General features: G+C 37.6%; 17 protein-coding genes across 34 annotated transcripts; 9 read left to right on the plus strand and 8 right to left on the minus strand.

Moving 5' to 3' along the window:
• Positions 1 to 799: 799 nt before the first annotated feature.
• LOC124157696 lies at positions 800 to 34,115 on the minus strand. Its single transcript, XM_046532647.1, has 7 exons — positions 33,843 to 34,115; positions 7,581 to 8,542; positions 6,350 to 6,929; positions 5,911 to 6,078; positions 4,911 to 5,797; positions 3,154 to 3,715; positions 800 to 2,238 (listed from the first exon to the last, which is right to left on the minus strand). Exons 1-7 carry the CDS (start codon positions 33,958 to 33,960, stop codon positions 1,076 to 1,078), a joined length of 4,440 nt encoding a protein of 1,479 aa, XP_046388603.1. The 5' UTR covers positions 33,961 to 34,115; the 3' UTR covers positions 800 to 1,075.
• A 6,326-nt stretch (positions 34,116 to 40,441) lies between these two features.
• LOC124157698 (intraflagellar transport protein 57 homolog) lies at positions 40,442 to 54,893 on the minus strand. Of its 4 annotated transcripts, XR_006864644.1 has the most exons (10): positions 54,461 to 54,893; positions 54,078 to 54,240; positions 52,608 to 52,726; positions 52,327 to 52,489; positions 48,583 to 48,694; positions 45,041 to 45,237; positions 44,315 to 44,459; positions 42,544 to 42,775; positions 40,921 to 41,105; positions 40,444 to 40,786 (listed from the first exon to the last, which is right to left on the minus strand). XR_006864644.1 is itself a non-coding variant. In XM_046532650.1 (9 exons), the coding sequence occupies exons 1-8, from the start codon at positions 54,622 to 54,624 to the stop codon at positions 42,552 to 42,554; spliced, it is 1,287 nt and encodes a 428-aa protein (XP_046388606.1). In that variant the 5' UTR covers positions 54,625 to 54,893; the 3' UTR covers positions 40,442 to 41,105; positions 42,544 to 42,551. The 4 variants fall into 4 exon arrangements, 3 of the variants coding, with proteins under 3 accessions (XP_046388606.1, XP_046388607.1, XP_046388605.1); XM_046532650.1 differs by having other exon boundaries at positions 40,442 to 41,105; XM_046532651.1 differs by lacking the exons at positions 40,444 to 40,786; positions 40,921 to 41,105 and having other exon boundaries at positions 42,426 to 42,775; positions 54,461 to 54,630; positions 54,765 to 54,893.
• A 3,629-nt stretch (positions 54,894 to 58,522) lies between these two features.
• LOC124157700 (UDP-N-acetylglucosamine--dolichyl-phosphate N-acetylglucosaminephosphotransferase) lies at positions 58,523 to 85,118 on the minus strand. The gene is made up of 7 exons (XM_046532654.1): positions 84,762 to 85,118; positions 84,428 to 84,542; positions 84,068 to 84,281; positions 81,228 to 81,459; positions 65,055 to 65,243; positions 60,080 to 60,323; positions 58,523 to 58,884 (listed from the first exon to the last, which is right to left on the minus strand). The coding sequence occupies exons 1-7, from the start codon at positions 84,914 to 84,916 to the stop codon at positions 58,819 to 58,821; spliced, it is 1,215 nt and encodes a 404-aa protein (XP_046388610.1). The 5' UTR covers positions 84,917 to 85,118; the 3' UTR covers positions 58,523 to 58,818.
• Positions 68,030 to 72,119, plus strand: LOC124157699 (beta-1,4-mannosyl-glycoprotein 4-beta-N-acetylglucosaminyltransferase-like). The gene is made up of 3 exons (XM_046532653.1): positions 68,030 to 68,348; positions 68,452 to 68,602; positions 70,498 to 72,119. The coding sequence occupies exon 3, from the start codon at positions 70,607 to 70,609 to the stop codon at positions 71,948 to 71,950; it is 1,344 nt and encodes a 447-aa protein (XP_046388609.1). The 5' UTR covers positions 68,030 to 68,348; positions 68,452 to 68,602; positions 70,498 to 70,606; the 3' UTR covers positions 71,951 to 72,119.
• Positions 85,119 to 85,551: 433 nt separating the features above from the next.
• LOC124157701 (histone H2A-like) lies at positions 85,552 to 87,087 on the plus strand. The gene is made up of 3 exons (XM_046532655.1): positions 85,552 to 85,822; positions 85,918 to 86,125; positions 86,248 to 87,087. The coding sequence occupies exons 1-3, from the start codon at positions 85,804 to 85,806 to the stop codon at positions 86,426 to 86,428; spliced, it is 408 nt and encodes a 135-aa protein (XP_046388611.1). The 5' UTR covers positions 85,552 to 85,803; the 3' UTR covers positions 86,429 to 87,087.
• Positions 87,088 to 90,495: 3,408 nt separating this feature from the next.
• Positions 90,496 to 95,879, plus strand: LOC124157703 (protein cornichon homolog 4). Of its 3 annotated transcripts, none has more exons than XM_046532661.1 (6): positions 90,496 to 90,578; positions 91,127 to 91,268; positions 92,690 to 92,758; positions 92,892 to 93,004; positions 95,511 to 95,651; positions 95,736 to 95,879. In XM_046532661.1, exons 2-6 carry the CDS (start codon positions 91,194 to 91,196, stop codon positions 95,794 to 95,796), a joined length of 459 nt encoding a protein of 152 aa, XP_046388617.1. In that variant the 5' UTR covers positions 90,496 to 90,578; positions 91,127 to 91,193; the 3' UTR covers positions 95,797 to 95,879. The 3 variants fall into 3 exon arrangements, with proteins under 3 accessions (XP_046388617.1, XP_046388615.1, XP_046388618.1); XM_046532659.1 differs by having other exon boundaries at positions 90,513 to 90,606; XM_046532662.1 differs by lacking the exon at positions 90,496 to 90,578 and adding an exon at positions 90,954 to 90,977.
• Positions 95,880 to 99,490: 3,611 nt separating this feature from the next.
• Positions 99,491 to 138,241, plus strand: LOC124157702 (PHD finger protein 7-like). Of its 3 annotated transcripts, none has more exons than XM_046532656.1 (12): positions 99,491 to 99,790; positions 100,239 to 100,340; positions 100,500 to 100,624; positions 109,164 to 109,335; positions 115,366 to 115,469; positions 115,569 to 115,688; positions 115,894 to 116,024; positions 116,338 to 116,495; positions 118,280 to 118,435; positions 125,594 to 125,750; positions 129,929 to 130,088; positions 137,573 to 138,241. In XM_046532656.1, the coding sequence occupies exons 1-12, from the start codon at positions 99,683 to 99,685 to the stop codon at positions 138,090 to 138,092; spliced, it is 2,013 nt and encodes a 670-aa protein (XP_046388612.1). In that variant the 5' UTR covers positions 99,491 to 99,682; the 3' UTR covers positions 138,093 to 138,241. The 3 variants fall into 3 exon arrangements, with proteins under 3 accessions (XP_046388612.1, XP_046388613.1, XP_046388614.1); XM_046532657.1 differs by having other exon boundaries at positions 125,594 to 125,746; positions 137,573 to 137,806; XM_046532658.1 differs by lacking the exon at positions 125,594 to 125,750 and having other exon boundaries at positions 137,573 to 137,806.
• A 2,239-nt stretch (positions 138,242 to 140,480) lies between these two features.
• On the minus strand, positions 140,481 to 142,488 carry LOC124157704 (INO80 complex subunit C). Its single transcript, XM_046532663.1, has 5 exons — positions 142,273 to 142,488; positions 142,034 to 142,174; positions 141,844 to 141,943; positions 141,681 to 141,748; positions 140,481 to 141,603 (listed from the first exon to the last, which is right to left on the minus strand). Exons 1-5 carry the CDS (start codon positions 142,297 to 142,299, stop codon positions 141,472 to 141,474), a joined length of 468 nt encoding a protein of 155 aa, XP_046388619.1. The 5' UTR covers positions 142,300 to 142,488; the 3' UTR covers positions 140,481 to 141,471.
• A 5,798-nt stretch (positions 142,489 to 148,286) lies between these two features.
• On the plus strand, positions 148,287 to 150,839 carry LOC124157706 (gem-associated protein 6-like). 2 transcript variants are annotated; one of them, XM_046532666.1, is made up of 3 exons: positions 148,287 to 148,599; positions 148,677 to 149,008; positions 150,753 to 150,839. In XM_046532666.1, the coding sequence occupies exons 1-3, from the start codon at positions 148,424 to 148,426 to the stop codon at positions 150,767 to 150,769; spliced, it is 525 nt and encodes a 174-aa protein (XP_046388622.1). In that variant the 5' UTR covers positions 148,287 to 148,423; the 3' UTR covers positions 150,770 to 150,839. The 2 variants fall into 2 exon arrangements, with proteins under 2 accessions (XP_046388622.1, XP_046388621.1); XM_046532665.1 differs by lacking the exon at positions 150,753 to 150,839 and having other exon boundaries at positions 148,677 to 149,075.
• LOC124157705 (alpha,alpha-trehalose-phosphate synthase [UDP-forming]) lies at positions 149,209 to 159,942 on the minus strand. The gene is made up of 7 exons (XM_046532664.1): positions 159,242 to 159,942; positions 158,624 to 158,777; positions 153,174 to 153,299; positions 152,955 to 153,092; positions 152,732 to 152,849; positions 151,654 to 151,871; positions 149,209 to 150,911 (listed from the first exon to the last, which is right to left on the minus strand). Exons 1-7 carry the CDS (start codon positions 159,343 to 159,345, stop codon positions 149,412 to 149,414), a joined length of 2,358 nt encoding a protein of 785 aa, XP_046388620.1. The 5' UTR covers positions 159,346 to 159,942; the 3' UTR covers positions 149,209 to 149,411.
• Positions 159,943 to 164,563: 4,621 nt separating this feature from the next.
• On the minus strand, positions 164,564 to 205,597 carry LOC124157710 (serine palmitoyltransferase 2). The gene is made up of 12 exons (XM_046532677.1): positions 205,486 to 205,597; positions 180,630 to 180,839; positions 180,290 to 180,460; positions 180,056 to 180,210; positions 179,818 to 179,963; positions 179,371 to 179,589; positions 179,022 to 179,185; positions 178,779 to 178,940; positions 177,952 to 178,078; positions 177,566 to 177,701; positions 175,711 to 175,840; positions 164,564 to 166,801 (listed from the first exon to the last, which is right to left on the minus strand). The coding sequence occupies exons 2-12, from the start codon at positions 180,792 to 180,794 to the stop codon at positions 166,694 to 166,696; spliced, it is 1,683 nt and encodes a 560-aa protein (XP_046388633.1). The 5' UTR covers positions 180,795 to 180,839; positions 205,486 to 205,597; the 3' UTR covers positions 164,564 to 166,693.
• Positions 181,049 to 350,416, plus strand: LOC124157708 (reticulon-1-A). 7 transcript variants are annotated; one of them, XM_046532668.1, is made up of 7 exons: positions 181,049 to 182,255; positions 204,331 to 204,363; positions 299,356 to 299,391; positions 332,883 to 333,090; positions 336,255 to 336,463; positions 346,655 to 346,760; positions 350,191 to 350,416. In XM_046532668.1, the coding sequence occupies exons 1-7, from the start codon at positions 181,166 to 181,168 to the stop codon at positions 350,240 to 350,242; spliced, it is 1,734 nt and encodes a 577-aa protein (XP_046388624.1). In that variant the 5' UTR covers positions 181,049 to 181,165; the 3' UTR covers positions 350,243 to 350,416. The 7 variants fall into 7 exon arrangements, with proteins under 7 accessions (XP_046388624.1, XP_046388626.1, XP_046388627.1 ...); XM_046532670.1 differs by lacking the exon at positions 204,331 to 204,363; XM_046532672.1 differs by lacking the exons at positions 181,049 to 182,255; positions 204,331 to 204,363 and adding an exon at positions 256,767 to 257,350.
• On the plus strand, positions 260,381 to 263,450 carry LOC124157712 (protein ALP1-like). The gene is made up of 2 exons (XM_046532683.1): positions 260,381 to 260,878; positions 261,831 to 263,450. The coding sequence occupies exons 1-2, from the start codon at positions 260,592 to 260,594 to the stop codon at positions 262,714 to 262,716; spliced, it is 1,173 nt and encodes a 390-aa protein (XP_046388639.1). The 5' UTR covers positions 260,381 to 260,591; the 3' UTR covers positions 262,717 to 263,450.
• LOC124157713 lies at positions 260,899 to 263,980 on the minus strand. The gene is made up of 2 exons (XM_046532684.1): positions 263,359 to 263,980; positions 260,899 to 261,754 (listed from the first exon to the last, which is right to left on the minus strand). Exons 1-2 carry the CDS (start codon positions 263,666 to 263,668, stop codon positions 261,084 to 261,086), a joined length of 981 nt encoding a protein of 326 aa, XP_046388640.1. The 5' UTR covers positions 263,669 to 263,980; the 3' UTR covers positions 260,899 to 261,083.
• A 1,445-nt stretch (positions 350,417 to 351,861) lies between the features above and the next one.
• LOC124157707 (glycogen phosphorylase) lies at positions 351,862 to 377,630 on the plus strand. The gene is made up of 16 exons (XM_046532667.1): positions 351,862 to 352,301; positions 360,635 to 360,736; positions 362,121 to 362,303; positions 363,109 to 363,240; positions 365,492 to 365,603; positions 366,522 to 366,667; positions 366,916 to 367,089; positions 367,565 to 367,711; positions 368,594 to 368,757; positions 368,897 to 369,011; positions 370,101 to 370,283; positions 374,128 to 374,253; positions 374,464 to 374,685; positions 374,841 to 375,100; positions 375,186 to 375,252; positions 376,534 to 377,630. Exons 1-16 carry the CDS (start codon positions 352,059 to 352,061, stop codon positions 376,705 to 376,707), a joined length of 2,550 nt encoding a protein of 849 aa, XP_046388623.1. The 5' UTR covers positions 351,862 to 352,058; the 3' UTR covers positions 376,708 to 377,630.
• On the minus strand, positions 377,194 to 396,491 carry LOC124157711 (galectin-5-like). 4 transcript variants are annotated; one of them, XM_046532680.1, is made up of 8 exons: positions 396,346 to 396,486; positions 395,995 to 396,104; positions 395,699 to 395,776; positions 388,797 to 388,885; positions 383,935 to 384,142; positions 382,480 to 382,719; positions 382,111 to 382,199; positions 377,194 to 379,486 (listed from the first exon to the last, which is right to left on the minus strand). In XM_046532680.1, the coding sequence occupies exons 1-8, from the start codon at positions 396,362 to 396,364 to the stop codon at positions 379,150 to 379,152; spliced, it is 1,170 nt and encodes a 389-aa protein (XP_046388636.1). In that variant the 5' UTR covers positions 396,365 to 396,486; the 3' UTR covers positions 377,194 to 379,149. The 4 variants fall into 4 exon arrangements, with proteins under 4 accessions (XP_046388636.1, XP_046388635.1, XP_046388637.1 ...); XM_046532679.1 differs by having other exon boundaries at positions 395,699 to 395,779; XM_046532681.1 differs by lacking the exon at positions 395,699 to 395,776 and having other exon boundaries at positions 396,346 to 396,485.
• A 65-nt stretch (positions 396,492 to 396,556) lies between these two features.
• On the plus strand, positions 396,557 to 407,958 carry LOC124157709 (coiled-coil domain-containing protein 85C). Its single transcript, XM_046532676.1, has 7 exons — positions 396,557 to 396,649; positions 397,095 to 397,678; positions 398,474 to 398,755; positions 399,310 to 399,592; positions 402,986 to 403,167; positions 404,429 to 404,617; positions 407,438 to 407,958. Exons 2-7 carry the CDS (start codon positions 397,181 to 397,183, stop codon positions 407,483 to 407,485), a joined length of 1,482 nt encoding a protein of 493 aa, XP_046388632.1. The 5' UTR covers positions 396,557 to 396,649; positions 397,095 to 397,180; the 3' UTR covers positions 407,486 to 407,958.
• Positions 407,959 to 414,327: the final 6,369 nt, after the last annotated feature.

A 414,327-nucleotide genomic window follows, 5' to 3' on the forward strand; every position in this document is an offset into this window, starting at 1 on the left:
CAATAGTTAGATGAAAAACTTCCATTGAGTGGGAGAATTTTAGTTATATGTACATATGCAACTGTACAATATTTCAGGCAGTCCTTATCATTGTTTCTAAAGCATTTCCATGCTATTACTCATTTTTCGGCAATAGAATAATAAAGTTTGTTTGCCATTCAAGATCTAAAGGAAGATGAAATAAAATTGAACCTGATGATGTTGTGTTGATGCTTTTGCCATGCTATTTTACCTGCATATATTATTATTGGGCTACTTATTTCTTATTTGAAAGCATTTTTTTCTTCTTCCTAGTTTATCATTATTCATGAAGTCATGAGATCCAATTTTTTTTCCTTTTTAATTTTTGACCTGCTTCTTCAAAGGAAACGGAATACTAATTTTAAAAATAGTATAAACTTGTAGCTGTTATTGTGTTTTAAACTATACAATTTAATATTCCTTAATAGCTAAGAGTGATCGCAGGAGGACTCGTTTTCAACTTACCAGCCTGGTAATCATGAAATTAAGTCATAATATTATTTCATCTGCAAGTGAACAGTTATCTGTCTTCTTAAAATTGAAATATTTCGTTACTATTTTCATCAGTATAGGTCTATATCTCAAACTTAAGCATGTTGAATGAGTTAATGGTGCAGCCCAAGCATTGAGTTTTACTTCATCACCAAGCTATGTTCCTACTAAAGTAAATTACTTTTCTTTGGTATCAACAAATTATTTCACTAAGTATTGACTAGTCAAAAATATGATTACGTATTTTCTAATCTAATTGTATTTCTGAAAAAACTTAATGGTCCACTAAGGTGTAATGCTTATTTTATTCAAAGTTCACCCTGTACATCTTAGGTAATTAAGTCAATTTCTGAAGTTAAACTTGTCAACAATGAAGAAAAACACATCCAAGTAAAATATAATTAAAATTTATACTCAGATTTGAATGGACTCACTTGTTGTGAGAAGATTACCTTTCAAAACATTATTGTTATTTGAAATAAATAAAAGCTGTCTCTGTAATCTCAAACTCAAAAAAATCTCAACTCTTCAAATAGAGATTAATTAACATGTATTCTAGACACTAGGAGCTAGGTTTGCGAGAACTTTTACTTCTCTCGGAAGTAAAATAAATGCCCGAGTCTGTTGTCTTGCTAGATGAGCTGGTATCAACTTTAGCTGTATAACGAATCTTGGTGTCAATATCAGTCCCTCTACCCTTAAAAATTGTGGCAGCCCTGGAAAGTCTTTCACCAACCCTCCTTTCACAGGCTACAAAAAATATGAAAAGAGAAGTTCCTTGTAAGGTAGCCAATATACTGAAGAGATATGATAAAAATGTAACAGCCCTCTCTGATAAAGATACAAGTTCTATGAACAAACCAAAGACCCATGACATGCCAAGAAGGCAGAAAAGAAACAGAGCGGCATAAAAGCGCAGTATGGATCTGCGTCTCTGATTACCCTCATGCACCCTCATTCCCTGCAATTTGCTACAGAACAAGGAGCGAATGAGCCATAGGAAAATGATAGTGTTGATTGTAAGGATGACTGCCACTGGGAACAAAATGCCGGCAAAGAATGACTTTCCTGTTGGATAGCATAGAGATGAGTTTGGGCGGCGGACATACAGATCAGTTCCCACTATCAGGGTGATGGCTACTGGCAATGCAGGTGCCCCCCAGCCAAGCACTGAGGCACGGAGGACCAAGTGAGTTCCCGCCTGTGTCCTAGCACTGAGTGCTGTACTTCTTGTCAACCTCATGAGCTGAAGAAAGCCAACAACTAGCATCCAAGAGAATGATGCTAGAACTGCATAGTGTAACAAAGCACCAAATATAATGCATGATTCTATGTTGTAAGGACAATTACCCTGAAAAGCAATGATGAGGTATACTCCCATCAGAAGAGTAAGAGAGGCAGATAGATTGAGTTGCACCTTTTTACTCGCACCATGAGTCCACCTCGGGAATATGATCCCAATGCAGAATATACCTATGAGAGAAATGAATGATATCGAACATCCAATCACAGTTATGAGGTGGAGGAGGTAATCTTGAGAGAGAAATTCATCTCTCTCAGAGACCAGCATGGCAAAGTGCGTGAGGTGTGTGCAAAGGCAGGCATCCACATCTTTGGGAGCCCAATCAGGATGATCACATGAAGGAACTAGAGTGCATCCTTCCCTCGACCATTCACTCATTTCCACATCCCAAAAGTGGCAATCACGGCTCATTTCATTGGGATCTGTGAATACAAAAGAAAGAACGTTTACTGGAGTTCAGAATGGCATTAATGCTTTAATTTTATTTATTACTTCTTTTTCGGATGTGGTTTTAAAGCTCGTTACGCATAGGCTCCAGTGGGGTATTAAGGTCCCTTTTTGGGGGATGGGAGTTGGGGCATTTTTTTCCAATCATTTTCTGTGAAGTGGTGGTGGTATGCAACACCTCTCACCAGTAATGAGTCTCAGTTCTGTTTATATTCAGATAAATGTCTCTTAGACATATAATTGATCATTTTTAACATTGTTTTTTGAGCTGATGAAATTAAAGATTTGATTGGACCTTAAAGATTGCCATCTATTTAATTTTCCCATAAATTAGTGAGGGGAGTCCCCTAATCCGCCAATAATAAACACAGCATTGCCAGAAAAGTTGAAAACTAACTCTTAAATATTTGAATTTACTTTATTTTTTAATAAGTTTAAATAAAGTTTGAATCATAGCTGTCACATAATTGTTATGTCTATATTTCCTCCAGCAAAGTGAAATTAAGACTGATATGATGAGGCAGATTTAGGGAGGGTTACAGGGGTCATGAATTGCCCCCTCCCCCTAAATTTTATTTAAAATAAAATAAGTGCTACATGCATCATTTTTTCACATTAAAATAAAAAATAAAATAGTGCCTGGTGATTGGCATCTGTTGGAATGTCATTTTTCTCATAGCTTTAGTAGTGACATAGTGAAATGACATCATGAGTAAACAGAACTTTATCACAAGGAGGTTAATTTCTATTTTAAAAATAAATTATGAACTTAACAGCTGCAAATTATATCATACACTATGTCTTGCACAACCATTATCATAATCTATGATATAAAATCAAAAATTGTTTCATGACCTCTTTCACTAGTTAATATTTTAAGTTTGTCTTACCTCGTGAAAAAAAGATAAATGCCATCAAATTTGTTGGAGACAATGATTCCTCATGACCAAATGCATTCAAACCAATAATTTTACTGGCAACTGGTTTTCCCTCTGTCCTGTTAGCACTTATGAAAAGAGTTTCATCTTTGAAGGTAGAGTATGTGATGCCAACCTTCTCAGGAGCTTGAATTAATACGGCTCCAACATCAGGAGTATAGTCCTGAAAAGTTTCTATGTTATCATTTTCAGATATCGGAACTATTTCATAGCCAGCAGACATAAAACCTTTGACTTGAGTGCCTGGAGAGACCGCTGCAGCAGAGAAGTGTGTTGTGATAACAGGGGTTGCTATCGGAGTTGATGCTTTTTCAAGCAATTTGTCAATGGAAGTCAGCAACGTGTCTGGCACACCTGGTACAATTTCTTCAGTTTTTGTTTCCATCTTATTTTCTGCCTCAATAAATGCATTAACAATATTGGCTACTGAAGTTAAGTTGGGTTTAGGAGCTTCAGAGTCAGGCTTTGAAATCTCTTCCGCTAGATTTTTCAAAGCTCTCTTCAAGTGGTAGGTCTGTAGGAAAGAAAAATATAAAAATTCTTGTAGAGTCAAATTTTTGTTCTTCCAGTTCACCAATCAATGTTTAGTAAACTTGAGAAAAATATTGTCATGACTGAGGAAAACTGAAACAAAATTTAACTGTAGTGGCCACTTTACAAACTACCATGCATTTTGATTTAATTCATGATAAAAGGATGTCAATTATCATGAACTTTTCTCTCCTCAAGAAAGATAGAAAATAAACGTATAAATCCTTAATTAAGGCATAGTAAAAGCTGTGACTCCCACCAAACCAATGTTTAAAAAGTGACATTTTTTTCTTGATTTTCAAGCACGACTTCTAATTCTTCATTAAAACTTATCGTGCGTGGTCTCCAAGGTGACTTAAAACTTTGTGGGTAATTTTGCTGGGTGGGTATATTCATTGCTAGGCTTCGCAAAGTTATGACTCAAATATCCTTTCCCAGGGAAAAATTATTATCAATCACCACGGTTACATTCTACAAACAGCTCAGCTGAAAATTAAATTTTACGAGAGTAAACTAGTCATTTACATATGCACTTATACTGGTATTGAATTTCATTGTAGCCAACGGAAATTAACAATTACAGCAATAAAGTATACTTTCAAGGATATCCCCACTAGTAAAGTGGCTAACAGGCACAGAGTTTATACATTAATAGAAATATTACGAAATGGGAAAAATCTGATGACAATCACCAGCAAAGTACTAATAATTATGATAGTCTTTTTCACTTAATGTAGTTCATTTTTAGAACAAAACTTAGCCTATTCAAAATATCAACCAGAGACTGAGTCCAAAAATCGTCAAACTAAGATGGCAGAACTTTGACCACACCAAAAACTCTGAAACAGCGCCTCCAGATATTTACAACCTCGTTGCATGTGAAGGAATGAACTCGTAACTTTCAAAACACTGGGACAACATCCATTTTCCAATGGAAGATTTATTATTCACTTAAAACCATTCAAGGTCCTCGTCACCCAATTTTTAAATTATTGGAATCCATTATTCAAACTGAATAGCTTAATTATATTATTTGGAAATCCAATTGCAGCTCTAATTTGCGTATTGTTAAATAAATGATGCCAGTACATATAGGTATGTAACTGTAAAATTACCCTAAATCAGGAAATCAAATAGTGAACACATTATACATGAATAATTAGTATGCTAGAACTTACCTCAATAACTGTCATGTTTGCCACATTTTCTATGGAATCCAAAATTTCCTTAAAAACATCATTTTCAGTCTCATTTTTTGTGAGATTTTGAAGTTTTTGAGTTCTGGTCGATGGCTGCTCACATGGGTTCGGTCTCTTGGGGCTCTCACCCCATCGAACTCCAGAGATGAAGTCTCCAATGCACTCACGAACAGGAAAGGGAGCATGGGAGTTATCTATGCATGGATTAATGGGAGTTGCTCTGTGATTGTACTTGATAGTGGGCCAAATGAAACCCTCATCAACATTCTCAAGACAGACATGATTACTTCTTATTTCTGGAAATGGTAGTTTAATGGCAAGGGCTAGCTTTGATGAAAAATCTCTTATTGAGTTTATAAAATCTGAATGCTTCTTCTCCATTATTTGTGTGATGCGGATTGTAAAATCTCCATTTATATCACCAACATGAATATTGCTGAAGTTGAATTCTGCAGAATTCTCTTCAAAGAATTTTTGTATATCTCTCATTTTGGAACTAAATCCATTCCCAGCAAATATTATCGAAGCACTGTTTGGTTTGCTCAGAAAATTTTCATTTGAAATCAAACCAAGGTCCAAGGTATCCCTGCACTGCAAATACCCCTCCCCATCAGATTTTATCCTAAAGAATGTAAGTTTCTGAGTGAAACGATAAGTTATAGTTGTAATCCACTTCACTTTTGGTACATGGCTGGAATCCAGATGTGTTGAGGCATTCAAATTATGGCTACGCCAAGACAATGAGCAATTAATATCTCCGTCTGCTTGTGGAATTTTTGATCCAAATCTTGCTCCAAAAACTGTCAATATTGCGCCATCATTGCTTTTCAAGGGTAGCAGTCTCAAAAGTGATGCACTGCTTTGTACTGAAAAATTATAATTACACTTAAGTAATATAATTTCTAATAGATCTTCTCACCATCATGCAAATCCATATTGTTCAAAATGTATGCAGAACTTTTTTTAATTCAATGTTTACCTTCAAATTCATTTCTCACTACTGTGAAAAAAGTGTCCAAGGATGAGACGGCTATGCATAGACAGCCGTAATATAAATTATAATCAAAATACTTGATGCAACTGCTGCTGGACCATCCACCCATGCTGCTTATCTCCCAGGAGACACATTGCAGAGGGTACTTGTTACCTAGTGAAATTAATGTTAAATGTGAATTACTTCTTAGAAATAAGCAGTAACATAGATACCTTTCTCAAATACATTCTTTATGATTTTCATATAGCTTGTAGAAAAATATTCTATTTTCATAAAAGGTGGCACTTAAGAAACCACCTGCCACCTGCACCTGTCACCAGAAACCAATCAATACATCATTCTCTTTCATGCCGATTATGTAGTTGACTTTGGTATTTGTTTTCAATGAGATCCTATTAGTGATTATGTATGTATATATACTTACTTTTTTTTAAACGGATTAAGATTGGTATGGGCTGCGGCTCTTTTAATTCTCCTCCTGCATTTTTAAAAAGTTTCACCCCAAATACAGGTCCCTCAATCTTCATCCCTGGATATTCAGCTGCACTAAAAAGGGAGTCATCTTCAAAGAGAGTAGATATCATACTGTAATCCTCAGTTTGGTTCATGAGGTAGGCAAGTAAGGAGGGTTTTTCGGCCACAACTCGACTAGTCGTATTACGAAAAAATGTCTTCAACTTGCTTTCCGAGTCTTCTAATTTGTCAGCAAAATAAGCAAAGCCCTGGATGCCTGTACCTGCCTCCGATGCAAAAGCAGAGAAATATTTGCCAGTCACAGGTACTGGTAAAGGAGATGCAGCCTTGATAATGAGATGAAGCATAGACTGCAATATTATTTTAGATGACCCATACGAATTATCGGCCATCTTGATAACTGATTTATTTGTCTTAAGAATTGCATCCATCACTTTCACTACAGTTGAGACATTTGGAGTTGCAATATCTTGTGATGATAATATTACTTTTTCTGAGCAATTCTTTAAGGTTTCGGCAGCAAAATAGACCTGTAGAAAAAGGAAATAATATTATAATGTCAATGTTTATCACTGCAACTAATATCTTTAGGAAAGATTCTTGTGGATGAATAAAGAATTAACTACCCTTGAATGGAGATTGTAATTTCATACTTCATTTAAAAAAGTAATATTAGCTAATATTACATATTGTTTGATTCTAAATTAATGAATTACCAAGAAGATAATGTTAAAAAATTGGCTTACATATGAGCATGATGGAGGAACACATTACACTCCTTCGAGAAGTTTCACATGTTCTCCTGTTGCATGCCGTACAAACATAACACCAAGCCTTCAAGTTACATCTTCATCATTGCATATCTTATTCACAGGCTTGCTTAAAGTTATTACATAATTTTATGAACACTGAAGGGAGGGATTTTCTGAGAAAAAATAAACTCTTAAACTCCTGCAGAGGACTGCAGCAAGTATGACACCCAGGCACACTCTGCCAGAGTATGTATGGCAGATAAAGATAGAGACAAAGCAAAAGGTGCCTCATTAACTTAGACATTGTACATACATGGTAAGCATGATGAAAATTTAGATGAAAAATAAAGATCAGAGAGGTGAAGGGACTTAAGGGAAACTATGCAATCAAAGGAAATCTGCTCTGGAATTGTTCAAAAGCATACGTACTTCAACTGGGGAAAGAGGTGTATCACCTGCAATCTCTCCATACAGTTTTTGGAGCAAATCACCTTTAGTCAATTTCTTCGTGAGATTTAAAATTCTCGAGCTTCTCACTGCATTATCAAGACATACATTGGGGCGTTTAGGTAACACATCCCAGGATACACCCTGGAAGAAGTTTCCTTCACAAGCCCTAAATGGATGAGGATTGTCATTGACATCCAAGCATGGATTTTCAGGGAGTGTCCTTGTACCTGCTGGGGTCAAAGGCCAAGTGAAGTTACCCTCTTCCACTGGAAAGCAATAGCGAGTGCTCCTAATGTATACCATCTGCAGTTTTTCTTCCTCTACTATAAACCTTGTTGCCTCATTCACATCAGTATAGAGCTTTTGCTGATCAAATAGTCCCGATTCACTTAAATAAGACACTCTCAACACAGCCTCTGGTTCAGGAAAGCGTTTCAAATGTAGAAGTCTCCCCTCCTGCTTTGAAAATGTAATCTTGGCATATAGCTTGTTCACATGCCTCAATACCTCATAGTTTTCTGAATCATTACGATGTTGGCTGCCTTTCAATTTGACAATCAAAGTTTCTCTGTTCCTAAATCGAAGCAAGATGGTATTGGATGGTAATACTACTCCTAAAGTGTCTTGACAAGTCAGGTTGCCCTCAACATCATAGGATATATTAAAAATTGTTTTGGTCTGGAGTATAAAAGAACTCCCAAGTCCCATCTCCTTTGTTGCCCTCCATTCTTCACTCTTGGGTAAGCTCTTAATGGAGACTGAAGATAACCTTTCATCGCTATCTTCCAAAAGGTGACCTCCCTTGACTGTACAAATGACTGCATCACTGAGATTACCGCTTATTCCAAGGGTATCTACATTGAAGAAGTCAAGTAATGCACCTACATCATTGCTTGAATGTCGTAGGACAAGCCTTGGCTTTCGGAGAGTTGAAAAGGAACCTAAAAGAAGAAAAGAATAAGTCAACTGAGAAAATATTCCCAACTGCAGGATTTAAATAATTGGTGATTAACTGCATTTATATGTGAAATGAATGACCATATTGGTATTTTAGAAAAATGATGAAATGTGGAAGCAAGCATTATCAGGAACAAATTAAATTTTTGTATCCTAAATTTAAAAAATGTAGTTACTTAAAGGATACATGTTTTAACAATTATAGCATATCTACCACAACATATACCTTACAGTTATTAATTTCCATTGGTATTTGGAGGACATAGTTAGCTTGGATCATTTATGCCATAAGGAAAAGTTAGGGAATTATTATAAAAGGAATGAGAAAGATAGGGTGGGGAGAATCCCAGTGTCGGCATTAGCCTGCCCATTGCGAATATACGCCATGGGGATCACAGCTTAACGTCTTATCTGTCAATTGGTGAATTTCACTTGAAGGGCTCTCCACACAGCACTCAGGGAGCGATTGGGCAGCCTCTGAAAATCTCTGCCACCAATGAGACATGAGCACGTGCTCCAAGGGTGGGAAGTCGACTTCCTTTTGGTTGCAAAAGAAAACTTGCTTTTGAACTACGAATAATTGAAGTGAGTGGGTTCTTAGCTCAAAAAACGTACTCTTTAATGCTAGCTGTGGCAGCGGATGAAGACTCAGGGTGGGCCTTTAGAGGGTACAACATATGAGGACCAGGAACCTGGTTACCGACATAAGGCCCGGCGCAGAATCCCCGGTGACAAAAACCCCGCCGACCTAAGGCCCGACGACAAAACCCCCTGAGGACATAAGGCTCGGTGACAAAACCCCCTGAAGACATAAGGCCCGGCGATAAAATTGCCACGGGGATTTTGTCTCGGGCGTTTTGTCGCCACGGGGTTTTTGTCCTGGGCGTTTTGTCTCTGGCCTTTTGTTGCCGTGGATTTTAGGAGCGGGCCTTTTGACTGCGACCCCTAGGAACCAAGTACCAAAACTTATTCGCCCAGTCATCCTTGGGATGTGTATGGAGAGGATGGAGACAAAGGAACTGAGGTAATGTGAGCGCGAACTCTTTCAGGGTAAGGATTGGGATGAGAGAATCCCTCACCGTCATTCGGGCGATGAAGGCTACCATTAGGGAAACTAATTTGATGTATCGATGGAAGGGGAAGATTTTTCTATGGCAATGAAGTGTATTGGTATACTTAAATTGACAATAATACTTATAAAAAAAAGGAAAATTATGGTTTGAGTACTAGAGGTGGGAGCTGCTGACACCAAAAACTAGTCCATACTCTGTAGGCCTGCAGCAGTGGCAAACTGAAGGGGGAGCATCCATTATTTCCAGGAAAATAGTTACTCAGTGCTTTAATTCATACTGGATACTTCATCTTTAGACTCACAGGTAGGAATTAAGGCTAGAGACGGTTTTAGGCACAACTAATAGTGGGGGTTCTGGGGACTATGGAATACAGGAGGTGCTGGTGCCCTCCCCCAGAAAATTGTTAAGATAAATGGTCCAAAATGGTGAGTTTTACGGCTTTCTGAGGGATATTTTATTAATCCTTGCACTATTCCATAAGAAATATTTATCCAATAAAGTTAAATGGATTAAATTTTGAAATTTCTCTGAGTTCTGGGGGGGGGGGTTAATCCCCCAAAACCCCCCTTGCTACGCCACTGCTCATCTTAGTTTTGCACTTTTTAATTTTGGGAAATACATTTTTTATTGGTAACGACCAATTTGCACCTTGAGGACCATTAGCGTGGATGCTGATGCACATCATAAAAACTATGTCAGGATGCTGACACATTGAATTTTCCACAGACGGCACACATGTCTGGTTTACACATATGTAATGATTGTAGTCATTGTAGTAGTAGTGGGCACCACCAAGCAGTCATCATCAACTGGTTTCCCCCCACCTGGCACGTCCCAAACTTCAAAGTTGTCTCCAACTCCTCCTGTCCTATGCCTCCTCCTTGTTTTCCATGTCTCTTCTTTTTACTCTCACTTCATCTGCAGTCTTCTTCATCGTCTTCTATTTTCTCCTTCCACTGTTACCCTCGACATTTGTATTTAAAATATCCTTCTCTCTAAAAACCTGTTCTATTCGATTCCCCCTTTCTCTTTTTTATAGTTCTCAATAATGTTCTTTCCTCCCCAACTATTTCTAGCACTTCCTCATTCCTTACTTTATCCACCCACTTCACTCTCTCCAGCCTCATCCACATCTCAAAAGCTCACCAAGTAGGCGACACTGAATGCGAGTCCACACCGAGATAAATTTAAGATTTTCCAGAATATATTCGGTACTAGAATAACAGCTCAAAATTTAATAGTATTTTTGCACTTCTCAATCCTTGCCAATCGATTTATAATCGTTGGTGGCTAAGACCACCGGCGTGAACTCCGTGCCGGGGTTCTCGACGCTACTAATGAGCCCGGATTCCACCGCCATCGAATTTTTACTGCCAGCGCCCACATCTAGGTTGCAGAGCATTTTATAGAGGTGATAAAAGGTTGAAATCATTTTCATCAAGAAAGGAAAAGGGAAGTAAGCAGGGATGCCAATCGAAATTAAAACGAAAGTCAAAACCAGTAAAATTTCAATAGTTTCGTTCCCGTGAGCGAAATGTGTAAACAAAATTAAAAATAATTAAACCCGGGGAGCTGAACTAAGAGTCGAAACGAAATCGGAGTCAAAAATGATTCGGGTCGATACGAAACTAAACCTCTGGGGCGAAATGAACAACAGATTATGTTTCGCACTGGAGGGACAGCGTGCTTCACCTTCGAACAGTTTATTTTCGACCAACACACCGAGTACGAAATATTATCACAGAGTATAATATACTCTGTGGTATGGTTGAATGAAGTAGAGGTTCGGCCCACCGCCATTTCATGCATGGGGCACTCATATTTTTACCACAAACAAGAGAACGGTGAACACAAACTGGCCATTCGATTTTTAAGCTCAATGTTTTAACCTCTGTATATTCTGTCATAAAATGTGTAGAAACTATTCCCTTTTATCTCCTTCCTCGCAACATTTGGGATGGAACTTAACTATGAGCAGCGGAATTTCGAGTAATTTATTTTTGTTCCTGGGGTAAAGTTTCGCCCGTATTTTCCTCTCCCTCCAGGTTGAAACGAAACATTTTTGCTTCGTTTCAGGAAGTAGTTTTGGGGGTGGCGGCTCACTACTTTCCGTTACGCCTTTCCGATATTCACTACAAATCAGTGATAAAGTGAATGGTTGGTGAAGTGATTTTTATATAGCTTTTACAAATATCTTTAAACATTGTTCGTTGAGCTGGTAAAATGAAAACTTGCATTGGAGAGCCACTTAAATTATCACCACCTTTTCTATCATTCCAAGAATTATGGGAGGCAGCTGCCCCCCCGATCCCTCATAATCCCCCCCCCCCCCCTGTTTAGCGCTCTATCCGACGGATGGAGTCCTTTACACAGCACTAAACGGGCTTCTGTAAAACCTGGCCCCACGTCACAACAACCCGATCCTCCAAGGCAATCGTAACCTTATCCGCTGGAACACGATAGAATTTCTTCCGATTGCCTAGATCTCTATTTTTCATTCCAGCCAGAAGCGGCCCACTTCGTCCTGATGACGGTGCGGGATTTCCCTGTGCCATTCCTTCCATCCCTATCCTCACCCCAGAGGCGTCGGCCGGCTCCTTATCGCGGCGGCGCATCCTTCCATTTATTTCCTTCCTCGCCACACCCCTACCGCGGATGACTACCCTATGAGTTTTGGTATTTGGTTCCCAGACCTCGTGCGTTGTACCCTTCAAAGGACCCACCCTGGGTCCTCATCCGCAGTGTCATTCCACCCTCCAAGCGTGACTGTGAGCGGGGTTGCGTGAACTATGGGGCTGAGAACGAAACAAAAATCAAACTTTTGGGATTAAAGGTGAAATTGAGCTCAACGAAAGGAAACAAAATTCGCGAATAGTTTAAAGAGGAAATCGTTGTGAAGCAGTTTACATTAGTTGATCATACGAAAGACTTGCGATTACTTCCGTCGTAACCAACGAAAAGGAACCGTTTTGAAGGTGAACATATTTGGTCTATTTTTAAAATTTTTCTAGCAAGGTTTTCCTCGAGCATTTTGCGAATCGCCCCGGCCAAATTTAACAACCCTATTTAATTCATGACATGACCAATTTCCTTTCATTCCATCCATAAACCTCATTCTCTTCCTCTCCCGTCCACGTTAACCTACCATCCTTCTTTCCAACACTGTTTTCAGCATGCCTTCTTCACCTCATACTCGCTGCATCCATTCCCTTACTCCTTTTCACCTCTATAAAGTCCCTGTCTTCACTTATCTTATCCAGCGCTTCCTCTTTCCTTTTCCTCTCCATCCATATCGCATCTATTCTCCTCCATAACTACGCTTTATATATGGCGGACTGGAAGAAATCTCAACACCAGATTAGAGGAACATTAAGAGTGCGTTTTAAATAAAAACTTAAAAACATTTTTTAGCCGAACACCTCATCGATCCGCAGCATCAGTGCCATTTTACCTTGAAGATTTTGGATTTGGAGATGAAAGGACGTAGGATGGACGTTCTGGAGAAGTGGGGAATCATAAAACGGCAAAAGGAAAAGATTGATCTTTCAAATTTTGTCGAATTTGAACGCCCATCATCTATTCTATCCGTCTTCTTATTATTTATCTATTTACTTCGCTCCTTTCCTCACCTCAAATTTCTTCCTTCTTTGTATGTACAACACCTTTTATTCCCCTCACCGCTTCCGCAACTAATGACAGATTGTGACCTCAGTCCTTTGTCATTTAACCTTTCTTACACTGCCAACCTCCTTCCCCTTACACCCTTTTACTACCCCCTCATCCTCTGGACTTGATATATAACAGCGCCGCAGCTGCGGCGGTACTTACTTGTTTTTTCTATTTGACCTGATGATGACTCTAAGCGTCTAAACGCGTTGTTATTACTACTAAACCAACGGGCAGAAGAATAAGTTTAACCATTTTATTCCGCATGATTTTCCACTCTACCACCCAAACAGAGTTGAACTCTATACCCACAGATCGCCTCCAACCTTTTCTCTTCCTCCTTCCTGAGCGACCGCGTTACCTCACGGGAAAGCACTTAAAACCAAATTATAAATTTTATTAGCCTTTTCGTACTAATTTAACACTTACATTCGCTCATTGTTTCTTCTTATTCGTTAACGCCTCTTTTGCTAATGCAATCCTCCTCCTGATATTTCATCGCTGTGCAAATTTGTCCTCAAAAATCCTCTAGGGGCTCAGATGGGTTTTTGTCCTAGCCGACTGGCTTTGGGCGCCCAAAAGTGCCAAGATATATTTCCATGGAAACCGATAGGAAGGTTATGTATGAAGAGAAAAGCCAAAATAAATATTGGTGCGGATGACATGGTCAAGGACTTCAGGAAGTTTGGGGTCTTGAGACGAAGAAATACGGTAGACGACAGAGAAGGATGAAAGGAAGTTGAGAAGGTACAGGCTGTCAAGTCTCAGATGATAATGATGCTAAGAAGAATTCGCATTGAGTACTGATTCTTTCTACCACGTTTTTTCCATGAACTACACAACAAATAATCGGTACTCGATGTCAGTTTTAGCTAATTGCGAGTTATGGTGAGAGGAAACTTCTTCTAATAACCTATATCTTGACCCAACTTTCTTATAGGTCTTTCAAGATATCAATCAATAATACGAAAATTGAATTGTGTGACATAGTTAAACGTAAAAATAACTGTCAAATGGTAGTAAGATCAACTGAATTTTTCTAATAGCCAAATAGTGAAAACACTGGCGCTACCTTAAAGTTTTGCAGATCGTTTTGGATATCGAAGTCGCTTGTCTAGCTCCTAAAGAGGACGCATACTTCCCGATCGATCCGTGTTTTTGGTGACGGATTATTAGCTTAATACTTAAGCTATCGTCTTGAAATTTGCACGGCAGGTAAAATAGACCGATTTAAATATTTGTACGAATCTCAAATTTTAACTTTTACTTTTTTGCGAAAAATCCACAGAGAAAAAATCATTCGCCTTGAGCGGGATCCGAACCCGGATTTCCCGATTTCCGGTCGAGGGCTTTGGCTAGTTAAGCTACCGAGTGTTCTAATTTGTGAAAAAATAAGACTATAAGGTACATATATAGTTTCAGATATATTTCCGCCAATCTATTACTGATTCAAAAATAAATGTTATGCAAAGTCTATTTTTAACTCGGTAGTAATTTTTTCCAAGCTCGAGGCCAAAAGTAATCAAGCCAATCCATGGAGGTACAACAATTATTAGTTTTATGGTTTCCAGGACATGTGTATTCAGTATACTATGAAATCTTGTCTCACCACGTATCCAAATATTTTTTTTTCTTCTAGTGCACATCTCCCGGCTGAGCTTATAGCCACCGAGTGCGTCCACCGGGTTGCGGATGGTGGGTCGACCTTTAGATATAGAGGTTAGCTGCGAGATAAGCGAGTTCTCTCGTCGAATAAGCAGTTGTGGACAAAAAGCGGCGGTGTTCTGAGGGGGTATTGGGCTACCCTTCGGTAAGGCAGACCATTTAAAAGATACCGAAACCTGTGAAGATACCGTGACTTGGCGACTGGGGGCCGCCAACAATTATGCCTCTCATCACCCGGGGGAGAGGGCAGCAGCTCTTCTTCACATGTGCGAAGATGGAGACCATACTGGTCGGTACTGCGACACACATTTCACTACGGACGCGGTAACATTTACTTTAACGGCTGTAGTACTGCGATGTGGAGGGCAAGGGGAAACCACCTCATTATCATCCCGAGGAGTCGCAGCTACTCCACTCGATTTATATAATGACATGATGGAATTATCTCGGGTAAAATATTCCGGAGGTAAACTAGTCCCCCATTCGGATCTCCGGGCGGGGACTACTAGAGAGGGTACATCGGTCAAAGGTGATAGAATGTTAAGAATAGGAACATGGAACGTTAGATCACTTCGTACCTGCGGTAAGCTAGAGAACTTGAAGGTGGAGATGCGAAGAATGAACCTCGACGTATTAGGCACCAGCGAAATGAAGTGGCCCCAGGAAGAAGACTTTTGGAGTGGAAGCTACAGAATGATACACACAGGATCGCTAAATGGTAATGCTGGTGTAGGCATAATGCTTAGAAAGAGCGTAGGGATGCGTGTTAAAAGCTACCTGCAGCTTAATGAAAGGATAGTAATGGTGAAGATAGATACTAAACCCGTAGCTACTGTAGTGGTACAGGTTTACATGCCTACGTCAGATTATGAAGATGAAGAAGTAGAAGATGTCTACCAAGATATAGCGGAAGTTATCAAGCTGGTAAGAGGGGAAGAAAATCTTATTATTTTACGTGACTGTAACGCCGTCGTCGGCGAAGGTCAAGACGGAATAATGGGAAACTGGGAAATATGGGTTAGGTAACCGAAATGAAAGAGGAGAAAGTCTACTTGAATTCTGCACTGAGCACAGGCTAGCGGTTGCCAACACTTAATTCAAAAACCCCCAGCGAAGGAGATACACGTGGAAGATGCCAGGAGACCTTAGAAGATTCCAAATCGACTACATTCTAGTGAAACAAAGATTCAGGAACCAGATGAAGGACTGCAAAAGTTATCCACGGACATATATCGATAGTGACCATAACTTAGTCATGATGAAATGCCAACTTAAATTTTGAAAATTGAAGAAAGCCGTGAAAAACATATGGCAGGTTGAAAAATTGAAGGAGGTTCATCATCAACTGGCTTTTAAAGATACTGTATAAAAGAAAATAGGGGAGGCTACGATCAATAAACCAATGGAAGAGAGTTGGAAAACCATTAGAAGTGGTCTGAAGGCAGCAGCTGAGGAAGTTCTTGGTAAAAGAAGAGTCATTATGAAAAAACCATGGATCACGCAGGAAGTATTAGATCTCATTGAAGAAAGAAAAAAATACAAGGCTGCGAAAACAGAGGAAGGACAGAATCGTTACAAGAGGGCGTAAGATGTAATACCCTTAGGGACAAAAACGGAGAACTAATTATTGAAAACGAAGAAAATGGGAAGAGATGGAAAGAATATCTGGAAGATTTGTACAAAGGAAGCAGCCTCAGAAGGAATACTATCGAAAACGAGAGGGAAGTGGATGCCGATGACATGGGACCCCAATTTTAAGATAGGAATTTGATGCGGCTGTAAGTGACCTCAGGATAAATAAAGCGTCTGGCATTGATGACATTCCTGCAGAACTAATTAAAAATGAAGGAGAGAAGACGTTGAACCAGCTATACAAAATCATTAGTGAAATGTATTCGACAGGTGAGATACCAAAGGACTTCGAGAGGAACATTATAATCCCTATTTCTAAGAAGAAAAGAGCGGAGAACTGCGAAGACTTTAGGACCATAAGCCTTACTACACATGCGTCGAAGATACTGACAAGGATCATCTATAGAAGAATAGAACTAAAAGCAGAATAGTACTTGGATGAGGAACAATTTGGATTCAGAAAAAACAAAGGCACAAGGGAAGCAATATTGGCCCTTAGACTGCTCATAGAGAAGAGAATGGAAAAGAACAAGCCAACGTTCGTTGCGTTTGTGGACTTAGAGAAAGCATTTGACATCGTGGATTGGAGCACAATGCTTGGAATCCTAAAGGAAATTGGGGTTCTTTACAATGGCAGAAGAATCATCCACAGTTTATACAAAAACCAAGTAGCGGTGATAAAATCAGGGCCCAGCTGTGAAGAAGCAAGAATTAGGAAAGAAGTGCGACAAGGCTGTTCATTGTCACCCGTAATTTTCAACGTTTACATTGAGAAAGCCGTTAATGAAATCAAAGAAAAGGCATTGGGAGTGAATATCCATGGAGAAAAAATTAGCATGCTAAGATTTGCCGATGACATAGCCGTTATAGCAGAAACAGAGACGGATTTGAAAAATATTCTGGTTAATATGGGTAGGGTGATGGGTAGATATCAACTGAAAATAAGCACAAAGAAAACCAAGATCTTAGTATGCAGCAGAAGAGAAGAAATCAAGACTAACATTAAAATAGGGAAGCAAAAACTGATAGAGGTGGATGAATTCTGTTATTTGGGAAGCAAGATAACTAGTGACGGGAGAAGTAAGAAAGAAATTATCAGCAGAATAGCCCAGGCGAAGAGAGCATTCCACCAAAAGAGAGACGTGCTTACGGCGGGAAACTTAAATATGGAAGTAAAGAAACAATTTATAAGAACCTACATCTGGAGTATGCTCCTATACGGAAGTGAGGCATGGACAATGACTGCAGCGGAGAAAGCAAGGATAGAGGCCTTCGAAATGTGGTGCTACAGAAGAATGATGGAGATCAAATGGATCGACAGAGTAAGTAACGAGGAAGTCCTAAGAAGAGTAGGAGAGAAGAGAAGCCTCATGAAAACCCTAATAAGAAGACGCAACAACCTTATAGGCCACATCTTGAGAGATGATGGCCTTATGAAGACAATCGTCGAAGGACAAGTGGAAGGCAAGAACGGAAAAGGAAGACCTCGAACAAAATATATGGAACAAGTAAAGAGAGATGTGAAAGAGAAGAAATACGTAGGTGTGAAAAGATCAGCTGATAGGAGAATTGAGTGGAGAGCTGCGTCAAACCAATCCTAGGATTGTTGACCAGTGATGATGATGATGAATGCACATATTTCGATTCAGGAATCGGTAAATATTCCCGAGAATCAATAAACTTAAAGTAATTATATAACCATGGTTATAATTTACACATATAAGCACACAGGTGAAATAAAGTATCAAATATAACTTTAATTAAAATTTAATTAAAAAATAACTTTGTTTCAAAAATGTCCAAACCGTCATAACTTTTCGATATTCAATGCAGAAAACTGAATAAAACAGTTTGATTGCTTGCATACTCCAAAGACCAATAAAAACGTTAAATTGCTTACATTTTTAAGCCATAAGCGAACTCCTCAACCGGTTGGGGTGCGGTGAACCGGAAGTTATCTGGTTTGTATGCACTTAAAATAAAACCAACATCCGGAATGGGAGGAAACTCAATGGCTGGGAAGTGCCAAACGGGTGAGAAAAATCGGGGAACCCCGGAAAATATTAAAGGAAAAGCAAAAACTAGTATTTCAGAAGTAAAATTACAGCATATATTTTAGGTTTTAGCAGGTTTTTGACTCCGGAAAAATGAGCTGAAGGGTCTTCAGCAATCAAATAGGAAGAAAAAAAATGCCTAAATCAGACAATATTGGAAAAGAACAGCAGTAATACAGGAATAGAAAAAATTGATGTACCTCAAGATTGTTGTTGAAATTTTAAATAATGTGAATTGAAATCGAAAACTAGTCTTAATCCACAAAATGTTTGAGAATTTTAGGGGTGTTATATCTTGATTTGGACAGTGGCGGATTTAGACAGGGTAGGAGGGGGCATCCACACTTCGTAGTAATTTTTGGAAAAATTGAAAAGGTGATATCTTTAAGTTATCTCTGCATTGGAGCTTTTTAATTCACCATTGAAACAAACATTGTTTAACAATAATTTATTTATATCTAGCCAAAAATTCCCTGCGCATATAAGAACTCAGAATCATTATCGCTGAGATATATTGCATACAATCAAGGTATCGCGGAAATCAATGAAACGCCCCCGCAAAACAATGACTTTGATCCACTCCTGGATTTAGATGCACCTTGGACACATGTGATAGTGTCAAAAATTCACGAAAATAGTTACTGTCATTAATATCATATAATGACCAATTAAAAATTATTCGTGCGAAAGATCCCCGGCATACTTTAAACTAAAAATTATTCAACATAAATGCTAGAGTGTCAACGATAAAAAAATAATTTCTAATGATTTCTCACGACACAGTCAACCATAAGTATTTAAACTATACTAAGTATAAGTATGTAAACCTTCACCACAGTATCAAGTGAGGGCAAATCATGCCAATAGGAGGAATCGCTTTCAGGATTTTGATACGTATACCAGCATAAAAACCACACAGATTTACTTCTAGGGAAATAGTTTGTTTAGAATTTTCTCATTATTTTATAAAGCATATTTGACGTAAATTTATCCATATTCTCTCTTTTTTGAGCCTTGAACTGAATATTTTCATTTTATCAGCACATTTTTTTCTATCGATATAGATAGGAGAGGTTCTCAATAATAAAAAAACCTGATGCATACTTAGAGATGAAATCTAAAACTCGTATTATTGAGAATTAGGTTAGTTCAGAGATCTCCTTTCGATCACTGTTATTCCTGGGAATTTGCTAATGAACTATATTGGCCCGTTCATGAGCTTCTGTCATATGCTTGTAGAGGGGGTAGGCCAGTAATGATGAGGCCGCCAGCAACATGGAATATCCAGGAATCATTTTTTTGATTGTTTACGAGGGTATTCACTGAGTATAGATATTTCCAGGGACTTTTAACTCCGATTTTTTCAAAATGTATTTTCCGGATTTTAAATTTACAGTAACAACTCTAAAATTGTTGTTAGTTAAATGGGAACAGCAAAAGTATAACATATTCAAACGGCGGAATTTTTACAAAGTAAGCACCGTGAAACAAGAAATTGAGAAACAATTGAATGATCCTAAGGTGTAGAAATTGCTCTAAAGTTTTAATATGTTTCCGTTCTAGCTTGCTGTCCTCAAAAGGTAGTCCTGGCAAACTACTATTTTCGTTAGTGCGTCCTGTAGAGGACGAAATTATTTACAATCCCCAGGGGGGGAAATCGGTGCACCTCCACATAAAGTATGCTTTAACATAATTATTGAAACAACATCTGCTCTCGTCTGCGATATACCCTCAGCCCTCCAGCTCAGGCACGCAGCCAGGTGGGGGGAGTCTATGGGGGCATCAGTCCCCCTCTAAAGTTCCCTTGTGGCGACTACTCGCGATACATCTGCCGAGAGGACCACAAGCTCTGGGGCGTTTATCCACTAATACTCAACTTTTCGATATAGTTACATTTCATATATGCCTTATAATTTAACTTTCAGCATCGTACAAACGAAATACATAGGAGGCGTCCATTAATAACATGAGGTGATTTTGGCGATTTTTGGACTACTCCCTCCCCTCTTACTGTCATTGAGATATCGTGAGATTTGGCTCGACCCCCTCCCACCCTCCCTGTAATCTCACATGAGATTGTTCAAAATGCATATTTTCAGTGTAAATGAGTTAGTCTATGCTTCATTGCGTTGGATGTATAAAAAAACGATAATTTTTATTTAATATTAGTTAAGACCAGAATTTAAGATTACGTTTTTCTCAATTCAACCCAGTTTTCTCGTGGTTTTACTCCGTATCTTTCGGAAAAAAATTACGCGATACGCGCCAAGACCCCCTTATCCGACAAATGAGATTGGGTGAGAATCGGCGTGACCCTCTCCCCCCCAAAACGCCTCGCCTAGTTCATGGATGCCCCCTTAACCATGAAATGAATGGTTTTCCAATGCTTGCGAATTGACAACGAAACATATGTATCGGCAACCCGCTTACCTCCCAAGTTCTCCTTGAAGATAATTTCCGGCGTCGCGCCTAATCGGGCTGAATCTTTAGAGAGGAAACTGGTACTAAGAGTACAATTTCGGAAGAAAAAATAGAACAGGGGCCTTATTTTTAATACTACCTACCTGCCTTTCTAGATACGCCTTCGTGGAAAATAGCGGTTAATCAGGTTTGAATGAGACATACTACGTACATCCTAAGTCAAATTTCCTTCTTCGATTCGGCATATTGGGAGGAGAGATATGATGAAATATATGGTTCAAGACAGCTAGTTTTGAAAAAAAATGCTATAAATTGGACATTATGTTTCTTTAAAAGTAATGGGAGATTAACTTTGAGGTGAATATACACCCATATGGAAATTTTCATTAAAATAGGCGACCCTAGGGGTCAATCGATTGTTGCATTGTGATGAAATAGCCCACACGTTCGATTCAGTTTAATGAAAGCTGAGAACCAAAGAAAAAAAGAAAGAAAACCAAAGCTGAGAACGACAGCCACGCATAGAGATAGAATAAGACGGCTGAATGGTAGAAAAATTCAATATCTCGTCGGATGTATTCCCTTTTACAATCAATATACTTTTCGACCTGCCGCACTGAGACTTAATATGAATTGCCCTACTTGGGCAACTTATATCACGTAGAGGAGTGATAATTGTGGCCTTTTTTTAAATAAAAACTGGGCTATGGTTTTGATGACTAATTATTACGAGCCATTTTCGTAGGCATCGCTTCTTATCGGCAAGCGCAGTCCCCGCGGGAAGCGCGTGGATGTGGATAAGGACAGACCTTGCAGAAGTAAATTTCCCCGCCTGCGAAGGACTCAGCATTTATAACGCGCATATTCAGCGCAAACCTCTGATTGCTTCTAATTTGTAAATGCCTAATTGCCTATAGAAATATTAAAATCGAATTATTTGGGATTAATTTGATCTAAAAAGATTTTATCACTTCTTTATGCCTTGGCAACAATCCTATACTTTTTTTAGTATACTGGGACTATCCACGGTAAAAGCTGGACAGATTTCCCTGTAATGATTAATTCCTGACATTCTCTTCCATGGAAACATGTAAGGAATATGTTCTGGATTTTATGATGATGAAATATATAAAGATGATATAATAATAACTAAAAATGTAAATTAAATCCAGACGTTAATAGACCACCTACCTGCAGATAAATTTAGCCGTGCCATAATTTTTAAACGTTAAAGTGAATTTCATGCAAATAACTCATTAAGATGGAAATTTAGAAAAAAAAGAAGGTTATTAAATAATTATTATGCCTAAAAATTACACACTCGTTTATAATTCGCTGTCTCGCGCGTGACTTCATGAAATAGACTTGACATGATGGAATGTGAAAACTTTTTAATTCTACATAAATTTATCAATGTACGACCTAGGTTTCGACGAGGCACTTCATCGCTCATGATGACGTACCACGTCGCACAGTCATAGTGATGTGCACCTAGTGCCTACCAATCAACTGCTATAGATTGGAGACGAAAACTACATTAGTGTCCGTCAATGGCGGATCCAGGTTAGGGAGAAGGGGGGGGCTAAGTGGGGGTCGGAATAAAATCGCCATTCTATCTAGTGTAAATTGGATACCCAAGGGGGGGGCTGTAGCCCCATTAGCTCTCCCCCATAGATCCGCCACTGCTAGTGACGAAGTCATGTCCTCATGATGACGAGCCACATTGAAACCTAGGTCGTACACTGTACGACGTACAGTACTAAATTTATGTGAAATTGCAAATATTTTTTACATTTCACTACGTACACACTCTGAGCTAAGTTAATTACTCAACTTACAGGTGCACATCACGATGACTGCGCAGAAGGTGATGCCCGTAGCTGGCAGGCTCTACGTAAGGTGATAGAAACTAACCCTTCATCACCGTGAGCTCTACCGGCTAACCAGAGGCGGATACATATGGGGGGCGCGGAGGGCGCGCGCCCCAACCCCCGCTTGCGGAGCCGCCCACATTGCCGAACATTGCAGAACCACAATTTTAACTTTTTTGTACTTTGAATGTGACTTGATTATTTATCATTACTATAGAAGTGAATGTAGCTCAGAATATCTTTTTCGCCCCCCCTTGAGTTTTTTCTTGCGGCTAGATGACCTTTAGGAAGGTGCGACGACTCTAAAAACCGTATTTTCGATTACATTCCAACTGTCTTGAAATATTCCACAGTAATTTGGTCAAAAGCGTGCCCCACTACCTTAAATTTGCTCTAGATGAAAGGTACCAATCTAATATGATAGAATTTCACCAAAAAAGGGCAAATATGAAAATCAACAACTCGATAAAATAGATTCACAGAATTGGCAAATTTAATATCCATGATAAAGCGGTATTGAGATAAAGCATAAAGGATCCTAATTTATACCATGGTGGTAGACGCATCGAGTTTTTGACCGGAATCGACTGATTTCAATCAAAAACCTGATACGGGACACATCTAATTCCAAGACTCGAGCGATAAGATTTACGATTAATACAAACTATGGATGTATGCAACAGCTTAGATAATTTTATGGCTGTTAATTTATTTATACGGAATTTATGAGGAGAGAAAAAAATTAACGATCCGAAGTATGTGTAAAGATATTTCAGAGTGACGAAAATCCTTATTGCTGTTTTAATTTCAATAAAATAATTTCCTTGAAAAATTAACATCATTACAAAATTTACCTTTCTGAGCCAAAACTATATATTCACTGAAAACACTACCCACTCATACAATAGGGTTGCAATGTCACAGTGGTTGGGAATCTGGACAGTTATCAATATCGATACACTGACTGGCTGACTTCCAGAGGTAATTTGTTTTTTAATTTTATTATTATAATTATACTCTTAGTTAAAAATTTGGAAAAATTTATGCAACCAAACAAAATTTCCAGACATTTTAGTGCATTTAGTGCATTTTTCCGGCCTGGTTGGCGGTGGGGTAACGTCCTCGCCTGCCAAACAAGAGGTCGCGGGTTCAAGTCCCGCCTGGATAGGTTTCCCCGGTCCAGGGCGTTGTTGTTTGTGTACGTTAAATTGCTTCATTTGTTGAATACCCCGGTATAAAATGGCCAGTAAGAGCTGTATCCGGTGGTTTGAAAAAAATTTTAATGCATCAGAAAAACAACACCTAGGCATACGGCGGTCTCAAGAGCAAGAGACAAAGAGTCTTACACAACTTTGAATATGACGGATAACTGACATTCCGTAATTTCCCTCGATGACTGGAAATTAAATATTAAAAGATTTCACATTAATTTTCCTTTCCAGAGATTTAACTTCATGAAACAGGCGAATTCAGATATGATTTATCTAATTTTGTTCCCTGTGGTTACTCCATGGTTGCTACTTCACACATGATTCCGCATCTTCTTTGCTCCAACAAAAACTGAAGATAGTGTACCATTTAACCTTAAATATAGTAAAAAAATCTATTTTGTGATATGTTTTGCAGCAAGCTACGTGAAATGCTAACTTTCAGGGAGATTTTCCATCTATGAGAATCAATTAATTTGAACTATCCCTCGGCCATAGTTCTAGGTCTACAGTCTACGGGCATAAAAGGATTCCAGCAATGGATATTTACAGTCCAGAAAAAAATAAATCCATACGAAAAACTGTTATTACTGCTGATTTATTTCTTTGTAAAGCAATAATTTTACTAGTAAGATTGTGTACAGGAAGGAAAGGAAGTGGCAAAAAAAGCGGAAGTTTGGTCGCCAGAAATAATTAGTGATTCCGGATGGCGGTTTGTCTCCATTTTTAAAGACCCTATGTGGGAAACTATATTTAGAATTTGTTCGTGATAATCAGACATAATATAAAAATTTATTCAGGAAAAAGTTCTCCCTGGTTCCCATGAAATGTAAAGCACTATAATAAATTGAGGTTTCTTGACGATTACCAGAATAATTTTCGAAACAAACAACGTTCGCTAATTTTTTTAACCTAATTCGCTCTATGCAGCTTCAGTCGTATGTGGTTATAGATGTAGGTTCAAGGCCGTAGCGAGCGGCGGGGGTAGGAGGGGGTTGGCTTGGGGGGTTTAACCCCTCCCACTTACCCCCGAAACATCCACAGGGTGTCCTACCAGTGGCGCGACCAATCGAGTCGAGGACCGCGATCCCGGAAATCAAATTATAATTCAAAAAGCATTAGTCCTTGCTAAAGATAAATATTATCCCAGACATCATTCGGGAGGCTATTGAAATTGAAAAACGAACAGAAGATGTCAATAGTGATGATGGCTTAACACAACATGGAAAAGACTAACTCGCAAGAGCCCGCAAAATGAGGTCCTCGACGCTAATTGGTTGCGCCACTGGTAGGCCACCCTAAGAATGATATATATAGAGGGCCATTTCCATCTATCGGCACTCAGGCCTGGTCTTAAGATGTGATCAGCATAGGCTACCAAGCGTCATCGGAAAACGACTTCGACGCAGCTAACCCGGAAACTATGTAGAGAACTGCAATACAGCGCTGAGAAAGCAGAAATCTACAAGGTGTTGTTGAGGTGGGTTTCTGAGATAAACACTCGTCTGGTGGAGACCAGTGGGATCTCCGACCGACAGCATAAATATTTAGTCAAAACAATAATCGCTGGCCCGCAGAATTTTTAGTAGTAGCTATAGAACCTATCACAAAATTTGTATTATTAAGCCATCACCGACTCACCTTCACGATCAAACTTGTAACCGGCACGAAGAAACTAAAATTATACGAAGTTACTTTGGGACGAGAAAAAAGAAGGGCAGATAAAGGCTGGTTAAGAAGAGGAAGAGGGTAACTAAAAACTTAACTGGGAAATTATATCGGCGTAAAAGTCATAAAAATTAAAAACAAATATTTTTATTGAATGTAATTAGAGCAATCAATAAAAATATAATTATTAATTACGATACATTTCTAAGTAACGAAACAAGATGCTAACATACTGAGTGCACGTACAAAGTTATAAAAGAGGATTCATATAGAAGAAGAGGAAGAAAAGGCTGTGTGAAGCAACGTATCCCAAAGAAGAGCAAGGTGAGCTGGCCACCACATCAGTCAAAGCATTTACGAAGCAATATAATAGCGGAGAAAATGTAGGAAAGACCACGCGGTGAATAGGCACCCAAAGACAAGACAACTAGCAAGGGTTATTCGGGTTAGAAGCCATCGGTGAATAAAGAAATTTACATGGTAAAAACTAATATTCCTAAGGAGCTCTGGGCTGACTCACTGAGTGAGTGAAGTAAATATGGAAGGCTGAAGTAAACAAATCCTAAAATCTAACAAGTTATATATACCCCCACCACTCTCCCACTTTCTCTTTTTTTCATGTGGATCGGTGACCTTTTAATCAAAAGTCCATAGGGTTCCGAGAGCCCTCTTTTTCCATCCACGAGCCGAGGGGATGGAGAATTGAGAGCTCAGGGTTCCACTATGGAAGCCCAGAAAATATTGAACTGCTATAAAAAAAGGTGGAAAGGAAGTGAAATGCAGCTCTAGGGGCAAAAGAAGCCGCGAAAGCAATGAAACAGTATGCAAACGTATCTTCTCTGTGGATATTATTTTTGAGCATCTGCATGGCCAGTAGCTGCAAGATACTATAGGGTCAGCGATGGTTGGTAATCGATTAAAACTATTTGAGCCACTAGTAATGATTACTATTTATTATTTTGGGCTTATATATTTTTTTTTATTTTATTCTCAAACCACCGGATACAGCTCTTATTGGCCATTTTACACCGGGGTATTGAACAAATGTAACAAGTAAACGTACGAACAACCACGCCCTGGACAGGGGAAACCTACCCAGGCGGGACTCGAACCCGCGACCTCTTGTTTGGCAGGCGAGGACGTTACCCCGCCGCCACCGAGGCCGGCGATATGTTTTTTTTCAAGGATTAAAGTGATTTCTACTTGAAATATACTCCATAACCACTTTGAATATTTATTGCTTTAAGTCAGTTGTAATTTTTCTCAGTAATCAACTCTTAGATCATAATTTTGTAATTGGAGGCCATTAAACTCATCTTTGGACCAAATAGAGAAATTGTTCATAAAAACGGCATGAATGAATTAACTTAAGCATATATTTACACATAATGTGCATGCCAACTTCATTTCAAACCTCCTAGTATTTAAGACTTTTTCCAATACTTTTCACAGTTCACAAAGTTCTCTTCGTTTATCAAAAAAAAAACGAAGGTGCCTCTAAATCATGGGAAATTATGCAATTATGGTCATTATGCACCCTTAACAACTTTTTGTCGGAAAAAATATTATGACACCGAATTACTCGTAAATGGTAAACTCATCGCTGCGGCACGGTCAGGTGTTGACACCAGCTAGTGACCTTCTCTTTCAACAAGCCTCGTTCCTATGCACTTGAAGAGGGGTTTTTAATGTGGTAATATACAAGACCTTAACACCTGAACACAAAAGACCTTTCTCTAACAGCTAAATGGGCCGGTAAATTACGAGCTATGACTATGGATCATCCCATACTTTGAAAGATATTTTTAAATCCCGAGTATTTATCCCGGTAAAAATCTCGGTTTTTCAGTCAGATTCATTTGCAACCGGGGATATTAAATTAGACGACATAAATCTACTGAACAGCCTAAAAAAAAGACTGGGACACTCAATCGGCCAGACCACGACGCATGATGACCCGATGAAGGTGAAGGGCAAGTGTGCGGGAGGAACGCCATAGGAACGCCACGAATGCGAATGCGCACAAGCCCTAAAAAATATTCACTCTCACACACACAGTAGGAAGAACCGCTCAAAAAGGTCGGTCACCGTAGCGAAGTCCCTACAGCCTTGCAAAGGTTTTATTTGGGTGGTGCGAATTTTTTAGTGCGTGTGAGTGTGATTACTTGCCGTCCTTAGGAGGGTCCCATTAGCTCTGCGTAAGATCACAGGTAGTGTGATTGTGGTAATAACCCGGCATCCTTAATGGGGTCCCAACAGCCCCACGAAGGCTCCAAGGTTACCTTAATGAGGTCTCTACAGCCTCACAAAGGTTTCATTCTGGTGGTGTGTCTGCGGCTGTGGCAGTCCCTGGCGAGGAAACAACAATCCCGTAAACTGACACAGGAGGGTTATTCGGGTAGAGTAGTTGTTTGATTTGATGAGCGGTGCCAAATTTTACGACTAGTGAAGACTCTTTTTATTTTGTATTGATTAGAGGCCGTAGAGCTTTATTTCTCCTTATTTAATAAATTCATATTTCTGGGATTATGAATTCATGACTCTTGGTTGGGATACACTAAGGATGTCGTGAGTCATTGCGGTATTCAAGATTAAAATGCCCATTTTCATAGAAAATTTCAAACATCTGGGTTCCGGCGTCGAGAAAAAACGAGAAAAGAAATGCAAGTCTAGTTGAGCGAACTCAATGTGTTGTCACATCAATGAAGTCGAAACAATCTGGCGGTACTTTGTGGAAGTAAAAACAAAAATATTCAGTGAACCGTTGAAATTATTGCTGTCGTCGATTTAAAAGTTTACAGCAATATTTTCAGGATCAAACAGAACAATCGTAAAAACAAAAAGCTTTGCACACGGAGTTAGCCAAGTGACTTGGTCTAAGGCTACTGATTGAAGGGTACCGGGTTTCAAATCCTGGCGAACCATTTGCGCAATAGCAAAAGAACCATCTTGATGCAGAGGGACACAGGCAGTTTACCCATAAAGGGGCGTCCATTAATTATGTGAGGTAAATTTTACGATTTTTGGATCCCCCCTTTCTCCTTAGTGATATATCGTGAGATTTGGCTGGATCTCCTCCCTCTAATCTCACGTGAGATTGTTCAAAATGCGTACTTTCAGTCATAGGCGGATCTAGGGGGGGGGGGGGGGGGACACGGAGGCACGTGACCCCCCAGACCCTTAAAAATATGTAAGATTTTTAATACGGTCCCGTTATCATTGCGTTCGTTTTGTATTATGGGGTATCCTTGTGCCCCCCTCCGGAACAAAATCCTGAATACGGCCTTGCTTGTAACCCCCAGAAATAAATCCTGGATCCGCCCCTGCTTTCAGTCTAAGTACGTTAATCTATGCTTCATTGCATTGGATTTATTAAAAAACAATTTGTTTCATTATTTTTATTTAAGACTATAATAGTATTTAAGATTACTAATATTGCAAATTTCAATTTTTTTGAGGTGATACTTATCGTGACCCCACCTCTCCCCCACGTGAGATCGGCTTGACCCCCTACCCCCTAAACACTTCACGTAAGTAATGGATGCCCCTTAATATGAAAAAAATTCCCCGCCACTGGCTTGGTTTGGGGTGATCTCTACCCTCACCTACATGACCGCGTGGGTGCCGTGGCAATCCAGGACGATCTCCAAGGGGCCGAAGAACGCTGGTGAATAGGAGTGATGCGACCTCTTAAATATCGACAGAACCTTAGTGTCCGGTATTGCAAAAGAATTTGGGTCTTATCCTACTGTTAAACACTCAGGTGACATGAGTCAGCACACAAGGTAAACATTTACAAGAGCGCTCCGGCTGCACAGAAGCTGAGGTCAACATTGGAAACCATTATTATTTCAATTTTGTTATGAGAAGTGAAAAAAACCTACCAAATGAAAAGACGTTTGAATGGTGGTTATAAAATTCCGCTTCTCCTTCTTCGTGAGCATTGAGTGAAACAAAAATTCCAATAAAAAACGACATGTAAAGAAACGATATTGGCTGAATCAGACGATCAGACCCATTAGGGATCACGTGATGAGATTTTTTTTCTTCAATCTTGGTCGCACGCGCAGATGCCGGAAATCGCTTTAGTTCACCTTTAATACGAGTATCACCGTCCGCTTATCCATGGTCTCCATCTCCTTACCTCATCTTCCATACCACACTATTGAAATCCAACATCGTCCTAATCCGCTATCAGCATTAAAATGTGCAAAAAATATTTTTAATTCAATTATATTTAAGAAATGCCAACCTTTTTGTCTTCACTAGTAACCGAGAAATGATTTTTTTACAAAATGCTAATCTCTGAATTTCTCTAGAAAGTTATATTAAAAATAGTTTTTCGTTTAGCCCCTTAGAAAAACTTTTTGGACTAACGAAAAAAGTGGATATCGATATTTCCGCTAGGTAACAACTTGACGACTACCGCAGAAAAAATATGACAGCAAGGCCAACAAGAAGAGATGATGCCATGCACACGTAGTCAGTACGATGGAGACAGTATGTTTTCAATTTACATTAATCTCATAGGCACATGTAAAATGAATATGAATATATGAACTCCATGACATCGTGGTTATTCGATAGCAATAGATGATTGTTTTGCCGACACGATTTTCATCAAATTAAAAAAAAATAATTTATCTTAAGTTAATATGTTAAATCTTCACAAAATCAAGCGCCAGCTACGTTATGAAAATGGGCAAATTATTATAAAAATATTTCAGACTTACATGTCCGTTCTATCATCATTTCTAAAAAATGCTCAAATTAGAAAAAAAATCCACGAGTCATATCGAACTTGCGGTGATGAGCGGATGAGCAGTTAGGAAAAAGAGATATACCATTTAAAATATTAAAATAGCGTAGACATTGAATTAAACGTTAAAATAGCCTCCGACTATTTACACCACCAACCTCATCGCATGATCGGGAAACTTGTGTATGTATATAAAAACAAGCAGATGTTATAATAAATAAATTATAATTCTCCAACTACTTTAATCTGCCAAAACACTCAATTTTAAGGGAAAACAAACACGTGGTATTGCGCATGGGCGTACCCAACAGGAGGGAGCAGCCCCCTAGAAGAGAAATTATATTTATTTCATAAGGAAAGTTTTGAACAAGGTTTCTTTTGAAGAAAAATGATATTAGTGTAAGAAAGGGAACTAAAATAAAAATCATTATTTTTTCAAGCAAATAATAATAAAAACTAATAAATCGCTGCCATGATTTTCTTAAAATTTGGGTTTAATTAACCTTTGCTGTGCTAAAATGTTACAGCTTGAATGACTACGGCTTACCCTCCCCCCCCCCCCCCCCCCCCCCAACCCTAGTTTTGATCCTGGGTACGCGAATGGAAGTCTTGAAGTTGTAAATGAGTCCACAGTAGTTCGTTGGTGAGCAGTTGGAAGACATCACTGATTTCACGCATTCACTGAGTTTGGATGAAAGCTTCTCGGGTTTCCAAGCGGGTCAGGGTCTGCATTTTGTAGGCCGACGTTTCGTTGGGAGACTTTCCCAACATCCCCAGGGCTGATGATGCCGATGTCGCTGTGTTTTGATATATATACCCTCCTCCTTCACCTAGGTGGTCTCTGATTGGTCCGGGATTTTTCCTACACAATGCAGACCCTGACCCGGTTGGAAACCGGAAAAGCTCAGATTCTTCATCACTGAGTTTTCAAATGCACTGTAAAGCATTTAGAAGTAGATTAAAGGAATCATCATAAATTCTAAATATCAATATTAATAAAGGTATTGCTGAGGAGAACACATTTAAAACTATTACATTTGTATCATGTGCAGGAGTAGATAAATACGTCAGGCTTAAGGGGGTCAACTTCTCTGACCTTGTTCTACCTTTCCCTCGCCCAATAATAGAATTCTTAAGAAATCTACACGAGGAAGCGAACTGTTAAGCATATTAAATTAAACAAGCGTTGTACTCGCTTCCCCGAACATCACAGGGTTATTCCCAGCTCGTTCCGTTTTACAAGAGGAAAGTTTCTTTCTTCTGGAGCTTACAGTATTGTGGGGAGGGGTGTTGTGACCCCCGACACTAACTATTGGCCATGCTCACGTTTCAACTAACATCATTTTATTTAAAAGATGATTCTGCGACTGCTGCACCAGAATAAAGGAGAATATTAAGCATATACTATTTCAATTTAAAACCCAGATATAGGGGCCGACAGCTTTTAATGCCGTCAGGCCCCTTATTTAAAGTAGCACATACAAGCAGGCTGAATTTTTCGAACTGGTAAGGCTGCGTTGGTCGAAAATCAAAGTACTTTATTACATTTTTATATCTAAAGACTTAGCATCAGTAATTCAAAGGCTGTACTTGCATTTTTGTTAGCAGAAAAGTATTAATGATTATTGCTAGCAGCATAAAATTGCGTCGAGAATCGTAAGTGGCCCGCGAGTTGCTGACCCCTGCTCATTAGATGTTTGCGATTATTTTTCCGTGAAGTTCACAGCATGCACGAAGACCTAGCACTTGCGTTCCATTAACTAGGCCCGTCCAATGGCCCGTCACCTGCAAATTCCCATTTGAAAAAATCATATCATCCGAGGCTTCAGTGAGTTTTATTTCTCTTCCTTTTCATTTTAAAGCCTTCCACACACGCTCAAAATATAGAAATGAGTGGAGTCAGCTAAAATAGATTCCTTTATGATTTAGAACCAAAAATTTAAAACCCCTCTTTTTACTTTTAAAGTAAACTAGATATCGATTCGTTTGACATTCCTCGAGAAAAATGATTCCATCAAATTAAAATTGCATTTTATCATTCAATTTAATAAAAATCCCGTACACACTTTGAAATTGATGATCGGCCCATTATAATTTAATCGTTATTGAATCGGGTAATTTTATACTATCGCAAAACTCAAATGCATCTTGAATACAACGAATATGAGGGCTTGACGACGCGATGACGGCCGTCGGAAGTTAACCGTCAGCATTTCAATAAAGCAAGATCAACGAAAAAAATGTTTAGTGGAGGCAAGAAACAGCAGAATGAACTCCCATCCCAAAAATGCCATTTCTCAACCAAATACCAAACCTCTAGGTAAATTTAAATGTATAAGGCCCCCGGTCACTTGCCTTCCGGGTATTTTTATAACAATATTTAGGCACATAAATAATTATTATTATAAATAATATTTAGCCGCATTAGGCAATAATGCAATGAATATTATGTTTTAAGGCCGCTTTACACTGGGCACGTAATTGTGCAAGTTGGAACTGCATCAATTTCTCAAAATGGTGTGTAATTGCGCCAATGCACGAACGAAATTAGAACAGGGGGCTATTTTGCCATCTTCCGATCTTGCATTCTTATATGCATTCTAACAATACACCGCTTTACACGACGCGAGTTTGACTACGCCTTCATTTACACGTCAGATTGCGCATTATGTGCCCCGCGTAAACCGGTCTTTACAAACAAAACATATCATCACTATACAAAATTATCCTCGAGAAAAAAATTAATTTGGAGTAAATCATCCATTCAATCATAATTCGAAGGTGATAAAGATACAAACTCAGGGACCGCGACTGCCATTGTGCGTGCAGAAATGTATTTTTTTACGCATGGCATACATATAAACTAAGAATAAGTGGTATGGACCGTGACTCGCTCTAGTGCCAGCGACATCGCACCATAACCGTCGGATCACATTCTGTTCACATTTCTATTGGAAGAGACCGGAGTCGGGAATGGAATAAAGTCTTCATGAGAAAGAACAATATGAAAAACATAATAAAACATACCCCAGTGGCGCTAGCGAACTTCTTAGAGCTAATAAAGGACCTCTGGCGTCTAGACGCACCGTCAAGACGAAATCGAGCTCAGAATAAGCACGGGTGGGTTTCACGGATATCAATAGCGAGTATTTACGTACATACCTAGTTTTTTCTTTCATTTAACCATTATAAAATCACTCAAGGAGACTGAATGGGTAAGACCACGGTCGTATGTACGATGAGACGTAAAAAAAAGTGTGCACTTACTCGAACCACCGTGACTTAAGGGGAGCGAAGCCTCCGCCAACAATGAGCATTTCAATAAATGCAGCACTAACACCAGATGAAGTGCTCTCCAGGCCAACAACCGACGTATGTTTAACATCCTTCCAACTTCTACGACGGCGACGATTAAGATTCAGCTGTCCATACACTTTAGACGTGCGGAGTGGAGAATTCACTTACAAGAACTAGATAACTTTTTGGTAAAAGAGCGCCAGACTTGAGTGCTGATTACGTCGCGGAATATCCGGCTATGAGGATGACACACGACCGACTTCCTCTCAAATGAGCAGCAGGCCTAACATATTTCCTGGCAAGGAAATAAAGAGACCAGTGCGTAGTGAGTGATCACCAAGAGGTGAACACAAGCTCAGAAATATTTATGAATACCGCGACAACCTACGAATGCGCGCCCGGGGGGACACATATTCCATTAATAACAACCATAGAATGTACCACATCCTCACTGATTCAAAAGTTCTTTTCTGAACACAATTCATAAAATTTTAAGCGTATTTTTGGACTATAACTATCATCGGGATATAATAATAATATAATAGCTCCAGGCATTATTCTGTGAAACCGTTCAATTAAGGAAAATAATAGTATTAAACTGTAAAAAGCTCCTACCTACTTCATAAGATTTAATATTTTCACGGGAAAAAATATATAAAAACCACATTTCAGAAATTCCTCAAAATGAATTTAAAAAATAGAATAGTCCAGCAAAAATTAACTCACATTACCTTCGGCAATGAAACTGCTTGTAGGTAAGTACATCATCTAAAAAGTTGGAGTCAATGGTATGTATCGTGCAGATGGTGTAAAACAAGGCCACTTATACTCACCGAAGTTCAGTGGCAGTTTTTTTAAGATGACAACTATTCAGCTATCTATACACATAAAAGAAGATGTCTGTTTTTCTGTCCACTATGCATTTCCATACGGCTGCACAGATTGCAACCAAAGTTATTACGCAGGCGCAGCTCATGCTCCCAAATCCCGCAGTGCTACTTCTGGTTGTGTCTGTTGTGTTCCTTGCGTTGTTTACTCATTAATGTTTGTTACATCACGTCATACAACTTCTTTTGTTGGTAATCCTGTCGGGTAGGCACACCACATGACGCGCTCAATGGGAAAACATAACTCGAAGGATTCTACACTTCGCAAAAGGGTAGTTTCATTCATCAAAGAAAACGAAATGCATTGATTGCTAATCGTTACCCACCATTAGGGTTTTCATAATATACAAATTATTTGGTTTTAGAAATCCCAGTTTAAACGAATGGCAATGGTCAATTTTAACCTCATTTGAAGAAGGCCAGATTGGCGCTCATGCGATTCCACTCCACGTGACGTCACAGGGACCTAGTTTCTACACGAGAGGATAGGAGTTTTACATCGTCTGAGATTACCGATGCATGCATGAGTGAAACGCGTACTCCAGGAGTAATAATATTTCGATTTAGGCAATAAAAAAATAATAGGAAACCACCCTATTAATCCACTTGATGTAAACCTTCTTTCTGGGGTATGCGTTCACACTACATTTTGGTCTACACACGCATGGACACACAAAATGAATGTTAAGGAGAGGGTAAGCTGATCCCGTGCAAGGCATACAGAAATCGTTTTTTCCATTGTTTGCTGTTACAAAGGTATACCATCATCATACCTAATTTTTCCTTTTCCTAAAAAAACCTGCCATGAGACTATGAATTCCAAGTTTCCCACTTCTCTGAGTACTATGCTACTGGAGCAATGCCTGGTGGCCTGCTAGTAATACAAAAAAGCTAAGGAGGAACACTCCAGGATTAGCTTTGGGGTACTGAATATTTCCACCCAATCTGATCTAAATTTATGGCAAAGCACTTAGCAAAAGTGCAGTAAGGGAAATGTGGGATTTCCTCAAACTATTAATTTTAAGTAAGCAAGCACACTGAATATACTAAAAGAGTGCAAACTCAACAGGCAAAGGTATAGTCACTTTCACAAGTCGATCCCCATGGCCAGTGCGAGCAACTATGTTTTTGGCTGAGCTCGAACTTCGGGAATTACTTAAGCCTTCTGTGCCTTGAAAGGGCCAGTTTGACTACTGCCACCATCTGCGAAAGTCTTAATGAGGCATTCTTCACTACTACTAAATTCTTCATGACTTCCCCGAATCCTAGTGTAAGTCCTCAGTCATGCGATTCTCAACCTGATGGTATTCCGAAATAGATAGTCTAAGAAGTCTGACTAGTACACAAAATACTGAGACGTATCCGCATTTCAATACACACGTAAGGAAGAAACTAAAATCGGAATTTACGTCTGAAAAAGGATTTTAAAAGTTGCCTAAAAAATAACCTTCCTGAGAATGCCTTTAACATATGATTACCATATACCATCAATGCATATTGCTCCATATTTAATCTTTAACAGTACTCCGATAGGTGCATTTATTATTCCTATGCATTTTCTTGGGAAATAAATTACCCTACAGTTTTCTGTGTGTCTCATCACACGAGACATCAAAATTACTAATGTGCGCCAAATTAATATCTTTACTTCGGCTTGATTTATTCCAGTTGTTATTAAAATTTTCCTACGCAAATATTTAAATAATGTTTAATCTATTCCAGGTATCAGTAAGTAATTAACCCACATCTTCATGTTCATCGAAAGTTCGATTGTCTAAATTGTTTTCATAAATACATTTTCGGTAATTAAAAAACCATCAGAAGCATTGATTAAATGACTTATTTGCCTATTTTTTGTCATTCTAAGGTACATTTTGTACATATTTTATCTTTCCCCTTTCATTGAGAGGTCAACAGTTGTTATTAAAATTTTCCTAGGCAAATATTTTAATAATGTTTAATCTATTCCAGGTATGTATCAGTAAGTAATTAACCCACATCTTCATGTTCATCGAAAGTTCGATTGTCTAAATAGTTTCCATAAATACATTTTCGGTAATTAAAAAACCATCGGAAGCATTGATTACATGACTTATTTGCCTATTTTTTGTCATTTTAAGGCACATTTTGTACATATTTTATCTTTCCCCTTTCATTGAGAGGTCAAACTAGTCTTTCCCCTTTTTCGTTTCATTTTTCATGCTATACTCAGTTGTAATTGGCACCTGGTGATATCATGCATGTCAATATCCTCCACATTCTTACATATAAGTGGTTTCACAGCATTAATAGAACTTATACTCAAGTAATGATTACCCTGAGTCAGTCTTGTGGTTGAACAGATACTGATCATATTTCTGCTAGCACAAAACTACACATTCATAATTTTCATCCGATAAAATTATACCATGTTGGGTAGCTGATGACTGCACAATTAATACAAATTATATTTATTAGCTACCAATTATACTGATTGGGGTGTAACTTTTTACAGTGCCGAAATTTAGACACCGACCAAAGAAGGAGCAGAAAAGAATTAAAGCAATCAAGATGTGAGTATGAAAAAGAATGGAGAAGGTGAGATGGACGGAGAGGAAAAGGAACGAAGAAGTGCTATCCATGGTGAAGAGATTTTAGGTAATGGAGGAGGGGAAGGATGAAAGTAAGGATATGGATAGAATGAAAGGGGTAAATGGGAATGGGCATCACTGTGAATTGAAGTGGTTAGTTCAAGTTGGTAGAGTTTTTCCATGACCACCAAAAATGGTTTATTCACAATCATAATTACATGTTGATATTACTTGCACAATTTTTCTTAAAAAAAAACACTGAACAATACTATGTACGAGTATTCCCCAGTAAGAAATGGAAAACACTTCCTACGACGCATTGTGGTCTAAAAGCCTGCCATGTTACTCAATGCCCACCTATGCCCCCTCGTATGCCGCCAATTATGGGCTCCATTTTCTTACTACAAACTACACAAATCTGATAAGGAGACTATGAGAAATAACTCAGAGCTCACTCTGAATAATTGTTACGTTCAGTGTTTAACTCCGTAGCTACTGCTGAACCACTTTGAGAGCAACTCCCAGCGTCCACTTACAGCTGAATCAAATTTTTTTAATGCTCCATCCAATTTCAGCGAGTATTGAGTTTTTTTCACTTGCACTTTTATTCACTTGCTATTTTAGGGAGCCTGCCCTCATTAAAACTCAATTTTTCAAGAAAACAGTACCCTGCTACACTATTCATGGCTTCATTTCAGGTCATCTGTCACTGTACGCTTCAGACCAATTTGTTGATGTCCTGGCGATCTAAATGTTAGGATGTGAGTTTCAAGCAAAAGGCAAATTGTGAAAGGAACGTTTTTTGCCTTGAATATTGTTAACATATTTACTATTATTGACGAGTGAGCTATCGATGGGTTTTATGTGCTTGATAGAAAGTCATTTCTGCAACTCTAGTATAGATTGGATTTGTAATCGTGTTTTTCTACCAGAAACACCAGTCAAAAGCTCTAAACACAAGCAAGAAATATTACCAAGGAACTGGACAATCCATGCATTGATTTCAATGCACTCTTAACAAAAATGTAAGAAGTCGAACTTTTAAGAGAGCCACTAAACTACGATATTCTAGGGACATTTATTAAAACCAACATGCCACTTGAAAAAATATAAAACCATTCATAACAGGCTTTCTCAAATATACATGATAAGTACAAAGTAGGCAAATATTTTTTAGATTTGGGAAAAGTTACGAACAGAAAGTGGATCGTGGTAGCCAAGTGGGTTGAGCACTAGTTTGCAGATCAAGGGCCACCAGTTTCAATTCCCAGGGAAGCCTTTGGGCATCATTAATCAACATCCAAGGGAAAAAGGTTTACCACAGAAAGGAACTGATTCCCAACCCTGAATGTCTGATATTCACTCAACTGTGGCTCAGTCTAGGAGAGCTCTAACCTTGCGCCAATCCAAACCAACCACCAGGTTAACACGTTAACCCTGGCACACCTTTTTTAATGCAGGCCCTGGGGGCGGCGTTGCGACCAGTAATAGAGCGTATAGGGCGGCAGGTTAATAGGGAAAAGTATTATTTTCCATTATATTTTTAATGTACTATTTTTTAATTTACTGTTCTCATATAGTCATTAAGTAGGTCTTTATATTTATTTATAGATTTAGTGTGCATTATTTATTACCTATCAGCTGTGAATAAACAAAGCTCTTTTATCGAAATTTTGGTGCCAGGCGGCGTGACCCACCTGTGGGCACATCGAGCATTGTCATGTTTTTTCAGTCAATGGTATTTTGGGAGGGATAAAGTGTCTCTAAAACTCAAATCCCTGCTGAGACTATCTAACAATGATAATTTTTATGCTTCTTAGCTTTCAGACGTATACTTTGTATCCACAAGACTACATTGTCCAATGCTATTTCAGTCCACCCATCAAATCAGAAGGAATACAAATTGATCATCCTGAGGTACTGTTATATTGACGTGACGATAAAACGGCGAATCACAGCTCTGAGACTTTTTATTGCATTGCGATAACAAAGTAACTAGAAAGTGTCAAAATCCAGTATCAATTACTTTTTTTTCTGTTCAGTCCTCTCCGCTGGTTCTCTTTTCATTAGATCAGTCAACATATTCCACACAGGGAGTCTTTTTGCAGACTTTGTCAGCATCAGGTTATAACTCATTATACTTGTAGGATAATTCAACCCAAAAGGTAAAATAGTACTTGTAATGGAATTTGCGACATTGTATAACTAAACTGAAATATTAGTTTACCGAAATATACCACCATTATTTTATAATGAACAGGTTTGTCAGGATTACTAAGAAATTCAATCATAAGAACGCAAGAAGAATGTAGGACCAGACAAGAACTGGAAGGATATCTCAGTTGTAGGATAATTCAACCCTAAAGGTAAGGTAGTAATTGTATAGGAATCCACGACATTGCATATCTGAGTTGAAGCATTTCAGTTTATGGAAATATACCACCATTATTTTATATTGAACAGGCTTATGAGGATTACAGAGATATATGTACCATTATAATAACACATGAAGAGGGAGGGACTGCAGTGGAGATTATAATTTTTAGTCTAAATTGTCTGACTCTTTGGTTTTACTTCTGACTATGAAGAGGGGGTTGGATCCGGCTTGCATTCGCAAGCTTATTGATGACGACTCAGAAGATGATCTGAACCAACCAAGTTGTTCACGAAGGGAGGGCGCCCGTAAAAGAATACTCTATTCTTCTGAATCAGAATCGAGTTATTTCAGGTCAGAGACATCAGATTCATCAAGTTATGAAACTCAAGAAGTTCCTAACACTGAGTGGGGTCCAGTAACTACGCTTGCGTCTGCACTAGAATTACAAGGCCAAGATCTAGAGCTGTCATTGTCGGAAAATAACTGTGCAAGTCCTCTTGATCTGTATAAGTTGTTTCTTACAGATGATATGCTGGAGTATATCGTAAGAGAAACTAACAAATGTGCTTATGAATTTTCAAACTTGCATACTGAAAATGAAGCAGGCACTTACCGAAAACATCAGCAAATTTGGGTACCGGTAACTCTCGGACTAATGAATAAATAAATTTATAGGTATTTTACTACTTATGGGTGTTGTTCATATTCCATAAAATTGTCTTTATTGGTCGAATTATTCAATGTACATGAACACACTAATAAAATTTATTATGCCTAGGGATCGCTTCCTAGACATTCTAAGGTATTGGCACTTTTGCCATAACAATCAAGCGCAATGTGAAGATTGTTTTCATAAGATTAGCTTAATTCTTTATAAAATAAATGAGAATTTCCAAAACCATGTGAAAGCTGGAAAAGAAGTAGTCATTGATGAAAGCATGGTTCCCTGGCGTGGGCGTCTGATATTTCACCAATATATACCGGGTAAACGACATAAGACGGCATCAAACTTTATAAGCTTTGCCTTCCCGAAGGCTCACTTAAATGTGATTATATACTCTGGTAAAAGACGATATTCATCTGAAAAGGGACATGCACATGACATTGTAGTGAAGCTCATGAATGGACTCCTGCATGAAGGTCGCATATTATATACGGACAGTTTCTACACAAGTATTCCTTTAGCTAAAGAGCTGTTAGAGAAAAATACATACCTGTGTGGAACAGAACGCTCTAATAGAGAACATTTGCCCCAGGCCGTAAAAATCAAACAAAAAAAGGATGAGACATTAGGTTCACAAAATTCAGATGGAATCAAATTTGTGGACAGACAAAAGGGCTGTACTCATGTTGACAACATGCAAATCCCATAAATGTACTTTAGTCGACATCAGCACATCTGTTAGAAAACCATATATGTACTGCCATTAGTTATAGTGCTGCAAAGAAAAGTGTGGGTATATCTGATCAAATGTCTTCATACTATACATCTTTGAGGAAGACAATAAAGTGGTATATGAAAATTATGATTGAGCTTATTTGTGGCACCATGTTGGTAAATGCGTGGTGCATTCACAAGAAGTTAGATAACCAGAAAAAGCTGAGCATTTTACAATTTCGTGAAAACATTATTTCCGTATTACTTGCTCAACCAACAATTGCTGCAACACCACCGGCCTCTAAAAAAAGGGAACATTTTCTTAAGAAGTACGAAGGTGCGACCAGAGTAATATGAAAATGATGTAAAGAGTGCCATAACTCAATTAGTAAAAAAAATGGAAGAGAAGCAGCGATGAAGAAAACCAAAAAGGTTGTAATTTATTGCCCAAATTGTGAGAATCAACCAGCATTGTGCTTAGAATGTTTTAAGAAAATACATAATTAATGTTTTTATTTTTATTCTATTAAAAATGGAACATATATAAAATGTAGTTTATGTAATTTTCCTCTTTTTTATTATTTACCCAAAAAAAGATGAATAAATACATCAATACTGAGTTAAAGTAAATTTTTCGAATCATAGTATCGAGTTAATTAATGCGAAAATTCATAAAAAAGGAAATGTAAATGAAACCTTAAAAGATCTATCTGGCGGAGGACAATTCAGGATATAATACAACAGAATGGCTGCACTGAAATATCTTCTACTGATCTATGGAGAGTGTGACCCACTGTAGAAGATATTTCAGCGCAGCCCGGTGGTGAAAACTAATGTGACCCACCGGTGGGTCACGCCGGTGAGAACCTGTTAAAGCACCGAGAGAGTTATGTTTCCTGATCCCCATATGATCACAGCATTATATTCATAGGCTAAAATTTGGTTAAGGAACTCCAAAAGCCCCAAATAATAAGGGGCCCAGATTGAGTTTTTGGGACTGAAAAATTACCATCCCAACAAAAAACATTAAATAAATGACCTAAAAGACCAAATGTATATTCATTTCTTTTGGTCTATGTCTTCATGTTTGTGAAATATTGTCCACCATAATCAGCCCAGTCCATCTACCCCTCAGAGTACAACCCTACACCACCAAGACCCATTTATCTTACTTCTGCATCTACAGACTTATCCACTACCATTGAAGGTGCATTAGGATCATTAACATTTTCATTTTACTTGCGGAAATGGTTTTATTTAATGATTTTATTCACAGCTTTTATCGCAGACTGGATATTATACAGACTTTTTAAAATGATTTTTGGCCCTTTTTAATACTGCTTTGTGAAATATTTAATTACCACAACCTAGAAGCCCCAATAATGACTCATTTTTATGATTATGAGGCACTTTAGGAAATGCTTAGTTTAGATAAAAATGAAATAACAGTTTCACTTACTTAAATATTTAATATTTCTTAATGCCTCCAGTATGAGCAGAACCCAAATTGGCAAAATTTCGTAGACTAGAGACCTGAGTATTATTTATGGAGAGTATATCTTCCTGTGTTTTTGATTTGTCACGCAGTCTAGACTGAAGTAAACAGTGCTCAGAAATCCCAAGGCGTACCTCTTGGAGAGCAATTTCACCCTTCAGTTGAGCCACAGCCTTTTTGATGTTAACAAGAGGAGCTGAAAAATAAATGGAAAAAAATATTAAACACTCCACTGCCATGAAAAAGTTAGTACAAGTGACAACTGAGGCACAAGCGATTATTTCAAGAAGTTCACCATCCCAACTCTTCTATTCGACAAAATCAAAATACACCAGCATAATAAATATATGACATGCAAGAAAATAAAATTCTTAGAGATCAAATACATGTAAATATAATGTCCACTGATAGACCCAATGATGACAGTAATAAGGATTACTTGAAATAATTAGAAAAAGTAAGTACGTGCACATTACATTGTATTTTACATGTTTGTACACATACAATTGTGCATCTTACATATATTTTCCATTTTGTTCCATACATGACAGGTTAGAAAATGACAGCGAATTTTAAAAAAAAGTTCTGACACAATCTGGTAAAAATACGACAGTTTTCAGATTCAGCACACAAAAATATATGGTACTCCATCAACAGAACTTGAAAAACATGGTAGAGCCATAAAAATGCAGGCCTGTATCATTAGTATTACATATACCCAAACAAGACAAAACAGACTGGAAACTCAAACTGGACCAATCACCTAGCTCGCACGTTTCTGCCTAGAAAAAAAGACTTCTCAAAATTTCATGATCTTACACACTCCTCCCTTGCTCCCGTCTGTATTCCTCCAGTGCCTCACAGCTAGGAAGGCTGAGTTCCCAAACACCCAGAGAACACTCTCCAAACCCACCACGGCCCCTAGCATCCCATGCTTTTGCAGACCCCCTTTCCACTCGCTGAGCGGATGAGTCGTTCTAGTTCCCCCAACTTGCCACTGGCAACACCCTCCAACGGGTCTTTTTTTGTCATTATTATTATTGTATTTATTACTTTACACCTGAATATTTCTTGGTCTTAAAAGTCACATTAGACCACTACCCTGGCAAGAATTCTTCCGTTGTGACTGTTTTTTTTTCAAAAAATAATATATTTAATTAATTACAACATGTAAATCTTACAGTTTCCATTTTATGTCAATTTATATAAGCTAGACACAAAAAATGCAGTGACTGTTATATATTAGTGAAGGTTTCACGTCGATAGTGTAGTACTCATCACTCAAATTAGGAAAATAGTTTAAAGGAACAATCCCCTTTCGCCTTAAGGTGGCAATATATGGAACAGGTAGTAAAGGCAGTGAAGGAGTACCTAGATATGAAAGGATTAGCTGATGGGAGAATTGAGTGGACAGCTAAAAGGATTTTACAAAATTTATGATGAACATAAAATATGCTTGATAAAACGGTTTACTGAGGAAATTATTTTAGTGCTTGTTCTTTTTGACTTAGGTTACGATTCCGTTTCAAAGCTAAAGAACTGGTGGAACTGAGAACTAAAGTATCAAACTGACCTCTCCCTGGTAGTAATGTTATACGTGCCTGTTTTTTACTAGTAATAAAAAAGTTAACTGAATGACATTTGAAACACCACCCCTAGCAGAGTACTCACACAAAAGAGAGGATTTTAATTAGTAGCAGAGCATATTGAATTGAGATTCTAAATATGTACGTACTTCCATCAGTCATACTGGATCCCCTTTCTTCAGTTTCCTGTTTCACAAGTTCCAATTCCTCTGTCAACTGGCTAAGCATTTGAGAGTGACTGGAAATTGATGTGCATGCTGCATTATATGCCTCTTGCGCTTCAGTGAGCTGTCTCTAAAGAGTATTAAAAATTCAAAGATTACACAAGACAATGAAATCTCATGGACAATACAATCACATACAATAATGTACTATACAACTAATATCTATGCAGGAAATGAGTCCTGAATCAAAGCTAAACAAAATAATTTAATTCTTTTGAAATAAGCAGTTATTAGTTCTTGTCAGTTAAAATAAAAATACCACCTTAATGAACCAAGAAATTTAAGTTACACAAGTAGATAGTGTGAGCACATTGTAAATTGCTATAAGTTAAAACTTGGATATCAATCAATAAAATTACATTTACCACAATTATGTAAAAAAATTGGATATCAATCTATAAAATTACATTTACCACGATTACTCGACTAGCAAACAAAGACATAAAATTAATAACGTGCAACAATGGATACACAAAACAATTTCATTACTGAGTAATGCAAGTTAGCATACACAATCTTTTTATACTTGAAAATTTTTCTACTTAAAAATAATTCTTCTGCATAAAAAACAAAATATGACACAATTCATAGAAATTTTATGACTGCTGAAAAAAACTCCCTAATACCAACAGTAAGACATAAATAACCAACCTGCAACACACTATATTCTGCAATCAAAGATTCCAATTCATTGTTCAAATACTTTTCTCTCACACCAATTTTTTCCATCGACTGTGATATGTCAGCATAAAGTTTTTCCAGGTTAACTTTTGATGACTGGAAAGCATCTTTCATGCTGTCCTGATATCGATGCATATCACTCAGGTGATACATCCAATCTCTTGGGTCTTGTTAGGAAAAAAGAAGGGAATTTTTTCACTTTTCCGTATGATCTCATATGCATAGCATACCAACTTAGTTCTCAAATACTAATGTTAAAAAAACATTCAGAGGTTGAAATAGACCAAGTGACTAAGAAGAGAGAAGTGCAAATTTTTTACACTAAATTGTGGATTTTACAGAATGTATTTTCAATCATGTAAAAAACTAATTTGCAAACAATACTCTCTTCAGCTGCAGCAGCTCTCATTTTATGCTACCCTACTAAATACCAAAATAACTAGAGTATTTGTAGCTCATTGTGCTTGCTATTAGTTAGAGTGAATGTAATAAGATGCAAGAAAATGATGGTGAAAAAAATCTGCAAACCCACTTACTATTCCTGTTCATAAAGGGAGTTTGTGCTCAGGAAAAAAAGTATTATTTTTCTTTAATTTTAATCAGTAGAGACAATTAAGTTTACCACATCAAAAGTCATAACATTAGTTAATAATTGAGCTATGTACATAATTATAAATTTGATGATCCCTGCATTCTATTCGGGTTTTCACCGCGTCCGTTGTGTTTCAGTGACAACAGTTTCGCTGACATTCCTAGATGTTTTGGTAAAAAGAAGAAGAAATGGGCTCCTAGGACATGCCGTTCACAGAAAGAAGACGCATACTGACCGCTACCTGAATGCTTCTTTGCATCACCACCCAGTGCAAAAAATCTCCTGGGTGGCAACACTAATACATCGCGCCTATGCCATCTCAGACACCGAGTCACTATCTGCGGAGAAGAAGCATCTCATTGAAGTGCTGGTAAAGAACGGCTATAGCAGAAGCATGGTGAATAGAAGATTTGTGGAGCAGGAGAACGAAGACGCAGACCCGAAAAGGACCTCTGAAGAAGAGAGCCGGCCGGAGCCAGAAGCATACGCCACAATTCCCTTTGTGGCGGGTACATCAGAAAAGATTGCCAGAATGCTCAGAAAGCACGTCATGACTCGTTTCAATTGCGTGTCAAAGATATCAGACATACTATCCATAGCGAAGGACAAAATCCCAATGGACCTTTACGAGGGAATATACAGAGTGCCTTGTTCATGCGGTAAATATTACATCGGCGAGACTTGCAGATCAATGAAAATCCGATTGCAGGAACATCGAAGGGCTACTAAAAACAAACAGCACCAACTCTTAGCCATATCTGAGCATGCTTGGAGTAAACCTGGACACAACATGCTCTTTGAAGATGCCAGGATAATAGCTAAAGAAAATAAAATACTTCCCTCACCTGATCAGAGAAGCCATTGAGACAGCAAAAACGCCGGCGAATTTCAACAGGGATCAAGGCTACAGCCTGCATATCGCATGGAAAAGGATTCTCCGACCACCAACAATGAGAGATGGACAACCGACCGATGAGAGAGCAGCAGCGGGTCAAGAGCCGCTGCCACCTATATAAAGCGGGAAATTTTATGCCTATAAAAGGAGGAAAAAATTTACCGAGTTTCCTCACCTTTGACCTGAAGACGCTGACTGCAATGTCAGCGAAACTGTTGTCACTAAAACACAACGGACGCGGTGTAAACCCGAATAGAATGCAGGGATCATCTAATCAACGCCGCGAAAATCTTCCAACTTACATTATATATTTGATAATTAAAATCTTACTCTCCGGAAATTTCTCTCACACTCATAACATTCCAATAGGGTAGTTTCCTTCATCAAAGAAAACGATAGGCATTAATTGCGATTCGTTACCCACCATTAGTGTATTCATAATACACAAATTATTTGGTTTTTGAAATACCGGTTTAGACGAATGGCAAGGGTCAAATTTTATCCTCATTTGAAAAGGGCCAGATTGGCGCCCATGCGATTCCACTCCGCGTGACGTCACAGGGACCTAGTTTCTACACGAGAGGATAGGAGTTATACATCGTCTGAGGTTACCAATGCATGCATGAGGCACAGAGCTCAGGGAAACGTGTCTTAATAATCACCTATTAAAACTGGCTAAGGTCGGAAAGTTTTCTTTGTTTGATAAGGTATTAATAAACCTTTTTTAAGCCAAGCGCTACCATTCAGCAAGGTACTCAGCTATCCGCTAGCATCCTGCGTCCTATCAGCGCTCAGAGCCTCGATCAAGGTCACTTCACAAGGAGAGAGGGGGAACCAGAAATGCGTCGCACGGACTTTCCTACTTACGCGTCGCGTTTTTGCGCGCTTGAAATTTTTCACTTTTCATTTAATCGCGAAAAATAGATATCGTAATTTAAAAATCTAAAAGCGCGAAATACGTACTCCAGGAGTAATAATCTTTCGATTTAGGCAATAAAAAAATAATAGGAAACCACCCTATTGGCCCAACGATTACAATTCAGCAATGCATAGGTGCATATATATCCAGCATATTACTGTTTTCGTGGAACTAAGAAACAGTTTAGTGGTACCACTGCTAATGAGATGCTGAGGGTGAGTGAAAGTTGATACTTAAGGTACAGATTGCTATAGTTGGGAGTGGAAGTATTGTATTAAAAGTAGGGGCCCTTAATAAAGCCCTAAGATTATTCCACAAAAAAATGGTTCTTCTTGTCTTTTAGAAGTTTAATTTTTATTCGTCACAATCTTCCTGAGAATATGCATATTTCTTAGTTACTTATGAAAAACCACTGGAAAATGTGGATTTTTCCATGGAAATTTTTAGTTTTCAATTATTACACCTCAAAAAGAATTAATTGATCAACAAGCTTCATACTACATTTTTCACTTAAAATCTGGTAATGTATCGATTTCCTGGGTTATTTTGAGAAAAAAGTATCCACCCTCGAGATGGGGTGGAAGCCGCCCTCACATTGAAAGCATCAATCACCATTATATCATATTGTTTGTTGGCACATACTCAGTGCACAAAATTTCACACCAATTGGCTAAATTACGAAGAAATGGGAGAAAAAAGGTTCAGTGAACTAGACAAAAAGGCCCACCACTCACCACACGAATGCAACAATGCTCCACACGCTCAACAACTATTTTTGTCTTTTTGCTTGGACCTCTGGAGTTTTTCCCTAATCACAATCTAATTTCACTGACCTGCATGAATCGTGTGAATACATCCTAGTCTCAAGAAATCGATCCCTTCCCTCATTAACACAAAATAAATTACTCCATTTTGGAAGAATAATAAAATGTACTCATTACAGTGGTTCCCAGGGAAATATCATTTTAAATACACAGGTTAAAAACACATGCATGAATATTCTCTTAAAGTCAGGCAAGCGAAAATAAAAATATTGCTGCCACAGCTAAAGGGTTACTTGTAGAGAGAGTGCAGTTTACATTTGAATAGAAAATGAATTGATTTACCAGGTTTGATTGTAACCTTTAGTTGGGGAAGAACTCTTTCCACTTCAAGTTTCCATTCATTTACACTTACTTTTGATTCTAGCACACTAGGCTTCTCCGGCTGGCTCAACTCCTACAAAAAAATTCCATTTGTATGCTTGTTTTTCACAATACCATTAACCCTTAGAGGACCAAGGGAGGGCTAAAAAATGTCCACCTTTTTATTTTTTCAATATTTTAAGTACTCATTCACCCAATAAAGATGTATAACTTCGTTATATTGTCAAATATAGGTTTAAAAAGATAAATACATCTTGATGTATATGGAAAATTTTGTTCATACATCGTTATGAGAGTGTAAATACGCGGTGGACACAAAGTAACCCTCCCTTGGTCCAACCTGTGACAAGTTTTTCGACCGAATGGAATCGCGTAATGGGACAAATAGTTTTGTTTGGCATTATAATTTTTATCTTAATTAGTTTAAATTAAGTATTAACGTTTATTTTAATTCAACAATAGGCTCCATACTGCATTTATGTATTTAAACTATAGGATGTAATTACTTTGATTTTATTTCACAAATTTCTACTTTACATAGTTTCAATTATTATTCTATTCTAAGAAATCAGAATTCGTAAAAATAGTTTTCAATGTATTTATCTTACATATTGATAAATTTTCTTAGAAAATTTTGAACTGTATGTTTAAAATAAATACTCTCTGTTTCTATTCACTTTGCTTACTCTTATAGGCTCTGCTTGACAGAATTATAAACTGATACATTATATCGAAAAAAAGCTTCAGAATACCCTTCTGAAATTTTGAATATTGAAGTCATTCCCTCTATAATACTTTCACAAAAACCTTTTCAATGTATTTATTTTATTCACTCATGAACAGGAAAGGGCGCAAAGAGCTCTATCCAGCCATTCATGAAGCACCTTTTACAAAATGAATTCTTGCATACCCCCGAAACACTTTGGTTACCTATCTAATCAGACTCGCAAGAATTCGAAGTATTTTACCTTCATGTCAAAATGGAATGCCATTGATGCGAAAATATGAGTGCAACAAGAACTAGCCCACTTTCTTACCGTGATATTAGTGTTTTTAAATTTATGACACACCGGCTAATTTACTCAATACCCTCACCCTCAGCTGCTGCGTGATTTGAACTCTCGCCATTCAAGATGCAATCTGTATACAATATAATGCAATTTATACAATCAGGATACAATCCCAAAATTACCTATCATGCGGTGAGCATTTGCGATGCATGGCATGCTGTCGGCAAAGCTCCTGTGAAATTTTGGCCCTCATGTTGACATCTAGAGCTACTATGCGGTGGCTTTTGAGTGAAAGGGTTTATATCTTTGAAAAGTTTACCTATCTGCTTATCTACTTGACTGAGAGTGACGTGTAATGAGAATTGGAAATTACAAGTGACACAGAATAAATCAGTAATGAAGAATTGAGTGAAACTGTAGTCCATGTTAGTGAAATCAGTTCAAATAATGAAGTAAGGCAGGTGAAGGAAGTGACTTTTGTAGGAAAAAAGGCAGCTAGGAAGATATCGAGTGCGTTGCAAAAATGGCAAGGAAAAACCTGAGTGATCCTCCTCGTGTGACTAGGCGAACCATTCAAAATATATTGCGGAAAAAGCAATTTTTACTACCTGCTGGTAAGGAAAAGGATATGCGCAAGTCATTTGAAAAAATTTCAACCCTGAAATTCTTGACATGATTTTACGGCATACAAATGAAGAAGCAGAACGAGCTCAAAGTCTAAAAATGATACAGTAGAACTAAAATCCTTCGTAGGAGTTTTGATATTGTTCGGTGCAAATAGTGATAGCAAGTTAGAATTGCATGATTGGTGGTTACATACATTTGGAAGGTCCTCCTATATTGCTGCGAAGAGTTGAAACTGATTTCAGGAACTATTGCCTTATTTGATGAAAAGTCTACTCGGGGAAAGACAAAGATGAAAAGACAAAGTTGCGCTAATTTTTCGGTATTCCAAATGGTCAATGGGATATCACCCAAGTATTACATTTGTGAACCCGATATGTTAGTTGATGAAATGTTATCATTGATTAGGGGAAGGTGTAGATTTATAGTATTCATGAAACAATAACCAGGGTAGTATGGGATACTTATAAGAATGCTCACCTACTGTTATGAGAGGTATGTGCTCAACATGGAAATTGTTGCCTCAGAAAATAATGAACCATCAACAAGCAGAGGTTCAAACGAAATAGTGAACGCCTGGTGGTTCCAATCAATAATTACGGGAGAAATATGTCAATGGGTAGATACTGTAATTCTATGGAGCCAGTAGAAGAACTTTATGGATTGACTATGGTTGGAACTACGCAGAGTAACAGAAAACGTATTCCTGAACAATCGAAGGGAACAGCTAGTCAGAAGATTTTTTCAAGTTTGGTTTGAATTTACAGACCCGAGATCTGGAAGTCCACCGGTGACTCTTATCATTCATCACCAAAGAGAAGCCTAAGAAAAATATCGTTTCTCTATCCATACAGCATATAGAAATCTATTCATATCCGATATAAATGTCAGTAATTGTTTCAAAAATAAATGTGACGTAAATTTGCTCTACTACAACACCAAAGGAGGAGTTGATGTTATTGATCAGATGCTATGCAAGTATTCCACCAAAAGATCTACAAGAAGTTGGCCAATCTGTCTTCTTTGCACTAATCGACATTGCTGCCCTAAATGGATTCTCTCTTTTTATACTCATTTTCCTCAGTAAAATATCAAAAAAATTAAAAGGAGACATCATCTAGGCATATTTGTTGGGCCTTGAACTTGTGCGGCTACAATACAGTATTAGTTGGAAAAGACAATAGGTTTACAGAACCACATTTCATTGATGATGGAAGGGGTCGCGGATAGAGAAATACAGCCGTCATATGTTCCTGTCAAAGTAATTGGCACAGGAAGTTTCCACGCATGCAGCAACGCACTCACATCAAAAAGAGGAAAACCAAACAAATTATAAAAAACTATGATTATATGTACTATATGTAACAGTTATATTTGCGGTAAATATGGCATAAAAGTAACGTATACAATACAGGCAATAATGCTGCCTTATCAGAAGATTTGAGTTGATTATTCATTAGTGATTGCTAATGTTAATAATTTTATAACTTTATCGGAATGATATGGCTATTGATAAATAAATACTACGAACAATATAGAACATAATTTTTTTAATTAGGAGACGTATTATGATTTATCATGTACTTTTAAATTAGGTAACTGAAAATGGAGTGGAAAATTTTAGGTATATTTTAAATAATTATAAAATTGTTGTCCTGGAGTAAGGTTGCATAAAATTGACTTAAATTTGAAATACTATGCCTTATTGTTATTTTAGATGCACAGTTATCGGTGATTTAGAAACTTAATTTTCAAATAAGAGCATGAAATCCGGAACCTCTGTGAAGAAGTTTTATCATAATTTCGTTTATGACCAGTTTATAAAGATTTGAAAATTTCAATATTTTTATTGCGATTTTATGACTTTCAGCTGGATAAACAACTTTAAAAATGCTTTAACAATGTAAAAACACAATTGTTGAAGACAAATTCTGTTTCATGATTAGTTAAAACGAAAAAATATGAGTGGACATTTTTTGACCCTCCCTTGGGCCACGGTGTAACCGGAAAAAGGTTGGTCCTTTAAGGGTTAAATATGTATGAGCATTCATACACTAATAAACACTCTTACATTTCCAAATCCCCTCAGAGCAAGGATGTCATTTTCCATTGTCTCTGGATCTTCATCATCAGAATATACAGCAGCAAGTTCTTCCTCAATTTTTTCCAGCACTAACTCTGCTTCATCATCACTAACCCCTTCAATAATTTCTGGCTCAGGAGGCATAATTGGCCTTGCGATTAAACAATACAGTTTTATTTATAATACAACTTTCTGTTCACCAAGAAAAATTTCCAGATCACAAAGTTTAATGGCTTCAAAGCCTAATGTATAGTGATGGTCCTACTTACTTTTTCCAAGATATCTTGCAATATTTAAGAGCCTCATCAGTGAGTTTATCCAAGATGAACACAACATTCTCTCCATACCCCTGTTTTAACTTGCTTGGTGGGAAAGTGATAGCAATTCCCTTTGAAAATATGAAAAAATATTTGAAATTCAAGACCTACGTACAAAAAAATATTCATTTCTAAATGTAAAAATTCATGCAAATTGGGAATGCTAGTCTTCCTTTAAGCCAAAATTTTTGCAGCCTCGAAAATAAAATGCTTCATTAATAATGAATAATAAAAAAGAAACAAGGTTCCATAGAGACAAGCTAGCAAGATAGCTCAATCAAAACACATACTTCTTGGTTTAACAAATTTACTTATGTGGAATTGAAACTTAATACTTGGAATGTTGTAAACACTACCTATAAACGAGCCCAAGAGATTTTATTGAGTCTGAAATGCATCTCTACTTTGGCTGACATTAAGTCTGAAACAAGTTGTACGCTATGAAGAAAGGAGCCTCCTGAAGGTAATTACTATGAATGGGATCTAGCTATGCAAATTTCTTAGATATATAGAATGCAGAAAGTTCAAAGTCACTAGAGGGTGACTTCTGGAATTTTCCATTCATGGGGTGACCAGGTGAATTAGAACAGGGGCTATAATGCAACTTAATTGATGTATGCGCAATTCTGGTGACAAAAAAAACAATTTGAAGATGATTGTGCCAAATGAAGACAAAAATTAACTTGGGAGAGAGCATGCATTAGGTAATTAAGGCCTACATAAGGTATGGTATTTGGAGGATGCGACCGACAGCTTAGGCGATTTGCGCCATCAGGGAAGGGTATGGAAGGAAGGTTGGAGAGAAACCCGGCATCGACATTAGCCTGCTCTCAATGAAAGGCGGCAAGGGGACCACGGCTGAATGTCCCATCCGACGGACGAAGTGTTTTGCTTGAAATGTCCTCCACACAACATTCAAGCAGGGATCGGGCAGTCTCTGAAAATTCTGTGCCACCGCCAGGATTTGAACCCGAGCAGACGAAGTGGAAAGCCAACACTCTAGCCACCACACCAACCTGATCCCTAGCCTACATAAGACTTGAGTGATCTTACTATCATAAATCACACACTAACACAACTGACCAAATAAAAATGGAGTTGATTATATGGATCTTGAAGTGGAAAGCAATATTTAGGAATCTACTCATCCTGGGAATATTTTGTGAACTGACAAACCTTAATTTTGACGGTCCTCACAAAATGACCATTGATGTTACGAATGCTACCATATGTATTTCTCTGAGTTTATAAATATCATATTGTCATCAGACAGGATTTCGCACTACCTACGCACGATTAAAAGACTCCCTTGAACCCCTTCAAGGTAACTGTAGAACAAACTCTTTCACCGTGGCCATAAGATCTGAATGCTAAATGGTGTAACAAGGGATTTTTTTAACAAAAAGAGCGTAATAAACAAACCTTTTCTCGGACACAATCCAATATGGACGATATGATTGAATTTGGATCATCATATTCCTGTGGTTGCTCGAATGGCTTACCCATCTTTTTTATCAACCAAGCACATAAGGAAATAAAACTGAAGAACTGCTCCATTGGATTGGTAGCCAAAGCAAAGTAATGCCTGAAAACACAAGTTTCGATAAGCAATTGGTTTATAAGGAACGAAAGGCTATGTAATGCGATGCAATCACTTTCCCAACGAAAGCTACACATATGTCAGGTTACAAAATTTTCTTCAATTAATACGGAGATGAGCAATAATGAAAATTAAATATACAAGCAAAATGCATAGAGAAGTTATACTGACGTCCTAACCAAAGCATCACAAATTATTATTTCACCTGTTCAGGGGTTTCATTTTTAATCCTTGAACAAAATCTTCGTGGTATCCAAGAGCTGAAAGTTTGTGCATTACCTCATCCATTAACACGAATGGTGTAAATGCACTTCCTGGCCCATTCTCATTGTCTTCTGTGCTTCGACGCAAATCACTATCACGACTCATATTTAACTAACGAACACCAGAAAAGGTGAGGATATTGAAAAATGTTAATGGAATCACATTAATTTATCTAAAAATTCATATTATGTAGCGCACACTTCCGATACTAAACAAAAATGTCATCTTTTAAGCGGCAAACTTACTTTCAGCGCAGCATGAATGCAGATCCAACAGCAATTCAAAAACCAAAACACACCAAAATCGATAACGATCGATAATCGGTCGATAGGAAATAGTCGATATCACGATCGATCTGTTTTGTACCTTGAAGATAGCGCGGGCTTTTCAAAGATCCATTCCGAGGACTATGCTAATCGCACTCTCATCTTCCTCCAAGAAGTAGTGAGTTAATGGCCTTAAATTAATGTCTCACGCTAATTTCCGAAAAATATTATTTTTCAGCTATTATATCGAGTCTATGATGACTTCCTTTTCCATTCCCAAGATAAATATTAAAAATAAGGTTTTTGCCTCTTTTGTTTCAATTTTACATTACATGAGCATACTCTGCAAGCATAAGCTATTTAAAAAAGGTGTAAGGCAAGTAGGTGCTCATATATCTTTATCCATATCAAAGTTCTAAAATACTTGTAATGTAAAATTGAAACAAAAGAGGCAAAAACCTTATTTTTAATATTTATCTTGGGAATGGAGAAGGAAGTGATCATAGACTCGATATAATAGCTGAAAAATAATATTTTTTGGATGCACTGATGAAGGACTTGTTATATCTTACATCCCTATTGACTGCTGTGTTGAGCAGGGTGTTTATAAAACAAGTAGGAAGACATCAAGTATAAAATTCGCCATCACGAAATCATTTAGCTTAGCTGGGAACCAAACCCAAATTTCCCAATTGCCAGTCATGTATGCCACCAGCCACCAAACCTGGCTTGATGGTACGAAATTGGTAGCATACCTGAACAACAATCGAGATATCCAGACTGAAATCCCACCAAAGCCGAATGATTTTTTCTCATGGCGAATTTCATCCTTGGTGTATATCACTTTGCACCTGTGTACAAAGTCACTTGCTTGATGCACGTGCTTTGGAAGTTATAAATTAAGAGCTAGTAAATGAATAAAATCCAAATGAATAAATAAATTCCAAAGTTAAAATGTAACACAAGGTAGAGTCAGAGTTGCTGATACTTGTAATACCAACCTGTGATGATGAATGGACATGCAAGACATCAATATCAATGCTTACAACGTTATAGACAATGTGGATTTTGACAGAGTGGGGTAGTGTAATGGGTAGAGCATTTGGCTGCTAATCAATGGAATTCAAAACCCAGCTGCAACCTTTGGACATTCCCAAACAAAATCCTCAAAGTGCAAGATAGCTTAGAGAAAGGAACTGGTCTCCCTTGCCCTGGATGAGTGTAATTCTCATGCCTACACTAAGTCTGGCATAAATTCTATCAGTGGCGTAACTAGGAATATGCTTTGGGGGGGGGGGGGGATGGGATGGCCTGGTGGCGACCCCCCCCTCCCAGGCAACTGGGGGACCGGGAAAATTTTTGAAAAATGACATGCCCGAAACACATTTTACATCATTTTGTCACTTAAAATTTAACTTAAAGCAGATGCAGTTATTATAAGTAAAAACTAGACAATATCTTTAAATATTTTTTTTGTTTCTCTGAGGGGATCTATTCCCCTCATCCCTCCCAATAGTTACACCACTGAGCTCTATCTTCACCTAAACAAGCCAACCTATGGTTTGAAAGACATGGTGAGTGGATGTAGATTTTGGAAATTCAAATTAGTTTACTATGCCTTAACAATTGACATTTTTTACAACTTGGTCAACTTTTTTATTTGAATAAAATATATAAAAACTTGAATGTATTGATGTGGCTCACTTCAAATCGTGACAAACCCCTAAATTTACAATAGAATTACATTTTTATAATCTCATATCTATATTAAAAATGAATTCATAATTTTACAACTATTTCACATCTCTTGAAAATTGGTGGAAAGTCCTGCAGTGCCATGAATTTGAGCTGATAGTTTTTTGGTGATCAGATACATCAGCCTGCTTCATTGCTCAAAGTGTGACACCTAATATTCCAGCTCTTACTCTTCTTAGACGATTAGAATAAGATTAAAGGTCAAAATGAGACCAATATCTGTTAGCCATATTTTTCAATTCTCAGTGTCTGATTGAAAATTTATTGGCACAGATAGTGAAAAGTTGATTATATTCCAGAGCTGAATGTAGAATGTAAAGAGTAGGTAAGCAAACCACATATACATTCCCGTGGCGATACTCTTTTGAATAGTATGTTCATAATTTTGAGTATGGATGTTCAAACATGCTTCAAAACAACCAAACTGCCAATTTTTAGCATCATGGTGTCTGGAGAATGGGAAGCATTCTGTAGCCAAAAGATTATTGGCAATAACAGAAAAAAAATTATTTATTCCCGAGTTCAATGCATGCTTTATGTAGTCCATTCGAACCAATTGAAATTGATGTGATTAAAAGCACAATTAATCACTGCGCAATTTTCAAGTAAATTTATTAAGTGTTCTAATCACCATGCTAATCCAAACGTCCACAACGGTAACTGAAAGGATGTGAAAGAGAAGAAATATGTAGGTATGAACAAAGTAGCTGATAGGAGAATTGAGTGGAGAGCTGCTTCAAAACAATCCTAGGATTGTTGACCAGTGATGATGATGATCAAACCAAGTCAAAAGGCAAATTAACAATAATGTTACATAAAGGCTAGATTTTTTATTTTTTACTGCAATATCGAATGAAAGCACTCAAATGACCATATACATTATACCCCCCAACCCTCAACCACTTTGCAAAACTGCTTTGGTGTGCGGGAAGGAGAGAGTTTCACCACTTAGTTTGGGTCCCCATAGTCCTCATAAAGAATTTTTTTTACTGTAAGCATATGTGTGAGTGTTTGTAAATGAGTTTGGCTATTTTTCAGTTGAGAGACTGCGGTTTGGTCACTGCAGTAAAAATCTCCCCCTTCCTACGTATCAGCTCAGCGATTCATTTTTTGCAAGGTGGACCAGCAGTGGGAGATATTACATGGCCCTTTGAGTGTTTTCATTCCATGTTGCATCTTTGAGGCTGTAGAACTCAATTCCCACTTTTGAACTTATTATTTAATGTTTAAATTTTTACCAAATTATTCCTCGGTCCTCAGACGAGTTTCTGGGTAAATGACGCATGGGTACCAATGCAGGTGAAGGAGAGCTTGACAGAGATGAAATCATAAAAGAGGAAGGGCTGTGGGCTAAAAGGTGGTTTGGAATGGTGACTCACAATTACAAGATGCTGAGAGATCCTACGCAGGTGCAACTTTTTGGGACCAGCTTAATGGCTTCATTGTTGATTACAAAGATAATCCTTGGCCACCAAAGGGAATGAAGGATGCTGAGTGAAATGGTCTCAGTAGGTGATAGTTTAGGGGAGAGACAAGGGTGGGTGGAAGAAAATAGTGTGATGCGGAGATGATGGTGCAACTGCATGTGCACAATAAACTTCATGTACTGATTAAAATTTATGTAATTAAAAGTGTAAATTAATCACAGTGCAATTTAAGAGGAAATGTATCCAGTGTTACTATCACCATGTTAATCCAAATTTCCATAATGGTAACTAAATATTACCCAAACTTTCAGGAAGTAAACTCACTCACACTCAACAAATAACAAGAGCAAGATACTTGTACTTCGAATATCCTATAATGTTTCTAACAGTAATTCTGAGATAGTTATAATGTAGGTGCTCCAATAGCACAATTATATACAAGGAGGATTTTTTCAATCGGCAAAATAGATAGGAGCCACAGGATTTCCAATTATACGTTAAACAAATGCATAAATAGGTTCTACTGGTAACTTATGAGATAATTAAGAGATATTATTATACTCACAGATATATTTATTTGTCATATTTTTACAATAATCAATAAAAACAATTATCATTTAAAATGATACTAAGAAAATGGCTGGTAACAGACAATATTCCACACCAAATTGGCACATGATCATATAAACTTGATTTTCATGCAAATGTTTTATAAAAATGTACCTCATTTACCATGTTTCAGCAATCACAATGCTCAACACAATAGTTCATATATACAGGACTAGCCATAATCATTTAAGAATGCAAATCCTTCTAAAGGTTTTCTAATCACATCCTTCCATCAAAAGGTATCATGGGTTATAAAATATCCATGCCATTGGATAACGAATTGTGAAGGCTATAGCACTGCAGAACACCTGAAAAATAAATAATAAATGAAAACCATCACATGCTGATGAAAGGAAAGCAGAGTAAAAGCATCTCTTTTGCATAATTATTCATTCCCTTGGGCCAGAGGTCCCTAAATGTATCAGTTCCGCTCGTCAGAGCCAGCAGCCAGAAAGCAGCACTGGGGTGGGGGTAGCATAAGTGGAGTATTTGCAAGGTTAGAGAAGGGTAATGAGTGATTTATCAGCTAAACCTTATATCTAAAGGAATCAGCTAAAATAAGCTGTGACTCACAGGCACCACTTTCATGGATTACGTTTGTTTTTTATTTACAGTATGACAATGATGATTACATAAGTATGTGACCAAGAATAGGGGCCTAATTTTTTAAACTGTATTTTTGCACAATGGATTGAAGCTGTTTTTCGTCATTGCTCTTCTTGTCTTAATTAGATACTATAAGCTGTAATGGCTTTCCATTACATATGTAATAACTTGATAGCAAATATTTTCAAAGCTTGAGGCTCCAAATAAGGTATCTAATACACAAAGCAAATGTAAACACAGATTATACCAAGTGCCAGAAAGATTTATGCATGCCACAAAATGAGGTTGATAACAACCATTCATTTCAGTAAAATATCTGAAATATGGCTTTTTAACTACTTTATCAAATGAGTAAGAAAAATATAGAACCTCAAATTTCAAGCACATGCACTATCCCTATTGATAACATTATAGTGAAACTGAAGATCCAAATATATATGAATGAGAAGGTGATTGCTAACAATAAATTTTTATGGTCAAATCTCAAAAGCCTACACAGGCTACACACATTTTCCAGGAAATTATAGGATCACATTATGTCCTTGAAAATGACATATTATGTTGAAACCATGGTCAGTAGTTGAGTTTTGAATTAAAGTGTCGAAATTAACATCTGTTTTTATCATGGACAATACAACCATGTCTTTTTCCAGAACCATATGTAACTGTTCCTGTCTAGATACAAAATGGGCACCGGACATTGAGGGATCACCCAGCATCCTGAAACTATGAGTCACCGCATCTTTCCCCTTATCACCAACTCCTATTTTTTCAATTTGGTTCTCCTTGCCCTATCAACTCCCATTAACATTGACACAACTGACCAACTAAAATACATGACAATAAAGCTGTACAAACTATTTTTCCACAACTTGACAAAATAAGTTATCATCTTACCTGTACAACCAGAAGGATTTGACATAGTTTCTTTTCGTGAGTTGGTCCAATCCACAGCAGGATAAAATTTATGAGGGTCAAATTATTGCATTCCATAAACTTTCCATCTTCACCAATATTCTCCTTTAAATCTATGATTCGGAGTACTTTGAATGCTTTTAAGATGATCCAGCCCAGCCAATTTAAATCAGTCTTCTTAAAAGTAGTCACACTACATACCAACTTGTCAGTTTTGCTGCAATGCCTAAAAACAAATTATGAAAATTAGAAGATCACTGCTACTAGGCACATTGGTAATCATATTTTATTCAGCAAAATATGCAATTAATAATATCAATTGTTGAATCCGGTTCAGTTAATCTTTACGGTTGAGCTGATGAGACTATACATAGCAAGTTAGGGTGAGTGGAGGGAAAGTCGGGTTGAAATTGGGTCGAAACACACACTAGATAGAATCAAAATTTTTAGTTGTTGCCACTTTGTACAAAAGTATTCAGTTATATTTTCCGATACATTTATGTAACTGCTTTAACGAATTGAAATAAAAATTAGCTCTAAACTTAGGGCCCTATTAACATGCTTTTGGTATGTTACAAGCCAGTGGTGGATCCAAAGGGGGACTATAGCCTCCTCCCTTAATATCTAATTTACACCAGATAATATGGTAATTTTGTGCAGACCTCCTCTACTGCTAGGAGGTTACCCCACACTTAGCCCCCCCCCCTCCCCTTGTTTCTATCCTGGATCTGCCACTCTCCTCCCCCACTTGCTTTAGCCACCTCCACTCAGCCACAAAGGTAAATTGAACCGGGTATAATAGGAGAAAGAAAATATTTGATTGGATAAAAAATAAGACAATTTTTTATTTGTGCCAACTGCAAAGGTGCTCCCACAGACTAAACTATACCCATATAAAATACATTTCTTGATTGAATAAGCAAGGAACATAATAACCCTTGCAGTCATAATATTTTTAAAATACTTCACCTAAGTGCTAAAAGTTTTTGAATTCACATGCCAACAATTAAATTTTTATCATGTAAAAATTTAATCCTTAACCCTACCATGAATGCATACTGTAAGTAGATGTGATTGGGGTTATACCATATACTATGTGTATCATGACTTATGTGGGAATTCAACATTAAAAGTGAATTGAGAAATCCACTGAAGATAACTTGTTCAAACATACTAATAATGACATTAACAGGAAATACAAAGAATGCCACATAGAGCACAGTGGCCTGCCCAACTTGGGCTCCCACCGCAAGGATTGCATCAAAACCCGACAGCTCAAGTTTGATCACTTAGACAGAACTGAAAAGGCAATATCCAGCACCTAATAACTGCTGCTATACCCTTTTTCCGAACTGACGGCGGCTGACCTTGAGCGTACTTGAAACACACCCACTCTTCTAGCCAATTACAGATGAGCGACAGGAGAAAGTGTGTTGGAGCCCGCAGTCTCTCTCCGAACTCCGTGCAGTGCAGATCGCTCTCCAGCTAGCAGTGTTGCCAAATCGAATCTGTGGAGATCGCACAGCGTTCGTCCGAAAATCTTCCGCCGCCCCCAAAAGTACCATTATTCCCAAGGCTGGCAATGCTGGTCTGCCAGATGGAGGGGAAAAGGGAAGGGGATGAAGGGGAAAAGAGAGGTGGAAGGGGCAGCGCTTCTGATTGGCTACTCGCTATTTTCCACCCAGCCGCCGTAGGTTCAGAAAAATGGTATAGGAGCACAGCTAATATGAAATACATATAGCTGGACTTCAAAAAAGCATGCCCTTTCCCAAGCACACCCAAAAGTTTCTTTGATAACCTAGAAATATGAAGTATGCTTCACAGTGTGTGGGGATACATCCACCAAAGGGTTAAAGAACATTTACAAAGTCAAAAACTATGTCTCCCCAAAAAATATTGAGTTGAATTTCCATTTAGGTATTTACACCATATCAACACACAAATTTTGAAGTCATGAAACCAATACAGATGTTAGTCTATTAGGTGAAAACTGTCATGTTTTTAGTAAATTTTCCATGAGAACTCTTAAAATTATCCCATTAAAAAATACAGTAGATTCCGGTTAATGGGTCCACCGGTTACTTGGGGCAGCCGCTTAATTGGGGCAAATCTTGAAGAACCGAATCCAATTGAAGAATATCCTAGAGTTTTCTACGCTTAATTGGGACAGCATGCCGCTTTATTGGGCCATGAGTCGGCGACATTGACTCTATGCTCGCGACGAAATTAATTTTTTTTCTTATCAGAATACTGTTTTTTATATTTTCCTTCTTTAATTCAGTCTTATTTTTCTCAAGTGTACCTATTCTTGCCTTAATCTTAAAACTCTTGTTCTTATACCATCCGTGTGAGGAATCGGATTCCGTTTCCCGACCATGAGACCTCATTCAACGTAGTGATGTGTTCAAGAGGAGAGGACTCCTGTGGCAGGCTATAGGTGATCGAATGAGCCCGGGATAGTTAGAAAGAACTGATGACACCCGTGGTGAGGGTGCAAGAGCGAGTACGGGCCAATTTCTAGGAATTACAGGCTGATTTTGAGCAGAGGAGACAGTTCGAGGCAAACAATTTCGCTTACAAAGAGCTTTTTGTTCGCAGCATCTTTAACAAAATTCAACTTACTCATGGAATCTATCCTCTTAATTACTTTTCCTCTATACAACTGAGTAGTCACTATTGGAAAATTACGTTTCTTCGTTCCTTTCTCTTTTTCCCATCACTCTTCCAGTAGTCTATGCATGCACAAAAGACATTTTTCTCTTCACTTGTACCTAGTCATCTGTGAACTAACAGTCTAAAACCAGTTTCAATGGTGCGCATATTTGGTGGGATTTATCTCGTGCTCTACGATCTAAGTGAACCTAGGATAAGTGATATTGCTTTAATTCTGAGAGTTCAGTGACGCTCCGTTTCTTGAATAATATGCCACGTTAAGACCTTTTACTCGCTGAAATTTGCTATACTCGACAAAAATAAAGATTATCCTCAATCCAGTCATCTCCGTTTGGCTGAGATTACCGGGGTGCCGAAATTGACGATAGCTCAGTTATTGAAGCAACAGGATAAACTAAGAGAGGAATGGAGTCACAAAGGAAAGCAAGCATTGTCTATGAAACGCAAGCGTCAACGTAAGGATCCAGATGTTGAGGACGCTTTAAATCAATGGTATTCTATTGTAAGCGATCGAGAGATTTGTGTAAGCGTTCCAATGTTAGATAAGAAGTCGGAGGAACTAGCTTTGAAACTTGGTCATGATCATTTTAAGGCAACAGATGGTTGGCATCTCCATGGAAGACCAGAAACGAAATAAAATTCAAGAGAGCTAACGGAGAAAAAAGTGCTGATGTTGTGAGTGCAGAGGAGTGGAAATTGAACAAACTGCCCAAGTTACTCCTGAATTTTTGCGCTGATGGCATTTACAATGCCAATGAAACGGGACTGTAATACCGAGCAACACCAAATGGCTCTTCTTATTACAGTCATGTAGGACCAACGGGCTTCAAAAAATTGATGGATCGCATCACTGTTTAGTATTGTTTAAATGTTTCAGGAACTGATAAAAAAACTCTTCTGGCAATTCTAAAAAAGTGCTAAGCCTCAATGCTTTAAAGGGTTAAGAATAAGCAGTTTACCATCAGAGTACCGAGCCAATAGCAAGGTAGCGATGAGAGTGAGTCTCTTTACGCAATGATTGACCAGTGGGGATATAGAATTAACATGGAAATCAAGAAAGGTTCTTCTTGTACTTGAAAATTGTACGGCACATGCTAATTGCCACAATGTGTGTTAAAACATTATCAGTTGGAATTTCTGCTTGGAAACATAACGTCCTTGGAGCAACCAATGGATATGGGGATCATTAAAAATTTGAGAACACTTTACCGTGGGAAATAAGTAGATAATATTCTAGAATCTATAGATAACCTTCTGATATCATCATCCACCGCCAACGCGCTAAGCTCAAAGGTGAACATTCAGCAAGCAATATTGTTTCTGGCTAAAAGCTGACCCAATGTCAAATGTCAAAAAATTCAAAATTGTTTTTTCATTGCGATTTCTAAAGTTTCAGTGCAGTGTTCAACATTACAGCAGAATCTGAAAATGTATTCAACTCCAAACTGTGCCACATAACAAGCCATGAAGAGCTCGATAATATTCACTGCAATTTGGACCAATGAAAACTGTGAACTTGATATTGCTGAAACCATATTACAGAGGCAACAGTGAAGCTGAAGGTGAGGATGGTGATGGAGATGAAATCGCACCTGAACGTAGCTAAGTGATAACTCTGGATGCAAGGAGGTTCATTGAGGGTTTACGACTCTTCTTCATGTAAAAGGCAATGAAGATAGCCCAAGGTCGTCATTGGATTTCTGTGCCGACTTGGGTCGTACGACGAGGATGACGAGAATGCTGCAGAGAACATTAGACAAATTCCTTGGATGAGGAGATACGATTTGAAATGAAAGTACTTGCATGTTTAGGAATTTAAGGAATCACATATTATTAACTAATTAACCGTGAATTTTTCTTCAATAGGAGTTAGTAAATGACATTCATCCAGCATCGCCTGAGACTGTGAAAAATATTTTCAACTAAGATTACTATCATTCTTAAAAATGTAAATAAATTAACTAATCTCGCTGATTTATTAAACAAATTAATAGTTTAATAAACGTTGTTTGCACTATAACCATCCTTTAGTCTTCTTTCTATCATTTCAAAGTTTGTTCATGTACATGTATGGGATAGTTCGCCTAATTGGGGCAGCCGCTTAATTGGGGCAAAGTGTGCCTGTCCCGATGTGTCCCAATTAATCGGAATCTACTGTATAAGAAAGGAAATATTTTTAAAGCTATTCTAAAACATAATTATGTAAATTAAAATTATGACAGAAATAGAAATTATGTGGTAAGGCTTTAATTAAATGCATGTAATACATAAAAGATGTACTTACTTTGGAATGCGATGTCGAGGGCAATGCACCAAATGAAAGAGTTGAGGAACTGAATACAAAAAATTTATAATTTGTGGAAGGAAAAATAGCAGCATGGTTTTGCTGAAATGTCCTAATATCCCGACCACAGCAAATGTCATGCCAGAGAAGTAACAAAATGTATCTCCAACAAACACTCTTGAAGGATACCTACAAAAGTTTAACAATTAAATATGAGAAAAAAGAACTCCAAACAAATAATGTTACCGCAACTATTTTGATCAAAGATAAATTCATCATATTTTTTCACTGAGAAAATGTAGCTAAATCTCATTGCACTAAAGTGAAATGACTGTTGTATCACCAAATGAATTTTTTACTTCATACATTTATGAATTTATGTACTTCTAAAAATAAGGACTGAAGGAACAAGTGACTTTGTACGCAGTCACGCGCACGGGTGCAAAGTTAAATACACCAAAGGATGAAGTTCACCATGAAAAAATATTTGACTTAGCCGGGATTCGAACCCGGATCTCCCGATTGCATGACGTCAACATCTTGTTCGGTAAAACCCATCCCGAAGTTCGCTCTGAGAAGATGGCTTGGTGGTGTAACTGGTAGCACGCCTGACCGGCAATCGGGAGATCCGGGTTCGAATCCCGGCTAAGTCAAATATTTTTTCATGGCGAACTTCATCCTTTGGTGTATTTAACTTCTAAAAATAGTCTATGCAGTTCATAACAGGCATAAAAAATATTCAATGCAGCAAAGGAAGGCTTTTTCACCAAATTTCAGTCACTGAATAGATTACTGATAATGACAGTCAACTACCACACTCCTGCCATGAAACAGAGGGGTGGCTCCATTTCCCTTCTCTCGTCTGTACCAACATACCATGATGGCCGTCACTATTTCCATATTGTTCAACTGACCAGTCAACTAGAGTTTTACCATAGAGTAAGTATATAGAGTACGATACTTTGTGGAGATCCATTATGAGATATGAAGTAAAACACTTTGCACTTTCCACATAAAAATTTATTTAACTACAGTCGACATGTTTTGCTGCACTGCAGCATTATCCAGACATCCAATTCACCATCTGCACATCCTTAATGTTTTTTATCCGGGGGAGGATAGGTATGATTTTTCTCAAGCCCACTGAATCCCTACACATTTTATGAACTTTTTTTGTACTATAATGATCCGATCTTCCCCTGTAAAAATCATTGTCTTGATAATGCTGCAGTGCAGCGAAACATGTCGACTGTAGTTTAATAAATTTTTATGTGGAAAGTGCAAAGTGTTTTACTTCAAATCGCATGTGCAGATGGCATGAGAGGGAGATGAGAGACATCAGCTCAAGAGACTAGGGAAAGAAGATGGAATAAAAATCGAAATTATTTAAGCCAAGGTCCATTGCATATTTTTGTCACATGCAATAATAAAGTAGAAATATCAAGCCCCCAGGAAATTAATGATGGAAAAGTGAATAAAAAAACACTAGAGCCTTTTTCTGCCTGCACATCAACCATATGAAAAAAATCTATATTTTATAAAAGGCTCTAGAAATTAGGTTAACATCAGTTTAATAACTGCCACATGGGCTTGATAGGACAATTTTACCGTGGTCACCTTTCGAAACATAGTTATTGTAGGAATTCATGGTCAAAAGGTTGAGTAACTCTAAGCTGCTTCAACAATAGTCAAGATTAACACAATTTTATCCACTTGCAAATACACTATCACTTACTATGTGTATAGTAAGCAATAGTAACTATGTGTATTCAATATGGGACCAACTTAAGACACATTACAATATCTTTATTTAATTTCAAGAATTAATACTTATTAGCATCTTCACCAGCATAGTGAAAAATTGCAACTCTTTCCTTTGCAATCTTACCGCAAATGAGCTAGCTGTTCTTGGTATTTAGACTGTGCTTTTGCATCATTAGCACATACTTTCTGACCTCAAGTTCTTCCACCGGATCAAGAATGGCCAATAATGACCTCTTGCTAATATATATTGTAAGTCTCAGCAACGTCCCTCATGGGTTATCCAGAACTTAAAACTATTCCATTCATATATTTCTTAGAGATTTGTCATTTGCAAAACTGTCCTTCTAAAACATTGTACCTTATTTTCCTACCTAAATTACCATAGCAAATGAAAATTGACTTTGCACTCAGATGAGGATATAATCCATTGTTTAAAGATAAAAATAACAACTTTTCATTTTTTGGAGTCTTTCTCAATTATTTTTCATTCTTAATCCATCATCAGATAGGCATACCCAGAATCAAAAGTAGGGGGGGGGGGGGGGAGAATAGTTGTGGTCATTCAAGTTGTAACTTTTTTGCACAGAAAAGGTTAATGAAACCAAAATTATAAGGAAATTATGATCGCAATTTATTATTTTTTATAATTATTTGCTTGAATAAATAATGATTTTATTTTAGTTCCATGTCTTATGGTAATAACATTTTTCTTCAAAAGGAAAATTTGTTCATAACTTTTGTTTTGAACTAAATTTATTTTCGCTTCTCGGGGGGTCCAGCTGCCCTCTCTTGCTGGGTAGCACCCATGCATCATCAATTTATTTTTTAACCTTATCCTTCTGCTACCAATCCTTTTTATGCATTATAATTTAATGAAAAATTCTCATACCCACAATTATGGCACAAAAACCCATGATGACTTCCATAGGTGTTTTGTAAGGACCAAGGGTACTGCTCTTGGACCTAGATCAACTGGTCTTAAACTGTTTAGTAAATTGCCTTCAGAATTGATTGTGATAGGACTTTTGCAAAAAAATTGAGTGTTTTTGCAAAACAAATTGTTTAGGTCAGTGAATGAATTTATGTTCATGGATTAAAGTAAATATTATTATAAAATTATTATTAGGGGGATAATTAGCTTTCATTAGATTTTAAGTTATATAAAAAAAATAAGAAGAATTACCACAAAACTTGAGTAGATTAGCAAACTCTCTAACGACATACATTTAAATACTGTTGACCGGATATCACACTTGAGTACATCGATTAGCCACATTCAAATTTTGCGGAGAAGTGCGTGCGCGGAAGCGAAGTTCGGAAGAGGGGTAGGCGAGGAGGGGCTGAGCAAAAACACAGTTGTGCGCAATCAGCGGAGTTTTCCGGCGAAGGAACCAGACGACACCCCCGCGACGCTCTTCGGTAGCTGACCTCGATCGTTAAAAGCTGGGACACACGCCCCACGTGGAGAAGCCAAGGACAGAGCTAACTAATCGCACATACGATGCCGATCACATATCACATAGTTTAAATGTAAGCGATAAAAATAGAATTTTTAATGCTCGTAATCGCATATATTATGTATTCCGAATATAACACCGACTTCATAAATGATTTCTTATTACGCCTTCTTTAGGATAAATCATAACCAGTACCACATTGGGGTAAATGGTGGCACCATTCCAAGCTCACAGCTGACGGTTCAGCTTCACCCGTCGCGAACCAGCCTCGAGTGCCAGCGATGTTTACTGCTTCGGACAGCGATCGCCTGAAGACATACTACAGCAGTAAGTATTTCCTGGTTGATACCTAATCAATGATGGAAACTATGGAATTAACTTTATCTCTTCCTATAAATGTGAGAAGTAGCTCACTGAATACTTAATATTTTCATCTCACGCTAATCGATATAACGGTAAACAGATAGCTGACGAGCGACTACGCCTCGAATGAATGCAGGGCAGCCGGAAACCGATGCGTAAGAACTCCAAAGTGCAATTACAATGAATAAATGAAATAATCTTGGAAGCATGAACGTTTTGTACGAGTGTTTATTTTCACTCGGCAGCACCAATCGTATTGACAAAGCTTGCACCCCATGATCGCCACCCCACAAGGGCGTGGCTGATCAATAATTTTCTCGTGCGTTCTACGCAATGAATTGTTCATGCGATCATCAATTAATTCACCATTCATAATATAGTGCCTTGAATGATTAATACCGATAACTAGGAATACCCCATGGAGGTTATTGCGTTCACGAAATGGTTAACTATGTGTAAGCAATAGTAAAGTCATTTTTCTGGCGTATTAAAGTAACAACGATAAAATAGCTTATTAGTGGAACTCTCTAATTTATATCGTTTCATTGAGAAATTACCGTTAATGGCGTGAATAAGTAAAAGTGTTCCCATTCTTGAGAGACCGGCTGCTTCACAGTTTTAAGCCTTCGGTGGGATGTTTACATTAGATTTCGGCTTCACTCGCAGGCAAAATAGCTGCCAATTTTCTGCGACATAGTTAATAGTAATCATATAATATTTCCCTAATGCGAACGTTATACGCTCGGAATTAAGTAGATTTGAAAATGCTTGGGGTTAAATCTAACTGTTTCAGTTTTTACCATTACGAAATTAAAATATGCAGGAATCATAGACGATTTGTACTTAATTCACAAGTTTATATTTATTCTCCCCGTGAACTTAGGGGAAAAACATCCCACGATCTCTAAAAAAGCTATTTTTATATTACTCTGGGTTGGCGTGTCAAATTATTGTTGGAGAAATGAAGTAAACTATAGGGTTTTTGCTCCTTAATTTATTCTCTGTATCAATTTCTGCATTAAGTCAAAATAATAAAAATGAAAAATAAATGCAATGTAATGATCGCATCAGAAGTGTTAGGTATAAGAAAGTGGCATTCAAGGATCGTTATTTCGGGGGAGGGAGGATGTCCTATATGGGATATCCTATTGGTATATGCCTCCTTTCCTGTTGGGGACTACCATTAGCAATTCCAAACATAGATTTTCCTCAATGCCTAACGTAACCTCTGTGATAAGAGGCAACCATTCCATTCATAACACTTCAGGAATATATGTCACATATATTTAAATATGTAAGTGTAGTAAAGCATACATGTCTGAGATTCATGGTATGTCACGGGCATATCCTCATTCATGATTGAATTTTTTAATTAATTACAACAGACTTTTTACTTTACTTTTCTTTATTTTTCTCATTTCAAGAGGGGGCTGGGCCCCCTCACCCCTCCCCTGATTTTGGTCCTCTGAGTCATCAAAATCCGAAGAACTTATGGTTATCACCTTAAATATTAGCTCAAAATCTAGCCCACATTGAGGGAGAGGGGAAGGGATAGAGAGAAAAAAAATGCCCCTGAAGTCTGAGCCTCTGAGATAATTTGGAATAATTGTGTGTGATAGACCCGAATATCACTACTTTGTCCTGAGACCCTTTTTGACCCTTTACAGAAACTGTACTCTTAAACCCATATTTTGTTATTTCCACATCACTTTAACAATAACATGTGATGGTTTTGAACTATATGTGTCATACATTCATGAATACAGTGGAGTAAAAAATTCATATTATGAGTCAAATGCTATATTTTACATCTTAGTTAACATTAATGCCCTTATCCTCATTGGTGTTCTTTTTTTCAGATAATGGAGTACATAATCAAGGCTACATGCAAGCTATATCATTCATGTAAATAACTGCACTCCCAGCACTTAATATAATTGTAATAGCAGGTTTTAAAGTGTGAATCTAATGTCATTCAAATTTGATTTTAGACTACTTTTGTTATGCCTTCTTCTACTAGTTCAACTTTTACTAGTGGCCTTTTATCTCTTGCTAAATGCTCCACCCATCAGCTATACAACATCAGAACCCGAGAGATATCAGGAATATCAGCCTTCAATCAAATTTGTTTCATCTAAACCTCAAGTTCGGTCTAAAGAAGATACTAAACTCTATGTCAATAAAAGAAAATACAGGTTAGCTCAGGAAACAACAAAAGATTACTTCTCACTAGTGAATGGAACATTATGTTTCACTCAAGGGACAGATATTCCATACATGCAACGATTCAATGCAAGAAGAGAGGGAGGAAGATGTGAATGCCATCAAGGTTGGCATGGTAAAGACTGTGGCCAGCCAGAAGTTATTTGGCGGGCATTCATGGCATCGAGGGAAAAGCTAACTTTGCAACGAAGGGATAAACCAAGGAAAATAATTCATGGATTTTCAGTAAATTTAGAAGTAACACTAGCTGAAATTAACCTCAATGAACTCTCTCATGTGGTAGATCTTTTTATTGTGTGTGAGTCAAACTACACTGAAAGTGGTGAACCAAAGCCGCTTTACTTTTATAATCGCTTGCGGGGAGGACATCTCAAAGAGATACAGCACAAAATTCTGTATGTGTCAATGAATTTCAAGCAGGAAAGAGGGAAAGCCAATTTCATAGAAATGAGGGAGTATTTGTGGCGGGAAAGTAAATCACTCATTGAAGACTTGAATGGAGATGATCTGTATGTGTCAATGGCAGTTGATGAGATACCTAATTCAAGGGCTCTTCTTTTTTTTAAACTTTATGATGGTTGGCCTGAGCCAATTGCATTCAGACTGCGTTGGTCTGTTTTTGGATTCTTCTGGCAGCATCCTCAAAGAACAGCCATCGTTCCAGGAGGTTGTTCCATACAATTACTTGAGGGTGTATACGGTGATAATCCATTTAAAATGACGGAAGATGCAAGAGGATATCAAGAGGGTGGAAGTGAACTCCCCAGCCACTATTTGGTCATAGGGGATTTGAATCATTTTGGTGGGTGGTATTGTAATTGGTGTTTAGAGCCTAAAGACATTGTTGCGACACTCCAGCAGTCCTCTACAACTGCTAATAGTGTCATCAAGTGGGATAATGTGGGGAGCAAAATTGATGTACCTTTTGTTGAAGATCTGATTGGCTCAGGATTATGGTTGGATGGAACAACTCAGTTGCTCCGTAAGAGTCAATCTCGAGATTCATACTTTGCTCCAGAATATGTGTTAAACAATACTTGGACCTTTGATTTTTTGCTAGTCAATTTCTACAGTAAATTGGATTATTAAATTATGGCCAAATTTGAGCTTCCTGACTGTGATAAAAATGATGGCCTGTGATAAATCACCACATAATCTTAATGATGTTATTTGTGGTTGCATTTGATACTTTGAATGGTTTATCATGTATGTATAGTTCAGGTAACTGGAAATAAACTCATTCAACTTTTCAATGAGATTGGGACTTCTTACTTCTTTCAAAACATTTGAAAGGCCTACTTTTCTACTTCTCTTTTGTTTGGATTAACACTTGTGTGGACACAGTTCCTGATGTTCTTCGTCATTTTTTATATGTCCCTAGAACTCATCAATTAGTCCTCTATGGGGTATTTTTCCTTAATTTTTTCCGCCATTATATTCCTCATATAATAGATATGTTTTATGACATATGGCCTATCCACCCATTGGAACCTCTCCAGGGTTTCCACTCCAACTACATTATAAAATTCACGTTTTTTTCCAGGTTTTCACGGTCTTAATGTCATGAAATTCATGGTCTCCAGATAAGGCATTTTAGGCAGAAATATTGATAATACAGTAGATTCCGTTTAATGGGTCCACCGGTTACTTGGGGCAGTTCTTGAAGAACGGAACCCAATAGAGGAATATCCCAGAGTATTCTCCGCTTAATTGGGACAGCATGCCGCTTTATTGGGCCATGAGTCGGCGACATAGACTCTATACTCACGATGAAATTAAAATTTTCAGAATACTATTTTTTTATATTTTTATTCTTTGATTTACTCTTATTTTTCACAATTGTTCCTAATCTTGCCCTATTTTGAAAGCTCTTGTTGCCATACTATTCGCAAGAGGATAGGACTTTTCTTTAATAGGACTTATTAAAAGACATTCATTCAGTGTCGCCCGAGGCTGTGAAAAATATTTCTAACTATTTTAACTAAATTGTTATTTTAACTATATTAACTAAATTGTTATAATTCTTAAAAATGATAATAAATTAACTAAACTCGCTGATTTATTAATCACATTTTTTCATAAAGAATGTTTATAATGGAACATAGTTTAACAAACTTATGTTCCATTATAAACATTCTTTAGTCTTCTTTCTACCATTTCAAAGTTTTTTATGCCCATATACAAGAGAGTTCGCCTAATTGGGGCAGCCGCTTAATTGGGGCAAAGTGCACAAGTACCAATATGTCCCAATTAACCGGAATCTACTGTATAACAATCATCAGCCGCACGTTAACTAAAAATGTAACAAAAGCAACAGATGCCTTGAATGCAAACGCAGCAATGAAAGTGCTATCTCTCATGACGTCACCTATCGTTAGCAAAATTCAGGTCCGGCTAAAGGGTGCGAGTGGGAAAATGGAGAGTGCAGTGCAAGGTGGCAGGGAAGTGAAGAAGGGCCTGATTTTTTGCCAGGGTTATTAATGTCTTCCAATCACAGTCTTAAGGTCAATGTGCTGTCATGGCACACGGACCAATACATAGTTGCGCTTCGAATACAAGTGTGCAGATAAATGCGTGGACATTGCCTGCACGTGAATGACCTTGAAACATGATTGAAATATCAATTTTTATTTTAATCTGTCTATCGCAGTTCTACAATCAAGTTTGAGAGATTTCTAAGGTTTTACGACGAAATTCACGGCTATTTCCTGGTTTTTTTCATGGTAGACGAAATTCACGGTTGAGTGGGAACCCTGCTCTCAAAGCATATGGTGCTCCACTGTCCTCTTCCTTCTCCTAATCTTTATTATTCCTCGTATCTCACCCTATCCATTCATTTTATCTTAAAGCACTGGCTGCCATCACCAGATCTTGAAGGCTTCTTTTATTTTCTGTTTAGCTTTTCCAAAGCTCCATGTTTTTGACCGATAGAGTGCCACTGCCCAGACGTATGTTCTCCCTTTTTTCCTTATCTCCATTCTAATGCTCTAGGAGCAGAGTAGAATCCTTTGTGCCATGAATGTCGTTTTAGCTTGGGCCATATGATGTTTCATTTCCACTATGCTCATCAACTATGATAGTGAGTGCTAAAGAAATTTTTATATCTCAAGGCCAGTTTATAGAAAATATTACAGTGGAACCTCGTTAAAGCGAGTACGGGCTATAGCGAGACCCCCGCTATTACGAGAGATAGCCGATGCACCGTCAATTGATCCTATAAAAAGCATGTTAAAAATTTCGTTTTTACGAGGCCCTTTTGGTGTTGGCTCTCGCCATAGCGAGGGTTTCACCGCCGGAAAAACTTACACCAAGACTCCTTAATCTCTGTAATTGCTAGCGATCTGCTAGAAATGAAGTTAATGGAGTAATCAGTCTCAAATTTATGTGGTAAACTGTCGTTTGATAAATGTAGTTAATTTTGGTGAAAATATTGCGGCATTAGCATTCGCGAATGCTTGATCTTCTTTTGTTTACCATACCATATAGCATACCCGCACGTCCATGAGTTGCATGAATAGAAAGCATTTGATGGAACAGACCATGGCCAAAAAAACACCAAACAAGTCTAAGCGAGAAAATAAAGGAGTAATATGAGGTATATTGGCTATTATTTACACCACCTCCGGTAAAGCGACAATTCGCTATAGCGAGTGTTTATTGGTGCACCGTGGGGTGTCGTTTTATCGAGGTTGCACTGTAGCTATAAATAAGTTGTACAGAGGATTCAGCCTGAAATTCCAGTGTCTGCATGACAATGGTGGCATTCATAAAAAAATTCCGTGGAAGTTGGTGACGTTAGCATAAAAATTGGTGCGGAGTTTGGTCGATTTTAAATACACTGAAAAATTAGCATGAAACTATGGAACGTACTGTGTCATATTCAATTGTTTTTTGTGCTTTGCAACTATGTTTTGTTAGTTCTAACCATGAATCATGGAAGAAGACTCCTCAGAATGAAAAATAATGTTGACTTAATATGGAATTGAGAATTAAAATCCAGAAAAGAAATCAATGCAGTGAAGAAACAATTGCGTATGAGCACTTTCCACCCCATTTCTCTTCTCTCAGTTGTACCTTGAAAATGATGTAGTAACATCGAAACTCGAGTCGAATTAAATTTTATTTTTGTGGAAAATTGCAAGTCAGTGTTTCATTATGAATCAATTCCACTCCATCTCGCTTGATTCTTCGAATTTTATAAGAAACAATTCCATTTCAATACCTTATTTTCAGCAGTTTGCTTTAATACTTCCACATAAGAATGAGAGTTTTCCTTCTATTTTACCCACAATTTTATTTATCATGTCTAGTGACATGGTTTAGCCATCGGGTCCTCTCTCGAGTAAGTGCTCCAAAGTGTCTTTTCATCTCATATTCTTCAGTATGCCTATGTTTACCCTAATCATTCATTTAATCTTAAATGGTGTTTGCTTTTGTATTCTAAAAACTCAAAGTTATACTTCAAAAAGGAATTTTCCCTTAAAATTTATCTTCCTTTTTTAAGGTACCAGTGGGTACTTTTTTCAATTCCCTCATATTCTGCATCCAAAACTTTCTCCTACAAACCCATAAAACTCCCCTATCCCAAACTCTATGATCTCAGTACATACAATGGATGAATCTGGTCGAATATTTTTTTATAAAGGCTTCTCAACCTATTGAACACATAATGTAAGGTAAATTGCCAAGCAAAAATAGTTCAATATGTTTATACTAAACTATTCCACCAGAATAAATTTTAAGCAACTTATTGCCTTCTGGGTAATTTTAAATTATACAAATCTGAAATAAATAACTGATTTTTTTTAAATATACATATAGCGTTTCAAGTCAATTTGATAGCCACCCACTAAAACCTCAAAAGTAGTACGTATTATATTTTTTGTGAGAAGCAATAGGATTAAAATGCAGTTTTACTGAGGCAATACAACAAAAGGTAAGTAGTATATGAAGAATCAATGAAGACTATACTTCTAGACACTCCTCAACCAGTCACCTATTTTGATAATGCATCATTTAGATCATGTGGTATATTTCGATCCTGCCACATTCATGGAGGTAAAATTTATATTAAATGCAATGCGGAAAAATTCTTCTAAACTAGGAATCAAACCACATACCTTTGGCTTTCCTGACAAGTACAGTAACACCTAGCAACATGATCCTCAGATAATTATCAAGGAAACTAGATAGTGTAGTAGTCTGCACAGTGGTCCAGAAAGCTAAAGGTCTATGAATCGAATTCCAGTCAAGGGGAATTCTATCTCATGGCAATTAACGTGGATTAAGATTTTCTGCTTTCAGTACACTATGTATACCAAAGGGCTACATTATTTCAATCCTTCTCCAGAAAGTACTGATGATTACAAAAAAAATTTATGATAGACTTTATGGCTTTAGGGAAAGTCTCAAAAATATTACTATCAACAGAGATAAGTCATTGAATGAGTTGATTTTTGAGTCAATCGAGTTTCTAGTAAATTTTTTAATTTGTAAAAAGCTGATTTCTACAGCTCAGAGAAATGACATTTTTTATGCATTTAATATTTTGGGCAAGAAAATTCTGAGCAATGTGGCGAAAAATTCTATTTTTTTAAAGTCCCATTTCTTAAGATTCCATCTCTAGATAAAACGCAAACAGTACAGTAATACCTTACACGAGAAAAAGCTTTAAGGAAATCAAATAAATAGAAACATCAACAGTCATCAATCCTAAAGGCCATTTTACATAGGGCATGTACTTGCACAATCTGACCTACGTACAAAGGCGCAATCAATTTGCGTCGTGTAAAGCTGTGAATTGATAGAATGCATGCAAGATGGCAAAATAGACCCTGCTCTTATTCCGAGCTCCAAATTTAAGTTCTAATAAATTGCCTCCTAACTTCTAAGATTTTCAGTTGTAAGATGACTACTCTTTATGAGGAATGCCCTCTTTGCTTGTGCTATTCCACTCACTAATTCTTTATTGCTTCATGTATCATTGGTCACTCCCCTACCCTAGTAGCAGAACTCATTCACCTCCTCAAGTTTATGGCTTCCTCGTTTCAAGTTTGTGCTTCTTCTCACTGCAGACCAATACTTTTGTCTTCTTTCCATTGATTTTGAACTTATATCATATCATTATGTTTTCCATAGTTAATAGAATTTTCTTCAGTTTTCTGTCTGAGCTATTTCATTGGCGAATTGCAACATACTAACTTTTTCACCATGGATTTTCACTCCAGGCATTTTCTCTTCCATTTCTCTGATAGCTTTCTCAACGAACTATTGAAAACTACAGGAGAAAGAGCACAACCATAACTCACTGCTTTCTTTATTGCTGCTTTTTTAGAACTGGATTCAGTTTTAAGCACAGCTACTTGGTTTTTATATGAATTGTGGATAGTTATAGAATATTTAAATTGATCAAGAAAACAAGCAGTAGTAATTCTTTAAAGGCAAAAGATTATTGCCCAGTTAAATGATTTTCCTAATTGGAGAGATGAGTATGATACCATCGACATGAAATCTTTGCTAATATATAACAGTCACTGCATTTTATCTGTCTAGCTTATCTAAATTGACATAAATAGGAAATTCTAAGTTTTACATGTCGCAATTAATTGAATAAATTATTTTGAAAAAAAAAAAGTCACAACAAAAGAATTCTTGCCAAGTTCATAGTCTGATGCAACTTTTAAAACCAAGAAATGTGCAGGGGTTATGTAATAAATCAAATAATAATAATGGCAAAAACACAAACTGTTGGAGGGTGTCGCCAGCGGCGAGTTGGGGGAACTAGAATGACTCGTCTGCTCAGCGAGAGGTAAGGGGGGCCTGCGAAAGCATGAGAGGGTAGGGGCCGTGGTGGGGATGGAGAGCATTCTCTGGGTGTCTGAGAACTCTGCGACTCTGCCTTCCTAGCAGCGAGGCACTGGAGAGAATATGGACAAGAACAAGGTAGGAGCGTGTAAGATTATGATATTTTATGAAGTCTCTCTTTCTAGGAAAAAAACCTGGGAGCTAAGTGATTTGTGCAATTAAAGTTTCTAGGCTGTCTCGTCCTGTTTGGGTCAAAAACTAATAACACAGGCCAACATTTTTACAGTTCTACCATGTTCTTCAAGTTCTGTTGATCGAGTACCATATATTTTTGTGTGCTGAATCTGAGAACTGTCTTATTTTTACTAGATTGAGTCAGAACTTTTTTTAAATTCACCTTCTTTCAATTTCTAAATTGTCATATATGGAAGAAAATCAAAAATATAATACGCACAATTATATGTGTAATAACTCATAAAATACAAAGTAATGTGCACATACCTAATTTTTCTAATTACGTATTGCATATAATCCTTATTATTTTCCTCATTGGATATACCAGTGACAGATTAAATTGCTCGTACACAAATACAAGCAAAATTATGCTGTGGTAGAGAAAATTTCTCATCACTTTTTGGGTGCAGTCTAATATGAAATATTAGAATATGACTCATGATTCATTGATTAATCGAAAAATAAAAGTGACAGAGCCATGATAAAAAACATTAAATTATGTCCGAAATGCGTCATATTTGAACTCATTCTTTTTTACATTTGGTGCGCTATTCTTGAAATCATATGGAGGTAAAACACTAATTGAGGAAATTTATTGGTTGAAACTTGAGAGAGCAATGATCTGGGGTTCCAGAGGCTTGTCGAGGGGGTGTGGGGGGGTTGCAGAGGGGAAGGAAATGTTAGAGGAGTGGACTGAGGACTGATGGGTGGGGGAGAGTGGATTTTGGGAAATTTGGGACTTAGTTACTATTCTGTGGTGCTGAGGTTCCCCTGATGGTAGTTCCATCTCTTGGCAAAGATTCACACTATGTGCCAGTCGTGCTAAGCCTTAAGAGAATACTGCTATCCTTCATTTTATCCACATACCATGATTTTTTGTGGTGTAACATGATATTATTTTTAGGACTAAATGCAATATGTGAAATTACATACTACATTTTTTGCAGCAAAGTACAAAAATAGTATTTACGTAACATTCCTCCTTCATGAATTGTATTTACATAGTTAGCCTTGTGAAAAACATGAAGAATTTCCAATCTAATTCCAAATTGATTGATCCCCCATCTTTTTGACGCTAAAAGGATAAGCAAACCAAACGGGAAACTGCAATCATTTAACCCGAAGGGCATATTTTCAGCCCAATGGATAAAAAAATAAGAGATGAATATTTCTACCTCAACTGCACTTTATGATGACACCAGATTTATTATGTTAAAAGGCATATTCTTTAAAGTCCATTCATTCATGCATAGTCCCTATACTTCAAGCTACTGCTGGTCTCACCTTTCTACATATACACCAAATAATATGAAATAAACTCTAGAGAATCTAGTGAATGAACAACTTCAAAGGGTTAACCTATTGGTTAAGGGTTAATCGCAAGCCGCCCTCACGACAGCTATGGCTATTTCAGTCAAACATCCCTATCCGACATATTAGTCTCCAATCCATTTATTTTTATTATCTCCAATCCATTTATTTAAATTTGCTAAAAGCTTTGCTATCTACTGAAACTTTCAAACAATTGTAAAATGGTCAACAATTTCAGTTCCTAGCCTCAATGATTTTCAAACTTCCCAAACATTAACTTCAAGATCCCTCTTTAGTACAGGTGATTACACACTAATATTTTTCTGCAATTACAAAAAACATGGATATACATACAAAACTTACTAGGAAATTAAGTTTCAAAACTGCTATTAGTGAAACAATTTCCAAATTGGCACCAGATTCTTTTAGGATCTGCTAAAACATGGAAAATGATGATGTTTTTAACACAAAATTAAAGTTTCGGACAATTCAGAATATCAAATTAAGCATTTACTGGAAATCAAACATTTAATTTTTCTTCAAGTTGATAGGAGTCTTATAAGCTATGATAGCACAACTAACTGCACTTATCATCAAGGTCATACCCAGGATCAAAACTAGGGGGGGCAAGCCATGGTTGTTCAAGTTATAGGTAAGATTTAAGCATGGAAAAAGTGAATGAAACCATCATTTTAAGGGAACTGTAACAGCTCTTTATTAGTTTTTTAAATTATTCGCACGAAAAAAAAATATTTTCCTTAAAGACATTAGCAATTTTCTCTCCTGGGGGGGAGGTGGGGGGGGTAGATGTCCCATTCTGTCCCTCGCTGGGTACGTCCATGCTTAATTTATAAAATCTACCCAGAATCCCAGGGCCAGATAACCCTGAAAGACCAATTATTACCAGTAGTTTTGATTGAGAGTACGAGTAACTACTGAAGAAAAAATGAAAGAAAATTAACCCTTTCGAGACGGCGGGGTTTTCGTCTTAGCACAACTGCTGTACTGAGCCCCAAGAGACTCTTCTTTCTCGTGGTACGGAGCATTTTTGGAAGGCATTCGTTAAGAAGGGTCTAGCTGAACCTTTTTCGACCCCTCCATGCTGGGACTTCGCATTATCTCGGACTCCAAGAGTAGCTGTGCTCCCTCCTTTCCGGGTTAACGACCATACCAGCGGCATTGGCTCGCGGTCAACTTATGTATTGCTTATATGTATTTAGCAAATGGATAATTGTTGCCGGCACGTAAATTACAGACTGAATTGAATTCCTCATTTTTTTCTGAGCATTGTCAAATTTTAATCGAAGTTCTAAGGCCAATATTAACGCATTTAATGCAGCAACAATTTCCATGTTGATTTTTATACATAACTCGAGATATAAATTAATATTTATCGTAGAATTTAGTTTAAAAATTGTAAACGCTGCTCAAAAGACAAATAATTCAATTCTTAGTTTATTTTTCTTGAGAAATGAACAAATATTTATTTCGAAACCTGACTGGATAAACCATTGTATGACCGCTGTCCCTTATCGCTAAGAGGGGTTATAAAAGAGGAGGGGTCCGGGTACTTGCTCCCGGATTTCGAGGGTAAATCCTAAACCCCGCAGGGTTGGGTCCCGAGACAAAGACGACGTAAACCCGCAACCATCCTAAAAGGGGGAGAGCTAGAAAACATATATATGCGGCTTTCGTTTTCCTGTCTAGGAAAATATCACACGTAAATATACAGCCGTCGTCTCCCGGGTCAGGAAATGTCCACACGTATATATACGTGTATAGTAGGGAAAAGGTTAAATTGCAGCTTCTGAGAACAACCATAGCAAACATTGGTAACCTATTTCCCTAATATTCAAAAATATATTTGATCAAAAAATGATTAGCCTATACTTAAATCCATTCAAAATGAAGCATTCTAAAGCTCAACGATTAAGTAAAACATTCTGCTGCATTGACTGCATAAATTAATACTCCTAAAGAGTACTTGACAAGCAAAAAGAGGGTCTTAGTCACTCACCAATTGTACTTCAACAATGCCAAAGACGTTCCCACGTAAGGTAGTATGAAGTAGAGAGAAAACTGATGAGCCTTCCATACTTCACCAAATAATTCAGAAATGTTGAATATTGCAATTGATAAAGCAATTATTATCGATTGGCCAACTTCCAAGCCATTTATTCCAGCCAAAATGTTGATTGCATTAGTGCAAAACACAGCTAACATTCCCATGTAAACGTAGTAGAATATGCCTGCATAGAAAAAATGAAGTAGTATAAGTTCTTATATAAAAGTGAAACAACCTGAAAATTTCCAGTAAGTTATAATTTATCAATATAAAGAATTCTTCCAGATTCAGCCTGTAACAACTCTGTAGAGCCTTAAAGGTTTTATTTTTATTTTATTCCCAAACCTCCGAATACAGCTCTCATTGGCCATTTTAAATCGGGGTGTTCAACAAATTTAACAATGAAACGTACACGAACAACCATGCCCTGGATAAGGGAAACTTACCCAGGCGGGACTCGAACCCGCGCCCTAATAATACAGTTTTGTGTGAACTTAAATGGAGACTTGAACAATCAAGTTTTCAAGGATTAAAAAATATACAAAATCAGGAATTAATCAAAAAAGAACTAATATCTACCTATCTATCTAAATGATGGAATGTTTTTACCATAGAAAACAGAAATATATATTTTTTACTTGAATTGACACACTAAAAACTCTGAAAGACCAGTTATTACCAGTAGTTTTGATTGAGAGTAGGAATAGCTACTGAAGATAAAATCAAAGAAAATTAAGTTGAAGGGTCCACTATCACTTAGGATCCGAAATAACCATTGGAAAATTTACTAAGGAGGGGGAAGGTTTCTTTTATCCAGCAATGAGGTAGTTAGGAATCCCAAACAAAATCCTGCTGTTTTCGATTACATTAAAAGAATTTTATTGTAATTTTGTGATGATCTAAAGCCACGAAAGTACCACATCATAAAAAAAGTAGTTAGGTATCTAAAGTTTGATTAAAATTTTCAATTAACCGGATGTTTTTATTAAATAATGAATCTTTTTAAGGGTAAAAATTTAGGTGTATTATTCACTCAAAACAATTTGTTACAGTAAATTTTTGGTCTTCAGTATGTCATAAATTTAAATTTTGTAGAAAATCTCTATGTAGCTGAATATATTCATATCATAAGCAACAGTTTCATCCTCTTAACATCATCATGTCATAAAGGGGAAGGGTAGCATAATGATACCAGTCTTTCGTGGTAGACCATGCAACATCACTGAGTTGGAAATTCAAAACTATAGAGCCAAAAAATGCAGACAATCATCAATGTGCACTACATAGTAAACTCCAAATGGTAGCTCAAGAGGGAAGAATCATTTTGGTATTATGGAGAGGGAAAGCAGACTGAAAAACTACAGATACTAATGCGTGCATATAACTAAAAAAATTGCACGTAGGTTTCTCACTAACTTCACGAGTTCCTTTAACCAATGATATACGATGGAAATAGCAATGTGCATTAACAACAGGGATTCGAAACAAACGGGAATTAGGTAGACAAGTAATGTCTGATGCTTTACCAGCGAACGATATGGGTGAAAATCTCATGGATTTCATTCCAGGTGAGGTTTTTCATTTCCCCTTCCAACACTTCGACGAGCGACTCATTACCTTCAGGAATCCAAGTACCAATTGCTCCACCATTGCCAGTTTATTTACATTTTTCCATGTTTTTTGTGATAACTTCTCCCAGCATCTCTTGATTGGTCAGCTGTAACTTCTGACTTGCAGAAAATGTTCCCACCTACTATTGATGTTGAAGCCGGTGTCTCTGTTCATATTATGACCAGAGAAAAGGGAACTATAGAATTTTATTCTGTGGCATGACTGTGCTGCCAAATGTTGATGGCCACTTTTACTATTCAAACCCAGTACCCATGAGATCTACGAAGAAGTTTCATGTCCTCCCAGCATATTATGAGGTTCTCATGGATGATGTGCTTAGCTATAGCAGATTTGTCAAATTGTCCCAGTCGGATGCGCCTATGATGTTCTTTTAATCTAGTTTCTATTGTTCTGCCAGTCTCCTCATACAATGAGTGGCTACATTAGAGTGTATGTCATACACTCAAGGTGTCCTCAGCCCAGTTGGGACTTTTGCTCCTAACAACTGATTTCTCAATTTTGAAAACGGAAAGTGTGGATGTCAAATCTCTTCACAATCATTCAGATTTTCTGGCATATGATCAAGAGAAATGGTAGTAAGTCCTTGGTTACAAGGCTGGAATCCACCTTCAGCCAAGTTGTACCCTTTGATCTGACAACCCTTCTCAGGGTCGTATCTATAGCCCTTTTACTGTGGCCATTCTCAAAGGAGGTTTTCTTCAGATAGGTAAAGAGAGATATGAAAAACCTCACCCAGAGTGAAAACTGAGATACCTTTGCCTAAAATAGGTAGATATCATGCCACATGAAATGGACAAACTGTGAGGAATTAGATTTAAGGTAGGCGTAGTTAATTTTAGGGGAAAGATGAATATGGTGCAAATTCAAAAGGTTAAGTAATTTTGAGGTTCTCAAATTAAATAAAAATTGGATTCATGAATTTTAAAGAGAAAATATTATAAATTATTCGCTTACTATGAAATACAAATATAAGCGCTGTCATAAAATCTATGTCTTTCACCCAAGGCTCCATGAATCTACTGGAAGCATAAAGTAAAATCAAGGTTTGGAACATAACCACCCGAGCAGTAATCAAAGAACAGTCAACTGAGTGGAATAAATGAACTTATTATACAAATTTAACTTTTTAATGATGATATAATAAAAAGTATACTACTGACCCAAATGAACAGAATATCCAACCCAGGGACGAAAAGGCTTTGGAATGATAACAGAGGTTGAGTTGAAGTTAACGTAATAAACCATTAACAAGGGTAAGGAAGCAATCGTGGGCAGAAGAAGTTTATGCCTCCATCGTAAATCGAGCACATCATCAGCGAAGCCTAGAAGAAGCATGCAGCAAATGGAGAGGAGAGCAGCAACCATTTCAACAAACTGTGAAAACAAGAGAAATTTTTCTTTACTTGCACATCAGAAAGACAGACTCTCATCACTCAAGCAAAAGGTACAAAAAGGAGGTACTAATAAGAAGACATAGTCATTGAAAGCCAAAATATTTGCGAACTTCAACCAAGTCTCACCTCATCATGAGGAAATGATGAATTCTCGATTATGTGACGACCAAATGGTACAGGAATAAACAGGAATAATATAATTAAAAATATACATCCCGATACAACCCCAATTGCTTCAGGTCTGAAAAAATAACGAAGAAAATTAGGAAAGACCGTTCCTTAAAGGTCCTTAACAGACAAGGTGCCACCCCATTAATTCAATTATTATCTTTGCATCTGTATCATAAAAAGTAACCCGATTCATAGATCCTCGGGTTTTAAAATCTCTTGAAGATATAACACCACAAAACCGCTAACGTCGACAGGGTCATATTGACTAGCAACTAAGAAGAGTACATACATTTTCTCCTTGCTTTGCTTGTTTAGGTCGACGCCAAAAAGGTTTGCTTTTACAAACATTTCCTTCAATTTTGGCTTTTGAATTACTTTTTCGGTAACAAAGTACGAAATAACAGACATAATGGCAGAAACAAATACAGGAAACCACTTAGACATCTTCCTTGTAATAAATAATTACCGGCGGGGATTGAAAAAGAAATTAAACACTATCTCATTCAGAATCTATCCATTCAAATGAATACGTCATCAACGCCACAAAATCACGAAATAACAGCACAAACTTCACTGCTGACATGGTAAAGGCATGGTTAAAGTCCACTTTGTTTACATCATTTAGAGAGGCGGATTTCGTATCTCAATTGTCATAAAAATTTGTCATTGGGTAGCGAATAATACATTAAATACGAATAATTTTGACTTTTAGCAGAAAATTCTTATAAAAAGTTTTAAAAATAAATTCACCACATTTACAAAACTTTTTTTGACGAATCACGCGCAAAATTTGTAACGTCGAATATTGTATAATGCCTCATTCAACTACGATTATCGTAACTAGCGGTTTGAACCCAAGTCCGTGCTCGTAGTTCTGAACATACACTACTTCGAGGATTTAGCGCTATGAAACCAGAAGAGGAACACGAAAAGTTCGAGGAGCCATGGAAGCTTCCATTTTGAAGAATGACTCATGGAGTTGCCCCAGAGAGGAATAATCTGAACGAAGAAGAAGTATACGTTAAATAATATATGAACAAAGTAATATCTTAACCGTATTTACCGCAACAGCTTTGCTAAGCGTCAGTCACTTTAGCTTTCAGCACTGGAGGGCAGCACAGGTTTCATCGTCGTCGTAAGAATCCCTCCAACTACTTACGATCGCTGTTACGATAGTAGTGTGAACGAAGTATCATCGCTCTCCGTCCTTCAGTTGTTATATCGCGTGATTGGTTGTTCTCCATCTGAATTTGAGCTCAATATATTTTACCGCGAAAGTTGCCTGATCCTTACCATCTGTACCTGACCGACGGCGTCGGACTGAGGAGAGAATGTCTGAGCGAGGGAAAGGTGAAAATTATTTTCATTGTGTTATTTAGGTCTTAAATATTACTTTCCATTCAAGATTCCCTAACCTTCATTGAATTTTTTATTTCGTAATTCAGGCAAATCAAAGTTGAAATCCCGCACGAAATCTCATCGTGCTGGGCTGATGTTTCCTGTCGGTAGGATTCACAGACTTTTGCGTAAGGGAAATTATGCCGAAAGAGTAGGTGCCGGAGCTCCTGTATACCTAGCAGCTGTAATGGAATATTTAACCGCCGAGGTTTTGGAACTGGCTGGGAATGCTGCGAGAGACAATAAGAAAACTAGGTAACTTTGTACTTGTCATTATCTAGGCGCGCATTTTACTACCTTGGGGTTTATCATTGGTTTAAATTGCGAATCCTCGTTTATGTTGTTTAATTTGGTCTTATTTTTTGTTGCGATTCTAGGATTGTGCCAAGGCATCTACAGCTTGCTGTGAGGAATGACGAAGAATTGAATAAATTGTTAACTGGAGTGACAATTGCTCAAGGAGGAGTTCTTCCAAATATCAACGCTGTCCTTCTCCCAAAGAAATCGTCGACTTCTTCGGGTAAAGGAGGTCCCAAAGCAATGTCTCAGGAGTATTAATACTGTCATGTTTTAGCTTACCTAAAAGTAATTGTCCTATACTCATGCATCATTCTCAGAGTTCAAAATGGCCGTTTTCTCTAAACCCAAGTGATACATTCTTATTAATCATTTTATTTTCGCCTGTGAAGACATTGCTTTCAAGTTGGTCTATGTAATCACCAGATGGTGACATCACGTTTTTTCAATGTTGACACATTGCTAAGAAATTTATCTTTTGACCTTCTTTCAAGCTAATTGTACTGGTGTATCTGGATGTAGCTAATGTCCCTATTGGACTTCAAAGAATTGTCCTTTGTGATCTGAAAGTATCTGTCAAAAGGTGTTATAATGCCCCAGTTAACCAGTGTTCTTTAAAATCATGTGTTGGTATATGCATTGGTTAAATGAATATCATGTGTGTTGGATCATGCGTTAATGGGTATATAATCTAAATCTAATGGTAATGGAATCAAACCGTAACTGACTACCATTATTATTTCATTTATCAAAAATTTCATGCTAGTTGCATTTGTGATTATGGTGGTTCAAGTTAGCTGAAGTATTTTCCTTTCTGTCGTAATTGTTCATTTATTGACTGCAAATTCATTAGGTGTAAATTTGATTGTTGAAATGTTTCATTTCAGTAACATTAATTTGCATAATAAAGTTATTTAATGTAACAGTCTTGCTAAATATTTAAAATTATTCTCCAGTTTTCTGTGCTTAGAACTATGTATGTCTCCTAGTTTTTTGTGCCATGTAAGGTAGAAAAAAATGCTAATAAAAGATGTGGGTGAGATGAGCAATGGACTCAACTCATTGGTAGGTAAATCATAAAGGTTGGTAAGTAATTGAGTGAAAGTTGACCAATTACTCATGATGATTACTTTATCTATAATTACTCTAATTTTTACGCGTCACGATTGCTTCTTCTGAATTGTACTTTTTATTTGTAATTTACCCCTTACGGTGAAAGAGGAATTATTTTGGTTGTAATCGTTACTTGCTCGTAATGGACTATTACTTTGCTGATTTAGCTAGGCCTACTGATAATTTAAGAGTCCTTTAGTGCCATAAGTTGCTTGATAAGTTTCAGCCTCTCTTATATTGTAGTGTAGTTATGATGGTACAAAATATAACACCCCTTGTGTTGTTATGCCATCTATAATTTTATGCATCATGTGTGAAATTGAAATTGGCAATTTCTATTACTTTTATTACACATTTTCACTGCTATATTTGACAGTAGCCTGGTGGTATACAAAGTGGACAATCATACCAAAAGTAATTGTAATTTAACAAATTACTTTTTAAAATCTGTAATTTGTGTTCTTAATTGATTACTTTTGTGCAGAGTAACTGTAATCGAGCCCAGTTTTCCTTAGAACTTTAACCAACACGTAATGAGTCATTCGGCAAAAAATAACTATTAGAGGGAGTAAATCTGATATGGGAATCTCACATCATGTTTTTGGTCAAGGTTATGCCAATGTTTGCAGTAGGTAGTTCTATCTTCTTGGTTCTTCGTAAGTAGAGATGCTATCCATCTTAACGTGACACTAGTGAGTAAATACTCTTTGTAAAGGGTGATTTCACTTCTTTTGGTTCACATTATTACTGCAAATTCTTATGATGTCAAAATTACATCTTAATCGTCCTATCAGTACATCTAAACTTTCAATGTACTACTATTGGAATAGGGTGGTTTCCTATTATTTTTTTATTGCCTAAATCGAAAGATTATTACTCCTGGAGTACGTATTTCACGCTTTTAGATTTTTAAATGACAATATCTATTTTTCGCGATTAAATGAAAAGTGAAAAATTTCAAGCGCGCGAAAACGTGACGCATAAGTATGAAGCCGGGAAATCTCTCCGTACGTCGTATTTCTGGTTCCCCCTCCTGCCCGGTGAGGTGACCTTGAGGCGAGGCTTAGCGCTGATACGTCGCAGGCTGCCAGCGGGTAGCTGAGTACCCTGCTGGCTGGTAGCGCTTGGCTTAAATAAGGATTATTAATACCTTATCAAACGAGAAAAACTTTCCGACCTTAGCCAGTTTTAATAAAGTGATTATTAAGACATGTTTCCCTGAGCTCTGCGCCTCATGCATGCATTGATAAACTCAGACGATGCATAACTCCTATCTTCTCCTATAGAAACTAGGTCCCTGTGACGTCACGTGGAGTGGCATCGCATGGGCGCCAATCTGGTCCTTTTCAAATGAGGATAAAAATGGACCATTGCCATTCGTTTAAACCGGCATTTCTAAAACGAAATAATTTGTATATTTTGAATAAACTAATGGTGGGTAACGAATCGCAATTATTGCCTTTTGTTTTCTTTGATGAAGGAAACTACCCTATTCCAGCGGGCGGGTGGAGGAAAGTGACTTATGCGAACACAATAGACCCAGGTATGTGGTTATCCCTCGAGGCCCAACTTAGCATGGGCCTTGGCCAATCCTCAGCTGTTCAGATTGACTATTTCTTATCACCTCACGGTCATCCACTGCTATTTGCAGTTCTTTTTCAAAAAAAATATTTGTAGCTAATCTTATAAATCTATTTAGTTAAAAATGAATCTTTTTTCGCTTATCACGAGGAAATTTCAAACATCAGCAACAATATTAATGGAGTTAAGTTCAGTTGAAATGGAATATAAATACTAAGTCTGTCAATTTGGGGAGAGACCTAAAACATCAGACAAGGAGATAGCTCATGAAGTCGAATGCGACATTGTCCTTCGTATCTCCATGTACGTGGTTCAGCCCAATGAGAAGTCTGAAAAAGGGCTCTGGGGAGCCTGTGTCAGGCTTTGTAAACCAACAGTGGCTGAAAATAAAATGTTGTATATTGTTATCACAAAAAAGTTCTGCTTCTCATGCTTTTTCTTTAAGGTTAATTTATATCTTTTAATTTTTTGGTGTGATGTAGGTCTTGAACTACAAATGTTATTCCTGAATTTTTATCAGAAGAGAGCTGCATGTAAAATGCTCACTCCCAGCCTTCTCCCTCATATTATTTCTGTTTCCATGGTTCAAATCTTCATTGTGTCAAAAATGTACAACTTTTGGTTCCTACCAGCTGAGAAAGAAGAAATTAATTTGTTAGTCTATTTTTCCCACCATACATTCCCCTCTCTTTTTGATATTGGAAAAAGCCTTACCAGCTAGCCCACATTTACTCATTCACACATCCTGCGTAAAGGCTCCAAATTCTCAACCCTCTCCAATATCCGAATCCTAGGGCCAAAGATTATCTAGGGCCCTCTACCTACCTACTCACCTAAGAAAAAGTTGACCCTAGATTTCTAAAATTAGCACTACCCTTCTCACCAACTGCCTCCCTCACCCCAATGTGTATGCTTAACTAAGAATAAATAGACTATTTATTCGTAAAAGTATCAGTAGAAAGTTCAATAAGTAATATTATTACCCGTTGGGGTTTACTGCAGATATCATCATTGCAATTTCTTAGTCCAAAGTAAGTTTTCTATAAACAATAAGGGAACTTGTGAAGCCAGAATTTCTATCAAGTCCCCGTAGTATTGGGGCTGATGCCAAACACTGATTACTTCTTTATTGAGTGAGTTCCTGATTATGTACTAGAATCAACCTCAAACCATACTTATCCAGGGGCACATTGGCACTTTAGTCCATACGTGAATGCAATGATTATAATAATGTTTATTTACGGACAGTGGTCCTTTTTAAAAATACAGAATCCAACTAGACAAATGATTGTAGAGTATGATTTCATTCAATCTGTTTTCGAAAGGGGCCAGCGCCCACCTTTTCCCATTCCAGTCATACTTATGTCCATAAATCTTTATTTCGCTGTTTTTGCCTTCAAATTATCATTAGAAAACACTCATCCAGAAAATTCCTAGTGTAAAAAACTAAAAATGTATACAGTTTAAACAGCTGATTCGAATAATTAAAAATCATCATCCCATGCAGAAGTAGCAACATGCACAAGGTGGAAGAAATATATTATCACTACTACTAACGATTTACACCCTCTGAGTGATCTCAATATATAATAAGGGCCACATATTTTTGTTCTTGACGTTTTCAACTGATTTCGCATATGCCGGGCGCATTCACTACTTTCGAGATACATCGATTGGTATCAAGTAATCGACTTAGGCAAAATGTCAGTGTCGACCGGTGGGTTCTGTTTTTATTGCGAAGGCTGGCAAGTAAATTATTAGATATAATTGTAAACGATGGTCGATGATATCTTCACGAAGAAATCTCTACAGCTGTTATCTTCCTCTTAATATTCCACTAGCGTAATGTCTCTGTTAATCTGTCAAAGTTACGTAGTCATTAGTATGAAGTTCCCTGTTCATGTTTTTCGTAATTAATCAAGGATTAGCATTTACGGATAATGTTTTTACGGAATATTGTGCCGTGTTATCTGTCTAATGCTCGGCTTTTAGAGTAGAGGCATTCTTCGTGAAGACGGCACCATCGAAATTAATGTTTTAACGTATATGAGGAATTCAATGTTTCACCATGGAAGAATATTCTATGATTTCACTACTTAATGCCAACTCAAAGGAGGTCTCATGATAATATTTCTTATTGCTGTGAAGTTCCTCATTCTTGGCATTTTTACTCTCTGGGAGATAAAGTTTTCTTCTTTCTGCGTTGGCAAAGGATGTGAAATTATGTTCAACCGAGTAATTGACTGTAATTAATTTTTCTTTCAGGGCATTTTAATGTGGGATAGCGCTGTCAAATACGAAGATAACAAATTTGAAACGTCTGATTTCAATAATGATATCAGATACCCTCTTATTTGCTTTTGCCCTAGTGGATACAGGGTCTATACTATTTTTGCTGGTTTACTTTGTATCCTTTGATTAGATAGATTTATTGTATCACAGTCACGCCCTTCAGGGAATGATAATACCCACCTTTGAGTTCCAATTTTATCAGGTTCTCTTTAAGGTATGAATTTCTATTCTTTCGTTTGCCTTAACGAATGGCGAAGTTCAGTGAAAAATAAATATTGATTTGAATGTATAGTTGCATGAAATTATGATATGATATTAAAGTTATGTTGAAAGATTTTCTGTCATGGAATGTTTGCTCTTCACTGAGCTATGGAATAGGTCTCATCGGAATGGACAGGCTGGTCCATTTTGATTCTATACTTATTAACAGTAAATTTCTTACCTGATTCTGGCAAAGGTGAATTTTTAATGTAATGCTGGTCCTCACTAAGTGACGTTTCCCCTGGGATAACACCTAAAATTCATTAAGGGGCTGGTAAATTCTTGAGACCTTTACACCTATTAGTTATTTTTCTCTACAGATGAGCTCCTTAAGTGATGAAGTTCTGAGATGATAGAGACAAAGCCAGGAACACCATCCTTCACTATTAGTTTCTTCAGGTATTTCTTGTTCATGAAATCTGTTGAGTTGAAAGGACCTTTTCTAATGTGTTATTTTGATGTACGAGCTTTTTCGCTACGTTTTAATAGGGTCAATTTTGATGCATGCATGGAGAAACAATATCAGCTGCAGTTTATCATATTGGGTTGAGCTCATATTGTTTTGGAAAACTGCCAACTAATGTTTCTTGGATGATATTCTACCATGTTAATTCTGGAAATTTTTTTAATCCATGAAACATATAGGCATTCATGAATGTTATAATTTTTTATGCTACTTGATTTAAAGAATTGGTTAACATATCCCCTCTCAAACCTTTTTAGAAGATCGTTACCTAAAATGCCAATGGTTTTAGCCAGTGGCTTATATTAGACATTTCGGATCCAAGCTTTTAATATTTTATGGCTGTTTTTGGTGTAAGACCACTTTCACCAGAGTCTACTGTTTTGCAGCTTGAGTAGCTGACCTGTTTAAGGTTGCAACCATTTGATGTCTTATTGGGAGTTTTAATGGGTAACAAAACATTGGTACACTGAAGTGCAGCCCATTTTAAACCCCTTGTCATATTTTTTCATCAGGGAAATGAACTGGCCCTCATGGCATAGGTGACTCTAATTCCAGGGTGAAGTTTGGCCGAAACTGTAATAATGATTTTTCTCCGCTTGAGTTCGTGTCATTATACTGCTACATACTTTTATAAATGGTACTGATTTGTAATCAGTCATAGTCATGTTAGGACAAAGACCACGACTAAGTTGGTTACCATTTACAGTCCATGTAACTGTTACTGGTATGCAGCTTTTGCTTCAGTTGAATTGTAATGGGTTGGCCTGTTTTGAATATATATGAATGAATTTTCCTTAGCAGAAATTTAGGTTATTACCCTATCTGACTTGGAGTGTGATTATTTAAATGCCAGACAATGTTGCGCAAAGCTAAATGTGGTAAGTATAACATTTTTGGAATATCATTTTCAATTATTGCTACTTAATATTTTACCATACCTCAGCCTATGATGTGATATGAATTTTTTAAAGTCCATAGTATAATATTTCTTCACATAATCTGTATTTTCAGTGGGTTTTACCAAAGATGATTGCCCATGGATTTCTTACCGTCTTACTTCTGCTACATGGCCATTTCTATTTGACCATTTTCAATGTCCCTGTGATAGGATGGTTGATTTATGAGTAAGTTATGCAATCTCTTTGCTTTACATTTATTCTTGGAACTAAAATATATGGAGAAAAAATTTCCTCCATGGTTAAACTTATGAGTTATTTAAAAAATGTTGGTTATCGTCTTTAGAAACATGTTTTTATGAGCAATGACATATTTTTAAGCTCGAAATTATATGCAATGTTATTAAGCTAAGATTTAAATATATATTTATTCATAAAACATCAACTGTTAGCAGCATAGTTGTGGTAACAATTCTGAGGTACATTTTGATGGGGTAGTTTACTGGGAGCTATTTTTCCTCCAAACATTTTTACAGGTTTTAACTCTTCGACACCCTTCTCCCTCTAGCTGTTATGTATACGTGGAGGATAGGGTTGTTTCCTTCATCAAAGAAAACGAAAGGCATTGATTTCTATTCGTTACCCTCCATTAGTGTATTCACATTATACAAATTATTTGGTTTTAGAAATCCCAGTTTAGGTGAATGTTAATGGTCAATTTTAACCTCATTTGAAAAAGGCCAGATTGCCACCCATGCGATGCCACTCCATGTGACGTCACAGGGACCTAGATTCTGTATGAGTAGTCGGGAATTTTACATCGTATAAGATTAGCAATGCATGCATGAGGCACAGAGCTCAAAGGAAACTTTCCGACCATTGATTAATTCCGACCTTTAATTAAAATTGCCTATGGTCGGAAAGTTTCCTTCATTTGATAGGGTATTAATAATCCTTATTCAAGCCAAGCGCTACCTGCTATCAGCCTGCATCGCAGTGGTTCTCATAGCCTCCCACCAAGGTGGCCTCACACGCAGCAGTCGGAACCATAAGGACGTCACACCAGTTTTTCCCAGCATTCATACTTGGCCGTTGCGTTTTCGCTCGCTTTAAAATTTTCTTTTTTCATTTAATTGCAAAAAATAGATGTCATTTAAAAATCTAAAAGCGTGAACCACGTACGCCAGGAGTAAAATTCTTTCAATTTAGGAAATTAAAAAAAAAAAAATAGGAAACCAGCCTATTGACTATGCCATGATATAAATCCAACACAAACCCTATTGGAAAAAATCAGTCGATTCAATTGAAAATTCCAATTGAAATCAATTGAAAATGCCAATTTTCAATTGAATTTCCTTGTTTTCAGTTGAATATCCAAAACTTCAATGGAATTTTCAAATTTACAATTGAAATTACGAATTTTCAATTGAATATTAGTAAATTCCATTGAATTCGAAGAAAAGATACAATTGAATTTTCAAATATTCAATGGAATTCTCAAATTTTCAATGGAATTCCCTAATATCCTATTGAAATCTCAAATACTCAATGGAATTCTCCTATATTCAATTGAAATAAAAAATACCGTTATTCATATGTTTACGTGCACATGGTTTACTGGGTTGTGGTCAGTTGTGGTTAATTTTTTGCTTGTGGAGAAAAGACTATTTAATATCGTTGTTATTTAGAACCTGTGCTTGATCCCCACAGCGTTGTTTTAGGTCATTCGTGTGTTTCTTCAGTGATATAGTGGAAGTCTTGATGTGATTGTTGTGCTGTAGTGTGTTCATTTAGTAATGTATCGTTTGCCATCAGTTTTTTGACTGGTTATACTAACGTTTGTGTTTAAAATGTAAGCATATTTATATAACTTAATTATACGTACGTGCGTTACGTGGCCGACAAAAAACTACTAGCATTGTCGGAATAGTGTGTATCACGCAGGTTTGTTTGTGTGAAGTGAAATTCCCGTGTTCTTGTATAAACAGGAGTGACATGTTTCTGTTGTGAAAAACAAGTTATGTTGGCTTCATGCTAAACCAGAATTATATTTATTAGTATTTTAAAGAAGCCTTTCTTAGATAAAGACGTGTGAGATATATGTTGGTGAAGTTGTTATCGCTAATCGCAGAAAAACATTTTCTTTTCGACAACTACTCAACGTTGTTCGAACTGGTAAAAGATGTGGCTCTCGTGGTATAGTTGTTGTTCTGATAATCATGGCAAAACTATACAGCTTTTCGATAACTATTCATGATTTTGAGAAGTGATGTAACATGTGGAAAAGCCCAATTAAAGTTTTCATGACACTGCTTCTAAAAATATTTCAACTTTAATTTTTGTTCACATATTTTATTTATTCAGAATTCGGGATTCGTGAAATTTAGATGTTAAGTATTTTCTACCTAATAATAAGTTTACCATATTGGATGCATTTATGTATTTGTAATTTTTTCAATTGAACCGTTCAATTGAAAAGTGACAAATTTCAATTTAATTTTGCAATTGAAATTTGTCACTTTCAATTGAAATTTTTTTTTTTCAATTGAAAAAAATTCCATTGAAATTTGTCACTTTTCAATTGAATTTTTTCCCATTGAATTTTTCCAATAGGGAAGGACTTATTCTAGTCAAATAATCATTATTAACTATTGTGATATGGCTTATGACATTTTCCTACAGTCACTCATATCATAAAATTTAATTAAAACATTAGTGTTACTCTTTTTTTTAGATACTGCACTGTTCCCTCTGGTAACTATGGAGTATTTGATCCGACTGAAATTCATAATAGAGGTCAATTGAAGAGACACATGAGGGATTGTGTGATATATTTAGGCTATTACCTGATATTTTTCTTCATCTACCTGTACTGGTAAGGTTATGATTCAATGTTTCAATTTTTCACAGAGACGAGTGCCGTTCATTTTTTGTCATTTATGATTTTTCTTCCTTACAGCATGATTATATCGATGTTGAAAGGGGATCCTCTTGGTGGCAAAGATGAAGTGATGCTGTGATTCTTGGTCTTTCTTCCCCTTAGAAAATTTACTTACCACATGGAAAGAAGTTGAGAGAAAATAAATTAGCGATTCATCACTAATAGGAGCATCTTTTAATTGATTTTAATACCAAAAAGGTTATCTTGTATGTTTTCTATAATTTAATCTTATCTCCAACTTCCTTAGAAATTTTTTACCTTTAATTGTAGAGAACTATATATATACATGAAATTTTAATACCAAAATTATTTTTGTGATGCACAGATTGTGGGATGTCCATGCTATGAGGGATATTTTGGCAGCTAACTTGATAAGTATTGAGAGGAAATCATGCCGCAAATACACTTATGACTCCTAATTTCCTACATTCGTATTACTTCTTAACATTTTAGTCTGATTCAATTTATTAAATTTATGACTGATTCTCTACAATTTTCAAAGCATATAATATGCATTAGGGTCTTTATGTACTAGATAAATTAATTTGTGTATTTTCTTACCGTTCCCTTGGGAAATATACCGTTAACATTTAATGCAACGCTCTGAATTGGTTGAGATCAATGACAGCTTGAGTCTGTGTATGGATTATGCCAACCACTTGTGGCCCTGAAGGTGTAAACTTCATAATCACAGAATTTCCTGCCAATTCATATTCTTAATGATGATATCAAGGCTGTAACAGGAAAATTTTTGGCCGAAGGTGGGTCACAGGGGATGTTTGTGGGAATTTTTTTGGAGGAGGTACACTCAATGCCTTACATGTTGAACATTTTAGGTTCAGTTGAACCTTTCTCCCCACTTGATATGGCATTGAATGATTTTTATATTTAGTCATTTTTTTCAACCTGTACAATGGTGGATTTATCTTCATTTTTTTCTGTGTAGTATTTTGGTACTTAAAAATGAGTACACGTTGAAATATTTTTCATTTTTGCTTTTATGTTATTTACATATTTAAGGAAATACCTGCTTAATGTTTTGGTATTGTTGTTATTGCATTTGTCATTAATGAATACATTTTTATTCTGATTTTCATCATTCATCGATCATTTATTGTTTGTGTAATAAATTTTTGTGACACTTGACTTATTCTAAAATATTATTTTAGAGTTGTTATTTTCATGTCCACGAATGTGTTCCCTGCCATGAGCCACCTTAGGGCTTGGAGCCATTTCAGAGGCCATAACTTTAAAAACTACCCATTTAACAAAACTCAAGGCTATCTCATATTTCAATGAAGGACATGGTTTGTCCCAAAGACGAGGCATCGCTGATGCAATAATGTCCCAGCTGGCACCGAGTACCTGAGACTTCATCATCATAAGTCAACAGTCCTAAGATTGGTTTGATGCAGCTCTCTATCCCTCAACTGAGACTTATTCTTTTTAAATTGTTTTTTTTTCCGGAATAAACACATAAGCGTCTGACTGTAAGATGTAACACCAGTGGCATAACTAGGACTATGCTTTGGGGGGGATGGGATAGCCTGGGATGGCAATCCCCCACCTCCTTTGGGGAAATGTTTTGAAAAATAACATGCCTGAAAATACATTTCTTTATTTTCGCACTAAAAAATTAACTTTAATCAGATGCAGTTATTAAATGTCAAAACTAGATAATAGCTTGAAATATTTTTTTTTTAATTTCTCTGAGGCTGGATCTATTCCCCTCATAGTTACGCCACAGTGTAACACTGTTGTAAGCCAAGGATTAAACTTAAGTCAGAACAAGGCTGGAAATGCAGTCCAATATCCTGAGTTTTGGGAAAGCTGCTTACCTGAATGCTTTCAGTAATTAGTAGACTGTACTTTACTCACAGGCAAGCACAACATGAATTTAAAGCTTGCCGACAAAGATAAATAAACTTTAAAAACAGCACAAAAAAGATTATCTTTTCATTGAAAGCACTGAAAACCCCTGGTGCTTTAGATACACAGTAGTAAGATGAGTGAAAGTTTTCATGCAATTGAGGGGGAAAAAATATGAACTCATGCTTTGAGTGACAGCAGTGAAAAGAGCAGAATTTCTCTCTCATACCCGTACTTTCGAATACAGTATTTGGTGTTGGTATCATATGAGTGTAACAAATGATAACCTTATCCTTAGGATCTATCAGTTTTATTGGTTGCTATTCATATATGAAAATATGCTTTTTTTCTATGATCTTAGCTCATACCAATCAATTAATGGGAACTCTAAAATAAAATTTTATAATTATGGTCTCATGATGTAATTTCTCTCCAAAATAAATATCCACTATTAATGGAAACAATAACTTTACGAACATAACTACATTAATTACCATGCTGAGGGAGAAGCAGAAATTTTGGGCTCATTTCTTCCATAAAAAAAAACGTCCATGAGCAATGCATTGGAAGTAGGTTAACTGCTTCCTTGTGACAAGCTTATTTGATCCTTTGAGATCACTTTAATGACTTACATTGTTTCAGCCGAGGTACTTTTAGCTTCGATGAATTGGTAAGGTTGGGGTAGTAGGTTGTAGTGAAAGTACTGGAAAGTGTGCGAGCCACTTTTCTTACTCTGAACAAGGACTATGTTGAAAAACACAGACATCGTTTCTAACAAAAGCCGAATATATACTATGGCTATCTTTATCATGACTGGTGAGTGACTACCGCCATGATGTTGGTTGTTATGATGTTTCACCGTGACATCTTAATCATGTTAGATTGGGCTGCTGACACATGGCAGAGTTCGGTCACCTCACCCAGGATGTTGGTTAGTGTGACATTCTGCCACAAAACCTAACAGCTTGTAATATATAAGTTTCTGGCTGTGTTAATAGTGGACTTACGCTATAATGGGAGTTACAGTGACTTCGTAAGAATCCACACCACTTTAACCACTCAACCAGTTTCGGCATTCTCTGTGCTATTAAGAAGTTGAAGCCCCACTTGAAGTACGGGCGTATAAATATGTTCTAGGGTTTCGATTGCAGCGGACATAGAAAGCCTCAAAATCAAATTGTAAAATCATGATTCAAAGCTTGCCACATTAATAAGAATATTTCCTGGCTATAATCCAGCTTGCAAGGGATATGGGGCAGTTACATCATTTTTGATACATTAAAAGTGATTATCAACTACACGACAAGTATATACTTTTACATTCCACATGAATGCTTACTTTAAGTACAGATAATTAGTAACACCAAATACGACGTGGTGATTTAGACTAAGCTCTTCAGTTGCTTGAAGAGTATATTCCTCTTTAGTGGATGTTTTACAACGATATATGCATATATGTGATTCATTTTGATGATTATAAATACCAGTTGTTTATTATTGGTTGACAGAATTACTTTCCTGTTAATCGCCAACTCTTCATTTGGCTGCAAAGCCTACAAGTAATGGACTATAACCCCGATAGAAAATATCAAAGGCCACAGCACAGAAGAAAGTAATCACAGCTACGTTTAGTGAGAAATACAATTTGTAATTTCATACCACAAAAACGGTCCGTATTATTGATACTGCGATACCGCCGCGCGCGCGGGATGAGACACAAAACAGAAATTAGAGTAATACAGTCCTTTGGATTGAGATTGCAGCATTCTAACAAACTTTATCAATAATAATGATAATTTATAGACCACTTACTGGACAAAAATTAATACATTTTTTCGGCATAATGAAAACTTTTTGACGTTGCGGTTGAATACCATTACGCGAGTGCCATGATTCGTTGGCTGGGTTGGCTGGCGTACGCGGACAGAGAGATGTCGCCTCGGATGCCTCGATTGTAAATGGGAAGATTAGGAGTGGCATTTTGGTTTTTCTTTATTCAATTTGACTTACAAACTACTGTTTATGCCGTGTGTGAACTGTGAAAGTGGTGTGATTTCTCAGGGAAGAGATTTATAGTTTCTTATTTTCGGCCGAAAATGTTGTCTGTCAAGGGAACTTGTGAGTTTTGTGGAAGGCCTCGCAACGATATTCTGTATGGACCACTACACAAGCAGAAGGATATAAAATGCCATTATTATTGCCTGGTAAGAGTCTAGTAAGGCAATTTTTAATAATTTTCAATGAGCCATTGCGAAACCGAACCATCAAAATGTGTTGAATATTAAAGTAGGCCACCTGATATGCATGAAGTTCTTGGGCTCCAACGGAAAATATTTGAATAATATTTGATGATTTTCAGCCAGGAATGTTTGTACGTAATGCATATGTTACCATCCATATATTGGCTTGTTAAGATTCTCATTTGTGTTGCACTATCATCTGTCACGTTCTGAGTACTTTAATTATGTTCGCACAAGTCTTGTCTGTATTTTGGGGTCTGTCTCTCGAACCGTTTATCTGAAGTGTGATTGATTAAGTGTTTGAAATTCATTATCATTAAAGTGACATACAAGTAAAAATATACTTAGCTAGTCTGTAACAGAGTTTTTGTGTTCTTATATACTTCAATTTAAATATCCTTTTTGTTTTCAGCTTTTTTCCCACATTCTTGACCAAAATGGGTCAGACGAGGAAGGAATTCTTGGGTTTCTTCTCCCTGACATTCGCAAAGCCCTCGAGAAAGGAAAGGATATGGTATGTGAGTTATGTTATCATGGTCATTGTCATTAGTTTTTCGGTTAATTTTAAACTGCAGTAAGATACCCCATCAGTATATTTTAATGGATATGTATTTTTAATAAGTGTATAATTCAATGCCTGACTTTCGTTTAATCATGATTCCTTAATTCCTAGCGGTGCTCATATTGCCGTCGGCCCGGTGCGCTCTCCAAGTGCTTCAACAGTAAGTGCAAGCGAATATTTCACCTCCCATGCGGGCTGGAAAAAGGTTCGCTTCACTTGTATTATGGAGATTTTAGGTAAGTTAATCCAGTCAAGAGCTAGAATTTTTGCGAAATTACTTGAGCGGAGGATTAAAAGCAGTTTTTAATTTTAAGAAGAGATCACTATGGTGGTCAACTAAACGTGTCATGTCTTTTCGGGGTCCCTACGCCCACTATCTCAGGTTTTGACTATTTTTCCTGTATTGATTACAATTTAAGTTGAGAAAAGGAGAAAATATATTTCCCCAGATTTATTTGCCGTTGGAAATGTGAGTTTTTTTGTGTACCTAGTAACTGAAGAAATGTTTCTTAGTCAAATGATGACAATCAACCATCTTTGGTGTATTGTAAAAACAAAAGTAAGCTACTTAAAGTCATGGGACGGTAATTATGCAGTTTCGTGAACTGCGTCATTTTACAATTTGTTTTTATTTAAATACCTCTAGCTAGAGCAATGTGGAAATTAAAGCATAGGAATGCTAATCTAGAAATCATTAGTTACCCAATAAACTTTACCCTTAAATGAAGAATTTTGTTGTGAGCAATTAGTATTTTTTGCATATATATTTTCGTGTCTTTGCATTCTGTGTTATATTGAATTTAATGGATAATTCTTATGAAAAGAACAATCGCAAGCATTGAAATAAGAAGTATCAGGTCATTTTTTAAAGGAATTTTCCCTAGGCAGTGTTGAAACAGCTTGAACCTCCTCTGTAATTCGAAATTCAATTGATACCAACAACTTTGGCTGGCCTCAGTGGCAGCAGGGTTAAGTCCTCGCCTGTCAAACCGAAGGCCATGGGTTCGAAATCCGCCTGGGTAAGTTACCCTTATCCAGGGCGTGGATATTTGTGCCTGTTTGATTGTTGAAATGTTAACGAAAACCACAATGTAAAGGCTGAATAGAGCTGTTTTCAGAGTTGTGGAAATATATATTAATATATAAACTTTTGTTAAGTATCAACTTTACTGATGCTGTGCAAAAAAGGGGGCTTGAGGTTTAACACTTCGTGATATCAGTTTAACACATGAAGAACTTGAGTTTATTCCGTTTTCTGCCATCACCAAATAATGTCAGTGGACAAAAAAATCTTGGCACTACATGACTAGAAATAGTTGGAGAAATGACTAAATGCATTTCGTAGCCAATAGAATGAATGTGGATAACAACATTTTCCTTTTCATTTCCTCAATAACGGATACTTCCCCAGCCTCTCTCCAGTTCGAAACTTGCCGCTGTTGCTAAGAGAGATGAGCCATGCCCTTCTATATGGTCAGATAACATTCTAAGTAGCTGGGGTAGGTTATAGAGGGATGGCGATGGCGTGGGAGTGGTTGTGGGGTCACGATAAGAGAGGTGTGGAGTCTAATCTGAGGTTTGAGGCGAAATGGAGTGGAAACGTGACAAAATGAAAAAGCAGGAGCAATTTCCACAATTTAAAATTTATTGGTACTACCGCTTTTGCTTTACAGCATCATTAGGTACCTGGTGATGCTGTAAAGCGAAACCGGTAATTGCTCCTGCTTTTTCATTTTTCTTTCAGAGGTGTGGAGGGCAGGAGAAATAGGGGTGGGTTAATGGGCTTTAGCCTTACCTGAGACTACATCTGGGGAACATGTTTCTTTTAAGAGACACTCAAGCTCCCTCACCTCAGGGAGGGAGTGAATGAGAAATTGTAGCAGAGGGTCTGGAAGATCAGTGAAATGTGGCAGAAGAGAATAAACAAAGATTTTGGAAAGGAAGATCTCTCGGAATAAGGAAACGGGGAGGTGGGCTATAAGGCTGGAAAGTTCCTAGTTTGAGTTCAAAGTCTGTCTTCATTACGATTAGCCTGAAAAATAATTTTGTGGTAAATAAGAGCCCAAGATTAAATACAGTAAAACCTCTTTACATCGTAATGGAAGGGACCAAAATTTGGGCAATTTGATGTGGAGGTTCACTATAGAGAGATTTTAGTGATAGGCACCATTTTTTCATATCCTTTGGAAATGAAACCATTTCTTTTAAACCATTATATTTATGTGTTTAAACAAACATTCATGCATCAGTGAACATATATTTATTATTTAATAATTACAGATAGCGAGCGCTATTGCATGATTTTTACCATGATTCAAGAGAAAATGATTTGATCTCTCTTAATTCAACAGTCACTTAAAATGATTAGGATAGTTGGATACCTTTTTTTCTTATCTACTGTTAGGTATGCTCTCATATGGAAACAAAATGGCCTTAACTTAAATTGTAAACGTGAAAATTACAGTATATTAAAGGTGTATATGAAAAAAATAACCGTGAAACATTTATTGTTTAAAATGTCATTTCATGTATGTAATTGCAGCTGCATTAATGGTCTCTTGTTGTCTCGGTACGGTTTGTGGAGGTAGTTTTGCCGTCTCGGGGGTGTCTCCTTGGTATGATAAGTGGAGGTTTTACGATATAAAGAGGTTTACCTATAAATTTACTTGTAAATCTGATGGGACTGTTGGGGTGTTATGAAGTATGGAGGTTTATGATGTAAAGAGGTTCACTGCATAGAGATTTTAGTGTATTTTTAAGTTGTTTATTCCATAAAAATAAAATATAATAAATTTTTATGCATACAATAATACATCTTAATGATTCTTAAGTTAAGTGAACTTCGTCTTCAACTGAGGTGGAATTATTTCCTTACTGTTATCTTCCTCGTGACTACTGTCATGACTGGTCCCAGCCTCTGGATCCTCTGATGCAGGTAGTAGCCTTGCATCGTCACAATACGATCCATCGCAAACAATGACCCACAAACTTCTGACAATGAAGGAGCGAAGTCTTGATTAATTCCATGGTCTATAGGCTAGGACTTGCTAGTCAAATTCTGGGTCATTCCATACGGTAAAAGTTTCAAGACAGCCAGAAGCCGCTTACCTTGTGAATGGGAGATAAGGTGCTTATGAAAAATCTTAATGCACAGAATCATCAATCCCCACTCACAGAATTTTGCCTTCAGTAAGGGCTCAGGTATGAACTATGATACCATCAGTATATTCTTACCATTTTTTAGATTTAGATCTATTGTTTGTAGGGGATCTTTCAAATAGGCTTGCTCGCAAATTCCCCTAAAATAAATTCAATGTTTCTTTCTACAACCCCTACACTCTCAGTAAAGTTTTGTGTCGTAACAAAGACAAAATAGATTCCATCCATCAATCTGGCATTTACAAAGTTAATTGTGAATTATACAACATGTGTTAAATCGGTCAAACAGGCAGAAATTTCAATATCAGAATGAAAGAACATGGATGGTGCTGGAAAAATGGGGATGAAACGTCTTTTCTCGCCAAACACTTACTACAGACTTTGCATTGTTGTCATTTTCAACCTGAAATTCTACATCTCGAAAGTAAGGGCGCAAGACTTGATGTTTTCGAGCAATTCGAAATTGTCCAGAGTGATATGAATATGCTCATGAATGAACAAGTGTTTTTCCCCACTCTCCTCTCCTCTCCTTAAGATACCCTTCCCGAAAACAAATGGTGAAATTATTTCTTCACCCACTCCTTAATGCCCCGTTCACACTACGTCCTTTTTACGCCGGTTAGCCCCGACCATGGTTACAAAACGAGGTGTGAACGCAAGTTCCCGTTAACCGTGGTTGGGATTCTGACCACCGTTTTCCGACCATGGTTGGCGGTAGTTCATGCGTGTGTGAACGCAAGTTGGTTAAAAGCTGGTTAGAAAAAGAAGAAGGCGAAGCAGCAACGAAGTGGGAAAGGAGGAAAGGAAAACAGAAAATAAAGCATTCGAAGTGGAGACGGCCGTTATTGTTGAATTATATTCGTCAGAATTAATTCTAAGGAAAGTGCTATTGATTCATTCCGTAATGTGTTGTATAGTATGAGATTTTAAACCTGATTTAAGTTATGCGATATACTTTATAGTTCGTAGTGAATTAGATATTTGCTCGTATTGTATTGTTACGGACAGATTGAATAATCTTTATTAATATTTTGCTAGAATTTAGTAAAATGTGCGAAACTACCATAATAAAAATCCGAAGGTCACAATGATTTTAATGTTTTGGTAAGAGTTCTTTGTCCCAGTTTGAAAAAGATCACTTATGTTCATCCTTGAACTAAAGTTCTTCCCATATGAATGTAAAGTATCAGGCTAACGGCTAGTCAGATGTAACGATAGAAAATAAATTTAGAAACGTCGGGTGATACCACATATCGCAAAAATTACCACGTTCTCTCTCTTATTTCATAATTTAATTTCAACAATCGTCACATTTCTGCAAGTTATTCGTCCACATTTGAAGAAGAGGTAAAAGAGTTTTTAATTTACGGTATAGCATCAGATTGCATCATGTCCTTTGTCAAAGTCAGAAAACAATCATAGCTAAGAATGTAATGCAGCGAAAAGTGTATCTCCATCCCAAATCACAAGTGTCTCAAATTGAGGCTCAAGTCTCAAGATTAGGTCCTCGATTTTCTTCGCCTACATCAATGATTTGTCGACACATCCGAATCAAGGGCAAGTAGTAGTATATGTTGTTGATATCAACCTAATTATCACTAATATTCGCTTTTATTCGTATTAAATAGAGCAGTAGAAGAATGCAAGCCACACTATGGATGAAATGATTAGTTGGACGAACACATTTGAATTACCTTCTTCGTAGCAAGGAACAATGATTGTCGACGCTGGAATGCAATTTTTAATTCATAAGCAGCTCATAATATGCACATATGTTTAAATCATTGCAATTAACACAAGAACTTTTCCCTGCACATTCTATATTTCCTTCCATCAAGTTATTCGCTCTTGTCAATTCATTTTTCACTTGGAATTACTTTACCACTCATCAGATGTCGCCAGGGTCTAACCATGGTAAGTGTGAACGCGCGTTGGTTCTGACGTCATCTTACGCTGGTTAAGAAAGATGGTAATGTGAACGGGGCATAACTGACCCCAACATCCATGTCCCATCTGCCCACTCTCTCCACACGTTTGCCCATTTTCTTTTGCTGGCAATTTCCTCCCTTGCACCCCTGCTAACTTTCACTCCTTCTCAACTAACCCAAAGGGACTCCTCACCCCCGCCTCTTTTCCTGCGTTGCTACTTACTCCTCTCCCTTTCTAGAGACACGCGGCCTCCCTTTTAACCCTTACCCCCCTTTTTTCACTCTTCTCAACCCCCCTTCCTGTTTTTCTATGGTTCTTCCCCACGTGTCCTCATTTTACAGTTATGACTATAGTCCTCCTTCCAACGTGGGTTACCCACATCCCGTAGTTGTATCTTTTCCCACTGTGTCTACTCTGTAAGCCAGTTCCCACCCCTTTCCTCAAAGATGTCAAATCCTCCCCTACCACCCTCCTTTCTCAAGGGTATAAAAGGGATTTTCAAATGTTTTGAAGTGTCTTGCACCAGATGATGGCTCAGTTAGCCGAAACGCATTGGATGCATTAAAAATTCTTTTGGAAAAGTGCTACGATCTTCTATTTACAGTAAACTCTTGATTTTACGAAGTCAGTGGGACCGGAAAATTGGCACTTCGTAAAATCGAGTTTCGTAAATTCAAACCTTTTTCATAAGTCACGAAAAAAATGTTCGCTTTTGTTTCTTCCGCCGTTTTTTGTCTTTAGTGGTCTTATTTAAATGTTTTCGGTGGTTATTCTCGGTATAATTCATAGAAAAGGCTTTTTGCTATCAATTTATGATGTGAAAAATCGTTAAATAATTATACCACCATAAAATTCCCATTTCTTGTTCATACTTCAACATCAACGATCGCTAAAGAAATTCCCGACCGGTTTAGAAAACGTAATCAAATAATGAATTGCAATGTTTATTATAAGAATTAACAGTAATAAATTTGTGGTTAGGAGCCAATAGCTACTATTAAGTATGCAAAGGATAGATATTTGTTTCTGACACCCGCGGAATTTTAGCGGTAGCCGGCCTAACCGCCATTTATGTCGCCCTCTATCGCTCAGTGACGAGAAAAAAAGAAAAACAAGGGTCTTAGCCCGTTTCCAAAATAACCTTCGTAAGTTAATATTTCGAGTTACTTCGTATTTTCAGCAGAATGTGCTCTATTTTCACTGAGATTCAATTACGATCATAAATAACGTAGGATGTGATTATCTTCTGGCGAATATTTGAAGTAAATTCTGTTTGAGTTCTCCGTCCGACTACTGTGTTCCATCATCTTCGCAGACGTTGCCATAAAAGACTTAATTCTTCATCAGGACTGTATTCTTCATACCGGGTGTGAGGTGACCTGTTCATATAGTATGTTTCTCTCCTTTTATGCCGACAGGAGCAAGGTTCCAACCGGAAAACGACAGGAGAAACATCTTACAGTATCGGAGAAATATAGATAGAAACGTTATTATCCACATTAATTGTTTTCCTACAAGAGACGTTTTATCATTTCTCAACGTGGTTAAGTATTGGTTCGCTAGCGTGAATTCCCAAAAATGACACGCAAAAACCTGTACCGTCACCTCATTTAGTTTTCGTGTTCCTTTCTCCGCCGTATTGAAAGTTAGGCAAAGGATCATTGACATAGAGAAAAGATTTTCTTAGTTTTAGCCCTAAAAAATAGTCGCGCCATAATCGTAAATAAATATAGTGTGGAAAGAGCAAAGAAATTAATTTCAATTGAAAAGTCAGCTGAGAAGACGAGGGACAATTATAAGCGCGGCACCATTTTCCCGTTAGTGGAAAATACTTCTTCCGCCTCTCTCCGGTTAATAACTTCCCCCCGTTGGAGGTAAAGATGAACCATGCCCTTCTCCACAATCGGGGAACGTTCCCAGTGGGTAGGGTGAATAAGAGTGGGATGGGGATTGCCTGAGGGAAGAAGTGTGGTCAGCACAAGGACTGGTGAAGGGGGCAGGACAAAGAAGGGTGGGGAAATGGCCTTCAGCTCTGCCTCAGTCTACTTTTGGGGGCCGTATTTTTTTGCGACGCACACAAGCTCAGTCTCCTTAGGGAGGGAGTGAATGGGAAATGCTGGGGTAGGAGGGGTTTGGGATGCGTAAGGTGGGTGTCAGCAAGATCAGCCAAAGGCGGCAGGAGGGAAGGGACGGCTTTGGAAAGACAGAACCCCAGCATGGGAGAATGGGGAAGCGCGTGAGAAGAAAGTTCATGGTTAGACTTGGAAGTGCGTCTTCATTACGAGAAGCCTGAAATATAAATTGGCGGTAAATAGAGCCCAGTACTTAAGATGTTTAAGTTGTTCATTCACAAAGGCCAATATATACACGAAAAGATATTATGGCGCGGATTGCATGTATCAACGTCCATTTCGGGATATTATTAATTTCTGTTCCCATTTATAAAAGTAGCAAATAGATTTGAAAGAATGATAATCATGAATAAAAATATCTAAATCGATATCCAAACGCACATGAGCAAAATAGATGAATGTATACATACCGATCCATCGCAAGTAATACCGCTCAAGCTTCTTCCGGTATAGGACTTAAAAAATCCTGGATAATGCCTTGGTCCAAGGGCTGGGACTTGCTAGTCGAGTTCGGGGGTAAAAAGAGGACTCGAACATTAGCCAATTTTAGATCTTCCACGTATTTATGAACGGTGGCATTATCCATTATTAAAACAATTTTGCTGTTCTCTCCAGCAATATTTCTCTGTAGACGTATAACCGTTTGCTGGAAAATTTCTCGGGTCATCCAGCTGTTTTTATTTGCATGGTAAAAAACGGGGAGGGCTTCCAATTTTACATGTTTTAAGCACCGTGGCCTTTCAAATTTCCCAATGACAACGGGCTTATTTTGTCCGTGCCCGTTTGGTTGACGCACAGCCCCCCAGTAACACGCACTTTACTCTTTTCCCCCCATGGCACCTTTGCCCTTAGAAACCCAGGGTTGCGTCAGGTAATGCATTAAAAAATAGCCCAGTTTCAGGGGCCAGCGAGGGTGAGCTCGTCGAGGAAAGGGTCCCGGATTAGGGACCCTTCGAAGTGCTTCGGCGAAAAGTAGTCAAGTAGTCTTCGAAGTACGTTCACAGCAGTGCAAAGGGTTAATTAGGGGTGTACGAAATACTCCACGCGACCTTCCTGACATGCTAAACTACGAATTATTGTCGATGCTATGTTTACGAACAGGCACGTAAATAGGGGCATAATGTCAGCCGCGATATTTTAACTTAACTCCTACTCCCCCTAAATTCCCACAGTGAGGTTTTTGGCGACCCATTTCTCTCCAAAGTTGCATTATCATTTACAATTTCGCACTTTTGATGGACCACAGTTGGAAGCGCTGATTTTTTAGCTACTTACGCTGGCATAACCAGTTTTGTTGACAAATTTTTCGCCGTAGTTCGTATAAACGAATGCCATTTGCTCCTAGGGACCGAGCCGAGGTTCGTAAATTCAAAAAATTTCGTATAATCGAAACTTCGTATAATCGAATAGCGTCATGTATTTAGCATAGGCTTTTCACAGGGACCGCAATATCACTTCGTATAATCGAAAACTTCGTAAAATCAAGAGTTTACTGTATTATGGTAATTTGAGTTGTTAAGTCTTTCATTGAATTTTTCTTTTTTTATCCCAACAGATCATTTTGCAGTGAGCATCGCCAAAAACAACGAGTCCCAGCAGATGTATTAAACTCCAGGGATGTTTTATGCAGTGTATGCTTTGATCCAGTGGAAGACTTGACCTCAAATGATTCTCTGTGGGCGCCATGCTGTAAGAAAAATGGGTGGTTTCATCGTTTGTGCATACAGGTAATCTGGAATAAGACTGATTTCTACCAAATATGCTGCCTTTTACTTTAGCAGTTGTATATTTCACAGACAATATGAAATGCAGCATAAATTATTTCCCGTGCATGAAACCTTTGGGAGCATGAAAGAGCGTTGAAACTACATCAATGGGACGCATCAGCGGTCACTGAACATTAGGCCTCCAGCCCTGGGCATAAAATAATCTTTAACGCTACATGGGTATTGGCGAAGGCAAGAATATCATCCACGTGGATACATGAATCCTTTGAGATAGGGAAAAGGCCAAACAACTTCAATAGGGAGGATGGATATAGCCTCAGCCGCTTGTGGAGACGGTTTCTGGCTCAATCTAATGACCAATGGCTATCGCCTTCCGCTAAAATTCGAATCAGGTCAATAATGGGTTTACGAAACCTATATAAGCTCGGGACGAGAACGATTTCCTTCCCATTCTCTTGAAAACGCTCCCAGTAGGAGGAGTGAAACGTCGAGCAGATAATGTTACCTATGCAGAGAGACCGCCAAAGAGAGGGGAAGTGGAGGTGGGGGGATCCTTCTCTGGAAGACGACAGCGCCAGGTCCCCGCCAGCGCTGTGATAGACGTCGAGCCGTAGAAAGGCCAAAACATCCATCACGCTCAAGAACATAACGCGAATCTGGTTGCATGCACGCTCTACCGGTATATATATTTGAAATTATGAAAGACGCAGCCTTGACTCAAACGTTTGATCAGTTCTGAGTCTCAATTTGGAGCGGATTAATTCTCACGAGAAAAAGGCGATTTTTTTGGGAAGTTTGTAATTTTTTTTCTCCTAATAGGTTTTTATGTGTGCAACTGTGAAGACATACAAACCAAGGCTACATATATCCTATGTTTTTTAGTGGAAATAGTTCCTCGTTAAATGCAAAAATGGCCCCCTAGCGACCTAAATGGTAGCTTGCTGCAACGGCACTTTTGTGGCGTGGTATCCAGTCCCCTTAAACAGAATTTTCAGATTACAAAAGAGAGCAGTGAGGATAAAATAATCTGAAGCCATCGGAGTCTTGAAGACTTTATTTCATAGAAGACAAAATACTAACCTTACCATGTATATACATTTTGAACATTCTAACTCTTCTTATGGAAAATTTTCACTACTTCAAACACTATCTTGTAGCCCATGGTCAACACGCCAAACAGGCAAACTCACTTTTGCTTATTCCACATAATACTTCATTCTATGCAAAAGGATCTCTGTATTGGGGGATTAAATATTACAATGAACTCCCTGACAAAATTAAAACCTTGAACAATACGAATAGAATACAGGTTTAAATCCAAGATAAAACAATTTTACAAAATGACCTAAAGAAATTTATGGCTGACATTCAAGCATTTTCCTACTGATCAGCAAGTCTTGGCTGGAAATTTTGATTGATTTTCTTGAATATCTATTTCTTATTGTATTTTATTTTTGTATGGACATAGCTTGCAGTATTGAAGGTGAATAAATATATAACTATATATTATTATATTTGTTGCTATTATTATGAACAGTTCCATGAGTGGAGTGAAATGCCACCCTGCCTTACGTTCTTGTGTTGGTCGTTAGGCCGGCACCCCCACCGTGAAGCCCGCAACCTGAAGGGCCATACGTATGTGCTATACGGAGTAGTCAAAGATTGTGTATGAAGTTAATGCCTAGTAGTTTTCCAAAGTACTCATTTTCTCCACACTTGTAAGATTAGCTATGACTATTTATGAGTCAAAATTCACAATCTATTATTATTTACGGTTAAGTTTTTAAGTGGAATCACGTATGACCAGAGGATTTGATAATTACCGATACTTAGTTGTTAGCAGTCGTGAAAATGACATGGAATTTGCGATAGGTGCACATTAAATAATATTGAGGGGCAAAATATTGATGTGCTAGGCTGATTGTAAAAATGTTGTGCAATTTACAGCTGGTCTCTTGGAGATTACACACTTTCTCGACTTATCTACCTTCACAATTTATGGATGATTAACTTTTTCAAATGCTTTGAATCTATTTTAAATCATGTCTTCAATCTAAAATTTTTTTATTTGATTGGGTTTTTCTTATTACTTAAACCTTTACTCAATAAAGCATCAATTCCACTGATGCCAATGCACGTTTTGAAAAAATAATACAGTGGAACCTCGATCTGTCGTTTTTCAGGGGGATGAATGAAAAGAACGATGAATGCGGGAAAAGGATCGATGTGGGAATGTTTGTCCGGGTCGCCTATGTCCCAGGAAACACAGTATTTTTGCGAATTATGATATTCATTAATGGATTCAAACAGGATTTTAGCTGATTACGGGAATATTATTAGTTTTAACGTTTTCGCAGCAATTAGATGCACTATTATAATTCATTTTCGGGTGTACGTCTGCGTGCTTAATATTCAACTCAACGTTTCGTTCCACTTACTGGGAACGTCGTCAGGAGAATGAAAATATAAACACCTATCATACCGTTGGAAAAACTGGTCCATTGTTGTCAAGGTATTTAAAAAAGTAAATAAAAATAAAATAAAAGCCAACTTCTTTAAAACATCTACTATAAAAAGGAAGATGAAAAGTGGAATATTGTTATTAAATTTTCGAAATGTATCTCTTCCACTCATGGCTTAAATTATATCCATCATCCCTGTTAAAATTCATAGGTCGTTTAGAAATTTCTATCGCCTCTCTAATAAGCCGTGGATAATATGCAGATTTTCTTGCAATGGCTTTGGCCTCATCCAGGAGGATCTTGTGTCCTGGCCCCGACAAAATGATCGGCGACAGCTGAAGTTTCCCATTGCCTTGCCTTCAGCACCCTTTCATGCTCTTTCAGCCTTGTCACTATCTTCCGTTTGGTCTGTCCGATGTAACTAGACCCACATGAGCACGGAATCTCATATATACCTTCCATTTGTAATGGGGGAACAGCATCAATGACGGATGGAAGTAGGTCTATGATCTTCCTCAACGTGCCAAACCTGGTTTCAACGTTGGCTTTTCCAAGGATGCGAGCAATCCGGTCCATTGTTCCTGATATGTAAGGCAGAACTGCAAAAGCACTTGGTTTTGTTTTCTCCATCGGGGCCTTGACTTCCCTTAAAGCTCTCCTAATGAATGAATTAGCATATCCGTTTCCTTTTAAAATAGAAATAAGATGTTCCATTTCACTTTCCACGCTATCTTCATCAGAAACGGCAAGGGCTCTATGTCTTAAGGTCTTGATAACGCAGGACTTCTGACGCGGGTGATGGTGTGATGCTGCATTTAAGTACCTTTCTGTGTGGGTCTTCTCACCCCGGAAAGTACGGAACCACTCGTACGAGGTGAAGTTCGGCACTAATGCTATCGCGTACGGCGTAAGCAGAGCTTACTGCAAAGGGTTAAGCACGCAGACGTACACCCGAAAATGAATTATAATAGGGAATATTATTACTTTATCGAAACACTTAGGTCATATTGTTGATTCGACTTATCTCTCTGATCTGTCAAATATCCTAAGGAACAAGCCGCCTTGCTAAAAAATGTTTGCACTCCACTCGGAATTTTCACTGCTATTATGCATTTCTGTCTGATTTAAAAATTCTTATCCATCAAATGCCATTTCAAGTACACGTATTTACGAGAGAAATGTGCGTGTTATGCCTCAAACAACTGATTTCGCCGTTGCAGTGATTGGTTATGAGATGGATCAAAATGGCCAAAAATAGTTTATTATTTGAAATGTTCCTTTCTAGCAATTAAATTTTTAATATGATTGAGGCAATGTGGCGTTAATCGTCAGCGGCACGCCCACCTGATCCTCGGCTTCATCCCACTTCTTGTTTTCACCAGGGATCTCGCTCTACCCCCACCCCTGCCGTCATGTGCTACCGGACATACCGAGGCGTTCTGCAATATTCACGTATTTCTAGCCTGGATTCTTTTCTTCATCATCAATGATTTTCAGTCCATCTTTTAAAGTTCTCACTTGTGTCTTCGGAAGGGCCATGGTCCGAAGACGAATAAGAATAAAACTAATAAAAATGAAACCGGACTCCATTGAACCCACACGGAAAACACTAGCTAGTTCTAAGTCAACCCACCCCGGAAAGTACGGAACCACTCGTACGAGGTGACGTTCGGCACTAATTCTATCGCGTACGGCATAAGCAGAGCTTACTGCAGAGGGTGAAGCATGACCATATGACTGCGCAATGAAATTTTTTATCCTATAGGGAAGGCAACTTACCCATTCATTTCTAACAATAAGTAGCGCAGCTCTAGATGAGCAGATGTATTCAGATTGCTAGTTGAGAGGAACAAAATATCCTTAGAAGACATCGCTTCGTTAGCAACTCAGATAAGTGAGACTTGTAGCATAACTCATAAATTGTAGCCAGGCGCCCTGTTTTCGAAAAAAATCGCATCAACTGCCGTGAAGCTCACTATCAGCTGTGAGGTTATCGATATTTGCCAGAAATCATCATCGTATTATTCCAACTATTTCCTTGCTTAAAATTCTTAAATAACGTTAGAAATACGTCGTGTTTGGTATCATTCTTTACTGAATTACGTGCACATCACTAATATCTCAATCTAATAAAAGTATAATACCAATTCATTTTTGGACACCTTTTGGGCTGGTGATTCATGCAGCAGTTGACCTTCAGAAGTGGGGATCTTTGAAGCGAGTCGGCTAAAAAAAGAGTCAGCGGTCGAGAAAGGGGGAGGCATGAAAAAGGTTTCTTCTGTTCTCGAGTAACTTGATATTTTCTTTTGAAGCTAAGGTCGTCGTAATACGATCCCTGCTCGAGCTGGGACCTTTTTTTATTTCGGAGAAGAGGAAAGCCTCAACCGGGGGGAGGCGAGTGCTGAATGGTGGGGGACACCGGATCTTGGGAAATGCGCTAATGTAACTATCCCACGGCACTCTGCTTCTCCTTATCGCATTTCAATCTCCTGGGGAAGATTCAAACTATGTGTCTGTCGTTATTAGCCATAAATAACACGTTGTAAACACTTCATCTCATTTTTATCAAACGATTAATGCGGGAAAATTATTCGACGGGACCTCAATCTTCAAACGATTAATGTGGGAAAACGATAGTTCAGGGAACGATAGGTGCGGGAAAAAATTACGTAGTCTTTATGGAACTTAATTTGGGACCAGGAGCGGCGAACGATGAATGCGGGAACGATAAATCGGGGTCCCACTGTATTTTCTATGTTGCAGTGTTGCCTACATCCAGATAACTGATCTATTCTCTGCAAATATCTTTAATCCAGAATGCGTCAGGTTCCAAGCATGGTGGATTATTGATCCTCCACTATATTGATATTCTTGTCCCTAATGTTGTTACATCATGCTCTATGCTCCTTAAAATGGTTCCTCTCTATTCTGCAGACACCTTCCACTTTTCCTTGTACAAGGTTATTTGCAAGTCCTCCATTTTCTCTTATAGAATAGTATTAGATCTGAATGAGTAAGTAATGAAGGATAGCTGGAAAATATTATTAATCGACTTTAGGAGGCCGCAAGAAGTTCTAGAAGAAGAAAAAATGTTGAGAAAAAGTCATTGACCACGGAAGAAGTCCTAAGTCGCATTGAAGAACAGAGAAAGTATAAAGGCCGTTTTACACGGGGCACGGAATTGCACAGGTTAGAGCTGCATTAATTTCTAAAATGGTGTGGAATTGCGCGAATGCATGAACGAAATTAGAATGGGCTATTTTGTCGTTTTGCATTCTCGCATGTGTTCTAGCAATTCACCGCTTTACACAACGCAATTTTGATTGCGCCTTTGCACGTACGTCAGATTGCGCAATTCCGTGTACCGTGTAAAACGACCTTAAGAGTGTGAATACTGAGGAAGGAAAGGCTTGCTGTAAGAGAATACGGAAGATGTGATAGCCTTGTACGGTGTTTCTTTCACTATTTTGAAATGCATTACATTTTATATAATGCATTAAATGGAAAATCTCTTCTAGTATTCAGTTCCCTAAAATAATTTTAGGTATCACTTTTTCTTGTGTTGCAGAAATTTGCTCTTAGTGCTGCATACTTCTTCAAGTGTCCTCTTTGTGCCAACCAAAAAAAATTCCGGGATGCTATGCTAAAGAATGGAATCTATATACCTGATCAGTGAGTACTTTCCCATCTTAGTGATATTGTTTATTTCTCTGCATGGTGCTTATACCTACCTTATATATATGTTATTCTTATGGTGTTTATGTTCGCCAGGGATGCTTCGTGGGAATTGGAGCCAAATGCATTTGCAGAGCTTTTGGAGCGCCATAATAAATGTGATGCTGCTGTTTGTAAATGCCCTAAAGGACGGGATTACAGTGCTGAAAACCCCAGGTATACGTAATGTACTTCATACTCTTTTTACCAACTCTGGCAGCTAGACAGCGAGATGTCAAAACCTCATGAAAGCTCTCTGAAAGAATGCACTAGACAAATCAATTAATAGTCTTTTTAAGATAGCTGTGTAAAATAAGCATGACCTTTTATTACTAGTAAACCCAGAATAATTTTTAAATTCTAAAATTGTATTTATTTTCAGGCTGTGGACATTAATTTTATGTCAGAACTGTGGATCCAAAGGCATACATATTGGCTGCATACCTGGACCTCGGTCTTCTGTACAAAATCGCTCTATGTGGGATTGTCCCGAATGCCAAGCTGTAATGAAAAGTGTGTTCATATTTTATTTTTTTGTGTCTGTTTGGCTGTGATTGGGCCTATTAAAATAGGTGTGTGGAATGGGATTTTCAAGGAAATTGGAACGGCAAAATATTTGCACTCCAGAACACAACTACATTCAGGCTTTTATTGTTATACATTCTTTACATATTTTTTGAATATCCAAAAAAACAATCCTTATGATATTTTACTGATTTTTAAATTTGGTTACTGCCTTATTTATCTACCTAATCACGGTTAATGTCAATATGTTTAGTTTACTTTGGTAATCATTAGCAACTAATAGGTTGATTATTTGTTATAGATTGCAGCCTTCAAAGAGAAGAAATATTATCAATGTCAAGGCAGAGTGTTTCAGGCGATGAAAGTGAAGATGATATAATTGTGGTTGATGCAGATGTAATAAGTGCGTGTAGAAATGATAGTGAAGTATTTAAATCAGAGACCAGTGCACCTAGCCAGGTAAGTTTTAACCTCAATTATCCTTTAAGGCTATTTTATATGATGCTTTTATTTGAACAGGATTTGTACTAACTACTGTTTGATGAAAATTGTACATCATAGAATGTAATGGCACTTACAACGTACTTGTATTTTAAGGACTAGTTTAGGACATTGTCTCTTCCAAGCACCCAAGTGATGAACATATTTTTAAATCACAACTTAAATCATTTGGTTTCATTCGTTGAATCAAATCTTTCAAATTACAGTCACAAAAACCGTTAATTTCTTATTTGTGACTTTTCAAAATATTTCCTTGATGATGTTCTATGTCCACTGCTGTTTAAAAAAATTGGCTGGATGCATTAAAGTTAAAAGTCATTTCTATTATATCCTAAAATAATCTCCATTGGCTTTTATAGTAATACTTGCTTGGTCAGTAAAAGATTTAAGTTACAACTAGAATATAGTTATGGTTAAAAAAAACTGTTATTAGGTGAGTCGTAAGCTAAGATTCTCTATTAAAATGAAAATTAGAGGTGTACCCAACCTACTTTCTTAGTTATTTGGAAGTTAATGCTTTAAGCAAAGTATATTACGTATGTTAGTTGAAAGCCAATGACATCATACTCAACTAATTACAGTTTGAAAAAAATAGATGTTCAAAAATACATTTATGAATGGGATCTATATCTTTTTATGTCCTAACTTTGGTTTATAACATAAAAAGTGTATTCTATACTATTCTACATAAAAGAAAAGGCTTTTATGAACAGTATGCTTAAAGTATTTGATTTGGACTGTTCGAACTGCAACCTCTTTTAAGTTTCATCATGGCTCACTATTAGAAGTTAATAAAAAAGAGTTCAAATTGAGGAAATTCTTTGTTACCTTTGTCAGCAATATTCTTCAGACTTGCCACACGACTGGTATACAATGGCCTAATGAATGGATTTAAGCTATGCAAATGACCCACAAAAATACTATTATGTACTTATGGATTTGATTAGTTCTTGAATCAGGATTTTATTAGATTATTTTTCACTTTCTTTATTGTAAGTATGAAGAATTCAGACATTTGTTTCTGGAATGGAGGATGTCAAAATTGTTATAAATTAAAACTTTTTTAAGTAAATGTTTTTTCCAATCATCATTTTCAATAGCTATCCAATATTTCAAGGTATTCTAGAATCCTCTGTGGTAGCCTGATACATATGTAGGTGTTAAGCCCTTCTAGGATATGAACCAGTTTGTAGTTGTTGTAGTGAGATTTCCCGTTAATATTGGCTTCCATCAGCTAATTATCCTTCATGGAAAAAATATCATTAATCATTTTGAAAAATGCCTGTGTGCTTATCATTAGTTCAAAGTGAAGCAGATGGTGGAGATGTAACGGTGGAACTATCTGCATTTTCATCAACACTCGACCCATTTGAAGCATTTAGATTTTTTTTCAATTTGAAATAACTGTTTATCAGCATTCATTTATGCATATTGGTATATTGGCTTAGTGGTTTCACTAACTCTTTAATTTTTTCGTTAGCCATAATTTCATTCTCATTGCTCATGATCCAATACTGGTCTTCATTTTAAGGTTCTGGACCTCATTTTAAGGTAAGCCATTAAAATGTAATGGCATTATTTGATAACGTATCCTGAAAAAGCAAAAGTGATGTAAGTTATAGGATTCTATCAGATTCAACTGGGAGAACTGTTTTCTTTTAATTTGATAGATATGTTGGTACATTGTTTTATTTGTTGCACATTTATTTACTCTGAATTGATAGGTATTATTTTGTTTTCAGGATGTTAAATCTGTATTGTCCAGTGCTATACACTTAGTTAGTTCATCATCTGCGGAAGTTGTTGACTTAGTAAATGACGAAGATGAGGATGATATCATGGAGCTGGCCATTGAGGATGAGGATAAAACACTACATGATGAGAAACTCAGCGTTTTAGTAAGTAACATGTCATTTTTAACTCTGTGGTAGTATTTTTTACTTTTGATGTAGTATTTAATAGGGTATTTGCAAGTGTCACAGCTAGGCAATGAATTACTTATGACCAAACTTAAATGTCATAAGAAATTCCATGTTAGAGTAAAATACTTTTTGTTGCTTATTGTTAACATTATGAGCTATTTGAGTGATAATTTTTAAATCAATGCTGAAGAAGAAAAAAAAGTGCTTTGATAAGCCTATTTACATACATAGCATATATAGACGTTTGACATTGACTGCTATGTGTAGCAAAGGTGTTACAAAAAGGTGTTTAAGCTGGTTTTAGTTATTTAAATCCAAGGGAGACTATGTTTAACCCTTCTATGCTGTATTTTCTTCTCTCTGATTTATTTATTCGTATCAGGATTTGGTCTTCTCAGTGTTTAAATTTTATATCACAAATGATTTTAAAATAGCTACAGCAGTTTTGTAGAAATGACCAGTGTCTCTGTGATGATTTGGGCAGATACCGTAGCCGATAGCATAGCTGTCATCCATAAGTTTTGATTTTTTAAGTAATCTCAGCATTGTTCTTATTCCTTGTGTGCAGGCTTCATTAACCCTAATATGGGCAACATATTTTTCTGACGTAATCGGGCAAGGTGAGTCCAATGGACTCTTTTAAATTATGCTTTTAATTTAAACTATTAAACTATGAAAAATATTACTTTTCACATCAATTTGTATTCATTGTGCACTATAGTATCATTAAACATAAAATTTATTATTTTTTGTTTAGCAAAAGTTTTATATTACTTATTAATTTCACACTTAGTCAAACAGCGAGTACAGTAGACTCTTTTGACTAATTCTTTCTGTTTTCAAAATAAAAAACACAAAATATCTATGGTCACATATACCTACATAGTGATTAGTTACATTATTTACACTAGTACAATACTTAGTACAATATTTATTGACACTTCAAACCAAATATTTGTTAAATGCACACTACTTTTTACATTTCGTGCAAACAACACTTTTTCTACTGAGTTTGCTACAAACATGCCTACAACATACATGACAAAATTGTCTTTGCATTCTACCTTTTGCTGTTGGACACATGAAACATCTCTTTTTCTTCCTTGGTGTTTCATTGGTTGAATTATTTTCTACCTCTGTATAAAAAACCCCAATTGCTGCTTGTGTAGGTAGGTTGAATTATTTTCTACCTCTGCATAAAAAACCCCAATTGCTGCTTGTGTAGGTCGTTGGAGACCTTTCAATGGCGTGATTTGATTTGTGTTTTTATTAGTCCTTCTGCAAGGCTAAGGATGAATATTCGCATCTTATTGAGCTTATTTTTATTCCAATCTGGATTGAGTGTGCACCATATTACGTATGCCGCTACTCCGCACATATCTAATCCATTCATTAGGTATGCAAATGGCCAGTGATTAGTTTTTCTTTTGCATGAATATTCGTGAACAAATTGGTCCTATGAATCTAATCCTCCCTTAGTTTCATTGTAGTACGTGATTATTTTTTGTTTCCCATTCTGACTAATTTCACCAGAATGGTGCATTGTGGAAAGAAATATTGCACTCTTATTTTTTTCGGAACAAAGGAAACTAGGTAATGTCGCGTTCTCCCTAAAACCAAATAGTGCTAAACCTTCTGGTCTAGATCTGTTTGGAAGAAACACAGGCGGTAGAAATTTCTTATTCTTTCTAACTGTCCCCACTAAAGTTAATCCATTTGATAGAAGTGTCAGAGCCAGTTCAAGGTCAGTGAAATAGTTGTCACAAGTAATATTTCTATGACTCCCTTTGAAATTTTCTGTCAAGAATAGAACTACAGACGAGGCTAAATTACAAGCTCATTTATCACCTTTACCAAAATACGGAATTCCAAGTAAGGGATACAGTAAAACTTTGATTTTACGCAGTTGGAGGGACCAAAATATGGGCACTGTGTAAAATCAAAGTGTGTAAAATCAAGAGTTGGTATTGAGGTGAAGTATAGTTTTCAGGATAACTCTTGCTCATTATTTGTAGAACGCTTAGTCATACACTTTTGCATAGATCTGATTTGAGCCAGAACCTGATCCAGAAAAAGTCTCATAGGTGAGACTTTACAGTAAAAGAGCATGAAATCCTTTTCAATCGCATCAGACATATGTTTCCCGGATTCAATTACTCATTTGGAGGCAAGGAAATGAAGCCTAATAATCTTATTTACTCACAAGCAACACCACAGATGACGTGTTAACTTAAGAGAAGCAAGGTTGCATTCCTGAACAATGTCTAACATGGTTGAACTGCTATCATTTCTGGCACTAACAAGGGGAGTGTCACAAAAGTGGGTCTCAGATTTCAATCAAACTTGGTGGTTCTTTTTAAAAATGTCTATTGTTGTCTGTTAAATCCGTCCGCATGCATTTTTCCAACTATCACCTCGTCGCTTTTTAACCGCAACTTTGGGAAATAGGAAGTGTATTTTCAATGATAGAAGCGTTTTTGCGTATTAGTTTAATATCCTTTTCATTATAAATTGCCATTAAAGTCATGAGTGGTTTTTTTCCCAAAGGAAAATGGCAGCGGAGATTTCTCGGATCTCACAAGAGTAAGGTCCACCATGTCTCCTTCCAACGTTCCAATTACCGAATCTCTGAGGACGATGGTCGTGTTGCACATCGAAACATCGGAAGGAGATATGGAGGACATTACCCGGTGTGACACCCAACGAATCGTCACTGCTATTTATTGACAAATTTATTTTGTACAATTTTTTGGATGGTACTCATCAAATAACATTTAAAACAAAACACATTATAGCACCACGAACATCGTGCGAAGCAAGCTTCTCCACAGTTGCATTTTGATTTTAAAATGTCTTCAGGAAAAACAATTTGTTTTACATTTAAAAAAACCTGGCGTTCACTGGGCAGTCCAGATGCATACCATGCATACAGAAGCATGGGGCGAAATGCTGGTGCTAAAAATTGTGCATGAATAAGTGCAAGTATTTTAATCATGTCACTACGACTGGTGAAATCGCGTTTTTCTTTTAGGAGAGTGGAAGCATTCTGAATGCGAGAAATAAATATTTTCACTTGCCTATAAAAGTACACATCACATGGTTGGCAAATAGGGGTACATTTCGGCGGGGCTTTCACTGTACACGTGGGTTCATTTTTACAATCCACAAACCGTTCATCGTACAGTGACTGATTAGTCTGTCCCGACCAGGAATCGGTAAAAAGAAGAAATTTGTCTTCCTTGACGTATGATTTCAAAACATTGTCCAAGTAAAGTTCGAAGGAAATTGTATAAAGTTTCCCTGATTTTGTACATGTAACATAAACATTTTCATATTGTTCCATCGCTTCTTCCACCTCGAGTTTCACTCTCGGGCCAAACTTCCCCGATACTTCCTGTAGGCAGATAAAAACTTTAGGAAGCAGTTCGCCAGAGAGCGTCAAACTATACTGTGCGGTGTATGAGTAAGTCATTTTATTTAATTGACTCACACAAACTTCAGTTGATTTTTCTCCCTGATGCGATAGGGTCCGTCTAATTTATGTGAGGTACTCACACCCCGTCTGATCGGTATTTATAACAAGGGAAGGGTTGAATAGCGGTATTGCTTTTTGGCATTGCTCCTGGAAGAGAAGAGCGGCCTTTATAATATCCTCTGTGGAGGCCTTTTCTCTCCTGCTCACGTACCTTGTGACCTTCCTCTGACGAATCTTGTTTCCTTTTAAAACGGTTGGTCCATGCCAAGGACGCGCTGAATTTAAAATCTCCATCAAAAAATTGAAATGCTGCCGCCACAGCCCACTGCTCCCGAATATTATACCGTTGGTTAATTTTGCTTTTACTATCACGGCAAGAGAGTGATCGATTCTTATATCACATACGCCTAGCTCCCCGGCTAAATTATTACTTTCCTACCGCGCTGTGCTGAAATTTCAGCTAATAAAAGCAATCGGATTCTTGAAATAAACTTGACAATTTTAAAATATGAGTCCTTAATATGATATTTCAACATAAAAGGAAATCAAGTGAATGTGTATCGTAAAAAAAATGCTTTGTGTCGCGACACGGAAATAACATGATTTTAGGTATAATGCATGTGGATAAAAAAAATTCCTTGCACAGAAATAAAATTTACGGGGAAAATCGATAAAATAATGTTCAATTGCAGGTTTTTGTTAAAGAAAAATAAAAAATAACAGCTGAAAAATATTAGCCAATACGGAGACTCGATCCTACGACCCCCAGCGTGGTAATCCCGTACCACTAGACCATGCTAGGCCTGCATGCATGCTAGGAAATACAACAATTTGCTTGTTAAGAAAAAGAAATACAGAAATAGATTCATTTGCCCTGTTGGTCTACATGTACCTATATGGTAGGTCAAGAAATAGAAATGAAATTACAAAGCATAAATACTTACAAACAATGCTTTCATAACATACACAATGGGTATTATTGTAGTCATATTCATAAGTTTGTCAAAATACAACAACACTTAAAAATATAACAATGTACAGTGTAATATCCCTTAAGTTTATTCTAATATTTTTTTCTCATTTTTGAATAAGTTGGTAAAATTTTTTTTAATTGCCTAAATCGAAAGCGTATTAATCCTGGGGTACATATTTCGCACTTTTAAAATTTTCCAATGACGATATCTGTTTTTCGCGATTGATTGAAAAGTGAAAATTTTCAAGTACACAAAAACGTGACAGCTAAGTATGAATGCTGGAAAAGCCCATGTGACGTCATTCTGGTTCTGGCTGCTGCCATGTGAGGTCACATTGGTGCGAGGCTATGAGCGCTGCTAGCAGGTAGCGCTTGGCTTAAATCAGAATCATTAATACCCTATCAAATGAAGGAAACCTTCCGACCATAGGCAATTTTAATAAGTGATTATTAAGAAATGCTTCCCTGAGCTCTTTGCCTCATGCATTAGTCATCTCAGACTTTTTGAATAACATGCAAAATATACACAATCCTGAGATACGCTGTGATGAGTTGTCACCCGCTAAGGAAAACGAGGTGTAAAAATTTAAAGGTATCAAAGTGAGGGTTCAAAAATTGCATTTTGTTATGCTTCTTTATATTCTTTTTGTTTATAATGGATATTATAAGTGGAATGTCAAATTAATTTATTATTAAATATTAGCTAATAAAAGTAAATTCTGTACAGAAAATAAGGTTTTAGTATGTATATTTCGCTCTTTTGGAGTGTAACCGCTTATTAGTATGGAACTCGATGGTTCAACTTTTGTACACATTTTCAGGAACTCATTGTGTACAAAAGTCGGGGACCACCTGAACATGGAAACACCAAGACATCCATATCAATAGTAAACCATTACCACTCACGAACAATAGTCCTTACCATAGCATAGCAAAAATCTAAAATGAGTTACCTAATAACAGGAGAATTACTTTTAAAACAAAAGTAAGAACCTAGCTTATAAACAACCCACATTACTCCCTATCTGAATAGAGTAGTTTCCTTCATCAAAGAAAATGAAAGGCATTGATTGTGATTTGTTACCCACCATTAGTGTATTCATAATATACAAATTATTGGGTTTTAGGAATCCCAGTTCAGACGAATGGCAATGGTCAATTTTAATCTCATTTGAAAAAGGCCAGATTGGTGCCCATGCGATGCCACTCCACGTGACGTCACACGGACCTAGATTCTATACGAGTAGATAGGAGTTTTACAACGTCTGATATTACCAAAGCATGCATGAGGCACATAGCTCAGGGAAACATTTCTTAATAATCACCTATTAAAATTGCCTAATGTCTGAATGTTTCCTTTATTTGATGGGGTAATAATAATCCCTATTTAAGCCAAGCATTACCTGCTAGCAGCCTGCATTGTAGTGGTGCTCAACGCCTCACCCCAAGGTCACCTCACACAGCGGCAGCGGGAACCAGAAAGATGTCACATGGGCTTTTCCCAGCATTCATACTTAGCCGTCACATTTTCGGGCAATTGAAAATTTTCACTTTTCATTTAATCGCGGAAAATAGATATATTCATTTAAAAATCTAAAAGCATGAAATGCTTACATCAGGAGTAATAATCTTTCGATTTAGGCAATAAAAAATAATATGAAACCATCCTATTATTTTGACACTTATTATCTCATTTCTTAGGAATGATAGTTAATAGTAGAAAGAGGACATTTTCTCTTATAGATGAATTTATATTTTTGAAAGTTGAATGATGAGCTAAATTAGCTCAATCACAACATGTATTAACTTCGTGGTATCAGTATTGATGGCACATTCTTACTGGGTACATTCATGGGGCGCACATAGCACTATCACCACAGCTGTGGCATTTCCCCCCTGATTACTGTCACTGCTTCATAGTAGCTCATTGTGAGTGCTCAGACATTTCTCAGAGTGGTCTATAAGGTCGCTACATGTGAGAGCACTTCTTGCTAATTTGCCGCCATTGAAATATTAGTTGCGTTTGATAGTTATTATAATTAGAGTTTAGAGGTGGCCAGTGTTATGTTACTAAATGATTCAAAAGCCACTTCATGGTGCTGTTTCTACTTTTCCATTGAGGGAGGCTGAGAATATGCTACGTAACAGTCTGCTCCCATGCTGAGCAAGACTCTTTGAGTTTAATCTGAGGTTTCAGGCGAGATGGAGTGGAAACGGAACATGAAAAAGAAGCAGGAGCAATTTCCACAGGAGCGGTGGTGTTACCGCCCCCATCCTGCTTACTTTTGTACAATCAATATAAATTGTGGAAATTCTCCTGCTTCTTTGTTATTCTTTGAGTTCTCACTCCCCCTAAATGCAGCCATTTATGAATATCATGAGTAGAATGGGGAAATAAAGCAATAATTTTGCATTTGTCCTTGAAGCAAAGTGGAGATTTGTGTTTTATAGTATTGGTTCTTAAATTATGTCTTATCCAGTTTGTGTTATAGGCAACAATGCTATCATATTTGATTTATAGCTTAACATACATATTTGATTTTTTTCAAGTCACATCTATTATTTTCTTTTATGTATTCAAAATCTTAATAATTGACTTTTAATATTCGAGAGGGGATGATATTCTGCTTCTGGCATTTACTCTTTTAACCTAACTTCTAAGTGTTGATGTTATTTCTTAATGCAGGTAAAACAGGACAATGTGTGTTATCCTCAAAGTTCAGGTACTACATTGGTCTATGTTCCCAAAGAGGTGAACCAATCTCCTGACCAATTACCAGTTTTCCAGTCTAGTTCATCGTGGGTTGATAGGACCTCATGGTCATCCCTCTCGCATGAGGTAGGTGAGTTATTTTCTTGTGCTTTTATTAACATTGCTGGTACGAAATTAAATAGTACTCAGCCAAGTAATCGCAAATGCACTTTGCCTAAGAGCGTCAATTATAGTTCTTTCTTCAGTAGGAGACACTTCAGTATCCACGCAACATCATATAATATTCCTGTGGAATCATTGTGACCCACTCAGTACTGCTCATAAATTACAATCAGTATGTCTTCTTCTTACGGACATTCGATTTGCAAACTTTCAGGGATACAAACATTCTAAAAATTCAAGTGTGCCTGAAATTTCAAATGTGGCACCTTTGGAGTTGGCCGATGCGATGCAATGTGGCATAAAGGAACTCACACTTTGGGCACAGTCTGAACCAACTGTTAATAAAATCTGTTGTGAAGTCAGTAACTTCTCAGTGTTTTGCCCATTCTTCCTTCCCACAGGCAGCACATTTCATTCGGCTCCATTCATGTCATACTCGCAGCTAGATCAGTTCGTCACAATCGTGAGTTAATGCAAAATTGCAATGCAGTGTTGCATTTTGCAGGATAGACACACTTTTCGATGCCTTGCATAGATTTATCAACTTACTAGCAAGCTCTCAGAATGCATCTTGTTCATATGTCGAAGACTTAATGTAATTGTACATAATTTAATCGTGTATATCATACTCTGAAGCTATTCTGCAGTGCGAGTAGAAGTATGGGAGATTGAAGGGACAAGGAAATTTGATAAAGCATAAATACACCAAAGGATGAAGTTCGCCATGAAAAAATATTTGACTTAGCCGGGATTCGAACCCGGATCTCCCGATTGCCGGTCAGGCGTGCTACCAGTTACACCACCAAGCCATCTTCTCAGAGCGAACTTCGGGATGGGTTTTACCGAACAAGATGTTGACGTCACAAGTCCACACTGTGGCACATGTGGCGAGGGTCGTGCTTACTAAGCCACTGTCGGGGAGAAAAACCCTTATTTTCCGCTGGTCTGCGGCGACGAATTTCAAAGCACTGAAGGAACAAGTGACTTTGTACGCAGTCACGCGCACGGGTGCAAAGTTAAATACACCAAAGGATGAAGTTCGCCATGAAAAAATATTTGACTTAGCCGGGATTCGAACCCGGATCTCCCGATTGCCGGTCAGGCGTGCTACCAGTTACACCACCAAGCCATCTTCTCAGAGCGAACTTCGAAGTCAAATATTTTTTCATGGCGAACTTCATCCTTTGGTGTATTTAACTTTGCACCTGTGCGCGTGACTGCATACAAAGTCACTTGTTCCTTCAGTGCTTTGAAATTCGTCGCCGCAGACCAGCGGAAAATAAGGGTTTTTCTCCCCGACAGTGGCTTAGTAAGCACGACCCTCGCCACATGTGCCACAGTGTGGACTTGTGACGTCAACATCTTGTTCGGTAAAACCCATCCCGAAGTTCGCTCTGAGAAGATGGCTTGGTGGTGTAACTGGTAGCACGCCTGACCGGCAATCGGGAGATCCGGGTTCGAATCCCGGCTAAGTCAAATATTTTTTCATGGCGAACTTCATCCTTTGGTGTATTTAACTTTGCACCCGTGCGCGTGACTGCGTACAAAGTCACTTGTTCCTTCAGTGCTTTGATAAAGCATGTTTTTTTTGCGATGATTCCTGCAAAAAATGGTCTTACAAAGTTCATAATTACCTCAGGTTTTTCGGTCCCATTAACTTCGTAATAACAAGAGTTAACTGTGTATAGATGCGGTGACATTTCCCAGAAATCAGTACAATGAAAAAGTTAATTATTGTCAGTCCACCCAAACAGCTCTATCCCTGTCATCAATTATGTCTTCCATCAAGCTTAAATGATGGATGAACGCTGAGAATAAATGATTTTACTTTCTTACTCATTACATTACCTAAGTTGACTCTTTGCCTGTGCATAATTTTTTGTGGTTATTTGAGCCCTTAATATTGTGAAAGGAAATATTTAAAGAAAACTATGGGAGGCAGCTAAGCATGTTTATTATTGAAAACAAGAAGCTATCAGTTGGCTAATTGTCGTTCAATTTATATCTTTGTGGAAGCTCTCATTGTTTTGTCAAGAATATCTGATCATGTTCATAAATTAAGTGCAAATGTGTACAGTGAAACCTCGATATAACGACACCCCACGGTGCTCTAATAAACACTCGCTATATCGAAAAGTCGCTTTACCGGAGGTGGAGCAAATAATAGCCAATATACCTGTTGCAAACAGATATACAGGAACAGGAGTGGTGCAGCGACAGATAAACATCTATCCGATAAACGTAAGCATAAATCCAGACGAAAGGCGATGTTTCTTTGCATCACTAAATGTCCTTACTCAAATAACGACTAACTATTCAAACAATTTATAAGCGCCGCACTGAATAAAAATCATGCAGAGTATTGTTTCATCAATCATTATATTTATCGAACGACAGTTTACCACATAAATTTGAGACTGAGCACTCCATTAACTTCATTTCTAACAGATCGCTAGCAATTACAGAGGTTAAGGAGTCTTCATGAAAGTCTTCCGGCGGTTAAACCCTCGCTATGGCAAGAGCCAACACCGAAAGGGTCTCGTAAAAACGAATTTTTTATCACGCTTATTATGGGGTCAATTGACGGTGCATCGGCTATCTCTCGTAATAGCGGATGTGTCGCTATAGCCCGTACTTGCTTTAACGAGGTTCGACTGTATTATGTTATAGATAGTAAATTACTGGTTTAAGGCCTTGATAGTATATACTTCTTTAAATCTTGTGATTAGCTCTTGTCTTTTGTTACCTGTATTATTTGCAGTTTTTACCTTCTCTTATCAGTGTAAGGAGTGAAATTTAGATTACTGTCATGTTCACTTTTAGTATTTAATATTAAATGAATATAAATTACATACACAATTGTCCACAAAGATAAATCAGGATTGATGACACCATTACTTCACAAATCAAACTACACACAAATAGCAAACACAATTGTTAAGTATTCGGGTTGAAAAATCATGAGCGATTAAGCGTATACAGGCGGTCCTCGACTTTCGTACACTCGACTTTCGTACAATTCGCACTTTCGTACATTCAAAATTGACACCTTTTACTCGACTTTCGTACGCTAAATTCGGACTTTCGGACGTTGGTCTGTAATTTTTTTAAAATTCCCGCGATGTTTATTGCGCATCCCAACATTCAATTGTTTCAAATGTCAGTATCGGCAGTATATACAAACAATACGAACATATATAATGAAGGGAATTGTTGGTAATTGACTCTAATCTAGGTGATTTATTTGGGAGAGAGACTGCCTGCTATAGGCTCCTTTATCAAGAGACGAAGAAAGCCTTCATTGAAGATATTTTTCAAAAGAAGTTGACTAGACATCATCGAATAGCTTTCAATAAAACTAGTAAGACCTTTCTAATTGTTTTTTCGTTTGAGTGCTGTTTAATTCATGTAAACCTTCAGCAACGATATTGCACGAAATATCACCCGAATTCCGTTTGTCTTTTGTCTTTTTTTAATAACATGCGGAATATACGCGATCACGAATGTCACCTGCCAAATATCGAATTTTGGTGTAAAAATTAAAAGGTATCCAGAGTGCGGGTTCAACAAATACATTTTGTTATGCTTCTTGATATGTCCTTTTATTTATAGTGGACGTAATAAGTGGAATGTCAACTTAGACGCCAAGAGGAAGTTTCACTCGATAGCCAACGGAGTTCTTGTTTTTTAAACTTTTATTTGCACTTTCTGCCTATTTTCGAAAGAAATTAGATGATTTGAGGAGTTTTATTAACATATTATTAAAATTAAGTCAATTGAAATGAATTCCGTGAAAAAAAAAGTTTTAGTACGTATATTCCGCTCTTTTGGAACGTAACCCCTAATTAGTATGGAAGTCAATGGTTCGACTTTCGTGCATTCGACTTTCGTACAAGTTTTCGGGAACGCATTGTGTACGAAAGTCGGGGACCGCCTGTAACCAAAAGCCACAATGTATTTCTATTACATGACTCTTTCTTTTTATATTCGTTTCGTCAGTAAGAATTTTTATCCATTATTATTTGACTTCCATTGTTTGTCTCCCATCATCACGGAGCATTGTTACATTGCATTTATCTATAAATGTGTATTTAACTACATGGAGCCCTTACTGCATGGATATTGAATTTCTATTTGGCATTTCAGGCTCACCAGCAATCTCACCCATCCAATTTGAAAGTTGGCGAGACTTTTGGTCATCACAGAGCACTCCAAGGAGCGTCCCCCAGTTCAGACGGTTTCAAGATAGTAAATCCAGAAGAAATATTGAAATCTCATGTAGTTTCACCCCTTGTGAAAATAACAGGTCAGTAAACACTTCTAAAGTGTAAAGTGACTACCTTTACACTGTAATATTTACGGAATAGTAAGTCATAATCAGACTGTGGCATTAATTGTCACTTTGCTATCCATTGTCTGCAAAACTTCACCTTTTCAAAATTCATTGTGATGCCAGCATCTTTCAATTTATCCAGCACTCTCGCCAAATGTCCAAAATGTTCTTCTAAATTCCGTGAAATAATTAATAAGTCATCAAGGAAATTCAGACAGAAATTCTCATGTTCGTCTCCCAAAACATAATCAAGTGCTCTTACTAATGCACTGCTACTGATTGCACAACCAAATGGGACTAGGGTGAATTGGTAGATCTTCCCCTCAAATGTGAAGACACAATATTTCCTAGATTGTGGGTGTAATTCTATCTGATAAAAACTCTGTGTGAGGTCCAGCGATTTCATAATTTTCGCGTTGGTGCATTCCTGAAATAACTCCTGCGGTATTCTGGATGTGGCATAATCTGGTTTAATAATTTTATTTACTGCCCTTGCATCCATGCACAAGCGTACTGAATTGTCCTCCTTAAGTAACCAAACCAACGGTCATATGTAACGTGACGTACTCTTCTTGATAATCCCTTGGAGTAACAGCTTTGTAATGGCTTCCCTTGCTTTCCCTCGTAGATTCAGTGGAATAGTGTAACATTTACTATGAAATTCTTCATCTTCTTTTACCTCAATTTTATATGAATACCCTTCTATTTTCCCTGGCGTATTCTTAAATATCTCTTTCCTCTTCTTAATTTCTTCCGCTAATACTGCGTTTTCTTCTCTTGAAAGCTCCGGGATCTTCTCAATGTTGCTCTCTATCTCCTCCGTGGAAATCACTTCTTCCTCTCGCGTCACTTATCCTCTTTCCACCTGCCTTTCTTCTATGTGCATCACCAGTCGCTGCGAAGGTACTTCTGCCCCTTTGAATGGACATCTCACCGTCTTTTCTCCTTGCTTTATAATTACAACCCTATCTCTGTAGTCAATTTTAGCCTCCCACATATTTCAAGTGTCCGTACCCAGAACGATTGTTTTTATTAACCCCGGGACTACGGTAAAATTCAAGTCAACACAAATATCTCAGATTTTCACTGTGTTAAATATTTGTTTTTTAATTCTACCACTCTTCCGTCCAATGGCTCCCATTACTTGAACTCCTCTTACAGGTAACTCCATCACTTCCTTAAAATATGCTTGGTTTTCATCGTAATACTCTTCACTTATACAGGTAATCTCCGACCCTGTGTCTATAAGTGCACTAATTTTCAACCCGTTAATTTCTATCTCTATTTCCGAGCATCTGATTCCTCGACCCCGTCTTCTTTCTTCTCTTCGAGTAGTTCTTGTGGTGACTTTGTTAGACTCCTAACTCTCTTTTTCCTCTTCCTTTTCTCCTCCATATTCGTCTTCTCGATCGTCCCTTCTTCTTCGGTCTTCGGTGCGTCGGGACATGGAATACAACAAGACCTATTTAGTTTTCCGATTTTCTTCCCGCAACATTAATACCATCGCTCTTCTCGAAAATGAGGGTATCCACGCGATCAGCTGTTCGGTGATATTCCATTTCTCCCCGCCTATACGGATTGTTTTGGTCCCGTCTCTGGTCGCGCTCCTCGTTCCATGGTTGTCATCGGTTCTCCCGTGGTTGGTACGTCATTCCGTTTCCCCTTCTGTTATCGTTTGGTACTCCGTATTTCACCACCTCCTGTTGCTCCCGTTGTCCTGCCTCCGGTCTGGTCTCTCGGTGTTGTTCTGGTGCGGCGTTGTCATATCGTCCCAAAAGTTCCAAAAATTGCTGTAATGCCGTAATGTGCTGCGTAATAATGGCGGCATTTACTTCTGGTCCAAAATGATGCTCGAGTCTATTTATGATTTCCTCGTCCTCCATGGCAGGTTGCAATTCCTTTGCTGCACTTATCCTTTTCGTAGCATATTCCACCCTGCTCATGTTTCCACTCCTGTTGTATTGACCGGAATCGAGCATTCCCCTCACCTCCATCTGTTGTTGTTTTCCCCAAAACTGTGCCAAGAATAATTTTTTTTAATTTTCCATATCAGTCTGCAAATGATATGTGGCAGTCATCCATTCCCCAGCCAGTCCTACCATGCCTTGCCGAATAATTTTGAGCTTGTCACCATCCGTCAGCTGATATAATCCTTGATACTCCTCTAATTCATGCATATATTGCATCGGTCTCGCTCCTTTTCGTCCATCAAACTGTGGAATCTGCACGTTGATTGCAGGTATTTGTGATACACTTACTCCTTTGTCGCCCTGATTTCTCAACCACTCCGTCTCCTTCTGGCCGATTAATTGCATCCGTTTCTCTAGCCTTGCCGCTTCCGTGCTTGCTCTCTCCGACACCTGATCTATTTTCACGTTGCATTCCAGTATTCTTTTGCTGACTATATCAAATTTTCTCTTTGTTTCTTCATTGATATTTTCAATCTCCTGCATTGTTCTTCCTTGTAGGTCTTCTAATGCTGCGCAAACTTCAATCCTCTCTTGTCGTGTATCTTCTTTTAATTCACTAAGCTCTTTCTGCCCCTTCTCCATGTCTTCTTTGTGCGCGGATAGCTTTTGATTCCATTCTTATCTTATTCCTTCTACTTTCTCTTCAATAAGTTGCATCACTACATGCTGAATTTCTGCTATTCCATCTGCCTGTTTGCTGATCACTTCTCTTAATAATCCTTCCATGTTCCTCCTCTGCTCTTCTTGCAGTCTTTCTTTCTCCTCCCATTCTCTTCTTTCCCTTTCTCTCTGCTCTTCTTGCAGTCTGTCTTTCTCCTCCCGTTCTCTTTTGAACTCCTTCAGCCACGTAACTATGTCAAGTTCTGTTGTCTGTGCTACTTTCAATTTAAACTGATACGTATCAATATCAATTCCCTTTTCCTCAAACGCAGTTCTCACTCTATCCATCAATTCTTGTTTTATCCCGGCGGTATTCAAACCCAGCTCTCTTAATTCCTCTATTATATCTGCCTTCTTTAATTCCTTAAAACATTTCTCTATCGTCGCCATTTTTCCAAGTTCTCGTGCACCCGGTCGAGAGTTCACTTAATGTTAAAGTGTATCTTATCTCCGGTATCTCGTGGTCTCAATTATGTTGAGTTGTTGTGCCCGACACGTTGCGGCACCAAAATGTAACACTACCAATTCATTTAATGCTACTCACCTCCTATTTATTAAGTTTCGTGTTATCTTAGGGTTTAGAAACACACTTAATTATGAAATAACATGCACAAAATATCACTTTTACACTTTTATATTCAGAATATCATGAAGTAAGACTAATTGGGCCCAATTTACAATCGATCATTATAGCAAACAAATTGCATAAGTTCCATTTATATTCCAATGGGCTTTTAACTCTTCCCCTTGTGTATTTATAATAACCATTCAAGTCTACTTATCGGGTTCACTGCTCGCGTCTCCACTCAAACACTGCCGGATGGTACAGTACTCCACCACTCCTCTCTCTGCCGGATATCTTCCTCCACGATCCCTCTCTCAATCTTTCTCCACCTTTTTTTTATTTCACGCGTCCTTCCTTCTATTGGTTCTCTCTCTTGTGGGCACCTCCTTCTTTGCGTCCTCTCTTTTTTTTCTTATTCTGCCGATCTTATAAAACACGTCTTTTTCGTAGCTCTCTCAACCCACGACTCCCCTTGTGTATTTCTTTTCCGCGTCCCTCACTACCATTCTTGCCTCCTCACTACCATTGTTAATTTTAAATTATTTAAACAAACAACATGGTGGCTTGTTTACAGTCGGGAGAAAACTTTGGGTGACAGCTCTTTGTCCAAAACGAAGTGCCCAAAGTTTCAGACTTGCCCTCCTGAGCCGTATTGTTGTCTTTGGTAAACGGTTGTATCGGTTCAGTGTGAAATTGGACTTTCAAAGAGGAACATGGCCTTGAAGATGGGAGACAAGTTGCCTCTTGAAATGTTGGCTTATACTGTAGAATTAACCTGGCTGAGAACTTGAGAAGAATTCATCAGAAGTATTCACCAAGAGAAATTAAAATCCTTTAACACCTTTCTTGTTTACCAGTCAATCGCTAGCCATGCCTAGAAACATACTGATGGGTTAGAACAAAAGATTGGCAACATGTGCCACTTGGTTCACAGCGGTTTATGGGAACTCCCTATGTATTTTGATGGTAGCTAGCTGAAATGTGGAATCCCTAGGGTGGGCTTTGTGAAGCTACCTTGGTACCTAGTTCGAAGCTACGGAAGTAGCTTCACAGGCCATAGAGAATATGGGTTAGAGTCAAATAAGCTACCGGTAGCTTCTGCTAGCTCTTTTGACAGAGCTTCCATGTTAGATGATACAAGTGGGAACTAGTAGCGTAACTAAGTACAGTGAAACCTCGTTAAAGCGAGTACGGGCTATAGCGACACTCCCGCTATAACGAGAGATAGCCGATGCACCGTCAATTGACCCTACAATAAGCGTGTTAAAAAATTCGTTTTTACGAGACCCTTTTGGTGTTGGCTCTCGCCATAGCGAGGGTTTCACCGCCGGAAGACTTTCATCAAGACTCCTTAACCTCTGTAATTGCTAGCGATCTGTTAGAAATGAAGTTAATGGAGTGCTCAGTCTCAAAGTTATGTGGTAAACTGACGTTCGATAAATAAGTAGTTAATTTTGGTGAAAATATTGTGGCATTAGCATTCGCGAATGCTTAATCTTCTTTTGTTCCTCGGGCGGCAGAAAGCAGTCGGCAGCATACCCGTACGTCCGTGAGTTGCGTGAATAGAAAGCATTTGATGGCAGTCACCATGGCCAAAAAACACCAAACACGTCTAAGCGAGAAAATAAAAATAAAGGAGTAATATGAGTCGAAATTAATTCATCTTCCTATTCGCTCTGCAAAATTAAAAAAAAAACAAAAGCGCCCAAGGAATGCAGACGATGAAGAGTTATAAGGAGCTTTGTTCGGGTGGTTTTGCCCATTCAAATCTGCGGGAACTTCTGAGAAAGGGGCTACGCCCAAGCCTGAAGCGGAGTATTTTAGGGATAGATTGCGAATCGAGAATTTTAAGAGTGCGGAAGGTTGATTATACTAATGCGAAGCACCAAAGCGTTATCTCCCCTCACAACTCCCCTGGTGATGCCTGCGGTGTAAACCTGAAGTCGTGGAAGAGAGGACTCCGATCATAAGTATCTTTAGAAGTATTCCCCGCGTCATATATCATACACGAAACGGAACTTTTTTTTACATACAACTCCCCGACAAAACCCTTGCAGTATGAGGTATTTCTTGCAATGATGCCTCTAAAGGTAGGTAGTGCGCCTTAGCGATGATGTAGGATGTACGAAGCAATGATACTCAGCGTGAATTGTCCGGATGGACGTATTTATTCTCCGTTGCGGATTTACAAGGGTGAACTATTCGGGTCATTGGTCGGAGTCGTACTGGCGCTCTCTTTTGTTACGTGGGTAGCCGAGCATCCCCTGGTGGCCGCTGGAAGAACTCACAGAACAACTAACTCTCGTTTGCAGTACCGTGGTAAACTCGGTGTATCATTTCAAATACGTCGCGAGCGTAACACTCAAAAAGAAACTTTTTTTCAACAACGGTAATTTTAATCGCGTAATTTTTAAGCTTAGCAAACTTTTTACCGTAGATGATGAAGATATTACATTATCTGATAGAAAAAGTCTTCCAAGGCGGGAACGTTATACAACCTTCCACCGTTTTCGCCTGTAGAAACAAATGTAATGCGTTATTTCACTTCACTGCCGGTTAACGTACAGAAACAATAAACATACACCAATGGAAACCTTTGAGGCATTAAATAACCGCGATACTGTTTTGTCAGTTAATTTTTGAATTTTCAGTGGAAAATACCAAAATAATAGAATGATCACGTAAATGAACTAATTAAGTGCATAGAAAAATGACTTCGTCGGTTGTGCATTAGCATAATGATTGACGAAACAATGCTTTCCATGATTTTTATTCAGTGCGGCGCTTATAAATGGTTTGAATAGTTAGTCGTTGTTCGAGTAAGGAAATTTAGTGATGCAAAAAAATCGCCTTTCGTCTGGATTTATGCTTACGTTTATCGGATAGATGTTTATCTGTCGCCGCACCACTCCTGTTTCTGTATATCTGTCCGCAACAGGTATATTGGCTATTATTTGCTCCACCTCCGGTAAAGCGACAATTCGCTATAGCGAGTGTTTATTAGTGCACCGTGGGGTGTCGTTATATCGAGGTTGCACTGTATCTCCTTGCTAAAAAGATACCATGCTTCGAGTTAGACAATAGACATCAATTATTGACCAAAAGCAATAGGTTAATAAAGCTGTTTTTTTTTCTTCTAATAATCTTCAAGATATGACCCACCACCCATAAAAATGAAATTCATTACTTCTTGTGTATTTTGCTAGGAAAAAATGCTGAGGTTCACTAAAAGAAACGCCTCTGTTACTGTGTAAAATTCATTTCCTTTCCTTCGTAGAAGAAAATCATGACCAATCGACCAATGTGACTAGCTTTGCATTTAGTACATTTTAGTTTATACAATATACTCCAATCCATCAGATCCACACTATCTTTTGTTTTATTGTAGTTGAATCTCAAACTCACGATTATCCATGTTTTCTGGTTTTTCGTGCCGCCTCTCCCCATCATTAACCTGTACAATCAGGTGTTAACTGTAATTAACAAAGTTGAAGTGACCCATTATTAATGTTTCTAATTAGGGAGTTTTTATGAGAGATTTGGTCAAAGTTGTGGGTTGCAAGCATTTGTCACAAGGCAGGTGTGTGATTATCCTCAAAATTGTCACCCCATTCACTCTCTCTAGCCAGTATTCAATAATATTGAAAAAATTTGTGTATATGTACTTCATAACAATGTTATTCTTGTGGAAATCAATCACATGGAAGGTCAATAATGTGAAAAACTAGGATTGAATTTTCAAATACTTGGCATATTCATGCCATGGAATATGAACCTAATGCAAATACGTGACAGTGAAGACTATCTTACATTTAATTAACTGATGATGGGGCTATCTAGGATGGGCCATTTCACAAAATATCCGAGCCTTCTCCCAATGTGCTTTGCATTCTCCCTTCTCATGTTCATACAGTGGCCAGCATTGACCCCTTTCTGATGCTAAAGAATTTCTCTTGGCGTACACTGTAATTCTAATGTAGCAGACAAATAAATTGTGCACCTGAAAGTGTTGCCTTTGGTCTGTGCCTCTCGCCACCCTACTCATCTTGGAAATTCAGACTACATAGTTGCTAATTGTTAAACCCATAACTAGTTTTTATTTAGTAAGTTTCCATGTGGAAAATCACTGGTTCGAAATGTCCCATCATTCTTGAAAGAGAGGATGAGTGCACTGTCAACAATTGGTGGTGTGGTTTAACTTTTTTTAGAATTTGAAAGAGAATAGAGGATTTTTATTTGAAGTAATTCTGTTTCTCTTATAGGGACATCAGTTGTTCCAGTCATCACGCTAGATTGACTCCACTGTCTTCTGTGAAGAAAAAGCAGTTTAAAATCAAAAGAGAGAGAAAACACTGTGGGAAATGCCAAAAAGTTGCTGAAAAAATTCGTGAGACTTTTTATGAGCATTTATTTATTGATGGCTGGAGTGAAATCTTCAATGATTTAAAAAATGTCTGGTTTTCTGGACCTGTCAATCATAGGAATAGCTTATTGCAGGACTCATGTGAAAAACTGTGTAGATATCCCATGTCATTTTCCTCATTTAAATCTGGTAAATGTGGAAATGCGAGGCTGAAAATGCATTGGCTGAATATGTCAAAGTGGGTTAGTGGTGCTGCAAGACATTTGTGTGTTTTAAAATGTAGGCAGTCAAAGGAACGAAAACATCATCAAAGCTTAAAAAACGATCCATGTAAGAAAGATATGTTCTGTGATATATTGGAGAAGAATGTGCATTCAGAAGAAATGTACAAAGTTTTTGTTAAGAAGATTATGTTGTAACTTATGTACTGAGAAGATAGTGTGACTGGTTGTCTTTGTGCAGCTCATTTCCACTGTTCATATATTGTTTTAAGAGTTTCTAATTTTCTTGAGGAGGAAGTGAAGACATCTTGTGTATTTAATTTAATAGTATATATTTTTACTGTTCATCCTTTTTTCATACTTCATTTCACCTAAATAAATATTCTATTATTACATTGTAATGGTATCATCTTGAACTAGAATTTAATCAGTAATTGACTCATTGATTTTTGAATATTCTTCATTAATTGTCATATTTTGTCTTTTATTTTGAAAAAATGGGAGGGGCCATATAATCTCAGATGGAAATGATAAGTTTTTAAAAAGTCATACTCCAAACCACACTTCCCTTTAACAGTATTAGCAAAAACCGCCTTAGATGATACCTGAAGGATATTGCTGTCAAGGAATAAGTGCATATAATTTTTGCTAAGTTTCGAAGTATGGTCTCATAATAGGGTGATTTCCTATTATTTTTCATTGCCTAAATGGAAATATTAGTATTACTCTTGGAGTTTAAATGAAAAGAGAAAATTTTCAAGCGTGAAAAAATGCAACGGCTACGTATGAAAGCTGGGAAAAGCCTGTGTGATGCCATACTGGTTCCGGCTGCTGCCGCGTGAGGCCACCTTGGTGCGAGGCTGTGAGCCGCAGCTACGATGTAGGCTGCTAGCAGGTAGCAGAATACCCAGTTAGCAGGCAGCGCTTGGCTTAAATAAGGATTATTAATACCCTATGAAACAAAGGAAACTTTCTGACCTTAGGCAATTTTAATAGGTAATTATTGAGAGATGTTTCCCTGAGCTCTGTGCCTCATGTATGCATTGGTAATCTCGGATGATATAAAACTCCTGACTATATAGAATCTAGGTCCCAGTGACGTCACTTGGAGTGGTATCGCATGGGTGCCAATCTGGCTTTTTTTAAACGCGGTTAAAATTGACCATTGCCATTCGTCTAAACTGGGATTTCTAAAACCAAATAATTTGTATAGGGAACACAGTTGAAGGGTAAGGAATAGAAATCAATGCCTTTCCTTTTATTTGATGAAGGAAACTACCCTATTAACTTCATTGACAGAAAACTAAAAATTAGGCTTTTCGTTATATATTTTCTGAAAATTGCACATTGTAATTCACAATATTTTGTTGGCATACGGGGCTATACTAATCTAACTTGGAAAATGATTGATTAATACTCTTAACATTGACATGTGAAGTGCCCACCAAGCAATCCACAGGCAGTTCCACTGCAAAATTTTTCTGAAAGCAGCAATTACTTAACAAGAATGGAGATGTAACTGTATTAGGGTGCAGGTTATACAAATACATGGGGTCATGTATTTGCTACAGGTTGATAGTTTTGATGGTTAATACCGCCAGTCACACAATGCTACTAGCAGTATGTTTGTGTGCATACCACTACAGTCCTTAGGCTAAGCCAGAAATTAGAACTTCACAGAGAAAGAAGATGCTTTGGTAGTTCTAGTAGCTTCACAAAGTCAGGAAATCCAGGTTCCCAGGACCTAGTGGGATTTAAACTTCCAGATCCAAGTGATTTGACCTCTGTAATTTTCACTTAGTAGACCACCAATTTACACCCCATATTTCTTGTGCACTTCCAATTGTGTTTGGGCATTGCTAGGGAATACCACATTCACTAGAACTTGGATTTTAAGACTTAGAATATGCGTGACCATCTTCATCAATGTAAATTTTAAAACTGATAAGAACCATAATTTTATTGGCTGCTTATTTTCAATCATTTTGCAATCCAATATCATTTTACAGCTATGGTTTTTGGGCCTAATTTTATACTAATGAAAAAGATATCATCCAAGAACCAGGCAATATCTAAAATAAATATGGTGGTAACTTTGTTCCTTACAGGTTTATTCGGTACAACCTCCACCAGTTTCAACACTCCCATGTCATTTGAAGAGGATAATGACAAGGGAGAGTTGAAACTCATCGAGGTTGTACTGAATAACACTGAGTTGAGTAGACAAGAGTAATCATTATATGTATTAATTTAGCCAGGATCAAGTTCCACAAAGTTCCATTGCAAATAATTGAAGATGTACAATATCTTTGACTTATGTACATATGAATTCATTTCTGTGGGCATTTTGATCTTGATTGGCAAAGCATTCTCAATTCCTAAACGAGATATGCCGTTTTTAAAAATGTCCTACTTTAGTAAGAGTGATGCATTGAGCTTGGGAGTACTATATCTGACATAAGTTGTGCACATCCCGATTCATGCAACATTTTATGTACCCCCAAATAAGAACTAAAAAACCTTGGAGAATGGACGATTAGAAGTGAAATTGGTGAACACAACATGCAAAATAACTTCAATCCACCCTTTCAAGAGATTGGTAAACTGACTTTTATTTTTATGAAGCCCTTTCACTCTTAGGAAAACATGTTACTTCCCTAACACACAGTAATAAGTACTGTCATAATCAATCAATTGCAAGGAAATGCATTTGCTGGCATAAAATTTAACTCACAACCTGTAACATTTTTGGACAGGCAGTTAAGTTTCCTTAAATTTCAGTGCCTTTGATTTACAACTCAACCTCAGAAAATTCTCTTCCATGATCACCGAGAACTTCCTCACCTCACCAGCACATTCCTTCGGTTTCCGGTGCTTCTTTTACCACCCATAGCTACCGCAACATCAGCAACCTATGAGCCTCGCGCCACGGCAATGGCAGCGAATAGGAGAGGTGAATCCTATCTTGTGGGGATGCCTAAGGTGGACTTGGGAGAGCTAACAGCTTTCCAGCGGGCAGTTGACCGCAAGATGTAGTGTGTGTAACAGTTATTCAGGATAATCAAATTATGGTCTTAACAGTGCCTAATCTTTCAATTCTGTACCCTGCACTTCCTCTGATGAACCAGTCTCACTTTAAGAGGAAAACTTATTATTTCACAAATCAGGTACATCAGAGAAAGAAAAAAAATTATATCAATTGCTTCTCAAAAACACTGATGAAGAACTGCTTCATTTCATTATTAATAAATAGAACTTAACACAATTTGAGAGAGAGAGTTATTTTTTAATATAATTTCTAAATGATACCATTGTCAAAATTAAATTGAAATATATGAAACATAATGACACTTCTGAGAATAAGAAATAAAATGGAGACTTTCCCAATACTTATACACAAGTAAGTCAACCCAGATATTTGGAGAAGTTCTAGTTCTTTGGCCTGTTAGGTTTGATCAGTCATCTGCTCACTTAAATGCTTAAACACCACAGCTCCGTAAGCATGTTAATTTCGGCGAATGGAAAAAGATGTCACAATGATATTCACAAACACTGGTAACTGCAATTTACCGATTTATCACCCGACAGGGTTGCTAGCTCTCCTTAACGCAAGATAACCTGCCACAATGTCACTAGGCAATGTCCTAATTGTTTTGAACTCTTCTGCATTCGCGTAAAATAATTTAGTTTGGGGATCCGTATATTTAGCCTACAAAAAAATACAACGAATTAAGGTGGTTTCACATAAAACACAAGAAGAAAACGTCATGAGATAGTTTCACTTACAGGCAATCCCGATATGTCAGAATACTTCTTAGGAGGCTTGTAAGAAGGTAAGGCATCAATTGTACTATCTGAAAACGCAACATTACGAATATTATAATCTCGTAGTAGTATAATTCTGAAAAGTAATCCCTTAACAATGTAATCGTAATTGAGAATAACTCACAGTGCACTAAGTCTTTCCCCCACGGAAGGGCTCTCTCCAATGCAATAATTTGCTTCAGAGACCTCCAAGCCCTCTTTTTGTTATTGGTCTTCTTCGAGTGCTGAAATAGAAGAATCGATTTTTGATATAGATATATAAATATTTCACACATAGCTGCCGGCAATAGTAGCAAATAATACTGGATACCAACCTGAAAAGCAATATTCTTGAAACTGTACTTCGGCTCTTCCTTAATCTCCTCAGCCGAATTTTCTGGGGCAGGTATGGACGCTGGACTGGGAACACCGGATCCACCTACGCTACTCAAACCACTGTCCTGCTCACCCGATTGCTTCAATTAAATAGTGAAGGCATTGGTACAAGTAACATGGAATTTTGAAACAATCAACGCTGACTGACAACTAGCTGCACAATGTTTTGATTACTTACCGAAGTACCAGGCTTTCTTTTTGGCATTATTAATGTATTTTCGAGTGGATGTAAATATTTAAAGTATGGTTTAAACAACTCAATGAATTCTCAACAGCAAAGAGATCTCTTCCCACAAAATCTCTTACGCACTTGGCAGAACTGCGACCAAAGAACCTTTCATGCCATTTCATGCTTTCATCTTTTCATAACCAAACGACCAAAACCTCTGCAACATCTCGCTCGTAGAGACATCTACACCGCAATTGCTCAACCACGAAACTCTCCGCATCGTCCTGGCGGAACCTAAAACGAATTCAAGTACCACGAATCGCGTATGCCTTTAGCAATTTTAGTCTAAAGACAAATTAAAATGTCTTTCAAAAGGATAAAATTTATAATTAGTAATTTTTTCAGTTACTAATGATCATAGCGTGAAGAAAACAAACTCAACGCACTATCATTTATTATTATTATTATTATCATCATTATATTTATTGCACATCATGCAGGGGCAACATGATATGTACACAACATCAAGAGAACCAAGTAAAAATAAATATTAAAGTAAAATATCTATATAATTTTCTAAGTATTATCCTATCCTATCTTATCTCGCTCTTTACTGATAATTAAATAAAAATAATAATAAAATAATAATAAAATAATAAAAAAATAATAAAAATTCAATATATATATTGAATTTTTGGCTCCTTTTAATTAATTATTCTAATTGCCACGAGTTCTTCACTGATTTCTTTCATAGATATCTTGAATTTCATCATAACTAGATTATGATCACCCAGAGAAGTTGCTATAGTATTATATTATATTATAATTGTTGGAATGTATGCAATTCTATCTGTTTGTTTGGACGTTTCCAATATAAATAAAAATAGGTTCGATACGTGTGTATCGGGCAGTCTGGTATTGTTGTCTGACTGGAATGCACGGCTTTCTTATTTCGCTGAACCTTTGTACCTCTTTAATAACAGGTTATGGGCACCCAGTCATTAAGCTTCAATTAGAATCATAATCATCAATTTTCGAGATACATTTTAACAACGACGTTCCGCAATAGTTAACATTGAAATTCTGTCGGAAAAATTTACGCTGAAGAATGGCGGCGGAATATGGAGACGACAGATTCAAAGTTCCTTTGTTCGACGGGAAAGAATACGACGACTGGAAATTTCGGATGGAAACGTTAATGGATGAATTGGATCTCTTAACACTCACAGAGGAAGAACCAGTTTATCCAGGACCGATCCTAAATGAAGCAGCGTCGGAACGTACAGCTCGAGAAGAAGCGAACGCTAAATTACGGAGTCGTGACAAAAGATGCAAAGGACTAATAATTCGGAAGCTTGCGAACAGTCATTTGGAGTACGCAAAAGGAAAAACATCAGCATACAGCGTATGGAAGGAGCTGAAAGATACTTTTGAAAGGAAAGGGTTAGCAACTCAGTTACAAATTAGAAGACAGCTTTTATCTCCGGCTTGTCAACATAACCCGAAGAAAGAAAATCTAGAAAATCATTTTCTTCATTTCGATCGACTGATACGTCAACTGAAGTCAACGGGCGCCAATGTGAGTGAGCCGGATATAATATGTCATTTGTTGCTCACCTTGCCGCAAGAATATAACGTGGTCGTCACAGCCATAGAGACTATGTCTACTGATAGACTAACCTTAGCTTTTGTGAAGAACAGATTACTTGATGAGGAATCCAAGCGATCGTTTTTGGCTAACGGAGAGCAGGATATGAATTCTGAGGTTCCATCTACGACGGCATTCGCTACACAGTCCAAACGAGTAAAGAACAACTATCGGAATACACGGAAGAATGACGTAGCGGAGGTAAAGAATGAAAATAAATTTCATATTCGCTGTCACAACTGTGGTAAACCAGGTCATTTAAGGGCTGAATGCTGGAAGGGTAAAAATAAAAGTGGGCACGCTCATGCAGCCAACGACGATGAAGAATCTTCAGCAGACGACTACGGAATCAGCTTTGCAGCACATGCGGAGATAGAAGACAAGAAGATGACAATGGAGGAGGAATCAACTGCTATGGGAACAAGCTCACAGTCTGAAGGTGAAATAAGTTTTACTTTAGACTCTGCAGCTACTGAGCATTTAGTTGGGGAACTAACTCCTCTCAGCAATGTTACTCCATTGAAGATACCCATCAACATTAAAGTTGCTAAAACTGGACAGCTGATGACTGCCAAAGAAAAAGGGGATATTGATGGTGTTATTTTTAATAACGGAAAATGGGTTAAGTTACACATTGCAAACGTGTTAAGGGTACCTGATCTTGAGATGAATCTCCTATCAGTTCAAAAATTGGATTCTCATGGTTATGGTGTGCTGTTTGCAGATGGAATAGGAAAAATTTTGAAAGGTGGTCGAACAGTAGCAGTTGCCAGGCGCTGTGGAAAATTATACAAAATTATTTTTCGGAGTGCACACACAGCTTGCCTTTCAATGGAAGCAGAACATTTATGGCACCAAAGACTAGGACACATTTCCAAAGATGGTTTAAAGAAATTAACCACACTGGTGGATGGAATTAAAGAAGATAAGTTCAAGAGTATATGCGAGCATTGCGTGACTGGAAAGCAAACAAAACTACCACACATGCACGGAAGACTCAGAGCAAAACGTCCATTGGAACTTGTGCATAGTGATCTGGTTGGACCAGTATCTCCAATGTCATATGATGGGATGAAGTATATAATGACATTTGTGGATGATTATACTCATTTTACTGCTGTGTATTTCTTGAAAACAAAGTCAGAAGCCTTTCATTATCTGAAGATTTATGAGAAAATGGCAACATCTCATTTTTGTACAAAGTTAAGTCGTTTCAGGTGTGATAATGGCAGGGAGTATGTTACCAATGACATTAAAGTGTACTTTGAAGAACGAGGTATACAATTTGAGTCCACAATACCATACACGCCACAGCAAAATGGGGTGGCAGAACGAATGAATCGTACAATACTTGAAAAAGCAAGATGTTTGATACACAGCTCTGGTTTATCAAAAGCTTTGTGGACAGAAGCAGTACTTACTGCTGTATATTTAATCAACAGGACTCCCACAAAAGCTCTGGAAAAGGAAGTTCCAGCTTACCTCTGGTATGGAAAACAACTAGATCTAAATAAATTAAAAATTTTTGGATGTACAGCCTACCTGCACACTCCTAAACAATTAATGAGGAGTAAACTAGAATCCAGATGTAAGAAGTACATTTTTGTAGGGTACTGCACTAATGGGTACAGACTTTGGGATCCAGAACTAAAAAAGATAGTCAGAGGAAGAGATGTAATTTTTGATGAAACGAAGTTCCAAGCTAAGAGGGAATTAGGATACTGGAAAGAAAATCAAGGCGAAAATGAAGAGTACTTCCCAGCAGAGAGAGTTCAAAATTCAGGTGGAGAGCAGAATTCAGGTGGAGAGCAGAATTCAGGTGGAGACAAGAATTTAGGTGGAGAATGGGAAGTAGATGATCAAGTCAGAAGGTCAAGGTGGAGAATGGGAAGTAGATGATCAAGTCAGAAGGTCAGTCAGAGAAAGGAAAAGACCTGCTTATCTAGAAGATTATGATACAGGATATGGAACAGTTTGTGCTATGAGTGCTGAAGCATTTCTTGATGATTTTGGTGTAAGAGTAGAGGACCCAACTACTATCTATGAGGATAATAGTTCATGTATTGCCTGTTTAACAAAGTGGGAACACAAAAGACTTAAACATATGAATGTTAAGTATCATTTTTGTGAGAGACTTAGTTGAGAAGAAAATTCTCCCAGTAAAATATATCCCAACTGCTCAACAGAAGGCAGACATATTAACTAAAGGACTAGTTGGTGAATCTTTTCTCAATCATCGCACTGGTTTGGGTGTGAAGCAAATAGTTTAAACTAGACCTCGTTTAAATTGTTTATATTTATTGTTGTTCTTTTTCTTATTCTTCAGAAAGAAAGATATTTATGTTCTTGCATAACATTTAAAAGAATTTATGTAATGTGTGTTTCCACATTTGAATGCTTGTTTTTTTTCGTGTTTTTGGACATTGCTAGAATTGAGGTGGAGTGTTGGAATGTATGCAATTCTATCTGTTTGTTTGGACGTTTCCAATATAAATAAAAATAGGTTCGATACGTGTGTATCGGGCAGTCTGGTATTGTTGTCTGACTGGAATGCACGGCTTTCTTATTTCGCTGAACCTTTGTACCTCTTAAATAACAATAATGATGATAGATTCTAAAGAATATTTTTATCATGACATATCACCCCGTTAAAAAAACTAAAAAAGAAACACCAGATAATGTTCTTCTTATCATAACACTTTGTCGCGCCGCAATTTTACCTTCCATTTGCAACCTTCATTTATTAGTATTTAAATTTTAGACTGTGCATGCTTGTTGTCGAGGTTTTGAGTAAGTTTGGCATGATTGACGAAAAATACCAGGAGAAATGAGGACTTGCACTACACTATATTTTAGTGAGAGAGAGGTTTAGGAACCAAATATGTAAAGAACTGCAAAAGCACACTGGAGTAGATCGACAGTGATCATCGCAGGAATGGTCGGGGGGTGACTGTTGATTGGGGGTCCTCGGCGTGGGCTCATGATGGGGCCTTTCTTATCGGGGAATGCAGGGGTCCTTCTCCGAAAAATTTACATGCCCGGAAGTGGACTTTGACTCTGTTCTGGCTCCGAGAACATATAGATAAATATTAATAAAAAAATGGCAATTTGGTCAGAAAAAATACTATGAAAAGTGCTTTGAAAAGTTTAATTGGAGATGTCAAAAGGTTTCACCAAAGATTTGAACCAAGCCAGTCAACACAAAAATTATGGCCACAATTTGGCAGAATATGTGGTTTACCTGTGGCAGTTATGGCTAGCCACATCTTGCCATATTATGGCCCAACTGTGGGTGCCATGTGGCAAGCTGTAGTTTGGCTTGCAAAAACGCATGCATAACTTAAGGTCACAGCCAAGTTGGAAATAAAAAACAGGGTTTTAAGTAATGGGTTTTAAACTAATTTTAACACTTTTCATAATAAAAAAAAACTTCATCGTTAAAGAAATATTTTTTAAATTCATGATTTTTCAATACATATTTTGCTTTCTTTTATGACGGTGCATTAGGCTTGGATACCCAGAGAAATCTACCGTCCACTGCGCTTTAATTATGCGCATACCATACCATCGAGTTCAATGAAACAAAAATCCTCTGCAAGGCAAATTTGGGATATTGGGATTGATCAAACGTTGGCAGAAATGTCCATCCTGACCCGGCTGACTTCCCGTGAAGACTTCATCAACAAGATTCATCGGGAAAGCACTAAATCCTTCATCATTTACATTGATGTAGTAAATGAAAATTGTAATGTTTTATTATAATTTATGGTTCACATTTAATATTCCAAAATCAGTTTTTTTTGCATGGAATGGTGGCCTTGATGGGCATAGCCAGGATTGAAGGAGGTATTTTATAAATAGAACAAAAGAATTATTATATTAGCATTTATGTATTTGGGGTGGAGCATTTTTGTCTTGCCAAAATGTGGCTATCCGTACTCGTGACACATCATGACCGGGGATAAAATACATTGTGGTGCCATGATGGCAACCCACTATGGCCATAATTTTTATGTTGACTGATGGGTGGGCAGTCGGCATTCTTGCTCTATACCTGCCACCATGCTACCAAAAACTTTCAAGGAGAGAGCGTAGAAGTTGGTTTACAGCGTAACTGGTGTACATAAGAAGCACAAAATACATCTAATAATAAGCTGTCCTGATTTCGAGACATTTTTTCCTAAATGTGCATCTATGGTGTTCTACGCATATTTTCCCATTGATCAAAAATATTCTAGCATCTTATTTCGTGGACGTGGATTTAATTCTAATATGACGCGAAATTAAAAAAAAAACTTTTACCTACCAACATTTGTATCCGTCATTTTCAATTTTGAAAAAAAGCGCCACGAATATTGAAGACAGTTGACCCACGAAATGCACATCTGATGCGTTGCCTCCGAGCCGAGCGATTCAACTGGTCATGTAAACATGAAAAGCACTAAGTTTTTACAAACATCTGTATTATTTTTAGGTAAAATTGTTTGTTAATGTGAATAATTATAATATTTTATGGAGCAGTTTGGAAGGAAAATGGATAGTGTAGAAATTACTCCGACGGATAGCACTCTCCTGAAGAAAGATCCTGTTCACTTAAGGAAATTGGTTGATTGTGTCGTGAAAGTTACATCGGTTGATGGCAAGCAAAGCCTTGGCCTTGTGTATACAATTGATCCTGTGTCAAATAGGTATGCATGTTTCTTTTTACAGGTCGTCATTGTCACCAGGCCATCGGAATACGAGTAATGCATATTTTTTATTGCAGTGTGGTTTTACTAAAAACTGATGGCTCCGCCGAAGTCATTGTTGGACATTCTGTGAAGCATATTGAACCATCATATTGTGAAATAACTATACCTCATTTAAACATATTGTCGCAAGAAAAAGAAGAAGTTGATGGGAAAGTTTGTGAGGCTTCAAGGGTTAAATTGAAGAATTGGTTGCTGGAAAACAGAATACCCATTGAAGAAGAAGGAGACGTATTAGTTGTAAACAATATTTTAAAAATATACCCACCATACGGTTGTGATCAGTGTGTTTGCACTAATACAGTGATGCTGGACAAAGTGCACCGTTTGATATCTCAGATGCTGAAAGGTACTGTTAATTCACCGTCGTTGAACTGAATTTTATTAAATGAACTTAATTGTCAAATTCCCATAAAGATATATTTTATTATTAAAATGATATATTAGCAACATTTTCATTAAGTACAAAAGCGACGTACAAATTTTACAACAAAATAATTTTTTACTTACCTCACCTAAACAGTATCTTGATAAATGTTTTGAGCGTGATTGTTGACATAGTTACTGTTCAAAAATAAAAATAACTTCGGTGTACACGAGGAATTGTTTTGACAACACTTTCTTTCATCCTAAAAGATGAACATTGATATCCACTATTTTTAATACACAACTTCTTCGAGCTCAACACAAAGTCACATTAAACTAGCTACAAACTATTTACTGAAGCAATTCATCTATTACTTTCAGAAAACTTAATTAGATCCTAAATCTTGAGGTTTGGATACAAAAGAAACATCAAGTTTCACATTTCCTAATGCTCTCCCCTCTGTGAGCATCCGGCTGCTCATGTAATGCTCAACCCATTTCAATAAAGCAAGAATTGACTCAGTGCCTGGTAGCCTTCGGTCAGCAGCTGTTCTGACACATGGTGAAATGGTAACCAAGAAAGTAGCAGCCATACCTTTCAGGGCCCTCATGGCATCTTCATCCGTAACATCATCACCAGCATATATGACCCTAACCCTCTCATTCCAGTCCACACCAAAAGCTGTGCGCAAAATGTAGATAGAAGCTCTACCTTTGTCCCACTGCACTGGCGGCCGTGCTTCTAGAGCACAGTGTGCTTTACCTGCTGAGAATCCAAATCGCTGAATTATTGATTTAGCCTTATTTGCCATTTCTGCTCGCAATGCAACGGGCGTTTCTCTGTAATGGAAAGTGAGTAGGGCACCCTTATTTTCCACCCATGCACCATCATGGCAGACTTCTTCCTGAAGCGTCTTTAGCAATTCACTGACTTTCCCCTCATATTCCACAGGCATAGGATGCACAAATTTGGTGCCATCTGGATGCAAGATCTCAAGTCCATGGTTTCCTGCGTATGTTATTCCTTCTATCCCTACCATAGCCTTGACATTGTTAACATTTCGTCCTGACACGATGGCTACATATACATCTGGTGTCTTAGCAAGTTTTTCAAGTACATCCTTGGTTTCCTTTGGTAACACTGCAAGGTCTGGGTGTGGTGCAATTGGAGCAAGGGTTCCATCATAGTCCAAAAGAAGAGTAAGCTTGTGAGATAAACCAATGTATCCAGAAAGGTATTCAAAATCATCTATTGACATTGGTAACATTGACAAAGGAATCTGATCTTCTCCATTGGCATAGCCCATTTCTTTTAGAAAAGAATTCATCCAATAATTAACATCATTCAGTCGTTCACGGTGTCGAAGGTGATTCATACGAACTTGCCTCTCATCTTCTGGCATAGTTAGTGCACGATGAATTACAGAGGCTGCATCATCAATCTCATAAGGATTAACCAGAAGGGCTTCTTGCATTGTTTCCCCTGCACCAGCAAATGGGGATACTATTAAAACACCTGGCTCATTTATCCTACATGCGACAAATTCCTTTGCAACTAAATTCATTCCATCGCGCAATGGAGTCACCAGTGCAACAGCTGAATCCCTATAGAAAGCAGCCAATTCTTCTTGTCCAACACAGCCATAAATGTATCTGATAGGAGACCAATTTGGTGTGGTAAACCTACCATTAATATGCCCAACTAATTGATCCACCTCCTCTTTCAGTTCCTGGTACTCTTTGACATCAGTTCTTGATGGGACTGCAATTTGAAGGAGTGTCACACATTCACAGTGCTCTGGGTGTGATTCTAGTAGACGCTCAAAAGCCCTCAATCGCTGAACTAGTCCCTTGGTGTAGTCAAGTCTGTCAACGCCTAGAATTACCTGTGGACAAAGATGGAGTGAAATTAAAGAGTTAATTTTTTGAAGTTTCATATGGATGTACGTGGGAAATTGAGGGATGGTACACAATAGACGGTAAGGCAACTTGATGTAACTGAGGTTAAAAACAAAAAAATGTTTTGTCTACCATTAGCACCAAACAGATGCCTCAACAGCACCACTACAAACGTTAAAGGAAATATTTTTGACTAAATGAAACTAAAGGACAAGGTGGCAAAGAGAAACCTCAAAATTTCAATAAAACTACAAAGAATTTTGCAAAAATTATCATACAAAAAGTTTCCGGAGGAATCTGCAATACTTCAGGAGGTGGTAGGGGAGACAATTTCAAGCATTTTTTGCCCTATAAATATGGGGTTGCAACTCCTTAGTTACTGACCTATGGCAACGCAAACATTTCGTTGATTATAATTTGCAGTTAACTATTCCTAAGCCTTTTCTTTTAACTCTTCTACAGCAACTCTCTTTCATATAAATGCCTCCTTAGAAAATACAATATAAAAGAGTTACCAATATCTAGTTTTTGTGTACCACCCTGTACATACTTATCTACAAAGTTGATTGCCAGAATACAAGTCTTAAATCCTTACATATTCATTGAAGGATTACAGATACACTATACTTATGTGCAACACTGGGAGCAAGGATTTCAATGACTACAGAAAAAAGGCAAAAACTTTATATTTCAACGGCATGGAGATTCCCTGACTAAAAATTTAGTTACCTTTTGCTTTGTTTGTGGCATTAAACAAGGAGCTTTTTTGGCAAGGTGAACGAAATGATCGAACGGTACCCCAATCGGCAAAGGGCGAACTCTGACAGTTCTACCAGCATGCTCAACAAGAAGATTTTTCCTGTCAACTCGGCACCCAAGGCGTCTTTCACAGCAATCAACAAAATTCAAGCAGTAATCCTTAATATGGAAACCCACCATATCACAACCTGTAAATACAGCAAATATAATGACAGAAAATCTTTGGGGTAAAATTAATACTTGATAAAAATTAATACCACTCCTTGGGACTTTCCACGGTTTTAGATAATAAACATCTAGAACATCAGATTGATAATAAAATAAAAATTATGAAAGAGTGAGGGAAAGCTTGCCAACTTAGTAAAATAATGCCTTGTGTAAGATTAAAGTTGTCCCTTTATCCACACATTTTCTATTTTTTTTCATAAGTTTTTATGTTATTTATATAACAACATCAGAGCTAAGTAGAGCTTCCAGTAAAGTTAACATCTTACACAAAAATAGAAAGGGAGGAAGGATTTCTAGAATTGGGAGGGACTTAAAGCATACTCAAGGACCGAGACCAGGCGGGAAACATAAACACAACTTCTGGATTTAACAAAATTTCCAGGGAACAGTATTCAGTCATTAATTTATTTCTGCTAGCTGGTAAGTTTAACCTGCTTTCACAATTTTAAATCACAAGTTATTTGAATGAAAATTACTGATTAATTAAAGGCCTACGACCTACTCTTTCAGCCTGAATGATTACATGAACCAAATACATAGCTCAGATTTTATTTCTGTTCATGCATTCACACAAACTGGGTGGTAATAAAAAATATCTAAGTTAATAGAGGACTATTACAGAGGACAATTTTCTCTAAGCAGAAAATTATTTACATGTCCCTACTTAATAAGAATTCTAGTCAAAGAAGGCAATAAGGGGTCAGATATTTTGGATGGAGAAATTTTTGAAAGATATAAAAGGGTATATTTTTAAAAAAGTGATACATACTTCTAAGCATTCATATGGTTTTAATCCAAAAGCATTTCCTCCTGCACTTACCTAGTACTCCCTGAAGTACTTCATCATCCCATGGAAAGAGCCTGAATATGTCCCATGGAGGGAATGGTATATGCAAAAAGAATCCTATTTTACAGAGCAAGTTAGCATCTTCAGCTTCCTAAAATGCGATAAAAAATGAAATATTTGGGTGAATGAATATTTAATTTATATAATGCATGGTATATCTACAAGCAGCAAGAAATAAGCTTAAAAATTTTATTACCTGACGAATGGTATTGGCAGCTAGCATTAAATGGTAATCATGGATCCAAATTAAGGGAAATTGATTTGAAGAATTTCCAGATTTTTTCAGGGCCTTTATGGCATGATGCGCAAACATCTGGTTGACTTGAACATATGCCTAAAAGAAACAGAACAACATGCTTAAAATTGATATTTAAATTTGCATCACTCTAGAGTAAAGCCTTGAGTATTCACTGACCTTCCAGTTATCAGCCAAAAATATTGCTCTATCTGGCATTGAATGGAAAAGAGGCCAGAATGTAGCATTACAGAACCCATTATAATATTTATCAAAAAGTTCCTTTTCAACTGTAACTGGCACCACCTAGGAAAGATTGGAAAATAATTGGAATTTATGATAAATGTAATACAAATAATAATAAGTATATTGGTCAAAAATATTCACACAATAAATAGACCTCATCACAAAAAAAGTTTAAGAGCACACACACAACTACAAAAAGTAACAGAAATACTCATTTTACAGTAGAATATCATTTGTGTATTTGGTAAAAAAAAAACTTATCCAAAAATGAAGCATGCATAGCAAACCAGGAGTGGATCATTTTCTTAAACTTAGTCATGCTGGTCATTCTAGCATAAAAAGGTAAATGGTTCAAGAGCCTGATTCCTAAAATTTTGAAAAGAATATCTACAATACGCTAACCTACATTGAACAAGAGAGAGAATTATACTACTTCTTGAGATGTAGTTGTGTAGCTTTCCTATAGGCATACCAAAACTCTACACACCCATACTAATTAGGCAAAATGTAGGCTGCATTTTCCGGGTTTCACCGAGTCGCGGTTGTGTTGGAGACAACAGTTTCTCCTGCATTCCAGCAGGCGTCTTCAGGTCAAAGTGCTTATGCCACGTTTTGACCGCCGTTATATAGTCAGCCCAGTGGTGTATTTTCTCCCTGATTGATCGCCTTGTGGCCAATAGTATAGGGGTATGGGGCGAAGAGTCTCTTCCACGAACTGTGGAGTTGGTAGCTATCCTCTAGATTGAAATCAAGAGGATCTTTATGTATTTCAATCGCCCCTTGGATGATCCTCGGAAAATATCGGGATTCTCTGGCGATTACTTTTGTTTCTTCCCAGTTGATATCGTGTCCAGGTTCACTTAGAGTATGCTCAGCCAAAGCTGACAGATGGAATTGTTTATTTTTCACCGCTCTTCTATGTTCTCGTACGCAGCACTTCACAGCTCTCCCGGTATGCCCGATGTATGACATACCGCAACTGCATTCAATTTTGTAAACTCCTTCGTAGGCGTGAGGTGAGATATGGTCTTTAGGAGTCAGAAGAAGTTCTCTAGTCTTCTTAACACAGTTGAAGAGTATTGTAATGTTGAATTTTCTAAGGAGTCTCGCGATTTTTTCACTGCTGCCTGCCACATAGGGGATTGTAGCATAACCCGCTGCATAGGGTTTCTCCGTTTTTGTCATCTGGGCACATGGGTTTCTCCATTTTTGTCATCTGGCCACATGAAGAGCAAGATCAAGGCAGTGGGTTATGCTACAATCCCCTATATGGCAGGCAGCAGCGAAAAAATCACAAGACTCCTTAGAAAATTCAACGTTCACTTAGAAACCAGTAAAATGCAGCCTACATTACCAGCGCACCGTGGAAGCCTTCCCACCAACTTAAAAGCCAAAACTTTTCAAATTTATGAATTTACAGAGCTCCCATAATGGTGATTTTATTAGATTTCTAATAGCTTTTTTTGTCTTAGAAATGCAGATTTGATATTCAGGGCATTTGCCCTGTGTCTCCTTGTTTTTCTTCTCTTTGCAATATACGTCTCCAAACTCCAATAACTCAGTCAATGTGGTGGTACCATGAACATTTAATACATATTATTTTCAGTACTTTGAATTGAAATTTCAAGTGATTTTAAATTGCAAACTACATTTTATAAAAATAAAAATTACAATGTTGAGTGAGCAAGACATGATTGAGGTACATTCTTATATTTTTAAAGGGTTTGGTATCATTAATTCTTACTGCATACATAATCAGCTAGCAAATATGAGCCACTATAAAGATAAAATCAGTGCTCTCCCCATTACTGTATAAGCAAGCAAATAATGGGCCAAGGAATGGATAATATACTTATATGGGAATAATACCCGAGTATCTGAATGCATATGATGCACAAGAAGACAATAACGAGGGGTGACCTTATTTGATGTTTGAAATTTGCTGCTCCTGTAGATATAATGTAGGATGAGTTTTTGTATAAAAATTTATTGGTCTGAATCATGTGGTAATACTTCACATCCATGTCAAATTAATCAGTGCCATGGAGGAAAGTGATGCTACGGAGAATGAAAAACAATGAAGAAAATTCTAGTCTCATTACAAAAAAATAATATTCATTGCATTGAGATGTGAGAGAAAATAAATCCATTTACCTGTAATAACTAACTACCTTAGGAATCAGTTCATGATGTTCAAGCCAATGCTTGAAATACTTGTCGTGTCAACAAACAAACTAGCGTACACATATTTGGTACAGTTTTTCAATGAAAAACAAAATTTGCACATTTTTTACCTTTATGTAATTTTTAAAGTACATATGCCTTTAACTTCCATGTATATGTTGCCCATAGATACTAATACATAGTTATCCATTCCCATAGTGAAAACAATGCGGCCCCACAACAGCAGCAATAGAAGGGACTTGGAGCTATAATTTGGAATGGCATCAGTGTTATTCAACATAGCCCGATATAAAATCTGAGTTAAGTAAACCACCATATTCTCTTTTTTCCCCCTACATCTTGATCTATGAATAACAACATACTATATTAACTCATAGAAACCTCATAGAAAATGCCGGTGAAAAAAAGAGGTTGCATGGCTTACACGAATCCTCCATATTTTCATGTAAGCTGAGCACCATTTTCTCCCAAATTTCTATCGCTTATTTCTCCAGAGTTTAGCATTGATAAATAATGTCAGAATTACATTTCTGATATTATGTAGCTTTAATAATTATGGTATCATAACTTAAATTTATCGATTCTCCAATAAATCACATGTTCCTACATCAGACCGCACCCAAAAAGTGCTGAGAAGTTATTTGCTCACGAGCCAGCCGAAAAATGGGGTTGCGCACGATACATGAGGGTGCGGCTCGCATGAATAAATACGGTAGGTGTACATGCCACTAACCCTACTTATGGAGGATTTATGGCAGAGTGAGATCCTCTAGTAAATTTATCTTGGTTTTTTCTCTAATCATTCAAATTTTCTGCCAATTTATAATGTAAAAAATTGATGTTCATATGGTTGTTTCTCAGCTACAAATTATCAAAGCTGATGCTTCGTCAAACACCACCAAAAACCCATACCATTTATGTAACAACTGGAGTAAAATAATGAAATTATAGCTTCATTAAAATAGAAATGCAACCAAAAAACAGCACAGAATCAAAAAATATGAAAATTAAAGTGAAGCTTCTGCATTACAATATGTATTTTAATCTTTAGCCATTTTGTACCTAACCTCAAGTGCCAAACATTTCCATTCTATTCCATCAGGAATATAATATTAATACCAAAAATTCAGGGCATAGTTTTTATTGGTAGCATTTGGTGGCACATCAGGGTTGGGTTTATACATAACTGAAATTTACTGAATCTAAGTTCTTTCACTGTAATAGCAATATATGTTTTACTTAGGTATTTTAAGAATATGTAAAGAACACAGGCAAATTTTAGTAATCGGGCATTATTCCAAATGGTTGGAGAGTATGAGTCATAGAATGATTACGACAAGGGGGATACTAAAAAGGGAGATTGGGCAAGGAAATTTTAAGCGTGTGGCAAGTAGGGAATGACGTAAATGTCAGAGGGAGAGAATTCAGGTCAGAAAATCCAAAAAAAGATGCATGGTGTTCGAGAGAGCACCACTCAGTAAACATAAATTCATAAATAATGACTGATCCTTCCAAAAGAGATATTGCACTTCTCAGGGAAAGTAGAGAAAGGAAAGTAGGAAAGAGTTTGGATCTGCAAACCCTGGAGCTCAATTTTAAGCAAAAAATATTTGCCTACACATACTGTCGGCAAAGAAGCATATGGTTTCCCTGGTTGGTGAAGGTCATAGGTAATTCTTGAGTGAGGTATCTTTTCTATTGAGATGGAAAGTGGAGTAATCATAAATAACGTGACATTTGCCTGGATTTCAAATGTTTTTTTTTCTCAGGCAACCCTGTTTGGATCTTAAAGTCACTTTACCTAACAAAATACGTTATTGGATATCAGGAGCATCTTCAACACAGACCAAGTAAGGGTGGGGGCACGGGGAAGCAGCCCCGTGTATTCTGTAAAATTTTTAAAGAATGCAGTCCTTAAGGTGTCTCTCCAATGACAGTTTTCAATTAACCAGCTCGATAAACAACATTTCAAAATAATTGATGATATCTAAAGGCCACTTGCCTACGCGCATCACACCGAAGAGGTATTATCGCTGAGAGGCATGCATACCACCAAGGCACCATTGAAAGTAATGAAGCACCCCTCCCCCTACCAAAACAACATCTTTGATTTGCCCCTGCACTCAGCATGGTTTTACATGAGCTGCATGAAACAAAAATGTAAAATTCTATTTACTCATTGTTGGCTCTATAATTTGATGTTATATTCTTTAAAGGTTTTGAAAACCTGTCACTTTTTTCCATTAGAAGTCACATTACACCATTTCATCTTAGAGAAAATCAGCAGGTCAATGGAAATTGTTCTTCTATCAGCCACAGGTCAAGATCATGCCCATAGACGAGTTCTTGAATGAACATGTTAATGCCTTGAACTTGCTCACTCTTTCCTATCATGAGTTTATTCAGACTTAATAAAACCCTAATCTGTTGAAACTTTGCTATATTACACTTTCGAAAAAGCTGAATAACAATCAGGGATCTGAAAATACAGGGAGATGGAGGAAAGGTCACAGAAGTGGTCACCACCACTAATCAAAAGAATCGAGAAATCTCGATAAGATTACGGGCAAGGTAGGGTCATAACAGAGAATTTAGGGAAGGAGTTCTCTGAAGAAAAAGTGTCTTCAAAGTATAACTGCACAAATGAGTACATTAGTCGTTTGTGTCACCTTATGACGAGATGATACAATTAAGACGTAGAGTAAATGGTGAATCTATATAAACAGGCTTCACTTTAAGCCATTCTGTATTTAACCGGTCTCCTAAAATTCAGTGGAATTTCCCATACTCTACAGTGGTAGTTTGGATCCTTATAATTCACTGAAAATTGGAAACTACTTTCATAAGTTTCAAAAATAAATCTCTAAGCATTCTTTTATTGTAACAGGGTGTAAATAATGCACAATTGACTTTCTAGCATATCCTCAGGTATGGTAAAACACAGTATTCATTTTCCATTGAGAACTGGACACCACACTATAAAGGTTAAGTTTCTACATCCTCACTCTCACCCAATGGTGCAATTGCATGCTGATGGGTGAATTTAGTATCCAATTAATTTTTTTCTCTTCAAGACTCCTCCTTCCGTGTCCAAACCCTCACTATAATAACCCTCATCTGTAAATTTTGCAATAACATGGGCAATCCCTCATAAATTCTGACAAAATTTCATCATTCAACAGGTGTCGATTTACACTCACCTGTTTCGATAGCAATCCGGCTGTTGGGGTGCTGTCATTAGCATCAGACTCGGGAATAGTTTCACCTTCCTCAAGTTGGATTCCCGGCCATCCAACCCACAGACCTTGACAGCGTATTACCACGGGAGCTACGGCAGTAACCAATCCACCGGCGCTAATTTAGTCATAAAAAGGACAAATCACGCTCGTATGTAGACTCGAAAAACACTCAATTGCAAAAGCAGCACCAGGAATGACCTTCTGGGTGGGTCACTTTCTTAACAATCGAGGAAACATTTAACGCTGACCGAACACCCAACGCCTCTTTATTTAAACATGAATACGTGTGATTCGGTTAGTAATAGATAATACTTAATAGTAACATATAAAATACTTTAAAATTTAAGAGTAAAAAAATTACAACAAAATATTCTTCAAATGATTGCAACACACGGAACGGAAAAGGAACTATAACCATGCCGGCAAAAAGTAGGTACGCATACAAATCGCAACAAGGGATATTTAACTTGTTTCTTTACTTGAAACAAAATAAAATATTATTCGAAAATTAAATACTAAGCGGGATATGAACACCTAGATAGTGTTCTTAACCAAAACGAAGACATTTCGAGAATGTACCTTGCTTTTCTCTCGAGTTCCCCTGTTTCCTTTCTCTTCAACACAAAAGGAAGCCTGTTGGAAATGACAATCAAAGACTTCACGTCCACAGCGAATCCACTCATTTTCACAACGCTCAAAACTAGAAACCACACGCTTCAAAAAGAGGTAGCACTTCTAAATGAAAATACTTCGCTGACAACCACACCTACGCCGACTGTCACCATCAGCTGACCGCGCTCAAATGAAGAGCGGGAAGTACGATCCGCCTTTGTCCTTGTTAGCAACCTTTGAGTTGGAGGAGTCGGCGTCTTACTCAATAGCTGTTTTGAACATTCTCTGATAACCTCTCTCAAAGATTTTAGGTCAAATCACTTCATTCACTGCAGCGATGGTGCTTTTATACCCTGCTAGGTATTTCCTTCTATCGTTTTCTGGCAATAGAACCTGAATTACGTGTAGGAAATAGCCTATTCAGGGTCGAAAGTTGAAGATAATTTATTCTGTTTGTCACTAAATCACTCACTCGCGTTCGCATATTCCAAGTAACTTCCTTCCACTCCCCAGTTACCGTATTCTTCGCGATATGAGCGTACAATAGAACATCAGCGTAATCGCAATCGCGGTATACATGCCTCCGCCGTCAACACATTCACTCGAAATTCATCCCCGAAATACTTCTTGAAAAACAAAATGAAGCGTTGTGGTGAATACAGAAAAATATCCGAAAATTACGACATCGCAAACAATGTACGCAGCTCGTAAATTTATTATCAATGTAAAATACGAACTTATTTACTAGCCTATAAAATTTTACATATATGGATGCCGGTAAACTGGCATGGTCGTAACCCTTGAGGGTCACGACATATCTCCAAATTAAAATGTCAATATCTCAAATGATTTCGCCGAATTACACAACATATTACGCATTTCAGTGAAAATCGGCCTACCAGCACGACGCAATGAAATTAGAAAACCCTAAACGTGGAGAAGCGTAATACGTGGAAATTCACGCATTATATATTTTCAGTTTTGCCGTCACAAGGTGTCACTAAAAGATAATATGCATGGTTATGTAGGTTTAGCACTGCTCTTATCGATGAACGACCAATCTAAAGATGGAATCACGCTTACCCTGAAAAATGCTATCTAGAGCGGACTAGTTACGCAGTGGGGAAATTAAAGGTACAAGTCTTACAAGATAGATAAAAGTCGGGTCATAAACATTGACGACTTAATCCATCAGTTGATCAGTTAAAACAGATCAAGATCTATGTTTCTACGAGAAAACAACTTTAAAATACCAGAACAGCAATTTCTTTTCAATGATACGATTCTATTACGTTGAGTACACACGTAGGGAATATCAACGCCCTCTTCATATTCATGAAATGACGAAATGGCTTTCATCAGGAAATCCTGCGTCTAACCTTGGTAAAGATAGAGCTGACGCACACGAGCCACTGCAATCTACCTTGCAGTGCGGTGTCACATAATTCACAGGAAAGGACACAATTCTCAGATTAGCCGAGATAGGCCTAAGTTCACATAACCGCATCAAAATGGAAATTGGAATACTTAAGGAACAAATTTCTTCAGCGAGTTTCCGCGCACAAATAATGATTTAGAACATTTAAATGCCTCTACATCATCTAAGTGATTCTGGCTTCATGTTCGTCAGGTTAAAATGAATGAACAGTAGTGGATCCAAATGGGCCAAGTAGGCCATTCTCTTTTCCCACCTCTTCCCTTAGGTTTCAAAAAATATGTTAACACACCCCCATTGGAGGGACATTTGATTACCACACATCCCATCCTACCCACCAGCTGAGATGAACCAGTGTTCACCTTATTGCATCTTAAGGGAAATAAGGATATTTCAGAAAGTTAATTGCCACATTGAGTGTTTCCTCACATGACCTAAGATTTTGTATGCTAATGACGTCTGGCTATTTTGGCTTGGTGCCCTGCTTACAGTGGGAAACTTAAATATAGAAGTAAAGAAACAATTTATAAGAACCTATAATTGGAGTATGCTCCTATACGGAAGTGAGGCATGGACAATGACTGCAGCGAAGAAAGCAACGATAGAGGCTTCGAAATGTGGAGCTACAGAAGAATGATGAAAATCAAATGGATCGACCGAGTTAGTAACGAGGAAGTCCTAAGAAGAGTAGGAGAGAAGAGGAGCCTCATGAAAACCTTAATAAGAAGACGGAACAACCTTATAGGCCACATCTTGAGACATGATGGCCTGATAAAGACAATCGTCGAAGGACAAGTGGAAGGCAAGAACGGAAAGGAAGACATCAAACAAAATATATGGAACAAGTAAAAGAGAGATGTGAAAGAGAAGAAATACGTAGGTGTGAAAAGATTAGCTGATAGGAGAATCGAGTGGAGAGCTGCGTCAAACCAATCCTAAGATTGCTGACCAGTGATGATGATGATTTACGCAAATTGTATTTCAACAATCCATCTTGCGGCTGTGCAACATAATCTGACTTAGATACAGGAGACACCAACTCTTTCTTTCAAGCACTTGGTCCAAGGGGGGGGGGGGGAAATTGTGTGAAGGGGAGACATGCACTGTGAATTATTAGGGAAAACTCATCATATTGACCTAGTAAGAACGTAGGGTTGAGGCTGAGTTGGAAGGCCAGGGGAATGGGAATTTTGCGAAGTAGCTGAAAGCTGGGGAGATGGGTTGGTAAGTCTGTAAGTCACTAGGTGGAGGAGGGTGAGGGTTCTGGAGGAGGAGTTTAAGCAAGGGTTAATGGAATAGCAAGGCCTCCCAATTCAGCCTCAACCTTACTTTCTTACATTGCCAATAAGGTTGGTTTTCCCCAATGATGCACTCTATGTCTCTTCCCTTTGCAAAACCTATCCACATCTTTTGTCAAAAATCCTTCTTCCCCATCCAACCCCGAGGATTTAAGAGTTGGTATTTCCTGTATCTACACCAAATGATGTCGCACCACAGTGAAGCCAGTCATATGAAATTGAATATGTGAAATTAACAAAGTTATTTTATTTAAAATGTAATACCTATCTCATAAGGGAGGTAGTCATAACCCTCCTGCACCGCTAAATTACGATATATGTATATAATATTGTGTTTAACATGTTCTTGCAGACCTAAAATTCCACTATTTTATTTGGATGAAAATGCCCTAATAGTTTCAAGCAGTGGCATATTCACTGTGAGTGTTAGTGGGGGAATTTCTCACTCTCCTGAGATTGCAAAATAAATAAAACTGACTCAACGGAAGGGTATTCAATAACTCACTCATCACTCCCTCCATACAGCATATTCATTAACTCCTTAACTGCTAGCCCATTTCAGGTGGGGTGTGCAAAGACTGTCAAGACTTTTAGCAGAATATGCAAGATTCAGATTTTAAATTATTATAATTACTTAATTCTGTGAAAGCATCCAGATTTTTTCCCAATGTTGAAGATATATTTAGAGCTTAGAACCATAAATGGATTATCGGACGGTACTTATGGCAGATGGCGAAATGGCCACAATCATGAAATAAATTAAGTCAAAAAGGTCTGGCTGGTATATTGGCTCATGGCAGTATTCGCTAAATCAGCCAGAGCCGATATATTGGCCCACTGCCATTAAAAGGGTTAATACCCATTATCCATATGCTGGCCTCCGTGGTGGATGGGTGAAGTTCTTGCCAGCTAAACAAGAGGTCATAGGTTCGAGTCCCACCTAGGGTTGCCCCTATCCAGAGCATGGATGTTCATGAACGTTCAATAGTTAAAATGCTCAAAAACCCTGATGTAAAAGGCTGATATTGTTGTTTTAAGTGGTATGGAAAATAAATGAATTACTATCAAGAAATCACTTGATCCACCACTAGCCAGACGACCAGTGAATTTTCCAGTGACTATCAACAATTATTTTTGGCAAAGACTGCCTCTTGTAGGCATAAAATTTCATTGCCTCAGGCAAATAACAAGCATACACCAATATTCATTTTTCGTTACATTTAAAGAGCTGTATTCCATTCACCCCTGCATATAGCTATGGAATAAATCGTCACATAGAATAATTATTTCATATTCTAATTTGATTAACACTGTCAACTAAATTTACACCAAATCAGTCATATAATAAGACTTTGACTCTAGTAAGCTCTCAGAGAAAAAATAAAAATAATGGCAGCTGCTTGGTTTCCACTTTACAAAACTACCTACTACGTGAATGATGGGTACTAGGTGAATGATGTTTACCAATTAATTTTGGGATTTCAAGAATGCTACTGCCTAATGTTTACAGCTATCATTTGTAAGGATACCTGAATCTGTTCCTTAAGGTGGGAGAGAGAGCAATTAAAAAATTGGCAGGAGCCATTTTCTTGACCAAGTTGGAAACCCACGTGAATGTATGAGTGGGGGTTGAATGCAAACTCAATACTTCCATGTTTCCTCCTATGCTGTTGTTTTTATGAGTCAACATTTGTGCAAGCATTACTGCTTGCATCTTCAGGACGAAAACAAATTTGCTAGGTCACTAGAAGGTATGACAGAGGATTGGATGATGATATTGAAAATTGTGTTTTGATTTTCTTAATGACCACAGAAACTGTTTTATGTAGTTCTTATGGGATGTTTACTCAATACTTACAGAGTATTGCTGCAGTGATTTTAGGTGACAATAGTTCCACGAACTTTGTGGCTCAAGTAATCAGATTGAAGAAAAATATGCCAGGTCATCAATTCCATCCCCAGTTAAATTTCTTTCACTTTCCAGCCAATTCAGAGCTGCTTCGTCACAGGTCAAAAGAAGCTCTTTATATGGCACATAAAATAGTGACCCAGCACATTTTTTCTCTGACCTGATGACACCAGCAGCATTGTTAGTGAATCTTGTCGCCTAAAGATGGCAGTACAATAGGAAACCTGGAAGTGAGGAGTTACCAACCCAACAATCCATGAGAACTTTAAACAAAGACTTCTCTAGTTCATCCATCACTTTATCCCGAGAACCAGGATAAACCTGATTTAACTCTCAGTCAGTCCTCCCTTCATACTTCTGGAGAAGCATTGACTTTTCCTCAAACATAGATACCTTTTTATGTAGATTCCAAATTGATAACTGTCTTAGCCAAACAAAGTACAACACTTCCCTTGTCCGTGATTTCCATCAGAAAAGTAATAATATTGGGGTTAATGATCAGGTGAAAAAAATTACACCTAACAATTCTACAAACACAAATAAGCACGATGCAGTAATATCGAATAACACAACTCCTGCATTTGGGGAAACTTCAATGAATTCTCTGAGGTAGTGTTGGTGAGGAAGGGAAGAATTGAAAGTAATTATCTCACCTAATTATTTTATTTCGCTTTTTCAATGTATAAGATCTGTTCAACAAATATAACAGTATAAAAATCTTTTATTTCTTATTCATTGATATAAATTTTTGTAAACCATAAGACACATCAAGCAATAGCTACAAAATACAATTCGTTATCATTACCAACAATGATGTGAAAGAATTTTGCTCCTGGACTTGCATTGGGCAATATTCACTTGTACTTTCCTTTTTCCTTCATTTAAATTAAGTGGTCTTCAAAAGAAAACTCAAATTTTAAATTTGATTTACATACAGGCAAAGCATCATCAGATTTTTTCCCTGAAAATTCTTCTATAGTGTGGTGTGAAGACTAATGACTAAACTTCTATCACTGAAATACTAGTAGTCGTGAGAGAAGAGGAAAGAATATTAATAAATTGTTATGGCATCGTTTTGCCTAGATAGGTTATTGAAAGTTACTCTTTGGATCTACAGAAATAGTGGGAATCCACTGACATAACCTAGACCATAGTGAACTCAACAAGCAATTCAGCTCACTAAGAGAATTTAAATAGCCCCTAATAGAATATTCATGAATTCTAATAAAATGAAATGACTGTAAAAGCTGAAGAGTTAAAATTTATAAAGCTTTCTCCTTCAAATCAATTTAAATGCTTGCTTATATGAAATCAAGTGAGATACATTAAAAAAAAGCTCTGACCAACTCGCTACATATTTTTTATGCCTGTTAAGTAACCTTAAATAATAAAATTGTGAAAACCGAGTGGCTTTGGAAAACTTAAAAGGTTTTATTTAAATGGCACTATTTGAAGATCTCAATAACAGGCTACGCTCAATAAACCCTTTTTCAAACCAAACATCTCCCTCAAAAATGAACTTTTTCTTCCTTCCAATACATTTAGGCACAACTGGAGCATCTGATTAGACTAATTACAAAACAATTCACTTTTTATGTACAACGATAAACAGTGTAACGGAATGCAAAGAAGGCAGTGCATGAAAACAGTGAGATACACAGCAACCATAATAAGCGTATTATTATTTAAAACAATCAATTTATTATGGTCCCTCAGGTTGTTCTTCATACTAAAAAAATATTGAGAGACCTTTAAATTATGAAAACAAAGAGCTCAAATGAAAGTGTTTCAACATAACTATCCTCAGGGATACAAAAATATCCAATTTAAGGATTTGTATCATTTGCTTTAATAGTCCTCTATTAAAGATGAAAAGCAAAAATATTGCACCACAACCAAATTATACCTGCAAGGTATACACTGTGAAGCAGAAGGCTCTGTCGCCTCTTCCGAGTAAAATCAAGGAGAATGAAAAATTTCAGGTGCACTGTTGTTGATAATGAGAGCTATGGGCATGATATGAAATTTGAACAAGCTCTGGTACACAAGTAGTATGAGACCAGGCACAGCTACACACGAATCACAACGGTGTTGAATGATACGATAAACAAGGCATCTTAACATTTCATATTGTAACAGGCAATTAATGCAGTGGCACCATTGTAATGAATAAAATGCATACTTGGATTGCGAAAAAATACATGCTGAAGAGTAGGGCCATTTCATGTCATGACCTCATGAATGTATTATGAAACCTATAAATAAACATCACCTCCAGCACCGATGATCTTGAGATATACACAAGAAAGAGAGAACAAGCTCCACTATGACTCCTCAAATGAATTAATAAGAGAAAAATCATGTTGATGTCAAGTTTGATACAAAATGACTTATGATACAAATGAAATTTCAGATAAAATCTTTTAAAACATCCCAAATGTTCAAAAAACAGTTATGAACACACACTTGTGACTTGATGGATGAGAATTGAAACAGTTGATTCACATTCCAAGACTCATGGAAAATCTTATGTCTTGAAATATTGATTTGCATTGATATCACAGTCCAGGAAGTAATGGAATCAGTCACCTCACTTCAGTTGGGTTTCAAAAACCAGATACAAATACTGAATGGATTCAGTATTTTCACCCAGGTGTAAAATGATTAAATTACTGACATATTCCAATACTTTTAACCAAAATAATACAGGTTAAGGCAGACTGATATAGCCAATGCTTCATTTTGTTAGTAAATATGATTGAGATAGGGAACTGGCTTCATTCTAACTCATCCTCAGCACCATAGACAACAGGCTCTGTGGGACGTGGCAACTGCGAGTACCTCAGCCCCAAGTAATCTGCCATTTCTTCAATCACCTCCAGGGCCTGCAAGAAAATGTAATAAGCAGGTTTAGCTTACTAACACTGGAAAACTTAGAATCAACTAATATCAAAATACATAAATTCATCAAGTAAAAATAAATATTCATGCCAAAACCAAAAGCAAAGTCGACAATTAATGATTTTGATCTCTACAGCAAGCATGCATACCTTTGATCAACATTGCAATTGGAGATGACTTTGATTGACTATCTTTAATTCATAATACTAAAATGGAAACAAAACACATTGAGAAAAGGCTTAAAAGGTAGATTGAAAACTAATATCAGTTTACAGACGTTTCTGTAACATTTTGTTCTCATCCCTATTGCATGCCCACCCCTTGAAAAATCACATGGAGTTATTTAGTTACATCCATATGATAACTGCAACTCTATCAAACCTCAAATCCTACTACTTATTATTATCCTCATTATTGCCATGTAAGCCACAAAATATTCCAATCATTATTCATTTCCTACTCACTTTTGATCAATTTACTCACCCAAAAATCCTTTTGGACATAGAAAAAAATTACCAATACCAACAAACAGGGTCATACAAATACTCCTAAATTTCCTTTGTAACATAATACATATCTGAAGATTAGACCAAGGCTGTTGGCTTCTCATGAGGATCTTTCCGAGGTTTGAATGGTTTTTACCTTTATTATAACTTTTTAGCGGAATGACTGTTTGCATCACCTTAACATATAAACTTCAAAATTACCATAATCAAGAAAAATGGTACTTGGAGTCTGTGCAGTGCCAAATTTCCTCATCATTTTAATTCCATAGTTTACTATATTTATCCTTCCTGCTCACTTTAAATTATACTTCTATACTCTTTCTACACATTTTATTATTTTATAATAAATAACTAAAGAAGAAACTTCTCACATCTGCAAATGATAAAAGACAACAAGATAATGTGGAGAACTACAAGATAGCTGAATCTAGGTACATCGGAAGAAGAAAAAGTTATGTGGTAAGGGGGGAAAATAACGTTGCCCGAATAAGTATTTTGATACTTCAATGTGGGTCAGAAGTAATAATATTAAGCTATGGACAATAGTAATTGTTATAACTGCTGATACTGGAGGGTCCCTGCTTCAAGTCCAAAGTAAAGTCTTCGGACACCCTAAACAAAATATTCTCTAAGTGCAAGTTGATTAGGGAAAGGGAATGGCTGCCCTACCTCAAATGTCTTAAATTACCACTCCTTTTGCTTCCTCGAGAGTGAGCTCTATCTTCCACTGGTGTAGCCAGGAGTTTGAAATGGGGGGTTTACTGGAGATTTCGGGGCCCTTCCGGGGTGTATGGAAAACACTCCAGGGCAAATGGTTGGGATTTTAGACGTTATTTATTGAAGCCATCTTACTCATTTTTGGGGCAGGGGCTTCTTTTAAAGGCTCAAGGGGTTTGCAACCCAAAACCCCCCACCCCGTGGCTACGCAGCTATTAACCTCCCCTATCCAAACTAACCTTCACTCTTCAATTCTCAATAAGGTATACTCCCTTTGGTTCTATCCAAAAATCCTATTTTCTGCCATCCTCTCCCTTGTTTACCCAACATTCTACCCTCTAAAAATTTTCAACATCCCCTAACTGGTAATTCCATCCATACCTCCTGTATCCTCTTGTGCCTCATTTAAAAGCTGCCTCTCCTCACCCACCATATTCAGCACTTGTTTTCCTTCCTTTATTGTTCCTCCTCCTCTCCCTCCACCTCACCTTCTCCATTCCTCACCACACCCACATCTTGAATGGAAAGTTGTATGTATGACCACTTCTGAGCAAACATCTCGAACTTTGACCCCTCATATCTTGCTAACTATGAGAGTGAGGCAGTAAATATTTTACATGGGTCATTAAATAGGTGATAGTAGCTAGTGACAAAAATTTCATTGAAATCCGAGTCGGTGGGTGCCATGGCCTGGGTGAACTGACATGGAATGACCCAACAGTCTTCTCTCATCCTCCCATGTTTTTGCACTCTTAAGTGCTACACTCCAGATCAGACTCTACACTAGCCTTTTCTTCAAACACACATATAAAAGCACCCTCATAAGCTACTACCTGTCCATGAACGCCTCCTTAGCTTTCGTAATTCTCTTCCCTATGTCCTTACTGCTGTATCTGTTTTCCTCTAATGTACTGCCCAAATGGATGAATTCCTCTGGCTGCTCAAGTATTTGCCCACCAACTTTTACCTTGAAACTCACATTCCTGTCTTGCGATACTTCATAAAACTGCATGAGTGTGGTCTTCTGTCTTTAATCCTCATGTCATACTCATCACATGGCTAGTCTAACGCATCCACTAGAGCTTGGAGACCCTCGCTGACTGGTTAATCAATGCCTGATCATCTACAAACCTTATTCATTTAAACATTATCTCCCCCACTTTTACTCCAGCCTTCAACTCATCCCACACCTCTATCACCAAATCCTTAGTGTATGAGTTAAAAAGCAATTCCGATAGAGGATAGCCTTGCTTCACTCCCTGGCCAATGCTTACACACCCAGATTCTCCGTCCGTTACCCTCACTAGTGAAGTCTGGGCCATTAACAGATTACAAATCAGTCTCCTATCCCTCCAATCTACACCTATTTTCTTGAGAATATCCATTAACTTGACCCAGTTCACTCTATTAAATGCTTTATCAGAATCCACAAAGCAGGCATTCATATCATCGTTATATCCTAGGCTCCTCTCCACTAGGGACCTTAACACAGGTACAGGCGGTCCTCGACTTTCGTACACTCGACTTTCGTACAATTCGCACTTTCGTACATTCAAAATTGACACCTTTTACTCGACTTTCGTACGCTAAATTCGGACTTTCGGACGTTGGTCTGTAATTTTTTAAAATTCCCGCGATGTTTATTGCGCATCCCAACATTCAATTGTTTCAAATGGCAGTATCGGCAGTATATGCGAACAATACGAACGCATATAATGAAGGGAATTGTTGGTAGTTCCACAGATATATACAATAGATTGGCAGTGCCTATGTTTTCCTCACGGTGGCGCTGAAGCCGGCCGGCAGAAGAATTTTGCGCAACTAGCCATCTTGCTTTCACCGACCGTTGCTCATGTGCCATTAACATACGTGTATTTGAGAGGCTACTTTTCCTGCTTTTGGAGCTTTTTAAAAGAAGAATGGTGAACCACTGCGTTATGTGGGGGTGCACATTTAAGTATACTACGAGGGGAAATTTTCCTGGGGGCGAAAATGTGTCTCTACACGCGTAAATAATAGATATAAGGAAAGCATGGTTTGCGTTCAGTAATGTCTCCGCTTCCATCTCACAGAGCATGAAAATATTTTCCAAAGCCTTTTTTTTGTACGTATCGCCACGAAATTTATATCACGTGAAGTGCAGGTTATGCTCTACCTTTTTAAATTTATTGTTGGCAAAATTCACATAGTTGTAGAAATAGCATCATGAAACTGTGACACGTTATTTTTGCTGAAATGCAAATTGCTCTCCAAAACAAATTCTAAAGGTGTGTGACGGAAGCGGATATTTACCGGAGTTTCTGAAAGCGATATCATTTCAAATGCAGTAGCTTCATATCTCTAGGATCGGTAATTAACCCCTCAAGCGCGGCGGGCATTTATTTAAATACCATCCCAGCGGCCGGATGAGATTAAGAAGACTTCACCTTATTGGCATACTATCATTCAATAATTTATATCGTTCATAATATACGATCATTATCATTAAAATTTTTTGTAAACTTGCATAATGTAGTGCGCTACTATATAATAATTTTTCAAGCGTTTGAATAAATATAGGCGTTGAGTTTTTCGACCGAAGTCGTCAATGTGCTGGTTTAAAACGGAATTTCATCGAATCATTTTAAAAATTTCTGAAGGCCTAAAGTCGTTATGAATATTTTATTGGAGAGGGAAAGCATTTCTTCAAAAGATAGAGCAATTTGTTTTAATCTAAAATACAATATCTGGCGGAGAAAAAAAATTATATACAGTAGGTCAGGAAGCGTACTGGGTACGCATGACGGCGTTGAGGGGTTAATAACATGTGCATTCTCTGTCTCGGTGTCTGTGTTTTGATGACGGAATCATCATGATGTTTTCAGTTGTGTTTTCTGTGTTTACCAAGAAAAGACTTTCTCCAGTTTCCATTATGTCATATACTTTCCGCTGTTGCATTATTACATTGTATCGGAATTTTATTTCCGTTGTAGTATTATTATTTATTTAGATATGTAGAGCGTGTATTATGCACCTTTAACTCTATCTGGAAACTTAACGAATTTCTTTCAAAAGCATAAGTTTTGACTTTGTTAATATCTATTGAGTGAAATTCCGAGAAACCGATCGCTTAAATAATGGTTTGCATGTGCTCGCGGTGAAATGACGCGGTCACATTCATTATAATTCAACCTTTCCATGTAGCACTTATCAGGTATTTGATCATTTTGTGGCTTCTATATAGAACATGGTGTCTGTTATAATCACTTATCCCGGTAAGATAGAAATTCTAATTAAAAACGTACCCCCTCATGATGTAAGATTTATATTATAGTCTGCTTCCCCTTCGAATATTATAACAACATGAAACTGATTATTGATGATCATGGATCAAATCGTTGAGTTTTTCAAGCCAATAACTTCTTTTCAAGTTCGCTATTGGGTGATCGTGAGGGGAAATCCAAAACACTGCCTATATAAAATAATGTAAATTATATTTCTGATGCTTAAGGATAGGAATTCAATCGCATTGACTCTTTACGACCTCAGAAAAGCATTTTACAGCACCAAGCAGCATGCCTTGCTCAGAAAATTAGATCATAATGGGTTTAAATAGGTTGAATCAAATTTAATTACGTAATATTTTTGGCCCGATTACTTATGGCAGTGAAAGGTTAGGTAGCATTGCTTCTACGTTTTTCGTCTAATTGACAACTCTAACTGAGCAACAACTCTTTGACAACAAAAATACAGTAAGTGGAAGCATCAAACCTTTGGAATTTTCGAATTATTTTGTTTGAATAGTGTGACAATGTCGCTGGTAAATCTAAGGGTGAACAATACCATGTATTCACGATTGTAGGCTACCTTCCTACACTAGCAGACGACGTAGTTAACCATTTTCCCCATCTGCTACGCCCCTTCTACATTTGGGACACAATATTTTTTTTTCGAGATAACTCATGCATATGGATTCCAATTCCATAATATTGAGCAGGAACCGAATTAGTATTAATCTTAGCTCAGCTTATATTACCAATTTCATAACTTCGTCACGGTTATGTTCCGCTCAAAGATTGGTTAATTTACCACGTAAGTGTCAAGATCGGTCCCTTTCTTTTTAATTGGATACATCTTAAACGAAAATGACAACGTTTTCTATAGTTCATAGCCTTAATCAATGCGCCATTATCTTTCACAATGTAATTTTCCTCCAGTTCCCTACTTACGCAAACGCATAGGTCGGTGAAAGCAACATGGCCGCCAGCAGAAAGGCATGGCTTCACCCCCCCCACTCCCATTGCCAATCTATTGTATATATCTGTGGGTAGTTCACTCTAATCTAGGTGATTTATTTGGGAGAGAGACTGCCTGCTATAGGCTCCTTTATCAAGAGAAGAAGAAAGCCTTCATTGAAGATATTTTTCTAAAGAAGTTGACTAGACATCATCAAATAGCTTTCAATAAAACTAGTAAGATCTTCTTTCTAATTGTGTTTTTTCGTTTGAGTGCTGTTTAATTCGTGTAAACCTTCAGCAACGATATTGCACGAAATATCACCCGAATTCCGTTTGTCTTTTGTCTTTTTTGAATAACATGCGGAATATACACTATCACGAATGTCACCTGCCAAATATCGAATTTTGGTGTAAGAACTAAAAGGTATCCAGAGTGCGGGTTCAGCAAATGCATTTGTTATGCTTCTTGATATGTCCTTTTATTTATAGTGGACGTAATAAGCGGAATGTCAACTTAAACGCCAAGAGGAAGTTTCACTCGATAGCCAACGGAGTTCTTGTTTTTTAAACTTTTATTTGCATTTTTTGCGTATTTTCGAAAGAAATTAGATGATTTGAGGAGTTTTATTAACATATTATTAAATTTAAGTCAATTGAAATGAATTCCGTGAAAAAAAAAGGTTTTAGTACGTATATTCCGCTCTTTTGGAACGTAACCCCTAATTAGTATGGAAGTCAATGGTTCGACTTTCGTACATTCGACTTTCGTACAAGTTTTCGGGAACGCATTGTGTACGAAAGTCGGGGACCGCCTGTATTGCATCTCGTGTTGATTTTCCTTTTCTGAAACCTTTTTCTTAATAATAACACTTATAAACTATAAATTAATAGCTGTACCAAAATGAGTGCTTAAGATGATGAACAATAAGTAAAGAAAACGGGAAAAATTTTATTTACTAAGCATCAAACTTCACCAATCCATCTGCCACAGATTTTTATGGTTTAAGATTCACCTCCCTCAAAGAATGAGGGATTGCTAACATTTTAAGGAATCCATTTAGAAAAATAAGATGAAAAATTTAAATTCAGAAAAAAACGGACATCAGACACTTTGATCATAATAAAAAATTTAAGGAAAGGCTTCTTTAATTTTCTAAGTAAAATTATAACCTAGAATTATGTAGATGAGAAGAAGTTGGATAAATGAGAAGGTCAGATTTACATATTTATTTTAAATGAAGTTAATATTGAGCATATGAAATTAGTAGAGCTGAAGCATTACAAGCAATAGACCAATCAGTAACATAATAAGGATTCATGTTAGGTAGAATTACTCAGCAAAGCACTTGTTACATATACATTTCATTCTAATATCAAAACCAGTGAAAAGGTTACTTTGCCTAAACACAGGCAGCACCAGAGTGATAATTTTGATCAATTTCTAATGGATATATTTCTCTTCCTGATATTTTGTTATTTATCAAAAAGTTTCCTGCAGCTCCCCAGGGTGGGGAGGCAGATTCAGATCTGCTCACTCGGCATAGACTGCAGAGGGAACTATCGGTGGGTCACCTTCATCATGAGCGGTGTGACTCACAGTAGGGTCACGTCTAGGTTCACCTTCTAGCCACTTGAGACCCTCCCAGTACAGTGCCTTAAGAATGACGCACAAGCACTCTGCTGGACTCGGAGTTGGTAATTTCTGGGCACAAGACTGAGGGCAGTATTAGACAGAGTAACCAGAAAGCACCACCAAGGTATCACCAATCCCATTTTTCATTAACTTAAGTTGTCTAAGTCAATTCTTTAGTGACAACAAAGAGTGACATTACGTAAAGGCCTGTTTACACGATACATTAACACGTACAAGTTAATGTACGTTTGTGTGAATGATTTTTGTGGACTGGAATGGAACATGTACAAATGCATGAACCAAATTAGAAAAGGTTCTATTTTCTGTGCATGCATTCGCACAAGTTGGGTGGTTACAAGGCGCTTTTTGGCGTTCATTCTCGTGTTCATACATTTAGACATTAACCCGTACGTGTTAATGTACCATGTAAACAGGCCTTAACATACTAATTGTATGTGTTTTAAAAATGCAGATGGGTTTTATCTGGTCGTAAGTGGTAAGCTAAGTTGAGGATGGCAGGCAATTTCAAGTTGCACCACCAAGTCTGGCAATAATGTGATCTACTGGTGGAACACACTCCATCCTTGAGGTAAATGAGTTTCATTCTGGGTGGCATGACCTATCAGTGGATCACACTCAACTTCCAGTCACACTACATAGGTCACCATGCATAGTACAGACAAATAGAGTTTTATGTCTCTCACTTCTCATTTTCCAAAATAGTGACAGTCGTAATGAAGAAAAATAGAAAATTCGCTTTCGTGCAGGAAGAAGGTGGGTGTGATCTACTGGTGGATCATCATGCCACATCAAACACGTTGAATGAATTTCTACATGACTATTCGCCATGTAAATATCTTCAGGTACATAATAAAAAGTTGTAGACTTCAATTTGACTACTATTCTAAATTTTCCAATTATGAATATGACCTATTCATATTTTCATTATTATGTACTTCCTCTTCCCTTTAATATTTTTTGATAATATGAGGGAGTGTGATGGCTCAGAAGGTGAGTTTTGAGCAGCTCATTGGAGGGTCCTGTGATCACAACTTAAGTGAAGCCTATGGACATCCCCAAATAAAAATTCTCTAAGTGGAAGGTGGCCTAAGGAAATGAAGTGGATTCCAAACCCTGAATGTGCATGCCAATGGCATAGTCTGAGGTAAGCTCAACCCACCCCCATCCAAATCAGCCTTAAAGTTGAACCACCAAGAGAATGAATGTCATTGAATTATTGAATAGACTTTTGAAAAATTTTCTAGAAATAATATAGACTACATTCTGTTTTACTCAATGGTATGCAGGATGAATCACTCTCTGACACTACCAGTGGTGTAGCAAGGGGGGTCCGGACCCCCCCAAAATATAAAAGCACACTTAGGTACTTTGCATGACAAAAGAAAACCAAGTATTGAAAAATAATGAATTTGCCAAAGATATCTTCGAAAAAAAAAAATGTTTTTTCGATTATGAAAAGTGTTAAAATTAGTTTAAAACCTTCCACTTAGTATCCTGTTTTTCAAAAATTTTACCCCCAAAAAATTCCTGGCTATGCCACTGGACACTACCTATACTTCGAACGAGTTCTACAAAGTAAAGGGATGGAATCAAGAATAACTTTTCTACTACAGACTTGCTAAACCTCATTGAGACGAGATGAAGTACACGACTTCCAAAGTACAAACAACATTAGTTACTTGCTAGATATAATGACAAATCACCAAGGATAGGACAAAAAAGAAAAGGCAGAAGTTACTTCATTAGTAACTTAAGAGCTTCAAAAGTCCCATGTATATTAAAAAAAACGTAATACACACCTCATCCAGTGCTTCCTTTGTGTGGGCAGCTGATAAACAGAATCTGATTCTACCCTCCATTAAAGGTGTTGCAGGAAAACCAACACCAACCACAGCTATTTTCCTCTCCCTGAGAGCTCGAACAACTGATCTGAAAAAAACAGCAAATCAAGCAATGAGAAAACAAGCATTTTATCACAATCTATACATATCACTCAAAAGCATAAATGTACAGAGGTGGAAATAATTAATGCAAAGGTCATTGGAGTCTGAATACAGTCAGTACAAGAACTCTTTGAAGATGTTCAATTTTGTCCTCGTAATGTTCTCATACAACCGGGACTTTAAAAATTATCCTTACACCAGGGAAATTAATTATATCTGTCCTAGTATAAAACTGTGTAAAAGACCTAAATATGCATTCTTCCTCATATTCACTGTAGTATGGTTCCCCCATGTCTCACCTGGAATGGAGTTAACTATTGCCAGGACATCTGGGAACACAGCTGATATATGTAATGGGAATTAAAACTGCTAAGGAGCATAATTGTTCTGGTCACACACTTGGTAAAGTATCATGCAACTATCTAGTGGTGCTACAGTTTAAATCTTAGAGATGGATGGTTTGATGCTGCACACGTAATGTGGAAAATTTCTGAACTTTAAACCTTTGCTGAACCTAGAACTAGGTTTAGTTGCATGAATATTCATTTTGTAAGCACTTATTCATTTGCTAAAATTGAACTTTGACCATGCATAACCATTTGGGCAGTTGAATGTAGCCAACTTTGACTATCTTTCCACATTGTCCAACCCTGCTCCAGTACCCCAAGCAATTAACTGAATACATATATGTGTGATGCATCACATGCTATGCATCATATAGCCATTCACTCGAAAATATTAGAAATATATAATGGGAGAGATATAAGAGACATATAACATGAGATGGCATTCATGAAGTAAATTTCAGTGAAGCTACAAAATACTACATATAATGCTTACATGTAAATTATTCCACTGTTTAAGTATCAAAATATCACCAATAGGATAAAATCACCTTTTTGACAGAATATCACTGACTATTTCATTCACGAAGAAAATAAACTATCACACAACTAACCACATCTTAAATGTAAGTTAATTACCAAACCCAATAGAAGTTTAAGAAGGCAATTTCTGAACGTAACATATTTATATCACAAGCCAAATCATAAAGATGCAGGATACACAGAAAAATAAAGACACAAACAATTACAATGAGGGCCGTGGATGGATTCTGAACATCTCACAAAATTCTATTATTGTAGTCGAAAAAGGAATGCACACAAGGAGAAAGCAACAATTACTATGCCATCTGAAGAAGTCCACATTGAATGACCTCAGGAAAGTTCAATGGTGGTATGGAATTTGGAGGAGGTGACCGACAGCTCAGGTCATTTGCACCATGAGGGAAGGGTGGAGGAAAATCTAGCGTCGGCATTTGCCAGCTCTTAATGAAAGGTGCCAAGGGGACCATGGCTTAACGTCCCATGTGACAGGTGGAGTGTTACGCTTGAAATGCCCTCCGCAAAACATTCAAGCAGGGATCGGACAGACTCTGAAAACCTCATGCCACTGCCAGGATTTGAACCAGAGACCTCAAGGTGGGAAGCCAACAAGCTACCACACCAATCCGACCCCTGGAAAGTTCAAATTTGAAAGCTACGTCAGTTTTGAACTTCCATGCGTCTCTTTTTAAGTGACAACCACTTAAGTTTAATTTATTGAGAAAGGTGCCTGCATTAGCAACAGATTCACAAATGAGTTTAGGACACCAAATTACTATTTGTAGTTTCGGGAAGAATGTATTGATAAAGAGTTGTCCATGGCTTACCCGATTTTTGAATGCATATAGACTAGAAGAGGAACAACTGGTGAATCTTCATGTCCATAAGTGATGACTCCCATTTGCTTAAGTCTCCTCCTGAAATAGAGTGTGTTCCTAGCTAGCTGGGAGATTCTTCTTTGCCCTAAAAAAATTAAGAACATTAAAAACAAAGACCAGGTCCATATATTACATTTATAACACAATAAGTGGATTACTCCACCACAATTCTGCAGTATAAAAGGTTTAGATGATGAATTTCAAAATTAAAGCATAACATTAAGGGTATTAAGTTCAATCCACTGAAAATACTTTCTGTCCAGATAAACTTAACTCAAAACATATTAATCCTGAATAGGGGCCATTTTCAATGAAGAAAAGAGGTTTAACCCTACCTTCAGAAGTTCCATCTTCACCCATGATTATCTTCATAGATGTGATGATTTGCTGGGCACAAGGTGGTGACATTGACGCAGCATAGCATGCAGCATGGCTATTGGCTCTTAAGAAATCAATTAATTTCTGAAACAATTCAGGAAAACATTTTTTTAGAATAAAGAGTAAATACAATTGTGCAAAATGAGAATCAACCTGGAGAAAGTAAAAAATACAAGAGAAAAACTACTTAACGATTGAGTTTGATGGCTCAGTGCAGTGTTCGAGTGTAAGGATACACAACTCCCTCAAAACAATATCAAAATATAAATCATTATTATAAAAGCTTGTGGCAATGTCCTATGCTACTGAATTGAATATAAAATTTAATTGAAACAATATGCACTCTCCCACCAATGTAAACCCAAGACAATGTAGACTTATCCTGAGTCAAACTACAAAACAGTCTCCCATTAAAACACGCATCAATTCAAATAAAAATCAGACTTGGCAATCACAACTTCAGAAAAAAATCACATTTTTGAGCTGTGAAAGGCCTCTTCGTAAAATAACACGAATAATGAGACAGGCCTTAGAATAAGCTAAGATCTAATTCTGTGAGTCAGAAGTTAGGGCATTTTTAGGACTATGCAAGTTTTTTGGTAAAGAGTATATCCTGATGTTAAATCAATTTATTTCTGAACACAATGAAAGCTTATTTACATCAAAACACTAAGCTAAGAATTCAATAAGTGCTATTGAGATGATTGAAATACAATATTTCTCATATACACAAGAGCTTGTGCACCTAAGAAATAAAGTTAAAGTGGTATGTGTGACATTGTACCTTAGAGCCTGCAATATATCCACCAGCAGATCCAAAACTTTTGGTGAATGTCCCCATTAATATATCCACATCTTTTGGATCAACACCATAGTAATCAGCAACTCCTCTTCCTCGAGGGCCCATTGCACCTGAGCTATGAGCTTCATCCAAATACAAATAGGCCTGAAAGTATTACAGACCAAGAAATTTAATGACTCATACATCAGCTAAAGTTAGTACAGAGATTACAAAAACAATACCGACCTTATACTTCTTTTTAAGTTCAATAATTTCAGGAAGATGAACAACTGACCCTTCCATGCTATAAACACCCTCTACCACAATAAGGATCTTCTTCCATGGCCTCCTGGTTCTAGGCTGACCATTAACAACTGCATTGTGAAGAAGATTCTTCAAAGAATTCATATCTGCAGGCAAAAAAAGTGTTCAATAAAAACAAAACAAAGTAAGGCATAAACATCAAAAAGTAAATATTAAATATCATATCTGCTACATCGGACATGATGAACTGACTAGTTTTAGTAATTTTCATACTTACTTGGTAAATATCGAAATAGGAAGATACATTTAGAAATAAGAATGAACTACTCACTATTATGTTTAAAAACTCGGATGGTTGCTCCAGATAACCTTAATCCAAGAATAAGCGATGCATGATTCTTTTCATCACTAGCAACCAAGCAACCTTTGGAAATTAGGCTAGGTATATTAAGGGCATTGGTAGCGAACCCCATGCCGAATGTGATAGCATCCTCAGTTCCTAAAAACCTTGCGGTTGTTTTCTCCAACTCAACATGAATTGGCAACGTTCCTGTAATTAAAGTGGTATTTTTCTTCCATTATGCGAAAAGCTTTTACAAAATTTTAAAAGGAAACTAAAGCTGAATCTTGCATAAATAACTCCAAAATCGGTTTGATCAAGAGGGAACAATCACAAAGGTAATATTTTTAACACCCACAATATATCGCTTATACAGTGGTTAATCCACAACAAGACTTATGTAATGCAATATTCACCGAAATATACACCACAACTCACCCAACTCCTGCCGAGTACTACATACTCCGATACCATACTGTCTTATGGCTTCAGCTGAAGATTCTGCACATGGACCATGATTTTCCGCAAACCCCAAATAGTTGTACGAGCCCAGATTAAGGCATTTTGTTTCCGTACCGAGAAATCTAACAGAAACGTTAAATAATAATTACTGAAAGACATAGAAAGATTGAAAGCCACAAAATCATTAAGTGCTTCATTCAAACATATATCTTACTCAAAAGTCCATCCATAATCTCGAGTAATTCTATCCTTCAAAGTTACCCAGGCACCAGGAACACTGCAGATCGGCATGTTCCAACAGTCTCTAACTCTTCGGTAGACATAGCGTAAATAAAATTGTTCAAAGCTGTCATACAGAGGCACGTACCCCTGTAATTAACATCAACACACACTTTAATACTGAATTCCTCGCTAAAATGGAAAGCAATAATTCGTAACTCATACATACCGGTCTATTTTTTTCTGTAGCAACTGCTTTAGGGGTGATAAGAAGTTGATTTAGATAGCCCAGGACCATTAAAAGGTAAAAACCCAGGTAGGTCAACACAGCAGTAACTATTGGAACAGGCTCGAATGATTCTTTAGATTTATGTGGTGTTTTCTTAACCTGCGGCAGGATCTTTAGAGAAAAAAATAGAAAAATGGAGCAGTGAACCATTAATAACCACATAAAAATGTACAAAATTAGAACAGTTATGCACGTTACATGTTTTCCCGGTCGACAAAAATTGAACACCGGCACCAATATCACAGAGAAATGATGGGAGTGTAACGACACAAATATTTACCTGGGCGTGTCCATTTTGTACATGGCTCCTTAATCCATTAACGTTTCCATTCGTGTGTATCTTGCCATTGCTTTTAGCACCCGTTATTCTACACTTTAATCCGTTCGCAGCCATGTTAGAAGAAGGCTCCACACGCGAATGTAATGGTCTTGGGTTGGGCGTCATGATTTTCAGACGGACTGTCTCGCGCAAGCGCGGCTCAAAACAAGCCTTAAAAAGAGAAAGGAGCACCTGTGTATTAATTGACTGCCTATGCCGATTCGACTAACAGCAAAAATACGGTTGTTAATAATCGAAAATTTTATTATAACAGAAGAATCAAGAAAATAATATTCCATTTTTACTTATTTTACGAAAGTAACACATTGTTGTGACTCATCCTGCGGATAGAGGGTGCCAGTGATTCATAGACCGTGTACCGGTGCTCTGACTGATATTTGACAACTCAGCAGGAAGGTGCGGGTAACATTATAAGAACAGTTTATATTAAAAGGACATTTGATCGGTGATCACTGTTGCAACATCTGTGCGTCGCGATGGAGCCTACAAAGCCGCTGGAGGGAGATGCACCAGGGAAACCAAAATCCGGTGAGGCCAGCCCCTCCCACACAATTTTGGGGACTGAAATGCGTAGAGATCATGAATCTGTTGACGATTTCGAACATTTAGATCCAGAATCTTCTCCCGTGAAAGAAACCGCTGTAGAGGTTAAGACCGATTCTTTGGACAAATTGGTTCTCTTGGATACTCAGGATACTGATTCTGCTGCTGCTTGTTCTTCCAACTTAGACATGAATAATTCTCCTGGGTTTTCATTTGTTAGTGAGCAAAAGTTTGATCACAGTCCGGGGAATGCATCTCCTTCGTTAATCGAAGATAAGTTGCCCAGCATCTTAAGTGGCTCTGATTCCAATTTACCCGATACTATAGGGGACGCAACATCTGAATTTGTTAAAAACACTTTGGAAAACCCTCTCAATGATGCAGATAATGATCACGATTTAATGAAAGTTATTCATGATCTGCCTAAGCCACCTACTTCCTTTGGCTCTTCATCAGATTTGAAGCAAGAGGAGCATGAACCCGAGACTGTCCCCATCCACGTTGATACCATGGCCCCAACATTTTCATCGAGTGATTATTCCATGCCTGCCTCCAAAAATGACCTATCGGAGGAAACTCCTTTGGTTACGTTCGAAACGCCACCCTTTGCACCTGTTTCGAGTATAGCTATGAAGAGGGAAGAATTGGTTGCGGAAGAAAAGGATCTATCTGACAAAGACGACGACTCCAGTTTTGTGATGGCTCAACGAGATCACTTCTACGAAAAAAACAGTACTGAAGATTTGGTAAATTTATCGAACGAATTATCGTCCAATGTCATGCCGAGTGCACCCATGGAAGAATTTCCTCCAGAGCCAGCATTTTCAACTAATAGATCTGGCATGGCAGAAGTCGCAGATGATTTCCATTCTGACGAGGAACCTACCCATTTGCAGGACACGAAACCTGTTGAAGTCATCACCCAATTGAAGCCCACCGAATTGGCAGTTGAGAAAGAGGCACCCTACATGGTCACCAAGGAGAGCCCAGATGACAAGCATTTCTCCCTTCTGTCGTCTCCATGTGAGTACATATGCTTGTCTTAAATTCAATTCGGAGAGAGCACAGTTGCACCCTTTCATGTGGTGACATGCTGGAAATGAGAAATTCTTATAACATTTCGAGGTAGTCGTTCAATTGTTTTATTCGATTCAATTCGTCTCACTGCACTCAGTCGCTCTTACCACCTGCATGTTGCTTTTTAAAAGAACTTATTCGTACCCTTAGTGACCGCATCTCGTGCTTTATTAACATATTTACTCGCCATCGCTTCTGTGTTGTGCATAACCTAACTCTTCAATGGTTTAGCGCGTGTCGTCAATTTGCATGCATATTTCCTTCCGCTTGCACCCCCTCCTGGACGTCACTCCCACCACTTCCCCTCCATCGCCTCCCGGCTGACCCTCACATTCGCGGCCTGCTACCAGGCAACGGAGGATATTGCACCCGCGTGCGGAACAGCTCTGTCGGCCCAACTCGGTTATAGCCAGAGTGCCACCATCAATTTGCGTTCGCCGCAAATTAATTATATCGTGACCAATATGCTACCCGTCGGCAGAGAAGAGCTATGTCCAGTTTTATATCTAACAAGCATTCTTTTTCAGTCGCGAAGAAGGATTCTCATGTTTGAACGGATATTTTCTAGGCCGTAGCTAAAAAAAATTGGGGGTGATTCACCCGGGGATAGGGCACATTTCGGTGGGGGGGGGGGGGGGAGGTTAAGTTGAAATTTTGGGCATCAAATTTTTCGTTCTATCAATCGACGTGCATTTCATTAACCCCTTATCATGTTTTATTTTCCCGTTGTTATATCCAGCGTTTTGAGGAAGTCGGGTAAAAAATCAACCAAAGTCATCATTATGCGGTGTGTTCCCCATTATGTAAACGTTTATTTAACCTTCTACTTTGTATGTAATTGAGTATCTACACTCGTGAAGAACTTTTTTGTCATCCATGCGTAGCTATATAAATGCTAATAATTGTGTACTTTAGCCCCCAATTTCTCCTTTTCCTAAGCTAATTGCTTTAGTTCCATGGGGTTCTCCCTTCTTGTGTCCTCAAATTTCCCTGTGTATCTCTTTGCTTACACAGGAGGAATGTTTTCTGTTTTTTTCCTCCAGCATACCCACAGACAGCTCCAGGTCTCGAAGGATTATATTCTTTTCCGATCATATTTTCCATTGGTCCATATTTCTAAACAGAGTTCCAATGCTCTCACGAATGTTTTGACAAAAATTTTTAATGAATGTGAAATGTAGTATTTTCAATCTGGTACATCTGCTACGAATTCAGCTTTTGGAAGTGCATATTGCAAGCACGAAAGTATTTGCTTGTCGCTGAGTGGATGTTATTACCTTGCCGCGGTAAATTTCATTCGAAATTTCTGTGGAATTTGCGAATAAATGGAATAACATTTTCTTCACACAAGTTGAATTGCAATGGAACATAATTATGCTTTTGGAGATTTCTCCCGCTTCTCGGTAGGTGGATGATTCATCCTCTCGGCATCTTTAACTCACGTTGAATGTTGAGTCACTAGTGTTCATATTTTCAGCCTCATGCCTACCCTAGCTGCTCGTCTCATCGCTGCAACTAGCGTTTCCGCGCTCACTTCTGGCTAAAATGTTGTGCCTCTTGACATGTGACTTTCTTATGGTAGCTCCTTAGTTAATGATTATTTTTCTTCTGGGCAGCGGTATCGGAGAACACGTCTCGCATGTCTTCGGGATATCCAATTTAGAGCGTTTAGGTTGATTAATTAGAATGATACGTTTTATTTATTTGAATTACATAGCTCTTTGTGTACTTTTCCGTGATATGTCGGCAGTTCATCGTTAATGTTTCATTAGCCTTTTAGAACCTTTTGGGAATTCCATTTCTTATTCTTGAACCGACCTCCCAAAATTATTTCGTTGTAAGGCATTTAATTTCGCATTTTAGGGAAAAAGTTTCAGCGAAAAATTAATTTAATATTTATTTCACTCAATTTAGATCGCCATGATTTAAAGGTGGTTTATTGGTGAATATAACCAAGCTTTAATGTGCACATTAGGAATGTGCAATTCACTATTCCGTTCTCTTTTAGGTTATTCTCAATTTTCATTTGCATTTCTATCAGTACTCTCTCGATCAACTAGAGAGCGTTCATTGAATAAGTACTCACTTTCATCCGGTTTCAAGAAAATATCATATACCCATTTTTCTGCTTGGTTATGAAGTTAACATGTTTAAGTTAGCAATAATGAAAGAAATAACTTTTAATCCAATGGATTTTTATCGGTCCGCCAGGATTCCATGTTCAAATGCCATCATCAGGTTTTTGTTATCGAGTGCAACACTTCCTGTTTCCCTATACTTGATGATCTATACCATAGTTCTATAATCACCAATAACTGTATCAGTAATTCGGTGATCAGTAACCTATACGATGTTCGTTTCATTTCCACGCTCGGTTGTGTGTGAGGTCTGAAAATATGTTCCAGTAATAGCTCTTCGTTGATTGAGGATTCTTCCACGCATTAAAAACTTCATGCAAAACCGTATGTTGCCGAAAATTTGTCGAAGTCGTAAAGAAATATTTTAAATTTTGACCGGATTGAATTATTTTTCTGGCAAAAGCGGAGGACAGCATCGCAGAATTTCATGCGCTGGAAATGTTGATCTTTTGAAATTTTGATTTGATCTTGCAAACTCAGTATGTGTCCTTGCGTAGTGTCCTAATGCCCAACTTTTAGGGGTTTCGTTGGCATCCGTGTGAGTTGCCATCACCATCAGAAAATTTTTCGGCAGCACTCACTTTGGAGCAAAATTTTATCTTGCTTTTACTGACGGTTACTTATATACGAAAATTTGATATTATGAGGGAAACGCTCAGTTTCTGTACTTATCTGCTCCTGCTTTAACGCCATATTTTTAATTTTCATAGCCACCTGGCGCCAGTTTTGTCGGAACAATCATTATTTTTCTGATGGTAGAATTAAAATGTGGGCAAATTCCAATGCGTTGCGATGTAGCCGACCGGATGATTCCTCCTGACCGAGATAGCATGCAGTTCACCGATCAATGGCGTTCGGACCTAAAGTCCTTGTGGAGCACCGCCAGCTCTGTGCTGCATCGCTGCGGTCGACCTGAAGGGTTCATGGCCCGTGCGACTAGTTTGTCAGGGTTCATCTGGCCTCGGCGGTGGGATAAGAGCATCGTTCTCTACCTCTCATTCAGAGCATTGGTCCACTGAAACCATTTCTGTTCGCTGAAGCAATCGGGGCGGCATTAAAATATTCATATTTTTCATTAAATCATCGTACCTAACGACTAAAAAGTTTGGCATCTAAGAGGTGAAGAAAAATTTTCACAAATGCAAATTTTTTTAATTCCACATACTTATATAATTTATGACCTAGGTTTCGACGTGGCGCTTGATTGTCTGCTACAGATGCATAGGAGGTAGATATTAAGTAGTCATGCACAAAATTATTTTTTTTAAATTCAAGAATACAATGGTCTGAGGAGAAGGTTAAGGGATGGAATTCCTCGGTCGTACATAAAATATTTATGTGGAATTTCAAAGTTTTCTTTACTTTTCATTATATTAAGCGGATTCCATGAAGTCACGCCTGAAACAACTGATTATATCTAAAAAAGTGTTTCCTTTTTGAGAGAATATATAATAACATAGATTGACCGGAGTGCTGAAAGCCAACATGCAGATATCCATCTTATAGTCATGTTCTAATGGCCTTTTGATTTGTCCGTTCTCTATTAGCATACTGCTGTCCCTCATGGCAAATTTCGATTTCTTCCTCTTCCGTTCCTAAAGTTATCAAAACATTGACATCTTCAGTTACTCGCAACCTTTTCTTCGCTTACGATAATGCCGGAGAGCAATATCACCATTGCATAATATACGTACAACGCGGATCTCTTCTCTTTCATTTCCATCTCAGGTTGAGGATACTCATTTTACTCGTTTATTCTTTGGTTACAACATAACACCATCATAGTCCATATTTGTGACTGGCGATGAGTTCTTATCATGACGCTCAATATTTTTCTCATTGTTTCAATGCGTTTAGATTTCGATCGTGATACATAAGTCTACTTTATAAGCGATAAAACCTGTAATAATGTGAGATACAAACGTTTGTGCTTACTCATTGGTGCATATTCCAATAAATTCACTATTAAACTGGCTTGCCTCCTCTAGTTTATTGAATAATGAATACTTTTCTTGGAATATAACACATAAACGACACAAAATATATCAGTTTTCTTGTTTTTTCAATGAACTGAAAAGTTTTTTCTTTTGACTCCAAAGATATTTTATCAAAATGAGACTATTCTCATGCGATGATGAGTTGAAGATTCCTCTATGCGCTTTTCTTTAGTGATTTCCAATTTACTGTAGCGTATTTGTGTCTCCTTTTCTGTACGTAATTTTATCATTATTTGTTTCTTGATCTGCATAGATTTGCGCTTTGTATTAAATCAGCGGTCGGCAATAAATGTATGGATTCGAAGTATTCCATTATTGTATCGCAAGCCACACATTTAAATTATTAAAATTCTCATTAACTATCATCTAATCGTTGAATGGGTTATATTAATTTTTTTCGCGGGGAGCGGGTCGCCGAACCCTGAAATTGGTGCAGAAAGGTGTTGTGCACGGTAGTGTGTATATAAGGATGCGTATTTTTGTTTGCGTAGAGCCATCCGGGTAGCAATTTAATCTACGTTCTTATGATCAAGTAATCTTACTTATTGAGTAAAGGGTTTGGCACACTAGAAGTGTTTCCTGACTGAGAGAATTTCTAGAAATTGTGAGAAATTAGGGTTTTGCATTTTACAGTCAACGTGCATCAAGATAGTAATATTTCTAATTTCTAGGAAGGTAAGTTTACGAATTACTTCCATGGTAAAATTTATAATAATATTGATGTTGATGCGGGAATTTATTTATTAATAGTTCAACTTACAGAATTTTAAGAAAAGAGCCTATAAATAAGAACTCATTGGTAGGTAATTTTAGAAGTGCTCAAGAAAATAAAAAAGAAATTACAAACTCTGAGCTTCATCAAAGTTCTTACAAATTGACATATTTTTCTCCGGATTTAAAAAGAAGAATATTTAGGTTCTGACTTTCCACACTCACCTTTTCGGACTTTTGTAAAAGACCGATTTTCCGACTGGGCCCCAAAGTTTTTAGTGATTCCTTTTTATTAATTCTCATTTACGTGGTCCACGACGGAATGAAACGCTTTCGAAATTAACTGTTCGTAATTAGAAAATTGGATTTCATATCGATGTGTAGGTATACTGTGAATTCCGTAACTTTTTGGCTTTCAATGTATAAATATTGTCATTTGACGTTTTTAATTTTACCAACCCATATGTCGATCTCTGAATGCAATAGAATGACCAGTGTGACAGTTTTATGCTTAGGGCGTAAAATGCGGGATAAATTTGAGGATCAAATAGATAAGCGTATAAATGTGATAAGTGAACTTAATTGATACCTTGGAGATCGGAAGCTTCTTTTATTTGGAGATAATTTGTGCTTGGTGGGGAGGAGCTTTTTAAGGACTTCTTTAGCGGTATGGATAAAGAATTTCCCCTGCAGCTTTCAAATTTATTTTAATCTTATAAAATCGCTTTATCATTTCATTGATCTCCTAAGAATAAAATGGTGGCTGCTTAGGTATTTCAGCAAGGAGAGAGCAATGTTCGGGAAGGGTCATTGAGGAAGTTTGAATAGTGAAAACAAGAAGCCTAATACGGGTGAAGAAGAAAGATTAAGAAATTAGGGAGGAATTAAGACCTTGACTTTTAGTCTAGAGATCTGCAGCCCTGTTGAAATCATTCTTCGTATTGTTTTCTCGATTTCAAGGGTTTTAAAATTGGTGCATGTGTGGTCATTTCAATCCTGCTGCGTGAATAGCGGCATAATTAAATTAATTATCCTTTAAACTTCATTCTTTATGAACTGTGAGGATAAGGCTTCTTACTCCGTGTTTCCCCAAATAAATTCGCGAGAATCAACAATCCTGAATGGCATATTATTTAAGTTAGAATTTAATTGAGCCATGTGCGATAAATGCTGGGAATTTTGCGGCCTCACTTTAGAAATCATGCGAGATTTTTCTTTTACTTTGCCTATTTTTTTTAACCTAGCGCGAGGTAATGGACTGTCGTCGGAGTCGAGCTGGCAAGGTTTTAAGGTGGATTTAAGGTTACTGGAGCTGCCTGGAGTTTCCGAAATTGATGTTATGTCTGTTTCGCATTCTTTTGGCACCTTTCTCCCTTGCGCGCTCGTGGGTAATGCCAATGCGCCCCCTACATTCTTCTAAAACTGAGGTGTGGGTTTAAGGGCGTGTGTGGGGATATTTCCAGTCTCCTTCGCTTTGCGAATTTCAGCTGTTAATGCACGCTGTACGATATTGTGCCTAATCAATTTTTTTAACAATTCCCTCGCGTAACATTCTTTTTGTGGTTACTGATCAGTCCAACATTTTTACTTTTCCCCATGCTGTTGGTTTTATTGGTTTTCCTTATTTGCAGTGTAACCTATTCATGTCATCCGCCATACTTCTTTTCCCATCTCATGGATGGTGAACGTCACGGAACGATTTGTCAAAATCCTGTGAAAGCACTGTGTGTTCGAACATTGCTGTGAAAATAGGAATATTCTATGCTCGTTAGATGGCTAAAATTTGCGACTGCTTCGAGCACAATAAAATTATGAAAATAAAAAAACCAATTATGCTACACAAGGCCGTAAATCTGGCTGGAAAGTGAAGTTCAAAATGAATCGAGGGACTTGATGTAGCAGCGGATAACTTTTGTAGCGTAGCCTCAATGACTGTCGTTAAGTTTCCGCGCGTAAAGAAGTATAATGACTCAAATTGTTTTAGTGGCTTGGTTTCGTATTGCTATAGTGATATCCAGTTTTTTAACCGAATAGTGTTCATGAATTATATATTGCGACGGCGTTTCCATTATGTAGTCCTTCATTATCTTTAGGGTGATAAGTATGGCCACTTCAGTAATGTAGTCTCATTTTGTCATAATTTCCTCTAATTTACACTTTTCGCTGTTGAAAAAAATCCATAGGTATTCTAAAGGGAAAAAATCCCACCAAAGTTTATTCCTATCATTAAAAAAACCTCGTTTCGAAAAAAAAAAATTGGTTGGAAACAACAGTATTTCGGTTTTCCTGGAGTTAAATGCCTGATTTTCTGGAAATGTATTTCTTTGAGTAAACATTGAAAGAAAAGAGTAGTAAAAAAATTAGTGACCTCGATTTAACTTTCATGTTCAGTTTAATGTCATCGACCTTATCGTTCAATGAGAAATCGTAGAAGTATTGTCGGAGAACTGTCAATAACGCTCGTCTTCGAATGAATGAAGGAGTGGCGAAATATTTGAAATGAATGAGAAGCATTTCATGTGACAGGACGGCGAAGAAACTATTTATGGTTAAAAATGTGGATGAATTTCAAGTTTAAACTGGCTATATTATTCAACCCGATGCACTGGCTAGACAAAGCCTCATCCTGGTGCATTCAGCTACAAATGCATTGGGCGTGAAAACGGTCATCGACAGCGCCAGCTGATCATCCAGCTTCATATGAAGTTGAAATACTCCCACACTATCGTAAATTTTTCCCCGAACGTCGTGTGGACCTGTATGGTCTAATGGTTTTTGGGTCCCGGAAGGTTTAATGATCCCGCGTCTCCAGGGTTTAGCGCTTCCAGTCAATCCCATCGGCTTTTCGTCCCCGTTAATCCACCCGTATGCACTTCTCCCGCCCCTGTGTCGCAGCGCCATTAAAGCGGGACGGATGCCTTCCCCGTTGCGGAATAATGCGATTTTCCCTCTATCACTCGGCTTTCAGTTTTTTTTTCGCATCGCGCAACGCCTTTCTGTGGCGGTCGTCCTCGAGAACGCCTCGCCCACATCCTCTGTATTTTTTTATTTTTTCATTTTTATTTGCCGACCCTCCAGGGACGCCCTCCAAGTGTCATCCCTCTGTCCCCCCTCGAGGGTGGAGCAGATGCTCAACGGCGAAAATTGCCCGATAAACGGTGGGGATATGTAAAGGGGATGGGGGAGAGGGAATTAAAGGAGAAAAGGTGGTGGGAGAGTGACTTTTTTTTTTCTTATTTTCTTCGCCAAGTGACCCAGAGGTGTGGTGGAGGACGTGCTCAAGGGTCCTCGTGAAAGAATTCTCGTCCCCTTGGTTTCATTTTTTTTCATCCCTGTCTGTGTGCTACACAGTGGTGGCATATACGCACTTTTTTGGTGCCGAGATCTTCAGCACTTCAAACTTGGGTATAAAAACTTTTTGAAAAGGACATTAGATAGTGAATAGTTTTCATGCTTACCAATCACTCAACGGCGTATGGACAACAGTAATTGAATGGAAAGGCATCTATCATGAGGATTTTAAATTTATAGATAACGATAGTTTCAATAACAGGATAATAACATGATATATAGTTTCAATAACACGAAATCGTCCCCGTGATTTAAATTTTTTTCCGTCCCTGTCATTCTGCTCCACAATGGACGCATGCATGCACTTTTTTGGTGTAAGAAGACCCCATCACGCAAATCACCGCTTGCGGACTTATATTACGGATTATCTCTGCCTATTTTCGTTCTCACTTACTTGAGGTTTATTTTCTAGGATTCGGACCGGAATATACAGTCATGACAGTGTATTCTAAATGTAGGCGGCGAGAGAAACCGTTTCAATGCCAAGTGATGCATTTAGTGAGAGTAGCTGGCTAAAGCTTGTAGGTATCATCACACCATCAGTAGAACTATTCCGGATTATTTATGCCTAATATCCCGTTCACTCACGAGGGCTCTGAAAGGAATATTCAGTGGAAAACAAATTTATTCTACGCAATTCAGATGCGAGAAAAATGTTTCTTACGTATGGTTAGTTTGAATATTTTAAGGAGAAAATTACCTTGGAGTACTATCATAAATAGACCATTTCCTTCTAGCAAATCGATTTCGTTCCATGTTGGATATGTACCAAAAAGAAGCCACCATAAGTCCGTATTTATATAATAAATTAACTTTTATTCTAACTTTATCTTATAATAAATTAACTTTTATTAAATTAATGTATGTTTAATTTTAAAAGTTGATTATTAATGAATATAATTTAATACATACGACCTTCAGGTTGCTTTTTCTCAAACTAATGAAGGCCTCAAGCTCCACTATTATTTCATTCATATTAATTTATATTCTTGTTCAGTTTGACGAGGATATCATCGCGTTCTCTCCTACCAACGATCGAAAACGAACGTCTGCGAAACTTCATTTGGGAAGAACGCGCTATATCAATTCCGGAATCCTCCGTGTTGAAATTTACTTGTAATGTCAAATCACGCTCCGGAGAGAAATTTATATATATTTTTTTAAATTTGCGATTACATTTTTGCAACCTTTCGATGGCTCCTGTCGAGGAACTCGGAAATTTGCATAAAGATGGCCCCGACCACCGTTTCACTGACCGGCGATACGTAGTTTTTCCACATGGTTTAAATTGAATCCTCTCTTTGATCTTCGAGAACACTCTGATTAGTATCTCTGCTAGACCATCATTCTTATACTATTATTGAAACTAGAATTATCTATAAATATCAAATCCTGTTGTCCATTTCCGTTGAGTGATTGGTAAGCATGAAAACTATGCAATAATTATCTATTGTCCTTGCGAAAAGTTTAGATACCCGAGTTTTAGGTGTTGTATTTCGGTAGTAATGAAATAAACTGTAAATGGAAGGAAATTGGAAAAAGGAAAAAGTCTTCTTTTTCTCAATATCATAAGAACCTCATAATTTCATTGCCAATATTTTAACCCGCTGTGCATGAATAAAGGTAAGGTTTTTTACGTTCGGAAAACGGTAGCTCCACCGTAAACACTGTATTTTCGATAAATTTATCCGTGTTTTGACATAAGAGTCCTTAGAATAAAGGAACGTATTGTTATGAATGGATGTCTCGGAGAAGAAACTTACAACAATGGCTTTGAAGTCAAAATATTTTCTTTTGTTAGAACTTGTCGTCAGGAGGTAGTGAAAGTTGAGTGCAGGATCACAAGAGAAATTGATGTAGAGAAGGATGAAATTCGCGTGGAACTGTTGTGGAGGTGCCTTTGTTTCTGATCCATTGAGTAGGGCGTTGAGTTCATGAAAGTTAACTCAAAAGCATACCACTCAGGCGCATCCGTTTCCCGTTTACCTCCATTAGGGGAGTTATCGCGAGTGAATGAATAGTATTGAGATGGCTCACCTTGAATTTTTTGACCTGAATAATAATTTTCATCATGAAATTAATATTATATCAATGAAAGGCGACTTTCATTTTTTGGTTAACTTCATTTGTGGTTACTCACTTGTTACTTTTTAGATTAATTAAAATTTTTATCCTTTAAGGTACACGATGTTCCATCAGGAATAAATCAGAATTCTCTTTTCGCTAAATTTCATTGCTTAAGAGTCTCATTATACTTAAGATGCAGGCTGCGGGTTAATGTTGCTAAAATCTGTTTCATTGTGATCAATTATATCTCTGTTAATCCTAAAATCCTTGTAATACGTTAGGTTTGCTTTGCGTAATATCTCAGATGTTTTATTAGGTTATACATAATCATCCTTACCGTTTTGGGCTTAAAAAGGATGTTTTTTGGCAAATTTTTTACCCGGACGAACTCTAAAGAAAGTTTTAGGTGATGCTTTCTTCTGTCTTAATTATTATTTTTATTGTTAAGAATATTTTTTTGGTATATATTCGAGATCTAGCTGAAATTGGGAAATTCAAATTGTTTATTAACTATAAAGATATGTATTTGGAGGAAAATGAATTTCAATAGTTTTCATTTTTAGGCGTAAAATTTATTTTCCCAGGCCTTTCCAGTAAAGTTATATAACTTTCCCCTTACAATGATTAGATCGAATAATTGTAAGTCTCGTCCTTGTTAGACGTTATGTTGTGCTAAAAATGTGACGGTACGATATGTAGATGGGAATCAATTAAAGTTGCTAGAGTATTTAGGATGATTTTATCTCAAGTTTTTAAATGGATTCATTGTGTACATCTGATTTTAGTAAGAAATTTCAAATTTCCAAGGTACTTGATAATGACCTCTATGGATTGAAGCATGTCGTACCGACGAAATAAATCAGTGAAAGTCAACGAAGTCTTCTTTTCATTTTCGAATATCAACTTCCACATAGTTGAGCCTGATACTATTGAAAGGAAAAAAAATCAAATCTTTAATGTTTCCATACTCCGCAGAAATTCGAAGTTTATTCTCTGCATTTTTCTTTGGGTTTCTTTAAAATTCAAGATCAAACCATCTTCGCGTAAATCTTCGTTCTAACTTCGTAGTTTATTGTTTATTATTTAATTAAGGAGCAATTATTTTATCATCCGCTTCAAGCAAGGGGGGGGGGGAGAATATTAGGGATGGTTTTTTGAGAAAAGTGTTGGATAAGAATCCCCAATGAGCCCGATCGCCTAAGGAGCTTGCAAGTCCTGCTAAGAGTGTTGCTTTGTCGACGAGAGGGTTCTTATTTTTGGAAGCAAGGTGGCAAGGCGAGTCTTCCAATGCAGTGGTTTCCATCCGGTTTGAGGGTGTCGAGCAGGAAGGGGATCTGTGTCGACGATGGGGCACAGAAAATGAGGGTTTCGCCTTTTTCTCTCTCTCTTTCCGCCCCCTCAGAGGAGGTGGAGGTTGGTTTTTTTCGGGAGGGGTGTCAGGAGGAGGATGGCGCAGCGAGGGAAGGGGTAAGACAGGGTTGAAGGAATGGTGGGGGGAGGGCTTCAGATCAATACCAACCGTCTGCGGCAGGTCTGTTGTATCGGGCGGCCAGGGAAGGTGGGCGCGCGCACAAGTGTTGATGGTGTCAGTCGTGAGGGAAAGTGAAACCATTCGGCCACGGGAACTCCCGCGAATCGGAACTAACTAATGCTATCTCTCCTCCTCCTCCCTCATGCTGCAAATCAACCCGAAAGCGAACGGTGGTGGAAAACGTTTGCCGAGCGACCCGAGAGTCGAGGTCGTCGTCTTCCCACGAACGCTCTTCCGTAACCCCTTTGGTTGCCATGCAACCTCGCGTTATTGTTTCCTCCCTTCGATCATGTAAGCACTACATGCCTTGGTAAGGCCTCAGAGGAAATACATACAGGAGTGCTCGACGCCTTCTGCATATGGAAGCAAGATTGGAATGGCAAATTGTCTGATGGGTGTAGTTGGTTGATTTACAGCGTTTGTTTTCATGATGTTTATTTCGGTTGGACATTTTATTTCCATCATATTGAAAATTCGCCAAGAAGGAGGAATATCAGGACAAACTATAAATATTTACATTGCTCAATGTTTCCATTCCTCATTATAATAGGAAAGTTGGGGTTTCTATATTGGCCTCGAATTTTGGTTTCTTCCCTGCCATCATGCGTGCTCTTGTGTGTGTTTCCTTTGTGGAAAAGGCAAAATATTCGTTCCAGAATTACACCAAGTGGCAAAGCTTGTCATCCAGTAATGATGCTCTCAAAGTATGAAATTTTCTGATAAACTGTTGGCTGTTCAAATGTCGAGTTCACTAGGATGAGAAACGGAACTTGCGGAAGCCCTTACTCGGATTGAACCTAATTACAGCGTTTTTAATTAATTTAACCAGTTGCTGATCGGAAAAAGTTGGCTAGAAAATACTTGAATATGCCGTTGGCGACGATAGCAATCGTAGCCTTGGTTACCTGAGATCTTAAGACTTGGTTACTTGTGTATGATGTTAAAAGCGGGTCCTTTTTTCATATGGACGCATAACCGCCAAGAGTAACTGTAAACTTTAAATTATTTACAACTGCTTCAGAGGACATGCCGTTTTAAGTAAGATATGGCTTTAAGTTGACCTGCACTACCGCCAACAAAAGTAATTCTTCAGTTGCGCTGTTATTGTGTTTAACGTCTTAAAATTTTTCTCATAATAGCCTTTAATGTGCCTCTGACCTTTGATATCTTGTTGTTTCATTACCCATAATTTCTAGCTTGGTACCCTTCATGGAATCACAAGCAGGTTCACGAATCTTCTCATATGGTTTTAATGCTAAAGATGAAAAATTCGTTACTTGAACCTTTTTCTCTGAACGTTTAGACGATATTACTCGCCTTTTGTATTGAAGCGAGTGTTATGAATACATTTGTAGAATATGAAAACGAAAATTATTCATTTTCTATCATCTTTTAAAGTTTTTTCATACACTGGGACTGCGTATCAAGTTTTAGGTTTTGTTCAAACATAACTGGGAAAAACTGTTAATGGCAGCATGAGGTATTAGGAACAAAGATAAGTTAGCTGTTTGGATAATTTTTCGCACAACAATGCCCACTTTATTTAAACTGTTATCTGTCTGTCTGTTCACATTCACACATCTACCATTCATCCCATCTCAGGACCCGCATACGATAGTTAACTGTGATGTTTCACTTATCTTGGTCGGCGATATCTCACTGATAGGATGATAAAGCGTTTTCTTCCTTAAATCGCTTTAAATTGCATCTATGTTTTCACAAGTTATCAAACTATGCTTAGAGTTGACGTTAAGACGTGAGTTAGGCATTTTTATTTTGAATGAACTGTTTCTCCGCCGATAGTGCGGAGATAAAGTTTACAGTGCAAGCGTTCGGAGGTGTACACTTCCACGGAGGACCGAAAACGTCTTATTTTTTGTCCAATGCCACGAATTTAGCGACTTAAACAAAAGGAATATCGCCCCTAATGCACTTTCTCCCCTCTCAAACGACTTGGAAAGTAATAAGGGCCCTTATTTATCATACACCAGACATAGTCGAGAACTGTTCAGGTATAAGTGGAGTAGTTTCAAATTATTTTGATCTGGTGAGGTAGGTAATTAATATGTTGGAAACTGTGCGATTTGTTGTAGAATAGCCTCTCTATAATTGAACAATGTTTTAGTTACAATTGAACTCTTTTCACCAATGAATTATCTTTTGATTTGGAATAATTCCCATTTATTGTGTAGCTTTACAGTTACTCTTCATTTACGTCGGTACTGTCTGAAAAACACATTCAGGAAGAGTTATGGATTTTTTTAAAATTTATATTTGGTTCTTAATTAATTATTTAATTTCTAAGTTCTTTCCTGGATATACCAGTTATGTCATAGCGCACCTTAAAGTTTGAATTTTTTTTAATACGACATACTTATCTCGGCATTAAAGCATATGGTTTGAAAACATACCGTCATTCCCTCGTAGAGAGGATTATTTTTCGTAATCGCAGGCATTAAATGCAATCAGCAACGGGGGGAATCTCCGACAAAAAAACAAGGAAACAGTTAAGGGTTAGAAATGGACATTGCCGAAAAATTAGATAAAAGCCCGTCGAATTTTTCGCCTAATTTTGCCACGTTTTGAAAGGCTTCAAAGAAACGTACGCGGTTGAATTCTCTTCGCAAGGGGAACGGTGCATAATAATTGTTAGCTCTTTTCGACTCGATACCGTACAAGTTGCATAGGCGACGGTATGCTGAGTCCTGTATTTACGTTGCATGTTGCCATTCCAATAACCTCTCTGTCACTTCAGAAGTTACGCTGAAAGCTTAGTTAGAATTTGAGTCTAGTAACTTTTTCAAACTTAATCGAATGTAATGCCGATCATAATCATTACATATACTTGCGTGAATAAAGCGCCTCGACTCGAGAAAAGATGAACGCCTAGATAGGAAAAAAAATCATTTACGAGTTCGCTCAAAATTAGCGCGAATAATGTAGCAATGGCTCTGGTTTATCCAAATAAATAAGATAAAATCCTCTTGACGATAAGGAAAAGGCGGCCATGCGTAATTGTTCCGAAAATACTAATGCTTTTGAGAGATAATTTCCAGTGTAAAAAATATTATATCGACATCATAACGAACTTCACTGATAAAACCATGCCGTTTTACCAGGAACTAGTGTTCATATCGGGTTAAGTTGAGGGAGGAAAAACTAAATAATTACTAGGACAGGGTTATAATGTTTCCGTCAGCTTTTCGCGTGAAGATCGATGTGAACGACGCCATGGGTACACTTCTTATTTTAATGAACTTGAGTAGAGTTTATTTCGTCTTTGAGTACAACTCAAAATTCATTTTTACGATCTTATTCTATTCGTTTGTTATCATGTGCCGTTCATGATGATTTTTGTATTGCAGTATCTAATTAATTTTCAGAATCAAATTTGAACCTTTCAACTAGTCGATGTAAATGATCGACCATGGCCGTATCCCAATAAGGCATTAGTGCCATCCTAATCATACTATAATTATCATAGCGTCACTTTGGATATTTTCACACTCAGAATGAAGGTACTTGATACTCTGATGACCGTTAATTAGCCACCTTGATGTAATGTGATCTCTCACAACGCCAACTTATGTTTATAGGGTTTCTTTACCGAATCAATTGATCGTTAAATGGTGATAGTTAATTTTAATTTGAAACGAATGTAATTTGACCACAAGAAAAAATTTGTAATAATTTACCTGTTTAAAAAAATAAATCGTCCGGGAATTCATGATGTAATAATTGATCGAATGTCTTGTTACAAGAACTAGGTGCCGAAAATATCGTTTTTAATTATCTTAGATAAGAGTTAGGTTTGGATTTGTTTATATGGCTATGCGTAGAATTCTCCGGCTGACGAAATTACAGAAAAGCAAATTTAGCCGACTGGAATGATAAATTATGTCGCTTCGAGAGTTTTTTATGCTAGGATCAAAGCAACACTTCAGCTGACCCATCAAGCAAACTGGATGGAAAGAAAAACTGAATGATTTTTTGTCTTATGCATCGATAAAATTTAATCATTAGTTCTTCATCGAATTAGTTATACCGAAATTCTCTTTTTTACAAGCTAGAAACATATTCCGAGGAGAAACCTGGAATATAACCTGGACCATCAGACTTTACGCCAGATGGTTTAGCCAATACAGCAATCAGGCGAAAAATTTGTCTCTCAAATTTATATTCTCTATTTCTTATTCGAGGTATAACCCGAGATACACTTATCTTAAAGCGTTTATGGAGTTCATTTAGTTTGTTGTTGGTTTACGGATAACGGCTCTAGTTTCATTTTAACCACCACCATTTTCGATAATGTTACATATCTCTCATGATCCAGCCTGTTGTGTAGCACAAAGCGTCCTGTGTTCATCTTATTCTTTCTATAATAGCGTCTTTTCTTTTCTCATTAAGTATTATTTTTTTAAGAGTTGAGTGGTGATTTGCAGTGGACCTATCTTCTTTGCCGGTTTCCCGAATGCAAATCAAAATCATAATTATTTTATCTTCTAGCTATCAAGCTTTTGGCCGTTTCCGAATTTAGCTTCATAATGAAGAGAGTTTGCCTTCGGATTGACCTTGACCCCTGCACCATTTGATGCAGTGCATCGCAGCAGATTTCATGCCTCTTTCAGCGTTTCGTCCAACGGAGCGCGAGTATCGTTGCGTGCAACGCGCGCACATTCTTTCGGGTCTGGTCACCTAGTTCATACTTCAGCCTGCCTTCAAGTACGCTTGACTGTAGTGCTAAGAATTTTAGAGGACTCATCTTTGCTCGTCAACCAGTCGTACTTGTATTTTATCCTGTCGTATAACTCTAATAACATGAAGCTGTCATCTTGGAAAATTCAGAATACATTGAGTAGATCCTGATAAGCATTTTCCTGTATATTAAGCTTAAACAATTAACACAGAGAAAATACTAATGCAAAATTTTCATGTTTAAGGTACATGTGGACATTGGTATACATGACAAACACCGAAACTTCCAAGATAATTGTGTTAATCTAAATCAAGTAATACGTCTGGAAGAATATCGATATTGCGGGATTGATACGACTCTTTAGATCCTCATATTTTTCGTGAGAATGGTTAAAAGGCGATTCTCCACGTGTCCTTAAAGTGACCATAGCGATAATGGTACTTATCAGGTTTACCAATAAATTATCTTACCCGTCAAAGTAGGGTGGAGAATTTGTGAACCACCCCCGGTTTGTCTTCATTCCCACAATGGAATTCCGTATGAAATTCAAAATAAGGGAAGAAGCCTTCAAATTTATTTCTGTTATCCCTTAGAATATTTTTAATTATTGGATATTTATTCCTTCATCCTCCCTGGTAATTTTGTTGGTCTTGTTGACAATCATGGGAATGAGCATATTAAATCAGGCTCCTTATCTTTCTTCCTCAAGTTCCTAAGTCTCTTGTTTTTTTGGAACTTCGTCTGTTATTGTTCCCGCCTATTTGTTATAAAAAATGAAAAAGTATTTCATGCATAAATAGCTATCAATTTAAGTCAATTTAAGAGGGTGCGTAGCATCACCTTCCAACCACTCTAACGAAAAATATGAGGATATTAAAAGAACACATCACTCCTACTGCACTGATCGTTTTCCAGACGTATTACTTGTTTCAAACTCTTTTATCATGAAATCTTTCTTTATTCTGCAATTAAGGAAGATTTTTTTCTCTAATGGCCAGGACTTATCCAGAACTTCTGAGGCCCTTTTTTGAGATTAAGTAAACCTTATTCACATAATTTAATTTAAAAAATTTTCAAACGGCGTACAAAAGAGTATGACACAATTTGGCGATTTATACACTCCTATTCGGCTGCTACCAATGAGTATACATGATAATTAGCTTATGCTTGTATCTTCGCGCTATTTAACTCGACAGGTGCATAACCGACGCAAATCTTACCCATTTCGTTCGGATTTTGCCTGTAGACGTTGTTTCATCGTCCTTTGAATGTCCCGAGTGGGTTGATAACCTCGGAACTGAAAAAAATTCTTTCCAAGTACTGCGTTGGTCACCCTTTTTGAGTAGCTGAAACTAAATCCTTTGCAACTTGTCATTCGAATGCTTTTATTTCTTCTCCTCGTTATCAAAATCAAGCAAAATTCCGAAGACAAGGTAATTTATTTATAGCGCTGTGTAGAGTCATTGTAATGGACAAATTAACGAACGTTTCCACGAATTCCCCATGAAGTTTAGAAATTATATGTTCTGCTTAACATGGCCATGACCTAAAAGAGAGTATTCCTTAAATAACATTGATAGGAATTAAGCTGATTTTAATGGGATCTGTCAAGAGCCAAGAATACGACTATAGCACGAGCAATTGAGTTTGCCTACAATTAAATCCGTACACCTCGTTTAATTCCTATCCTTAGGTTCTGAATATTCTCGAATGCCTGTATTCCAAATCTCGAGCGACTGTAAACCTTGCGGAAGCAGCTTCGTTGTAAGTATGGGTTGCTCCGAAGGAAGTATGAGAAACATGTAGATTTTTATCGATGGGCGATGATAGAGCTGTAAAAGCTCATCGTATTTAAATCCGTCTACCGTTTCATTATTACTTGAAGTATAACTTTCCCAATTGTGCCATATATTTCTCCATTAATGAATGGAATTTCATAGCTCTCAATGCAAACAACCGCGGTCCGGAGATCAAACATGATAATACAGCTCAGTAAGTTAGTATGACTGGTAGTTTCGTCCTTACAAATGAGAAAATTAGCCCAAATGCGAGAAATTCGATGCTCCTGCCTTAGTGAAGCGCATACCTACGGATTGACAGAATTTCTGGTTGAAAATTATATTTTCAATATCCAATCTCACAATCAGCTGGGTTATCTCAAATTCACGATATAATTAATCTTAATTCACGATAAATAGTCGGGGAATCAAATTTAACAGTATTTTGTGAAATTTTGAAGACTTCACTCTCATACGTTTGTTATATAATATATTATAATATATGTATTGTATTAAATTTAGAATTTTACTGGGCACAAGAAAAAAGTGAAAGCGTTTTAATAACATAAACATTCTGATCCAATAAGTACCTCAAAGTTAATGAGAGCGCATTTTTAATTAATTTCCTAAGTTTTCCTTGTACGTTAGAATGTTAATATTTGTGACCATCATGTTTTTAGTGAAGTCTTTTTACCAAAATTAGTGATGTACTGCCAATTATAATGCCAGAAATACAGTATTTCATGATGTTTTTATTCGAATTGGGGTATCGATCTAATTTATTTTACTTTACGAGCATTAAGTAGACGTATCACTCCCGCCTGGCTGGTCGTATTTTGTCTTTTTTCTTGTCGTATTACCACTTCAAAACCAACGTAATCACTTTTTAATTTGCTAAATGTATAGAGTAAACCTTTGCCTACATTTCACTATGTCTCAAATGTAAAAAAGGTACATCGGAGATGACGTTGAGATGAAATTTTCCTTTTTACATTACAGGATAATGTTGACAAGTGTGTACTCAATGTCCTGAATCTCAAGATGATGGAATGGGTAACAAGTGATAGATCACCACTAAATAACTGTCTTGCGGGAGTGATGCGCCCTCTCTAGTTTTACACTGTGGTGGTTTGTATATTTGTAAATTTGCAGGACGTATAGAGTAAACCATTGTTTACATTCCCCTATGTCTCAAATGCAAACAAGCTACATCGGAGATGATATTGAGATGAAATTTTCCTATTTAAGATACAAGAAAATGTTGGAAAGTGTGCACTCAGAGTGTCCCGAATCTCAAGATGGTGGCATAGTTAACAAGTATTAGATCATTACTAAAGAAATGTCCAGTGGGAGTGATGCACCTTCTTTAGTTATCCTCCGTGGTGGCACTGTGCCGACTTTAGCTTGACGTTGCCCGCCGCTCTTTTCTGTTGGTTTGGATTCATCCTCATCCGTCGAGTAGCCTCAATCACTCTGAGTGGAGCCTTTTGAGGGTTCTTCCTGATGAATGCTTGAGGGGCCGAACAGAAGAACCTCGACGGAGGGATAACCTTTTCTCGTGGTGCTCGCCTGCCATTTGATAAGTGTATCCATCGACCCCTTCGTCCAATCTCCTTCGCCCCTCCTCTCTCCTTTTCGCTTCCTCGGTCTTAAAGCTCATTTGAGGCGAGACGAAAACATTTCGATCAATTCCGGTGTGGGGCAGTGCGTAACTTGGCCGACATTCAATTCCGTGCGGGAGGGAAGTTCGGCCGAGTTTGTCGCGTGCCCTGTTGACATTCAAATCTCGGATTTTATCGAGCACGCCTTATAGGGGTCTCACGGAACAAATATCAGTCCAAATTTTAGGCCTAACGCATCAGGCCCTCTCCCGTCAATGATTCTAATCAGTTAAGCTAGTTATTTTCCAAGTTATAGAAAAATGTGATTCTAATCCTGGAATACGATCAGTGTGTTTGTTACTAGGCGTAATTATTTTTTCACAAACTCATATTTAAACTCGGAAATCCTCAGGTAGGTCATGCTTGGTCATGCTCCATTGAAATTAAGGGTGATAGTGCGAATTTCATATTGGATGACGTGAATATCTGATAATCAATGCGAGTAATCAAAAATGTGATGAAGAGTTCATGTTTCAAACATGGAGCTATTCCTTCGTTTTCTCCGTTGAATATTTTCCTTCGGTGTTTTCGGAAAAATAACTATTTGTGTTTTACTGAAAAGCTATTCTCTATCTAGTACAGAAATTGAATTTCGAGCATCAGTTTTGTCCTTCGCCCATTGTGTTTTTAGGCTTAATTTACAAGGTAGGTAGCGGGTAACCAAAGAATTTTGCTCATTCTATCGGGAAAAAAAGGCCATTGGCTATTTTTATGTGATAGCTGAGTAAACGAGTATTAGTTTTGTAAATAGTGGTGCTTAAAACTGATACCTCAACGAGTCATTTTCTTAGTAGCACGACTGAATTATGATCCAAAACCCGAAATAAATCGACTACAGCATTTTTAGGGATATCAGGGGCATTTAAGTGTGTACCTTCGGAAATGTAGCTAGCTAACCGAACGAAGGGAAACGACTTTTAAGGGAAAGAACATGGCCTAGTGATGTGACGAAATTTGAAGAGTTCGTTTTTATTTGCTGACAAGGTTCAGAAATGCGGCGGCTCATTATTTGAGCCTGAATCCACATTCCCGCGTAGTTGTCTTAAATTTCTGTGGAAGTGTAAGAAATTTACTTAGTGTTTCGTCGTAGAGCTGGCATCCTGATATAAATCTGTGTGTAGGAAAGGTGATTGATAAAATCAGAAGGACTGAGAGTGATGGAGTGGAATTTTTCTATATTGAAAGGAACACATTCAATTTTTCACGATTTCACGACTATTCTTCTAGAACTTCTAGTAATAGAAAAATAGAAGTTTTTCTAGAGGAAGTCCTAGTTATAGAACTATTTTGTACCTTGAAGATGATGTGGTAACTTGGAAACCCAGGTCGGGAATAAAAGTTTATAATCGTGGAAAATTGCAAATGTTTCTTTCAATAGGGTAATTGATTAATATGATTGTTTTTGTGAAATTTATAACGAATACCTCCGCTTTTTCATCTGCCTAAAACTTAATGGCGTTTTTACAAGCATAGTGTGGACATGAAGTAGGGATCTCGTCATCGGGGTGGACGTCACTGACCTCTATGGAGGAAATTCATGTCGCAACATTCGGCCACTGATCTCATTGCGGTTAACATACCCGCGGAAGAACCGGATTTTCGTATCATTTTCCTCATTTTTGGCTGATATCGGCTTGCTTCTTTGGCGAACTGGAGTTGCATTCTACTTTTTGTTATTTTGTGTGAGGTTTAATAAAAGAGTTATGTGAGGTATTCTTCGATACCTCAATCATTTCCCCATGCAAAAAAACCGTGATAACAACTGAGTTTGTTGCTCACGCCACCAGACATTTTATTTTCATTTGACTATCACTTTATGCAGTGCAATTTGTTGACGGTAACGACTTCACTTTTAACTTTGTTGAAAAGTTACGTTTTAAATTTATCTCATTTATATTTAAGTTGGAATGATATGAGTTAAGATGAAATTCCAAGATAGATAAGGTAAATGCAATAACCTTAAACATCTACCTTTGAATGCATTCTACTTATGATAGTGCACGGCTGAACGATATCGAAATCTAGTTACGCTGTGGAAATTGTGTGGCATTCTGGTAAAATAATTAATTAAAAAACCATTTTTCGTTATAGCGGAGTCCCTGGAGTTCCGCAAGGCTATCGTAGGTAAGGAAACGACAAGGGCTATGGATTTCCTGGCTTCTGTAGTCATGAAATACTCGGGAGTCTGGTTCACCAAAAAAACCCTGTCATGTCCTATTTATCTTTCAGTGCTTTAAATCGGATGCCAATCGGACGACGAAGCCTCATAAACTGAAAACCTGATCCACCCGTAAACGGTGCGTACGTTTAATATGAGGGTAATCGAAGCACTGGCTTCTTTTAATAGATTGTTCTTCATAATGAGGCACGTTTGAAATGTATTCTACTCCGAGAGAATCTTTGTATTTAGAAGGGCTTAACAACGAAGAGTGCTAATAATCATGTGCTATTTTGATCAAAGCCATTGCTAATTGAAATACTGCGAACTGAACTGCAGTCTATCACTGGCTATTATCCAGTAGCACGAGAGTTGGAAACACCTAAATGAAGACGATACGGTCATGAGTATCCCTTGCGATCACTGCCTCTTGGTCTCATGACGTTCCAATGATAAGGTGTTTCACGTATCAGTGCTACTTCATCCGCGTAATTCTCCGGTAACACTTGGCCACTAATCACCCGAGACGAATGAGCTTTCCATTCCGATGCATCTCTTAGTTTTCCGTGTGATTCTTGTTGTTCAGTAGTTGTTTGATAAAAATATTTTTCTCATAAATTTGTATTGGTTTGATGTCAATAAGTCCGTGAGAGAAACTATCTCATTGGTTCCAAGTCGGTTCCGGTATTTAGATCCATTACCACACTAGCCCGATGCAAATTTCCTGTCGTCATTGTTTCTGCACTTTTTCTCACACGTGAAGGTAAACTGTTCATACAAAAAGCGCCTCATTTGGAAGTGGAGGAGTCTGGCTTTCCTTGCCGATAGTGCACGACTTCAAGAAATCTCGGCTAGGAAAGCTTGGGGGGTGTTTATGATATCGACGGTTAAGGGCATCACACTTTCACACACTATTAAAGAGCTTAGATGTATCCTAGGTGGAAACTCATCAAGTTGGAGAATCACGGAAACACTTTTCGTCGACAGCGAGTATTCACTTTTATCCTGTGGTAATTGATATGATCTCACGCACTTATCCTTACATTGGTATCTTGCGGAAAAGCCACCGTTGTTAGTTTCACACTTACCTGTATAGTCCTTCCCCAGCTGCCCTGTCCTGTTTTGCGTGGGCCGAGACGCGAGCCGGCTGCTGACTGAGGCGAATACTTTAAAGGCACATAACTTGGCCTGCGTATCCGGTTTCGTTATCTTCCGCTGACTGTTTGAGTCAGCCATCTCCCGAGAACAATGATAAGCCGCCACTCGCGCCTGAGATAGTGACGCCTTTGGGCACACCTCAAAATTATTGGCCGTGGAATTTCTCGGAAACTTCCCTCATTCCCGTCAAATCAGATGATCTAAGAGCGTCATATTTGTATGTTTTTCCAAACCATGGGTGAGTGTACTCACCTGCGCGTGCCTCCGTCCGTGCATTTTTTTCTTGAACTAAATCTTATTTTCACTTGATTTCAATTTATTTTGGAATGAGAAATGCAATGCCTACCGTTCATCCCTTTTTCAGCTACAATTGAGAAGTAGATAAATCATTATCTTCTCAGACCTGTCTTCTCTCGTATCACGTAACGATCAGTTTTATCAAAATGGTGTCGAATGATTGGAAACGTGTGGTAATATCTAAATCATGAGTAAAGTAATAGTTTCATAAAATTCATGATAGGGTTGTCATTATATCTTTAATGGGAAATAGTTGCGTTTGGTGATCGTAAAGTGTGTCTGTTCTGTGTAGAAATGTGTCACTTTCCTTGCTAAATTGTAAAGAAAACTGGACGCACTCTTGAGAAGAAATTTTCCTCAGTGTGCGTCTATAAGTCGACGTTACTCGATGGTCGTCCTCGTAGGTCTTAGCGCACTAGTGCTAGACGAAGGATATCCCATTGTTTACTCATGGCTTGACATTGTTCCCTCCTCTTTGTGACGCGGTGGCAAAAAAAAGCGAGCGCGTTTATGAGCCTGTACCTTTCACAAGCTGTCACGAAATCAAAGAAAACGGTTATGCTATCCATTCTGATTTCGAAACCTACGTGAAAATTTCGAGTGACGAGTGAGTGACTGTGAAGGATTATTGATTTTTCTTATCCTCTAGAGGTGCTCATTTACTACAGGGGTAACAAAATAAAAATGTGAACACGAAATCGTGTAATTGATATTTAATGCTCCTTATGCTTACAACTTGTACAAATTCCTCTCGCTACGCTGGCTGGGAATGTTTTTCTTTCTTTAGTCAAATGTGTTTTTTCCACATTTTCTTTTTCGAAAAAGTCAATCTAAATGTTTGTTTAGATGAAGTATGTTTTAAATAGTCGTGTGATTTACTATATCATAAAACAATTGTTAAAAGAACTATTAAGTCGTTGGTGGAATCGGGGTTTTATGAGTGTATAAACTTTTCAAAACTATTGCCTTCAAGGAGTGTCAAATTTTCAGTTTTGTACTTGATGTGCCCCAAGGTATGAGGTTTGTGGGGTCATCCCCCGAAAATTTTGTAAACATTAGAGTTAATGTTGTAGCTTGATAGGGATTTTTCAAATCATAATTCCTCATTTACATTGTCCCGCATTGTATGATATATCACATTTCATTCTTAAAAATCTGATTTTAGTAGTTTGTCCACCATAATTTTTGGTTGCAAAATATGGGCTTGGACGATGTTCGTCATCGGCCACCCTTTCCCATTCCTGTATTTCGATTTGACTTGCAATATACAGTCCAATTCATTCATCGTATGGATTCGCTTATTGTTTTCACCCCGGTAAATGTAGGAACAGTAAAGGTTTATAATAAATGGTTTATAAATAAAGTTTATAAGGAAATAAATCTTATATCGTAATTTTTACTTACGATAACGGGTGAATGTGCCAGTAATACGTCTTTTTCTACTGGGCGCATGTGATCGTGAATATGCAGTTATTATTAGCGGACTATTTTGGCTTTCGATAGGTGTGAATATTCCTTTTTTTCTGTCGATAAAGAGGCATTTCCCTAATATTTTGCATTTTAAAATTATTTTTTGTGTTTTGCGTAGCAATTTGTTTTCCTAACATGCTCCTCCCTCAGGTCAGTGATATTATCTTATTCAAGTATCATTTTTCTCCATTGATTATTCGGTGTTACACTATATTTAATTCAGAATGACGCAGAGACTATTTTTTTCTTGGCTATTTATCGATTGAGTTCCCCGACGGATCAGATTTTCCTTGGTTGCGTCACGCGAGACAGACTAAAAACTATCTGGTATCTTTCGCTTCATTCTTCCGATAGCGGTGGGTGGGTTAAATAAAGTTATTCGCGGAATCAGGCCAAGGTCACTTTCTTGAACGATTCTTTCTCATTCTATGCGATCTTAAAACACCCGAGAAGGAGTGAAATTTCTCTCGAACATTACCTCTACTTGCTTCTCAAAGTGTCTACCTATAGACTCTTTCAAGTTCGGAAGTCTTGGCGGAGCAATTCTTATTTTCAAGGTTTCCGTTGCTCTAAGATTCCGGTGCTCGAACTAATTGTCTCACAATGTCCTCGTGCGCTCGTTGTTCCAAGACATCAAAGCTTTCCCCGTCCTCAATCATTGCGTCCTTTGCCTCGGCGATAGCGGAGGACCGTCATTTTCCGCAACGCTGCGTTGCTGCCGTGACTTGAAATTTTTTTTTTAGGAAGAGCATCGGTTGAAACCATGGCGGTCCAACAGAAATTGGTACACCATGAATTTAATGTAACCTCAAAGAAATGAGCTGTTGGTGCTTGCTAAAATAATTTGAATAATTACTTTGCCGATATTTTGCATTTTGAATTTTTTTGGTCTCAAATAGCGATTTATAATCTTAACATGATACTATCTTAGGTCTGTAAGGTGATCATATTTTAGTATCATTTTTCTCCCTGGATTTAAATGCACCGCAATGTTGTGTGTGAATTATTGGGATTCAAAGCGATAAAGCCTTATGTAGCCTCCAATGATAGAACTAACTTTTCTAACTACATTTCCACCTCCTGTGTCATTTTTTGTTATTCTTTTCGAGGTCTTGTTCAATTTTATGCGGGCTATCGTATGAGGACAGTTTTGGGGGAACATAAGAACTGTATCACAATCAGTGTATGTCTCACTGTAATAGTTAACGATTTAAGGAACGGATTAGGTGTCTCCCATTCTGTGTCTTTTTCACTGGTTTGAAATGCTTTTCAGCTTATTTTATTGTGAACTGTTTACCATTTGCATTCCTTTTCAAATTTTGCAATTGCAGTTCCTGTTGGCATCAGTTAGTTTTTGATCAGTCGAAATTGATTGAAAATTATTTAAAAAAAAGTTGCATGTGAATTTTAGGTGAAAAATCCGTTTACAGTCCAACTAAAAATTAGTCGAAAGAAGTTAAAAATCGGATGTAAATCATTAGACAACAGGCTATTCAGGAAATTGGAATGAAAATTAGCGTAAGCTATCACAAATCATTTATGAGTATTTTGCACTTAAAGCCATTGAGTAAGTTGTACAAGAGATATTATTATTGGTTTAGTTGATCTCGTTGCAGAATAGATATTTTATGGAATGGGAAAATGAGCGGATCGTATGAAATTATGTAGTTCTAATGCATTGGGTATGATCATTAATTTAAACAATTTTTCTAGAATTTTTTCGATTGCCTGTCTTTTTTCGCCCGAGACAGTTTATTTGGCTTGAATTGAGGTATAAAATAATTTTTTTTCGGTAATTAGGCATTTTATTCTGAATGCTTTCTTTTAAGTAAGATTTTTACTCTTAGCGCCTCTTAATTCATACCGTGGACCCGGCATTATATTATTAGGTTATGTGAAAAATAAACGGTTTAAAGTATTGTTTATTACATGTAATGTACTACGTCATCCTGTGGGATGGTATTCCTGATACCTCAAATTTTTATTTAATCTGCGTAATCATGGTGATAATCAACGATTGAGCGAACAAAAGCTAAGTAGCAATCGTATGATCCATGATAAGCGTCCTACCACAGATAAGATACGATCTGTTTAAAGTTAATGATGTGTAACATACTTGATGGGTTTATGAATGAGCTCATCAGCCAAAATGAATCGCAACTTTAAAAGTTGAATTATCGTTTATTCGAGTCGATTGAATCAGTAAACGTATTTCACGAATATTGTGCCACGGTGATATGTCAGAGTAATATGAAAGTAATTTCACAGAATGATAGGAATTTTTTTCTGGCTTTGTCGGTTATATACTGGTGTGGCTAATTCATAGTTGCTATCAATAAAAGTAATAATCTAACTGTAGCAGGTTTAATAATCGCTTAATGTATAATTCCTCTAATATTTGGTTATTGGTTATGTAATAAATTTTAATTTATCTACTTGATGCACGAAACGTTGACCCTAGGAAATTATTATTTTGTCATTTATTTGAAAAAGAAGCAAATATGAGAAGCTTAAATTATTTAGTGCAGTGCTGATAATTTTCAATTTAAATTATCCGCTAGAAGAAAACGTAGCTGTGATAAGATTAGCTGATAGGAGAATTGAGTAAAGAGCTGCATCAAACCAATCTTATGATTGTTGACCTGTGATGATAATGTATTATGCGGTACCCCAATTTGTGAGGAATTAGGTTTTGATGCCGCAAAACCTGATGTAGGCCTTCAGTGGTAGTGTTTAACTACATTTCATCCTCCCATGTTCTTATTCTTTATGAGGTACCTACCGTTCTGACATTCTTTAGAATTTGACATTAATAAATACCTGGTTCTCTCCACTCGTTGATGGCTGCACCTGCAATTTGAAGCGTAATATTCCCTTAAGGCCGTATTACACGATGAATGATCATTCGAATTAAATTCATTCGCCGTGACCGCTTTACTTGGTGAATGATATCGGCGAATTTTCTGCGCAGAAACGATGCGCACTCGTGCGACTATCGATAATGCACGTAGTTTCTAACGATATTTCCGACCATTTCTGACCACATGATTTGTTTTTGAAGTCGCAGATGATGGAATCCTGCGTTTATATGGGCGCTTTAATATAGTTATGTGTTGCCTTGACTTTCGGTGGGGCGTGACGTAATGAGAGGGATTCAAACGGTGCGTAATGGATAGCGGGAAACCACTTTCAGAAATCGCTGTGGTCGTGCGTTTTGTGATCCCGTAACGAAGTAATAAGTTGTTTTCGCTGTTGTGCAACCATGATTTTGCTTCAAGATAGTGCGCTCTAGAATATGATCCGAAGAAAACTTACTCTTCAAATGGTTATCCGAAGTCTTCCAATGTTTTTACATTTGATCTTTAAAGTCTGGGGTGGTGCCAGGGGCAAGATGGACGCCGCGCGCTCATATCATTCACGAAATCGATCAAGCAAATTAGAACTTGCTCGAAATTTCAATCGAATGAGCATTCGAGTTTGCTCCTTTACTAATGGCGGATAGGCAATATTGTGATTTCATGGGTGGACCAATATGATATTACGGCTCGTTTTGGTTCTAATGTGTTCACCGAATAAACAGAGATTTTGTTATTAATTGGGACTCTCACCCCAAACTTTAGTGTTCAAATCATGAAATTTAGTTTAATAATTGCAAATTAAACAAAATATCTATCTAATATTGAATAAAAGCGACGTTTCTATTCATTAACTATCCCGAATGTTATTTCCGAATTACCCACTTTAGAGGATTAATGTTTGTATGTTTACGTTCTCTCAAAGTACATATTATTTATTTGAGCTATCATATGGGTTACTATGCTTCCAAAGTTTTTATATATGGTCTTAAAATTCCGAGGTGTTGCCATTGGCAAGCTGGACGCCGTGCACCGATATCATTCAAGAAAATTAGAAGATGCTAGAAATTTCATTCGCAAAATTCGAATTCGAAGGAAATTTCACCGTATAAAACGGCCTTTGCATCAACTTGGGACCGATGTTGTACAGCGTCAGTAGAAAAATACGAATCATAAGACTTGTGTCTGTTCAATTTCACTTGAATTTCAGTTCAACCGAAATTGAAGAAAAAACTTAATGAGGAAAAAAACCTTATCTTAACAACTTATGAAAAAATTTTCTCAATTTCTGTGAATTTTCTGACGAAAGATAATATATTTTATTTTTTTTTAGTTTTAATGACCTTGCTCCAATTGGTTATTCGACATATATGATAAGTTTCTCCTGAAGGAATTTAGAGCTTATTGGGCATTTGTTGTCTTGCATTTTTCAGTTTCATCCATTTTTTGTTTTTTTCGAAATCCATTGGACGTTATTATAAAGCCAATATATGTACAAAATTGTTCTCAAATGGAAATCTATAAACTATGGAAGATATGCTCGAGCTTTTTATTTTTTGATTTTTCCGGTCCCTTACTTTTTCACTTATTTAAGGTATCTCTTGGAAGTGATTGATCTCGTTTGCAAAATCATTGTTATTTCGCGTTTTTTATTTTTAATCGCGTCCACTTTTTCTAACGAACAGCATGCATGCTGTAGATTTATCTTGTTCGCTTATTTCAAAAGCGGTTCCTGACTAATGTTTTCCGTGTGATAAACTTTGTGGTTTGGCCACATTCAAACTAGTGAAAGAATAGATAAGGCAACTAGTGTGATTTTTTACGCTTGAAAACTGAGTGTTCAAATCACAGAATAAATTAGACCTGAAAAGGGATGATTTTGCGGAATTTGGTACGAGATTCACCAACAAAATTGAACTTGAGACTTCTTCCGCTTGATTGTATTATCAGCTCCGTCCGTTTCCTTTTACATTTTGCGCTTGTCAATTTTTTCATGCTAGCGCATTCATGTTTTTCGTGGTTTAAACGTTAAATTGTAGATGTGCCGTTCAGTTTTCGTGCCACACGTTCTTGGTGTTTTCGTCAAAAAGTTGCTCTATGAAGCCTGATGCCATCTTTTGTGCACATGTGACGTCACCCGTGTATTTTGGCTGTACCTATCTTGGTCTCGTGTCCCCTTCCGTTTTGACGATCGTCACGCTAGGGCGTTCCTACTCTCGCACGAAATGACGTCATTTTTCTCCCTTGCACCGTCCCCTCTCTTTCTTATAATTCTGCAGGAAACCCTGTCCCCTTGCGTGATGGCTCAAATTCACTACGGTCGCAGCCATCTTGGCGTCGTCTTAGACGCTGGCGAGTCACTTTTTCGTGAGAGTCGACCAAATGCATTCAAGGATTCGTTAGTTTACCCGGTAAATCCCTTTAGGTAGCGGGAAATTCTTATCAAGTCAGAAAAAGCTTCATTTTTACGCCTACTGAACAACTTTAATTTCGTCCATTTCGAATGTCTTAAAAAATTGCCTCTCTTTCGTGTGCGCTATGTCATATCCCTACCTATTTTAATTTTTTTAAACATCTTGAATCTCGCTTGTCTGTACATCTTTTATATATCTACTAGCAGGCCACCCAGCGTTGCTCGGGAGGGATAGTGCCCACACTAGTGGGAAACTTGGGGATTAATGATGAAATAGTTTATTCGTAACTTTTGAGATAGTCAAAAGGTGTGCCTTCCCGGCAGGATGTCCAACCGCATAAGTTGTATGACGTGATGTACCAAACGGTGATGAGAATACGACACTAAGGACGCGTTGGACGCAAACGGAAGTAATACTACGCGGTTTGGAACCATGCACCTATGCACTAACGTATGGAATGCACCTATGTACTAACTTTGGTTGCAATCCGTACTGCCATATGAGAATGCATAGCGGACGGACAAACAGACATCCTCTTTCATATACCTGTATAAATTTTCGTAATGGTTGAAAATTAATCAGTGAAAGGGACTTTCTCTCTACGATTTTAGAATTCATTACTGATTTTTTTCATAGGCGTCTGGCTGAACTTGACCCACTCGTCAAACTTCATACTGGTTTATATGGTGAACGGTTAGAGTGCAAAATTACTTAGTTTCTAACTCCCCCTCCCTCCATATTACTAAATAGCATCGTCAGTATCGACTCACGCACGAGAAGGGACTGGTTCTTCACCTCAGGGATCCAGACCTTCTTCTTGGAGTCTCCTCGGTAGTTGTAGGATTTCTGAAATTCTTCTAGCAGAAGCCTTCTTTTACTTCGTTGGCTTCTCTTGATATTCAGCCTGGAATTTGTTAGCTCCATATTACAGTAGGATAATCTTGTGGTCTACACTTTTAATTCAAATGAGTTAATGGTAGGCATTACATCGATGAGAATGGTTTATAAATGGTCAATTATTAATGTGATTTTGCCGTAGAATAATTTAACCCCATTCGGCACATGACTGGCTTCTGTCGTAAAATGTCCTGTTTTGTGCGAGAAAAATGTTTACGTGTTATTATCCAGCTGTGTTGCCCTTGAAATAAACAGGAAAACATGTAAAATGGCGGCGAAAAAAAGTGTTCAGCCAGGTCGTGTGAGATAATTAGTTGCGTATGATGGGCTGCATCAAGACTCACTTGGTGCCGCGGGCCGCTGTTTAACATTGAACTTGACCAAGAAAAACTGCTGTGTTGATTCGCAAACAGAGTTGTATGCATGGCATTGAAAACAAAAAATTTGGAAACTGATATTTGCGTCTTTTGGCTTATTTGTCAAAGAATTGGGGCGGTGTTAAAATTAAAACCATACATTTATCGATGTAGACGAATGAGATCAGTATCTTTTGAGTGCCTCCTAAGTAACTTTTTTTCTGAGGTGCTGTATTAGGAAACCTGCATAAGATGGTTTTCTCTTTTTACTATTGACTGATTATTTTCGTCTAAAGTGTTTTTACTTTACGGAGAACGTGTTTTATTTTCAAAACGATTCTAAGCAAAATTGTGGAAAAAAATATATGGCGTAACAATCCTCTGTAGCTTGATGTGTGTAGTTTTCATCTAACTGGGGGATTGAAACAAATTGCACATTATCGAAGCTTGCTGTTTTATTTCATCACACTGGTACTGTTTGTTAAGCAGAGGTATAGCAATAACTTACAGAAAGCAGTAATATGTATATTAATCGCTGTAACGTTCAAATCATACCTCTTTAATGATTGTCAGCTTCTAAATAAAAAGTTCCCATTATGGCCTAGTATGTATAAATTTAATTCGTTTAAATGCCCATGAGAGTATTGCTAAATTAGGTAAGAAATTTTCCGTTTTAGCAAGGCGCAGGACCTCCAAATAGTATGTAGATATTGCTCGCAGAAAGGGCCAGGTATGGTTGGTAGATATGTGAGAAAATATTACGTAATTTTTCGAATTCGATCGTTCAGACATATCGCTACCTTGGTTTGACAAGGTTCTAACTGACCTTCAGCTGGTTTTGAGAAAAACCTTGTCAAAGTTTTAAACTGCTCTATTTTTATTATTAATAGGAATTTATTTTTGATTTTTGGCACATACACTAGTGATCCACTAGATACGCTAGTAATTATTACTTTAAGAAAATATGTTATTTTTTTATTTTTTTACATGTTTATATGAGTAATAAAATAAGTAAAATGCAGTTAGAACCTTGTCACACCAAAAATTAGTTTTTTCTCCTTGCAGTTGGAACTTTGTCACTGTTCTAAATCTGTTATTATTTTACATAGAGGAATAAAAACCGGTGAACACATAGAGAAACATAAACTTAGTTATCTTGAGTGAAAACACCAAATTTTGCAAAAATGTCGGTTAGAACCTTGTCAAACCAAGGTAGCGATATGTTAAGTTCCTCATATCTTCTTTTTGCTCATTTTTTTGCGTTGTTTCAATGAAATTTTAGCCGAGTGAAACCAGGATTTATCTCCTTGCTGAGAAACGTCGTTGTTTCTATCAACTTTGATTTTGTTTGTAAGTAGTCCTTTGTTTTTATAGTATTAGTCTGCTCCATTGGCACCATTCCCGGGGAGTTCATAACTCATCCCAATCAGTCCTTTACGGAGATAATTAATAAATAGGCACACATGTTTATATTCTTTGTGTCTTGGAATTTGCGAAAGGCAGAAAATTTTTCTTATTTTCATGCTTTTTTTGCATTTATAAGCAAGCGACCGACAACTATGACTTATGCATGATTTAACAGCCTTGATGAGAGGTGACGAGACAGAAGCCGAAACGTTGGCTTCCTTAGAATTTATTACCCGCGCGGAAAACAGAGAAAAAATTATCCAAATTATAACTTATTATTTACACAGCTTGGCCCCTATTCATCTTCATTCCGTATTCATTTGCGAACGGTTTTCCGTTATAGTATAAAACTTGGTAATGGTCCAAAGGAACGTACTTCTCAATCTTACTGGTCATTTTTTGACCTTGTACTCTACCCAAGATATGGGGTTTCAATTTTTAAAATTCAAATGAGGAGGAGGAGGAGGGGTTTCCATTTTTAAAATTATAACGAGGAGGAGAATAAAAATTCTCATTCTCCGATTTTTTCAAGTTGATTAGCCATACCGAGTGATACAAGCCTTCGATTGGACATAAAATATCATGCTTACACGTTTTGGAATCATCTTTCACTGGTCTTTACTTATCGCAAGTTGTGGTTGCTGTAATGGTGATATTGATATGAATTTATCCTTGAAATTATCAATTATTCAAAAATAAGTTATGCATTTTGAGTCATTCTTCTTGAGAATATGCGTTGCGTTTTCGTGTCATGGCTATGATTCATCTCCATACATATCCATAGGATGGATGGAGTATTTCGGCATACTATTCCGTTTAATTTTAGGATGTCTATTAATTTTTCCTTATGGACGTCATAACTGAAATTTATAGTTATTTTCGATATACTTATGATTATAATGAATAATGATTATTAATATGAAAAAATAATAAAAAAATGAAAAAATACCTCATGTATCATTATTAATTATTTATAATTATCTTTAATTATAATATATTATAAATATATTTATCATATTTATTTTTAAAATTATATTCTTTATTTTTAAGTGGATGATGATGCGACTACAGTCAAATATTCAGTTGTGTAGTCTGTAATGAAGCAGTGGTAAAAACTGTAAAGTTAACCGAGAGCAAAACGGGGCCAGTTCATGTGCAATGCGAGTGTATCCAATGGCCTAATACCATAATGAGGATGTAATGTCCTGTTGGTGTCCGCTTCCAATGAAGATGTTCGAATTTGGTCTAAATCTTCTAAAAGCATTGCCTCATTTTGGGGTGAAATTCTCTCATTCAAAATATTTCCTGAAGATCCATCTTTGGAAATTGCTTTTAAAATTTAAGTAAGGAATTTTCATCGGAAAATGCGTTCTTATATTATTTTAGACTTAAAATTAGGCGTTACAATTATCAATAACACTTTGGTATTTCTTTTAAGAGGGTAACAGATAGGAAATATTTCTCAATTTCATCGACAGTTTCTTTGATCTAAAGCAGCGAAACGGAAATTTTGGAGTGAAAACTAACATAGCGATCAACGAGGAGAAATGAAGAAATTTGTTTACCACGCGGAGGCCTAAGAACCAATAAAATACGACTCCTTCACTTCAAATTTCCTTTATCTTGTGTCTATCTGATCTTGGTATACTCGAAAGATGTTGGTCGATAAATCCGTCTGCGTTTTTTCCCGCGCTTTTCCTGTTCTTTTTTTGTGGCAGACTTGCGGGATGCATGGGGTATTCCTTTGAGTCATCATCTGTTACGCCACGATAACGTTCGCTAGAGTCCCGTCTTTCCGGACACGATGCATATGAAGTATATTTAGGCCGCGTTCTAAGAGGAAACTGTCGGGAACAGCGTGAGGTATCTCGCACTCACAGAACCGGGAAATGTAATGTGGTTTAAAGTGAAGTCCATTAATTTTGGAAAAGTCTTCTTTCCCTTGGCTATTCTTCGTTTTTTTTGGCGATGTCAAAATCACCGGTATCACTATAAATGATAAAGTAGCTTTTTGTCAGGCAATAAAATTAATTACGTAGAATCTTATTTGTACACTCCTGTTGTCTAGGTTAGATGTAGTAGTCCTCGAATGTGGCCAGTAGTCGTGTACGTAGAGTCATCGTGCTGAGCAGCAGCAGAGGACTCCGTTGTTGGACTACGTGTTTGGAGTTAACTATTTCCTAAATTTTAAATGCTCTCAATGGCCTAAGGCATCCTCCTTATTTTTAAAAGCAGCGAAGTTTTTATGCTTAATGGTTTTTTGAGTCCCTTTTGGATCTGAATGGAGTCTACTTTTCCTTCCCGGCCAACACGTCTTTAACTTCACATTTGCAATTAGGGATTCACATCCTCGTTGCAGTAAAAACCTCAAGTCATCTTTGTCATGGAAGATTTAGTTCATACATTCCAGGGATTCAGATGTAAACCCTGCATTATCGTCAGGTGTTACTAGGCAAGAACTAATGTCCCGGATTCCCTTCATTCACGGTAACATTTTCATTTGCTTTTGAACTGTTCCTTAATTATTTACTTATGAGTTTAAGGAAGCGGAGAGTTTATGTCGACATAATGTGCGTTATTCCGTATTGTGAAATTTGAAAATGATCGTAAGTGGAGTTTATTGGATCCAAAGAAAGTTCTCTGGTGATTTCTTATTGCTTGTTCCCTGTGATTTTTAACTTGACTTTTGTATTTTGTTATTTTAATTTTATTTATCTCAATTACTCCCGAAAACAGCACAATGAGGCCTTTACATCGGGAGTTTAAACAATCAACAACAGACGATCACACACACCCATGTCATGGAAGGGGTAACCTATCCAGGCTGGACTCGAACCCGCGATCTTCGGTATGGTAGGCAAGGACTTATCCCCGCCGCGACCGAGGCCGACAATGCCGATTTTATTTTTCTTATTAATTTGTTGGGATTTTTTAAATTCGCGCATCGTTTGTATGAATGGAAGATGACGTTAGGAAACACGTGTGCCGTTATCTGTGTTGTGGCTCTCATATTATCCGATGTCATGTGTATCTGTTGAATAACATACTGCGGTACAATGGCGCCGACTCCATGGGGCCTGAGAGGGCCCGAGCCCCTTCAAAAATTCGTTTTGGGTGTGAGGAAAAAACGCGTCAGGCTTGTAGATTTTCCCCAGAGTGTTCAGATATCGAAATTCGAGTTATCAGGGTTCTAATGTTGATCATATAACTCTTCTAAAATGCTTAAAAAACTTAAAACTCTCTACTTATAAAATTTACTGGGGCAAGATCTCCGGTTTGGGACCCCCAATACTTTTTCTGAGTCGGCATCCCTGCTGCGCCATTACTTTGGATATCTACGTTTAAATTACTCTTACAACTACCCCAATAAGGTTCTTGACGTTTTGACTCCTATCTCTTCAATAAAAAAATGGGGTATATATTTTGGTAATTTTGTAGATTTCAACAGCCTCTTTTTCAAGGCAATGAGAAAATATACGTGTTCTCTTGATGCCTATCTCAGCTTAACGCAGGAAGAGCTTTGTAGGATTCTTACCTTGAAACACTTTGGAGGGCCGTTATTTGCAGCCAAATGGGAACCAAAATATTATTTTCTTTAATATTCCGTGGAATGGAAAACCTATTTTTTGCATCGATGATAAAGTCGAGGGAAACTTTCAAAAGGCTCTTGTGGCTTAGCCATATTGAGTAACGATTAGTACCACTTGGGTTGACGCTAACATTTGATGTCACCTACGAGGGTTGCTGAATTTTTTGAACGTAATGGCTGAGGGTAGAGAAAGATAACGTTACTACTACATTCACTAGGCTTTAGAAATGGGATCTCAATGAACCTCTTTCATTAATTTTCCGTATTTTTTTTCATGTACCTCTCTTTCAATATATTTTGGTTATCCCTGTTTTTAAAAGGTTCTCTTTAATTAATAGGGGATTTGGTTTTTCTTAATTGTAGTGTAAAATTTACTCTTCGAAATCGTGACAAATTTTGTGATTGTTCTTCAATGTGAGATAAGTTGTATTTCCATAAACATTCTCACCAAAAATGTTTGCTCTTGTCATCGACCAGTTTATTTTCTTTTTGGGAATCAACCTTTAAATAGCTATACTGCACTCAAATTTGTCACTGGTAATTTATTTCTCTTGTGAGCCGTTATAAATTTTTAGAAATGGATACATAGTTTTGTAAAAAAATTCTTGTAAGGTTCGAGGGCAGATGTTTACTTTTAATGGGTCGTATTAATGCATGTTACACCCTGCTCTTTGTAGTAACTGGCCCACTATTGGGGTTTTCATCCCTTGGCTTTGGCTTGGTACCTTAATTCCAGCGGAACTCTTTCGGAATAAGTCATTATTCCTGCATGTGACTTTGTTTATTTTTTCAGTCCCGTCGAGAGTTGGAAACTGATGCTGCGTGAAACATTTTTGAGCTTAAAAATAATATGAAATCTCTTCCACTTTGTTTCGCGATAAAGGTATGATTTTTGTAGTTCCTCCGAAAAGTGGAAAATGTACATAATAACGAATGGTTTTTGTCAATGTGTAACATCTTCCTTTCCGTCGTACTGCCAGTCCGTTAATGATCACAGATGAAGAATAAAATATGATATTGCTGAGTTATATTCTATCTTGAATATAAGAATGGTATTTTGTAACCTTGTAAATAGCCGAGGCCGAAATGTTGTCTGTTGGAGTAGTTTTTGGTATTATTTTCACTGGTTATCAATAATCTAGGACTGGCTGAAACTCGCCACTGCAACGGACTCTCAAATGGCCATTTTGTATGTCTTCTTTAAGTTTTCCTCACTTTCTTTCTCGTGGTTTTCTGATGTTACTTTTAACCTCATTTCAAAGATACCTAGTAAATTAAAGTACACGCTTAGTTGTATTTTTATCAGCCGCAGCACAATATCTCGGGAACTAGGTCTTCATCATAAATCGAACAAATATCCTTGTCAAGAAGTTTCTGCTACACGCGATTCGTAAGTTTCCTGTTTTACTTTAAAAGTGGGATTTTCATCTCATTAGAGCAGAACTGACTTTGATTTTTTGATTTATTTCATTAAGAAACACTATTTTTTTCGGAACTTCATTTCGTGTGTTCTTAGCACCCACACTATAGACTATGCTTATTATTATCAAGTCATTATTTTCAGCTAATAAAAAAAATCGGAAATTCGGCTTGTGATGTGTTGTTTTAGGGTGATTAACGGATTTTTTCTTTATAGGTGTGAACATTTTTGAATCCTTATTCTTCTGAATCGTACTTGAAATTGGAATAAATACACCGGTTTTATTTTGAACTTTCCAATATAGAACAATACTCGATTTGTATAATCTGATTTGTTTGTTCAGTCGTAGCATAATTACGTGACATCTCTTGGTTCAATTCTTGGCCTCCGACCCTTTCCTTAAAAAAAAGACTCCACACACGCCGCTGTGATTTCAAAATGGATTAAGTCGCAACAAAGACATTTTTTTAAAGTGCTTATCGCGTAGATTACTTTCCGAAGGTTTTTTTACCCATAATTATTATTTGCCGGGACCGCTATAGCCTTGACTCTGAATCAGAGGATCGTGCGCGCATTCTGTTGTCGTGATTTATTCCGAGCACGTCCCGCGTCCACGCCCTCTAGAGCGGCACACTGTGCCCGAAAATCCCACGCGTCCTCCCAAGGCCTACTCGGCGCTGACTGCCCGAAGAAGAAACCCTTTTGCTTTACCGCGAGGGGTCAGCGAACGCTCGAGAGAAAGGAAGTACGTGGTTCTAAGGGCAACCGCAAGGGACTCGGATGATGACTCAATATTTCATATTTTCGCGGTGGCAATTGTTTCGGCTTTTCAGGTTTAATCCGTACTAGTTGTCCCATGTCCGAAATGCTATTGCAGCTTACTCAGATACTTCCTTCATCCTAACACTCTTCATTCCTGAAGTAAGGTGATTGAACGTACAGGGCCGTATTTAGAGTAGTGCCCTTAATGCACGGCCCTCTCTCTTTATATATGGCTCTTTAATATTCATAGAAACATGATCTGTGTGATTTTTATTGAGGGTTATTGTTACGGCTTTCTATTGAGTTATATATTGTTAGGGTTTGTTGGCCCTTCAGGTCAACCTGAGGTGTGGGCCCTAAGGTCGAACTCGCAGATATTCTGCTCTCATGCAAGGGATCTTTCTGTTGTTTGTGTTGTCAATGTCGTGTCTAGTATACTTATGGAAAATATTTTTATCGATATCGTTATCGTTAGAATTTAAAAAAATATATTTTTGAGGTTGCACGGACCACTTAGTGGTTATGCCTCTATTTTGCGCCGATGAAGCCTTTGATCAAATCCGCCCCTGAAAAAAGAACAGGCAGAGAAAATACCAGAACATCTGAATCTCATGGTATTTAGTAAAAAGTCAGTTTTTGCCCTGATTATGGTGGTAGACTCGGCCACGAAAACGTGGGCAGTTAGAAACTGTTAAACATGGATTGAATCCCGAGAAAAGTCTCTTATGGAAGAAAAAAGTGATAATTCGATTATATTGTCATGTAATAGGGTTTCTATTGCGTTTTTCACCTAATAGCGGTAACCGCTGCTTGCTTCAGCCGACCTTCGTTTGATTCTTACCATGTTTGCCGCTGACTGCCGTTTCCACGACGATATTTGACAATGGTCAGATAAACCAGTTTCAGATGAGCGTTGAGTTATTAGCGACGAAGAGGTTTGTAGACCCTCTCGAACGTGATTTAAGGGCTTTATGAGGAATGCCATTGATTGAGCAACCTTTCGGTGAACGTGCAAATACCATCTCTCACCGATAACTTCCAAAGGGACAGGCGAAGGATGTGAGCGAGCCGGCTAACGGAAAATATCTCTCCTCTCGTGTGAAATATTCGGAAGTTCAGGCTCGCCCCGCCCTTATCCGTTAGACCTCCAGAGAGCGTCTCCAAAACGCGCCAACCTGACCGAAACCGTCACGTTGGTAGGGGAGAGAGTGTTTTTGTTGTTCCTGACTTTCATTTTTTTTTGTTTTATGTTGACAGACTCTGAATCAAGTTCATAAAAATATTATTTATACGTCTCCATTCATATCAAGTCTCATGTCATTGATATGGTTATAATTTTTTTTTCGTTGAAGGTAGCGCGCTCAGTAAAATTGACCCATGTGATAGATTAAAGCTGAGGACTAATGGGGATGGTTATTTTCGGAGTTAATACCGATTGTGTAAAAATGGAAGGAACAAACGTTTGTGGCATTTCGGTACAATGATGGGAACGTCCGGTTTGTGGGAGCTCTTTTAGCTATTGCTTACTCGGCCTATCAATCGGATTTCTTGTTAAGTACGAGCCTGCCTGGAAAGAATGTTGATGTGGCTTTTCTTGGAATTTGTTTTGGTATTGGTGTATTTTATTCCGTAATGTTGCTTATGCACTTCTAATATTAATAACTAATACATAATTATAACTCATTATTAGGGACTAGGTACGGATGACGTAATATTTACTGTGTAAATGTTAAATTATTGGGAATCATGACGTTGTACTTTTAGGTTCCGTTTTGTAGCAGCATGAAATATAAAATGTCGATCCCTCTCGTATTACTCCGGTATTTGAAAAAAAGATTGCGTTAGGAGAAGTTTTGTATTGATGGTTCAAGTAATTATGTTGGAAAGTATAATCGGGAGTAATTTCAACGGCAGAGCTTGAATGAAAATATTTAAAGCAGCTGGTGTCACCTTCATGTCAGTAAAATGGATTCATCATCTTCTTAATATTTTTTGCTCCCTTTGTATAAATTTTTCCTACTTTCAACAGTTAATGAAATTTTATGGAGGATTTATTCGACTTGCGAAGCCATTTGGCCTGTTTTGAACTTTACCTTTACAAAAATATTAAATTAAGATTTACCGTCTTCTTCATATTTTTTGATTCCATTGGATAATTGTTTCCTACTTTAAACAAATGGTGAAATTTTATGGAGGATTAATTTGACTCGCGAAGCCATTTGACCTGTTTTAATTAAATCTAATGGTGCTGTTGTCCTTTTTCATGATCCCGAGTCGCGTGATGAGAATCCTTCTAATTAAGCCTGTCGGTGCGTGAGCTCGTCGCCCTGGTAATGTCTGCCTACTTGGTCGTCTGGCTGCATTTCGAGAGCAGCGCGGAGCCACGCGTCATTTCCACTTCCGGGAAGAAAGAGGACAGTCGCCGCCTCGTCTCAGATGAGCCATTGAATCCTCCTCTCATCTGGGATTTTTTATAGCCATCGAACGCAGATATGAATTTATTTTAAATAACGATTCGGCGTGAGAAAATTTTTATTCGATACATAAGACGGTCACTGGTGTCCAAGCCGAGGCGAAGAAGCAAGAGGTTTAGGAGTGGAAAAAATTTCCCAGGGCTGGAGCCCAGAAGATTTGGAAGCTCAGTTATTTGATTTAAAGTATTTATTTAAAATTTTGCGCAGTAAGTGATTCGTGCATGAGTTATAACGTGCCAAAAATTCATTCAGGTAGTTAGTATTTACAAATTTAGTAAGTTGTTAACTGTAAATGCAGAGCTTGTTTTTTGTATTCCGAGAAAGTTGTCGTAGAGCTAAAATATCGCAGGTATAATGGTCACTTATTGTACGGGGAAAAATCTTGGCATAATATTAAGGAAAAAATATTTCAGAGATTATTGGGGAGCGTCGAATGTACTTACGTTAGGTCCACTATAAGAACCGCTCTTGGTCCACTTCAAACGGAGCAAGACCCTGGTGGGCTCTAATGGAATGCGATAACGTAGGACGAAAAGGCAATATATAAGTAAATATTTCTTCTAGAAATGTTTATTATTTGGATTCTACTCTACTCAGTCATTTGGTCATATGTTTCCACGTAAAAATCACTGTTCTTATACCTTGTTACACTCATAAGGGGGCATCATAATACGACGGTTAAAGTGTCGGCTCGTGGGCTGAGAGCCTCTTGTTTATATCTGGGTGAAATCTTTGGGCATAGCCGCCTGATTCTAGCGATGAGTTTTTCTGCGCAGTCAGAACTCAATAGGGTAGTTTCCTTCATCAAAGAAAACGAAAGGCGTTGATTGCGATTCGTTACCCACCATTAGTGTATTCATAATATACAAATTATTTGGTTTTAGAAATCCCAGTTCAGACGAATTGCAATGGTTAATTTTAACCGCATTTAAAAACGGCCAGATTGGCGCCCATGCGATGCCACTCCACGTGACGTCATAGGGACCTAGATTCCATATGAGTAGTCGGGAATTTTACATCGTATAAGATTAGCAATGCATGCGTGAGGCACAGAGCTCAGGGAAACATCTCTTAATAATCACCTACTGCCTAAGGTCGGAAAGTTTCCCTCGTTTGATAGGGTATTAATAATCCTTATTTAAGCCAAGCGCTACCTGCTAGCAGGGTACTCTGCTACCTGCTAGCAGCCTGCTTCGCATCAGCGCTCAAAGCCTCGCCCCAAGGTCATCTCACACGCCGACAGCGGGAACCAGAATGACGTCACACAGCGTTTTCCCAGTATTCATACTTACCCGTCGCGTTTTCGCGCGCTTGAAAATTTTTCACTTTTCATTTAATCGCTAAAAATAGATATCGTCATTTAAAAATCTAAATGCGTGAAATACGTACTCCAGGAGTAATAATATTTCGATTTAGACGATAAAAAAATAATAGGTAACGACCCTATTGCCTTGCTAGATCATATCTGGTCTTGGGAATAGAACTGCCCTCTTCCTTGAATGTGAGAATTTAACTCCACATTTGGAGTTGATGGGGGTAATTGTGCCCTTATCAATCAAGCTAACTTATAAAACAGTCTGGTTTAAGTAATCGAGTGAGTGATATTCAAGTGAGCATTAAGAGTTATGCTAGAGTGGTCTTTATTAAGTGAAATTTTTATTTTACTTCTACTTGTCACTCATTTTAATTTATTCTATTGTGTCACTTACCTCTTAATGGGCCTAAATTAAAGAAGTTAATTGAGTCCCAAGTCCCATCCTTTTTAATTAACTCCCAAGTTACATCTTGTTTCAATTCGTGTATGGTAGAGTAAATCGTGTAAAAAAAGAAAAAGTTCCAAATTCATTCCATTCTGATGCTAAAATCGGGTCATAAGCTGAGATTTTAAACTTATGCATTGCGTTCTTAATAATTATTTTGTATGTATGGTTCTCCCAAAAGCATTCGCTTGCGATAGTTCCTGAAAGATTGCGAGATTACTGTAGTCAGTGAACAGGAATAGTTTCTGTTGTGAATTATCTAGGATCCCTCTACTCTTAATAAAGTATTGCATGGGCCCATGACATTTGAGAGCTTGGGAATCTGAATCGATTATACAGTGAAACTTAGCGACGGAGAATCTTTAGTTTTGACGAACTCTATTCAACCATTCTATTTACAACTCGTTCACAGCATGAACATGTCGGATTCGTATTTACTTAGCCGCGATATTCCGTCGCCTACCGTCTAATGGCTGAGGCGGAAGTCTCATTGGGTTCATAGTGAGGTGAAGGAATTTTCTCTCGAGATGGTTCGCGGCGTAGCTTCGAAAGTAAACAAGGCAAATCACAACATTACGCTCAATTTTATGGATGCTGAAGGAATGAGAAAAGTGACTCTCTTGCCGACCTGAAGAAATGGAAACCTACGGAAACGTTCTCCGTTTCTTTCAATTGTGATCATTGAAAAAAACGTAAGTGTACATATATTTCCTCCTCCAGTCTGTGGCGTTCGAGTTTAATGGGCTTGAAGCGAAGGTAGAGTGGTGTTCGTAGCTAGAAACATTTTTGTACGCGGGAGGAAATTTTTGAGTGGACCCTGGTATCCTCTTCGCTGATGTTATCAACTTAGATGGAGAGAGTTGGAGAGGATTGGATGGAGGGAGTTGGAGAGGATACCAGGCCATATTTATCCCATCGGAACCTTGCATCATTCTCCGAATAGTCAGCCTTTCCGGTCCTTCATGGACCAGCCAAAAATGTCTGTATTGACCTCCCACGAGAGCACTCCCTATTCGGAACTCGGAGTTCGAGATTTCCAGTGATAAATTCTCTTTAAAACGCATATCCAGCTCGCCCACGTGCCAGTGAATCTTTTCCGCCTGATTACTTCCTTCCTTGACTTAAGTACAGTGAAAATATCGTGCATATAGACACCGAATGCCTTTCAATTATTCGTACACAGTACTTTCTTCTCTCAGTCCTCATTAACTGCGATTCGCCTGATTGCTGTCATCATAGATACCTTGCATTAAAAAAAAATAGTTTTAAATTTGGTTCGAGTGTTATTTATTTATTTCCAACTTCCCCGTAAACAGCATATAGAGGCCTTTATATCGGAGGAATTAACAAAGTTCAACACAAGCATCCACGCCCTGGATAGGGACCACCTACCCAGGCGGGATTCGAACCCGCGACCTACGTTTTGATTGGTAAGGACTTCGCCCCACCGCCACCGTTGCTGGCTACTTTAAGCAGAATATAGTTTTATGTGAATCACATTTGCATGAAAAAGTAATTACGATTCCTAGCAGTTTACTTCGGTACTTAGTCGTAAACTTTAGATTTGTCCATAATTTTGTTAGCTGTTTTTCATTTTTCACTATTCATCCAAACAAGCTTTACATTGGTGGATCAAATACTGTTTTTAACTTTTCTGTTATAGTTACTCTTGACGTCTAGGGAAAATCAAGTTTGCATATTATATGGGACCTTAAAATCAATTTCTTTCACATTAGATATTATTAACTTAAGAAATGAAATAATATATTTTTTGCTTAGAATTAGTATAAAATAACATATATATTTATCAGTTCTGAAGTTCTGATAGTTCGTAAGGTTCCGAAGGTGAATAAATTTGAGAGTCATTTCGTCTGTATCTCAAATGGAAGTAGAAGTCAGTATTAGAGAGTGTGTTAGGCAAAAATTATCGTTTTTTTTATGCTTTCAAGTAATGTTGTTTTGGGCTACTCGAATTTCACGACAACATGATGCTGCTAAATAGTAAGTTACACAAAAAGCTATTCTTTTAAAGAAATAATTTTCAAAGAAAAATAACGGGGAAGTATTCTTAACCGGAATTTCGATTAATTATATTTTATTAATATCAATTTCTGATAAAAATATAAAAATTAAAAACTGCAGCAATAATGCGGGTTACAAAAATTGATAGTTTTAGACGTGACTTCGTGAAATTGCTTCATGTTGAATAAAAAAACCTGGTAGATTTTCACACACATAATTGTAATAGCGACTAATTTCGTCACTATGCGACATCGTCAGGACCGATTGTACCTGACGATGTCGCACTGCGACGAAACTGGTCGAAATTAAAATTATTTACGTGGAATCTACAAGGTTTTTGGGTCAAATATTGTCTGCAACACATGGCCGGTTATGTCTTTCCTACCTATCCGTTTTTCATGAGGCCATCGCCCGGGTGAACCCTAGGGTCATATTCTCTTCTGACCTGACCGTTGGATCCCCTGTCAAGTCCGGGTACGTACTCGGAGAGGGCGTGACGACTGCCCAGGGCCGGCAGGGAGTCTGGCTATTGAGCGGGAATCGCTCCCGGCCTCTTCCGACCTCATTTTTCTAGGCTCTGCAGTATTCTTGTTTTTACGATATGGGAGGAATTAAATGCGCTGCGCGTATTATGTATCTTTCCGAGACGCCTCTATTTCATCTTCAGAGACTGAAATCGTTAAAGCTGAACGACCCTTAGGAGATTTAAAAAACTCGGGTAGAGAATATAAGTAGGAGGAACATCAAATTCCTCAAGGTAATTACTCAAATGAAACATGTGATTACCACAGAGGCGCGTTTTTTTAGCATGTAACTCGTAATGCTGGCATACTGCTGTGGTTTTAGGAATAGGTATATTAATCGATAATTTGTGGAATGACGCATAGAAGAGGAATCAGGTGTCTAAAATCATAATTTGAAATAGCTACTTAACTTGGTTGGTGAAATACTACAGTAGTTTGAAGACAAACATTTGTATCCCTTTCGTCTCTCAATTTCCTCTCATGTTAAGGAACTGGTTAAATATTCGAATTCTCATCCTCTTCTAGCTCTATTTTATGCAGCTGTCTTCTTCATTAATTTTGTTTCTATGTAAATATAATACTACCAATTTCAAATATTATAACAGCCCAGCTTATTTTTTCATGGAATAATATTACAAAATAAAATTAAAATTTTTATTACATATTTTTATAACTTCAAGAAGATGACTTAGTCATATCGTCAGCTGCTGCAACTGCCTCGATATTTAATATTCGTCATTAGTCACGGGTTCTCATCCTCTCTCAATTCTCATCCTCTTCTAGCTCTGTTTTATGCAGCTGTCTTTTTCATTAATTTTGTTTCTATGTAAATATAATACTACCAATTTCAAATATTATAACAGCCCAGCTTATTTTTTCATGGAATAATATTCCAAAATTAAATTAAATTTTTCATTACATATTTTTATAACTTCAAGAAGATGACTCAGTCATGTCGTCAGCTGCTGCAACTGTCTCGCTATTTAATATTCGTCAATAGTCGCGGGTTATTGGTAGCATTGGAGGACTGAAGAGCCTAATTTTGCCTCATTTAGTAACAAAGTGGAGATACGAAATTGCTAGCGTGTAGGGATTTAAATACTTAATAGTCTTTATCGCTCAGCATTTGTAAAATCTTGATATCCTTCCACAGTTTGCCTTACGGGTAATTTTTGCTTCTCCGAATCGTGGAATGAAGAATTGTGACACTTTGATTTGAAAATTTATTTTACTTGGAAGAAACTTGTCATTCATGCGATTCCAGCCCACTGGTGCCTCGCGCATCGAGATTTTTTGGATAGGAATTTAATATTTTAAAAAATTATATTTTTTCTCCAACGAGGCATTGAACGAGCCATAAAATCGGGGTTCAAATTAAGAACCTTTCTATATGCAGCATATAATTCCTAACTCTGCATTATATTTTAGGATGAATTTATAAGTTCATAAAAATGCGGATGATTCGTGTAGACCTTGCACCGCCTCTTTTCAAAAGCTTTTCCCGATGAAATGGGCAGTTTTGTTCTAGAAATTATGGAAATATTTGTTTGGAACCCTTGATATGACATTTTATACTCCTGTTTAACGATTTAGAAAAATGTACAATGTTTTCTTTGGAACTAGCGGTACTGATTTCCTCGATTCGTCTCGTGTCGAATATATATTTCTATTATAGTTCTGTGGGGAAACTTCCACTCTGTGACTGTTTTTTTCATGAAATTCTTAAGCAATTCAGCAGTATGTGCTATCCTTCGTAGTTTATATCTATTTTTTTAAGAGAAGGAGCTTTACAGACCGCAGATCGAGAGAAAGTAAGATATCTTCTTCGTCTGTGACCTTGTGTCATACGATTCTCGCGGAATCCTTGCCGTCGGATGTCCCACATAAATCACATTCTCGTGTTTGACCTCCGGCAGTGGTTCCTAACCCGGAGCTGGCAGTGTACGCTCCAAGGAATCTTTTTTTTGTTGGCTGTCCCATTTCAATGTTATCACTGTGGAAAGCTATCCATGTAGCGGTCAACGATGAATATTGACGGAAAGTTACAGAATCATTCATAAGAAGGATCACTTCATGTTTGCGAGATAAACAGTGTTCTCTTTTTTGTTTGCTTTCGATGTAATTGAAATGTACGTTATTAATATACATAAAAAATAACTGCAACCACCGAAATGCACTGCTTGTCCTACGCTGAAATGTAAAAAAACTCGCTCCCACGATCCGGGAAGTTCTTTATCCATCAAAATAATTAGCGCTGAAATAAATTCCATTTTTAATATTGCATTGTAATCAGAAACTTACTGAATAATTTTATAATGTTTTGGCCATAATCGAACGCAATAGAAACGAATATTTGTTCGAATATTCTTATCCTGTAACAAATGTAATTCAATAATACCGTAACATTTAATACGCAAAATATTGTAGTCCGCTAAATACTATCTGTGGGTTTGTGTCTGTGGCAATTATTTGTGATAATTATATACACGAAGAATAAGTTATCTATATTTGACCAGTAACAACTGCTAATTATTTTTGTTCTCTATTTCAAACAGGATTTTTGGAAATCCCTGATCTAAGCTTGAATTTGCCCAAAATATCGCTATGATTGCTTGGTGTCTATTTTTACCCTCATTACTTTTTTCTGCTGGTGTGCCACTGAGCCCAATCACGTAACCTTTAGAGAAACTGATTTAACAGGGTTTCTTTTAGTCTGGGAAAAGTGTAGGAATTGATAAGATGACGTGATAAAGCCCTGAAAATTTCGGGAAAAAATAATAAAAAATTGGTGAAAGGAAATGGTCATTTCGCTTTTCTTAGGTATGAATATATGAACTTCAAACCTGAAATTAATAACACCGCTGGACACATCTCTAAGGATGAAAATATTTGAAAAATTCCATGATTAGTGTGCAGTATAATTCAACAAATTGCTGTAAAATATATTGAATAAATATATTTCAGTTCACTGATTGATCAGTTTTTGATTCTTGTGCTGTAATTTGGATGTATGCGAGTGCCACCCTGTCAACGTTTTATTTTAACTGCACCATGATGTCAAAGTCGATGCAAATGGGCCAGAAAGCGCACTTCGGACATTTCAATTAACGCAAATTATAAGTCTCGAAAGAATGTTTGAAATTTCCTTTTCTCGTAAAGGTGAACGACGTGGGGTTGCTTAATTTTTAAGTGTGTTTGCCGAGACCATATCGCACTCCGTCTTAAAATTGGAGATAGGCACTACGAGACTGCGGCAGAAAGGAAGATTACAGCTCAATCGCACTCGAGGCGAGAACAATGATGCTTTGTGAGACTTAGCGAGAAACCCCGCGCCGAATGGAGAGGAAAAGACTGGTGTAAACAGTTTCCAGCGGCGACCACTAACATCAGCACTGTTAGTGCACCTTGTATCGAATGAGTTATCTGTGCCATGACAGAAATAAGCCCAGTTCACAACAACTTTTCCTGGCGTAACTTACGAACTTAACGACTTAATATCATTTTAACCAATTAGTGAAATATTCCAGAAATCAAATCTCAGACTCTCTATCAATCGTGTAATCGATGTAAGAGAACTTTGAATATTTCGTTGTGAGCAGGTATATACTCCTCAGGTTAACGAAGAAGACAAAAATCCATTTAAAGCTGTGTTAGGGTAAATGTTATCGAGCACCTTATATAGGCCTTTTACAGCGAATGCACCTCAGCCTGTATACTATCACCGAACAAAATCATGTTACTAATTTTCTTTTGTTAACATTTTCCCATCTCGAGACGAAAAATAGATGGATACGTAAACGCTTATTAAATGCCTCCAATCATTTCCATGCATGCCTCGGTGAAAGTTACCCTCTCTTGTCCTTGTGAGCCTTTAGGAATGGACGCTTGTTGCCGATTCCTAGATTAGAGGTTTCCATATCAGATAATATTGCCGCAATCTCGTAAACTCCGCTTTGAGAATTTCTTGTTGTTGATTTTTTAAAAATATCCTCCCTTCGTGATTTGTTCATTGCGACGAATTATATCAATCACCTGGGTACTTTTTAAGATTATTCTTGTAACCATTATAATGTCATAAGGTTCCTTCTTTGGCCTTCAAGCTAAGGAAGCCCGAAAGAAATAACAAATTTCTGTTGCTTGGTCTTTCAGTCAATTCAAGTATTTGCCTTGTCTGATGAAAAATATTTGAAGGAATCCTGTGAATACAAACCATTCGGTATCGAAACGGTTGAAGTGCGACGTTGGAAATTGAAATGTGCATTTGAGCGAGAGAAATGACGTCCATTGTAGCCTTCTCTGTCGTATGGGTCTTGGAGTAAACGAAGAATAGGTGGAAATTTGAAAAGAAAATACGACGAAATTTCTCTACGATCGAAGAGTGAGAACCGTGATGCAATATATCCTCCGCAATGGACCCTTCCGCCCGGAGTTGGGATAATCTGATTTTCATTTGGGGAAGAGAGGCGCGTCTGCTATCTGGCGATGACGCGAGAGATGCTTTGGCCGTTTTTTCGAGTTTTTTTTTGCGTATTCGAATATGCCGCAGACGGCGAGGACCGTATGGTGGCAGTATGCGTGTAGTCACCCTGACTAAACCCAATACGTTTAGTCAATGAATGCTCAACGATCACACACGGAGTGGTAGTTTAACCCAACTTCGACTTTAGGTGGAGGATACCATCTAAGACGAATACGCCTCTGATAACGCCCTTTTTTAATCTTGTTGACAGGAAAAAATGTTTTCTGATGACCTTTTGCTGAAACATACTCCTTATCCGTGTATCAGAAGAGTCATAAACTGCATTTAATATGTATAATTAACCATCCTTCTCAAATTCAGTTACTACGGCTAAAAGGAATTCCATTTACTGAATTACTGATTACGTACCATAATAGGAATCCCTTTTAAGGATTTCATTTTTTCCGAGAATATTATGATACTTAGCGAGTAAATTGTCCTAAAAATTATTTTTTCGTGTAGAATTCTGATGATGATATCTTCTGTCGAAGCATCAAGAAATAAAAAGCGAGGGTACAAGTCCTGAGCCGAGAAAAACATTCAAGTATATCGTTTTAGCTCGTTCGAGATGACTATAAAGGGCCAATTGACCTCATCTGTATTGATATGGTTTTCTTATGGATTCCATTGGTGGGGTTAGAATTCGCATAGTGTAAGTTATTTTATGAGTGAGATTCTGATCCCTCGTCAAGTGCTCTCGAGAGTGCAATAGAGTTCTCTGCCGATTTGATGAAATGGAAAACCGTTACGCTGCAGTTCCTTGCTGACATGGTATTCTGCAATGCTGCTTTAAGTTATTTTTCTGGATGAGAATCAGCATTGATATGCAGTACACGGTAGGTCTTTTCTAAAAACTACTCCGTACATTTACATATGAATTCATGTGATTGGGGTTGCTTATCACCTAGCATGACCATACCATCTGCAATAAACTTTGGCTAATCATGGAAGTTACATTCATTCAAAGCTACGACCAGGTAGCAATTGATTCAGATCTATCTGTATGTACATATGGGTGTAATAGCAAGGGTTAAATGGATGCTTTCTCAAATGTATTATCTGGACAAAGACCAAGTTTTAGTTTAAATAAATAGGCTTTTCGATTCTTAGTCGTTCGCTGGAAATTTTAAAACCACCCCTCTCGGAAAATTTATTTCCCTTATCTTATAATCTGAATGTAGTGATTTACTTCCACAGCTGGTTAGCATATACCATCGGCTACTCCGGGAATATATGTATGTACATTCTCTCGTTCAATTGGATTTTGGTTAAATAACTAATATTTGGCTCTTTTTGTCTCTTCAAGTTCCATAGGAAAATTACTGGAATTTTATTTTCAATTTTTCGCGGTGGTGGCTCCTTTTTATACTCCTTACTCTCATGTTTTTCTAACTCAAACTTAAAAATTTATGTTTCTATGGTGTAAGTTTTATAATTTGTCACATCAATTATCCAAGTTAATCACACAGCTGCGGAAGAAAAGAATCCTTATGCTAGTGTCTTTATTTCATGAATTTTACTTCGAAAGAGAGACTGGCTACTGTAAGCACCTACAATTTCATTTTTCTCCTTTAGTTTACAAACTTACTTATCGGAACGAAAAGTTATTTTAATTCTTCTAAATTAAAATCTATGATATTTGACAGTTTCTATAAATTTTATATGAACTTATTGAATTAATTGACCTGTTTCATCGATGCATCTGAACTTTGCGATTGGTTGCTTCCCATAGCAACTGGCCGGTCGTCCTACCACTCCTAATAATCGATTATCATCCCTGTTGATACTTCTCGCTGGGGTTTTCGTTTCTTACTTTGCCTGCAGGGGCGTGGTAGTCTAGTGGGTAGTTGGTCGCTGCTCGAAAGGTCTCGGGTTCAAACACTGGGCGAAGCCCTCTGGCACCCCTTAATAAAAATCCTCCTAATGCGAGGTGGCTCAAGGAAAGGAACCAGACTCGCTACCTACAGTGTGTGAAATTCACTCACGCCTCTTGCCTAGTCCGGTGTGAGCTCTAACCTCACCTATACGAACCAACCTTCATTATGAATCATTGGGCAGAATACTCATATTAACCTTCGGACGCCCCTGAATAAATCATCATAGTGTGAGGTGGCACAGTGGGAATGCCTGTGGGTTATTCCAGGGTGAGCTGTATCCTCACCGATCCAAACCAACCTTTGAGTCATCACGTTGAGTGAGTGATTGGGTCCAATATAAGGCTGGAACTCCTGATAAAAGGCTCTAACTCACTAGTAAATCTTGTCAAACATCTACATCTACATAATACCATGCGACCCAACTCCAGGGTGTTTGGCAGGGGGTGATGAATCACCAACATGCAGCATGCAAGAGGACCGCCACATGCATACCGCACGGTCATAGAAATATTACGCATAATTGCAAAATATATGTGCATATTCATGTAGAGACTAAACTTGCCAATGGTTTTTTAGTAAGTAAGCCCTCTCGTCAGTCTCCGACAGCCTCACCGGCTGAGATTGCTCTCATCAGGAAGGGATAAAGTTTATTTCTTTCCCCCCTCCCCATCCTCCTGCCTTGGTGTCGTCACGGAACAGGTTCCTTCCAAGAATACCCCAGCGCTCAAGCTTCCTGCTTCCTTCCTGCTGCGCCTCTCCGACGCAAGTCAGTCCTTTCTATCTTTTATTCTTTCATTTTTTTACGGATCGCCCGTTATCTCCGAGGAGCGTTAGCCTTCTTTCTTTTATATGTGCATCCCATTTGTGTGTTTGCCTCGCCCGCCTCGGGAAGCGTCCTCGCTTGTGTTCATTCGGCGGACTCAGTCAGTCGCCCCTCCCCCCCGCCGCCGCATGTGCTTTATCGATTTTTCCCGAAGGGAAAGAAAAAAAACTGTAAACACCTTGCCATTCCTCATTTTATTTCTAATCAAGTTCAACAAACTCTGAACGAGTTACTAATTCGCACTCTCCTAGCAAGCGAGTGATGTTTGCGATGCACTGTCGTAATTTATTGGCAAATGCAAATGTTGTCATTGGAATAATTATTGGTAAGATGTTCATTGTGGTGTAATAATGATGTATGAATGCGTCTGAAATAACGAAATTATTGTGACTTTCTCCAGCTTATGCAGTACGTAATCCTATTTAAGTTGTCTTGTTAGTGTGCCCAACGAGCCAATAGTTGTCAATTTTTCTATTAGTTAAAATTTTATCCCGAAACGGTTCAGATTATTTTCTTCATTTTTTTCCGTCCTTGTCAGCATTTAGGTGGCAGCAGCTCTCAAATTAGGATTTTCTGAGTTAAATAGTAAAGTATTTATAGCCTCTTGTTATTTTGAAGAGGGAAAAGATAGATTAATCAACAATCTTTCAGGTTTCTCTCCAAAATTTAACTCTGTTAATGCGTGAATAATACCTTTAATATCGTCAACTATTTGCAGAGTTGTCAGTCGGGAGGAGGGTTTTTATGTGCATCCTTATCTTCTAGTTAGACGGTCAGCGGTCATATGTTTTGTTTGCTCTACATTAAATTCTTCATACGTTTTCAATGCTTGCTTTTAGATTTCCAGTCCATTAGTGTCTTTTCCCTTACAATTTTTATTTCTGCGTAAAACATTGACTAATTTTATCATCAGCTGCATTTCCTATTTCTGTCAATTTTAATGAGTAGTAGCATATACGTGCAGTGCAAACCAAAGTCCAGTTCATTAGTGGCTAGGTTGCTTATGCTTCTGAAGATTCACCACTTGTCCTGCCCTCGAAATGGATGACGCGACCTCAGCTTCTTGGGAGGCGGCGGCTGTCGGAAGATTATTCGTTGCCTATTCGGGTTGCATAACCACTTTCCATCCATCCATTTCCTCCTCCGTCGGTACAGATGAGATTATCTATGCTGAGCTAACTTCATTATTCCGCGAAATCGCTCGCTCTTGTTTTGCATGCATCCCGCGTTAATGAATTCTTCGATATTCGTTCTGAATCAGATCTCTAATTTAATTACTGATTAAGAATTCAGTGTTACATTTTTTTAGTAAATCAAAATCCAAGGGTAAATTTTCGTATGCATTATCAAAAAGTTCCTGTGGGAAGCCGATTTCTAAATTTGAACTACTTTCGAGGATATACGAGTCTTTATGTTAAGAAGATGACTTAGTCTCACTCAACCGGCTTGATTACTTGTCGTATTATGCACTCGTTTTGAAACGTAGGTTATCACTTTGAAATTCTTGGGGTAGAGTAGAACCTTGTAAAAATTTACCTGTATCTCAAATACGAAAAATGTTCCTCAATGAAAGTAATCGGTTGCAATTTTCGTATTTTAGATGACAATAATTTTAAAAGGTCTACTCTACATGTCCTGAAAATGTCATAATGTTAACATTTGAAACAGAGTAATAGGTAAAGGTACAGGAAATAAAACGACGTGTCGAGTGTTAGTGATTCATTCCCTCTGAAGTGATTGACTTCAGTTCGTCCCAGGGGGTGGGACTATTCATTGGTTCTCATGCTTAAGAGTTGTTGATATCAGACCTGAGTTTCTTTTCTCTCTTTCAGGGGGCTAACGCACGTAAAGAATGTGCCTCATAAAGCTTACTTCGTGGTCTGTGTGTTCGCTAACGGCATGCCACAGTTGGCGTCTTTGTGATTTCCGTGTAGCCCTCAACTTGCAACCAATTGTTTTACTGCGGTCTATATGGGGGTAGGCTTGAATCAAATCTTTGAATTTATAAGAAATCGACTCTTTTTCTTCGTATTGCTAAATTTCTCTTCCTCCTGTGTTTTTCTTCGATTAATAACCCAGTTTTCTTCTGTTGTTCCTCGTGAGCCTCCACCGAATTCAGCGCTACAGCAAGGGCGTACCCAGGATCAAAACTAGGTGGGGGGCAATCCGTGGTTGTTCAAGTTGTAGGTAAGATTTAAGCATGGAAAAGGTGGATGAAATCAACATTTAAAGGAAACTATAACAGCTCTTTATTATTTTTAAAAATTATTTTCTTGAAAAAATATTATTTTATTTAAAGACATTTGCGATTTTTGCTTCTAGGGGGAGGCAGCTGCCCCCTCATGCCCCTCACTGGGTACGCCCATGCTCTACAGGCCTGCGCCAAATCATACCTCTTCCATAAAAATATCAAAGTATTTGACTTATCCAATCCGACCTTTGTGCAATGATTTGAGAAATTAAATAAATTATAATAATAGCCATAAAATGGTTGCTTTCAAATATTTTCGGAGTCGTCGGAGACGATTAAGGTTTGCTGTAAACGGTTTAAGTATTTCTGTCCTCTATCGCTGCTCCCGTGCCTAGAAGAAAAAACATTGCGATGCCTTGCCGTATCAGTTCTTGGATTTTTTTCTTTGGAATATGATTTTTGGCTGCAGTTATTCCTCTTGTGTCGAATGGAATTTTTTCTAAAATCGTATAACCCTATCTCCCTTTTGTCTGGCGCCTCATCTGATACTGATCTTCCACTTGTGCCTGAGATTTCCACTCCCAATGAGATTTTGGTGTATCAATTGATAAGTGCTTTTGTATTAGGAGTGCGGGTTTTCATTTCGACCGCTTGGACCCAGTTTTGATATCATCCGCGTCCTTGAACCTGTAAATGGGTGTTCGTGTCCTTAAGTGTATTCACACGTGAATCATGGGAGTAATTTTTTAACGATGATAATAAAAAGGCGGTGTATTTAATGATGTACTTATCTAAGTATCGTAGTAGCGATAAAATATGAAGCAAAATGTGCTCTATGTAATTCCATGGTCCACCTTTTTCATCACCTCTATGTTGTTTTCTTTTTCGGAAAACACTTTATTTGTAACGGTTTTTGTTCATATCAAACGTGAGAACTTGCGTCATGCTTTATATCAATGTCAGACCCGGAGCAAGGGCTTGAAGTTTAGCAATATTCTCTTGTATCAAATCATAATATTGACATGGGGGTCTCCAAGAATTTCAATACAGAGTGTTAGGTTTTTCTGCATAATAACCTCATTTCATTAATAAAACAGATTAAATGCTTATTTTCAATCGTAATACTATTACTATTAAATGTTATATTTAATTTCCAATATCTAAACCGTGGATCAATATGACTCAATGCGAGAGTATAAGTTAATCTCACGCGAATACTTCAGGTTAAATCCCTCCATCTCAGACTTGAGAAATATTACCGGAAATAATTAAGCTGATGAATATCCATTCTGTATTTTCTACAATATCGCATACGCCTCAATCACTAGTATGAGTATACCCAGCGAGGGGCAGCTGCCCTCTCTAGTAGTAAATTATTTTTATTGTAAATTTTATTAGTATTATTTATTATTAAGTTTCTACAAGTTTTCCTCAAACCCAAGAAATTGTATGTTATTATGGTACGAGTAGAGTGACTGAAAGGAAAAAAATCAAGTAAAGAGTTTTAATTACTACGAAAACTCTTACATAATTATGTATAATTAAAAAAAAATTGTTTCATCCGCTTTTCCTTGCTGAATTGTCTCTATCTGAACGACCATGACTTACCTCTATTCCCCTAAGTTTTGATGGAGGGTATACGCTCTTTATTCTTTCATCTCCATGCGCTCCTTGGACTTGTAGTCACCTTCTTAGTCTTCTCCCTGACCTTGCTCAAGAATGTGGCGCGCAGACCGTGATCGTCGGAGTCCTCTCGCCAAGTAAGTCAGCAACCGTCGACCTTCCCATCCTCCCGTCATTCTCCGCGATAGACCCCGATTTCCGTCATCCTCCCTTCAGTTAAACATTCCCTGACAGCGGCGTCGGAAGTTGGTGGCAGGAAATGCCCAAGTCCCCCGCCAGAATATGTCGCGGACCCTTTCGGGCGAAGAGAGCCTTTTTTGGAATGCCCATAAACAGGTCTATGTTTATTGCGAAATATTTTAGGAAATGAGAGGTATATACTGTGAAATATTAAATTTACATTTTTTCCAAGTTGCGTTTTCCCATCTGACATATCATGACATCTTCGTCATTCTCTTTTGGCGAAATTTTAGCCTCTATCCTAACCGTAAAATGCAGGCCCTTTTTCTAGGAGCCGGGCTGAGTTTTCAAGGTTGGTCTCCTTAAGCAAAATTGATTCCTACTCCCCTTATCCCTAATCCAGTCGGTAATAAAAAAGTTAACGGTCACCATCAAGTACCTACGTCGATGCATCAATTACTGTTGCCCTTTACTTATGAATGCTCTGAGGTATTTAACATTGTGAAAAACTGTCATTATAATCATGCATGTAAATATTTTTTCGGTTTATTTTGTATTGCATCTTAATATTGAGGACTTAAAGTGTTTCAGTGTTTCCTTTCCTGTATTTTATATGGAAAAAGAGATTTAAATGATTGATGAGAGCAACATAACGACGTAGTAGTTGAGTGTATAATTATTTTGGATCTCATTGATAAGCTTTGATTATAATCATTAAGTGATTACGATAAATATCAAATACCATCTCGCAAAGTCTGGTCTTAATTTTAAATATTTCGTGGAGAGCAGCTGACGCAGTTATCTCGTGGTGGGCACATCCGGCCAGCTGTAAAAATCGATGATAATTTCCAGGTGGGGGACTTCCAAGAGGATATTTCCGACTAAAAACAAGAGGATATTTGGCGAGCCGGAGTTCATTGTGCTCATTGGACTGAGTCTTAATATTTCGGAGAAATCCATCCATGAAGACAGTTTTTGAACGTGTTTCATTTTCGATTATTCGTGGAAGAATAATTTTATCAATTCTGGCGGAACACTATTTTGTGTCGTTGTAGATGGGAAATTAGGCATATTGGCAAAAAAAATAGTTGGGAACTAACACTGTTTACAGGGTGTTATAGCTTTTGCAGAGGTCATAGTTTTGTTATTCGCCTGGTTCGTTAAAATTTTATTGGGTCACATAGCTGCGTCCTATTTGTGTCTACCCGCCGTTTTGCTGTTTAATATTAAGTAGATACTAATGAGGAAGGAGAGTCGTAAACCAAGAATGAATGTGTTTTAGGTACTTGGATATATAAAAATGAAAAGTAAATCTTTGAGTGGGTGTGGACTCTGGAGGCGCCATTGGTGAAACATTGACGATACCTAAATATCCACTTATTTCATCTCATCTTTAGTTCACCCGAATGACTGCCATCTTTTACATTTTTTGTGACTTCCTGTTTTTCTTAATTGAGCGAATTAATTTTTGGTGAACTAGCATAATCCAATTGAAGGCCAGTACTTATATCCTGGATATTCTTATTTTACTCCGCACTGTGAAAATATAATGCCGCATAACGGATAGAAATTCTCAGATAGGGTATGAAGGGAGATCTGGAGGAAAAAATGTATGTAAACTATCACCGAGCCAGTAATACCCTTTGGACAGCAATTCCAGCTGTTTTCGAAGCTGTGGTCCCGAAATACCGGTTAACTTTACCCGTTCGTCAGGTGCAATAAAGCGATTGTGTCTTGCAGATTTTTCTTTCGAAGGCCAGTGATGCCCCTCAGGAATGTTAAATGCCTTACGTAACGGGTCGGAAATGTGTGCCTATATTCGTAACCTTTATGAGACCTTGACGTATTGGGGTGTAAATATCACTCGACAATAATGTGATAGGCTCCAATGCAGAATCTTTAATCAAATAATATTTTCTGTATAATATTTTTACTGGGTTATTTTCGGCATTACTTGATAAAATTATTTCCATTTTGTTCTCTGCGGAGTGAGATATTCTTCCAAGAAACTTAATGGTCGTAAAATTATAAATGACTGGCTCTTCTTTTTCGCTCTCTGCAAGAAAAATAATGGTAAAATCAAGGATTAAAGTACCTTAGTACCTTATAATATTGCTGACGACTTCACTAAGACAACCTATTCTTGATTATTCCTTTACGAGGTGATTTACATGTGATAATCTTCCGCTAAGCTTTAAATGACTTAAGTCTTTAAGGGTGGCTGGTATGAATTTTTCTCGGTATTTCATGGAAATAATGGTGAAATCAAGGATTAAAGCAGCTAATGAATTCTCTCCTACTTGGAAGGACATTGGCGGCGGATCATTCCTCGGCCGTTTCTCATCGAATTCAATTTTTTTTAAGTTCGCATCCATGTGCTCCTCGATCTCTGAGGCTCGGAGAGAAGCGCTATAGAAGATTGGAAGTCTGAGGAACCGGTGAACTGGGTTAAGTAAGCTCCACAGACTCGAGTACCACACCCATTCTCGTAACGTGTTTATATAACCCGCTGCTGCGTGCCCGCCAGAGGAAAGTCGACTCCCTCGCTACGCTGAGGCCATCTACCGGCAGTCTGAACAATTACGTACTGGTTTTTTTTCAGTCGGTGACTTTGTTATTAGCGCCATGCTACGAAGATGCAGGCTATGCGAGCTGAAGGATTGTTTAACAGTCTTCATGGAAGTTTATATTTAAATCAATTTTATCCTGTCCTTTCAGAAATTCCTACCTCTTTTTTTCTCATTCAAAAATAATTTTCATAATGCCAGGCATGTGTCACATCATTTGTAATGCTTGGAATGGAGACTACAAACTTGTTTTATGCGTCAAAGATGCACTGTATTTACCTGTGTTCAGTGTACTCCTGAGGAAATCTTGTTCCTTAATTTCATATTCCCTAATTACATATGTGTTACTATTGGAATCATTGTACGATTTAATGAAATTTTATCTTTCACTCATCCTATTGCCAGTATATTTTTGGTACTATTGGCGATACGTAGAAAATATATGAATGCTATTATTCATGTATTTAAGTTGATTGCTTTTTTCCTCCATGATGCTCCAAATCGTACGTACTTTCCTTAGAAAATGTTCTTTCGCCATTAGGATCCATTAAAAACTATTGAATGGGTATTTAATATAAGGGAATCTTATAAATACTATAGTTTTTCAAATCATGACGCCCGCGTTTATAATATTATCTCCCTTTTAGCTTTCGTCGTGCTTACTCAGTATTTGGGTGTGGCCGTCGGATTATCGTTGATCGTCTTTAATGCCGGTTGAAGAGGCTTCAGTCGACGGTTGTATTTCAGCACTCTGCTGGTTGTCAGTCGTTGATTGGCAGGGGGCGGAACCCACTCCGCTGACCTACAAACTTCGGATGACATTGGATTTATTATTGCTGTAAATTTAGGATATTCCAGGTAGCGATAGTGACTCTGAAATGTTCTTACAGACACGATGGCATAATTCGATAATAGTCATCGCAACTTCCTTTCTCTTTTGCAGTGACAAAATTCGCGAATATGGAAGAAGGCACCGGATCTTTTTCGGCATCGGGAGAAGTAATCTCAGCAAGCAAAAATTTAATAGTAATTCCTAAGTGATACATTTTTGTTATGTTGCCAATATGAAAGATTGTGGCTTTAAGTATAAATTTGGAATGGTAGGCATTTTGCACATGCATGCGTGATCTACAACGTTGTTTATCCGGAGATGAATCTTTCGTAAAGAGATCGAAATTTTTACCGAATTTTGAATAGGATAGGAATTTATCTTACTTTACATACAACGCCCCTTTGAGCAGGGTGGTAAATAAAGACAACCGTGAACTTAAATATTATAAGATGGACATAATCATAAAGGAAATTTTAAAGAATTGTTCCATGGCCTCAATATATTATCATTGCAAAATTTTATTTGCATTTGAATTTGATTGCAAGATTTAATCTTACTATGAAACACTCAAGATTTTTGACAGATGTGGTGTGAAATGTACCAAGGCAATATTTAACTGGATAATTTTCAAGGAAAATGTTTGGAATAAGGTTATTTCACTCGCATAAAATTATGCAGTTCGGTTTTAAGGAAATTCATAGGTTATAAGCATTTGATGAAGTGTGACTAAGACTTTCAGATTGCAGTAGAGCCGACTAAAACCGGGCCTAAGGCGATTAATGATATTTATTAGTTCAGTGGGCGGGTATAGGTAGAATGGGTCACTCCTTGAGATAATTCCGAGAAATAAGTGCTGTTAAATAGATCGTAGATATATGATGTTTGTTGGAGAATGGAGTGTGTAGGCACACGATGATTATATGTGACGCATGGTTTTTAATGTTAAGCTCGGGTGATTGTGTTCTGCAAAGAGAGATGTGCTTATCTGTACGGATATTAAAGATAAATCGAATGTTCGAGTTTTGCAATTTCTGAAGTCGGACTTCAAATGGCTTACTTATGGCCAAATCGTTTTTCTGAAATAACTTCCCGAGTAGAAGCAAGTGAAATGATGGCAGTTGTGGTAAATCCACGATTCAGGATTACGATTTTCCCAACTTCATGACGAATTGAGGGCTTGCCTTCTGGCGTTCTCTGAACTAGGTCAGCAATCTTTGGAGATGGTGTGAGACCCTGGGGCATTTTCAGCTGTTCAGTAGTGGCTACGCCCACTGTCTTCCTTATTGACTGTGAATGCGGTCATTCGCAAATTCTTCCATCTTGAGTAGTCTCGTAGTCGCGAGCCCTACATTAAATTTTGGTTAAATAATCCATGAAAAGAAGCACCTTTAATAAACCAGGATAAGTACGTAATACATAGAGAGGTTAAGCCAGGCGAATATGTCCTAATATTTTCTATGGTGACAGATTAAAATTCCACCGTTTTTGTCATAATTTTCATTCATAACATTCCTGGGTTTTGTCAGTTAGATTATACGACTTTCATCTTTTCCCTCTCGTGCTCCGGTAAATGTTACTATAGTAGTCTAATTTATCATTACAAAGTACTGTTTAACTTTCCGAAGCACGTATAAAAATGGACGCTTTTCTATGGGTGTCATTCATATTCGTTCTCGGTAAATACGAAGTAGTATAGGGTTTACCATCGCGAGAGGGTTCCGCCTTATATTTGTGCATGATCAGGCGAATACTATTTGTGTTCTCTATTCTATGCGCTGGCGAAGTTTTACTTGAGGACGAAGTCCTCTCATTTTAAGTTTATTAATGATTGAGGTTACTTATCATCAATTTTGGTCAAAATTGAATGTTTGCCATTCATTTGGCCTCGTTTTAGCATAAGGTTTATAATGGCAGTTGACCTAAATAAAGTCTATTGTATCTGGTAACCTTCAGTTATCAGATCGCTTCACCTCCTCATTACCTAAATACGGTGGATATCCTAAATTATTCCTACACTAGAACCAGGTGTATTTAATATGTTAATTAGTTAAAGGGGTGTCATTTTACAACGTCATCAATGCCCGAAGTAATTATGCGTTTTTAAGTATTGTTTGTGTAATTAAGAATAATTATTTGGCCATTTAGCGCATTTCTAATGATAATGCTTCGTATGTCTATTCAATTACTTACAGCAATTAATTTACTTGTAATTTCGTATCAAATATAAAGAATCGTCGTCGTAGAATTTACCGCAGAGAACTGAAGTTTACCGTGAATAGTAAAACTGTTTGTCAGCTATCAAAGGGCCTCGTGAAAGCGAGGCGTTTAGAGCGTTAATTTCGTCACTCACGATTCTCCTAATGGTATGTATTAGAACATCTTGTTTATCTTACACTCGGCACGGCATCCAGGTTTCTGTCATTTATTGACTTCAATTTAGGGTGGTTTCCGTTTAAGTTCGAGGAAAATTCCCAATAAATAAGTCGACTTATAATCAAGGGCCCGCGAAAGCTTCCATCAAATAGTTATTTATCTACTGTATTAAATAAATAAGCTCCTGCGCGAAAATGAAGAATCGTGCTATCAACGTATCCCTTAGTGATAAATTATTATATGCTCCGTATTGATTGATTAAAAGCAAGAGATACGCTTTGGTTTTTGATATGGCTCTAAAATGTCTAACCCCTTTTATTTATCTAAAACGATCCCTTCTCTGACCAATCTGGCCAATTCAATCTGTCCTTTGATAAAAAAAGCATTGTTTTCGTTTATCATTTATTAATATGTTATATTATCTCTTTCGGCGCCTACATTAAGAGTTTTACCAGAAAGTTGGTATGTCCGACGTTTTGGTTAACTCGTGAATTTATTTTATGTCCGAATGGAGGCGTATTTTTTGGTGCCTTTCAAGCTGCCTGTTTCACATCCTTTAATTATGATAATTTGGAAAAAGTTGAATTGGAAATGATAGATTTTAAGGCATCATGTTTTTATCCTTTCGCTGCCGTAAATGATGTATTATGAAATCACATACCACTTGGTGTTGAGCTAACTTGACACTTCGAAGATGGCTCTATTTCTTTTTTTCTAATTTTGTGGCTACATTTGTGAGCTAGTTTTACATTCTTAATTTACATAAACTATCCCAATTGGTGCCATATTAGAGGTTAGCAGGGAGTGTTAGGGCATCACGCATAAAATAGATGGTGTAAAATAGTTTTAAGGGCAGGCTAATTTTTTATGGTGTTCTATGGGACACAGGAAAACTAAATCTTGTACTTATTTTACCGATAAATGTTCTCCCATTTTTCATTAATTTTTCGGACTGTGTGAATTACAATATGTGTGGTTCCAAAACAGATGCTATGATGTAAATGATGGACGTCGATTCCAATGTGATCAAGCGAATTAGGCGAATTGTCTGTTGCTGTAATATTGATTTTTACTGCGTATTTATATTTAACTTTTGGAGTTTTAAATTGGCTTTTGGTAACAAAAGTTAGATGGATGAATTTATTCTAAAAAGTTATGATGATGTTTTAAAATTTTGTCTTGAATCGATTCAGTCATATGCAGATTCAGTCTCATTGCAGGTTAACGTAAACCTCCTTCTGCTAGTTGCAATGTAAGGAAATATCCGAAAATATACTTCGCAAAACTTAATTGAGAATTTCATAATGAAAATCCTTAATTACTCGGTCACTTCTTCCTTCTTCGAGTCCAAATCTCTTAATGCGTTCTTTGCCGCTTTGATTGTACGCCATTCTCGGATTTTCGATCGTCAGTTTAAGTTGCCCTTGAGAGGACACGGCTGCTGCTCGTAGTTCCCAGATTTCTCGCTGTGGCACTCTTCCTCAGCTTAGCTTCGAGGAGGCAAGGCGCCTTTGGTACTGTTGCCATCTGCAGCATATTCTTTACACTACGTGTTTAATGTTTTCATAGATCTCTGAATTTAAACTTTGGATGAAGAAATATTTAAGTATTCCTGAAAATGTCTTGGCTATCGTTCAAGGTTCATTATTGCATAATTTTTAAATTCATTTTGTCTTTCGCTATACGTATTTCTATTGTTACGTCATTTCATACGGTAAAATACAAAGATTGTTTCTTTTCTCAAATTCTAGCGGTTTCTTTCGCATTTTGTTTCCTGCGGTAGTTTAAATGAGCAATTGACTGATAAACTTCGTTCTGCAGCTTTTTCGGCATAGAATAAAGTTCGCAATTACTATGCAGGATGTAAATGGTTGGTCATTTATTGGATTCCTTCGTGAATGGGTGCTTGTTATGATTCGAGAATTGTAAAAATATCATCCAGTCAGTTTATCTCCTTTAAGTTCAATGCAAACTATCTGTCCTTTCTAAAGAAATAAATTTTTATTTAATTTAAAAATTTCCACATTGCAAATTTATCTGATTGTTATTATCTTACTGGTGAAAGCTTCTCTATCTGTCGTATATTTTCGGAATTTTTAAAAATTGGTCTATGTGTGAACTCGCGGCATTACAAAATGAAGTTTATTCTGCAGCCAGTAAGTTAGAGCAGGACTGAGCAATGCGTAAATATCTTATATTATTTTAACCTGATTTAATAAATATTTCACCGTAAATATGACTCAAGGATGTTGTAGATTTTTTTACAATTTAATACCCTGTGATATGCAAGTATGATGATGATAGTAGAGGTATTTATAGAAATTACCTTCCTCCCTCGAGATCCCTCTTAGCAGTTTTATGGCTACGATAGTGACCTGACTAAATTTCCGGTTCAGAGCGGACAAGAGACCTCCTCAAATCCATAGTTATTATAAAGGTGACAAGGGGAATTGCTGTTAAATTGAATTCCTTGAGATCCTTAATCGTCAGCGCCGATTTCTCATTTCTGTAGGTTTTGATTTTTGTATAGAAACGTGCACGTGGTATTTTTAATCGGAAGTGTATTGTTGGAAACCTCTTCATGAAACTGTTATGAGAATATCGGTTACATAAATAAAGAATTTTGGGTAACCTCTCCTCTCCAGTAAAATTATCTTCCGACTGACCGCGGTCCCAAGACCTCTTTTTCATCTCCTACCTCGCCCTTCAATATCCCTTCCCAAAATTCCAGTGGCGATTGATGGCGTGTGTTGGGTTGCCTGTGTGTAAGGATACTAGCAATAGGCAAGTGTAATTGACGTGGCCTTGCTGTACAGGGCACGATCTTGCGGTGAGGTGAGCCGCTGTCACTTTCAAAGATTTTAGGAATATTTTATGGCGCCACATATGTTTCTCTAGGAAATTTTATTTCCCTATATCCTTTCAACGTACTTGGTTACGTATCGTATTATTTCGTTTTTGCGTGAATATATATGCACTCAAAGAGAAAATGCACATTTTATTGCCAATGTTCTCATTCTGTTTCAATATATTTTGGATTTGATGATAATTTCGCATATTTGTGCGCTTTTGGCCTGATATTCACTTTTGTTTTGTATTTTACCTATTGTAAAGAGCTGTGGGTGCCCAGTAGAGAGCATGCGCTGCCTTGTAAGGAAAGGCTGTGTTATCGCGTTCTCCATAGCAGGATACTTTGCTCATAATTTTTTTCGGAGGTCGTTCACTTGTTTTGTATATATTTACAGTTATCCACCTATTGAAATGCTACTTTTTAAAGTTTAAGGAAAAGCCTTCGCTTTCGTGGGAGCACATTCTTTCCACTAGGCCACCGCAGCTCCTTGTAGCTTAATTTTAATTATTCGTAAAATATTTTATTTTTTTATTCCCAAACCACCGAATACATCTCTCATACGCCATTATATATCGGGGTATTCAACAAACTCAATAATTGCAAGTAACAAACAACCATACCCTGGAAAGGGAAACTTACCCAGGCGGGACTCGAATCCACGACCTCTTGTTTGGCAGGCGAGGACTTTACCCCGCCGCCACCGAGGCCGGCGAAAATTTGCCTCGTGGAATAAATGAACGTGGGCCGCCCGCGTGAAAGCAACAGACTCTAACAACTAGTCTAAATCGGTTGCTATAAAAAAAAAATTCGTGGCAAATATTTAAAAAAAACATTGAAACCGGGGCCAGTACGCAGGAAATGCACTCTAAATAAAATTTAAATCCAACATAAGTCGAAACAGAATGATAAATTTGCAGGAATAAAGTGACATTTTCCTTAGAGTGCATTTATATTCACGCACGGAATAAATATTTGCGTTACGTAAAGAAGAAAAATAAAGGAAACTAAATTTCCTTGAGAAGCTGAAGTGGCGCCACAAACTTTTGCCTAAAACTTTTGAAAGTGACTTTAAAATAGGCTATGTATGATTCAAAAGCGCAGTCAAAAAAGTTTCGTGCGATCCTTCCACAGTGAAAATGAGGAGAGGAGAATTGGTATATTTCGTGGACTCAGTCTCCTTGTGGACATTTTACAGTGGTCGCTGATGATTGGCCGTGACATGCGAACCAAATTGCATTTAGGTTGACCTATAACCCGGTTGTCGTGGCAAGCGCCGAATAGCCCAGCATGTAATCTGTGACCCAGGGCGCACCACGCAAGGTAATTCGAAAAAAGATGTCGGTAGGACATAGTGTCTGTGGCCTATTTATGGCATAAAAGTGTCGTGGTATGGATTTTTCTTGTCTTATCTGAAGGATTATTGAAACTGCTCAGTATAAATTAAATAAATATTATTCCGGCGTCCTTGTTTACTTTTATTTCTATTTTCCTCTTTCTCCCTCTCAATTAGCCCAGTTGTCGTAGAAGAGGTCTTTTCCGCCATGGATTGCTAGATTCCATCAAAATTAAGAGTTTCAATAATTGCTCTTGCAGAATGATTGCAGGTTGAAATATTGAAAGTGAAATGTGAGCAAACTGTGCATTATGACAATGGTGTCATTTGTCTTTCATTTCGCAGAGAATCTAATAAATCGAACCGGTAGCTTATTTAAGTAATGATGCTGAATAATTCTTTTAACCCTTACTAATCCAGAGCTGCTTCTGGAAGAAATCAAATTTCCAGATTTATCACGTTGATAACTTGAAAATTTTACATTTTATATTAAACTTTAATGGGTTATTTACTTCCCAACATTGCTGTTATCTAGGGTGATTTCTGATACATATTTGCATCCCGAAAATATCCCTGTCAGCCTTTTGGAATCATGATTTTAAAAATCGACATGAGGTAAAAGGGTAACGAACGGAAAATTGCTGCGGGACTAAAGTAGGCCATGCCCCGTCTCATCGCTCTTCCCACACTAGTCCTCCCTCGCCTATCATTTTGGCGATCTTCGTGCCGAACACGGGATTGCAGTTCCGTATCCTCCGAGATAAAGGACGTACCCAGTGCGACTTCTCGGGACTTAATCGTAGCTCGTTGTCTCCATCAAGGCTCACTGAAAGCAGAAGCCCCGCAGCGTTGGCTGTGGGCGGGAGCAAGTGCATGCGTGCAAGAAAGAGGCTTATCCTCTCGAGTGCTCTTGTTCCGAAATTTTTTGGAACGAGAGAAATGATATATTTTCATGGGAGAAGTAAGTTCTGGTTCTTTTCCTCAGCCTTTTAGGATTCCCAGCCGCTTTTAAATGGAGGGCTTAATAATAATTTTGTGATTGCCCAGCGTGTGAATTTCTCAGACCATTCCTCAGCGAGAGAAATTAAAATGCAATTTCCTATTCGTCGTTATAACCTGAAAATGCTTAAAGTAGAAACCGTAAATGGTTAAAGTATTAAGCCATGCTAGGATTTTCTAACGGTGAGTCAAAAGGATTGCTATCGTAGTAAGAGTGAAAGGGGATATGCTAGTATAAAGACGGACTTCGGAGAAAATTGTTTTATACTTTTTCTACGGTTATTGGTTTAATCACGCTATTTCTCTTGATGCTAAATGCTTGAGGTCGATATGAGGGATTGGTAAAAAAAATAGCTATCCAATGGCTTCGCATAAATGTCGCCATTTATCAAGTTAGAAACAAATGTTTTAGATGCATCCCATGCTCCCACAAAAATAACTTCACATTTGACCGATATTTACTTGTGATTCACCTAATTATTTTTATTATCTGCTGTTTATTTCGCAAATTTTCCTGGCATTCAGAAGTCAAATCTAATGGTGCAAGTCCCAATTGAAGTTTAAGTAGCTGAATATAAAATAATTAGCTAAATTTCACAACTGTCAATCAGTTATTCAAAAGAAAACCAAACCAATCTTCGGGTTCAAGCACTTACTGAATTTATTATCGAAACTTAGGTGTGCATAAAGAGAATTCAAGGCATGGTGGAATAAGAAAGACGTTAGATAATTTTGGAATTTGTGCCATTGCGTCTTATTGTGCATTTGCCCTATCACATTTCAGTCGGGCCTCAGCTCCTTTGAAATGGAAGTAATCCTTCCCTTTGCTTTGCCAGACTTTAAAATTTGGTGAATTAAATTAGTACAACGTCTCTTTGGATGAGGTTGGATTTATTCGTAACCTCTTTGCGCTGTCTTCTTTAAATTTTAAATACCGATTCGGGTTTCATTTGGCAAAGAAATATACCTTCACTATGATATTCTATATCGTTCGCGTAAGTTAAACCCGGTTGATGACGTAGGAGTAAAAAATCCAAGACACGTCGTGTTGCATTACTTTTCATTTTAAGATGGCCGTTAATACTGCCAACTGCTCGGTAAGCTAAACCGCTGATCAGTTTAATGTGGGAAGTCAGCCCATAATCTCGAGGGTCGGAGGGGTGGGATAAGGGCTTATACCTGTTTATCCTTGAAAAATCCTGTGCTCCGGGAATTGCAACTAATTTCAACGTCGCTAAAGTAATACCTTGCGTGGACCTTCAACTACCTTAATTTTGTATAAAATGCTCTTGTATATACATCGGTCGGTAGAATCGTTTGTTTTGGTATATTTCGAGATGTTGCTTAAAATGGTTTTAACGGAAAAGCCGACGTTTTATCTTAAATTTTATGGTAATGAATCTTAAAACTTTTTAATAATTTACCTGAAAACTTTTATTATTTTCAGAAGCGTTTTCCGTGAATTATGACTTTATAGCATAACGTCAGACAGCGATGAATGCTCTTATCGATTAATTATTATTGACCATTATTCATTTTTTAGGCAACCCGAAAGGGGTATCGACTCCTGTCATTATTCTAATCTGTAAAACTGTATGATTTTTGGTATCTCAGATTATTGAATTTTTTCAAGATTTCCATGTTTAATTTCGGCTACCTTAAAACATTTTCAAATGTAAGTGAGTAGTAGTACTAAAAATCTAACGTGCGTTTGTATATCATCGGAGACCAATCTATTGAAGGCATTATTGGAACAGTATTTATGTGTAGCTAGCGCTTTAATGTTTGTGAACGAAATTTCCCTGAGGATATCACGGTCATTGTGTGATTAAAAGAAAATCGTTATTTTTTTCAACGGTGCATCGAAGTATATTGTTAGTATATGATCCATTAATTTCCTTTTTATCTTCAGTGCTACCCAATTGGTGTACGAGCTGTTAATGTTATTATAAGCTGGTAGGATGTGTTGATACCAATGACGTCATGGCAAATTAGCAGTGCCGGAACGCACTTTCCTTAGAAGTATGTGTGATTTTTTATTACTAGTTATTATTTACGTTTTATTGAAAAATATTTTGGTAACGAATGTATATATTACAGATTTTTTGGCACCGAAATTGATAAAAGTGTTATTGAGTATTATTTCTTTTGTTAATCAGTGCCGCAACGGCGTTCCGGCACCATGACACACTGGTTGATACCATGTTTTCATTTCTGATCGACCCGTCTACTGCATTTGTGTGGTAACTTTTTAGCTCGGTATCATAACCCGTTAAAATTAGAGACGTTCGAGATTTTGGTATGTAGGACAATGTAGGTAGAAGTGAAATGCGAAGAAGAACGACTAATGCTAGGCATAGGAGGCGAGGAGGAGAACCTTCCAGATGAAGTACGCAGGTGACAGAGGGTTTGGATGGAGTGAGTACTGAGTGGGAAGGGGATGTTAAAATCCCTGTTAGAGAGAGGAATCCTGGGCATGAGGGATGGGGGAAGAAAAGTATAGGATTGATGGATAATATGTTTGTAGGTCTTATTGTGAATTGTTGAGGGAAGTCCAGTTACGAAGAGGAGCCAGGCCGGGGCAATTCCTGAAATGTTCCTCGTAAACCTTCCTTAACCGGGAGAATACTTAATATAATAGTATTGATGATGCATGTCTCTCTTCAACGGCCTTGTGGGAAGTTGGAAATGCGATGAATTTAAATCATTTTTCCAGTGAACATACTCTAGCTTATGCCTTTGAATTCCCGTGACCCCCTTACTGCACCCTGTCAAAGTGTAATAGGAGGCGTGGGCGCTGAGCGTTGAGCCCTTGTTTTTTACGAGGGGGCGTGGTCGCTGGGGGTAGATGTTTGCCTCTCCTTTCTCTTTTATGTCGTCTTACCCATCCCTGAACATCTCTGTCCTAGCTCTTCTTTCTCAGTTATCTGAACATTTTCTCCCCTCATCAGACGAGGTAGAAGGTAAGGGGAAGGAATCAGGTTGGTCATGGGAGGCAGGAGGGGTGGCGTCTGTCGTCAGGCAGGCTGCGACCTGGCAAAGGGGGGTGGGAGAGAAGAGAAATGAGCCGCTTGAAGAGTCTGTGCTTAGTTGGAGAGGAGGAGGTAGGGTTGGATTAGGGGAGGGAGTCGCTTAGGGAAGCGCGTCGATGGCGGAGATTTCCCATCGGAGGACTCGGGTCCGTCCTTCTGCAATTCCCCTTGCACACCTGACCCACTCCCGAGGACGCTTTTCTCCCCGTCTTCAAAATCTCAGTCTTTCTATCGCCAAGTTCTCCGTCCGGCATTTAAGTGCGGGTCATCGGAAGGTTTTGCCTTCTCATCCTTCAAGGTTGTCGTTGAGGTTGTTGCGGAGGTAATCGTGGGTCACTAGCTGAGTGGTCCATATTCATAGCAACGTCCATAAAACATTGCGATTTTAACATTACGTTCTTATTTGGCGCTTAGTAATTGTATTATCGAATAAATAAAAGGATACAGTAAGTCCTTGCGAGACGTTGGCTTTTCTCAAATATTAAACTTCATTCCTGGGTCAAAATTCCATATGGATACGTAATAATTGCTTCCATTAAACACAGGGACTTTTTACTACATATATATGTACAGGCAGGTCGGTACTCGTCAACATCGAGGCGCTAAAAGCCACAGCATAATTTATATATATTTATCTCATTACAGACACCATTTGACATACTTCGATCAATTTTGTGACAAAAAATTATCATTAATTTTTTTATATGTCGAAGGCTTCCCTTGCAGTTTTTTTATTACGCTGCTCTTTTTTTCGATTTTTTTAAATCGGGGATTTTTTTGTGGGGACGCTTATAATTATATTTTAAGTTGATATTTCATCTTTTTTATAAGATGTTTTTGTCTATAATATAATGTTCATGTATGTCGCTTAATGTTACATCATTATGTGTTAAAATTGCTCTTAGCAGTTGTTAAACTAGCAGGTTATTTTTTTTCTCTTTTATGTGGGGACATAGCAATATTAGATACGTATGCTAAGTATCACACAAATCTGTGCCTTTTCAAAATGCGCTCCAGGCGCCTTAAACCGCGACGGTAGTTGCACGTGACGTTATTAGTGCTCGCTCGCTCTCTCATCCCCTCCATCTATAGTCGGGCGCAGAACCATCGTCCTTTTCAGTTTGCGCTGTTGTGTTTACTCTCGTGCATGGTATGCGGTAGTTTTCAGCCGAGTATACCGCTAATTATTTCTCACGGCGAGTAGCTTTCCTTTTTTCCCACTTTGATTTCCGATTGTCACGATAGGTTGTGCAGCTTTCATGTCTTCATAACGCGTTTTTCAACCTCGTTTACATTGTTCACTGTAAAATGAGAGATGTCTCCTCGTTATATAATAAACGAAATTTAAAGGCGTCCTATGAGTCATTATTCTCCTAAAGCGTTATTTTTTGTATGTTGGAAGTTTATTGTTCCTTTTTTATTATATACTTAACGCAAATATTTTCACGTCTTAGTAAGCATTTCTGCTGTATCCGTCGATAAATATTCATTTTAATTATGGAATTTAGTGTTAATTAAGTTGGTAATGAAATGATGTTTTTTTGGGTATATTAGTCTGCAATCAACGCCGAGTCATATCGACTTTCTTATTGTATGATAACGAATCGGGGAATCTTGATTTTTATTCAGCTGTTCTGATAGACTGTCGTAATCGTCGAAGTTCAATCTGGGCAATGTCTAACCCTGGAAAGGTATTTTAACCCGTGGCGGTTTTCCGTGACTGTTTCTCGAGGTTTATTTACTGGCCCCAGGTAGGCCATCTCAGTGTACAAAAAATTCATACTTCCTTTCCAGCCCATAGAAATAAAGTAAACCATGTATCCAAACTTGTTAATTCAGTCTTCTCCATTTCAAGTCCGCTTTATTTTCCCGTAATCAAGTGGGCCGTTTTATAAGTATTCCATAATGGATATTGGATGTGAAGATGTTGAATTATGTTCTTAGGGTGTGTATGCTCTTTTACTGTTTAAAAATACGTCTGTGCTGCTATTTGTTCAGAATGCAGGCATATATATATCATTCTAGTCTTCGTATATTTTTATTTCAATCGAGAGTCGTCCATGCCCTGTCGTAACATAAATATGAAAACATCGTCTCGCGCACGGACAGTGTTGCTCTAGTTTACGCTAGACTGTGCATTAACGACCTCTGTACCGCCCGCGTCGTATTATGCAGGTCACTGTAACTTCGAAACTCTTTTCTCCGTGGTTGAAAAATTCTTCCCCACATTTCCATAGCATTAGGAATAAATTAACACACATAATTAAAAAAAAAACGCTCCATCAAAACATACATCATTCTAGCGACTTAACTTCTGGTGCACTGTTCTACGGTTAAAGCAACGCTAGGGGACTCCGATCGTTTAATGAACGCGATGCCGGCGATACATCACGCTTTCAAGGGTTAAAAGGTAACGGGGGAAGGAGTGTGAGGGGGGGGGGTCGGAATAAAGCGCAGCCAGCGGTGGTTATTTCGCGAAGCGGGGCGGGCAGGGTGTCTGACCGGCGCTCGGGTGTGGGTGCAAGGGGTTTTGCCCCCGCCTCTCCCTCCTATCGCCCCCGCTCCCGGCTGTGGGGTATGGGGAGAGCGCTTGCGGGGTTTGTGTGCTAGCGCGTCATGGGGTCACCCGGAGGGTGTGGCGAGGGGAGCGGGGCGCGGGTGCGGGTGGGTGCGGGGGAGGGCTGCAGCCAGTGTGTATCGATTGCGGCGGAGACTGTCCGGGCGGCGGCGCGGCGGGCTGCGCGCTCCGGAGCGGCGCAATTGGCCTGGGTATGCATGCGTTTTCGGGTACGGCACTAGAAATCCTGGGGACTGGATGCATAATTGAAAGGGATATTTTCCACGTGAGGTACTATCAAACCAGTATGGACGAAGAAGCGGAGAATCGAAAATCAATGCCCTGTCAACCCACGGGCATCTTTCATCATCCCTTCTCCTACTCGTTCACTCCTTTCTATTAGCATAGATCGCTTCCGCCTTTACTGGTTCCTCTTTCCCTGTCGTACATACTCCATTCTCATGTTTATGAGATGTATTACGCATGAAATTGCGTCAGATATGTTCCTAGTCATAATAATATGGATTGATGCGAGGAAAAAAATTGGTGAAAAAGTATGCTTAGCTGAATTTACTTGGAAGGAGCAAAATAGCAGGTTTTATCGGAAACGAAAGGAGGGCTCAAGCCAGGAAATCTCTTTATTGATTGATATCGTTAAATTGTGATACTTGAAAATGCTTTGAGTGAAGTTGTCGCAAGTTTGCCCATCGTTTTTGATCCTTCGCTTGACCCGTAGCGATAGTTTAACAATGACCTTGTCCTTGACAGTTCAAAAGATTTTGCTGGCCAATCATTCCCTTGATGCTCACTTAGGAACGTCCCGCGTGACTTGAATTGTAATTGAGCTCATGTATCTAGTTCTTCGCGCTCGACAGTAAGTCTCGCACGATTCGTCATAGCTTCGACTCATTCCTCCCCCTTCCCATGAGTAATCTAGTATGTGATTCCTAGCTTTACCTCGAGTTACGCTCAACCTCCTCCACACCCTCTCCCACTAACATGTACTAGGAGGTCCCGCCCCTCTCTCCCTCCCCACCCCTTTCCAACCCCACCCCACCTCTCCACAATTCTCGACCGGCGCTCTGCCTTGCTCCATCGTGCCCTCACACAGCGTCGGCTTTTTGTTAAGGTGGCTGCCCTGTTAGATGAGCGCAGAGGTAGCAGAAGCAGCAGTGGTTTTATAACGATAGGTGGAGGCACGAGTAGGTTACTTTCATGCGCTCGACCCGAGGGCTTTTCTCGCGTGTCGAACCCCGTCGTTGTTGACCCGACTTCTTGTGGGAAAACCTCGCGGAGAGGAATAAATAATATTCTGCCCGTCGCTTCCGTTCCTCTCGGGACGGGAACTGATAGCGTCCCGTACAAAGTTGAGGAGAGGGGAGGAGGTAAGAAGGGAGGCGGGAGAGTTTTTATCAGCGCCCTCCGCGGACGGGTTTTCTTGTCAGACGGGGGAAGACTCGCTCGCGAGTCGGTCAAACTAGCCAACGTCAGGGAATCGTGTACACTCATAACACGATCGATCTCTCCTTGTGGTGTGGAGGAGAGAAGAGAGAGAGGGGTACGTTCTGGAGAGGCAGAAGTCAGAGAAGGAGGCAGTCTAAAAGAGCGGCGTAGTTGTCGAGACAGTGCGAGGTGAAGTACGAAGCGAAATTATGGAGCACGGTGAAGTGGACAGTGCCGTGTCCAACGGGATCAGTTCTCTTGCCAAGGGGATGGACGGAATATCCATGGAGGACCTACAGAAGCAATACTTGTCGTCTCCGTCTTCCCTGCGGACCATGCTGAATCCACGTAAGTGTGAAGGCGTGAATTGATCACGTGAGTCTGTCCGGCGTTGTCCTAGCCGTGGCTAGTACTTGGCTTAAAAGTGGTGACATTTGACTTTGTTCAAACTGGTTGCACTTGTTCTTTAAGATTTAGAGTAATGTGGGTGGCCATCTCGGTTGTATGAAAGAGTGCATTTTTGCCTTCCAAGCTATTTTTTTTCGATTTTCATTGTTCCCGCATTTAGGGGTGCAGATAAAGCACCAGGGAATTTGTGGCCAGGCTAAAGGAATGTGCTCATTCGTGTTTGGGCCTATGGTCGTGTTCTGGTTGTGAATATGGGAATTTAGACTCATTCTTGTAATTTTCTACTAATCCCAAGTTTGTGGTTTAAAGTGAACACTAGATATTTGTGGCCATGCTTAGGTAATGTGCTGATACACATTTGGACCTACGTTTATTACACCGTGAATTTTAGGAGGCAAATATTTTTACCGAAACTAGGATATCGTACTTAGATGGGAGTGATGCCGCTTTATTCTATAAAGTACGTCGTGATTTTCACCGTTTTATTAACTTGATGCCGTTGTGTCACGAACCTCGGACGCTTTGCGGTAATGGCAGTGGATTCCTGTTTTCTCTCAGGCACACATTTTCCGTATTTAGCCGGCACTCGAGCTAACCGGGACTTCCTCTTTACCCCTGTCGCCGGCGCGTTCCGCAGGTCAAAGGGACAAAGCGCCATGTAAATGCCGCCATTAATTTTTTTTACCCATTTTTCAACCTTCCGCGTTCCTTAGGGTGTAACTTTGTTGTGGTGTGGAGTGCCCTTTTGAGTGAAAACTTTGTGCACTCTCAGAGTTTAGGATACGAAGAGTCAGAAAATGATTTTGGTGACGTAAGAGACATCTAAAACGTCTCGAATAAAATTTGATTCGTTCGTGACTCGTACTATTTTTTCACGAACTCGAATTTCTTTTGCATTGTCGCCGAGAGCGTCAGTTTCGGTCAATTACGATTGGCTCCGTGTTTTTTTTAATGCTCTTGCGTCACGATGTATAATGTGGTTCGCCCTTGACTCTTCTCTTTCATTATTCCTGTCCGTTGCAACCGCGAGTTCCCCCCCTTCCCCTGTCCCATCCTGTCCCTCACTGTCCTCCTCATGGCGATTTCCCTCTTCTAACCCCTCTTCGCCCCCTCCTCCCCTTTAGCAAACCATGTGACATTAGTTGAGGCCGCGAGTTTACCCAGCCTTAGTACCAGGTGGGTGTTATGAAACCGGCGGCAGTGGTGGTGGGAGGCTTTAAGGATAAGAACTGGTGTCGACGGGTAGGGATGAGGAGGCGAAGCACTCGAGTTGGCCACGTGATCGATCGGCTTAAAATCCTAATCTCCAAACGAGTGAATATGGCGACGGTTTGAAGGTTGAGGAAGTTGAAAATAGTTAAGTAATTTGAAATGAGTTTGCGGTTGAGAATCGGCCTTGATGTTTTCAGCTCTCGTCGATTCTTGTTTTAGGTTACCTACTATATAAAACGGGACATGAGGAAGAACTCAGCATTTTATTTGTAAAACTGAAATGGAACGCAAAATTCTGCATACGCATGTGTACCTAAGTTTAAGTTAATAGCTTAAAAGTTTCTTATTTGGTCCATGATGCAATGAGGGAATGATTGTAAAAATGCGGTGGGGTTGGTAATCCTACGCTGACGAAGGTGAGGGACTCCGTGGTTGAAAAGGGTCATTTTATCATTGCTATCACGTGTACGATACCACTAATTTCACTTGTCGCGCTAGAGGCCGTCAGCGGTGGCTGAAGGGAATATCCAGTTAGGTCATGTTAAAACGCTGTAGTTTCTCAAAAGGGCTGCTGACGTGCTTGGTCACTCTTCGTCGGTGCATCAGTGGAATGTAGGGGTAACGGTTCGGGAGACCCATGCTTTCATATTTGAGGTTATGCGTGTCCGCGGGCGCGCTTCCCTGAATTGACAGGAGGAAGGAGGCTGTAGGTGAGAGAGGGAGAGTTAGGTTTCCTGCGGGTATTTGTGAGTGCATGACATTTGGATAGCGGTGCATCCACGCCAGCCTCATTTAGATGGCGACCGCTTCCCTCGCAAATTACAACCGAGTGTGTACCGACAGTGGGGATGGATACTTTTGGACTCGGGTCTAAAATTATTTTTTTCTTTTGTCGTGAAATAGTTAAGATTTACGGGTGGCGTCCGACCGTTCGTCGTTGCCAAGCACCTTCCGTCTCTTTCTTTTGTCGTCATGGAAGAGTAGGTAATCCAAGTGATTGTGCCAATTCAAACTTTCTTCTCAAGAGTCCGTTTTCATTAAAGTGCTCCAAGTTTTAGGGGTATATTTACTCCTTCTAACTCGAGGTTTTAATTCTAAGCGTATTATCTATTTTATGCTCAAGGAGGATTCGAACCTAATTTTGCAGTAAAATGTCTCCTTTTTCCATAGGTAATCAATCCCAGTTATAAGATCAATGCTCCTTCTTCAGAATCCCCTTGAGGCCTTTTTATGGCGGCATTCCAATAAAAAAGGAATCATGTAAGCACTTAATGTTATACGCAAGCCAAATTCTGCCAATTTTATTGAAATATTGAATGAGGTAATTTTATCTTTTCGGGCATTGACACTAAAACGGACATTGATTTAAACTAAGACATGGGGCGTGCTAATAAATATAATCTGCCACAATGTCCCCTTCATTTTATTGGTGTAGTTGCTTATTATATCTTGCGTACTTATTCTATTGATATGCATGCGTTCAAGAAGTAATATGAAGGTCGTAATAGTTAGGCGGAGTAAAATAATTAAACAGGTGAATATTGTAATTATTTTTCATACTTTTGTAGTTGCCTTTGTTCTGTTTTTCGTCATTTCAACGCTCAAACCCATTTGATGAATCAAGTTTTGTAACTATTTAAATGGAATCCGTAAACTTTTTGTCTTTGCATTCACTTTCCATGTTAATGGGAATTGTCATAATCCATTCTCTCTGTGATTTCTGAGACTCCGGTTGACCAAGTCCAGTTCATCTAAGGCCCTTATTAGACGAGGTAGCCAGGCGACGTCGCCAGCGACGGTAGCTGGCGACGTCGCTGGCTACCAAACCTAGTAGCCAGTTATGTAGCCAGTTCAGTAGCCAGAATTTTTCCGTTTTCTCTCAGTTTGCTGTGAACTATAGTGGAGTGCGTTGTATGAATGGTAACATTATCTTGCCCTTTCTGTTTACAGTGAATTAAACTAGAATATCATGAGTGATTCTAAGTATCTTCTCCTTCTGTTACTTCTGAAAAAAAGGAGGCAAAGACAGCGAAAAATGCATATTCATCCTATTCTTTGCGCAAGAGAATCAAAAGGGCTATATTACACACTCTTTGATGAACTCTGTGCGGACAATACTAAGTTTTTCAATTACTTTCGGATGTCAAAATCCAGTTTCTTTGAGTTGTTAGGCCTCATAAAGGATGAAATAACTGGAGCTGATACTACAATGAGAAGATGTATTACACCCGAAGAGAAACTTGTGGTCACTTTAAGGTACGTCTTTTAGTTAAATAATAATTGAAATTGTTAAGCAGCCTTCTTAATATTGCCAATGTTATGACATATTTACCAGAATGAAATTGTATGAAAGGGACTCAGACAATTAAGCAACCATTACATTAAGAAATATTTATTAAAGTTAGTTAAGCAACATTAAAAAATTATACACTATCCTTTTGCTCTATTTCAAATGTTTAGTTCAGTCGAACAACACAAGGTCACTAAACTGTGTTTGTTGAGAATCCTCGCTGACGATAGAATGCGGAGATGATGTTGCAGATGAGACGTTCTGTACGGGCGCGTGATGTTGCATGGTTACATACGTGGGAGGTTGTTGATACATATTATTCTGTTGATATCCATGGTATGGAGGCTGTTGCCAACCTTGTTGGTGATTTGTTTGGGCCATAGCTATTAAGTTGATCATATCAGATCTCAGCTTTAATTTCCTCTCAGGAGGGACTTTGCGGACCTCTGGTAACATTGACAAAAAAAACAGTTTGTCGTCATCTTGCAAATCACGGCTAGTACTGGGACTGTTCTCTGATTCTTCAAGCGCAATTTTTTTCTTCAATACCTCAACTAGTTCATCGTCTTTACTTAATTTTCTTTTGGACCCAGAACGAACATTGGTTGGAGAAGTATGACATGAAAATGCTTCATTTTCCGCTTCATCTATAAAACTTGAATCAACATCATCAACGCTTGAAACAGTTTTCTTCACTGACGTTTCTAAAAATCGCAACTGGTCGAAGTAGCTGTAAGCCTTCTTCCTTGAGGCTGCAGATCCACTCTTGATCCCTTTAAGTCGCAAAATTTCTCTAGTGTAGCATCCTCGAATTACCTTCCATCTTTTTTGCGTTATAGTCACTGAAAAAAGACAAAGTTTTAATACACACACGCTTTATTTGTGTAAGAAATATTATTTACAATTTTTTGGTTACAGGTATTTTGCTACAGGAACTTCTATGCAAGATCTCCACTATCAGTATAGAATCAGCCAACCTTCAATTTCAATGATAATAAGACAAGTTTGTGCTGCTATTTGGAAAAACCTACAACATCTTTGCTTCCCAGAACTAACAACAGACTTTTGGCTGAAAACTGCTGCCAAGTTTTATGAACAAACGAACTTTCCCCATTGCATAGGGGCCCTGGATGGAAAACAGATTCGTGTTATAAAGCCAGTAAACAGCGGATCATTGTATTACAACTATAAAAACTATTTTTCCATCCTGCTACTTGCTATGTGCGACGCAGACTACAAATTCATTTTTGTAGACGTTGGTGCATATGGTAAATCATCTGATTCAACTGTGTTCAAGGAAAGTACTTTCAAGAAAAAACTTGATAGCGGCTTACTAAATATTCCTGAAAACGCAAGTTCTTTCCAGGGATTTGAGGAACCTATGCCATTTGTAATTGTTGGTGATGAAGGTTTTGGATTGACAACTAAATTACTGAGACCTTATTCAGGCAAATGTTTGGATGTGAAAAAAAGAATATTCAACTATAGACTCAGCAGAGCCCGTAGAAATATTGAGTGCTCTTTTGGAATCCTCGCTAATAAGTGGAGGATTTTTCACCGACCTTTGAATGTTGAAATCTCACTATGCGAGTCAATAATAAAAGTGTGTTGTCTGCTACACAATTTTGTAAGGGAACGTGACGGTTTCAAAGTTGAGGATACAATTTTATCAGTGGACAATTTGTATGACTGGAGTGATAACATTCAGCCACCAACAAAAACAGCTATACAGATTAGGGACAAGTTCTGCGACTACTTTGTCAGTGAAGCAGGAGCTGTATCATGGCAAATGGAGAAAATTTGAACAAAGGCACTAGTGCGTAACAGTACGTGAATGTTGAGAAAAGATTTTAATGTCTTGATATTATATTTTTTTCATTTGAATATACGTGTACTTCACCTAAAAATTTTCAGTTATTGAACCTTATAATTGCGTGCTTGCAATAATATTTTGTCACATTAACATTTCGGGAAATTTTTGAAGTTGTCATGATTAGTATCACCGGAGAAATATATAACTTAGTGCGATATCAAACATAAAAAATAAAATTAAATCATTTAAAGGTTGTGCATTTATAACTGTAAATTATTTAGGCAATAACCAAACCTATTTCTTCCTTACTTTTCAATTTTTGTTTGGTAAAATACGTTTTTTACCCAGAAAATAATACTTTTTAAAATATTTATCTACATTTTCAGCTGTTGTACAATTTTTAACGTGTGCCTTTAATATTGAAATAAATTTTTTCCATCAACATACTGTGGTGCTCCTTACGTATACTGTTTAAGAACCGTGTCTTAAATTCACCATACTTGAAACTGAGCTATTTAATATTACCCAAAATACCATATTTTCATTTAAAATTAAATTGCTTACAGTAGACATAAACAATGATCAGCTATTGTTATACGTTAGGCCTACAAGTTGTAACTTCACAATACTTACTGAGTGTATTTTTTTCAGACAGCTCCCGTTCTTCAAAGTCATGTATGAAGGTGCACAAAATTCCATTCCACGCACTCAATTTAACGTGTTTGTTACTATACTCCTCTACAGCACAGTTCCAAATACATGGGTGTTTTTCTATTTCACTAATGAAGTCTTCCGTGTTTAATTTAGCGTCGGCTACCTTCTGGCACTTTTTCACGAGCTCTTCATGCTTTTTCAAGTCGTCTTTCTGCAGCTCTTCCTTTTTCCTCTTCTCTCCGCGTATCCCTTCCACTGATGTAGGCATTTTCTCAACTGGCGTGGACATACTTAAGCAACCCACCCACTCACAACAGAACACAACACAAATGTGAGCAGTACCTACCAAACGAGGTGTACTGACCGAGTAGCCTGGCGACCTCGTGTAATAAGCTCCGTATGCTACAACGCAGCGTCGCCAGTATGGGTAGCCAGTGGCGACCGGAGTGGCGACGGGGCTCGGTAGCCAGTCAGTCGCCAAAGTGTGGCTACGTCGCTGGCTACCCTCGTGTAATAAGGCCCATAAGAATCAATGACCCACGACAAGCTGGGTAGCCAGGTTCGTCGCTGGCGACGTCGCCTGGCTACCTCGTCTAATAAGGGCCTAAGTCGCATTGACAATAATGTAGCAATAGTGAGTTTGCTACAATTCCATAATAGCGTACAGAACCTCATCCGTTCTGGATACTGACATTGTAGTCACTGGCAGAAGCTCCAGAATCGAATGTTACTTCAAGGTTATGTCATTTTTACGTTTCCCCATCGGTTGTCCAACTATTCCACAAAATAGTGTTTCCTCTTTTTTCTGTAACAATGTAGTGTTTATGATCTTGGAGTATAGGTCATGATTTAAATTAAATACACATTGAAAGATCTTTTTTCTGTGTTGGTCTTTTGCCTGCTCAGTCACAATCGTTTTCAATTCTTCTGCTCGTTTCATCAACCCGGACCCGGCGTTTGTGAATTTTGTTGTGGTCTATCCTTGTCCATAAAGAATAAGTTTTTATGTGCGTGAAATATTTAGAAGCTACTTTTATTCAATGGTAGGCTCATTGCTGGTGTTTCTGTACTGTTCGTGAATGCTCGAGGTGCCTCTGGTCGTATCTATTCTGAGGCATTCCTCCCCATATCTTTCTTGGTGAGCACCTGAGATTGGCAAAGAATCAAACTTTGGCCTCGACGAGGATAGGGAGAGTATTTCATTGATAGCGTCACGAAGGTGCATCGATCACGGCAGGTAGGCATTATTGACTCTTATGCGATCAAAATCTGTCTCGTTGTAATCCGCTTTGAACTTCTTTGAGAGGCCCGAAATTTCCACGTGTAAATAGGGTAATTCATGTTATTTTTATCAAAAGTGGCGTTTAAATATTTATTTATTCCTTACCTGAATGCTTTCACATAATTACTGTTTCATTACATTAATTGTAAATGCCTTTGCGATCCGTTATGTTAGGAGCTAGAGCCATTACATTTATACTTAGATTAACAATTTCATCACATGAATCAGGCTGGTAGAAATAGTCAGGAAATTAATTGCTAGCTGTTACACCGTTGTATTTTTACGATCAACAGAAATATGTAATTTGAGTTTTAAGACCTTCAATCTATCTCGAGGTTATTCTTGCTCAAATAAATTACTAGAAGAGGGGGAGCAACAAGTTTGGTATTTATTTACATAATAGTGTATTTTTACAAGAAAAGACGAATTTCTTTGGTGCATTTTATACATTCGTGAGGCATTCTTTGCATATATATATAGTAAAGCATATTAATAATTTGCTTGTACTTTGGGAAAATACAGCTGTTGATAATATAATATGCTGGTTGGGTACAGGAGGTAAGAGCGTTGATTCTCTCGACTTCATACTATGATGCATTTGCTACAGAGTATTTGCACCTGAGACTTGGTCATAGGGTATGAACACGATAACGTTAGTTGAAGTGTTGATAAGGACTATGGGGCAATGCAGAAGCGGCCTTACTATTTGCTCTGAAATGCCTGTCATCGAGGTTTACTGATACGTGTACGTAGATACGAGTGAAAAGTGAGGTTATGGAGCTGCCTGTCTAGAGATAACTACGTCTACACATAGTAATTTGATTGAAGTCTTTAGGGAGATGCATCGATTGAAAAATCCCCGTGCCGTAAGATTGAAAGCTATTCGTTGGAGCGTTGGGTGAAAATCAGTGGGTATTCCTTAACAATTTTATTGCTAGATGAGTGATACTTCTGTGCAGGCAGTGAACGTGCAAAATTAAACATTTGTGATTGTTAGCTCTTAAATCCATTTATTTTCTGGCTTGTATGGGGCAGTAGCGCAGCGCGGGGAGGTTTTGGGGGATAAAAACCCCCTCAGAACCTAGAAAATTTTTAAAGTTTAACCCATTATACTTAATTGGATAAATATTACTTATAAAATAGTGCTAGGGTTAATAAAATATCCCATTGAAAGTCGTAAAACTTACCATTTTGAACCATTTATCTTAAAAAATTTCTGGGGGAGGGCACCCGCACCTCCCATATTCTATATCACCTACTGTATTAGTTGTTCCTAAAAATCCCCCCATTAATTCCTAGCCTTAATTCCTAGCTGCGCGCCTGGTACGGGGCACATTGAATGGAAATTTATGGTAGATATTCCTTAGTTAAAAAAACCGGAGACCACTTTGTAGGCAATAGAATAATAATACCGGTTGGCACGCGAAGGAGGAGAGATACTAACTAGTCAAGAATAATGATTTATGACGTAAATACGACTACCTGACAGGCTTGTATTCTTTGCGATCGGTGCCAGCATAGGCTTCCTGTATGCCACCCTGTAAATTCTTTTCTTTCCTAAGGGCATTTCTTTGTCACCCGTTCCGATATTTTTAGCCCTTATATCTCATCTTTTATCTTTCTGCCTTTAATAATTAGAGGCATGCTTTCGATTTTTACATCTATAATCATTCAGACGTTCAGGGTCAGTTGGATATCGTATCTGTTGCCACCATTACGTTATCAGTCAAGGTCAGGTCTACTCGCGTGTAAAATATAGGAGCGCATGCATAATCGTGCCTTGTATAAAGTGTCTTGCAAGAGAGGTTGAAAGGTCTTTCGACCGTATTGGATTGATTTTCGATGATTAAGGGAAATAGAAATGAGACGATGTTGAAACAATCAGAATGTACTTTTCATCCATCCGATCTCGCTTTGTCCTTCATGTTTCCGGTTCCTTAAATGCTTTCAGTACTGTCTTGTTCCTGATGATGACTCTGTGAGCCAAAACGCGTCATGCTTATTAAAATAATTGGGATAAGTGCAGCTAAGTTTGCTTTTAATATGTCGAACTTCCTCTATATCGCGCCTGTATCAGTTAAATTTATGTTAAAATAGTCTCTCCGTTGATGGGTTAAAAATTACGAGGGTCTGTATTACAAAAAGTAAAAAACATAATCTCTGTAGTTGTATGGAATTTCTCTCATTCTTATAAATGGTCCAAAAGTTATTACACCCTTTCAGGGCATTATTTACCAAGCATTGATATTGAACAGTCTTCCTTCTCATCAAAAGTAAATGATTGAATTTGTGATATTGAATTTAAGTGATATTGTACTAAATGCTTTGGTCGTTTAAATAATTTTATAGAACGAGGAATTATACGCTACTCCAAATTTTTTGGAGCTTTTGCAGCTTTTTTTACATGTCCTGGTAGCGTACTTTACCGGCTCTTATTTCATAGGGGGGTATTATTGGAAATGTGGGGCTTACCCGAGTGGAAATACAACCGAAGGTATGGCCATTGTGCTGTGAAACTTGAATATAAATAAAAATGAAATCGATTAAATATCTTTAGAATGGCTATAAGTTGGATTATACACTATGTGCATAAATATTATGGTTGCAATCAGTTCAATCGAGGATGATTTTATTACAAGGAAATTTTTATTAAGAAGTTGCACGTCGTAAGTATGCAGCTTCCTTGATTTGATTGTAAAATTATTGAAAGCTAGTAATTAACCGTAACTTTCCGTTCTGAGGAGGTTTTATAGCTATAAAGAAGATCTATGGACTAGATGCTGAGCTGAAGAAGAAAAAAGATAATCGGGACAGGTGCTGATGATTTGTAAAATTGTTATGTTCCATATCTTAACCGGTTGATTACATGAAATGATCATAGCTATTATGACCTTGGAAAAAAATAAAATAAAATGTATCGATAGTGTAAGGAATGAGAAAGTGCTAAGAAGAATGGAAGAAAAGATAAGTCTTCGAAAAACCTTAAGGAATAGACGCTACCACTTAGTTGACCACATTATGAGACATGATGACCAGATGAAAACAATCTTAGAATGACATGTGGAAGGGATAGGGGAGAGGAATTGAGAGCCGTGTCAAACCAATCTTAGGACTGTTGACTAATGATGATGATGATGATTTATGACCGTGAGAAAATTGAGCGATTTCAGAGGAAATGGTGAATAGTGCTATATTTTCACATCAAATTTCTCTAGGAAATTAAGAGGGGAGTGTTTAATTACTCAGGCAGTACTGTGCGTGACTTCAAAAGTCGTCCACCATCTAACTTTGATGGATGACAATTTAGCGGCGATTCCTGTTCCTCTCTTCACTTGATTCGCTCCTGTCATGTCTTCCATCGCCTGTCTCCTTTGCGCATGCGTGCAGAATCGAATCAATCCCTTTCCCCTTCAAATGTCTATTGTTCGCCTTCTTCGGCTCGACCTCTCGCGGGTGAATGGACACCAAGCACTCGACGCTTAGCGTCCCATTGCCGCGAGCCCATTGTGAATGGATCGAAAAATCTCTCTGCACGGTTTCTCGGCGATTCCCATAATGCTTCAGGGCATCCTCCGAACATCGCAGTTCCCCAGAGCCCTGAAAACCCTAGTGATTTTTATACCCAGTGTCTCGGCATTTGTGTGGGAACGAAATTTTGAAGTGGAACCATTGGAAAGCCCGCGAGAAATCTATAGAAGGCTAGAACATATGCCAAGTTTTTAGCCCTTTATGTAATCCGAATATACTGATAAACCATAGCGAATATTTGCATTTTAATGATTCAGAATAATTTTAGAAAGATATATTTCTTTCCTGGGACAACAGTATAAGGTATTATTTCATTTTATCATACAAATAAGTTCTACAGTCAATTGCCCAAATAAAGCAGGTGAAACCTGAAACACTCAACGTAATACCCGAATTATTCCTTGCACCTCAATGCTGTATGGGCAGCGGGACAAACCGATGCAATCAGTTAAATATTCTAAGCGAATCTAAGTTAAGCGTTATAATACCTGTGATAATTTATAAGATTGTTTATGTGTTCCGTTCTTTCTAATGAAAGAAAGCGACTGTATAAATTATTATAAACAAGTAATCACAGCGCTCAGAAATCTCCAAATTTTAAATAATTTTTTGGTAGATTGAGTTTTGCTTTCATTGGGATCTACTCAAAAATAAACTTCCAGTTTCTGGGAATAGGTGTTCGAGTAGACTGAATTTTTAAGTCAATAGAAGCTGTTGAGTAGATTATAGTGATTTCGCTTTTCATCGAATAAATTCCCATTAAAGGAAGGCGCGTTAGTGATTGATTGCATCTAATATTGAGGTGCAAGGAATAAGTTGAACATTACGTTGAGTGTTTCAAATTTAACCTGCTTTATTTGGGCAATTGACTGTAGAACTTCTTTGTATGACAAAATGAAATAATACCTTGCCATGTTATCGCAGAGGTTGGTTATACTATTGACTTGGACAGTCTCATTTTTATTTTGGTTTTGGCCAAACCGAGGGAATAATCTTTGACGTCACAAATTCATTTGGTTTGTTGGTGGATGAGGATGTGAATTACGCTGTTAAATTACTATTCAAACTTCCTGGATTGCAGCGTCAAAAGAGTGTCAATTGCAGTTTCCATCTGTTGGTTATGACATAAGGGCTGGTGACGTACTAGCATACCGTTGCCTCTGCATGTGTCTATAATTTTTCCTTATTCGCTCGTAATTTATCAACATTCGATATCCTTCTTTAAAGCATCCTATCGTCCTTGCTGCCAAACTGACAATTACTTAATTTTTCTGTTCCTACACGGTTTTAACATAATTACTCGGAATCGGGTATCATTTAGCCACAAGTCCCTAGGGGTGGATTTCGGTGAGAAGGGGTGGTGACCTCTGATCCTTTATGGTATAGAAAAACGCTTATCTTTTTTACGTGGATTTCCCGCGTTATATCATCCCTTGGATTTCGAGGAAGTAATTCTGCATTTACGCCGAACTGAAGAAGGGAATACTGTAGGGTCAGACCTGTAGGGATATAAGGGTCAGACCTGTAGGGATATAAGGGTCAGACCGGTGCGATCAGTTAAATGTTCGAATTAAACCTAAGTTAGGCGTTATAATTGTATTGTGATATACCTGAATGCATAACATCCAGGCGCCCACTTAAGGCGTGACAACCTTTTTTCCCACACTGATTGTCTTGTTAAGAATCAGCCATGGTTGAACGGTGATTTTTTTGAGAGATGAGAATTTGAAAGAGAGAATGGTTCGAGTTTTTATTGCCCAAATTAATACAACCACCGACATTCAATTGAAAAATATATGCTCTACCGATTGTATAACTCGGGGAAATTGAAGTTATCAGCACTTGGATAAATCAATGGAAGCAGTTTTTCATTCTGCATTTTGAATGTTTTATGTCCAGTCTGTTGAATTGCGTTCGAGTCCTAGTATTATCACACGCACTGTTACGTAGCATTCTGGTGGAGTCACTTCGGGACGGTTCACTTTTTCTTTAACATCCCTAAAACTTGAGAATTATTTCCCTTTATTTTGGATATGATACTTAACGTCGCGTCGCTCATTATTTCTTGCATTCCGCAAGTACACATTTACCCAAGTATTTACGTATCCCCTTTGGATTCACTCCTTCAATGTCATACTCAAGCTCTTTTACATTTAGCCCAAGGATGTATAATTGTTGGTTTCACCATGTTTTAAGGATGTTGGAAAGCTCTTAAAGCTGAAGATGATCACTTGAGATTAAAAAAGAACCTCTCTGTTTATTGATCTACCGAAGAAGAAGATTCTTTCATTCCTTTTGTTTGTATTTTTATACATTAAAGGTGAGGATTAACGGCGACCCGTGATGAAATTCTTAGTTATTTGGACGTAAGAGGGGTGGGGAAACAAAGGGTTCTCATAAAAATATGCATAATGAGATACCGTTTTGAATTGAAATGAATGTAAGGGCCTTAAAGATGGGTTTCTTTTGCTGAATTCTTCTACAGGTGGTATCTTAGAACCATCCCGGACTCTTAAACAAAGCCGTTGAAGTGATGAAGCGTTTCTAAGTGTCGTTAACAGTAGCCTCTCGTAACTGAATATTTGGCAGAAACATAAATAGAAGCCATAACTTATCGTAGTCATACTCTGAACATCATTTTTAGCATTATGTCTTTGCCATTGAACTTTTTTCATCTTTAGAATTCGGCAGAAGTCCCAAGTTGAGCTAATTAAGTTGGTGACGCGTTGGCAGAAAAATTTCAAATTTTATTTCCTACGTTTTCAAAGATTCCAGCCCATTGTCTTTGCCATAATTCATGGAGTCTATGCTCTTGAGTTAATGGTACAAATTTTGTATTGCAGAATTTTTGTAGCGCTTTAATATCATATAATTTGGCAATTTTAATTCTATGTTGTGGTTATTTTAGTTCATGATGCTCTGTAGTTGAGAATATTACGAATTCATTTCACCAATATTTCCATGTTGCACGTCTTTTCATTCTCACAACCTGCTACATTCCTTCCTTGAATAACTTCAATCGGTTCTTTTCCTCTCACCGTTATTTCCTCTTCATTTCTTTCTCATATACTTTTCCTCTTTGGTTATACCTACTCATACACCTTTTCTTAATTCTTACGCGTATTTCATTTGTCCTTATTAGTTTCGTTCTCAGACTGTTGCGTAATTTTTCACGTCACATAAGCGCAATTATCGTCTCGCGATCATGCAGTGTAAATTTGTTCCGTAAGCCGTTCCCGATGGTGAAAACATCTTCTAAAAATATCTTATGCCTATGTCATCAGAGTAAATGAAATTTTTTTTATTTTAACAATTTAAAAGCAATTCCGTGTCTCGTATTCTTCTAACATTTCATACGCCGAAGATATTTGATATTTTCTCTCATGCAACGTTCTGGTCAGCGTATTAAGTAGCCCGTCACATTTCTTCTCCATCAATACTTGGGTTTGTCAACTATTAATGGTTTATTATAAAGCTTCATATGCTTTTAGTTTCCCATGATTTATTGTGATAGCTACTTTCGCTTTCCGCCTTATTTATTTTCCATTTTGAAAAACTACTTGGATAGGAAACATAAAAGTTAATTTAACTTATTTTTCACTATTATTTAGTATTTGTATTTACTGTGATTTTTTTTGCATTAATAATCATTTAGGGCGCATTTCCGCTATCAACTGACCGTTGTTCGCTGATAGAGTTTGAACCTTGCATCCCAGTATCCTTCAATCGATTTCATGGTTTGTCGTCCGTGTGGCTTGGTGATTCACTCTGGGAAATTTTGTGAGTAATTGCCCTACGCCTTAGTCATTCATACCGTCCCTTCCCATCTATCACTCCATTTACTTTTCAGTCGAATTTCGGCATCGACTCCATGAACGTGTGATCACATCCTGCCTATGGTGAATTAATACGTTGACATTAAAGGTATATTTGGCTCTTACACGAAATGTACCAGTCGCTGAAATTTTTTATGGGTATAAATTTTAGATAGACGAATAAGGGGCTGAGTTTGTGTGATATGTTGGCACCCTGTGCGAATTCTTGATGATGGTGACGTCACTATCTTATGAGCCATTTTTGGTCTGTATTCCAGGGTTCAGGACTGGTCGTCTTAATGCTTAGTTTACTCGTTTCCCTGATGTCGTCATGTTACCATCATCAAAAGGAGCTTGTATCTTATTATTGATGTCTCGAAACGAATGGATGTCTAATTAGTTATCAAAATCGGTCCACAAATATTTCAGATATCCAATTCTCTCTTTCGCAAGCCCGGTTCATTAAGATTTAGAATTTAAAAATAAGCGCTAGCAATATTACAGTAAAATATTTGTATTCGATTTAAAGAGATTTGATAGGTAGGTAATTAGTTGAGGAATTCGTTAGAGTATTCTCTTACTGTTGAAATAGTTTGGCTGTGTGGAAGATTCTATTTTCGAATACCATAGCGTCCCTACAAAAATGGCCATAAAAAAATTAACTGAACAGAGTCATGATTCCAATTTTGATTAAATCTTAAATTCAAGTTAGAATTGGTATTTAGCGAATGCTCATACACTCGGTAGTATTTTTCTAGCGATAAATACTTTGAGACTACAGCATCCGTTGCCTTGCATCATTTATTCATCATCATTTCTTTCGTCTCGGTGATTCAACTAGATCTCTTGGGACTTGGTTCGCGGAGCGTGCTTTTTTCTAGCTGACCTGTCCAACGCGCAAACTTTTCCGGGAATCTCTTTGCATCCGGGCTTCTATTCACCTGAACGACGGCGTGTTATTGTACCATGAGTCGCTCTTTATTGGCTTACAAGAATTGCATTGGGCTGCTTGGTTCATCAAGGGGGCTGCCTTATCTTTACTACGGCTTCCGTCGGTACCCTGAATCGCCTTCGGTATAGGTGCCTGTGCATCGATTTAATGTCCTGAGAAAAAAACTGGTCTTCTCTTTCGTTCTTAACGACTATAAAAATTATTATAAAAGAGTAATCTCAGCTCTTATCTGCCGGGTGTTTGGCAGGAATTATTATTTTATGTGCTGCAATATGAAATATCGCCATCAATGACGCGCTATTTGTTACAAAGTCATGGGTAACTATTGGATTGCAAACTGCCACGGAAAAGTGGTCACAACAATAACCAGTAGTAGCAAGTCATGAAAAGTAGTTGTATTTTCCACACAGCTCCACTAATTCACACTGCTGTACAATCTTCCCATTTCATCCGCGAGAGTTGCACATAATGTGTTACATATGTTCAGTTATTATGTGAGACATGCCTAATGTGTTGTACTGATCGTTCCAAACTGTTCCAGTTCTGGTATAAATTCACCATATTACCTAGGTGGAGTAAAAACTGTGTATTAACTATGTTATTGGTAATTTTCTGAATTTTCTTCAGAAAAATTTCTAATTTGAATAGTTTCGCTCGGTCTAGATTGATGAGTCATGAAAATGACTTAGGTTTTCGAGATATGAGTTGTTATACACCGCCTTGAGCGCGAATTTCCCTTCTTTTCGTTATTTTCCTAGAATCAACATGTAAATATTTGTACAATGTGTATCGTCTTCATGTAAAGTTATCTTACCGTTTTCTTTTAGTATTGGAAAGAAAGGCTGGTGAGATTGCGACATTGTATGCCGCAATCTCACCATGTTTAATAATTCTGAGCATCATGCTTCGAAGTATGTCATTCGTATGTCTTGACTCATTGTCAGCTCATGATGTCATTGTGGGCATGGATAAGGAATTCCATTAGTTGGACGTAAAACTCTTCATAGACAATTGAGTCTGGCTTGTAGAGTCTCAAGCGCTTTATCAAGAATAGGCAAAAACTTATACCTCATATCTTCACACAGGTCTCTAAGTTGACCTAATTATCTGAATGCATCAGTTTCCGCATATGACAGAATGCCTATCTGTTATCGAGGGTCGTTTTGAAATCTGAGTTCTCTTGTAAAGACGCAGTGCATTGCAAATATACATTATGAAGAAATTAAAATTCTCGTTGAGACACGCCATGCCCTAGTCATTTTTTCAAATAGTTCTGAAAATTTCTCGCAGAGATTAATTATTTTCACCTTTATTTTCCGTACCCATTAGTAATTCTCTCAAAGGCTTTTTCTAAAATATGTCCAATATTTTTTTGCCAAAATCATTGAATAAGGTGCTTAAGTGGGAGAGTGAGTTCACAATAGATATTATGCAGGAATTTATTGAGGAATTTGCAATGCATGTACATTTTTTGAACATGCCTAAACCTTAACTTTAAATTCCTTCCTGCAAACTGAATTTTCTAGAAGGAACCTAAAGAGGTGAGCATTTGATTGATGGCTAAGAATTTTTTTATTGCAGGAATGAATTTATATTAATAGTGTTATACCGTGCGATCCACGCTTTTAAGGTAATTAATTCCAACTTTCAACTGTTCTTTTGATGAGGTTTTGAATTATTTAATATTAGTACAATTATCCCTAATTTAGTTTAGTATCCTCATAATCCCTTTTTCTGAGGATAATAATAATATTTCATTGTTTTTATTAAAATACGGTTGGAGACGTGTAATCAATAGGTAAACTAAATGCGTGTAAGTGAGTTCTGACTTCACGAATAGCCGCCGGTAGCTAGAAAGTGTTCCGCTGATGTCAGGCAGGTATTTTTTTAAGCAGCACGCTAACTAGCTTTTGTCACGCAGTGTGCGTTTTCGAATTCGCTTTTCCGAGCAGTTGCAGCGTGAGTCTCAACCATGGATCATTAACCTCAAATTGTGATGAAGATTGCCGTCGACCAAAAACAGAAGTTATCTTCCTATCGTATCAGTCGCGAGGGTTTTCTTTGTCACGTGCAACGTAAACCCTGTTGTGTTTTCCGAAGGAAATGCAGACATGAAGATGTGACGTTGCGCGGAAGGGGAGAGACGGTCGTTATCTCCCTCAGTTCTCTTTCTTGCGCGGAAGGAAGGGTGCAAAAAGAAGGTCGAGAACTCTCATCACCGTCTGAAGAGTAGCTGGCGAATGTTTGCTCTGTTAGCTCTAAATGCGCCCTGCGAGCGTGTGTGTTTGACTTTTCAATAACAGTCCCTCGCTTTGTCGCTCTCGTAACAGCTCAGCCTGTATTTCGGTTGTACAGATTTTCTATCTGGGTGGCACCATTGTCTCAAAACCTTGGGAAGTCTATGCAGAGGCTTATACTCTTTTTCTTCCTGTTCGGCGGTATCAAAGCAACGTTTTATGGATGACTCGCCCAACCGGTTGTATTTTGTCTTTTTCCATCACGTATTACTTGTTTATAACATAAGCAATCATCTTGAAGTTTTAGGGCAAGTAGATAAGTCATTGAATTAATACTCTAGACAATATTTTAATTAATATCAACTACGAAAATTTTATATCCGATGAAAATTCTAGATTTTATGGCTTAAGCTTTAAATGTGTAATTCTTCCCGAGTGAAAGACTGATTGTGCAAGAGTAAAACGTCCTCTTAAAGGCTCCTATTTCATCAGTCATGTTCTGCCATGAAATTCTTGCCTCTGCATGTAAGTAAATACTTAGCTCATAGGTTCATAAAAAGTGTGCTTTTTCTTCGTTTCATTTGAGTCAATGTTGTAATTCGGATAAAGTTCGTGTTGGAGTTTCATTTTCATTCCCTCCATAATTTATCGTGAAAAAATGAGAGGTTTTCAGTCATTTTATTTGTTGAAACGTCTAAACTTTTCTGCTCGCAATTTTACCTCATTTATTTTTCTCTTAAGAAATACTGACATCAAGTCTAGATTATTCTTATAAAACAGTACAAAGAGCGTTTTTCAATTAGGATTCTCCATAGTCAAAGAGGTATTTAAGGTTTATTTTATTGCATCAACTCGCTGCTATATAAGGGAGACTACTAGTATACTAAATGCAGTTGTTATTTCAAGATGAATAAGCGGAATTGAGGTGACATCTGCAGAATGTTAACCCGGTTCTCTCACATCAAAGACAGCTGAAACAGTTATTACTCAAGGGTTTCATTATAATTATCTGTTCTTCATTTTTAACTTCTTGACTTCAGTCTTTTGCTTTGAAATTTTTATCTATTCTTTCTCTTGTACTAAAGATGTAGCTAAGAATATCCTTGGTGTAAGTTTCCTTCCTTGCTTGAAGCAATTTATTTTGAGCGACTATGGAAATATTACTGCCGCTTTTATCTTACATCTTATTTTCCATGTTATTTTTTTTACTGCTGGCCTACTTTTTACTTTCAGAGAAAGAATAAACTGTAAAAAGTGAACCCCTGCAGATGTCTTTGTTCTTTTATCTTCAGAATTTCTGCTCCTTATCTACGTATTTATTTGATGTCTTAGTCCTTTGTGCAAGTGATAAAATAGTTTATATTTAGAATCATCTACTTTGACGAGGAAAAACTGGGTTGGTGACTGATGGATATTAAGGTGTAATTTTTGATAATTATTCGACATTCATGATGTTTGTTTACTTTTAAGTATAACCGAGTTTTTGAATGCGGAATAGGCTAACGCAAAAGACATGAATACTACTGTAAAATTGGAACCCTTGAAAACCCATAATCCAAACTCGATTAGGGAATTTGCGATTGTTCCTGATTCACCTTCATTAGCAAGCATCGTTCCTCTTGTTGAGGATCATGTTTGCTACATTCAAAATGGATCGATAATGAAGATGCCGAATGATGCTTGTGGGTTGAGGATGCAAAATATTCAAGCTCGTTAAAAATGTGGAATTGTCGTGGCGGCTGTAAAAACTATATTGAAATCCCAGTTTATTTAATTGCTGATTGGATGCCATCTTTTTTTTGTGAAAATCCACGCATCCACTTCCCACCGTTGCTTTGAAATCGTGTGGCAACCGTGTGTCCTGTTCACGGGTTTTTGCCTTTAAACTCACCTTTGTAGTTGAATTCTCAGAGGTGGGAACGAGTTTGATTGCTCTGGGATAGGTTTCTCAACTATATTTTGAATTTAATAACTGTTACGCCTTGAAATGTAGACTTTTCACGCCTACTATGCTTCAAACTTGAATAATGGGCGGAATAGAGGCACTGAGCATAGCGTGGAGGTTTTTAAAATGCTGGTACGTATGAGGTTTGTTGCATTAATATTTTTTGTCCCATATTTCATACTCTCTTACTCTATTCTTATGGTCTTTTTGATTTTTTTGCCCGTCCATTAACATACTTTCTGCACAGTCTTACGACTCCTCGGGAATATACGGTGAGTTTTCATTTAATTTTTATTTGGAATCGCAGTGATACCGCATGCCTCGCTTGCTAACCGTATACAGGGAAATTGATGCTAATAGGTTCTCTATTTTCGAACACACCCCTGCAGTTCGTGACTCATCGAGGAATCCGTGAATTCACTTCGCTGTCCGTTGGGGTGGCGCCGACGCCCTCACACGCGTCTCGCAATGCGGAGAATTTTCGACATCCGTCGGTGGAACTCGCTCGATTTAAGCACGCGATCTGCGTAGTGCACCCTCCACCGCAGACTGACGTGAACAGCGTCGTCATGAAGAATTGAATTTCTTTTATTTTTCTGCCTCGCGTAGTGGGCCCAACTCTCGAGGGTTTTTTTTGGAACCGTTGGGGAATTATTTTCGGACTCAATGCCCGTATGATGGGGGAAGGCGTAATAACGGCTTTCCGTTCCCTCATTGTCGTAAAGGGGTTGGATACGTTTCAGGGGTGGACAAGGAATTTCGTGAAGTAGGAGGAGTTGTGAATGGCGAGGGTAAAAAATACGGGTCTTTTTCCAAAACTGGGTGTGGCGCTTGGTTCGCATGTGACTTAACAACCTTCGTTTAATATTTTTGACCACGGCTTTCGTCCGTTTTCTACTTTTATGGATTTTTAAATCTGCCTGCGCAATAATACCTGCTGTAGCGCATTAATCGAGCGTATAAATTATGAAATTTGTGTGTCAATTTTTATGCAGTTTTTATGTCATCTTTATGTTATTTTGTGGCAAAGATTTTTGAATAGTAGGATACACTAACGAGGAAACTGACATTTTTTTAAAATTTGTTATTGGTAGAGTGCTGAGGTGAATTAAGTAGGTACTATCACCTCCTCCTTTCTGTTTTTAGCAGTACTTGTTTGTTTCTTCTTCAGAGTCGGTCTTTGATTCGTTCGATTCCATACCTACTTTTGAAGTCCTACTTTTCCTAGGAGGAATTGTGATTTAGCTTATCGAAAGTAGTAATTATGCTTGATGCTCCCAATGCGTGAGTCAATTTCTCAGTTCTTTCTTCGTCCGTTTTAGGCCACTTCACACCAAAGTAATAAGATGGCCAGGTTTTTTTACTTACGTTCCTTTCAAGTAAGTAAGTAAGTGTAGCTGAAGATAAGGTCATTACACTTATTTGAAATTTCGCCTCTAATTATCTTAGAAAGTCAGTGAAGGTAAGCGTGACGGAGTGTTATTAACTTTGCAATCTATTTTACGTTAGTGATTGTTGGAGGGATTGCCTTTTCTCCTTGCTTTTTTAGTTAATGCATTCATGAAAAACCACTTCTATCTTTCCGTCGCCCTTGGAGACGAGACATCGGAGTACTGTTAATTCGATACGAGATAACACGCGTGAATGTTGAAAGGAATCACTTGCGGTTAACCCGTGGAACAGGATTTCGCATTACACGGCGCGTGATGCATTAGCTAGGCGTTATATGACATAACTAATCCATTTGTAAGGGCAGTGTGCACGAAATGAAACATATATCATGTTAAGAATCAATATATGCTTTTGAGCGATTAAAGAATCCCAATTGAAATCAACCGTTAATTGAGATTATTCTTGTTAAAAAAGCGTTGTCCACCTCATAGGGGTGCGTCACGGCTGCCGCGATTGCTTTTTCCATTTCTTGATTCCCTGGAAAAAAAACCGTTCCGCAAAGCTTCGAAGCATGTCCTGAGGTGGCTCTGCTGAATCAACGATACATTTATCTGTCCTCTTTGATGTCTTTGTGTGGCGGTATTTTTGTGATGAATCGCGACCAATCGTAAAAAAATACTCAATTCTCCCTGGCAAAAATTCTGATTTACAAGTTGAATTATACGTTTTCGATTCAGCAGCCAGGATGCTGCAACAGCCTTCAATTTATCCCCCAGCGTTTGGCTATAATCACATGGTTTCCGTTCTTGCTTCTGCATTTAGTGCCCAAGTTATCGTACGGATTACTAGGCCAGTAGTTCGAAAACTCCCCGGCACTAGGCGTAACGATTGCCGGTTTATTTCACTTTCTTCTGATGGAAATGGCCTGGAAATTGATTTGGGACACTTCATCGATCAGATTCTTCGGGCGACAAAAGAATTCCCCTTGCAGAACTGCCGTGTTCATTAATCGATTGTTGCGGTGAGTTTTTTTCGTAGCGTGATGGGCCCTCCTTTTAGGTAAATTAAGGTCTGGCATTCTTGTGCGGTTTTTTTCCTCCGTCAATCCGAGCGTGAATGACGTTTCCGAGTCGTGGATCACCATTTGTGTGTCGCTGAAAGGGACTCAGAAACGGGGCACATCCCGCATCACAGTCGAAACAATCGATACATCGTGCTATTTCAATAGTACGTTAGTACTGGTATTATTGCTGGATCGGACGTACGGCCATGCTCCTGGTAAAGCGTCTCTTCCATTCATATGCTTGATTACCTTTTTTCTTGTCTACGAAAATGAATTATTTCCGCTTATATTTGTTTCCTCATATTCTGGTAATAAATTTCAATTTATGTGAATACATTTTCAAACGCTGTTAACTCTTTAACTTGTATTACGCCCTGAAAACAAGTAATGCTCGTCACGTCATAGTTTCACTGACAATGAGTTATGCGAAAAAACTAGTCCAATTATCTTTCTCGTTGTTGGGGAAAATTCATAAACAACCGCCTTTACCAATTTTAATTCTATAGAAACTTGCTCTGCATCGTATTGTTTTATAGGTTCGTGCTTACCCTTTTATATTTCACAACTAACAAGTGAGTGCGAATGAGGATGTTGTAATCATTCCTTCATTTCTTCTGTCAATATAAATTTTACTCAATGTAAAACGAATTTCTGTTCATCTATATTTTTTCATGACAAATTACTCTACCAAACTTTGCATCCAAGTTGATTATTTCCTGAATTAGTTTCACCAGCAAGAAATTCATTGCTTATTTCGATTTACTCTCATATACTGCCAAATGCCTCGGATTGATTTAGCTTCGTAATTACTACGTTCTTTCCTCTATCTCACTTTGTATCCGTTGAGCGTTTTCCATGTTTTAGTGTCTATGTTTTACTGGTATCATCATGTCTTTATTTCAAAGTTAACATACCATTGCATCGACTTTACTCTGACCTCTGTCAATAAATGCCACTATTTTTATGCTGTGACTTTGTTTGTATGGCCATTCCTGTCTATAATTTGCTGTATTTAAAGTATCATAAATCCTATTTTTAATTTACTATGACCTTCTCTCTTGCGTCATAAGAATCGAGGAGAAAATGGTTGGTAGTCTATTGACGTAATATTTTCTCTCTTAGCGACACGCGATCTTGGAAGTTGACTGAACTCTGTCGTGTTGTTGTGCGCAAAATTATCTCATTAACCAGTAGGAGACATTTATACAGGTTTAGTTCTATGAAAAAGTCTCCTTTGCTTGAATAGTTAAGTTTTCAAGCGGTAATATTATTTTTATTAGTACGTTCACACTGTATAAATATCAGAACAGGACTAGAGTGTTTTAAAAACATGTTTCTCTTTTATTTTTCACTTTTCGTTGTAATTCTGTTTAAAATCATTGGTAGTTACTTAGAGAGAAGTAGTGCCCACCCTAAATAATGATTATGTTTAAAAGAACCCAGAAATTAGATACACAAAATGCATTGTTATGAAAGAGCCAAAGAGAAAAATAAATATGGAAGAGAGAGACGCAAATGATGACTTTTCATGCTTCTGAGGGCATAAGTTTGACTTTTCATCCTTGCGGGCTTTAAGTAATTGATGCGCTAAATAAATATGGAAATAAATGGCTGAAGCAGCGCCTCATCTGTCTGTTAAGAAATATTTGGAAGTAATTAGATAATGAGTTCGCTAGCAGGCCCAATGTTCTGCAGTTTGGAGTGATGCTAACTATTCGCCAACTTCTGTGGAATTGTCAGCGCCCTCTCATTGAGGAATTGTTCCGTTGTTGATCAAGTTCATGATTGCGTTCTTCGGAATCCCGCTTGTGAGCTTGCAAATGGCCTCGCTGGCGCCATCTCGCGAGAGCCGATCAAACTGCGCGTCGGGAGTTCCATCCATAGGATCACTGCGGTCGCTCTCTAGTTTAATAACTTAGCGGGCGCGAGTTGGTTCGTCAACACGACCGCAATCGCAAGTCTTCTCGCTTTTGAGAGCTCCCCCTCGCAATTCCGTCGGATGAGAATTTCTTCTTTCAGTCCCATCCTTCCCAAATCTCTCCCCGTTTTTGGGCCACCTGTTCCATTTTTTGCTCCCCCCAACCCTTCCAACCACGCCCCTTTTTCAGTGAAGCTTTCCCCCTCCGCTCATGGTGATGTCACTCAGTCGTCAGCACCGTCAGACCCTCTTCCCCTTCCTTCTCCTCCTTTTCCCCCTACCCCTGCAACACCTCGAGCACCATCTTCGCTCGCCGCATGCTCTAATGATGGCAGGTGGGGAGCGAGGGGTAATCTCCGCTTCAGAAGCCACGCATTCCATGTTGCCACTCCAATCCTTCTTGTATTAGTCTGCGTCTCTCTCCCCGATTTTTCTCCGTTCTTGCCTCCCGTTTTGTTTACCTGTCTTTTCACCCATCTCTGCTAAAATGGTCGCTTTTAGTTCACTCCCGGTCAGTCTTGTAATTTTTTTCTCTATCCTCCTATAACTGAAATAGTTAGTGATTAATTTTTATCTCTTCTTAACTATCTACTAAATTTTTATCTTCTCCTTTTATAATTTCTTCTCTATCTACGAACGTGAGTGTTTTATAGGCTGACATTCTTCAACACTTATGGGTAACAGATGTTCTATGTTTCTACTTGGAGAAATGCATTTTTCTCATTCTTCATCATTATTTTACGCCTCTCAGTAATTGCTGTGGCTCCTGCTTTCATAGTTGAACAGTTTTTGAAAGATGACAAGATCATATGCTCGAGAATTTTCAATTAAATTCGTTAAATTACTGGTTTTTCCATATATTTCTAAATTTAAACCTTTGCGCTGAAGGACAATAGGTATGCTAGGGCCGCGATATCGTAGGTACCCTAACTGTTCAGCGAAATTGTTGTTTTTTTCCTCTATGTAGCCTATTCGGGGCTCCATCAGTATAGGGACGAGAGGAAAATTGTTTTACGCTTCCCCCTGCTCTATGATATTTTTTTATTCGCTCGAAATAACATTAAAATTATATTTACCATTTATCTGTGATTAGTTACTTTTTTGTTGGTAACTCGATTCCAAGTCTGCACGTAGAGAATTAATTTTTTGGTGTTATTGAAAATGTTTTATTTACAATATGGATCACATTCTCCCTCGCATCCGTCACGATTGAAGCCGGAGCGGGAATAGAACCCATCGAATCGCACCCTCTCTCGTTCTCCTCCCCCCGTGTAATATCCTCCTTTCCCCCCCTTTTTCATGATTGGCGTCCCAATGCTCTGCGTTACAAAGGCGCGCGGAGGGCTTGGGAAGTAGAATGTAGGTTTTATTTTGATATTGAGCGAAAATGTGCCTTTGAGCCGTGGAAACAAAGCGAAGAGGAGAGTCGCGTCTCATCCAGTTCACGTGGAACATGTATCAAACTGTCTCGCTGCCTTCCCCTCTCCTTTCGCCCTCATCTGCATCATAAGGTTTCTTCCTCCCTCCCCCTTTCTCTCTGTGCTTCGCCTCGGGTATTCCTGTGTGTCCCCTCCCTCTCCGCCGCGTGCGAGGTCGTCACCTCCGAATCGACCCGCTGTCGTTCTCTTCAAAGATACCTCCTTCGTCGTGAAAAAACAAAAGGGGACCACCTTGTTTTGAAGTCATCGTCGCCTTGTTTGCTGACGTAGTCTTGTCTGTCTTCCTCTAATCTTTTCCCACTCTTCCAGGGGATTTGAGGTATAGCTACTTCAGTAGAAATCAGGGTTCGGGTTACAATTGGCGGATTGTTAAGAATTAAAAATTTTGTTTTGTGTTGCTTTTTTTGTTTTGGGGCGGTGGAGCCAGGTGGTCATCGTGACCTTTTTTGCTGATGTGTCCTTGTCTTTTTCTCTTATCTTTCCTCTAGTCTTTTGGGGTGGGAAATACTGTAAATCAGGGTTCGGGTTATAATTGGCGATGTTGTTTTAATTCCAGAATTCGTGAATTGTTTTGTACTGACAATTCGTTTATTTTGGGGCGAGCGGAGCTAGGTGGTAATAAGTAATAATTCTTTTTGGGGCTTCCTTCTTGGTCTTAAATATGAGCATGAGACAGTTTTTTGCTCTTTCTTTACCCATTCGATGATGTAGCACCACTGTGAAAATTTTAGGCTATTGTACCTGGAATTGCCCCCGTTACCTTTGTATTTTCTTTCATGAACTTCGTGTACCACTTAAAAAATATTTGTATTAGTTTAACAAGATGCACTCTAATATTTTTCCTTTGTTTTCTGATTTTTTGTCGCATCTTCGATGCATTGAATGTTACCATATATTCTCGATACCGCATGGAATTGATTACCTTCTGAGATTGAAGCTGGAACTTTTAAACTTAATTTAGTGACTTGAGTATTTAGCATTTAGATTTAGCATGGTTCGAAAGCACTACTTATTTCTTTAGATTCCTTATCCATGGATTTCGTTGGGAAATGGCTCAGGTTTGATAATGGAAAGCGAAAGAAGTTAGAAATGAGGACCAACTCAGGGAGTTGTTTCATACGAATTTTCCTTTATATCCGGTATTTCTTTACTGTTTTCTAAATAAAACACCGTGCAAATATTTTTAGATTGCCGTCATGCACGTGGAGCGCGATTTGAAGGAGGAGCCCATGTTTTTCATTCGAAAAATTGATTAGAATTTTAAAATAAATTCACTAGCACGCTGGAACAAGGGAAGGAATCGATAAATTTTAGACAGGAATATTGGATTAGTTTGCAAAATTTTGGTGCTCTCAAATCACTGAATTTATATTTTCACCGATTTCGTGAAATCAATCTGCTGTATGTGGAGCAGCATCCGTGTGACCGGTTATAACATTACTTATGGGGACGGCTATGATTTTCTAGGGGGTATTCGGGGTATATTTTTCAATGATGACCTCTGTAGACATGAAAAACTAAATGTTGCTGTGGAAAACCTTGATTATCGCTCGGAGCCTATGTGTACTTAAAATGCTAACGTCTGTGTGAATGAAAGAAATTCTATGCTTAGAGAACTTCTTCGGGGGATAATGAATCGTTTCAGGCCTGATTATGGATTTCTTCCATCTCAACTTGCGTGGTCCTTTAATCAGCCACAGGCGAAGGAATGATCCCGTGAATAAAGTTTAACGAGGAGTCGCAGTGCGTCCAAAATCTCGGATTACCCGCCGTCTCTGCTTTGCCCGCTTTCTATCGATTTTTTTACGTGGATACCCGTCGAAGCATTCCCTCTGGAATATTTGGCGGTCTTGGCCTTACTGTTCCGCGGCACGCGCTCCGCCACCGCAGACGCTGGCAATCGCAACCCCTCCTCCCCCTTCTTCTCTTCGAGTACAACCCCTATTACACTTGGAATATGCATTATTTCGTCTCGCACGCATTTATCCCACTCCTGCCGCCATCTCTCCTTTGCCCGGCACCGCGGTCTCCGTCATTAATTCACTTCGCTTGCTTGAGCACAAGCCCAATTAATTTTCATACGGACATGTTTTTATCCTCCGGGCGACGAACCGGGGTGGCGTGGTACGGGTGCGACGGCTTGGGTGAAACGCCCTCTCCCGCCTGAGTTCGCTCTGGTGGGTTTGAGATGCTAGCGTCTGGGAAAGAGATGCGATTCGCTCGTGCGGTTGGTTAGACATAACAATGTACACCTTGCAAGGGCGTACCCAGGATCATAACTAGGGGGGGGGCAAGCCATGGTGTAAGGGGGGGGGCAAGCCAAGTCGTGGCATTTTAGCATGGAGAAGGTGAATGAAACCAACATTTGTAGATAATTATAAGAGAATTATAACAGCGCTTTATTAGTTTATGAAATTATTTCCTTGAAAAAATAGTTTTATTTTAGTTACATATCTTACACTAACACATCATTTTTCGTGGGTTTAAAGAGAATTTGTTGAATAACTTCGTTTCAAGTCAGTACTGATTTTGCTTAAAGACTTGCGATTTTTGATTCTAAGGGGGAGAAGGCAGATGCCCCCCTGCCCCTCGCTGGGTACGCCCATGACACCTTGTGCTCATTCCTCCGCATCTTGAGTCGAATATATTCACCGGTGAGCTACCAGCAAGCGCTACTGAAATTTAAGATCATTTTTTCTATTAATGAGTTAATTTTGTTAAATTACTCATTATCATAAGTTAACAATCCGACGATTGGTTTGACGCAGCTCTCCATTCCGCTTTCCTATCTGCTAACCTTTTCACATACTTTTTTCTTCTCTTTTACATCCACGATAACATTTTTCATGCGACTCATTCGGCCGGATTTTTCCACTTGTCATTCGACGAATTTCTTCGTCAGGCCACAATGCCCAATGATGTGGCCGATTAATGTTTACCACCTATTCGTAGAGTTTCTTGAAGACTTCTGTTTTTATCCACTCTTTAGAGAGTTCTGTTAACATTATCTGGCTTTAAAGCTTTTTAAAACTACAATAAATCAGCTCATAGTTATGCCTAAGCTGCTAGTATCAGATAAGGAATCATCAAATAAAGCTACATTTGACCGAAATCGTTGTTGATAGTCGTTTTTATCACAACCTTCAGTGAAATTATCCCAAAATATCTCCAGACAGCACGTATGCTGTTTGGGGAATTATATGGGTGTTCAAGTCACTGTCGCGATTATTTAGGCTTTTTTTCAAATTGTAATTCTATAAATTTTTCAAAATGAGGTAACTGAATGCGGCTAGGACCACCCATTCCTATCTTTGAAGGTTTGTTTTCGTATATCTTTCAATTTCATGGGTATGACCTATCAGCCGCGTTTGTGTTCGAGCTGTGGAAGCATATGAGTGATTGGAAAAGCATGTGATCACCCTTGTCTTTTTTATGACAGAACGAGAGTACAATTGTAAGAGGGGAAGATCCCGTCATTGGCATGCCCTGTGAAAATAGCTTTTGAGAGGATGCGTCTTCATTTTTTCCTGCCGAATCTAGATAGCAGTTCAAATGATTTAATCTCTTTTTTCCACGCTACGGCCCATTGTCTCTTTGTTCTCAATTGGACGTTATCATCGTCTTTCTTGTCGGTTTGAGATTGCATAATTTAGGTCATAACAAAAAAAGGTCTGCAATCCATTGATGATGTCATTCGAAGCCTTATTTTAATTAGGATGTAGGTGCTTCCTTATCCATGGTCCCCTCTCAATACCAGCGCCACACCTTCAAACTTATCGCTGGTGATGATTGTCATAGCTCATTTACTGATGTAGTAAATGTAGCGTAATTTTTTTAATGTGTGAGAAGGTAAAAATTAAATAAGATTGAATTTATAATCGACGAAATAGTTCAGCAGGTGAAGTGCGAATATTAAATGAAGTATCCAATGTATATTGAATTTAGATCTTGTCAGATTTTTCCGTTGAATGCCTACGGTGCTAAGCTCTCCGGTCTATTCTTTGATGATAACTTCCCATCAACTTCTCGGTTCCTTCTGCCGCGGTTCATTTAGATATTGTGCTATTCATCCTAACGACGATTAAAGGCTGCGCTATCAATATATCCTTGCTGATCAACTCATCACATTGAAGTGGAGATTGAAAATATCTACATCCCCATCGTATTTATTGGTCATTTTCATTTTCCAATGGCTCTTATTTTTTCACACAACTGCCGCTGTTTCCGCCAAGCTAATCTGTTATTCTTCTGGAACCCTGTGATGAAGTGCTCGTTCACGCGATATTGTGCCCTTCTCAATGCTCTTATTCGCACTTCTGCGGCCTCTTCCGATGCTGCGTAGCTTTCTCCGGGAAGGAGGAGGGTTCATTGGTCCTAGCCATCGTCGTAACATGATGTTGGAACCATGGGGGTATATCAGGGAAAATACGTACCTTCCTGTTTGCGTCGTAGGATACGGACCTTGCCCCTTCGTGTCAGGGTGCACCAATGGGCACGCAGTAATCCCTGTTCCTACCCACCCTGTTTCCATGAGCTTCAACCCCCTCAGTTTGACGCGTACCCCTTTTTGCGCAGCTGAATTATTTTGGTTCGGCCCAGTGGTCGTTGTTGCTAGGGTCTGCCTTCTTCCTGTATCCGCCTTCTTACTGAAGAGCTCCCCGCTCTGGAGAGAAGATTCATCGGGGTGTTAGGAGATGTAAACAGATCGACGGCACGACTCCAGTCATTGTTCATGGATATAGTGGAGGTGTGGGAGGGAGGAGCGGCGTGGCTGCGTGCTGATAGCTTTTCTTTACCTATCCTTATAATCTAGAATTCTGTAGGAGAATCTATTTCCCTGTGAGAGGTGGTCTCGCTCTGTCCCCGTATCTTAGGGTGATGAAGGTGTATGGTATTTTAATTTGTTATGCATCAAATGCTTCCATTTCGTTGCATACAATAATCGTGCTTCTCAACTAGCGCTCTATTTTAGGCTTCCATTAGGTAACTGCTCTTGCCAAGGAATCATATTTGGCTAAGATGAAAAACAGGTTAATTAAATTCTCGGGATTTTATAACGCGTCGAAATTACTTGTTCTTACTTCTCTGAATTGAAGATTATTGTTTATCAACCACCGCATTCCTTAATTAAGCAATTAAAGTGGGGTTGTTTATAAACGAAATTAACGTAGAATTATATCAATATTTTAATTTCTTATGATGCATATTATATTGAATCAGGTTAAAAAGCACAGATTCATAACATTTTATTTAGCTTGAAATTTGCCGGCACCTGAGAAAAAAAGTTTTCCTTTTACAGTTTTCTCGGGAAACTCGCTTGGATCACCGCTTACTTTTTACGCGATTCCATGTCTATAAAAACTTTTAGCACATCTTAATTCGATTCTCCTCTATTAAAATTTTATTATGGGTTCAAAGTGTTAACTTTCCAAAGACTCCACTGTAGTGGAATATTTTCGAAAGGCCCAAACAAAAAACATGCTTCTGCACCTGTTTCAAAAATGTAATGGGTTGTTGGTATTATTCCAGTAATACTTTTTAATTTTATACTAGCTGAATTTACTTGAAAGTGGTGATTTTTGTAGTCCAGAAACTCTTCTATTTCCTCTTCATGATGAGGCTGTGACAACCTCGAGAAATCGTGGTGAAGCATTTAAAGTCTTAGTCGACTTAGCATCGAGATAATTATTGCAATCCAATTACTCTTCTGCGACCGCCATCATCTCATTTCGAAGATGAAAATCGCGGCGCGTGATTCATTATTCAGTCTCAGTCTTGAGGCATCTTCCCCACCTCTTAAAGAGAATGGCCGAGGTGTGAGGGGGAGAGAGCGGGGCGAAGGAACTCCCGTAGTTTGGTATGCTTTAAGAAGACCTCCTATTGAACAGCCTTTTTTTCTTTACGTAATACGTGTTAAAACTATCACCTTGAAATTTTAAGTATAGGGAACAGACCCTTTTCAACATATCCCAACACAACCCTGTATCTCAAATATGAAATAATTACTTTAATTTATTAAATATCTGAGATACAGGCAAATGTTGACAATGGTCTACTCCAGAGTGAATTGGAGAACATAATCTATATTTATAGATCCAGCAGAAATGACAAAGTAAAGCCTGAAACACGACGATCATTTTATTCATTCCTTGCGAGGGACAGTTCCAACGATGGCGAAAAAAATCATCCATCCATAGAGTATTAAATTGGGCATAGGCAACAGCACCAGCCTCTCTTCCTCCCTTTCTACTTGCCCTGTGAAGTCCTTTTGTGCTATCAACCAAATCAAAGTCCAGCAGGTCAATTATGTTAATGTCATGAGTTTCAATCATCATCAGGGGGCTGTGCAATGCCCATAGTCAATCATCAATTTATTTTATTATGGTATCATTACAATAGGTTGACGCTTTTGAAATAAAATATGCTTAGAAAAATTCAGGGGCGGCACTAGTAGTGAAATCGAAACGGGCCTTAAGCCTGAATCACACAATCATTTTTTCCATACCCTTGTAGATGACTTTTCTTCTTTGTAGATGCGATGGAGATTACTTTTCTAATCCACTTTGCTATTCGGATTTTTGTCTCTTGTTGACGATTACTGTCACATTATGTTCAAAGGGAATCGTTGTTGAAAAAACAGTCCTTTGAATGAAAATTTTTTTCTGATATAATTTTTATAGCCTAACTATGATTTACTCGCAAAACGCTTTGTGAGATTTGTTCTTTAAAATAAAGTAAAAATAATAATTTAATTAACACGGAATAAAGTTTATGCGGAAAAATTTTACAGCATTTAACATGACATGTCTTATCGCCGGGAAAAAAGTTAGTTAGTTCTGTGAAAAATCATTAAATGTACTTTTTAATGTTGTGTGCTGCACTCTTCGTTGAAGATTTTTCCTTAATCTTGGAGGTAGCAGAAGCGATTGCTGTTGATTTTTATATGCTCAAATTATGGATAGTGGTGTTTTACTTTCCCTCTGTGAACTTTAAATCTGATTTGATCCTGCGTTTAATCCTTTCCAACATGGTTTCCCTTTAATAAATGATTCATCCTCGTCAATAATAGATTTTAAGACGTTTCATGCCATGCTAGATGTGTTGAAATACATTGAATAGAGGTGGAGTTCAATGTTACCTGTGAGCACGGTTTCAAACAGGTCAGAAAGACTGGATGCAGCATGTGACTCTTGCTGGAAGTAAAAGCTGTTTTGCTCGTTTCTAGGTAGTGCTAAATTCCGCATCTCGCCTCTTCGTCATTAAGTTAACGCAACCCCGTGGTCGAACGTGCGACCTTGCGAATAAACCGCTCAGGTAAACCGGTCATGTCTTCAATTTCCATTGTCACGTCCAGATATACGGATTTTTATTAATGCTTTTTTTTTATCTGCGATGGATATTGCATCAAGAATGAGCATGAACGTAGATGTTATACTGTAGAAAACTTCTTATGGTGTTTCTCAACCTCAAGAATGGAAATTCATGGTGCGGCGGTCGTATCATGTGGAAACATAGTAAGCGTGTTAGAGTCGATATTTCGGATGTGGTGAAATCGTCTTAATATACCTTTGTGTGAATTACTAAATAGTGGGTTCACGTTGCTCCATTTTAAATATGAACTTGAAGCTTCATCACGAATATCATGTTACATTCTCCTTTTTCTACTCTCCTTGAATCTTCTAGTAAATCAAACGTTTACTCTCTGCTGCCTGTATATACTTACAATTAGTTGAAGTGGTCATTGGTTCCAACCAAATTTACCCTTTTGGAATATGATTTTCGCTGAAATTTTCATTCAAAACCTGATAGTAATGTTATTCTAAATTTGGGCATTCAATTTCCTAGCAGTTATAAAATATTTAAATTCTTTTGGTGCCATGAAAGAAATCTTGATCCCGTTAAATTCCAAAAAAATGCTTTAACTTTCCTGTTAACAAGGGCTTCTAACTAGGCTAGGATTTCTCATAGCTCTTTCAATAATTTCGAAATATTAAACTGAATATAATTTTTAATTCATGCTTGGCGATTAGCTTTGTATTTCTTTTCTCAAATGTTTCCTGAGCAAGCAAATTAAGTGGTGAGACAACACCAAGGCTGTCCCCTCGCGGCTATTAACTTGAGCTGGATATTTAGGTGTCAATGATCTCTCGTTCATGCTCTGAAAGTACCGCGTGGAAATAAATGCGGTAAATGTTCGGAGTAAGCGCATTCTTGAATTTCTGCTAGAGTTACTCAGTTTCCCCCGGTTTCCAAGCAGCCACCCCCCATCGTTTGTTGAAGAAAAGAGGGGAGGTTGCGCACGAGGCGTCGAGGTATGAGGCCCCTCGTGCGTAACTCAGCACTCGTGAACTTGCTGGTTAAGTCGCTGTGCATCCTCTCCAGCAGAAATTTTCTTAAAATGTGTCTCAGGAGATACGGCTTCCCCATTTAACAAATGGTTCTCGAGGTGGCCTCTATCCTCGTTTACGTAATGACGCATTGACACAGATGCTTTGTTCAGTTTTTTATTACCTAGTAAGTGTGGATTGAAATCAAGTTAAATTTTATTATGGAACGATTCAATACGTTGGCTCAAGTTCCATTGCGAGTTCAGTACCAGTTTTTCTGATATATCTTGTTGCTCTTATCACTCCAGTCTTTAACTTTTCTTGCGGTGGCCTCCGCAGGCCATAAGATTTCTTACCTGGATGAATGCCCGTTGGCGCGGGTGTGAACTCGTAAAAAAGTACGGATTTGATACCAAGTTACTTTTCATCGTGGACTCGTCCAACTTGTCTTCTCACGTTTCATTGCGAATTTAGTACCTACAATTTTCCTTTGCTATTGTTTGTTTCAATCACTCCAGTTTTCATTTATGTATTTTGCTCTATTTTCCCCGCTTTCATGTTCCCAGGGAACACATTAAAACCCTCAAGATTGAAATTTCTTTAGTAATAAAGTATTGCGTCATCGTTGTTATAAACTTGAAAACCTCCGTTTTTCTATCGCCATAAGATTACCATCCTTTTTATGCTCGTACCATGGATTAACAATGATTTTGACTATAGTTATTCATTGTAGTGTCACTTTTGGCAAGGGGTTATGACCGTGACTTACGGACTTAAGTGATAAGTTTAAAATATCAAAATTGTGCGAAGATTGTATTAAGTTGATTCATGAGTAATTTTATAAAAGATGTTGGCTCGAAATGTTTATTCCGCAGTACATTTTTTTGTAGAAAGTAGAGTTCGGCTTAAACAGAATAAGTTCAACTTAAACTAATTTCGAAGCCATTTTATTTGGTGGAACGTTGACCTTAAATTATAAGTTTTAATATCAGCAGTACCAATGCCAGAAAAATACTCCTTGCGGGGGAAATTTGAAATATTGCTACTATTTTACGGGCACAGCACAGTCAGGATTTTTATCTACAAAAACTATTATGCATATTGAATGAAAATTGTCTAATAAATACATATATTATCAATACTTAAACAAGGAATTTTCAGCACAAAAATCGATTAAATTCTCGGTTGAACCACAATTTTTTAAGACTTCCAATAACCTATTTTGTCTTCGGTGAGGGGCGGATTAACCAGGAGAATATCCCCTGAACTCACTACTTGTACTTAAGTATTTAGATAAAGTTTGTCGAGTTAATCTGTGGCTGGATGGAGGTGATACGTAGAAAATTTATTTCAAGATATTATATCTCCATGGTGATATTGAGAGCTGAAAACCTAAACGTTTTCAGGGACAAGTTTTGTACCATGTATTATCAGTGTTAGCGTAATAGGTTGTGTTTTTTTTAACCCCTGTTGGATCACAATTTTCATTCTGATTAAATTTGATTCCAGACTTAAAACTAGACCTGGTTAAGTTTTCCGCTGTATCAAAAAGCTCACTTTTTTACTCGGTAAGAAGTTTTTAGGAAGTTCGGGATCATGAATCGCTCTCCCGAAATAGGCTGGGATGCAAAGATTTTTTTTTCATGTTGTGAAATCTCTGCTATTGACTTATTCTGGTATCTTTGAGAGGCAACACCGAAAAAAAAACTGATTTAAGACGCTGTGACTGTTGATATTGCGATAAAACTATCTTCTCCTGTCATACTTATTGGGGAAGAGTGGACTCGCGTGGAAGAAAAATCGGATGTTTTCTTTATGCCTTATCTTGAGTTTCTACTTCTCTCAGCCCTGAAATTTAATTTTTTTTGTACAATGGTATTTGGATTGATGAAATTTTGCACTTCTTTTCCCCACCGTGTATGCAAATCATACGATGATTTTGTTTTTTTTTCGTTGGCATAGACACTGTGAAAGCAGAGTAACGCGATTGTTAGAATTGAGTGTGCGCGTTCATAACCGTGTGAAATCATTGCACCTTTTAGTACACATTTTTGTCTTCGCTACGTACTTTTGCGTTTACTTTGTAATCGAAGTATTAATGTAATTTACACGAGCCCTTTTAATAATTTCCCTTAACCTTTGTTTTGACTTGAATCCTTCTTTGGGAGGAAGTTGAGTATTATTTTTTTATAAAAGAGTATTTTTCTTCTTAAGCGATTAATATACATTATCCAAAAAAATACTTCAGGTGAGAATAGTCGATGTCACCTGAGCGTTCATGCGCATGTGTAATCATTGTGATGAGATAATAATGTACTTAATGAAAAAATCCTTGCGTCACATGATATTTTATCACGTACTCAAATCTATACGTTTATTGTCATACACATGGATTAATTTTTTCCATTACCTGATGGTTTGTGAGGAAATTGCCTGCTATCGTATATATAACTTCGTATCAATATACATAACTTCGTATAAATATATATATAACTTCGTATAAATATCGTATAAAACTTGAGTATTCCCGCGGTTTTCATCAAAAATTGAGATATTTACTTACGCAGTCTGCTGAAAATCTCTATCGGTCATTCTCAGGAAATCGCTAGAATCCTTCGTCATCTGTTTTCTGATGACCGTTGAAAGCTCTCCGTTGAAAGTTTCTCATAGCGACCCTACTTCATCAGAATAATAATTAATAACAATCTTCAACGGGAGGTTAAATGGATTGAAATTGACAATGCATTCATTCCATACCAATTATTCTTGTTTCTACATTTCGCGTCCCTGGGTAACGAAGTGTCTGTTTTAGTTTTTTCTTTGGAAACTGGGTAAGTTTATTCTGGAATTTAAATATTTGAAAATCGGATGTCGTTTACTTGCGACTTTTTATTTAATTATTATTCCGTGATGTTATGTATATATGGGGCTATATTTAATGTCCCTTAAAATCATGGAATTATTTGGAGCATTGAGAATCACAGTATCGCTATGTTAGACAGTTGATTACTCATTATTTGGGAGAATAATTTTTTACCAGATCCTCTCGTTATGCTTCGAGTAACCTAACATCTTATCCAACCATTTCGCTTTAGGAATTATTCTTTGAATCATACATGTTGTAATAAATAAATACATATTTGTAAAATTTATATACATTTCCAGTTCATTTCTTGTCAGTGTTCCAAATTTAAATATTTCTACTGTTAGAATATTATATTCTGCATGGATTAATATCCGTTACCAAGAAATCATTTCTCATATATTGTGAGGAATCGGGACACATCTCCTTCAAAACCAAAATATTGCGTGATATTTGAAAAATAATATTTCCAGAGCGTGCTCAGATGCGCTGTGGAGTGTGGACTTTTTGAGGCATATTTTCCGAGAGGAGCCGCGGGCGTTTTCGAATGCAGCATTGCGTTAAGAGGCCTCCTGTTCCCGAGGACAGACGCGTCGCCGTTGCTGACGACCGAAAATCGATTGCATGGCAGGCTCAGGGACAGACGACCCGAGAAGCAGAAAAAAAGGGATAGGAATTGGATTTGCTAGGGCGACTCCGATCTTCCTTTCTCCCTCTCTCCCGCTTTCGTCCTTAGCGTTCGCCAGGAAGCCGGGAATAAATTTAAAATGCGACATTTTCAGTTTTCCGCCCATGCCTCGCATGGCGCCTAATATTGAGCGTGTCGGTGTATAGAATTTACCCACGCTGCTTATTCCGTTCGATGAAATAGCTGACAAAGTCAGTCATTTCTTCAGCATTCATATGTGTAATAAAAAAAACTGTTCCATCCCTGTAGTTTTTATATTTGGGATGGATTTTGTACTATTAAAAAAATATCACTCCAGGGACTGAAAAATTCTGTGAATTCCCTATCTCTGCCGCTATTAATGTATATTTTCAACACCAATGAGTACTATCGGTGACAAATGTTCCCCTTTTAGAATAGATTACAAATCAAGCCACCCTTTTATGCATTCGTGAAGTCTCTCCATAATATGTTAATTTTCATTAGTTTTCGTTTTAAGAAAATCGAATTTGTCCCCCACTTCAACTCCTATATGAGGTTACTTCAACTGAAAAAGTTAACTCTGGTGAAGATAAGTTTCTGCACGAAGTACGAGTCCCTTCACCGTTGCCAATATTGTTCAATGATAATTTTCAGATAGTGGTTCTTTGGAGACTGGGTTGCTCCCTTCTGTACCCAGTTTTTAATTCACGATCTCATCATATTGGCGGATGAGTCTTTTTTTTGGAAACTAGCCTCTCGATCATCTCTTTTGGTCGTTTTCTGTTATCGTCTGAGATTTCGTGCATGGGAGATTCCAATATCTGGAATTGCTGGCATTGCTTTCCGGGGATTTTCCCCCTCTTTACTTGTCGGCATGATAGTAATATTTCTTACAGCTGAATGTCCAACTCACAGTGAGGGACTGGGCTTCCAAATCGCTCGTGCCATCCAGCAACGAATCCTTTAGATTGGAGCCCCATGTGGCTTTCGTGGAGAGGGGCGTGGTCCCTCTCGCTAGAAATTCTATTTTGGAGCGAGCGTGTATATTGTGCGACGCCCATGGCTCATATCGAGTGTATTTTTGAATATTTCGGATGTTTGTTTTCCGGTAATTCCCTAAAAGCCTAATGGCGCCCCGTTGGATCATTATAAATGTCTCTTGCCTTCCAACCAACTATGGGTTGATTCTTTTGTCGTAAGATGAATATAGTAAGTTAAAGAAGATGTGCCCATTATTTTAACGAACAAAATACAATGCGTTGAAGTTGTTGGATTTCGTTTTATTGTCATCTATTTGAAATTCTTTCCTTATTTTGTTTTGTTTCAAAATTTAATATTGAAATCGGAAATGAAGGGGGCGTATTAAATATCCGCGTTAACTAAAAAATGTCTGTTGGGCTAATGTGAGCTTAAATTTTTAATTGTCGTTGTATGCTATAATGATAGCATTCCCCAAAAAAGCTGAATGATTTTTGATACCTTTCCTTGTATTGACATACTAAAACTCACGATTAAATGTGGATGTCTTTTCCTTACGTTACCACACAACTTTATTCAGTTCCAAAATTTGTCTTTTAATCGTAAAATGATAGTGAACTATTTTTGAAGCCAATTTGAATGACATATTCTCCTTGCGTTACGTGTTCCGATTTGAGTGGCATGTGGCACTTTTTTATGTCTTAAATATTCCTGACAAGGTCAAAATAACGAAGAGAAAGATTGTCTCTCTTTAGCTCCTCGAATACTGTAGGCTGTGGGAAGTGATGTCGTCTGATCCGGCGTTCGTGCAGTCGGGTTGTGTGTGAGAGTTTTCCCCACGGACGTGCTGGACACCAAGTTTCCCACCCACGTTTCGGAAGAGGGCGCGTCGAGAAATAATTCCCTTCAGTTCTTCGGTTAGCCGTTTCCATTTCACGTTACAGGATTGCCCCGTCGCACTTCATAATCATTCCTCAATATTTCCCCGTGTTGTGCCCTTTTTGTTTTAGTAGCCTCCCTCATCGGCGAGACCTCGTTAAACACGTCCATCGCTGAGCCGATTGGTATCGGGCCGTGGTGCTCATCCGTGGTTGTTTACTTTTTCCCTCTCACTGCTTTTCCGCTTTTTAAATGGTGAACGTTAATTGGTGATGGGGCGAGTTTTCTCACGTCGCGACCCCGTGTAAATATATTGTTCACTACTGAAATGATTCTTAGGCCAGTAATTTCAATGACATCGGTATATTTCTTTAATATATGTGATTGTGTTTTTAGCATATCGGCGATGTCTAAAAGAAATTATAATATTTCGACGTTTAATAGCCCTAAAATTACGTTGTGTGAGTTTGAGAAAAATATAAATTCTCTTTATCTAAGTGGATTACCATGTGATAAGTGAGGAAATCGTTTGGGTCATATCCTTATATAATGCATGGTTATCTAAAGTGCTTTGAGATTTGACCATCGGCAGCAGGCGCTGATAAAGCTGCGACAAAACAAATGCTGACTCACCGCTGGAAAACTGCCGCCCTGCGTCTTATTACTAAGCAGTGTTCCAGCCACGCCAGTAGTGCCTATTTGGCTAAATTTATCGCGCATTTTATGAATAGCTATTTTCTATACATTGCTAGATCTCTTTGCTGAGTCGGTCTTCCGTTTTACCTTTGCTTCATTCTTTTCCTGACGTATCTAATCAATTCAGCAACTAACTATCTTTTGGTTGTACATATTCTTGAGTCATGTAAGAATGAACTATTGAGGCGTGACAGATGTGTACCTTACTTTCAGAATGAAACCGCATAACGTTTTTGGGAATCATGTCGGCCTAGATTTTTTCTTTATGCTCTATTTTACTACTACGAAACCCCTGATTTCTTTAGTTAGATTGAACATTATGGAACTTGTCTCGATGGCAAGTGAAATCATGAAGTATTTATTTCCATGCTGATTGTTTTATTACGTAGCTTCAGACGTCAGCACGTTTAAACAGCTTTTACCGGCTAATACTCTAAATCACATCCCGATAGTCAGACGAAATTTTTCCGGAATAGTTTCGTATACATACAGCGATCAGCCTTAATGTTTATTTGTTTTGGTGAAGATATTTATTATAAATTAATATTTTCCAAATTATTTATAAACGAATGTCTAAATTCTAACGGACTCCACGTTGGATGTATGATTACTTCGACTTCTCTGCTGGCTGTGCGTTGGTGATGATCAGCTTATGCTCTTCGTGAAATTATTTCATCGTGACTGAAGGGAATAATCTCCCTTCTAAAAGGAATGATTCGATGTATTGGAGAAGTTTCTCGTGGTAGTGATCTGAGAAGAGGGTTTCATTTGAATGTTGAACCGAAGTCACATTCCTTAACGATTAGTGGTTCACATTGTTTCCCGTGACTCCATTCCCCACTTTCCTTCGTTGCAGCTCCCACCGTCTCGAGTGTCATAGCGATTCCTTAGCACGCAACTCCATTAATGTTTATCTTGTGTGAACATAAAATATTTCTCTTCTCCTGAAACTAGGGGAAAGACGTAGCGAAAGTGGTTTTACATACTGTTTCTATTAATTCCTCATGTTTAACTAATTCATGGGTATCATGCATTGGTAAAATAATATAATCGCCCACATTACTCCAAAATGGTAATTATTCATGTATCGAATCTTCCGATAATCATTAATAAAATCAACACTATCCCCAGAATCGTCCTTTATATCCCTGCTCCGCCACTCTCTCTCCGTATCTGCATTGATACATGTTATGCACTCTTTACTCGGGTATATACTTGTCAATTGGTATATGTTGGTGGTAAACTTTCTGTGGATCAGCATGAACAAGTGCATCTGTCGGATAAAACTATTTTTCAGTATTGGTAACTAAATGCTAATTTTATTTTTGCTCCAGTTCACGGTACCTTCGCAACTTAATGTATTAGAAAACTGTCGTAATTATGCTATTTTTGGGTGGATTTTAGTAAGGGGAGGGCCTTAAAGATCAAAGAGTAAGCATTATTCGATTCGTACGCTCACCTTCTTTCCGACTGAATTGCAACGCTTGTTTATGCGACACTTTCATTATTATCCTATCAAGAAGCCTTAAACTTTTATGCATCAAGAGAAAAATTTTTATGAAGCAGTTATTGTGTCAACAGTAACTAACTTGTATCAATCTAGAAATTTGGCTTTAAAAAGTATCAGTTTTTCTCTCTTCTTTGTAACTGGGAAAAGTAGTTAAATAATGAGATTAGAATCTGTGTAGGATAAAGAGTACTTTTTTGAAAACTCTTATTTGTTAAGGAAAGGAGAAAATGTAGAATTGACTGGAAAAATATTCACGTAAGTTGATCGTTTCTTAGCAGAAAGTCGGAGTAACTTTTTCATAGCCTTATCATAAAATTTTGCTTTGATTTCGGCGAAACTTTTTTCTCGAACGCACTCATTAATTTTGTGATCACCGAGTCATTAAATAGACAAGAAAAGAAATTGTTTTCTATGCCATTATTTGTATTGAATTCGTAGTTTTGCACTTTTGGCGGTAATGGGCTTACTAACCAACTAACGCTGGAAATTTCCTTAATTTTCAGGTTCTTGGTTTAACCCAGAGAAACTGAACCCCAGAGGTGAGTATTGCATTGGGAGTGTATATTTTTTATGGGCATGGAATTATGTATTGCATGCTTAATGAGCTCACAATGATCTTATTTTTAGTTGCACTGTAATTTTGTCAATTTAATGGGTCCTTTGAATTGTAATGTTGTCGCTTGAAATGTGGTTTTGCTGCTCTGGTTTGCAAGTAAAAATAAGCTACCTAACTAATATTTTTCTTTGCCTTGTTTTGGTTATTTGTGGCTGAATAGTGTTACGATTGGACGGTCAATATGCAATAAAATAATCTAATTTTTATTGCATATTTCAATCAATGAAGTGTTTGTTTTTGTATCTTCTCAGTTGAAATTTAGATTATGTCATCAGTGCCCAAATATATTTTAACGAATAGATGCATATTGTCCGTGCTCTTCTAGCCCTTTTTTGTTCTCTTTTTATTAAAATTGATTCAAGTAATCAGTTCTACGGGGCCACTAAGGTGGGCGTGAATGTCAAAGTTAGGAATTGGAGCTTGAATTGGTCAATTCTTTTATAAAATGGAATGATAATGAATACTAATAATTTATTATTCGTGAAATTATCTATCCAAAACAGCATTGCGTGGAAATTAGTAAATATTTACAAATAATTCCGCAGTCTTTCATTAGAAGGGAATCTTTCGCCTTTCATATTAATTTTATGGGCTAGTAAAATATTGCTTACTATTATTTTTTCTAAAAAGAAAGTAAAAGCTGAAGATAAAAATCTCATTATGACGAGCATATTACAGCTTTTTTCAAATTAAACTTATTTCCTGAAGGAATCTCTTTGCCATTTCGGTTTTCACTTTTGATTTTATTTGAATTATTTCAAAACATAGGGTATATATTTATAGTTAATAATTTATAAACGCATTGATATTTTAATATTAGTTTTAGAATTTTAATTTGCCTTTTACTGTAAGGTACGTCACTCGGTCAGTGTGAAAGTTTCGTCATGTAATTACGACCTTTGTTCCTTTTCGTCGTGAGCAGCTTTGCAAACGTAATGAACGTGTATGGAAACCTTGTCAATTCTCTCTTTTCCTATTGTACGAATTTCCTTATGCCGATGCTAGGACATACGTATATAGGATGTTATACATACAGGGTTTGCATATGTATACTGGGTTTATACATACAGGGTGTTTCTAGAGGAATCTGCAATACTTCAGGTTGTGGTAGTGGAGACGATTTAAACATTTATGTCCATGAACATGGGGTCGCAATTCCTTAGTTACCGAGCCATGTTAACGCAAACATTTTATGGATGCACTTTGCAGTTACCATGAAAACGGTTTTTCTTGGATATCCAGCGTTTCAACATTTTATTTAATACTCTGGATTGTTAAGGACATTAAATAATGAAGTTTGGACGATAATGAGCGGTTATAGTTGTCTGAAACAATTAATTTCAAAATGGGAGAAATTGCGCAATCGTATTGTTGATACTCGCTCAAAGCTGTCGCTTAATCAAGCTGAAAGATTTATTGATTCAGACAATTTGAACGTCTTCAAAAATCCAGAGTGTTAAATAAAGTGTCGAAAGGCCTGGATATAGTGTCGGTAAGGGCTGGATAAACAGTTTTCGTGGTAACTGCAAAGTGTATTTAAAAAAATGTTTGCGTTGCCATAGCTCAGTAACTTAGGATTTGCGATCCCACGTTTATGGACGAAAACTGCTCAGAATTGTATACATTACCACCTCCTGAAACACCCTGTTTTTATTTTTTTAATTATCGATCATCTCAGGACGCGTGCGAACTTTATTCTTACTCTGCATCACCATATGACAGAGACGTCACTCTACTCCTGTCCGCCTCTTTCAGTCGTCCTGCTCTTATTTTGATTGGATCTGTTTAAATGAGCTGATAAAACGATCTTGAAACACACAATGTTTGAAGTTTGGTTTCTTGAATTAATGATTCAATCCCGACTTGCTACCAAAAATTTAGATTTTTCTCTTTTACAATGTTGGTATTTCTTTGGGAAAGCGGTGAATTAGGTTTGCGGTTTCACATTTTCTGTGGTTTTAAAAATATTAGTAAATTAAAATTTCGCAATGAATAAGAGGACAAAATATTTCAAATTTAGAGATTTCTTTTCTTGCATTATTTCAATTGCACCATTCTTTTGGTGCAATGTAGTGTTAAAATAATAACAGTCGGTAGTTGGCTTCGTGCTTTTGTATTTGTTTGTACTTCTCGTATCTCCTCGGTTTGAGTGAGCGCGCATTTCAGGTCAGTTGCGTTGGTAATGATGTAATCCGTCGCGGTTGTGTACCCGGGCAGCGGGATCGTTGACGGTTTTATCTCCATCGAAACCGGGTCTCGCTATGCTGTAATTTTGCACACGATTGTTGAGGGAATATGACGAGTGAATCACTTTTCACGGACTGGAAGCTATCCCTTTTTACGCGGTTGGGCGATGCGACAGTGCTGCCATCTCTTATCGTGCCCTTTCCCCCCCCCGCACACGACGTCCTCCCCCCTGGCGTCGCCGCACACCCCCCGCCGCCCTCCCAACCGTCTCTCTCTCTCTCGCTCTCTACATCGCCCCCTTTCGCTATTGATCGTTCGGGAATGCAAGGGAGAAGGAGTAAAAGCGAGGCGGCTCGGCGTAGTCGCGTATAGCGCCTTAAATTTAGCCAAGGGGCGGCCGTGGCTCGAGGGTCTTTCTCTCTCTCTCTCTCTCTCATTTCTATCCATCGCGTTTCCGTGCGTTTTCTTCCTCTCCTCCTCCTCCCTTTCCCCGTGCAGGCGAATGAATCCCTCGACGGTGGGAAGTGTGCCAATGTAGCGTCGTCGTCGCGCGCCACTCCCGCCCGATCGCCGCCTGGCCCCTGCCGCCGCCGCCGCTCGCAGCAGCACCGGCAACCTCTCTTCGCTCTGCGCCCGCTGCCGTGTGTCGCCCCCACCACGAGTGCGCAGCCAAACACGTCTTCTTCGGTCCCTTTTCTCTCTCCTCTCTCTTCGCCCGAAAAATCCTCCGCTGCCGCCGTCTCTTTATCCTCTTTCCTCCCTCGTTGTCTCGTGTGCGAGTCTCCGTCTTCTTTTCGCCTCCTGACCCGCCGGCCCGGGCCACGAGGACGACTCTGAGGAAGGTGCGAGGGAGGCAGTTTGAACGCGTGTGCGGGAGCGCTGCTAGCAGGGTGACCTCCTGCTGCGAGCAATAGAGACAGCCAGCCCTCTTGGACGAACGATCTCGTCGGTGGCAGGGGCCGTTGGTTTTTAACGTCTCCCGCAAGTCCCGTCTCTCCATACGCACTGTGCATTCCTACCGACGGCGAAAGTGGCGTCAATCATGGGTATCAAGAGGGAAGATCGTGAGTATACCACCTTTTATGGGAGATGCTTTCCTTACCTTGGTGTAGTAAGAGGGGGGGGGGAATGATAAGTTCCACTTGCGGCCCCTCTTCGTTCAATCCCGAATGCCTCTTGTGTGTTTTACTGGGGGGAGTGATTGGTGTGATTTTGCTGCTCTGGGTGTGTGTTTTTTTTGCCTGTGTGTGCTTTGTGGGTTGGGAGTGCGGGAAGTGTTCTGGCGGGTCCCCTCGCCTCCTCCGGCCGCGAGTGAATGTCGAGGACGAGGTGTTGCTGCTGGAGTTCCCATGTGCCCTCCGACTCTACCACTCTGTCTCTCCGCCCCCCCTGGACCCCACCCCTGGCGCATATTCCCGCCCCCGCCGCGAACGGGGGGCCCCTCCCCCCGACTCGGGCCTCCTCCCCCACATCGCACCCATAAAACCCTCCGCGATGCGTGGGTGGCGGCTACCGTGACGGAGGGCAGTGACCAAGTGGGCGAGGTTGAATTGCCGCGAAGCACACCCCGCACCTCGTCTTCGATTTTACATTTTTTATGAGGAGGAGGGAGGCGAAGTTTCTACCAATCTCATGTCCACCTTCATCAGGTTTCATCTAAAGCATAAAGCACGGCTGGCGACCGCTCACTTTTCCCTGCTACTCCAACCGCCATGAGCGTGTGCGAATGTTCTGTTGGCGAAGATATGTGTGAAGCGAGGTTTCTTCCGATGTCATGGCAACCTCTTGCAGGGTCCATCTCAAACAGCTTCCAGAGTTGACTAGGTTCTGATTGTGCCTGCCTATGCAATCGCCCTGAGCGGGTGTAAATGGATTGCTGACTAAGACCGAATAACTGAGGTCACACATCTCTCGATGTCATGTCCACCTTCTGCAGGGCCTCCTTCGTAAATCTTGGTACGCCTCGTCTGTTGTCTCTTCTCCTTCCCGTTGGGTATCCTTGGGCACTTATGAATGGAATGGAGGAGAGCAGACTGTAAGCGTCAGGCGACGTTTCTCCCGATGTCATGCTAGTCATCTGCAGGGTCCTTTTTTTACATATTCTGCGGCTATAGGTACGCTATCCTCGGAAGTTCCGTTCCCTGCCGCACCTTAGCCTACCTTGAACGCGTGCGAACGGAACTGTGGGAAAGGTTTCCGGTTCCCTTTATTTGGGAGAAAGAGTCATGCGACGTTTCTCCCCATGTCATGCCAGTCTTTTGCAGGGCTGTCATCGTAATCTACTTCTCAAGTGATCTACTCCTCGTCCGTTTTCCGCGTCCCCTCTGCATCCCCTCTGAGCGCGTGCGAGTGTTATGGGGCGGTAGGCGTAGGAAATCGATCGTGGCCGTGCTTCTCGTTAATTAATTACGAGGCGGTATTGCAAGCTTCTCCGGTAGCCACTCACTCTCTCCAGCTGCCCATTTTATCCGTGCTTAATCCTAGTCCGCGACCCAGGTTTCTTTCAGGTGTTATAGAGAGGACTACCTCCTGGTCCAGCCATTGTGGCCTCGCCGTCGAGGTGAGGAAAGATCTGTGTTCCTCGTAGGCTTTATTATTGCATGACGGCATCGGGTTGTTGGGATTGTAATCTTGTATCATTTCACGTAGCCAAAGGCGTAGGATCTCATTGCTTCGCCTTCGTGCTTATCGTATGGATTGCACTCATGTCGTCATTCGATTGTTTTTTTTTTTGTGGGCTGGTTGTAGGTTATCTTCGAGTTAACCGCTCTCCTGGGGTGGTGACTCAGCAGGCGAGATGCCTTCCATTTATTTCTGTCTGTCATTCATTTGTTAATCTCTCCGAACGCGACCTTGACTCGGTTGCTATGTCGATGACAGAGACTTGCTGACACCGCCTGGGTTTTCATTTTTTTTTCGACGAGGTGCGGTCGTTTTTGTGAATTCTTCTTGCGCACTATGGGGGAAGGGGTCACTCTCGGGAGGAAATAGGAAGTGTCAGAGGTTTAACGGTGTGCGTATATCGTTTGTCAGTGACATCACTTCCTCCATTTAAATTAGCATCTCGTCACGCACTCCGTCCGGGAAAGGGCTTCCTGAACGCAGTGTGGCCCCGGGCGGCTCTCGCCCTCTCCGTGCACCTGTTTCTATAGCGCCAATGCTAGCTTTGCATGAGGGTTTTAGGAGAAGGGGTCGGAACGAGGCATAATAGTATGTGTCCACTTGTGCCATTGCTGCACATCAGAGGTGAGCGTTTCGATGATTCGAGTCATGTGAATTGGTTCATGCCAATGAATCGTTCTTTCAAATCATTCAAAATTGACCAAATGAATTCAATGGACCATGTGAACCAAGTGAGCAGTGGCGATCGAAACGAACCAAACCAAATGATTACAAAATCCAGAATTATGTAATGAGTAATAAATCCATCAAAGATTGTAATTCTTATTTCTGTACGTTTTGTCGATAGTTAATCTCCAGAATTTCAGAAGTAACCCGAATTGAGTTATTGAGTTTGAATGTTACAAGTGCATATCCGAGAGAAAAATGTAAAATGTTACTAATGCAATTTCTTAAATTTGCTCACCTCAACTGCTTGAGCCAAAATTTGCCAGAAATATTATTTTGTACTCTTCTTTATGTCATGTCATTCTTAACACTCTCCAAATTTTATTAGTATATTCATTTTAATTTTTAAACTACCACCACGTTAGGCTCAGAATCCATAGTGTGGGACATTACTATGTGCCACCTTCTTTTCCGTGTGTTGCCTTACCCTTTTCGCGAAGATTTATCATGAACCACATGATCGGCATGAACCATATTATCGCCACCATCATATTGTTCATGTCGCCAAATATTCATTGTGATCCATTTAAAACAAATACTGTGATTAGATTCGTATGGTTCATGGCTATAAACCGTTCAAAATGAACGATTCACTCATGATCGACGACACAGCTCTACTGCACATACTGCGTTATGTGTCCCTCCCCGCTGCGTCTGCGCTGCATCAGTGCCTTGTGCTGGCTCTCTCGGAATGAGCGAGGGTAGAGTGTTGAGGTCATTGGCCATGGCCTCTATAGTGGCACTCGTTGATCCCCTCCTCTCTAGCCCCCCATCCTCCTCCACGCCCCTACCTTTCTAGCTGCACAAAGATCCACCCCAGCCCCGCCCCCTCCCTCTCTCTGCTTTGCAATCACGTGCTCTGCGGATAAGTTCGTGCACTATTAAGCTGGCCTCGACTTCACGCGTGCACTTTCGGTGATGTGGCCTCGTTTCGTCGGTTTTGTTTCGTCATTGGCAGTTCGGTTTCGCCTAGGCTTACACTCCCGATAGTCAATCAATTGGCTCCTGTTTTTTTTTATAAAAAATATTTGATGCAATGCCTTCCAAAGCGGCACAGTTATACCTGACTGGAAGTTGGAATGAAAAGTTTTATCGCACACCCTTAGGACTGCTATTGTTGTTGTTTCGATTTTTTTAAAATATGAAGGTATATGACGTAGTGTTACTTACCTGTTCTTGGAGAAAAGATGAACTGATGGTTTTGTTAGCTTTTAAAATATGCACAGAAATGTGTCTGTTTCACAATCTGTTTTTCTGAATGCACTTATGATTTCTTTGTAATTCACGAATTCAGTTCTCTGATCATGTGAATAGTTCCATACATCTTACTGATTGGCTTTTTTTCTTCCTGGTATGGGTCTTCTTTCATAAGTTTTAGACTTTATTTGATTTGCGTTTAATATTTTCATTTTCCCTTATTTTTTTCCTAACTTCTGTTTCTGTTATTTGGAGAGAAAAGACTATAGAAGAGAGTGCCTTGCTTTTTTATAAATATATTTGAAATGCTCAGCTTCGTTCGATTCCTCACGGAAAATCATTATCTGAATCGCTCCCTAACAGCTCAAGGGTGTGTGATTTACTCCGTAGCACTAAATTGGTTGGCATTCTATCGAAATTTGCGTTGAGTCTTTAATAGTTCTGCTGTATCGCTCACCCCCTTTTCACTTCATACTGTTGTCGTGTTCCTTTTTCCAGTTTGGGCTGCAGTTTATTGCCATAATTGGAGGCTAATGATTTCAGTTATCTACGCTGGCTTATTGCCTTTGGTCGTTCAGTGTGAGATGGAGCTTTACGAGGTTTTCCCTCCTGGCGACTGATAGGATCTGTCGTTATCTGCTTACGCGGTTGCGATAGTTGCTACATTGGGGTGTCTACAGTGCCCTCAGCGCTCTCGAAAATCTCTCGCCTCGTTGTTCCCCAGGTCTGATTGCCGCCCCGTCTGCTTAGCGCCCGACGCGAATAAAATATTCATAACGGTTCCCGGGTGCACGCCGTGAAGCAATTGAATGGAGCATCGCCCGTGGTCCTTTTGCTCCCGCATTGCATCCGTCAGGGGGAACTCTAGTGTCATTCGCCCCAAGGCGTTGAGGTAATTAGTCGTCCCCAGGGATTGAAAGCCGCGTACCAAGAATTTGAAGACAGTTGTTGCTTCGTTTTGGTTGAGATGCAGGTCGGATTAACTTATTACATGCTTCGCACCAGTTGATGATCTTTATGTTGATTGAGTTTTCGGCGAAAGACTATTTCAACGTCATGGCACAACGATATTCATCGTGAAGAAATGCATTAATCAAGAATGTCATTTCACCGTACTTAATTCGCCATTTAAGTTTGGAGCATTATACATGAACATTGAGGTTCTTAGAATTCAATGAAAAAGGCAGGCGAGGGTCTAATAAGGGTCGAAAGGGAAGGGAGAGACCTCTTCGTAGACATTGGTGGGGTTAATCAAATGATGTAAGGACGTGGCTAGAAATAAGGTGCAACAATATGAGTTTTGCTGTTGAAATTCAAATACAGTTTAAGTACTTCACCTTCTACCCAGTCCTCCTCACGTCATTATGACTGATAGGAGCTGTTGCAAGAGAAACAAGATATCATCTAATCATCAAAATTCTCCCGCTCACCTTTATTGTTCAAAACATAAACAACGATACACCACCCCTTCAGAAGTTCTCAGGCTTACTACTTTCTACTACTCTTCCGTGGAGGCAAATCCAGACATAAATAGGGGGCGGTAACTCCAGATGACTTTAGCAATATGAACTTCCAAATTTTGTGCTACATGAGGAGTTTTAATTTTGGTCCAATGGGTGACAAATTTTGTATTTCATTCAAGAAGAGGGGTGTCTACCTGGGAGTAATGTCCTTGCATCACTTAAAGACGACGCTCGCTCTCCGTGTTAAACTATTACCTTTGATAGAAATTGACCGCATTTTTTTTATTTGGGGAGGGGAGAGCATCCCCTTTTCCCCTGGATATGGCTCTGTCTCTTCGGATCTAAATATTTCGACTACTCTCGTGGCGGACGTCGTAGCACTCCCTGCCAGTCGCCTTTCCTCCAATGCTCGCTGGGCAGTGTGCTGATGTACGTGCCCCCTCTGCAGTGAATATCCAACCCGCGCCTCGGGCTTGCCTGTGAAGATGCTCGTTGCAAACCCTCTTGTCCCCGGGGGTTCTGCTCTTAGTCCAGTTTGCCGAGCCTGCAGCTAAATATACGAGTTGGCAGCGACAAAATGGTCGCGATTCCGCCGCTTGGGTGTATTTTTAAAGTAAGAAGGGACCGTGTGTTGCGATGCTGCAGTAAAAGATCATCTGCGATAAGTGGGCCTAGATTCCCTCCCCTCTTGTGACTTAACGCCCTCCTCGCGCTCCCCTTCGTCCCCTACCTCCTTGCCTCTACTACCTTTCCACTCCACTGTGCGGCTAAGTTTTTTTTTCTTTTTGTGGTTGTCTTTTGTTCCTATGCATCTTGGCAGAAACCCTCTAACCTTGCGTTCCTCGAGTGATTAGCCAGTCTCCCTCTCCTAAACCCATTTCTCCCCAACCCCCTTTGCACATCAAATAATCTGGCTTCGGTTCACCCATTGGGTTCCTCTTCAACGCCCACTCCGTCTTCGGTTGTGTTCTTTTTTTCTTATATCTCTCTGAAGTTACGGGCGGGTGAGGTATGTAGACCTTGAAGCGATGGGCATGCCTCTGCAAAGGGGTTGCCGGATGGCTTTTTTCGACTCGATGATGTGTTCTCCTGTTACGCGGTCTTTCAGCTCGCGAGGCTATAGAAGGGAGGGTCACAGTTCACGGAGTTCGTGGACCTTTCCAATGGCGTTGGCTTTTATGAGAACATTGTAGAAAATTATTGACTGCTTATCAGTGAAAGTAATGATGTATTCAGAAAGCCATGAGAAAGCTAGTTCTCAAATTAATAAAATGGTTTGATTAATTTGAGCAAATTGAGTTCTCGAGTGTTCATTAAATGAGCATTTTCAAAGTGAATATAATTAACTACTTTGGTTTGTTGTTTTGATGACTGTATCTCAAACAGTTGTTAGCTTATCAATGAAATAGTACGAAAAAAAAACTGGAAAGTTAATTTTTTTAAACATTACGATCGGTAAAGGAAATTAACATTCCAACTAATTACTTTCCTTGGTAAGCAATGAAATAAAGGTACTTTTACCTGTGTGAACTTCAAGAAGTATTGGACAATTTTATTTTAATATATTTTCAGTTCTAATTCTAGCATTGAAGGTATGTAATAATCACCTCTACTTTTTCGCCTTTTCGTACTTCCCATTTACCTGCTAGCCGGGCGTTTGCGCGCCTTCAAAATGACGTATAAAATTATATCTTCTTCTCACGCCTCGCGCTTACGTAATAGTCCTACCGTGACCTTCAGCATCATCGTGCTTCTCATCCCCAAACCGTCGCGTCGTTTCTCCTGTTTCCGAATTTCCCTCCGCGCGCGAAATGTCCTTCCTTTTCATCTCCTACTGTTCATCCGCCTTTCCTCGTCAGCGGTCCCAGTTTCCCCTCCCAAGCATCTTAAAATCTATTTTTCAATCCATGTTATCTTATTCTCTTTAAGAACCTTTACGTCAGGTGCTTCACAGTGCTTCTGTGATTACCATCATAATTATAATTTTAGTTTTCTAAACCTTTACTTAATATTTGTCCGTTTGATCGTCGTGTATGCTCCAGATATCAGTTTCTCCTGAAGTACGAAGTTTCTCTTTATCAATCTCTCTTTAAGTAATTTATTTATATCAATTCATAAATTCTCATTTTACTTAAAATGCTGTAATGAATGGAAAACCTTGGAACGGATGTGATTGGTATGAATGATCGGTTTTTAAGTTAAGTAATTTATAATTTATTTTATTTTTGGATAGCTAAATTGATTTTACGTTTACTTCGGCAGTGATCCTTCAAGTTTTGTTATCGGACCTACGGCGATGACTGGCAGTTGGCAGGTTATTTGGTAATTGGTACCTTCAGTCATTACGTAATTATTGCATCACCCGCATTATTTTTCTGTACCTTTATTTACTTAGCTTGAATAATCTTTTTCCTTGCATTGCGTGTGTTCAGTTTTTTAATTTAATTTTAATTCGGAGTTAAAATTGTGATTTTCAGTTTAGGGTTCATATTGTCTCTAGTTTTCGTAAAAGCTAGTATATAATTTAGATGTAACCGTAGTTTGGTTTGTATAATATATCTATCTCACTTGCTTGCCATATGCCTTTGTAAATTGATGCGTAAAAATAATGAATGAGGTTCTATTTCCATCGGAGAGGGCTATTGCTGTTTGTCATCGTCCGTCATTGTTTTTTTACGTTTGAAATTTAGGTCCTATAACTCGTTACCCTCTTTTGTCATGCTTTTACCGTAATTGAAATAGATGCTTATGTAGGTGTATCATTTGAAAATATGTTCAATCCTATGTTCATTCATCCATTGATAATCTTTGTTATTATATTTTAGAGTTACCTAAGTAGACTTCAGGTCTTTATGTGGCATAGGTCTTTGGGGATTGGTGGAATCTATTGGAATCAGAATTCTATATAATGTTAACATTCGTGAAGCGGCTTTACGCGTTGCCGTTTATTTTTCCCTCTTTTGTTTTGATCTCCTTGTTTTCGTCAAGCTTTCGGCGGGAAATAAAAATACAACAGATACACGAATTTTTCAGGGTAGCGATTTAATGGGTTATTTTTCCCTATATTTTGAAAGCCGAAGGAATTGGGAAAGGTCAGAATTTCTGTCGAACTCTACTGTTCATTTACGTCATTTTTTTTAAATTACCTGCTTAGTATTTTTTGCTGTTGATAAATCTTCTTGCTATTACAATGTACAGAAGTAATTAATGATGCGACATTCTCTAACTAGGGCGTGACTATAATTTTCCTTTCCTAATATAATATAAGATTTTTTTGCCGTAATATTTTCCCAACTACTTGCGTGTGACCGATAGTATTGTAGGGCCTTTTTCTCCTATGATAAGTGGAATGCTCTATTCCGTTACGTACCTATTTAAATATCTTAATCACTAGTGATTTTATTAGTTTGTATTTTCCTGCATAAATTACATTATATGCAGGTAGTGAAGACTGTTCGGGTTTTCCAACGGGTCATATCCTGCATGGCTTGGGGTACTCCAACGTCCATTATTCCAGTCATACTCCATCATCAGGCTTGAATGATGGAGTACGACTCTTACCCCGAAACGTCAGCAGCCGAGGAGAAGATTACCCGGTGGAGCACCCGAGCAGCCTTCACTACCAGCATACGCCGGGATAGCATCAGATCTTATTTTACCTCAAAGGCATATTAACATCAGGTTTTAAGAATTTTCCTTCGCCATTTCCTTTTCGGTTTACTTGTGTTTGTCTTCAATTTTCCCGCGACAAATTAGTTATGTACGGCAAATTCTTCTTTGGTATACCTTTTGTCTATATTTACATTTTAAATCGACAGTATTTTATAAACACCAATAAAATATTATTTCATGCCTTTTATGTTGGCCCGTGTGTGGAACCAGATTTCTGTCCCTACGTTTCAAATTATTCTAGTCAGAAGTCCAGATGCAAAAGGGGCTTAAAATTTTATCTGATCGAAAGCAAATTTGGCCCTGCGCATCATTTTTGAATTCCAAGTAGGTAGTCATGTTTTTGTGAAAGGAATCAAAGTGCTCGCAACCCATTTGTAGAGAGAGTTTGTCGCTTCAGTAACTTTGCGAGAGCGAAACTTTTGGAACCGTGGCTCACCGTTCTGCCGATCCTGAAGGAAAGCCTCAAAGTTCACCGCAAAATTATACAGATATAACGAACGGACGAAACGACGGATAGGATGTATATTTTTGTTTGAAGGGCTGGTAAGGATCGAAATTCTCCTGAAAATGTCTCCACCATACATCCGCTGGCATTAGGATCCGATCTTAATTAATATAATTGGAAATCTTAAGTCAACCAAACTTAATCGCCGCAATCCATGAGGGAGTGATTAGTGTAAATTTTTCGTGTCGTTCATCATTCTTGTTGTCGTTCGTTTTTTCTCCTTCGTCAAGATAGCCCATCCTAGGTGCTAAGACTTCGAAGATAAACACTGATGGTTAGCTTGACTTCGTAGAGTAGAGAGTCACTTATTAAATTTCCTCTTGATTTTATTTTGTGCTAATCGTTTTCGATGTTTACAACACGTCATCATTAGAGCAAAGGTGTCATCACTCAATTTTTCCTTTAAATATTTTAAGACAAAACCTCACTCATATTCGTTTTAGCATTAAGTAGTGGGAAATCAGCCTCAGCAATGAGTGGTTCTCAAGCCCTAATTTCATTGGTGTGATAGCGGTTTGGACCCGTCCGATCACGAATGCTCTAAACCCCATTATCCCATCGTATTCGTCCGAAGAAGCGAACTATTCTTAGCTTTCCACTGTGTTGCCGAGGCGCGGTCCCGAGGACGGGTCGGTGAAAATCTTTGCCTCGGGACACATTTATTTCTAGCGCCTTCAATTCGCATGATTTAAGATTTCCTGTGGTTACATTGAAATATTTTGGGCTTGATTTTTATTCTTTGAGTCAATAAATCAAATGTTTGCACCAAAATTTGACTCCTAAGTTATCGAATTCTGTGACTTCTGTTTTGAATGGAAACCAATCTTCAAGGAGATAAATGTAAGTCAGCTTGGTTATTTAACGGACCACCGATGAATGCTTAAATTTTTATTCAACTTAGGATTTATTTGTCAGATTAACTCAATCTTGGAATGAGCAGAATATCCAAAGAATTGACTAAATATTTGAGTCTTTTCTTTAGATTTGTACGCAATTCATTTGCCATCAGCTTCGCAGGCTCTCCTGAAATTTCTGTTACTTTGAAAGTTCTGTTATTTGGGCCTATAGTTTCGGATGTTTCTCATTGGTTTAAGATTACTATGCATCAGTACCTCAAATACCGAGTTAAGATTTGAATAGAATAAAATGACTCCTTTCCAATATTGCCCACCTATTTAAGTGCCCTCCCACCTGGTTGTAATGATAATAATAATTGAGTGGGTTGGAAGCCAAGGGGTACAAGTGATTTCACTTTTCTATACAGAAGTTGGCTATAGAAAACAAACGAGATCAATTAGACACTTAGTAGTGCATTTGATTTTCCACTCGATGTCAGCACAGAACTGAGACTCACTCATATCCCTTAGCAACCAAGTTTTTGTGTATTAATTCTAACAATTAACTTCACCTAACTCTATTGAGAAAAAATCACGTGTACCACTTGGCTTCCAGCCCACTCAATTGTAATAAAAACGATTACTTCCAGTCTTCAAATTTGTGGACACAGCTTCTTTACTCTGCTGTGAGAGGAAACTGAACAATGCTCTTTACCTTTTGTGAAATTAGGGGCCCTAGTTCTGTTATAAACGGCCGGCAAGTGCCAAAGTGAAATTCAGCTGTTGGCATTCATTTTGGAGGCTGGCATCCATGGCGACCTTTCTAATTCGATCCTCACTCTTAAACATCTAAATCCCACCTGAACCGTCCACCTTTTGAAATGTCGGTTTTGAACTTAGTGAAGCAAAACAACCTATATTGGACCCTATATGCTGAATTAGAAGCAATTTCGAGCGCTCCGTTCTTTGTCGTTTTTTTCGAATTAATTTGTAATCTATATTGTGGTTCACTCATGGAATCAGACATAACTGTCGCTTGATTTTTGTCCAGCCCCATATTTTAATAATTATTTTATCAAGTTTATGTTTATTTTTTCTTATTTTGGATCGATTTGGATTTGTTTTTGAGGAGTTAGAAAACGAATACTATTATTTATTCCCTTATGGTAAGTCTCTTGTAATTTTATACTTTCAAAATAATTTCCATGTGACTACGTATATGAAGTAATAAGTTTGTATCAAATGCAGGGATACTACTACTTTCATTTTATTGCGTTACGGTGCACTATATTGCGCTTACTCGATAGTAATTCAAGGTTTTAGGTCAACGTAACTTTGGCTATCGTTTTACAAAGACGAAATTCTCTAATTTTGTTTTTTGAGTTCGTTGGTATCATCGTCTTTAAGGTGCTTAATTCCGTCTAGAATGGTATCCCTGGAGGAGACGATTGTGTTTGCCCTGCTGCCGTTCTTGGCTTACGCTCACGATAACTGCTCAAAATAGAAAATAGAGGCAATAGTACCTATATAGAGGCTTTAGGGTCGGTCCGCTCTCCGTATATCTACCTCCAGGCGATGTGTCCAGGTTAATTTCTTTGTCGCTTTTATTTTTTCACACTTCATCATGTGCTGCTGGTGATGCTGCATACATGTTATATTGGTCCAATTTTTAAAATCCTGTCTATAGGTAGGTAGGTATAGCTTCAGCTATACCTACCTACCTATAGACAGGATTTTGGTTCCTACCTACCTATAGACAGGATTTTGATTACCTACCTATAGACAGGATTTGGGTTCACTTTGAACAAGCATTCTCGTCTACGTCATCACCATTTTTAAATTCGGAAAAACATTTGAACGCAATGAGTGTCATGTAAATTGTCTTTTGGTAATCAATAAACAACCTTAAACCATTTGTATTGCTTATCGCTAAACATTTTTGTTGTGGTGGTCCCTTGGTGATGTCCAAGTCCTTTTGTATGTGTTGAAAAGTAAGAATTTTAGATGTTTGTAATCTGGCAATAGTGAGCTAAATATGTATGATGTGGTAAGAAATACTGCGCTAATGCCTCTATTCTCGATACGTGCACACATCGCACTACCTATTAGTAACATCAGTTACATTAGGAGTAGAATGTTATCTCCAATGCTTAGATATTGACGCTCTGCGCAGTGTGCTACATGTCTGGCAGATGCGAGTTTCGGTGATTCAGCTTAATAGTTCTGTTGGAATTTCAAGGTCACTGCGGAGAGCCGGTGACTAATGATGGCACAAAGGTCGGCCGAAAGATGCTTCTTTAAGTTCTTCACTGGTGCTGGTCATTCGTCGGTGGCTCTCTTCTGACAACTAGCCCTTCACTTCGCAACGTGTATCGTAAATGAGCGAAGTCTGTTTTCTTCGCGCTTCTTTCCCATACCTTATTTATTGCTCCTTAGGGGATTTTCAAATCTATTTGATCGCTTTACTAACTCCTTTGAGTTGTATTTCACTCTTTCCATGTTTAACTGGTGGAATTGCCACATTATGGAAATAATAAAAATGAATGATTTTTTGTTGCACATTAAACAGTCCTTTCACGACCCTGGTGTAGTCACAGATCGACATCATCATGTAACTTAATGATGTCGATCCTTAGCGAAACCGGATTGTGCAATAAATATGCTTTACGTAAAGTAAATATGTTCCTTTTTTATTTGGGTAATGTCTAAATGAATTCTTCTTACATGTGATTCATGACGTTTCAAATGGACGCCGAGCAAGAAATTTCTAGAAATTTTGGTCACTCAATTGCAGCTGCTTCCTCCGAGTCTGGAGGAGGAAAAAAATCATTCTAACGCGGCATTTAACGCCGTGGTTACCATGGAAACCCTTTTCGAAGTCACCTTTCATCGGCTGGTCGAAGAGTGACCTTTACGAGAAGATCGCAGTATTTTGGGAACTGGTAGTTGATGAAATCCCTAAGCTCCAACACGATTGGACCTTTGTTTTTAAGTGGTTTTAACGATAATAGTTTTGTCGATCAACACGACATACTTTTGACCTTTTTTTGCACTCGTGTTCCCCCATGAATTCTGTGCCCTTTTTCAGTAAGTTATATAGCTCGATAATGTGTTAAATATTGACCGTCGCTATCGCATGGCAGTTAGAGCTCGTTTGGGTTAAATTATTTCGTATTGAATTTTGAATTATTGATGTCCTATTCCGTCTTCGCCACAGTGGGCTGAGGCCGCCGGACAAACTATTTCATTCTAAAATAGTTTTTTCTTTACCGTAATACTTCTTATTATAAAAAAAAGGCTTCCATTTCTCGAAAATTATTCAATAGGTTTTGTTCTGCAGCCAAAAAGTGATTACTTACACGATTAATTTATGATTTTTTTTTCAATCTATCGTGCTTACTTAAGCATTAAAATGTAATCTGAATGATAAAAATGAATTGAATGAATGAATGAAAAAAAAATTCTCATCCTCCTTTCTCTCACCTTTCCCGATTTTCTAGCGAAACAAATTTCTGAAGGAGTTAATGAAATCACAGCATAACCAAATTTCATGGGTAGGAAAATTAATTGGTCCTGCTAAACAAGTGAATAAATCTTGAATTTTTAGCTTTTTATGAAAGGAATATTAGTGGAAGTGTTTTACATTCTATCAAAAAGTGTACTAATTAAAGAAATTTCCACCGAAGTCGGAAGTAAAATTTGTTTTTATTTTTTGATTTCATTTGCCATTTTTTATAACAGATAATCCATAATGTTTTAACGAATACCTATTACCAGAAGTTGTAATGATTTTGAGCAGGTATTTGACTAACCAGATAAAGATGCTGCTATCACAGCAGGCAATCACACAGTTGTTCATGTTGCCTAATTCTTGGCACGTATCCCAAGGAGTACAGTAATCTAATTTCCATATCGTACATGCTCATCTGTCCCGAGACAGGTGCGATTGGCATCGTAAGCAAATAAGGAATCAATAAAGGAATGGATACAGCAAGGATATATGAGCACTAAATTAGCAGAGGTAGGTAATCTTTGAATAGATGCGCGCATAGAATAGGTTAACCAAGAAGAAGCTTGGAAAAATTTTTGGCATCCTAATTGTGAAGCAAGGTTTGCCTATATAGAAATTCTATTGTGTTTTTCAGGTTTATTTTTGATGTCTCTATTTCATCCATCGTTCGATAGAATAGAAAGTAATACATGTGTTAGGTGTGCCTACGAGAGTCTAACACGTTACGAAGCGCATAAATTACTCAAAGTTTAGTAAGGGATTATCCTGTCACGTAATTTTAATGGGGTTTATGTTTCAGTATAATCAATAGTTTCAGGCATCACTTGGTGAAATTGCTTCATATTAAATAAAATCATTTTGTTCATTTCACATATTTAATTTCTCATGACCGGTTTGTAAAGTTCTCCTCCTCCTTCCCCATACTTTTTTACATTGCCAATATAATGGCAATAATGCACTATCTTCCCATCAAGCATTCTTCCCCCACCTTTTATCAAGTTGATGTTAAAAGTTATTTCCTGTATCTATACCGGATAATATTGCGCCGTGAGGAAACGGATTTTGTGAAATTAAATGTGATATGAACAAAGTTATGTTATTTAATATCGTGTTTTCCAGACTACATGGAGCCCTGTAACTCGTAAGCTCAAATTTGCGATCTCTCCTTATTCATCATATCGATGGCAAGGCTATGGTAAATGTATCCTGTGGCATAGCCTTCCCCGTGAGACACGATATCGTTTGTAAGTCAAGGTTGGCTTCTGATCGAGAAAAAATGTGTGAACGATTTTCCGTGAAGTTCAGAGGCTTAATTTAATAATTTTTCACCATAGAATTTGACGTGCGTGCTTTCCTCGAGAAGGAATTCGTTGAAATCTGTTTAAATAGCTTCGTATATTAATCATATTTCCTTTTTGATGAAAGTTTTGTCTATAATCACCTTTCTCGAGCATTCATGAGTTAGAGCATTGGGAATATTATGAAAAATATTGATATACCTCTTTTTTCCGTGAAAAAGAGTAATGCATACTGAATATAGCCATCCCTGCCAACAGGGTACCATACAATTATCTCATGGCCGAATCACTTGAGGAGTGTCACTACCTGATATGAGAATGAGTTTTTCAATGGTAAACCTCATTTTTTTAACTCTGTATAAGTTCTAAAAAAGTTAGTTCCCATTGATACCGTGCCACAAATAAATGGGATTTATTCATTAAGTGCTACCGTCATGCTACGAGAATTTTGGTGATCGGTTATGTGGGAAGTCAACAATGAGATTATTTTCATATCTATGGGTTCGTGTTTAGGTTTCCTTAGTAAGAATGGTTAGTGTGGGTAGCGGAAGGGTTAAGAGACTCTTGGCCTAAGGATTGACTGCATTGAAGCCTCCTTGAAATCTAAAAGAGATCCTAAGTTGAGAGAGGGAAATATAGGAGATACATCCGTCAAGCCTAATTCACAATAACTTAATTTGACGTGACTTTTGAATTGGGGACTTGAAAGTGGTGTGAATTGCTTCACACCAATGCAAAGAGACATAGCGTTGTCTTTACTTGAAAACAGTTCAACACAAATAATTTTACCCAATATAAAGGAAGAAAGCAATGCCTATCTACAGTTATGTAAACTAACGATAGTCGTCGGACATCTACTTCATGGTTGATGCGCGATTTGAGCTGTGATTAGCAGAATATTGATCTCAGTTAATGAAATAAGATTTTTCTCTCTAGCAGGGGCATATTAGGCACGAAGTGTGTCTTAATGTAGACTTGAGACGCTAAGAACCTTGTTCGGAAAACCAAGTCTAAAATGCGCCTTGGGAGAAGAAAGATTGCTAGTTGATTGGTTGGTTGGTTGTAGTAACTAGCTAGCTAGGTGCTATCTAGTTACTACTACTATTGCAAATCTGACCGGCAATTGAGAGATATCGGATTAACTAAATAATCCTTCCATGGCAGATTTCACCCTTTGTGTAATCAAATTAAGATACTGTGAACGAGGCCTTGGTCTAGAGCACCCAAATTAACATTAAGGACAGTTTTGCGAAGTCCATGGGAAAAGCAGTGATGATTTCTCGGGTCTCACCCTGGGTAAGGTCCTCCATAACTCCTTCCGATGTTTCCCTGTGCAACTCGAACATCCTCCTCAGGGATTCAATCTTGGATTCCTGAATCCCTGATGGCTGAAGGATTTATTTCATGGATTTGATCAGTTATTTCTCAGGGATTCAGGAATTCAATCTTGATTATTGAATCCCTGAGGGCGATGGGTAAGTCGCACATTGAAACGTAGGAAAGAGATATGGAGGACCTTATCTGGTATGAAACTCAGGACATATTCGCTGCCATTGTTCGTCGGGAAAAAAACAGAATCGCTCCATGGAAAAAGCAACGACATGGTCGCGGATCGGAACTAGACCGAATTCAAATGGAAATCCCGTACCACCATCCAGGAAATGTATATGTTTATATTATAACATCATCTTGTAATCTGGTCGTGCGTGAATTTTCAGCGCTGGCGCGACGTAATTTTTTTTGGGCCCCGAGAGTCATCGTCATCACTTGATCTCCTCGCTCGGATGGCTTTTCTTGGCGAGCAATTCGTGGGGGCGTTCAGTTTCTACAGGCATGAAGCACTCCCAGTGGAAACGGCGTCTCTTTCTTTTTCTCCACTTTCTCTCTCTCTCTCTCTCTCTCTCTGTCCGGCGTCTCATCTACTTTCATCCCATTGCCACCCTCGCGTATATTTAGATACTCTCTAAAAAAAATAAAAAAGGAAGCGACTTCATTTTTTCGTCTCCTCTCGAATCTTTCCTCGCGCGTAACTTGCCGAGGAGAAATCCCTCCTTTACGTCTCTGCTTTATTCTCGTCTTGGCTCCAATCCGTTAGAATCATCGTTTGCCCTCCGAGCGTAGGTTAAGCCGTATTTCAAGTAGCAGAAGCAGCAGATTCCCTTGCAACCCCTATCATCCGTGCGTTTCGAGGTGTTGAGGATATTCGTTAATTGGCGGTATCGGTAGCTCATGGCGGTTACGCACATTTTTACTGCACTAAGTGTTGTGCAGTTTTAGCATCCCAGCATTAATTGTTGGCAGTAGGGGTAACTTTGACCTTGCTCTTACGTCTCTCTATGCCAGAAGCAGATGCAGAAAAAACACAAAGAGGGGGGGGGGGGTACAAAAGATATCTTGAGCTACCTTTACTTTTATAGTAATGACAAATAATTGAGTCACACGCAACGTTTAAGATATTTATTTATACTGATAATATGCAGATACAAGACAATTCCATTTTATGGTCTAAAAAAGTTAGAATTGTAGTTCTGCTATGTTAGATAATGCGGGCGGCCCCGCAAGGGAGGCGCACGCACCTCCCATATGTTTCTGCCACTGCTCTATGGCGGCAATTCTGAAGCATGATACTGCAATTGAAGGTCTGCGAAATATTGGGAATTAAAAGAACTGAATGTGTGATAGTCGAGGGGAAATATAGACTCGACTGGAGTACATTTCCTATACATTAAGCTACTTTTCGTTCTCTATTTCTTTCAGTTTAAGTTTTGATTAATTCTCTACATTACAATGTCCCGTTGAATATTTTACTTTTGATACGCGTTTAATCGCATCTGCAAATTTATTCTTTGCGAAATTGTAATGTTTTCACTGGCAGTTAATCTGTTTCACATTTTCGTGCCTGATACGTTTTCTAAAGTTCTTCTTATCCTAATTCGCAATCATTGTTGATTTGTATAACATTAGTTATTTTGGAGGGTCCGATTAGTATTCCCCTTTTAAGTATGTCGAGATATTGCAACGGCCTGTTTGTCTGCCATTGCTTTTTAGTGTGCTGGTGAAAGGAATACATTTTGCTGCAGAAATCCATTGGTGGATATTTTCATGAAACGTCATAATTACACGTATTTTCTCTAATCCCATGCATGAAGTTTTTAGCTCTTATAAGAGCATACCTAGGTCATTTCTTTTCATTGCAATGTTTTATTTGAATATTTTTGCCGGTAATTCTAAATTTTTGGTAGATTTTCCAGGAATGCTTTCGTACCTGGCTTTCGATAATGAACGGCTATAAACCGTAAGTTTGTTTTTATTCTCTTGAAGGGATCACGGTGGCTGCCCTCAATAAGTAATGCACTAGTGGTTAAAAAAATTCAATGGTTGTTTTAGAAAACATGTTGGCTAGTGCCGTTACCTTTACTTATTGCCACTAGATGTGATGTTCTTTTTTAATTTTGGTAATGTTGTGATGGTCAGATTGCATCAAAAGGTTTAGTGGGCTGGATATTTTATTCCTTCTTTTCCATCCCAGGATCGCTGGAACACTAGCTTTCAGAAAAAAATTAACATCTACTTTATTTACAATGGATAAAACATATTTTGTACCATATGAAAGTGCTCGATAGGCTTGTCGGATAACAGGATGATGAATGCTTTTATTTGGACCATAAAATGTTATTCACGGTATTAAATTTTCTGTTAGAATGAAAGATGGCAAACTATTTTAGATTACAATGAAGCGCCCATTTCGAAATAGTTTTTTTCTGCATTTCTACCTCGTGTGCAACTCAGGATTTCCTTTTAGCAGGAGGATGCCGAGGTTTTCCGGCGAGGGAACGTGCTGACAAACTTTTTGGTAGATTTTCCGGATACTGCCTGGAAGATGCATTCCAAAAATGTGGCTAACTCGAAAGAGCTGATAACGCTAGCTTTACCGTATGACTTCCTCTGCATAGGTGTAGTCCCCGTAATTTCTTATTTTGTGTCATAATTATGGTTCATAGGTTTTTGAAAATTGAATTGAGTGTGAAATATCAAAGTGAATTTCAAGGTCTGGTAACACTATTCATTAACCAGTCCGAATCAAGGTTATAATGGCTGAACGATTTTAGTGGACTGGAACGGAACCTGTCCGAATGCATAAACCAAATAAGTACTTGATCTGTTATCTGTTCATGTTTTAATTCAATTTTAATGTTTACACTGTTTTTTTTAGTGTCAATTCTCATGTGCATGCATTTCTCGTACATGTTAATGTATCGTGTAACCAGCCCTTCAAGCAATGGGTGGGAACCACGAGGGCTTGGATGGTTTTGTTAATAATTTAGATTATTAAAGATAAGATAAAGAAGATTTAAGATAAAGAAGTATCAGGATTTTCATGCACTCTATAAGTATTTCGTTTGCTAACTTTTTCCAATTCCCGTTGTAATTCTGAAGTTGGGGTTTCAGTGTTTGCCTCAGCCGCCTTGAACCCTGTTGTATGTATTTACTCTTAAAGTGTAAGACACGCCTTTATTTTTTTATGTGGGTGGCTGGGAAATGGCGAAGGCGTATGGGAGCAGTGGCGTCACGTCGTGGGTTGGTGGGTGGCGGTCCTAGGCTCGCCGCAGTGCTGCCTTCAATGATCGTACCACCTGGGCGTTCGTGTGACGCGGCCGTTCCTCGATTATCGTGAACGCATTGCGACTTTCTGCGACAACCCTTTGCGCCACTCCCCATAGCTTCTCAAACGGTACACCCCGAAAGTGATGGGTGGATACCCGTGTTTTGATTTGCTTTGAGAGGTACAGCGTCGTTTTTTGTCAATGAATAATTCACGCAGTGATCACTATCTCTATCCTGAAAATTTATCTTATGTTGGCATTGTCAGAACCTTCTTTGAAGTGCACTTTTAATCCAAAGCATTCCTGAATCTTTGAGAACAACAAAGCAGCATATGAATGGCCTGCTCCTTTATTTTTAACTCTTCTTTTTATGAACGCAGCACATTTTCGCTTGCCCACTACATCAAAATATATTTAGAAAAGCTGACTCTTTCGATACTCCCGTGATTTTAACCAAAGGAAAGAAACATTAAGATTCTTTTGTAGCCATTCAGTTGATTAAGATGAGATTATCATTTTCTTGGATGGTTTCACATTAATTTTCCCTTTTCTGAAATGAAATTGCAGCGGAGAACGTTTCCATTTCTGCTGCTGTGTAGTTGCACCCTTTTCCTGCGTTTGCCGTATTAGGGAATATAATTGTAGATGTGAATGACGCATATTATTTTAAGTCTCTCATAGTTTGCCTTTAGTATTACGAGCGAATGGCTCGTCGAAACGTCAGGCATGCTAAATCCAACTTGGTGCGATATATATGCAAACATAAGCACGAAAGTAATCCTGAGTATTCCTTGGAAAAATCCTTATAACGAAAGTTGCATTTATTGTTTGTACTAATCGTATATATAACATTCCCATGGTCTCTGTGCTCCAGTTTACATCGTGAAGGCCATTTGCGTTTTGTGAACAAGAAGTGGGAAGTTGATGCGAAGGTGAAGAAGTAGGAGTTTTTCATAGATGCAGGCACTATTCTTCCTCTTTAAATGCAGCAAAGGCCTACTTTTTTAAATGTAAATTTTGATACGTTTTCATCATAATTCTCCGTTATTTTTTCAAAATTATATGGGACTCTAGTCGCGTGATTTACTAAAACTAAGATATCAGTCTGTAACATTAACTAGTATTAGTAACAGTTTCTTTAATAATATCGTTAATAAGACTGGTGTGTTTTCGTGCCGTTGACCTTTAACATTTTTAACTTTTAAATGCGCCCATAAACAGGATGTCTCGGAGAGGACGATTGGGACTGTCTGGTGATTCCAGGCGAGCGGATTTTTTTCCTCGGGTTAGTTTGCGGGTGGCCACTCCTATGGAAAACTTGAAAAATCAGGGAAATTGATGGTAATTCATTATGTGTTGAAGGTCATAGAATGTCGGGAAAAAGAAAAAAGTTATAAAAAACCATATTTGCCCTTTCTATATGAAGTCTAATGGTGATATTTCCTCATTCCCTTGTTCTCGGTTATATGCTCATAATTTGAATATCCCATTCCTAACATCGCATTCAGGTAATGCTCCCTAACTCATTCATTCATTTTTGCATCAAAATTTTATTAAATTCAGTTTATTTTTAATTAACATTATCAAATTTTTACTTTCTATAAACACGCAGAATCCGTAAAATACGTTTAAAAAAACAGAGTGGAATTTGTCGAAATCTCAGGGAATTTCAGGTCTGTATTTGAGTAGCCACCTAGACTTTGGAGCGTAGCAATATTTCCTTATAAACATCGTGCCGTTTAAAATGTATTACTCTCTTCAAAATTTTTCTTTTAATCATCGACATGTGCATCCTTATTTTTCCCATCGTTCCTCGCGATCCATGAAGGCCACTTGGCTCCGATGACTTAACCAACGGTTCCGCTCTCCCCCGCCTTCGTTCCCTTCCGCAGTTTGTATTGAGTTGGCGTCCTTCCCTTGCATCTCTTATTGACCAAATTCCCATTGCCTTCCCTCGTGTATCCACTACCGTTAATCTCACGTTATGTTTCTTTCTGGGAGGATGATCACCCGGCACGCACGTGTCCGACCTTGCTCTATGATATCCCGGTAGTTTGCGTCCAGGCGATTGTTGCTAGTTCTCACTTTGAATGCTGCCGCTGCAATTGGTCATCCGCTGCGAATCGAAGCACCCTTGAAATATCCTCTTTAATAAACTCCTCATGTTGCTGTATCGCCCGAATACTATCGATTTTTTGCTCCCCTTTTCAATTTCTTGTCCTTTATAAAATTCTGCGGGCACTCCCTTATATCGTGCTCGATATTTTGCCAGTTTTCCTTTCTTTCATATGTAGGCCGCTATCTCTTTGCAGTATTATTAGTTCCTAGCTCAAAATTTGATTCTTAAGGATGTCACATAGCATCACAGCATATTTTTGGTTTACATCCTTATTGCATTTTTCCGACTGATAAATACCGCATATAATCCCTATGCGGCCGAAATAAACAGATAATTCGATTAAAATTAATGGCGAATTCTTTCTTTTATTTACTAAACTGCCCTTTTAACGACATGTTATAAATCGGTGTTAAATTTTCAAACAACTATTAGCAACTCTTTGTTATTCAGGGAAAAAATATACAGCGTGATTCGTTCATTTCCCATGTTTATGGGTTGCATTTTCTCATTTAAATGACCTACCTTTAAGATGATCACTGGAGTTTCAAGGCTATTGGTGACGTACATCCTGTGCTGATGTCTAGCTCATATATATGGATAAAGTTTGAACATAAGCGTATGAATGTGGCGCAGTGCCTCTTTTTGGATAAAAAATGTTTGTCTTAATATTTTGGGTTAATGACCAGGTAGTATATAGCCAAGGGTAAACGTTAGTCTTCCCTAAAAAAAGTACATATGAGTTTTCTTTCTTACAAGACCTATTGTCTATAGCTCAATTAATTTTAATTGCTTCCAGGAGAATTGTAGTTAATGCAACTCGAAATTAGGTTTAGGTAGCCTATATAGTATTTATAATATCATGTTTTTAACCGGCGTATTCAATGCATTATAGCGTTAATGACACTAGGTTTCACTCTTAATTTCGCGATGTATTTGGTGAGGCTATGGCGTATCTGGAAAGTTGGAAAGCTCTGGTAGGTAGCTTTGGTATGTAGCAAATTTCAGATTAAGTTCCGTTTTGGCTACAGAAACCTTTGGGCGGAGAAATTTAAATTATTTTATGTGAGGTTTTCTTGAACTGAAAATCGCCTTCATAGTCGCTTGAAAATCACCCAAAATGATACATTGGTCACCGGTTCCGTCAAAAATATGTAGTAGTCGACTTTTTCAACTCTGAACATGCTTAAAAAACGTAACGTAATCCAAGGAAAATTGTCAATGTTTTGCTTTATTTCCATTTAGAATTTTCGGATATCAGAAGCTAGCCAAATTTGAAAGGTTGTAATTTTTCTGGGCGTTGTGCTGTACTGTAGGTTGTTTTCTCGATATTTCCTCAAAATAAAGATACTAGGTAGAGGGTAGGGCAGCTAATTTTTTTCTTTCTGCTTAAATTGCTCCATTTATACCATGGTTTGGTCACTTCTAAGGCTTAAAACGTTATATGACTTTCTTGGGAGTGTAACATCGGTTTCTCTTGAAAAAAAACTTCACTAAGCGTTAGAAGGCACTCAATCACAGCATCCTGTGTAATAGTCGAGCTTTGTTGAGGAAAGGAGAATTTCATGTTTACTCTAGTTGCAATCCTCGCGCATCACTTCACCGCATTTCGTAGTTTTACTTAACATGCCTTAAGCATTTTATCGCGCTTACATCTTCATCATTTTAAAAATTACTATACCTCAAAATACATATTGTCTAATAGTCTGAAAAAAATGGGAAAGTCCCTGGTAAAGTAAAGGAACTTCAGATTGATGGAGGGGACGAAAAGAATTCTAGCTTATTGCGTGAGCGCTTGACTGCTGATCGAAGGGTCCCGGGTGAAGACTTAGGACTTTTTCAAGCAAAAAAATTTTCTAAGTTCTTGGCGGCATAGGAAAGGAATTGGACCCTCTACTCTTAAAGAGGGAAACTCACACGCCTTAGTTTAGTCTAGAGCGAGCTCTTCTCTCACCTATCGTAACAAATATTTGAGTTGAATCACTAGATTGAGTGCTTAGAGTGGCCGCCATGTCAGCGTACTTTTTGAAGCCTTAAGCGGCTAATCTAATTTTTCAACCATTTCTTCAGTCTCCCAATTTCGCATGCAACCCACGCCGTCTCTGTATATTGACCATCTGGTCCATTTCCATGGTGGCTGGATATGCTCTGAAAACAGGTATGCGTACATCCAATCGGAAGCCGTGGAGGTTTTCGGAACACTTGCGCCTGCTGCGCTCCAGGCAGTTTTTTTTTCCAGGTTGTTGACGGGTTGCATATCTCTCTGGATAAAGAGGCGTTCTCTTGCTCTCAATTACTGATGAATAGTTCATTAGACCCCCTGCTATTCTCTCCTCGATGGGGGGAGGAAACACATCATATAGATACCCACATATACCCACTCGTTAAGTGGAGTTTTTTTTTCTTTGGATGTGGTTAGCACCGCTAGGTTAAAGAAGGTTTTTCGTACATTCTCTTTCCCATTCTGATTTCGGTTAGTTTCCCTCCCTTTATTCGAAACCACGCTTTTCCTATCTTTATTATCCCTATTTTCCTGAAGTGTTTATGTTTGACTCAGAGCAGCTTGGTCGTCCAAAATCGATGGCACGACTCGGGAAAACTGATTGTGAGACATGATGGCGAGGTTTTCCCCCAATGTGGCGCCACAATACTTATTCGCTCAAGCAATTAAGCAGGCAAGGGGACTACGTAAAACAGGGGTGCCGTCTCTCTATGTCGCCTGCCTCTCTCACGGTTTTCGCCATTCATGTGTGTGCGCTTTTCGCGTGAAAGGAGGCGTCCGTTAATTTGAGGTAATGTCGGCGATTTTTGGACCCCCTTAGTGAGATATCGTGAGATTTGGCTCTACCCCTCCCTCAAATCTCGCGTGAGATTGTTCAATATGCGTATTTTCAGTGTAAGTACGTTAATCTATGATTCATTGTGTTGGATTTATAAAAAAAACAACTTGTTTTATTATTTTCATTTAATATTAGTCAAGACAAGTATTTAAGATTACTAAAATCTTATTGTTAGTCTAGATTCACATTTTACACTGTTCCTTGCGGAAAAAAATTACGTGATACTTGCTAGGATCTCTTTCTCGTTCTCCCACATGATATTAGGTGAGAATCGGCTTGACCCCCACCCCTCTAAACGCCTCACGTAATTAATGGATGTCCCCAAAGGACTCGAAACCCGAGCCAACGGGCAAAAAGCTTGAATTCGTACCCCGCATCCGGGCGATCACGCGTTAGCTCGCAAGGGTTGAAGAATATTCTCCATCCCATTGTTTTGAAGCTCGAAATTTTTAGCTTCCCCTATTTTGTTCTAAAAGGAAAAACGCTTCGGCATTCTTTCAATTTTCTTTCGTTCATTGGGTTATTTCGAATACTGGAGTGGGAAATCCTTCGGATATACCGGGAGAATCCTCCCTCATGGCCGTGAAAGTAATTTGCTTCAAATATTTTTTTCGGGTTAGCGTATTCCACCGTCAAAATCTGGATTAAATAGAGGTTTCTAGGTGTTAGTTTAATTTCGCGAGACTGGAAATATGATTTTACGGTCAATATTTCTTATCGTGACTATCTTTTCCACTCTTCTGCTTTGATGAAATCCTTTGCGACGCGCTCGTTTTCTCCGTTTAGAAATTAAATCTTTTGCTCATTTGGAGGAGCCGGTAGGAAGTAAGCGTGAATATTTTTCGTGTCACGGGGAAGGATTTTTTTTTTCAAGGATAAGAGGGGAAAGACCTGACCAGAAATAAAGTGTGTGGAAAAAGTGTACAATCCTTCGACGCCGGAGGAATTTTTAAGATCTGAAACGTTTAATTTTGTTCTGCCTTGGAGTGTGACATAACTCTAGGAAGCCAATTTTCCGCCCGTTAGCGTTTCAATCGGCAGCTGGCTTAAAATTTAATGACTCTTTTGGAAATGCATGGTATAGATTTCATGGGAAGCCCATGGCAACCATGCGTCGCGAACCCCTACGAATGTATTTAAATGCATAGTACCCCAGTACATCTATACCCAATGGATACATCGTAGCCACATTATGGAGGAATATTCTATATTCCTCGACCAATTCATCTAATTCATTATTTGAGGAATGCGTGGATTAGATTTCACTCTGCTGAGCTTAGTGTTTGTCTGTGATGTGTGATAAAGAAAGTATCTTTACTTCTACTGCACCCTGAGTATCACGCGCATTTAAGTTGTATTATATTTAGGTATATTTAATATAAAAAAGAGGGATTTTTCATTCCTTTGACTAGATAATTTCAGGCATAGAAACGTTATCATTATCTTGTTCGAGTTGTTTAAGTGAATTTAAATCCTTGTCAGGGTCGAATCTAGGGTGGGTGTTACCTTTGGCTCAACTTCATGGGCTTTCAATTTTAGATGGGCTTTCAATTCCCCATGAGAGACAAGAAGTGAAGTTAACTTCAAATTTTTGAGTTTTATATCTGCAGTTTTGATTTAAGATCGCGTGTATGATACTTCAGTATTGTGAAGGAGTTAAGATTCCTTCGGAGAAAAAGAATTACCAAGAAAATTTTTAGAAGCAGGCGGTACCGTGCTGTTCCGCCTTTGGGGCTGGGTCGGACTCTCAGAGTTAGGGTATATGGAATAACGCCTCGATTAAGTAGGGTACCCCATGACACGCGCCTGTGTAATCTGTGCTTCAATTCGCCCACGTTCCCAGCGGGAAGTCCTTGACCGTTGCCGCATCGTTATCACTCGCTTCCATTCAGCCTCCTCTTGCCCCGTTGGAAGCCGGTTTGGCGCATCGGTTCGGATTTACCTATCTTTTTATGATCTCTGTAGTCACTGGTTAAGATTTTAATCGTTCGACGATCTCTCTCTGGCGCTCCACTATAATCCCTCCGCTATAATGTAATTGTCGAATTGGAAATTTCATCTCAGCAATGCTGGAATCTCTAGAGCCCAGAGTTAAAATTATTTGTACTCATTAGCATATTGCTTGGAAGTTAATATATAAACCTTTAATGTACACATGGGGAATTCAGTGCTTGCGGAAACTTGCTGTGTGTCTTTTCACTCACATATTTGAAAGGGTTGCTACATACCATGTTTCAAGTTCAAATCAGCATGCATTGTCGGTGATTTTTCTCACCCCATGCAAGAAAAATAGTCTTGCTGCTGACGTGTTGAGGTGCCCCGAGTTCGTCACGTGATCGCGTTGCCGACCGACCGCCACGAGGGCGGCGCCTCCATGTAGGTCGTCCCCGAACCTGAAGCTGTCGTAGGGCAGTTCGTCTGGTTTCAGGTGTTTATCTTCGCCTCAGTTCCTTAGGAGACATAGGGTTGACAGGGGCAGGACTTCGTGACAGAGGCCCTTGTCAGTGACGTATTACGTACTTATTACTTAGTGGTAACGTTTGAATATAATTCATAATGGGAAGGAAATCGAGATCTCAAATAGAAGAGCATGTGGAGCCTGACAACAGTTGTTGGAGTAAGTCACAGATATATACAATAGATTGGCAATGGGAGTGGGGGGGGTGAAGCCATGCCTTTCTGCTGGCGGCCATGTTGCTTTCACCGACCTATGCGTTTGCGTAAGTAGGGAACTGGAGGAAAATTACATTGTGAAAGATAATGGCGCATTGATTAAGGCTATGAACTATAGAAAACGTTGTCATTTTCGTTTAAGATGTATCCAATTAAAAAGAAAGGGACCGATCTTGACACTTACGTGGTAAATTAACCAATCTTTGAGCGGAACATAACCGTGACGAAGTTATGAAATTGGTAATATAAGCTGAGCTAAGATTAATACTAATTCGGTTCCTGCTCAATATTATGGAATTGGAATCCATATGCATGAGTTATCTCGAAAAAAAAATATTGTGTCCCAAATGTAGAAGGGGCGTAGCAGATGGGGAAAATGGTTAACTACGTCGTCTGCTAGTGTAGGAAGGTAGCCTACAATCGTGAATACATGGTATTGTTCACCCTTAGATTTACCAGCGACATTGTCACACTATTCAAACAAAATAATTCGAAAATTCCAAAGGTTTGATGCTTCCACTTACTGTATTTTTGTTGTCAAAGAGTTGTTGCTCAGTTAGAGTTGTCAATTAGACGAAAAACGTAGAAGCAATGCTACCTAACCTTTCACTGCCATAAGTAATCGGGCCAAAAATATTACGTAATTAAATTTGATTCAACCTATTTAAACCCATTATGATCTAACTTTCTGAGCAAGGCATGCTGCTTGGTGCTGTAAAATGCTTTTCTGAGGTCGTAAAGAGTCAATGCGATTGAATTCCTATCCTTAAGCATCAGAAATATAATTTACATTATTTTATATAGGCAGTGTTTTGGATTTCCCCTCGCGATCACCCAATTGCGAACTTGAAAAGAAGTTATTGGCTTAAAAAACTCAACGATTTGATCCATGATCATCAATAATCAGTTTCATGTTGTTATAATATTCGAAGGGGAAGCAGACTATAATATAAATCTTACATCATGAGGGGGTACGTTTTTAATTAGAATTTCTATCTTACCGGGATAAGTGATTATAACAGACACCATGTTCTATATAGAAGCCACAAAATGATCAAATACCTACTACATAATAAGTACTACATGGAAAGGTTGAATTATAATGAATGTGACCGCGTCATTTCACCGCGAGCACATGCAAACCATTATTTAGGCGTTCAGTTTCTCGGAATTTCACTCAATAGATATTAAAAAAGTCAAAACTTATGCTTTTGAAAGAAATTCGTTAAGTTTCCAGATAGAGTTAAAGGTGCATAATACACGCTCTACATATCTAAATAAATTATAATACTACAACGGAAATAAAATTCCGATACAATGTAATAATGCAACAGCGGAAAGTATATGACATAATGGAAACTGGAGAAAGTCTTTTCTTGGTAAACACAGAAAACACAACTGAAAACATCATGATGATTCCGTCATTAAAACACAGACACCGAGACAGAGAATGCACATGTTATTAACCCCTCAACGCCGTCATGCGTACCCAGTACGCTTCCTGACCTACTGTATATAATTTTTTTTCTCCGCCAGATATTGTATTTTAGATTAAAACAAATTGCTCTATCTTTTGAAGAAATGCTTTCCCTCTCCAATAAAATATTCATAACGACTTTAGGCCTTCAGAAATTTTTAAAATGATTCGATGAAATTCCGTTTTAAACCAGCACATTGACGACTTCGGTCGAAAAACTCAACGCCTATATTTATTCAAATCGCTTGAAAAATTATTATATAGTAGCGCACAACATTATGCAAGTTTACAAAAAATTTTAATGATAATGATCGTATATTATGAACGATATAAATTATTGAATGATAGTATGCCAATAAGGTGAAGTCTTCAATCTCATCCGGCCGCTGGGATGGTATTTAAATAAATGCCCGCCGCGCTTGAGGGGTTAATTACCGATCCTAGAGATATGAAGCTACTGCATTTGAAATGATATCGCTTTCAGAAACTCCGGTAAATATCCGCTTCCGTCACACACCTTTAGAATTTGTTTTCGAGAGCAATTTGCATTTCAGCAAAAATAACGTGTCACAGTTTCATGATGCTATTTCTATAACTATGTGAATTTTGTCAACAATAAATTTAAAAAGGTAGAGCATAACCTGCACTTCACGTGATATAAATTTCGTGGCGATACGTACAAAAAAAAAGGCTTTGGAAAATATTTTCATGCTCTGTGAGATGGAAGCGGAGACATTACTGAACGCAAACCATGCTTTCCTTATATCTATTATTTACGCGTGTAGAGACACATTTTCGCCCCCAGGAAAATTTCCCCTCGTAGTATACTTAAATGTGCACCCCCACATAACGCAGTGGTTCACCATTCTTCTTTTAAAAAGCTCCAAAAGCAGGAAAAGTAGCCTCTCAAATACACGTATGTTAATGGCACATGAGCAACGGTCGGTGAAAGCAAGATGGCTAGTTGCGCAAAATTCTTCTGCCGGCCGGCTTCAGCGCCACCGTGAGGAAAACATAGGCACTGCCAATCTATTGTATATATCTGTGGAGTAAGTGTTGTGTTCATATTCATTCCTATTTAAGTGTGATAGTTGTGAGGATAGTCATTCTGCAGCTCATTATTTTTTAATACACGTCGATATTAATTTTTTTAAATTTTGAGGCATTAATTAGCATTTGTAGTCATCAAATCGTTGCTTTGTTTATTCATGCGTTTGCACGTGTTTGTTGACAGCTGTTAGGAGATGAAGAAATATTTTACTGTGATATGCTTTGTTTTTTTCTGTGAAGAGATAAGATTTACTTGAAATGTTTTGTGGGTCTAAGTAATTTATCTCTCTCTGCCTCATTTGGTTGTTATTATTACTTTAATTTCCATTTTTATATGACGCTCGAGCGTGTGGGTAATGTACTTTCGGCGAGTGCCTCAACTTCGTTGTCACGATCTGGGTTCATTATTTGTGGAATATATCTTTAAAAAATATTGTTTCTCGTGTTCTTTTGCAACTTTTAATTCAAAATCATCCGAAATTGATATTGTGGTAAATTGAGGATGCCATAAGTGGTATCATAGAATGAGTTCATACTTACTCTATGGTGGTATTTAATACCTTATGGTGAACACATTCACGTGTATTATTTTACCTTGTTAACGTGTGTGGTGATACTATTTTTCTTTTTCTTGCAGTGGTGCAGTTAATATATTGGAGGAATCCCAAAGAATCGGGGGCAGTTTTTGGTTCTGTCCTGGCCATCCTGCTCTCCTTGTCATACTTCTCCCTCATCAGCGTAGTAGCATACCTATCTCTTAGCGTCCTCTGTGTAACCCTGTCTTTCCGTGTGTACAAGAGTGTGTTGCAGGCCATTCAAAAGAATCAGGATGGTCATCCGTTCAAGTAAGTGTTTATTTTTTATTACTAAATTTATATTTACTGTTGACAGATAAATGAAATCAAGTTCGCAATAATTGTCAGTTTTTGCGAGTTACAATCGATCGAATTTCATTCCTAAAACTTGATCAATATTCAGAATTAGGGTAATTTAATTTCAGAGACCACTTTTGAAAGCCACGGAATTTGTCGAATTACGTGTTATTTAGTATATAGGCCGTTTTTTAGTGATAAAATAACCGGTGAACTAATATGACATGAATAGTCTCCTAATAAAAGATTATGGTAGCAACGACGTGTGAACGTAATTTCGTGCAATCAAATTCTTCATGCTTCTTATGAAACAATGAATGAAATACTACATTATCTCTTCCTCATCGTGTATTCTCACTGTTCTTAAACTCTTTAATAGCTCATAATACCACAAGTTTTCACCTTGCTGTGACCGTTAGTTCATCATTAAATTTGAGCGAGCTTATTATATGATTAAGGGATGACATGAAATGTTTGACTTATGATAGCCTCCTTCTTTGGTGATATTGTTGTTGGTTACCTCGCTGATAATCTTAAGTGTCAAAATTCATTATGTGGGATTATCATTAGTGCATGTCTCTCAGATGTGTTTCTCATCTTAATGAACTTGGCATGGTCCTTATAAAATCTGGTAAAAATTACAGCATTTGCATGTCTTACTGTAAAAAATTAAGTTGTACTATTGCAGTATTTAAGTTAATTCAGGGATTAGTGCGACCTGCAACTCATACACACATTTAGGAGGATAATATTGCTGATAGGTTGTCTTAATCTCCTAAACTATTTCCAACCATTGGCTCCCTCCTTTTTAAAACAAAATTTGTGTTTTTTGCTTTGTAGTCCAGTTTTGCGAACAATATGATCATAATGACAGCATGCAAACAATAAGGAATTCAGAACATTTGTTAGTTAGTGAAGCACACGTGGCTAATGTCCTAGATATAATTAATAATGAGTGTATGTGTATGTATGGTATATTTTTCCTGATTGTTGACAATTTTTCCCCCAGAAATGAAGGTATAATGAGAACTTCTTATTACTCATTAGTGCTTTTAGGGTGTTGTCTACTGCTCTACCTAATATTTCCTACTGCTGGCTATTGTTTATATTTGTTTATTTTCCACCTCTCAATAATTAGTTAATTTTTCAGGAAAAATATGAAATGTGTGAAATCAAATGGCTTTAAAACGAGAATTTATTCAATTATCCTCAGGTACAAATGGTAAATGGTTAGTTAGCATTTGTACCTGAGGATGATTGTATAACAAACAAAACACGTGTTGTACTTTGTAAATAAATTGTTGGCGTACGATATCTTCTTTTATCATTAGCTATGTTCCACGACATCTCTCCTAAGGAAGTTGAGTTTATTGAGTGATATATTTAGTTTTATTTTAATAAAAATGTCTGCTGAAATATTACATTTTCAAATTCTCTTATTTTGCTTAGTCACGTGTAAAGGGATTTCTGAATTTTTCAAATCAATTTCAAATTGTTTCTGTCGAGTCTTCTGTATTCCAATCTGATTTCTACAGCTTCTTTCACTACTCGATCCCAGCAGAGAGAGGAAAACCTACTAGGATCGAGTAGTGATAGAAGAAACCACATAGAAACCTGCAATAAAAAAAAATGAGAAGAGAGAAAATAAACCTGCTGGAAAACTGATCATTCAGAGCCCACCTGTCCTGATTCCTCTTTATTTAAACCAGAAATTTTGTGGCTACCTAACCACCCTGAAGGCAATTGTTGACTCTGCCTACAAAATGCTGGAAGAAATCAATGTTAGGACCTAGCAGCAACTCTTCCTTCTATCAATCAGGGTTCCCACTCAACCGTGAAAACCTTAAAACCGTGAATAAGCCGTGAATTAGTCTACCGTGAAAAAAACCTGGAAAAAGCCGTGAATTTCGTCATATAACCTTAAAAATCTCTCAAACTTGAATTTAGAACTACGATTGAAAGAGCAAAAGAAAAATTGATGCATCGATCATGTTTCAAAGTCAGTCATACGTAGACGCTGTCCTCGCATTTATCTGCACACGCATATTCTAAGCGCAATTATTGGCCCGTGTGCCATGACGACACTTTGACCTTAAGCCTGTACCGAAGCCAGAAGACTGGTAACCAAAGTGTTCACTAACCCTGGCGAAAATTCAGACACTTCTTAATTTCCCCGGCACCCTGGTCCCTCCATTTTCCCGCTCACAAACTTAAGCCGGAGCTGAATTTTGCCAGCGACGTCAAGAGAGATAGCACTTTCATTGCTGCGTTCCTATTCACGGCGTCTGTCGCGTTTGTTAAATTTTTAGTTAACCTGCGGCCGATGATCGTTACGCGATCAATATTTCTGCCTAAAATGGTTTTTCTACTGACCGTGAATTTGACGACATCTGGACCATGCAAACCTGGAAAAAACCGTGAATTTTATTTTTCAGTTTGGGTGGGAACCATGTCAATTCACCTGGGAAAGTCTGAGACCCTTCGTCACCCTATATATCCATTTCTGATTTCTTGGGGACTAAGATCATGACAGCATCTGGCAACTTTTCATTACTTTCTGTTGGGGAATTTGGAAGGGCTTTTATCATCCTCCCTAATTAAGTGGGCTAACCCAAAAGATATTCTAAAGCTACATGATCTAATAACATCTTGTAATGGATCTGAGTCTATAGTCCAAAGGACAAGGTTAAAGAAATTAATCCGTATCTGATAATTATAATATTCTCTGTAATATCTGATTCGGTTTCATTGAGGGAATATTTGGGTACACTGGCTCAGGAAGTGATAATTTATTGATCGACCATTGGTTATGTGAACGACATATAATCAAGGTTCTAAGGAGCTTATGTCGTTGAATTTAGATTGGTGCTTGTTTCAGCCAATCATTATAGTAAAGTTTGTTGAGTGTTCCTCTGGGCCAGGAATTGTATTGCTGCTATTGATTTTAAGACTGAGTGGCTCCCCATCCTCAGAAATAATGTCATCGGCCCTAGAAATGGAGGGCTACTCTTTCTGCTAAATGACTACAAAAATGCTGTTCCTGAATTGGCAGAACTTTCAAATAGTCTTTATTTTACTCTTTAGAGAATAGCTATTATCAATGTATTCTTTTAATTAATTGGTCTGAATTTTCACAGGGACCTCCTTGAAATGGACCTTACCATGCCTGAGGATAGAGTACAAGAGGTTGCTCGCACCGTGGTAGCACACTTGAATGCAGCTGTAACAGAACTACGGCGTCTGTTTCTGGTCGAGGATTTGGTGGACTCTCTGAAGTTTGGAGTTGGTGTGTGGTGTCTCACATATGTTGGAGCTTGGTTTAACGGCATGACCCTCATCATTATTGGTATGTTGGTGTATAAGGTTGTACAATACTTCGTATAGATGAATTATCTTCACACAATAATTTTGAGAACATGATTTAATCATTTTGTGTTTATGGTTATCAAAAAAATTGAATCTGCTTGTTTTAGACTATGTAATGTTGTATATATTGGCTTTTATTGAAGGTGTTTGTGGTCATTTGCGAATCTCTTACAATGAAAATGAGTTTTGTGTTTGTTTCGGTTGACAACTTTCTACATGACATTTTTCATTAATTATTATCCCACAGCTAATATGCTCAATGTACCCCATGGCAGCTTGTAGTTTTCATTAGGTTTTTCTCTGCTGCCTTCAGATGGTATGCTTTGTTTTATTTTTGACATTGGTTCTGTAAGCCACAGACAAACTTAAATGTTCTACTTTTGAGGTATAACAACCTGGATAGTCTGGATTTTTGTTGCGTTGTATTTTACCTGTTCTGTACTAAAATAATATTCTTCCTACTAGTCCATTGGTGACATAGGATGCTTATGCTGAGCATTACTGCAAGCAGAACATAAAAGGTCTTAAATTTATTTCCAACTGTATTTCACTGCAAGTGACTAAGGCAATGAGAAAATCACCAAGAGGGCATATATAAACGATGGCATTGAAAACAATTTTTTTTTCTCTTTTAAAGCATAATTAGGATGATTAATAATAATTGGAAATTTGAGTCAATTTTTCACTTTTTTCCATTAATCCACTTATTTTAGTGAATTGCTTCCAAAATTCAAAGCAGGCCATAGCAACTCCACTAGCAACAAAGCATGCTTTCATTGTTTTAGGAAAATAGAATTCCTTTTTATGCGGGCCTCAAGTTTTTCAAACACGTTGAAGACTGAAATCAATTCAGTTGGTAATTTTTTAAATGAAATAATAGATCATTATCAAGCTATTCCTCACTTTGTGACCCAACTCATAAAGTTGTACGACACTCGTCATAAGAGATCTATTATATGAAGGGAAATCTTTCTGGCCAAAAAGGCTGTTACTGCTGCTTTATTCTACCAAAAGATACCAAGATATCTGACGAATCCAAGACACCAAAGACCTGAATGTTTGTGTAATATCTCAGCTGAGAAATAGTTAAAACATGAAGTTATCAACTGCGCATGTTCAATGAAAAACATGGAATTAAACTTTTGGAATTTCATGTATGATTAATTATGACTAATGGAAGAAAATGAGTGATCTTATTTTTAATTATACTTGGTAAAAAATTCAAATTTCATATTACCAATGCCGATGATGCCATATTTCTGGTACTTAAATTGTTAACCTTCAAAAAAATAGATTTATAGCCTTACAACTGGAGTATCAAAAGCCTTATGACTTGATTTGAATTTCTGAAAATTAAAAAAAATAATGCTTCATATATTTGGGTGTAAGAATTAAGAATATTTAGAGAAGTACTGTAATTTCCAATGCCCAGGTTCATATATGCCATCATTTTGTTTTGGTTTTCTTTTATTATGGTGTCCTATTTTCTCCAAATTGCTGTATGGCATTCAATTGTGTACCTACTTTTACACCAATATGGAATGTGTCTTCAAGGTGGTCAACTCTCAAAAGTATTTGTTATTAAATTTGAATTTTTGAAAGTCACGCTTTTACGATCAATAATCTCTTTTGATTTGTTGGAATGCTAGGGAATTACAAATGAGTGCTGTTTTTAAGAAAAAAATTCTGGGATGTTTTGGAAGAATTACAGTGTCAGCTTTTCACTCAGGTATTCATATTGTGCCTACCGTATCTTTTATGCTCCAGGGTAATTGCAAAACATCATGTAATCAACTCAATGAAGTTTCCATCACCTTTCCTAATCATTTATGTCCCCCATCTACATTTTACAACTATTTTGGTGTTATATAAGTATATTTTAATCATGTCATTATGAAAAATCCCTGTTTATTATCAGGATCACTGATGTTTGTCATTTAATCCTTTCAGTGCCAGTTTTGTTAACATAAAAGAAAGATTCGTATGAATTTTTTAAATTAGTTGCAGGATTTTACTTCAACTTATAAAATTTCACATCTCCACAATATTTAGTTTTACTATTAATTTAAAAACTTTTTAGTAGCCTGTGGCGATACTTGTACACCCTTCTGGCTGATAAATCAGGTGGCTGGTATTTAAAGGATTAAATTCATTTTAAATATATATTTAAAATTTTAAAATAAAATAATGAGATTCTCCCTACTGAGAATTAATATAATACTGCTGCAGCACAGAAACGCCTCTTATTTGGGGAGGTTTTGATCTACTTAAAATTGTGTATAAGCTATTAAAGGAGGAATTTTCATGTGTTCAGCATAAAATTTGCTTAGTGTTTGAAATCAGTACAGATGTACTACAAAGGAACCATTAATTTTTTTACATCAGTTGGTTTCAATTAAAATGTGATATTCCTGGTTCCTACGAGAAGGGGGGGGGGTCAGCCCTCCCCTCAAACAGGGGTTATTATAAATACTTTTTAAATTTACTTTTAAATCACTGGTACCAACTATGATTTTGAAAAGTAACTACAGTGAAACCTCGATTTTACATTCCCCCATTATACATTTTCCCCGATTTTGCACAGTTTTTATCAGGTCCCAAACAATACCGCCTTTAGAGAATGATACTCTATTTTACATTATCCTCAATTTTGCACTTTTTGTAAGTGGTCCATTCAAAAGTGTAAAATAGAGGTTTCACTGTACATAGTTACAGCACACTCCTGATTATCCGGGCTAATGATGGGGAGAGATGGCACGAATAAGCGGGAAACACGGATAACCCAAACTTTCACTTTATAATGTCTTGTCATATTCTTATTTTACGTAAAACAAACACTATATTATTTGTACAGTAATTCTTTTATTTTGGAGTGCTTCCTGGACTCATTGAGAGCTTCCTTTTTAGCGGCGATAATAAGGTTGTACTCGTATTATTATGGCTCCACGTAAATACTGGTTTCGAAAACCACGCATCGGCGGCTGCATGATCATGGATACAGGAAAGTGGAAAAATGCTTCAAAACCACTGCGCGACGTCAGAAACAACACTTTCAGGCACCATGCCACCATGCGACGTAGTTGCGTCTCGCACAAGTTGCCCAGGTTGCAACTGCTGTGGGACGTGTATCCGTGATCATGGAGCACGATTGTGCACTGCGGGGCTTTGAAAACAGGAACATGGAGCTCCTGTGAATTCAGCGAGCACGCAATCGCTTCCGTTTAATGAAGGGTAATCTAATAGAAATAATAAGCCCGGTGTATCCTAGCATTCAAATGCAGTAATTCCGGTGATTTTGCGTCCGATTTTATTTTTTTATAAGTACCGTGGAAAATATTGAGCGAGAGTGAAAATCATGCACGGATATACTGCCGCTGGATAATCAGGAGTCTGCTGTATATTGAAAAGCAAATGTGCATAAAAGATGAATTTGATGCAAAGAAATGTAGTTATACCAATTTTTCAAAACCAACTGTCAATTCTTCATTATCCTTTCTAATGAATGTAAGGAAATGTCCTGACAATGGAAAATCATGAATAATCTAGAATATAATCAATTTTGCCAGAATATGGACATTTTACTCTGTAATACGGAAAATAATGTGGTTGCAAGCATTAATATTTAGAGGAATTTTATTGAGATACTTCAAACTAGTTTCATTATTGGTACCTTAGAATATTCTTCAAACAATAAGGCCAATGAGTGGGAAAACAGCCTGGTTTATCCAAGAAATGGTGAATTTTGAGCCAGATAATTAAGAGTTAACTTTATCATAGTTCTGTCAGTCCTTTTTAATTATTTTATAAGCCTGACTGGTGGTTTTGTGATAACTACGATTTAAGTTTTATTTATTAACTTGTTTCATTCCTTTTTTTTTATCAATGCAGATCTGTTATTTGATTTTATAAGTTTCTTTAATATGTTTTATTGTATGTATTAGATTCTTTAATTAGTTGAACATTTGGAAGAATGCGTTGTTGTATTTATTATATTTGACACATATGTTAATATCTACGCTAGCAGTCATTTGATAGCATTTTCAGGTTTTGTCATTTTCAAGCTGTTTTTGATTCTGGACAAAGTTATTATTTAGTTGCCCCTTGACTCTGAAACTGTCTATAGAGTGTTTGGGTAAGGTGTTTGAAGCACATTTTCATATTTCATGATCGTGAATATTGTCAGTCTCCATACGAGCTACCATTAAAGTACTGTTTTTATTTTTTGATGAATACTATTATATTAGTTAATAAATTATTGTATGTAAAACTGAATCGGAGGTGTAAATCCATGAATACCTGTCTGGAATCAACATATTGCAATGTCAAAATTTTATTGAAGTACAGTTACCAGCTTTTTTCTTATGGCTTCATAAATTGGAAATGGGAAATTCTTCTTTTTCTTCCAATAAAAGGAAAGTACTTGATTTTATGATGTTATTCATTTGTGTACCTGATATCTCAGACAAGTTTACTCTTGATTGACGTAATATGAAGGAAGACTAGGGGTAAAGTTCATGGCTGAAATTGCCTTAAAAATTATTAGAGTACTCTAAATATGTTGGATCTGTGAATGTACTTTTCAAGTTAATGTTTATGAATTTATAAGAACCAAATGATGATATTCAGAAATTTGTTTGAAATGGTCCTGGTTAATTTTGTTACAGAGGGTTGTGTTACATCACTGTCAATTTGTCCATTGAAAATATTATTTACATTTTACTATGGAACTCTGTTGACATACTAACCGTTCTTCGAAAACCAATCAGAGTGGTGTCATTGAGTCTGAAAGTCAGGTTTGGATGGATTATGGTTTTGTTTGAAAAACTATGTCAAGGCTAACTATCTATGCTTAGACCTTACTTTTTTATAACATAAGTTTCTTGGGGTAATATCTGGTAGGTAATTTAGTGCTAGCTTTTGTCGCTGAATATTGACTAGCTTGAAGTCCTGTAATTGGTATCTCAGCTATGCTCTAAGTTATGTATGTACTTCTGTTCCCTAGAAGTGTTCGTGGTTTTTTTTTCAGAACATTTAATGCCTTTATCTTACCTTTTTTAAGAGCTCACATCATATTCCATTGTGTTAAGATAATTTTCTGGATAAAAATCAACTAGCCAATTTTATTTTATGAAATGAATGGCTTGTGGCATTGTCATAGTGAAATGGCTTCATATTGGAATGAAAACCATTGCAAATTTATAATATCAATCTTTAATATGACCAGTTTCGTTGCTGTGATGAAACTAGTCATTTAAGTTATATATTTGATCTTTAAAATTCTTTTCATTTCAATCTCTTAAGTAATGTAGATTAGATTGTCATGCTGGTATGAAATGAAGAACAAAAAATTTTTAGTAGTAACAAATATGTACATGAGCTTTTGTAAATAATTTTATTAATGAAGCTATAATTATATTCAGAGATAAGCACTGCATGAGAAAAAGTGACTTTGTAGTCAGTCACGTGCACACAGTCACCTCAAGGGTGCAAAGTTATATACACCAATAGTGTAAAAATATTTGGATTAGCAGGATGCTGGCTGAACCAAATATTTTTTCGTTGCAAATTTCATCCTTCGTATATAATTTAGAGATTTCATCCTTGGTGTATATAATTTAGAGATAAGAATAAATAAATGAAGTGTCTTGTTAACTTTCAGTGATACACTCTGATGACTCTGAGGGAAGGGAAAGGGTTTTTAAAGTCCTTATATTGTGATACCTGCTCTCCTAATTTAAGAAATAGTCTTGTAATTTTATATAATAGCTGAGGCAGTCTTTGTTTGAATTTTAAATGTATTCATATGACAAGTAGATTGTGTTACTCTAGTTGATGCGGAAGTTGTTTAATGGAACAATATGTATGTTTACATCATATGGTCTCTCCTTAGTTATAGCATGGAGGGAATTCCCCAACCCCCTATAAGATTTTTAACATGCATAAATCATTTTGGATGATACTGATAGTAGTCTGGGATGGGCCCATAGGTACATTATGTAATATTTTGTAAATGCAGCGACCAGAGAGCATACCAGGAGTTAACATTGTATTTTAATGTGATACCCATCCATCAGTAGCCTTATTTTACACCCACAAGGCTAACATGCTCTCCCATTTTGAGTATGGTGTCAGTGTCATTGTCTTTTTTTCCCATCATTTTTAGCTGATACATTTCCTATCCTTGATCACGTATGTCACATCCCTCCTGCCAATTGCTATGAAAATAATACATTGTCTGGAAATGATTAAACTCTATAACAGTGCAAATAAATGTTTGATATAATAAATGATGATGGCTAAAGCTATTGAATTCCTTATCACTGGAAAGGGTAGATCAATCGTAGTAAAATGATCTTGTGATTCAGGCATGACTGACTTTTCCGGTTGCATAGTGATGACGGCCTATAGAGAATGTGATTGCAAAAAAATAATTGAAAAATTCTAGTTACGTGAATAACTATTTTCTTGGTGTAAGTGATATATTAAGCTGCAGAATTTTGTTCTTTTGATGATTCTGAAAAAATATATTTTTATTTATACGAATTTCATAGATAATGTGATGATTTTTTACTGTTATTATAACCAACCATCTGTTCCTGTGCTGTTGCCAGCCATTTGTCATTAAGTAGTGTTTTTGGATACCTACTATAGGTTGTTTTTTCAGTAAATGGGTATGTATCTTTTATTAATATTTGTTTGGCACTAACTATTTTTCATTTAATCAATATCTGGAACTTATCTCAATTACAAGATTAACTCCTTATCTAAGGAAGAATTTCAAGGGCAGTTTTACTTTCGGTCTTTTAATTTTCTGTCTAGCTATACTTCAATTAATTTAGCTCAGATTCTTTATGGAAGTTGAGGTAGAGTTTGCTGAAAACTTGAGGACTTGGTAGAGATATTGCGCGCTTCTCATTTCCCAAGTATTTAATTTCAGGTTAAAACAGGATTTATTTAAGTTGGTGATGTCTGTTAACTATGCAAATTCATTCATCTTTAGATGTTTCTTAGTGATTTTTTACTTTGATCACCTCAATAAAATACTGCATTTTGGGTCATTTCATAGTAATGTCAGATATCTTCCCATTTCCTGCCTGAAAGTCTAATTGTCCTTCCATTTATCTTCTTTGCTGCTTTCCATTCCATTTTTCCAGATTTTCTTAGCTCTTCACCTACCTCTCTTTTCTATGTGTGGAAACTCCAAGGTCCTCCTTACGTGTCTACCTTTGTTCAATATCTTCACATGTATGCACCTGGTTAACTACTTTGTTGTGATATCATCTGTTATGCATTGCTGGACTCCAAACTTCATTTTTTCCTGCCCTTTATTGTCCCTCAGATCATATTGTAGCTTGAAAAGTGACTAATTATCCTGCTGTTAATTTGTGGTCATTTCTTTTATGAAGTGAGCATATTACCTTTCACTTTGGAGCTAATATTTGCTCACTGGAAATTGTTGTGGTGACATTATGAAGTTGCTTTCTATGCATGTTGATGAGCATGTTTTCAATTCGATTTCATATTTGGAAACAATGTGCTCTTTATTTTTTCCTGTGTGAAATTTTTGTCAAACGAACAGAATCACAGGTGGTTGTGTATCATTGGAACAGATATCATCAGCATCTCTTGGATACATCACTGTGGAATTTTTGCAATATAATTATTGGTATTAATTATTTTTTAGTTTTAATTAGATGTAGTCATAGATATAAGTTTCAGAGAGACAATTGTATTTTTGAAGCCTTACCCCCCCTCTTATGTCATTTATTGTAAATAACATCTTCCTATCTCATTATTTTGTACACATCTGTGTCTTCTATGGATCATGTATTCTTAGATAAAGTTGACTGGCACTGCTATTATAAGTATCTTTCTCGTTAAGCATTTGTGGTGTTATCTTAAGTGAGTGTCATGTAGAAATTTTCAGAAAAGAAGTCCTCTGATCCGTGGGCATACCCAGAATCAAAACTAGGGGGTGGGGGGAGGGTCAAAACTAGCTGTGGTCGTTCAAGTTTTAACTTTTTTGCACAGAAAAGGTTAATTAAACCAAAATTTTAAGGAAATTATGACAAATTTATTAGTTTTTATAATTATTTGATTGAAAAATAATGATTTTTATTTTAGTTCCATGTGTTATACTAATATCATTTTTCTTCAAAATGACAATTTGTTCATAACTTTTGTTTTGAACTAAATTTATTTTTGCTTCTAGTGGGGGGCAGTTGCCCCCCCACTGGGCACGCCTATGCTCTGATCATTTTCAAATAATGTCTTAGATTTTATTGGATAGATCCAAATAACTTTTGAAAATGTAAGAACGCCCCTCCTCCCCTTTAGGATTGGAACAATCCTTTTCTTAGCCTTTCAATTGACCAATGGTGTAAATGCATTTATTTACATCGCTAATCAGTATTTTGTATGATGTGACTTGCCTTATGATTTATTTTACCTGGCCCAGGTGAGGCCACAATCCGGTCCCCTCTTCCCCCGGGCCAGGGCTCGATGTGAGGCATGGTGTGGTGGAAGTTCTTAATATCAGTAAAATTGAACTTGGCAATATTTCCACTGGGTTTTATTTTGACACTGTGTTTCATTGTTTCAAACAGCAACACTTGATAATGATGTTTGTGGCAACGAAACAAGTGGTGTCGAAATAAAACCCAGTGGAAATATTGCAATGCCCAATTTTACTAATATCACTAATCGGGGTAAAAAGTCCATACTATTTAATCTTTCATCGTTGCCTGGTACTAATTCAGTCATGCTTGTATATCACTTTCATGTTGTCTTTTGGCTTTAGGCAATATCCACATTTATGTATTAACCAAACTCAACATTAAATGAAGCCTATTTTGTCAGTTTCTCCAGTGGATTAATGGCTACATAACCATTTTTTTCTTGTTTTTTTAAATACTGTGCTAAGTGATGAAATGATGTCTTGAGCTGTAACTGATGGGCAGTAATGCCCCTTCTTGATTCATTTGTTGTGGTCAATTCGCTCATAAGGAGTCATTTCACATGCATATGTGGATACTCAGCAGACCATTTTGGAAGAAGTTGCTTGTCACGTGAAATTTGTTGACCCTGTACTTAATATGGTATTTTATGTGAATATTCTGCTGAGTTTTTCAATTTTATTTGTATTTGGCCAATTGTTTTAGGGTGTGATTATTGAGATTTGAGAGAAATCAGGCCTTCTCCAGCCATACAATGGGAACTACCATAATTAACCCTGCTCCTATTTTTAATGAAGAAGAAGTTCTTGTTGTACTGTCACCTCTATTATATAAAATATGAGCTTTACACATGTATCTAACACTTCTTCTTAGACATATCTTTGAATTCTCCATTCTATCACTTCATTGGTTTTACCACCCTTATCTCAAATGTTATCGCTTCTTCTTAGGAGGAAGATAATCTTTCTACCTTCTCTGCCATTACATGCTATTTGAATGAAAAGCATTTTATGTATTTTATTTTATTTCATTCTCAAACCACCAAATACAGCTCATATTGGCTATTTTACATTGGGGTATTCAACAAATTTAACATTTAAATGCTCACGAACAACCATGCCCTGGTCAGGGAAACCTACCCAGGTGGGACTCAAACCCATGACCTCTTGTTTGGCAGGCGAGGACGTTACCCTGCCGCCACCGAGGCTGGCAAATGGGGATCTGCCTTTATTATTATTACAACATTATTATTGGAACATTATTCTTTTTGGTGGCTTTGTGTGAATAAGGTTTATATTTTATTATTTGCATCCTCCTAAAAAAAAGTCAATACTAAGTGTTCAATGGATTTCTTACCTCAGGATCGAGGGTTCAATATCCGTCCAAAGACTTGAAAGAAAATGCATACAATATAAAACCATCATTTGAAAAATCTTCTCGGGATACCGTGCGGGTAAGATTATAATACCCGCGCTGTATCCCGAGAAGATTTTTCAAAAGTTGTTCGCCGGGAAAGTGTTAAATCATATAAAACCATCATGTTTTCTGTATCTCATGTAATAATGATGTGCAATGTATTTTGTGTTTGTTATTGAGAAACATTTTGTATTTATCTTATTTTATTTGGTTGTTTAAGAATGTGTCAAGTTATTAATTAATATTTTGTGTGTTATATTTTTGTTGCAAGCTATTAATTGTTCTTCCTTACATTTCAGCATTTGTTGGACTCTTCACGCTTCCAAAGGGTTATGAAAATAACAAGGCTCAAGTTGATCAAAACCTGGAATTGATCAATAAGAAGCTGTCTGAAATTTCTGCCAAGTGAGTATGAGTGGTGGTATTTTTGATAATGTCTCCTAAGTATCAATAAATCTATCCTCAAGAAGCTCATCCCTCTCAGATATTGTTATCATTTTTTTGCCATCTTCAACCAAAGTCATCATCTTATGTATTCATTGCCGACTTAAACTTGGATTATTAGTCATTGCTTTGAAATGAGTTCTTTGCGATTCAACACATACTGATTGCTACTTAAAGATCAGTGACTTCCATTGTAAAATGGCTATTTGAATTCAGACATTTTCTATTTCTACGGTGAGTGTGGGAAGAATGCGTTGTGGATGCTCGGGAATAGTGGGACATACTCAGAAGAAGAACAAGGTTGTTACACAGGTGAATTTTTACATTAAGATAAGAATGGGTAAAAATAAGTACTATTTTTATATATTATATACTTGGTTGTCCTTACATAAATAGTAACGGCTTGGTGTCATTTGGTCTATGAAGGGAACAAATCTCAGTGTCTCAGTACAGTTGAAATAAGAAGTAATGTTATTGAAAGGAAAAGTATAAGTCATTTTTACTAATTTGGCTGACCCTCTGTAGTCTGCATTGCTGGTGGACTTGAATCAATGTAGAAAGTAATGGACTGTGTGTGCACATATGTTTCTGTTGGTTGGAAGATGTTGTTTCAGTGCTCTTCTCAAATGTCTACCTTACCTGTTGTTCCAAAAGTTGCAGTTTGAGGAGAACAATCTTTTCCTGATTGTAAATGAAATGGAAACAGTGAATGGGGAAATCAGCAGAACCAATTTTCATGATGCACTCTTTCAATCAAGACTGTTGAGATGTTGGAGAACTGTGAAATGATTTATAATGACCATCCAATGATGTTGGAAAACTTGACTGCTGCGTCACCAGATGAAATGTTATCCCCTCCCAGATCTCCCTCATCAAATGTTACTGTCACAAAGTTAAAAACAATGGTGTGAAAATTAGTTTCAAAGCTGCTTGCAGATGAGAACCCTCAATAGAATGTCATTTTTATGAAAATTTCATGAGTAGTGATGAAAGTTTGGTGCCCGACTGCACTTTGTAAATGATAAGACATCCCTCTGCACCAGCTGCAAAAAAGCCACTATTTTGGTCATATACTAAAGCTTTATGGGCTATAGAAGGATTCTTGTAAATTGAAGTTACGGCAGGTATTTGCAAGGGATGCTGAGACCCCTAAATATACACTGGTGAATGTAATTAAATGGCAGAAGAGAAATAATGAAGAAAGGAGATGTTTATTGTGTGACATTGCGCGTCCTTTCTCAGCCAACCTCACCACGCAACTTATTGGTGGGGTCTGTCATCCCACTGTAAGATCTGGCAGGTTTACATATTTATCCTTTCTCCACTTAAAAGTTGTTAATGAATGAATTAAGGTTTTCATATGATGATGTCTATAGTGCCATCAAAACTTGGGTCTGTAGGAAACATTTAAGACACTAAGCATCAATAATTATCGTTCTGCTCTCAACGTGTAATGAGGAAGAAATGATCATCTTGAAAAATATTTATGCTGATACATTTTCAGCTTTATTGAACTATTATCCATATTTATGTCCAAAATATTAGTTTTACTTTCTTAACAGCCATGTTAAATTGTAGTCTTTGCTACCTTGAATCTGTCACATAGTCAGGATGTGGCAATTCTTATAGTCATTTGATAATTTAGGTTGAATGCTATTCCAGTGCTGTTTTTTGAGGTATAATTTTCGTTATAGAATTTTTTTTAATTATGAATATCTATGTTAGAGACTTGAAAAAATGTCTCGGAAAAAATAATAGTGCACCCCAATTGGTTATCACTATTGGTTAAAGTATTATAAAATTTAAATATTTGTCCTAAATCGTTTTATTTTGTTATTGCTAATCAGTGATGAAGCTTACGCAGTAAAAGTGCCTAGTTTAGACATTGGCTTCTTATTAATTAATACATAATATGTACATATTTACACTCGGGGCTGGTTTAAGCCATAAGAAAAGTACACAGCCGTGTAGGGCGCCTAAGCAAAAGAGGGCTCCTAAGCGCTCAGTTCAATTAACATATAATTGGTTTTTAATCTCTAAAAGTATCACATCTAATATATAAGAGCAAGCAAATTTTAAGTTCATGCTGATGTTTAAGTCTTGGCCCTTATTCCTAAAGTATTTGTATTTTTTTTTCTTAAATTTATCCTGAGAGAATCCCTTGGTTACTAACTACCTCTTTGGTTATTTTTAAGGGGGGCATGTTGGGGAGTGGGGGTGTTGACAGGGAATTTTGCTCGCTTACACCAGAAAAATGTCTAGAACCGGCCCTGTATTCACTTGATAAGGAGATGTGTAAAATAATTGCCGTTTAATGTCATTGATACTCTGATTACTATACTATGATTTCACTGCCAGCATTACTTTTTTATTATTCATGAATCGCTTGCTATTTGTTTCCTTGTTTCAACCCTTTCACTGCCGTTCAATCTCCGAAAACCTTCTCCTCACATGCGGGGGAAAAGGTTTGAAATGCGTTTCGTTGGGCCATGGAGCAGGTACTTCCAGGATGGGCGTGGTACACCCTCGTAGGGTCGCAAATCCAGGACCCTTTCCTCGACGAGACCACCCTCGCTGGCCCGTCTCTTGGACCCTCTGAGCGGGGGGCCTCCCACCCAAAAAGTGACACCTCTTACTGCAATTTGGAAATCAACCAATCAATCCGATCATCAAAAAATGATTGTTTGCATTGTACTCCTGACAATCAAGTAATCAAGTACGTCTTTGAACCGTGTTTCTGTGCTTAAAAATAACGATTTTATTAACTTTGCTAAAAAACATGGCTGTGGACCACCGGAAATTGGCCATTTAAGCAAATTTAAAAAAAACCGCAGAAACACGGTTCGAAGACGTGCTTGATTGCCTGATTGGCAGGAGTGCAGTGCAAACAATCATTTTTTGATGATCGCATTGATTGATAGATTTTCAAAATGCAGTAAGAGCGGTCACTTTTGGGGAGGAAGGCCCCCAGCTCGGAGGGTCGAAGAGAGGGGCAGCGAGGGTGAGCTCGTCGAGGAGAGGGTCCCGGATTAGGGACCCTTCGAAGTGCTTCGGTGAAAGTGCATGTCAAGGAGGAAGAAAAAGTACGTTCACAGCAGTGAAAGGGTTAACTTACTGCTCTTAAGGATCACGAATAGTCAAAATCGACAAAAGCATCCAGTGGCAGGTGGACCTTCACATATGCACCATCAGCTCTTTAGGGAGTCTTATTTACTGTCATACTCTCAAAACACTTCAACTTGCCGTGCTGCATGAAAGTTTTTAAAATAAATGTGTGGAAGATTACTCTTAAGCTTTATCACGGTTGCTAATACAAAATGAATGGCCACTAACATTTGTGATTTGTTGTTTATTATCATTGAACTGATGGCAAAATTCTCTATTTTAACAGGGTGAAGGCAGCAATTCCAATTGGAAAGAAAGAGAAGCCCAAGGAGCAGTAAACATCTCTTGAATAAAGAGTGACAGCACATCATCTGAGGTGCCATGTGGCATCTTTGTTTTATAGGGGAGTAGGGGCGAAGAAACCAGATGGCATTTCATCAGGAATGCAATGTTTTCTAGTTTAATATTTACAACTATTGCCCCTCAAGTGATTAAATTTGTCCTTCAATTTTTATGGAGTTTCCTTTTTATTATTTATCCTTACCCAATCACACCCATGAATTTGCCTCCCATGTGAATTATAGAGTTCCATCTCCAGGAAGGGTTGAGCTTCTCTTTTACTCCGTGGTTGATGTTGTGTACTGCTAAATTTGAAAATTTTTTCATGAATGCTATTCATTTTGTGCTGTTCACTATGAGAAGCACATTATATAGGCATTTTTAATGGAAAAATTATTTTAAAGACATCTAAATCGGAGGCTTCTATGATGTATTATGATGGAAAAGCTTGTTCTAGTTCACCGATTTTGCAGAGAGATCCTCAGAGGCATGGGGATCTTTAAACTTAGAGTATATCCTTGGGAAAAACTATTCAATGCACTAATTGGGAAATTTGTATTTAAAGCCTGTGAATTTTTTAAGAACCAGGTGTTGAGTGATGTAGTTTGTGGTTTAAAGATAGATCTCACTAGCCATAATCCTTGTTTATTTGCATGAAGCTATCGCAAATTGGTTTTATCTTGTACCTCCTAATGTTATAATGAAATCAAAGATCTGTTGCAGCGTTTGAAAGCTTTCTTGCTGATAGATAATTATTATATGGTCTTATTAAATGTTGATCCTTTAAGACTTGTTATTAGACTGAATGCTATTTGAAAGGATATAACAATTGGTGAATGTATAAAGGTTATGGAGGTTTTTACTCATATATTTTTGAGTGTTTTTCCATTTCAACAAATTGCCTCCTGGATTAAATCCTATGGCACAGGGCGAAAGGCACAACTTCTCGAAGATTGCACATGAGACAAGATGAGATGGTGAAAAATTAATGAGCAACTTATTTTGGCCGGGAACCCAGTCCAACAGCATTTCTTACTGAAAATTTTGCATGTACTGAATATGAGTAATCTAGGTGTCCTTAAAATAGTGGTATCATGTGAAATGCAATATGAACAGTTACTATGGTACATTAAAAATTTTCCATTAATATACCTTGGCATGAATTAAGTTGTATTGAGATGTGCTTTGTACACAATAAATCATTTGAAAATAATACCTTTTAAAAAAATACTGCATTCATTATTTCTCTCTCGGCCTAAGCAATGCTTAACTGGTGCGAGCATCGCCGCGTTGAACGCGGTATTTCCTAATCCCATGACTGCAAAAACAGAAATAGGTTTGGAAAGAGTTGCCAAAGTAAAATTCATGGAGAATGTTTAAAAATTACGACTGAAGTGCAAGCACTTTTGGAAATAGTTGAATACTATGGAACAAGCAGAAATAATTACGGACATCGTAATACCTATTTAAAACTTTTTAAAGTGGTAATGAATGGAACTAAATAATACAATAACGAATGCTACCAAGACTCTCTAGGCGGCTTATTGTGCAATCTAAGACAAAATCCTCCAGCGTCGCCCTCGTTTCTTCTCAGATCACTTTCTCGGTAAAGCCAGAACGCGAGAAAGTGACCGGGCGAAATATAGCTCCATCTGAGAAGAGAGTCGAGATCTGCGCATGTGTGACCTTCAAGGCGGAAAGAAGGTGACTTGAGGACCTATCTATACAGCAGACAGGCAGAGAAGGGCCGTGTTTGCAGACTGAAGATTGTTAGGTTACTGGTGCTAGGGGTCTTGTTTCCTTCTTTCATCTAACATGTCGAAGCCACAGTCAGATTTTGAGAAAAGAAAGCAAATCAGTGTTCGGGGAATAGCACAGGTTGAGAATGTCACCAACGTAAAGAAAACTTTTAACCGGCACTTGCATTATACACTTGTCAAAGATCGCAATGTCGCTACTCCGCGTGATTATTACTTCGCTTTAGCTCATACTGTGAAGGACCACCTTGTTTCAAGATGGATAAGAACCCAGCAGCATTATTACGAAAAGGATCCGAAGGTAAGCTCAAAGTTGTGTGCGCATTGTAATTTTTGTTGATTCCTTAGTGCTGGGTGTGATTCAAGTAGTATTTTGCGGTATTTTTAAACGCGTTGAAATGTTTGGCTCAAATTGCTCGCGTGTAACTGCTTATTTCCTCGGTAGATCAACTAGTGGTTGGAAATTCATATTAAAGTAATGCTTTCATTCTGTGAAATTTGTCCTTGTCCCTTTGTAGTTCTCTTCCCAATGACATTAGTTTTCCAGGTTTAACCTTAGGTGACCTTCCAGCGGTATACGCTGTGATGTGTACTTATGGTTGTGAAATATCCTATTTGCAATGTGACTTTTGTAATTCCTGTTCTTTAGTACAATTTCAGCCCGTGCTAAACAGAAAAACTTCCGCCCTCGATAAGATAATCGCCGATGAACTTAGGAGTACATTATGGTTCACTGACCTTCAGGGGCGGCTTTTGACCTTAGTGCTCGACTATCCCAGTGTTGACCTCTGAAGTCTATCGTGTCTCCAATTTCAGTCGCGAATTATTTCATGTCATTAAATGCTGTAGCTTGAACTTGATTCGACTTGCTATTTTCGGGAGTTTAATTCAGAAGAAACCTGTTGTCAATTATTATCAACTATTTCGTTGGGAGAGAAATATTGCCAATCTGCAGGTTATCTATCATTATTTTATACTCGTTTCACTTGAGAGGTCAGATGTTTCTGATAGGCAATCTCAACATAATTTAAGCTTTGCAATTCGAGTTGAGTTCTTTTACCGTGTAATCATATACTATTAATGGGATATTGGGGTGGTATCTCCTATGATTATATTTGTTGCTAGCTATAGTGGTCATAGTGCGAAGTCTCTTGACCCGATTAGCCCAGATGTTGAGAAAGCGGACTTCAGTTTTGACGCGCGGTTACCGAAGATTTGGGACAAGGCTAATCGACAGTAGCACCCTTAGGTCATTGATTCCAATCGTGATTCATTTGACTTGAAGTACTGAGCCCATTGAACGTTGCATGTCTCTTTATTTTGACCCAATTAGGATTAGAGCGTCAAGAAAACACTGGCGAAGCTTATGTTTTGCGTTATTGAATGAAATTGGTATTCTACTTTGCGCTAGTTAATTTCTAATAATTAATTTCTTTATTTACGATGAATTCTCCCGGAAAAATAAGCTACTCAACATTTACAGTTGCCATTATGTCACGATGCAATGTTAGCCGTATTACATTTACGAAAATTAATACATTTGCCATTATAATCAAATTTATATATCAGTGCGTGCATGCATGCAAGTGCTCTCACCGTTTGAAGTTAGAATTGTGCGGTAAATTTAGTTTTTGTTCAATTTCAGCAGTATGTATTCAGTTTTCTTGAGCAGTAGCAGCCATCAGTGGCGCAGCGAGGGGGGGTTTTGGGGTATAAAACCTCCCCCAGAGCCCAGAGAAATTTTTAAATTCAATCCATTTTACTTAATTGGATTAGTATTTCTTATAAAATAGTGTTAGGATTAATCATATATCCCTCAGAAAGCCGTAAAACTCACCATTATGAACCATTAATCTTTTTATCTAATACATTTTTCTTGAGGAGGGCCCCCGTAACTCCCGCTTACCCTGGAGGGTATGCAATACCCAACACCCATAAGTATTAGCGGCGCATAAAACCCCCCATAGCCTTAATTCTTAGCTGCGCCCCTGGCAGCCATAGCATTTAATAATGCATGTAAACCTATTCTTCTCTTTAGATGTATTTTTTAATCGATGAAAGTAATCCAACCCCTTCAGAATAACCACAGTTTCAAAAACTTTTTTATTCGTAGAATAGATTTATATTCATGGGCTTAAAAAAATGTCTTCTGTGGTGACCTCTCCCTAAGATTTGTTGTTACATTCATGATTTGAATTTTCTTCCATTTTTCCAAGCTATTATTCCACTATATCAGCTTCCTGGGTCTTTGTGAGAAAATTTTCCTGTTATGCAGCAATTTATGGAATCGGGTTGTTTTATTGGCTTATCGGGTTGAATTGGTGTCTCATCCTTACGAACTGGGTTCAAATCCTGGTGGAGGCTTGGATTTTAAGAAAATGGGATCCATGCCTGGGCACTTGAAGGACAGCACTCCCTTGATTATGTTCATTAATGGTCAATATTAGTACCAATTGCTGAGTTTTTCTACACCGATCCTTCACTCTTAGTTCCAGCATGATCTTGGCTGTTGGTTGTCCCCTCCAAAAGTAATACAGAGGTTGCTTATTTATGTCATATTCATTTGTACCAATTATTTTATTTGTAAAATTTCTATCATTGAGTCAATTTTTCTTAATATTATGAGCTTTAGCTGGAGAGAGAGTAGGGAAGAACAACCCCTCATTTTTTCTCTCCTTTTGTGGGAAAGTAAATATTTGGGTTGAGATTGTATATGCCTTTTAACTGGACAGGTGTATGAATCCTGGAAATGAGCTTCCTTTAAATTACTTAATCTCTTTTGCTACGCCAACTGGATGCAAGAAAAAAAGGTGGTATTCATCTCCTCTGCATTATTAGTGCATGCAGGCAAAATGCCACAATAGGCCAGAGGAAGGAGTAGAGAGGTATTGTAGTAGAGAGGGAGCTGAGGAAGAAGTTCTTCTCTGCTGCTGTACATGGACAATAAAATTTTCAGGGTCCTGGGGTGGGAACCCAAGGTCAGAGTAGAGCTGAGTCACTCTTAATTTAGTTTATGTAGCTAGATGGTGGTGGTGGAACAACTTGATTGCTGGAATGTAGGTGACTTGAATTCAATGGAGCACGAAGTTCAAAACTAAAAATATGCTGCTGCTCAGGGATAGGTTACTTTTCTCATTTCAATGAATACCTTAGCCACCACTGCCCACACAGCACAAAGTGAATAATATGCACATAATATTCAAATATTATGCGAATATTATGCCACCACAATGGTATAAAACGCGCATATTATGTACATAATATGTGCATATAAATGGTATAATGTCCTCATAAATTGCGGTATTATGCGCATAATATGCGGAATATATGCAGTGATGGAATGGCATAATATGCACATAATATTCAAATATTATGCGAATATTATGCCACCACAATGGTATAAAACGCGCATATTATGTACATAATATGTGCATATAAATGGTATAATGTCCTCATAAATTGCGGTATTATGCGCATAATATGCGGAATATATGCAGTGATGGAATGGCATAATATTTGCATATATACGGAATATATGCACCTTTTATGTACATAAAAGGTGCATAAATGGTATAATGTCCTCATATATTCCGTATATATGCAAACATTATGCCATTCCATCAGTGCATATATTCCGCATATTATGCGCATAATATCGCAATTTATGAGGACATTATGCCATTTATATGCACATATTATGTACATAATATGCACAAGTTATACCATTGATGTGGCTATATATATGCACATATTATACCCATATATGCCATTTATATGCACCTTTTATGTACATATTATGCACAATTTATACCATGGATGTGGCCTAAAATATATGCGCATATTATGCCCATATATACCATTTATATGCTCCTTTTATGTACATATTATGCACAATTTATACCATGGATGTGGCCTAAAAAAATATATGCGCATATTATACCATTTATATGCTCCTTTTAGGCACGATTTATACCATTGATGTGGCTAAATATACGAACATATTATACCCATATATACCATTAGTATGCACCTTTAGGTACATGTTATGCACATTTTATACCATATCTACGAACCTTTTATGCATATTTTATACCGTTGATGCGTGATAACATGCAGTTGCATAATATTCGAAAATTACATGAATAAAAATTGATTTCTGGAAACGAGGAGAAATTTAATGAATCATTCATGTAGACACAGCATAGGTACATTGCACTAAAACAAGGCACAATCCTTCATCGTTGTATCACAAATATACAAATATTCAGTTAGGAGTCCTATATCATCGCAAATTTGGTTTAAATATCATGTGAATGACATCTAATGACAAACATTCGCCCTTCCATAATCGTTACTCATGAAATTGCGATTAGAAAGTACAAAGTATGTCACACGAATTCACAATCACAACACTCGCGATGATTCCTTCCATGACATCCGCATGGTTGAACATCTACGGTCTTTTCTTAGCGAATGTATTAAAAATGGTCCAAAATGTGATTCCAAGCCACAAAGAGGTCTTCTAATCGTATAATTATCTCTGTGTTAGTCATAGAGTTGTGGCGAGCAATCACGCAAACGATGTAAGCAAGCCGTTCTTGAAAATGCACTCCGAAACAATAAAGATAATATTGTCATTAATAATCACAAACTAAAATAATTATTTGCATATATGATCAAGTACGTGATATCTTCAGGGCGAAAGTGCAGCTCACAACCTGGTTCAGTACTTAAGTGCCAAAACTTCGTCTTTCCTTGGAATAGCCTCCCTTCACTTTTCAAGCTGGGACTCTGACTGAAAAAGTACCGTCATAAGATATACATTTAGGTAATTAAAAAAATTAATTAAAGTACTGGGAATAACACTCAAAATTAGGAGCTGATAATTTCAGATTTGCTTTCTACCCTATGACAAACGACAACGACTCACGTACGTGTACTTACTTTGATTTTAAATAAAGTCCTGTTCTTCATACCATGAAGCTTATTATTCCTTATCGTATATGCGTTACCAGAATAGTACTGTGACATAAATTAGTTCCGTAAACCCATCTTTTCCTCTTTAATATTAGATTTTTCAATAGACGTTCAATTATGGCAATTACGGCAATATGGCTACGGCAACAACTAACAACAATGAACAACAACACAACGGCCATGGACAACGGCAATATGGCTACCAAGCTGCGTACCTCGCCAGACCGGAATATGCCGGTGTGTAAAATAAAAAAATAATAATAATTGTGGAGTATTCTGCGAACGATACGAAATTGTTAGTGATATATTAAAACATAAGTTTTCACATTTTTTGATACAGAGGATGTATGATCATCGATTTTTACGGATACAATCACAGTTTACGGCGGCATAATATTTAAATATAATGTGCATATTATTCGCATATTATGTGCATAATCGACGGAATATTATTTGCATATTATGCCTATCCATTTATGCAACTTTTATACTGAATAGGATTTTTGAGTTTGCTGGGTGGCCGTTAATTAATGATTCTTATAAGAATCATAATTAATGATAAAATGTTACTAACAACGAAATAATATACATACAATGTCAATATTATTAATAGTTTACGGCGGCATAATATTTAAATATAATGTGCATATTATTCGCATATTATGTGCATAATCGACGGAATATTATTTGCATATTATGCCTATCCATTTATGCAACTTTTATACTGAATAGGATTTTTGAGTTTGCTGGGTGGCCGTTGATTTATGATTCTTATATGAATCATAATTAATGATAAAATGTTACTAACAACGAAATAATATACATACAATGTCAATATTATTAATAGTTTACGGCGGCATAATATTTAAATATAATGTGCATATTATTCGCATATTATGTGCATAATCGACGGAATATTATTTGCATATTATGCCTATCCATTTATGCAACTTTTATACTGAATAGGATTTTTGAGTTTGCTGGGTGGCCGTTGATTTATGATTCTTATAAGAATCATAATTAATGATAAAATGTTACTAACAACGAAATAATATACATACAATGTCAATATTATTAATAGTTTACGGCGGCATAATATTTAAATATAATGTGCATATTATGTGCATAATCGACGGAATATTATTTGCATATTATGCCTATCCATTTATGCAACTTTTATACTGAATAGGATTTTTGAGTTTGCTGGGTGGCTGTTGATTTATGATTCTTATATGAATCATAATTAACGATGGGATGTTACTAACAATGTAATAATATACATATTATGTCAATATTATAGTAATAGTTTACGGCGGCATAATATTTAAATATTATGTGCATATTATTCGCATAATATGTGCATAATCGACGGAATATTATTTGCATATTATGCCTATCCATTTATGCAACTTTTATACTGAATAGGATTTTTGAGTTTGCTGGGTGGCCGTTGATTTATGATTCTTATATGAATCATAATTAATGATAAAATGTTACTAACAACGAAATAATATACATACAATGTCAATATTATTAATAGTTTACGGCGGCATAATATTTAAATATAATGTGCATATTATGTGCATAATCGACGGAATATTATTTGCATATTATGCCTATCCATTTATGCAACTTTTATACTGAATAGGATTTTTGAGTTTGCTGGGTGGCTGTTGATTTATGATTCTTATATGAATCATAATTAACGATGGGATGTTACTAACAATGTAATAATATACATATTATGTCAATATTATAGTAATAGTTTACGGCGGCATAATATTTAAATATTATGTGCATATTATTCGCATAATATGTGCATAATCGACGGAATATTATTTGCATATTATGCCTATCCATTTATGCAACTTTTATACTGAATAGGATTTTTGAGTTTGCTGGGTGGCTGTTGATTTATGATTCTTATATGAATCATAATTAACGATGGGATGTTACTAACAATGTAATAATATACATATTATGTCAATATTATAGTAATAGTTTACGGCGGCATAATATTTAAATATTATGTGCATATTATTCGCATAATATGTGCATAATCGACGGAATATTATTTGCATATTATACCTATCCATTTATGCAACTTTTATACGGTATAAATTTTGAGTGTGCTGTGTGGGTGATTTCAAGGTTGGTCAAGGAAGTACCTACATATTCCAATTAGAGATTGGAATATATGGCAGAATTTTTCTTGCATAATTCCTAATATTTACCACAAAAAAACTTTTCCTACCTTGAAATGAGTTTTTAAAAACCCTATGAATGAAACTCTACCCCCAAAGATATTGATGCTATTGCCAAAATGTACAAATGTCTTAAATTATGTAACTGATTTAAATACCCACCTATTATAACATATCCTCTCCTTTTCCTGCTCTCAGTTCCATCTTCGCCCTTGATTAACCTTCACCCCCCATGGAACTGACTTTCTCACCCCCACCTCCAGTCACCATCTTTTCATTTGAATGACTCCTTTGTTTAAGTTCTACAGTGGGGTCCTCTACCATGCTCTGCCTCAACTCATTTCCTCATGATATTTTTGTATTTTTTGCCATGTAGTTCATAATTTCTGTTTGTTTTCTTTTGTTAACTGTGGTTATAATATAGGTTAGGAACTACTAGCATAGATAAATGTATTCTTTGGGGACAGAGGTTGCTGAAAACTATGATGAATGGAAAAATGTTGGATAGTCCAGGAAGGATATTATAGAGAACAGGGATTATGGTTATAAAGAAGAGTAACATACTTGAAGCCTGGATCACATGATCAAATTTCTCGTCCCTTCAAGGGGTACTAACTCTAGCGATAACTTTTCAAAGACTGTGATAATGATAGCTTGAGATATTCTGCCTGATATTCTGCCCGATGGTAATTTTTGTTGCCCCTTTTTCCATCTCTTCCAGTGGTTTCATGGTGCCAGAATGCCATCAAGACAATAGTCATGTAACACTATCAAATTTTTTATTTATATTTTGGTGCGTAAAATTTCTAATATATACATTGGACACCATTGCAAAAATTTTTGTAATAAAAGTAAATAATAACTTGTAATAAAAAAACACTCAGAGTAATATTTCACTTCTAAAAAAAGTTAAGGAAAGTGTGTTCCGGCACTGCTAGTTTTTGCCATGACACCACTGATCCCTTCATATTTACCTCTCCCATTCTATTGAAAGCCAAAGCTAGGTGTCATAGTCAGTCTTTGCTATCTTAAGGCTCTGATTTGCCCAATGAAAACTTGAGGAGTAGAAAAAGGTTTTTACAAAAATGGATGATAAAGCTATGAGTATCTTTCCATCTGGAGCCATCTCTGAAAAAACTTACTGCCTACAGTCATTTTTCAGAGAGCCTTGACTGAGAAATCCGTCATGGATGAAGATAATCCCATATAAATCCAAAGAAAAAATCCAATAAATCCAAAGATGGGGAAAATGATTTTGCAAATCAGGCGTTAACACTTAAAAGAGAGATAGTCTTTGTAGGTGCACTGAACTGACGTGTACATATTTATATACCCTTTGATTATTGCAATTTCCCCTGGATATTACTATATTTTTTAAAATTAAATAGTCTATTTTCCACATTCCGCTGGAAATAATTAAAATTTTTACTTCTGTTTTCATGTCATGCATTAGCGTGTCTACTATCTATCATTGGAGTATTACATGGGACGCTCTCTTCAAAATACAATGATTAACTTAGGGATCCAAAGTGCCTGTGATGAAGCTATGTACCAGGTAAGAAAAATCTTAATATTAAATCTGGGAGCTTGTGCTACAGTCTTTGCTATGAAATTGATCATATGGCATCTGTTAAAATTTAAGGATACTTGAGAATCTTGCCATGCAACAAATCATCTTTGGTTCAAATGCTGGCTGTTGGCCAGGCTTTTATTATTGGCACATTTGTGGTCATAATACTATGAATTATTAATGTACATTTATGCAAGACTTTTTTCTGTGGGGACTTTGGTGGAATGGTTTTCATGTACTGGCCAATTTGAGGGATCATTCAATGAAATGACTGGATTAGCCTGTGGCATACCTTTATGGAGTTACTCACGAATGTACATCACAGTGGGAATATTTGCACCAGGTGTCACCCGGCTCAAATTTGGAAGATTCAGCTTCAAATCATTGTTAAGGGAAATAATTTTTCGCATGTGGAATTTTTGTACTTACTTCGGAATGATACATTGCTGGTGGGAATAAATATCTTAGATGTAACTGAGGTTCATCATCTTTTGTTTTTGAAAAAAAACCTACATATGTGAGTCATTAGTTCTCATTAATCCTTTTGTGTTAGTAAATATGAGCTTAAGCTGCCTCTGCTTTTGGCCAATAACTTTCCCATTCAAAAGATTCCAATGCAATACATCCACCATAGCTTACTGTGATTCTTCTATGCAAACAAATGAATGCAAACTTCAGTGTTCATGGAGGGAAAGAAAGTGACTCCTATCAAGGCTATACTGCCTTTGAGATCCAACTCAGTGAGAGCTAGTACTTTTCCTTTCCACTCTTTGACTCATTATTGTAATCGTCTTTTCTACTTGAACCAAATTTTTATTTGCTGCTGATTATCTAAATATATTTGTCATACATTTTCAATTTTTTTAACTTTCAGATTAACTTGTGGCTGGTTAACTTTTGATTTAGTCATTTAATCAGTTAGTATTAGTAGTAATTAATTAGTGATTAGGTAATTGGTCATGTTATAAGTAAATTTTTGAAATCCTAAAATTGAAACCTCTGTAATTCATTCAAAGAAAGTTTTGGACTGGATGTGCAACAAGTATTTTTGAACAAGTGCTAAAGAAATCAGTTTACCTTGGACTCAAAATTATTGAGGTGTTATCGTTGGGTTGAAGGGTTTACTGCAGTAGCAACTTGATTTATGGTTGACAAAGAGCAAGTATACTTAGGGACAACTCATTCCTCTGAGTCACCTCCTTGCAAACTAGTAAACAAATAATTATTTTACTCACAGCAGGGAAGTATTTCCTTGATGACTGAGGCATATTGTAATCAAGAAAAGGCCTCTGGCAAGGTTCCACAAGGGTAGCACTCATTGTGTTTTTTGTGAAAGTTTATTTCAACATTTTTTTCATCCCCCTTGTAGCTCGGCCTAGACATTGAAGAGCTTGAGGAGTTGGAAGAAGATGCTGGGCTGGGAAATGGTGGCTTAGGGCGTCTTGCTGCTTGTTTCCTAGATTCTATGGCTACTCTTGGCCTTGCTGCTCATGGCTATGGTATTCGTTATGAATACGGTATATTTGCCCAGAAGATAAAGAATGGTGAACAGGTAAAAATATTACCATAGCATAATGTCATTTGTTAATTTTTCAGTTCAACTTTTTATGCTTTGGTAATTACTGCCAAATCCTTTGATTACTAATTCCGTGATTGTTAACGAATATATCTTTACCTCGTATTTTTCAATGTTTATAATGATAGCCTTACAAAGTTACAATACTCGTATTTGTCACTCTTATCAGCCCATCGATGTGTTTCAACTCTGTGTCACCTACAAGAATTGGGTGAGGTACATACTTAATATGGTTAAAGTACTTGATAATTAATTTTACTTTCAAAGATAGAAATTTAATTGACTTTTGGTGATGCACATTTTGCCTGCAGACTGGGTTCCATGCACGGGTGCTGGCAGAAAAATTGCATCCTCCTCCCAGCACACATGGTTCCATGCATTTTATTGGGCATAGTTTTTTTTTAATAAAAGGTTTTCTGTGCTCTTGAGTCAAACTGCTATGTCAAAGTTTTATCTTTTGGTTAGTTGGGAGTTAGTTTGAATAATTGGCTTAATTTCCCTTAATTGGCTCTATATTGTTTTTATGAAATTTAATCTTCCAAAGTAAAGAGCAACAAGATTTGATTTATTGGTGGAAGGTTAATGAATACCCCTGCTATGTATACTCTCATGACTTATTGATTTTTCTGTAATTCATGAACTATCAAAAATGGTGTGGTTAGAAGGCATAAAATTTCAGTGTGTATTAGGGAGATCTCTTTATTTTATATATAATTGCAGAGTATTTTTATATGTAAGCCTGTTAGGGTATATGTTGATTGCTCTTGTTTTTTTTTTCAAGACTGAAGAGCCTGATGATTGGCTCAGGTTTGGCAACCCATGGGAAAAGGCACGACCTGAATTTATGCTGCCTGTGAATTTCTATGGAAGGGTAGAGGACACCCCTCAAGGAAAGAAATGGGTTGATACTCAGGTAAGACATAAGGTCAAGAGCATGCACTAAATTGATTCCATCTTGAAATTGTTGCAGCTGTTCCATGACTACCTCCAGGGCAATTTTTTAGAATCCTACAAATCTGGGAATTCTTAATATAAAATTTTGATCAATCTGAATAGTATTGGTAAATTAAGAACGATGGAGTCTGATTTTTGAATTGAATATAACTGATCAAAGGTATACAAAAATATGTGCAGAGATAATAGATAATGCACTCTTTAGTTTAACAGATAAAAATACCAAAAACTTCTGAGTTAATAATATATAATAATTTTTGTCCTTTTTGTGCTTTTATGTGAACAGCATCTAATTAAAAATTGAAGATGGCCATGAAAGAAAGTAATTTGAATGGATATTTTTTTAACTATCTTAAAAACAAATCAAAACTGCTCCCACGGAACTGTGCCTGATCATATTTGAGAATTAACTTTGGCCAGTAATTGCAAAAGGATGATGGGATATAAAAAATATTTTCAATAAAAGTATTTGGTGGTGTAAATGCAGCCAGATTTATTAAAAATCAAACGATTGGTAAATGAGCCTATTAGTTTGTATCTGCAGAAAAAATATTTTCAATAAAGATATTTGGTGCCGTAAAGACATTCGTGCAATGACATCTGATTGCACGTCACCTAAATGTCATTGCAAATTCGTGGAACTTCGTAATAAAGTTCTTTTAGTAGCCGCCAGGACCGGGACCGAGGTTCTTCGTAAAAACGAAAATTTCGTAATAACTTTTCTTTTACCATAGATTGGATGGGCCGTTTTGTCGGGCCCAACGATTTGCTTTGTAATAATCAGATTGATTGTCGACGAGTTGACTTTGTGGAAATTCATAGGTACAGTAGGCTCTCGTTATTACAAAGTTCACAGGACCGAAAAACCGGAGGTTTGTAATAACGAAGTTTGTATGAACACTTCTTTTAGGAATCTTTAGTTCATAAAGCTATGCAAGGCATCAAGAAGTGTGCTTATCATGCAGAATAAAACACTGCATTACAATTGTGCGTGAACTCATTATTGTGAAGAACTGATCTAGCTGCGCTTGTGATGCAGCCGGAGCCGAAAGAAATCGCTGTCCTCAGGAGGGAAGAAGAGGTGAAATGCTGTACAGTTCCTGACTTCACATCAAATTAAATGATACTTTGTTTGGATTATGCCCAAAGTGGAAGTTCCTTTACACCACATGGTGTTGCATAGGCCAACTCGAAAGACGCCAAATTTGAAATTTCGGGCATACTTGAACTTTTCCAATTTTCGTATCTCTGAAAGTTAGTAACTTGAATTTGAGTAGGCAGAGGACTAATTGTACGTCCAATTTACGAGTGGTAATGAGTGGGTCACCATGATTCCACAGGAATGAAGCTTATCATATGATGTTGCGTGCATACTGAAGTATCTCCTACTGAAGAAAGAACCATAATTGACGCTCTTGCGCACAGTGCACGAGGAGAACTTAAACGTAGCGCAATGGCTATAACGTAGCGTAGCATATATCCACCTAAATGTCATTGCACATTCGTGGAACTTCGTAATAAAGTTCTTTTAGTAGCCGCTGGGACTGGGACTGAGGTTCTTCGTGGTAACGAAAATTTCGTAATAACTTTTCTTTTACCATAGATTGGATAGGCCGTTTCGTCGGGACCAACGATTTGCTTCGTAATAATTAGAACTTTGTAATAAGGTTATTCGTAGTAATGAGAGTCTACTGCAGTAATGATTCAAATGGCTGTAGTAATTTTCCACACTTTTAAATTTGCTCAATCAATGCTTACACATCATTATCAAGTTAACTTGATAATGATGTGTAAGCATTGAAACTGGATTGTTAATATTTCTATTTTCTTGCCTCTACTTAACAGCACCAAATTAATAACAGCAACGACCGTGCTAGGATTCCACTGTTGGAACTCCTTTATTATAATTCACTTGCGTATACATGACAGAAGACTTAAAAAAAACTGAAACAATTTACTGTTGATTCTGGAGTCTTATTTCAACACAGATTGTTATATTCTTTGGTTAAATATATCAAAAAGGGAATTTAATGTGTATGCTCCTTGACCAGTGTATAAATTGAAATTTTCTGGTAGTGGTTAGTCGTCCTTGTAATTGAAAATCAAATGCGTAATACAATACGTATTAATGTCAATTGGCTAATCATAAATTTTTTCTTCCCAGAAAATATTTGTGTACTGTTCAACTCTAAATTTGTCATTATTTGCAGGTTGTTTTTGCTATGCCTTATGACAACCCTATCCCTGGCTATGGCAATAATGTTGTTAATACTCTCAGGCTTTGGTCAGCAAAATCTCCTGTGGAATTCAACCTCAAATTCTGTAAGTATTTTCTTCTGTTACCAAGAATTAAGTCTTTAGGTACAGAAGTTGTCATTGCAGCAGCAACTTCATCACTGTAATCAGTATTACTGCGTCAAAAATTTTTTTGGCCACATAAATAGCAAGAAAGATTGCTGAAAAAATAGTTTACAGTGTTTAATAAGGAAAAAAATATTAGAATTGTTGTTAGAAAAAATACTTAGGGTTAGAGTCAAGTTCATCTTCAATTGTAGATTGAAGAGTTGGAATGAAGATCTCATTTGAAGTTGGGGAGTAAGAATGTGAAATTGAGACAATGCATTCCGTAGCCATCAAGTTGAATCACCATAAAATTGCGTGCATACATGAAATGATGTTCTCTTTTTTGGATGACCTTGGAAAGCCAAAATCTGCATACAGTAAGCTTTTAACTACTCATTAAGCTGACATTTCTCAAGGGTAACAGAAAACTTAAGGTTGGAAAAATTCTAAAAAAAACTTACTGCAAAGAAAGTCGCTGAGCTCTTTTGGGGGAGGTAGTAAAGAGTGTCCGCCACATTATTATTTGTAAAGATCAGATTAGTATGATAATGCCTGAGCTGTTTTTTCTCGTGTGTTAAAATGTGAGCTGACATTTAGTAGACTACATTGACTATTTATTGAACCGTGTCTAATTGGGGTAACTTGCATGGGTAGATATCATCTCATGATGTTACATGCAGGATCAAAATGACTTAAAAGCTACTCCTATGGTCATTAATCTAGTCACTTATCTTTAACCCCTGAGCAAGACAACCATCATCTATTGCGAAAGTGACTTGTGTGTGTGAAGTGAGTGAATGATGTCTGCCTCAACTTTTTTTTATATATCCATTAATATTTCCTTGTAATTAACATATTTAGTGTGTATGCTTTCATGATAAAATTTTATTTTTACAGTCAATGATGGAGACTACATTCAAGCTGTAATTGATAGGAATATTGCTGAAAATATTTCTCGTGTTTTGTATCCAAATGATAACTTCTTTGAAGGAAGGGAGTTGAGGTTGAAGCAAGAATACTTCATGTGTGCTGCAACATTACAGGTATGCATGGTCTACTGCTTGTTTACTTTATATGCATGAAAATTTTCTGACATAAATTTTTTTCTTCTTAAGCCTGACCTATTTTTTCTATACCTCAAAACAAAGAATTGAAGCTTTAAAAGTTAATGGAAAAAAGTAAACCTACTACAAGGCTTTCACATAACTTATATAATTATTTATTGAAAATTATCTTTTTAAATTAGTTATATACACCCTTCATTAACATTAGTGTCTTAATTCTTTTTCAGGATATAATCAGGAGATATAAAGCTTCCAAATTTGGTACCCGAGAAATGGTACGAACAAACTTTGATGCTCTGCCTGATAAGGTTGCAATTCAACTTAATGACACCCATCCGTCCCTTGCTATTCCTGAGTTGATGAGGATATTGGTGGATGTTGAAGGACTTCCATGGGAGAAGGTGAGAATTTCTTTGAATGCAGTTCCAATTTTTCATTGTTAGGATATCCATGTCTACAGTTACCATTCTCATACGAAAGAATCCACTTCAGGATTACAATAAATTCTGGTTATTTTGGTCACCATATATTGGTTGCGCAAAGGTAGATAAGCCAACTATCTGGCTGAAACATCAGTATTTCACGCCTCCAAATTTTTCAATGTGCACTAGTCACAAATTGCATGTGATTTTCACAACTTCTAACATACACGTATCGCCATTTTCTCTGTCGTACAGATTTTGCTATATGGAGGTTTGACTGAATAAGTTTTCATTGTACACATTTTTAAGAACGTTTGCTACTTATTAGGACTACAGATTAAAATTAAAGTTGCTTAGAAATAATCAGGTTCTTTCCACATTCATTTTCTTATTGATGGAATGTTGTGACTATGATACTAATACATATTGACGTGACTTTTCATTTTATTTCTAGGCTTGGGAAGTTACCAAGAAAACATGTGCATACACAAATCATACTGTTCTCCCAGAGGCTTTAGAAAGGTGGTCTTGCAGTATGCTAGAATCAATTCTACCCAGGCATATGCAGATCATTTATCACATCAATTTCCTTCATCTTCAGGTATTTTTTCTTTATCTTAATATGATGTACAGTAGTTAGTTGTTAGATTAGGAATGATATTTTTAATTTCAGGTAAATTGCATGGGATTTCATAAATTTGTTGTGAATGTTTGTTAAAATTTGAGTTCAAAATTACATTATGCCACTTGAGTTTAAGAAAAATGATGAAAAAATATTATGAGTATATTTCTTTTCATTGCGAGGCAATAACTGAAAAAAATTGTTTTCATTAGCTCTGTTTGTCAATGTTTGCTTTGGATATATGCTATCATGTTTGGTAGACTCTTTTCATTCCAAATTGTTCAGTTATCGTGCAGAACACTTCATGAAGCAGAAGTCAAAAAGGACAAGGAATGAAAATTCTCATTTCATTTCTTTCATTCCCCTTTTTTATCCTACCAAAATTGTTTTGGCATCTTTTTCCTAGGATGTAAACCTTTTGCAAATGCCATTATATCATAATTATTTATATATATATATATATATTATAATTATTTATATATATATAAGTTTTTACTTTTCTTAGCTTTACAGATGTAGCAATCACAGTTTTATTGTCGTACGTTTTTGTGGGTATGACACTAGTAGCTCTATTTCAACCAAACACATCTACAGGTGTGTCTAGTGAAGAAAGGTTTTTTTTTAAAATATGTATTATTATCGTGGACTTAGTGGAAATTATTTTCCAGTTTTGTGATACAGCTGACTTTTGTAAATTTGAACTCAAAGGCTACCAATTAGTTCATGGGTTGGTCCATAAGTTTAAAAAATTATCATCAAATCTTTCTGAATAAATCAAATCTGTATTAGCAATAAGGTATTTGTTTGATTCTAATTATATTGACCTCTTCAAACATTTTTTTTCCAAAATTATTATAATAGGAAGTGCAAAGGAGGTTTCCTGGTGATGTTGATAGGATGCGAAGAATGTCTCTCATTGAGGAATCAGGTGAGAAGAGGGTAAACATGGCACATTTGTGCATTGTTGGATCTCATGCTGTTAATGGAGTGGCCAGAATTCACTCTGAAATTCTGAAAAGGGATGTGTAAGTACTATTTATGTGAGGCCTTAATTTCTGCTGAAAGAATAATTTTAGTAGCAAAAATTATTGCTGGTGTTAAGCCCTACCTATGTATCTATTAAACTTCTGTCATTGAAGGTCACTCGAATGTTTTGGCTTTCAGATTCCGTGACTTCTATGAAATGGATCCTGAAAAATTCCAGAATAAGACCAATGGAATCACACCAAGGCGATGGCTTTTGCTGTGTAACCCAGCTTTGTCTGATCTCATTTGTGAGGTTAGTAGTTATTGTAATGCTACGTTTCAAAAGTTTGAAGTTTTGCTTTAATGTTATTTTTGTAATAGATGAGACAATAGAGCGTACCTCAGTTAAATAGTTCCCATGCATTTTTTTTTTTTTTTTTAATGTCAGCTCTTCAGAGGTCTTTGAGGTGTTGTGGGGCTATTAGGGATGGGTTGGTTTTTGGGTGATTTGGGGGGATTGATTTGGTTCTTTGGGTCTCGGCTTTACAAGTTCTTATTGAGCCAGAACTTATGCCAAAAAGAACTAGTGCCAAAATAAGTAGTGGGAAAACAAGGTTGAATCCATCTCTTTCATTGGAAGTAAAGGTTTTGTAACGAGATTGCGATATGACAAAATAAGTAGACTGTTGTTGATCCTGAAATTTAAATTTTCTTAATATCTTTATAACTATAGTTTTTCAACGATTTTTGAAACTTGATTTTTTTATGTCACTCTCAATGAAATGATGGCCATGTGAACCATTAAAAACCCTCCTCCATGCACAGCTCGACTTCTAAGGTCATCCTTATAAGATAATCTTATTTCTTGTATGCTAAGTTACTGGTATGCAATGGCTACAACAGTGTGCGGTGTCTTATTCTGGAGGCTTGTGCCACCTCTTCCATGGGGCAACTTGAGATGCGGAAAGTCACAGAAAATGCTTATGCAGCATGTATAAGCATTTTCTGTGATTTTCCGTGCGGGCATGTATAAAACTCAAGGTTTCTTGGCTCATGAATGAACCCTCCCCTTGGAGGTATTCCGTAACCCCAGATCTTCCTCCTGGAAGCCCTTCCCCCCACAAGTTTTACTGCAATAAATGCTTAAAAGATGTGGAAATAAGAGGAAAGAGTATAGAGCCTTGAAAATGAGGTTAAGAAACCATTGTGCTGTAGAGGGCATTTTTCATTCCAAAATGTTATTTTAATGGTTGTATGACAATGTATAAGGTTTCCAGAAGCTTGTTTTATTATTGAGAATAATGTTTTGGCAAATATAATGATTTTGATCATATTTTGAATTACACATACAGGCCTTAGATGTTGTTTTCACTCATTTATTTGTTTTCATTTGTAATACTAGAAAATAGGAGAAGATTGGATTGTGCATTTGGATCAACTTAAGCAGTTGAGCCAGTTTGCTACTGACCCAGGCTTCCAGAGGAGTGTCCAGAAGGTCAAGCAGGAAAACAAGATGAAGCTTGCCCAGTTGTTGGAGAAAGACTATGGAGTGACCATTAATCCATCATCCATGTTTGATATTCAGGTAATAACAGTCATAACGATAATGACCATAATATGTTCATCTTAATTTTTTCTAAGAGTTTGTCTGTATTCCTTCTTCTTCAACTTTACTATAAATATTCTTGTAAGATGTGCTAACTATCAAAGAGGAGAGATAATTCCAGGTTATAAACTATTTTTGCCCCTACACCACCCCAAGTGTAATAATGGCCAGTGCATGGTTAGCTAAATTGCATACTGGAAGAAGAGTGATCTAAACTCCAGAATATCAAAATTATAGGATACCTAAACTGGGGAAAGAAACACTCCAATGGCCGTAACAAGGGTTTTTATATAATATATTATATATGTACACACGTTTGAAATAAACTCACACGAGCATTATAAATAATGTAAAGGAACTTCTTCTTGCCCTGGGGTGGGCACACAAAAAACTTAGAAATTGACGGAAAAACGAAAAATAAAATAAAAGTGAGGAACTTACGGGGAAAGGTTGTTTTTACAAATTTTCGATGGTACGCAGCCCATCTTTCTCGAGTGAGGAGAGGAGGGAAAGTGAGGAAAGGGCATAAGGAAGGGTGCAAGGCAGAGGGCAAAGATGGAGGGAGGAAAAACGGTGGACGGGGATTGGTGGTGTTCTTTCTAATGGGCGCGGTTGATTCCTGGTCCAGAAAACGCACGGAAAGCCCATATGCATGCCTGTTCCAAGTCCTTCAGCTCTAGGGGGGTGGTAGACGGGGGAAGGGAGGCCAATATTCCCACTTTATAGCAATGGTCAAACAGAGCTTTGTGGGAGGAAGCATGAACGGCGACTGGAAGGGAGGCAGAAACAGAAGAAACGCTATTACAAGAAGAGCGATGCCCGTTCATATGTATGCACAGGGGAGTGGTGGATAAGCCGATATAAAAAGCCGGGCATTTCTGGCATAACAGTATATATACAATGTTTTTTGTTGTGCAGGAAATGTCCGACACTGAGGGGAGAGGGAAGGCAAGGAATTGATCGGGAACCACTACCCCACCCTCGCCGTGCAACCGTCCTAGATGTAAAACCTGTAAAATTTTCTCTCCACCCCCAGCCTCTTTCCTCTCCAAACTTAAATTCCTCCTGATATCTCCTTCCACCACCTGTACCTCCACCAACATCATATACCTCCTTCAATGCAACTTCTGCCCCGCTTTTTATATAGGCCAATGCTCCACCACCCTCAACCTCAGAATAAATAATCACCGCGCCTCCTGTTGTCCGTCGTCTCCACACGAATCTCTCCCGGTCCCCACACATTGTTTTTCGCATGATTCCATCTTTAATCTATGTTTCAAAGTTTCTATCATTGCCTCTCTGTCACCCACTGACTCGCCCCTCAATCTCCACACCCTCGAATTGGCATGCATCTTCAACAAGGTTGAGTGATGAAAAAACAATAGACACTGCTGAAATATATAGATAGAGAATGAGGGGGGAAATGGTTGTGGTGTAAAGGTAGGAAGAGGAGAGGGGGAAATTGTGGCTGGACGTAAGGCATGGGGGGAGGGGGGGGCGGAAAAGGAGGGGAAGAGTAAACGGACGGAGGTAAAGAAGGTGGGGGGGAAGAGGGAAAGGGAAGGTTTAACTTGGACGGAGGGTGGGGGAACGTGACGTAAGGATGACCGTTACGGAGTGGAAAATAACTGTGGGCGTAATGTTCTTAGTGCAATAGAGAAAATAGAGAAGAATTTGGGATGGGACCTTCATCACTATTAAGGAGTTTCCCTTTGTTTTTATAAATGTAAATGCTCTCGTATGTGTCAAGTAGGTGATTTGATGTTTGTTTCAATAGAGTTAGGTTGTCTAGGGTAATTTCGTGGTCTGTGTCCGTAAGGTGTTGTGCAATGCTGGATTTCTCAGGTTTATTGTTTTTGTAATATGAGAGGTGTTCTTTGTATCTGGTGAGAATGTTGCATCTTGTTTGACCTATGTAGGAAGCTTGGCAGGAATTACAATTAATCTGATATATGCCGGATTTTTCTTGAAGAGGTATTTTATCTTTACTGGTGCCTAAAAGTTGTTTTAGTTTGTAATCGTTGGTGTAAGTGATTTTAGTGTTAACTGAGTTGAAGACTTTATCTAGACCTTTTGTTATGGTGGGGTAAAACGGGATTTTGATGATTCTTTTTGATAGGTCTTTTTTGTGAGTGGTTGAGTTGTTGATTAAGTGTTTGAATTCATGTTTTTTCAAGATATGGTCAATTAAAGAAGTAGAGAATCCGTTCTGTTTGGCAATATCTTTAATGAAGAGTAATTCTTTATTGAATGCTGGTTTACTAAGAGGCACATTTAAAAGTCTGTTAATGAGGGAATGGAAGGCAGCAAATTTATGGCTTGGGTGAACAAATGAGTAGTTGTGTATATAATTTGTTGTGCTGGTGGGTTTTCTGTATATGCCAAAAACGATTTTGTTTTCGGATCAAGTTAAGAAGAGATCGAGGAAGGGAATTGAGTTATCAATCTCGGTTTCTACGGTGAACTTTATGGGAGGGAAAAGGCTGTTTAGGTTGTCTAGGAAAGTATTCAGTGAGCATTTCTTTGTGTCAAATACGGCAAAAATGTCATCAACATATCGTAAATAAATGGAAGGGAAGTAGGAGAATTTCTTCTTGAAGGTTGTTTCGAAATGTGTCATGAAGACGTTGGCTAGAAATGGCGAGAGTGAATTACCCATAGTAGTACCGAAATTTTGTTTGTAGTATTTCCCTTTAAAGGCAAAATAATTTTGGTTCATTACTAAATTCGTGAGGCATATATACTCGTCTATGGTTTTCTGATCTAAAGATAGGGATTGAAGCCAAGTTGTAAGTGAATGAATGGCTATGTCAATAGGTACACTGTATCATATAGGATACCTGTGGTCCCATCTGTTCCTGAGATTTATTTCTTTTGAGTTATTTTTATTTGACGATATTCTAGTGTGTCTAGTTCTTTGCTGTCATTAAATAAATATTTTAACACATTATGATGTGTTATATTTCTATTAGGTATTATCATATTTTAAAGGCTATTTATGCATGTACAGTACAGTCCCGATTATCCGGGCTAATGATGGGGAGAGACGGCACGAAAAATCGGAAAACACGGATAACCCAAACTTTTACTTAAATGTCTTGTAATGTTATTAATTTACCTAAAACAAACAATATAATATAATTTATGGAGGTATCTGTTATTTTAGAGTGCTTCCCGGACTCGATGAGAGCTTCCTTCGCCAGTTTGTGATCTTTTTAGCGGCGATAACATGGTTTTACTAGTATTATTAATGCTCTATATAAGGTCTGGTTTCGAAAATCGCACATCCGTGGCCTGTGATCACAGAGCGCGGTTGTGCACTGCGAGGCTTGGAAAACAGGAACACGGTGCTCCCGTCAATGCAGCTAGTGTGCGATTGCTTTCGTTTTAAGTAGGGGATTTGAACAGAAATAATAAGCCTGGTGTATCCTCACATTAATGTAGTAATTCCGATGATTTTGCATCGGATATTTATTTTTTATAAATATCACTGAAAAAATTGAGCAAGAGTGGAAATCATGCGCGAATAATCTGTAACCCGGATAAACCGCAGCCGGATAAACGGGAGTCTGCTGTATTACTTTTGAGGGGGTTGAGGAAGTGTCTAAAAGTGAAGTTTTTATCTTCACACAAATTAATTATGAGGAAATATGTAGAGAGATTTTTACTCTTTTCTTTATGATATCTAATAATGAATAAAACTTGGCGACCTTAGGATTGAGTCAATGATGGGCTGTTGCCATTTTGAAGCCAAAGATTATTGATTAGTGTATTTCAGTGTATTATTCTCTCTTAAATATATTTATGTTTGTTCTTGATGCAGGTCAAGCGGATACATGAGTACAAGAGACAACTCCTGAATTGCTTGCACATCATCACCCTTTACAATAGAATTAAGCAGAATCCCAAAGCTCCATTTGTTCCACGTACCGTAATGATTGGTGGAAAGGTAATTATTAAATGTGGATTTGATAGAAGTTTTGATGGATTTACTAATGCTATAAAGACTATTGATCCTTTTTATGTTTTTGGAGTTACCCACCTCTTGATTACACCAATAAAATTAACAACTAATGTAAAAGTTTAAGCAATTTAATATTGCCCTTAAATTTTCTCTTGTACAACTTAACTTTGTCACTAAAAACTTATCACCTTTCAGGCAGCACCAGGTTACTACACTGCCAAGAACATAATTCGATTAATCTGTGCTGTGGCCAATGTTGTCAATAATGATCCAATTGTAGGAGATAAATTAAAGGTGATCTACTTGGAAAATTATCGTGTTACCCTTGCAGAGAGAATAATGCCTGCAGCTGACTTAAGTGAGCAAATTTCAACTGCTGGAACTGAGGCATCTGGAACTGGCAACATGAAATTCATGGTGAGTTATTGCGGTTACTAGTTTACTAAAGGGCTTTTCTTAGTATATGTACTAAACATGTTCATATACATATGTTCGTGTTCTGTAAATTGTTTTTTGTGTGTGCTTCTCTTAAGATGCTAAAGTTGGTATTTATTCAATTTTTAATTTCACAGTTGAATGGAGCATTAACAATTGGTACTCTAGATGGTGCTAACATTGAAATGGCTGAAGAGATGGGCAATGATAATATTTTCATTTTTGGTATGACTGTTGAAGAAGTTGAAAATCTTAAGGGTCATTATAATGCCTGGGACTACTACAATCGTAATCCTGAATTGAAACAGGCTATAGACCAAATTCAAAATGGATTCTTTAGCCCAAACAATCCTGATGCCTTCAAAGATATTGCCAATATTCTGTTGCATCATGACAGGTTTGTGTTTTACTTAGAACGGTATGCTTGGTGAATGTTTGTACGAAAAATATTTGCTAATCAAAACTGTGATATTATCTTTTAGGTTCTTACTGTTGGCTGACTTTGATGCTTATATTAAGTGTCAGGAAAGAGTGAGTGAAGTCTACCAGGTAAGCACTTCAATACATAATCATCTTAATCTTACATGAGTATCTTTATTAGGAACACCTAGGCAAATTTATGAAGCCTGCTAGGGCAATGTTGTCTATCCCGGGCTTTAAAAGTACTGATAATGAGTACTTTGTATTTGGTTTCTTACCCCTCATAAAAGTGGTGGCATGAGGCTAACTACTACTGTGGTTGCCCATGCTTCGATGTTATAACTTATCAAAAAAATTTTAATCTCTCAAATTAATATTTAAATGAAATCATTTTTTTCTCTTATTACACCATCTACACATACAGTTAAACTTTGAAAATTCAATCTTACAATTAGTGTGGACAAAGTTTTTTAAATTGCATTACAAATTCTATAGTTATATGTGAAAGTCTCATATATTGAAGTTCAGACGAGACGCTTGGGTCATATTGTTTGGATAGCATGATTAGATGTGCGCCTCACTTATTGGTAGGGGCACCCAATCCTTCCTTTGCATATCTCCCCTAATTACTAAAACTATAATTTCTTCGACTAAATAATATAATTTCCAGATGTCAACCATAAGGTATTAGAGGTGAATTTTGAAAGCTCTTCTGACATGATCATGACAATCCAGGAATGTTTCATAAAGCTTTACTATTTGCTAAAATACCAAATAAATGGAGATTGTATACCTATGTTTAAAAATTATTTTAAAGGGCATATCAGTTTTTCTTGATTAAATTTAATTCAATCAAAACCAATGATGGCTGTTGGTATCAGAAAAACTGCTGGGAAATAATGGAAAAATTTTAGTTGCTGAGAATGGGCTCATAAGACTCAAAAACTTATTAAGGTCATCAACATTGAAAGCACCCATAACCTTATGGCTATTTCTCTGCAAATGTCATATACTTCCTCAAATGCTCATTACATTATGTTCAATGCGGCATGAATATTACATAGGGAAGATAATTTGTTGATCTGGGGGCTTATTCTGTATTTCCAAATTTGGGCTCTTTCAGCCTCTGTTCAGAAGTTCAATTAAGTGGCTGCCAATGGTGCACATGTACTGACACTTTCAAGGGCTCTCTCACACAGCACCTGTTCATTTCCAATGTGTGATCGTTGATTCCTCTAGCTTTAAATGACTTGCGGAATGATTCATTTGAACATCCAGCAGCTCTTCTAATGTGGTTAATTCGGAATTACACAACACCTAGAGATGTTAGAATTGAGTATGTATATTTTGAGGACATGCTTACCTTTTTTGTTATGATGCTGAGTTTTATTTATTTTCAATTTATCTTAGGATCAGCAAAAGTGGACTGAGATGGCTATCCATAATATTGCATCATCAGGTAAATTTTCAAGTGATCGCACCATAGCCGAATATGCTAGAGAAATTTGGGGTGTCGAACCTAGTTGGGAAAAGCATCCTGCACCTCATGAACACCAAGAAGAAGACCTTGCTGCCGCCAAGTGAATCATCAAATAACCACTTTGAGGGAAATAAACCAGAACCTTATTAGCTTAGTATGTCCCTTTAGGTAAGAGAGTGTAATTAATGAGCGGGAGCTATAATGAGAACCATATATTCTTACGAATAAAAGTTATGCTTGGTAATGCATTAGGGCATGTTCTCTCGGCCAAGTACACATCTCTTTGAATGTGAAAGTTATGAAAGAATGATGCATTCTTGAATTGATGATTATTATTTCAAAGTTCGCATTTAAATTACTATGATTCGGTATTCTTCTCATGCCTAGGTTGAGAGACCAGTTTTGGAATAATTTAAATTCTTGTCCTCAATTTCTTCAACCCCAGTATTGTATAATTTTCACGACGAATAAAATAATTGCCGATACTATACTTCGTTCACTCATTGCTCACACTGTAAATTCATCTAGAGGTACTTCAATGTTATTATGGAGGTTTGTGAGTGGAAATCCAGTCATTTTTTTGTGGAAGGTCACCATTTTGGATGTTGATGATTGGAAAAAGGTATTATTAGAATCAAAATATTGCTTTTTGAAATTTATTAACATTTCAGTGTTGACTAATTTTTGTGCCATATATTTGAGATAATCGCACCTCTCATATTAAAGTTATGAAAAAAAGTATGGGTAGAAATCACTGCCATTGAATAAATTTCCTGTAAGTAATTTTTGAAACAAAATCTTTTACTCTCCCTTACCTATTTAAACTAATTTTTATGATTTATTTATTTTAGCTTTCTTATTCAATATTTGTTGAAACATGTGGTGCCATTCTATTGCCTCAATGTGTGCAGAGACTTTGTGCACACATTTTTGTGATTTTACTAGATATTATTTTTGCTCCAAGTAGTGTTTGTTATGCTTTTCTTTTGTTATTTCCGTAAATAAATGAATGAGTTGTAAAATATTATCAGATGTCTTTTAACTACATTAATATACTTTCTTTGTTCAGGTTATTGAATTGAGATTTATTAATGATATTTTATGAACTTTGCTGTAAAAGTGTCCCTAACTCTTTCTCGGTGTTCTGAATGTTGTGATAATAAACGGTCCTGTCACTTTTGAGTAACATGCATCTTCACAAATTATATATTTGTCCACTTGTTATTTTTTGATATTGAAATTTGCATGATGTTGCACTTAGTTAAACAAAAGCTGCATATTATATTAGCTCATGTGAATGTATTTTATGTTATTTTTGAACTTATACTGGGTGTAATAAAATGTTGACAGTTACAATTTCCAATTATTTATTAAAATTGAACATGGTAATCACCAATAAGGTTGATTAAAGTTCAATAATGAAATTCATAAAGGCTGTTATTAAAAGATAATATTCATTTAATTTAACATTAGGAGTAAATATCAGCAGCAGAATAAATTAGTAAATGCTATGAAAAATGCACTATGAGAAAGACAATTTTCTGTATATCACAATAAATGTACAGATTAAAGCTATGCAGCTATTTCTCTAACAGGCTTCGTTAGTGAGAGTAATATGAATTAACCTTTTATTTGAATGCAGCAATTATTTAAAATATTAATTTACCTATAACATCAGATTTAACAGTAATATCTAACAAATGCAGTGACCAGAATGAAATATTTGTGTGTCCACCCTGAAGTTTTTAAAATTGGTAACTTTTGATACAATAATCCACATTATTGCAACTCTGAATGATAGCATTCATACCACTTATCTACGTTGACATCACGACAAAATTTGCTCAGGAGTCTGAAATTGAACATTTCTATACTAACACATGAGAATGTTTCATCTGTAAAAAAGGTGACTCTGTGCATTAGTTAAAATACAGGTACAAAAGTTCAAATTCAGTTTCTCCAGAGGCCAACACATAAATTTGCTCAACAATTAACATGAATTTTGAACGACAGGAAATGGCTGGTAGCACATACCTATAGTATATGTAACAATATATTTATCACATGTCATGGAAAAAGTGTTTCAAACAGCATAAATAGTCAGCAAGCTAGTGATAAACTTACTACCTGCTTGAACAAGGCCAAATCAATCCTACTTTGTACCATTAACTTTGGCTGATAGGTTATTGTATCCTTTTTCATAATCCCTCAACATTCACTTGCCATTGAAATCAAGTGAAAGGGAGTATTCAGTCACCATACATAAAGCATTCATCAATACATCAACTTCAACAGTATTTAAGTCTGACATGGCATCAACACAATCTTTCTTATTGTTCTTACAATCTTATTAACAAATCTTACTCTGCAGACTATTCTCTCTTAGCTCAGGACCACAATCTTATCACAAAAAGGAATTTCATTTTTTAAAGCAGTTCCAATCTGCATAACAATGTTATCATTAGTCAAAGTGTCCCAACTCATGGTTAAGTACAAAAACTTCAAAAAATGTTTCAAAAATAGCTTTAAAGCAGCAGCCTCAACAATCAACGTGAGTAGACATGTTGCAATACTACATCTCCTTGAACATGAACAGTGTCTACATGCAATGGATTACCTCTGTGAACGTACTTAGCAACCTGTTTTGAATTGACAAATACATAGTAATGATCTGCACTGACTTTGATGACTAAGTTAAAAATTGAACCTGGACGGAAAATGATTCTATTTTTATGCAAACAAACTTCCTCTCCCCATCCGTGGTCCTTCTTTACCCAGGAATTCAAAATTAATCGCTCTTCACTTTGAAAACGAGGGTTGATATGCAGAGCCACCTCAGGATGTGGGAATGTTTGTCTTCCTCGCTGTAAATTCACATAGAACCTGGAAGTGGAACACCAAGGACATTTAAAACCAATGTCTGACTGAAAATATTTACAGACCTCTCTGAATGACTTTATCATTATATTCTCTACTCCCTGCTACATTGACGTTAAATTAATGGTTTGAAGGAAGACTTAAATGTGGAGTAACAGATAAGTACATAATTTTATAATATTTGCACATCAATATTAGGCCTAAACAATTTCTCGCAACCCAAGAATATATTAGCTATTTATGATTCTAACAATTCAGACAGCACATTTGTTAATGAAGACCAAGAACCACTTTAATACATTAAACTCTTGATTATCTGTGTGCGGATTATCTGTGCATGAGTTCCACCTTCCTTCCGGTTTTCTTTTTCATTTTTAAAAACAATTTTTCATTCCTTGGAATTGCAATAAACCAGCCATATTTCTTAGTTTACATTAGAATAAGATATTAGACCCCAAACATTTTCATTTCAAATGCTTCTTTCTTTGATTTATAGTAGGGATGGAATGGATCCAGGATTTTTTCAGATCCAGATTCGGATTGGATCCTTGATTTTCGGAGCCAGATCTTTCGGATCGGATATTTTCGGATCCAAATGCATTTTCAAATTCCTGCTATAAAACGAAGTAATTATTCAAGTTTATTCTGGGTAAATACAATCAAAGGAATTCTTTTTAGATTTTCATACACATTTTAATATTTTCATAAATTGAAAATCATTTTTATAGGCTTTCAAGTTATTTTTTTAAAACATCTTTACATGCTCAGGACCTAAACTGTTACGCTTTGGTTTGGAAATGAAAATAGGAAAAATCTTCAGAGAAACCACTGACCAGCAGCATAGCAAGAGGGGGAAGTCCGGGGGCTTCGGATACCCCGAAATATAAAAAACAATTACTTTCCTTCATAAAAGGAAACAAAATATTGAAAAATCATGAATTTCCAATAGATTTCTTTGAAAAATGTACCCTGTGGTTTAAAAATTTCCCTCCTGGTTTTGGACCCCCCCTTAACAAAATTCCTGGCTACCCCACTACCATCGACTGAATTCAAATTTTCCTCACGCACGTTTCCCCCGAATTTTGCCACTTTCTCATTGCATACCAACTTGTGTTTCACCCGAAAATGCTTCAGTATGGTGAGGTGGATTTAGCACTTCCTCACGATAATTTCACGCCGCAGTGCACGCACAAGGCATACATTGGTTCTCCTTATCTCAATAGAAATGTTTCTACACAATGAAAGACATTTTTATGAGTATAACATTAAATTAAATTGCAACTGCGCAATCAGCAACACAATTAACAGTATTTAAAACAGCATTATAACGTCACGTGTGATGAGGTGCTCGACCACTCAGCATGAAGAAGGGGTGGGCAGCAGAAGCACGTAAAGTAGAGATGGAGGGGAAGGAGCATGCTCACTCTGTATTTCAAGCAACAAGGCTACAAATTAGGGAGTCAAAAATGAACAAGTCTTGATCTTGCTACGGTGACGTCGTTGCCTTCAAAGCAAAGCCGGGCAAGCTGTGTGATGTATGCAGTTGGCATTTCCAATCTGTCTCTACTTGATTGAGGGGTTAATGCTGCGCTTGTTTCTTAGAAAATTGTGCTGTTTGGACAATGGTACATATTAGTATGGTCTAATTGTAAATAGAAAACTTAGTGGCAATCAATTAGAGCCGAAAAATAAACAGAAATATCTTCAGGAATGCGTTGCGTTTGGTCTAATTCTTTTTTTAAATCTCGTGCATGACATCTAATTGTCGAAGCTATCGAGACATCTTTGGGCCCAGAAAGTTACTCACCTAACATTTGTCGTCTAGAAACGGAGGCTTTAAAGCAGGTTGGCCAAAAAAGGTCAGTTGGTGAGACGGAGTAGGGTTGATACACGCTTCAATTGTTCTCGTGTAATTTGATATATTCCTAAGAAGACAATGATTTATGGTCCGTGCGATTTCGGAAACTAAAAAAATACAGGCACGGGCTGATGGACAGCCAAGGGTGGTTTTCTGAAATCTGCGACGTAGTTACTTTTGACGTGGTTATCATCCTACGACACCGAGATTCCCACAATTATTGTTCAATCTCTTGGGAAGAGTCACACTACGAGCCAGTCATATTTTACCTGTTTTATTTTCCACGGCTGAAATTCTGCTACGAAGCCCCTGCGAGAGCTGTCAAACAAAACTGTTCATGAGTAAGACAAGAATCGCATGCAATGGTGCATTCGAAGAGAGAATCGGAACTCTTTCAGCCCTTATGAGGCATTGCATTCACTGAAGTTATTATTTAAAATTTCGGAACTAGATCCGATGTCTTCCGTGACTTTGGATCCGATGAAGAGCAATATCCGCGGATATTTGGATCCGAGGTATCCAATCCGACCATCCCTAATTTATAGCATTAAATTTTCTTTATTTTATTAATTTAAATTCGACAGAGAGAACTATTCCTTAATTTTTGACTTTTTCATTCAATAAAAAAATAATATTTAGAAGTAATAATTTAAACAAACTTTTGAAATAAATACAAAATTGCAAGAAAAAAATGCAACAAAATGAGATAAATTTATTATAATTTTACTGAGCAAAGTAATTTTATCCATGGGAGGAAAAAAGTGCCACTTACGAATGTGGAAGTGGTTTAACTCTTCCTATGATTTCTATCTCGGACTCCAAAGCAATACCATTTGGTAGGTGACCATAGAAAGGTACATCCTAGAAAATACCATTGGGAAAATTCATATAGTAATTTTGCATCATGAACATGAATAAAAAACTAGGTTTAAATGAAAGCTGTGCCTCAATATTCTTTCATTAATCAATGAAATGAATAACCATACTTTGAATTATGGGAACTTCATTTGAAAAGGAATATTTTCAGTAATGAATTCAAGAAAAAATAGCAGTTTTTCAGCAAGGTATTCCAATGAAACGGATGGAAATGTAAAAAAAATTATGTCCACGATTTGTGTATACAAATCATATATATACATACTGGCATTATTATATGCTGGCTGCAGAACACTTTCTCTTCATCAGTAGTGGTGCAGGGACAAGAATCTGTGGGAACAGGAATTGTAATAGCGGGTTCTCCTGTGCCAGGAACAGGGTAGACAGAACAGTCACGGTGTTCAATTCCTGAGAGACTTAGATCTCCCCGCACATGGACAGAGTGAATCCTTGACAAGGGCAACCGAAAACCATAGCCACAGAAGTGATTTCCATCAACGGCTATCTAAACATTGAAATGAAACACCTCAATTCAATGGAATGTTGTGCTGATGCCAAATTTGAAAATTGGTAAATCATTTATTAGTAATAGCGCTAGAGGAAAAATATGAATGTAACAGTACACTTCACATTATAGCAAATGGAATCAGGAGCGCAGCGAGGAATTAAGGCTGGGGGGGGGGGGGGGGGGGGGGGAGGGTTCAGGTGCAACTAACACTGCTCACACTGAGGGGTCTGAGGGTGTGGAATACCTGCCACGGTAAGTAGGAGGTGCGGGGGACCTCCCCTTGATAAATTTTCAGATCAATGGCTCAAAATGGTGAGTTTTACTGCTTTCTGAGGGATATTTTATTAATCCTTACACTATTCTATAAGTAATATTAATCAAATTAAGTGAAATGGAAACCCCCCCTTGCTGCACCACTGAATGGAATAACCATGAAATACTCAGGAAGAATAGAGACAACACCATGCATGCTATTTTGCCCATTTTTCTAGTAAAAATTCAAATTTGAAGAGGTACTTTGAGCTATCCCAGCATTTGAGCACACTGCAACGATTATAATTAATGCTTGCTCTATATCACCATCTATTCCATTTCCCCTCCAAGCTTAACAGCCATAAAGAAAGAATTTTTTCATGGCGAACTTCATCATCTGGTGTATTTATAAAGAAGGAACTTGAAATGGAACAGCTTTTAGAGTAGCAGTGCTTCAAAACACTTGAAAGTGAAAGAGCACACACCCTGAAGAGCTTATTCAAGGATAGAATTTTGGAGGGTGATTGTAAGACGGAAGAAGCATTTGGAACATTGAAAAGGGTTGAAACTTCATAAGACCTGTATTTTTTTTAAACAACACACATAACCAACAGTGCTAAGGAGAAAAAACATTGAAATAAGAACAAAACAACACAGGCACTACTAGTATGCTGGAAAAGAGTATATCATTTTTCACAAAAACAGCAGCTAGTGGTTGTATTTGTAAGAGTAATTATTGAAAATACCTCACATGCTATCATGTAAAAGTTAAAAATTTTATGTCTACCTCTTACAATTAGTGAATTATGAAAAATGTTCCTCGAAGGTAATGAAAAAAATGATAACTCATTTTAAGTTCATTACTTTGTTAAGTCCCTAGACAAACTATTGCCAACCATCTAATTCTATGAATGAAAGAATATTCTATTATGTATTACTAACATAAATGGATAATCATACCAAAAAAGCATTCTTGGCAACGAAAATGTAAAGGTGGAATGGCATTCCTCGTTTGAATGGATTACTTTGGGGTGAGGTACACTCCTCATCGCCCCAGGTACCACCAATCTTGCAGTTCCTCACCACATAGTTACGCTCAAATCGAGGATTAAAGTGCAGTGCGTAGTCAGATTCATCAGATATTCCACAAACCAGATTCACAGAAAACCTAGAAAAGGCAAATAAACTTGAAAAGTACACCAATATTTTTCACACAAGATATATATTGGACCTATACTAAAAAAATAAGTAAAACTACTTCTTGTAATAAAAATTAGAATATAATAACCTAAAAAACAAGGATGCAAAAATTTACGTCTCATACATTCAGTGAAAGTAATGAAAAAAATTAAATGCAAACATTAGCTTTACTTTAATTTACGAGAAAATTCACAAGAACTATTTTTTTAAATTTAATTTATTGATCAATATAAATTTTGCCCGCTTCAAAGCACTTGCACAATATGATTTTCGAATAGTAGAAGTAACTCTATAACTCCTTTTACCTAAATTGTGTTCAGCTCTTTCTGTATTCATGGCTGAATTCCAATCCAGAATACCACCTTAATATACACCATGTACAAACTCAAGTCCATTTTCGTGGCAAACTATAGAACCTGAACATACCTATGTTCGACTCGTGTTTCTGTCACACACTGATATGGCTGTGAACAAACTATAAAGCAAAACATATCCTTAGTAGATTTAAGCATTTCTTAGATAATCATAGCGTCTGCAGGAAGGTTAGAGGCATTGATTTACTAGCGGATTTGGAGGATGAAATGTGTCGACGAAGAGCTTGAATTTTGACGAATTACATTATGTAGTATGCAGTCATGACTCATAAAAACAGAAAAACCATAAGAAAATGCCATTACTATAATTTTGAAACACTATTTCACAAATGATGACCTAGGTGTGAACATACAAAAATGTATGGAATTCAACCAAAACATGACATCTCAAGTTGAAAATTTTGGAAACAATTGCATTCACCAGGTAAACATATGATTCATAATGTGAAGATGTAACTTCACTGTTGGAGGCCTTTAAACATGAGTGAATTATGTTTAGAAAACATTTTTAACAATAAAGTGAAGCTTGGGTTGATTGTATAAAAAATTAAGATCCAATAATGTGATCATACATTTGACCCATATTGGTGATGTTTTTTTAGGAAGGCTGGAACCGCTCCATAGAAAGCCTTCAGCTATACTAGCCTTATTTTGGTCATGAAGTTTGCCCCTGGTCAAATCATTTTATGTCTTTTCCAAAAACTAAGGAAATGTAAGTACATATGCCTAATATACCCTAATTTGGATTGGAATCCAGCCTGACTTGTCCCCTATGTGGAAAAACATCATCCAATCATTATATCTTTCAGCTTGAGGAAAGAGTAGAAATGCATTGGATATCTATAATACTAAATGATGATATACAAACTGATCACTGATTACTTGCAATTTCATCATATGCCTCCCTACTAATAAATATTTACGGCACTATAGATTTTTAGGAAATTAAGGCAATTTAAAATATGAGTTTCCAAAAATTGTCTTTCAAATGTAATTGGCAGTGCCCCTCCATCCTCAGATCCAAACATTTGAGTCTTAAACAGGCATTGACTACTTTTAGCCATAAGTGTGTAACTCTTTAACTACTACTCCAATTACATGTATCATATATGTACCATGCAACAGATTGAAAAATGAAAATAAGTACATATGTGATAATATGAGTAGTGACATACAGCAATTAAGGATTGTTTTAATTAATTTTCCATGATTATTAATATCACTAGAATAAATGAAAGTCACAAGATTTTTAGTGGAGCATTTGCTTTAAAATGTAACCACCATAACACACATATATGAGGTTGTTGAAAAAGACACTCTCATTTATTTATTAAGTAATGCTATAGAAAGGAGTATCCCCATCTCATGTTATCACAGCCATTATTTTCTACTTCTCCAACTAACACTGGTCTAATCTTTTTCTTACCTGATGAATTATGGGAGAGTAACCAGCCACAATGTAGGGTCCATAAGTCTTTTCAAACTTGATGTGTTATTTATAGTGAACAGGGGATTTATAATTGGAATGAAAGAAAAAAATTTAACACGATACACATTCCACATTTCTATTGACTTATCATGTACGGTGTAACTACTTATAAGAAACAATGGCATCCATCAAGAACAGGCATCAGTTCCTGTGCTGTCACTAGTTTTACAAAAGCAAAGAACAAATTCCCGACCTTACAACAGTGATGCAGCAATCACTGCTCAAAGACTTTAAAATTAAAATCATTCCAATCAGAGCTGGCATGCCATTCCAACAATTCTTATTTTCCATCATGAATGTATGAAGGGAGAACTCTAGGACTAGGATAAGTGTTATGACAAAGGTAGCATTGAAACGGTGACTATGCAATAGAAGTAATGGGGTCAATAAAATGAATATTAAATTTATGTAATACCCAGTGGCGAAGCATGAAGCTCGAGCTAAGTTATTGCATGCATTGAATGTGGCCTGTTTCCTGCATCTTAAAATCATCTAATGTATTAAAAATCTTGCATATTTTTTTAGGGTCAGGGGGTGGGGAGGGGGGGAAGGGATATGTGCCCCCCTAGATCCGCCTATGTTTTTAACCATCAAGATGTATTGATACATGGTTTAGTTTTCAAATTTTAACTTTATGATGTTCACATTCTACCTATAACTCTGCAAACTTTGCAGCTTCATACTCTTGTTGCCCGTTGGGGCCCTTGACCCTTGGGAGTTCATAATAGGGTAGTTTCCTTCATCAAAGAAAACGAAAGTCATTGATTGCGATTCGTTACCCACCATTAGTGTATTCATAATATACAAATTATTTTGTTTTAGAAATACCGGTTTAGACGAATGGCCATGGTCCAATTTTATCCTCATTTGAAAAGGGCCAGATTGGCGCCCATGCGATGCCACTCCACGTGACGTCACAGGGACCTAGTTTCTATACGAGAAGATAGGAGTTATACATCGTCTGAGGTTACCAATGCATGCATGAGGCGCAGAGCTCAGGGAAACATGTCTTAATAATCACTTATTAAAGCTGGCTAAGGTCGGAAAGTTTTCTTCATTTGATAAGGTATTAATAATCCTTATTTAAGCCAAGCGCTACCAGCCAGCAGGGTACTCAGCTACCCGCTAGCAGCCTGCGTCGTATCAGCGCTCAACTCGCCTCAAGGTCAACTCACAGGGCGGCAGCGGGAACCAGAAATACGTCACACGGAGAGATTTCCCGGCATTCATACTTACGCGTCGCGTCTTCGCGCGCTAGAAAATTTTCACTTTTCATTTGATCGCGAAAAATAGATATCGTCATTTAAAAATCTAAAAGCGTGAAATACGTACTCCACGAGTAATAATCTTTCGATTTAGGCAATAAAAAAATAATAGGAAACCACCCTATTGTAGCTGCCAGCCAGTGCAGAAGAGACCCCCTGAGTAGAGATTCTTATGGTGAGGGAAAGTGCCCAAGTGCAAGATATCCAGCTAGTAATAAAAAGTTTGGGTAAATGCCACAGTCTGTGTGCAAAACATATAAAAACGTTCCCACACACACAAGGGTTAAATCACATTGCCTGCAGGGCCCTTGGGTAGGCAGTCCGCCCCTTCACATTGATTTTTTTTTACATCAAACGCTTGATTAAGAATGACGCAAAAGTATATACTAGCTACATACAAATATACCTTCAGACATTGGGAAACTGATGTACATGGTCAAATTGTGCGATAATACAGCAGAATTCCCCACTTTGCCTTACAGGAATTTAAAAATTATTTTAGCAGCGAAAGATTAATGCTAAGTAACTGCCAACCATGAGCACACCCATGGCTTTCTTTCGATCCATTAACATCGTTTCTTCAGCAACAAGCAGAACAAATGCCATCGTACCCTTTCTTTAAATTGTTTGCTGGCCTTTCCTTAAGCTTTTACATTTTCATATTAGTTTAGTCATTGGCAAATGCAATGATGACCAAACACTTCGCCACTGGTAGAGCCATTACTTCAACAATAAAACATTCCATCACTATTCAAATTCATTTATTGTAGTATTCAATGTAGTTATTCACGTTGTTTTAATCCAATAATATCTAAAAATATCAAAAAAGCATGCCTATACATAATTGAGAAACAATTTCAGTATTATACCCAGAAATTATTTAACCGTAACCTTCCTCAATCCCCAATTAATACTAGAGAAAAATTGAATAACAAATTACTACATATCTATGATCTTAGGTTTTCCCGGCGTATCAGGTGCAGAAAAGTTTCGTGGGTTTTCCACCAGTTGATGTTCTCCATGTCTCCTGACGTTTCAAGCTGCGACTTGCTGTTCAACCTCAGGAGATCTTCTGAATGATCCCCTGAGAATGAACAGCAAGTTGTTGCTCTAAACGTCGGAAAACATGGAAACATCAACTGGTGGAAAACCCGAGAAACTTTTCTGCAACTACATATCTACTTTGATTTTTAGTAGGTGCTGATCATTTAATGAACATTCCATGATAAATAACTAAAAAAACTTTATTACTAATGTGATTACAAGTCTTTTAGGTACCAGGCACATTACCTATTCAGGTGGTGAAGAACATTTTCCCAATGAGCAATTATGGTGCTTATAGAAAAAAATACTTCAACCTTAAAATTTGATAAAGGAAAGCCTTTCCCTGGTCACCATTAATGTACTCTAAGCAATACTCATTAAAATTTAATTGAATTTTAATTAGTTCATGCACAGTGAATATTTTGCACAAGACAACAATACAAATACTACCTTTTTGCTTCAGGTAATACTGTTGCATCAATCACAATTGTATGGCCAATCGTAAGAGGCTTGGGTAATGCACCAACATAAGGCAACCTCTATAAAAAGAGAAAAATAGAATCATGTACGATAAAAGAAGAGAATAAAGTACCATAAAGGTCAGTACATAAATTGAGGTATGGTTTTCAAAAAACCTTGCTTGGTAATTTTAGGAGGCCACGTGGAGATGAGGTAATTTGCACTACTGAAGGATAAAAAGGAAAGATAAGGAGAACCCCACCCTGCTAGCATGCACTGAGCCAATGGTGAACTAAACTACCTCCAAACTGACTCGTTGCATAAAGCAAAGAGGTTTCTATAAATGTCACATTAACTTAAAAAAAATACATGTAAAACAGGGGAAAATGGATATCAAACTACATTATTAATGAGCTGATCCACTACCCATGAAAATAAAATTTAGCAGTGAGGCAATTCATGCTGAAAATAAAAATAGAAAATAAATAGCAGGCATTAGAATGAAACCTTTAACAGGTAGAGCAAAGTTAGCATCCTGGAATGTAGGCAAACCCCTTGCCATGGAAAACATAGGTATCTCAGGAGGCCATTCTTATTCAATTTTGCAGTAATCCCTTGCACTTTGTAATAGCATGCTATTTAATGGACATAACATATATTCTATTTAATTACTACAACCTCCTAAAAAGAATGAGAGGCTATACATATTAACTTGAGAATGAGAATTTTACTGAAATAACTTTACTTCTTTCAATAAAAGGGTGTACACATAATTCATTCTAACATTTTATTCCATTATTTATATTCAGGCTTAAACTGATCAATGGTTTGAACAGATTCCAACTGTCTTTCAAATTACAATCTGAGACTGCAATCTCGAATGCATGCTACTCATTCACGGCCTTAGCAAGTAGGGGGAGGGGGGATCTAAGGGGTTTAAAGCCCCCTAAAATGTACCCTCTACCCCCAGCCCAGTGAAATTATTTAAAAAAAAGCCTTGTATACAACTTAAGCTATTCATTAATATTATTATTAGATTAATACCCATCAAGTCAACTTGTAGACATTGAGATATTTAAAATTACTTTGATAATTCTCTGATATATCCTTAATACACAATTTTTTATGAGGTAAAATCACTGTAGTTTTCTTAGGACACCCATAGTTGTTTTTTGGCCAACAAACTCAGCTCCAAATGCTTACTTATTAGATCCATTCACAACATAGTGTCAACTTATATTTATCTTAATATTTTGGGTGGCTTGCTCTACCCCCATTTATCATATAGTATAACTCTTAGGGGAACTCCCTCTAATGCCTTAAAATCATTCAGATTTCAAAAGAAAGCAGTTTGAATCATTGTATGCAAGGGGGGATCCAGGATTTTTTTCTGGGGGGTCACCAGGGTCTGACAGCAAACGGTCTTCTCAAATTTGAGGTAAAAAAACTACATGCAAAAATTAATCTACAAAATTTACCCTTAATTTTAAAATTAAATTTATTAATATGAGCATGCTGCACCCGCTCCCAGCGGGCTTCCCCCGCTCTTTTCGATGCGGGTCCACAGAGGGATAGGCGCGTTTCTAATTTTAAAATGTAGAAAAAAAAGGCAGGGTCTTATGTACAAATTTAATTGGAATGCTCATGTACAAACTAAACACAACATCGGAAGTAATTACACTATCCTCTGTTAAACGCACATGATGACTCATACTTATGTATCAACAGGAGACTTGAATGTGGAATCAGCCGCATTTTGATAAAAGTTATTTAAAGAATGCGAGTTCGTTTAAACTTATAATAAAAATCTCCCCCTGTACCCTCCCTAAATCCGCCTATGATTGCATGTACCAATTACTGCAACCCATGCAGATCCTGATTCACGAAGTTTAAAAATGTACCCTTAACATGTGGATACATAGAGTTAACAATTCTCAATACAAAAAGAGACATGAATAATTATTATCTGGACGCAGATGATCGCCACTACTCTACCAGATAAAAAAATGATCAACATAAACCATTTGTACGACTGAGGAAATAAGCTATAGGCCAAAAATGTTTGGGGCTGCAACTTAACAATGAATTTCTCTTACCAGTAAAAAAATTTCTCTTCAGAAAATGATAAAAGGATAAAGTGAAGGTATTACTCCTCTCAAAATTTTATTAAATCACTAATGAATTTCTAAGTGATGATAGCCAGTAAACTAATAACAGGCTTTTTTTGTCCTAGTATAGTTTTTAAGGGTACCACATATTTGACCAAATTGAATGATTTCTATGTTTATTTTCCAGTGAATGTTTTTTGCACCTCATCTCCAAAACTTATTGACCTGCAATATACCTATCTGAATCAATATACATATGTATTCATTGATTTGTGATATTTTGGCAAATTAAGAATTATTATCCTCTATGCCTCACAGATAAAATTTATACTTTGATGATATAAGACCAGTAATAATGATCAACAGGCTCAAAATTTGCTGCACACAACTTTATAAATGTATAAAGATATTTATTTAACATATTAGGCTACATAATAGCTTAACTTTACGGCAATGACTGTCAAATATCTCAAAGGCAAGATCTTGTAGACAATTAACACCGAGTTAGCATCAATGATTTTCCTATCCTACTGGGGCAGAGTGGAATCAGCCAGTTCTAAACAATAAGAGCTCCAGAAGATAAAAATAACCTGATTAGTAGTACAAAGGATAACAGAGTAAACACCATAGATATGAAATTCTCTTGCTGATTTGAAAGAGAATATTAATAAGTATGAGAGATTACAGGGAGAGGAAAAATCATTTTCAAAACAGCAAAGAAAAAGGCAAGTACGTATGTACGTATACACATTATAAAATCCACTGCGAAGGTACAACCTATAAGTAAGATGTAAAACATGCTTAGAAGTGTATTGCTTCAAAGTTGATGATATGACAACCAAATAAAAAGACTTAATCATTTTGATTCATGTGATTTAACCCTTTTACTGCCAGCCCATTTTAGGTGGGATGTACGAAGACTGACAAGGCAATTTTCCCGAATTAGCAACATTTCAGATTTAAAAATTTTTCAGCTACCTACCTAATTTTATTTAATACATTAGATTTTTTCCCAATTCTTACGATATATTTATATCTTATAGCCATAGATAAATTATGGGGGTTTACATAAATTACAGCCGTTGAAAAGGCCACAATCACGAAAAAAAAGTGAAATAATTTGGGCCGATAAATCGCCCCTGGCAACGTGGTTTTCGCGCAACCAGCGAGGGCTGATGTATCGGCCCGGTGGCAGTAAAAGGGTTAAGGTACACATTACCAGGGGCGCAGCCAGGAATTAAGGCTGGGGTGGGTTTAGGTGCAACTACAGTCCAGCCGGCGAGAGTTGTCCGATGGCACTTTAAAAGGAGGGGCGGAGAACCCTGGGCCAACATGGTTTGCAGCCAATTGCTGTCCCCAAAATGCACCTCACACCCTCGCCTAGTCATACAACGTTGTCACATCCATATGAAGCACTGAAATAAGCCTGAACCACCAAAAGAAGCCCTTTCTGCGAGTCGCCAAAAGAAAGGATTCTTCCTTTGGATCCTTCACGCTCGTCGTCCCTTCTGGCTGCTTTCTTCACTGAATCCTTTTGTTTACATGTGATGAGGGCATTTCCTTTCATACCTGGCAACCTTTCCTCCTACCCCTTCTAGCTGTCAACGGACAACTCTCGGCGGCCGGACAGTAATACCGGGGTGTGGAATACCCACCAGGATAAGTGGTATGTGCAAGATTAATAAATTGCTGAATTTTAAGATTAACGGTTCAAAATTGTGAGTTTCACGGCTTTCTGAGGGATATTTTATTAATCCTTTAACTATTCTAATCGCAATATTAATCCAATTAAGTAAAATGGATTAAACTTAAGCATTTCTTTGAGCTCTAGGGGGGTTTTAACCCCCAAAATCCCCCCTCGCTTCGCCACTGCACATTACTACCATTTCGTGCCTTAGATATAAAAACTATGGGTTGAAACTTATAACAAACTTTTCAGTCCACAATTATGAGATTATGATCTGTCTTGATGAAACATGTGAGTCATTATACCTTCAGCAGCTATTTACAAAACCTACTAGGCTTTAGTGGGAATACAGGTTTTAAGATCATGTTAATTAATATTAGTTGATGTTAAATAATTCATTCTGAGAAGGAGAAAGAGTTCCAACCACCATTGATATTACTTTGATACTGTTAGTATAATCATACATGTATTATAGCACTCTCTACAACCATTCATAAAAATATCACATGAACCGAATTTGAAACCTTATTTTCACCAAAATGAATACAAATACCCCTGCATAGCTTCTTACATTGCAAGATTTATTGAAAGATTTCAACAAACTGTTATTGCCATAATAGAATCAAAGCCTGGGGCAGATTCTAAGTTTGACGTTCATTACTTTACATTGCACCTAAGTGGCATGCAAAATCTCTCAACTATAATGTGTCTACTGTCAGAGTCAAAATGATGTGCAGCTGCAATTTGCAAATTTATATCTGGGCTTCAGAGCATGCTACAATAATGAGTAATATGTCATTTTAAATAAATTTTATTCTAAATTTTAATTTATTTATTGTTTTATGAAAAATTCAAAAATGTGGAACCAGCAGTGCAATAAATGACTCTGAATACCGTAAAATTAGCCATTTTGTCAACTTCATGGACTTTGTAACTCAACCTAGGGAAAACTACAACATCTACAGCATTAGTCTTCCACAACAAGTTGCACACATCAATGCAGATTAATAAAATGGCATTTACATATTTTTAGAATATTGGATGAATTGAATTTTGCATATTTTGTTGTTAAATAACGAAAATATTTAAACAATATCTATTCCTACAGTTTAATCCAAAAGAAAAAAATAAAACTAATAAAAACACTTTTTAATTTATTTGTAATTTTTCTATGTACTAAAACAAATTAATTTCTTCTACAAGTTTTCCACTGATTATGATAAGTTCAATAGGACAATTTGTAATCTCTCAAGACCTGCCCTCTCTCTCTATTTCAACCTCCCCTGTGATTCACAAAAAAGGTCAAATCCATTTTGTTTTGTCTCCATGTTCCTGGGCTTCACCGCGTGGATTTTTCTTTATGACGACAGTTTCTCCGGTATTCCAACCGGCGTCTTCAGGTCGATGACGCCGGTTGGAATACCGGAGAAACTGTCGTCATAAAGAAAAATCCACGCGGTGAAGCCCAGGAACATGGAGACATCATCTAGACAACGCCGCGGAAAACTACGCATCAACTCCATTTTGTTTTATTTATAAATCCTATTCTCTTCCTCTCCTCCCCATTATTTACATCATTCACTCATGCATAGTTATAAGAATCCCCTCACCACTTAGTGCTCGCTCCATCCAAACCCTCAGTCTCCTCCTTATCTCTTATGGATGCTCCTTCTTCTCTACCATTATATCTAACATTTCCTAGTTTACTTTTCTCTTCATAATTCACAATTTTTCCATTCTCCTCCATGCCAACATCCTAAAAATCTCCCCATTCTTTTCTTGTCCTTTTTCCTAAGCATCCAATCAGAGGCAGAAAAAAACGTGGGGGGTGCCCCATGCAGCAATGCGAGTACCCCTTGCAGGGCTGCCTGAATTGCCGAACCACAACTGTAACTTTTTTATATCATAAGACAACATTGTCTTGTATACGTGTAAAATCAGTTAAATAAAACTTTATTAAACTTTGCATGTGACTTGATTTTTTTTACAATAAAAGTAAATTTACTTTTATTGTAAAAAGGTAGGTCAAGTTATCTTTAGAGTCCTTCCCACCCCTTGAGTTAGTTCTGTATCCGCCACTGCATCCAACTTTCTGCACCATAAAGTGTTACACTCCAGATCAAGCACTCCACTTCTTTCATTATCCTGACATAATGATGCTCTCATCAGCTCTTCCATTAAAAGAACGTCCACCTGTTAATACCATTCTCTTCTTGAAAACTTTCAGCCACACTCATTTTCTTTGAATGTACTGCCCAAAGAGTTTGTTTCACCAACTGAAGTTGGCGACCATCTACTTTTATGTTAAGCCTAATGTACCAATTGCCACAGAAGCTTGACTTTCTTCTTTTTGATTAAAGAGCAAAATCGTAAAACCATACTTCAGATTGGTCATCTAAGGCTATCAACCTTGTCTGTAGCCCTTTCGTCAACATGCTAAACAATGCCTATGCCAAGCTCAACAATTCATTTGTGAACTTCAGAGACAAATATCAACATTTGACTTCCAGACCTAACTCCAAATACAACTCTTTTACCTCCTTTTCTGTCATGTGAAACAGCAATTGTGTTGGCGGGCAGCCGTATCTCAAACCTTAGCCGATGCTTGCCCTTTGAGATTCTCTGTTAGCTACCTTTACTTGGTGCAGTCTGAGCCATATAATGATTAAAAATTAGTCCCTTATCCTTATAATCAACACTTGTTTCCTTAACTATTCCAAAAACACACTAGGACACCTTAAAATAGACTGTGATAAGTAGTTAAGAAAAAAATGTTCAGTAAATAGTGCCATGCACATATGGCAATCAGTGCAAAAATCACATGAATACTGTACAAAATCATGTTACTGAGCCAACTTGAAACGCTCAAGAGAAAGTACACGCCATAATTCACTGAATATAAATAAACTCTTCTGGTAATGACTACATACCAAGACAAATAAAAGTTCTGTTAATAAAACAGCGTGGTTAAACACAAATTATAATTCCAAGAATGCCATGCAAAAAAGCAACCGGCCTTAGGAGAGGGGTGTTAATGTGGTTCTCTAGCGATTTTGGACATGCGGACAGGAGCGAATGTGTAAAACTGACAGACTTACAGGGTTAACGATCTGCCCCTTTGAAGGATACTCGGGTAAAACAATGAAGTCCTCATCAACTTCCTCAGCTTCCTCCACCTCCTCGAACACCCGCAGTTAAAGTCAGATATAACAACCCGTAATTAGGGCTATTACCAATGTCAATCATGATAATTGGTATAAAACAAACTTGACGAGTTAAATTATACAAATTTGACACAAAAAATAAAAGAAACCAGTTTGGATTAACTTATTCCAAACTGTAAAAGGAAAAAAGCCAAACCAAAAGTATCAACTCATGTAAGATGTAATTGTACCTTGATAGATGACCTTCGACCTCTTTCATAAACGGCATTTTCTGCCACTTCGGGGCTCTCCTCCATTCCGTAGTCGTAGTTTGGTATACAAGAAAATAAAGCGATAAATTCTGTAAAAATAAGAAAAATAAAATTCAGGGTGTACCAGCTTACATGGTAGCCGTAACGGCGGCTTCCAGCAGATCCTACCATCCACGTAGAATTTGGGCAATGAATAATTTTGCAGAATAAATACTCACACAACTCAATTAGCCGGAAAAATATTTAAGTCATAAACAAAATTCCTAGAGCATTCCATCATTTTTCTCATAAAAACAAAGCAGACGACAAAAGAAAAAGAATAATTATTACCTTTGCAATTTAAGCTCATGTGGCAACAAGTAAGTAGGACAAGGACGGACAGCGACTAAAAAGTCCTCGACTTTAGGAAGTTTCAGCTTTATTGTTATCATTAAGCATGAAAGTTCTTGTCTCCCGCACTCACAAGCTCGCCTGCGATCACGTGCATTTAATTTTTTTTGACAATTTCGAGATTTCATTGTTGAATTCTGCGCTACCTGCATGGAAACAATGTCAACTACGTAGTGTCAGTCAGCCATGTTGACATAGTGCCGTTATGTTCTTGCGAGGTTAAGGTTTCCCGAAAATAATCAGAGTAAGTTGTTCTTGGTTATCTTGAATAGGCGATGCTAGATTGTGATGCGTAAGAATTTTCCTCATAATTAATAATATTCTTAGAGTTTTTTATGGTGAGTCATTGCATTTCATTCATTATTTTAAGTTGACCTACATTGACCTATTTCTTACATAGGAAGATGTTTCCCATTGTTTTTCTATATTAAGTATGGGTGTTACTTAAATTAGGCGTTAATTCATTTAAAATGTCTCTCTGAAGTACTTTTCCGCTTAGCCAGTTCTAGCACTTACTACTTGTCAAGTCAAATACTTAGATGAGCGATTTGCATGAATGGAATGTGACTGACTTCGAGGTTAATGGATTAACCTTTCATCCATTTTCTAATCCGATTTATTCTCTTTGTCCTTAAAGTACTTTAGCGGTATGCTAATTTTTTATCGTACAATTATATATATTTTTTCAGCTGATTCCATTTGCCAAATAATCTTTGGGGCACCAGAGATGTTGTTAACATGTGAAGGGATCTCGTCATCAATTAATTAACTAGCTATGTCAACGAAACAGTACAAATCATCCTCGGTGGAACAACCTGTTGCTCCTCCGAGATATCAGCCGCCACCTCAAGTCAACAGCAAAGTTAACCTGACCAAAAATTTTTCTGTCGCTCAGCACTTCCCTGTAAAGGATGAGAAGCACATTCATTCCGGAACTAATGGAGTTGAAAACATCAAGCCTATGTCGCATCAAGCAGAGTGCACTGTATATTACCCTAATTCTCAATCAATAATTGATGGGAAGGCGAGTAATGTAGTACAACAGCGACCAGCACCGCAGTACCCTCAACCGCCGGCCCTGGCGCCTTCAATTCCTCCGTCAGGCCAATGTCAACCGCCTAATGGAGCTGTCCCGCATGGTTCTCACAGACCTATTGTAAATGGACGACCGGTGACTGATGATGAGTTAATTCGATTAGGACCTGTTGAGGCTGTTCGCGCTCTTCACAGATTGGAGGCGGAAATGGCTCAAATGACCGCAGAACATCACCAGGTGATTGTCTATGATATTGACCAGTATTGAAATCAGCGCTATAAGTTAGTGATAGTTATACTATGTGAGCAGTCACGCAACAGTTCATTTCTTATAATTATCTATTTATAAGTCATCTCAAGTTTTTCAATCGGGAACCTTAATTAGATGTGCATGGATATTATTGTTTTAAGTAAAATCAATAGCCTTTATGGATACGTAATCTGCTCAATTTCGATCAGTAGAGATAATTGTCTTAGTTGTAGAAAGTTAGTATAAGCTGTAGTAGATGTGGGTACAAGTGCCCCTATAGAGTAGATGCTGTTCGAATTTTAAGTTTTATATCTGCCATCTTTCTGTGTATCCATGCATGTTATTACATGATAAGTAATTTAAGCATGCCATAATAGGTTATGTGAGAGCAAATTTCCAAATGATTAGCCCTTACCTAATTCTGAGAATTATTTTTGCCATCTGTCATTATATTTCTATGTATTTATGCACTTTTCTGTGAGAATGCAGAGTAAAAGTGATCCAGTAGATAATTTTGATCAATTTCAATTTAGGGTTTCCCTATATGATACATTTTCCATATTATTTTTGACACATATGAAGTATTTTCTATCATAAGTTGGATATAAGTATACAAAATGGAGTATTGTTACATTTATGATGTGGTTAAACTGGAAGTGAAAGTCATTGCTATGAAAATTAAAATTGCCTTTTCCTTGTTCAACTTCTAGCCTGGAAATAAAGACCTTGTGGGTGCAGGATATATATGTTATCATTTATAATATTCTTTTATTTATTTCATAGGCCTTACGTGAAGTTAACAGGAGAGCTCAGTCTCAGTCATCGGAAATGAGGGCTTTAAAAGAGGTTAACCAGAGGTTACAGGATGATAATCAAGAACTCCGAGATCTTTGTTGCTTCCTTGACGATGATAGGCAGAAGGGTCGAAAATTGGCCCGTGAGTGGCAGCGTTTTGGGAGGTACACAGCCAGTGTTATGAGGCAAGAAGTGGCTGCTTATCAGAATAAACTGAGAGAGCTTGACAGTAAACAGCAAGAGTTAATCAAGGACAACCTAGAGTTGAAGGTAATTTTAATTTTTTTGTTATAATGATCAGTGGGGTAGCCGGGAATTTCGTTCGGGGGTTCCAAAACCAGGGGGAAATTAAAAAAACAGTACTAAGTAGAGGGTTTTACACTAATTTCAACACTATTCATTATCTTATAAACTTCATTTCAAATAAATCCTTAGTAAATCTTAGTAAATTCATGATTTTTCAATATTTTGTTTTCTCTAAAGTAATTGTGTTTTTATATTTCGTGGGGGTCCAGACCCTCCAGACATCCCCCCCTTGCTACGCCACTGACAATGATTGATTTAAGTGTCCAATCTTTTAAGCTGTAAGTAAACAGTGGATGAGCTTTTCTTTGGAAATGTACCTTGGATTTGAAGCTTTCCTTTTTGTGATTTTTGTCACTAGTTTTGAGCTGTAACTTTAATTTGTAGATGAGGAATGGAATGGGTGTATTTATTGAAGCATTGATCACTCATCCGGAAGGGATGTGTATTCACTTATAACACCAGTATTTTATATGAATTTTTAAACAATTTTTATGATCAATTTATAAAATGTGTTCCAGGAGCTCTGCCTGTACTTGGATGAGGAACGAAACCAGAGCACTTGTTCATCTTGTGGTGGTGGTCCTCCTCGACCTGGTGTACCAAGAGATGATGGAGATGGCAGCAGCTCTAGCACAAATGCAGACGAAGTGACTGGTCCTCCTCCGCCTCCTCCTGTCCCTGGTGTGCCTTCAAATATACCTCCTTCCGTCCCACTGAATGGACTTCCAAGGAGACAGGAGAATCGTGAAAGGCCAACTGATGATGATAACACCCACCAAAGAAGCCGGTCTATTTTCAATGGTATATTGTAGGGAATTATACTAAAAATTATGTTCATAAATGCCCAATTTATAAGCACTACAAGTTGCTACTAAAATTGGATATTTTCTACATGTTTTGAAATTCTGATTTTTCATATCGTACTTGAATATATTGCATGGAGTATAAGTTTTCTCATCAATCATTTGATTCTCACGTGTAAAATCAAATGAAATTTAGGGGTTTTGAATGTTTCTTAGGACAGTAGAAGCCCGGTTTAGCAAGTAGGGCATTTTACGAGAATTGCGAGTGATAGTCTTTGTACCACCAAATGGCCTATGTTTTACAATTAAAATAAATCGGATTTAGCGAAGTCAAAAAGTTCCTTCCACAGTGTACACTTGGTATTACGACAGATATTTCTTGAGGGAAATGCACTCCTGAGCAACCGTTAACGATTATGTTTTGTATTATCTGTTTATTAAACTAAAAATACAAGATGTGTGTCAGATCTGCAAAACCTAAAGCCAGTTACATCCAAGCATTTATGTGATTTACAGCCTTGCGTACAATCTGGGTGCTCTTAGGCCCAGTTATCAGTGGGAGGTTAATGGGAGAAAGATGACAGTGAGAGAAGGAGTTAGTTCCCCCCCCCCATCCTCTTTGGCTGGCTTTGTTGCAGTAATAATATAATAGCACGGGATTTTACATTGTTGTGAAACCCCCTTCATTTTTTCCCCTGGTAGGAAGTTGAAAGTGCAACATTCTCATAGTTAGATCGGCGCCCTCACATTGAATTTTTACTTACGGAAAGCTAGAGAAATGTTACCTGTCGTTGCATGCTATCCAGCGATGTACATTTCGATATTTCATTTATGCATAGGAATGTAGTGTGATCAAGACATTGTCAGCTGTTGCCATGTAGGAAAATCACAATTATTACCAAGATGGTAAAATAACAATCAACCTTTAGTTAGGGAGCGAGGACTCAGCACCGCCAAGTAATCAGCTGTAAAAAAAATTTGTAAAAATAGAATTACTCTGCTGATAGCAGAAATTCTCTTCTTGGCAACCAATCATAGTGTATCTTCATTATCTCTTCTTCATATTCGCCAAAATTCTGTACGATTCAAAGTTTCACATCATATCAGCAAAACTGTGACACACTTCTGTGCAATTCCTTAAATTTGTTTAAACAAATGGCTTAACTTAGATTTGGATTACCCTCAAGGGCTATGTACTATACGAGCACAATTAAAAATTGCTATTTCCTTCACCAGATCCTTTGAATCTCTTGGCAATGATTAAAAGCTCTTATATACAGACCCTTATGCTAAAAAATAATATTCCCCTCCGAATTTTGCAATGCGGCATATGCGTCCTCGCTAATCCGTTCCCATGTGGTGCTTTTTTGTAGGTATGTAGACTGCCAAGGTTATTTTTATCGGTGGAACTAAATATTTTGTACATTTAGTAAAATATTTACATCATCGCAATCACCCTTCAAAAAAAACTCGAAGACTGCACTCCAGCCGTCTAGAGTTGTCCGATGACAATTACAAGGGTATACTTGGAGGTAGGGGGCAAGATTACCCGGTAGGAAAGGGAAATGCCAATGTCACTGGTAAACAAAAGGGTGCCATGAAGAAAGGAACCAGAGGGGATGACAGGCACTAAGGACCAAAGTAAGAATTCCTTGTTTTGTTGATTCAAAGAAAGGGCTTGTTTTAATGGTTCAGGCTTATTTCGTTGCTCCATTTGCATGTGCAAACGTTGTATGACTAGGCGAGGGTGTGGGGTGCGTTTGGGGGACAGCAATTGGCTGCAAACCGTGCTGGCGCAGGGTTTTACGCCCTTCCTTTTGTGCTGTCGGCAGACAACTCTCGCTTGCCAGACTGTATGCTAGGCATCGAGGAGTACGGTTATCATGCAGAATGCAACACTGCATCACAATCATGCATAAACTCACTATTGTGACAAACTCATCTAGCTGGGCGTGCGACGCAGCCGGAACCGAAAAAAATCGCTCTCCTCAGTAAGGAAGGAAGGAAGGGCGACGCCTTGAACAGTTCCTGAATTCACACCAGATTCAATGATACTTTTTTTAGATTATGCCCAAAGTGCGAGTTCCTCCACGCCACACCGTGTCGCATTGCCAAATCAATAGGTGCCAAATTCGAAATTTGAAATTTTTGAATGCTTGCATCTCTGAAAGTTTGTAAATCAAATGTGGGTAGGTCGAGGACTACCTGTATGTCCAATTTACGAGTGGTTGTGAGTGGGTAACCATGACTCTACAGGAATGAAGCTTGTTATATGATGTTGCTTGCATACTGAAGAAAGAACCATAATTGACGCTCTTGGGTGCAGTACATGAGGAAAACTTAAACGTGGCGCAATTATCAAAACTTAGCATAGCGTATATCCACCTAAATGCCGTTGCTTATCTGTGGAACTTCGTAATAAAGTTCATATTGTATCTACCGGGACTGAGGTTCGTAATTTCGTAATAACGTTTCTTTTACTATAGATTCGATAGGCCTTTTCATCAGGACCAACGATTTGCTTTGTAATAATGAGAACTTCGTAATAACGTTGTTCGTATTAACAAGAGTCTACTGTAATGTTAAACCCTATAGGATACTCATCTTTCGCAGCCCAGATGGTAGTGATAGGTATTTGGAAGGTAAATTGTCTGGCATTTTCTTTGGGTTACTAGGGTGGGAGGGGAATTCTTATCCATGTCAGGTATTTTCATGGGAACTTATGACAGATAATGGAGGATTACAATTGTAAGTTTGTTGCAAGGTAGCAGCAGAGCATTCTTCCTGAAAAGTATCCTGTGTAACTTATCCAAACATTGACTTTTCACTGTTTGCCTAGTGTAGCCATTAAAGAAACATAAGTACAAAGTGTGTTACACCCAATCATAAGGAAAAATTTTAAAAGAAGGGTAGGGGTTGGTGAAGTTAGACAGTGAGCCAAATGCTATCTTAAAGTAATGATGCGTTTTAACTCTTTTATGGTAAATACATTAAAGTATTGGTGATTTAATTCGATACCTTATCTCCTTGAGTGCCTTTTGGATATTCCTGTAGAAGATAACTAAGTATGGACGTAAGGTTTAATGCATTATTGACTCAGACTTTGATGTTGAAAAGGAGACATTTTCATAAACAAATACAATATAAACAAAGTAAGTTTCAGTAATTGTTGCGACATTAAATGTCATCTCTCTTCTCTTTGGTTAAAAGCACCAATGGTCTCAAGGCTACTAAAAATATGACCATCAAGGAAAGATGTATTATATGTACCACTCTATTTTAAGTCTTTTTGGTGGGAAGTCTGAAATTTTATTTTTACATTCATGTTTGAAAGGAGTGTTTTTATTTTTCTTGTAGCTATTTCATCATTATTTCTAATAAATATTTACAGATCAAATAATGCAATACATACGAGGTCTTGAGCAGAAAGTTCAGACACTGGCTGAGGAGAAAAGAGTTCTCCAGCAAAAAGTTCTGTCCCTGAGTTCATCAGCAGACAATGGGAATGGCAGGCTGATAACTCAGAACCATGGAATCACTGATGGTCATTCCGACAATGGAAATGTAGAAAATGTAAGTATTTTAAGTAGGTCCTTACTCTGATGTGGTAAAACGTACACTCCCTTTTACTTCCCTTTACCATAATCATACTTCGGTTGAACTAACTTGGAATTACCCTTTGAGATCTTTTATCGTTATTATCGATAAAAGCTCAATTTACTGTAATGTGTGGCTCCTATTGTATCCACTGTTATGTTATATACAAATAAATTTTCTGTGAATAAAAACATATTCAGCATAATAAATTATACTCCTTGAAGCATAATTGACTCGGTGATATGGTGGGATGTATGATGTTCAGGCAGGACAATATAGCCAGTCATCGTAATAGAGGAAAGGCCATCATCTGAGTCTTACACATAGGCTTTTCAAGATGAAGTTTTTTGTTTGTGTGAATAACTTTATTATGGAGTTCATTGATTGCACTACAGCATCCAAATCATCTGCTGTACCACAAGTTGCGTAATTATTTGGTTGGGTTCCCCAAATTTTCAAGCATCATTCCTCTTTACCATATGTTGGCTAATGCACCTGTCATGATCATCATGTGTTTCTTAATGACTCACCAAAATATCTTGAAATCGTTCTAGTTCCATAAGGCTCCCATGTTAATTCAAGTGGATATTTCTAATAAACTAATGGATATATAGCATAAACTTATAATAGCTGGTGCATGGCATTAGCTATTTTTGCACTGCTCGGGCTATGATTTTTACAGTGCTTCCTCTCAAGTTAATTTACCACTTTTCAGAATCCCAATATAACTTTACCATTTCCATTTTTAAAGATGCAAAATTACTCAACTTACGCATAAGAATGTAATGAAAGCTTTGATTGAATTTTTAAATAAAACCCATTTTTTACTTCCCCAGTTGAAGAGGTCTTTAAATGACCCTTTTGTGTGTTTCGAGGTTCCATATTATATACGTCATCTAATTTGAAACTGCTTTTATGAAATTCTAGTTTTACAGAATTAAATTATTATGTTAACCCTTGTTTGTATGACAGAATGGTTTTGTGGTTTTCATTTTGTAATCAAATGAAGGTGATTTACCAAATTTGTTCAAAATCAGCTTCCCCAAAATCATTTTTGCCTTTACATATTCTTGCTGTATTGATGTGGTAAGTTCGGCATGAGTTCTGTGTGTTTTATGCACACCTGTATACTTTTTTAGTGTTCACTGTCTGCAGTTAATTTTCTTCTAGAGGGTCTTCAGAAAGTTTAGAATATGGGATTATGCTGACAATGTTTTAAACGACTATTTATTTTCAGGAGCAGCTTGTTCGCCCTGAGCCTGTGACTCGTGCGTTGCAGGTTTTGGAGGTTAGAGAGCAACTTGAAAGGTGTCATCCTAATGGACATCCTAATACTGTACCTCAGAGCACAGCCAACCCAGTTCTTCCTCTGGAGACAGCTCACCTTGGTGATGGGGAGAAAGCTCTTGTTCGGGAAATGTGCAACGTAAGTTGTTTTGGTATACTCATTTGAGAAATACAAGTTACATCAATTTAAAAATTAATATCAGTGCTTGAATTTTTTTTGTGCCAGTTATTTTATGTTATTGTGAAATTAAGAAGTGTGGCTCTGTAGGACTATACATGCAACAATAAAAATAGTCCAGTTATTATTTTTAGTTTAGATGTTTAGCATTTAAAGGAGAAGTGGAGCATATTTCTTAGTTTTTGAGATTAAGTATCATGTTTCATCTTGTCCACTAAATGAATATCACATATGAAATACACGAGTATAAATGAATCAGTTTCTTTTTTTTTGCTCTTTTAAACTCTTGCAGGTTTTGTTGTCTCCATGTTACAGTATTGCTTCCTGCAGAAAATTGTCTTTTGCTACACACTTGTTTGTCTGGACAAGTACTTTCTTGCCAAGAGTGCAATATTTGGGAACCGTGGGAATTTTTATTAAAAATTATATCAATGAGTATTGTGGATCTTGAAACTTCGTGAAATCAAGTGGACAAAGGGAAAGAACTACAGTGGAACCCAGATCTATCGTTCCCGCATTCATCGTTCACCACTCCTGGTCCCAAATTAAGTTCCATAAAGACAATGTAATTTTTTCCCGCATCTATCGTTCCCCGAAGTATAATTTTCCCGCATCCATCGTTTGACAAAAATGAGATGAAGTGTTTACAACGTGTTATTTATGGCTAATAATGAGAGACACATAGTTTGAATCTTCCCCAGGAGATTGAAATATGATATGGAGAAGCTGAGTGCTGTGGGATAGTTACATTAGCGCATTTCCCAAGATCCGCTATCCCCCTCCATTTAGCACTCGCCTCCCCCCCTCCGATGCTTTCCTCTTCTCAAAAATCAAACGAAAGGTCCCAGCTCGCGCTGGTATCGTATTACGAAGACCCTTCGAAAGAAAATATCAAGTTACTCGAGAAAAAAAGGAAACCTTTTTCACGAATTGGTATTATACTTTTATTAGATTTAAACATTAGTAATGTGCACGTAATTCAAAAAAGAATGATACCAAACACAACATATTACTAACGTTATTAATACGTAAGTCCGCGCAAGCACGAGACGGCAGGGGTGGGGGTAGAGCGAGATCCCTGGTGAAAACAAGGAGTGGGATAAAGCCGAGGATCAGGTGGCGTGCCGCTGACGATTAAAGCAACATTGCCTCAATCACTTTAAAAATTTAATTCTTAGTAAGGAAAATTTCAAATAATAAACTATTTTTGGCCTTCTTGATCCATCTCACAACCAATCACTGCGTCAGCGAAAGCAGTTTTTTGAGGCATAACACGCACATTTCTCTCGTAAATACGTGTACTTGAAATGGCATTTGATGAATAAGAAATTTACGTCAGACAGAAATGCATAATAGAAGTGAAAACTCCGAGTGGAGTGCAAACATTTTTTTAGCAAGGTGGCGTGTTCCTTTAGGATATTTGAAAGAGAGATAAGTCGAATCAACAATAATACCTAAGTGTTTTGATAAAATAATCATATTCCTGTAATCAGCTAAAATCAAGTTTGAATCCATAATTCGCAAAATCCACATTTCCTGGGACATAGGCAACCCGGCCAAACATTCTCGCATCGATCGTTTTCCCGCATTCATCGTTTTTTTTTCATCCATCCCCCTGAAAAACGATAGATCGAGGTTCCACTGTATAGATCTTAGCTTTAGCTTCGTGGTCCAAAAAATTTTTTTCTTTATTTTTCACTTAGTTTAATCATTGTTTGCAACTCTTGATTTGTAAGTTCAAGAAGGAAATAACAAATGAAGGAGTAAATGAAAATTAACATCGGACGTACGTAATACTCAAAAAGGCTAAAAGATGGCACCACTTGTGATGCCAGACACCAGGAAAAACTGGCATTGTCTGCTAAAACCTGATAGTTACATATTTTTTCATTGAAATCTTAACTACTTTTAAGTATTCTCTCTGCATTTGAGGAAAGAAAGTAGGTTTAGGTATAATAGTATTGCATAAGGAAGTATGAGTAATGCAGAAGTCCCCTGCGATTACTCCAAATACGCTGCTGGGCCAGAAGTCAGTCAGCTGCTGTGGCACCTATGTAGGTAAAGGTATTTGGCACCTATGTTGAATGCTATGGTGGTTGACTACTTTGTATTCAGCTAGCTGCAACTCCCAGGCCTAGGCATTAGAATGACTTATCAACTTCAAAAATGATGTTACTTCATGAGTTTCTGGATAGCACCTCCTGTTGGCAGATTTCTGAACTTATTGGCCTCGACCGCTCTGGTACTGAAGCTGCTCGACTCGACTTGACATTCATAATGCTACTATTGAGGAATATATAGCTATTTTTGAGGAATCGTATGGGTATCTTGAGCATTTAAGGGTTAACAGCATTGCTCATGAATATTAAACATTGATTTTGTCTTGCTAGTACTTGTTTTAATTGTTGAATATCAGTATAGTTAAATTGGATGTCTTACCTATTGTGACACCTGTCAAATAATTCCAATTTTTGTGAAACTTCGGAGGTGTTGTTTTAATATAGGTGTTCTGCCTCTTTATAACACTGTATTTGCAAGCTGGTGAATAAATTATGACATACATTCACATCCTCGCATACTCGATGTACTAGTGTGCCAGATAATCTATGTAAATTTGAACCTTGTAGGAGATTTTAAGAAGAAGATTTTGTACAAGCATAATATTACCAGTTTTCCATACTGAAATCCATCTTTTTAACTTCTCATTTTGGTATTTTTTTTTGAATGATTTTATAATTTTTTAAATGCAAGTAATTGATATTGTCCAATGTTCACTTTCAGGTTGTTTGGAGAAAATTGGAAGAGGTACCACCTTCACAAAGAAGGTGATTTAGCTGTAGGTTACACTTACAACATTCCTCTTGCATTTAATAACTAAGGGATTATAAAGTTTCATTTATTTCATCTATGGACATTAGCAGTGAGTTACCCTAAGTTATTGTTTTTCATTCATCACATTCTGTAATTTTCTCTATTACCAAATATGTATTTTATTCATCCTTAGCTATTTTATAATGTATATCTTTTGTTTTTAGCTGTGAAATACACTGTTGTTGTGCCTAGTTTTGTAATATCTTTAAATTTATTCATAATTTAATTGATATTCTTCATACTCTCTATTGTATATTTTGTTGCTTAATTTTAAAGTATATATTCCTGGAATCATGTTTGTGGGTTGATATTATACACAATTGTAAATGTATTTTTGATATGTACAACTTTAATTTTGTAAATATTTGTATTTGTAAAATATTTTTAATGTTTTACTTAACTTTTGATATAGAATATATTTTATCAAATGATGTTGGCCTGTTTATTTTCCGTTAACCCTTTAATGTTCCCAACTGCCTTTTGGAAGACATTCCATGTTATTAGAAAAATGTTACATTTTAGCAAGTTTCATGTAAATATTGTGAAAAATCAAGTTATTCCCTTCAAATTCATAGATACGTAATGAAACTAATTTTCAAGTTCTTTTTATTATCAAGAATCACTGACTTAGTCTTATAATTTTCTACTGCAGTTATCAGATAGCTAGATAATTCATGATTAATGCAGTTATTTTTCAACTTTCCCAATGCATTCCTGGTAGCATAGGTGTCGGGTATCGATTTTCTTATAAACTATATATATTCCTATTAATAGCCTTGGAAAACCTGATTTATATTAATATTTATAGTTAAAAACATCTTTAAAGACAGTAGGCACTTCATCCAAAGACTTTTTCTTGCAAAAATATTCGTATGTACATGCTTTTGAAATTCTCCTTTAGTGCTGGTGGGCTAACATCTAGGAAAAAATGCATGCTATCTCAGGGGTTTGTAATCCATTGCTGGCAGTAGATGAATTTTCAAACCCGTCTGAGAACAATTCTTGTGTCACCTAGGGTCTTTTGTTGCTAATGACAAGCAAATACTACTTTGAAAACCCTTTCATTGCTTGTGGAGTTAGTGAATGATAAATCATAACTGGCTTTAATTTGAAGTCCCCTGATGCATTACCACCAAGCAGCTACTGGAAACAGTCTTTAAATGCCTATAAATCTGACCCAGGTTTTTCTCCCATGAAAATGAATGAACAAGATGGCATTCTATTCCAAAAAATCCCATTTCATCACACTAAAACATTAAATAAATAGTAAAAGGGGAAAGGAGCCACTCTCAATCACAACTTGGAGTTCATCAGAAAATATTGCGGCCACTAGTCGCAACTGTGTTACCAGCAATTTTGATTCTCCTGGGAAAAAATAAAAATGACAGTCAAGATAAGGAAGCTCTTTTGCTTGATGCTGAAGGATCTTTATTGATGAGAAGCCTTTTTTGGCAATTGATTTTTTATGAAAATTAAACAATAAATATTGTAAGGTTCATTGATATATTAAAAGAAGCACCTATGGTTGGTGGTTTATGAAACATAGGGTGTTTTTTTAAAAATATAGTGGTCCTTGGTGCAATTTTAAATATATTAGTGAATCTTACAATGTTAATTCTTTTATTCTTACCAAGTAAAGCCTGAAAATATCAGTTCCATTTTTATTTTCTCCATTTAAAAGGTAAGTACATATCAATGCAGAAAGCATAAGAGAATAGACAATGGGCATCTAAGCAACTTAGAATTAGCTAGTAGATAAGTGAATAGGGTGGTTTCCTATTATTTTTTTATTGCCTAAATCGAAAGATTATTACTCCTGGAGTACGTATTTCGCGCTTTTAGATTTTTAAATGACGATATCTATTTTTCGCGATTAAATGAAAAGTGAAAAATTTCAAGCGCGCAAAAACGCGACGCGTAAATAGGAAAGTCCGTGCGACGCATTTCTGGTTCCCCCTCTCTCCTTGTGAAGTGACCTTGATCGAGACTCTGAGCGCTGATAGGACGCAGGGTGCTAGCGGATAGCTGAGTACCTTGCTGAATGGTAGCGCTTGGCTTAAAAAAGGTTTATTAATACCTTATCAAACGAAGAAAACTTTCCGACCTTAGCCAGTTTTAATAGGTGATTATTAAGACATATTTCCCTGAGCTCTGTGCCTCATGCATGCATTGGTAACCTCAGACGACGTATAACTCCTATCCTCTCGTGTAGAAACTAGGTCCCTGTGACGTCACGCGGAGTGGAATCGCATGGGCGCCAATCTGGCCTTTTTCAAATGAGGATAAAATTTGACCCTTGCCATTCGTCTAAACCTGTATTTCAAAAACCAAATAATTTGTGTATTATGAATACACTAATGGTGGGTAACGAATCGCAATCAATGCCTATCGTTTTCTTTGATGAAGGAAACTACCCTATTGCATTGAAATGGCTGCACTGCAAACGTATTTCACCCTTCACGGATACATTAAAAAGTAGTTACTTCATTGATTAACTGCTGTGAAAATACCTTCAAATTTAGCCATCAACTTTACATTAAAGGCAAATAAATATGCGGCAACATCTTTTTGCTGAAATTAACACCAATATACTCAATTTTGAAATGAGAGGATCAAAGACTGCTGTAATACATCGATGCAGCAGTGGGAATATTACCATTTATGAGAATACCTCCGAATCAGTGGCGCAGCGAGGGGGTTTCGGGGGATAAACCCCTCTCCCCCCCAGAGCTCAGAGAAATTTTGAAGTTTATTTATTTATTAATTTCCAAACCACCGATAACAGCTGTACACGGCCTTTTACATCGGGGCTATTAACATGTTAACAATTTAACGATCACAAACAACCATGCCCTGGGTAGGGGTACCTTATCCAGGCGGGACTCGAACCCGCGACCTCCTGTTTGGCAGGCGAGGACTTTACCTCGCCGCCACCGAGGCCGGCGAATCCATTTCGCTTAATTGGATTAATAATATTAATATAATATCTCTCGGTAGGCTGCAAAACTTACTATTTTGAACCACTTATATGAAAAATTTTCTAGGGGAGGGCCCCCGCACCTCCCGATTACTCTGGCGGGTATTCCACACCCCCAGACACCCCAGTGTTTTGCCTCTAAAACCCTCCTAACCTTAATTCCTAGCTGCGCCCCTGCTCCGAATACACTGCGCTACTCTCAGAGCCGGATTCGAAGACGCCGTCTTTAGAGCGTATTTAGGGCCCCAGGGACAAAAACCGGTGAGATTTGAGGGTTGTATCTCCACGGCGAGAAAAACATGTAACGAAGTATCCCTGCCTGTATGTTGCCCCGCTTGACTTCAGCTGTTGTAGTTGGCGGGTGACTACTCCCCCCATTCCACTATGCTGTGTTCTCGATTGGCTGGCGTGGTATCCAGCAGAGAGCGTGAGGAGTGCATTACGAGAAGCCAGTTGACAGTCAACAAGCCCGAAAGCTGCAGAAGGCGACGCAAAAAGGTAAACAAATTCTAATGATGCCATTTACGGGTATACCTCCGGACATAACATACGACACTGGTAGCTGGCTTCTGAAATGCCTATTTTCGAGAAAATCTGACGTCCCAGAGGCAAGATTTGAGGCTTGTATCTCCACGGCGAGAATAACATATAAGGAGGTATCCCTGCAAGTTGCCCAAGTTAACTTGAGTTGTTGCTGCTGGCGACGAATACTCACCCTTCTTCCCAATGCGCACAGCGAAAAGAGGATAAGGGGACGGGGTGCATTACGACTACCCAGCCGTTCATGGGAGGTACGAGATAAGCTCGCCGTTCAATAGACAGTCAACAACCACGAAAGCTTTTGAAGGCGAGGAAAAACAGAAACAAATTCTAATGAAACAATTTACGAGTATACCTTCGGACATAACGTACGACACTAACATAAGAAATGGCTTCGAAAATGCCCTTTTTAGAGCAAATCTGACGTCTCAGGGGCGAAAATCTGCAAGATTTAAGGCATGCACTTCTACGGCGAGAATAACATATAAAGAGGTATCCCTGTAAGTTGCCCAAGTTAACTTGATCTGTTGCTGCTGGCGACGAATACTCCCTTCTTCCCAATGCTCTGTTTGCCATTGTCTGACGTGGCGCGCAGCGAAAAGAGGGTAAAGGGAGGGGGTGCATTACGACTACGCAGCCGTTTAGGGGAGGTAAGCGATAAGCTCACCATTCAATGGATAGTGAACAACCACGAAAGCTGCAGCAGGCGATGAAGAACGCAAACAAATTCTATTGATACCATTTACGAGAATACCTCCTGCCATAACATATGATACTAATAGACAGCTTTTAAAACGGTCCTTTTAGAGCAAATCTGACGTCCCAGTGGCAGATTTGAAGCTTGTATGTCAATTGTCCACGGTGAGAATAAAATACAAGGAGCATTACAGTTCAGGGAACCTCTATGGCTTCTTAAGTAGGCCTCTTCTCGTACTTAGGGAAATCTAAAGTCATGCAGGAACTAGTCGAGACGACCTAATCGCATCGACTGCGAGATGAAAATGACAATGTGGTGATTTCCAAAGGTTCTAACCGTGATTTTTGGCAGAAATCTGATCCTCCAGTCGGCGACTAATCAGGAATCAGGTTTGATTAATTCGCAATTGGATAACAGCTATTGATCACCATCATTACCTGGTTTGCCATTTGCAAGCCCAAAAACGCATAGTTGAACTTCCTCTTCAAATGAATGCCTTAAATATAAGCATGGCTACAGTTAAATCTATTAAAAGGATATACTGAAGAAATATTTAGTGATTTCCCGGCAAATGGATTGCATGAAGACTTCTCGGGATTGCCCCTGAGCATTGAACTCTTCACTCTGTAAATGTACTATTATTAAAAGGTGTGTGTTTCCTTTTGTTCTACCATGGGTATTAATTAGTTGCCCAAGTAATCCCGAAATCAGCTGATTTGGAGGAGATTTTGGAGTTGGTTGGGAAAGAAACCATGACACTGAGACTAAAAAGATAAAAGAAACGAAGAAAATGGTCCAGGTATGCAATAAACGCTGCATTTGCAAAGACATTAAAGTTAGATTTGGGTAAATACCGTTAGATCCCCGAACATCAGGCTCCCATGATATCACTTCCAACAAAATGATATGTGCAATCAGGGGCGGCCTGGGGTGCTTGGGGGGCCCTCTCTTGTGTTTCATGATGGGGACCTTCGGGAAATTCGGGGGTCCTCCCCCGGAAAATTTTAGGAAAAGTTGGAAATGTCGATTTGTTTAACGCTGACGAGACGCCAAAAAAGGGACAAGATGTCTCACTACGCTTTCTTTTTTACCTTCTACCATCTACCGATTTATATTATCAAAGATGAGCGCCTTCCTAGTAGCACACGCAGGATGAATTTTTCTGTATTCGGGACGTGGGAGGGGAAGAGGCGAGTGGGGAGGGGACGGGAGCAGCCTGCCGCTCTTCTATCCACGACGCTGCGTGGGCGTTGGAATACTTTCTTCGCGGACGCGCGCTGAAATTTGGCATTTTGTAGCTTAAAGGAGGCAGATACGTCAAAATTCTCGAAAGTTTTTCCCTAAGAGAACAGTAACTCGGCAAAATCTATATGGAATGACCATAAAATATTAAATTTTCCGATATTTTACCTCCCTCCCATAAATGGCGTTTGAGCGATGGTCAGGGGTTCACCTAAAGGTTTCATTTTTTTCAGGCCTTATTTTTGATCAGTCCCACAACTTTTTTTCATTGGGCCAGATGGATTTGAAAAAATCGATTTTTCCGATCCGCTCTCATGGGTAACCTACCTACCTCAAATAGTGAAATTTACTTGAATACACACATCAGCAGGAAGCGTCGTTAAATACCAGGCAAAATATAAGGCATCAATCGATAAATATTTGTAGTAGATCAAAATATAACTGAATGTTGTAGCGAGAGGAGGCACGGGGATCAAACTCGGGCCCAAAACGTTTATGCGATACGGTTTTAAATGTGAACAATATCCAAATTAACCACCCTCCACCCTAAAATATAACTCCACACTAAATAAATATCCTTCAAAGATTGTTTTGGTTACGGAATCAAGAACATAAATTATGCAAATACAATATATAGCAAATGGTTGACTACCAACCAATGTTTATTTTTCCTTACACCTTCGATTATGTTTACGGAAGGCATGTTAGAGAGCCAAAATTGGTCCCAACATCAAAATCGAAGAGAACAATTAAAAAGGGTCATTGATGTATTTGATGGTAAAGACAGCTGAAAACAAGAGCTGGACAGAGGCTAAAGAAGTATAAGCAGATGGACCTCTTTAACCCCTTTAAACATTTTAAAATACCTTATGAATAACAACCTGAGCCCTCAACATTTCAAGCCTTTGCCAATAATACACAATAATTCTTGGCCACTGCACTTTTTAGTCGGAAAACTTCATTTTCATTGCCAAGCATCGTGCTTCTCAGCTCGTACAAGGTATGCAACACTGCTACACTACTGAAAATTTTGTTGCATAATACCCAGGATACAAAATCATTTTAAATTTCCCAGATAATCAATATTTATTGAGAGAAACAATATGAAAAAAGCAGGTGGCAAAAAACATACATTCCCCTCAAACTGATAAAGTCTACATCAAATTACATGAGTAATCAGATCATATTTGTGGTTAGTAAAAAATAGAATTATGTCTTCATTAATTTGATAAATTAAATAAACCATTATAATTAGTAAATTTAATTTAATGAACATAAATTCTATTTGGCGAACAAGATTGCTTCGTTAGCTGTAAATTTACACCATCTCATTATTTGGATGCT

Source organism: Ischnura elegans, chromosome 4 (genome assembly GCF_921293095.1).
Source record: "Ischnura elegans chromosome 4, ioIscEleg1.1, whole genome shotgun sequence".
NCBI lineage: Eukaryota > Metazoa > Arthropoda > Insecta > Odonata > Coenagrionidae > Ischnura > Ischnura elegans.

Bases quoted from the DNA above. Each gene is read 5' to 3' on its own strand.
- LOC124157709 (XM_046532676.1), top strand. From the start codon at position 397,181: ATGTCAACGAAACAGTACAAATCATCCTCGGTGGAACAACCTGTTGCT. The intron at 397,679-398,473 runs GTGATTGTCTAT...TTTATTTCATAG, and splicing joins TGACCGCAGAACATCACCAG to GCCTTACGTGAAGTTAACAG. The intron at 398,756-399,309 runs GTAATTTTAATT...AATGTGTTCCAG, and splicing joins AGGACAACCTAGAGTTGAAG to GAGCTCTGCCTGTACTTGGA.
- LOC124157707 (XM_046532667.1), top strand. From the start codon at position 352,059: ATGTCGAAGCCACAGTCAGATTTTGAGAAAAGAAAGCAAATCAGTGTT. The intron at 370,284-374,127 runs GTAATAACAGTC...TTCTTGATGCAG, and splicing joins CATCCATGTTTGATATTCAG to GTCAAGCGGATACATGAGTA. The intron at 375,253-376,533 runs GTAAGCACTTCA...AATTTATCTTAG, and splicing joins GAGTGAGTGAAGTCTACCAG to GATCAGCAAAAGTGGACTGA.
- LOC124157701 (XM_046532655.1), top strand. The intron at 86,126-86,247 runs GTAACTTTGTAC...TTGCGATTCTAG, and splicing joins AGAGACAATAAGAAAACTAG to GATTGTGCCAAGGCATCTAC.
- LOC124157704 (XM_046532663.1), bottom strand. From the start codon at position 142,299: ATGCCAAAAAGAAAGCCTGGTACTTCG. The intron at 142,175-142,272 runs GTAAGTAATCAA...ATTTAATTGAAG, and splicing joins AAAGAAAGCCTGGTACTTCG to CAATCGGGTGAGCAGGACAG. The intron at 141,604-141,680 runs GTAAGTGAAACT...ATTTTTTTGTAG, and splicing joins CTGACATATCGGGATTGCCT to GCTAAATATACGGATCCCCA.
- LOC124157700 (XM_046532654.1), bottom strand. From the start codon at position 84,916: ATGTCTAAGTGGTTTCCTGTATTTGTTTCTGCCATTATGTCTGTTATT. The intron at 84,543-84,761 runs GTATGTACTCTT...TTATTTTTTCAG, and splicing joins AAGCAAAGCAAGGAGAAAAT to ACCTGAAGCAATTGGGGTTG. The intron at 81,460-84,067 runs GTCAGTAGTATA...TTTTCTATGCAG, and splicing joins TGGATATTCTGTTCATTTGG to GCATATTCTACTACGTTTAC.
- LOC124157708 (XM_046532668.1), top strand. From the start codon at position 181,166: ATGGAGCCTACAAAGCCGCTGGAGGGAGATGCACCAGGGAAACCAAAA. The intron at 182,256-204,330 runs GTGAGTACATAT...TTTTCGTTATAG, and splicing joins CTCCCTTCTGTCGTCTCCAT to CGGAGTCCCTGGAGTTCCGC. The intron at 333,091-336,254 runs GTAAGTGTTTAT...GAATTTTCACAG, and splicing joins CAGGATGGTCATCCGTTCAA to GGACCTCCTTGAAATGGACC.
- LOC124157713 (XM_046532684.1), bottom strand. From the start codon at position 263,668: ATGTCCACGCCAGTTGAGAAAATGCCTACATCAGTGGAAGGGATACGC. The intron at 261,755-263,358 runs GTAAGTATTGTG...GTCTTTTTTCAG, and splicing joins GTCTGAAAAAAATACACTCA to TGACTATAACGCAAAAAAGA.
- LOC124157698 (XM_046532650.1), bottom strand. From the start codon at position 54,624: ATGAGTCGTGATAGTGATTTGCGTCGAAGCACAGAAGACAATGAGAAT. The intron at 48,695-52,326 runs GTAAGAGTGTTT...ATTTTTTTGTAG, and splicing joins CTCTGAGGGGATTTGGAAAT to GAGTTGAGCCAGCCGGAGAA. The intron at 45,238-48,582 runs GTAAATCAATTC...TTTCCTAACAAG, and splicing joins AAAGGTTACAATCAAACCTG to ACCCAAGAGATTGGATGTAT.
- LOC124157703 (XM_046532661.1), top strand. From the start codon at position 91,194: ATGATATCAGATACCCTCTTATTTGCTTTTGCCCTAGTGGATACAGGG. The intron at 92,759-92,891 runs GTAAGTATAACA...CTGTATTTTCAG, and splicing joins GTTGCGCAAAGCTAAATGTG to TGGGTTTTACCAAAGATGAT. The intron at 95,652-95,735 runs GTAAGGTTATGA...TCTTCCTTACAG, and splicing joins TTCTTCATCTACCTGTACTG to CATGATTATATCGATGTTGA.
- LOC124157710 (XM_046532677.1), bottom strand. From the start codon at position 180,794: ATGACGCCCAACCCAAGACCATTACATTCGCGTGTGGAGCCTTCTTCT. The intron at 179,590-179,817 runs GTGAGTTGTGGT...CTTTAATTACAG, and splicing joins TAGTACTCGGCAGGAGTTGG to GAACGTTGCCAATTCATGTT. The intron at 178,079-178,778 runs GTACAATGTCAC...GAATTGTTTCAG, and splicing joins GATATATTGCAGGCTCTAAG to AAATTAATTGATTTCTTAAG.
- LOC124157699 (XM_046532653.1), top strand. From the start codon at position 70,607: ATGTCATTCAAATTTGATTTTAGACTACTTTTGTTATGCCTTCTTCTA.
- LOC124157706 (XM_046532665.1), top strand. From the start codon at position 148,424: ATGGAGCAGTTTGGAAGGAAAATGGATAGTGTAGAAATTACTCCGACG. The intron at 148,600-148,676 runs GTATGCATGTTT...TTTTTATTGCAG, and splicing joins ATTGATCCTGTGTCAAATAG to TGTGGTTTTACTAAAAACTG.
- LOC124157705 (XM_046532664.1), bottom strand. From the start codon at position 159,345: ATGAGTGGATTCGCTGTGGACGTGAAGTCTTTGATTGTCATTTCCAAC. The intron at 158,778-159,241 runs GTACATTCTCGA...TGACTAAATTAG, and splicing joins GAACTCGAGAGAAAAGCAAG to CGCCGGTGGATTGGTTACTG. The intron at 151,872-152,731 runs GTAAGTGCAGGA...CTGTATTTACAG, and splicing joins AGTACTTCAGGGAGTACTAG to GTTGTGATATGGTGGGTTTC.
- LOC124157696 (XM_046532647.1), bottom strand. From the start codon at position 33,960: ATGTTAAACATACGTCGGTTGTTGGCCTGGAGAGCACTTCATCTGGTG. The intron at 6,930-7,580 runs GTACGTATGCTT...CTTTTTCTACAG, and splicing joins CACCTCTTTCCCCAGTTGAA to GTCTATTTTGCTGCCGAAAC. The intron at 2,239-3,153 runs GTAAGACAAACT...TTGTATTCACAG, and splicing joins ATTTATCTTTTTTTCACGAG to ATCCCAATGAAATGAGCCGT.
- LOC124157712 (XM_046532683.1), top strand. From the start codon at position 260,592: ATGAGTGATTCTAAGTATCTTCTCCTTCTGTTACTTCTGAAAAAAAGG. The intron at 260,879-261,830 runs GTACGTCTTTTA...TTTTGGTTACAG, and splicing joins AAACTTGTGGTCACTTTAAG to GTATTTTGCTACAGGAACTT.
- LOC124157702 (XM_046532656.1), top strand. From the start codon at position 99,683: ATGTTGTCTGTCAAGGGAACTTGTGAGTTTTGTGGAAGGCCTCGCAAC. The intron at 115,470-115,568 runs GTGAGTACTTTC...TATGTTCGCCAG, and splicing joins GGAATCTATATACCTGATCA to GGATGCTTCGTGGGAATTGG. The intron at 115,689-115,893 runs GTATACGTAATG...ATTTATTTTCAG, and splicing joins TACAGTGCTGAAAACCCCAG to GCTGTGGACATTAATTTTAT.
- LOC124157711 (XM_046532679.1), bottom strand. The intron at 395,780-395,994 runs GTACAATTACAT...CGGGTGTTCGAG, and splicing joins GTCGAAGGTCATCTATCAAG to GAGGTGGAGGAAGCTGAGGA. The intron at 382,200-382,479 runs GTATGTATATAT...GGTATTTTCTAG, and splicing joins GCCAGCATATAATAATGCCA to GATGTACCTTTCTATGGTCA.